The sequence below is a fragment of the Dunckerocampus dactyliophorus genome, chromosome 2 (genome assembly GCF_027744805.1).
Source record: "Dunckerocampus dactyliophorus isolate RoL2022-P2 chromosome 2, RoL_Ddac_1.1, whole genome shotgun sequence".
Taxonomy (NCBI): domain Eukaryota; kingdom Metazoa; phylum Chordata; class Actinopteri; order Syngnathiformes; family Syngnathidae; genus Dunckerocampus; species Dunckerocampus dactyliophorus.
In genome coordinates this window covers 15,639,754-16,101,010 of record NC_072820.1, presented here as the reverse complement: position 1 = coordinate 16,101,010, position 461,257 = coordinate 15,639,754, and the positions used below count along the sequence as shown (strand labels likewise).

General features: G+C 40.2%; 16 protein-coding genes and 2 long non-coding RNA genes across 40 annotated transcripts; 6 read left to right on the top strand and 12 right to left on the bottom strand.

The window, feature by feature from the left end:
- Positions 1–5,127: 5,127 nt before the first annotated feature.
- Positions 5,128–7,833, bottom strand: LOC129176881 (ADP-ribosylation factor 1-like). The gene is made up of 5 exons (XM_054767369.1): positions 7,723–7,833; positions 6,874–7,058; positions 6,682–6,792; positions 6,466–6,590; positions 5,128–6,384 (listed from the first exon to the last, which is right to left on the bottom strand). Exons 2-5 carry the CDS (start codon positions 7,016–7,018, stop codon positions 6,226–6,228), a joined length of 540 nt encoding a protein of 179 aa, XP_054623344.1. The 5' UTR covers positions 7,019–7,058; positions 7,723–7,833; the 3' UTR covers positions 5,128–6,225.
- Positions 7,834–24,670: 16,837 nt separating this feature from the next.
- wnt3a (wingless-type MMTV integration site family, member 3A) lies at positions 24,671–41,861 on the bottom strand. Its single transcript, XM_054767364.1, has 4 exons — positions 41,483–41,861; positions 35,368–35,609; positions 27,678–27,943; positions 24,671–27,600 (listed from the first exon to the last, which is right to left on the bottom strand). The coding sequence occupies exons 1-4, from the start codon at positions 41,554–41,556 to the stop codon at positions 27,121–27,123; spliced, it is 1,062 nt and encodes a 353-aa protein (XP_054623339.1). The 5' UTR covers positions 41,557–41,861; the 3' UTR covers positions 24,671–27,120.
- Positions 41,862–43,164: 1,303 nt separating this feature from the next.
- On the bottom strand, positions 43,165–51,603 carry wrnip1 (WRN helicase interacting protein 1). Of its 2 annotated transcripts, XM_054767362.1 has the most exons (7): positions 50,778–51,603; positions 50,443–50,637; positions 49,519–49,757; positions 48,429–48,652; positions 47,189–47,344; positions 47,025–47,104; positions 43,165–46,957 (listed from the first exon to the last, which is right to left on the bottom strand). In XM_054767362.1, exons 1-7 carry the CDS (start codon positions 51,411–51,413, stop codon positions 46,688–46,690), a joined length of 1,800 nt encoding a protein of 599 aa, XP_054623337.1. In that variant the 5' UTR covers positions 51,414–51,603; the 3' UTR covers positions 43,165–46,687. The 2 variants fall into 2 exon arrangements, with proteins under 2 accessions (XP_054623337.1, XP_054623338.1); XM_054767363.1 differs by lacking the exon at positions 47,189–47,344.
- On the top strand, positions 43,818–45,211 carry LOC129176879 (chymotrypsin-like elastase family member 3B). The gene is made up of 7 exons (XM_054767366.1): positions 43,818–43,951; positions 44,017–44,188; positions 44,251–44,376; positions 44,461–44,597; positions 44,677–44,819; positions 44,892–45,044; positions 45,129–45,211. The coding sequence occupies exons 1-7, from the start codon at positions 43,915–43,917 to the stop codon at positions 45,144–45,146; spliced, it is 786 nt and encodes a 261-aa protein (XP_054623341.1). The 5' UTR covers positions 43,818–43,914; the 3' UTR covers positions 45,147–45,211.
- LOC129176874 (myosin light chain kinase family member 4-like) lies at positions 51,518–78,677 on the top strand. 3 transcript variants are annotated; one of them, XM_054767360.1, is made up of 17 exons: positions 51,518–51,695; positions 52,042–52,304; positions 52,928–53,100; positions 65,250–65,387; positions 65,589–65,685; positions 66,956–67,319; positions 67,414–67,724; positions 69,012–69,117; positions 69,540–69,633; positions 70,730–70,839; positions 74,017–74,158; positions 74,248–74,318; positions 74,399–74,527; positions 76,301–76,453; positions 76,522–76,600; positions 76,689–76,743; positions 76,840–78,677. In XM_054767360.1, the coding sequence occupies exons 3-16, from the start codon at positions 52,975–52,977 to the stop codon at positions 76,740–76,742; spliced, it is 1,974 nt and encodes a 657-aa protein (XP_054623335.1). In that variant the 5' UTR covers positions 51,518–51,695; positions 52,042–52,304; positions 52,928–52,974; the 3' UTR covers position 76,743; positions 76,840–78,677. The 3 variants fall into 3 exon arrangements, with proteins under 3 accessions (XP_054623335.1, XP_054623336.1, XP_054623334.1); XM_054767361.1 differs by having other exon boundaries at positions 51,663–51,862; positions 52,235–52,304; XM_054767359.1 differs by lacking the exons at positions 51,518–51,695; positions 52,042–52,304; positions 52,928–53,100 and adding exons at positions 56,768–57,252; positions 62,834–63,323.
- LOC129176882 (uncharacterized) lies at positions 67,125–101,786 on the bottom strand. Of its 3 annotated transcripts, none has more exons than XR_008569507.1 (4): positions 100,583–101,786; positions 76,514–76,625; positions 67,405–67,514; positions 67,125–67,288 (listed from the first exon to the last, which is right to left on the bottom strand). It is a non-coding gene; the product is annotated as an uncharacterized LOC129176882 (long non-coding RNA). The 3 variants fall into 3 exon arrangements; XR_008569508.1 differs by lacking the exon at positions 100,583–101,786 and adding an exon at positions 80,603–80,878; XR_008569506.1 differs by lacking the exons at positions 76,514–76,625; positions 100,583–101,786 and adding an exon at positions 73,114–75,167.
- On the top strand, positions 88,676–120,139 carry tnn (tenascin N). Of its 3 annotated transcripts, XM_054767356.1 has the most exons (18): positions 88,676–88,852; positions 90,733–90,841; positions 95,242–95,418; positions 95,505–95,696; positions 95,762–96,136; positions 102,665–102,798; positions 102,866–102,995; positions 105,077–105,259; positions 105,346–105,435; positions 108,534–108,797; positions 112,772–113,035; positions 115,375–115,505; positions 116,028–116,166; positions 116,254–116,405; positions 116,493–116,589; positions 117,898–118,062; positions 118,150–118,313; positions 119,869–120,139. In XM_054767356.1, exons 3-18 carry the CDS (start codon positions 95,244–95,246, stop codon positions 120,016–120,018), a joined length of 2,805 nt encoding a protein of 934 aa, XP_054623331.1. In that variant the 5' UTR covers positions 88,676–88,852; positions 90,733–90,841; positions 95,242–95,243; the 3' UTR covers positions 120,019–120,139. The 3 variants fall into 3 exon arrangements, with proteins under 3 accessions (XP_054623331.1, XP_054623332.1, XP_054623333.1); XM_054767357.1 differs by lacking the exon at positions 90,733–90,841; XM_054767358.1 differs by lacking the exon at positions 112,772–113,035.
- Positions 120,140–123,968: 3,829 nt separating this feature from the next.
- On the bottom strand, positions 123,969–124,310 carry LOC129177491 (uncharacterized protein KIAA0040). The gene has a single exon (XM_054768694.1). The coding sequence runs from the start codon at positions 124,308–124,310 to the stop codon at positions 123,969–123,971; it is 342 nt and encodes a 113-aa protein (XP_054624669.1).
- Positions 124,311–139,199: 14,889 nt separating this feature from the next.
- On the bottom strand, positions 139,200–315,966 carry tnr (tenascin R (restrictin, janusin)). 11 transcript variants are annotated; one of them, XM_054752846.1, is made up of 32 exons: positions 315,587–315,965; positions 275,506–275,587; positions 274,248–274,350; positions 236,534–236,582; positions 222,020–222,140; positions 219,802–220,018; positions 219,308–219,408; positions 219,067–219,229; positions 218,475–218,951; positions 206,399–206,518; positions 206,152–206,295; positions 204,121–204,236; positions 198,503–198,653; positions 196,074–196,252; positions 194,809–194,899; positions 194,367–194,467; positions 192,166–192,268; positions 191,765–191,854; positions 188,225–188,358; positions 187,988–188,117; positions 183,318–183,584; positions 179,095–179,214; positions 178,804–178,947; positions 172,314–172,433; positions 170,077–170,220; positions 155,138–155,268; positions 153,040–153,172; positions 152,482–152,633; positions 152,280–152,376; positions 146,436–146,597; positions 145,263–145,426; positions 139,200–141,035 (listed from the first exon to the last, which is right to left on the bottom strand). In XM_054752846.1, exons 5-32 carry the CDS (start codon positions 222,101–222,103, stop codon positions 140,880–140,882), a joined length of 4,191 nt encoding a protein of 1,396 aa, XP_054608821.1. In that variant the 5' UTR covers positions 222,104–222,140; positions 236,534–236,582; positions 274,248–274,350; positions 275,506–275,587; positions 315,587–315,965; the 3' UTR covers positions 139,200–140,879. The 11 variants fall into 11 exon arrangements, with proteins under 11 accessions (XP_054608821.1, XP_054608771.1, XP_054608829.1 ...); XM_054752796.1 differs by lacking the exon at positions 236,534–236,582 and having other exon boundaries at positions 315,587–315,966; XM_054752854.1 differs by lacking the exon at positions 274,248–274,350.
- On the top strand, positions 315,590–317,627 carry LOC129168061 (uncharacterized). The gene is made up of 4 exons (XR_008566213.1): positions 315,590–316,214; positions 317,150–317,278; positions 317,372–317,419; positions 317,490–317,627. It is a non-coding gene; the product is annotated as an uncharacterized LOC129168061 (long non-coding RNA).
- Positions 317,628–345,626: 27,999 nt separating this feature from the next.
- Positions 345,627–354,138, bottom strand: amotl2b (angiomotin like 2b). The gene is made up of 10 exons (XM_054769149.1): positions 353,966–354,138; positions 352,300–353,107; positions 351,792–351,960; positions 349,417–349,651; positions 348,643–348,938; positions 348,390–348,565; positions 348,196–348,297; positions 347,574–347,761; positions 347,242–347,373; positions 345,627–346,905 (listed from the first exon to the last, which is right to left on the bottom strand). The coding sequence occupies exons 2-10, from the start codon at positions 353,019–353,021 to the stop codon at positions 346,820–346,822; spliced, it is 2,106 nt and encodes a 701-aa protein (XP_054625124.1). The 5' UTR covers positions 353,022–353,107; positions 353,966–354,138; the 3' UTR covers positions 345,627–346,819.
- Positions 354,139–373,123: 18,985 nt separating this feature from the next.
- aire (autoimmune regulator) lies at positions 373,124–383,309 on the bottom strand. The gene is made up of 13 exons (XM_054768660.1): positions 381,852–383,309; positions 381,072–381,240; positions 380,626–380,733; positions 380,164–380,223; positions 379,947–380,066; positions 379,714–379,817; positions 378,984–379,144; positions 378,852–378,921; positions 378,094–378,174; positions 377,896–378,014; positions 376,987–377,065; positions 376,692–376,763; positions 373,124–376,295 (listed from the first exon to the last, which is right to left on the bottom strand). Exons 1-13 carry the CDS (start codon positions 381,996–381,998, stop codon positions 376,215–376,217), a joined length of 1,371 nt encoding a protein of 456 aa, XP_054624635.1. The 5' UTR covers positions 381,999–383,309; the 3' UTR covers positions 373,124–376,214.
- A 143-nt stretch (positions 383,310–383,452) lies between these two features.
- On the bottom strand, positions 383,453–390,962 carry LOC129177571 (ras-related protein Rab-6B-like). The gene is made up of 8 exons (XM_054768829.1): positions 390,686–390,962; positions 387,609–387,667; positions 387,170–387,223; positions 386,596–386,701; positions 386,392–386,503; positions 386,215–386,308; positions 385,391–385,457; positions 383,453–384,414 (listed from the first exon to the last, which is right to left on the bottom strand). Exons 1-8 carry the CDS (start codon positions 390,945–390,947, stop codon positions 384,350–384,352), a joined length of 819 nt encoding a protein of 272 aa, XP_054624804.1. The 5' UTR covers positions 390,948–390,962; the 3' UTR covers positions 383,453–384,349.
- Positions 390,963–393,316: 2,354 nt separating this feature from the next.
- Positions 393,317–401,452, bottom strand: espnlb (espin like b). Its single transcript, XM_054767909.1, has 7 exons — positions 401,290–401,452; positions 399,760–399,835; positions 399,291–399,420; positions 398,320–398,438; positions 396,392–396,571; positions 395,718–396,075; positions 393,317–395,600 (listed from the first exon to the last, which is right to left on the bottom strand). The coding sequence occupies exons 2-7, from the start codon at positions 399,772–399,774 to the stop codon at positions 394,627–394,629; spliced, it is 1,776 nt and encodes a 591-aa protein (XP_054623884.1). The 5' UTR covers positions 399,775–399,835; positions 401,290–401,452; the 3' UTR covers positions 393,317–394,626.
- Positions 401,453–403,993: 2,541 nt separating this feature from the next.
- Positions 403,994–434,620, bottom strand: kif1ab (kinesin family member 1Ab). 5 transcript variants are annotated; one of them, XM_054766150.1, is made up of 48 exons: positions 434,219–434,620; positions 432,151–432,304; positions 430,914–430,987; positions 430,652–430,831; positions 430,488–430,556; positions 429,927–430,105; positions 427,963–428,074; positions 427,803–427,880; positions 427,660–427,725; positions 427,544–427,561; positions 427,390–427,468; positions 427,225–427,303; positions 426,493–426,635; positions 424,545–424,744; positions 424,381–424,460; positions 423,958–424,033; positions 423,797–423,876; positions 422,749–422,855; positions 422,355–422,438; positions 422,102–422,282; positions 421,929–422,001; positions 421,752–421,842; positions 421,526–421,674; positions 421,268–421,446; positions 420,314–420,451; positions 420,104–420,222; positions 419,937–420,022; positions 419,660–419,795; positions 419,368–419,563; positions 418,271–418,361; positions 418,058–418,176; positions 417,913–417,968; positions 417,380–417,488; positions 417,094–417,160; positions 416,100–416,184; positions 415,907–416,012; positions 415,723–415,746; positions 415,492–415,606; positions 415,292–415,425; positions 415,139–415,200; positions 414,934–415,079; positions 412,759–412,947; positions 412,597–412,668; positions 411,961–412,070; positions 411,109–411,228; positions 410,844–411,036; positions 410,653–410,771; positions 403,994–406,603 (listed from the first exon to the last, which is right to left on the bottom strand). In XM_054766150.1, exons 2-48 carry the CDS (start codon positions 432,254–432,256, stop codon positions 406,546–406,548), a joined length of 5,133 nt encoding a protein of 1,710 aa, XP_054622125.1. In that variant the 5' UTR covers positions 432,257–432,304; positions 434,219–434,620; the 3' UTR covers positions 403,994–406,545. The 5 variants fall into 5 exon arrangements, with proteins under 5 accessions (XP_054622125.1, XP_054622134.1, XP_054622149.1 ...); XM_054766159.1 differs by having other exon boundaries at positions 419,368–419,551; positions 434,219–434,618; XM_054766174.1 differs by having other exon boundaries at positions 419,368–419,551; positions 424,545–424,675; positions 434,219–434,617.
- Positions 434,621–442,335: 7,715 nt separating this feature from the next.
- agxtb (alanine--glyoxylate and serine--pyruvate aminotransferase b) lies at positions 442,336–445,812 on the top strand. The gene is made up of 11 exons (XM_054768710.1): positions 442,336–442,681; positions 442,879–443,071; positions 443,179–443,243; positions 443,323–443,423; positions 443,503–443,573; positions 443,646–443,730; positions 443,823–443,921; positions 444,002–444,071; positions 444,743–444,838; positions 445,211–445,339; positions 445,504–445,812. Exons 1-11 carry the CDS (start codon positions 442,394–442,396, stop codon positions 445,609–445,611), a joined length of 1,305 nt encoding a protein of 434 aa, XP_054624685.1. The 5' UTR covers positions 442,336–442,393; the 3' UTR covers positions 445,612–445,812.
- Positions 445,813–445,951: 139 nt separating this feature from the next.
- thap4 (THAP domain containing 4) lies at positions 445,952–448,902 on the top strand. The gene is made up of 5 exons (XM_054768714.1): positions 445,952–446,712; positions 447,484–447,637; positions 447,754–447,863; positions 448,314–448,417; positions 448,498–448,902. The coding sequence occupies exons 1-5, from the start codon at positions 446,688–446,690 to the stop codon at positions 448,612–448,614; spliced, it is 510 nt and encodes a 169-aa protein (XP_054624689.1). The 5' UTR covers positions 445,952–446,687; the 3' UTR covers positions 448,615–448,902.
- Positions 448,903–449,384: 482 nt separating this feature from the next.
- LOC129177501 (bcl-2-related ovarian killer protein homolog A-like) lies at positions 449,385–458,279 on the bottom strand. 2 transcript variants are annotated; one of them, XM_054768713.1, is made up of 5 exons: positions 458,167–458,279; positions 457,321–457,624; positions 456,688–456,816; positions 452,508–452,671; positions 449,385–450,179 (listed from the first exon to the last, which is right to left on the bottom strand). In XM_054768713.1, the coding sequence occupies exons 2-5, from the start codon at positions 457,541–457,543 to the stop codon at positions 450,054–450,056; spliced, it is 642 nt and encodes a 213-aa protein (XP_054624688.1). In that variant the 5' UTR covers positions 457,544–457,624; positions 458,167–458,279; the 3' UTR covers positions 449,385–450,053. The 2 variants fall into 2 exon arrangements, with proteins under 2 accessions (XP_054624688.1, XP_054624687.1); XM_054768712.1 differs by having other exon boundaries at positions 449,387–450,179; positions 458,030–458,272.
- Positions 458,280–461,257: the final 2,978 nt, after the last annotated feature.

The window sequence follows — 461,257 nt, the reverse complement described above, 5'->3', positions numbered from 1 at the left end:
AGGATGGGTAAGCCACAAAAGTTCATAGCTAAGGAGGCTGGTTGTTCACAGAGTGCTGTGTCCAAGCATATCAATGGAAAGTCTAGAGGAAGGGCAAAATGTGGTAGGAGAAGATGCACTAGCAAAAGAGATGACCGTGGGCTTCAGCGGATTATCAAACAGGGGAGATTCAAGAATCTGGCAGAGATCCAGAAAGAGTGGAATGAGGCGGGAGTCACAGCTTCAAAAACCACCACATTCAGACGCATCCGGGAGATGGGCTACAACTGTGGGGTTCCTCGGGTCAAGCCACTTCTGAACCTGAGCCAATGTAGGAAGCGTCTCCACTGGGCCAAGGAGAAGAAGGACTGGACTGTTGGCCAGTGGTCCAAGGTCCTCTTTTCCGATGAAAGTAAAGTGTGCCTTTCATTTGGGAATCAAGGTCCAAGGTTTGGAGGAAGACGGGTGAGGAACAGAACCCAAGCTGCCTGAGGTCCAGTGTGAAATATCCACAGTCCGTCATGATTTGGGGTGCAATGTCCGGTGCAGGTGTTGGTAAACTCTGCTTTCTTAAATCCAAGGTCACCGCAACAGTCTACCAGAATGTTTTAGAGGACTTCATGATTCATGATGGAGATGCAGATTTCATCTTCCAGCAGGACCTGGCCCCTGCCCATACCGCTTTGAAGCACCAAAACCTGGTTTGATGCCCATGTCATCACAGTGCTTGACTGGCCAGCCAACTCACCGGACCTAAACCCCATTGAGTATCTATGGGGAATTCTCAAGAGGAAAATGAGGGGCACCAGACCCAACAACAAAGAAGAGCTGACAGCAAGCATCAAGCAAATCTGGGCTTCCATAACTCCCAGGCAATGCCACAGGCTGATTGCTTCAATGCCACGTGGCATCGAGGCAGTGATTAAGGCAAAGGGATTCCCAACCAAGTATTGAAGATTGACATATCGTTTTGAAAGTACCATATTTTGATTTGATGTGATCCTAATTTCTTTCTTTTTTTTCCTGCAAAAACTGAGACGTAAATGGTGATTTCTTCACAGTATTCTAATTTTTTGAATTCCTGTTTTCGTGGGTTTTATGAGCTGGAAGCCCAAATTACGTAAAAATAAACAAACACTTGAAATCGTTTAAATTGTGGGCCCTGAATCTATAATCTATGAAAGTTTAACTTTTTGAATGGAATTATGGAAATTAAACAACTTTTCCATGACGTTCTAATTTTTTGGAAAGGGTCTGTATATGTTTTTAAGGACACTGATGAAATGGCACTTTGATGCAATGTAAAGTAGTCAGTGTACAGCTTAGGTAACAAAATTTACTGTCCCCTCAACATAGCTTGATGCACAACCATTCATGTATGAACTGCTGGCAACTAAGGGAGTTCACGCCTCATAAAAGTGTCCAAAGTGTCAATATCTAGTAAGGATAGCATTATTTTCTAACAGTCTTAACTCGCTTGGTAATAATAATGGTTTAATTTTATTTGAACATGCATACAAGTTACAATGGAAGACATCACATAGTGCATAGCAGCTCCACATGTCCAAAAGGAGTATAGAAGCAAATCTCATTTAATCCTACCCCCCATCCGTTTTACATCTGTTGCAGTACATTTTTTCACTACCTGTATTTCATGTGATCTTTTTGATACATAGAAAAGTGCTAAGTAATGTATCGATGTTGTAATATAAATGTCAGGGTTTTTCCACAATCATAATAAATAATCAGTATAATAATAAATACAAATTGACAGAACAGAACAAGTTCAAGACTCTTCCTTTTATTTTGCAAACCAACTGCTTTTATTGTTTCTTGAAATCACTCACCTTAGTGCTTTGTTTGAGTTCCTTACTCAATCTATTCCATAATTTGATTAAACCTACTAGAAATAGTGTTTTAAGTTTAGTATTTCCCTGAGATCATATTTCTCCTCTCTTGTAGAACAGTATTGTATGACATTTTGGGTAACAGGTTATTGTCTGCTTTATGCATAATTTCTCTTGGGCATGGAGTTGACTAGAACATCACAGGTTGCCTCTGGAATGCTCCATGACAACAACACCTTGCACTCCTCCACCGTCTGTTTGAGGATTACTCACAGATGCTCACTAGGGTTTAAGTCCATCACCTTTACCCTCAGCTTCTTTAGCAAGGCAGCGGTCATCTTGGAGGTGTGTTCGGGGGTCCTTGTCATGCTGGAATACCGCTGTACGGCTCAGTTTCCAAAGGGAGGGCATCATGCTTCAGTATGTCAGAATACATGTTGGCATTCATGTGTCCCTCAATGAGCTGTGCTGCCTAGTGCCAGCAGCACTCATGCAGCTCTATACCATGACACTCCCACCACCATGCCTGACTGTAGGCAAGATACATGGTCACACTTTACAATGGGGTACACAAAAATACAGTACTTACTGAAGAGCTAATGAACTAGATAGATAGATAGATAGATAGATAGGAAAAATAAATAGAATAAGAGTAGATAACAATAAATAAGCCAATAAAAATGGCACAGATCATGTCAAGTTTGTAGAAATAATAATAAAACATAATAATAATACAACATAATAGTAATACATCATAATTTAATACTGTAAGTCCAGTCCTGTGTATGTTTTTACCGCTCCCCCTCTGTTGTGTTGAAAAGTCGCATGGCGTGGGGTAGCAATGATTTGCTTAGTCTTTCGGTGGAGCAGGGCATTGATAGTAATCTGCCACTGAAATCTGCATTTTCATTATTTATTGGCTTTACATACTACTTTGAACTTGGATTAATATATAAAATAATACAATCATTTAAATATTATTCTATATATATACAGTATATAGAACTGTATTATTTTATATAGTCATTGAATCAACATATTAGTTGAGTCTCTCGACTATGTTGCCTGCAATCAGGGATTGACTGGAACAAAAATTCCTGTATTGACTTTGTCTTTGTGTTTCAGACTGGGCTCAGTCCATCCATTATGATCCTCCTGTTGTTTATAAAGAAGGATCGAACATGCACCCACTGCCTTGCAAGGGAGCAGCATGTATCATTGTCAAATAGTGGGGCGGAATGTGTTGTACTCAGCATGCAATTTGACTCTTGAATGCGCTTGTATGCTTCACTGCTTTGCATTTTGTTGCATTTTGCTGGTTTGTGTTTCAACTGCAGTCTGTACAGTGCAGATAAATAAATAGATATCAGTTTCTCAATAGTATTTCAAATCCGGGGGACACGAAAAAATTTCTGTCCTACAGAGCCCCCAAGGGTACAGGGAGAAAAAAACTTGATGGATAATTTTTTTTAAAAAAGACGGATTTTTGCGAGAGCTCGCAAAACTTTTGCAAGATAACGCAATACGTTCATGTAAACAGTTTTGCGAGCTATGTGGAGGGAAGCTGTGACCGGAAGTGTGTCCTGTAGCTTCACGTAGTTTTGCGAGATAACGCAAAACTTTTGCGAGATCTTGCAACAGTTATTATAGCTATTGCGTTCTCTCACAAAAGTTTTGCGAGCTCTCGCGAAAAAATGTTTTCTCCATGTCCCCTAAGGGGCTCTGTACTGTCCTCCAGTGGGGGCATGATAGAAAATAACTAAAAATCACAGCATTACACCAACAGAGACGGTCAATGAAATTGAAAAAAATCATGGCAGCGATGCGCACCCTTTGAGATCCAGCAGGAGTCAGTATTGAGCAACAAAGCGACACAGTATCAATAAAGTTTGGGTAATGTGCCACAAGGCCTCTCGAGGCCTCATCTACCCATCACTACACTCAGAATGAAATGCTCTATTTTCTACTGGTATATTTATTTTTAGGGACATATCCATGGTTATGGATAGATTACCGCGGTGTATCACACTGTCAAGATGTCTTTTTCATGTCTCACTGACTGAACAAACTGACCCCTTCCCCATTCTCTTGCTCATCCAATCAGCAGTCAAAACCGAGTGTAGATGCATTCATGGACTAGCGGTGACTCGGATATTTCAAACTCCTTTTGAAAACGCGCATTTCCTCTGCTTTGGTAGAGATTCTGTGATTGTTCACAGAAGAAACACAAAGCTCAGCATGGGAGCCACAACAAGGAGGAGGAAGAGCCGCATGCAGCTCCAGAGCTGTGGGTTGCCTACCACTGGCGTAATCCATGTCCTTAGTCTGATTGTCTTCAGCAAACTGTTTCCAGGCCTTCTTGTGCATCATTTTTAGAAGAGGCTTCCTTCTGAGATGACAGCCATACAGACCAATTTGATGCAGAGTGCGGCGTATGGTCTGCGCACTTAAAAGGCTGACCTCCGATCTCTTCAACCGCTGCAGCATTCGTGACAGCACTTGTGTCTATTTTCCAAACACAACCTATGGATATGATGCTGAACATGTGCACTCAACTTCTTTGAATGACCATAGGGAGGCCTGTTCAAGCAGAAGCTGTCCTGTTAAAGCTCTGTATGCTCTTGGCCGCTGTGCCGCAGCTCAGCTTCTAGAGAGCACAGCTATGTAGAGCAACAATTTTTTTTTTTTTTTAAATGCTCAGAGTTCTTTGCCATGAAGTGTCATGTTGAACTTCCAGCATGACAGAACAAGAACATCAAATTTAACACACCTGCTCCCCATTCACACCAAACACCTTGTAACCCCAACAAGTCACATGACTCAGTGAAGAAAAAATGGCTAATTGCGCCCAATTTGTATAGTTCAACACAAGGGTCTACTCACTTTTGTTGCCAGCGGTTTAGACATTAGAGTTATTTTGAGGGCACGGCAAATTTTATCCAATGCATGTTAGGTTAATTGACGACTCTAAATTGTCCATAGGTGTGAATGGGAGTGTGAATGCTTGTTTGTCTATCTGTGCCCTGCGATTGGCTGGTAACTAGTCCATGTTGTACCCAGCCTGTTGCCCGAAGTCAGCTGGGATAGGCTCCAGCATACCCCAGCAACCCTACTGAGCAGCGGCATAGAAAAAGGATGGATGGAAGTTGTACACTGACTACTTGACATTGTATCAAAGTATCATTCTTTCAGTGTTGTCCCATGAAAAGATTTAATAAAATATTTGCAGAAATGTGAGGGGTTTACTCACTTCTGTGACATGCTGTATGGTTGGAGGCTACACATTTTAACAAAGTCAATGCATTATGGACTTTTGTTTTATTGCATAGTCACGGCAAGAAAAATACATTTTAGAAACAATGGTGTCGAGTCACTTTAATTACAGTGCTTTTTTTTTTTTTTTTTTACACAAACAGTAACTTAAAACATCTCAATATGTATAGATAAGAAAACAAACCCACCTCCAGGTATAGTCAGAGCAGTGCTGTAACATGAGGCAACATGTTTCATGGATAAGGCATATGCATTTTGCTATACAAAGCCTCCCATGACTGAAGGGGGCAATGACACTAATATATGGCCTTACACAACATGTACAACTTACAGTACAAGAAAGAGTGAGTGTATGGCAAGTGATATAGAGCATTTTTAAAACATTAAAAGTGTACACACTTTAAGGCAAACCGCAGCCCTGAGACTTGACAATATAAAAGGAAGCTACTGTACATTCAACCGGAGAAGCAGGTAGCTCTTATGGCATATGTTGCGTAAAACATCCTACAAAGTCAATACCAGTGTTTACCACCCTAAAGGAGCTTGGTACTGCCAGAAGTGCAACTTTCTTTTGGTGGCATGAGATACACTTCTCACAAAAAGTTAGCATGGATGGATGGATGGCAGAGTGTGTGATACATGAATCGGCCAGTCCATGACCTGGTTCAATTAGAATTGGTATTGAGACTGTCCTCTTCATCGTGCTCTTCACATTTTGACATCATGAGACCAAGATGACACCTAACAATTTAGCTCCCATACTGGATGTTCTCAGATGGAAGTGGTCACTGAGCTTAGAGTGCCACAGAAAACGTCGCCTGTTTTGAATTTTGTCGTTCCGCTCATTGTTTTGGAACATCAAGTTGTTCTAAAAGTATGCATTTTCACCCAAAAGCCAAATATCCATTACTTTTTGTGAGTAGTGTATATGCTCAATTTTATTCCACACTTCTCCTTGTATTCCCTGACAACCAGAAAGTGAAACCCCAATAGAAAAAGGTTAAGTAAACCTCCATTACCAAATTTTTTTATACTTACATAACCACTGTTGGCCCATATGTTTGTGGTAACAAGAGCCTACCAGAGGGCAGTAAAGGCAGATGGATGTGAGGGGAAGGGATGAATTTTAGGTGTTTTTGAGTTGATTAGACAACCACTCCAGTCCTTCATAAAGCCCATCGCCAGTGGTGGCACAGGTGGCCTGGATGTACCAGTGCCTGCCATGCAGGGAGTGAAGGCTCAGTGCATCTGTGATTTCAGCTGCACTCATGGCATTGGGCAGATCCTGTCAACGCAACAGTTTGCATTTCGAATGAACAAGACTGAAACAACCTAAACAACCTTATTCGTTGTCAGGAGTACTTACTTGTTTATTTGCAAAGACTAATAGCACAGCACCACGCAGTTCGTCCTCTGCCAACATTCTCATGAGCTCCTCGCGAGCCTCGTTGCATCGCTCTCGGTCATTGCTGTCCACGACAAAGATGAGACCTGAGACAAAAATAGATGAAAGACTGCATTAGCTTACTGTGAACTTAAATACAGTGTAGTGTAATTTAAGAGAAGGTACAACAGCACATGCCTTGTGTGTTCTGAAAGTAGTGACGCCACAATGGCCGAATCTTATCCTGACCCCCGACGTCCCATACTGTGAAGCTGATGTTCTTGTACTCCACCGTCTCTACATTAAAACCTGCACGGGGAGAGAAAACACAGCAGCTGTAATATGATCATCTTTGGTGGTAGCATTTGAAAATACAGTCGTTTATCGTACCTATCGTGGGAATGGTGGTTACGATCTCTCCTAGTTTGAGCTTGTATAAGATTGTTGTTTTGCCAGCAGCGTCCAGACCGACCATGAGGATCCTCATCTCCTTCTTCCCAAACATTTTGAAGAGGCCTCCAAATAAATTCCCCATGGCTGCTGGTGACGGAAGGTGCTTTGGCTTAGGGAAAAAACTAACAGGTAACACAAAAGAAGAATCATTGATGTAGCTGAATGAAGGATAATAATAATAATAATAATAATAATAATAATAATAATAATAATAATAATAGACAAAAAACATGACTCATTTTGACTTCATGTTTAACACTGAATGAATCAATACCTGGGAAACAACGGAAGTTGTTTAAAAAAAACTTTTCGGAAGTTGCTAATTACAGCTCCCTTTTTAATGCTTTTAAGGACAATTATTTATGAAATCAAGACAAGAATTAAAAAAAAATACGATGACTCGTGTTCATTGTTTATCTTTCCGGTGTAGAGGTGTGTTGTACAAAAAGATAAACATCAACAGCGTCTCGTGCTCGTCAACAATACTACTATAGTTACACAAATACTAACAATAAGAGGAGTGTATGGGACAAATTATATCACGCCACATATTCCGAGGACTTGTTAAACTGAATAACTACGAAGGGGATCTGACGTAAGGATTAAAATTTTGTTAGCTGATGGGGCAATGTTAGCTCTTAGCAGCCTGCTTTGGTTAGCATTAGCCTTCTAGGTCCTGGTTCTTGTCATCAGCGCTGACTTCGCTTTAAAAAACAGGGATCTTAATAACATCATATACAGAGAAAACAACATAGTTTCGGACTTTAACACACTTTTAAAACTTACACAGCGCTTCTTTCACAGGTGTTTAAGGCGTTTCCTTCCTCAGGTAAATGGCGAGCATTTGAGACGTATGACGTATCTCTTTAGCTCGACTTCCGGGTTCATGGTTTGTGCTTGTATTTTTTGGGGGCGGGGGTGATTGCTCCTTGTGGCCAAAATGACAATTGCACATACATTAGGTACATGTTTAACGCTCCGTTATTTCCATTTTTTAATTAACTCAACAAAGTTCACATTTTAAAACTTTAATGGAGCACTTTTAATGCTATTTAAATCAATTAAACTTCAGGAATGCTTTAATACTACAAACTGGGATGTGTTTAAAGTAGGGGTGTCAGAAGACACTCAACTCACGTCATGAGACAACGCATGAGACTGGGTCCACGAGAACGAGACGAGACGAGATTTGAACATGAATTTTAAGAAAAGACAAACAAACTTTTTTTTATTTAGCTGAGTCACAAGCCATGCAGGTGTGTATTGTCCCAATAATTGCTAAAAGCATCAACATTTTTTGAGCTCAAATAAGCCACTGTTCTGATAATATACTGTATAATGGTAAATAATCATATACAGTTTCTTAATCATGCAATATTTCCTTTAATATGTCATCTTTCACTCAGTAAAGTTGCGGAACTGACATTTGTCACATGTAGATTCTCACTGGCAATTTGTACTGTCTGTCAAATGTTCTTGAAATGCTGGCTTTTCAAAGGAGTGTCAGCATTAATAGTTCCACCTTGTAAACGGGAACAATGCCAGCTCACTGTTTTTGTCTTATTCCTTATCTTTGTCTATTTTTATAAGGGCTTTCCAGCTGTCCTTTGATATTTATAATTAAAAAATAAAACGTTATACATATACCATGTTCCAAATTATTATGAAAATTATATTTTTCTCTGATTTTGCTAAATAGTGAATATAAATTAAAGTCACCATATTTTTCAAGTCATCAACTTTTAGAGTACAATTTGAATGTTATTGAACAAATCTCCCAACGACCATGCCGCTAAATTATCAACACGGATCTTTTCTAAGTATGAGGTGTGTTATGAGGCGAAGTTATGGTCGCCATAGTACCCCCTCGTGTCGGACACGCGCTCCGGGCAGATCATTGTGAAAGAAACAAACACATTTTCTTATTACGCCGATATGTAGAAGTTACTAGGTGTTTGTGAATAAAAATAGTTACAATTTCCTTTGCAGTATGAGTGCAATGTGTGACGTCAAACCTTGGATGTTACTGTTACCGTAAAATCTAGCTGCACCAAAAAAACGAGTACAGTAAATTGTCAGTGAAGGACTGGGTTAAGACTGAGAGGTGGACATGAGGGATATTTTAATGGTCCTCTGTAATTATGACAAAACATCAAAACATTTGACTTGCAGTGCTTACACAATGCCAGAAGGGCGCTGCATTGACAATTTATATGGGAAAGAAATTTAGTTTTGACACATGATAAGTGTTTTGGGAGAGATATGAACTTTTGCAGGTGAACCATGGTGTTGTGCTGCACCATCCAAGTCTATTTTGGTAAAAGAACCAAGAGTGTTGAGAAAGTCCAGTCTGTTTCAGGAAATGAGCCAAAGCAATTGTGAAAGCTCTTTGCATTTTAGTGGCACTGACTACTCATGTGGGAAATGAATTAGCTTTGAAGCACGAGTGAACAGTTTTGGAAGTGACGTGAGCTTTTGCAAGTGAGCTTAGACTGTTCGGCCACATGATGAGAATGTCATTTCTGTTTCATGACATGAGCCAAACTAGTGGAGAAAAACTGTAACATGCACCGCAGTTGTTCAACTCTGATAGACAAAACATCCACACGTCACTCACTGACGCTGGGAACACCAAGGTGGGTTGGATTGCAGGGTTTAAAGTGTGTGTAAAACACTTAAATGTGCAGTTCTAATAATGCCTCCCACACTGCCACTTCCATATTATGTCTATTCTCATTATCATATTATTATTAGCATTGTCATAGTACAGTAGAGATGCCATAGTTCACAGTCTGAACACAGTCTTCTCATGAGACACCTTTTCTCCAAACAAGAAATCTCGTTACGTTTTAACCTCGAGATCTCGTGACAACCCTAGTTTAAACCCACCTTGATACTTGCATGAATTTTGTCCCCACAGTGGTATGCAGTTTTGAGTGCTGTTGAGTAAATTCGACGTAAGCAGTTGTGAAATATGTTTAAGCTGTGCGGGGCTGCAAAGAAAATTTTGAAATGTGCAAAATTTGCATCCACAAACAATGCAGGCAGTGTGTATCAAAGTGTATCTCATTCTCAAGAATAGGTTCATGCCATCTCGACACTTGACACTCATTTTTCCTCCACATTGTCCCGTAATTCGCCGTGGCAATGCGTGTCATAGCATGAAGACCAGTTTGCACAGTATTTGCACACTGTTTATGCATAAGCTTCACAGTTGCCATGCAATTTGTCCCCAAAAATGGTGCGCATTGGCATGAAATGCCACTCTCACGCAAGACTTATTTACACCGAAGTCAAGTGCTGTTAACGTCTAGCGTACGACATAGTACGCACAACACGTATTGCTCCTGCATGGGTATTCGTTGTCATCATACCATCTAAATGACACACATTGCCAAGGTGAATTGCGGAACAATGTGGAGGCAAAATACGTGCAAGTGTCAAGGTGGCGTGAGACTGCTGCTGTGAGTGAGGACTGCCCTGCAGACTTAGAGGAATACGCCCCCATTAATAACATTGTCCCCACGAGGCACTGCAAAATCTACCCAAACCAAAAACCCTGGATGAACTGTCCGTGAACGGTCCATGCTGCATGCATGCTCTGTTGCATTTGCCTCTAGTGACACTGAGCACTATGAAAAGGCCACATGTGACCTATGTAGATACATCAGGGAAGCCCAAAATATTGTTACGTGTACCGTATATGCTTGCGTTACATCTGTGCTACTAACTTTGAGCATAACAAGCTGCCTGTAAATTTGATGCTCAGCCAAATGTAACAAGTGTCAGTCAGACAACTAAAAACGTCTCCAGTACATCATCTGGAGCAGTTCCAAAAAGTAACAGTTCCACTACAGCAATTTTTTTAAAACAATTTTTGTTCTGACCAACCAATCAGAGGATGGAAAAATGCTGCCATTATTATGGGCCAGCTAGGTGAATCTAAAATCTGATTGTTTAAAGAAACAGCCCCATTGCTAATAGTGTTTAAGTGACATGGGCCAGCACTGAAGGCCCTGGGCAGATTATATTAACATGGCAACACATAGAAGCTGAAATCTGATTGGACAAACAAATCTAACATACACATATACATACTGGAAGCAGTGCACACAACGGACACGCTACTAAATGAAGATATTAAAATGTTGGGAATAAACAGATACAATTTCATGTTCCAAATACTACAATTTATCCGATGTACTAGTTGAATAGTTGAATGCCTACATCTTTGCACATTATATTTGCACCAATCATCTTTTCAAATTGTTCTTCTGTACATTGCCAAGTCCCCCCTTTTTATTTTACAATATATATAATTGCTTTTTGTTTGTTTTATTTACTTTGTCTAAGTAGGGGAAAACTAAAAAAGTAAGAATTTCATTGCTCAGTGTTACCGACATGTTTTTACTGTGCAGATGTCATGTTGAAACTTGAATTTTAACATTTACTAGTAGCGTCTCCAACTTCCACTTCCTTTCCTTTTTTTTTTTTAATACCCTGAACAGATCATTGAGTAAAAAAATGAAAAGAAAATCCATTGTGAGGCCAGTTGAATTTTAACCAGGGTCAACCATGCCAGTTCGCCCCCAGCAGAGGGGGCAGCAGGAGGTGAGAAAGGGCCAGCCAGGAAGCAGCAGGAGGCCACAGGATTCTGTAGTTGGTGATGGACCACACAGAGAAGGGTCATAACACTGTCTCACCCTCAAAAAAAGACATAATTTGTGTTCCGACCTGCCAACAGACGCCCTAGCGATCTCTTTCGGCATACTTTCACGCATTGTTGTCATTCATGTGGGAGTTGCTTACCCACAGATAAAAATGATGTTAGGAATACAACAAATAAAGATTTATTCAGTGGACCTAAAATGGCTTACATTGTGTTCTTAGCTAGCTTGTCTTTAATCATATAATTTCCAGAAATGAACAACTTTGAGGACTTTTAATGTCGTCAGGGTGACTTTTGAGGAAGTTTGTCCGGGTCAACATTAGCCTAGCTTAGCTTCCAGTGCAAGCTAAAAGGCTACTAATTCTAATGAAAACCTTGTTGCTTTTTTCAGGGCAAACATTTTATCTGTTCTAACTCAAAGATAAAGAAAGAGTTCCTCACAGAATTTACAACTCTATGAACAAATGGTGAGTATAGCACAATATAATGAAGAGGTTGTTTATGCAGTGATGATGGGTGATTTTTATGTTCTTGTTAGGAATACAACAAATACAATTTTATTCAATGTTGTTTCATGCATAGATCGTAAAATGACTTCAGTTTTGTACACGTGTCTTTCATTCAAAAGACCATTAAACACCAAATCATCTTTATAAAGGCACAACTTTGATAACTTATAACGTCGTCGGGGTGACTTTTGAGGAAGTGTGCGTGGGTCAAAACTAGCCTAGCTTAGCCATATTGATTTGCTTCCAGTGCTAGCTAAAAAGCTCTGAAATCTAATCTAAGCTCTTGTTGCTTGTTGCTATTTCTTCTAATTCAAAGATAAGAAGGAAATTCTACATTTGATAGAACTCTGGACAAATGGTTAGTATAATATAATATGTAATAGTTTAACTTTTGACAATAACAACCTAGCGAAAATGACGTTGTATTATGCATGCCAGGCCACTAGTTGGCAGTGTCACTTTGTAAAGTGCTTGTTGCTCAGACACTAGATGACACCATTTGTATGGTCTTTGTTAATGTTAAGAACTTGATTTATGTACGTACAGTAGATCCCTGCTTTTTACTGGGGTTATCATACGGGACCACCAGCAAATGGTGAAAAAACGTGAGTATTTACACCCATAAATGTCATTTTTTGTTTACATTTTGCCTGTATTATCACGTATTGATAAATTATTACTGACGGATGGTAAATAACATGTGTTGACAGGAAGAAAAAAAAAGACCAAAAATCCACATTAGCTAATATGCTAGCTAACAGCAGTGTTTCCTGTAACACAGGTACATCACATAAAAGCAGCGCTTAATAAAAGTTAGCACATCCGGTGATGTTAGCTCTTATAGTAGAGTTGCACTTGCACCATTGTAAACAATCATGTGCCACTGTGACCTCACATGAAAACACAACTTTTAAATTGGCCTCCATAAAATACACAGTGGTTTCAGAAAACCGCGCGTTGCCTTTTCTCGCCCTTTGATTCACAGCCTTTAATTTTATAGTCAAGACACAGTTTAACCCAGCAAAAGAATTTTGGTTCAGGTGGTGGTCAGCCAAAAAAAGAACCATGAATCATTCTTTAAAATAACTGAAACTAAATATGTGGAAATTAATCATAATATAAGACAAATTAGAGTGCTAATTTAAGTAATATATAATTATTATCAAAAATATGATGTCTCTTTCAATTATGTTATGCTTTAAAAAAAAAAAAAAAAAAAAAAAAAACACCGCAACATCCTGAGTGGGATTGTTGTTGTCCTGGAAAAGATTGAAGACAAACAGTGCGGTGGTCAGCATGGTGTTGTTTTGCTTTGTGCACTGTTGACAAGTTTAGAAAGTGACATTTGCGTCAGAAATGCTCTTTCCCTCACTTATACTGTCATTGCCATGACTTAACACACAAACAGCTTCTGAATTATTACAGCCATTGCCAATGTTTTGGCTCTCTTGCTAATATGGATATGGATCACGGCATTGCTATCCTCAGATATCATCCAAATATGTATACAAATCACATATGGATTGGATATCTGCCAATGAGACTGCAGCATAAAGAAATAGAAGCCCGCCTAACCAGACGGCACACCCACGGTGACACCCGTGGTAAATCAAAATTACAGTAAAAACATAGCTCAATAAATACGGTACATGGTAGACGTGCACATCATTAAATAAGGAAAACATTGCAAAGTTTACCTGTATTTAAGACTTTTAGCAATATGTGGCCCATAAATGACATCACACTGGCCCATGACTTCAGTTCAAAGCTAGTAACAGCAAATCACTATCCTAGATAACATCTTAGCATTTCTGCATAGTTTCTTAAAAACAGCATAGCGTGCCTGTCATACAGAGAATCTTTGACCAGCGTTTTTACAGTAGGTCCTTAAAAACAGCAGTGTCCTGTCATATAGAGGACCTTCGAGTAGCATTTCTGCAGTAGGTTCTAATGAACAGCAAAGTGCTCCTGTCATATAGAGGATCTTTGACTAGTGTTAACATGGTGCTTTTTTTGATTGTGATGTTATGTCATGTAGTGGTTTACATAGATTTTGGGTAAGTATGGGTGGTTTTTGGTGTTTAGTTCATGTAAACACAGTGGTACTAGGTATGGTCGATTTGAAAATATATGTAAATAAACTGTAAAATTGGATATATCACAAAATGATTAAAATGAATGATACAAACAAACATGAGGATTTTTTTAAATGTTTTTCATGTCATGTTTAAATGTTTGGATCGAAGTAAATCCAGACAAATCCTCCACTTGAACAAGATTTAAAGCAACATTTTTACTCTTTCACAGACCACCTCTTATGAAAAAGTGGACATATGGTAAAAATACAAAAGTAACTTACCCAGTTTGCATCAAAAATGTTGTGTCAAAAAAAATCCCTGAATGTACCATCGTGCTGTAATCCTAATCAGCGTTAGCAACACACCAGGAACAAAATCCATATTTTCATGTCCTGTCTGTCCTCTGCCTTTTCCCCATCATATCTGAGCCCATACTGACAGTTGTGACGTGTGGACACAGGACTATAAATAGGACAGTAGGGGGGTCTACGTATCCCCTTGCCGGCCTAAAAAAAAGCGCACACAAATTCTGACACACATAGACACACAATGTCATGGTCTTGTTTTGTAAATCTCAAAGGTTTCCCCAAGAGGACTCCAACAGATGTCCAAGTAGTGAGCACTTTTGGTTTTAGGCAATGCAAATAAATGTATGAGTGCAGTTTGTGAGTGAAGGATTTCTGACAAGGGGCCAAAGAGTCTTGATTTAAAGGTTGAGAGATCTCAGTAGGGGCCTTGTGGACCTCCATTGGATAAAAACACTAAGGAAAATGTCCCATGTTGCTCTACCGTATGAAGCATTGTTATGTTAAGGAATTTATTTCTCATTTGGACAAAAATAATCATTACAGAGGCACTTTATAGAAATGCACCGCCGTGTGAGTGGCACAAAGGGGTGGGGGGGGTGGAGGGTGTTGGGGGAGTCCCCCATTCGGCCCGAGAAAACTCGTAGGGACAGGCGTGGGATGCCTCTCTCTGCGTCCCATGTACTGGATTACGGTCCAGGGCCAGAGATTTAAAAAGAGGCAGGAAACAAACCGAACATTATTAGCATGAGAGGATCCGCGCTGGCCTCAGCCGCTGGCACCCTACCCCACGCCTCTCACAGTAGGGGGCGCCACAGAGAGAGACAAGCCAGGGGGCAAAGGATCAATGTGCGCCAGTGTCGACTGCCAATCACCTTTGTGTGCTGATTGAAAAGACTTGTTAAGGGGATTTACATAACATTTTACACCCAGATTCCATATTGATTCCATATGATGTCAACATTGATGGGCTCAGGCAGGGTTTCCCAACCATTGAAAGATTGCTTCTTTGGTTTAGTTTGATTGATGTTTGCTGTGAATACAGTGTATACTTATTTATATCCTTGCTACCTGCTTTAGATCCACCTATATCCGTCAGGAGCCATCAAAGAAAAGGAGATAACTCCTGGATGGAATGCACAGCATGTTCAAGCAGAGCACCTAAACTAAACTAAAACCCATGCCATCATCACCAGAGAGGTGATCACCAGAGATTTTGGAGCCAAATCATCAGGTTTATATATTAAAAATTACATCATTGAAATATAAATGATACATCCAGGAATCGAGGTGTTTTATATAACCTTTTTGACATTCTTAACTGTCATACAAGTGTAGAAAGAAGTTAAAATTAGGCTGCACGGTGGCCTAGTGCTTAGCATGTGGGCTGCACAGTCAGGAGGTCTGTAAGATCTGGGTTCGAATCTCCATTGGACATCTCTGTGTGAAGTTTGCATGTTCTCCCCCCCCCGTGCATGTGTCTCTTTTCTTCCTCCCACATTCCAAAAACATGCATGTTAGGTTAATTGGAGACTCTAAATTGTCCATAGGTATGAATGTGAGTGTGAATGGTTGTTTGTCTATATGTGCCCTGCCATTGGCTGGCGACCAGTCCAGGGTGTACCCCACCTCCCGCCCAAAGTCAGCTGGGATAGGCTCCAGCATACCCCCGCGACCATAATGAGAATTAAGCGGCATAGAAAGTGAATAAATATAACATAACATATTGTGGCACCTGTGACTGGAGATAAGGGATTATTACTTATAACTTCACGCTTTAGATAATAGGTTTTTATGAAACTAGATAATAGATAATACACGTAAAAATGTAATCAAATCTAAAAAAAAAAAAGAAGTCATAAATTAAACTAAAATAAAGGTACCCACCCTTTCATGATGTTACATATAATTAAGTTGAGGTAGTCATGCTTGTGAACATGCTTACAGTAACTGATTTTTACTACAAGTGTAAAAAGGAGTTAAACGCTGTGCAGTATCTTAAAACTTGAAAACAATTAATTCTTCTTGTCAAGTTATGTGCCACTTTCGAGGCATGTTTTCCTTCAATTCACTATTGTACAGTATGTCTTTAAGGACATACAGTATGACTGAATAATCATGCTTTTTTTTTAGGAAGTTGATATTCACTTTTGGCCTGCGTGCAGTGATATCACTGTACAATTTTCCTAGTCATTGTTTTGATGTAGATGGCCACTTTGTGTGTGCGTGCATGTGTGTGTGTTGCTTGACGGCGCACCTGTCTGCCCCCAGGCTGCAAAGGCTACAGCCTCTCATTTTTGGCTGGCACTCGTGTGGTAACGCATTAGAGGGCTTGTCATGGTACTTTATTGAAGGCCTCTGACCGGCTATTTGACACTCCTGACAGGGTCAGAGGTGTCAACCTGCTCACGCTGACACGAAGAAGGACACGGAAGGTCACGGGCGAATTAGCGCGCTACCTGACTCAGTGGAAGCTTGCACGCTTGAGGCAATGGGCTGAGCTCAATGGGGTCATGTCTAATTTGCAGACTAAAAAAAAAAAGTCCACCATTCCTCTTCATCACACACTCACTTGACATTTTATGTTCAAATTCGATGTAATGGATAAAGCACAAAGTCGTAATGGGGTGTCCCAAGACACTCAGTTCACAAGACGAGACGATACACGAGATTGGGTCACTGACACAGCCAGGTTTTAACATTACTTAATTTACTTTATTATCATCCCAGGCCGAGTGCCCACAAGACTTTTTTTTTCCGAATGAGAAATCTTGTCACATTTTAATCTCGCAAGATCTTGTGACGTCCGTGTTCTATATTGTTAAATATATTGTTAGTATTGTATGTAATACAGGTCTGTTCAACTTGCCAAAAGAGTGGAAAGGAAAAACAGAAAAAAACAATGGATAACATCATGAACAAAAAATATTATTCAACTTTCTGTATTGTACTATTTTTATTATACTTAATTTAAAATAATACGTTTTGATTGTGGTTTTATTGTTTTATTATGTCAAATGTTTTTATATTTTATCCATATCTTACTTTTATGCAAAGTACAATTTTAAAATTAAAATCAATACAATTAAATTCAATTAAAACACATGACCTGTTCATTTATTATTACATTTTTTAATTAATTTTTATTTTACTAATTAAACATTTACTTTTTAAATACTCACTTTTTGTATTGCAGAAATTTACACAAAAAAAAATTAAATTCATTTTTATATTACCAATATAAAATTCAAAAGAAAAAAATATTGTCTTTTCTGTAATTTTTTCTCTCTCTCTCTATATATATATACATATATATATATATATATATATATATATATATATATATATATATATATATATATATATATATATATATATTACAATTATACATTGAAGAGAACTAATTAATTCTTTGTAAATAATGACATTGTGATTCCTCGAGTGTCAAATCCATATTAAGACCCTCCCTCACTAAAGTGGATCACACCAAGAATATCCTAAACTCCTTTTCTCCTCTAATCCCTCTTTCTTTCTCTTTTCTCATCTCATCTCATCTCATCTCAAATGGCAACTGTTTGGTTGTCCGGCAGTGGAACGTTGAGCATTTGTCTTCCCTCCCCCTTGTAAAGACAGATGAAGTATAATATGGAGCGAAACAGCTTGACGGAGCCAAGAATGCTGGGTGTCTCTTTAAGTCCCATAATGAGATGTTTTCTCAGTATTGTGACAGCAGTGATGTTGCACAAAGAATAGATGGGGTGAGTGACAATGGGAAAGACATGATCATTTAAAAAAAAAAAAACTCAGCATACTTGAAAAAGATCATTAAAAAAAAATCGCGAAATTCCCCAGAAATGATGAGTCGCGCTGCTGTCCAAAACCGTCCAATTAGGGACTAATGTTATCTATATTACCCCTTCGCCCCCCACTCCTTTGCTCCTTCCCCAGTTTGACTTTATTGAGGGAGCTGCAAAGGGGGGGTGTCGGGGTGGGCTCAATAAAAACAACACTAAAAAGCAATTACAGTGCTGTGAAGAATGGGACTTGTCAGTAATTTGCCGTCTAAAAAGCGAGGAGATTGCAGGTCTGGGGCCGATTGGAATTCTGAGCCTGCGAGTGTAGTGTGGGAAAAGCAGTGGGAAGGCAAGCGCCGCCCTTTGTGAGGTAATTACTGGAACTAGCAGAGGCCAGCGCCAGGCCCCGCTAATGATAACCCCAGCATCTCCAACCCCCCCATGCTCGTCACCTTGTCATTGATACAGCTCATCTTGCTTACTCAGGTCATGGCCACCGTGTGGAGACCCCAGAGTGCTCAGATATTTGACTTGTAGGGCAGCAAACATTTTGCCTCATAAGTCGCACACAGACTCAGAGGTCAAACCGTTGTGAGCTCAGTTAGCATTTAAAGGATCAACTCCACTTTTTCTTGCCAAAGAGTAGAAATGTGATGATAACCACAGCACCATAAATGGAACTTGTCCTGGCTGCTCAGTACAATATGGCTAAAGTGCCAATAATTAATAATAATGAATAACTGAATAATAATAAGAGAAGGCAAATTCACCTGCTGTATTAGCTCACTTCATCCAGCATTAAGACGATTGATTTTTATTCATATTCAAAGCAGTAAAGCTTCAGCATTAACAAACTTGTTAGCAAAGTTAGGGTAGATTATTTTATTACATTCATGTTTTACAACAGTTAACTTCTTTCTTGTTTAACAGTTAAGATCTGACCAAATAAATGAAAAAATACCAAAAATTAGGGATTTCCGAGGTGTCGATTTGTGGCAAATTTCTTTTTTTTTTTTTTTTTGAGGCACTTATTTCTAATTTCCTGTTTGCTTCATGGCACTTTCCTCGTCTGGGAGGTTGGGGAAACCTTTCTGTCCATCATGGGCACGATCCAACCCAAATGGCAGAATAGACACGTTTTTAGGATTTGATTTTTGCCCATTTATGTTCCTAACTGTCATACAAAAATAACTTATTTTTACACTATACCCCCCACATTGCAACGTAACCCTTTACCATCGATAGACCACGAAGACAGAGCTTGGACGCACTTCTCCGTTGCCTGGCAACACCTCTTCCTGGCAAAACAAGCATAGGTGTCCAAATTGTGCCGCAGTGCCTGTCTGTGGTTATAGGGCTGCCAAATGATTACAAATTTTAATCAAATTTATCACAGTTTTAAAATTAATTAATCATGATGAATCACCGTTTCAAAGTATGCCCATTTTTGCTGTATTTTATGGACAAAAAGATAAATGACAGGACACATATACTGTATATTTGTATGTATTAACAGCTCCAAATGAACTGAAGGTTAAATCAAGCGAAACGATAGCACACGTCTGAAAATGTATTTGCCTAATGCTAGTCTCTTTCATAGTAGCAGATCATTTGAATCACACCTTGTCCGCATTATTATGAGACATGAATGGCTGTGTTCAAAGACACCACGTGACTTGAAGGGTTACTGACATGATTTATCAACTCTGCTTAAATATGTTCCATATTGTTTGTAATTATGTTCTACATTGTTCGTTTTTAGAAAGCAAATGGTAAATTTGTAAAAAATGACATCTACAGTACGTGGCGGCAGAAATGTTCACTGACCCCCGCAGAAAAGGGCCGTTTCCGGCAGTGATGTCGGTGAAGGCGCCGCTCTCATCTAAGGCAGATTGAACAAACATGAGAGAATGAACGCGATAGAAGATGCACACAGTGATTATAGAAAAGATTTGAGCGACATGTCAATACTTTTCGAGGAGGAAGAAACATGTGGAGCTGAAATAGAGAACTTGTAGAACATGGAATCAATCCATATTTATTGGAACCACCGGTGATGGGACTATATGTCTGATGCAGCGGTGTCTGATGACAAAGACATAAAGATGAAGATTGGTTGGCTTCCAACACAAAATGGTAAATTAGCTTGGAGTTGCTTATCCTTCAATTATTGTTTTAAATCGGCTTCTTAATTAGCGTGAAGGGGTCTTTAGAGACTTTTTTATTGTGTATTTCGTCACCGCCCCGCCCCCCACCGTCAACATATCGCTGTGAAAGTATGTTTTATAACATGTATAAAGCTTTGAATGCTAGTCGAATGCTTGTCGCTATAGTGACATAGTGTTTAGAATACAATATATAAATAAGACATGACTTGTCGTGTTCTATGGCAACTTTTACGCCATCCTCCTCCTTTTGTCCTGTGTAGCATAGCATCAGGATATCATCTTAGCGTCCACAATGCGTTTATACAGTACTTTCAAGCCTTCAGTGAATTGAACGCGGTCTGTGGTCCATTTGTTCCTTGTCTGTGTACTTGCTTCATTCATTGTAATCTTAAACCTTCGTCTTTTGGAAAAGGAAAGAAACTTACAGTATCAGTCGGACACTGTGAACAGCCAGCAGCAACACAACGTTTTGGCATGACTACTATTTTGATGAAAGATATACCAAACAAAACCGACGAGCTGCCTCTTGAAGGGTTTCTTTACTAGGTGTAAGCTGAGAGTAGCAACTTTGCTGACGTCACTTGGGAAACGCCCCTTTTCTTAGGAGTTGTGACCAAAATGCTCCCTACCACATACAAAACTGTAATTTTTACAAATTTAACGTTCACTTTCAAAAAGCGAACAATGTAGAACATAATTATAAACAATATAGAACATATTTAAGCATAGTTGAAAAATCATGTCAGTGACCCTTTAAGTCGAATTCACATGTTTTGAGTGTAGCTGTATTTTCTGAGATTTCCGAGCATACTTTAATGCAACAAATTGTATTCCCACAGTAAGTTACCTTAGTGAGAGATAAGAATATCTACTTACTGTTTTTCTTTGTGTTTATTTATATCACACATACACGCATTATAAAGACGTTATTTTTATTTTCGGAGTGTCCGTGAACGCACCTCGCTGTAGTCTAGTAACAATGAGGAAGTGTTGTTCCGAGGAGGACTAAATATGTGTTTGTGAGATGGAGATCGATGGATATCAGGTTGATGTGTTCAGGTCATCCATCCATTCATTTTCTATGCCGCTTATCCTCATTAGGGTCGCGGGTATGCTGGAGCCTATCCCAGCTGAGAGAGGCGTGGCACACCCTGGACTGGTCGCCAGCCAAACGTAGGGCACATATGACACTAATGACACTAATATTTTTACGTAATTAATGAAATAAATTAGTTACCTCCTTAAACACGTTCTTTTTGACAGCCCTAATTTTATAATGATTTAATTATTTTTTTAAGTACAGTAGTTAACTTATTTTTCTTGTCGGTGTAAAGATGCTTAAAACACTGCTGTCAATACAGCTGACTTGTTGGTCACAGTTTGACTCTGGAACAGACTATTTCTATTTCCGTTACTTCCTATGGGAAAATGAGTTTGAAAATCTTGACAGTGCATCTTCAAATCCTGTACAAAATACATTTCAACAAAACCAGTGCCCCCTGAGTCTCCACGTTTTAAATGAGTGCAAACTAATAAAAAAAAAGTGAAACAAATCCAGAGTGAAACCGCTGCTGGGAATACACGTAAGCGCCTACTACCTGCCTAACGGCTCTCAGCTACTTCTACCTACACACAGAGGTGAAAAGGTGACTAATGAGTGATCATGTCTGCCTCCTCCCCATTGCTCCACTGATCTCATGACCCCTAGTTAGCCTTCAGGCATCCTAGACTACCCTCCAGCCCCCACCCACCGCCACCCCAACCACCCCACTCCCCACCACCACCACCACCAGGGGCTGCACCACATCTTAGAGTCGCAGAATAACCAGCAGGCACATCCCCACATGAAGACTGCAGTGCATCAATATGTCTCCCGTATCACGGGCTGCTTGTTATCTTCACTAATGTTCTTTTGTAAGTGGAGAGGTGCCAAGAGTTCTTTTGTTAGCTGCAACAATACTAACACTTCAAAAGGCTGCTTTACAGGTGTCGCCTCAGATTGGGTCCAGATAAGTCATTCAAGGCAGGCGCTGTACTTCACACCTTGCCTTACATACAGCCGTGTTCATCCAATATTAGTACGGTACTGTATAATGTACAGTATATGGAGTTGGAATGTAGGTGTATTATTTTTCAGTAATGTTTTAATTATGCTTTTATATTAGATTTGGGTTTATGAGTGGGTTTCAGGTTAGGTTAGGGTTTAGGTTTAGCGTTAGGAGTTAGCTTTTTTATTTGTGTGAAATGAATAGTCCTGTTGTTGGCGTGTATTTTCATCAACTACACCAGTCTTGCAGTGAGTGTGTGTGTGACAGTGCAGTGTGTGTGTCCTATTAGCAATGCGTCAGCAGAGTGTGTGTCTTTGCACCACTTTACCGTCTTGTTATATGTCACCTCTGTGAGCCCCGCCTTGAAATGCATGCTCTTGTCTCTCATGAATGTCAGAGTAAGTCACCCCCTCATTCCAAAAAGGGTGAAAAAAGGCTGTGACTGATTGCAATTAGGTCCATTGTCTGTCTTTTATATGGTTATTGGCTTGTAGCGATCTCACTGCGGCCGTGTCAAAGTTCTCACAGTCGGGAGGACATGAGTCCCACTCTGGCAACTACCTGCTAACAATGTTCATCTCACCTGGGTGACAACTCTGTGGCCGGTCGCATTTTCCGTCCATCCTGTCATCTGTTTCATGTTCTTTTTTCTTTTTTTTTTGGACTTGTTTGCATGCCATTCACTTTGGTGTGAAGCGTGAGGATAAGGACTAGAAAATGCCTGTTTAGCGTCAATACGATGATGTATTGACACATATGACAACAAAATATAGAAAAAGACAATTTTGGATAAAAGCTATCAGGACAGCATGCTGGTGTGGATGCCTGGTTTGTTTCTTTCCACAGTAAAGAAACTCCAACTAGTGGGGTGGCATGGATATTATAGAGTTCACACATATTTTTGTACATCAACATATTTAATAAAATGTTCTGCATTGAACATATTGCAGTACGCATAAATGGGAAGCACTATGACTTTTAGAATGGCATCCACCCAGGAGGAGGTCGCAGTATGAATGTATGGATGTGATAATGGGGGAAGATTGCACTGAGAGCCGGACTCTGGGGGTGACATTGTTGTAGGCCTCAAAGTCTATCAGGGATCCGCACAGGCTGAGCCGGAGCACTGGTGGGATCTATTCACTACTAATCTATCTTTGGGAGATGCCCTTTTTTTCTTCTTCTTCTTCTACTAAGCTTAATCTACTCCTAAACTCTCATTGCTAAGATTCTTTTTCTGTTTTGCTTCCTGTAGAGTCTCAAACAAATGATGAATGCACCTTCTTTTTTTCTTCCATTGACAAATCCATCTCTTTGTGCATGACACTCAACATTACATTTATTTTTCATTTGGATGCATCTTTTCAATGACACGTGCTATGTAAGGCCCATTGTCAGTACATCTATACAACCACTGTACACTGTGTGGGCTATAGTAAATATGATGATTATTTTTATTAAAGTTGGAATTGTGAGACTGAATTGATCGTTTTACCATAATTTTTTAAAGAAAAATATGAGAATAAAGTAAAGCATTTAGAAGAAAAAAAATCTCTTTGATATAATTCAATAATCCTAAAACAATTAAGTGGTAATTTTACACAAATTAAGTTGTTATATTATGAGAATAAAGGTACAATATTCCAAGAAAAAAAAGTATATTTTTTTCTAAAACCGTGTAATTTAATTATAATGTCATGATCTAACATTAAGAGAATAAAAGCATGACTTTACAAGAATAAAGATGTAATCTTACAGAGAAAAAGTGATATCTTTCCAAGAAAAATATAAGATTACAAGAATTATGTTGTAACATTATGATTCAAAATTAAAGTCAAATTTCCACTTTCCAGTAGGTATGTTTTTTAATGTATAATGCATTGGAAATACATAATAATGTGTAATTCATATTGCCACAATATTATGATGGTTGTGGTTGTTGTTTGTAATATTTTGACGATCATCATAATGTGACCATAATATCTGTGTGTAAAGCTAGAATGAAAAAAAAAGTTTGTTATATTTCTCTGAGAAAAATGCCAGAATTTTTAATGATAAAATGACAGTCATTGCATACAGGAAGTAGGTGTACAATACTGTATATGGGTGTGCACCTCAGCAAAGCTCAGGAAACAATATTTTTCTTTAGTAACCAATTTAAAACATGTTCCCACAGCAACTTCACAGAGCAAAATTCACAACACACACTTATCAATACTTTGCTTGTTTATGTTGTTTTATTTGTCTGTTACAGAGTTGAAAGGTCAATGAGGGCAAAGGATGCAGTCGTCAGTGTGAGTCTAGACCAGCCATGAGGCCAACAAGGCGTACATACAGTGTTGTGAGTATTATTTATAAAGAGGGTCTAACAAAAAACAACATTATTTCTGTAAATATATACTTTCACTTACTAATATATACAGAGCAGAAAATAAATAAATGTAAAACACACATCCATAAAAACACTAGTATGTACAAAACTTTGGACTTGAAAAGAAAGAAATGAGAACTAGAACAGAATCATCTACATAAAAAAAGCAGTTGTGTGCTACTTTATTACACAGAACAAGATTGAGGAATTGAGGTGTACTGCATCTAATCATTTATCTGCAAACTTGCAAAATACTCACTGGCCATTTCATTAGGTACACATGTTCAATCAAATGACGTCCAGTACAACAACTGTGCCTTTAAAAAGATAATAATGCTAAATTTGTATTGATGCTGTCAAATGATACCAATATGTGTACCTAATAAAGTGGTGGAAATGATCTCTCGTCTCAGCTTTCAGTAGTTTTTACTTTTTAAAAAAAGTGGTGGTGAGTCATGTTAAATTAAAAGCGAGCAACAAGTCAAATCATGTTTGCTTCTCATCAGCCGCATGACTACAACAGCAACAGAAAACTAATACAAATAATGGCAAAAGTCTACTTTGGTCTATTTGGTTAAAGTGGATGCAACAATTAGTCCAAACTTCACATTTTGCTAAAAGACACTTCTTTCACAGAAAGAATCCACACAAAAACGACAACTCTACAAAGATTCACACGTAAAAAGAGACTACAACAAACAAGACTATGTTTACTTAGCAGCATTCGAAGATAGGAGCCTTTTTTTTTTCAGTGAACGCTGCTTGTTGTTATTGAGAGAACAAGAAGAAGGCGCAGCTCAAAACATGCTAACAACTTTTGCTCATTCCCTCACCACTACTACACAAAAGAGACACTTTATTACAGTTAGTGCTTTTTGCAGGGAATGTTTAACAGCATAAAAGCATTAGGGCCACACTGAAAAGATGAAAAAACAAGTCAGGACTATAAGAATTAAATGTTCATTTTATGAGAATTAAGTTATTTTATGAGAAATGAAAAATGTAAAATTAACAATTTTAACAATTACATGCTTTTTAATAGGAAAAATATCTTAATTGCAAGCATAATGTCTTAAAATTTTAAGAAAAGAAGTCACATTAAAAAAAAAAGTGTAATACTATGACATTTAATTTAAGAATAAAGTCATGATCGTCCTCCCCCCTGCGAAAGTCTTTTTTCCCCCAACAAAACTTTGAGATTATAATGTTGTTATACGTACTTTAGTGGTAATATTTTGAGAATAAATTCGGAATTTTACAAGAATAGAAATAGTATCATTATGGGAATAAAATTGTCACATGACAAGAATACAGTCGCAATATTAAATGACAAAAATTATATTTTTTGGCAAAACTGTTGGAATTGTGAGAATAAAGTCCTGACTTTTATGATAATGTCAGTATTTTACAAAGATAAAAATAAAAGAAAAATCTTTACTTATCACCGTGTCGTTTTATGATAGTAAAGTCATACTGTAATGGGGATAAAGTTGAGATATAAAAAAAGAGTTATTTTTGTCAAGAACAATATTTTACAATAACAATTGATATTCAAAATTCTTTTCAGTGTGGCCCTACCGCCCCTTCATAGTAAGAGAAAAAAGAATGGTGGAAATATCGTAGCTATATAATAAAAACTGCATGCCATCCAGTCATATGAGACATGATTAATACTGATAAAAAACAAGGACAAGGCATGCTTCATATGACTCAATGGACACAAGTCCTGGACGTTAGAGTGTTTTATTTTTTCATCCTCTCAGACCACCACAGACTCACGGGGGGCTTACTCGTGTATGTCTTTGGTTGTAAAACACGTTGTTCCATAAGGTTGGGTATGTTCTTGTCTTGTTCAGCTTAAGAATGTGAGACTTTGTAAACAAAACGACCGCTTGAAGACTACATTCACTCAGGAGACACTCTCGCAGTTACAATGTTAGTTGACAGACACACTTATGAGGTGGAGGATACAGTAGCTTTGTCCTAAATGTTTGCTTTTTGTGACATGATAGAATAGGTTACTCTGAGGAAATGAAATACACGGAAGACAAAGACAAATATTTGAAAAAGCACCAATATGGTGTTGACATTTACCCACCAGTCCTTTGTGGGTCAGTATGAGACGATTGTATTATTACATCAGCACCACAACACCTCATCGTTTCATACGTAAGTGTTCCACCTGATTGACTCCATGGACAGAAGGGTCCAGTCCAAAGTCCCTGCGTCCTGAAGCTTGGTGTTATTTGCAGGTGTGCACGTCATAGACCCTGATGCACTCCTGACAGCTGACGTAGCAGCACCAGTGGAAGATGCAGTGGCACTTCTCTTTGCGCCGCTCGGTCCTCGTGTTGTGGCCTCGGCCGCAGCACAGCAGGTCGCAGCCGTCGATGCCGTGTGACGTTAGGTTGCAGATGCGGTCGCGTGTGCCGAAGGAACCAGTCTCCGGGTTGGGATCGCAGAAGTTGGGCGAGCCTTCGTAGTAGACAAGGTCGCGCTCCGTGGGGGGTTTGAAGTAGTTGTACCTGGGCCTCAAGGTCTCCACCCAGCCACGGGACTCCTTGTGTTTCTCCACCACCATCTCTGAAGCGCTGTCGTATTTGTCCTTCATGTAGTCGCCGATCACCCTGAAGTCCGGCTGGGACCACCAGCATGTCTTCACCTCGCAGCTGCCAGAGAGTCCATGGCACTTACACTTTAGGAAGATGTTATCATTGAGAGACTGGGGGGGAAATAAAAATAATGTTTTAATAAAGACAACGTCCCTACTGCAACACAAGGAGAGAGTGGAGAGCTCACCGTGCGTCCTGCCTCGTTGTTATGGCGATTCATGGCTGAGCGTGCGTCTGGGCGGTTCTCCCTGGCGTCTGCAAACTCTCTGGACACCATGCTCCCAAAATCCACGTCTTCACTACAGCCTCCCCACTTCCACCCTTCACCGGGGGGGCCCTTGTGACGCGTGTCGCAGCCGCAGATGGTGGCGGACCCTTCTGCACAGGCTCGGGTCACAGCGAATGCCACTCCGGCCGAGGCGATGGCGTGGACGAACGCTGACTCTCGGGTGGCTAGAAGGAGATATACACGGAAATATGGAGTTGCTCACCCATTTTGTAGCTAGAACAGCTTCAACTCTTCTGAGCAGAATTACCTACCTAGCCTAACCCCATTAAACGTTCAGATAAAAGGTGTATCACCTAGATTACTCACAAGACCAATTGTCCTACATTCAGCCAGGGAACTTCTTCCCCGGAGGTCATTGCTGGTGTTGACCATGTGTTTTGGTAGCATCCACAAAAAGGTGCCAGTGTGTGCCTTCAATCATCCCAGACATCAGTCGTCATGTCTGTGAATTACACCAGCGAGGCTTTTGTCTCTCTCACCTGACATACTTAACTGATGACTCATCAGCCATCATGAGAGGAAGACACAAGGCTGACAGGCCTATCATTAAGAGACTCAATTAAGCTTTGCTAAAGGTTAGGAAATGTCCTCAACAGTGGCGGGACCAGTGTCTGACGCAGCAATGATGTATCTGTATATGATGTATCCAAAGATCATTTCATTGGGGGAAGGAGGGGTGTGTATAAATGCCTACATGATGGGTTAAAAAAAGAGGTATGATTGCATGTTCCTGTTGAAGATCAAGAGTGAAGGCAGGAGAAGAAAGGAATAAGTACAAAGCTAAAGGCAGTAGGCGCTCCTCCCTTGCAGCAGGTTCCAACCAGTTTAAGGACCAAAGGGCATTCGACAACAATGACGCAAGAGAAAAGGCCCACTGTCATCCTCCACCACCCACTTCACACCGCTACTGTATGCTCACTAGGTTGCCACTATTCAAAAGGCATCCTAACCTTATGCACTTTGTACTACACCACTGTCAAAGTATGAAAGTACCTATTTCAACAGCGTAAAGGCATTAGTACAACTACATTAAATGTAAGGGTTGTGATCAAATTTGCAAAAAGATGCATGGTCTCAGTAAGTGATTCTATTGCAATTTGTAGGGTGTCCCGATACTTTTTCACTTCTGATCTGATTCCGACATTGCAGCTTTGAATATCGGCCGATACCGATATCAGCACAGATCATACATACTCTTATTACTTGTTTAGTAGCATGGAATGTTAGAAAAGGCTTGATCAAGTGATATTACTCAAACAGAGAATAATAGTTCTCTGGGTGGAGTTTGCATGTTCTCCCAGTAGGTATGACAGTAGGTATGAAAAAAATCGACCCATTTACTTCTTGATGCATCGACAATAGGCATAATGTAGCAAGGCTCGACGGGGGCAGGCTCTTTTCTGTAACAGCCAATGACTGTTGGCCGACCCGTGGGAGTTTCTAACACGTTGCTAATGTGTCAAACAGTGGCGGATGTTTCAGGAAGCCATGATGATGCAAAAATCCTTCTTCAAATGTGCAATGAGGTTGGCTGTATTAAACTTCCTTGGTTCTATGCCACCACAGGAAACTTGTGCATGACAAGTTTTGCACTGAACTGCAACGTCTTTTTCAGACTTTAACAAAAAAATACAGATACATCACTCCTACTCCTAACAAAATAACACAAAATAGGCACATTATTCTGCTGGAACCACAATTTGCAAAAAAGTAACAAGTATACCAAACTAAATATCAACATTCTAGAAACAATAAACATGCACCTTGCCGTTTAGTATAGAAAATAGCAAAAAAACAAAAACAACAACAACCGCTGGCGGCAGTGACATCACGGTATTTTGGATGCTAAACAAGCGGGTGAACTCAAGCCTAGGCAAAATTTTAGCAAACATTTTGTTTGTTAACCGAAAAACACGGTAAAAGGGGCAGAAGTTAACAGAGGTACCACTGTACTTGTCCTACAACATTTTATCATTGGACGTTTAGCTACACAGTACGTAGAAGCGTAAGATTTCTGTGAAAATCAACGGCATACTGCTTTACAATATATTATGGAATTAAGGCTATGTCCACACAAATACAGATTTTTTAAAAACTAAAGTATTTTTCTATGCATTTTGGCCTGTCATCCACATGCAAACATAGGTTTTTGTCTTTAAAAACTGAGCTTTTGGAAAACTCCAGGGTGAAGATTTTGGAAAACTCCGGCTTCAGTGTATGCATGTGGACAGCGAAGACTTTTGGCTTGTTGCCGACAGATGATGTAACAATTATGTGCCATTATTTCCACATTAGATAAGTATAATTTAATGTGTGCAATGGCAAACATTACATTGCTGCTTTTAAGCAAACTGAAATGACGTTTTGTGTGTATAAGAGTAAACATGCTACTGTTTTGCTCTCTAAAACGGCTCTCTAAGACGCTCCCTCCAACAATGGTGATTTGGGACAAGACCCGATCGGACCCCTAACTGGTGGGACCACTTTCGCAAGCATGTCATGTTATTTTGGAAGAATGGCTTGGGAATGTTCGCATCGCAAGGAGATTGTGATTGCATTTGACTGAGCTGCTTCGCCCGAACATTGAAAGCTTCCCTGTTATATATGCCTGCCTTGCGCTGCATAACTTGATTAAAGAACATGTTTCATCTATTTTCAGTTTTACGTTCAATACATTTTGCTGACAAATGTGAAATAAACTACTGTTTGTGTGGACATGGCCCAGGTAATATATGTGGATCTATTACAGAACCCTGAGGAACACCTGTGGTAGGTGTTACTTGTTGCATGGATGCTGCAGAGGATAAGTGAGTTCAGGGATGAACAGGGGCAAGGAAAAGAGGATTATCTCGGAACAAAATGAGCAAAAGAGTAGAGGCGGGAAACAAATTAAACTGGGCCTGGCCTCTCTATGTGAAAGTGGAGATGCTAATCTGAAAGAAGGTTAGCAATCTGTTAGTTTCTTGTAAAGCTCGGAGTTATTAGAAAACCAAGGTGCACTTTAATGTAGAAGTAAATGGTTGTGAGGTGGCCCACTCTATTCTTCTAAAGATATTTGGACCATCAACATGGGGTTGACCTTTGAGGCCAATTACACCGACTATAACATTTATTTCACCTGCTCTTGCATTAGTTCCACCACTTGGTTTTAAGACTAATTGATGGCGTTTCACGACATTACATCTCCTGACAGCGTTTCCCCACCAAACTTTGCCAAACCCTGGGCAGGCCAAGTGGTCCCTACAACCTGCTGGGGGGTTGAATCCCCTATTGTGCCTCCACTGTCACGCTGTGTTAGTCCCACAATGGCTCCAGATATTTTATATGAAATTTGCCCTGGCCAGTGATTAGTGGGGACCAAGTTAAGTCATAGCAACAGAGAACTATGCATTGGCTGAACCCTGCTTGTCGGCAGACGGGGAAATCCCTATTCAAATGGTTTAATAAAACAATCTAAAGGGCGTGTGAATGGGGAACAGCACTTTTTCTCCTGCTTAATCTCATGGTTGCAAAGATATTGTGCTTCGAGCTGTGCCCAGCAGGGAGCGGGGCTAAGGTCCCCCCATCAACTCCATTTGCCACACCCCTTCTTTCTTTCTTGCAGAGAGTTAATGATATACTGGCGTGCTAGCTTCCCTCCCCCAGCATGGTGAGACATACGTTTCATGAAAAGCAGAGCCCTCTTAGCTCATCCTAAATACATACACTTTCTCATTCTCAGGTCATAGGTCGTGACCCCGGCCTTTTCCCTATTTGGATAAGGAGAGGATGCATGATTTCAGTTTTATTCAGAATTTGGGGACTTTTCACTGTCATCCAGGCCCACATTAGAGTAAATTAGAGTTAAAGGAAAACGCTACTTTTTTAGAATTTTGCCCATCATCCACAATCCTTATGTTATGTTCTTAAAACACCACCAAAAACCTCCAACATTTTATCATTTCATATCCATGTAGTAACAGGTACATTCATGATAACATGTAATACTTACAGTAGTTTGCCGTATTTTGGTCCTTTTAAGCATTACCCAAACTTCCTTTCTGGCCGCATTGATTTCACATACTGTAGCAACATAAAAACGTAGCGTCTACTTTCCAAACTCAGAAACAAAAACACAGCAGCAGTACCATTTGGTAGTGGCCTGAGGTATTGTGAGCACAGCGCTGATGCGCTGTGGCCGTGTGTTGAAGCTAGTCGCTAGCCGGTGTGGCGTGGCCAAGTGTCAATACGCCAGTAGCGTAGTTCTTCGGCATAATAATGTCAATAATAATAATAACAATGTTGTTGTAGTTTATACATAAATGGAGCGTTGTTGCTGTTTTTTTCAGAAGGCTTTACAAGCGGAAAAGGTAATTCCCATTATGTGCATTCTTAGCTGCGTCTTTTTAGCTGGTTTTATATTGTTAGAACACACAGAAAAGGGAAAGACATATGTGTTCATGTCTCATAAGGATGGTGTATGATGGGCAAAATTCCAAAAAAAGTGTGGTTTTCCTTTAAGGTATATGAGCGACAAAGCACACCTATACCTGTGATACCTGTGAAGTTATGATGGTTGTCTTTTACTTAATTAAAAAAAAAAATCACAAATTCTGTCAAACGAGTCACAAAGTGCAGGCTGGTGTTCTGTAAATACCAGGAATGCTGAAACAGCTCCGGGATCAGCTCCTTGTGCTGAGAACACCTGCACGGCTCTCAGTTGCCTTTCATCACGGGCAGGTTCCTGCCGTGCATGTTTTGACACTTTACTTAATGCAAATTAATGAGCGCTGACGCAGACAACGCCCGGAGGCTGGGCACTCGTGATTTGGGGTGTGGACTGAGACAGAAGATGATTGACAACATGGAAACTGTTTGCTCGCATAACGTTGGCCGCACAATAGCAGAAAGTTGTTGTCCTTCTTCTGTGGACGCTGAGGGCAACTATAAAGACGCCTGGTCTCCGTTTTGGAGCTTTGGCCCAAAAGAGGTAGGAGGAAATGGACATACTGCAGTCTGAATTGCAGACAAACAGACACCAGTGAGGACAATGGACCTGTAGCACAGACAAACAGCAGCATCAATCAAATCCAGTGAAATGGAAGCCATCTCCTACTAAGCCCTATCAAAGGCCTGGGAGCTCCCGAGTCACTCTGCTTGGCCTACGACAAAGACACTTAATCCGGCCACTTTGACCTCTCACATTATTAAGGGCTTCACTGACCTTAATCCAATCAAAATGATCTAGTGAAGCCCCGTCCTTTGCCTCCCCTTTTCCACTCAGCTCCTTGGCAATTTGGGCCTAAGGAGGGTTTGGGGGGGGCATTTTGCTCCAACAAAAGAAGAATCCCTCTCGCCTCCTACTCATCCTCAACCTCCTTATTATTGACTCAAGAGTTCATTAAAGTGTTTGGAGGTGAGAGATTAAAGCTGCTGCTCTATCCCACCTCAAGAAAATGTTTCAGTCAAACGTTTGGTAGCTGGGTGATACATTTATATCATTCCTTGTAAGTCCTCTTCATTACTTCCCGACCAATTCAAACATTTTTATTACTCCACATATTTAACAAGTGTCTCCTTTGGTCACCAGGAAACATCATTATTTGCTGCCCATTGTTAAAATCTATGGGAAAAGTAATCATTGGAAGCCATTGTAATACTTTGGACACATGTCCTGTATATATACATACTGTATGCCCTTTTGCATTTTCAGTTTTCCCTTTTTGTCGTCTAAACCACACAACTATCTTCTGAAAAGGATGCTAATCAGTGGAAACAGTTTGAATGTAGTCCAACAGCCTCAAAATGCTACTGCAGAGGATGCCCGCACTTTCGCAATTCAGCAGTCACAGCCCCGCACATTTGTGAATTTTTGGTCACAATAGCTTTTTTCTTTGAAAATTGGCCATTTTTTTCCACAGGAAACACATCTCATTCACCCTAAGTCGGTAATAATTTACAAACATGTGATAATACATGTAAAATATGGAGTATAAATTTACCACTGTTTAAAAAAAAAATCCCACAATGATTATGTTATATTATACACTAAGTCCCCAACTAACGAACACAATTGGTTCCAGACGACCGTTCTTAAGTCGAATTGTTCTTAAGTCGTGGAAAAGGTAATATTACCAATGATATAGGTACTACATTTACGTGTATACATATACAGTATATGCGTATGTATGTAAATATGAGTTTGGATGCAGTAGTAATATTAAACGAGGATAATTAATGAAAAAACAATAATAAAAGTGATATAATAATACGTAATGATAAATGTTATTTACCTTTGAAGAGGAGTGGCATACGTCGTTGGTAGTGGTGGAGGAGGAGTAATTGAAAAAAAGGATAAATGGTGGTCGTTAGACTCTTCTAAAAGAGGTAGTGTTCTGTTGGTGGTGTAGAATTAAGCAGGCCTATTAACTCTTCATAAACTTTATTCACACGCTCTGTCCGGGTTGTATCATAAAACTCTTAGCCTTCCTCTCTCCTCTTCCTCGTCTTCCTGTATCTGTTGGTCCCATTAGCAGTGTCACAGTGCCCTCTGCTGGTCGTGCATGTAGCAGTATAAATATGGACTTATCAGTCAAAACACATGAAAAAATAGACCAGTCGGCTTGTGTTCGTATCTCCAAATGTCCGCACGTCGGATGTTCGTTAGTAGGGGACTTAGTGTATTATGTTTTTTCATCAAGTGTTGAGATGTTGCACTTTGTTTCGTGGTCTAGTTGTGTGCTATGACTGGCTACATACACCGTGACTCAGATTCCGATTGTTCATTGGTCATCTTTCATTGTTGTTTATGAGTGGTGAGTACCAATATATTTTATACTTTAAATGCATTGAATAAGTGTGTGAGGCATAGTTAGGCGTTAAACCTGGATTGTGCATTTAGTTTTCTAGCTTATGTCGATAGTGAACAATAGCAATTGAAGAGAGAGGGTTCTGGAGCTGACTCTTGTCATTGTAATTGTAATTGATACGCTGGGTGTATCAATTACTTGTGGATTTTCACCATTCACTGGTAGGCATGGAAAGTAACTCCCACAAAAAGCGGGGATGTACTATATTTAGGTTTTACCTTTGATATCAAAATACTTAGAAAAGTTCCCATTAAAGCAAACATAGTAGTTGTTCCTGAAAGTTACACTCACTTTGAGTTACTTGACCTTTGTCTGCAAGTTGCAATTAGTCATCACTGAACGTCAACATATTTGGTAATGGAGTCTGAAGTGTTGTATAAGGCGCTTCAGAGGATCACGCAGCAGAACAATCACTGGGGATTCCCTCCCAAAGAAAAGCAGGTAGCAATGCAGTTTGATTGTATGCGTTATTTGAGGCGTAGCGTCGTCTTCATTCTATTTAAGTAGGGATTTACATGAGTGTAAGGACTGAAGCACGCGGGAGGATCAGCGCTTTTATTTTTTTCCCTCGGGTGTTGCTGTCATAAAAATCACATGCAACAGTTGTCAAATGGTCTGTAGGCGGAGGGGTCACAAAGCGTCAGAAAAATCATTATTGGTACATTGGTCAAAATGCTAGAGGGCATCACTCAGTTGATGGGTTGGGCCAGGATGATCATGAAACAAAATAAAAACATTACCTTTATCCAACACTGGCCCGAAAATGGCTAGGTTGTCGTCGACAGTGGTGCAGTTCCAGCGCCGCCCTCTGAACTGGTGTTGGCACTCCTGGATGCCGATCTTCACTCCTTCTGCCACGCTCGGCATGATCTCCACATAGTTCCGGCAAAAGCGCAGCTGTTTGGGAACCAGCCCGGGGATGCTACTGCAGAGGATGGGTTGTGTGCCCAGCGACGTGTACTGGTGGCCCACTGCTAGCGACCTAGACAAAAGTTATTAAAGTTATTAGTGTTTGCAAAGAAAGTAACTGTTCTTTGCAGATGTGCGATTAATAATTTTTCTATCAAATGCTACCATTAGTCACTCTTTCATCCCCCCCAACACACACACACACACACACACTCACACACCTTGCAGACACCTGGGCCTTTGTGTGCAGTGCAATTGCAGTGCGTCTGTCTGAGATAAAAGTCCACAATGCATCTAGAAGTCTTCATAGACCATAAGCTGACAAGCGGAGAGAACTACACCTTGTTATTAGCCAGCCGCACACTTAACAGACCTCCAACTTAAGCTAATAGGAGTGCAAACCTTATGTTGAAACTTCAGAGTGTATCAAGACTACCACACACACACACACACACACACACAAAACCTGATTCCCCCACCTCTCTGCCTTCACCCATTTTTTTCCTTTTGAGGATGAAACAAGTGTGAACTTGGTGCACTCATTACATCCTTGCTTTTATTCTCCCTCTATCTTGCTGTCTTCATTACGTCTGCCAAGTGGAAACGCAAGAGGCAGAAGGTTTTGTGTTTACCAGCATACCTAACAAACTAATTAACGGATGCCTACACAACTTTGAGGAGGGGTGTGGCATGGGTCTAGGAAGAAGCCATTGAAATTCGAGATAGCAAATCAAGAATTATCATTGCCAAAACTCCAATATACAGAAGATGGTGGGAATGGTAGTTGTCAAGCCCTGTTGTCAGGAATGTGTATTAGCTATCTGTAGTCCACATTAACACACATCTGTATCAGCACTTAAAAACAAGTACATGTGCTCAATATTGGCTTTCTTATCGATATTGTCCAATACATTACCGATACCAATATCAATCAATGCTGATATTGGCAGCAGATCTTCCCTCAAACTAATGTTGTGTAATCAACCCATTATGCTTCTTCTACTGGATACATTTCAAAAATAAACACTGTTTGTGCAAAATAAGACAAATACAACTGCAATAGAAATGGTAGAAAAAGTACCAACAGGCTACGTGTGACTGAGTGATTCTTCCTGAGGTGTGATATGAGATTAGTATTGAAGGAAAATGCTTTACTCTCCCCTCACATAACCAGTGCTTTACGTCATGTTCCGCATGACAGGCTGGACTTTAGTTTTGGTTTTCATTAGTTTTCTTGTTGTTTCCTGTTTTGGTCTCTTATTTTGATGTTCTGTTTTCCTGTTGGTTGAAAAGCACGTGCAGTCAGCGCTACTATTTATGTGGAGCTGCATTACACATAAGGAGCAGAACCTGACACGTTACAGTCATCGCAAATTGCTTATTTACAATCCAAAGATGAAACATGGAAATGAATCCACAGCATGGATTTACTGACCTTGCTGCTCTGTGGAGCGCAGTGAAGTTTGATGAGGTCTCACTTGCAATATTGTTATTGGAAAAAAAATGATATGATACTGATATGAGCCGATTTCCATGCCAATATCAGCCAATATTATCTTACATCCTACTTACAAATTACATTTCCTTGGCCTGCGCTCTGCTGTGTGCTCTCAATTAGAACGATTAGCAAATAATAATCCCAGAAATTGGATATCCGTTGTTAAAACCTGCTACCGTTAGCTTTCACTTGTCTATTTGTATTACTATTTTCTATAAATACATGTTGACTCGAGCTTATCCAACTTACCAAAATCAATATTCTCCACACAAGTCACAGCAGAGATGAATTATTTAAGAACACACTCACTATTACCTTTGGCAAACGACCTGCAAGGGAGCTGCAAAGTGACTTTTTGGCACATCAGCGGGCTATTAAAGTCTACACTAATCTGATGATCCACCCTTGAGTAATACCAGTTACTGTAGCACCCATGCAAAGGGTTTAAAACAAACCCCAGCAGGTGTGCCAACTTTGGCTGTTCAGTTAGCTTGCTATCTGTTGACCTTTGGTCCAGAGACTAATCACAACAACATAATCAACACTCCTGACACTGGCTTCAGGCCGTTTCCTGTAATAAAAAACCCCAACTCCCAGTGGAAAGCCAAATGACCCCTTTGGTTGAGGGCTCCAAACATGCTGACCTTGAATACCTCCATTACGCCTTCAGATGATGAGGATGACATATAAAATGCGTGTTGGAAATGGAATTTTAAGATTACATTTCAATGTTGTCAGGTGACCTGGTAAGTGAACTATGGTTTTATTTGCCCTCCAGCAGTTGTCAGAGCTATTTGTCACACTCGCTCTAGCAGAATTTCTTGCTTCAGTCGTACAGATGAGACCGCTCCAGTAAATCATAAAATCAGAAAGAAAACATCATAGAGGAAATCAGGCTCATCTGTGGCATCTGCTAGTAGACACTGGTAAATTGACCTGTCTTTGGCCCTTGTTGGTCCATACACTACTCCGCCCACCCAACACCAAACAGCACATCAATCCCAGCAGAAACCAGCAGAGTCTCCATCCCAAAAGCAGACCAGACTTTTGGTTGTCTTCCTCACATGCACAACAAAAGAAAAAAAAGGAAACTCATGTTGACCAGTTCATCAGAATACTCATCACTGTGATACTGCAGGGAGGTGAAAACAGGCGCCGCAGGCTCACATTTTTTAAGAAGCTGCCCTTGTCAGTCATGGCTTCAACCACCGCCGCTTCTTTTCCTTTGGAAAAAAAAGTGTGGTCCCGCTTAGGTTTCCACTTTAGTCTTTCCTTAAAAAATACTCTAGTCTGCAAACCTTGCAGAACTAACTTGTAAGATTGTGGGAATTTAATCGAGTCACTAATTACGCGACCAATTGCTCCTGTGGTATGCATCGGCAAACTTCGTGGGACAAATGTTTCAATACTGCCTCGCAGATGGAATAAAAAAGTCAAAAACCCACAAGATGTTCGACCATGGAAAAGCGTGCCAAGGTGGCAGTAAGTCAATCCAAATTTCTTATACTAATATGCTCCACGGTAGCCACCCTAGTGCTGGGATAATGCAGTGTCGATTCATAACTGGCTAGGTTGTGATGCACTAGGCAGCTAACGTAATACCTGTTGTACAATGTAATATCCGTTAACAATAAATACAAAGGGTCGTGTTTGATTGCACTACAAATCACTACAAATCTTAGCATAATAATATGTGTTTTCATGCCAAATTGCTTGCTAAGCAACATTCAATGTCACTCGTCTTCAGCTCTGTGCAGTGTGCATAGAACGAGCTGATAACTGTTAGTGGCTATCACTGCCAGTAAAACATGTCATACTCTTCTCAACACAATATTATTGAATGTTATTATTGTTGTGAATATGTCACTTTCTTCGCACACGTTCCTGGCTGTGCTTTTTTGGACCTGGTTTCCAGTATCACTTGATGTGAATTGCAATCACTCGTCTTTCCGGCCTATCTTGCCGTGGCTCTGTCAGTTTCAGTAAGTAAAGCCATATTTTTTACTAGATCTATTCTACGAATCATAGAATAATAGTATGGGGTTTCATGCCAGGGCTAGATAAGCAGCAATCACTGCTCACTGGTCTTGTATTTTTCAGTGTGCCAAGAGCTGTCAGTGCCACTTAGTGACAATAAAAACAACATACTTGTGGCCAATTTTTGGTGTGTGTTATATCATAGTCATCACAACACACTATGAGTGAAACTTATTATTGTGAATATGTCAATTTCTTCAGTTCAAGGCTGCATGTGTTTGAACCTGGTTCCTGGAACATGTTCTGGTTGTGACGTCACAGCCAAGATGGCGTCCGTGGAGAAAACTCGCTGGGGGACGTGTCAAAATCACCACTTCGTTTCACTCCTATTTCATAGTTGTTTATTTATCTATGACAGCAGTATGACAAAAATGTTTTATTAAGTGAGTACTTCCATTTTGTTGTTGTTTTTTCCAAACTTTTCTTGGTGTCATGAGGACTTTAAGCAAAACATACATCACATACAATGATTTGTCTGGGTCCCCTCTCATAAGCGTATGCAGTGCAAGTTTAATGCATATTTCAGCAAGCCCAAGCAGGGTGCTTCAGAATTACCACTTTACTTGCGGGCCCTGGGGCCTTGGAGCCGACTTTGACATCAAGAGAATATGTTTGGGAAAAGGAATGTGCGGCGAGCTTTCACCTCCAGGTATTTATCTTCTAAAAGGTGGGGTGGACTCAAGGGGGGAGGAAAAAGGGGTGGTGGGTGGCTTTTTCTTTTGGCGGGTGCAGCCAGGCTATGTCATGGCAGGCTGAGAAGAGATGCTGTGGAGATCCTGACGATCGGGGCTTGACGTGGGGTGCCTAAAAGCCACCAAGCAGGTGCTTTACAAATACAATCTAATCATGTTGTTTGACTTTGGATCAGTTGTCACGCAACAACAAATAACTCCTCCTTCTACAACTACGTCAAAGAGTGATTGTTTGCACTGGTAGAAGTCCGTCCTTTTGAATCAAAGGCCTGACCCACCCTCCAGAATCAAACCATCAACAGTTAGTTTGGAATTTGCTGCAGCATTCCTGCTATGACACAATGGAAAAGGCTTTCCATTGTGTCATAGCAGATCACATACTGACATCCTTGTTGCTCAAACGGGGTGATAGAACATTGATATGACCTTAAAACCTTGAGAACCAGGAGCGCCGGTCCTGATGCGGGCCAGCTCTCTCTTTTTTTCTCCCCCATCTCAGGCCCATATGTTATATCAGGATTTCCTTCCAGCTGAGCACATAATGACTTTCTCATCGCCCTAACCACCAGTGCAGCCGTTACAGGAAGGATACACCCAATATCTAACCATCCACAAATATTGAATCATTAAATAAATAAAATGCAAAGTACGGATTGTTAGGCTCCAAAAAGACAGCATGAAATCTGTTAAACCTGGCAAGAGAAATGATTATACTAGAAAAAAAAACACTCACTGCAGTGGTTCTAAAGGAGGGCTTCTACTAATGACTTTCAGTGAGTCTGCAAGGATCAAATAAAAGATGATTTTGTGATTATGCGTGTCCCTCATTCACATTGTTTACTTACTTTAAAGTTTACTAATACTATAGCTGAATATTTCTATGGAGGTGGGGGATCCATACCCTACATCGGGTTCTTAAAGGGGTGAAGATCCCTGCATTCAAACAAAGATCACAGAAAGAAGCCAAAAAGTAGAAAAGCAGTGGTTGAACCTCAACTTCAGGGTCCCTAAAGACTGGGCGTGAACATTGTTATACCTGGAAATAACTTCTTAAGAGGGCACACCACAAAACACACAAAAAATACAAATAACGCAACAGCTATCTCTCTAAAAGCTCTCTTTTAAAAGACCCATGAATGCACACACACAAATGGACAAAGATCACAGAAATAAGTCAATGAATAGAATAATTCTGCTCTGATTAAATGATAACTTCCCCACTCAAAGTTACGATCAAAATATTTGAAACGCTTAAAGGTGTGCAGTCCTACACCACTGCAAATGACAGCAGCATAATCAAAAATAAAAGGAGCATTGTCACTGTGTTTGTAAAGGCTGACTTTGAGATTTTGTATAGAGCTGTGGTGCAGGCATACATTCATAACAGACAGACTGACGTTAATGTCATGTCCAAGCATCCCAAAGGTGGATGGCCAAACTTTGCACCTGCTGCTCTTTTGTTAAAGCACCTAAAACAGTTTAACGTTTCTCTGTTCATTCAAATGAATGTGGTTATGACGGTAAAGGTGTAACAAATAATACTGAACCATCAGAACACCAAAATGAAAGCCTTCTGCCACAAATGTATAGCAACAAACACAAATATATATATACATATATACAGTATATATATATATATATAAATAGATATCCAAACACTCTATTTTCATTTCAGTGACATGCTTGCACATGTAAAAGACATCATAAATAAAGCCTTACCACCATATGGGATAACCTGCCATGACACGTGGGATCCCGCTGAGCAACAAGAGGAAACATCCAACGACTATCATCCTTAAAAGTTGCTCCGAAACTCTCCAGCCAGCAGAACTCCGATTCTGCGCGCCCTGACGCGCACACGTATCGGAACCAAAGTGGCAAAAAAAAAACCCAAACAAACGGTGTGGCGCGCACTACTGTTGATGATGATGATGATCTTTATCTCTTTGCTCCAATCAACTCTCAGGCAATCACTGTGTGGCAGAAGTCTGCAGTCAAAAAAAAAAAGTTGAAGTTGTTTCCTTTTCTTTTCTTTTTCTTTGCGGAGCCAATCATCAGGTAGTTATGGCCAAAGGGTAAAAAGTGTTTATATGTTCTCAGCCCAAACAGCCAATGTGAGCGTGAGTTTTTGGAGCTGATTGAGAAATGCAATGCGTGTGATGTATAATGTTGTTTAAAGGGGACAGAGGGGAGGAGGGTCCGATGGGGGGGCTTTTAAATAGACATCGGAACCCCCGCGGACTGCGTAGCTATAACAACCTGTCCGGATTTCACTCCCTGGCTTGAAACTTCTAAAATGCAGAAATAAATATGTGTGAATTACTCGGCACCGTTGCTGACGTCTACAAGGCTTTTTAGCTGCGCCGTCAATACCTAATTAGACCCCCCAGCACCACCACTACACGCACACGCACACTGGATGAAGAATAATGCATGTGTTTTATTTTTAAATTAGTGAAATAAAACAAAGTACATAATTTATCTGGGAATGTGTTGTAAGTTGTAAACATTTAATATAAAAACACCACAAAATCTTCGACCAGGGTTGTCCAAAGTGCGGCCCGGGGGTCATTTGCATGCCACAATTGGGTCTTTATTGCCCATCGGCACATTGTAGAAATAAAATGAAACAACAACAAAAAAAAAGAGCAAAAAAGAGAAAGGGAAAAGTAAGGAAAGGGAAAGGCACTATGTAAAGAGAACAACTTTACATGTTGATAATGATAACACAGCGCTTTGACTTTAAATAGACTACATACTCTATATTTAAAGGCAACTGGACTTTCCGAGACAACCTGAACATTCCAGTTGCGATTGGATTTCTTTAACCTTTTTTACATAACAAAAAAAAAAAAATCAAAGTGGGCTCCCTGCAGCCATGATTTTTCAGTATGCAGCCCTCGGTGCCCTCGCTTTGCACACCCCTGTCTTAGCCCATACTGCACTTTTTAGAATGACCTAATCCTTTGCTTAAAATGTGGTCTTAATAACGACTTACTTGTCTTAATTGATGCATACATTAAAAAAAACAAAAACAATATGGCTCCTAACAGGTTAATCTTATTACATTTTTATTTGGATTTTATTTTGTCAATCCGCAAACTTTACGATTGAAAACACTAAAACTACTTAAAAGGCAAGGAAAGGACACAAATAGTTAAATGAGAAGTTAATAGCTCTGAATTAAATGGTTTACAAGTTAAATAATGAACATGTCTTAGCAGAATAAGGCCAGTAGGAGGCACCAAATCAACGTGACATAAAACACATGATTACCAATTAGTGTCCTGGCGGTGTGCAATTGAAATATACATTAAACCAAACTAAATAGTCCATGAAATGTCAAACATAATACTGTAATGTGTTTCTATAGTCATGGCAAAAAATGCACATATATATATGAAATCATGTACATTGTCATTATTGCCATCATATTTCACAGTTATTTTGTCCGGAACTTGACCCCAACATACAACAAACTACAGATTTCAAGGTTAAATATTTGAATATTTTTATTTTACATTGCGCCTTACTTTCAGGCTCTTTTGCTGTAACAATCCGTAATTAAGCTCCAATTAGTTACTTGTAGTAATTCATGTTTAATGGTGAATTGAGAAATACTGTTTTTTTCCAAGACATGCTTTCTCACTCAGCCAAATCTTTCCTTTTTTTTAAATGTCATCTCCTCACGATGAACGTGCAGTAGCTGACAAGTCATCCAAATGCCGGCCAGAGGAAGATATCAGCACCACCTGGTGGACATAATTAGGCCTATAACTAGAGGACATGTTTATAGTACATATCCAAAGGTTATGACTTAACTACTCAAACTGGGAGTTTGATGCTTAATGTGATTGATTTAATAGTTCAGTAATGGACGGTATGACCTGAATTACCTGTTGAAGGTATAATAAATAATATATCCTGTAGAGTATATATATTTGTTTGCCATGCTAGTATTCACATTTAGTATGAAGTGTCCATATTGACCCTACAGTAAGGTTGTAGGTAAAAGGAAATACCTGCATTGTGTTGTTGTTGGGAACAGAGCGGTCCGAGCACCTGGTTAAAGGGGGCAAACTCCCAGGCTACTATTGCCATAAATAGCTGTGCATGACACAGTAAGCCTGTTCTTTTGGCTCAGTAAGAACATGGAACTGGCACTCGTCCTCTTCCTCCTCACCACTGGTAGGTTTTAAACACATTTTGTTTTCAATTTTAAAAAATCTGACTTTTGACTCATCTGTCTGAAGTGTCCAGCTGTGGGGTTCCCAGCTACCAGTCCAACACCGGCCGTGTGGTCAATGGGGTCGAAGCTCGTCCGTACAGCTGGCCATGGCAGGTGTCACTGGAGTCCTTCTACCCAACCTGTGGAGCAACCCTAATAGCTCCAAACTGGGTCTTGACTGCTGCACACTGCATCACGTGAGCCTCCTTTGAGAGATTTACACAAATGTTCTCAGCACTAACTGGGGTGATTCTTGCAGCTTCCACACATACAGAGTGGTTCTGGCTGAGCATGACATGAGCTCGGATGAGGGACCTGAACAGTCAATTCGGGTGGAGAAAATGATTATTCATCCGAAATGGAATGACAACTGTGTGTCTTGCGGGTTAAGTTATCATCCCTTTTGAAGACCACATCTGGATTACTGTAAGGCAGCAGTTTTCAGGTTAGTTTTTTATTTTTTTCATAGGAATGACATTGCCTTACTTAAACTGGAGCAGAGTGCGGTCATCAATGATAAGGTGCAGCTGGCTTGCCTACCAAAGCAGGAGGAGACCCTCGCCCACAAACAGCCCTGCTATGTCACAGGCTGGGGTCGCCTCTACTGTGAGCTAGCCTACACCCATGTTTAAAGTCAATCTCTACAATTACGGTATCTTCCTAAATTGTGTTCCCTTTCTTAAAGCCGGTGGGCCCCGAGCTTCTACATTACAACAAGCTCTTCTCCCAGTGGTGGGCCACAGCATTTGCAGTCAGAGCGAGTGGTGGGGCAACTCGGCCAAAACAACCATGGTGTGTGCAGGAGGGGACAGCAAGTCAGCCTGCCATGTAAGAGGAGGGTTTTTTTTGGTGGGTGATGTAACAGAAAGTAGGCAGTGCAGCGATATGATCATCTTGCAGGGTGACTCTGGAGGCCCTCTAAACTGTAAAGGCAGGGACGGCAGATGGTACGTCCAAGGAGTTACCAGCTTTGTAGATGGACGAGGCTGTAACACTCCTCGCAGGCCCACAGTCTTCACCCGGGTGGCTTCCTTCATCCCTTGGATCACGCAGGTCAGAACCCTGAATTACTTGTACTTAATAGAACAAACAATATAACATTATTTTTTGATGCCTTCTTCTGTTCTGTCTTTGCAGATGATGGCCGAAAATTGATTGGTTTCCTGTATAATAAAAGAACACAACATTAATTTAGTTTGTCTTCTTCTACGCTTACTGGACACATTACAGTATGTACACCTGTATCACCACACTCAGCTCTTTTATCCTTCTGCTGTGGCTGCAGCTGGTTTATGCTTTTGTGTCGTCACTATGCCGTCTCTTCTGATGCCATCATGAGCCTTTCAAAGTTCTGTGCAATTCTGCACCAAAGTGCACTATTTCACATCGACTCGGTGAGAAACCATGATGCTGGTCAACTATTTCGCTTGTTAGCTTCCTTTGTCATTAATGAACGACTGCAACTAAAGCAACATGGAGAGATGTACTGTAACTGGAACTAAGTGATGTGGTACAAAACTTGTATTGTGAAAGTTAATCCAAAATCAGTGGGCAAGGCTTAAGAAACATGACAAATTGTCAGAAGGCAACAGGTGTGGCTCGTCTCTTCGCCGGCAAGACAGAAAAGGAATGGAAAAATATGCATGGGAACTATATATGTAGTGTTACCTTCAATTTAGTGGTTAAAATAGGTTTTGTGGCTCCAAGTGGGTTTTGATTTGGTGGAAATGGCTCTTTTGATGCTAAAGGTCGCCGACCCCTGACCTATAACATATGGTTGCTGTATCAGAATTTGACTTTACAAATAAACTAATGCTCATTTAATGATACAACCGTAACAATACAACAATACACATAATGTTAAATTAATAGCTCTATGTCAAGCATTTCTTTAGATAGGCAGAATTTTCAGTATGGCTCTTTGCATTGGATCTACAGTCATAGAAAAAATGATTAGACCACCCTTGTTTCTTCAGTTTGTTGTTCATTTAAACTAAAGGTACCTTTGTTTGGACAAATATAACAATGACAACAAAAATAGCTCAAAGTTAAATAATTTTTTTGGCAGTACAATGCTATACTTACAATCATGTCAGAACTTAAGTGATTTTGGTTCTTATCAAGCAAACCATGGAAGTTGCTAGATATCAGCTCTTAAATTCAACTCTTATGAGATATATTTGTTATCATTATATTTGTCCAAACAAATGTACCTTTAGTTGTATCGGGGATGAAAAAGGATCAATAACCTGAAGTAACACAGGTTGGTCTAATCATTTTTTCCATGACTGTATGTCGCGACCCCATGATTATGTCTGGTGTCTTGAAAAAGGTAGGAAATGCTTAAATCAGTCAATATGTATATTTTTTTCAACTTGCAAGATTAAGAAAAAACAACATGCCTATGTGTACATAACAAAACTGTATATTGGTGAATATTCCACACACACACTATCAAGAAGTTGCAGCGTCTGTATTAGTTATATATGTGACTGTGTAGTTTATTCTGAAGTTATGTGATTCTCCATTAAGACGAGTAGACTGGAGATGGATATAACTTAACTTGAAGGTATACTGTCAAATGTTAATGGATGTAATGTTCAGTCTTGTTTTGCCTTACAAGGACGCAACAGAAGCCGATGAGCAACTTTCAGTCATTCCACTCACAGTCCCTTCCCAATCTCCTACAGAGAATGTCATGGCCCTGAGGGTTTCCAGCTGAAGAAGTCAATCCCCTGCAGCTTTTCAGGCAAGTACTCCTGCTCCACGGTGGGATCGTACGTGTAGCCTTTGCCGTATCCCAGCTGCTTCATGAGGCGGGTGGATGCGTTGCGCAGGTGGAGTGGGACAGGAGGCAAAGGGCCATTGTGGTTCCTCAGACAGGCCTTCACGTTATTGTAGGCCATATGAACCTCCATGGATTTGGGCGCTCGTGAAAGATAGACCACACACTGAGCCAGATTGACCTGTTGAACAGGAATAGAATAAGGAATAACAATAATCTTTTTTTTTTTTTAACTCTTGCCAGCCTACCTCACATTGAGGCATCCCAATGAAGTGACACGCCTGGAAGGTGGACACAGCTTGAAGAAGAGCAAGGGGATCTGCAAGACCTGAGAATGAAAAGAGAAGCACATAAAAAGGCAGAAAAAAATCTATTTACATCTGCTCTACTGTACATTATTTATCTTTCATACCCACGTCCTCGCTGGCAAAGCAGACAAGCCTGCGAGCCACAAAGAGCGGATCCTCACCGCCTTCCAGCATACGCCCCAGCCAGTAGAGGGCGGCGTTTTCATGGGAGCCTCTCATGGACTTATGCAACGCTGAGATACAGTTGTAATGCTCCTCGCCTTTCATTTACACACACACAAACACACCCTGTTACATATTAACGCTACTTAGTCCAACACACTCAATGCTGACGTGATGAGACCAACTCATAAAGAAGTGTAGGTTTTAATCTGAGCCATTCATCAAGCAGGGAGAGAGCTTTTCATCACTGTGTAAAAGTGGCACCAGTAAATCTCCATGTTTCGGGACAGCTGAATGTTATGTAACGGGACAACTCGGAGGGCTGTGTGTTCTCCACAGACGGTCATGACAAAGGACTATCAACTACTTATTTGTATTATGTAAGGCAATAAGATGGGTTTCAAAATATCCATCCATCCATTTTCTATACCGCTTCATCCTCCATTAGGGTCGCGGGGGCATGTTGGAGCCTATGCCAGCTGATTTCGGGCGACAGGCGGGGTACACCCTGGACTGGTCGCCAGCCAATCGCAGGGCACATATAGACAAACAACCATTCACACTCACATTCATACCTATGGACAATTTAGAGTCTCCAATTAACCTCACCTGCATGTTTTTGGGAATGTGGGAGGAAACCGGAGTACCCGGAGAAAACCCACGCGCACACGGGGAGAACATGCAAACTCCACACAGAAATGCCCAATCTTCAGGCTGTTCCTGTATTGGCCAATGTGCTAACCACTAGACCACCGTGCGGCCCGGCTTCAAAATATGATTAAAAATATTTCTCCAGTATTCACCCAACCTTATATGACATTGAGTCCTACATATTAAGTGGGATATCCAACCAAAGGCACATGCATGTTGCCTCACACTTACAGTATAATAAGACATTTGCCACTCGGGAGGAGCTGAGGGGTATTGCATATTTAATTTCAAGTGGAACAATATTCCGAAGGTGTTTCTAAATTCCCCTTTGCTAGATTTAGTTAACACTGTATTTGCGCCTCAGACATCATAAATGTGATAAGATGATTTGCTTTGTGAAGCAATAGACACCACAGGAACTTCAGAAACTTCCCTACTGATTCTGATGTTTTGAAAAAGCCCCTGCCTTTTGTGGGGCATCTGTGCGATGAAGCACACGGATTAGCGGAACACATGACAGGAGCAGCTTACCGGCATTGTCGTAGAGAATATGAGACCTCTGGAGACCCTCCTTGACGTGTTCCTCCTTCACAACTATTTCCTGCGTGGAGCTGTCTGGTCCTAATGGACTTGCTTGGGTCAAGCCAGCCTGAGCCTGAACAGCCAGCTGCAGACTGTTGAGCCCTGCTCGCGCATCACCGTCGCAAAGGTAGGCAATGGTGTCCAGAGCTTTTTGCTCGATGTAAACCTTTGGCCTGAGAACACATCGATACATCATATTTAATAGTTACTGTGGGAGCAAGGGTCCCAAGCAAACAGCTCTATACAAAAATACACCTGACAAATAAGACCTCTGATGTCGGAGCCAAAGACATCTCATCCTACTAATCTCATACTGTCATTAGCAACAAGCCCCCCAGAGGGCACCACTGTTTATAGTGCAAGCACCTCACTTGCTGACAACACGAGACTTCTGTGTTTGTGTTTTCTGTTTACTCCAACCTTGGAATGGACAGTTAAAGCTATGGAGAAATTTCAATTGAATTTCTAGAAACCAAGCGGTCCTGGATGACTACATTGTTCCATAAACCTGATTGGAAATCTACTGCAGACTCAGTCTACAGTGATATCAGCACAGACATACAGTATACACTACTGACAAGGAACACAACTGATCCAGTAAACCCGACACCTGACACGGCACACTAGGGTTGTTAAAGGCTGCTCTAGACTGGACAGACGTTTAGGACCACCTCAGCCTAGTGCAAGTCCAGCCTTTTAATGTGGACATGTGTGATTTGTGATTCACTTCATTCTTTCCATGCGGGGCAAACAATACGGTCAACAAATCTGCCTGACGCTTGGCATCACATTCCATGTGGAGCCAGCAGCCATCCTCACACTCGCTGTCTATGACTTGTGCGTAAATCTGATCTGTCAACACATCATACAGCACCAGAGCCGAGGGGATTGTGCTGGCTCCCGCTATACACTCCTCCCATAAATGATCTAACCAGGCCTTGCTAATCCACAGCAACAGAAGACGAGAGCACTCCACTAAAGAATTTTGATTTGTGCTGCGTTATCCAGTCAGGAGCAAACACCCGCGAGGAGCACTCACTCGTTTCTATCCGTTTGGTCGGTGTTTTTGGAACGGGCTTGCTCCTGTTCCAGCACTCTGATCCCGAGAGCAGCCACGGCCCTTTCCAGGATTGAGCCCATCGCCTCGACTGAGAGCTTCTCGAGGACGAGCACCCTGCACCTGCTCAGCAGTGCGGAGTTCACCTGGAAGGACGGGTTCTCTGTGGTGGCACCGATCAGAGTGACAGTTCCGCATTCTACGTGAGGAAGGAAAGTGTCCTGGAGGGAGATGTGACAACAGTGACCAACTTCTGAGGTGACATAATTTCAACGGTGAGTATTTCTATCAAAAACATTACAGGACAAGCTATACAGTTCTGATTCACACAGTCAGAGAAGTATTTATGTAACAATATATTCTTGGGGCTGTTTGTCTATATGTGCCCTGCAACTGGCTGGTGACCAGTCAAGGGTGTACGCCGCCTCTCGCCCAAAGACAGCTGAGATAGGCTCCAGCATACCCCCACGACCCTAGTGAGGATAAGCGGCATAGAAAATGGATGGATATTCTTGGGGCAGCACGGTAATATTGTGGTTAGCACGGCTGCCTCACAGTCAGTGTGAATCTCTGTGTGGAGTTTGCATGTTCTTCCCGAGCATGTGTGGGTTTTCTCCGAGCACACACTTGGAGAATCTAAATTAAATCGTCCGTAAGTGTGATTGTGAATGGTTGTTTGTCAATATGTGCTCTGTGATTGACTGCCGAACCATGATCCCAACAAGGACTAGCGATATAAAAAACGGATGGATGTATTATATTAATGTGGCTGTAGTTTGCGGTGGTGTAGAACAGCCCTGCAACATACTGCTAAGGCTCTTCCAGCATGTTTTTACATGGTCGCTAAATAACAACGAAGAACTTCATGAGGAAGAAAACAGACTGTTGTGTGTGAGAATATTTCACCTGCTGTAATTTGTTGAAGCGATGAATTTCATCGACAAACAGGATGGTCTTCCTCTTGCACAGCCGCAGTTCGTTCTCAGCCTGTTTGATAACCTCTCGCACTTCGGCAGTGGAGGAGCTGGTGGCAGAGAGCTTTACAAAACGAGCCGTGCCTTTCTTCTTACTGGTGCTGGCTATGATGTGAGCCAGAGTGGTCTGTATTAAAACACATACAGCATTCATAAATTGAGACGATCTAAAATGACTCAAGATAATCAAAAATAATTCCATATAAAACATGGTGATACATAAGCATATTCCATCTTGCACTAATGGTGATGACGTCAACAGAGCACCTTTCCGCATCCCGGTGGTCCCCAAAGGATAAGAGAGGGTATTTCCTGAGAGTCCAACATGGACCGCATGAGGGTTTCTTGGCCAACAACTTTACTTTGACCAAAGTATTCTTCCAGCGTGTTTGGTCTAAGCATCGCCGCCAGTGGTTTGTTTGACGTTAACAGTGTCCGGAGGCTTAAAGTCTGTGCAACGTTCAATGTCTGTCCGTCACTCTTCTTCCGCGTTCCCAAGGATACGGCTCCAGGTTCGGCCGGCAAACTTCGCTTAACTCCCTTATTGCCACCGGGTTGTTTGTTGGCGAATGAAGCGTTTGCGTGATTTTGAAGCGACACTTTCCTCTTGTTTCCGGGAAACATGGAAAATACCCCCAAAGAGGTGGAGGGCGCTGTCGGGTGGTCACCGCTGCCGGAGAGGTGTGGCGATGCTTCGGTGCAAAACTTCTTCATAGGCGGTCCGCCGCCGTCCGTCAACAAACTGCTGTCAGTGTCGCTCTTCAGCAGACACATGTCGAGGTGACCGTTAATAGCGTCAGAGTTATAGTATTTAAAACAAACCGGACACTGTACGGAGCCAGGTGGTGTGGCTGGCGTGTCGCTCGCCATCTTGCTTCCACTTAACTTTGGACCCTTGGTCATGTGACCAAAACACTATTAAACTTTGCATTGTTTTATCAGAATTGTTTTAGAGGACATGAAGGAAAATAAATTGATGGGTAAAAATAAAAGCAAAAAAGGCGAATTTTTGCTAAACCTTTGCGAAATCTCTACAGATCTTTACAATAAGATCATTGAACTTCCGCTACTTCCGTGGTCAGAGCGGATGTTTACGTTGAAACTTCAAATTAAGAGCAGCACATTCGATTAATTTCTGATATGACTGTTTAGGACAAGCAGTGCACACTAGTGAAAGAATCTGATGTATGGCTAATCAGTGTGTTACCTTTTGAGTACCAGCAACACTAGGACCGGATTATAGCATTTTATTTTCAAAAGACGAGCTACATAACGGTAGTCTACAATTGTGCAGTGTGATGGCCAAGTGGTTAGCATGTTGGCCACACAGTCAGGAGATTGGGAAGACTTAGGTTTGAATCTTCGCTTGGGCATCTCTGTGTGGACATTACAAAAATGCCTCCTTGAAAAAAATCATACTAACAAATTGCTCTGCGTTACTTTCTCTCTGTTCATATCAACGCATGCTATCGCCGTCCAGTGTGTGATGAAGATGGCTGCGACACTTACTTTTTTTATGTGTGTTCCACAGCGGATGAAGATGGCTGCGACACAGTTATCTTCATAACATACACAACAATGGACCGGCGCATTGATACGAACGGAGAGAAAGTAACACAGAGCGATTTGTGAGGTCTGATTTTTTCGAGGGGGCATTTTTGTGATGCAAATGTATTACTCTTTTAAACTCATATTATTTTGACAAGCCAAACTCTTTACTTAAGTGGCCCCAGCAACTAACTGGAACTACGTTCCTCTTCCCCGAAATCTGACCAGACCTGGGCCAAGTGGGGGGTAAGTCTTCATGTACAACTTCATGTCAAAAAATCCCTTTAAGTTCAAGGGTAATGGGACGTTCCGGTGTCATATAATATCAACGCAAAATGCCGTTTTGGATATTTCCTCATAATTTGTGAAATATTATAAATATATAACTCCTTAGTGGTAAATCTGGTATGTATTGTTGGTGAAGTGTGAGCGTCCCTTTAAAGTAATGAAAATACTCCAAGTCCGCGGCGCTGGCAGGTGCATTTTCCAATTTATTGTTAGTATTCACTTCCTGGACAAGTGAATGAAGACTGAGGAATGCGCTACAAGCAGAAAATATAATGTATTCTATTAAAATCAACAATTACATGAAGTAGACGACTATAAATACCTAGTTACAGTGCTTGAAAGTGAAACTATATGTGTTAAAATCCTTTTATGACAAATATTATTGTCTAGTTTCAAGTTGTACAGCAATAAACATAGGCGCAACAATAATACTCAATTTTGTGTGGTTAATTAGTATGCCAGGAGGTTGAGATTGTGGTAAAAAGCATGGCATACTATAGCTACAAAATCAATACAAATGGTGATCATATGGTGCCATTTTCCTTATACGTGCAACAATCCTTGCCTATGTTTCTGCTCAGATTAAACACCAGGGTGGGAAGACAAGAGGAGTCAACCCAAGTGGAGAATGGCCAAATTTAAATCAGTTCCTCAGTGTGTCAACAGCAGAAACATGACCCGGCCCGCCTTCTTCCCTGACTTAGAGAAAGTGAAAACTATGCGTTCCTTCTGGGAGATGAAGTTGGAACTAGAGGTATCCATGCAGTTCATGCATTCTTACAAAAATACAATTAAGACAGTACTTATCGTGGAGAATAATTTACAGTATGCACTATGAAGGCAAGTTAACCAGGAGCACCAGTAGAGGGGGCTATAAAGCCAAATTCAAAGAACATCACTGCTGGATTTACTGTTTTTTTGTTTGTTTGTTTGTTTTTTTAACAAGAAATATGATTTGTGTCACTGGAAGACCCATTTGGCCATTAATGAAAGCACAACTATACTCCATGAAGCCTCTAAAATGTGATGTTCTTGTTCTAAAAGGTTTATGTTTAAGCAACTTATACTACACTGTAAACAAAACATGCTTAATAATCACATCAATCTAGAAATGCACGCAACCCAATGGAAAGAAAACTCAAGTATGTTTGACCCAGCATTGATAGGATGCTGTACTTTGTTTGCAAACATACAATATATGTTCATATTAAACATTAAACTTTCTGTCTGTTGTCATGCCTCAGTATAATCCTGCATGTGTTTTGTTTGTTACATTTGGCACTGTGGTCATACAATAATAGCTCGGGTTATTTATTTCCACCAGTGTGTGCACAGACAAGAAGTCTTGATCCTCCAATGGCAATTTGTCCCTGAGACACAGATTTTCATTCAGTGGTGTGAAAATGCGTTTGCCCCCTTCCTGATTTCTTAGTTTATTTTGCATGTTTGTCACACATAAATGTGTCAGATCATCAAACAAATGTAAATGTTAGTCAATGACAACACAGCTGAACACAAAATGCAGTTTTTAAATGAAACTTTTTTATTATTAAGGGAGAAAAAATCAAAACCTACATGGCCCTTTGTGAAAGTGATAGCCCACTAAACCTAATAACTGGTTGGGCCACCCTTAGCAGCACCAATTGTAGTCAAGCATTTGCGATAACTTGCAATGAGTCTCTTACAGCTGTGGAGGAATTTTGACCCACTCATCTTTGCAGAATTGTTGCAATTCAGCCACATTGGAGGGTTTTTGAGCTTGAGCACCTTTTTAAGGTCATGCCACAGCATCTCAATAGGATTCAGGTCAGGACTTTGACTAGGCCACTCCAAAATCTTCATTTTGTTTTTCTTCAGCCATTCAGAGGTGGACTTGCTGGTGTGTTTTGGATCATTGTCCTGCTGCAGAACCCAAGTTGGTTTCAGCTTGAGGTTATGAACAGATGGCCTGACATTCTCCTTCAGGATTTTTTGGTTGACATCAGAATTCATTGTTCCATTTATCACAGCAAGTCTTCCAAGTGCTGAAGCAGCAAAACAGCCTCAGACCATCACACTACCACCACTATATTTTACTGTTGGTATGATGTTCTTTTTCTGAAATGTACTTTTACTCCAGACACAAACCTTCCAAAATGTTCCAACTTTTGCCTCGTCAGGCCCAGAGTATTTTCCTAAAGGTCTTGGGGATCACCAAGATGTTTTCTGGCAAAATTGAGACAAGCCTTAATGTTCTTTTTGTTCAGCAGTGTTTGTTTTATCTTGGAACTCTGCCTTGCTGGCCGTTTATGCCAACTGTTTTTCTTATGGTGGAGTCATGAACACTGACCTTAACTGAGGCAAGTGAGGCCCGCACTTCTTTGGATGTTGTTGTGGGGTCTTTTGTGACCTCTTGGATGAGTTGCCAACACACTCTTGGGGTAATTTTGGTTCACCCCTGTTCCATGTTTTCGCCATTTGTGGATAATGGCTGTCACTGTGGTAACACTGGAGTCCCAAAGCTTTAGAAATGGCTCAGTAACCGTTTCCAGACTGATAGATCTCAATTAATCTGTTATGTTTTAACAGGAGGTAGGGGACCATCACTTTATCACACAGGGCCATGTAGGTTTGGATTTTTTTTCTCCCTTATTAATAAAAAGTTTCATTTAAAAACTGCATTTTGTGTTCACTTGTGTTGTCATTGACTAATATTTAAAATTTGTTTGATGTTCTGAAGCATTTAAGTGTGACAAATGTGCAAAAAAAAAAAGAAATCAAGATGAGGGCAAACATTTTTTCACACCATGTCAATTAGTGCACTTGAGAAGATGCAAGGAAAAAGAGAGGATTTCACTAATAGCTGCATCGATACCGGTAGTAATGCTGTTGTGATGAGATCAACTTTATTCATCCAATATTCCGTAAATTCAACAGTTTGTATTTATTATAGCAGTAAATGTTGTTATGAGTAGTGATCAGGTTGGCATATCGGCGATACCGTTACTTTGTGCAAATTAGTCCTAATGTGTCCAGTAAATTGGAATACAACCATTAAAATACAGTGTTCCAAAAAACATATACACACTGTAATAACTGTAAACTAATTATTATAATTTGTTTAATTTTCAAAATGCAATAGAATTTACAAACATAATTTTATTTTTTTGTCACTGCCTTTTCTGACACTGACGTCCCTTCTGGTCCCGACACTGCTGGCAACCCGAAGCAATGGAATCGCACACATCACGAAACAATTCTATTGGTATCTGCGTGAATTCACGTTTTAGGTATCCCCATAAAAAGAACTCTAGTGTTTTCATTTTAAATCCGCTTTTAAATATGGAGCTATGGAAGTGCGAGGCTAGCTGGTCCACACTTGCTAGTGGGGGCTGGCTAGCTACCGCGGTTCAACACTTTACGTCCTCAAATAAACATGTTACACTTACAATCACTTGTTTCTTTCAAGTACTACAAGTGGGAAGTGAGTAAACATACGATACATCTAGCAAGAGAGCAGGAAAGCACACAACAGCAGAAAATTAAATGAAACAATTTAGCAGCAGTGCAGTTGTAAACCACGTAACAATGGGAAGAAAACAACTGTCAATAGTAAACTAGCAAAAATATGGAAAATATAGTACGAACTGCTACACTGTAAATACGCAACTCGCAGACGTCCACAACCCGGAAATGAAGCGTTCCGTCAACGTACTACGTCACGACATGCGTCACCACGTCCGTCACCAAGTCAAGGGGCTTTCGAGTGAAGATGGGTAGGCTTTACAGAGTGAGTTTATCATGTCACACACCCATCGCTGGCACCTGTTACTATTTTGTCACAGCGCCAAACCAGCCGTCATTTGACTCTTAAGTGCTGATAGGAGTGGTTGAATTAACAGACAGGCTCTCTTGCACGATAGAGGAGTATTAATAATTTGGACGCCCCTTGCATAAGAAGTTTGCTGTCATCCTCTCAAAGGCGTCACTTGAAACTCCGTTAGAGGAAGGATGAGGGGAAATGTCAGAGCCTTGGCGAACATTACGACCATTTGGGACACTTGGCTCGTGAACCACATGTGTTTGTTTGCATCCAACATCAGGCAAAGGCTTTGGGATTTACTCTGTTTTTGGAGGAGTGGCAGAGCATCATCAGCTGAAGCCTCACAGGTACACACGGACATTTGGACACTGGACTAGTCAACGGTTTTGGAAAAGTACTTAGTTTTAGAAGTATTTAGTTATAGTCACCCCCCCCCCCCCCCCATTTGAAATCGTAATTAGATTACCCATTACTGGAAAACAATAGTTCCGCCAGTAGTAATGCTGTTATTGTTTTTCACCTATTAGTCATCTAACTTGACCAACCAATTGTAGTCACAAGTTAGGCAATAGAAGTTTTATTTCATCCAACCAGTCGGCAATAGGGGTGTAATGATTCACCTATTACATCGATTTGTGTATATTCCTATGATCCAGCTACATCGATCTGTGATCGGCAAGTTGCCATTCTGGGTGACATATATCAATCTAACATCGTTTAAAAGGTAATCAATCGATTGCATTGATACTTGGAAATAATGCATTGGATTTAAGCATGGCTTTATATGGATGTTTTTGTTTTTATAGCACTTTTAATGATAAAGACTTTAAACATTACCCGATTCCGTCTGCCTGCCCGGCAGAGGACAAGCCGGTGAGCGAGAAATAATTAAGCCACCATTGCGGTCCAGTGTGTGGAAACACTTTGGCTTTTGCAAAGAGGAAGATGTTCTAAATAAGTCGCTCGTTGTTTGTAGGATATGTAGAGTAAAGTAAAATATGGCAACATGACAAATCTCTCCAACCACCTACTATGGCGCCATGGGTTTTCACACAACGCTGACCGTCCAGGTACTTCTAGTTCCCGCTACAGCAGCAGCGCAAGGTAATGTCAGCTCCTTCTGCACTTATTGTACTTTTATTGAAAATGTATTTAGTATTAAAATGAGAGCAGAAAAGGTTAACCTCCTGTTAATTCAACATGAAGTGTTGGTTGCACTTTATTCAAATAAAATGTGAGTGCATTTGCCATGAATTGTTTACGTGTTTGGTTATATCCATAATTAATTTATACTTGATCCCCTTACAAAAACCAACAGGAATCTAGGAAACGTTCACCTTCACTGTCCAGTATTTATTTCACAGCCACGCTGGTTGAATTGTTGTCTAAAAAGTTACTGAATACTGAATCGATTTAAAGTTACTGAATCGTTTTGGATCGTATTGTTCTAAATGAACCAATATCGTCCTTGAATCGTATAGGCAATCACGAATCATGACACAAATAGAATGGTTATTAAAACGAATCGTTACACCTCTAGTCGGCAATAATAAAAAAAATATAACGAAATATATTGTTATACAATTATACAATTACACCATGGATTAGGTGATGAAGACCAAGTGATTTATGGTTGAAATTTTCAGTTAAGTATTTTAATACGCATCCTGTATTGGCAGTTCAGAATTACTTCATATAAACGTTACCACCACCTACAAGGCTGAAGTGGAACCAGAATTTGACTACTTTCCATTTTTGTTGTTTTTTTCTCTCAAGTTCTGGCTTGTCCTGTTGGGCATCTTAATCATGCAGTATGGGTGGACTGTATTTTTATTTTTCCGTAAACACATTTACTGAACAGCAGGTGAATCTGGTATACGTTTCCTCTTCAAACTGTATTGCACTTTTATTTTTAAAGCCACCGAAGAGTACATGGTTTAAGAGGGGACAGACAAAGAGGAAAGAAAGACAAAGTGATAGAGAATAGCAGTGGTCACATGAACATTCACTGGGATTGGGAGAGAGGTGAAATGCAGCATCGGATGATGAGAGCGTCTATTGTAGTGGTCTCCAACGTTTTTTCTTGTGAGAGCTACTTTTACAAAATGAAAATGGCCAAGAGCTACTCATTTTTGTATCATTTAGTTTCATAGTTTATTTCAACCCAAACAAACCGAATATGCTTGTTTTACCAGAACATGAACAAAATGCTGGCATCCACAACTCACATTTTGTATTTTTCAGGATGCATTTCTTTCTAGTGTTCTCACATGATTAACTGAAAACCTGAATGAAAAGCATTCAGGTTTGCGATTGGATGTAATCAAATTTGTCACTTGGGGCCGTTGCTGGTAAACCCTGGGGGTGCAACATCGACCCTGTGATCCGGAGGGCAGCACAGGCCCAGCCCTGGGGACCCTTGGGTACCCTATCCCTCCTGACAACCCTGCGCCAAACGAGGACACGCAGCAGACAGCAAGAGTTGACCCCTGCTGAACGGCAGCCCCCCAAGAACCGGTGGGTAGGCCACCTGCCTTCCCCTTGCGGACACACGCAGATGTGATAGTCATCAGTGTAGAAGCTTGTGTGTATTCCCAGTTATGTGTTATACATAGTAACACCAAGACTAAAACGTGATAACAGGGCTAGCTGGTGTTAAAGAACAAGTAGAGCATTTAAATGATTGTACACTACCGCCATCTATTGACTACATTGCCGGTGCGCTTTAGCGTGTAACTCATAATACTGTACCTTATGTTCAGCTATTTTTCACATAGAAAGAGGTGCAAAATAGATTGAATGCCATTAATTAAATACACGCATTCTGGAGTTTTCATTAATGCCGTTAGAGTGTGCCCACCTCAAACAAGCCGCCATCCTCCTTGGCCTCTCTTGTTTCCATTCCTCTTGACATTTAGGAGATCCACATTGACATTTACCACAGCAGATCCACCACTATGTGACTAAGCTCTTCCCATGCGGCCTCCTGCATTCTGTCATTGACCTCAAATGTCCCGTGTAGCATCCTCGCTAGCGTATGGATACCATACCGATATATTAATAGTGCAGCACGAACATGTCCTTCAGAGGAGCACGTGACCTAAAAAGCAGTCAAGACAAAGTTGTACAGAGAAGTTTATCAACTGTGAAAGATAAAAATTATTTGTGTACATGCAGAACTATGTGAACAATAATTGCTTTGTTGCTTTTGTCTGTTTTCCCATGGAATTGCTTTTTGTTTTTTCTCTGTATGTGCCACGTAAGCCGCGTACTAGCCAGTGTTGCTAATGTAGTATTTTGTTACTGCGCTTTGTTGTTGCTTTTTGTTTGCTCTGTCCTCGCATTACTCTGTACCCCCTTAAGTACCAGACAGCTTCGTTGTCACTTTTTGTTGTACCAGCCAGTATTGCTGCCTTTTGTTATCACTGTTTGTTCTTTTCTGTCTTCCCCCTCTCAAGACATATATTAGCCAATGTTAGAACCAATGTTGTCGCTGTTGTTTTCTTTTATAAGTGCTCTTATCTGTCTTTCCTCTTTTAATTAAGTGTTGTCCCATGTTACTGTTTTATGAACATAGTGGTTCTCACATCTGTCTGTCCCCTGTTAAGCTAAATGGGTGATGGGAGACTTGGGGGGGCGTGACACACAGACTACAGTGATTTGTAGCTATAACCAAATAAAAATATAGTCGTCTCTCGCTAAATCGCGGTCTGAACATTGCTCCTTTACTCTCTGGCGGTTTTTAAAAAATGTATTATTTAATAAAGGATCGCTGTTTCGTGGTTGACCATGGCCTTATTAGTAAAAATGTTAAATGTAGTATTCTGTTCACAAGGCGTCAGTAATGTTACAATGATGAGACATTACCTATTACATTACCATCACACTGCATGGAGCATGCTTGTGACAATTCAAGGTAATATTAAAGTATAGTGATAGACATACAGTAGATGATATAGCCATATATATTAAAGTGATACTTTATTTTAATATGCAAATTGGTTAGAAAATAACTTTCAATTTTGCTTGCTATGTCATGTGACCTGCTTTTGGTACCCCTTTCAGAAGACTAACCCAAATGCTATCGGTGTTGTTGTCTTTTATATTACCCTTTATTCTTTCTCTTTGTCACCCATTAAGTCAAGGACTCTTCGATGTTGCTGTTGCTTTTTATTGTCTTTTTCGCCCTGTTCTATCGCTTCTCTGTACCTCCTAAGCAAAGTACCAGTGGACACATTTGGTGCTGTTGTCTTTTGTTATTACTCTTGGCTCTCTTTTACCTCGGTATGTCCCCTCTAAAACTATGTACTGGTCCATAGCATTCCAAATTAATTCCATCACAAATTACAAGAAGAGTATGCTAAACTCACCATATTACAATAATAAATAGTTCCAAAAAGGCTTTGAGACATAAATTGGTAGTGAATCTAATGAATGACATGCATATTTAGATGTTTTAAAATGTAATTATGTCAAATATGTTTGCAATCTGAGCGAACACACAAGATGACTAAAAAAGAACACGGGATTTCTGAGACATCAGTGTGGGGAGTTAAGTTTCACGGCTGGCGCGCACACATTTTAAGTGCACAAGTTTCCGAGAGAAAGTAGAGCCAGCGCTGGCAGGCAGATCGATGTCCGCGAGGCTGACTGGACAGTAGCCACGCAGCTCAGTGTCTCTCCACCTCTCGGGACATTGTGTACTCTGACAGGGAGCCCTCGCTCCATTTTTAACAGATCACACTGACCACTTGCCAAATAGTCTGATACAACAGGAGGTCAAGCAGGTCACTTATGACATAAATGGAGACGATGCCTTTGCAAGTGAAGTAAATAAATGTAGTGCCTTTTAGTAACTTGAAATATGCATTAGAAGTACTCTGTAGGTTGCAGTACAATTTGCAGCCACATTAGCTAAAGTACATTTAATTATGCACCTGCTGCCACACTATCAGCTCGTGTGTGCACACACTTTGCTTAGCAGAGGAAGTGAAAGGGAAGGCAACTGTCAGCAAATGAGTGGTCATGATGCTTTTACTTTATACATTTTACTGTAAAGTGAGTAATACAGACTATATTTGCTCTGAGTGCAAAGTCTCAACAGCCTGAGTCTGCTATGTGCAAGTGTACCTTCTGTTGCAACCAGCGTGGGTATATGATTCTATACGTGCAATGGACTCTGGATTGTTCCATGCACTTGCGACACCAGAAAGTTCCATGCCTCTCAAATTGACAGGACATGCTGCAAATGACCTGCGCTGTCTGTCATCTGTTGGCATCCCAGGACAGGTGTGAGCGTCACTGTCCCTTCCAGCGTGATCAATGGCTGCTTTCACTCCCATCTGTTTCCGTCTCTTTTTTTGCCAGCCATCTTACATGAGTGCGGCCGGGAAGTAGGAATCAAATGCATGGCTTTTTTTTTTTTTGAAAATGAGAAATTAGTGGTTTTAGAGCGAGGATATATATTTGCCCTTAATTTAATAAGAGTTAAGTGTAACTGTATGCTGACTTGGGCTTCCCAACTCAGTCTGCCAAGCCCTGCTCGCTGCACCCATGAGCTCAGATTTTGGCTACAACCTCTACAGTGTGGCAAATTTGGCCAGGGTCACACTGGCTCAGTTTGCAGTCTGTGCTTCCAACATTGTCAAGTGTCATCACAGTGGCTCAGGCAAACTGGATTGCTCCAAAGCCCCATCTGAATTTACGATTATTTTAATCATTTCGAATATGGCATCTGTTTGTCCTTGTGTGAGGTTTTTCTTATGAAGTCAACGTCTGTTTTTACCTTGTTAGGATACACCGTCATACATTATGTTTGGATTCCGTTCATATTGTAAGTGCACATTTAGAATGACCTCTTTCATGGTGGTTATCAGTGGTTGTGTTTGTCACGATAAATCATCCGTGGCAGCCATCTCTTCTTTCAGCAGGCAGGCCAAACGTCTTACTGTACTGTGCGCCTCCCAAAGTTGGATGGGGCCCCTTTTACATTTCGTCCTGATACTGTTTGTATTGGCCTTTTTTTAAATGTTTGCAATATTCCGAAAAAGTATCGCACTCGCACTCATATTTTGCCATTTTGTGTTCCTACTCACTGCTCTTGAGCTTGTATTTAGTGGTTAGAAAGAGTGCCTTCCATCTTTATTTACTGCATGTCTTTGCCTTTCCATTAAAATTAGCTTTATCACAGCCAGTGCCACTCTAGTAGTGTGTACAGTGACCATTTTGACACAGCGCAGGCGAGTGATGCTGCTGGGCTTAGCACTTAAAGGCTCTCAAATGTCTCATAGCACAAGCAGTGCCAAGCCCCCTCCCCAAACACTTGACCCTTGCTGACGCAGTCTGTCCATTTACATTTAGGTCCACTGGCCTGCTCCGTTCCCAATCGTGTGGAAAGGGACAGGCACTAGGATTACAGCATGAGAGGACTGTAGGTCTACTAGAGGTTTATTGTTTTGGTTCTTTAGCAATCGTTTGCTGTCCTGATCAGTATTGATGGTGACTGATGATTTTTAATCCTTGAATCCTTTCACTGGACAGTTACTCAAAAAGTTTGCACACCTGACGGGAGCACTTAAGGGTAGAGCTGGCTCCGATTGTTTTAAAAGTCTTTCCGTCTGTTTCACGGACGTTATTGATCCTATACTTGTCACAAGTTGGTGTCTTGACGTGATTTTTCACCCAGAAGAGCCATGACTTCTTTGATGATGGCCGCAGGGCAAGGCCAGAGAGATGGTGACAACGCAGGTTTTGACCTGATCCAAAATCGGATCGAGTCGTTGAGCGGCAAGATGGACAAGCTCATTAATCTTCAAGAAAAGGTTCTCAGGCGACTAGATGCTGATTCTGGAGGTTTTGCAAAAGAGGAGAATCCCAATGTTAGCAAAGAAGAGAGCCTTGTCCCGTGTGGAGAAGTGGGACAAGTCAAGGAGATATACAAGGAAATGAGCACCATTATGTCAGCGGTCAACCAGCGGTCTGAGATGCAGGCTCAGAAGCTGGAAGGCATGGAGAAACTAGTCCTCAGCATGCAGCAGGTGATCAGCTTCATCGGGGAGACGGTTAAGAGCTCCAGGGTGATGGAGCTCATGTTAAAAGGGCCTGCCACGAGAAAGGGAAACAAAGGAAAGCAAGTCCCGAAGTTGAAATCATCAGACATCAAAAAAACAGAGAAGGTGAGCAATACTGAAACAACTGAGTGAGTTTGGGCATTCCAACAATTTGCAAGAGTATCAGCTGCGTCTCATATTCTCGTCCAGTGATGACTAATGACATCTTTGGGCTGATTTTGATGGTATCTTGTCGTATCTTGGAAGAAGATGTGAAATAGATCATGGCAGCAAAGCTCTTGCCTTACAAATGTGACTTGTGAATTTAGTTTAATGTGCACGGGGTTGCATGCAAGCTGCACACACAGAGTGAGCGCCGCTTGGCACAAACCAGCGGGACTGCAAAGCATGGCACGAGAGATATGGGGGTCAGGGGTGAAACGGAAGCGACCCTCTTTAGAAATGCCGTTTCTGAATCTGGGGCACAGTACAGTATATGTGGGCTAAAATCCCTTTGACATGTTGTGAGTCCGGTGTCAAAAGGCTTGTGATGAGTCAGACGTCGTCTTCCCGTCTCTCTTTCTTAGTCCAGACACTCTGACACACTAAACAACATCGGCCTGTGTTGTTCCTCAACTTTAGCACTTGGTGAAAGCTGTTCAATATCAGCTCTTATGTTGCTAATTACAGACCATATTGCCAGAGATCTGCAATGGAATTTGGTAGTTTGCAGACCTCTGCTAATATGTAACAATCCAAAATTGGATCAGGAATAAATCACGCGTGTACAGAAATGTTCAACTCATGTGTATTGTTGAACTTTGTGTTGGAGATTCATGCCTTATTCCTGGAGAAATTAAGGAAAAATGTCCCAAAGTCTGGCCTAAAACAGTCAAGTTAATCTTACAATCATGCCAAGTTTGTTTCCAGTTGCTGCCAATTATCATGAAGTGTTTCTTTGGCATCGGGAAAGGCATTCACTGACACCCTATAAATCTTATCAGTGCTCACTTATCATGACTTATGTAACCTGAGACTTATGCAACAAGAAACAAGCAAGTATTCACCTACTTGAAAGCATTATGTCGCATTTCCTAAAAGGGTCAGTCAATTAATGATAAGCATAATAATCAACAACAACTGAGTGTAGTAAGTCCAACATGACAAACATTACATGGGGGCCACCAAACTGTATGGCTTCCAAATGACTCACGTTTCAGGGAATTTCTGTTGCACTTAGAGCCTCCATCCTCCACCACTACCAAGGGTGTGACATTCCAAAATTTATGTTGAGTAATTTCTGTTACTGCTGGCTCTCAATCAGAGATGTGATCTGCAGCAAGTGTCACTGTTGCCAGGGAGACACAGCACCGGAAATATCTTCTGTGCTGCTTACCTCAGGGCAGTAAATGTGAGAAGCCCGCAGGTTCAAGACGGCTTTTTCCATGTTAACCTGAGCGCACAGTGTTTAGTGAGTTTACTCAGCTGAGACATTTGGACCAGAGCCGACGGTCACTTTTAATATTTTCCACTCAAGGTCAGACCCCGTCGTTGCATTCCGTGGTTGAGTGCAACAAGTGATAAGCTATAAATTCACTGCCCTGCTGCCGTCTGTCCATCTGCCATGAATAATCAAAGACATGTCATGGAACAAATCAGGGCGTGCCTGAGTCAAGTGCCTGACTGTAACCCGAAAACAAAGCAACTCTTGCTTGTTTTTGTGTCATTTTCATTACTGCTTTTCTGTGTCTCTAACGTACTCCTGAGTCAAGCATTCATACTGATGCTGTTGTGTGTGAGAAATATTTGTCCAAGTCTACTAGACTAATTGCTAAACACTATAATGGGCGATAGATATTATTGCCAAGGCTCAATTAAACCAACTCAATTAAATCAACTCAATCAAAAACTGATTGGGAAACTTTTTGTATGTCAAAAGCGAGATCTTGCCAATCGAATTCAATATCCTGTTTTTGTTTTTATGTGACTCATCTTGTGCTCATTCCTGTTTCTGTAACCCTACTAAACGCTGCCATCTTGTCTTTTTACTAGAAAACTACCTCTAATAAAGCCAGTAAAAGGAATCAAGACATAACTCCTGTTTGTGAGCCTACTCCTCCTCAGCCATCTCATAGGACAAAGCTCCATGGACCAAAGCATTTCCTGGCCGCTCGCAAATGCGGAACCTTTGTAGGTTTATTTGTGCTCATAGAGAGCTGTGCCTCTGCCTTTCATGCATTAATTGCACTCTTCTGGTTCCTTATTTTCTCACTGTACTGTCTGTAATAACATCAGTTCTATTATGCGCATGCTGTCACATAAAATGCATTATAATGCACTGCTGCACATTCTATTTCTTTAATACTACTTTAAATGATATATATTTCACAGCAGAAAGACCATAAAGGCAAAGACGGTGCAGAGAAACCCTGTTTGAGCCCTAAAGGTCTGAAAGCCCAAATGAAAATGAAACCTCCAGACACATCAGGTACACAGATGAACATAGTGTTACGTGTACTATGAATTACTAAATATTTAGCAAACATATTGTAATACTCAGCAATTGGAGACCAGTTGTCAAACATTATGTTAAATCGAGGCTTCTCAAAGCCATCATACCTATTGTTGTCGTGGTGGTTGTTGCTATACTGTTGTGTCTACTGTGTTTAAAAATGAAACATAACATTTGTAAAATATGACGATGATAAAATAGGTTAAAAAAATTTATATTACAGTCAAGCCAACTTCACCTGAGAGCTATTTTTTAACTGTACAGTACTTAACATTTAAAGGCTAATTCATAAAATAACCCTATTAAAATGTCATTGTTAATGTAATCTTTTGTCATTTTGAACAGTTTAAAAAGTTGTTTGTGAAATTGAAGAACCTAAAAACTCTTAACATAGATTCAATTACGCTGAGTTTATTTTCCCCAAGTTATGACGCTCCCTTAAAGGAAAACTGCAATTTTTTTGAATTTTGCACATCATCCACAATCCTTATGTGAGACATGAACACACATGCCATTCTCTTTTCCGTGCGTTCTAAAGATATAAAAACAGATAAAAAGAGACAGCTGCACGAAATGGGACACACCTATGCCGCCTACAAAGACCGCTATTAAAACACCTCCGAAAACCTCCAATTTATGGTTTTATATACATGGTGTGACTATGTAGTAACAGATACATTCATGATAACATGTACTACTTAGGGTATTTTAACGTATTTTGGTCCTTTTAAGAATTACCGGAATTTCCTTCTTGGGCGCACTGATTTAACATTGCAACATAGATACGAACGCTACACCTAGCATTCACTTTTCCAAACTTAAAAACAAAAACACAGCATCAGTAGCAGCATTACCTTTTGGTAGTGGCCTGAAGCACTGTTTGTGCGGCACTAACGTGCTGCTGGCGAGTGTGCAGTGAAGCTAGTCGCTAGCCAGCTAGTAGCTAGCTGGTGTGATGTGGCGTGGCAAGGTGTCTATACACCAGCAACATAGTATGTAAACGTATGTAAATGGAGCGTTGTTGCTGCTTTTTGGAGTTTTTTTCAGAAGGCTTTATAGGCAGAGTAATTACGTGCATTCATAGCTGTGTCTTTTTAGCTGTTTTTATATCCTTACAATGCACACAAAAGAGAAAGACATATGTGTCCATGTCTCACATAAGGATTGTGCACGATGGGCAAAATTTAAAAAAAAAGTGCAGTTTTCCTTTACATGCTTACAGCATATGTTCTTGGATGTTTTGTAGATGTCTCATTAAAGAAGCAGGCTGTGCTTCTAGAAGAGGTGCAGAAGCTCAACAGAGAGAATTCAGAGAAATCAGCTCACCAGCCCACCAATGTATATTTGAATCTGGAAGCTGGCGTTCCTGCTCAAGAGCAACAGGGTGATGGTGTAGAGGAGTTTGTAGTGGCATCCCAACAGGAGGCGGATGGTGCAGAAGAGGATGGGGACAAGGTTCCTGATGGAGATGTTGCTGAGGAAGAGCTCACACTTGATGTTGAAGATGTAGAGGAAGAAGTCCACCAGGTAGAAGAGGAGGAGTCCACAACTGAAGATGCAACAGAGAGTTCAGAGCTTCCTGAAAATCAGACAGAACAAACAAATGCAAGGTAGTGAATGCAGTTAATTAGCTTCTCTATTTATACATAAGCTACAGTAGATGTATGATTAAAACAAAACAAATCAATACTCAACATTTTTTAGTGATAGTGGCAACTGCGAAGTGGCCTCGCCATCTTCAGAAGCTGATCTGGACCAGATAGTGGAGCTCGGCATCGCTGAGGAACTCGTGGTGGTGGAGGAAGCTAAAAAGGTCCAGGCAGACAAGGAGGAGGAAGAGAAGACGGAGGTAAAGGAAGAGGATGAGCAGGAGTCTGAGGACTGGGCTGTTTTCCGGGCGGATGGGGTTGAGTTTCAGTTTGACCTGAAGGAGAGGCTGGAGAGAGAGAAAAAGGAAACCAAAGCCAAGAACGAGGGACAAAAGGAGAACGAGTACATACAGCAATACTATATTGGTGAGTTGTGGCTTACTATTCATGCTGAATGGTACACTTTATGGACAGAAGTCTTGGAACACATCAGTTAATGTGTGCTCCTAACTTTGTTGGAACATTTTGGGGACAGTCCAGTGCACAAATCAATAGTACCTGGAGGCATGATGTATTATCCTTATGGGTCAGCCTTAGCCCTTTTGTACTCAATTTCTATTCCTGCTATATACTGTATATATGTTAGCATGCTAGTATAGTATCTAGTAAGGGTGTCACGATAGCCGAGAAGATACACGATATTGGGTTCACGAGACGAGACGACATTACTATTATAACAACTACAATGAAGATAGAAGATAGGAGTCATATGCAGCGATCGTGTTTTGATCTGACAACTCTTGAGTAACTTTGATCAAATGTAGACTAGCTACAGCTTCTGCTTGGACATTAACACCGTGGCAACTGTTGAACTGCAAACTAAAAACAGCCTCACATTGCGAGCAAGAATATGAAGGCCAGCTTGGATTGCAAGGATTATAGTGTGCACAAAGCACTTAACTTGTCGTTCCCATCCTGCCTCACGCACTGCCACTTCCATATTACGAGTATTATCATTCACAGAAGCGATGCCATAGCTCACAGTCTGTCTGGCTGCCCGCAAGACAGTTTTCTCTTCAACAAGAAATATTGTCACGTTTTAATCTCACGCCACGAGATAGTTTCTAGTATATTAGGCTTTGTTGTTGTCTTTGAGACAAAATATGTTCCCGTATTTATATTATGGGTAAAGGTATTTTTGATTTCTTTGGGTTTCTCCCAAAGTAAGCTTTCATAGTTTTAGAAGCTACGCCCAAGTCCCAACAAATCTATCCGTCAGGCTACAGGCAGCAAAACCTCTGTGAACCTGGAATTGTAATTTTTTTTTTCTTTACATATTATTTTTAATATGATGGGACAACCTCTTTGAAAGACTCCTGTTTCCGGACAGCAAACTGGTTGTGATTGAATCTACAGTTTCAATTGCTTCAAGACCAAATTAATAATCAATTCTACACAATGAATAGAATTCTCGACTTGTGAAATGCACCAGCTATTGAGGCAATGTGGCATTAAGACTGGTTGTCATTGTTTCTTTAGGGCATCTAAATAACAACTGTATCACAGCGTGGTGCACATTGATAATTCAATTAAAGCATATGTCATGTTCTTCTTTACAAAGGCCCATTGTAGCTGATAGACTCTGATGATAAATGACAGTAGAATGTTCTGGCATGACTTCTTAACGCGGATTATATCTTCATTCCACTTTAGATACAACTCCTCCTCCGGCAGCACCGTTTAATCACCGCATTGTGTCAGCCAAGCCCAACCAGATCAGTAACTTCTACACTATCAACTGGCAGGAGGTCCTGGGCGGGTGAGAGTTGTCCTTCAATCTAGTTTGGTTTTTAAAAATGTTTATTATACTGACTGATGATGATGGCATGTTTATGGGTCACAACGCTGTAGACTAGAGGTTGTTGAAGCCTTGTATAACCTCCCACTCTCAGCCCATCTCATCTGATGGAGTCTGCTTCATAACTTCAAGTGTCTATTTTTATGGCTGGACTGAGTGGTATGTGAAACTGTATCCCCGGTGCCAGCTGGTTGCTAATCACCAAGTGTTAATCCCCATCTTCAAAGTCATGGCACAAGCGAACATCAGTGTAATGAAATAACAGATTAGGTTTATGTGAAGAGAGATCATTTCTTCTTATTAACACGTAAGAAACAGACATCACTTAGTGAGCAACAGTCACTTATGGATATGCAATCTGATTGTCCTTGCTTTTCTTAAAGGGGTCGTTTTGGGCAAGTGCACAAATGTGTTGAAAACTCATCCGGTCTGACGCTGGCAGCCAAGGTCATCAAGGCCAGAGCTCAGAAAGAAAAGGTATAGTCTCCTCATGCATAACACCATGATGGATTAGTCCTGCTTGATACACACAGAGAGCGATATAAAAAGCAAAAGGCTCATTTACAGTTTTTAGCACGCACTGGTATAACAGGAGACACTTGCAACACAAGCTGAGGGGCTCTTTACCGGCGAGGTGAGAAATATTTGACCTAGAAGAGATGATGCATTGTGGGGCATCATCACAGACCACAATGCATCATCACAGAAAACAACAGCTGACATTGGGCCTATACTGCAAACGCGGCTAAACAAACCCAGGCTTTGTGCTCTAGATGCAGCTCAACAAAACCTAAGTTCTCCAAACAAAGTTTAATTTTACTGGAACGGTGGTTATCAACTTGCTTTGTCAAGTCCAGTTCTCGGCTTAGTATTCACATAAAAAGGGGTATTGACGTCATATTATTGTACTGGCAGGACCGCTGGCAGAATAATAGCTGAGTGTGTAAATGCGCAAGTTAACACTTGATGGTTATACCTATCTATACCAAACTAGTCGTTTCATTTATGATTGGCCAACATGTTGCAGCTTTGACATATTTAATTGGAGCAATAACTGTCTTTTTTCATTTTTGGAATATGTCTATATTGTTTTCATATTTTAATGAGTAGAATCATAGACTGCTGTACCTGTGGTGACCACAAGGTGGCACCGTTGACTTGTTTTGTGGCAACTTTCATTTGTGACAATATTTTCCTCTTTGTTAGAACAAGTAAGTGCTTTGTTGCAGTGGATTGATGCCTCAAAGTGCTTATTCCTCTCACAAATATTGTAATATAAGAAGACTAACGGACTAAGTACTCAAGCAGGGACTGCTGTGACACAAACATCTGCTAACATTGGCCAAATTAATATTTCAGATTACATTTTATTCCTGACACTCGGCTCAGAAAGTGAGCAAATCTGTAGCGTATTCCCTTGGCTGAAAATCTATATTTCTTATAGAGAATTTAATCAGGGAATGCTAGTGGCTAAGTCTAACCCACTAAACTCACTTTGCAGAATACCCCCAGTGTCTTGATTCCTGCTGTTTCTTTCTCAGCTTCTGTTTTTTGTTTTTTTTTTTTTTACTAGGAGGTGGTGAAGAATGAGATCCAAGTCATGAACAATCTGGACCATGCCAACCTGATCCAACTGTATGCAGCTTATGAGTCGAGGAACGACATCATCCTTGTGCTTGAATAGTATGATCCATCTTTTATGTCTTCAGCATTGCACGTTAAGATATAGGTGATTGATGGATGGACTTTATAAAAATGTTTTAAATAGAGGCAGGAAATTTACAGTAAATTTTGCAAAGGAATTTTGAAAATACTCATTTTCACTTTCTAGCAGAATGAATACTGTAATATATATATATATATATATATATATATATATATATATATATATATATGCTGTCTATATATGACAAATAGACAGCACTTTCTCATTTCTCACTATTTGCAGGTGGTCTGAGAATACAACCCCATGAATAGAGGGCACTCGTCAATATGTGGAGTTCAATTGAAAAAACATCATTTGAGTCGTTTACCTTGAACACATAGAAATAAAGACAAGACCATACAGAACAAGACAAGATGAGATTTTTTTAATGAAAATTACAATGACAAAATATATAACTGGACAAACAGACTTTTTCGTTTAACTGAGTCACCACAACATTGCAGGTGCGTTTTGAAATATTTATTTCAAGTGTTTATTTTCTCCCAAATTATTATTAGGACTGTCAAAAACTGTGTGTTAACGGCTTTAACTCATTTATTTCATTAATTCCGTTATTCCGTATTTATTTTTGCGTAATTAAAGCATACGCATCATGGCAAGCCACGCCTTTCTGTTATGATGACAGATGGAGGCACAGTGTAGCGACCTCACAGAGGGGGTATACGCCGAAAGTGGGTCCACAAACCCAGGCTTTGTGCTCAAGATGCAACTCGACAAAACCAAACATCCGCATCAGACTTTTTTTTTTTTGTCTTTTCATTTATCAACACTCAACATTGCAAAACTTTGACATTTTAACATTTATCCATTTAAAAAATAAATACATTAGAGCAAAAACTTATTTTTTTAATCTTTGAAATATGTGTTCTTGTTGTATCTCGTTGTGACCACTAGATGGCAGTGTTGACGTGAGTACTAATGCAAAGACTGCCGTGACGTTTAACCTGATAACGTTGGCCTAAATATTAATATTTCATATTGCATTTTATTCCTGATGCTTGTGTAAAAATATCTAGCGTATTCCCTTGTCTGAAAATCTCGCTTATGGATGGATATCATCAGGGAATGCTCATTTCTCCAACCTCGTAGCTTCTCAATAAATGGTGACGCCATCGCAGAATTAGTGAAACAGTGGCACTTTCATAGATGATTTTAACCTGAAAGCCTGGACATAACCTGGTCCTCACCAGGTTATTAAAGGACCAGGTTATTAGTTTAGCCTAAGTTACCAAGGTGATAGAGCTGCTTTAAAAGAGAGCTACCTTTAATGAAAACAAGTCCCGCTTTACACTCAACACAGCTCCCTAACCCACTAAACCCGCTTCACCGTATACCCCCTGACTGTAGCGGACTTAGCAATTTTGGGGCCTAAGGCGAACACAGCCAGGGGCCCTCTGCATATGTTCTTTTAACACAAAAAAAACAGGAAAGGCAGCCTCAAAGGCCCCTATCCATATACAACATTGCACTAAATCAGGGGTGCTCACACTTTAGCCTGTGAGCTACTTTTAAAATGACCAATCCCCAAAGATCTACCTACTACTATAAATATAGAAAGTATATATATTTTCTATATTTATTTTAAAAAATATGAGTAGGTATTTATGTAGGTTATACATGTATATCTGGAGTGCACACACTTTCTCAGAATGCCAGTATAAGTCAAAATGATCTACCTCTTTCTATAAAACATATAACATATACAAAATGTAACCAGTAAACTCTGAAATTCTATTGTAAATATGAATGATTAGTATTTCACATTCACATTTCCAAAGTTTACAGGTAATCAAAGTAGTTGCTATCATAATTCACTTCAATATGGAAATATAGATAATTACACGTAACTCCTAAATAGTTGTGTACATAACCTGAGTACTGGTAATATGTCAGTCAAATTAGCTATTTAACGTTCATTAGGGCACACAGTTCATGTATTACATCCAGTTAGCATTTGTTATCAAACATTACCGATATACAAGAATTTAAAATGACGATGCAAAAGACAATGCAGCCGAAGTCAAGGCAACATATTGAAAAGGTTTCACCAATGGGCACATTTTTAATTTCATCTTGAAATAATAGTTTAAGAAGCGATCGTGTAGAAAACACTGATTTCTGTAGGAGAGTTCATGACGCGAGGCAAGGCCAGTAAACAATACACTTTTTTGCTACGTAACTAGCCGCTACAAGTGAACAGATAACTTTTGTTATAGATATAGGCATCTTACCGCTGAGTTAGTTCATCCATAATCACAATAATAAAGATGAAAGTTGCATCTTCGTGTGTAGCTTGAAACGCTGCGGGGGAGCAAGCGCGAATCAGGAGGGGAGCTTAATGTCAGCTGACTGATGTCATATGACAACTACAAAGTGACGTTTACGCGATCAACCCAAACTGCCTTGGCGATCTACCGGTAGCTCGCAATCGACGTAATGGCCACCCCTGCAATAAATTAACACGGGGTGAATTTATTTTTGAACAAAAACAACCCAGACATCATCACAACAGATGTGTGCATTCATGTGTGTGTGTTTCGGAGAGAAAGAGAATGAGACTGTGTATGTATTGAGGGTGAAGATGAACAATTACAATGTAACAAAAGCAATTACTAAGCAATATATCCCAACAGTCATAACTATATACAGTGTCAGGAGGAAGGCATGGAAATGGGGAGAAATCAATTGTTTGCAAAGATGACTTATGTCATCGCAGTCGCAGCATCAAACTCAGCATCCAGTAGCAGACTGGAACTCGGCTCACAGTCTGCGGGAGTTAGGCGCCGGCACGTTGACATTTTTTCTACCGACACCGTACCGTCACACAATGAGGCAATATATTTTTGGGTGTGCTCTCGCCGTTTCCTCTTCTCAAACCTGCTCTGGTAAATTTGTTTCATTTTAAGTAGCTTCACGCTTAACTTTTCACAAAGGCGCATTTGCGCCTATTTAAAAATTGTAATAATTTGACAGCCCTAATTATTATATAAACAATATTATGTCAACATTATTTTGAGACCAAATTAACTACTAATGTTATAATATAAATTATCATTATATTTTTTTTAATGATCCTGAATGCACATCTTTTGCAGTCTGTGCTCTAAGATCTTGATGCTTTGTTTGTCATACAGTGTTGGTGGAGGCGAGCTTTTTAACAGAATCATTGATGAAAACTACACTTTAATGGAGCTGGATGCTGTGGTGTTCATCAGGCAGATCTGTGAGGGTCTGCAGCACATGCACAAAATGTACATCCTACATTTGGACTTAAAGGTAATTTAAACAATGCACGCACACACACACACACACACACAGTATTTTATCATCAATTAAACTCTGAAGTGGCCATTCTTGAATTGCAGCCGGAAAACATCCTATGTGTAAGCAGAGTCACAAATAAAATCAAGATCATCGACTTTGGCCTCGCCAGGATGTGAGTGTTTATATCAGCACTGCAATATTGCTGATATTTATAAATGACAATTCTAATCTAATCATTGTGCTCTCGACTAGATACAAACCGAGGGAGAAGCTCCGAGTCAATTTTGGAACACCGGAATTTCTGGCCCCTGAAGTGATCAACTACGACTTTGTGTCGTTTAACACAGACATGTGGAGCCTCGGTGTCATCACCTACATGCTGTAAGTACGCATGACACCACACTACACTACACAATTCATTTGGATGAAGTCTGAAGTCTGTTATTTGTCGCTAGAAGACGACGCTGCGGTTTAAGAAAATCTGAAGTTATAAATCCATTGTAAAATTAATGGGCATACATTGTGATGATGCTAGTAATTTCCTCAGTGTGTGTCTGAGTTTGTACTGCCGACGCTCCCTGTCCATTGTCAGTTAAGCCCTTTGCAACCAAGTTGTCAAGAAATATTGATAGTCAGCGTATTGAGCTTGACTGGATTATTATTTTTTTTAAATTGTGCTTGCTGGTGGCACAAAGTACTGTGTCAGACCCAGAAATTATGCCTAGCAACAAACATGACATGACCAGGAAAAGCAAGCAATGTTATCTATTCATATTAGGGGTGTAACGATTCATTTTAATAACGATTTGATTTGTATCATGATTCGTGGTTGCGATAGGATTCAAGGACGATATTGGTTCATTTAGAAGGATACGATCCGAAACGATTCAGTAACTTTAAATTGATTCAGTAACTTTTTAGCCAAAAATTCCACCAGAGTGACTGTGAAATAAATACCTGGGTACTGGACAGTGCAGGTGAAGTTTCTTATATTCCCACTTTTTTTGTAAGGTATAAATTATTAACAATCCTGACATACTTAAGAATAAATGATCAATGAGTAACAAAAAATGAGTTAAAAATGCAGTACAAAATCAGGACGAACAGTGGGTGGCATAGCTTGCCATGATGAATTATTTACTTTAAATCGTGAAATCCAAACCTGCACTTTGCAGCCAATGAGGGACATTATACAAATTCCTCAGCAAATGTACAGGTCGATGGAAGCAAGGGCTGTTTTGGGTTAATAATGCTTCTGATCAGAGCAGCCATTGATTGGAAAGAACGGTGCAGCAACTAGCAAGAATACACTGACAGAAGTTTTGCAGCGCACACATGTTGGGAATGTTACAAAATGTTGAAATATGTAAAATCAACTCTGTGGTTAATTCTAGACCACCCTTGTGGTCTAGAATGTCGATGTCAGATCGATATATATGTCGTCCTGAATGAAAACTTGAGAACCCAGATCGATGTAGTATAGAATATAAATCGATGCATCGATGTAGGGAATGAATCGTTACACCCCTAATTAATATTAAAGTTCTCTCTCCCTGTCCATTTTCTATTTTAATGAGCAACAGAGCCCCAAGGTGCCCAAATACATTGCATAAAGCATAGTTAGCGTGACTGGTACATATACAGTACAGGGCAAAAGTTTGGAACAAACACACAACACAACCCCATGGTCCCAACCCCATTAGAAGGCAAGAACTTGCACTAAGCAACCCTGACAAGGCACACCTGTGAAGTGAAAACCATTTCAGGTGACTACCTCATGAAGCTCTTTGAGCGAGCACTAAAGGTCTGCAGGGCTATCTAAAATATTTACATATATTTACAGTTATTTCACACGTTTTTGTTAAGTCCATAATTCCACTTGTTTATTCATAGTTTTGATGCCTTCAGTGACAATTTAGTCATGAAAATAAAAGAAACCACATTGAATGAGAAGGTGTGTCCAAACTTTTGGACTGTACTGCATTTTTATTATTTTTATTGGTCTTGTTGGCTAAACTACCTAGAATTTGTATTTGAATTTTAGTTTTTGTGTCCACAAATAAAACATGTTAAAATGTTGAAAAACAAATTCAAAACAGTAATAAAATACACAAATAAAGAAAATAAACATGCATGCTTGTCTCTGCTTGCTAGTCTAAGTGGTCTCTGTCCTTTCCTGGGTGACAACGACAACGAGACGCTCAACAACATCTTGGCCTGCCAGTGGAATTTGGAGGAGCAGGAGTTTGTGGACACATCTGAAGAGGCCAAAGACTTCATTTCCAGACTCCTCGTGGTCAATAAAAGGTATTGCCTTTGTCAGCCCCTACTCAACTGAGCCTGAGATGATAAGAAAACTGGTGTTACCTCTTCAGTTGGAGGATGGGAGCATCTGAAGCACTTAGACATCCTTGGCTGTCGAACCCGGTCCTTCATCACAAACTTCATACCAAGGTAGTGTGCACAGTGATGTGATGAACTGTATGTATATAAACATATCAAACATTGTTATTGTTATAAGTGGTAACTTTTTATTTCACAGAAAACCATGTGCCGATCTCGGCGGTCATCATGCGTGCCCCCAACAGATAGTTGAGGTAAGTGGGCAAATTGTCCACAAGGGGGAGGCATGACTCAAATTTTGCACGTCATTGAAGTCACTTGTTTTTCTGACACTATCTTTTCTTTATCAGGGCGCCAGTGTGGAAACTCGGACCAAGCCTCGTGTAGCTTTATACCTTTCATGTCACAATGAGTGGACTTCTGGCTAGTAATGTGTTCAGATGAAACAAAGTAGTCACTGATAGTGTAACAGCATCCTTTTAAGTCATGCCACATGAGGCTGGAACGTATCACACTGACTGACCTCTGAGCCAGCTGCATTTAATGTATTCTCACTTTGTGTGACAGCATTGCTATGAATTACAGGTGGTCCTCGGTTTACGGCCTTCCGTGTTCCGGCATTAAAAACGTAACGGCAATTTAAGTCCATCAGCACGAGACTCACTCGTGAGCTAGCGGAAAAAATACACTACGTGCAGCTCACATGCAGCTACACTGCTCTCAACGCTCGACCGTCATGACCGTTATTAAGGATAAAGATAGTTTTGTAATGTCTACCACAGGGGTCGGCAACCCATGACCTTAAACCTCTTTGTTGTGCCTCAGTTCGCAGATAGATAGATAGATAGATAGATAATCTCCAAGAGAAATTCACATTTCCAGCAGCTTTGCAAGAATGTCATAATAAACTTAATCACTTCATCACTGGGGTGAACTGTCAGGGGATGAGAGTCAGGGAGTACTTTCAGTGTTAGTGTAGACCTGCCAACATGTACAAATTTATCATAGTCGACATGCAATTTGATTCTTGAATATGCTTGTGTAAGCTCTTCACAGCCTAACTGCATTCAGTCAGACATGAAAGAGACATCCCCAGCAGTAGGCTAACCATGAAGAAAAATTGAATATAATTCTGCATGGACAGATTAATTAATCCTCTTTGCCAATGAAACTGGCTTACCAGTGTGCTTGATATGTGGCCAGCCGTCCTCCCAGCCTTGTCACGTTCACAGACAAGTCGGAAATCACAAAAGCAACAGTATCCTCGAGCACGTCAAAGGTTCTGTGACAGTAATAACTATGCAGTGTAGTGTTTTCTTGTTCTCTTTTTTTAAACTACGATTTCATCTATTTCTTGTATTTAGTGTTTTTATTACAGTAATTTATGTCCATGTGTTTTGTGTACAGTGTGAGTGATTTAAGTGTTAATTGAGGTAAGCGTTACGACTTACACTAAAATGGGACTTACAAGGCGTCAAAGAAATGGAACTCGTTCGTAACTCAAAGACCACCTGTATTTCTGCACTTGTTCATTCTCAGTGCACCCTCACTTTAAAGCTTCTATTTCACACTGCCTGGTAAAAGCTTATTTTAATATATTCCAATTGAATTTAGGTTCAGTGTTAACCCAACATGAATTTTTGTTGTCAAATTTAAGAACTGCATCAGGGCAGCACAATGTATGTATATTATCAGTGTCCTGTCGTATGCGCACTTTATAATTGTATTTATTTAAAAGCTTCTGTAGGTTCCACTGGCCTTGCGTGGCTCTTGTCTTTCTGACAGTAAAATACACTTTTTCTTTATAATTCAACAAAAAAAATGTCTTATCATCTGAATGTGTTGCTTTAAGTCTGTCTGTACACAAAGTTATTTTTTTAAACTTTTTTTTCTTCAAAAAATACGTACTGTATGCATGCGCTGTCAAGCCAATCTGGTGCCACTTTCACTGTGTAAGATGCTTTCCCCACCCATGTGATAGATCTATTCACCTTCTGTGAAGGTTCACTTTATACCTAAAAAGGAACACACTACCTGCTAAGTGAATGACACTTTTTTAGCACCACACGTTGCAAGGTTCTCATTTTATTTTATCATGTATGTTGAAACTTTTAATAGTCAAAGTTAAACACGTTATTCTCACCGATTGAGCATCTATTATTTTTTCTGTACACACCCAATAAATTGATATTGTCTTAACTCCAGTTGGTTTGTTTCTTTACTGTATTGCTGAAATGTAGATATAGAAAATTTCACAGTTCTCCTGGCCCAAGGAGCGCTAATTTTCAAAAGTTTTGTAAGGCCCCTGTTGCGTAATTTTTTTTTTTTTTTCAAGGCGTCCAGGAAAAATTTCCAGTCACACCAGGGAATCAAACCAGGACTTAAAATGGCCCCTAAAATACTATTATGAGGGCTTCATTTTAGTGAGTCTTTTCACAAATACCCTTTTTTCAGGTTTCTGCTATAGCCTCTCTCGAGCCTGGAGGACAAGAAAACCTTCCTATCCCTCACTGTTGTTCAAAATGGCCTAAAACGCCCCCTTCAGGGGCTTCATTTCTCAGTATTTTTTTTTTTTTTTACAATACAGTGTTCCTTTGTTACATCGCGATTCACATTTCATGTTTTCCCTTTTTCACAGATGATTTTAAGCGCAATTTTGTATAATTTATTTTAACAGTGTATGAACGCGCATTGAGTTGTGCATCCTTGTGGTGTATTAGAGCGATCTATTGGTGCTCTGCTGTATGCGTCTGTTTTATTTTGTATTTACTACTGCTATCAGTAGTGTTGTATACTCATGTTGAAGACGTGTGCAGCTCCACCTGTGTCAGTGTGTTTACGTGCCTCTACGAGCAGATTAGGAACCCACAGTAGACAATAGCCGGCTAAATATAGAGCCACAACAGTCTTTATTGCCTAAAGGAGAACCCACCCACTGTGTTCTAAATATAGAGCCACAACAGTCCTTATCGGCCAAGGAAGAACCCGCTCATTGTGTTCTGCTGATTCACTGGAGACCATTGTTAATCAATTGCCTTCGTGCAGTCACTGGCAAACTAGCTAAGTGTGTGAGCTGCTTGCTAACCGCCAATAACAAAGAAGCAGCAGCAGCTAACTGGCAAAATGAATCTTCGGTTCAAGGAGTAGGATGAGGAGGAAGGAGCAGCAGCAATATGTTTTAACAAGGATACAAAAACGCTACAGACGAACGGCGCCAGGACGAAGCACGGTCAGAGAAGTGAATACACGTGTGTCACTTAATAATTTATCGTGTCCAAATTGAAACAAAATTTGAACTTTGAGAGTGTTTAAAATGTGAGAAAATGTTAATGCTTGTCCGAGAAAAGTGTAAAAAGTGTATTGTGAGGGTTTCACAGCCTTAAAACAATACGTAACTAAACAAATAAAGTTGGCTACTTCCCAGATTTCACTTATTGCGAGCTATTTTGGGAACCTATCCCCCGCGATAAACGAGGGAACACTGTACTGTAACACATTTTTAGATACTATTTGTCATGTTAGTGCATAAGCATCATTATCGTCAAAAAATGAAAATAGTGTATGCTCAATACTGCATTGACTACAGATACGTCATGAACTACAAAAAAGAAAAGAAAACAAAAAAATACGTCATGAACTTTACTGTTCTCTGTGAGAGTTTTTATATTCACAGCAGAACATCTTCTGGGTCCAGTCAAGTGGATTTCTCTGATTCTCAGCCAAGGGCAACAGTTAAGAAAACCAATTCCTTGCAGATTCAGGCATCACTCACTCATAGTAAATGATGTAGCTAAACCTACTGTAAATCCATCTTTTCTTCCTCTTTGGTGGTGAATTGAAAAACTGAGTTTAGCGGGTAAATTCTTTGGTTAAAGGAAAACTGCACTTTTTGGGGGGAATTTTGCCCATCATCGACAATCCTTATGTGAAACATGAACACACTTATTTCCCTTTTCTGAGAGAAAACGAATTAGCATAAGCCAGCTAACATTGCACATCATGGGAGGAACCTATTTTGACTATAAAGCCCTCTAAAGAAAAACCTCTAACATTTTATATACATGTTGTGTTCATGCATCTACAGGTACATTGATGATAACATGTAATACTTACAGTATCTTGCCGTATTTTGATGATTTAAAACATAACCAAAACTTCTTTCCTCGGCGCATTGATTTCACATAGCCCACAGCAGCTAACGCTACGCTTCCTTCAACAACAGCAGCATAGAAACAGCGACGACACAATGTCCGCTATCATTGGGATGGCTGTGTCTTTTAGCACAAGACCTGTGCTCCAGCCCTCTGGTGAAAAATGCTGACAGCAAACGAGTATCGTGTTGAGTCTTCGTAGCAAAATTGAGAGCCAGTAGAATCCACTCTTCCATCTGTCCCGTTGTAGCGGCTTGAGGCGTTGTGATGCTGAGACCAGCGAGGCTTTGTGTTACTCCGCCAGATAAATATAGTTTTTCATTTAGCTGCTACAATAACAATATCACTGTAGCTTGGTTAATATACAGGTCAGTTATGTAAATGGAGCATTTTTTTTGTTTTTTTTAGGGCTTTATCGTCGTAATAGGTGCCTCCCATAAGGTGCAATGTTAGCTGGCTCATGCTAACTCGTTTTCTCGTTAGAACGCACAGAAGAGGGAAAGAAATATGTCTTCATGTTTCACATAAGGATTGTGGATGACGGGCAAAATTCCAAAAAAAAGTGCAGTTTTCCTTTTAGCGAAGAGAGACAAGGTGGGAGGAAGGCTCACATCTGTGATTGTACTTAGCTATAAAGGATCACCAGCACTCTTGTGGGGTCCTCAGGTTTTAGAAACCAAACATTTACTGTCGGTTTAATTTGACAATGCTGGAATTAAGCCCACAATATCTGCAGTTACTGTACCAATATGCAGTGGATGCCTGCATATTCACACCTTCCTCACCCCGCAAATTTGTGGATTTTTTAAAATCAAAAAATACCTTTATTTGTGGGGAAACCAGGCCATTTGTGCTTTTGAAAAACAGGCAGTTTTTTTTGCAGAAAATCCATCTCATTCACACTAAAGCCGGAATTATGCTCCAGCGCCACAGAGCCAGGGTAAGCGCCACAAGCCGGTGTCGTGACCCCTCCACACACCCCGGCGGAGCCTGACGTTCGGACAGCTGTGATTGGTCGGCTTTTCTTTACACCTCATTTCAAGTGTCAAAAAGTTACGCCATAACAAAAACAAACAAAGGGGCGTTAAAAATGTAAATAAAATGTAATGTAAAGCATAAAACAAAATACAGTTCATGGTGTTCAAATGGGTGAGTGCTTTCGTTTGTTAGTTTCACCAGTGATATATGTTCTCTTCAAAAAGTAAGTGAAATGTGTTTTTGTCTAAATTAAGGTGATTTTATGGTTCCTTTTTTCATATCATATTGCTAGTAGCAGGGGTGCAGCCAGGAATTCTAGGTCCGATGGAAAAAAAAATAAAAAATCACATTGCCCACCTTTATTAATTACTAATTTTATTGGTAATTGCCTATTTTGTGGGTCCCATGGCAGTCAAGGGACCTTGGAATTGTCCTGACTTTTCCCCTTTATACGGCACTCCTGGCCAATAGCACTAGTAATAATACCATGATTAGCATTATAAATAAATTGAAAAATGTATAATTAATCCATGTGATTGGTATCGGTATTGGCTGATTTCAGTCGTGGATGAGCGGTATCAGAATCGGCAGCATAAAACACTGATCGGAGCATCCCTAGCAAAAATACAACAAAAAGCAATGGCGAAATAGCCATCCATCCATTTTCTATGCCGCTTCTCCTCATTAGGGTCGCGGGGGCATGCTGGAGCCTATCCCAGCTGACTTCGGGCGACAGGCGGGGTTCACCCTGGACTGGTCACCAGCCAATCGCAATATAGACAAACAACCATTCACACTCACATTCATACCTATGGACAATTTAGAGTCGGCAATTAACCCGACATGCATGTTTTTGGAATGTGGGGGGAAACCGGAGTCCCCGCAGAAAACCCACGCACGGGGAGAACATGCAAACTCCACACAGAAATGCCCAAGGGAGAATCAAACCCAGGTCTTCCCGATCTCCAGACTGTTAGTGTGTGGCCAACAGGCTAACCACTAGACCACTGTGCGGCCCTAATGGCAAAATATATATATATATATATATATATATATATATGATATATGATATATGATATATGATATATATATAACAACAATAGAAAAGTACAAACGACAAAAGTAACAAAAGAAGACTGGGCAAAGGCAAAGGAAAAACACAACGCCAGACAGGAAGGCAACAGGTGGAAATAATAAGCTGTAGCAAAAACAAGGCACTTCCTTTCAGCGGTGAAGAGAGAGGTTATATAGCAAAAAGGTAGAAAATGCATAGAGAGGACGCATGCATGCGCAAGGAGCAATGGTGCATGCGACTTGGCGTTGACAAGAAGATAGCCTGTTGAGCAGGCACGTTAGCAATTAAGGCTTACGAAGCAGCTGATTACAGATTGCCAGCAGGTGTGACCAGGTGACTCCGCCCAGGACTGTCTGAAGTGTGTACTGCAGAGAAAGGACACAAGCTGCAGGGTTTCCCCTAAAAACTCAAACAATGCATTAAAATGAGCCATTTTAAGAAACGGTACAAGCAGTTGATGTTTACAAACTACAAGGAAGAAGAATCCTGAGCCAGAGTATCCGTACAATGCTAAGTCAAATGACAACTGTACTTACTCCTCATTTATTACTACTACGTCGTCCAACTATGCTACTGTCACCTATTAACTTCTTCAGCCGTCATTATATAATAATTATTAGTATTGTATTTATTAGTATGTATTATCACATATTATTATTATTGTTATTATTATTAGCTACAGTATTACTAATATTATGCAGTTGTTTAATTTATTATACTGATTTACAACCTTAACTCTTATTGTAATACATCATTACAATGACGTATTAACAATTGATGTGAAATGGAGGGGGAGTAGGATTTTGGGCATGCGGAATTGTAATATGTGATGTATTCCATTGTAATTTGTATGCATGTTCAAAATAAATCAAACCATCACCATCAGTTTATTTATGAGTGCTATTAGCCAGGGGTCTTCCCAAAAAATAGGTAATTACTTATACAAATTAATAATTCATGAAAAGGGGGGGGGAACATGATTTTTTTTCATGGGGCCCAGAATTTCTGCCTGCAATTACTGCAAGGTCTTAGTTGTCTTTATCTACTCGACATTCTCTGATGTGATGACTCACATATAGAGTGGTATGAAAAAGTGTTTGCCTCCTCCCAATTTCTTATTTGTTTGCATGTTTGTCACACTTATGTTTCAGATCAAACAAATTTAAATATTAGTCAATGACAACACCACTGAACACAAAATGCAGTTTTTAAATGAAAGTTTTTTATTATTAAGGGAGAAAAAAATCCAAACGTACATGGCTTTCTGTGAAAAAGAAAGTGATTCCCCCCCTTTAAAACACAACTTAACTGAGATTAATTGAGATCTATTAGTCTGGAAAAGCTTATAGAACTATTTCTAAAACTTTAGGACTCCAGCGAACCACAGTGAAAGCCATTATCCACAAATGGCGAAAACACGGAACAGTGGTGAACCTTCCCAGGAGTGGAAAATTACCCCAAGAGTACAGCGACGACTCATCCAAGAGGTCACAAAATACCCCACAACAACATCCAAAGAACTGCAAGCCTCTCTTGCCTGAGTTAAGGTCAGTGTTCATGACTCCACCATAAGAAGGACACTGGACAAAAACGGCCTGCATGGCAGAATTCCAAGACAAAAACCACTGCTGAACAAAAAGAACATTAAGGATCGTCTCAATTTTGCCAGAAAACATCTTGATGATCGCCAAGACTTTTGGGAAAATACTCTGTGGTCTGACGAGACAAAAATTTGAACTTTTTGGAAGATATGTGTCCCAACACATCTGGCGTAAAAGTAACACTGCATTTAAAAAAAAGAACATCATACTAACAGTAAAATATGGTGGTGGTAGTGTGATGGTTTGGGGCTGTTTTGCTGCTTCAGGACCTGCAAGACTTGCTGTGATAAATGAAACCATGAATTCTGCTGTCTACCAAAAAATCCTGAAGGAGAATGTCAGGCCATCTGTTCGTGACCTCAAGATGAACCAATGATGCTCAAGCAGGACGATGATCCACACCAGCTAGTTCACCTCTGAATGGCTGAAGAAAAACAAAATGCAGACTTTGGAGTGGCCTAGTCAAAGTCATGACCTGATCCTATTGAGATGCTGTGGCATGACCTTAAAAAGGTGGTTCATGCTGCGAAACCCTCCAACTTGGCTGAATTACAACAACTCTGCAAAGTTGAGTGGGCCAAAATTCCTCCACAGGTAAGAGACTCATTGCAAGTTATTGCAAGTGCTTGATTGCAGTTGTTGCTGCTAAGGGTGGCCTAACCAGCTATGATGTTTTCCACACAGGGCCATGTAGGTTTGGATTTTTTTTCTCCCTTAATAATAAAAAGTTTCAATTAAAAACTGCATTTTGTGTTCAGTTGTGTTGTCATTAACTAATATTTAAATTTGTGTGATGATCTGAAACATTTACGTGTGACAATCGTGCAAAAAAAAAAAAGAAATCAGGAAACACTTTTTCACACCACTGTATTTAGAATGTAAAAAAAAAGCAGCCTCAGAGGCCTTTGGCAAATGTAAACATGCAGAATCTTTGCCTGTGTTTCCTTTAAATCTACAGTAATGAGGTTGTTTCCATGTAAACATGCTGGAAAGACGTTGGCCCATTTCTTTCATGTTTACGAATGGAAATAACTGTACATCATAATTATGGTATATGGCGACTTTTGATGTTGAATACTTTTTTCATGTGATGGATAGCTGGTGGCAATATTTGGATCATTTGGTCATTCTGCTTCGCAGTCGCAGTGCATAAACTGATTCCAGATACACAAGGAAATGTGAAATCAGTCATGTTGCATGTCCCAATAGCGGCTCCATTAGAAGACTGAATGTTTAGCAGTACTGTATAGTAATTTTTGATATAGTTTCATAAAAACGCTTTCTGTTAACCCAAGAACTGACTTAAGAAACATACACATTTGCACTATACAAAAGAAGTCTTTTTTCTTACATTTTTCTTGTGTGATAGCAGATGCTGAGACACCTTGATGCACATTATAGAGATTCTCTGAGCACCACAGCAATAAACAATGACATCAAATCAGCCTCTGTCACTTTTGGCAGGAGCGCTGATTTGTAACTTTAATTATGGCGCACCACACAGATGTTGAAATTCATTCGGTAAACAGCAGCTGTGTGTTCTCACATACGGTTGTCATAACGCGGAATCTGTGAGCAGCACCAACATCACTGGAGCGATTTATATTGGCGGAAAGAGGACAAGGGGATGAAACCCAAAGCTCTGCAGCAGGTGTGAAGATGTGCACAATGAATTACTTCCTCCACTGAGCAAGCACACCAGCTCACGTAAAGGAGAGGGGCCAATGTGACAGTTACATTTATAAAGTCATTAAAAAGCCTTGCGTCGCATACCTTTTTTCTGTTTTATTGATCAGCGGAACTGTAATTAGATGTATGCCAGGCAGAGGAATTTACTGCTAAATGCATTACTTTGAGATTTACTTTGGCGTGCACTGGTCTGCAGTACCTACCGGACAGAAGGAGTGCAAAGATGCATCCATTTAGAAGATATGTCACCCTTCTGTGACATGTTCTCCAACAGGAAACAAAGATACTTCCTGGGAAGTAAGTGGTTCTGCATTAAATATTTTCTCATTTGCCGTGAAGCACTGTTATCGTCATCAGATGCTTTCTGCATACCAGAGTGAGAATCAACTTGCGCCATCTAAAATCCTGGAGCCAAAAGTTAACATCCAATAAAATACTAAATGAGAAAAAAAAATTGATCGTTGTAATTCAATATCCATGACATGATTATAAATACCTTTTAGTGATATATACAAGATACAAAACTCCAGCGAGAGCAAATAAATGAGCTGATTGTAGTGTTATGTAAGTATACATTCTTGATTGTGTATTTATAGAGCATCCGGTTGTCTCATGGCTTGAACCTGTTTCTAAACATACCCAAAGCCTCTCAAGTGGCATTCTCCTAGCTTTATCCCGCATACAATTACAGTCCAGTACATTTCATGATTGAATAATGTTGTCATTTAATAGCACTTAATGCCCTCACTGCTCACTGCGCATTAGGGTTGGGCATCGAGTCTTGAGCATCAATGGGAACTGGGACTAACATTGTGATTCTCTCAGCATCGTTTAAATATTTTTATTTTGATTCCTAGTTTCGATGCCCACTTCGCCGACGGGAAGAAATACCTGCGACCACCAACGACGAAGCCGGTGAGCACCTGCAAAGAAGATGCGACTAAAATGTTTGGCTTAGCTTCATAAAAAGAGCGGTCGGCTCTTGATGCAAAGGAGGGTGCATGACCAACATGATTAATGTTCTCACATTCATAGTGTAGAAATAACAGAGTACCTTGTCTTTGATGCGCGATATAGAGCTTCCTCTAAACAATCAGAATCAGGGAAGTCCAACAATGAATGACGTCTCGTTCAATGTAACCGAGGGTTTCAGGATGCTAGCTGATGTGGAAATTCGATGTAAATAAGGGAAGGGAGCTATGGCGATGGCTAGGCAAGTTTTTTATTTGCACAGTCGTCGCTGTTAGAAACAGGAATCTTCTGAACTCACACAACGCACTTCCGGCCTTCAAAATAATAGCGCTTGGGCTATATATATCCTGTTACTTGTGTTAACAAAATAAGGGTGTCATAAAAAATAGCTTACACCAACACTGAAGCAGCATCTTTTGTGAAAGTGTACTGCTGTAAAAAGAAACTTTATAACATTTATATTCAAGTTGAATGGTTTGATATTTATATACTGGTTGAAAATAGCCCTGTAAGAAATTCATAGTAAAGTTGATAAAAAAAGATCATGTCATTAAACAATATTGAGAAGTTCAGACATTTGATCCAAAAAGAACTCTGACTTAAACAATGCAAACTTTCAAAAACCTTTCAAAAACATCGGAATGGAGAATCGTTAGGAACCGGCAATCAGAAGAGGAATCATTTAAATTCAAAGAATGCCCAACACGACTGTGCATCATTTTTTTCCAGCCTTTTTGGACTCCCTCCCACTGTTTTCATCAGCATCCAGTCAGCTGTCACCAGCTAATTGTTGTGATAACGCCAGCATATATTACCTGTCAAGAACCATCTGGGGAACAGAGTGGCGTTTCCTGCACATTAAAGAGGTGTTTACTTCAAATAAGCTGCTTCACTGTGTGCAGAAATCAAATACTGTATATGATATGTGAATGTTTATTCTGTCAACATAATGTATGCTTTTTATCATGTATGCATTTATCTGTAGTAACTGAACTGATTTATCTTGAAGCAACTGAGTCAAAATGGGTTACACTACTGGGCTGCAACCACGCAGACCTCCGCCATGGCCATTGAAACAGGAGTTCAGAAAGAGATACTTCCATCCTATCAAAAATAATGTTCAAAATAAAAAACAACGAATTGATGGTAGGCTTGGTTAAAACAACAAGCCAAAATGTAGCACTTTATCTTCATATACCAGAATTGTCATTCTAAAAACAACCCCACTCAACATCCCTCCACCCACACCCCCAACCCACAGAAATGTGAATCCCTCTAAAATATATTTAGACACATACTCCCTGTCAGTTTAAAGTATTACCGACCTTGACACTAGGGGTCTTTGGTAAACTGTGAAGGTGGCACAAGATGCTTTTGTGCTCATAATGACCTTAAATAGAAGCTCTCCCCATTGACTCTTAGTCTAAATGAGGTTTTTCTTGGCTTTCCTTTTTGTATTTATCCAGTCTTATTACCTTTTTCCGCTGAACACATTATTCCCTCCCTTCCTTGTCTGCCACCATAAATAACCTACATATGACAAATATTATGGAAAGGTACAGAAAGTGCTGTCATAATGGAAAGGTGAGCTGTGTGTGTGAATAGAGGCTGATTACCTCAGGGACATAAAGAAAAATACAATAAAAAAAAAACATTAAAAGCTGCTCACAACTGCTCTCCTCCCTTTCTTCCTTCTCCCCTTGTGGGATTCGAAGAGGCAGCAGCAAGGGGCCACTCCCAAATAACTGCCCACTGGCCTGAAGGCAATTGGGACGTGTGTTTAACAAGTGAAGTGGGAGAGAGAGAGCGAGAGAAAGTCACCAGTGTTGTGGAGGTCTTTCATTCATTGACCCACAGTCGTCAACAGGTGTCACAAGAAGGATTCCTATCATCAAGGGTAAGACAGTAGTTATTAGAATTTCATTTAGTTATACAATTGCATGCACTTGCTATCTATCCAGCTCTAATGAGCCTGAGTTGTTTTTTTATGATAAAATGTAAAATGTTGTTTATATAATTGATATATTATTTTTTATAATTGATCTATATTTTAAATGAATAAAAACGTGTGACATGTTTTTCAATTGTAATGAAAAATTTATACAGACCTCACAACACAATATGATCCAATACAATCGCTGAATTAACGTTCCTTACAATTCTTTATAATGCTCAGTTTTGACTGACACTCTCAGAAAGGTATTCAATTGGCAATTTATTGTTTTATGTATCGGTATATTTTTGTGGTTGCAATTTGTTGTGATTGTAGAACTACTTTGAATCCTACTGACAGGTGTTCCTAATATTTTACTCCTCTCACGAAGCTACAGGGAATCAAAGTGTGAATGACTCAAAAAGCACATTTTAGTAATTAAAAAATATGAATTAATCTCAGGAAAGTGGAACGCATAGAGTTAAATACGAAAAATCTTACACATTTGAAATTCAACATAATTTTAGGGGTGGAAAATATGCCTCACAAGTCAAACCATCATTCGTGACATGTGTCTCATAAGATTTGTGAGACTTCAGCTCAGCGAGCATCTAAAAGATAAGTTAATTTTGCTTTTTCCTTGGCTTGTTTGACTTTTTTGTGATGCCACCACAAAAGGGTACAAGTGATGACAAAAATGAAGAGTATAGTCATAACCATAAAACCACAAATGTAACTTACTGCGACATAGGAACGAGTCTGGCTGCCCAGTACAACATAAGCACAATCAATTAAATATAAATTATGAACACAGTTGCTGATGTAAAAGGAATGTAGCTGAAAGTTAATGTTAAAATGTGACTTATATGATGGACTTTAATTTCATGAGAAATTAGACTATTATTTATGATATGAATATCCTGTTAATAGCCTCATTGTGTGAAAAAAATCATTTTTTACCTGTCAAAGCTCATTTCCCTTAAGGTGCTAACACATGAAGGTAGAGATATTTCTAGTAACAAAGAGCAGGTTTGATTTGCTGGAGATTGCTGAACCAGTAGATTTACATTTAATGCTACTGTGCATGGCTCAGGGGACCTACAGAAGCCCTGAAAATGACTTCCAGATGTGGGCCGTCAGCCATGCGCAACACTGGAGAGAGGGGAGACAGAGAGACCCACATCCCTGAGTGGGCGGCTTATAAAAAAGACCTTAAGGTTGCTTAATGCGGTGGCTTTCAAGGAAGCCTCGCAGCCACAGCTCAGGAGCTTTTTCTCTCCTGCGTTGAGCTTTTCACCTGGCAGCCCTGTTGCCCTTAGACCAGTGGTGGGCAAACTACGGCCCAGGGGCCTCATGTGGCACGTCAAGCGTTTGAATCCAAAGTATTTAAACCTTTAACATACAAGATGGCAACATGACTTGCAAGTAGTCACAATCAATCTGAGACAACGTTTTGATGATTTAAGTAGCTTTTCACATGCAGCGATCCAGACAACTACCTCACTCATGGTGCCAAACAAACACAAGTCAACAAATATGATGTGACACACAACTTAACCTACCCACGGCACTGTCTGAGAAGTAAAAAAGGAGGTACGTTCACATACTCTTTAATAGTCAATGTTTTATCATTCATAGTTCATATTGTATATCACACATCCTTTATTCATGTACATTCCGGCTGTCTTATTTAGTTAAAAAAAAAGAAGTAAAATTCTATTTTGCTATATGATGTGGTCTGATGTTTATAGTGCTCCTGAAAAAAGGGACACAAGCACATGCTGTACAGACGATTTTATGACACTTTTATGACACTCTGCCTTATAGACGATAAACGCTTTCAGGTTGCTTGCTCTGTCTGCTGGGCTTAAGGCTGACGATTTTGAGCCTCATCATTGGGTTTCCAGTTTACAGCGCCCTTGCTGACTTCGAGCTTTGAAAAAGGAAAGAAAGGTAACCACAGCCATTTCAATGTTTGCAGATGTACATAAAGTGACGCCCGTGCAGCTCACCTTTGTAAACGCACTCTCATTGAGGGTTGAAGAAAGCCGGCAAAACAGCTTTGATGTGATGGATCTCCTGCGCGTACTTAAAAAACGCGTTGTCTGCTTTTGTGTGCTTCACCCGCGGCCCCTCTTCCCATTTACAGTTTGCGCGTTCACAGCTTTTGTGAGAGCATATACACACAAACACACTGACATCTGTCACTGCTTGTCAAGCCTGTGGATCCAGGCACGGTGGCCCCACACAATGCAGTAAATGTTGTCTTTTTGGGATGAGCACACATCACACGCAGACAACATGCATTTCACAGTCCTGTTGAAATAGCTCCTCTTTGACACGGAGAAGGAGTTATTGTCAGGAAAGGAATGTGTAACTTTGTTTAGTGACACGCGAGCCAGATTGAAAGCTATCTGTAGATTTGTACCGTCACTCTCCAGTCCATGCCTCTCTCTGCATCAACTTTTAATTACTTCAGATGTGAGATGGATTAGCCACAACCCATTAAAAAAATCCAGAAAAATCCCATTGGCCAATGACTTCAACAATATGTAATGCCAAAGTTCCTTTGTCAATTGATCTATTCAGTTGACTCAACACAGTCACGTGAATAAATTAGGACACACCATGGTGTCACTCTGACGATTTTGGAGGATATTTTTTCACATGACTGTACAGTACATATTTTTATGTACCTCCCCTCTCTGGAGCCTTTTGTTCTGCTCGAAAGGTCATAGTGGCTATAGGAGGAGCTATAAAAGCGCTTGTTAAAGCGTCTCTTCCTTCCACACATATGGACGCTATGGAGTGCTTGACTATCTTCCACATTCATCATTTTTAGTCAATTATTCAATTGCCTCACTTTCTCTTCGCCATCACATGTTCCCATGAAACAACCATGAAAGTCGACGTGACAACTGCCACACACGTCACAAAAGAGTGATGTCATGGCTTGGATTGCTCAAACAGCCGCCAAACCTTTTCACCAATAGCAATTACACCGGTGGCTACAAGTTACTTGTGTTTGAACTGATTCAGATATGTTTCCACCAAGCAGTACAGTTCAGTTCACCACAGCATGGTTTGGAATGGTGAACCACCTCAGGCTTGTGTTTCCACCGCAGGCAGATGGCAATACAGTAGTTGGGGCCAGCTATGAAAATAATGGGACATCGTAGCAGGACAACAGTATAACACGCCAATGAATACAAAGAGGAATGCGGAATAGTAATGAGGGACAACAATGGACATTTGAACATGCCTAAAGGCTCTGTCCCATACTGCCATTTAAAGATTCCGTCTGCCTCCGTCTAAATATTTATGTCAAACTTGTTGTCATGTTGCATATGGTGAGTCCCGTGGCTGGAGGACGATGAGCTGTTGGCGTGACTAACAGCCATAAAAGTCTAAAATGGCAAGATGCTGCTCGTATACAGTGAAAAGGGCAAAAAAAGCATGCGCGTAATATATGAGAACCGCCAATCGCTATTCAAAGCTGGTCATATGAAATTTTGAACATGTCCAAAGTTTGGGATGGCTAGCGCCTTCAGTCAACATCTAGATATATCTGTAAATCATCTGAAAAACCAATAAAGTAAAAAAAAAAAAGAAAATACACCCTAATTTTTCAGACTGAATTGTTAAACGGTGCAGTGGGACAGAGCCTTCACATACTAGTGTAACAAGAAGTTAACTTCTGTAACCCTATATAAAACTATATAAACTATAAAAAACTAGAATACAAGTACAGTACTCAGCCTTTGATGAGGACATACGGTACCTACAGATGTTGGTGCCAGTTACTACTGTATATCATATTAGACACATTGCAATAAGTTCCATATCTGGTTTTGTGGTTGTCATATTTTATTATTATTATATTATTGCGTTTTGCCATTACTGGTACCCTTTGGTGGAGGCATCACAAAAACAGTCAAAGAAAACTTCTGAGGCTTTGAGGATTTTTTTCAAAATTTTTGGTTGGTTTCCAAATTGTTGGACCCATTTGGAAAAATGTATATCTAATGGAGGTATAAATTTTCCACTTCGGCTCTTGATGTAAGCTGTACACTCCCTCGTACTCGCTAGGACAGGGGTGGGCAAATTACGGCCCAGGGGCCACATCCGGCCCGCCAAGCATTTGAATCCGGCCCGCCAGTTGCTTCCGAAGTATTTAATTTCAACGTTTAACATACAAGCTGGCAACATGATTTGCAAATAGTCAGAGTCAGTCAATCTGAGACAACCTTTTGATGGTTTAAGTAGCTTTTCACATGCAGCGATCCAGACAACTACCTCACCCATAGTGCCAAACAAACACAAGTCAACAAATATATGACACACAACTTAACCTACCCACTGCACTGTCTGCAAAGTAAAAAGGGAGGGACGTTCACATACTCTTTAATAGTCAATGTTTTATCGTTCATAGTTCAGATTCCGGGTGTCTTATTCAGGAAAACAAAAACTGTAAAATCCAATTTTGTTATTTGATGTGGTCTTGATGTTTAAAGTGTTCCTGAAAAAATGGTCACAAGCACATATAGCAGATTGTATGACATAAGCTTAAACTAATGTGCGTGTATCAAATATGTATTCTGGCCACACGGCCAATTTTGTTAACTCAATGCAGTCCCCGAGTCAAAAGGTTTGCCCAACCCTGACTTAGGATCATAGATCCCTACTGAGAATAGCTATTAATCTGATAATAGTTTCATTATCGTGGCAGGGGAAAATCAGCAAGGCTATTGCAGCACATTGAACAAAGCTTACAGTGAGCCCAGTGGGATTTTTTTTGCAGGGGAATCATTTTCTGTTCCATCTGTTTTTGTGGTCTCTGCTCAACAAAGTCTCAGACAGAGATTAGCAAATATTCTTGGTTTATTGGTTCAGATAAGGCACATATATGATAAAAGGGAGTTGGGATTTTTTAATGTTTTAATTTTTGGCTACCTGCAGTTCTGTTTAGTTACACAGTCCAGTTCCACAGCACTGCAAACTACTACCACAATAATAAACACATTATAAAATTACTGAAAGTGTGTCAATAAAAACTGAGCATTGTTATCATCTTTGTGAGGGGCACAATTTTTGACAAAGCTCTTCTATTGGGTCTCATTATCAAGCATCACAGCGAGGCCCAGTATAACTAAGCATTCAGTCATCATATTAAAAGGTTTTGTATGTCACACAAACCCATGGACCACACAAACCCAGAACATTCGCTCATCTTAAGATCTACAAAAGTGCTTTGGAATGATGAAGTGACACAGCTTTTTTGAGAGCCTGTAATTAGCCTCCTTGTGGGAGCCACAGCGGGGATTTGGGTTCAAATGACATCAGTTTGGCTAAACACAATGACATCATTGTGGAGCACTGCAGAAGTGAAGACCTACAATGTATGACTGAGCATAAAGGCAAACGAAATTAAATTAGAAATTAAACAAAAAAAACAGCCACAATGGAAAAAAAGAGCAAAAAAGGTGTAAAAATAGGTGAATAGGTGTTAATGATAATATGCTAAACACAAAGCTACCAGAAAATGTTGTCTTTAAATACATATAAAAAGTATTTCTTTTTCGTTTTTTTAAGCCTTTTTACAAAATAAAATGTATCAAAATAGCCCCCGCATCTTTTTACTTTTTCTTTTCCATATGTAGCCCTGTATGGTAAAAGTGTAGACACCCCTGCTTTAGATACATTCAGATAAATCAGGGGTGTCCAAACTTTTTCCAGCGAGTGCTGCAAATGGAAAAGTCAAAGGATACGGGCGCCATACTGATATTTTTTATTTTGTAAAGTGGCTAAAAAATGTATTTAAAGACAAAACTTTGTGTTGGTTTTGTGTGAGAGGTCACAAAGCGTATTGCTGTTTTTTGGGTGGGGGGTTTCTTTAATTTAATTTCTACAATGTGCCGCTGGCTATTAAGAACAAGATGCAGGCCACTAATGGCCCCCGGGCCGCACTTTGGTCTCCGCTGAGATAAATAACCAGCCTCACTGAACGCAATATAAATAATTGTCAACAGTGATTCTCTCTAATTGTCCTCAGTTGTCTATAAAAGATTTGACTGGACGTGTCTGTGCAGGTCCAGTCGGCCGCGATGACAAACATCTGCAGTTCCGCTGACATACGATACATTTTATATAAGTCCGTGCTAGAGATGTAATCGCTATGAAATAGGACAAACAGATTATTTAATATCCCATTTCTATATGCATTCTTGTCTGATGACAGTTCTAATTTAACAAAGAATTATATAGTTGAGTGGCACTGCAAAAGGTTCATTGGTGACTATCTCCAAACTACGTATAACTCTGAAAAATGAATTTGCTCTCCTCTTACCCTTTAGCCATGACCACTAGAATTTTATGGAGGGCCCTGCTGGCTCTCCTCTGCACGATATACTTCAGCTGCAGCAGCAACGTGGACTCTTTAGCCCCTGAACAAGACGTTACCTTCAGCCATGTCTATAACATCGACATTCCAGGGGGATCCAGTTGTAAACTGCCAAACCAAGATGAAACAGGTGTAAAAAACAAACTTTACACACTAAAACAACTGCCTCTGAACTTCACTTCATTGTATCGAGCGGTATTTGATTATATTTTGTAGGTCTGCAGATGGAGAGAACAAAGATTGGGGAGAATGACATCATCTTCAGACACAATATCAGGCTGCAGTCACCAAAATGTGGCTGTGAGGAATCTGAGAGCTTCAAGTCTCTCTTGTACAGAGTGAACGGCTTGGAGGAGGAAGTCAACTACTTGAAAACCCAATGTTCTCAGGGATGCTGTGGCACTGCAGGTAGGACCCAAAATTAATAGCTGAACTAGCATGACAATCAAACTGCTTACTCTTGACATATTTAGGTGTGGACACAAGCTGCAGTGGTCATGGGGCCTACCAACATGACACATGCAGCTGCTTCTGCTATCCAGGGTGGGAAGGCCCAGACTGCTCAGTGTCCTCCTGTCCGGATGAGTGCAATGACAATGGCCGCTGCGTGGATAGCAAGTGTGTCTGCCATCAGGGCTACACAGGCGACGACTGCGGCGAGCTGATGTGCCCTGACAACTGCAATGACAAGGGCCACTGTGTTGATGGAAAATGCGTGTGCTTCCCACACTTCACCGGCGAGGACTGCAGTATCCAGAAGTGTCCTAATGACTGCAACACTAATGGCCGCTGTGTGGACGGCCAGTGCGTCTGTGACAAGGGCTTTTACGGCGAGGACTGCTCGTTGGGTAAGGTATTTTGTTGGGCTTTTATTGTTATTTTATTGTTTATTGCAATAATAATGGAGCACTTGGTGGTGTGAAAGCAATGCAGCTCTACCTCCTATTGATGACCTTACGTTGTACTTGTTTAGACAACAAACTAGTTGTGACTGAATCAACAGTGCTTCTGATTGCTGCAGCCAAGTAGTGCATTTATCATCATTATCGATTCCACACAATTGTTAGAAATTAAGAATTACTTAAATGACTAATTGGCTATTAGTGGGATTAGAAGTATGTGTAGGTTTTCATGTAAAAAGTAAAAAACGCACATCTAATCCTCAACAGCACATTTTTTTAGGTCATCGGCCACTTTTTTTTGGTTTACTTTCAACTAGAATGCTTTCAGGTCAGACAAACGAAGCTCTGAATTCCAACTCTCAGTGCAACCTACTAGCCATGCAACATGGGGAAACTCAGATTCATGACAAAAACCCCAAACTTTTAATATCTTGGAAAATATATGTAGACTTATTGTACCTGTACAGTGGTGTGATAAAGTGTTTTGCTCCCTTCCTGGTTATTATTATATTATCATTATTATTATTATTATATTATTATTATTATTTTTTTGCATGTTTGTCACACTTAAATGTTTCAGATAATCAAACAAATTTAAATATTAGTCAATGACAACACAACTGAACACAAAATTCTGTTTTTATTATTTTCTTTTTATTATTAAGGGCGAAAAAAAATCCAAACCTGCTTGGCCCTGTATGAAAAAGTTATATTGTCCTCCCTGTAAAGACAAAACTTAACTGTGTTTAATTGAGATCTATCAGTCTGAAAAAGCTTACAAAGCCATTTTTAATGCTTTGGGACTCCAGCGAACCACAGTGACAGCCATTATCTACAAATGGCAAAAACATAGAACTGTGGTGAACCTTCCCAAGGGTGGCCGGCCAACCAAAATTACCCCAAGAGTGCAGCAATGACTCATCCAAGAGGTCACAAAAAACCCCACAACAACATCCAAAAAACTGCAGGCCTCCTTGCCTCAGTTAAGGTCAGTGTTCATGACTCCACCATAAGCAAGACACTGGGCAAAAACGGCCTGCAAGGTTCCAAGACGAAAACCACTACTGAACAAAAAGAACATTAAGGCTTGTCTCAATTTTGCTAGAAAACATCTTGATGGTCCCCAAGACTTTTGGGAAAATACTCTGTTGTTTGACGAGGCAAAAGCTGAACTTTTTGGAAGATATGTGTCCCAACACATCTGGCATAAAAGTAACACTGCATTTCAGAAAAAGAACACCACACCAACAGTAAAATATGGTGGTGGTAGTGTGATGGTCTGGGATTGTTTTGCTATTTCAGGACTTGGAAGACTTGCTGTGATAAATGGAACCATGAATTTTTCTGTCTACCAAAAAATCCTGAAGGAGAATGTCCAGCCATCTGTTTGTGACCTCAAGCTGAAACAAACTTGGGTTCTGCAGCAGGACAATGATCCAAAACACACCAGCAAGTCCACCTCTAAGTGGCCTAGTCAGTCCTGACCTGAATCCTATTGAGATGCTTTGGCATGAACTTAAAAAGGCGCTTCATGCTCAAAAACCTTCCAATGTGGCTGAATTACAACAATTCTGCAAAGATTAGTGGGCCAAAATTCCTCCACAGCTGTAAGAGAGTTATTGCAAATTATTGCAAATGCTTGATTGCAGTTTGCCGCACGGTGGTCTAGTGGTTAGCACGTTGGCCAAAACAGGAACAGCCTGGAGATCGGGAAGACCTGGGTTTGATTCTCCCCTGGGCATTTCTGTGTGGAGTTTGCATGTTCTCCCCGTGTGCGCGTGGGTTTTCTCCAGGCACTCCGGCTTCCTCCCACATTCCCAAAAGCATGCAGGTGAGATTAATTGGAGACTCTAAATAGTCCATAGGTACGAATGTGAGTGTGAATGGTTGTTTGTCTATATGTGCCCTGCGATTGGCTGGCGACCAGTCCAGGGTGTACCCCGCCTGTCGCCCGAAGTCAGCTGGGATAGGCTCCAGCATGCCCCCGCGACCCTAATGAGAATGAAGCGGTATAGAAAATGGATGGATGGATGGATGATTGCAGTTTTTGCTGCTTAGGGTGGCCCAACCAGTTATTAGGTTAAGGGGACAATCACCTTTTCACACAGAGCCATGTAGTTTGGGATTTTTTTCTCCCTTAATAATGTAGGGTTTCATTTAAAAACTGCATTTTGTGTTAGTTGTGTTGTCGTTGACTAATATTTCAACTTGTTTGATGATCTGAAACATTAAAAAAAAAGAAATCAGGAAGGTGCAAATACCTTTTCACACCACTGTATATTATCATAAAAATAAATCGGTTTTGGGTATTGCACATCCACCATGTCTTTAAAGACTATGTTGATACAGATGATGTAAATGATGTAAAGTATATTTTCATGTTAATGGAAAATAGTGTCATTAAAATATGCTGCTTTTCTACTACATTCCCGTGCTGTTTCAGGTTATGCTTGGAACGAAAGTACCGGTACAGTATCTTAAATTTTGATTTCCATGCCTTTCTGTGCTGATCCTACCCCAAAGGAGACCACCTTCAATTTTCAGTTATGTTTGACAACCACACCATAACCCGAAGAAGTAGGAAATGTTGCTGTGGGTGTAACTAAAATAGTCATGTTCCGTACGTTGAGAAACAATCACACCTTTATGTTTAGGTGTCGTGATATTTTAGGTATGTATTTTATGTCGCTGTGTAGTTTTACCACCCACCATGCACCAGAGTGGCCTACATAGTCGTGGGTGATTCCAAATATCTGCCAACATGCTAAAATGGTCAAACAAAAGCAAATCCAAACATGATCTCATCACATGTTTACTCATTGTTAAATACCTACATCTTTGCTATGCAAAGAATCCACCCAACAGTTCATTTATGGGCTATCCACACGGAAACGTTTTCAGGTCTAAATGGCAAAGTATTGATCGTTTCTGCCTCTCATCCACACCGAAACGGTGTTCTGGGTGCCCTGAAGCAGTATTTTTTTAAAATGGCTTTCACCGTGGGAAAATCTGAAAACACCGGCTTGCCGTTTTCGTGTAGTCAGCCGACACGAAAACGATGATGTCACCGACCTACTGCCACCGCGTCGCCGTCACGTGACCAGATGTGAGCTTTGACGACAAGCCAACATAATATCTAAATATTTCGACTGGCTCACACCCGTCGACATTCTCCTGATATTTTGTTGTCTTATACTCCATAATGACAGAATATCAAATAAATTACAATATTAGCCAATGACAACACAACTGAACACAAAAATGCAGTTTTGAAATGAAACTTTTTATTATTAAGTGAGAAAAAAAATCAAAACCAACAGTGATTGCCCCCTAAACCGTATAACTGGTTGGGCCACCCTAAGCAGCAACAACTGCAATCAATGAGTCTCTGAGAGCGCTGTGGAGGAATTTTGGCCAACTCACCTTTGCAAAATTGTTGTAATTCAGCCACATTGGGTTTTTGAGCATGAAGCACCTTTTTAAGGTCAAGCCACAGCATCTCAATAGGATTCGATGCCAGTGTGTTTGAACACTCCCTAGTCAAACCTATTGGTGTTCAACTTCTCTTTCATCTTTCCATACACCCTTTGCCTAGCTGTCCGCTAGCTAGCTAGCTAGCTAGAATTAGCTGCCTAGCTTCTCATCTTCGGGCTCTAAATGTGACTTTTTACGACCGTGACATTTTGTTTTTAAAACAAACAAGCAACGTGGTTTTCTCCCGCCGGGAAGTGGATATTACATTCATCCGGTATGTACTAACTTTTTCAAGTGTCTATTGTTGTAATACTATATGTCTTACATTATCCTACAAACACTACTGTGTGTTGTAATGAATATTACCTATTTGCCAGGGGCCCTTGGAATTAGCATTTTTCAGTGTCATCGCCGTTGAAAAATGTACAGTTAATCCATGTGGTCGGTATTGGCCGATTTCACTCATGGATGGTCAGTTGACAAGTGCTACATACTGTAAATACAGTATGAATAAAAACTTAATTAATCCTGTGACAAAAATGATTCAACTCACTTCTAACCAGTATAGTCTTTCCATTTTAATGTAATGTAAATTTTGATGCTATTCAGAAAAGTTATTTGAGGGTATGCGTATCAAGTAGCAGCAAGTTGCAATTAGCTACTAAAGCGCTAAAGCTGATGAAAATTATTCTCAACTTTGTTTATGTCAACTGTATCGTGCAGATATTTTCCTTGAGCAAAATTCTCATATTTCTGCTCCGCAAAGCTTTATTTATTTAAATCTATCTATTCATCTACTATTAATCCACCACAGAGGTTGCCTCATTCATGGAAAGCCTTACTCTCGAGCGCTGCTGACTGGCTGTCTGTTGTATCTTGGCAGCTGTTATGCTACAGTACACCACCATCGTTCCATACCTTCTTCTTTCTCATCCTCTTCTCTGACGTCAGTTGTTCCATCACCTCCAATGAAGAATTGTGCATGTTGATTAGTGTGTCAGCCACTGAGGACTGAAGTACCTTCCCCATTTGTAACTGAGTTCCAGTTAGAGCATGAAAAAAAGGAGAGAAACTGTTGTTAAAATGTGTTAAAACCAAACAGTCAACAGTGTCATTTAGGACTTAAGTGTTTTATTTGAATATACTGTAAATAGGACGTTAACGTGGCCAAAAATGGATAATGAATTAGCTTCACTGGCAAGTTAGTGAGGTATAGCATTAGCTCTGTTAGCATCACAACTATCATAAAGCACAGTCACTGTTAAAGTTCTTTCAAACAGAACAGACATCAGAATAAGAACCCAATTTCTAAAAACATGATCTTGTTAGTTACTAGTGATAGGTCCAGGAACATCAACACGTTTGCACGTGTCAAGCTCAAAGAGCGAAACCCAGTGTCAGTGCGCGTAACGCTTTAAGGAAAAGTCACGTGACCGATACAGTTGCTGTTTAGCCTGTCTGTGAGGCGCCAAACTGTGTTTATAAGGAAGCGAGTCTGACTTCTGATCATCAGGGTGTCGTGATGGAAACTTCGTCTCTTTTTAGAGAGCCGGTTATTTTGGCTCGGCTCACTAAAAAGAGTCGTCTCTTTCGGCTCCCAAGTGGCTCCTCAGATTTTTGTTGTCTTATATTAATTTATTACCAAATGTGTATTGTGTAAAATGAATTACTAATGTAAAAATACATTATATCAAATGTTTATTGTGTTTATAATGTTTATAAATAAATCAATTTCAATAGACAAATTAGGTCAAAATAGGTCAAATCACTTCATGCAAATTTCTCCCGAACAAATCGGCTCTAAGAGCACCACAGCGTGTTTAACCCTGCCCCTCCCCGTGCTTAGTGAGGACACAGACACGCCGCCACACATGTTGACCATTACATGTTGGCAGTTACAGCCGATTCGTTCGCGACCGATACACCACTATCGGGGCGCAACGTCTCAGCAATAAGAACAAACTCTTTTGAAGCACAATTCTTCCACTGAATCCAGTGTGACATGGAAACTGAAAGAAAAGAAAGAATTTCACTTTGTTGACCCATTTTGAGCTTACATATCGGCAAATAAGCCATTTGGTTTTATTTCCTTATTTCATCCCGTTCCTTTGAAACAGTTCATCTCCTCTTGAGCTGGCAGAATTCATCTACATTTCAGTGACACTTAGTTGAAAATATGTTTTATTTTCTAAAGGTTAAATGTCGTATTTCTTTTACAGAAGAAAAGCACGTCTTTAAAGACGATAGGCGACGTCACACCTAATTTAAATGAAGTAATTTCTGTTACTGTATATACACTGCTCAAAAAAATTAAAGGAACACTTCGAAAACACATCAGATCTAACATCAGATCCCCCAGGACACCATCCGTAGTCTCATTAGGAGCATGCCCCGACGTTGTCAGGCATGCGTACAAGCACGTGGAGGCCACACAAACTACTGACAATCATTTTGAGTTGCTACAATGACATTTTAGCAAAATGGACCAGTGTGCTGCATCATTTTTTCACTTTCATTTTTGGGGTGTCTTTGATTTCCCCCCTCTATAGGGTGACCATTTTCATTTCTATCAAATTATGTGGCATCATTTTGTTACTAATACATCACCCACTTATTATCAGGAAAGATATTCAAGATCATTTTTCCCCCAGTTTACAGTAGATCTGATGTGTTTTCGAAGTGTTCCTTTAATTTTTTTGAGCAGTATACTTTCATTCATAACACAGAACTTCCATACTTACTTCCTCTCAATGGACTCCATGAGGACCTCATGGCTGCCGACAAATGTGCCTGATAAAATTACTAGCAAACACTACATAAAAACAAAGATTAACCAGGATTTATTGCACTTTCAACCAACTACTATGAACAACATGTAATTCTAACTGTTTGTATTTCCATTCTCAGCAAAAACAGACACTTCCTAGCAAAACATGACCCTTCCTTAAAAACATTCAGTCTTAAAAATCAGACGGTTTCTTTTTCTGTTCTAATCTACAGTCCGCGGTCCTCAAGGTCTAAGGTTGGTGCAGGTAACAGATGTCTCCCTCCTTGTGGACTGGGCTTCTGTTCCTGGTGCCGAGTATTATGTTTTAACCTATCATCCTAAAGGTCAAGGGACTGCCTTGAAGAAGGTAAGTTTACTCTGATGTTATACAAACAATTATATTGATAATGACCCAAATGTATTCTCATTTTTAGGTTCAAGTTCCCAACACAGAAAGCTCCTACCTCATCAGAGGCCTGACATCTGGACTTACTTACATTGTACAAATCCACGCTGTCATCAGAGGCATCCAAAGTGGATCAGATGGCATTGAAGCTACCACAGGTGAGCCTGCAGGTTGTGTAGTGGTTCACGTAGAAAGACTTTTACGTATTTGGTGCAGGTAAAATCAACAGTGTTCAAACTGTAACGTAGAACAGTTATGGAAGATGTCCTCCAGTCCTGTTATTAGATGTGGTTGGATGGCTTCGTACAATATTTGCAATTAAGTAGTGTATGGAACGTCTGTCGAACACAACAACCAGAAAGTGTTTCATTAAGATCTGGTTTGTTAATGCTCAGAGTTTAAGGCTCTTTATGAGGAAATGACTGTGCGGATGTGTTTAATGTGAATCGGACTTCCTCACTGATGTGAGGGGAGACAGATGTGAGCAGAGAGAGACACGCAGGCAGGACAGACTGAGGCGGATTCTCACGCGTGATTACAGTTGCAATGGAAAACCAGCACTTAGCCACTTAGTCTGGATTGTGACTGTGCGAGGAAGCGGGCACAGCAGAGGGCGGACATTTTGGTCGCAAACCTCAAACGATGATCAGACATAGTTAAGGGACAGGCTTCTCCACTCCACACAGATATTTAAAGGGGACCTATTGTAATAATTTTTTATTGAGTTCTGGACTATAGAATAGCTCCACACAATAACCCGCACAGAAAGCTTTGTAGATCTTCCAGACTCTGCACCTCTTCCTGCAGTGTTTCTTTGGGTTTTCTGCCGCCCGCCCAAAGGGTCCGTATAATTTACTCCACCCCCGGCCCTCCTCCAGGTACGCCTCCCGCCGAGCCCACCCCGCTGTGATTGGTCACAGTTCCTCCGCTCACTGTATGCACGCTCTATAATGCTACACAGACAACCGCTTTTGTCCGATTACTTACATAAAATAAACACAGTTAAGACACTGATAAATTGTTACCCACAGGTTGCTCTTATGACTCTTCAACACGACCAAGTAACGTTGGAAAGGCGTCGGACTTCAGCAACAGTTTGGCGGATAGTCCAGCTTCGTATTGGCCCATGTTCACAAAACAGTCCCGTATGAAGTGGCGTTGACAGATGAGCATATTGTTTCTCTTGCTGGCCGGAAATCAGCAACTCCAACCACTTCTGCCTGATGCTTGCCTCTTTCGGCACACCCCAACAAACATTTCATTCGTTAGTCATACATGCTAACACGGTGAACAGAGCAGAGCGGAGCGGAGGCAGGGCAAGCCTAAAGCTTTTGCCTGGGCATGCCCCTATAAGGAAGTCTGGGTTGCGTTGACATCAGTGGAACTCAGTGTTAACAAAAAACTGTAAAACACAGCGTGCAGAGCCATCCAAAAACTGCTTTCAGGTCTCACTTCCAAATGCGCAAAAATCATTATCGGACGCGTTGGCATCGTTTAATACGAAAATACAACATTGTAACAACATTTATAGGTCAGAAAAGAGGGAAAGCATAATAGGTCCCCTTTAAATTTTAGTACGAATAACTCTCTCAATGAACAACAATGATTTGTGTATTTTTGTAGTGTCAAATATACTATAGCTAAACAATAATGCACAGTTTTGATTGTCAGAAGTATTTTTGAACATTAGTAGGATGGGTATGCTGGTTGTGGGGAACTGCTCGTTGATTAGTTGTGTGTAGAAGAAGATGAGGAAAAATGGATAGCTTCAACCAGCAGAGCCGCTGTTGATGCAGTCTTGACTAGTTTACTATCTCAAGAGAGCTACGTTCATGTAGACATTTAGAGATCCTTCCACCCCTTTAAAATATTGCAAAATTACATTTTGAGATCAATTTTCCACATTGCCAAGGAAGAACATTTTGTTTTTTTTGCTGTGGTGTAGAACTGCACTGCATCATACTGAAACATGCTTCTTATATGTCATATCTTTCATACATTTGTCATTCATGTTGATCATACGAAATGAGCAAAAATGTCTCAGACTGATGCATTTTGGAGATTTAACTGTACTAATGTTTTTGGCCCTGGAAAAGGTCCAAACTGTGGTGTCCATGGATTAGTCTTACTGTTTACATGAATACATTAATATATGATACATTAATATGTATCATGTACCCTAAAGACCATGTATGCTCCATGTTCCACACCCAACACCGCACATGTGTATCCTTCCTAGGGGTCTCAACAGTCAATGACATCCGAGTTCTTGACCAGACAGAAGTCTCCATCCAGGTGGACTGGAGCAATCCACGATCTGAGGTGGATTACTTCAGGCTGACACACACCGACCCATCGGGACAGCAGGAGGAGATGAGCGTACCGAGGAGCCAAGAGGCGCGAACAAAACACACCATAGTGGGTAAGGCAGCAACGACATTGACATTTACAAAAGGCAAATTTGAAATGGCAGCATGCTGACTGCTGACTATTCTGGTCCGTATCCAGGTCTGTATCCAGGAACAGAATACCTGATTGCAGTGCAGGCCATTAAAGGTACCTCTGAGGGCAACCCTTCGTCTGTCACAGGTTCTACAGGTTGGTGTCAGAACATTCATTATTACCTCCTCCAAACACACTCCTCTTAGTTGGCTGGTTTGTTAGTAAGCAGCATTACACAAAAAACATACCGCTGATTACTATGAAACTTTTCTGGAAAGCTGAAATATGTGTGTAGCAAGAGCACATTTGATTTTGGTGCAGATTGGATGAAAAAATCATTTAAACCCCCATCCCAGAATGCAAATGGTTCAGCCTCCTTCATATTTTATCACAATTTTATGCAAATTTCATTACTGTTACATTTGGAAAGGGGCTATAAAAAGGACAGTATACATTAATATAGTATACATTTTTTACAGTTTCACTTTATGGCTTTCACCCCCTGCCTCAAAGGTGGTACAATCCTGTATAGACTTCACAATTAGCACACAGTGGATTGCGTTGCTGCATGAAACACAAACAGCAGGTGTTTTAGGTGCTTTTACATTTGTAGTACCTTAGCTTTTGCTGTAAATAGTTGTTAGATTATATCATAACCCCCTTTGAGACCTGGGAGCACCATCGTAAAATTTTTTGTTGCTAGTTGTCCTGACCTTAATGATGCAGATGGATTATGTTTATGCTACTTACGGCCATCTGTGAATGGGACAAACCAGATAAACCGTTCCTGGAACAGAAGCAGCAAAGATACAGTATGTGCTTTTAATTGGACTACTGCAGACCATGCCTTGCTGCCCTTGTAAAACCTAACAGACCCAGAAATTAATAGGAAAACCAGAATCTTGTTGCGTACTGCGACATACAATATGACTTTTACACACACGGCCAATGATAATAGGACAATTAAAGAATACAGTACCACCACCGAAAGCTGCAATTATGGGTTGATGTAAAGGGCTGGAATTTACAAGCTCATAACGTGGGCCACTTCTAATGGTGAGTGCGGACAGTGACGGGAAACATGATATCATTCGGTGTAATTAGACTACAAGACGCTAGCCAATGGTTGAGATGATGTACTGGATCCATCTGGTGCTGTTGGACTGTGAGATACATTTGTTTAGACCGGCTTTTAGAACATGAGGATAAATATTTAGCATTTAGCATTTTGTATTTCCAATTGTTGCTGGTCATGAACTCGAGGTGCGTTGGTTGTTTTAAACCATGAGGCAGATAAATTCATGGTTTTTTGTTGTCAGGTATAGCGCCAAGACTTCATTCACCTGCTCATTTGGTGATTACATGTGATTACGTGTGTCAAATCCCTAATCAACAACCCGACACTGTTCTCACTCAGGTTGTGGATATGCTGGAGCCTATCCCACCTGCCTATTTCTTAGGGTGAGTCCAGCCACCCCATGGAGGAAACTCATTTCAGCCTCTTGCATCCACAATCTCGTTCTTTCGGTCACGACCCAAAGCTCATGACCTCATAGGTGAGGGTGGGAATGTAGATTGACCGGCTTAGCTCTCTCTTCACCACCATGGTCTGGTACAGTGACCGCATTACTACAGATGCTGCGCTGATCCGCCTGTCGACCTCACGCTTCAACCTTCTCTCACTCGTGAACAAGACCCCAGGGTACTTGAACTTGAACTCCACCTGGGGCAAGACCTCATTCCCAACCCGTAGGGTGTAATCCACTCTTTTCCAACTGAGAACCATGGCCTCAGATTTGGAGGTGCTGAGTCTCATCCCAGAAGCTTCACACTCAGCTGCAAACCGCCCCAGTAAATGCTGAAGGTCAAAGCCTGATGAGGCCATCAGGACCACATCAAGACGAGATCCTAAGGCCCCCAAACTGGACTCCCTCGACACCTTGGTTGTGCTTAGAAATTCTGGTGTTGAAAATTATGAACAGAATTGGGCGGCCTTGGGGGAGGCCAACGTTCACCGTAAACACACAGAAAACACCATATTTTAAAATATTGCAATGCCGTATACACTTACTTCATTCCACAAGAAAAATAATAACTTTAAGAAAACATTTGGCCAGAGTTTGAAATATTTTGGGCTTAACTGTATAAAAAGTCAACAACTACGGCAGTTGACAATGTGGATTCCCCACAAAACCACCCCTGATTAGCAGGGAGGAGACAATCAGTTAGAGAATTGTGACTTCTAGAGAGGTGTCAATCATCTCAGGGTGGCCAACTTTGAGAAAAACAGGCTAATCAAAGACACGTGAAGGGGACCTATCCAAGCTGCTAACGTGCTAGAAGATGTAACAAGGCTTACTGCAGCAGGAAAAAGGGGAAAACAGGCTTACTGCTGCAGCTGCTCCTTATTTAGATCCAATTCAGCAGCTCAACCATGTAAGCAATAGCACATGGATAGATGAATCACAGAAGCATTGTATTTAGCTTTGTATTAACGGGACACCTAATATGGTCCAGCGGGATCTGTCACACCTATCAATGGTTACAATTAGTGCTTCACTGCGAGGAATACACATGCATAAATGTGCAGGATTACACTTTATTCATTTTATGTTCTGGTTAATCATCGCTGCTACAGATTGTCATTAATGTTCATGGGGAATTCTGTCCACCTTTATTGTGACTAGTTCTGCTTTAGCTCATGAGCATGTGTTTGTCACTGAACATAGCACTACAGCTGATTTATTTGTTTTTACCACAGTGACTTGAAAGTACATTACACCTCTCGACTTGATGGGGATCCCAAGAGCGACATAAACATTTTACTCACTGCAAAGATTAGTTGAAAAATAGTTTATGGCCGTGAAATGTGCTTTGGACCATCAAGCAAGGACACCACAAGAGTGAGAAGGAGAAGAAGAGGAACAAAGGGATGGAGTGGAGTTTAGTAGATGGATATCATCAATCAATCTTCACCACTGTGACACAAGACTAACCTTAAGGTTCAAACACTAATGATGATTGCTTTTACATTTCCTTCCACTTTCCCTGTCTCTGTGGGGTGCTTGTATGCTGCCTCCCCATCATCAATCTTCTCTCAACACAAAGTGACACACTGCATCAGCATCATGCAAGGCCCACACATGTCCACGTGGCGCCACATAACCACAAACAAGACCCTCTCAGTACTGCTCAAAGTTTGTAAATAAACATTAACAATAAAAAGCTGTCTTACCTTCTTCTTACCGCCTCAGATATTGACGCCCCAACAAACCTGGTCACCACTCAAGTAACAGAAGACACAGCTACAGTTTCCTGGGACAGGGTCCAAGCCCAAATCGATGGCTACATGTTGACCTACACATCGGATGCAGGCTCCAGCGTCGAAATCCCAGTTGGTCGTGACATGACCTCATACAGGCTAGTTGGCTTGAAGCCTGGTGTAGTCTACACCGTCTACATCTGGGCTTTGAAGAGAGACAAGGTCAGCAGGAAGAGTTCCACAGAAGCTGAGACAGGTAAGCTTTAAATATTGTCCTGTTTGGTACATGCAATAATGTAGATAAAAGGGGGTGAGGGGTGGAGGTTGGTTTCGCACACAGTTTGTACAGTACAGATAAATAAATATATATCAGTTGCACAATAGTATTTGAAATCGGAGGAAGGAGAAAGCATTTCAAGAATGAACAAGAAGATAGTATTTTACCCACTGATGTATTTGCTTTATTAATTGACTTTATTTATATTACAAGTTGTGTATTTTATATAGCACCACTTCAACGGAAAAAGGCAACTTGGCATAATTCAAACGGACGCCTTCCTGGAGGGTGATGGCGGTGTGAAGGGGGTGCTGAATTTCACTCATAATGTTGCCTTACATGTCTCTTTATGTTCTGCTGTGCTGTATGCTAATGTTAGAAACCTTCTGCTGCTGTTTCTGCTGCTTGCATTTGCAGGACGCAGATTGGTGGGGAGTTTTGGTTTGTTTGTGTGACAGAAAGAGTAAGACACATATTAAAACATTATAGTCACAGTACGGTAACACTAATATTGCCAGGTTCTGTGGAGCTGTCGAGTGTTTGACCCCCAGTATGCAGAGACAGAGTTGCGGAAAATAAAAATATTTTAATAAAGCAGGTGCACGAAAAAAACGAAAGCGACAGAGGAAAACGGCTCTGTGAAAAACATACACGGAAGACTAGGCAGTAGCGACAGGTCAAGGAACCATCTAGGTGACAGCAAAGGCGAAATACACGAAGGCAATCAACCAGCGCCGTACCTGCAACGAAGGTAGGTAAACTTCACTAAATGCTATCGAGAATAGCTGTGCGTAACGCCACTTGCGTAAAGCGGCTGCAGATTCCCTCCAGCAGGAAGTGCAGCACTCCAAAATTAGAGCACAGGACAGGAAGTGATCACTCCTGTCCTGCAGGATATGACAAATATAAGAGCATGGTGAACCAATGACACTAAATTGTAGTCGGCTAACATTTTGTATTTATCCATCCATTTTCTATACCGCTTCTCCTCATTAGGGTCATGGGGGTATGCTGGAGCCTATCCCAGCTGACTTTGGGCCAACAAAAAAACTAAACAGTTATAATTGATTGTTTTTTTAATTGATTATTTGTTGAGTGAAAAAGGACCAAAAATTGGCTGCATGCCTCATCATCTCATTTGCATCCTCCTGCAGATTACGTCTAGGATTCTGGTTTATCAAACTGTGGATCAAATCAAATTAAGGTCTTATCACTTCAATGAAAGTAAAGTAAATTGTCTGTACTAAAAACACATATTTAATCCAACTTTGCTTCTAACACAATGACTTCAAAGATGTCCTTCTGTTTATTAACATTAACCCCTCCCCCTCATGTAGAACTGGATGCACCCACTAACCTGTTATCCACACGGAAACGTTTTCAGGTCAAAACGGCAAAGTATTTTATTGTTTCAGCCTCTCATCCATACGAGAACGGCATTCTGGGTGACCTGAAACTGTATTTTTTTGAAAACTTCCAGAGTAGGAAAATCTGAGAACGCCGGCTTGTCGTTGCCGTGTACACAGGCAATACGAAAATGATGACGTCACTGACTCACCTCGTCGCTGTCACGTGACCAGAAGTGAACTTTGATGACAAAACAAAATAATAACTCAATATTATTATTTAATTAACTGAATATATTTCGATGGATATGACTCACCCCAGTCGACATTCTCCTAAGATTTTGTTGTCTTATACTCCATAATGACTCGCAGAAGTAATTCCACTTCTTGCAAGTCTTGAAAAGCGGTTTGGTATATCACGTGGTTCCACCCACGTGTTTATTCATAGCGCCACACGTAGGTGTGCTTGTGTATTACATCTTTTTCGCTCAGTGATTCTTAGTCCAGGATGAGTCAGAAACTACCTTCAAAGTGTCCTGGAATTAGGTTGAGAGAGAAATCGATGGCTACATACTCACCTACACTTCTTGGGAGGGCTCTAGTGGGGATGCTGCTTCTTGCAGTCTCAGTGGTTTAAGGCCCGTTGTGGTGTACAATGTCTCCACCTTGGCTGTGAAGAGAAGCAAAGCCAGCAAGAAGATCTTCACACAAGTAGAGACAGGTTCCCTATCATTTTAATGCCCCTTTTCCACTACACTTTATTTTCTTGGCTGTAGTTGCTATTGACACTTTTCCCGTGACAAAAGCAAGTACTACGAGGTTGTAAATAGCAAAAATGAGCATTACAGTCAACACTCTCCACTTTGCTGCAGAAGTGCCTTCGGTCTCCACTTGAATAAAATATGTCTTGTGGAAATGTGATTCACGAGGAGACAGGAGTCGAGGGTAGGTGGCACCAATCAGTTTACTCTCCACTCAACAACAAACAACAACTCTTTAGCATCAGCCAAGTGGCTACCACAACCTCATGACCTGGAAACGTAAGTACACTTGGTGAATGTATTGGGCTCCTCCATTGCGTTGCTTTGTTATTGCGTCTTGTTCCAAATCATGTGTTCAATGCAGCTTGGTTTTCTTACTTTCCTGCTGCAGTATTCAAAACCAACTGCAGAAATTGTTACCAAAATAATTGACAAAGAAATGTTAAACACTCTGTCATCTATGTTAAAACTATTTTCTATAGCTTCATGACTGCCATGTACAGTGCATGTGTCATATAATCAATGTGACTGCTCATCCTGCCAGTTATTAACAAAATGGCACCTTGCATAACGGAAATAAACAGAAAAATAGAAATAATCTACAAAGTCCAAACTCACAGTATGCTTGCTCGCGCAACACATGTGATGCAATGTAGACATGTAATATAATCAATGCAATCGACCCTTCTGCCAGCTATTAATGATAACCGCCACCTTGCATAATTGAAATAAACAGAAAGAGTAGAAATAATCCCCAAAGTCAAAACCCAGAGTACACTTACTCATGTGATACATGTGATGCGACGAAGACGTGTCAAATAATCAATGTGATTGCTCTACAGTATCTGCCAGTTATTAATGATTGCCACCTCCTTGCATACTAAAAATAAACAGAAAGACTAGAAATAATCCACAAAGTCAACACCCAGAGTATGCTTGCCCATGCAACGCATGCAATGCAATGTAGACGTGCCATATAGTCAATGTGATCAGTCCTCCTGCCAGTTATTAGTGATAACTGCCACCTTGCATAATGGAACTAAACAGAAAGACTAAAAATAATCCATAAAGTTGAAGCCCTGAGGACAGTACACTTACTCATGCAACACATGCGACACAACGTTGACATGCCATATCATATAGTCAATGTGATTGCTCCTCCTGACACTTATTAGTGGTAAATAGGGGTGTCATGAGACACTCAGTTTACAAGACAAGATAATACACGAGATTGGGTCTATGAGAACGAGACGGGATTTTAACATTACTTTTAAGAAAAGTACAATTAAAAAAATATTAAAAAATATATGACAATAAATTGCAATCTACTAATTTAATTTCTACTATACCTTACACTCTTCTGCAATCTGTGTGTATGCTAGTGGCCCTGCCTCCATCCACCGAGACAAAGAGACTGTATGACTAACAAAAGGGCTCACTCTGTTCATGCTGTTGTTCTGTGGAACAAACGCACTAAGGTGCTGAAACCAATGCACAGAGTGAACTCTCTTCCTGCGTGTTTCCTTCCTGTTGGAGGCGGCAGACAAGGAAAACAGACACGCATGCGTTTGGCAACATGTTGAGGCCGGCAAAATGATCAAGTTTATTTTCATTTATTGTGTGATTAATTTATTATCATTCCAGGCCTATTGCCCATGAGACGTTTTTTTTCTCAACCAAAAAAATCACGTTTTAATCTCATGAGATCTTGTGATAACCGCCACCTTGCATCATAGAAATAAACAAACCCCGTTTGTTACTAATCCTAATGCTTGTTGAAACAGTACTTCTCGTAGTTGTAGCATCAGTAGCATTAACTGCATCTACCACTAACATCTTCCTCTAGAACTGGATGCTCCAGCTAACCTCTTAGCCCGAGACCAAACCGAGACCAGCTTCAAGGTGTCCTGGGAACAGGTCCTGGCAGATATCGACGGCTATGTGCTCACCTACAGCTCCTCTGAGGGCGCTAGTGGGGAGATACGTGTCGGGCCTGAGGTCGATTCTCACAGTCTGACTGGTTTGAGGCCCGGTGTCGTCTACACGGTCTATGTGTGGGCTGTCAAAGAGGACAGAAGAAGCAGGAAGATCACAGGACAAGTGGAGACAGGTTGATCCAACACAAATAACTGTTAAAAAACAGTATATTAAATCTTGGGCACTATAGAATTTGAATGACGGTACAGTAGATGAATTTAAATCTGTTCCTTGGAGTTTTTCCCTGGTAAAAGACTTACTTTTACATATAAAAGTCAAATCTGCCCCCGAAAAACTCAGGCTTTACTGTTACAAACTTGTTTCACTGATTGCTGTCAACTTCAGTACTTCTGGAGAAGCTTATAGATGGCGGATGGATGTATCAGTATATATAATCATGTAAAATAGTGTATTAGCTATATTTTGAATCCAGCATTATGAAATTATATTTTTCTATTTTAAAATCCTTACATTTTTATAAATGACATTTTTATTGTATAAACATTTCTTTATCTATTATGTTATGTTTTATTAAATATTTTACTTATATTTTTATATACTGTATATATTTTTACAGTATTTTCAGTGTAATATTATTTTTGTAAATGTTTTTAAATTTCATTTTAAACAGTATTTTTTCAAAAGGAGAGCTGTATGAAACATTCTGCAAAACACAAAGACAACAAAATAGTATAATAATAATAATAATAATAATACAGAATTTTGACTGATGTATTAATTGGGGTATTTTTTATTTTTATTTTTATTTTTATTTTTATTTTTATTTTTATTTTTATTTTTATTTTTATTTTTATTTTTATTTTTATTGTAGTTTGCCGTGGTGTACTAGGTTAGCTGAGATAGGTTACCTGAGATAGACCACATTAGAAATACCTCTCAGTGTGATGTAGTGCAGTTCCACATAGCAGCAAACACTTGTTTTTGCTCCTATTTTTCATGAGCTGAACTCAAAGGTGTAAAACTTTTACTATGTACACAAAAGGCCTATCTCTCTCAAATATTGTTTACTAATCTGTCTAAATCTGTGTTGGTGAGCATTCATCATTCATAATCTATCCACCTCAAAGGCGTGGCATATCAGGATGCTGATGAGACAGAATGGTTATTGCACAGGTGTGCTTAAGGTTGGCCACAATAAAAGGCCACTCCAAAATGTGCAGATTCATTGTGTTGGGGTAGTCTGAACAGATACTATTTTTAGACATCCTTGGACCACCCCAAATACATTTAAACAGCACATTTTCTAGTGGCCTTTTATTGTGGCCATCCTAAGGCACACCTGAGCAATAACCATGCTGTCTCAACAGCATCTTGATGTGCCACACCTGTGAGGTGGATAGATGAATGAATGAATGATGAACGCCCGCTAACACAGATTTAGACAGATTTGTGAAGAATACAGAGAGATAGGCCTTTTGTGCACAAACAAAAGTGTTGTGTTTACCGGTATATTTTTGTTGAGTGTACAATCTCAGTAATAAAATTGCTATAAAAATAATAGCAACCGTTATCATTATAAAGGCAGAATTAATAATATAGTACAGCTCTTGTAACGAATTGAATTAGATTATGCAGGTGTACCACTTGGAAGCATACACGCCAAGCATTCCACATCTCTCGGATTTATAACACTGAACATATTCATTCATGGTTAAAGTCACAGAACATCTAGCAGGAAGTAGCAGAAGCCTTTATTTTGGCAGGAGAGCCTTCTCAGAGGTCAGCTACAGTATGCTGTGTGTGCTGTGTGTATGGCGAGTGTGGGTCAACAGCAGCAGCAGCCACATGCTGGAAGACTTAGAACAAATGTTGCTTTGTGTCACGCACACGTGTGAGGTGAAAAGTCAGAACTGGGCCTTTTTTAATTAGCTCGTAAACTGACACAGTTTTGGACCATAAATATGTCTCGTTTTATCCATCAGTGCCCAGGGACTGAGGACATAATTTTATTTGAGACTTTTTTTTGGACATGCCACATGCCTTAATATGTCAATTAATAACTAATGACCCATCAGATGTCCGAAACATTGAATCCCTTCACATTTGACCTCACAAAATGAATTTTTTTTAACCAGAATTAATTACTTACTATAAAATTACTTAACCAATTAATCATGTTCAACATTTCAAGTTAATGAAGATTAAATAAGGTTTATGTTTTTTAAGTGTGCAGGAGTAGGGGGTAAATGGCTTCAAGTCGAGTGTCTGAAAGGGTACGCTACTGTGAAAAGTTTGGGAACCACTGGTATAGAGTAAATTTTTAACACTAATTGGGCTAATTGGTAGTTCATCTACAGACACCAATTAAATACCATGCATGCATGTCAAGTAAAGTATAGGCATGATGGCAATTTCAAGCTTTGCAGGCCCAAAATCCAAACTATAATGAAGTACAATATTCCATACCTGCATGAATGATTGATGTGACATCTGCTGTGATTTATCTGACAGATATCGACGCTCCCAGGGACCTTCAGGCTTTGGATGTGACCATGGATTCAGCCACGTTGACCTGGATTCCTCCACTGGCTGACATTGAAGGCTACATCCTCACCTATAGGGATGAGGAGGGCAATATGGAGGTGTGCTGAATATTAACAATGAAACAACATTGAGTCTCCAATGCACAAACCTTAGTTTGTCAATGAAATTGTGTTTTCTGTAGATGTACTTTAATGTAGTAGTATTTGAGCCTCTATTCTTATGTAAATAATATAATCTATCCTCATGGGTAATTAGTATTGTCAATCTTTTGAATATGCACTGGCAGTACTTGACTAAAAAATACCGCCTTAAGAAGGGCTGCCATACTGTGCAAGGCTGACCTCTTGTGGCCATTAAGTGCACGATCATATTACAGTTGTTTTCATTGGTAGTGTCCCTTTTGAAGGAGATTCTAGTTATTTGTTGTAATTTTAAGTGTAAAACTAGAACTATCATGGTATTGATAATTATTGACGGTATTGATATTGATATATGCATTTTCTCAAAATTTTTTCTGACCCCGTGGATAGTTTGATGCAACACAGTTGCCTTTATGTTCATCACTGTTGTTTAATTTATTTTTTTGTTGCTTTTTTATTGTTGTTTTTATTGTTGCTCAGACCGTTGAGAAGCAGCTTGGCTCCAGAGAGAGCACCTTTGCTGTGTCCAGTCTCCAGATGGGCAAGAGATACATTGTCAGCATCATCGCCTACAGAGGCAACAAAAGGAGCAAAGTGGTGGAAAGCATCTTCAAAACAGGTCTTTCTGTTTGTGGACATCATGCAAGATGATTTTATACATTCTAACGTTTTGGACCTATGTTCATGTATATATTATACGCTGTAGTTGGCATCCTGTACCCCTTCCCTATGGACTGTCTTCAGATCATGAAGAATGGCAACAAGAAGAGCGGCATCTACACAGTGTATATCAACAATGAGGGCTCCAAACCAATGGAAGCCTACTGTGACATGGATGCTGATGGAGGCGGATGGCTGGTACACTGTCCCTTTTTTTGTCCTTAACATTAGGTATACCTGTACATGGATCGAAAAGCCTGATTTGAATAAGTGGTGTTCTTCCAGGTGCTGCAGCGTCGTAACAGCGGCAAACTGGACTTTATGAAACGCTGGAAACATTACACGGCTGGTTTTGGCAACATGACGGATGAGTTTTGGATTGGTAAGGTGAAGTGTTGTAGAAATGAAACTTAAGAGAAGTCAGTGTACAGCTTGTGTAGCAGTATCTGAAAATGACTCAACATACAGTCATTATCGTTTAAATAGCTGGCATCCCGGGTCAGTACAGCTCAACAAGTGCAGCTTCTGCAGTGTCGGCAGCACTCATGCAGCCCCAGACCATCACGCTACCACCACTAAGCTTGACTGCAGGCAAGACACAATTATCTTGCTACTCACTTGTGTTGCCCGCTATGCAGACAAACATGAGTGTGTGTTGACTCGCTTTCAGCAGATAGTAAATGTTATACTGTCGTCCCTCACGCTATGGCGGTTTGAACATTGCTCCCTCACGCTATCGTGGTTTTCAAACTTTAATTGATTAATAATTGATGCTGTTTTATGGTTGAATACAGCCTATTATTATTTTTAAAAATGCATATTCAAGCAAATGAATCATTTTCAAGCATAAACATTGCTAAATCTATCTATCTGTCTAAATGAACTAAAATATAAATACTGTACATTAAAGCCATGAAGACAACAACTTGTGAATGTAGTATTCTACATTGGTCACTAGGTGTCAGTAATTGTTTGTGAGAAGCACCAGACTTGAACAACTGGCTTTTATTGCAGGCTTAAATGATCTCAAAACATAGCCCACAACAAGCTAAAACTCAGCTCTGAACCCCCAATGTCACTTCCTGTCCTCCATTGATTCTGCTCCCCTACAAGGTGAACTGTTTAAGACCCACAGAGTTTTGAGTTTTAGGACTACATAAGCATTGAAACTATCTAAAGAAACTTTAGACTCTCTTCTTTCATCAGAACAAAAAGTTTGTTTCTCTTCATTTTGAGTCTTTAGATATTGGTGGTTGAACATAGGGTAGTTTCAGCAAAAACACCAAAACACAGAGAAAACAAGCTTTTTCTGCAGAGAAGCAAATTCAAGCAGAGTGACGGTGGGGTCTGCTGCAAGTGGGGATGAATCTCTGACGGCAGCCACTCGTTAGAAAAATCAAGGTCAGGTTCTGAGTCACCCGACTCCAAACTGCTGTTCAGAGTCAGGCTCCGGTGTTGCGCCACATGGCTCAGCAACGCTAACCACTAGCTTGTTGCTTCGGCTGCCATTGTCAACTGCATTTGTGTCTAAAAATTCCCTTTTTGCGATCTGGAACTGGTTAACCGCTATAAACGAGGGATTACTGTACTGCTATGCAAGCCGTACACTGACTACTTTAAAGTATAGCAAAGTTGACTTTTTATTGCATTGTCCCTTGAGAAGACAGATTTTTATCCTTTTTTACCTCAGGACTGGATAAGATCTACGAGCTGACCAACACTCCCACCCAGTACGAGCTGAGGTTCGACTTGGGCCGAGGCTCTGAGAGAGCCTACGCCGTCTACGACAGCTTCAAGGTCGCCCCCGCCAGGCAGAAATTCAAACTCACCATTGGCAACTATAGAGGGACAGCAGGTGAACTTTATATGTACATATAAAAAAAGCTACACCTTTAATTAATTGAAAAAGATAGCTTGAGTTAAGGCCTTGATGTGGTTCCAGGTGATGCCATGACCTACCACCAGGGTCGTCCCTGGACAACTATTGACTCAGATAATGACATCGCCCTGGGGAACTGTGCCCTCACGCATCGTGGAGCATGGTGGTACAAAAACTGTCACCTGGCCAACCTCAATGGCAAATGGGGGGACAATAGGCACAGTTTGGTGAGTGCACTTCACTACATGCATGTCACCAAAATATACCTCACAAGTCAAACAGAACTTGGAGTTCAAACCTGTGTTTTGCTTTCTCTTTGTTTTTTTGAGTTCTTTTATGATGCTACCACTAAAGGGTACCAGTGTTGGCAAAGGGGAAAATGTGATGGTAACCATAATACCAACATTTCAAGTTACTGTGAAATAGGAAAACATCTGACTTTAATAATTATATCATAAGAGTGTATAATCCTGGCGTCCCGTTCAGCCTGTATCTGGCGCTATGCGCACATGCATATAAACAAGGAAACCTGTTTTAAATGTTCTAAATCTTCTTAATCTGCATCCCTTTTGAAAGAATCATTCACGTGAGTAGAATCTTTTACACTGAATAAGGCTATACAGTCGTCCCTCGCAATAGCACGGTTCGATAATCGCTCCCTCACTATATCGTGTTTTTTCAGAAATTAATTAATTTCCTAAATAATTGCTGTTTTGTGGTAGACTATCGTCCATTATTAGTCAAAACAATAAGACAATATTAATTAATATGAATTAATGTTAATATTAAGTTGCGTTCAGGTGTGCAAGGAATTAATCGCGATTAATGTAAACTCAAACTTATCTGTCATACAAGTGTCAAAATATGCATGCACCACTTTCCCAGATTCTATGCTTATCATCACACTGTCCTCTTTGCCATCACCGTTGCAATATCGCAAACAGCCGCGCCCAAAAAAAGAACAGAAAGCGGCAGAGGAACCAATTAACTGCGATAAACGAGGAATGACTGCGTAAGGCATTCAGACGATGCATTCAAAGAAGCTCTGAATGATATGTGGTCCTACAGTGGTCCCTAGGCGTCAGTAATATTACTGTAATGTTTGGTGGACACACAAATGCCAAACAACAGGCTTTTATTGTAGGTTTGAATGCTTTCAGACAAAATAATCCCTAATAAAATTCCCTAATAAAAACACAGGCTACAGTTGCAGCAGTAAACCACACCAAGCTAAAACTCAACTCTGAATCCCCAACGTCACGTCCTACCCACCCGCCACTCAGCTCCCCAAGGGAACACATTTACAGCAACACACACCAGCACGAGTCTTATTTATGTCTTAAATGGCTTATTTACTCTTATTATGTCTGCTGTATTGGGTAATACGAGTGTAAAGGTGGCTATTGTGGTGCTATTTCATGTCTGGAGGGCTCTAATCATGTTAAAAAAGAATTTAGAATGTCATAAACAGGTTTTTTATGTTCTAACTACATAAATATTCCATTTAGAAATAAGGAGTCCTACTTTGCGGTAATTCACTTATGACAGTAACGTGTGCAATAAACTTAAACTCAAACTGGATAGTAAATGTATCTGTTCCTGTGTCATACAAGTGTATAAATACATATGCACCACTCTCCCAGATTCTATGCTCATCATCACACTGTCCTCTTTGGCATCACTGTTGCAGTATCGCAAAAAGCCCGCCCAAAAAGCAGAAAGCGCCAGAGAGTGGCGGTTCCAATGTATTCTGTCATTGCTATATACCTTCCTTGCTCGCAGGGTATTAACTGGGAACCGTGGACGGGCCACCTGGCATCCCTGGACTTCACTGAAATGAAGATCCGACCTGTAGGAGCATTCTCCAGCAGGAAGAGGCGGTCGTTGATGATGGCCAGAGAGAAGAGCCAAAAGAAAGACCAGGAGAAATAGAACATTCAGTATGACGCATCAGAATTTAGTAGGATTTGGTCCAAAAAGTAACTATTGGGAAAGTGTTGGTTTACTTAAAAGAGTTCAAACATAAACATAATGTACATAATACAGTGTTGATGATGGGGTTGTGCATGCTGGAAAACAGTGCACATCATCCCTTGCTGTTTGTACTATTCCATACTAAATCCTTCATAAAGGAACTGTTATGCATTTCCAACAAACTTGTGGTTAGTCAAGTCATTTAATCAGTTTCAAAGGTTAAATGTGATCGTGTGCAAACATAAAAAGGTGCCTTGAAGTTATTTAGTTGATCTCTAATTGAAGTTTGTCTAGTGTCTCAACAAAAAAAAGTCACTAATTTGACTTAAAGTTGTCATTTAGTAAGTTCTTCGGTGACGGTATTCATTTTGAAAAAGTAAAGGTCAGGTTATTTGTGTAAGATTTTTATGTTCTATGAGGAAACAGAAGCAGCATTTCCCCTATATTTTGGAGTCCGGTCATAATAACGTGAATTCAATAAAAACAAACACATGAAATAAGAATAATATAGAAGACATGATGTGATGATGATTGAAAAATGTAGTTACATTTTTTTTTTTTTTGAATTCCTTATTGTGAATGAAAAAGGTTCCACCACCACGTCACTTTTGAACTGATAAGTGTTTCATCAAAATTGACTGGAACAACAACTCAGCAGGAAGTGACTGTGTTCTTCTTTCCAGATAGTTTCCCAAATTTAAAATAGCCTGGTCGTCTCTGTCTGGATGGGTGCTATTTTTACAACAGGGTCATGCAATACAACATTTAAACACAAAAAGCAACTCATGGTCTAAACACTGCCAAGAAGAAAGTTTATGCATTCAAATTGATTCAATTGTCATTTTACCTGACATTAGGAACAAAATGTGACTTTAAAATGACGTGAAAGCTTGTTTCCGCCACAGTAATTTCATAAGTTCTCAGACTTCTCATAATAGCCTCCACCTCTATTGTGTTAGTCTTGTGTATGTTCTGTATACATAATGTGTGTGCGTGTGTGTGTGTGTGTGTGTCAGATTGACGAATAGACCGAGCGTGGGCTCAGCCTGAGCTATTTTTTCCATGCGAGTTTTGCCTCTAATAAGGCAGTGTTTGTTTAAACTGCTGGAGTCTGAGCACTTCATGGAAAGCACCGCCAGAGAACATAATGAAAAAAAAAAACCAAAAAGTCATGTCTGCAAACTGAGACCAATTACTTACAAACTGAAATGATCTCTAATGGCTTGTCGGTGGATATTCTGGCGTGACTTTGGAAGAAAATGACTCTATTTCCAGCATCAGGTTGTGTCAGTTTGTTTGTAAGCACATTTGCGTCTTAAAAGAACAATACAGTACAATAAAAGCAAAATAAAACCACATATACTCACCTTTTGATGACATGCTGGAAAATGCACACGGGACATTAGTCTGGGCCTGGGAGGCAATACTCTTCACATGATCCTGATAAAGAGTTTCTGCTATGGCATGACAAGTCTACAAGATTTGCTGACATCTTTGACTACAGTTGTCCCTCATTTATCGCGGGGGATAGGTTCCCAAAATAGCCTGCAATAAGTGAAATCCGCAAAGCAGCCTACTTGATTATTTTACTATTATTATATCTGTCTTAAGACTATAAAACACTTCACCATACACTTGATACACTTTTCTCATACAGGCATTAACATTTTCTCACATTTCTCTCTTGGTTAAACACTCTCAAAGTTCAAATGTCATTAATGATCAACCTATTAGGTTGGACACAAGAAATTATTAAGCAACTCACATGTATTTCACTCTTCTGACTGTGCCTTTCTGTCCTGGCGCCGCTCCGCTGGGCGTTTATGTATCCTTGTTAAAACATATTGCTCCTGTCATCGTACTTTCTTCCTCCTCGTCCTCCTCCTTGAACCGAAGATTAATTTATTCCGTAATGGCCCCCTTACAGCCACAACTTCTACCTTCCTTCAGCATGTCGAGAAGTCCAACTTTTTGTGGGATGGTTGGATTCCTCTGTCTTTTGGGTGCAGAACGTTTCCTCGACATTGTGGGTTTTGCCGGAGAGAAACCTTGCAAACATGCAGAGTTCAGGGTCACACGGATAGCTGCTTCTTCTTCTCTTGTTTATTGGTGGTTAGCAAGCAGCTCACATTGTTAGCTAGTAGTGATGACCACAGCAGGAGACTGCAGGAAGGAGATTGATTGACAGTGGTCTACAGCCAATCAGGATGCAGAAGACAATGGGCAAAGCAGACAGAAGAGAGAGAGAGACAGCCACCTTGCTAAAGCACAGAACTAGAACACTCAACTTCCCACAGTGCAATTCTTCTTAGAACCAGCGATCATACGCTGTAAAAAAAAAAAATACAAATCTGCGAAACAGAGAGGCTGCAAAAGGTGAAATGCAATGGAGCGAGGGAACCCTGCACGTACAGTAAGTACAGTAAGAAATCTTTACAATAAGGTACATAAAATGACAGTAGTTAATGAGGAACAAGCCTACCTGACCCTAACCATGACTCATTAGTTCCTCATTAGTTCTTCATCAGTACCTCAGTAATGACTGTAAATTTATGTGCCTTAGTTCCTCAGTAACTGGTCTACTCAGTTCCTCATTAGTTCCTCATTAGTTCATTAGTAAAGTAAGACGTATAAGTGAACTCATGACGAGCTTGTCCTCAAATGAAATGCTTTGACGAGACAAAATGCATTATGGGAAAAAGTTAAAATAGTTTTTTTTCCATTTTAAACTCATATTAGTGCTTATGTTGTATATTTACGAGCTACCTTTTGAGTATTAAGTTGCTGTGTGATGAGTTTAGCATTCTTTGTAAGACGACACTGTGAGTCAGACTGTTATATTGATTATTGATTGCAACTTTCAATGGGTTGAAAGCTCGTTGTGAGTTTTTTCATAGCTCACGATTGGCTCCTGTTAAATAAAGAGCTGCCTGGGTCCTCACGGACTTGTGTGTGCCACAATATGCCACTTTATGATGTGCACATGTGCGGCTTATAAATATACAAATCTGTTTTTCTCTCTAAATTTAGTGGGTGCGGCTTAAACACCAGTGCGTCTTATACACCGGAAATTAGGGTACTTTTTTCTCAGAACGCACAAAGCGAAACAATTCAGTGCCGTAATGAAACAAGCAGGGCCTCAGACACGCTAATACACAATCGTCCCTTTTCCACCAAAATCCCAGGAACTTTTCTGACTAAGACCTTTTTAACACAGTAAAAATAATTATTGACACTCCGTGTGGTTTGCATTTCTACCTCACCTCAGAGTTAGCTTCAAGGTAAATGAATGAAATCAGGCTGATGGCGTATGGGGAGTGGGATATTGTTGATGCCCTGTCATTAAACACACAATATTACAGTAGCTGCCTAATTCCTCATTCTCTTCTATTTTCACTTAATGTGGATGCACTGCTCAGTGGCTGTGCAGTGTTGATATTTAACATTTTTAAAGGGCAAGTGTTGGTTTTTGTATATGCAGAGGAAGCCGGTGGAGTGGAATATATCAACACAAACCAGCAATGACAGTGAAATCATGTATTGAATTTATAACCCAAAATTCAAAAGAGTTACACTATTTTTTTTCCAAACTTTAAAAGTGAGCCATCATCATGCGGTATATTGCTTGTGACACGTAGGCAGGAACAGTCACAGCCAGCCTTGAAATGGGCTCGCCCTCCTGAATGCAGACACAATGAATTTCACATGGGAACTTCAAGAACACACACTCATACACACTCTTGGAGACACGTCTGCAGCTATCTGGAATGTAAATATGGCTTGTAAATGTCTGTACCACAAAGTAAATGTTGTAAACACAGCAGCGCTCCATGTATTACATGGCTGATATGAAAGTACACCTGCTTTAAACACTGTCGATACATTTCATCTCCTTTGTCCTTTGTCTTCTAGCTTATAGGCAAGGCCACCCGGTCCGGTGTCATCTGCCCCATCTTGACCGAAATCCACAAATCCTCATTATTGTCTGAATTGTTCTTTTTCTTTTTCTTCTTCTTTGATTCCAACGTTGCAGTAGCGCCTCTTCCTCCCAATTTGCAGCAGCATCCGTTGGCATGGCGACAGCAGCAGCAGTGACAGCACACCAGCAAGGTGGTGAGAAGGACCAGCAGGGGCAGAGTGAGGAGGACCACCAGGCAGACGGTGTTGTAGATCCCTTGCTTGTGTTTCTCCACCACAAAGCTCCAGAGCTGGTCGAAGAAGTCGCGGATGCTCTCTGCAGGTCCATCCATGGCTTTAGGATGCTTGAAGTTGGAGGGTTTAGTTAATCCTTAAGGTCCTTTTTAGGAGGATGGATGCACATTTTGACGTTTGGTGGTCAAAATTCTGCACCAATCCTTCAGCTGAAGTACGAGAAGTTGATATCACCAAGACGTGGCCTTCCTCTTGGGTTAGTCTAACCTTCCTGCAGAAAGACGTCTGAGGAGCAAAAACAACAGCACAACATGAGCATTCATAGAAATACAAACTACTCTACTATCCTGTCTTCTCATCAGCATCAAAGTGACGTCCCCAGCATTCTTCTCTCATTAATACAGCAGAGTAGACATTCAGCACTCGAAGCAGGTCTCCAAGACAGTCCCACAGAGGACAACAAGAGGTCAGAAAGCGAGCAAGGAGATGGCACCTGAGAGAAAAATGTAGGTAAGCAGATTCGAGTCGGATGAGAATGAGAGAAACAGTCCCGCTGCGGATGATGCATGTGAATACCCGCCGCTAATGGCTCCCACTGGAGCTGCTATGTGGCAGAAATGGCATCTGGCCTTTAGTTGTCTGATTGCAACCATTTCCTCTGCCCTCAAACTCAAATCATCTCGCTCAGGAGGTCTCTGCTGGAGGAGGAAGCATATGGTGAGGTGGAGAAGACTGGGGAAGAAATTAAAAAAACTCAGTTGGATGCCTTCCGGACGTCATTTTTAATTAAAAGATTTCTATATGACAGATGTGATGTACAATTTTTAAGAACCTGCTGCACGATAAAAAATTAAAAAAAACTCAAAGATTGTTGGTATGACAGGAGCGCTCTGCTGCTTTTAAGAGCCTACTGTAAAAACACCAAAGATCCTCAGCCTATACGACAGGAGTGCTCTGCTGTTTTTAAGAACCAACTGCACAAATGCTAGTCAAAGATCCTCTATGACAGGAGTGCTCTGCTGTTTTAAAGAATTGCCAGTGCATGCTGACAAACAACAATGTAGGACAACAGGGCGTTCCTGTATTCACTTCTTGGTGTGTCAAGAGACAAATCTCATCCAAGAGGAGACTGAGGGCAACGTGCAGCCAAGTGGAGACTGTGGCGTATCTAGCGCTAAAGTACGTTAGCATGTGTTTGTATCAATGATGACAAATCCGCTTGCTGAGAGACCATCACCGTCGCTTACATGGTACCTGCTCACCACACTTGGAGCACCGTATGAGCAGGTACTGCAAAGAGTACCTCGTAGCAGCTGTCTTTGGAAATAAACAAATAGGTTGCTGCACCTCTCATATGTGAAAGTGCTTTAGCACCTCCTTTCCCTTGCTACATACCCCAGCGTCTCATTTTCTCAACAGGAAACAGAGCTCTTCAAGCTCAGTAGCATGCAGCGCCTGCAAGGACGCACTTCACAGTTAGTAACAAACACACAAACGCCTGTGAAAAAGTAGCAGCTTGATTTTATTGGTGGACCAGCCGAGACGCACACACACACAATATCCATGACTGCTACATTAAGAAACAAGTCAAGTATTCTCAATGGCAAAATATCCCAAGAGACTTTCTCATGACATTGTGTGCTGTGGAGTCCTTTATAGAGGAAAAGCCAACGAAAACAGGGAAGGGGCTTAGAAAATGGTTATGATTGCATGCGGGCTGCTTTTTTAAGCAACATGTGCGACCTAAAAGAGCAAAAGTGGTGACAGATGGCATGGCAGGAATCTTTCATGACTTGCCCCGAGCACAGTGTACTCAGAGCAGTCTCATATCACACCCTCCATCACCCTGACTTGATCTAATGCTCACTTTTAAAGGGGAGAGGAGCAATACATGCCGACTGGCAGGATGTTACTGACAGTGCAGGAGGGCAGGATTAAGCAGAAACCCAAGTCACAGTAAGAGGAGGAATACACGCCAACTGAGAAGATATTAATGACAGGAGTGCTCTGCTGTTTTCAGGGACATACAGCCAAAAATGCTATTGAAAGATCCTCTACATGACAGCAGGGCTCTGCTGTTTTTAAGGACCTATACTGCAAAAACGCTAGTCAAAGATTTGAATAATAATAATAATAATAATAATAATAATAATAATAATAATTTAATAGGACTGCTCTGCTGTTTTTAAAGACTTACTGAAAAAAACGCTCTGGTAAAAAACATCATCAATAGACCAGGATTGTGTTGCTGTTTTTAAAGAACCTACTGCCAAAATTCCAGTCAAAAATCCTCTATATGACAGTTTCCCTCTGCTATTTTTAAGGACCTGCTGCAAAAAAAAAACACTAGTCAAAAATCTGCTATATGACAGGAGGGCTCTGCTGTTTTTAAGGACCTACTGCAAAAATGCTAGTCAAAGATTTGTTATTTAATATGACAGCTCTGCTGTTTTTTAAAGAATGATTGAAAAAAAATCCTCATCAAAGATTATCTATTGGACTTGGATCACAATGTTTTTAAATAACCTACTGCCAAAATTCTAGTCAAAGATGCTCCACATAAAAGCGTCCCTCTGCTATTTTTAAATGACCTATTGCAAAAAAAATACTTGTCAAAAAACTGCTATTTAACAAGACTGCTCTGTTGTTTTTAAGGACCTACTGACTACTCAAGATCATTTATAGGACAGGATCACATTGCCGTTTTTAAAGAACCACCTGCCAAAATGCTAGCCAAAGATTCTCTATACGATGGTACTGCTCTGCTATTTTTAAGGACCTAAACACTAGTCAAAAATCCACTATATGACAGCTGTTTTTAAAAGGATCTACCGAAAAAAACTTAAGTCAAAGATCCCCTGTATGACAGGAGTGGTCTGACAATTTTACAGACCTACTGGAAAAATGTCAAAGAACAGGACCACTGCTGTTTTTAAGAACCTACTGCAAAAACGACAGTCAAAGATCTTCAACCTCTGCTGTTTTTAAGAATTTGTTGCAAAAAAAGTCAGTCAACTGAAATGAACTGAACTCTCACTGATGCCATTCATGGCCCACATTTGGCCCACGGGCCACCAGTTGTCATCGCCCTGCTTTCCATGCTCACTGAGCAGAGGTCTTATGAGATATGCCAACCTCGCCATGCAGGTTTCGTGTCACTTTAGAGGCAAGTTTTGGTCCAATTGGGAATTTTATGAGTTAAACTTACAGGTTCTGCCGAACAAGAGGAAGAAAACAATAAAATTTTCAAAGTCAAAAGAACTCAAAGCAAGTTTTTCATGCTACTCCGTCCCCCCCAAAGTGCCATCTTACCTCCAAGTCAAGTGTCTCCCAGTCGATGATGTTTCTCCTAAGGCATCATCTTGTCTGCTTCTTCTTGTGTCGCCCTCACACACTAACACACACACACAAACACATGGTGACAAGGCTCCACTTTCTGTTCCTGTTTGCTCATCTACTCTTGTTCAACCCCCCACTCTCCTCCTCCTCTCTAAGAGTGTGTTTGGAAGGCAACGTCACTGCAGCCTGCCCACTTTGTGTAAGAATGGGCCCTCTGTCTCTGCTTGCTTGTGTGTGTGTTGGATTCTTGCGGCTGCTTTACTGTACTCACACATAAGCATGGAGTCAGTGACGTCACACTGAGTCAGGGTGAGTGGAACCTTTAGGTCCTAAACACACACACACACACACACACATTTTCCAACATTCTCTTCAGCACAATGAAGTTTCCGCAGTGTTAACAAACACATCTCCACCCAATGAACACGTCTAAAAAGGGAACAAATGCGGGAAATGAAAGCTGCAAAAGTATGTGAATGCTCTACCAGGTGAACAGTGCATGGAGCATACACTCACACACACTCACACACACACACTTACAGTGCCCTGCCTGTGGCATTGTGGTTAATGGCCTTTGTGGCTCAGTCGAGCAAAAGAGGCTTTTTCATTCAAAGTTTGAAAAGCAGAGAGAGAGAGAAAGCGTGAAAGGAAGTAGAGCAAAGCTAAATGACTGCAAGTGACAAGATGTTGCACTCACGGCAAACAGCCACCTTAGCGTATGGAAGAATGCTTGTAAAAGTTAAACATGTCTGTGGAAATGAGCAGGGACGTTGATAAAGCTGCAGTTTCATCAGAACCAAAAACGATTTCTTTCATTTACATAAGAGCAAAGAAGGCTTTCCACACTATTAGATAAAGCATAAAAGTACAAAAAAATAACCTCTTAATTATCATTTAATTGGTTATCGATTGATATTTCAGACAATTGCCTGTGCCAACACTTTAGGGAAGGCCCCGTTCTGTTTCCCATGCACAAACCAACGTCCATAAAGGCATGCTTGGGTGAGTTTTGTGTGGAAGAACCACCCTCTGGATGAACTAAAACAGCCACGAAGCCCTCTCTCAGGTGACCTCTGGCTTCACAATTGGACAAAAAGAATGGAAGCTGTTCATATTTTCTTCCAGTTTCACTTTGTGGAACTAGTATGGCCAAATCTATTTTTTTTTCATAATTACAGTCATATACATGAACAAGAATACACGATCATTTAAAAGCACCCAAAACAGAGCTTAAATGTATTTTAAAGCATTTATTTATGCATACTACATTGCAGTGCACGTTTGCTTATGAATTTGTACGTGAAACAGGACAACATTCCCAATATATAGCCACATTTTCCACTTAATTCCAGTAAATAGTCATCAAATCACAACATGACAGGAAGCGTTTCTGCCAGGTTTCCGGGACTTGCTTTTGAAAGGTTTTGGCAACGTTTCCAGACTGGAAATTGTCCATGCTTTTAATGAACACACATCTTCAATACTTCAGTCCACAGTAAATAAACATGTTCATTATCGGAGACATGTAAAAAAAAAAAAAAAAAGTGACGCTAATGCAGATTCTATCCATCACGCGCTATGAGCTGTCCATAGGAAATGAATGACACATGGCAGCAGCACATCTGTGGTCTGCATGTCTGCATCATTAGTGGTCCAATGTGTGTCCACATGCATTCTTCATGAATTGTGTGTCCATTATCAGTGGACAGTCTGCTGCAACTCTAACTTATGTCGAAGTGTTGTTGTGTTGTGTGTGTATTAGAAGACAAAGCATCACCTTGTGTGGCGACCTGGGAGGAGAACAGACTGCGTGTCCTCTATTAATAGTATAGCAATAGTACTTAGAAGCAAACATAACCATTTTAATACCACAACATTGTGGTATAATCCTAAAACCACACAATGTCACCACCCGGTGCTGGTAGATTGGAGTAGGGAATGAGGTGTCATAAAAATGGATGAGACGAGCCTCATCATGTCTGCAGGTGTGCCTAAGCTAAGGCAAATAACGACCCCAACACACACACGCGCACACACACACACACACACACACACACACACAGACGCAGTGAAGCAATATGAAGCAATATTCCAGCTGGTGTTAGAGCTCGTCATTGTCCAGTCACCTCCAACACTGATGAATGAGCCGGCAGGCATCATGATGGAAATCCTTATTTACAGTAGTTTACATGGAAATGATCTCACTGTGTATTCATTTGCAGCACATTCTCGCTGCGGGGGATTTGTCTTTATACATGAATGCTTGATACACGTCGAAACATGAAGGAATCAGTATTGGGATTCTTGGATTTGGACTTCTATAACCCCACCAGAAGAGTGCAGAAGGTCATAAACACACAAGGACAAAGTTGTCTTCATGCTTTTTTTTTCCATTTGCTAAAATTTTGCAAAATATGTTTCTCTTATCAAGAATTTAACACAAATTACAAAATCAGACGCCAAAACTGCAAAGTACCTCACATATGCAGCAAAATGAAGCACTGAACCCATTGTCATCCATTGCACTGCCGTTCTTTTGGCAGCATAAAACTGAAACGCAGCCTTATCATGTTTAGTCCAGACTCTGGGCACCCGCAGGAGACCACTCCCAGAGCTTCTCCGAGCCCGAGATGGTTCATGTGGCTCTAACGTGTCACAGATGTACTTTGGCGCAAGACCATGAGAAGACTTGTACACAAGCATAGATATTTTAAAGTCTATTCTCTGAGCAAAAGGAAGTGCCTGCAGATGCTGGACTAATGTGGTCATATTTCCTGGTTCTAGTCAGGACTCCAGCAGCAGCAGTCTGGATGTACTGCAGCTGTTTTACAGCTCTTTTAGAGAACCCTGTGAGAAGGCCGTTACAGTAGTCTCGGCTGCTGGAGACAAAGGGATGGATTAGTCTATAGGGGTGTTATTTCACGTTCAGAGGGCTCTAATAATGTTAAAAACCGCATTTAGAAGGTCGTAAACAGGTTTTTTGTGCTCTAGCTATGAAAATGTTTCATTGATAAATAACTCCTACTTTGCGGAAATTCACTTATCACGATCAGGTCTGGAACCAATGAACCGTGATAAACAAGGGATTGCTGTATTCCATGCTTCTGGGAGACCAGAAGATTTCAGTGTGTGTGTGTATGAAAATTCTTTTGTAACATTCATCCAGAAGAACCTTTTTAAGATGAAAAAAAAACATTCATCCAGAAGAATCTTTTTAAGGAGGACCTCAATCTCTGATGTATCTTATCCTAAAGGTGTTTGATGGGATTAAAGTCTCAAGATTTACCGCAACAGCACTAAGGGTGCATATAGTGCATCTGTCTAGTGCTGTGGTCTACATCCTAATGGGTGTACAACTTCTAGAAATGTATTTCCAGTCATACTGCGAGGCCACAGTACACACATATTTTGATGTGATGGAATCTAACATTGGCCCATAAATAGTCGACCAGTAAAAGCCACTGAAGCCCCCGATTTCCCCTCCCAAGATGCTAAAGGTCTAAACTTCTGCTGAGAAAAAAGGCAGAGAACATGACAAAGTATATATAAACGGAATTTCATCTTGGGAAACAGCGAGCTGGCATGTAAATGTCGGGGTTAATGACAGCGTTCCATTTTAGCCTGTTTTGAAAGAGTGAATGAGGTACAGTAGCGCTCATCCATTTAACCCACAAAGTTACTCAAAATTTCAAGAAAAAGCAAGTTGAGGGATGGAGGAAGCTCGTCAAGAGGTTACAAATCTGGTTAAAGTAACACAATGTAATCATTTGATCTTAAAGTAACAGCTTCAAATTAAGGGGAGGACCAGCCAGGGCACCTCTTACTGATGCATGCTAATATTATCTTGACATAACAGGATTGTTAGAAGGTAGCTTGTACATTCTTTCCCTATACTTCCCTGAACTCTGACCTTGCCTTCTTTGGGGTGATAGCTGACATATTGGTCGTACATCAGCATTAGTATGCAAACTGCCAATTATTCTATTTTACATTATTTCCGTCCCTCAGCATTAGAAAGCTAACGTAAGAAAATGGGTAAACTAAGGACAGACGAGTGTAAACAGCAAACAAAAGAGCCATTTTGTTATTTATCTTGAAACACATTTTGGTTGGCGTTTCCTGCCAAGAAAACCACAGGAAACTGCATGACTTTGTGTGGTCATGATGATGCACAACACTATGTGTCTAAGTTAGGTAGAAATGGTAATAAGCAAACATAGCATACACTTAAGTATAAAAGTCTTATTTTGATTCAAGAAAAACTTACGAGAACCTTGCTGAAGGTTGTCCTTCTGTAAATCCCAATGTTGTAGAGCACGCCGAGTTTGGTCTGTTTAATTTACAGCTATTCAGATGTTGTGCATCCGTTACGTGTTACTTTTGTCATTATTTGTTGTGCTCCTTATATTTTCTAATCAAAAACTCTCCACCATGCCTGTGCTTGTAGCTCAAAGACACATTTTGACATCGGTGCCAGCTGTCATGTGTAAAGAGCTTGCCGAGTATATAGTTCACCTGATGGAGGAGACAACTTTAAAAGCCCTGCTGGCAAAACAACAGAATTCATCGTCTATGTCCCGGTTTTGGTCCTAAATCACATGGACACACACACACACACACACAAACGGCCTACTGTGATATACCACGGCTTTAGATCGGCTATAAAGAAACTGCAACAAAAAGTCAACAAATCCTAAAAACTATAACAAAAAACCAACATAAACTACATAATTTATTAAATAAAAAAAAAAACAGCTGGTTGAGCCACCAAATTTGTATATGTGAAATGAAACATTAACAATTTTACAATTAGACTGGATATGTATGATATATTTGTTATATATATATAATATAAAAAGTATAAAAATCAAATCTTGTTATTTACATGCTGTATGTTTATAATTATGCACTGTATATAATACAATGCATGCCTAATATTAAATAAATAGTAAAGCATGTTTTACTACTGTATAGTCAACGCCAAAACAATATTGGCATGCCGAAGATGCCAATGCCATGACTATAAATACCATATTTATATATGTGGTCATAACCAATATGTGGTAACCAATAAAAAAAAAAAAGGTAGGCATTAGTCTTTTATTTATCTATGTCCCTCAAAGTAATCTATCCAAACATCATTCTTGTTGAAGGACCACGCTAGACCATTCACGTAAAATACATGGAAACTGGTCACTTCATTAGGAACAGAAATGCAAAGGGCCACTTTTTGATACGGAATAGATGACAGGACAGGGAAAAGGATTCAAAGGTTATAGCTCCAATAAAGAATGGATCTAAACTGTGTCAGTACTCAGTCCAGGTATTAAGCGTGATTCACTTCTTTCCTCAGCTGATGATATATCGCCATGGAAATTTGCGCATCGGTCGCTGTCCGAGGACGACAATCTCACCGACACTGCAGACACACATGCCCTCCTCTGGAATATTTGTGAAATATTTAAGTACAATCTGTTCCAGGGTGCCGCTTTGCAATTTCCTCCAAATACAAATAAGTTCAACTGTGGCCCTCATGTTTTCAGCGACATCTTAACCTGTCATGCAAGTGTAAAAATAAGTACCATAATTCTAAATAGCATTAATATGTGAATAAATGCACTTACTTGACCTCACGTAGCTTCCTGTGTATGTTCTTCTTCTCGTGTTCTTGCTTTCTTGGACATTACTTCTACTTTTGGAATAAGCATGGCAACAAAAAGCTGCGAAAAGCAAAACTGTCAGGATTGGTGATAGCCAGAGGAGACACAATCCAAAATATAACAAAAGATCTTTAGTACAAAAAAGGTGTCCTCACAAGGAGGTAAAAGATACGTACAACAAAGGTAGAAAAAAAAAGAGTCCAAAAAGTGACAACAAACCCAACAATACAGCGGAACGAAAAACACTTGTCCAGGAGAAACGATGGAAGGGAAGGGAAGGGAAAAAATCCAACACTGGACGAAAGTAAAGCGCTGCTAGAAAAGAACTAGCTGAGGTACTAACTCAAAAACACTGCTGAAATAAGTCTAGCAGGAGGCAAAAAAGCTAAAAGCTTAGTAACAGATGAGGTAATTGGCAACAGGTGTGTGTTGACAGCTTCGCCCCTGGCAGGCCAGCGGTGTACTGCAAGATAAGGCAGGCAGGTGGCAGCAAAGCAACACCACAGGACATGACACAAAACACACACACACACACACACACACACACACACACACACGCAGCGTTAATCCTTTGATGCTCGCTGAGCTGAGGTCTTGCGCGATGTAATGCATGGCTACGGTTCAAACTTGTGCCGCTTTAGAAGCAAATGTTTCCAAAATTGAGTTGGCAAATGTGCCAATGTTGATGAATAATATCTTAATATATGTACTTTTCGTTGAACTTAAAAAGTCAGCGACTTAAAACATTTCGTAATGAATGCAATGTAATGACTGACATGCAGACCGGCCAATGACTGTATGAACATGAAGTGTCGGTATCGAGTGTCCACATGACCTCGATGGAAGAATATATGGACACTTTTTCGGTCCCAAAAAGAGGACATGCCCCCAGAAAAAAGGTTATTTGGTGCGTGTTTTTGAGACAAGAAGCTAAAGCAACTTAATTATTTTGGGACTAAGAGGGGAAGTGAAGTCAGAACTAAAGTGCATGTGAAGCATTCACTTCTGCTTTGGCTTTTTATTGCTCTGACCTTTCCTACAAGCGTTTTCATTTCAAACCATGAGCGGGCCGATTAGTCACCAGGTTGTTTCTGCTGACCTGACACCTGCATGGATAATTAGCGGATAATTAGAATATGTGGTGATTAAAGCAGTGAATAAGAAAACTGCTGAATTGAGGGTTTTGGCAGCAGATGCTAAGATGCATGAGCGTGTGTATTAATCAAGTCTAGTACGTTTATTTTCCAGGAGCTTAAAGGAAGAGTTAAAGCAAGTTAACTAAGTTGGACGTGTTGCTAATGCATCTTTTAAAGTGCTAATTTAATCACTTCCTCAAGGCCATTTGGTGCTACTTGTAGTACTATTAACATTTTGCACACAACTAACTGCACGTAAATGTGAATTATTGCTTAGCAATAGATGAATAGTGATATCCACCTCAGATGCCATCACAGCTGTTCTCCATCATTGCTTGTCCCACCTGGAAAACAAAGACTCCTACATCAGGATGCTTTTTGTGGACTACAGCACTTCCAACACGGTCACCCCCCCCACAAACTGTCTACACTCGGTTTGCACCCCAACCTGTGCGACTGGCTCCTGGACTTTCTGACTGGCAGACCCCAGTTTGTCAGGATTAGTAACAGCACATCAGCTAGCATCACCACCAACATACTGTAGGAGCTGCGTCGCCTCCCACAAGGACAACTTCCTCGTGAAGTTTGCCGATGACACTGCAGTGTGGGACGCATCACTGTGGGGGATGAAGTGGCCTACAGAAATGGGGTGGTGAGTCTGGCGGCATAGTGTGAGGACCACAACCTCACCCTCAACAGGGACAAGACAAAGGAGATGATAGCGGACATGAGGAAGGAGAGGAGACCTCATCAGCCACTATTCATCCGGGAGCTTGAAGTGGAGTGGGTGAGCTTTAAATACCTTAGGGTCCACATCACTGAGGACTTCACATGGACACTCAACACCACACAGCTGGTCAAGAAGGCTCAACAGCGGCTGTACTTTCTGAGGAAGCTGAGGAAGTTTGGAACGTCGACCTCAGCTACAGCTGCATCGCGGAGAGCATCTTGACCAACTGCATCACTGTGTGGTACGGCAGCACTGCAGCCATGGACCTCAAAGTGGTTAAGACTGCTCAGAGGATCCACAGGAGAGCTGCCTCCATCATCACCCACCCACAACATGGACTGTTCAAACATCTGCCCCCAGGACGGAGGTACAGGAGTGTGAAATGCAGGACAACCCGTCTAAAGAACTCGTTCTACCCCACTGCCATCAGAACATTACACTACAGACACTTTAATACCAACCTGGATACTTGAAATACTCCTTTTGCACAGCACACAGCTCTTTCATGTCTATATACCATTTTTATGCCTTAATATTTATTTTGTTTATTTTACTTTTGTCTTATCTATTTTGACACTATTTTTTTTTACTATTCTTATACTACTTATACTATTTTTTTATGCCGGTATTCTGAGTGGACAGCAAAATAAGAATTTCATTGTACAGGAAAACGTGTTTCTTCACTGCGCACAAGACAATAAAAACTTAGCATCTTGAATATTGCTAGTTGTTTCATGTTTTATTTCCACAGCATTTTATTTCTAAATGGTTACAACATTGCTAACTCAGGCAAAGTTTAATTATGCTGCAAAATGGCACTGAGACGCAATCCCAAACACTGGCATATAAAACATAAAAATTCAGAAATGAATCAAATATTTGGTAGTTATGATCAAGATTGACTTGTGTAAAAATGTTTGAAAAATATAATGTACTATACTATATTGTACTACTTTTTAAAAATGTATTTGAATACTTTTGTCCCTTAAAGTGCTCATGAAGCTGTGCAAAACAACATTGAAAGGCATATTTCCTGTGTGGAAAAACATTGAAAACCAAACTGGTCGGAGACAGGAGGAGAAAGTGATGTCACTTCGAGACCACGCCCTCTCACAAGTACAGCTGGAATGCAGCGTTTTCATACTGTTGTGGTGCATTTCCGTTCATTTTCTGTTATTTTATTGTATCCTGCGGTCTCTGTAGAATCTCTCTCGATCAGGGGTCACAAACAAGGTGCCCACGGGCACCAGGTCGCCACTAAGGATGATATGAGTGGCCCGCCGGCCTGTTCTAAAAATAGCTCAAATAGCGACACCTACCAGTGAGGTGCATCAAATTTTTTTGGTTGGTTGCTATTCTTGTTTAAATCACACTTCCATGTAAAGTGGAAATGACACTATTGTAGCAACCCTGAAGTTGTGCTGATATACATGTTTGTGTTCTGACTGTTGTGGGTTGCCATGGGCACTGCCCTCTTTGATTACGCCCTGAGCGCCGGCATCCACGTTGTCGCCATGGGCGCCTCCATCTTATTCACCGCCCGTTCCCACGCACCGATTAGCGCTGAATGAGCCGAAGCCGGCATCTGAAGCGAGCCGCCTGGCTCTCTGTCGAAGGCGAGCAGCGTGATCCAAAGCACGGTCGAGCTCGGCCTCTCGTCGCCACATACCGTCCATCACCTGCTCGTTGACTCTCAAGCGACTGCCGCCTTCACCGCGCTGTGCCGCCATGCCGTCTGCTGTTTCACTTCTGACACCAGTGTGACGTCTGCACATGCGCTATTAAAATCACAAAGAGGTGGTTGACCAACATGCTCTTTATTGCAAAGAAATAATGGCCCAAAAAGTCCCAAAAAGCAACCGAAGCCTCATTTAGAGCTACGCAGTTATTAAGAAAAAGAAGCAATGATGCTAATTGCTGAAACTGTACTTGAAGACGAGAAATATGGAACCGATGTAAACTCCACTCTCTCCGGTGTTCAACCACGTTGGTAAGAAGAGTGTCAGCGATGTTTGACATGATTTTTAATTTGTACAAACACGGTGCAAACTAATTCATGATTTGTGAAAAAATGTTAGTGGCTAGTGAAAACTCGTAGAAGTGATCATTTGAAAATGAAAAACACTTTCACTTATTGAAAATATAGTAATAAAATGTTGCATGTTGATATTTATGTAACCCGCCCTGTTTCGCACAGCCCGCACCGGGGTTTGAACACACGTCCTTCGTAATGGGAGGCGAAGGAGCTGACCACGCGACTAAAAGCCCAGACTTTCGGCCACATGTTCAGCGCAGCTCTTGAGGCAGAGGGAGTGAGGTTTACCAACGTACACTCGCACAGCCTCACAGGCTTGCATCCGTTACACTTATCTGTTTTTCTTATGAAATCATTGTTGATATTTATTGTGAGAAATCATTTACATGATCAGTGTATGAATATCATTAATGTAGTTAAAGGTAGGTGTGCTCCGATCCATCAGACACCTATCAGTATCAGCCGATTTCCGTGAAAAATCAATAGATCGTCATATGCCAATAAATGCCTTTCAACACCGATAACCTGTGGCTAGCACTATTGCAGTCCGCAGCGATCCTTTCGTGCAGTGTAGTGTCTTGACCTAACGTCTTTGTCAGTGTCATCCTCTGGAAGTTTCACGAGTGATTTATGTTCTCTTCAAAAAGTAAGTCAAATATGTTTTTGTCTAAATTAAGGTGATTTTAAACTCCCTTTTTTCATATCATATTTCCAGTAGCAGGGGTGCAGCCAGGAATTCTGGGCTCCATGAAAAAAATCATGTTGCTCCCTTTTATTCATTAATTAATCATTTTATTAGTAATTACCTATTTTTGGGGTCCCCTGGCAGTCAAGGGATTTTGGAATTGTCTTGGCACCCCTGGCCAAAGGCACTAGTAATGATGGCATTATTGGCATTATATTATTAGCCAATAGCACTATAAGTAAATTAATAAATGTTTAACTAATCCATGTGATCGGATTAGTTAAACCCTGATCGGAGCATCCCTAGTTAAAGGTAAATTGAGCAAATTGGCTATTTCAGGAGTGTGTGTCAAACTGGTAGCCGGCGCATTAATCAGTACCAGAGAAGTAGCTCTCGGTTTCAAAAAGGCTGGAGAACTGCTGGTTAAACAACATACCTGTTTTTTTAAACAAAATGTATGTTATAACAGCTGCTCAATGAACTGCTTTGTCAACAAGCGCAGGTAGCTCTGACTTGCAAAACTGATACAGTGCTTACTCGGTAAATGTTGAAAAATGGATGTATACTGTACATGTACAGTATGTTGTAACATTGTACAATGTATTAATAACTACACGTCACAACACAATATTAGTGAACGCTATTATTGTGTTATTGCTGGGACTATTTCTCTTTCTTCTGTTCTTCTGCCAAGTCACAGCCAAGACAGCGGTCATTCAGAAAACTCGCTGGGGGGTGTTTGATAATCACAACTTTATTTCACTCGGATTTTATAGTTGGTGCTGGCGGATGACAGCAGTGTGACAAAAATGTTGTCCTAAGTGAATCATTTTATTTTTGTATTGCTTTAGTCAAACAGTTTTTGGTGTCATGTGAATTTTGAATGGTAACGATGTAACATTTTTTAAATCTGCAATCTAGAATTTGTCTGGGTTTTTTTTTTAATGAAAAATGGTGACATCACAAATATATGAAGAGTTAAAATTATGAAATTAATCACATATTTGATATGTATGATGAAAATGATTCAAAGAAAAAAGTACAAAAATATGATAAAAAATTATACAAAATATTATTATTATTATTGTATTTTTATGATGAGGGCCCTTATGTCCCTCAAGTGTAACAACATAACAAATTAGGATGCAGAGTGTAAAAATAGAGGAATTGGATTTAAAATGAAATCAAAAATACACACCTTTGCCAAATATGATAGCAAAAAGCATAAACGCTGCTTAAAAAGTAGAACTTGAAAGGACACTTTTGGTAGGCTTTTTGGCAGGAGGGTTCATTTCAGTGACAACATGTAACTAAAAGAAACTTTTCTGGAAGTTAGAGAGAAAGTGACTGACAAATGTTAGTCATTTATCACAAAAAAAAGACATTCACAAGAGTCAGCGTATTTGAGTATTTTATTAATATGTAGAAAATGTATTATAAAAGGAACTATATAGTACACGCATATGTCAAACTAGAGCTAAATTCTCGACAGCAATATCCAAGTTTTATCCAACCACAAATCCCAAGTGTTCAGCATGTATCAACAGTCAACAGTGCATTGTTTTTTTGTCAAACGTTTTTAACATTTGCAACATGTCAAATCTGTGTTAAGTTACAGCATCGCACTTCTAGTACAAAATGTCACCTCAAAAAGGGAAAACTATGAGTGGCGGTGATTTATTTTTAATACTTTTGTTGAATCCACTTGAAAGCAAATAAAGCTGCAACAAATAAGCAAGAGCGGGTGTTTTTCTGTCATACTGTGGCTGCTTCAATTTGTCATTCAAGATGGCAAACAACAAAATACCCTCCAGTTAAAACAGTACTTAAACATTTCAGGAATCTGCATATTTTTGATCACAAACCAAAAGTTTCACACCAGGGGTTTTCCAAGTGTGAGCTGACAACAGCTTAAGAAAAATTAAAAAAAAACATTTTTTTTTTTAAACCTACAAAAATGAATTGCTTTTTAGTTTGTATGTTTCGAGTAAACCGATTCTGGGGTGACCAGAAATGCACAGAAAATTCTGACTATGGGAGACTTCAGCTGTATTAGACAAGTACTATCGAAGGCGAGGCTCGCTGTGCCACACTCTGAAAACCCCCGCATTCGACTAAACACGCTGGTTAGTTAAATTCAAATGAATGCAAAACCATATTGATTATAATCCAGATGAGACCGATACATACAGTGAGGCAAACTTGCATTGTACAAAAAGTTAAGCACTCATTTGAAATAGTCTGTTTTTCATGAAAGATTTAACCATCATTTTAACTGCAGTGTTTAGTTAAATGTATTAAGTATGAATCAGCTTTGTGTGGTATCCTTTATAGTGGTGTGCTTTTTGTATTCAATTCCATTCAATTCGTGTGAGACTTGTACAAATAATATTCATAACATTCTGTTTGTTCCTTGTACTGCTGAGTGGTTCATGTAATAAGAACACACAAGTATCTCCTCTCTACTAGACATCTAGAAGAAGCATAACAGATGCACACAAAACAAGCAGGGAGATGTTACCTGGTTAAATTAGGTCAAAACTTTACAAACTATTTCAACAAGTAACTTAAACCCAGATAAAGTCCTACTAATAAAGACAACAGCTGCTGACTATTGGGATGGCGACTGCAGTGTAGTGGGCATGCAGAGCTTTCATTTAAGAGCGAAGCTTTTTTTTTGGCATGAGTCTGAATCTACAAGAGGAGCGTATCAAAAGACAAGATACATCCGAATCTACGTGTGAATATTAGACGAAACAAGGGAATGCCTGGAAGAACACACACAAAATAACCCAAAATATACATGTGGTGTGATACATTTTCCTCGTTTGCTCTACAGCAAGTTTCAAAGGAGACAAATCTGTAAATAGACCACCGAGTTCATGCGACAGCAGTTCTTGCTATCAGCGATGGAAACATCCTCATCTTATGATTGTGTTGGGGACCAAATGGAAAACAAACAAAAAAAAGATGCAATTGTGTTGACAGTATGAGGCCAGATTGCAGATGTAGCTGCTTTCTATACCGGCAGGAAATGACACCATACAAACGGACAAAAGTATCTAGTCATGTGATCACTTTGCTAACAAAAAATCAATTCGAAAATATGGAGCTGATCCTCCTCCTTGCGTAACAGCTGTAACGGCTTCCACTCTTTTCGGGGAAGAGTTTCTACAAAACGTTGCACGTCTGTTCCCTTTGGATGGGCTTGTTCATCGCCAAACTCATCCAAACGAGCCTGCAGCATCACATGATGTAATAACGAGGCATTATGTAACAATGTAATACAGTTTCACCTCATCATGTAATAACACCACATTTTGTCATCATTTTAGTGTTTTTGTAATACAATTCTTGAACACATTTTGTCATAAACGTTGCCGCATTTTGCAATAAAAAAGCGGAGCATCCATATTTCATAATAACTTTTGCAATATGTAACATGTTATTACAAATAAGTTTATTACAAATATGACTTTATTACATAATGAGGTAAAAATGTATTACATTTTACATAATGCACCATTATTACATAATGTGGTGCTACAATGGCTTTATGAATCATGCTTTTGTGCCTTCCCCAAACCGCTGAAAGGATACAAAATGTTTTAGCATGGAGGGAAATAAGGGTGTGTCTGGATACGTTTTTGACCCAAATATAAGACAACTCTGAATATAAGGCGATCTTTTTCAACAGCTATTTTGAGTGACAGGAAAAAAAAAAAAAAGCTGTGACGCTTTTGGAGAGAAGTTGTTTGGCGCCACCTGCTGGTTTGCATGTATAAGTCTCCATATTTTGAATATAAACAACCCTCCTCAATACTTGCGTTCAGAAAAATGTGAGTGACAGGAAGAAACCCTGGGACTATGTTGGTGCCACCTGTTCCCTTATTCTCCAGACCATAAGTCGCATCAGTCCACAAATGCAATCACGAAGGAGGAAAAAAAACATATATAAGTCGCACTGGACTATAATCACATTTATTTAAAAATGAATTTCACAAAATTCAAGACCGAAAACAGACATTTAATCCGGAAAGACAACTACACAATAGCACACAGAACAACAGGCTGAATAGGTGTCTGGTATGTTAACGTAACACATTAACACTTATTCAGGTGCACAATACCATACAGAACATACCTGGGAGGCTGAATAGGCAAAATTAACATAACAAGCCAGCGGGTCCAACAAGTACTGCGTACAGCAGCAGCATACAGTTGTCACAAGCCTAGAGCACCCTCTCACAGCTGTCAACGGTAATGTTCCCTCCTTGGTTCATGTCAGTCAGTATGAATTAACATTTAAAAACAGGTTAAATTTTATATATATACACATTTTATAGAAAGTCACACCTGACTATTAGTCGCAAGACCAGCCCAGCTGTGAAGGAAAGAGTGAGTTATAGTCCAGAAAATATGGTAGTTTGGGTGTATAAATCTCTGAATTGAAGTACATCCTGCTTTTTTCAAGACCCGTTTTTGGAAAAATGTGAGTGACAGGACGAAAAGCTGCGACTCTCTTTTTTTGGCGCCACCTTCTAGTTTGCACGTATAACTCTCCATATTCGGAATACAAGACGACCGCTCTTTTTAAGACCCGTTTTTGGACAAATGTGAGTGGGAGAAAAGCTGGAAGTCTCTTGTGGAGAAATGTATAAATCTCTAAACCGAGGATTTAAGACAACCTGTCTTTTTCTATGGAAAAAAAATACTGTCTTATATTTGGGTCAATACAGTATTTTACAAGACTAAACAATATGCCAACCTTCTGAAAGCAAAGCGTGGTCCGCTATTGTTGTTGTTCGTGTTGAAGCAGTAGCAATGTTTAGGATCTATGCAAAAGGTCTTTATCAAGCTCGTCTTTGGTATCCAAACCATCACAAGAGCAAGCTTCAACACTTCACAATAAAAAACAACACTTAAAGAAATGAAATAACTGAAAGCAATTAATGCTTTCTTGCAACTCAGTGTAGAGACGGAAATGTAAGGTTTATCCTGATTAACGCTTCATATTAAAGTGGACCAGTCAGAAATGCTGTCAATAAAATAAGAAGTAATGAAGCTGTACTGCTTTGTGACTCAGATTATCCTTTTCCAACTTTATCATTCTTGTCTTCTAAAAGCCTCTTTTACACAGAAATCCCACTTAATAGCTACACCAGAGTCATCACACGAGATGTAACGTTTAGCATTTAGCAAGTGTGTGATGTATAAAACACTCGCCACAATTGCTTTCAACACAAGAGGGCTCTGTGTTAAACATCACACCCCTGTCGCCTTTTACACAGGCGTTGTCCTGCCTCTGTTAAGGCTCTGGTACTTCCCCCAAAAGGACTAATATTGGCCGTCTCCCCCCATTCAGTGTCATGAACATGTACGAACGGACAATCAATTGATCCGGAAACAAGGCAGACAAATCCCAGCTTTAAAAGTCTGTGTAAAAGGGGCTTGTGTTTCCATGAATCTAATAATAAACATTACATCAAATAAGATGGAGCTTTGCCACACTATCAGTTATAAAAATATATTTATATATCTTACAGCAGTGGCCTTTTGGGGGCATATACAGTAGGATTGTTGTTAAAAGTGTTATTGGTTCAACAATACCATCTGCCCCAATAGCTGGACAGGACAAAAAAAGAAAAAAAAGTGTTATCGGTTAAAATAGCGCATCCTAGCTTTGTTTTTAGTTTTTTTTTTACAGAAAAGAGAAGAATTGTCATTCAAAGTAATGAATAAATTACATACAGTGTCTTTATCTCCTGGGAGAAAGTACAGCGGGGAAAGACGGCTCTAGTAGGGAGTGAGGTGGAGACAGATGGAGTCTGGTGTGTTGGATCGGATGAATTACTAAAATAGCTTTATTGCCACAGGAGCCTCGTGAATGAGACTTTTCCTTTTTAGTGACATGCACAGCAAAGCCTCATCAAGCACCAAACTCCGTCCATCTCTGCCTCTCAGTTGTGGACGGCGGAGAGGCGACAGGGGCTTAAACGGGCACCGACCGCCTCCTCTTGCTGCTGATGCTACGGAAGTTAAACGGCCTCATCTTCATCTCCACAAAGGGAATGGAGAACTCGTGTCCTTTCCAGTGGTACCAGTTAATACCCTGCAAAGTGAGAGGGATTTCAGACGCTGCTGGAAGCCGCAATGGTGGATGGAGTCGGGGAGGGAAGGGGAATTGATGTTTGATGACAGAAGATATCCTTACTTCTAAAGTTCTCACTTTAGCCATCCTGCAGCCTGTGTGGCTGATTATCTTCTCTTCAAATGGATGGATTGAAAAGTCACGAGGGAGGATTTGCAGCGCGACGTAATGGCTCAAAGGGAGCCATCAGACCCTCCGCACAACACAAGAGCTGCTGTGATAAACTGTGGCCTTCCACTCCCACCCGCCTCCCCCCACATAATTCACCTGCCCGCTCCGGGGATAAATGAAATCATTCTGAGAGCATGCAGTCCTCCAGGGAGGGAAAACAGCAGACACGTTTGATCAATACATATCACGTTTCATAATAGGCGGACAACCGGCGGAGCAGTTACGGTCCTTGGAAGTGTGACCTTTCATTACAGCGCCTGCAGTGAGCTAAATCAGTACAGCACGACGACTGTGAAGATTTAATCTCATTCAGTTGGGTAATTAGTCCCTCAGGGGATATCGGAAGCGTATTTGACCCGTCTTTAGGTGGGGAAATACTCACATACACTACGTACACATCATAGTTGCAGCTGCTGGGTGCTTGGTGACTTGCTCAAGAGCACTTTGGTAATGATGTTTTTGTCCAAGGGGATTGAACCGTTTCTGACTTTTCCTTGGCTTCATGTAAATTACCATGGCCCTTTTAAATGGCGTACTGGAACATTTGCTCCTGCTGCGCAAAAAAAGCCACTTCAAAGCAAATTAAACAGACAAATCAGGCTTGTTGCAACTCAAATGAGCGCTTTAGCTTCACCCTTGCTGTCCCTAGTGTTAATGAACTGATGAGGTTTCATATGCAATTAATTGAACGCACTATTGATGGTCATGTGAAAAAATTAAGACACCCCAACATTCTTTTACTTCTTAACCACTGTATACAAAACGGGCAAAATGTGTGTTCTGATCTTATTTCAATCTCACTGCTCTTATTTTACAGTCGCATTACAAATAATTGTTAAAATTTTTAGGTACAACGAGCCACTACTTATTATTATGTTATGTTAAAAAACAAGCGCTGGTAAGTATTCTGTGTTTGAAATCATGTTCCATGTCTTGAGAGCTGCAGATTGTAAACTTTATTGGGAATAAACCGTTACCAAACAGCTGGGTTACCCATTGTATTAGCAAGAGCATCTTAAATTCAATGTCACTTCATTGAAAAAAAAAATCTTAAATATATTTAGGTATTTCAAAAAATATACATACTATTTAGTTCTATTTTTTTAACTATTGTTTTTTTTTTACATTTTTGGTTTGACTGACCTGACTGTGTCTGGACTCCCCGTATTTTCCATTGAGGTTGGCCCGATGGCAGTTCTTGTACCACCAAGCTCCTTTGTAGGACAAGGCACAGTTAGTGACAGCAATGTCGTTGTCCCTGTCTTTCGTGGAGAAGGGTCGTCCCTGGTGGTAGCTCAGAGAGTCACCTGGTTTCACAGAACAAAGAGAGACAGAGAGAGAGAGAGTGAGAGAGAGAGAGAGAGAGAGAGAGAGAGAGAGAGAGACGTGTCATCTTGAGTTAACGGCGGTAACGACAGGGCATGTGTAAAGAGATAGCTGTGGCAGGGACACAAACATGTTGACAGGATGGTAATTATAAACACGGGGGGATGGCAAGGAATTATGGCATATGGTTGTGTTGACAGTGGGGGGCACAGGAGAGGAAAGGGGTGAGAGGGGAAAAGATTTACGTGGTCTTATTGGTCTTTATTGTTTTGAAGTGTGTTCGCTTTTGATCATAAATGCTCTAATTAATGTCTCTGTTCAATGAACCACCAAGTCACCTTCAGTCACCAGCTGCATGGGCTACCAAGGCAAATAATCCACGGGGTGTCCAATCTGTGCCGGGGTCAAAAAACAGTGGCAACTTCACAAGAAAACAGCAGCATTTTAAGTATCAAGAGTAGTCAGCATCCAGCAGCTTTGTCTACCTCTGCATGTGCTTTAAAATGTCGGTCGCGCTATGCAGATGTTGATGTGAAAAATGCATGTAACACTTGCCGAGCTGTTGTTTGCAGTGCAATGAAGTCATCAGTGCTATTAATGCTGGCTGAGCAGTTTGCTCCTTACCGGTATTACAACGTTGGTTCTGTTGCTGCTGTGTTGTGCAATATACTTAATAATACTTGTTAATAAGTAATGGTCAAAGAGAGCTATGTTTTCCTTTTCCACTTTTTCATGCACTCTAAATCATCAGCTAAGTTTACAAATGAAGTTGTTATATAAAAAGTCTCTCTTTAATTATGTAAATATATGTCCTGTCCTGGCTATAATTCAAGTACTGCAATTGGCTAGCGACCAGTCAGGTGTCCCCCACCTCTCGTCCAAAGTTAGCTGGGATAGGCTCCAGCATACACCTGTCACCCTAATGAGGATTAAGCAGCATAGAAAAAAAATGAATGAATGAATGAATAATTCAGCTATTTAATCACGTACCAGCAGTGCCATTGTACTCTCCTATCCTGAGCTTGTACAGGTTTCTGGCATCACCCAGTGAGAATTTATCATAATTGGCGTACACCGACTCCTGTCCATCCTTCATGTCGATCCTCAGCTCATAGCGGCCCTGAGCTGCAAGCCTCTGGATGTTGTCCAGACCTGTGGAGCAAGAAAATGCAGGTTTGATGCCATTTCATAATCACAGCCTATAGAAAAGCACACATAAGTGATGCTATGACACATGTAAAGACATTTTAAGATGCATTAACCACTGTGCCACATGTCAGTTAGCTGCAAACCCGAATGATATCACACACACATTCCACAGCTTTTGTGCGATATGCTGTTTTGCCCCATATCTCAAATGTCGATGCATATAGGGGGTTGCTCTGACAGTTGATAAGACGTCGCAGTCACTGCTATTGAACTACAACAAGCTAAGGAGCCTCCATCCGGGATTGCCCTGCAAGAGAATCCTCTCAACTGGACTTTTGCTGGACCCAGATACAATCATACCACCCTGAAGCCTCAGTTGATAAGGACGAGTAAGTCTGCTGTAAAATGTCAGTTGGAAGCAAATCTAATCTATGTTACAAGCCAAAGGCACTTACTGTGACAGGTGGAGGGAGAAAAGAAAAGCAATTGTTGTAATAAACCTCAATATAACTCTCTGTCATCTTTAATTTCCTTTGCATAATATCAACATCATCAGCAGCTCATAATGGAGGCCCTAAACATTTCTTCCTTGAACAGTTTCACGGGATGAGGTCGCTCTATTCGAAAAGTGCAATGAGCTCTCCTCCTATCACATTACCAGTAAAATCACCTTGTCACATTTTATTACCACCACATGCAGGAAAAAAAGGTGAGGAATTCGAAGGGGGGAAAAAGAGAGTTTAATTATAATAACAGTGGGTTGTTACAGTATATCATAAAAATGACACAAAGCAAGAGAAATGGTGCAGCAGTACTGGTGGCCATTTGCACAATACACCACATAACAATAAGCTTAATTGGAACATCCTTTACTATTAAGAGTCTCTCTGGATTGAATTGCAACTTATCGTGTTAAAATTATCTCTCTTCTGCATGTGGAGGAGATGATTAGCATTAAAGATAATGCCACTCCAGGGTCATGACATTATCTGTGAAAAGAGTAGCAAAGGTCAACTACTTTGGACCCAATTATATAAAATATGAATTAAAATGATGGCTTTAAGCAAATATTATATAGATGTACTCAAGAATTTGTTTTACCACATCTATTTACAGATAAACGCTCAGTGTTTTTTTTCCAAAAAATAGTGAACAAAGTCATATGTCGTGTCCTGGTCACTCGGCGTCAGTAATGTTACATTGAAGAGACATTACATTACCTTCACACTGCATGTAGTCGGCCATGGCATGTCCGACATGACACAGTGAAAACAAGTTCTCTTCCGTGTGAAAGTGTTATGCTTTTGGCTTCTTACTTCCCCACTGCGTTTAGAATAAGTACATTGGATTCTTAAAGCGGCGGCCGTCTCTTGTATCCCTGCAGTGATCCCGTAGCGTGTGCTTGTTCTGTGGAATTTGTCTTATTTGAGAATATATTGTTAAAAATAAGCATCACATGACTGTACGTGTGTTCATCAAGTTCTTCTGACAATTATGATGTTAAAATGCATGACCCCGCGACCCTAATGAGGAGAAGCGGCATAGAAAATGGATGTATGCATGGAAATGCATGTCTTTCAAATCCCTGATACAAATTATGATGGCAAATTGACTTGTTAGACATCTACGTGACATAACTATGACGCACATTATATGATACTAGGTGGTTGTACAAAGTAGATAATTGGTAAATTTAGTAGACAACAGAAAGTACTTCGTTATAAGTACTATTCAAATGTTATTGACACGACTATTCAAATGATTGTAACAAGAGAAGACCGGAGAGACCACTGGTATGTAATAACTATTATTGTTCACTATTATTGTTACTATTATTACAACTGTGTTTAGTCTTGAAGAGCAATTTGATGCTATTCCTCCTTGATTCAAAGGTTATCAACCTAGCCTGTGCTCCTGTAAATAGTTGGAAGTGTAAAATAAAACTCAAGAAAATCTACTGGAGTTGAGGTGATAAAACGTTCTCTGTGGTCTTCTCGACCTTTTCAAGTGCAGGCTGGCGTAAGTCCGAAATAACTTGACAGTGATGTAAACAAAGAATAATAGGCGTGTAAAGGTGATTATAGAGGTATTATTCCATGTGTACAGGGCTCTAATAATGGTAAAAAAACGTATTTAGAAAGTCATAAACAGGTTTTCCACGCTAACTACAAAAATATCCTCCTACTTCACGGAAATTCACTTATCACGGTCAGATGATATAAACAAGGGATGACTGTAGATCAGCAGAGTGTTCCTGTCAAAAATGGAATCTTTGACCACTTTTTTTGCAATGCGTCCTTAAAAACAGCAGTTTGTTCTTGTCATAAAGAGAAGTGATTCTCAACTTTTTATGCAGCGGGGTGTCGTCTATTAATACTCCTTAAGGTGGCGACAACGGTCTGTAGTGCTATTGGAAACCCGCTGTCATAGAAGACGACCAACAATGTTTTTTGAGTACAGTAGTGTACTGCCATTAAGATGCTGAATGTGGCACATTCCCGTGTATTGTTGAGCCTTAGACAGTGTTTGCCTGTTTAAGTGGAATGTACATCTTAGTTGTCTATTTAATTGCCATATTTGGAGGTGTTCCTAATCGGCATATAAAATCGCCAATACTAATCGCTATCGCACGTATGGGATTTTTGATGTAAATTAGCTGTGAGCTAGCACATTTGTTTAAATGGATTTCGTTTATGTCAAACACATCAAATGAATTATTTTGTATCTCATCTGAGATGCTTTATTTCTGAATGTTTGGTTTTGTAGCACTGAAATTAAACTCACCTGGAGTCTTTATCGACAACCTGTTACCTCTCTGCTGAGCTAGCAAGTAGAGAACAAAAGTTCAATATAAATGTATAGAAAACCTTTACAGCCTTTTTTTGTTTTTTAAGTTTGTGGATCAAAACTTATTCTTCCTGAAAAGTTAATTAAACAGTGTTTTTTGCAGTCAAATACCAATCTCATATTCAAACTGCCCTCTTCATTAAATATAAGATATTTGAGTTGAAAAATGTCTGCAATTTGAGTGGCCACTGGTCATTCAGGGTGATGGTGATGCCCGTAGCTCAACCAGTTGAGAACCACCGATATAGAGGGCCTTCTATTTGTGGTTTTTTTGCAGTAGGTCCTTTAAAACAGCTGTGTGCTTTTGTCATATAGAGAATCTTTGACTACAGTTTTGCATTAAGTTCTGTGTCATTTACAAAAAATGCATTTTCAGCCTTTCAAATGTTTGGATTTTCAGGCTCCAAAACATCCATGTGCTCTGCGCTGCCTTGTTATCCAGGAGGATGAGGAATGGGAGTGTATGCTCTCAATGGAGCAAAAAGTAGCTCTACACCCTGAGGTGACATTAGACTGCTTTTATGCACTAAGAGAAAGAAGAACTGGCACGGAACATTGAGAGGCAAGCTTAACCTTGAAGCGGACTACAGTCCTAAAGTGCACAGAAAGCAGCACACATCTTGCAGGATATAATACACATGAACAGCTTAAAGGTTTGGCAGCATGCAAGTCAACTATTTGCAAATAAGAAGTAGTATACATCATTTGGACATCACATTTTGGCAGGCATAACTCCACTTTGCTGAAAAACTCCAAATAAAGGATTTATTAATTAATGCAATATCGTTTTATGGTAATACCTTCTTTTATATGTCTGTGGTGTTGAATAAAAGCTATCAATGGTTACTTCAAACTGAGGTTCGATAAAAAAAAAACATTGTTTTGTGCTTATCGCTAATAAACTGACTTTGTATTATGATCCAATATATGTCAAGTGGGCTTTGTAATGTGGTGATAATGCAATGCCATAAAGCTCCCTACGGGTCTTATTTAATTTCTCTAATCAAGACGCTCCAAAAAACATTTTTTTACTTCTCACGCTCCTGATGTTCTTAATGAAATATTCATGCAAAAGTCGCTTTTAATCATCTGCAGCAAAATAACAACACAACAAAAAATGGCATTTGAAGAAAGGTAGCTCATTTGCACATTTTGTAATGAATATAATTATTGTTTCATAACGAGGTTGCTGTGTGTGTTGCGGGGTCTGCACAGTGTGGATTTTAGGAGAGATGAGATTTCAACTTGACAAAATGAAAGACATGAAAATTAAGAGTTGTCTTGTTCATCTATAAGGAAAAATCCAGAAAAAAGCATTAAATCAAGTATTAGATAGGCGTGTCAGGAGACACATCCAGTTCACGAGATGAGACAATGCAGAAGATATGGGTCTATGAGGACGACACACGATTGTAACATTACTTTGAAGAAAAGTACAATGAAAAAAAAACAAAAAAAACCAATACATTGCAATCTACGAATTTAATTTCCACTACGGTACACTCTTCTGCACTCTGTGTATGCTAGCGGCACACGCATCCATCCATGACACAAGGGCTTGCTCTGTTCATGCTGTTCTATAGAACAAACGCACCGAGGTGCTGAAACCAATGCACAGAGTGAATTCTCTTCCTACCTGTTTGGAGGCAGGAGATGAGGAAAAAACACGCATGCACATGCCAATATATTAAGGTGAAAAAATCTAGTTCATTTTCATTGTGTGATTGAGTAATTTATCATCCCAATCATAGTGCCCACGAGACATTTTTTTTCAGAACGAGAAATCTAGACATGATTTAATGTCACGCGATCCTGTGACATCCCTAGTATTAAATATTTGAGCCCAAATCAACCAGAGAGTATTCTGACCCCCACAGACCGGTTCTGTGCCCATGACAGTTAGTCCTGTCCCTTTAGGAAAGTACTCCGAATCTCACATATCTAATCTTCCATTAAAACCTCTCCACCACCATGGGCAAAAACAAGGGGCTGTCAAAGGACTAAAGGGACAAGACTGTAGACCTGCAGAAGGCTGGAATGGGCTACAAGACCACTACTGGTGCAATAATTTGAAAATTGTCCATCTCATACTGGCAACGTCTTCAGAACTTTACCTGTAAAATTATGTGTCAAAAATGATGCGTCAAATCTTTTCTATTAGTGTTAATCACGATGGATTATACATTAGTCAAAAAGTTGGCAGGGTGAAAAACTTGGGCTAGTGGTAATTCAATGCATCCTGGGATAGCTAGCAAGATGAATATTAATACAAGTCACCGCCTGCACCAAACAGGCAGAGCATGAACACAATTATTCATATTATGGCCTGATTCTGAGATGTTAATTGACAATAAATGCTAAACCTTTTGCTCAAAATCAAACAATGAACCCAACAAATAATTTCTTAAAGGTCCTTTTTAGGCAAAAGTAAATTTTTAAGTATAACAGTCATTTGTGTCCCTGGATCCAAATCTGACAAAAAACTGTCATTTCCCTGACTTGTTTGCTCCCTTTTTGACAAAAGAGGTGCATCAACATGCCCGACCCTACCTCTGACCTGTCCGTAGCTACATTAGCCCACTTGGATTATACACCCACCACTTCACAGAGGACAGTTAAAAAAAAAGAAAGAAAATAAAGCAGGCTTCGCTGCACATCTTAAAATAAAGCTTGGATCTCTGCCAACTAAATAAACTAAATAAACAATGCCAACACGTAGGAGCTGTAAGTTTGGTCATTTTGTTTTTTTGACAACAATGCTGAAAACATCTACAAATTGTGATGTGCTTGATGAGTTGTGATCAGACCACATGATGAGAAACAGCCAATAGGTCTTACCTAACCAGAATTCATCCTCCAGGTTCCCAAAACCAACCCGATAGTCACTCCATTTCCTGGAAAAGTCTGTTAGGCCGTTCTGACGTCGCTGAAATACCTGAAAATCAAAAGTGATCATATGTCAGGATTAGCAGTGTTAACAACAGTCATGTAAAAAGCAGTATTGTTATGGAACCGATCTCAGATCTCAGCAGGATCTTACAATCCAGCCTCCTTCGTCCGTGCTCATGTCACAGTACACCTGCACACCCTGGCTGGGGTCCCTGTTGATGTAAATGGTGTAGACGCCGCTCAGCGTCTCGCCGTTCAGCAGGTGCTGGGCGCAATTCTGAGGTGTCGCAAACAACCGACTCCCTGCAGAGGAGCAGAAGAAGAAGAGGATGAGGGATGACACACTTGAGAGGATTGCTGCCTACATGCACGGCACCTGGAAATAAAAAGCACCTCAGAGCAAAAGAGGATTTTTGTCCCATTATTCTCCAAAGCTGCAATTAGGATGTTTCTATTCACAAACTGGATGAAATGCAGTGTGACAAAAAACTGTGACTGCAATTGTAATACTGAACCCATGTGTAATTCTCTTTGATATGATGTCATAACACAGTTTGAAAAGGTGTCCTGTAACGAGACCTCACCCTACTTCAGGGACCCCTCCATTGGGGTAGTAGCTTCAGTGATATTCTCCATAAAAGCTGCCAAAGTAACTTGATTGTTCAGTAGAAATAAACACATGCGGAATGGGACATGTGTATGTCTTTACCTGTGATGAAGGTGGTGGTGACGACAACGCTGGTGTCAAGGCCTCTCGCCGCTTGCAGCTTGACAGTGAACTCAGTGGTCTCGGCAAGGCCCTCCAGACGGATCCATGTGTCCTCTGAGTCGAGGATCAACTCCTGTATGCACAAAAAATACATGCACAGTTTACTTAGTCACAAGTACAATGCTGTAGCTATTCATGTCAGAACTTAAGTGATTTGGGTTATCAAGAAAACCATGGAAGCTGCTAGATATCAGCTCTTAAACTCTAATCAGCGATATTTGTTATCATTATATTTGTCCAAATAAATGTACCTTTAGTTGTACGAGGCGGTAAAATAGATCAATAAACTGAAGAAACAAGGGTGGTCTAATCATTTTTTTCATGACTGCAGACAGACAGACAGATAGACACAGACAGATCGATAGACAGATAGACAGGTTTTTCTTTGTCATGATTTACATATGGAAATAGCCTAAATCCGATTCTGTATTGAGGACAAGTGGTATAGAAAATGGATGGATGGACAGATGGATGAATGCTTCTCTATTGTCTCTTTTGCAGCATGTGAGATTTACAGCATCCATCAATAAGAACCAGCATGTGTTGTGTCTTTTGATCAAACAGGTTTGATCAAACAGCAAGCTATATCACATATTTCCAGGCAATGCGTCCATGTGAATTATGCAGGGGAGCAGCTGGTAAATGGTGTCTCTCTGTCTCCCAGGATACACACATTCTGAACAATTTTAGGGTCAAGACAAGACGTTTATGGCTGGCAAAACTGAGGAAGACATACACTTTCATACACACTGTGGAAATTTTCTTAGTGTGGTGGACTTCATTCATATCAGATGCCCAGTGGACATGGATGTGTGCTCGTCGTTGTGGACGAGAGAATCTGCTATCGCTGCAGGGTAGCGCATAAACACATCAGCCCATTATGATCTATTATGCACTGTGTATGTTAATCAGATACGTCACTGTGTCTAATTAGAATAGTTTATGATCTCAATGGCAACAGATGCTGAGCAGCTCTCAAATTTGAATCACAACCGTGCCATTACACATTTTCAAACAATGTCAAATCTTTGGAAAGCCTTGAGAAAAATGTCACAAAGGGGCACTTCAATTTGAGGACGAGGAGTTTGTTCTGAGTGTGTAGTGTGTATGTGTGTAGTGATGGTTGAGGCAGCTATCACATCTTCGAGGGATGCTGCTTGCTCTTGTGTTTGTTACGATTTCAAAAACAGTTTTATTATCTCAACAGAAGAGAAAGTATGTTTTGTAACAGCAGGAATGGATACTGCATTTTGTGTGACACTTTCGATGAGTAAGAAACTATATAGTTCTATAATATTATATCTTGATCAGACATACTGAAATAAAAATGCTTACGGGAATGTAACGTGCCCTCACTTTAGTGAGATAATGTAGGTCATAGATGTCCAAAGTGCAGCCCGGGTGCCATTTGCAGCCAGCAATTTGTTTTTTACTAGCCCACGGCACATTCTTTAAATACAATTAAACAAGATCACTAAAACAACAACAAAGTTAAACAAAGAGCAAAAAGGCATAACGTCATGAGTATGAGCTGAAATGTTAACACTAATAACGCTAATAATAATAATATTACACTTTGTCACTGAGAATTTAGCGTGGACATGCAGGCTATTTTTTCTTTAAATATACACTAAATAATAACTGAATAGCATATCTACATTGGTTGGTATTCAGTACGCAGCACAGTAGAATAAGTGTGGACACGCCTGGTATAGGTGAGCTGGGGTTACCATGGCGACAGCAGAGCTGCCGTTCGACTTCCAACAATCCAGTGTGTCATTAACAGGATGGTGACATTGTTGTGGATTACTACATACTGCTGTGGTTTAAACTCAACCTTAAAAAGTCCCTATAAAGAGAAAGATGAAGTGATCTAGGCACCATTACAGTTGCATTCTTTGTACATGTGTGACATCTGATGGTGGACCACATGCACAGTCACTAACAGGGGGTGAGAATTATTCATGATTCTCAACATCTCCATTGTTTCCAATCAATACATTTAAAGTGTATGTATGTGTGTGCGTGTGTTTCATACTTTACGGTTGCCGTCAGACGACTTGTAGGTGAGCATGTAGTTGTCAATTTCTGAGGCGGGCGGTTTCCAGGAGATGAGAGCACTGCGGTGATTTACTTCGCTAGCTGTCAGGTTCAGAGGGGCATCCATGGCTGTCCAAAATAGAAACACATACACAAGTAGTTTTTGAGAGCGCTTGAGTTTCACTTTGTGCTGCCAGGCTTGCCAATTAAAACTATACAGTCAGTTTGTGTTACTTTGCTACACAAAAGGTCAATTTACAACTCAGATGTACGTACTAGTTTTGTGACAGATCTATAGCAATAAGATGTACACTGCAGAAAGTGAAATGATCTCAAATCAAGTAAAATATTTTAGTTATTTTTTTCTTACTAGGCACTATTTTTACAAAGTATACTTTTTAAAATAAGCTAAATATGAAAACAAAGGAGAAAATGTGACATGCCAAAACACCATTTCACTTGTTGCAAGTGTTGGCAGATTATTTTGGTTACCATAATTGAAGATATCAGTTTCTGTAGTGTATTATTAATTAATTAAGTACTGTATTGCTTTATTTACTATCCCGACCTGGGGATAGGCTAAAACATGGATTAATGTTTAAAATGTTGTTAATTATGAGGAATTTCTGGTCGTGAAGCAAATGAGGCAAAATGGAGTCCACTACTTGGCTGTCCAGTCTCAACTAGTTTACTGTCTAAATGAATACAGAACTTTATGATTGTGTTAACAAAAAGATCCATCCATTTGCTGTACCACTTGTCCTCACTATCCCAGCTGTTTTCGGGCGAGAGGCGGGGTACACCCTTGACTGGTCGCCAGTCAATTGCAGGGCTAATATAGACAAACGATCATGAAAATAAAAACTATATTCCTAAAATAAAGATATTAACACACTTTCGTAGGTAATGTTTCCCATCTGAAATAACAGTACAGTCGTTCCTCGCTATATCACGTTTGATTTTTTTTCATAATAAATAAATGATCTCTGTTTTGTGGTTCACTGTGGTGTATTATTAGTCATTTTATTAGTTACAAGTAGTATTCTGACCGCTGGTGAGACCAGCGATGTTGTTTGGTCTGGAGACAGTGTCAATGAGGAAAAGACAGGAGACAGAGCTGGAGGTAGCAGAGATGAAGATGCTGAGGTTCTCTCTGGGAGTGACCGGGAAGGATAGGATCAGGAATGAGTACATCAGAGGGACAGCACATGTTAGAGGTTTTGGAGATAAAGTCAGAGAGGCCAGACTGAGATGGTTTGGACATTTCCAGAGGAGAGATAGGGAATATATAGGTAGAAGGATGCTGAGTTTGGAACTGCCAGGCAGGAGGCCTAGAGGAAGACCAAAGAGGAGGTTTATGGATGTAGTGAAAGAGGACATGAAGGTAGTTGGTGTGAGAGAAGAGGATGCAGAAGACAGGGTTAGATGAAGGCAATGGCGCTGTGGCGACCCCTGAAGGGAAAAGCCGAAAGGAAAAGAAGAAGAAGTAGTATTCTGATCACTAGGCATCAGTAATGTGATGAGACACAACGTTAGATTATATTACCTTTCATACTGCAGCAGCGCCGGGCCGACATGCCATGCATTGCAATCCAAGCTACCTCAGTGTTCCCAGCGTCAGTGTCAGCGAGTGTTGCTGATGACATGACGTGTTGCTGTTTTTTTCCATCTGAGTTAAGCTGCTGCTTGCTACTTGTTGATGTCCAAACAACTGTAGTAATTCTACATTTGATCAATTTTACGTAAGATTTGTCAGATCAACCTACGTACAGTAGATGTTTTGACTTGTCTGCACCCTTAATGACCGAGTGATTACTATTGACGCTCATTGCATGTGGCTGCCAACTTTCATGTACTGGCGGTTCACCGGGTTCTGTTTCATAACACACATCATACTTAGAAGAGATCTGTGTTGACAATTTAGCGACATTGTCGCTATATATAGCAAGTAAGGGTGTGCAAATAAGTGTTTCTTGCGTCATGCATTTATTCAGTAATTGAATACAAGCAATCTACAAAGGTGAAGAATCTGCGCAGCAAGCAAGCGGGAGTGAGCTCCAGCTCCGTAACACCGCGCAATGCACGTCTGAAAGCTGTAAAACCCCTCCACAATGCAACCCAGCCATTGACCAACAGAGCTGAGAAGGTAGAGCTTGGGCACAATCCTGTGTCGCCTTGCTGCACCATGCCTTCCTGGCAAAACATGCATGGTGTTCAAAGTGTGGCGCAGGAGCCATTTGCTGAACGTAGCTCATTGCAGAAATACAATAAACAAAAGTGGGAAAATAGAGTAAAAATGCATAATGTAACTACAAAAAGCTAAAATGTTGATACTAACACAAACATATGTCTTTAAATGTATATGTACATATAATGTATGTATATGTTGTGATTTTATTATAACTTTTTAAAATGTGTTTTTAATTATAAAATTATAAATAAAAAATTATAATTATTGTTATAAAAGTCTGTTTGCCCAGTCATATTTTTTCATTCTACTTTTCTTAAAATTAATGTTAAAATCTCATCTCGTCTCTTTGTTGTGCACCGTCCCATCTCATGAGTTACAAGTCTCGTGACATCCTTAGTCATAACACACCTCATACGTAAAAGAGATCCGTGTTGACGATTTAGCAAGGCGGTTGCTATATTTAGCGGGTAGGGTTGCGCATTAAAGGTGAAAGACAGGAAATGTTTCTTGCGTCATGCATTTATTCAGTAATTCAATACAAGCGGTCAACAAAGGTGAAGTATCCTCCACGCAAGTGAGCAGGAGTAGAGCTCCACCTCTGATGCAATGTCGGTCTGAAAGCTGCATAAACCCCTCCACAATGCAACCCAACCCCTGACCAGCGACACAGCCAAGAATGCAAGCTTAGACGCACATTACTTAGTAATTACTGCCATCTAAAAATAATATAAAAGTAACATTTATAAAGAAGGCACTACTTGGCTGCAACCAGTAGGGGCGCAGTGGAATCAGGCTCAACTTGTTTGCTGACTAAAAAAGTATACTGCATCTGTAAGGTCAGCTATATTGAATGGTTAACTGTTGAAACGATTGTTTCATAAATGAAAGATTAGGTAATTAATTGTAAATTAATTAATGGTACATTTTGGATCAATAAACTGAAGAAACAAGGGTGATCTAATATTTTTTTCTGTGACTGTAAATGTTGATTTCCTGGGAAAAAAACAATGGTGACGTTATACAGTACATACATATAAGGCTTTCTAGTAATAAGAATCCAAGGAGCCGAGCTGAAGGTGAGGATTCCATCTGATCGGCGCCTTGTTAATAAGAAAAGGTGTATATGAGTCATTGACTATCAGTCCAGATGCACTAGACGATATAATCAGCAGCAGTAAAACGGCTCAAGCAGCTGCACAGCAAGCAAATGTGACCTTGCGGGCTATAAATTAACATCCTGGAAATGGGCTAGAACAGATATTTGATGGACTCGCTGATGGCAAAACATTTACGTGAAGAGAGAGACTGGGAAGAGACGACTGGGCTGGGCTACACGTGTTATAAGATTTTTTTTATTATTAGGTCACTTGGCTACTGTGCTTTTTTGGACTGAATGATGGAGAAAAGCAACAATGACCTGTCTTCGGCTTAACCTAAGCTGCTTCTGTTAAATATCCAAGACACACGCCAGAGTGCTGCTGAGGGGCCAGCTGCAAATGATTTCAGGTCTTTTCATCTGCAAGACAGTGAAAGTCTAAAAATAGATCCAAAAGACTAGGCCACACCAAAATTTTTTTTGTAGTTTTATTTAATGGAACTTACTTCTGCTTTGAAGGTGTGGAGTCACTGCATTCCCTCTGATCTCAACCCTTAAGACATTCTGGGGACATTCTGTACCATTCACTTTTTTTTTTCCTCTTTGGCTGTGTGAAATGAATATACCTGAAATTTTCCAGCTGATGAGATTTTACAATTTTCATCTCTGGGTCTTAAATTATTCTTAAATGTCAGCGCTACACAACAACTGGCACATTAGTTCTTCATGACCAAATATTTGAAGACCGTTGAAAATGTCATTTTCCACATTTATCTCGATATAAACTAATAGAATCTTTTGTTACAATTTCAATATAATTTTTCGATTTGCCCACCAGCTGGTACTACTTTTCCCCCATTCAAAGCATGCAGCATAATTTCTCACCTTCTACTGAACTGCTAGGATGTTTTGTCAATGAAATGATGAAGTGTGTGTCGCTATTGATGTTGGATAATGGTTTTTCATGCAAAACCAGAAAGTGTGTTATTTTTACTTTTTTTAAAAAACAACATTTTACTGTTTAGTGTGTCTTTTTTAATTGAAATAAAATGCCAGAGAGGCCTTCATTTAGGTATATGCTTTATATTGTAGCGGTAGTTCATCTCATTAGATTGTGCAGGTGTGCCCAACTGAGTGGCTGGTAATAAAACAGTAGATGCATATATAAAAAAGAAATAAATATTTACCTGGACACTGAATTACTGTCATTTTCTAGCATAGACAAAAGATGAAACTACCTCCAAAAGTCTACCAAGCAATCTGACACTGAGTAGTATGAAACTCCAACAGGGCTTGAATGACAATTTTCCACATTCACTGAATCACATCCTCACAAGCATTCAAAGCCTTGAGTGGCAAACCCACCCACGTTTTACTGCACATTACATCACCAACATGCCAGTGCATTCTTCTCTCTTTAAACAGGACTATATTACAGTGAGCTATACCTCCATTTCCCTACCTTACATCACCTGTGTGTTTGGGTGACACACTATCGACTCATTTTTAGCGTTTGGCAGAAACATGACATTCCATTCAGGAAAATCAAATATATAACATATACAAGTATACTGTATATATGTATTCTGTATACTAAAATATATTTGGAATGTCCGCATGTTTTTTGCTGTAATTGTAGCACCAGTTCGTGTCGCTGGTCCATGTAGCATTCAGAGTAGTAGGAGTTATGATGCTAATTTTAAGATAATGGTGATCAAGTTTGAATAAGTTCCCACACGGTGCACACTGAGTGACATACTACCTCGCAATATAGTCACACATCTACTCTGTAAACAAATACAGTACAGCCCAGCCAGGGGTAAGGAGAAGCCCGAGCTTAATAACCCTCTTCTGTCGTCTCCTGTTTGAGACTACTTGGCCTTCCCGGCGAAATATGTGAACAAAGTGGAGAAACAAAGACGAAAGCAGTAGAGATGGGGAAGCAGTTTTAAGTTTTACCTTTTGTTTCCTTACTGTACCGAAAGTGAATTGAACCGTGATGTTAAAACAGAGGTACGTACCGATCTGTATTATGGCGTACCATTACACCTCTGGTTTCCTCCTATTTTCACATCTATTGGACACTCCTTATCTTCCTCACATTGTCATTCCCTGTCCACATCCTTATCTGACAAGCTCCCATTCTCCCTGCTGGAGAATGGATGCATATATCTTTTTTACTTGTCTTGATCAACGCTGGCACTGTGATGACAGGTGAGAATTTACAGAGGACTCTTTTTTTTTTTTAATTAGTATAAACTGACCATGTCACATATATTTTAATAAATGAGTTGCTGAACTTGCTGAAGCAGGTGAACCAGATGTTGTTTGACTGTCTGCAGCTTTGGACAATTGGACGGAGCCAAACAGCTCTGAGCGAAATGAACAGACAATATAAACAATGCTTTATGGAATAAACAGAGCCAGCAGATGGGAAGTTGATGAGAATGTTGTGGTGATTTTTATCAGGGAAGTAAGAGGGAGCATGTTCATTCTTTCAGGGGGGGAAATATTGCCTCCCTGCACTGGTTTCCTACTGGATGAGGGCAGGGGCGGACCTACTATTCGGCAAACACAAGCAATTGCCTGGGGCCCCAAGATTTCCAAGGGCCCCCAAACATCTCATAAAAACTGATTATTGATATTTTCCAATACATACTAGTGTTTTAGTCTTAATTCACATGCTGAAAACTACATCAAAATGTGTACTCTTTCATAAGTGTTTTGACCCCTGTCCCTCCCTTCTCATATAATGGACTATTCCATGTTACCGCGCATGTCCGGAAGACGGGAAACTTTTTTTTGTAATTTTTTAAAATCAAAACTACCGAAAGTGTCAACCTTTTTCACAGTCACAACAAATGTACACACGAGTACGCGAGACACTGTCAGTGTCAACTGAGGAGAACAATAAAGCTGATAAAGATGTGAGCATTAAAGCGGCAAACTATGTTCAATGCTGCTTAATGTTCTTATCAATTACAGTAAAAACCTTGAGATGATTGACTTGTTAGGTAATAATAATTCGGCCCCAGGAGGATTTTAAGGACTTGATCTATTTCAAGAAATAGGAGAATTTTCTCATATTCACACTTGTTAGAAGATGATAAACATTAATATTTCAAATCGTTTTTGGGGGGGTACGTAAACATGGCTATGTAGCTAGCAACTTCAATTGACAGATAACTGTAACAGATTTCAAAAGCATGAAAAAGTAGCCTAAATTACATAGTCACATTTTTTTAAAATGTAAAAAAAAAAACAAGGATGTGGAGGGCCCCAATGACTAGGTTTTTCTTGGGCCCCCAAATGACTAAATACGCCCATGGATGAGGGCGCCGTATGAATTATGGAATAAAGGAATAAAGGGTTTGTATGTTCCCTGTTAGCAACTGACCTTTTCTGTAGCATAGTTAATGAATGTAGTGTACGTTCATAGTTGTTTCCCCATATCTCCACACAATAGGTTAGATATGGTAATACCAGAGAGCAGTCAAGAGTGATTTTTGGTCTAGAACAAATTTTGCTTTATTCAGTATTGAGGTATTTGTAGACACTTTATATTGTATATTTTTTATGTGAGATTTCCAGTTCATATTATCATCTATTATGACCCAGAGAAATGTATTTTTGTTTACCCTGTCCATGTCCGTGCCTTCAATTTGTATTTGCGCATGTGTAACATTTTTGCACTTACGAAATAGCATTATTTTAGTTTTACTTAGGTTTAGGGAAAGTCTATTATTATCAAACCATCTTTTTATAATTCCTCTGTGATTTTTTCCATTAGTTCCTGCGTGCTATCGCCACAGCATAATGAGGTTGTATCATCTGCAGATAATACCAATTTCAAGTCCTTTGCGACTTTACAGATGTCGTTTATATATAGATTCAACATTTTTGGTCCCAGTATTGATCCTTGGGGTACACCGCACGCTACCTTCAAGCTTGCAGATATACAAGTATATTCTCCTAGCTTCACATATTGCCTCCTGTCTGCTAAGTAGCTTTTAACCCAATTCAAAGCTAATCCTCTGATTCAATATCTTTCTAGTTTTGTAATTAGGATATTGTGATTAATTGTATCAAAGGCTTTTGTCAAATCCATAAATACTGCAGCTGCACACTTTATGTGGTCTACAGCATTGGTAATTTCCTCAGTGATTTCGATTAGTGTCGTGGAAGTTGAAATGTGAGTTCTGTATCCGTATTGGCTGTCCGCTAATAAGTCATTCTTATTAATAAATGTGTCCAATAGCGTAAATAGCTTTTCAATGATCAATGAAAATTGGGGTAATAAGGAGACTGGTCGGTAGTTTGTAAATTGATATTTCTCTCCATTTTTGAAAATTGGAACTACTTTATGTCACGGGGCGATGAGCTGTCGAGTGCTTTACCCCCAGGATGCGGTGTTGGAAAATAAAAATACTTTAATAGCAGGTGCAGAAAAAACAACAAAAAGCGACAGAGGAAAAACACTCTGTGAAAACACACACGGAGGACTTGGACTGTAGTGCAGGTAAGGGAACCGTCGAGGTAACAGCACAGGCGAGGTACACATAGACAAGGAGCAATGGACCAATGAACCAGCGGCATACATGAGACGGCGCTTGGCTTTTAAACCCCACTAATTGCAATTGTGGCCAGCTGTCCAACATACCACTGTGGTGACACGGCTGCAGCTTCCCCCCAGAAGGAAGTGCAGTGCACCAAAATAAGAGCGCAGGACAAGAAGTGCTCATTCCTGTCCTGCGAAACATGACACTTTAGCTGTTTTCATTTTGTTAGGGAATTTACCAGTCTGGAATGATAAATTACTGATGTACCTGAGTGGTTCTGCGATCTCATTAATAAATATTTTTATCATTTCCATTCCTATTCCGTTACAGTCGGTTGATGTTTTTTAACAATGCCTTTTTTGTTACCTCGGTGAGGAACATGGAGTTGAGCTTTCCCTAGTACCATTCCTGATACTGTTTAGAATGCCCCATGTTGCTCTGATATTGTTTTTACTCTTGTCTAATAATTGACTGTAATATTCTTTCTTACACACTCTCAAAATGTTTAACTTATTTTTATATATCTTACTTTTTTTCCTGCTTAGTTTTTTAAATTGTAAATCTTCTAGATAATGCGTTTTTCTTCTTAGAAGCATTTTGCAATCCTTTTGTCATCCACGGCTGATTCTTCTTTTTTTGCTTATTAGATACTTCTCTGAGTGGACAGTGTTTATCGTAGTACTTCATATAAGTGTTAAGAAAGTTTTCATATGCCTCATCTATATCATTCTCACAATACACGCACTCCCATCTTTGTTTTTCTAGATCTTTCTTAAAGGCGCTAATACTTTCCTCTGTATGTGATCTTTTGAAGGTCTTGATATCTTCCCTCTTTCCCTTTTTATTGTTTTCATTATAGATTATGAACACTGGAAGATGATCACTATCATTAATTAGCAATCGTTGGTGAATATATTATAAATTAATGTTGCGCAATGATCTGTAATCCTACTTGGCCTGGTGATTTTAGAATATACAGTAGACTTACACTATGCATTGTAAATTGTAAACTGTTTTTTGACAAATGTGTAAATGTTGCTTTCATCCAGTCCTGGAATGTTTCAATACTTGATTTAGGTGTTCTATATATACAACTTATGAATACATTTTTGCTTTTTTCTGTACTAATTTCTATGGTTATGTGTTCTAAAATGTTATTAATAGCCAATGACATGTTCTTTACCACTTTGTATTTCAGATGTTTATCTACATACATGACCACCAGTATTGTCTGATATTGTTATCATTTGCATACATACTTCTGCTATTGATGTGAATGATGAACAACTCATTGTCTATATGAAGATTATTATTGAATTGTTCCTCTGTGTAGTAACTGCAGTCATTTCTGATATGTGGGAAGTTTGTATCCGGATCTATATCGTTCTCCAGTTTCAGTTGTTTATGTTATGAATTTGGCAGTTCTTTATCCACATAAATTGGCCAGCATTATCATGAGGTCCGCCAAGAGTTACAAAAATAAATAAATAATAAAACTTAGTTATGTAGTTATGTAAGTTTACTCAAATCCTTCAAACTCCTGATGATGAGTACTTTTGCTTGTTCTGGAGTGCCACTTAACTTTATGTAAATTTTGCAGGAGGTCCATGTTGCTTGAATTTTTTTCTCTTTACATAGATGTCTAGCTCTTGTTGCTATGTTCGCATTGTTTTTGGTCAGGTGTTCATTGAGGTACATGTTTGCATCTTACCTTGTCTTAATAGTTTGTTTTTAAATTTGCTGTTGGTGAACCTCATGATAATGGCCGCTGGTTTGCTTTTGTCTTTCTGAGGGAGTGGGTGACAGTTTGTATGTTAATACCTTCGTCCTGCAGAAAGTCTGCTACTTGCTGTTCAATTGAATCCAAACCCTGATTTCCTTTCCATTCCATCTAATTATCTATACATGTATATATATTGAATAAGTAGCCATTACAAATATTTAACACTTGGTTATTTGTTTTGCTTGTGCCATACAAGTAGCAGGTAAATGCAGGTTGAGCACTTGTCCTTTCCTTTGATATGAGTCTGGAGGAAATAACGTTTTATATATATATATATATATATATATATATATATATATATATATACTGCTCAAAAAATTAGAGGAACCCTTCAAAAACACATCAGATCTAAACTGGGGGGGAAATGATCTTGAATATTTTTCCTGATAATAAGTGGGTGATGTATTAGAAACAAAATGATGCCACATAATTTGATAGAAATGAAAATGATCACCCTATAGAGGGGGGAAATCAAAGACACCCCAAAAATGAAAGTGAAAAAATGATGCAGCAGACTGGTCCATTTGGCTAAAATGTCATTGTATGTACAGTATGTATGTATTGTATTTGTACTTTATTTATCCCACAGCGGGGAAATTCACTTGTTACAGCAGCAAGCAAGATACGCAAGTAAAGAGTACAGTGTAAAGAATGCATATTGACTACAGTATGGTGGTTCAGGTGGTGCAGGTGTTGTACAGCCTGACAGCGGTCGGTATGAAGAAGTTGTAGCAACTCAAAATGATTCTCAATAGTTTGTGTGGCCCCCACGTGCTTGTACGCATGCCTGACAACGTCGGGGCATGCTCCTAATGAGACTACGGATGGTGTCCTGGGGGATCTCCTCCCAGATCTGGACCAGGGCATCAATGAGCCCCTTCACAGTCTGAGGAGCAACCTGGCGGCGCCGGATGGACCTAAACATAATGTCCCAGAGGTGTTCTATTGGGTTTAGGTCAGGTGAACGTGGGGGCCGGTCAATGGTATCAATTCCTTCATCCTCCAGGAACTACTTGCATACACTAGCCACATGAGGTCGGGCATTGTCGTGGACCAGGAGGAACCCAGGTCCCACTGCACCAGCGTAGGTTCTGACAATGGGTCCAAGGATTTCATCCTAACAGCAGTCAGGGTGCCATTATCTACCCTGTAGAGGTCTGTGCGTCCTTCCAGGGATATGCCTCCCCAGACCATCACTGACCCACCACCAAATCGGTCATGCTGAATAATGTTGCAGGCAGCATAACGTTCTCCGTGGCATCTCCAGACCCTTTCACGTCTGTCACATGTGCTCAGGTTGAACTTGCTCTCATCAGGGAAGAGCACAGGGTGCCAGTGGTGTAGTTGCCAATTCTGGTGGTCCATGGCAAATGCCAATCGAGCTCTACGGTGCTGGGCAGTGACCACAGGGCCCACTACAGCACGTCGGGCCCTCAGGCCACCCTCATGGAGCCTGTTTCTGATTGTTTGGTCAGAAACATTCACACCAGTGGCCTGCTGGAGGTCATTTTAGGGCTCTGGCAGTGCTCATCCTGTTCCTCCTTGCACAAAGGAGCAGATACTGATCGTGCTGAGGGTTGAAGGACCTTCTACGGCCCTGTCCAGCTCTCCTGGAGTAACTACCTGTCTCCTGGAATCTCCTCCATGCGTCCACGTACCGCAGTGATGCCCTGGTCCAGATCTGGGAGGAGATCCCCCAGGACACCATCCGTAGTCTCATTAGGAGCATGTCCCGACGTTGTCAGGCATGCGTACAAGCACATGGGGACCACACAAACTACTGACAATCATTTTGAGTTGCTACAATGACATTTTGGCAAAATGGAGCAGTGTGCTGCATCATTTTTTCACTTTCATTTTTGGGGTGTCTTTGATTTCCCCCCTCTATAGGGTGATCATTTTCATTTCTATCAAATTATGTGGCATCTTTTTGTTACTAATACATCACCCACTTATTATCAGGAAAGATATTCAAGATCATTTTTCCCCCAGTTTAGATCTGATGTGTTTTCGAAGTGTTCCTCTAATTTTTTTGAGCAGTGTATATATTTTGTTCAGATAATTTCCATTTAAAGTGCTTGCTTTGTGCAGTTTGCAGGAGACAAAAATGAGCGCTAACAAAATCACAAACTTGATGGAGAATGTCACCTTAGCACAATGCGCATCAACTACACTCAGTATTGCAATATATGTGCACAATTTTGCTCTCTGTGGGGACAAGAGCTCTCCAAGTATGCCTGACAATAGGCACTTGTGGGGGGTAGGGGGTTATACAATATTTTTGTAAGAGGAGCAGCTGGAACTCAGTGCCTGCTGCAGCCTGCAGCATGGATCTCTGCAGCTGCTTCAAAACAACTGTGCATTTCCTAGCAAGTGGGCTCTGAGGAGATGGACCTATCTTGGTGGCGCAAGCTTCAGGCATATACTATATATACATGCACCGTGAATTGCCTTATTTTCCTACTTTTCAGGCATCTCACTGAAACAGCATTTGATGAGTCATCCTGTGGAACAATGAGAAAGTCCTTGCCACAATTATGCACGAGCATTTCTCGCATCTCTCCAAGTCCATCAACACACATCAATACAATCATCCTTAACATGTCATCTGACAGCCTTTTGTCATTTGTTCTGTAATTTTTAGCTAAAAGGTATTTTAAGTGTATTTTACCCAAGAAATCAACATGTAAGTTGAAAACTTTGTGTATTGACTAGCGATGGACATTTTAATAACTTTTCTTGATGAACTCTGGGGAAAATTGACAATATTTATTGTTGTTTTTACTTATTTTTATTTATTATGAATTTATTATTTGAACACATCTTTCTGTCTTTCTTTTTTGATGAAGGATTCTTTCATGTATATTCCATCTGTGAATGCCATGCCCCTCCTTCCCATCTCATGTGCAACCCAGTGTTGCCAACTTTGCCATTTTCTCGCTAAATCTGACGACTTTCCAAACCCTCTTGGTGACTTATTTTGTCAAAAGGTGACTGGCAACAAATGTAAGGACTTTTACTGATGTCATTGGGAGATTTTTCTGGTCGACGTAAACGTGAAAGCACATATTGTTCTGTGGTTGCTGCTGAAATGTCCGCCCCACCTCACAGTAGTCACAAGCGGTGAGTGCACCGTCAGCTCTCTCACGGCACACTATCTGCCTTTCCCGAAGTCACCACCTTGGTGATTAGCGTGTCACGGGCACTGAGCACATACTAGCTTCTGTGCGCTTCTCGTTATAAAACATGTTTTTATGCTTTCTTTTACTGTGCAGTAACTTGCTTCAGACTCAACTCAAAGCTTCCTCGCTTTTTTTTCTCCCGTGCAGTGAGACTCACTGCATACACTACAGTAGTTTACCACCCTCTCCCTTGCTCATCTAATCAGCAGTCAGAGCACAGTCTAGATGCATTCACGACTTGCGATGAGTCAGATATTTCACATTCTTTATGAAAATGAACATGTTCCCTACTTCGGTGTTAAAAAAAAATCACCGTGCTCAATCGAACGGAGCTGCAACAAGGAGCTGCATGCGGCTCGGGAGCCGCGGTTTGCCGGCCCCTGCCTTAGTGGATCATGCCAACATCAAGACTACTGATTATCGCTTCCCTGTGCTCCAAAATAGAAGACAGTACAAACTTCCCTGGTTCCTGTGAGAGGAGCTTTCAGTGAAGCAGTCTAAAAAAGCAAGAAGCACGTGCTGCACCAGGCAGAACATCTAGCTTCCAACACTTGTGCCAAGAACATTTGTTTATTCATATATCGCTGTGTGCATGTAGAGCACTGGCAAGTCGTCTTTGTTCTTAGCCTCATTTTATGTTTTCAGGTCTGCAGCCCTGCTCTCATACAGAATGCTGTCATGGCTTGTGTGTGTGTTCTGTACAACACATCTTTTCATCAGCAACAAACTTTCCTTTGTATTTATTTTCAGAATGGCCCAAAAAGTTTACAAAGTTTCACTAGAATGGAACAACGGTTTCTAAAACTGCTTTCTGTATTGATTTACTCGTAAAGATGAATATAATTAAAGGCGTCATCATGAGTTATAAGCATCCAGCAGCTTTTTCTACCTCCGCATGTGCTTAGTGTGATACTCTTGCTGTTCTGTTGCAATCAACTCATTGGCAGTATTAATGCTGGCTGAGCAGTTTGCGACTTACCTCTGATACAAGGTTACTTCTGTTGCTGCTGTTTTGTGCAATATATTTGTAAATCAATGACCATGCGTCTTTCTCATGCATTGCACATCATTAGGGTAAAAAAAAGTTTTTATATACAATAAGTTTTCACATTTCAGAAATAACAGCCTCTTTCCAATTATCACATTCTTCCAATTAACTCCCTGTTTTCTCTGTGGTTTAGGGAAATACACACACCAACTATAATTAGATCATTTACTAGGGGCGTCCCGATCTGATATTGATAGCAGTCCAATATTAGCCAAAACACGAGTATCGGAATTATATCAGCTTGCATCTAAGATCTCCCATACAAGTAGTACATTCCAAAATCTGCTCCAGGATGTCTATCCTGCAGCCCCTGGATAGAGCCCATGTGATCACAGTAACAGCGTGTGCTAATGTACTAACAAAGGCTTTACTTTACTACTTTTCGTTAAAGTCTGAAAAAGTCGTTGCAGCTGAGTGCAAATCCTGTCATGCACAAGTTTCTCGTGGTGGCACAGAACCAGGGAAGTTTAACATGACCAACCTCATCGTGCATTTGAAGCAGCATCACAAAACACAACATGCAGAGACCACAGAGACGAAGTAACAAAACTCTGGCTCCCCCAAACAACCAACGCTCTCCAAATAATATGCAATGTGTGACAAACTCCCACGAGACGTCAAAAAGTCATTAACTACAGTATAACAGAAAATATAGGCCAATTTATTGTGCTCGATGACCAGCCCCAGTCGATAGTGAGTAATGTTTGGTTGCTTTTTTTTTCATACCTACTATTGCTGACTATTGTTCTCTGTTTGAGTAACATCACTTGATTAAGCCTTTTCTAACATCCCACACTAAAAAATAAGTATGTATGATTCATGCTGATATTGTATCGGAGCGATATCGGTATCAGCCAGTAATCAAGGTACTCAAGGCTGCAATATCAGTATCATATTGGAAGTCAAAAAGCTGTATCGAGACACCCCTAGAGTTTGCTGTACCCAACCGCGTGTGTGATGAGAATGCATTAAATTATTCATTCATCCATCCAATTACGGTGCACTTTTTTCACATTTCTGGGTGCAAGAATGCCTGGAGTAAAACCACATACTAACGCTATGGAGGAACAGTACTTACGTGTTTGCAGGTTGGCAATGACAGTGCCACTGGTGAGGGGTCCCTTGGTGGCATAGAGGGCTACCGAGTAGGATGTGCTGGGTTTCAGGTTGGACAGCTGGTGCTCCTGCTTGTTTCCCTCCACCAGGAAGGTATCTGCTGTCACTTTGAAAATAAGCAAAAAACCTCAAAAAGACCTGTATGCATTGTCGACAACAGGTTTGAACAGGCACTGCAGTTTAGTGTGCACATTGACGCCAAGAGCTGAGCGATACAGTTCTAGCTGGACAAACAAAATGCTGACATAATGAAAACCAGGCTTCCCTTGACATTTGTGTTCTGCCAGTTCATAAAAATCAGACAGTGAATGAATAATGGTTGCGAACAAGGGACTTTTCACTTTTGACAGCTATATCAACTCACAAAATATTGCTGCTTCAACATGTTACTGATACACTGGTCCCCCAAATGCCATTATCTTTATTACAAGAGCTTGTTACAACTTGTGTTTGCTCAGGCACAATTTTAACTTTCCAGAGTGTTTTTGTTTGTGTGATGACAGCTGATGGAATCAAATTATGTGCCATGATTAATAATTACATTAATCCTCCTCCTTCATTTTAGATGACTGGTATTTAAAATCATTGACTACTGCAGAATAAGATGCGATCGTGGGCAGGGTAAGTATCCTGATAGTCCTGGTGCTAAAGGTTAATGGCTCCCAACAGTGGCTGAGAAGAACATTGTGCATTTCAAGTAGTCAGAAGCTGTTGCAAGAGGTTATTTTGCTTTGCAGTAACCTGGCAGGTATCTGACACTTCATGGAGCAAATTATAAACGGACCCTGAGAGGCCACGCAATATGGCTATCTTTCACCTATCTGTATAAGGCTGTCAAGACAGTGAGAACATGAGCTGCATCGCAAAAAAAGCGTGCCACGCGGTAACTGCAATATTTTTGGCCCCGGCCTTAGAAGTTCAACCAAGCATGATGAAGTATACTGAGGGCAAGACAAATGGCTCCGTGTTGCCTCGGAGGATGCGTCACACACTAAATGGGAAAAACCTTGGCGGTACCTGCTGTATCGAATCTCTCCTCAGTGCCCCTGAATGAACAAAAATAAATCTGACAATCCCAATGGACCCTACAGCTGCCCCATCTTTAGGGGGATACTGCATAGTGCAGTTAATCGTTTAATTGTGCAGACAGCATAGGGAGAGCGGTTCTCTTTAATGAGCTAGTAAGTCAAAATTAATTACAGTAGCACCTTTTATGAAACAACCATGCATCATACTGACAGCGGCATCAATATATGGTCTGCTCTGTTAAATCTGCCCTTTGAAACTTTTTACTTCCCAGAGCTGGTAGCCATTGCATTTATTAGTTATGCCAGACATTGCCATTTAGCACAATGGGTTCTGCATGGAAATGGTGTGTAGCTGTAATATCTCACAAAAGTAAGCAACCATTTCATTACAGGATACTGTATCTCAAGGGACAATTAATATAGAAATAAAACTTCCAGTGTACAGCTTGTATAACAGTACAGAATTACGATCATATGAAGATGATTGAATCTGCAGCCATTATTGTCTAAATAGCTGGCAACACAAGTGAGTACCAAGACAAAAGTGTCCGGGGCGGCATGAGTGCTGTCGGCACTGGGGAGCTCCGGTTCACTGAGAGGAAAAAGGGATTCTATCATGCACTGTGACATTTTAAAGCACAGCATGATCACCTCCTTTGGGAAACTGGGCCAAAACACAATAAGGAGCCCAAACACACCTGAAAATGAAGGTGAAGGTGATGGAGTACCCAAGTATGTCTCCTCCAGACCTGAACACAATTGGGTGTCTCTGAGGCATCCTCAAGCAAAAGAAAATAATGTGGCGGAGTGGAAGGTGTCAAACATCGACCAGATCCACTTGGAATGTCATCATGGAGAAGTGGAAAAGAATTCCACTAACAACCTGTGCAGCTCGGGTGAATTCCATGCCCCAAAGGATTAATTAAGGCAGTGCTAGATAACAATGCCGCTCACACTAAATATTGACAATCGGGACACTGTGAGGTGTACTCACTTGTGTTGCCAGCCATTTAGACAATAATAGCCGTGTATTGAGTTATTTTTAGTGCATAGTAAACCAATACTGCTATAAAGCTGCACACTGACTACTCACTGTAATATTGTCCCTTACAAAGAAATTACCGGAACATAATACTGAAATATAATAAGTAAAAGAGTCTGGCAAACTTACCCTGGTTGTGTGTGAGAGTCAGCACATAATTGTCAACATTGGACAGAGGGGGATTCCACCTCAGCAGGGCTCCTTGTGGAGTGATGTTGAGTGCGGTCAACTCTGACGGCATGTCCATTGCTAGGGTTGGAGGTTGAGGAAATGGAGGTTTATTTGGAAAGCCTTCGACAATAATCATCATTCATGTCAGCATAGGTACAGTATCTTCAGGTGTTATTAAACCATGAAGAATGTGCTTCCGTTCATGGCACAAAGACTGAATATGGTATTGTGTTGTTATAGCCACATTTGAGTAGTAATTATAGACTTCCAGACATTTTGCATGAATCCTGCTTAATAATGACACTTTGCCACCGTGACCACTTCCACCTCAAAGTGAAATTAGTAGAGAAATATGATGCATACTTTCACTTGTTCAACCCTCTTCCTAATTTCATTCTCAGACGGCCGGACATGCCAACACGGAATTTGGATTTAATTAAACCTTTAACCTCAGTGTTTCAACCGCAATTCCCTCTCAGGCGTGTTATTTTGGAACAGCATGGAACACGGCAAGCCAACACAGAAGATTGGCAGTGTTCCAAAGCTCTGCCTGGATGAAGTAAATTAGTAATACTGTCTGACTAATTAAAATAAAAACAAAGAAACTGTAGTTGCTGCAATGCTGTGGTGACTCGGAGTCCTTATCTCTGTGATAGATGGGCAAACCCGAATAAAGTCATTACTTTAATTGCAAAAAGGTTTAAGCAAATTATGCAGAGGATTATTCGGTCAATTAGATGGGCGATGGAGAAAAGGTAGGACAAAATGGGTAAACAGGCAGCTCTCCTTTATCAGGGTTTCTGATAATCCAATCACCATGCTCCATCTTCTGATTGCACTTGTGAGTCATTGAAACCAACTACAGTGTCTTTGAAAAGGACAGAACAACAAGGGGAGACACAGTCCTTACACGGGACAATAGTCTACTGAGTCTGCTGAGTTTAATTCCACAGTGTCGGAGGGCTATCATGCACCTGAACGTATCCGTTTAACTTCAGGAAAAGGCTTTTTATTTGTCCTTTAGCGGTTAATTCAGGAACATACTGGCTGTCCCGGTTGGCCATGAGGTCAGTCTGATTTGTGAAGCGCCTCTGGCCATTGTGTTCACCAGACAAGGCAGTTAGAAAGACATTCTCGTCTACCTGTGTGTGCTCCAGCATTATGATTCATAAAGCTGCAATGCTGCACCCGCACATACACAATATACTGCATGGATTACAGACAACATTTAAGATACAAAGAAGACGGCAATACAGTGCTTCATATATTGATAATATAAATAATAATAACAATAATAACAATTATTATTATTATCATTATCATTATCATTATCATCATTATTATTATTATTATTATTATTATTATTATTATTATTACTGGAACCAAGAAGATGTGGCATGTGTGGCATGGCCCATTGTTTTGTGCAATTGTTTTCTCCACTTGTAATAGAAACTTAGAACTACTCGAAGATACCACCTTTGACGCACCCCCAGCCAGAGCCTTTGTACACGCCGACCACTTCACGCAGGACAGCTTTGTAAAAAGCAGGCTTCGCTCCATATATTAAAATCTACCAGCCAGATACGAATAGCTGTGAACCTTCCCAGGAGTGGCTGGCCAACCAAAATTACCCCAAGAGCGCAGCAAGGACTCATCAAAGAGGTCACAAAAGACCCCACAACAACATCAAAAGAACTGCAGGCCTCGCTTGCCTCAGTTAAGGTCAGTGTTCATGACTCCACCATAAGAAAGACACTGAGTTCCAAGATGAAAACCACTGCTGAACAAAACGAACATTAAGGCTTGTCTCCATTTGGGAAGAAAACATCATTATGATCCCAAGACCTTTGGGAAAATGCTCTTGTTTGACGATGACAATGATCCAAAACACATCAGCAAGTCCACCTCTGAATGGCTGAAGAAAAACAATATGAAGACTTGGTGTGGCCTAGTCAAAGTCCTGAACTGAATCCCATTGATAGGCTGTGACATGATCTTTAAAAGGCAGTTAATTTTCAAAAACGATCCGATGTGGCTGAATTACAACAATTCTGCAAAGATGAGTGGGCCAAAAGTCCTCCACAGCGCTGAAAAAGCCTAATTGCAAGTTATCACAAACGCTTCACTGCAGTTGTTGCTGCTAAGGGTCGCCCGACCAGTTATTAGGTTTAGGGGGCAATCACTTTTTCATTTACGTATGATTTTTTTTCTCCCTTTATAATAAAAAGCTTAATTTAAAAACTGCATTTTCTATTCAGTTGTGTGGTCACTTACTAATATTTACATTTGTTTAATGATCTGAAACATTTAAGTGTGACAAACATGACACTCTTGTCACACCACTGTATAAGTTTCACTTTTGCGTCTCATATAACTACGGTGCGTTCAAAGACCGTCAAAGAAAGTGTGAATGCTTGACATGTCTCAATGCTTGACAAAACAAACAAACATCAGTGAAGCATAAAGACATAAACATGTAAAAATTGTAAGCTTTTTTTTTTTTAACAACGGTACATGTAGTCTGGACATTTGACCTGTATTATCACATATTAATAAATGTTTGGGTTCCTATGGGTTTGACATTTCAAAATTCCATACTTTTTCAAAAAATTCTCCAGACTTTTTCCAGACTGAATGAATCAATGACAGAATTGATCAATGAATCAATGATTAATCAATTATCAAATTAATACAATTATTTTTGTATTCAATTATTTGTTTTTTTTATTTAAAAATTTAAAATATCCTCTAATTTCAGCCTCTAACATTTTAATATTTTTTAATGTCCTTAGTCAACCATGAAAGCAGGCCTATTATCTTTGTGTTTTAGGAAAACAAGCTATTACACACATCAGCTTTGACTTAGGAAAACAGTGATCAACATTTATGCCTCTTGTCTGATACAGTATGTTGGGGACCAAACCACTAACAGTTTGTGTTTGGTTCATATTGATCTAGGGCAGGGGTCGCCAACGCGTCAGTCATGAGCTACTATTCGTTCTTTGGGACTTTGCCGGTCGATCGTGAGAACATTTTGAAAAAACGGTATTATGACATCAGTGCCCTCACCTCCCGGAGACTAACAGGGGCACATTTTGTCCACTGAACACGCCCCCACGCCTCGCTGCTATCCAGGCAGCAACCTGCGAGCCCCAGCAAGGAGCCCAGTCCCCAAAATCCGGCCGGAGGTACTCTCGTACACCGACTGGCCCCCTTGCACTAGCAAAAAGGTCGGGTGAGAGAGGGAGGGAGTGACAGAGCGCTGAAGCGATTTTCTTGTGCAGGTTAATGGCCAAGACCAGGGATCTTGGTCTCAAACAGGTTGGTGACCACTGGTCTAGGGCCTAACTGATTACTCAATTAATCGAAATGACAAGCGTCAGATTAATCGAATAAGAAAATAATCCTAAGTTGCAGCCTTAGTATCATGTAAGGTTTGTTCAAATATTATGTGAATATGTATGCCATTATGTCACCATATAATTTCCAGGAGATTATAGCTAGGTAATGTAGCTCATACAAAGGGTTGGAGGAGGATAAGGGCAGAGGGACGGCCATTCAACTTGTCAATCTTCCTAAATGTTTTCCAAGATGCGTCGCTGATTGTGTACTCTCACAAAAAAAAAAGAAAATCAGATTGATCCATTTTTTTTTTTTTTTAAACAGTTAATAATTTTATCTTTTATAAAACAGAACAGTGGGAACAGTCTTGAATTTCCATTTTCCATAGTTTTCCAAACTTGGAAATTTATAAAATCATATTTTACACTTTTACATACTTTCCATACTTGCGTACGAACTGCAATTATTACTGACTTAGGGTGAATTAGATGTGTTTTCTGTGGGAAAAACAGCATATTTTCTGTGAAAAAATTAAAAATGAAAAAAGTAATAAAAAAAATCATCCATCCATCCATCCATCCATTTTCTATACCGCTTCTTCCTCATTAGGGTCACGGGGGCATGCTGGAGCCTATCCCAGCTGACATCGAGCGACAGGCGGGGTACACCCTGGACTGGTCGCCAGCCAATCGCAGGGCACATATAGACAAACAACCATTCACACGCACATTCATACCTATGGACAATTTAGAGTCTCCAATTAACCTCACCTGCATGTTTTTGGGAATGTGGGAGGAAGCCGGAGTACCCGGAGAAAACCCACACGCACACGGGGAGAACATGCAAACTCCACACAGAAATGCCCAGGGAAGAATCAAACCCAGGTCTTCCCGATCTCCAAGCTGATACTGTGTTGGCCAACGTGCTAACCACTAGACCACCGTGCGGCCTAAAAAAAAAAAAAAATCAAAATCTCTGAATTTGCGGGGCCACACTGTATATGAAAAAATACACACTCTGTTAGAGACAGGCATAGACAAACATAGCTCATTAGCATTAAAGCTACAGACACAGACAATGGCGTGTTCCCATTAGGACTTACTAAAAGCACTTTCAAGTTTATAAATTCAAGCAGAAATGCTTGATTCTGCAATAAAGCCTCGATTTTGGCCAACTTCCAAAATTGAGACCTATTTAAAAGTGTTGAAAAATATTCTAATATGGGACCTTAAAAGGATATTTGAGCTCTTAGTTATTCCACAAAAATTCTCCCACATAAATGTTCATTTGAAAACTGATGTTAATTAGGCTGACTTTAATGATATTTATACTAGAACTCCAGTGTTGTCGGGAGAAACATTTATTAAAGGTCCTGACATTTTGCTTATGAGCCCATTTTTAACGCTTAGAGTCCATTTCGTGTCAAACGTTTCCTGGCAAAATGGAATATGCCTCCTTGATTTTTAATGTACTCCGATAATTAAAGAAGTAATGTTATGACGCATTTGTCCAGGCGATGCTATTGTAAATCATGTGTTTGCTATTGCAAACAAGTGGCATTAAAAGATCTGGTTGGGCATTGTGAGGAGAATGTTATTTACCGCTTCTAACAAGCTTGACTTTATGTTCTTTTCAGCCTATTACAACCCCAGTGGTGCTGCTACTTGTAAACACACTGGGATTGTTAGTGTCTGATAATAGAGAATTGTAAGGGGCACAAACAGGACAAAGATTAAAAAGTGAAAGAAAGAAGTCTTTTTGCTTTATTTTTTCTCCTCTCAATGGATTCTTGAACCTGGCTTTTTTTTTTTGCAAAAATCAGTCTCATTGACATGCAAACACACCCTCTTCACTCTCCTCCATCACATACACACATACACCGCACGCACACACGTCGAAGATTATGTATACACTACAGGGAGTTTGTTAATCTTGGGTGAAGGAAATTCTTTGAGCGAGAAGTGTGTTCCATATTCTGCGCGCTGTGCCGCTCAATTCAGATTGGAAAAATAATCAGAGTTGAATCCTCCACTCATGGGGGCGGGGGAGATTTTGGAAGGAAGCGACGGAGCGAAGGAAGGAGAAAGTGGGCACAGACTTGGCGGGAGGCGAAAGAGGATAAAGAGGTAGAGCGCAGCGAGATGGACTTTGGAATAGGTTACCAATTACTGGGTCATGGGGTCGACATTTTAATCTATAACAACAATGCAAGCTGTACCCTTTGATTTGGTGTGATGTGTGTGTTTGTTTGTGAGGACAGTCCTTTTACACACATTTTGTCCAACACAGTGCAGAGCAACTGTTACCCTTTGTGAGAAATAGACTAAATGAGACATACTTCTTCATCTGAGCAAGACATTTTAAACAAGTCTATGCTTTCAACTTTATGGAAACAGTTTAGGGAAGGTATTTTTCTGCAAGATCCTTGAAGGCATGCTTGGACAAAGAACTCGAGAGGCCCTGATATCTCAAGACCATAAAACCCCTTTGGGATGAACTGGCAACATTTGGATTCATATAAAAGTACTCAATAAAAACACCAAAGCAAACACCAAAGCAAACACCAAAACCACTAAAGCAGGCGATCTGAGTTTGGAATAGCAACTACAATTCAAGCCAAGGCATTGTATGATTTGTAAAGGAAGTAGATTTTGGTATGCTTAGGGTTGGGCATCAAGTCTCGAGTATCCATGGGAACCGGGACTAACATTCCAATTCTCCCGAGATCATTCAAATTTTGTAAAAGTAATGTAACAATCAGTAACAATCATTAAAAAAATAATTGGGAAGTTCAGACATTTCATCCAAAAAGATCACCACTACACCACATCGCGGCACTGTTATTGAACAAGCTGGATTCACTTTACATTTTTCACACAGATCAGTGCGCGCTACAGAAAAACATCCACTGTAACTTTATGGTGTTTAGTCAAATCACCATGAAATTTGGTATACACCTTTAGGGAAGCGACTGACAAGCACGTGTGTGTAAAATTTGCACAAGATTGGTTGAAAAACATGTCCACCATCAAGCAAAATGTCTTTGCAGGGGCCTACTGTAAATGTTTCATTTGTGTTGAATCCAGTGAGCAATTGTTGTTCCTACCTGTGAAGACTGAGGCTGTAACCATTTTGCTCTCCTGGCTCCCCCTGACAGCATTCAAACTGATCTCATATTCAGTGGCGGGGAACAGACTCGACAAGGTGTAGTTGGTCACATCGCTGTCAATCACGACACTGTCCACTCGACCTGCAGGAAACACAGCAAAACTCAGCTTTGTCACCGCTTTCAAAACACAATATACTGTATCATATTTTAAGTTAATATTCATTGGTAAAAAATGATGCATTAAACACAATCATCTCATTGAAGTATGTAAAAATTTAAGTACACTACCTCTGGCTGACTGATAGGACAGCTTATAATACTCAAATGGAGCCAGAGGTTTGATCCATGAAATAGTCACTGTGTCCTCGGCCACGGCGGACACCGTCATCTGTTTGGGTGGGTCCATACCTGCAATGCACACTTTGGTCAGGCACGCAATTAACCATGCACTAACCTGTACAATTATTGTGTAAAATTATGTTTTCATGGGTCACATTTGCAACTAAGTGAGCTCTCAGTGCACATTTCGAATTTCAAGCACAGCAATTTACATACACTTTTGGAGAACAAGCATCATTCAAACTACATTTTGCAGCACATTTGCATAAATAAAACTGTCATTTGGCCAGGGGGAGAAAAATGTAAATATTTTGACAAGATATTCAAGGAGCAACCTGTCATAATTCTAAAAGAGCCACAATGAGGGTTACTCAGAATTCCCCCTCGTCCTACCTGCTGACAATTTTAAGTTTAAATGTGTTTCCTGAGACTATCAAGCTGCTGTGTTGTGGAAAAGGTTAAACAAAGACAACATGAGCAAACAAACGTATGGCAGTAACTTAGCTATGCGAGACATAGTCAAAGACAGAAAACGGTGTAGCAAAGAAAAGTAAGAGATGGGGATAATGAGAAGAAGATTAAGGCACTCTCGGCTATGAGAAACATTTAAAATCAAAAGAATAATGACAATTATTCATGAGCAGAGGGGGTAATTTATAATTCCTGGCTTTGAAATGCTTTAATTTCCACTTGGCTAGAAAAAAAAAACGCAGCTTCTATAAAAAAAAGGTAACCATTCAGGCATGGTTATCTTACCAATTCTATTTGCTTTCGTAAAGGTGAAACTTGCATGATGGCTTATGTTGTTTATTATTTAATGAAGCTTCCATGGGAGTCAGGGATAGCAACAGAATACAAAATAACACTACAGCTGCTTCACAATTCATTTACTCTTTGTAACACTATTAGTGATAATGATGCCTGTGTGTGCGTGTGTGTGTGTGTGCGTGCGCGAGCGCACGTGTGTGGAAACAAACCGCTGAGCAACATCTAAGTGAAGTTAGGAGTCGTAGAAAGAGTAAATAGCTATACAGTCTGGTATTTTTCCAATAAGAGGTGACATTTCATGAGAATCCACACACACTTATGATGTTAGAATAAATTACAAAAAAAAAACAACCCAAAAATCCTATATTTGTCTAGCCTTTTTGTGACACAATAAACTACGTTTGTGCTGGGTGAAAAGGTCTTATATGAACCTAAATTTAATCTCAATCAAATACCACTTAGCTTATCCATATAACATGACAAATCACAAATAGGTGATCATGCTTATATATACAGTGGTACCTCAGTTATAAATCTACTCAAAAGGTGTCCGTCAAAAACAATATCAATTTTTCCCATCAGAAATCATGTAAATCCAATGAATTCGATCCAGACAACCAAAAAAATTAAAACAATTTTTTTTTATAGAGAATAAGTGTAGTGTTACATGCAGACAACAATATAAAATGCACATAAATGATGAATGAAATGGATAATGGAACATTTAACATCACTTTTACCTTTGTTAAAGACTCTTGTTGGCAAAAACAGCAAGTGGGGGTAAGGGTGGAGGGAAAGGAAGAGTTGCACGGACACCACCTTCGTACTTTGCTATGGCATGTTTTTAGACTTGTTATGAACAAAGTTGGACTCACGCGGTGCAATAACACACAGGACTGAGTCACCAATGTGGGGGATTCTTTGTTTGGGCACTCCATTGTTAGGGTATTTCATTCCGTGGACAAGCAAACTGACTAGTATGGCCGTACAACAACTGAAACAGCGTATGATAAAAACCAAGACACTGTTTTGGCAATAGTTTTTGTCAAAAACCTAATCCTACAAGAACCGTGGCGTACAAAAAACAATGTACCACTGTATATAGATACTGATGCTCTATAGGTGCTTAAGCTTAATACAGTTGTATGTACAGTATGGATTAAACTTTCTTTAAGAACGAAGATTATGTGCATGCTGTCCTGCTGAGGCGGAGCTGCCGGCACACACCTGCAGCCAATTAGTGCTCCGCCTTCTTATACTGATTGTTGGCATCTGCTCAGTGCCAGATTGTCCTAATTCCTCGCCTGCAAGCTGTGCCTACCTGCCTTGTCTTATCCTGCATACCTTAGCTCTATGGCTTTTTCAGCGCCCTCGTTTTTGTGCCTCCCGCTAATGTTATATATTCCTGCTTGGTTTTCAGCAATGATTTTTGGCTCCAGGGCCGCACGGTGGCCTAGTGGCTAGCATGTTTGCCACACAGTCAGGAGATCATGAAGATCTGGATTCTGCCCGTGCATGGGTTTTCTCCGGGTACTCCGGTTTCCTCCCACATTCCAAAAACATGCATGTTAGGTTAATTGGCGACTCTAAATTGTCCATAGGTATAAATGTGAGTGTGAATGGTTGTTTGTCTATATGTGCCCTGCGATTGACTGGCGACCAGTCCAGCGTGTACTCCGCCTCTCACCCGAAGTCAGCTGGGATAGGCTCCAACATACCCGTGACCCTAGTGAGGATAAGCGGCATAGAAAATGGATGGATGGATGGATTTTTGGCTCCACGTGTGTGTAGTTTTTCTCTGGCAGCCTTGTACTAGCTGTGATTTTTTGTTACAACCATTTTCTGTGGCCTTGCCCTGTATTTTTGTTGATTGGACTTTGTACCTATTTTTGTGTCTATTTTTTATACCTTTTTCCTCTACAGAGGTCACCTTTGGTATCAAACTTTTGTTCTCTTATTTTGTGTGCTTCTCTGCATCTTGGGGTCCAAACTTCATACACAGCAGTTCGTGACAGAACAATCTGGCCAATATGGATCCCGCAGAGTTAGAGCACTTCTGGTCGGCTCTGCTGCATCAGGGCCAGTTAGTCGGTAACTATGACAAGACTCTGCGGGAGATTATGGAGGCCATTACCGCGCTATCAGCTAGTGTAGGGGCTATGGATCAGCGGCTGGAGCGAGTTTCCCTCAAGGGCTTCCAGAGGAACCCAGTGCCTAACTTAGTGTAGTCGCTACCAGCTCCGGCTCTCGCAAAGCTACCTCATCGCAAGCCTAAAATTCCCCTTCTGCCATGATCCTCTGTGGAATCGACTTCATGTAAACAATTCCTCCACTAATGCTTCCTTGTCTTCAATCAGCAACCAGGTACATACACCTCAGACCCTGCTAAAATCGCTTTTGTTATGAGCTTGCTTATGGACAAAGCCGCCGCATGGGCCATGGCAGTAAGCAAGGCCAAGCCCGCCACCCGATCTTCGCTGCCCCTATTTTTGTCAGAGATGCATAAGGTTTTTGACCACCCAATTTGGCAGGCAGTCGATTGCTGGATATCAGGCAGAACGGACGCTCAGTGGCAGCCTTCTCTATGCACTTTACTGTTTTAGCTGTGGAGAGCGGCTACAATGATGCTGCCTTGCATGGTATTTTCCGCAAATCCCTTAACATCCACGTTAAGGACGAACTTGCAGTACAGGAAGATACTACTTCATTGGATGGACTTATCGACCTCGCCATTTGCCTTGACAACTGCTGTAGAGAACAGGATTGTGAGCACGTCGAGGAGGGAGGTTCCTAGACCGTTTCTCTAAGATGGTCCACTTCGTCGTCCTACCTAAGCTGCCGTCATCCTTGGAAACTGCCTGTTTTTTGGTGAGACACGTGTTCCATTTTCATGTCATTCCTATGGACTTGGTCTCAGACAGGGGACCTCAGTTTGCCTCCCAGGTGTGGAGGGCCTTCTGCTAAACACTGGGGGCGTTGGTCAGCCTGTCATCTGGGTACCACCTACAATCCAATGGCCAGACAGAGCGGGCCAATCAAGATCTGGAGGCCGCCCTGCACTGCGTTTGCCACCGGCACCAAGTATGCAAAACAACTTATAAACCCGTGACAATGTTTTACCAAGACAACTGAGGAACGCCAGATGTGTCACTTCTGTCACCACACCTCCACCTGTGTAATTTCACCACCACAATATGCTATACAACAAGTCTATTTCAAATATCACAACTCATAGGACATCCAACCACTGGCTGGCTAGATCTCATTGACTTTCGGATGGGAAAACCATCACTGCCATCACTGCCATGGATTATCAGTTGAATGTGAGTGATAACAATACATGCTTGCTTATAGGGTCAGTGGGAGTGTAGGTATCCCCTCTGCCTGTTACTTGTGATACTGACCTGTCGTAAGGGATGCCATAACAGGGTCAGAGGTAACGTCCCCCTGTATTGTAATCAGGCTGACGTCGTACTGAGTAGAGGGCAGCAGCCCCTGCACAAGCGACCTGGTCTTGGAACCATCCAGGGTCACCTTGGAGGTGTCGGTGCCATCGGCAGAGCTGTAGCTGAGGATGAAGACGTCAGCGGGCGGCGCTGGTGAGCTCCACGCAACCAGCACTGAGTCGGAGGTCACCTCAGATAAGTAGAGGTGAGAGACGGGCCTGATCCCTAAAAGGAATATTGGTCAAAAGTCATGATAGGAGGGTCTCCAAGACAGTCAAGAGCAAGAAAAGTGAATAAATTGTTTTCAAGGATAGAAATGGTGGCGATTGATGGAAGTGTAATTGGATGGAAGTACAGCTGGTGATGAAGATGACGTTATGAAAGGAACTGGATAACAACAATGATCCCAGGAAATGTTGCTGTCAAAACGTAAGACTCACACAGCGGATGATGAAATTAAGGTAAAGAACATAAGCAAAAAAGATCCTATAAAGAGTAATAGGAAACACCCTCAGTCAAAGTGCAGGTGATACACTTTGCGTGTGACTGCTATTTACTTGCGATCTCATTCAAAATTCAAACTGCTGAAGATCAATACCTGATGTTTTTCTTCAAGACAGGTTCTCTCAGGCACAGAAAATTAAATGCCCCTAGTGAAGTGGATGAAAAGATGAAGTAATTAACTTTTCTCTCTTGATCTCCCATCTTATCGTGCTGTCATCTCTCCCCATGCCCGATGGTATGTGTCTTGTTAGTAGTGGGCCCACAGATTACGCAAAATGAAGTTCATTATGATGATGAGGGTGATGACAACGGTGGTAGTCATGAAGAAGAATTATGACAGCAGATGAGCTCAAGAGCATTATTGTGATGCCGAAAAGAGTCATCAAGATGATTTCAGGACCAGTGAAAAAGCAAAATCCACCAGAAAGCAAAATTATGATGAGCCATGAGACTGAAATTTCCACAGATTATGCGACTCTGAAGAAACCCAAGCATTCATATAAGAACATGAAAATATCTGATGCTAATGTGATTCAAGATCATCAACAGGCTGCAAAAGTTGAAATCAACTAATTGGTTCTGTAAACTTTTTATTAAAGATGCTTGATATTGGCTTTCTTTCCGATCCAATATGCATTTCACAAATAAACACTGTGCAAAATAAGACAAATAAATAAAGTCATAGAAAAAGTGTCTATTTTGTATTAACAAAGTCATTAAAAAATCATGACCAACAGCCAACTAAAATAACATGTTCTCCTACTATCAACAAGTAAGACAGATTAGTCTTAATTAAGTCACAAATAAAAATCAATTAAAATGATCCGTATAAGAACAAAGTAAGGTGTAAAGTATGTAACTAAGCAATCCGTGAAATTATCATTATCAGCAGAAAAAAACAGTACCAATATGAATCGTAATCTCATTTTTTGGCCAATTTTGGAAAATAACATTGGTGGGCCGAAATTATCGGACATTCATACTTTCTATAGGTTATCAATTAATTTTTAAGTATTGTTTTATATTATGTGTGTCTGATTCCTGTTTTTTAAGTTGTGTTCCTTGTCATGTTTGGTTCAGTTAAAGCCAATTCTGCTGGGTTTGCTCTGCTAGTACGATTCGTTTGGTCAAATGTGAACGCGAATTTTCAAACCCTACTGTGCACCAAACGAATGGACCAAGACTGCTTGAAAGATGAGTCTAGGTGCTCTTGCTGGGTACTCAGCACCAGTGAAGTCTGGTGCTGTTCGGTGTACTTGAGCTGAAATGTGCTACATGGACCACAGGCATGCAGAAATTACAAATACAGTCATGGAAAAAATTATTAGTCCACCCTTGTTTCTTCAGCTTATTGATCAATTTTAATGCCTGGTACAACTAAAGGTTTGTTTGGACAAATATAATGATGATAACAAATATAGCTCATAAGAGTTTAATTTAAGAGCTGATATCTAGCGACTTCCACGGTTTTCTTGATGATAACCAAAATCACTTAGCATTGTACTGCCAAAAAATTTTACTCTTATGAACTATTTTTGTTGTCAGTGTTATATTTGTCCAAACAAAGGTACCATGAATAAGAAACTGAAGAAACAAGGGTCTAATATTTTTTCCCATTACTGCATGTAAGAAAAATACATTGGAAGTGCTATCTCTCTGGGCCCGGTTCTTCAAAACTCGGTTATATTTAACCACTGGTTAAGTACACTTAAACGACCGTTAACTTTAACGGCACCGTTATCTTGCTGTCCAAAATTCGGTTAACTTTAACCGGCTGTAAACTTGACGTTAAAGTTAACACACCTTAGGACCACCGCTAACTTTTTAGCAGGTGGTTATCTCTCAAGATGGAGTTCGCGGCTAACACTGCCTTCATGATGCCATGCTGTCATGTCTCCTTACGTGCATTGCTGATGTCTGGATTATGCATTACTTCACACTTTACTGTACATTGCAGCTTTTCAGCACATGAGAAATCATTTATGCTTTTAACTGCCTAGATTTTAAAGGAAACTATTTTATTGAACTATGTTAAGCTTGCAAATTCTATCTTAGTCATGTTTAATAACAACTATTTTGATGGAATAATTGTACATAATTGTGTAGGCTTTATCGGTGTCACAAGATTATATTTTTATGAACTTGCAATTTGAAGCAATAGTTACATTATTTTTAAAGTTTTCCAGAGGAATTATAAGTATAGTGTGTCTGATGTTGTACATAGTCTTGCCTTTGCAATGTATTGAAAGCTGTGTTCTGTAACAATAACAAATAAAACATACATTTAATAAATATTACTCATGTGTCGTTTATACATGAATAGCTATTATACGTATTGTCATCTTGGCACTAACATTAGGTTGAACCCTAAGACCCTTACTTTGAAGGCGAGCGGACTTTCAGTATTTTTCCAAACTATAACAGCTTGTGCTGAGCAAAATATTTGTAACCAAAAACATTTTTATTTAATTTCATAAATTTCTGGCTTGTTTGAACTCTTTCAATGCACAAGACGTCTATTGACGTCTTTTCAAAAAGTAACATTGACTGCCAGAGATGGCTTTTTCGCAGGAGCTACAGATCAAAGTCTTATTCATCTTGCATGGGAATTTCTGACTTGTAGGCAATGTATTTCTGTCCCAGTAGGGGGCAACAGTTCTCTTTTCCTCCAACCGGCAGCGACAGATTGTCTATGAAGAAGACGGATTGTGGGTTGAGAGAGGAAAATGGCGAAACACATGCAGAAATCGGAGACAAAAAGCGGAGCGGAGACAAAAAATACAGGCACCTAACGCTGTCACAGAGCTTGTCTGGCGGTGGATCTGCCTTTAGTAGTGACGCGGTCGCGAAAGACGTAGGTATTTTACCAGACGTAGGTGACGTAGACACAAATGCAGTTGACAATGGCAGCCAAAGCAACAACCTAGTGGTTAGTGTTGCTGAGTCGTGTGGCGCGACACCGGAAGCAGTTCAGAGTTGGGTGAATCAGAACCCGACCCTGATTCTTCTGATGAATGGCTGCCATCTGGATCGGTCAGCAGCTGGGATTCATCCCCACATCCAGCAGACCCCACCGTCACTCTGCTTGAATTTGCTTCTATGCAGAAAAAGCTTGTTTTCTCTGTTTTTTGGTCAAAATCAGGTGTTTTTGCTGAAACTACCCTATGTTCTACCACCAATATCTAAAAACCCAAAAAGGCTAGAAACAAACTTTTTTTTCTGATGAAAGAAGAGAGTCTAAAGTTTCTTTAGATAGTTTCTAAAACTCAAGTCCTAAAACTCAATATTGTCAATATTCTGTGGGTCTTGAAAGTCCAGCAAAAATGCCCAAAAACTCAGGCAGTATGGAGCTCTCTGCTCTGAACATGGCTGGCAGTCAACGGGTTAATTCATAAAACATTTAGCTTCATTTGTTGCAGAATACAATTTCAACATTTTGAAGTTAAGCGCATCTGGGCTCTTACTTTGAAGGCTGGTTAAATAGTTCCGGTATCTGCCGTAGTGGCCGAGGTTCATTATGCTGTAAAGCTGGAAACTATGTTAAATATTCCTTACTTTAATTCATAATATATTTAACTCAAATATTTTTGTTTAATTAATTTTTTTAATTAGTTAAATCGTTTCGCTATAAATTTTTTTGCTAAACCGGAAGTCAACAAAATTAGGAATTGTGTGATATATTGGCCAGTGACCAGTGGACCACTTGGTTAACTTTGAAGGTGCCGTTAACGACATGACTATCCATGTTTTGAACAACACATATTTAAACGGCAGGTTAAGAATTTAACCGGTTGTTAGAGGTTAACCAGTGGTTAAATGACCGAGTTTTGAAAAACCGGGCCCTGCTATGCTTTCTCCCTTTGTTTGTGTGACAATGGCACTCTTTCGAAGTATATTTTAGAAGCTTTTCTTGAAATCTAAAATGGTGACAATAGCAGAGTAGAAATATAACCTGCATATTCAATCCAGCAGATGGCATTTTGGTATCAGAGTTTAAGTCATATAATATGTCACAAAATCAAATATGTTTTTTTTTTGTTCCAGACCAGAGTATCGAACTACAAGTGCAAACACGGCCTTAAATAATCACTATTGCCTATTGTTAGAAGACTATTTCCTTTTACCTGTGAAGGCATCTATGGTGGCCACGTTGCTCTGCTGTCGTCCTCTCCTGGCTGCCACTGTGATGGTGTATTCAGTCCCAGGCTCCAGGTCTGTCAGAGTGGTGGTGGTTTCATCTTTAGGCACAGTCAGCTGGAAGAGGAATTAAATTAAAATAACGCATATATGCCTGCATGTTCATTTGAAGGTGCATGTCTAATTACAGTATATGGAAAGTGTTCATCAGTCTTGTTGTTTACCTCAGTAGACACGCCAGAAGAGGATGTAAAGGTGACTTTGTAGAAGTCAATTGGGCCCTGGACCATGCCCCACACTAGGGTGATTGTGTTGTCTGTCGATGCCATCACGGTCAGATCCATGGGAACATCCAGACCTGATAGAATGGAAGAGAGGTAGAAGACCCGCATGTTAAAACTGAGGAAAAGGGACTTCCTGCATAAGAAAAGCAACAATGAAGATGGATGGATAGGTGGACGAGGTAAATTTACAAGGGGTCAACTTCAGGATATGTCTTGTCTTGAAGTTGGGCACATTATAGAGCAGGGGACATCAACACTATGCCTTCCCAAAGGCACACACAACACAACTATTACTATAACATGTAACTATGTGCCATTTGGTTAAATTAGAGCAGTAGATAGCAGCAAAATTACTTATATTTTACCCTGACAACAAATAAACAATGACAGGAGTGACACTTTGGTCAACACTCCTAACTTAATTCATTTTGACAGTTTTATGACAGTTAAGAATGCTAACATGTTACTTTAAAAAAATGCCTGCACACATAATGAAGGTTTTATGATGGTAACAGGAAGCAATTATTTCTATTTGCATTATTTCCTATTAGAACATTTTTTTCAGTTAGCTGATATTTTGCTTCCCAAACAAATGTCTAAACTGGAATTTGTTTACAATCTTATTTATCTCTTTGTTAACACAAAAATACGTGGAAGCCAATTACATTTTATGTCTTTTCACTGTTGTTATCAGAGCATTACGCTCTGATGATATGTATCCACATTAGGATTGTTTGGCCTTTGTTGCAGGTATTTCCTTCCACTGATAGAAAACAAAGGTTAAAAAAGCTTCACATTTCGATTTCCTGGGAGGAAAAAAATTGACTGTTTATGCTTGGATGACATAAAGGCTGCTCTGAATACACTCTGATGTTGAGGAAAACACTTCTACATCTTCGATTGCGCATAAAACATTCCGACCATGACGTCTTTCCAATTCACAGGAATACAAATGTGATCACAAGGAGCTGCAGCTGCAGGTATGTGTGTTTATTTGTGTGTGTGTGTAAGTGTTAGCTGTCAATAATTATTTTCTTGACATGTGGGGATGCTGGATTTTGCACATTCTATCTTGGAATAAAACTGTGGTTATTCTATTCGTATTTTTGTATTCTAAGGTGCAGTTAATCAACGGACAAGAAAATCAAATATTTATGTCATTGCACTGACAAAAGCCAGTGTTTAACCCTCCTCTATTTATTCATCAGCTGATGAAGACACAACAAAAGAACTCAAAGATGTTAATCCTCTCTGCTTTCAGGAACTCACACTTTAATGGGATGAATAACGCTACATGTTGGGCATGCAGGGGGTGTTGTTGTGCTATTTAAAGCTGTTTGCCAAAGATTGATAGACAAGAGATCAAAGAGGATTCTCACAACTAGAAGGATGCAGTGTTGTCAGGAAAACTGAGACATAATATTGACAAATGCTTTCAGACATTTGAATAAGTACACGCTTGACAGTGGGGAAATTGGGATGGGGAATTGTGTGACTATGACACTGGTATTTTTTAAACCCCTTTTGGAAAAATATTTTTTAAGACAAAACAAATTATTTATAAAATCATGTTTGTGTGAGTGACAGGAAGAAAAGTCACCTGCTGGTTTATATGTATACATTTCACAATCCTGACTATAAGAAACTCCGCCTTCTTGAAGACCTGTTTTTGAAGAAGTATTATTATGACAAAATGATTTTTTTTAAATTACATTTTCAATATCAGTTAAATAACAGCTCATAAATTTCAGCAAAAAAGACAGCATACCAACAAGGATAAAATTGTTGGTACACGTCTGTAAAAGAAAGAAAAACCAACATGAGTCACTGAAATAATTAAAAACTGACAAAAGTAATGATAAAAAATACTGGAATTTGTCAAAGTTCATATTGAAAAGACACAAAGCTTATGGGAGAGAAATCTGGAGCTTTTTGGCAAGTCACATCAGTCCTATGTTCACGCAAAAATATGTGACACAAAATAAAGCATACAGAGAAACATGGAGCAGCCTCTGTTATATTGTAAGTTTGCTTTGTCGCATCCAGCACACAGTGTCTTTCATCTATGCAGGGTACAATGAAACCTCAAGACTATGAAATCATGTGTTGCAAATGTGTTGTCCAGTGTCAGAAAGCTTGGTCTCAGTCGCAGGTCATGGGTCCTCCAACAGGACAATGAATCAAAACACTCAGACAAAAACACTCAAGAATGTCTAAGAGCGACACATCGGACTAATCTGAAGTGGCTTTCTGCAACATGCTGTCTGGAAAAGGCACCCATCAGAGAGAGCGCTGGAACGGTGTGCTTGTGAGGAGTGGAACAAAATAACTGTCCACATGTGCAGGGGTCTCATTGAAAGTTACAGCAGTAACTACTGATTGCAGTAGTTACTGTATTCATTTTAGTCCAAGCCAGTTTCATTAGATTATTTTCTTCTCTTCTCTATCCATCTTCTATGCCGCTTATCCTCACTAGGGACTTGGGGCGAGAGACGGGGTACACCCTGGACTGGTCGCCAGTCAGTTGCAGGGCACATGGAGACAATCATACCTATGGACAATTTAGAGTCGCCAACTAACCTAACATGCATGCTTTTGGAATGTGGGAACAAACTGTAGAAAACCCACACACACCGTGAGGCCTCTCTTCTTTCTTCTCTTAAACTATACCTGTCAACATGTGCATTTATTAATAGGGATTTTTTTCTGAAGCTGCGCTGCTCTGGCAGTAACGGAGAGAATTTTTTTTCATGAAAGTTAAATTCGCGGGTGTATGCTGGAGCCTATCCCAGCTGACTTCGGGCGAGAGGCAGGGTACACCCTGGACTGGTCACAGGCACAAAAGCTGGTAAACAGGTTTTCTATGCGCTTTAACTACGAAAATATTTCATTCATAACAAAGAAATCCTACTTAGTGTAAATTCACTTATCACGGTTGGGTCTGGAACCAATTAACCACGACGATGGATTACCGTAGAACATTTTTTTAGCTGATTGACAATGGCTTTGCTTCATTGATCACCATTATCTTAAAAATAGCAGCATAACTCCTCCTGTTGTTTGCTAACTTGCGCAACCTTTGAAAAAAAATTCCCAGCAGCTCTCTGTGTGTGTCTCTCCAGATTACTGGTGTATTTGAGTGACAGGAGAAAAGCTCAAATAAATGCGAGAAATTGTTTGGCGCCACCTTTTGGTTTTCAAGTATAAATCCCTAGATACTGAGTAATGGACGACCCGGTTATAAATACCATTTATAACCAGATCAATGAGGTAATTCTATCACTATTTATACTCGTTTTTTCCGTTGAGGTGAATGAAAAGAACATAAACAAACAATCAGCTGATGGTAGAATGAGGTTTTTAACTCAAACCTAATGGGTTTTCACCACATGACAAAATCCCATGCAGTCCAGTGGTTTTTGACGGTAAGTACAGTTTGGATGTCAGCCCCTTCCACACTGATGAAAAAAACTTACTCACCTGTTCTGGCATTCATCGTGCCTGATGTGCTCTGGTTGTCACCTCTTATAGCGGAAATGCCAATACCATATTCCGTGCCAGGCAGCAGGTCTGAAAAACAAATTAACATCCAGTTATGGGGAAGCAAACACAAGCAAAAAAAAAGAGTGATAGAGTAAAAGCAACAAGGTTCCAATTTCTTTGCTGCCAATATGCCCACAGGACAACAACAACGTGGGCAAATACAATCAGTTGTGGAGAGAATCCACATGTAAAGCTCACTCCCATTTTCCACAGTACACAGCAGATGAGCTGTGATAATACCACAGCGATACACTGTGCAAATAACCTCCAAGGTGGTTGATGGCAATTTCAGGAGCACACACACACACACAACCACACAAAAGACCGTCTACACTTACCAGTGAGAGTGGTCTTGGTGGTTGCTCCCTCATTTCTTGGTACAATGACTTTTTCATATTGATCACCGGCCAATGTGCTGTACACCACCTGGTAGGCATCCACCTGCGGGTGCATATAATTGTGTTAAAACTGTTGCTCACACGCAATGTTCTTTTAAAAAGACTGTATTACTGCAGCACAGTGATTGTAATACTGGGGCACAGTGATTTTCAACTCGTTTTAAGTGGGTTGCGCGTCTTTGCATGGGCAAAAAAATCTTTTGAAAATAATCTTTTATTTCAAGCTTTTATTCTGGATGGGATTTTTTGTAATGGAGGGTGCTGTCATCTATTAATACCCCTAAAGGTGGCGACAATGCTCTGTAGTGCTATTTGCAATCAGCTGCCATAGAAGAAGACCAACAATGTTTGCGAGTACTGTATATTGCGGCATGCTTGAGTCGGTGTAACGATTCGTTTTTATTAACGATTCAATTCGTATAACGATTCGTGGTTACCGATACGATTCAAGGACGATATTGGTTTATTTAGAACGATACAAACTGAAATTATTCAGTAACTTTAAATCAATTCAGTAACTTTTTAGCCAAAAATTCAACCAGTGTAATTATGAAATAAATACCTGGATACCGGACAGTGCTGTTGAAGTTTCCTAGATTCACGTCGTTTTTGTAAGCGAATCTGGTACAAATTATTAATAATGCTGACATACGTAGGAATAAATGATCAATGAAGTACAAAAAAATGAGTTAAAAATGCAATACAAAATCAGGATGAACAGAGGGTGGCATAGCTTGCCATGAATATTTACTTTAAATACTGTAGTGCAATCCAAACCTGCACTTTGCACCCAGATCAGGTGAGGGCATTATGCAAATCAGAAAATGAATGTGGTATGGTATCTTCAATTAGGTGTTGAAACGTTCTCACCTGTACGGGCCAAATGAACATATTGTAGCTCATGCTTATATTACACTTACTCAATCACCCAGTCACAGTCAGTCAGATCTTTGCTAGTACAAAGTGATGTCAAATATACCACATTCTTGATTTCCATCCGTCCTATTTTAGCTGACTTCGGGCGAGAGGCGGGGTACACCCTGGACTGGTCGGCGACCATTAACAGCGACTTACCCCCGACTTGGTCTTCTAAGTCCAGTTGTGGTCGGATTTTGCTGATGAAGAACGTAGTTCCACTTAGTTGCTGGGGATGTGATTCAAATGTATTACTCTTATGAACGCACAAGTTTGGAGAAGCCAAACTCTTCACTTAAATGTCCTAAGCAACTAAGCGGAACTACGTTCTTCATCAGCAAAATCCGACCACAACTGGACTTAGAAGACCAAGTCGGGGGTAAGTGGCTGTTAATGGACTACACTGCTGATGGGTATGTCATACAACTTCATGTAAAAAAATCTGAGCTATCCCTTTAAAGGGACTGTATGCAGCTGGCTCAAGATTACATTTGTTTCAACTAAAATATATAAGAACACCACCACCGCATATCTTTGCATATGTTACTAATAATGGTTTAAAAGAACAGACTAAACAAAAAACCCTATTGTTTTCACAATTACAAATTAAACTTCTTAAAAATTGGCGTAAATTGTTGTTCGGATGAAATGAGATGAGTGGTCACTCACTGTGGTCTGGTATTCACATACATGTCCATGGCACGTACAGACACACACACAAGCAGTTTCAGAGAGGCAATCAACTATTTGCTGACATGATATTGCTACTATACATTCAATGACAGCTAACATTAGAAGGTAAACTTTGTCAAGCCGCGATCATCAGCTGACCACAAACGTAACTAATGGGCATGCCCATGTTATGTCTGGCATTTATTACATACTGTACTCAAAATATATTTATACAGTATAATTACTGTACCTACTGTACTTAAATGTTTAAGTACAGTAATGTCTACGTTCTCATTTTCACAGTGTTCCACCGTATCTGCTGTATTTCCATTAGAAGAATCATAAAAATAAAAAAGAGCGATATATTCACTGTGAAAGACTTTGAACGTGTAGTTATCTCTAGTGATTCTCAGTGGGCCGATTGCTGCTAAAGAGGACTTTCTTTTTAATCCATTAGAGTGAAACATTTTAGAACAGAAATATTCATATTTTTTTTCTGTATACAGCAGCAATATAACACCAATGATTTTTGGATTTGGTCCTAGTGAGATTACCTGTGCCTCGCTGTTATCCCATTCCAGCTCCAGTGTGGTGGAGGTCTTGGAGAGGAGCCGCAGGTTCTTAGGGGTATCGATCTCTGAGGAAAACGATAAAGCTGACAATGTTGGGGACACTTGAGACCAATTCTTCGGGTTGGGGAGGTGAACATGCAGACATCAGCACTTTAATCAGCATCACAAACAGATGCTACCTGCTATGTTTTATATGATAATGCCACTCTATGAGTGAGCACAAGCAGTACTACATGCATGCAGAAAATACACATTACCCATTCATAGTAGGTATCAAGCTTTGTACAAACTTTACGGGATTCTGCCAAATGACCTTGAACAGTTCGGCACATCAGGCCATGTGGCATCAACGGTTCTATTCCCGGAGGCAGGCACAGGATAGCATGCAGCATGATTACCACATCTGCCTGCTGTCAGCCCTCACCGGTAGTAAATTCAATGGAAATTAATCCACTGGTGTTCCCGTTCTTCACGCCACTCACAGACACCTCGTAACGGGATCCGGGTCGCAGGACCTTCACAACAGAGAAGGCAGGATACGGTTATTGTCACTTTCTTCTAAGAAATACCGGGCGGTATAAAGGTACGGTTCGATTCATTTTCGGTACAGTAACAAAATATGTAAACAGCTTAAAAAAAGCTGGCATGTAATTCTCCAATAAATAACACTATCAAATAAAAATCATAATAGAAATGAATGTATTAATAGTAATAGAAATTAATAGTTAATTAATAATTAACAATACAGACACATGAAACACATTAATCCAACACACCGTTTAGCATGTTTTCCAGTTCAGGTAGAAAATTTACTCCAAACTTTAGCCTCGGTTAGAGTGCAATATGGTGCATGTCTTTTTGTGTTATTAATACACTGATTGAGTGCAAAGATGTTCTTAATGTAATATATTTTTATCATATCACAAAACATCCCTGTTAGCATCGTATTAGCTTGCTATTACATGGAAACAGGAACCGGAAGTCAACTCTGTAACTCTGTCATCTACGATGTCATCGGGGGTTGTAGCTCTTTGCTAACTAGCACAGTTACAAGTCTCAAAAATATTAACACAAAACATGTTTTTAGAATTTTACAATTATACCTTTACATGCATAAAACAATTCTAAATGTAAATATAAATGACAAATGAAAGGGATAAATTAACATTTAAGGTTACTTTTACCTTACTTCTACCTTCATTGAAGATATGAAGGTAAAAGTTTAAAAACACGATGTGGCAGCAAATTAATGACACTAACCAAGGTTCCACTGTATTTGGGAAATTAAAGTTCCTTATTGGCAGAAGTGTAGCATATTGTAGTTTGTAGTCCCGTTTCCCATCTCCACTGAAGACTGCTTTCGTCTAATCTGTTTATGTATTTCACCGGGAAGGCCAAATGTTCCCAAACAGCAGAATTTAGTGAAGTTTTCAAACTCTGGTTTCTGCTTGACACTATTCCAAAGCATTACTCCCGCTAGTGAAGAGCTGGATTGCACTGTACTTGTGTCTATATTGCAAGGCAGTTACTTGTCCTGTCCCTCAATTCATGTGTCCTGAGGGGGAACTTGGTACGCCTCTGTACCAAATGTTCCGTACCTAAAAATCTGATTACAAATACATTCATGTTGCACCTCAAATAATACCACATTACTACACCAGATGATGAAGCAGCATCCCTCCCACTCACCTGCAGGGTATACTGGCTGAGCGTGGGCTGGAGGCGGAAGGTAGTCCGCGGCCCCTCCCCTCCCACGAGGCCATAACGCAACACAATCTGATCAATCTTGGCTTTTGGCGGGGTCCACTCTAAGAAAGCTACCGTGTCGGACACATCGCGCACCACCAGCTCAGTGGGGCCATCGATCACTGCAAAACAAATACATTGTGGCCAATTAAACACAACATATCGACCAAAGCTGGCATTTGTTGACCTTTGTATCAACTATTTAGTATGTGATTTGTGATAATTAATTAGCGAAAATATTTAATTTTTATGCTTTCGCCTCTATATAGCACCACAATGTCATTGAAGTGTAGACATTTCAGCTTTAAATAAAGAGGGTTGACAAGAAAGTACAATTCAGGCATTTATAGCCAAATACACTCACTGGCACACAAGCCTAGAGTGCCCTGTCGCGGCTGTCAGTGTGAAAAAAAACATATACAGGTATAAGTCGCTCTGAAGTATAAGTCGCAAGACTAGCTAAACCATGAAAAAGTGCAACTTATAGTCCGCAAAATACGGTAGTTAAACATGACTCTAAAGTCACACAAAATACGATGCATGACATCATATAGTGTTTTTTGTTGATTTTACAATAGTTCTAGTGCATTCTTTTTACATTGTCCTGTGATAACATCTTATTTGATGACCCCAGGGTGGACTCAGGGATTCACACATATACAAATAGGGAGCCATGTATTTATTTAAGCTTTCCAGATAGAAATAAGTACCTTACTCAAGTTTGACACATTGCAGTGCAAATCCACCCTCATCCTTGATGCATTCAAAATTGGGCCTTGGGGCCTTGTCTTGAAAAACAGCTAGCTAAGGAAGACAACAGCTAAGAACCGCATCGCACATCAGCTGTCCTTCTCCCTCTGGTGTTACTCTCGGACTCCTCATCATACTTCCTCCGTCTCAGAGGAGGAATAAATCATTCTCATGAATAACTGAGTGGCCTCAAATTTGTCTTCCCCTTCTTACGTTATCCAATAAGGTGTCTTGTCACGGGCTGTTGTGAAACATTAATGAGCAAGCGGCATCACTTATTAATTGATGCTTAATTACAACTCATGACTTGAACGAAGTCTTGACAGGAAATTGGTGTTTTGGCTCCAGACATCAGTTTGAAATTTTATCAACAAGTTTTGAATATGATATAATATGATTTGAATAAAATATGATTGTGGTAGTGTGATGGTCTGGGGCTGCTTTGCTGCTTTTGCTGCTTCAAGACCTGGAACACTTGCTGTGATAAATGGAACCATTCATTCTGCTGCCTACCAAAAAATCCTGAAGGAAAATGTCCGGCCATCTGTTTGTGACCTCAAGCTGAAACAAACTTGGATTCTGCAGCAGGACAATAATCCGAAGCACACCAGCAAGTCCACCTCTAAATGGTTGAAGAAAAACAAAATGAAGACTCTGGAGTGGCCTAGTCAAAGTCCTGGCCTGAATCCTGTTGAGATGCTGTGGCATGTACTTGAAAACGCGGTTTATGTTTGAAAACCCTCCAATATGGCTGAATTACAACAATTCTGCAAAGATGAGTGGGCCACAATTCCTCCACAGCACTATAAGGAAACTCATTGTAAGTTATCGCAAACACTTGATTGCAAGCTTGATTGCAGTTGTTGCTACTAAGGGTGGCCCAACCAATTATTAGGTTTGGGGGTCAATCACTTTTTCACACAGGGCCATATAGGTTTAGATTTTTTTCTCCCTTAATAATAAAAACTTTCATTTAAAAACTCAATTTTGTGCACAGTTGTGTTTTCATTGACTAATATTTAAATTGGTTTGATGATCTGAGACATTTAAGTGTGACAAACATGCAAAAAAAATAAGAAATCATGAAGGCGGCAAACACTTTTTAACGCCATTGTATTTAGGTCACAATTAAGCTTAACAATTAATAAGCTGCAAGTGTCCACGTTGTAACATGGGATGTTTATACTGAAAGACACACTATAAACCTTGAAATGCTATTGACACTCTGTGTTCCCACCGTCACTCGTTCACTCCGATGTGTGAGACGTGAGGCACTTTTTTTGATCGGAGTTCAATAGCTGCCGCGTTCCAAGCAGTCCAAGCAGAAGCGGTAGTAGTTTTACACTTGATCAAACTTACTTAAGATTTTACTTAAGAGTTGTCATTTGTCAGATCATGATTATGATTGCTGCATAAGACTTCACAATGGGATATAAACGTCCACTTCACTACTTCCTGAATCTGCTAAGCATCATGGGAACAGTAGTAGTTTTAGCCATACATCAGCCGCATCATTGCCGCAGGGTTCAAAGTGTGTGGAAAAAGTAGCAGTTTATAGTCTAGTTTACTAATTTACAGTAGTTAATCTGGAAACCAACCACGTGTAGTATTTTTGCACTTACGTGTAGTGACAGTAGCAGTGAAAGGCTGACTTCGACCCTGGTCCCTGAGCGCTACCAAGTTGACTGTGTACTCCTCCCCTGGTCTCAGACCAGTTTCCACAAAGGAGGTGATGGTGCTGGGCAGCTGGGCAGTCATCCCACCATCATTGTCCTGGAAACAAAGCACAGATGTGATAAGATGGCAACAATCTGGCTGGGTGTTCCCTGTCTGCTCTGTGTACAGCAACATACACAGTATACTGTATATCAGTGGTTCCCAAACTTTTTACAGTGGCATACCCCTTCAGACAGTTGACCTAAAGCCATGTACCTTCTACTCCTGCACACTTAAACATAACCTTTTTATCTTAATTAACCTGAAATATTGAACATAATTAATTGGTTAATTAATTTTATCATTTAACAGTCATGATAAGGCAGTATCCAAGGTACAAAATACCAATGATAAAGCTTCATTTTCGGGGTAATTGGAACACCAATTGGTAATGGTAATGGTTATGGTTTAATTCATCTTGAACATGCACACAAATTACACTGGAGCACATCACATAACACAATTCACAGTTCCGCATGTCCAAAAAGGAGTAGGAAGAAGCAAAGCTTATTTAATCCTACCCCTCGTCTGTTTCACATCAGTTGCAATGCATTTGTTCACCTCTTGTACTCCAATGTACTTCTGGCCTATTGCTATCTAGGAAAGTGATAAGGCAATATAGCCATTTAGTGCAATGATAGTCAACGTTTATACCTACTGTAAAGAACTAATGATACTTAATACGTGACTTAATGATAGTAATAAATTGATAATAGCTGATGAAATAGTTGACTGAAACACAGTTTGATAATGACTGAGTACGTACAATGTACTCACCAGAAATGAAGAGTTAATAGTAATAACTGCTTGTACTGTTTCTTGAAATCCCTCATTTTAGTGCATCCCTACTCCGTCCATTCCTTAACTCGATTCCACATACAGAAATGCTGAAGGTTTTCATGTTGTCCGTGCATATACAGTAAGTGTTTTAGGTTTAATTTTTCCCTAAGATCATATTTCTTCTCTCTTGTTGAGAAAAAATGTTTTTGGGTAACAGGTTATTGTTTGCTTTATGCATAATTTTAGCTGTTTGAAAGTTTACCAGATCAGCAAATTTTCATAATTGTGATTTTAGGACTAAAGGGTTTGTAAGCGGCATTATGGATTTTCCTAACTGACCTTTTTTGTAGCACGGTTAGTGAGTAAAGTGTGCTTTTATAGTTGTTTCCCCACATGGTAAATGGTCTTTCACTTGTATAGCGCTTTTCCACCTCCAAGGCATTCAAAGTGCTTTGACACTGCTAGCACATTTACCTACTGATGACGCAGCATCAGGAGCAACTGGGGGTTCAGTATCTTGCCCTAGGACACTTCGACACGATCATGGGAGGACGGAGAATCGAACAGGTTGGTAGACGACCACTCGACCACCTGAGCCATGCCGCCCCCATACCTCCACACAATAAGTTAGATATGGTAATACCAGTGTCTCTTTAAAGGTTTGTGTTGAAAATGATAAAAAGGGGAATTGGTTATCTCACAAGCAGGCAGTCAGGCCACACTAGAAAGGACAGCGAGTGACAGGGTGGTCATCGCAGGTGGGAGGGCAGGAACGGGCAGGGAAGCAGTTGTGGGGCAGGGGGAGGCAAGTTTTTCAGAAGGATGGAGGGATGGGTGGAGTAATAACTGGCTAATCGTCAAAATTAAACTCAAAATGCACAAAATAATAATCAAACTGACTTATTTGTTCATATGATGCACGCAGAGCAATGAACAACTTCATGCTCTGACTCCTTTCTGTTCCGTTCTCCCTGCGCCGTGAGGAATTCAGGCACACTCGTAATTGTGAGATTTAGACGCTAATTGTTTTTCATTTTTGTTCACGTACCCCTTATGGCAACTGGCGTACCCCACTTTGGGAACCTAGGCTGTACAGTATATGAAACCCAGCTGTTAGAATGGAGTAATTGTTGCATATGCATTTGCTTCTGAAAGACAGATGTTATATCGACTTCCTGCAAAGGCATGTGTGATGTTAAATGAATCACAACAAACTACATAAGCAGTGTGGGCAGCAACACATACAACTGTGATATTTCAATAGCAAGCAATGCTAAATCATGTAAAAGGATTCGGCATAAGAGCACATGGCACTCCATCTTCCTGTTTGCTCATTAGTTGCGATTGCTTCCTCCGACAAGATCATTCTAATAATGTAAAACTGGCATTGTCCCTGAGTATGGTTGTGTTTTGACACAGGACGGATACTGAATTGTTAATGCAGGATTTGGGGGGAATTGAGATGTCATTTTAAGGACAGAGACAGTTTGTTTTGGTTCTTTGAGGAGACAGGGTGCTTTTGTTTGGAGAGGCAAAACGTATTGCATTAAAGAGGAATTGCAATACAAACATAAATCAGGCAAGTAAAAATACAAAACAAACAAATTGAGTGTTTAGTGCCGTTCATTTCAAGAATCATAATGTGATGTAAGACAGCGAAAAAGTGAATTTGTCCATCATCTTTAGATTAATGCATATGTATCACAAGCTGGCCTTTTTCCAAACACAATGCTGCACACTACCCAGCACCTCGCTTGAAGGGATGAGTCACAATGTGCAATTTGAGCAGGGGTTAAGGTACAGGCATAATTTAACACAACTTCAGCTTTCATGAAGATGTTATATACACTTATGTCTACGACAATTTGCATTATTGATTATTAGTTTTATAGTTTAACAATAACAGTGCTCGTCAATCCAAAATGTTAATAAAGCTCAAACTTGAATATTTAAGGAAGTGAAAGTGAGGTTTTGGCTTTTGTTGAGAATATCTCTGTGTGCACAATTATTAGTATGTGCAGAATTACGAGGCAACTCAAAGAAAAACAAAAATATTCCTATCTCACTACGTTATTTTCATTATTTTAAAGCCAGAATGATAAACAAACAACACAAACTTTACAAATAAATATTTCTGACATTTCCAAAAATAAATCATTGACCAATATAGCCACCCTTCTTTTCAATAACAAGAAAAAGCCTTCCATCCATGGGGGCTGTCAGTTTCTTGATGATTTGACCATCAATTTATTGTGCAGCAGCAACCAAAGCCTGCCAGACATTCTTCAGACAGATGTACCCTTTTTCTTCACTGTAAATGTTTAAGTACTCAATAGGGTTTAGGTCAGGTGAGCAAGGAGGTCATGTCATTATTTTTTAAGACCTTTACTAGCAAGCCATGCAGTGGAGTACTTGGATGCATGAGAGAGATGCATTGTCCTGCATAAAAATAATGGTCCTCTTGAAAGATGCACACTTTTTCCTGTACCACTGTGTGAAAAAAGTGTCAGTAAGTTTGGGAGCTGAGTTTGAGTCCATATTCAACCTGAAAAGGACCAACAAGCTCATCTTTTAATAGTTCCAGCCCTTACCAGTACCCCACGTCCACCTTGCTGGCGTCTGAGTTGGAGTGGAGCTCTGCCCTTTGCTGATGCAGCCACGGCGAGTCACTCTCATCTGTCCATAAAACCTTTGAAAAATCTGCCTTCAGATATTTCTTGGCCAAGTCATAGCCTTTCAACTTGTGTGTCTTGTTCAGTGGTGGTCGGGTTTCATCCTTCTTACCTTGGCCATGTCTTTAAGCACTGAACACCATGTACCGTATTTCTGGACACCCCAGGTAGATTACAGTTCTGGAATATGACAGCACTGCAGGATAATGGGTTCCTGGGCGCTTCACGTTAGAATTTTTTCAAATATTTGGTAGGTAATTTGGATGGTTTTCTCTCGACACGTTCCTTGCGACTCTTTTGTGCACTTGCAAAAAATCATTTAATGGTTCTGTGTTCACATCCTAATATCTTGGCAATTTCAAGAGTGCTGCATCCCTACGAAAGATGTTTTACATTTCTTGACTTTTCAAAGTCTTTTAAATCTCTTTTCTGGCCCATTTTGCCAGAGGAAAAGAAGCTGCCTAATAATTGTGCACACCTAATAAAGGGTGTTTATCTACTAAGGCCACACCCTCCCTCAGCACACACATGCACGTCACCTGGTATGCTTAAACCCAATAGGCATTGAAGTTTATTCAGCTTGGGGTAGAAAATATGTATAAAAATGAGAATATGGTCAAAATACTGACTTGCCTAATAATTGTGCACACAGTGTAGTCCACTGATTTCACAACACTTTGATCAATTGTCTTGGTATACCTCAGTAAAACATTGATCAGAATGATTTTTTTGATGGGGGGAAGCTGTCCTGAAACTATTTACCATTTGGTTTTTGGCGCTTCAAGGGCAAGGGCTTCTTTGTCCAAAAAACATTTTGCTTGATGTGTGGCTATGTTTTTAAAACAATCTCACTAGAATTTCACAGACATGTGCTTGTCAGCTCCCCAAAGGTGTGTACCAAATTTCGTGGTGGTTCAAGCAAAGTGGGTGTTTTATAGGGCGTGTTGAGCTGTGTGACAAATTTAAAGTCACTCCAACTCATAGGGTTCAATAACAGTAGAGTCACTGTATAATCAACATCTCATTTTAAAGAATGTCCATGTTTCGCAATTTTTTTTGTCTTACTTTATTGATTAGCTCGAAGCAGTGAAAAAAACATGAGCTCTCTGCTGTGGTTGTTAAAAACAGAGTGTGAAGTCCACCCACTCCTCTCTCACAGTCTGTGTTTTTTAAAGGATAGCAAATTAGACAAGTGTTTGCATAAGCAAAGGCTTTAACACACATCTCCATTAGGAGATTGTCAAAATTCACAATCCCCATTGCTGGATTAAATCCACAAGAGGCGGCCGGGACTGTAAACTCTTAATGTGATTTCCCGAGCGGCTGCAAACGTGGGGGTGGGGGACTGGTGAGGGAGGATTGTTTGTAGGGGAGAGAAGAAGGCAAGAAAGGTGAAGGAAGATGGAGGTTACCTTCAGGGCAAGGCAGTAGTTTGGAGTTCACAGCAAGGAAGTGGAAAATGAAGACTAAAAAGGAGATGAAGGGATGAGTGGGGTGTTACTAGAAAAAGAGAGAGAGAGGGGGGAGTAACATGAAAGATTGGAGCATGAAAAAGAGGAAGAAAGCACTAAAAGCAATGAAATGAAATTAGGCGAGACTCTGCTTGTACGTTGAAAGAGCTTGAAAGAAATACAAAAAAAAAGAATCTTAACATCAGATTTAAGGCTCACACCAAAGCACATCTCCCCCAGAGGAGACCTTAAAGGAGAAAACCAATTACTCGGAGAGGGCATGAGATTAAAGTGGCCAGAGTACCTGGGAGTTTACAGCCAGATTTAGAAAGAGAGCTTTTTGATTACTGACTTTGAACCCGCTGTGGCTGTGCTTTGACATAGAGTTACGCTCTCAAAGGTCTTACTGAATCATCCAGGTAATAGCCAATAAATTCAAGACAATCCTCCCGTTTAATTCAAAATGGGACTCAAATGGGGAAAATCAACACATTCCCATATTTTGCTGTAGTGATGCCAATAAAGCTGGTTTGAAAGTAAAAATCAACCCATTGTGTTATATTTCGGATGGAACACTTGTCAATATAGACTTGGTTTGTGTAGGTGAGTGTCACGCTGTACCTTGGGGATGAAGCTGATCTCCCAGCCATCGAAGGAATTGTAGAAAGGTTGCCACTGGACCTCCACTGACGTCTCTGTGATGGATTTGAAGACTAAACCAACCGGATTGGAGAGGTCTGGTGTGGAAGTGAGAGACATATTATAGTTGCACGGCCCATGAATCACATCCATCACACACTGAAGGTGTGCAATACTGAACTTTACGCTTATGCATTTATTTGTCTGGTCAATTGCTCATGTGGCTTAAAGCATTTTGCACACCATTACACTTTACTGAAGTAAGATGGTTAACGAGTAGTCTTACTTGATCTTTATCAATGTACCGTGAATGCTGTCATTTTACCCACAGTGTTTATTTCCCTAAACTGCAAAGAGGAAGCGAGAATTTGAGAGAGGCTTTTATTTCTGAAACTCATGCTGAAAAGCATTCACACATAAAATCCTACACCAATTTTAATTTATTTATTCAGTTTTTTTTCCCCTAACTTGTCCCGTTTCTCAAATGATTCAAACCAATCATGAAAATATTAAGCTCATTCAGGACACGTTGGCTATCTATCAGAACCTTTTTATTTTATTTTACGTTTTAAATTATTGCAACGTTCCACATATTCTACAGAGTGACATGGCTCAGGTTGTAGATTGGGCGTCTCCAAACCCAATGATTGCCGGTTACAACCTCAGTCCCTTGGGAACCATTTAACATATTTACACATTTCAACAATCATTCTCCATTTTTACATTCCAACATTTCAAACTCCTTCTTTTTTTTTGTCTGCGAACTACTCCCACATTTTTCAACCATTTCAAACCATTCCAACATCAAAATGTTCAGGTCATTGAGGACATGTAGGCTATCTATCAGGACAGAACATCCCACATTTTCCATAATTCTATATTTTCTGTGACATTTTTTTCGCTGAAAATGAATGGACAATTTCAATGTTGCCCTGCACTGGTGGTATTTCATCTTGCATTTAACATTACTAATGTAACATTCAGCTTATTCTGTGCACGGTGGCATGGCTCTTGTCTCAGAGTGGTCTCCCAACCTTACGGTTGCTGGTTCAATCCTTCGTCAGTGACTAGATTTCAACACATTTGCAGGATATTTCAACATTCATTCGACATTTTAATTCAACTTCAGCATTTCAGCATTCACACCCAATTTGTTCTAAAATTGGCTCATGTAGTTATATAGTTATAACAATTACATTTTTTAAACTTTAATAATGATTTGGAGTGCATGAGAAAGAGGAACGGAAAATCAGCTATCTTTGACTACATGGTAATTTAATAACAAGTCTATTGCACAACACAGCAGCAAGAGAACCAATGGTGTAATAGTGGTAAGCAGCTCGCATTACAGTAATACCTCTGATGAGTGTAACACGCATGAGTTTCACAATGACAGCTGAGTATCACAACCAACATTTTAAAGCGTACGCAGCGGTAGATAAAGCTGCTGGATGCTGATGATACTTCAAATGCAGCTACTGCCATCTTGTGGAGTTTACAAGAACTATATCAGGAGGTTGCCTCCATCCACAGATGTTAATGCCAATGTTTTTTGACCTACTGGTAATTAGTGATCAAAGCAGTTATTTGCTTTTGTAGCCCACGCACCACTACAGGAGACTTGACAGTTAACTGAATAGAGACATTAACTGAAGCATTTTCGGTATTATATAGTATGTTTAATTGTTGGAAAATTTATTTTTAATTCTTCAATTTTAATTTGTATTATTATTTTAAATTTTATTTTAATAAAAAAAAAGAAAAACACTTGTTATACATTAAATAAGTGCTGCTTTTAGCTACATAGAAAATCACAAATTATAGAAAAATGTGCTAAATGCTTTACTGGATGTGTGAGTGTGGAAAGAAAACACCATCACAGACTGTTTGTGTTTGTGATAGTGTGTTAGCAAAAGTAGCAGGTGACATTCTCACTCCGTCTATGTTAGAAGACTCGTACTGGATTGTTTTCTTCCCATATGAAAAATGAATAAAACATGATGCCACACTTACAGGTTGTGACAGTAATGCTGGCAGGGACACTGATGCTGTTGTTAATGACAGCAAACACATTGATGTTGTACTCCAAGCCCGCTTCCAGTTCTGAGATAGTGCAGGATGTGGTATTCCCCGGCATCCTCATTTCTAGTTGGACACCTGAGAAATAGGAAAGGTTGACCTTTTCAGTTTTCAAGAAGCGTATTTGTCAACACATTCAGCGTGTGCTCTGACATTCCAGCCATTCCATCTCCAGACTCACCTCCTGGGCTGCTTGGTGTGTAGGTCACAAGGAAATCTGTCAGAACAACAGAACCCTCCCATTCCAGCTCGATGGCTGTATCTGTTACCCCTCGGATCTTCAAGTTCATGGCAGGGGCCACTGCAAAAGGAGAACCAGTGAATTGGTGATTAGAGATAGAAAGTAAACCACAATGCAGTGTGACTGCCAGAGACAACAGATAACAGAGTGACATTTGCTACTAAACAGCTCCTAGAAAAGGCCTACAAGGATGGTTAAATCTGCAAGGGCTTGTGTGCTGGAAGGTAGGGGAATGGACACCACAAACGACACCACTGCATACAATTCTGAATGGTACATGACCACCAATGCTAGCGCAAACACAATATGACATATCCAGGCTCGTCCACAAATACTATGCAGTAAGCAGGCCATCATACTGATTCTTTGTTTCCTGGTCTGGACCAAAAATTTTAAAAGATAATTCGTGATCATTTAAGTGCAGTCCGGGCTGTGTTCATACTTATATTTTTGTCAGCGGACAAAACAATGCTCACAGTTTATCATATGCATAAAGCCATGTATTGATTTGATGGTGTATCCGGCGTGTACATTGTTCAACAGCCTCACTTGCCCAAACCACTTGTGGGATTTTATTTCCCCTATGGTGGAATTTTTTACCAGCTGAGATCTAACAAAGAGGACATAAAGAGGATACAAATTATACGTGTCAAAGTCTGGCCCGTACTGCAATTTCATCCGGCATGTGGAACTGTTTGGAAAATAGCTCTGAGTTGGCCTGCCTTGCAGACCTTATTAAACAAAGTGCTTACAGCAATCTCCGTAGTTAAGCGATTTCTCTCATGTAAACTTTTGTTTTAAAAGTGAAAACAATACTGTATATAGCAAGACATTCAAAACCATTATCAATAAGGGTGCCAGATTCAGAACAAAAGTTAAAATAATTTAACTGTACACAGCTAAAAACGGCAGCACCTTAAATATTACACCCTGTCCGTACCACCTTAAAGAGGCATAAACCAGTCAAAAGTGATCATTATACAGTAACTAGGGATGTCCGATATTGGCTTTTTTGCTGATATCCAATATGCCGATATTGTCCAACTCTCAATTTCCAATTCCAATATCAACCGATACCAATACCGATATGTGTAAGGTAGATAGTTTCTTGTTTTTTTTTCAAGCAGCTCTGTTTGTTATCCTGCTATTATCATCTTTTAAGTTATGTATTACCTGTATATTCCCTGTGATTCCCTGTTTATCCATTGAGGAAAGAAGCCGTATTGAGGCAGCATGAAAGCCAAGCGGCTGGCAAGGAAGTTGAGATTCAAGCCTTTGGTACCTTCTATTATCATGGGAAACGTAAATTCACTACCGAACAAGATCGATGAGCTGGCTGCACTGACAAAGAACATCAAGACCTTCAGAGAGTGAAGCTTATTGTGCTTCTCTGAAACATGGCTAACAGCTAGCATACCAGATGCTAACATGGAGCTAACAGACTCAAACAAAGTCAGAGCGGACAAGAACCTGTTGAAAGCGCAAAGGAGGTGGGCTTGCACTGTATGTGAACAAACAGTGGCATCATCCTGGGCATGTGAACATTAAAATGTCCATCTATATAGAATTTTTTTTAATCGGTTTTCATTATAGGGAAAAAACCTGATACCGATATCTACTGATATTATTATTTTTTGCCAATACCGGGCCAATAATATTGGTGGGCCGATATTATCGGACATTCCTAATTATAGCTACAGCATGTAAAAAAAATGTCCATCCACACAAGTGAAGTTAAAAAAAAATGTATGTCAACATAAAAACACATTCACAAGCTGTCATGCGCATTTTGTCCCAACCTGAAAACGCCACCACAGTGAGTAAGTTCCAATCCTGGCATTGTGCGTGTACATTTTCTCAAAATCTGACCATGCTAACTAATATTTTTTCATCTTGGATTATTGGGGCATGTCCTGTCATGTTCACAACTTCAAACAAGCATCTGTATGTGTGCACTGATGATGCATATGACTGTGCGACATTCACCAATTATGTAGGTTAAAAGGACAAGAAGGTTTTAAGGTTTTTAATTATTTCAATATGCAAAAATATAAAAGTGTTGAAAATTTCAGGACAAATAACTCTGCTTGCTTGGCTCAACTCCAGCTCACATTCTCTATTTTGCTGTATTTCAGTTTGTATGATATTTAGACTTGTTTCGTTACATATGCGGTGCATTTCACAAGACAGAGTTGAAAACAGCTTGTGTCGCATTGGTCACTGCCTCCACTCCGGACAGGTTTTCTTTTAGGTTCTCCTCAGCTCGTATCTAAAGTTACTTGGTAAACTTGTTTCGTAATGCACACAGTCCACCTGACAAGACAGAGCTGTAAACAGCTTGCATAGCGTCGGTCACTGCCGGTGTTTTTTTTTTTTTTTTCTGCTTGCTTCTAATTTGGCTGGTGATATAAAGTCAGTTTGAAAACTTTGCTCGTAGTACTGAATGCATTGCTTTTGAGAAAACTACAATGAACAAGTCTGACAGATTATTTCCCTGTTTGCCATCACTGGATGTTTGCATTAATCACCAACTTCACACATATCATTAAAAAATGATTAAATATTAAAGTCTTGCAGATCACTTGCACACATACTGTACACTTATAGTTGAATAATAAACAACATAGCAACTTCTGATCAATTCATGTCAATTTCAGACTTAAAATAATGTACCAATTTAAGTCCCACCAATTTCCGGTTAAACCACACACACTTCCAGTTTATGCCCCGCCCACTCCGAGTACAGATACGGATGCAGATCATTTAGATGGGTGAACAGAACATAGTGGCGTACTCGCTCATCCCTAACTGAGACCCATCTCTCAAGCAACCTCAGTCCCCCTGGGTGAGGCAAGTGTGAATGATTTTGTTCCTGGTTTCACTGTACCAGTACAGCAAAATCACCAACATAATTGGACCAATAATTACAAGTGTGATGCACCCTCAATCAGCCACTAAACCAAAACATTCATTGTCTAGGTATTATCAACTGTCAACTTCTCAAATATGCTGTTTTTAAATTTAAAAAATAGAGCCAACAGAAGTCCAGAGCCATCTACTTTGTTCGTTCCAAGACGGTGAAAAGAAGCGCAGAGGCAACAAGAGGCCAAGTGTTAACACGAGAGGGAGAGCACAGTCCTTCATCCAGGTTGAAGAGGCAATCGTGAAGTCAAGTCATGTGCCGGGAGGAGGCGGTGTGTGCGGAATTTAAATTGAGGCTGCATAAACAAGAGTGTTTACAGTGCATTCTGCCAAAAACAACGAGGGCAGAGGAGGGAAGACAGGTGAAGGACAGGGTGGGGAAAACTAAACAGATGACAACATCCGTCGGTGTGTCGGAAATGAGGATGCACACTCAGACAGGCGACATTGTGACGAAATGGTGTTTGGTACGATCCCGTCCTCATCATCTGTGCATCCTGTGATATTAGTCTTCACCACACAGAGCTGAATCCTCCGTAGGGAGCCATTGGACACTTTATTGGCCTTTTCAGCTACCTCCTCACACACTTGACAGATGGCCACAGGCTGTTTACCATTTTGTTCACTTCTGGCAGTGATTCTGCATCAGAGGTGGGGGCTCCTGACTCATTCACTTAAGAGAGATTTATATATTTCAAACACTCGGAGCGTCATCAAGTATATGAAGGTAATAACACGTCAGTAAAACAGCAGTACAGCAGTAATCCAATGGCGACAGAAGACATCCAATGACAAAGAAGATGTGAAATGAAGAAGATCATTGTAAAGGAAAGAAAATGAAGGTCGAACACGCAAATGAACAGAACTTGTAGAAGCAATGCAAGTTGCTATTACGCCAATCAAAAATACACTGCTGTTCTACATGTTGAAATCAATGATTAAGTCATTTAAATACAACTCCACACTCGTTAGTTGGTTTTTGGGTGTTAGATTAGCAATACAACTTGATATAAGCTAGCTAATGCTTGAACTTGAAAAGCATTCTGTGAAACTATAAGACCATTCTTACTCTACAAAGTATCCTTCCAAAGGTTCACCGCAACCTGCTGAAGGTGAGTCTTAAAGTCTCATTAGATGTAATCAGTCAGCTCAAGCTGCTTCTACCCAACTAAAAACATTGATGGTAAAATGTGTAGCTGACAAAAAAGGTCAGCAAATCATTAGGACTCACCTTCGAGGGGGACATTGGACAACAGACTTCTTGCAAATCCACTTATGTGAAATTGTTCAGGTAAGGTACAACAGGGTTTTTAAACGTACAGCCACTACAGCATAAAGTATATACTATTTCACTAAAGTGAGCAAACGAGTGACATTTCAACAAGACATCTTCACAACGGATAATACAGTTGTCCCTCGTTTATCGTGGTTAATTAGTCCAGACCCGACCACGATAGGATTCAGTAGGATTCATTTATGGATTGCCGATTGACGATTAGCGCTAGCGATCATTCAGGATTGAAGACTAAAATCCGCCGATACCGATCACATGGATCAATGATACATTTTTCAATTTATTTATGATGAGTGCTATAGGCCAGGGGTGCCGTTTAAAGGAAAAAGTCAAAACAATTCCAAGGTGGGGGCCAAAAAAATAAGTAATTACTAATAAAATTAGTAATTGATTAATGGGGGGGGGCAATGTGATTTTGGAAATTTGGGAATTTTTTTTGGAATTTGTGGCTGTACCTCTGCTACTGGCTATATGATATGAAGAAAGGAACCATAAAATCCATAAAAAATGAGAAAAAAAACATATTTTACTTACTTTTTAACATATATCAAACTTACATAGGATGACACACCTTCTTTAGGAAGACTTCGGATGTGAGAGTACACTGGTAGAGCTCTGGCGGGACTTCCAGCTAAATGAGAGAACACTCGGCAAACCCGGTGTCTTCTACCACTGAGAAAGGCTGGTCATCTCGTCCGATGAATTAAATTAGTTTTCGGGTTATTTGCTTAGCCTTTTGACTGTCACGCAAATACGGGCGGGTGTTGTCCACAAGGCTGCGTTAGCTGCCGTTTGACTGATGATGACACCGTAAGCCCTGAAAACTTACCATACTCCATAAAATTTTTGTTCCTCAAATGCCATATTAAATTTAAGCTTTTTAATGTCCTAACCCCGCGAGATAGTTTTCTTGGCATGTGTTGGCAGTTAAGTTCCACACAGCAGACATGATTGTTTTGTTTTGGCACGCCTATGCACTGTGAAGGAAAGTGGGCAGAGTACGCTGCCCAAGACGTTAGTAGGGCAAGCCACTACAATGCATGCAGGCAGAGATCGCTGCGGCCTGCAATAGTACTAGCCACAGGTGATCGACTTTTGCGTTTAGGGACACTCGCATATCAAGCTATCGAGGGAACTAGTTAGCCTCTCCAATTTACTTTTTCTAAACTTAAAGTGTTTCAAACGGTGGAGAAGAAGCCCAAAGTCAGAAGCCGAAACTTACCACTTCTACACAGAATGGGAGGATGACCTTTTTTCATTCTATCATGTGACATGCCATGGCTCACTACACGTAGTAATAATGTAATGTCATGTAATGTCATGTTTCATTAAAGCATTAAAGTCACATTACTGACCAGAATACTACATATAACTTGTCCTTCAATTTTTTTTTTTTTTTTTTACTAATAATAGGCCATAATCAACCAGGAAACAGCAGTCATTTATTAATTGATTAATTTTTGAAAACCCGCGATGGAGTGATGTTCGAACCACGACGTAGCAATGGAGGGACAACTGTATATTGAAATGAAATTTGGAAGTACTTTATTTATGCTACCGAGGGAGAATGTCAGAGGTCATTTAAGGCCCAGCTGCCAACTAATTACTCTCTCTCTCCCTCTCCAGACTGGGGGACATGCTGAAGGTAATCCTCCCAACTTTGGCTTGGTAGTTTTTGTTGATTTTACTTTTACACTCTTCAACATACATACACACTTCCAGGCATGCACACCCTACACAATGGGTCACCAACCCATCGATCGCGAGCCACCAGTCGATCTTTGGGACATTGCCGGTCGATTGCGACAATATTAGAAAAACAATGTATTATTACATCAGTGCCTTCTCCTCCCGGACAGTGACCAACAGCCACGCATTTTGACCACTGAACACGCCCGTTTGCCTTGTCACTCGCCAGGTGAGTAACCCGCAAGCTCCAGCCAGGAGCCCAGTCCCCAAAACCTGACCGGAGGTACCAGCGCACATACACCGGCTCACCTCGCCCCGCAGTGTTCACAAGTGTGGAAAGGTTAAGAGACAGAGTGTCAGTGCGCAGCGATGTGCCTGCTCACACAACAGTAATTATTGCACGTTAATGTGGCTCAAAATCTGGCTTTGCTACCTCAAAATGAAGGTACAAATATAACTCCGTAGATGTGCACCTCTAAAAAACATGGCTCGTTTGGACTGACTGTCGTAACACAGCCCCTCTCTGCTCAACCACCATTGCTCACCCACGACACTGAGCCAACGAGACAAAAGATTTGTCGTTTGGTGGTCGATCTTGCGCAGGTTCACGGCCGAGACCAGAGATCGTGGGCTCAAAAAGGTTGGTAACCACTGCCACCCTACACTATACATTGTACTGACATTGACCTATATTGTCTTATTATTTAGTTAATATTTGGATTTGGTTAAATTTCGCTTAATTGACTTTACTTTGTATTAGTTTGTCCTAATAAAGTATTGTTTGTACATCCTTTTGGTTGTGGCCCTTGAGCCAGGTCAGGAGAGGTAAAGCGTGGATCGACCACTTCTCTAAGAAATTTAACTATTCTGTCAAAGAGAAAGAAGCCTTGACCCTTGTATGGGCACTTGAACATTTTGAGATTTATGTGAGTGGGCATGATCCCATTGTGGTTTACAAAGATCATAACCCTTTTACGTTCCTTTGTGCTTTGAGCAGTCCAAACCGAGATTGGCTCTTCCTCCAGTTCTATAGTCTGGACATTAGGCACATTAAGGGTAATGATAATATTGTGGCTGATCCGCTGCCTCATGTCCCTGTAGTATAAAAGGCAGGTTATTCTGCGACAGCCCTACAGAGTGCAAAGTTATTTGAGTATTCTTCTTTTTTTAATACTGTATATATTTATTTATTTGATTAATAAAGAACAAAAATAAGAAACAACAACAACCCCAGCTTCACCCCAGTCCAGCTCCACAACCTGAAGAGACAGAAAACCACACAAAACAACCAAAAAAGTAAAGACACACAAATACACCATCCAAAAATAAATATATTTAACAAAAGCAATTATAACAACAATGACAATGATAATAATAATAATAACAATCACAACAACAACAGTAACAAATAATAAACTAAATCATACAATTCAACTTACATAAGGAAGAAAACTTACATTTAAGTCTATTTAATAGTTAAAATGAATTTGTATGAGTATTCTTTTGAGATCTGTCACTGCCGGGTTGTCACTGGAATGTGCACACCGATTCTACATTCCGGTACAGTAGGTGGCGGTATGCACCTAAACGTTGGTTGCAACCCGCCATAAACAAGAAGAAGAAGAGAGTCAGCGGATATGAAGTGTACGCCTGTAGCGCTATGGCGCAACGTATTGCGTAAGGTTAAGTAGGGTCACCTGTGAAATTGAGATGGATAGATACTTTATTCACCAGGTCATAACACCATCCTATGATTCAACTACATCGATCTGTGTCTGGCAAGTTTCCATTATGGGCTACATACATTGATTAAACATCGTTTAAAAAGGTAATGATCGATTGCACCGATACTACGAAATAAAGCATTGGATTTAAGCATGGCAAGCTTTATATGGATGTTATATGGATGTTTTTAGAACATTTAATGATAAATAGACGTTAAACGGTACTCGATTGAGTCTGGTTGTCTGCGTCATCGCCACCCATTCAAGATTCAAGATTCAAGAGAGTTTTATTGTCATGTGCATGGTAAAACAGCAGTTATACCATGCAATGAAAATCTTATTCTGTTCATTCTCCCAAGAAAAGAAGAAAACACAAGAAAGAATAAGAACACAAGAAACATAAACACATAAACATATATACCAATAAATTAAGCAACAACAACAGAAGCTTCACCCACATCATCAGACAACGAAACGTAGCATGGTCGATGGCGAAGGACAAGCTGGCGAGCAAGAAATAATTAAGCCACAATTGCGGTATGTGGATAGACTTGGGTTTTTGTAAAGAAGGAGATGTTCTAAATAAGTCGCTCTCTATTTGTAGGATATGTACAGGCCAAGTGAAACACCACGGCAACACGACAAATCACCTACTAAGGCGCCATGGGATTTCACAACACACTGACGGTCCAGGCAGCAGCAGCGCAAGGTAACGTCAGCTCTGCAGAAGCCACAGGTCTCGCCAGCATGTTTAGGCAGAGACTAGGCCAAAACCGTAATTGTTGTTTACTTGTTTGTTTATATCCATCATTAATTTATACCTGATTCCCTTACAAGACACAATATAAATCTAGGAAACTTCACCTGCACTGTTCAGTATACAGGTATTTATTTGGTTTAATTTTTGGCAAAAAAGTTACTGAACCGATTTAAAGTTACTGAATCGTTTCGGATCGTATCGTTCGGATATTGTTCTTGAATCGTATCAGCAACCATGAATCGTGATACAAAACGAATCGTTATTAAAACGAATTGCAACCCTCCTAGTTTTTAACATAAGAGCCCTGTAGACCTGAAATAACACCCCAAGAGTCACCTTTACACTCCCATTATTCTTTGTTTACACCACATTGCAGAGTGGGGAAGAAGACAAAAACTTACCACTTCCACACGGAATGGGAGGATATTTTTTTATTATGGCTGACTGCTGTGAGAAGGTAGTGTTATATAATGTCATGTCTGACCAATGTAACATTACTGATGCCTAGTGACCGAAATACTACATATAACTTGCCTTTCACTATTTTTTGACTAATAAGCCATACTCAACCACAATTTTTGTAAAACCATGATAGAGTGAGGGAGCGATGTTTGAACTGCGATGTGGCGAGAGACGACTGTATATAGAAATTAAATTTGGATATACTTTATTTATTCTCCCGAGTGATGGTAGCACTCATGCAGCCCCAGACCACAACGCTACCTTCCCCATGCTTGACTGTAGGCAAGACACAGTTATCCTACTACGCACATGTGTTTCTAGCTATTAAGACAATAATGTCTGTATGTTGAGTAATTTTCAGTCGATATACTGTAAGTCAACACTGTACTGCTAAACAAGCTGTACACTGACTACTCTAAGGTATATCTAAGTTTACTTCAGAAACTACATTGTTCCTTGAGAAGAAATAGTATAGTAAAATAGTTACTGTGCCTATAATGAACTGTACTGTGAATTTAGTCTTTCATAGATAATAATGCTGAGTTTTGAAAGAGACTTTCAAGCAGGAATTAATGTGTCAAATAAAAGACATTTGACATTTTTGATACAGTTCTTTTATTGCAAATTGAGTGTATTTCTGGTTTATTCATTTTTAATAAGAAATGTACCCTTTTGAGATGCACACAAAGAAAAGAGTAAATCTTGTAGTGAATTTGTGAAAATTACTGCTCAATTACACAACAAATCCTGGGAATAATTATGCATTTTGTACCTATGATGCAGACCATGAATGCAGATTAGCTGTGCGAGTTTCTGTAAAATCTTTAAAAAGATTTACAACATGATTATCTACTGTGTATTGTCCATAAAAAGTCAGCTTCCTACATGCACTTGAATTTCTTTCCCGACTGCGACATTGAAATGAGTATGAAATACTGTCTAGATCAAATACCGCTGCTCAGTTCAAGTTGGTCTCTGCTTAGTGGGTGATGTGTGGGTGATATGATGTGTATGTAAAGATACGCATCCTCTTATCTCATGCCTGAAGCATCCAATTTCAAGTCAACAGCCGCCATTATTCCTCACAGTGGGAGGGTAAAGGCCAACAGAAACACAATCCACTTTCCAGATTCTTTTAACAACACTTAAGCCTGTCAACCAAAAGGTCTCGTAATTGCTTTGTTTTGTATTCAGCAAAATGCGCCACATATTTCCACGTCTAATTGCAGATGAAATTAGCATTTCAGGCCACCTCACATGGCTATATATAGGACGGCAGTGAGGAGAGATCAACCTGAGAATTCTGTCTATATGTCATCCACTCTCCTGTCTGTCCTCATCCATCACTGCTTTGACAGCCACATCCCAAACAGCAGAGGAGGATCTGATATTTGGCATGGAGGTGCACGGAACAGAGGCTAGCCAGACTCAGCTGCGGCTACTGTGACGGTTCTCTCCCAGGATGAATGTGACATTTGACAAATGAATGCTACTATACCTTGTGCTGTCCAGTTAGTCACACACACATCGCCATATGCATTTAAATGAGGCTGGCAACTTTAAAAAAAGGACTTGTGGGCCTTTACATGCAATTTTTACTCCAGAATCCATACCGTAAATGTATCTGTGATCTGTGGAGTCAGATTTAAATACTACGCCAGGTGGACAAATTGGTTATGTCCAAGTGAAATGAGATTTAGCTACCCACTCACACATGATGCACATACTGTATGTTCATACCTACTGACGTATTGTTATATGGTAGCCAATAACTGGCCAACTACTCATGACTACATATTAGAATGATAAAATGGTTATGCTATTCCTTAAACGAGACATATTTTGCATTTGTTCCACTGATTGAAACAGTTCCTAGCTATCTAAATATGTTTGGTGTGAGGTTTAACAATAGCTGCCCAACAGCACAAACCCTCGAAACAGCTTTGTCCCAAGCAGCCAGTTTTGGGAGGCAATGGCAATGGCTGCTCACTCTGCTCCCCTCTATTGCAGTGACAATCAGACATGTGTGGGCTCTTTAAAGGGTGAGAGAAGGAGTGTTTAGTGTAAGCGGCTTGTCACATGATGGGCGTTGAAATAAAAGCTATACCCAGAAAACTACAGTCCAAGTCTTATTTCTACAGAGGGAAAGAAGAGAATATTCACCCTTGGAACAACAGGCAGAGCTCCTCTGTGCTCGTGACAAAGGTCTGAAGCCCCAGTAGGAACGGCTAATATTGGTAAATAAAGTTAATCCACTTTTCTCTGATGTCCTCTGTGGCTGGGAGATGTTAAACATGTATGACATCCAAAAGCTCTGCTTTTGGTTTCGACATGATTATGTTGCCTTTAAAGGGACAGTTCAAATTTTTTTTAACAAAAGTGACTTACCCCCCCCCCCCCCCCCCCCCCCCCCCACACACACACACACACACACACACACACACACACACACACACACACACACACACACACTTCATCCCGTGAGCCGAGTTCTGGTCGGATTTTGGTAATGAGGAGCGTAGTTCCTGTTCCTGTAAAGAGTTTGGCTTCTCAAAACAATACACGTTTAAAAGTGTCATACATTTGCATCACAAAAATGCCTTCTCGAAAAAAAATCTGACCTCACAATCACTCAACGTAACTTTTCTCTCCTGTCGTACCACTATGCGCTGAAGCCTGTCCATTGTTGTGTATGTGTTCCACAGCAGATGAAGGCGACACAAGAGCATCGAAGGTGTCGCAGCATCGTTTTCATCCGCTGTCAAACACATACGTACGCAACAAAGGACAGGCGGCAGCGCGGAGTGATACGACAGGAAAGAGAAGTAACGCCAAGCGATTGTGAGGTCTGAGGTCCTCTTTTCGAGGAGGCATTTTTGTGATGCAATTGTATTACTCTTTCGAACACATATTGGTTTGAGAAGCCTAACTCTTTATTATGTGGCCCCACCAACAAACCGGAACTACGTTCCTCATCACCGAAATCCGACCAGAACTAAGTTCACAGAACAAAGTGGGGGTAAGTCACCACCGATGCACTACACTGCTGATAGTGATGTCATACAACTTCAGGTCAAAAAAAACAAACTATCCCTTTAAGGATTCAACCCACGCTTTTCAAAAAACAGGATCAAACAGATTTGAAAACAGGCAGATTGAACCTACCGGAATTGCAGTCATCTCCAGCAAAGCCATTCTGGCAAACGCAGAAGCCATCCTTGCAGATTCCCTTTTTGCTGCAGTTGTTAGCACAGTACACCAGTGAGCAGTCCTCCCCCACGTACCCGGGTCGGCACTGGCACGTACTGTTCACGCACAACCCCTGGTCCGAGCAGTCGTTCACGCACCTCCCGACCATGCAGTCCTCGCCGGAGAATGAGTCCTCACACACGCACTCCCCGTCGATGCACAAGCCACGGCCCGAGCAGTCAGCCGGACACCGCGGTTCAGAGCAGTTTTCTCCTGAGAAGTCGCGGTCGCACACACATTCACCCTCGATGCAGACGCCCTGGCCGGAACAGTCATTGGGACAACGTGGTTCTGAGCAGTTTTTGCCCGTCCAGCCTTCGTCACATATGCAGCCGCACAGCTCCAGGCTAAAGCTGCCGCGGCCGTTGCATCCTGGGAAATAGTCAAAACGGCCTGGGAAACATTTAACAATGTTACCAAGAAATAACCTTATACAAATCTCATCCAAGCACTTGCGTAGGACTGAGGGTGAACTAAGGAGTTTGTGTTACACCTAAAGATCACTCACCAATGGCTGGATTCTCTCCACAGCAACCGGTTCCACATTGAGTCCGAAGCATGGTCACCTCTCTCTCCAGCATCTCCACCCTCATGGCGAGTTGCTGGATCGTGACGGTTGCTGGGCAACCACAGGCCGCTTTCGGGATGTTGATACGGTGAGTGAATGTTACCTGAACAAGATAAACATTGGTGGGCTTTAGGGAATGTGATTGCCTTCATTGATGAACAATAGGGTAGTGAAAACCGACCTGGCTGTCAGCATCCATTGACTGTTCAGTGTACTCTGTTGGTCCAACTGAGTCCAGTGGTCCTTCTACAGATGCTCTGGATCCTAGCTCAGCACGGGGACCTTGGAAAGAGAAAGAATAAGAATTAATACTTGCAAGAAAGAGTAAAAATTAATACTTGCATGAACATACATTTAGAAATTGTTATGCATCACAGTAATGAAACCACAAATAGTAGAGAGACAGAAATCAGTACAATTCCTGACTAATGGAACCCTTCAAATTCAAAATACAATGCCATCTTCATTCATTATCTGCATGTGTCTCTATGCTCTAGGGTGGAGTGATTTCTACACTCTCTTTTACTGGACTTGATCATGTAAACTTCAGCAATGAATTGGGGATTTCTTTTCATAAAGTTGACGTAAAATTCAAGAATAGGCAGTGAACCCTTGAATTTGTCTGTTAACAAAAGTTCAACACCTTAACAAGAAAAATGAATTAGCGAGCCTCACCATTTCCTGGGCCGGGTGGTGCAGAGGCGTCAAGGTCGACCGAGCATAGAGACTCCACAGGTACGTTAATGTTATAAACGTGGTTGAAGACCAAAGGTTGCTCTTGCATCGTCTGGTTAGCTGCAGAAGCCGAGGTATCACCATCTGGAATCTGCCTCCTCAATCGGGTGGTCCTGACCAACTTGTTGTCTCCGGATGGAGCGGCATGAGTAGCATCCTATGGAGGGAGACCATAAAGGTGTGCTTTGAACTCCCTTTCTGTTTTAATGTATTTCTATTTTTTTATACAGTGGAACCTCCAAACTCAATGATCACTTCTGTAATGCATTTGTTCTAATTTCAAAACTTTTTTCCCCTCCATAGTAACATGATCTTAAGTGAATTAACTACAGTATTCACCCAGATAGCAAAAACATTAATTCAGTGTTGGATTTTGATCAGATTGGTTATTTTTGGTTGAGGTTGAAAATGTTAATTCCATTTTTAATTCCAGGTACCATTTGAGCTTTTGAAAGACTGTTGGTGAATCACAGTAGTATAAATGATGATTTTTCAATGATGAAATGCTCTACACTGAATTGACATAGTTTCAGTGGTGCTGATGGGGGGTGGGAGTTCTTCCCTGTATGACACAATGCCAAGTCTTTAAGTAATATAATTTATTATAAGATAGCATAAGTCGGCTGTAATTATTTGACTAAAGGCTAACTGTGCATTATTGGTGTGCTGTGTAAACTTTAGTTCGGAGATAGCATTAATAGCATTGTCACTCGCTAACTTGCTAGTGAGTTTTGAGATTAAAACTGCATATAGATTTATAATGTGTATAGATACATATTATTCATGTTAATAGTTACATTAGCATTGTTTTAACCAGCACCATGGTAAAGCAGTTTGTTTATTTAGAATGTTGAACCAAAAAAGATAGTAGCACTGAGCTGCTGGCTTCATCCAGCCATGACCTTCAGCACTCACTCGATCGGTTCACAGCCGAGTGTGAAGCGGCTGGGATGAAAATCTGCGCCTCCTAGTCCAAGTCCATGGTTCTCACCCGGAAAAGGGTGGAGTGGGGACGAGATCCTGCCCCAAGTGGAGGAGTTTAAGTAGGTAAGTAAGTTGGGGTCTCTCAATTTACCGGTCGAGCTTTGTTCCTACCCTCACCTATGGTCCTGAGGTCATGAGCTTTTGGGTAGTGACCAAAATAGTGGCCAAAATTAGTTTTCTCCAAAGGGTGACTGGGCTTTTCCTTAGAGATAAGGTGAGAAGCACTGTCACCAGGGAGAAACTCGAAGTAAAACCGCTGCTCCGCCGCATTGAGAGGTGGCTCACCATCAGGTCAGGATGCCTCCCGGACGCCTCTCTGGAGTGTTGAGTGCACGTCCGACCGGTAGGAGGCTTTGGGAAAGACTTAGGACACGTAAACTGCCCAACTGGACAAAGTAGCCGAGAGGAAAAGTCTGTGCTTCCCTGCTTAGGCTGCTGCCCCCGTGACCCCGATCTTGGATAAGCGGAAGAAGATGGATGGATGGATGGCACTGAGCTAATCGCTAGCTGGTGTATGTAGCATTAATACTCCTTAGTAAGGTAAGTAGTTACACAAATGACTACAGATCACCTGGCCCGGGTAAAGAAAGTCAATCATAGCAAGCATGTTCAACGTTGCTCAATGCCAGACATCAATGTTAATTCCAATCTTCAGCCGGACAATATCTCAATGTTGATTCAGCCACATTTTGCTACCTAGGCTGTCACCTCATGCCATTTTAAGGGATTGCATTTGCCACAGTATAAGTACCCCTGATTTTGGTAGGTGAGTTCAATATATTGTATTTTTATTCAATGTATCAATTATTTTTATTATTAATATTATAATTATATTAATTATATTTATTTGCAAAACAATTACATTTTTTGTTGGGACCATCTTTGCAAGGTCATGTACTCCTAAAGTAAAAGTTGATGCTATTGACCTGTTCTCCTTTTTTTCCCAAATCAAAATCGACAATAGAATATATAAAGAATCAAATCTTTAGGCAGAATCAAAAATGAAATTGTAATTGTAAAAATCTTTACCATCCCTAATCACACATGTCCTTTTTTTTGCCATCATTGGTACTCTTCGCATCACACAAAAAAGCCATCTAAAGCTTTGGAGCTTCCACTGCATTAAAGATGAATACAGAAATACATTAATACAGAAAATGAGTGATATTGTTACCTGTAGAGCCAGAAAGAGAGCCAAAGCCAGGATGCAGCCTGGTGCTGGCATCGTGGCCCAGTGATGCTTCTGCGCAAGTTGCATTCTGAGAACAAATCTCACCAGTCCACTCCTCAAACACCTGTTGAGGAATGAGTGGAGAAAAACTAAATTAGAATATCACAAAGACTAAATGTCAAGGGAAATAAATTGAAGAGTACCCCTCGGAGTGTATTTAAATCATTATGAATCTCTTTCTAGTTAAATCAGTCTTCAAAAGCTGATTATCCCTTTTAAGCTTGCTTTGCTGGTTGCCACTGTATGTTCTGCCCATGTCTTCAATAGTGGTGCTGTATTCATGCGTGTGTGTGAACGGAATGCCGTTACCATCTTCACGGAAAATAAATACCTTTGATCAGATGTAGAGTAATTGGATTTGGTAAGAGGAGGAAATATATATTTTTTAAATTCCAGGGATTAAAGCACTTACACAGAACCTTGAATGTATTTCTCCGCGCAATAGCAGACATATGATCCCTCCACACGGGAGAAGTACAGAAGTGTTGCTCAGGGAGAGAGCTGATACACGGATTTCAGGAGAGACACTTTTGAGTGATGCTGCTGTAATCCTCTCTCCATGGAGCAGAGAAGTGAGACCAGAGAGGAGGGAACACATTGGACATATGTGGCTTATATACAGTGGTGTGAAAAAGTGTTTGCCCCCTTCCTGATTTCTTATTTTTTTGCATGTTTGTCACACTTAAATGTTTCAGATCATCAAACAAATTTAAATATTAGTCAATGACAACCCAACTGAAAATTCTAATGATTATTATAATTATTATTTTTATTATTATTAAAGGAGAAAAAAATCCAAACCTACATGGCCGTGTGTGAAAAAGTGATTGCCCCCTAAACCTAACTGGTTGGGACCATCGTTTTCATCGTTATATTTGTTACTACATATCTGTGTAAGTGTAATGTTAGCACTGTAGCTAACATAGCTATGCTAGCTTTGTTAATGTATGTGTCCTGTCCCACTCCTTCATGTCAAGTTGTTGTATGTGATATATGTCATCTATTACATTAGACTAATGACAAATGCAGAGTTGCAGCAAACGGCATGTTCATTTGGGCTTACTAAAAGCACTTCCAACACCCTTCCAATACACCATTTATTCAAAATTGTTGAAAAATCGTACAATACGATACCATTAGGTCTTCATCTTATCAGTATATTTTGGCTAATTCTATTTAAGAGCAATTTGGGGGAAAGCCCAAGAAGGCATGCTTGGATCAGTTTGGCTTGGAAGAATCTCCTCAAAGACTGACACACACTCTGACATTATGTACATCAAATTGTCTTGAAAAGAAAAAAAAACATATTAAACTTAATTAATGCAAAGTTGGAGCATTGTTTTATCTGCACTGACTTGATTTAGTCTGCTCTATAAGGAATCCACAACACTTCATAAAAGGACCAGGCAGCTCTTTATTTGACAGGAGCCAAACATGAGCTATGACAAAACTCACAACGAGCTTATCAACCGATCGGAAATCGCAGGAGGTCATTACTCAGTATAATAGTCTGACTCACAGTGTCATCTTAGATAAAAGGCTAAAATCATCACACAGCTACTTAACACTTAAAAGGTAGCTACGCAATATATCAGGTATGTACTAATGCAAATTTAATATTAAAAACGGCAACTATTTTAACTTCTTCCCATAATGAATTATTCCCAGCAGAGCAGTTAATTGGCCAATGGCTGCCAAGGCTGCCCGCCAGCATGCCCAGGCCATGGGAGCTCATGAGGTGGGGAGCTGATGAACTCCCTCTGGTGGCAGCCAATGGTTGCCATTGGCCAATGAACTGCTCGGCTAGTAATAATGCATTATGAGAAGAAGGTAAAAAGTTGCTTATTGGTACTTGTCTTGTATATTTCCTAGCTACCTTTTGAGTGTTAGGTTGTTGTGTGATGATTTTAGCCTTCCATCTAAGATGACATTGTGAGTCGGAGTGTTATATTTAGTAATGACCTCCTTTCCGGTCGGTTGACAAGCTTGTTGTGCGTTCCTTTATAGCTTGTGGTTGGCTCCTGGCAAAGAAAAAGCTACCGTTTCATTACTGACTCGCAAGCGGCACAGTATTTAAACACGTCGTAGTAGTAGTTCTGAAGTATAGCAGTTGTCACGAGTCATAAATTAGCCACACCGCTGTATAAACTGCAGGGTTCAAATTTAAGAAAAAAGTAGCAGGCAATACATTAGAAATTATGGTACATCAACAACTATGGCATTGTGCTGCCAAAAAAATCTAACTCTTATGAGCTACTTTTTGTCATCATTGTATTTGTCCAACACATGTGCCTTTAGTTGTACCAGGCATTAATATGAACAAGAAACAGGAAAAACAAGCTTGGTCAAATAATTGTTTCTGTGACTGTGTTACTGCTAGAACATAATTTTAAAAGTAATTTTTATATAATAGAGGACCCTTGATAAAATTAAGATTTACTGGACATAGTATGTCTCAGTGCTCTTACCCATATGCAGTAGAACCTTGCCATTTGCGGGGGTGTTACGCACCAAGACCCCCGTAAATGGCGGATAACCAAGAATATTGGACGCAACCATAAAAAGCCCTAAAAGTAACTATTTTTATATACTCAAAACACTATATTATGCCTCACAAATTTTTAATTTAATTAAGACACATTACTATAGTACTTAAAAATATCCTCTCAAAGCATCGTCCTGCTGAAACATATTGAATTAATTGACTTTTGAGACAGTACTCTCTGCTGGATTCATGTAGCACTTTTTTCCCCCTGCAGATAACTCCATCAAACCACTGTCTATTTAAGATACCATGAAAAAATATATATTTACAATTTAAAGCAGAGAAAATAAATATTTGAATATATCTATTGTAGTATATGACTCAGCCTGAGCTAAACAGTTATTTCCCAGAAAGTTCATATGTGATGTGCAAAATGCTCTATCCTAATTTCATGCTTAAAGCCAGCAGGAAGCTGTGTGCTCAAAGCAATTAGCTGAAGCAGTGTCCATTAAGCCAAGTATAGCTTCACTAGGAGGCTTTAATGGATGCTTAAAACTTGGCCCTCTGTGGATGGTATTATTATTTAATTTTCCCAATTTAAATCAGGTGTATTAAATGTAACTTCTATCAAAACAGAAGTTATCTCAAGGCCCTTTACAAATGTATTAGGTCGAGAACCATATGCTACATACATGAAAGAAAACCAACTGGACATCACATGATCAAGCACTTGACGCGATGGAGGACAAGAAAACCTCCGTCTGAGGAGGAGACCTTGAGTCCCTTCTGTATTTCTCCTGTTTAATAAGGATAATGGCTAAAAATAGTTCTATGGTAAAGTAATAGATGTTTTGCTTTGGCTTTTTTCTTTTCAAGACATTTTGCTGTACATGAACCGAAGTATGGGGCGTCCACTCTTCTAGGAAGACTTTGTACATAATGTCAGAGTGTAAGTCAGTCTTTGAGGAGATTCTTCCAAGCCTAATTGATCCAACCATGCCTTCTCGGGCCTTCCCCAAATTGCTCTAAAAAAGGTGGCTGTATAGTGGATGTATAGAATTAGCCAAAATATATTGATAAGGTGAATAATTAAGGGTACCATATTGTACTATTTTTCAACAATTTGAAATAAACGGTGTATTGGAAGTGTGTTGGATGTGCTTTTAGTAAGCCCAAATGAACATGCCGTTTGCTGCAACTCTGCATTTGTCATTAGTCTAATGTAATAGATGCCATATATCACATACAACAACTTGACATGAAGGAGTCGGACAGGAGGACACATATGTTAACAAAGTTAGCATAGCTATGTTAGCTACAGTGCTAACATTGCACTCACATTTTAACAGCAACATCATGCTATTCACTGAAGAAAAGCCAGATGATCAAACTTATAGCTCCCATGTCTATAGCTGACTGCCAGATAGCAGAGCTATATTATAAGATACTGTATGTAGCAACAAATATAACGATGAAAACAAAAATAGCTCATGAGAGTATAATTTAAGAGCTTTTAACGAGTCCAAAGGGTCACAGTGCAAGCTTGATGCCCATGTGAGTAGTTTTATTCACAAAGGTTAAATTAAGGCTGCATTTCATCATTCAAAGAGGTTCTGCATCCTCCAGGCTCCTCAACATCAGCTTCATTTATTCTCCAGGAGGCAGAACACATGCACTTAGATGAACACATGCAGCCAACACAAACCCCAGAGAGCTGCTGTTGCTGCAATACACACACACACACGTTCAAGCAGTGTCATGTATCAAGTGTTTCCCTCTTGTCACTGTAATAATCGTCCTTCCTGCCTTGATGGTAATTAGAAGTGTCAGCATGTACAGAGCAAGATCCCTGCGTGTTAAACTGAAATGTGCTATTTAATGACTGTGCTTTATATGTATCCAACTGATTCCCATAAGCGAATACTGAGTTCAAACTCAAACTTTAATAATTAGAAGTGCAAGTAAATCATAAAAGCCACGCAGGACGCCATACCAAGAAAAAAAGATGAAAACGCTCTCTACCTTGCCTTGCTTTCATTTCATCTTTGTTGGATCATCCTTTTATTGAGGTGATGTTCTTGCATTCATGGCTGCTTACATTTTTAGACAATAGCTTCCTCTTTCATCCTGCAAGAGCTCCCACTTGAGAAGAAATGAAATGAGAAGTGCATTCCAAAAAGGCACCATAATTGGTCTTGCTCATTGATCATGATGTATGGTTTAACACTTGGTACCTTCATAGTCAAGGAGGACAATGACAGTCTCCGGTATTTTCTTCTCGGCATGTCCGCTAAAGTAAGGATTCACATTTTATTCAAGAGGAGACTGACGGCAGCTGCAGCTAAGTGGAAACCGTGGCATATTCAAATACTGCAGAGACCAGAGCTGAAGCACAGAAACCATGACCAATGACCAACATAAAGTGTTTTAAGGTACTCACATGGCATCTATAAACATGTACTTGTAGTATCAGCTTTTGCAGAAAAGTATCAAAGGAGTGGGGGAAAGAGTGACAAGGGCAGTCAAACTGAATTCAAGCAAATTTAGCTATTATGTGTATTTAGTCTATGTAATGCTTTTAGCGGTTGCTACAGTTACAGTGCACATTGTGTTGCTGCCAGTTCAAGTCCACTAACATGCTTCTTTTCTTTTCCAATCCCATCCAATCAAACTTCATTTGGAAAGCGTTTAAAAAACAACCACAGTGGACCAAAGTGCTGTACTGAATAATACAGAGTACAAGATAGAAGACGCACAGAAGGCAACAAGGTATATCTAAAATATCTCTAATAAAATTAAAAACGTAACGTAACCATAAGGTCCCAAATCTACAGCTGGAGTCCCAGAGGACGCCAAAAAAAAACCCCAAACAAAAACAAAACAAACAAATAAACAAAAAACAAATTAAAAAAGGCAACAACGCTGTAGCCATAAAACAAAGACAGAAAGCGTGGCAAAGTATTGCAAAGGTGATTTGCAATACAAATACACACTCACTGCGCCTCTGAAACCATCATAATTAAAATCCAAATAGTTAATTAATGTTGTTTGTTGCTTGTTTAACAAATCAACAGTAATATCTATGTACAATAAAATCTATGAACTCTTTATTAGCACATCACGTCACCATTACTCGCTTGTAGCTTCAACAGCATGTAAACTTCCGGTTTCCCCTCAAGCGCTAAGGCTTCTGGGTAACGTAGTACACATCCACATTAACCAACACAATTAACATCTCTGAAAACGTAGTCGCGCTGTGATTATGAATCCGTTTAAAAGTTGAAATTGACTGCGGATGTGAGTGACATTGTGTAACACCATCAGACTGCATAACTCTTTTATTTTAAATGATCTAATGATTGCAACATCATCTGAAATCTTTTATCTACAATGATTGACATGAACGATGACAAATGTTGAAATAACGACAGTGGGTGTAGTTCAATGTGATAACAATGTGTAGTGGACAGTCGAATAATTACTGGTTTCCAATTATGGTGAGTACTGATTGAGATAAGGGATGAGATTAATAGATCCTGGACTTTAGCCTGGTCTGGCGCAGGCTCGCTCCACAGAATAAATCTCCATGGTAACTTATGTACAAACATATCCCGCTTTCCACTATCCCACTTTTGTGCACCCGAATTTGTGCACCCGAGTAATTTGAGCCAGGACAACCAAGACATACCGGCTTAATCCCTTATCCTAGTTTTGTGCAACGGGCCTGATGCTCACACTGATGCTCTGAACGAGACATCAGGAACCCATGGTCCACTGTATCAAAGGCTGCAATTAGATCTTAAAAGCAAAAGTACAACGCAGTCACCATAATCTGTAGCACTGACGTGCGGTGAGGTTCAAGGCTGGTTAACTCCTTTGGAGTTAAAAAAAAAAATGTTCATACAGATTGCAATTACAATTCACTTTGGTTAAAAAAAATGTTTTCACATTGTTTCCACATACTTCTTAGTCCCACTTTTTATTAACTGAAAAATTTCACGGGTTCACTATATCACAATTTTACACTCACAGAGTGCACTCCAATGGTAGTTGGAGCTAAGCCGAGAAGAGACGCTTGCGGCAGCCTCATCTTATCATAATTTTCTGCACTGTATTTGATCAGGAAATGGACATCTTATGTTACCATTATTCATCATTTATATTATCATTATTTTTTGTCATTTTTTATCATGCCTCCCCTGACTGCACGTCATTGATCTGTAGCTAAAATATATGATTAAAATCTCTTTGTTACATTAACATTTTGGACTAAATGCATAGTAACGTGTCAATTTTACTTTCAAGTCGTACTTATTTGCATGCGTTATTGCAAATGACAAATAACTAGAAGTACTGTGCACTCGTCCAGTGCATTGTGAGACTATGCCCTGTCACAACAAAGGTAGATATTTAAAGATGAGTGGGCCTGGAGAAAATGACAAAAAGCAGGAGTATGCTCGCTGTTCCAAAATGAAAATTGCAAAAGAGAGGCAACCACTGATTATCTTTCCTCCCACACATTGTTCGTTGTTCACGTCTGTGAACAAAAAGTATGATCCAGCAGCAGCGCTAAAGATAAGGTAAAAAAGTGAATTAACAATGTGTGTGTTTTTCTGTATTTCTGTGACCAGATGGCTTTTTCAAATTTACTGTATGCTGCTTATCTAGGTTTTATAGTTTTATAGTTTATAGCTATAGTTTATAGTATAGTTTATTTGCAGCACCCCCTATGGGTTGTGGTCAAAGAGCTTTGGAAGACATGCTAATGTAGCGTTGGAGGTGTAGGGCGTATAGAGTCACTCTTTGCAGGACAAAAACTCACAAGCTTGTGCTCTTTGAAGAGGATGTGTCGGCTTTGTTTTTTATGTGCCAGCCACATTGAACTACAACAGTCGCCTTTTTTACATGACATTATCTGTGCGCCCCACTGAGCAAGCATGACCAATCAACTTTCATCAAAGGTATGAATGTGAGTGTGAATGGTTGTTTGTCTATATGTGCCCTGCGGTTGACTGGCGACCAGTTCAGGGTTTACCCCGCCTCTCGCCCATCAGTCAGCTGGGATAGGCCCCAGCATACCTCGGCGACCCTAATGAGGATAAGCGGCATAGAAGATGGATGGATGGATCTTAAGGAGGTTCTAAGTAGAAGTAGAAGTAAAGAGAAGAAATGGGAGTGAGACGTAAAAAAATAGTAGTAAGCAATTAATTGCAACATTCCCACTAGCCTGACGGAAACAATGGCATCAAGCATGCCCAAACCAATTTTTTAGGTGATTAACAAGAACGGCACAGCTACACATTACTGAGGCCTTTTTTTAAAAATGGATTTCTATTTTTTGGGGGGGGGAGGGTTGGGTTATTTTGAGCTATGTTCTTAAACTTTTGATCAGCTGATAAACAGCCTATTTCAGTTTAACGTTTGTTTGCGGTAAATTGCTTCCTCAAATTTTTTTGTCTCACTCCCATTTCTTCTTTTTGCATTTTGAAACTCTACTTAGAACCTCCTTGTAGTTAAAAATGTTTGCAATTTTTAACTGGTCTTAAAATTTAGATTAGAAGTATAATACAGATAACCTAAAAGATTTGTAATCATGAGACAAATGCTGAATGACTTAGGGACAATTAGTCCCTCTCGTGTCCATGCAAAGACATTTTAATTGATGGCAGACTTTTTTTTTTTTTTTACCATCTTAAATTTTATAGACATGTGCTTATCACTCCCCTAAAGGTGTGTACCAAACTTCATGGTGAATCAGCCAAACACCCTAAAGTTACAGTGGGTGTTTTTATGAAAAATTTCAAGTCAATCCGACTTGTGGGGTATAATAAAATAATAGGGCAGGCAACACAGTAGGACTGCATGTTTTAAAAATGTTCACCCTTTTGTATGCAGAAGTTCAGGAATACGAGAGTTACATCGTAGGCGTCCTGATTTTTTCACACGACTGTATTAATAAAATTCTCAGCAGCAATTTACTGTTACAATGCCAGGAGTTAAAAGGAGGACATTTGTGAAGCAACTGTTTTCTGTAATCCATCTGTCACGGTGTTCTGTGATGCCTCTCCAGATGCTAGTCGCAGAGGGACGCAGATTGTCAGAGCAACAGCAAATAATCAGGCATCAAGTGCTGCTTCTACACCCTAGATGTTAGCCTACCACCAGAACCGGTGCTGGGAGCCAGAAACCATCCATGTGCTGACCTCAGCTGGCCTGATGCTGCATCACATTGTGGAGAGAGAAGGGCTGGAGAGTGACTAAATTGACCATTTTTGCCTTAGTCTCCATTTTCTTCCACTCTTAAAATCACCTCTGTTCTCCAATAGCCCATCTCTCCTCTTATTTGCCGCTCTCGTTTTTCATTATCAGCAGTCGTCATACTCATCAGCTGCCTTCATCCCTTTGATGGGTTTTCATTTTTCTCCCACTGTGAGGATTTTGGTTATCCATGAAAGTCATTTTTACTCACTTTCATACTGTGGGTTCAAAGCCTTGTGCAGTAGAGGACACTGCATTTGTTTTAGTCATCGTTCCTTATATTGTTTCAGACAGCAGACCTGTTATCCACCTCTTGCTGACCCTATGGAAGTAGAGCCATAACATCCATTTGGCTTCACATTAACCTCCAGGTTAACGCTGCTGCAACAGGAAAGCCAAACCAACACCAGGCCATTTTGCGTGGGTGCTCCCTGTGCTCCATCTCCATCCCGTGCCTCTCAGTTTAGCCCTCTCTTTGCCTCTCTCTTTGGCAACATCACTGCCTTTCCCATTATTACCGTCACTCTGGCCAAATTGCCTTGTCTTTCAAGGCCAGTGGGCTGTGTTCATCAAGTACTACCACAACCTAGGAGTCTTTCTCTGGGCTGTTTCAGTGTGCCAAGAAAAGGATTCTGCTCTAAAGCAAATAAGACAAATTGTGAACCGCCTGCTCTGTCCCGTACTGTAAAGGAAGATGTAAAAGGGTGGCTTGCAGCAAGAACTGTATGCGACTGGTAATAGAGAGGAGATACCGTAGTACTGATGCCCTCTTTAAATGTATTGTCTATCGAGGAGAGCAGTGTGCATGCTATTATTGTAGCGTTCTTATCTGTAATTCATATTGGTGCACATTGTTGGTTGGTTGAATTTGTTGTTGTTATTTTACTGTAATAATAACTTATAAGTGAGAATAATTTGCTTATACAACAACAAGTTCTACTTTCAGACACTGGCATGGACAAAACCTAGTTTTATTATCCTTCCATACTCCTTTTTTTCCAGCCATGACCTAAAATAAAAATGGACATAAAAATACTTCAAACAACGTGATCCTCCGTCCCATGAGGCTGACGTTGTGGGTTGATCTCCTCCGCTCTAGCTTTGAGACGAGCCATTTCGCCCTCTTTTTATGTTGCCGTGTTCAAAGCCTTTTGTATCTTGTGGGACACAATGACAACACGTTCTCTTGAAGCTTTCAACAAGAGTAAAAATAAGGTAAAAAAAAAAATCTCATCATTCCTCTCCCACCTGTGCTATCACAGGTTTAAATGTAGACACCGAAACACACCATAAAGCTGTGCTGAGAAGATAAAGCAACTGCTGAGGATCAAACACCTTTTTTGTGTTGCTTGCATAAAACCTAAAAGCAGTATATTTAGCCTATACTGTCGTCACAGTATAGGCTAAACTACTTGCTGCTACCATGTGAGTGAATGGTGAATTTACACTCACACTAATTGGATATGAAGTGAGTTTTTCTTTAAAAAATTGATTTTCAAAACAAGTGAGCTTCAGTTGTGCCTGTATTGATCCCAGATAAAACCCGGTCATGATGGCAAAAAAAACCTGGCCCAGAGGGTAGAGCGCCTAAATTGAAGGTGTAATCTCAGTAGCAAGACATGTGCTTGTGATACTATCACTTTCAAGAATAGGCTGCCGAGGATGAGATAGACGAAGACGGTCCAGTTCATTAGCAGAGAGGCTGACATGGTGACATACTGCTCTGACTATATCGGCACCAGTACAATATATTCTTAACATTTGCAAATGGAACGCTTCCTCAGTTAAATTCTTTTAAGGAGTTGCCCATAACCATGCATCTTAATATACAGTACTGTGGAACCTCCAAAGTCAAAAACCACCAAAGTCGTACAACCTATATCAGCAAGTCTGCTATGGATTTTCTTGGTCGTGATGTTGCTAGCCATGTCAAGCCAACTTTATTTGTGTAGCACTTCTGAAAATAGCAAACCCTGACCAAAGTGGTGAACAGTGTCTCGTGTAATGATAACCAGAGGTCCAAGAATAGAACATATTGCAACGGCAGTCCCGTCCAGAAACCGGAGGGTTGGTGGTTCAAAACTCGTCCATCCTAGTCACTGTTGTTGTGTCCTTGGGCAAGACACTTCGCCCACCTTGCCTCCAGTGTAGCCCACACTGGTTTACAAATGTGAATGGATGTTTAGTGGTGGTCAGAGAGGCCGTCGGTGTGAACTGACAGCCATGTTTTCGTCAGTCCAATCCAGAGCAGCTGTAACTTGCCACCACTAGTGTGCGACTGTGGCGTGAATGAATAATGGGTTCCACTGTGAAGCGCTTTGGGGTATCTTGAAAGGCGCTCTATAAAACCAATCCATTATTGCTTTGGGGAAGGATTTCACTGCACTGTGTATATATTTAACTATATACATTAATGGTTTTTTTTGTTTTTTTTTTACCAAGCATTCTGACACACACACACACACACATTATTTCAGCAACACCAAAAAAACACCACCACAGCTGCCAAAATTTGGTATCTGAAATCTAGTAGATTTCAGTAGATGGCCCGTTTTTCAGATTTATACCGATCCAAATAAATTTGAAAATTGTAATACACAGTGTTCCCTCATTTAACGCGGGGGTTAGGTTCCAAAAAATACCAGTGCTAAGTAAAATCGTTAAATGAAATAGAAGTTTATTTTTTTATGTTTTTTTCATTCATTATATATTTTTTCATTTACAGGATATGTTTTTTCGTTTATTATATATGTTTTAAGGCTGTGAAACCCCTCACCACACACTTTATACACTTTTCTCAGACATGAGAAAATATATATGCTGTGCATATACAGAGCCTTAAAAGCGCGAATCACGCCTTTGTCCCTGGGCTGAATCAGCGATGTAGTGTTTCCAAAATAAGCCTGTCTCATCCATATTAAAATCTTGTTGAGGCTTATATCCCCCTTCCTCGATGATGGCTTTAAATTTGTTCATGTTTGCCCCTGCACCGGCACCCACCGAGACCGTCTCATGCTGTGGACAGTTAAAGCCCTTTTTTGCATCCTTGTCAAAATTTATTGCTGCTGTCGTCTTGATGTTATTTTCCTCCTTCTACGAAGAGTAATGTATTCCGTAATTATTCCGTAATGGCACCCTGCAGCTGCACATTTTGGGTGCAACTGCAGGTGCCTTTGTCGGTGCAGAGTGTTTAGTCGACATTGTGAGTTTTGTCGGGGCGAAAACTTACAAACATACAGTACTATAGAGCCACACTGCTCGCGATCAAACAATTATGTAAATTAGGCAAGCTGAACGCATTCTGTAGTGTACAGGACACATGGCATGGAGGAGATTGATTGATGGTCTACAGTCCCTTAGCCAATCGGCACTCAGAAGACAATGCGGGTTTTCCCTTAGCAAATTAGGACGCAGAACACAATGCGTTCATACGCTGTCAAAAAATCTGTGTAATAGCGAGGCCGTGTAAAGTGAACCCCGTTATAGCGAGGGAACACTGTATTTGATTTTAAGAGTTCAATTAAAACAAAGAGTCCAATTCAAACTAGTTGACAGCATCACTCTGCAAACACTTCCAGTTCCCAGGCTCCTTCAAAGGGGGAGCAGTTTTACTTTATTTTAGTTTTATTTTGTGTAGTTTTATAGTGGTTAACTTCTCTTTATACATATTTGCATGAATGAATGTGTAAAATGCTACTTAAAACATTTCTTGTCCAGTTAATAACGATTTTAGGATGGTGACAATCCGAGCCAAATTAAATTATGTTAGATAATTTCCTATGGGAATTTCCTTTGTAAAATTGGAACAACTTGGAAGTAAACCAGTGTCAATGTATGTATTGTTTTGACATTGGACATTCTGCTGTTTTTTTTATCAAGCTTTTAATCAATTAGAATGGCAATGATGTCATGTAAATACAGTACTTCCCCCTGAAAGGGAATACTGTACAGTATGTTGTAATTATTAACTATGTTGTATTTACAAAATAGTCTTACAATGTTTACATTACATTATGATGTTTGCTTACCTGCTGAAAATCTGCCGCATTATGCTAACGCTGCTCATGCCTTTACAGGTCATAGTCATCCGCAAAGGTTGAATCGAGGCAAGTGGATTCTTCTTGTTTGCTGAAGACGTTTCACCTTTAATCCAAAGGGCTTCTTCAGTTCAGTTCAGTTCAGGTTTTTTAGATCTCAAAACAATGTTTTGACATATCGCCCTCAAAGACTGTCTCATTCCACAGGAAAGAGCTGTTATGCCACCAGGAAGGTGAACGACCAATTATTATGCAAGCAGACGGGCATTCACCAGAAACAACAACCTGATTGTGACCACGCCCAAAGGACACACCCACCAGAGACAAAAATTGGGATAGTCGACACTTAAAAATGTACAACTGAAGAAGCCAGTTGGATAAAACCTCTTTAACAAGCAATAAAAGTTCAGTTGCCTCGATTCAACCTTTGCGGATCGTCATGCTTATAGTGTGCCATGACAGGTCATTGTTTAATAATAATGCTGAAACAATGTATGCTTCTATTTCCAAGTCGTTGCAAGGTGTCTCTGCAAAGATTGCTTTTGACAAAGTTCTGTGGAAGCCTCCCTTAGTACACAAAGCTACATTGTCTCACTGTTTCCTGCTTGCAGGTTTCCTGCCTCCCGGCACCGGTGCCGTAATCAGGAGTGACACAGGCGCACACCCACTATAATCCTCCGTGATTAGAACCCTGACATCAACGGCTTCCGCTGCTGTCACTCTCCGCTCAGGCAACTCAAGGTGGGGATGTTGTTCTCCTCTGTGCAAGTCTGTACAAACGCAGCGAGGGGCTATTGTTGTTTTGACGCTAAGCCGACGGCGGAGGGAGACGCAGGGTGGAATGGTGTCTGTGTAGCGAGACAAGTGCACAGTGCACTATAAGACAGCTTGTCATGTTTACATGTGAAGTCTATGATCCTGACGGCGGGCCTGCAGATGTTATTATTATTATTTTTCAATTTAATTAATATTTAGCTCAATGTAAAGAGCAACAACAACATAATAGCTGTCTACAGATCTGACTTTATAAAGATAACAGTTTTTAGTACTATGTATTATTGTTGTTGTATGTTCAAATGGGACCGGCAGTTAACTCTTTAATATCTCTATGTACAATACTACCCAATTATTAGGGTAAATATATGAGAGCTACTATTTGAGGGAATTGCGTAATTGCCATTCATACCCAAATCCAGAGAGTTTGAACACATACTGTACCGGTACTCTTTATTTATGGTACTCTTTAGTGTTTTTTTTCCATTCCAAGTAGATTTCTTCAAAAAATTCCTGCTCATCAAAGGTTTAGGTTCTACAACATGCAGGACACATCATGCAAATCACGCTCTAGTACATACTAGTCCCAGTTTAACCCAATACTTAATGGTAATTATCTCCAGACTTCTTAATGCATTCATAGTTATGTATGTGTGTGTGAGTGTTTACAAGAAGTAACAGTGATATGGCAATTGATTTTGTTCCTATTAGAAAGCCACTGATGGCGATGAATCCACATGAGGAAATTATCCCAAGTTGAGTGCTAATTGTCTGATTAGATGAGTCTCAGCTTGATAAATGCACAACAAGCCGGTGCACATAAAGCAGACATTAAACGCTTTAGACCATTAAATTGCACATTGCCAAAAGGAAAGTGTCAACATGTGTGTTTGTGTGCAGTACCTTCTGTGGAAGTATTTTGTTGTGTTGGTGCTTGTCCTTTGCTGTGCACCTGACCAGGAGAGAAGATAATTTCAGAGCTCTTAATTACTTTCATGTGTAGCTGCAGCGGTGAATTAGTATCAAAGCATACGGCAGTAGATATTCCTTTTGAACAGTCTTTGCATGTACAGGAGATCCCTGCTGTCCGTTGTGTTTACGTTTCAAGGCCAACCGCCAATGGAAAAAACTTTAGATGGATTGAGATGCCCATAAAAATGTCTATATTTGACACAAGACTTGCTCCTCCCTCTTCAAACCCTCCTGCTTGATTGGCTCTCCTCCGAACAATTGCAATAAAAGTGACTTATAAATACTAGATTAGATTCAGCTCCAGAACCCTCCCTTCCCCTTCTCTTTTCAAATAAATACAATTGTTCACTCGCATCAAAAGATGCTAACAAGCTAAATCTACGTTTAATCCTTAAATATGTTCTGAAAATAACTAAAATATGAAATGTATAGGTACTCGCTACTATGAACTACTATGAATTATAATGAAAGATGTTCGACAGAACAGATGAAATTGGAGTCACAGTACAATCGCACTTCTGTCTGTCGCGGACCTGCCTACATCTCCCTCTAAAGCAGCTAGCTTTACAGGGGTCGTCTCGGCTAGCGGTCGGATAAGGTGTCTCTCCAAGCTGCATCGACATAATCCATACTGCTTGCCTGTTGTAACAACTTACAATCATATATTAACTTGTGTTCACCTCGTTGCAAGTTTTGAGACCAGATTTTAAGAAAGTCGACTGTAAACGCTAGTGCTGCTGTAGCAACACGCGCAGGGCACTGCCATTATGCACTGAAGTTATGTGGTATGCTGTAAACAGAATTTTTAAGATGATTTTGATGATTTTTTTTGGCCAAAAATCTGCAAATTTGTGGGGTCCATTAATGCTCGATTGCGAACGTGCAGGGCTTCATTGTACAAAAAAAAGGTTTTTCTTGTTTGGTTTTGTTTTTTTTAATCAAAAATCTACAAATTTGAGGAGTCGCGATACGCGGGCATCCACTGTATAGCAAATCACTTGTGTACATTATAAACAACATGGCAGGCAACAGAGCTCACACAGGATAAAAGACGTGAGTGTGTGCAAGAAAAAGAAAAATATCATTTGCTTTTCCCATCTGGAGGATCTTTTTTTGTTGTTGTTGTTTCAGCAGCACACTCACACTATCACCCACTCATGGAGACACAAGAGCATGGCCTGTTTGCTCTTGAGGAAGCCTGTTGCACCCTCCGAGAGATAAAATGACGTGCTTTGCTAGCCAGTTTGTTTTCAGTCAGTGAAAAGGAATTGCACATTTGCTGGAAATTGTGTCATTTTTAAACAACGTTTCAACAAAGAGACTTAAGATTATTGATTCAATAAACAAACAAAGGAAATGTTAGCTGAGCAAACAGAGCAAGCGTAAATCATCTGTTTGTTCTACACATGATGGAAATCCCTCATACGCTATTGAGTGGAGCGTTTTGGAGCAACAGTGTATGCTCATATAAATTAATTACATACAAGCTTCTCACATCACATCCTCATTCAAAGAAACATCAGATGTCAATCAGTATTACCTGAGGCTCAAAGCTAATGGTCTCCGCTTTTTATAGGTTATATTTCCTTTTTGTTTTCATTCATCATAACAGAGTTTGCAATCTTGGCGTTATATTTATGGTGTTTATTGTACAATTCCAAGTCCAACAATGTTTTACATTTGGTTTTAGAATAAACTGTGCTTGATGTTGCTCACTCTAGTGTGTGCAACGAGAGCGACACGATAAGCAAACACTGAGAATGGTGGCTTCTCGGCGTGTTTTGGTTGGGTTTTTTTGCCCTTATGATGGACTATCTTAGTAATAGCGTTTTCCCCATTACGTATTTAAACGATTAGTAGTAGTTCTGAAGTACAGGAGATGTCACGAGATTAGAATATGACCATACCGAGCATCATGGGAAATGTAGTTTTTAGCCATATATTAGCCGCACAGGTGTATAAGCCGCAGGGTTTAAGGTTTGAGAAAAAAGTAGTGACACCGGAATTTACGGGAATAACAAAAAAAGTCTTCAAAGGCCTTGTCTACTTAAACGCCACAAAATTGCCCATTTGGAACCAAATGTGGGACACTGAAAGGTGGAAGAAAGTTCTGTTGAGAAAAAAAATGTAGCTGGGATAGGCTCCAGCATACCCCGCAACCCTAACTAATGAGGATAAGCGGCATAGAAAATGGATGGATGGATGAAAAAAACTTAACCTTGACGGTCCTGATCGCTTCCAAAGTTACTGGCATGACAAGGAGATCCCACGTGAGATGTTTTCCACACGGCACAGTGGAGGGGGCGCCATCATGATCTGGGGTGCTTTTTCCTTCAATAAAACAACGGAGCTTCAGGTTGTGCAGCGGCGTCAAACGGCAACTGGCTATGTGGAGATGTTAGAGGGGTCATCCCTCATGACTGAAGGCCCTCGTCTGTGTGGTAATGCCTGGGGTTTTCAACAGGACAACAATGCAGTTCACAATGCCTGCCTGACAAAGGACTTCTTCCAGAGGAATAACCTCACTCTTTTGGACCATCCTGCGTTTTCTCCTGATTTAAATCCGAGAACATTTGGAGATGGAGGGCAAGGGAAGTTTACAAAAATGGACATCATTCCCTAACAGTGGATGCCCTCCGTGAAGCCATCTTCACCACCTGGAGCAACATTCCCACTAGCCTCCCAAGCATGCCGAAATGAATGTTTGCGGTGATTAACAAGAATCGCGCAGCTACTCATTACTGACTCCTTTTTGAAACAATTATTTCTATTTTGGGGGGGGTTCGGGGCTATGTTGACCTATGGTATTAAACTTTTGATCAACTGATGAATAGCCTATTTCAGTTTAATGGTTGTTTGCAATAAACTGCTTCCTCAATTTTTTTCTTTCTTCTTATTTCTTTCTTCTTTTTTTATTTAGATTTTCTATTTAGAACCTCCAACAGCGCAAAATGTAAATTCTTGCAATTTTTCAACTGGTCTTAAAATTTTGATCAAAAGTGTATATACAGTAGCCTTTGCAATGTATCCTTACATGTTTGGATCTTTACATTTGGACTTACTGACCTTTGGTCTTTTGTGTGTTCACAGTGATCTTTACCATCACAACCAATAACATTATTGATGCCTATAAATATCTGCATCTGAAACTGCGATCAACACACATCAAATTTGCAAGAATGTGATGGACGTGAGGTCACAGTCACCTTGACTTTAAGTGACAAACTGTAGTCTAATCCATTTACCCTCGGACGTTTGTGGCGTCTTGAATTTAATGCTTGCAGCGTCAATGGCGAAAGTTAAAATAAATAAATAATAGTGTCGCAAACTATGAAAACTATGTATGAGTAAAGCCTCCACTTGGTACCCACAACACATTTCTCTGTCCCAAAGCTGCTGGACACAGTACATATATCATAGTGACTTATTGAATTGGAGGAGTATGAAATATCTCGGATGATAGATTGCTGGTATTTAGTCGGGTTGGTGTACAGCCACTGGTGAACTGTGAATTCCAAATGTGGAAGTGAATTGGGGGAGAGACAAATATGAAGTGTTTTTCTCTAGCATCCGTCAATGTTATATTATTGTTAATATTTTAATATTATTGTCATCAGTAGTTGTGGTATCTTTTTTTATGACCACACAAACATGGATATTTTCAAAAACACAAATTTCCCCCACTCCAGTGTTAAAAAAAATATCCACATAAAAACACATTCACCGGCTGTCATGCGCATTTTGGCCATTCAAAAGCCTGAAACTTTAACCAACGCCTCTGTTCTTCAATATAGTGAGATATTAAATGTAAAATTATTTGTACATTATCTTTAAAATCAGCACTCGTTGGCATTGAACCATCATGAATGTTTTTTGGTTTATGTAAAAAATGTATGCCAAAATTTTGCCTCTGTTTGCATACATTTTCCAGTTAGCTTACAATATAGCGCGCGGCTTGTTGTGTTATTAATACACTGCCTGAATCCAGCTGTGTTCCTAATGTATTTTTTCCACAAATGTCCTTGTAAGCATCCTTAGCTTGCTAAATGGCAAGCGGAAGCGGAAGTCAGCTTTGTCGCCCAGCTATATCATCAGCGGTTGACTCAAAATGACTAATGAAAGGAATAAAATAACATTTAAGGTCACTTTTGCCTTCATTGAAGGCAAAAGTTCATCTTCCTGTTTTGTCATGAGTTATTTCTTAAATTCAATAGTGTTTCTCACCTTCGTTCAAAAAAAAATGCTGGCACTTCCAACATTCTTTGGCTTAATTTTTGGTTACTGAGGTGAGAAAAACTGTCGAATTCAAGAAATAACTGTGAGATAATAAGATGTTGATGTAAGATGTTGATCTCACTGCCACGTTGTGTCTTTGGGAAGACACATCAAGAATCATGTCTTCAATAAAGGTAAAAGTAACCTTAAATGTTCATTTATCATTTTCATTAATCATTTAGATGTATTTCAAATTGTTTTCTGCATGTAAAACTACAATTGTAAAACTATAAAACATGTTTTGTGTACACATTTTTGGCTTTCTAGAACGGATTAATTGTATTTACATGATTGATTCAGTTAAACCTTCTGCAACAAATTAATGACGGTAACCAAGCTTCCACTGTAAAGGCCAATATGCATACATATATAAAATAAGTATGTAATTGATAATTCATTTTACACATACTTCATCAAGAAAATAGCAACTAGACATGCACGTATAATTTGCACTGGTAGGGGGCCAATAAAACCTCAATTTCCCTTTACTTTAATTGCATAAGAATTGCCCAAAAAAATGAATCATTTATTACAAGCAGAACTATTTACATGATAATTGCTTCATTTAGGAAAACAATATTTGTGACGCATGCAGGTCAAACAGAGGCAATCATTGTGTCTTTGCCTGCATTAGCTGAGAGTACACTTTCATTTACCTGCATGCTTTTCAAATGTCACCGCTGAATTTAGAAATGTGGCAATAAAAAATAATGAAGCCAGTTCTGCAGGTGTTAGAGTATTGAGCTGATTCATATGAGCCGCCGAAAAGGGGAGATTTGTTGTCTTTGCAGAGAAGGAAACTTTATTTCTGTATCATTTATGAACTGTACAAGTTGTGTCACTTCCTGTTGATTGGAAAGGATGTTGATGGTAAGAGCTCCGCTTTTGCTACCGGAGTTTTTGGAGTATTCCTGACCACGCTTTGTGATCACAACTCCAGAGGAGTGTGCTGACATCTCTGCTAGCAACGACTGTGAACCGCGGCTGTTCATGAAGCTAATATCTTGGAGTTTTCTTGAAGAGATATCTCTGGCTTCAACTCGGACTGGTGAGAGACACAAACTTGCTGTAACAATGAATATTAAACACCGAAGGCCGTTGTAAGGTAGGCTTACAGGCTAACCGACACACATTGTTGCTTAGCAACAGCAACAATGCTAAAGAGAGATGAGAAGAGGCTCAGGCAGCATGGGTCGAAGTACCCCAGAGTCGATTATAGACATGAAGTCACCTAAGAAAGAAGGTGCGGCACTTATACCCGCGTCTCTGCAGACGCCGGCCGGAGAGCACTTGAACATTCTGAATCACCAGCTGTCCAAGTACGCAGAATCACCGCTGGAGAAATTGACGCAGTCGCCAACGCATTTAAAGGATGTGATGGAAAAGCAACAAGAATTAAACAATATGTTGAAAAATCAACAAAAAAAACATGGAACTAGTGCTACAAAAACTACAGAGGCTGGATGATCTGGAACAATACATCCGATCTATGAAACAGGAGGTTCAAAACTTGAAGGATGAAGTTCAAAGTCAGAGAGGGGAATAAGGTATTACAGGATAGTGATGCTGCATTGAGTGCCACTCTCACACAAGATAATGAAGAAAAAGAAAAAAATCATTGAGCAATTGAAGAACACTATTGATGTCATGGATCAGAACTCACGAACGAATGATGTGATTGTGACGGGGCTTCAGATTAAACCCAGGTCTTACGCCAGGGCAGTCGGGAAAAGGGATGAACCAAATTAAATGGATGTCGCTTCTACGGAGCAACAAGTTGCTATTTTTCTACAATCAAAGGAGGTGAACGTAGACATTCAAACCATTGACACTTGCATCCCACTGTATGGCAGGAACAGCACCACAACCGTCGTCATTGTCGAGTTCACTAATAGGAAATTCAATACCGCACTTGTGAAACAGGGAAAGAAGCTGAAAGGTACAAACGTGTACATGAATGAGCATCTGACAAAACGCAGCGCTGAAATCGCCAAGCAAGCACGTGATCTGAGGAAGCAGGGAAGGATCCAAGGTGCTTGGATTGCTAACTGCAAAATTTTCATCAAGTTAAACAGAGGACCAGAGTCCAGAGTGCTTGTTGTCAAAGACATCAAGGATCTGAATAAATACTAAAGATTATATCAACACAACAACATGGACAGCATCATCAGTATGCCACAACATGATCTACAATTGGACACCTTTTGTTTCACAGATCACAAACAAATAGAAATGCAAAAAGACATAGATCCGGACACACATTTTTTTCTAATATCCGAAATGACTGCTGTTACTACACGGGCAATAAGTTGTCAATTATCCACATAAACAGCAGAAGCATGTATACAAATTATAACAACATCAGACAATATTTTAATCAATTCAAGGAACCCTTCAAAGTAATTGCAATCTCTGAAACTTGGATTAACATCGACAAAGGCATGGACTTTGAGCTGGATGGTTATGAAATTATCTGCATTAACAGGAATAATACAAGTGGAGGAGGTGTGGCATTGTACGTGGACAAACATCTGACCTACAAAATGATAAAGAACATGTCATTTGGTATTTATAACATTTTGGGATGCATAATGATTTCAATCCATTTTTGCTTAAGAAAAAAGCAAAAATGTATTAATAAATTCTTTATATAGAACTCTAAGGTCAAGCATTGAAATGTTTGAGGATTGGATTAAAACAACCTTCACAGACATGAGTCAAAAAACAATGTTCAATCTTCCGAATCCACACAAAAACAAGGTAATAAATGACAATGTATAGCTTGAGTCTATATCCTAAAATCATCAGACCAAGCATAATAAAAGACCTCTGCGCCACCCTAATTGATAATATATTCACCAGTGACTTTGATAACAACACAACTAGTGGTCTGCTAATCACTGACCATCTTCCATTGTTTACAATTTACAACGAATACGGCAAAAAAAGAAAGCTGGCGGACAAAAAGACTTTCCAAAGACTATGCACACAGGACAGTGCCAATGCTTTTAAGAAAGATCTACAAGAACAAAGATGTGAGAGTGTGTACAGTGGAAATGACGTGGATGAAGCACCTGAACACTTTCTAAATACTTATATGGAGCTCTATGATAAGAATTGTCCCTCGAGAGAAATGTCCAACAAGCAAAAGAAAAATCAGCCATGGATGACAAAAGGACTAAAAAATGCCTGTAAGAAGAAAAATACATTATATAGGAAATTTATAGTAGAAATGAAACAATAGACAGGAATCCTAATTCCATGTTTCTCACTGATGTGACAAAAAAGGAAATCACTGATATTGCCAATAATTTTAAAGCAAAAACATCAACTGATTGTAATGGAATCAAAATGAAAACGATAAAAAGAGTTATTAACAAAGATCGTAGAACCGCTGACGTATATCAGTACGTTATCATTCCATACTGGTAAATTTCCAAACAAAATGAAAACAGCTAAAGTAGTTCTAATCTTTAAAAACTGAGACAAGCATCAATTTACAAACTACTGACCACTTTCTTTATTACCACAATTTTCTAAAATAATCGAGAAGCTATTCAACAACATGTTTGGCAGATTTATTAATAAGTATGAATTACTCACAGATAGCCGATACGGATACAGAGCTAACATTTCCATCTCAATGGCACTGATTTAAATTACTGAGGAAATTACCATTGCTGTAGACAACAGAAAATGTGCAGTTGCAGTATTTATGGATCTGACAAAAGCTTTCAATACTAATAATCAAAACATCCTAATTACAAAATTAGAAAGGTAAGAAATCAGAGGGTTGGATCAAAAGCTATCTAGCTAAGTGGAAGCAATATGTAAAGTTAGGAGAATACACATCTGCAAGTTTAAATATTACATGCGGAGTACCCCAGGGGTCAATGCTGGGTCCAAAACTGTTTAGCTTGTTTGTCTATATGTGCCTTGCGTCTGACTGGCGACCAGTCCAGTTCACCCCCCCTCTCGCCCGAAGTCAGCTGGGAGATGCTCTGGAATACCCGTGACCCTAGTGATGATAAGCGGCATAGAAGATGGATGGAGACTGAGATTCCATTTTATTTTCATTGTTTGTTTTTTTTATTTTGTTGTTTATTTAATTGTATTTAAAAGCTCCTGACATTCCCATTACAATATTAAATACTCTTGAAAATTAAAGTTTATTGTTTTTGATATGATGTACTTGCATTATTATGTAATTTTTATTCATGAATTAAAAAATTGTCTCAAAAGTGTTGTCAATAATATTGATTAAAATGTGTTATCGTTACAGGCCTACTAACACATTCATGACAAGAGTAATTTTGAACTTTTATTAGAGTAAAATGATATTTAGATAAATTCAGTGTTTTACCGTACTGACCCAAATATATGACAAATATATGAATATTTTTTTCCCTTGAAAAAAAGTATGAAAAAGACAGGTGGTCTTATATTCGCCATCTAGAGAGTTATACAGTACATGCAAACTCACAAGGGTTGTCAATCAACATGACACCAAGTTAGTCAGAGCTTTTCTTCCTGTCCTTCACACACACCAGTGACTTGGAGAGATAAAGCCTCAACATGATTACCTTTTTTATTGTAATCTACCAGTAGTTCTACCATTGGTATTGAAAACATAATTGATTTTTTTTTGTCTTAAAAAATATTTTCTCAAAAGCCGATCTTAAAAAAGTGTTGTTGTCTTATATTCATTTTATATTAGGGTCATGTGGTAGTTCGTCAAAGCATCATGGAATTGCATGATGGCCTTATTCTTATAATACTAGCACTTCTTTTTTGTATGACTTAACTCTAGTAGTAAGTTTTTGTCTTTTCAGTGTGGCCAGAATTCTCTTAGGTACCCCCGCTATTCTCATCAATAATAAATAGGGTTTTGTTTGCATTCAGACCAAGCTGATCTGTCTATTTGCAAAGAAACCCAAAGAGAGTTGGACTCTAATCTCTTTTAGCGGCACTCGCACAGTGAATGATACAATCTCTGACACAAATACCACAGAAAACACACGTCCACACACATCCATGCAGGTCTGCCTCAATGGACCTTGCTTAAGGCTTTCACGCAGAGTCTGTCTTACGATATCTTGGAGGCTGAGCAGTATTTCAAAGGGGAGGCGTCAGAAATGATGAAGGGCAACACTCATTTTCCACTAAATCTCACTCAGCTGGGACCATTATTAGAAATTCACACCATCGCGCCATTGTACGAGTATTGCATATATCAGTTACTTTGCAAGCAGGCTTTTTGGCTTGCAAACAAGCAAAAGCACATCTGGAAAAGAAAGTGATGGTTTGATACCTAAAAAATCTATTACCTCAGTTATTTAACTCAGTGAACGATCCTGCAACGTTCATTGATGCTCGTGGACCCTCTTATTGATTTAAAAGCCAACTGCTTGAATACAAATTCATGCTCTCATCCAGCAGCTCTGGAAAAAAATAGCATATATGAATATAATATATTTCACATGAATTATAGTTGTAGGATTGTAGGATTTCTTTTTATTTAATCAATAAGAGTCGTATAAAAAAAATTCCCTTTGAAAAAAGTCTGAAAAAGACATGTCATCCTATATTAAGGGTCTATAGATGTATCCACGCAAGCCAACAGGTGGCGCCAAACTACTTCTCCCCAAGCCGATCAGAGCTTTTCTTACTGTCACTCACAAATGCCAGTGACCTGGAGAGGAGGTTGTTAGCAAGTTAGCAAACAACAGAAAAGAAGTTATGATGCAAATTTTAGGGTTGCAGAGACACAGCATCATCAAACTGTCAAACAAACTGTCCAGCAGTTATCATAAGAAATATGAGAAATAAAATATGAATGTAAAGATAGATTTCGTCTATAATTTTGTCTTAATTTTAGTTTTTTTCCCCTCAAAAAACAGGACTTTTTTTGTGCATTTTCCAGTTGGTGTATAACAGCTATTGTCTTGTCATGTTGTCGTCATGTTATTAATACACAACGTGAGTTCAACTGTGTTAATGTATTTTGATCACAAAACATCCTTGTTAGCAGTCTATTAGCTTGCAAATACATGGAAACAGGAACCCCAAGTCAAGTCCGTCGCCTGTTTATGATGTCATCAGCTGTTGACTCTGTACTTATTTGCTAACTAACACAGTTATGCCACAAATCTCTGAATGCAAAACATGTTTATAGTTTTGCAATTATAGCTTTACATAAAACATAAAAATGTTTTAAATGCATATACGTGATGAATGAAAGGGCTAAATGAACATCTAAGGTTATTTTTACCTTCACTGACGACGTGTTGTTGGCGATCAACATGGAGACCACCTTCCTGTTTTGCCATGAGTTATTTCTTGAATGCAATAGTGTTTATCACCTTCTTTATCAAAATGATGGCAGTGGCAACTTTCTTTGGCTCCGTTTTTGGTTATTTTGCAGCCGTGATCAAGAGAAAAGTAGAGACGAGAAGTGAGAAACACTATTAAATTTAAGAAATAATTTATAGCAAAACACGAATGTGGTGTCAGTGCTGCCACATCATGTCTTTTGTCAACAATACGTCTTCAGTGAAGGTAAACATAAGTAATCTTAAATGTTTATTTATCCTTTTTGTTCATAATTTATAGGATATGTATATATGTGATTTTTAAATTTTTTTTCTGCATGTAAAACTATAATTGTAAAACTATACTGGCTTTCTGAAATGAAAAAAAAATAGGTTTTACATTTTTTCTTATGGAAAAAATTCCTTTGGTTGGAGTCAGATCTTTTGGAATGGATTAATGATGCTATCCAAGGTTCCACTTTATAATAAGCTTCTGCTTTGGAGACTATGTGTCTGTAAGTAATGTGCAACTATAATTATGTGGTACCCGTGTAGTTTGAGAAACTAGCTTCTAGATTGTACACTGTATCTGCTGTATCAGGCAATGACTATTAAATACACACGTATGATTTTCAAGCTAATTTAATTAATTTGTGAATGCAAAAATAAAGTTATGGTGTTAAATACAGCTGTTTAATATGTTTCTACACACCGGGATGCGTCTAGGCAAGTGTCTCCTTTGAGAACATTCTGACATTTATTAAACAGGTAAGTTTTTATTGTATCCATATATAAAATATTTATTTCTTATAGCTTATTTATGTCTTATTTAGATCTGTAGCTATAATTTCTCTCCTTGTTGATATAAACACTGCCTTCTTCTCTTGTCAATTAATGATGTTAGGAGCGGCGACCATGATGATGACCATGACATTCCTAAAAAAACCTGACTATTATAATAGCGCGATCATAAATACCACTAAATGCGACTTATCGTGCATTGTGACTTATATATGGTTTTTCCTCTCCATGACACATTTTTTGGCTGATGCAACTTGACTTATAGTCTGAAAAATATGATACAGTCGTCCCTCAGTTAATTGGCAATAGCGATAAATGAACTTAAGGCAAAAAATTTGGCTGCTAAATGAGCGCTTTGGCAAGTTGTTTTTTCAAGCCATCCATCCGCTTATCCTTATCCGCTTAAAGTGCGTCCCGTGGGCCGTGTTTTTGGGTCCCCTTTAGTTGTTCCAATGTTTTTTCCCAGGGGCTTTAGTTCGCCTCCCTGCCGGTGATTTTGTGTTTTTTTTCCTGTCATGCAATAAAGACCGTAAACCGCAAACTGGAGTCTGTCACTTCATCCTGGGATCCATTTCTACCGCAAACCCTGACACTTGACACTCCTATTATTCATTGTTTACAACACATTGTGCAACTCTTATGTTGCAGGGACTTGAGACGGCCGCTAGCTAGCAAGCTAGTGAGCTAACCAGTTAGCCTCAACTTAAGAAGCCAAAAACTTACCACTTGCATACGGAATGGCGTACATGACATGGCTGACTTCAAGCAGTGTTGAGGTAATGTAATGTAAGGTAATTGCAAGGGATGACTGTATATGATCATGTATATATCTAAATAGAAAATATGAATATACTTAGATGAATTATACTACACATGCAGATTCAATATGTACTTTGTACTTCAATGAGCACAAAAAAGCCAAAATGGTCTTATAATGTAGCAATTAAATCTAATGACCACAATTGTCTTCTTCTAAAAAGCACTTTTATTCTCCTGTGGGCATGTTGCTCTCCTCTCTCGCTATAAAGAGGTGAGGAGGTACATTGATGACTTTGTTTGTTATGCTACTTAGTGTGCTTAATCAATAGGCCTTGTTTATGGTCACACACAAATACTCTACAAACATGCCGACACACTATCCGTGACAGATAGCAATGGGCACACAACCTGATACCTGATCATTTGTTATTCTCATACTATTGATTAGTGAGTAACGCAATGAGACAAATCTCCTACTGGAGCATCCCAGGCAGATCACGGCTCTATCATGCATCGTCATTCATTACTACTCTAATAATGTGATCAATGCACAATCTAAGATGCTGACCGTGCAAAGGGGAAATACGAAACACATGACAAACATGACAAGTGCGATGAAATTGCTTTGTTTTATATGCAAGGTTCCCCAGTTGCCGGAGTATCATTCATCATCCAAACATTTCATGAAGGGAAAGGATTCTATTTTTAGAGAGGCACTGCTCCACCACACGCCCCGTATATTGCCTAACAAAAATGGTTGGGTTGGTACGTGAGAAAGCAAATTTACTGCATCAGCAGGGAGCATTATTTACAGATAGGGTCACATGTAATGGAAAGCAATTTTCACCCGAGGCTCTTTTCCATGTAGGGCGGCTACGTAGACTGAAAGCACAAACTCCTAGGACAAATAGCTGCCTGTTGGCTAAATTGTTACCGCCACGTAAGTGGCCCCAGCTCATGCCCTCTACGACCTTCAGTGGCAATTAAGGAAATGTGTTTTTGTTTGTGCTTGTTGTTATAGTGCACTTTTTTTTGGAATTTTGCCCATCATCCATAAGGAATTTTGCCCATCATCCATAACTCTTATGTAAGACATGAACACATATGTCTTTCTCTTTTCTGTGCGTTGTAAAGATATACAAACAGATAAAAAGAGGCAGCTCATTACGACACGTAATGGGACACGCCCTTGCCACCGACAAAGACCGCTATTAAAACACCTCCAAAAACCTCCAACAAGTTTTTATGGTTTTATATACATGCTGTGAGCATGTAGTAACAGGCACATTCATGATATCATGTAACACTTACAGTATTTTGCCGTATTTTGGTCCTTTTAAGCATTACCTGAACTTCCCTCCTCGGCACATTGATTTCACATAGCAACATAGAAAGGAACGCTACGCATAGCGTCAACTTTTCCAAACTCAAAAACAAAAACATCTCTTTACCTCTATCTTTACCTTTCAGTAGTCGCCTGAGTGTGTGGTGAAGCTAATCGCTAGCCGACTAGTAGCTAGCCGTGGTGATGTGGCAAGGTGTCAATATGCCAGTCAAGTTCAGCGTAACAATGTTAATAATAATACCAATGTCGCTGTAGCTTGGTTAATATGTACGTCACATTATATGTAAATGGTGCGTTGTTGACGCTTTTTGGAGGTTTTTTTCAGAAGGCTTTACAGGCGGAAGAGGTGATTCCCCTAACGTGCATTCTTAGCTGTGTCTTTTTAGCTGTTTTTATATCTTTAGAATGCACAGAAAAGAGAAAGGCGTGTTCATGTATCACATGAGGATTGTGGATGATTTCAAAAACAGTGGAGACTTCCTTTAAGTTGCATAGAGCAATTATTGATTATTCCTGTGTACAGTCGTCACTCTCTACATGGCGCTCAAACATCACCCCCACATTCTACTGGGTTTTTTCCTAAATTAATTCATTAATAAATGATCTCTGTTTCGTGGTTAACTACGGCCTATTATTAGTTAAAAAATATTGAAAGACAAGTCATAAATAGTATTCTGGATACTAGGTGTCAGTAAGGTTACACTGATGAGACATTGTCTCAAAGAAAGTTCTCCCATTAGGGCTGTCTTCGACTAAGGATTTTCATATTCTAATCTGATTAGTTAGATTTTGTCCATAGTCAACTACTAGTCAAATGGTTTTTGGGTTGTTTTTTTTTAAGAGCAGAGCTAATGGCGATCCTGAAAAATAAACAGATCTCAATTGCGACCACCTCAAAGAAAAAAAGGCTACAACACTCTCTCAGATAAAGAAATAGTAACACGGAAAACAAGATGAACAAAACTGGAACACGATCACTGTCGGCACACATCAGAAAAGTGCAAATTTAATAGGAACAACATAGGCTTCAAAAACATGTTGGCTACATAGTCAGGAAACCGAGAAGGTCTGGGTTCAAATCTCTGTTGGGCATCTCTGTGTGTTTGCATGTTCTCCCCGTACATGCGTGGGTTCTTTGCGGGTACTCCGGCTTCCTCCCACATTCCAAAAACATGCATGTTAGGTTAATTGGAGACTCTAAATTGTCCATAGTTATGAATGTGAGAGTGAATGGTTGTTTGTCTATATGTGCCCTGCGATTGGCTCCCGACCAGTCCAGAATGTACAACGTCTCTCGCCTGAAGTCAGCTGGGATAGGCTCCAGCATACCCCCCGACCCTAGTGAGGATAAGCGTCATAGAAGATGGATGGATGGATGGATGGATGGATGGATGGATGGATGGATGGATGGATGGATGGATGGATGGCTTGAAAAAACAACTTGCCAAAGCGCTCATTTAGCAGCCACATTTTTTGCATTAAAATTCACTGTCGGGATAAAAAATGAAGTTGGTGTAACAGCATTACCTGTTTTAAATGATACGCAATGTTGGTTGTTGTTGCGTGTTGTGCATATAGAAGACGCCGCTGACACAAGTTGCACTTCACTTTCTGGAGTCATCTTTAACCTTTTCAAAATACTTCCACACTTTGATTTTGCTTGGTCTTCCACGATGATTTTTTAGTAGCCATTATGAGCCAATAAATCCGTCAATGCCGATGGTCTTCCTTGCGTTCAACGCTAGTGATCAGCGCCTTTGGAGTGTGCCATTGAATCGGATGATTTTATTAGTGCATGAGAAGTATAGGTCTTATGTTAAAAACACATATCATTTTCAATTCTTTATTAGTATAAATTAGGCTGTTTTTATATCAAAATAGGCAATTTATAACAAAGACATTATTTGTAAAAATTTGTAAAAATGTATGCTTAGCACCAGTACGCCCCATGTAGTCAGAATTTTCATATGATTCGATGGCGAGATTGATTGTCGACTCAGACTGCTCCGAATCGAATCGCCAAATAGTCAACTATTCTTACACAACACTACCTCCCATTCCATGTGGAAGTGGTATATGTTTGGCTTCTTACTTTGTCCATCTTCCTCACTCAGTTTTATACCCGTTTCTGTTGTTTAGAATAAATAAATTGGAGGCTAACTAGTTAGCTCAGTAGATTGCTATGTTTAAAGCGGCAGCCATCTCTTGTGCCACTTTAAAGATCTCATAGCCTATGCATAGGTGTTGCACAGTGTGGTGTAATCAAAGCTAGCCGTAGTGTCGGAGTGTACGCCTATTCATGCCAGACTGACTGCCTTGTACTGTATATCAATCAAGTGACAAACGTCATAGTGAGGATGGATGATAGGCTGGTGTCAAGGGTTTTTTTTTTAAATGCCATGTGATCGACCCACATGACGTTAAAGATACTACAGCGACAAGGAACTTTCCCAATGCTAACATGTGCGTTGTTATATATTATTGTCGCTTATCATGTCTGCTATATTGGGTAATATGAGGATAAAGGCAACTATAGGGGTGTTAATTCATGTCTACAGGGCTCTAATAATGTTAAAAAAAACATTTTTAGAACGTCATAAATAGGTTTCCTATACTCTAACTACAAAAATATTTCATGTATTAATGCTGAATCCTACTTCACGGAAACTCACTTTCGGGTCCGGAACCAACTAGTCGCAATCACGAGTGATATGAAGAATATTTAAAGAACCTCTTAACTAAAAAATAAATATATTTAAATCAAAATTTTAGCTGACCAAGTATCTAGATCATCCATCAACAGCCAAGCAGTAAAACAAATAATTTTTCATGCTTCCAGATTTTGGAATCTATCATGTGAAAAAAACACACAGATAAAACGCACGGATAGCAATTAAACCCTCCGGTAAATGTCTAAGCTAAATCACGTACTCTAAGTTGCATAATTAATGACCACAGGTACCCGGACGTTGAGCACCTTAAATGTTGTACAACTGCTGGACAAGTGTGTTTGGGATTGACCATAGAACAATAGATCTAATGTACGCACAACACGGGAAAATAGTACAATATTGCTCAATACAATATTAATAATGACAATAGACAAAGACAGCTACCTACTAAGGAAGGTAGTGCACAGTTGGCTTAGTCTGCAAATTACCTACGCATGTGGTCGACCTTACTGCTTCTACTGCATTTTGATCATTTTTAGCCTTTTGTATTCCACAAGTCATTTCTCACTTTAATGTGCAGCACTCAAGCAATGCGATTTCATGCAAAGTTATATTACAGTTTTGTTTTTACCACATAACAAATGTTTACCACTGTTTACTTTCGTTACTTACTTACTTACAGTTCACATCTGTCAGTGAAGTGACAAAAAATGCTCCTTACTGGTGGGAAATTGCATTAATCAAAATTGTTATTCCTATTTTCTTCTTACCGCAGTTTTTAAATGTATTGCTAGTTTCATCTTGCTAGCTATCTTCATTCCCAGCAGGCTGACATATAGAGGACATTCCATGGCCTTAGTTAAACATTAAACATCTTTATATCGAATTCAAGATGCTGGGGAAAAAACTGCCCCGAGGATGGCGAATATCGAACTTGTGCATTTGAACACAGCCATCGTGTTGCTCTTTAAGGCAGGCAAGTACAATTGATTAAAACAACATTATTTATTGATGGCATGGTAACAGTGCATGTAGCATAATGATACAGTCTCAATGTACAAATATTATTCACATACTTCAGGGATGTTGACAATCCTAGCATTTAACATATGTCGCCTTATTATCTTGTGTATCGGTGTGTTTGTGTCAAACGTACACTCCTGTTTAGTCTTAAAGAGCTTTTTTTTTCTTTGAGTAAGCAATTTATTGCAAAGAAGCATTAAACTGAAATAGGATGTTCATCAGCTGATCAAAGGTTTAACACCATAGCTCCAAAAAATTCTCAGTAATGAGTAGCTGCACCATTCTTGTTGATCACCTTACAGTGATTAACAAGTCACAGTGAGCATCCACTGTCTCCAGGACAAGCAACTTCTCTGTCCCTTGCTATCCATCCCTAATGTTCTTAATTAGATCAGGGGAACATGCAGGATGGTCCAAAAGAGTGAGGTTATTCCTCTGGAAGAAGTCACTTGTCGGCGCGCATTGTGAACTGCAGTGTTATCCTGTTGAAAAACCCTGTCATTACCACACAAACGAGGGCCTTCAGTCATGAGGGATGCTCCCTGCAACATCTCCACATAGCCGGTTGCCGTTTGACACCCCTGCACAACCTGAAGCTCCATTGTTCCATTGAAGTAAAAAGCATCCCAGATCATGATGGCACTTCCTCCACTGTGCCGTGTGGAAAACAACTCAGGCGGGATTTCCTTTTCATGCCAGTAACTTTGGAAGCCGTCTGGACCGTCAAGGTACATTTTTTTCTCATCAGAGAATAAAACTTTCTTCCACCTTTCACTGTCCCATGTTTGGTGCTCTCGTGCAAATTCTAAACGGGCAATTTTGTGGCATTGAAGGAGACGACAACTTTGAAGATTTTTTTTTGTTCTTAAAACCCTTTTAACGAAGGTGCCATCCGATGGTTATTGGACCGCACTCGGCATCAGTAACAACCTTCCCGTCTCGGTCCGTATTGTCCCATCTTTTGATGGACAGTCAATGGACAGACATTTTTTTGGGTCTACCACTTGACTTTTTCGTTCAAAATGAACAACCTCTGTAGCAAGCGCACTGTGAGAGGCCTTGCTTATGCAGCTCAACAATAATTCGACCATGTCCAAAGAGAGAAAGCTTTTTCGCCTTTGCCATCAAGAAATCATGACAGTGTGAAAATCTGACAGAAAATGACATTGAAGCCACATTTTTTCCAAGAGTTTGGCTTTTAAAGGCTATGGTGTTAAACCTTTGAACAGCTGATGAACAGACTATTTCACTTTAATGGTGGTTTGCAATAAATTGCTTAATCAAAAAAGATTTGTCTCATTCCCATTTCCTCTTTTTTGCATTTTCAGTCTCTACTTAGAACCCCCTTAAATCCAACAGTGCAAAATGTAACTTCTTGCAATTTTTCAATTGGTCTTACAATTTTGATCAGGAGTGTATGTTTCCCAGCATACTAAATAAATTGAAGCCCCCACCCTACAACACCTCCCACCCCCCAAGACATTTTCTTTTATTACTTCACCTGCATATTCCTGGAGATAAAGTGTGTGCAAGCGCCACACACCACAACAGGCTCGCAAACAAGCACGGGCAGCATCTATCTTGTCAACAGTAGTGCTGAATGGCTATTACTTTTCAGTGGGCCACATAAAAACCACAGCAATTAAACGCTATTGGACCGTCTGACATTGTCCTCTTAGTGGGGGACAGAACAAGAGGAAGGGATGACTTGACTTGACTGATACTGCTTAGCATTGAGAAGTTTATATTCATGCTTTGCTATACGTTGAAATGAATACACATGAAATACAACATCAGGGAGAACACTTTAAACACGTTTTTTTTACACACTAAAAAGAACATTTTCACACAATTATCTGCTCTTCACACTGAAGAAGCAAAACACCTGTCTCGAGTTGAACAACAATAAGCACAGCCCCTGCTTCATTATGCACAGTGATTTGCAAAAGTCTACACGCATTTCCACACCTTATACACACATAAGGAGTGTGAGGTTACTTCCTTCCCATGACAAATGCCCCAGCTTGCCAATGACAACACTACTGAACAATCGCATCCACCAGGTGTCAAAGCACACACGTGCTTACAGTTTTTATCCAGTACTTGAAAACTATAGACACATGCTTAAACCAAAGTAACAAAACTTTAAGTTATTGTTACTTGGGGACGTGCAGTCAGGAAGGCAGGTGAGGCAGAACCTTACTAATCATGATTAAAAAAAATGTGTAAAGAATAATGATGACATAAAATAAATAATATTTATCCATTCAACTGTATTCTAAATGTATTTTCTGTATGAGTCCAATCATTGTTGACATTTTCTTAAGTAAAAATTGCTGAATTTGCACATTTCCTGATCAACTGAGGCTGCCACTAGCATACCTGTCTACCGTCACACCGCACAGTCAGTTCATGGAGCAGGACAGTTTGTGTTTGTCAGTTTCCGTTTAGCAGCATCTTGCCAGGAATATAATGTTGCTTATTAGACACCATAACTTTCCCTAGCCTGTGTAATGTCTTTAATGTAAGTGTGACATCATTATTCTCGCTAATCGGACAATAATGGACGAGAAGCACATGCTGTACCGCTGCAACCTGAAGGGGTCTAGCAAGCGTGAGACAGAAGTTGCTTGTCAACTGCCATTCTTCCATAGAGGAAAAGCTAGCGTTTTTTTTTTTGTTTTTTTTTTGTTGGCAGCAGCAGTTCTACCTATCAGAAAATCAAATGCATTCATTATATTTTTATGCTCTGCTCTGAATGAATGAGTGAATTTGACTGGGACTATACCGAAGCTCACCAGGAAGAGATCCGACTTTTACGACAAAGTATCAGAACTTTTGTATTTATTTTGTATACTTCATATACAGATAAAAGGTAAGATATATTTTCCACTTAATACAAATAAAATAAATAGAAATAACAAGTATTTGAAAACGGCCGCACGGTGGTCTAGTGGTTAGCACGTTGGCCAACACAGTAACAGCTTGGAGATTTCTGTGTGGAGTTTGCATGTTCTCCCCGTGTGCGTGTGGGTTTTCTCCGGGTACTCCGGCTTCCTCCCACATTCCAAAAACATGCAGGTGAGGTTAATTGACGACTCTAAAATTTCCCATAGGTATGAATGTGAGTGTGAATGGTTGTTTGTCTATATGTGCCCTGCGATTGGCTGGCGACCAGTCCAGGGTGTACCCCGCCTGTCGCCCGAAGTCAGCTGGGATAGGTTCCAGCATGCCCCCGCGACCCTAATGAGGAAGAAGCGGTTTAGAAAATGGATGGATGGATGGAAGTATTTGAAAACAGTTTTAAGACATTTTTTAAACAAAAGTGAATTGTTCTCTTCTTTTTCTTGTTATCCTCTTAATGATAAACCTGTATTAACATCAAAAAAGCTCCAAAAGAGTCAGTGCCTCACCAGCCATGAACCTCACTGCACATCAATGTACCTGTACCTCAAAGGTCATCCCAAATCCTTAAACACGGATAAAGTGAGGAAGTAGTCCACACTTTTTTTTTGCATAAAATACATATATATTTAATGTATGTTAATTAATTTTCAAGATAATACACTATAAAGTCAGCCCCTATTCTCTGTAGTCCCTTGAGCTATGACGTCACCCCAGTTCGACATCCTGCAAGAGCGTCTGTTTGCAAATAGTTTTCTGTGTAATCGCCTGTAAACATCACAATAGTTTTAAGCAAATTTTTAAAAGTTTTCCCAGGGGATGCCAACACTTTGTGTCACGGGATGACGCAGTAACAGCACGGCTAACGGTGTTCGTCTTTTTAGTCGCCGAAAGATGAAAAAGTTGCGAAAAGCTGGACAAAAAAAAGGCCATCGAAACGGTTGTTGTTATGCTCTGTGCATTTCAACAATGTTTGCAGTGTTGCCAGACAGCTGGGACACAAGGCAGGACTGAAGCCTTCAGCTTGTGCCTAGCATAAAATATCCCTCTATGACTTGTACGTCCAACAAGGAAAACCGGTTACTTCACCTGTCTCAGCTAGAGAGACCGAGCCCACCTGAAACTTTGACATCGATGCCTAAGGCTAAACCAAGACCAGGAACTGTTGAAAAGCCAAACAGAAGTAAGTAAAGCAGTGTCATTTTGTGTTTTGAATTGTAAAATGTTGACTAAATTAAATAACGCATTGTTGTTGTAACTGCCACTTACATTTTTGATAAAACAGTCCCCAAAGAAAGTACCCCATAAAAATCAACTTCCATTGTTTCCTATGAGAGGCACTTAACAAGCATCCCATTTATTTACTGCATTTTATCTTTGGTTACTTTTGTGTGTGTGTGTGTGTCTGTGTGCGTGTGTGTGTGTGTGTGTGTGTGTGTGTGTGTGTGAGACCATCATTTTAATCAATCTTTTGTGTTTCACTTGTTTTTTTGTTGTTTATGCTTTGCACGATGTCCTTAAGTGCCACGAAAAGAGCCTTTAAATAAAATACATTATCATCATTATTTATGTACTATGGACAGCTGTAACAGGGCGGCAGTGGCTCAGGCGGCAGAGCAGGTCGAGCAGGTCGTCCAGAAAGTTCAATTCTCGCTCCCTCCACCCCTGAGCAAGACATTTCACCCACCTTGCCTCCAGTGCTGCCCACACTGGTGTATGAATTCGGATGAATGTTTGTTGGTGGTCGGAGAGGATGTGGGTGCGAAATGTCGGCTTACACACCAGAGTCTGACGGAGGAGTGAATGAATAATGGGTTCACTTCATTGTGAAGTGCTTTGGGTGCCTATAAGCACTATAAAATCGAATCCATTATTGTTATTATAATACTGCAGTGTTCGGATGTAAGATGTCAAGTTTAAGTTCCACTTGGTGGAACTGCAGATGCATGAGCCCTTTTCACTGACCAAATAATATGGGATGTCAATACAGTTAGAAAATTGATCAAATGCCTGAGGGGTAAAGTCGTTAGAGCTACGTACAATCTAAGTTGTAGCCTATAACTACATAATGTATAACTCTATAATGTGATCTCAATGATCATTTATTTAAAAGAGTTCAATTCTAGGTTCTGCTCCGGTATACCTTTCTGCATGCTTGCATCGCACTCCCACTCAACATATTTAGGGATCATCACAATGAAATCAATGTCAAGCCATCGCATCTATGGTCTCAATCATAGTATTGTATTTCTGCTACAAACGCAACAATCAAACATACAATTTGAAATAAATATCTACCGATTGTCTACTGTGAAGTTATGTGTATTTGTAAGGGGGGATTACTGTCACAGCTCCACATGCTCTCGTTACGGTTGTTGCTGCCACTGAGTAAGACCACTGCCATTCATCATGTACTGTCTATGCATGTTCCACATCGCTAAAAATAAACGTCTTCAACCTTCCAGTAATCAGGATGAGGTTGCACTGTAGGTACAATGCAGCAAAAAAACGCAATACAAGCAGTGACCCAACACTGAAAAGTACAAATGACTTCTTGTCTCATTACCCGAGCAAATCACATTATACATCCTTCGGAAAGCTAATAGAAATGCTGCACTGTGTGGCCCTTTCTGTTACAATTAGTCCTGCTATTTATCTTTTTCTACAGTGCGTCTAGAGAACTTTCTCTCCCATCTCTGTCTCTGTTGCCTTCACACCAACTTTCCCACCCCTCTTTCAGTTTTGTGCGGGGCCGTTCTCCTTCCCGGCTGTCCCTCCCCCAGCTGGGTCGGTGTCTTTGTCACTTTCTCTGCTGAGCAGACAAATTCGAGTGGAAGTTAAGGACATGGTGCTGCATTATTCAAAACCTTCACAGGAACAAGAGTTGCAAATTTTGGCCGTCAAATTCTGATTAAAGCAGAGTTTGCTGAGACGACAAAGCAAACGGCCACAGTAAAGGCGGCGAGTGGCACTAACAAATTATGTGGGATTAAAGAATTAAATATGCCTCACTTCCCTATTACTATATACCGCATCAGTGGTACTAACACAGTGGTCACAAAAATTTGAATTATGGTGACACAAATATATCAAAAAAGACCGGCTACTGTTGCGGCTGTAACCCATGCCAAGCTGAAGCAATTCAACTCTGAATCCCTGACCTCAATTCTTATCCGCCCACCACTCAGCACCCCAGGGAACACATTTATAGTAACACACACGAGCATGACTCTTATTTATGTCTTAAATTGCTTACTTAGTCTTAATATGCCTACTACAATAGGTAATATGAGTGTTAGTTCTTGTCTAATAATGTTAAAAAAAAACATTTAGAAGGTCGCAACCAGGTTTTCTATGCTCTAAAAAAATTCCATTTATAAATAAGGAATCCTACTTCACAGAAATTCACTTCTTCAATTGGTCTGGAACCAATTAACCGTGATAAACAAGGGATTACTATCATCAGAAATAGTACACCTTTGTCTTTGGGTGCAAAATACTGGTCCAGCTTGGCACACAAAGTTAGATACAGTATATGGATGTCAGAGAAAGAATTCAGCGTCATGCAGACGTCACGCCTTCCACAGTATATGGGACAAACGTCAAATAGCGTGGAGCCCTGCTCAAAATCAATAGGCATTTGCAACAATCAATGGACGGGATCCTAAGAGAAGTAATTAGAAAGGCAAACATGCCATGGCGCAGCCTTCCTCCTCTTTGCCTAACAGTGCGTGTGCTCGACTAAAAGCCTTTCACTCTTGGGTCAAAGCTGTTTGACACTGCGAACATTACAAATGTGTTTAAGGTGTGGAAGTATAGTAATCGCAGAGGGAAAGAAACTTTACCATTTACAATTGGTTTCTTGTTTTCACCAAAATGAGTCAGATTTTACTATTGTGTAAATAACTGCTTATATCATTGCTCATTGGCATCCCAGGAGGAAATCCAGATAGCACATGCATGACTATGTAACATCAGCAGACAAGGTCAACCTCAGGACTGTCACAAGTGAGAACAAAGACACTCCAACAAGATCAGCATTCAAATCTATGAAGGACTGCTTGTCATGGCTTTACCCGATTCAAACATGCAAGTTACATCGAGAAACATCACATGATTACATTTGCAGAGGTCAACATGTCCGAAAAGGAGTAGGAAGAAGCAGAGCTTATTTAATCCTATCCCTTTCATGTCCCAGTCATTACTGAGAGTTTGTTCACGTCCTTTGTTCGAATGTCACCGTTTTCCAATAGGGAGAGGAAAGAATAGACAGTGGGTAAGAATCGATAGATTATACAGTGATTAAAGAAAGGGAACAAAGAAATAAGAAAGGAAAATGAAGTAATAAAAAACAAGTACATCAACAGAATAAAATTAAATAAACGATATGAACAAAATGTGAACAATTATATAAATACAGGAGTAAAGAAACAACAGAAACATTGTTTTATGTGTAAATAAATATAGATTGAATATTGATTAATTAATGATCAATGAATAAAATAGTTTTGCTTTGATTTTTGCTGAGATTTATTGTTGGATGTAATGTTTCTATTGCATTATCCATCCATGCAATAAAAAAGCAGTTGCTGCTAATAATGGAAGCAAGGTAATATAGACCACCAGCATTGATGGAGAAGTCAGGTAAGCCAAAAGGTATGAACAGCGCTCTTGAGTTAGTTAAAAAAAACAGCAAGAACATCAAGTGACGGTGATTTATGAGATACAGAAGCAGAGGTGCTGGCTAATTGACCACATGTTGTGGTGGTCATCAAGATACAGAAGAGGGCCATGTGATTGATGTTAGCAATACTCGGTAAGGAAACAGAAGGCAAGAAGCTATACTGATACCAAGCAGTCAAGGAAGAACAAGATTGAAAACACCAGAAATGTAAATGTTGACCCTGACACTGTAACTTCCAACCTAAAACAGTTATGTCTTTGTTGGTCTGCTATAACAAAACAAACAAGTGCACTAGATTCACAACAATACAAAAAGATGCTGCAAGACAAGCTGATCAGAGTGCTTTGTCTTTGCTTTGTTCTCTTTTTGCTAATTCTTGACAACCATGAGCAGGCAACTTGTCCGCCCTGGGCCATCTTTTAGGAGTGTCAAACATTATCCTTGGATTCACCAAAACTGTATCCCTGCAAAATTATAAAGCCGGAAATGTCAATCTCAGACTGAAGAAGTACAATTCCTCTTTGTACTCCAGCAATGTGACATTATGAATGCTAAATGAAGGTGTGACTTTCAAAATTAAATAGAGATTATTAAAACTAAAAAGAAAATGTTAATACGCTGCCTCTGACATGTAGACATTCTGTTAGTCTTGCATATGAAATGCACAGTACAGCAGCAGGTGTGTAGATATTGCCAGGGGGTTCAAAGTCCTCTTATCTTACCTTGGCCCTCGACGGCCTTGGACATTTTTTAATCTAAAACCACCTCCTTGTCAGAACAACCTGCAGCTAAAAGTTTAACCTGCTGAAAGCTATAGCAGCATCAACTAACGTACAGCAGCTCACAAACGTGAGTACCTCTCATATTTCAGCAAACATTTTTACTACAGTATGTCTTCTTAAGGGACAATGCTATAGAAATGAAACTTGGATATACTTAAGGGTAGTCAGTGTACAACTTTGATGGCAGTATATATTTACTGTTCACTGAAAATGACTCAACACACAGCCATTGTTGTTTGAAAAAACTGGCAACAGAAGTGAGTAGCAAGGTAATTGTGTCTACAGCAAAGTCGAGCATGGTGGTGATTACTTGGGGCTGTTCTGGGGCTGCATGAGTGCTGCCACAACAGGGGAGAATCATAAATTCCAAAATGCACTGTGACATTATGAAGCAGAACATGATGCCCTCCCTTGGGAAACTGGGCCGCATGACAGTAGTCTAGTTTTTTATGATAAGGAGCTAAAACACACATCGAAGATGACAAGTGCCTTGCTGAGAAAGCTGAAGGTGAAAGTGACGGCATGGCCTCCTCCAGACCTGAATGAATAATTAGCACCTGTGGGGTATCTTCAAGCCGAAGGACGGAAGGTGCAGGAGCGCAAGGTGTCTACCTTCCACCAGCTCTACCAGTATTGTCATCATGGAGGAGTGGAGGAGGATTCCAGTAACAACCCATGCAGATCTCCTGAATTCCATGCTCAAGAGGATTAAGGCAGTGCGGGATAACAATGGTGGTCACACTAAATATTCACACCAAGGACATAATTTGAACATTTTCATCAACAATTCGTCTACGATGTATCGATTTATATTCCTATGATCCAACTACATCGATCTGTGTTCGGCAAGTCAACACACATATTCATCTAACATACAGTATGTTTAAAAGGTAATCAATCGATTGCATCAATACTAGGAAATAAAGCATTGGATTTAAGCACGGTAGGCTTTATATGGATTTTAGCACTTTTAATGATAAAGACGTTAAAAGTTATTTGATTAAGTCTGCCTGTCTGTGACGTCATTGCCACACACCAGCAGACAACAAAACGTAGCATGGCCGATGGCAGAGGACAAGCCGGCGAGCGAGAAGCCACCACTGCGGCTCAGTGTGCGGAAACACTTTGGCTGTGGTAAAGAGGGAGATGTCCTAAATAAGTCGCTCACTGTGGCTGTTTGTAGGATATGTAAAGGTCAACTAAAATACCACGGCAACACGACAACAGTAAAAGGAGCAGGTAAACCTACTGTTAATTCAACCTGAAGAGATGTTGGTTTCACTTTATTTTGATATTAATATTGTATTATGTTTATGTTGAAAAAGCAAAGCAGAAGTAGCAGGTAAACCTACTGTTGAAATGTTGGCTCCACTTACTGTACTTTAATTGAAAATCTATTGAATATTAAAAATGAGAGCAGAAAAGGTTGCCCTAATGTTAATTCAAGTGTTGGTTGCACTTAATTCAAATGAAATGTGAATGCATTTGCAATTAATTGTTGTTTACTTGTTTGTTTATACCCATAAATAATTTATACCTGATTCCCTTACAAAAAAACAATGGGAATCTAGGAAACTTCACCTGCACTGTCCAGTATCCAGGTATTTATTTCACAGTCACACTGGTTGAATTTTTGGCTAAAAAGTTACTGAATCGATTTAAAGTTACTGAATCGTTTCGTTCTAAATGAACCAATATCGTCCTTGAATCGTACTGGCAACCACGAATCATGACACAAATCGAATCGTTATTGAAATGAATAGTTACACCCCTAGCATTAAAGGAATGCTTAGTAAATTGTGAATTATGACAGAAAAAGAAGAACATGGTTTATTTGTTAAAGAGGTCCATTTATTTAACGAGGAGGGTGTAATTTTTCCAAGTATGAAGTCTGACAATAAATTTGGACCTGTTAGATGAACCTATGAAAGACTGCATTGCATTTTTTGAGTGGTTTCCTAATGTTTATCATGTCAGCATGACCATCCAGCCCGGGACTTCCTATCAAGCGACAAACTGCACATCTATTTGTGCTCCTTACAGAAGAGCCTCCAACAGCACGGCTATAATTCCCCCTGCCCGACTCTCACGGAGCTCGTCTCCACCCTTGCCTTCCTTGAGTCATTTTTACAGCTACCACTTTTGGCCCCTAAAGCCTCTGAGCTATCTATGCTTTAAAAGCAGCCGGGCGAGTAAATCTGCCAGATTTAATTAAAACAGCTTCTTTTGTAGTGCTTCCCTGCCTTCTGTCCACTTGTCCCCTGAACAAATACCGGCCCTGGAAACCTTCTGACACAAAAGAACTGACCCATGGACAAATGAGGGCGTACTTTATGATGACTTGGCAGGAAATTCAGCCATATTCTAAGCAATATTTTTATCTTAAGGGCTGTTATTTGAGTTCCTGAGTGAAGAGACCATTAGAGAGGCTAAAGGGACATTCCATTCAGAAAAAATGACTGGACAGCATGAATTGAAGAAACATTTGCATTGGAATACTTATGTTAGCCTGGGTGGTGTCAAGACTCGCCCTTGTCTGTCACACTTAGAGAAATTAACAGTTTGTGCAGCAGGATCAATGAAGCTCATTCATGTCGTTTTCCTACAATATTGTTCAGGGGACTTTGACTTTGGTGCCATTGATTAGCTGATTTATAGCTTGTATCGCTCGTGGCCTCGCGCTGACTCTCAAGCCGCTCGTTAAAAAAACAATGAAACGAAGCAACGAGAAGAGAACAACGGAGAAGGAGAGGAAAATAGAATGTGACAAAATGTATGGAATTTCCAATGAAAGTACTTAGAAAGCCATTTTCCTGGTAAAGAACGGAAAGATATTTTAAATGCATAGAAAATACTACAGTTCTCTGCTGTGAGGCCGTTTGTCATAACAAATTACACACACACACACACACACACACACACACACACAAAAAAGGTACCGGTATACGTTTTTCCCCCCCAAAAAACACAATTTCATTAAATTTTAGAAACATTTTTCCTCAAGGTCTGTTCCAGCTTCAAACTGTCAACACCAAATATACAAGCAGTGTTTTAAGTAATATTGCAACACTATTAACTGTCATCAAGGTACAATGGGGAAATAAACTCTGTATAGCAAAAACAATGTAAGACAAAATAAAACACTGTCACCTTAATGATGCGTAACATACCATATAAGGAAGCAGTTTTAATGTTCCTGTTACAAAAGTGTAAAAACAAGATAACCTCTGTATACTACTACTAGTATAACACAGTATAACACAGTATAATAATACAGTATAACACAAAATAAAACACCGTAATGTGTCACTGTAATGATATGTGAAATAACATTTGAGGAATACATGTTTTTAACATGTTTAACTGTTATAAAAGTGAGAAGGCCGCACGGTGGCCGAGTGGTTAGCATGTTGGCCATATAGTCAGGAGATCGGGAAGATCTGGGTTTGAATCTTTGTTGGGCATATCTGTGTGAAGTTTGCATGTCCTCCACATGCGTGCGTGGGTTTCCCTCCCACATTCCAAAAATTAATTGGCGACTCAATATTGTCAATAAGTATGAATGTGAGTGTGAATGGTTGTTTGTCTGTATGTGCCCTGCTGGCGCTGTGCCCTGCTGTGATTGGCTAGCGACCAGTCTCCAGTACTCCGCCTCTCGCCCGAAGTCAGCTGGGATAGGCTCCAGCAAACCCGTGACCCTAGTGAGGATACGCGGCATAGAAAATGGGTGGATGGGTAAAAGTGTAAAAAGAAGATAACCTCTGTACAGTATTCTTCAACGATACAACACTGTACACCACAACGTAAAACTCTGTCACCTTGTTAACATGTGACAAGGACATAACTTTTAAGGAAGTGGAGTATTGGCTGCTATAAAAGTGTAAAAAGAAGATAACCTCTGCATACCAAAACTATAGACTATACAACAAAAAACCTAATAATGATCCATAGCTTTTATCATGAAGATACAACACTATAATAAAACAAACAATACAAATAAAACACTATTACCTTAAAGACATGTGACAAAGACAGAACATTTTGGGAGGAGTTTTGGCTGCTCCAGTATAAAAGTGTAAAAAGAAGATAACCTCTGCATACCAAAACTATAGACTATACAACAAAAAACCTAATAATGATCCATAGCTTTTATCATGAAGATACAACGCTATAATAAAACAAACAATACAAATAAAACACTATTACCTTAAAGACATGTGACAAAGACAGAACATTTTGGGAGGAGTTTTGGCTGCTCCAGTATAAAAGTGTAAAAAGAAGATAACCTCTGCATACCAAAACTATAGACTATACAACAAAAAACCTAATAATGATCCATAGCTTTTATCATGAAGATACAACGCTATAATAAAACAAACAATACAAATAAAACACTATTACCTTGAAGACATGTGACAAAGACAGAACATTTTGGGAGGAGTTTTGGCTGCTCCAGTATAAAAGTGTAAAAAGAAGATAACCTCTGCATACCAAAACTATACAATCATAATACAAATAAACTATCACCTTGATGATGCATTTAAGAAGAGTTTTTAACACTCACAATGATATAAGGTGTAAAATGACAATACGGTACTCTCTAGATACTATAACACTATACTATAAAATGAAACTTCACCTTGATGACGGCGTTACATTTAAGAAAGAAGAGTTAACATTTATTATATATCTGTTGTAAAAGTGTAAAAAGAATGGAACATCTGGATACTAAAACTATATAACACAAAATTGTTAACTGTTATACAAGTGTAAAAAATGTCAAATAATAAATTGTGTGTTGGTTCTATGACATGGTGATGAGATGGAGATTACTGCTGCATCTGGGAGGTGAGTCTCTAATAATAATAGTACACACCTGACTTTGCAGTGTACATTCCGTTTCGTGCTACATTACTAACGTTGTGTGGTCCCCTTCATTTGCAATGTCACAAAGAACACACAAAAAGCCAACGAAAAAGCAAAGGCTCAGTGCTTTCGTCTTCGTTTGAAATTCACAGCGTGTTACCGGCTAATCAACACAAGCTTCTGTTGCTCCTATTCATCTGTGTACAGTAATGACAGTACTGAGGCGTCACATTCACAGCCTCATAAAGGCTTTATGGAACATTCCCGGTCTCCTCTCCTTCTTTTTTCGGTTCCCCAAAAGAGAGCTTGTCTGTCTCTCCCGACTGAAAAAACAAGGCTTTCCTCCGGCCCTGGCCCTTATTATCAGAGCATGACAAGGAGCGGCAGTGTCAACTTGTCAGCCTCATAAACACCCTTTATAGCTCCCACCTGGGCATGGTAGGAAGAGGGGAGGGATGTACAGTCAGCTACCAAACAGACCACCGCTTTCATTGGCAGCTTATACTTCCACTTGTCTATATACAGTGGACAGGCTTTCCATTGAGAGGGGAATCATTTCTAAAGGCAAATATGGCGGGTGAAAATTGAATCACAGAAATAGCTTTTCTTTATGGCCTTTCCAAACGAAGCAGGTGAAGGTTAACAAGGCCATCTTCATTTCTATTTTTCCACACAATCTAATCCCCTCTTGTTCTTGTGCAGTAAAAGGTAAGGGGGTCACACAGTTCTTGAACACGCCAATAAAAAAGACTAGAGGGCTTTGTTTCTTGGGTTACCTTTAATCAACTATGCCGGCACTTCATCAAGTAGCAGCAACTGGAGAAATGCAAATGGGAGCGGAAAGGGGGCTGGAGAAAATATGAACTTTGCGCATTTCAATTAAACAGAGATGCAAATGAGCACAATGGGAAGGTGTTTTATTTATTTGAAGCCATATTTTAAGCTTTTGGGGTAATTTGGCTAAATGAAATGTGAGCGACAACCACACCTAACAAGCCCCATTTGTTACTGGTTGATTCTAGGCATTTTTTACACTGACACTATGTACTATGCACTAGTATGTATTGAGCATTGAGTATAGTTGTTTTCTGCTGTATAGGCTAATACTTCTTTATGATATGCTGCCAAATGGCGTTCTATTGTTCTTGCAACAATGGCATTAAAATCTATTCTAATCTATATGTACTGTACTGTATGTTGGTTGAATTATAAAGGTTGAAATTTGGAATATCAACAGTCAAATTAACTTTCTTTCCTCTTTTTCTTATAATCTACCACCCTTTTAACAACTCCCTCCAACTCGCGGCCCTCGAGCCAACTCCGGTGATAACAGACCAGTCCACAAGTGTCTTCTGTTTATACATACAAAGTTTTATTTTTGTTATTTTAAATGCAGCAAAAAGGTAAAACATTTTTAAAAATGCTGCGTTTTTGTAGCAGAGGCAACACTCATTTTATATCTTTGCTATTATACGCCTATGATTAATACATCTAAGTTTGTGGGCGGGACAATCTCGCTCTGCACTTTTCATGTTGGCAAAAATGTGTCCTGTTATATAGACAATCTGTGATTACTGCATCATCTGTTAAATAGACAATCCCTGTTAGTGGGCAGAACTGTCACTCCTTTAAGATATACAGTAAGTACCCCCCACGGAAAAATTCTTTGAACAGCCCTGCTTTAGAAGACATAGCTCACCAGTTCAGCACCACGGATAGCGACACCCTGCAGGAGGAGTACATATAAACACAAGGCAGCCACTGCGCGCCAAAAAACGTAATATGCATTCTCCAACCTCTGTCCCCCTAAGATTTATACATATTCATAACAGGTGGGTGGGCAGATATGTCAGCTTGGCAATGCATGCAGCGTAGGCTTCCGCACAGAGTTCATTAATATCAAACATAGGTGAGAAATGTGATGAAATATTCATCGATTACCTCACATTGCATTGCGGCCCACATTTGCTGTTTTGTTTTGCTGGTCATGAACCCAGTGAGTGGATGTTTTAGCAGCATGTCTTATAAAAGAGAACCTATCCGAAAGCACTGGTGTCCTTTTATGCAAATAGTTTAAAAATATCTTCGCTAAAAGATAGATTGCATTTTGAAGCAAGGTTATAGGATTATTGGACCATACTATTCTTTTATCTCGCTTGCAAAACTGTGTGGGTGTCAGGCGGACTGCCCTTGAGTGGTTTAGGTCTTACCTGTCAGGGAGATCTCTTACTGTGGGACTTGGGGACTCCACCTCGTCCACATCCCCCCTTGACTGTGGAGTCCCCCAGGGATCAATTCTTGGGCCCATCCTATTTGCTCTTTACCCAGTCCCACTTATTTTGCCACTCACTAAAAATGACCATGTCCCCCGACACCCCTTCTAGAGTGCTTAAGCGACATCAAGGTCTGGTTGGCTTAAAGTTTTTTAAAGCTCAATGAGGGGAAGACAGAAGTTATCCTCCCTCATGAACTTGGGGCCCCTCAAGAACCATGTCAGTCCCACAGTGTCATAATAGACAGTGATTTTAAACTTAATAAACAAATCAATGTCATTGTAAAATCCTGTTTTTATCATCTTCGGCTTTTATCAAAAATGTAATCATTTTTATCTTTGCAACATTTCGAACAAGCCATGCACGCTTTTATTTCGTCACGTCTGGACTACTGTAATGTACTATACTCTGGAATAAGCCAGTTAGTCCAGAGCTCTGCGGCACGGCTTTAAACAGGAACCAAAAAGAGGGAGCACATCACCCCAATTCTAGCCTCCCTGCACTGGTTGCCTGTGCGATTTAGAATTGATTTTCAAATGTTATTGTTTGTGTTTAAGGCGTTGAATGGACTGGCCCCTCAGTACATCTCGGGCCTCATCCAAATTTACACTCCAGGGCGCACAATGTGGTCCAAAGGCCAGCTCCAACTGGTGGTGCCTAAGACGAGACTTAAGACCAGGGGAGACCGGGCCTTTTCCGTAGTTGGCCCAAGGCTGTGGAACACTCTCCCCCCTCATTGGAAAAACGGCCCCCACAAATGAAAGCTTTAAGTCTCGTCTCAGTTTCAATTTATTTTATTTATTTTCATTTTTATTTTAATTGATTTTTTTTACCTAGTTTTTGTATTTACTGCTTTTATAGTTTTTTCTTCTTGTTTAAAATATATATATATTTAAGTGTCTTTGTTTTTATTTAATCTTTTAGTTTTTACTGTAGTAATTTGTACTTTTACTTCTTATTATTTATGGTTTTACTAGTCTATGCAGCACTTTGGAAAGTGTTTATAAAATGTGCTATATAAATAAAGTGGATTGGATTATTATTAGGATTATAAGATTTATATAACTTAATACATACAGTATACATGCACTAAATCAGGAGCAAAATACAGCCCGAAGGCCATATCCAGCACATTAAGCCTTTTAACCTGGCCAGCCCGACCTTTCCAGTTTTTTTTTAAACCTTTAACATTGAAGCTGTACCCGGAAATAGGATTTGCAATGCAACTAGCCACAGGGATAAAGTCAGGAGTACTGTCTTTTTTCTTCCTGTTTCATTTAAATCCTGTATTTAATCTTGTTATTACTGCATTTTGTACGTTTTTCATGTGTTCTGTGTACGGTGTGAATGACTTAGGAGTTAATTTAGGTACAATTTGGATGTTAAATCTGACTTACACCAATAATCATCTCACATCACAGTCTAGGAATGGAACTCAAACGCAACCCGAGGACCATGCGTATCTCACTAATAATGAATTTATATTATTTTTAGAATATGCATAGGGCCAATAAAAAACAAGCTGCGGGCTGAAAATGGCCTTCGTGCCGCACTTTCCACACCCCTGTTGAGAAGAACACATTTAGCCAAAACTGAATGCATGACAAGGCTGCAACCAGCAGAGGTGCTGTTGATTCAGTCTAGTAGTTTGCCATTTGAAGAACAACATGACATCAGCTATAGACACAAACAGGCAGAGTTATTTTATTCAGTACAACCATCATCAAGCTAGTGAAGTGCAAATCGATACTGAAATATCAATACCTCCGATACCAGATCTTTATGTTCTAAAATCGATTGTCAAATCTAAATATTGATACTTTGATACTTCAGCCATTTGTGATATGTAAATAATTATCCGTAAGACAGTGGAAAGTAACGAAATCAGTTGGTAGGCTCTACTTATTTTTCAGTGTGTTGAAACAATGTCCGATTTTAAACAAGTCCTGTGTGAATTGTGAATTAGTTTTCAATCTAATAGTACTTCTTAATTATTAATACTTTATTTGAATTGTTTTATAATTTTATTTGACTTATTTTCATCTTATATTGTTAAAAATACAATCACTTTCACAGATTTGATCTGTTTGCTACCTCCGTCAAGCGCAGCACAAGCGCAGCGTCTTGTTTGTGTTCAAAATAACTTGAAAAATAACTTGTCGGAAATGGGATATGGAAGGACTGACGAAATTTTGGGGGTTAGCCAGATCACCGTCTGGATCCAGGAATTTTTTAAAAAGGATTCTTTAACATTTGACAAAAGCTGAGCTACAGCGTTTTATCAACACGCTATCAGGGAGGACTAAGTACAAGTCATATTTGGGCTACTGCAGCTTTAATAATCTTTGTTATTAAATGAGCTGGCTATGCCGACACGATCACAAATGCTGCAAAAAGAGCATGCCAGTGCTTTGTGAGGCAGTGACACCGAAGCAGGCAAACCTGCTAAACCATCATGCTGTCTCAGCGACCTTCATTTACCCTCAGTATTGATGGCCCAATCATATAGAGAATATAAATTAGCACCTTCAGGGATTTCTTCAAACAGAGCATAATTCTCAGCTACTGTATATGTCAAAAAGAAAAAAGGTATAAATCATGTGCTGACTTGACATTGCCCAGAGAGCTGAGGAAGATACATTTCAAAAACATGGTGTGCATCACTCCTTCCAATTGTAACAAATACTGCGGTCTAGATAGCGATTAAAACACTGATGCAGTTTATCTTTCTTCCGAACAAAAGTTTCCACTGAACGTGTGCAAAGGTGCAAAAGGCTATTAAAATTCCTGGGAGAATCTCCACAAAAAAATGTTGAATTGTCCACATAGATAGTTCAAATGTGCTTTACCACAACAAACATGCCTTTCATTAGATTACCTCTCCATTGCCGTAGGAAAGCACTACACAAACACTGCTGGTGGCGTCACTCCCTCTCTCTCGCTCTCTTGCTTTTCATCAAACTGGCTATTCACTATCTTCTGCTCTTTCCACTTTAAATAGATGTCAGTGTCCATTACTGTTTCTGGGCCCAGAAAAGAGCCAGTTGTACTTTTCCAAGGTCTTTGTGTAGACTAGCATGTGTGCTTTGAAAAACGGGATGTACTGTATATTTGTATATATGTATGACGGTATATTTGTATTTCATTATACAGCCATGGAAAAAATGATTAGACCACCCTTGTTTCTTCAGTTTCTTGTTCATTTTAATGCCTGATACAACTAAAAGTACCTTTGTTTGAACAAATATAACAATGACAACAAAAATAGCTTGTAAGAGTAAATTTTTTTGGCAGTACAATGCTATAGCTATTCATGTAAGAACTTAAGTGATTTTGGTGATCATCAAGCAAACCATGGAAGTTGCTAGATATCAGCTCTTAAATTAAACTCTTATGAGCTATATTTGTTATCATCATTATATTTGCCCAAACAAATGTACCTTTAGTTGTATTAAAATGGATCAATAATGTTTTTTAAACCCTTTTCCCGCAGATGTCGTTTGATGGTTATTGCGCTGCAGTCGGCACCAATAAGGGCCTTAATTTCGGTCGAAGACCGCCCTGTGTCTTGATGGACAGCCAATTGTATCCTCCGGCCCAGGTGTGATTTTTTTGTGTCTACCACTTGACTTTTTTGTTCCATAATGCTCAGGATCTTTCAAAAAACGCCCAACCTCAGCAGCAATGGCACACTGCGAGAGGCCTTGCTTGCTCCACAATCCGACCACGTTCAAAAAGAGAAAGCTTCTTAGCTTTAGCCATCAGGAGGGCATGACAGTGAATGCCTGACACAAAATGAAATTTTTTAACAGATTTTGGCTTTTATAGCCTGTGGTCTTAAACTTTTGATCAGGTGATCAACAACCTTTTTCAGCTTTTTTTTTTTTTTTTTAATTACAAGCTCCAAATTTTTTTTGTCTCACTCCCCCTTCTTGTTTTTGCATATTGTAGCTCTACTTAAAACCTCATTAAGATCCAAATGTGCCAAATGCAAATTCTAGCATTTTTTCAACTGGTCCTAAGATTTCTGTCAGGAGTGTATATATATATATACTGTATGTATATATATATATATATATAGCAGAGTATTTCATTCTAAAAATCTTAACTTTTTTATTGTTGTATTAGGAAGGACACATTGGTGTAGCACTTCAAACCATTTGCTTCATGTGATGCCCACAAGAGCTCTTATGCCTCATGTCATTACATTGATTCTCAAAAAGAGAAAGACCAGGCAATGACAACAAAGAGGGGAAAAAAAGAACAGAGGCTGGAGCGGAAAGGCTTTTGCAAACTACGAGGCTTCATCTTCTGTAATTATGCAGGTTCTCAAATATGCTGATGCTGATGATGAATGATATGATCGCATGGCATGTGGTGCTGAATATCAATAAAGAACACGCTGTGTAAAAACATGCTCCTTTTTTTTTTTTTTTTTTACACGAGCTTGACACATTTGTCTATGTAGCACTATGTAGCACACTGAGAGCAACAGGGTGCTGGAGTTAATTAAAACGCGTGATAAATTACATATTGATCAACCCCGGACACTAGCAGCCCAACTAACGCAACTAACACAATCATTGTCTTAGGTGTATTTTGTCAACTTTAAATACTACTCCTTCCATCCATCCATTTTCTATGCCGCTTCTCCTCATTAGGGTCGCGGGGGTAGGCTGGAGCCTATCCCAGCTGACTTCGGGCGACAGGCGGCGTACACCCTGGACTGGTCGCCAGCCAATTACTATTTCTTCAATTGGCAAAAATACCACCATTTCATGGCAAACATGAACACAAATGACAGCATCTAAACTGGACATTAACAGTTGGTGAGCGTTTAGTGAAGTTATTACTAACATGTTTTTGAAACCAGATTTTTTTGGTTTGGAACATTTGGTACAGAAGTGTATATATATAATAAGGAAGAGACAAGTCTAACTGATCACATACGGTGCAGCGGAAGTCATGGCTTGCAATAGTGCCAAGAAGAAGCCCGAACTTGAAACCTCTCTTCTGTCGTTAAAGTCTCCTCCTTGGGAACACTTGGCCTTCCCTGTAAAATATGCAAATTGACAAAGACAAGTGGACAAGAGGAAAGCATATTTCCGTAGGGAATGAGGCAACAAGCTGGAACAATTAATGCTTCACTTCAGCCAATACGGAACTTTAATTTCTTAAAAATAAAATACGAATCCAGACTGTTCAACTGTTCAAAATGCTACTATTGCACTTGTCTTTATATATTTAACTTTACTAAAAATAAACGTTTTTTTTTTTTTATTATTTCTGAAAATGTTGTTTTCTGAATTATTGCTATTCAAGCCACACATCTTTCTCTCCAGAAGTCCACAAAATACTAACATTTTTGGCAGATGAACACATCAGTCACTGTGATTTCTGTGCATTTAATGACTTTCATATTTTCACAGCAATCCAGGCTATTTGTCACTTAGACTCTTCATGTCAGGTATCGGTTTACAGATTTTGATGTTACCCTCATTCAGGACTGAGCCATCACTGACCAGCTTGGCTTCGATAAAAGTCCTGGATGTGTACCCACTTTGCATTTTGGACAGCTTGATGAATGGCCCTTTTTGTCATTGTTGAACTGGACTTCCATTGATGTGAGATGTTGATTTATTGATTGACATCTTGATTAATAAGCATGCCGGTTTGAAATGGTGTGGCTCAGCAATAGCTAGAAATACTGTAAGATCTTTTCTTTATTTTGAAGGACTAATAAATCACTCAAGCCCTCACGAAGTACACCAATGTAAAACAAGCATGAAGATGAAAAACTTAAATGGTGCCAGCATGTGCTCTTATTCTCCTATATCATAGACATACATTATAATCAGGAATAATAGATGCAGTGCCTCAATTAATCACCAGCTCCATGTCCACTTAAAAAGGGAGTTGACCCACGACCCCTGACAAATTGCAACAGATTAGGCATGGTCGGGGACGATGCTGCGAAATCTAGATTTACTATGTACAGTCGTCCCACGCTACATCGCAGTTCGAACGCTGTTGCCTCACTCTATTAGAATTTTTCAACAATCATTTTTATAAACTTCCCTTGCCATCCATCCCCAAATGTTCTCTATGGGATTTAATAATAATTATGGCATGGCATGTCTGACATGATAGAGTGAAAAACGGTTAGCCTCTCATTCCATGTGGAAGTGGTAAGTTTTTGGCTTCTTACTTTGTCTTTCTCCCCCACTCCATCTGAAAGACTGCTATCTTAGTGGCGGTCGCCGGTTATGTCCCTGTAGTGATCCCGTATCCTGCACAATGTGATGTAAACAAAAAATAATAGGAGTGTAAAGGTGACAATAGGGGTGTTATTTCATGTCTACAGAGTTCTAATAATGTTTAAAATTGTATTTAGAAAGTCATAAAAAGGTTTTCTATGCTATAACTATGAAAATATTCTGTTTATTATTATACTGAATCGTTATCGCGGCCCGGTGTGGAACCACTTAACCGCGATCAACAAGGGACGACTGTACACAACATGAGATTGATGGTGTATTTTATGAAAATAAACTATAGAGTCCCACTGGAGTTCAAAATCATTTTAAAAGCCCTTCAAATGAGCAGGATAGGGCCCTTTTAAACATAAAAAATTCACCTCAAACCCTTAATAAAAAACTATAGGTAGTGTTGTTAAGTAGCTGAAATTAGCACTATAGCCAGGTTTCCATCAAGCGGTACAGTTTGGTTCAGTACAGTATACTTCACCCTGACTTTGTTTTGGATAAAAACAGTGTTATTATGTAATCAAAGCAAAACCATGGGAACTGGTTCACAAAGAACCAAATCATTAAGGAATGACCCATACGACCAAACCAAAATACACATCAGGACACACAGGTCCTGGTTTAATTAAATTTCCAAATGGAAATACAAAAACACTCCCTGCCTCACATCATAAGCAAAGACGAAGCCCATCCTCCATGTACTGTATGCCCGAAGAACAATATCTGTATTTCACTATAGCATTTCAACTTATGTACTACGCAACATCATTTTTCAAAGTGTAAGTTTCCCCCTCATTCGTTTACGTGATATCTTTTTAAAAACTACTTTCTATCAAGCAACCAGAGGACGTACACTGGCCAACTAACAGGGGCTACGGCCCCATGTGGACCCTCTTGAGAGCAATAGAAGATCAATAAGGATGCTTTTTTTTACCCCCCAACAGTAAGAGTTGTCCTTCAAGCGGAGGAAAAACTGATCTATGTATATCTCATTATCCCCCCATGATGACAGACGTACGACCAAATGATTAATGGCCGGCCGGAGAAAGAGGAGAGTTATTGACACGACCTTTGGTGATGCTTGAGAGCAAATGGGTCCACATTTATTCCCGCTTTCTCCTTTGCTGTTCTCACCCTGAAACCCAGAACCAGTTTATATTTGTGCCATTGCTGAACCTGATCAAGACTATCCAAAGTGAATCTGAATTACCCTCTATCTAATGACATGCTGTCACTATAGTTCCCGAACATCACAATACCTATACTAGTGTTAAATTCACCTTTTATTAAAATCACAGTTGAACAGTCTGTGCCAATTGGATTTTTTGCAGGATCACTATTTGGGAAGAAAAAAACGTCAATATCGATAGACAGTGTCAAGATGATGAGCTTTTAACGATAGGGAGCCATTCAGTCACCTTTACACGTGCCCCAAGAGATAAGAGAGATGTGCGTGTGTGCGTGCGTGTGCATGTGTGTGTGTGTGTGTGTGTGTGCGGAGAAGTCAGTCGAAAGTGAGGGAAGGTGGATGGACGCAAGTGATGTAGGTGCTGAAAGTGAGGGAATGTAAGTAGGCAACAAAGACAAAATCGAAGGCCTCAAAAGATTATGTAAACTCTACTACTTCCATGCTGCATAGTCGCATCATGTACAAGACGCCGGCACTGCAGTGAAGTATAATTCAAGAGTTAGAGATACAGGGATTAAAATAGAACAATACAAAAGAAAATGGCATGTATGGAGGAAGATAAAAAAGACAAGACGGAAAATATTTGAAAAAGGGAAAGCAGCATCACTGGAGGAAGAGTTGAAGGTGGATACATCAGGGCCCCTGACTGACAATGTGCTTGTTGCCCAAAGCCATTGATTTCCTCTTATTCGGGGTACTACTAATCGAGCTGGAAACTTCTTCTTCTCAATCTGAACATCCTGTCCTGTTGGCTAAAGGAACTCAAGCACCACTGGATGCTCATCAGGTGAAGTAGATATAAGAAGAACACTTTGTATTGATATATTCCTCCATAATATAACTGAGAGTGAAAAATATACAAACGGTGCTTCTTCCTCGCCGAGCCTATGTCCATGCAGCAACAACGCGCAAGGCAGAAAATGTCAAGGTTGCAAGGAAAAGGTCTTGGAGAAGCAAATAATAGCAGAGAAAAGCTTGGATTCAATTCTGATCCATCTCTATGTCCTATACTGTGAAAGCTCATTTCCTGATCATATTCTGGGAATCCACTGGAATACCATTGCATGACTCATAACTAACAAATAAAGAAAATAAAGAAAGACTGGTGATAAAGCAGCCCCCAACGCATACTTTCCTTTTCTCATTTATTGGTTATTTAAGAGATCTAAAAGCTAACATTGGGTTGTAATTCATTTTGGAGCGCTACAAAAAACTCGCAGGTTTTTGGTTGTTACAGTTGGTTTTTATCACACTCCAATTACTGCCACTACTCAGTTAACAGCAGAGCCTCCTATAGCTACCAGATGCATTGTCCACAAAAGTAAATAACCAGCAGGTTCTCTAATTAGTGGCAGTTTAAAAAAACATTAGCAGTAACAGTGGCTGTAGGTTGTTTTTATTAATGCCGCAAGACGGCAGGAGCTGCATTCGAAGTATCATGAATGGCAATTTTATCTACCTCTGCTTTAAAATCTTGTCCTCAGCTGTTGGTGTGAACCTCATGTGTGCCATACTGTTGATTACAATGAACTTTCACCAGTTGTATAAATGCTGACTAAGCAGTTTGCACCTGACAGGTATCACAACATTGGTTCTGTTGTTGCTGTGATGTGCTGCTGCAATGTACTTGTTAACATAACTGACAAAACTGGCAAAGTACACAGTTTAATTCACTTCACTTTTTCTCCTGGAATAAAATGTGCTGTCGACCATCAATCGGTGTACTTAAAAGATGCAAAAGAGCAGGAAAAATTTTAAAGCAAACGCACCAGGGCTTGTCCTTTTGTGATGAATGCATATTTTGCTTTTAAACCACAAAAATAATTGAAGTAGTTTTTTTGGGATCACGGTGATCGTCGAAGTAATTGAGAAGATTGGAGATATGATGATATAAATGATTAAATATCAGAAACCAGAATAATACCGCAGATATCAACTGAGTAAATCAGAACTAAACCTAAAAGCAACAGAACAAAAATGTACACATGTATGTCTTTGAATATGCAAAATCATACTGCGAATTGCACACTGCAGAAATACTATACGTATGTCTTAGCCTTGGAAGCGATGGGAGGACTGGGGCTCCTTGTGTGATGTGTTTTGCCCGGGCAAACAAATATCGTTTTGGGTGTCAAGAAATTGAATGACAGTTCCAGCATGTGTCCGATCTACCTTTCATCAGTCCATCTTTTCTCCCTCGCTCTGTGTCATCATTAAATTGACACGTCTCAGAAGCGATACAAAAACCAGAAATATGAAGAGGGTCTCTTATGTCTCCAAGAGCTACATACAATGTTTTAGTAATTTAATAACACTTTGTTTGTCAGTATTTCTCAGGGAAGGCTATTTTGACTCAGTAAAACGTGTAGAGGTTTATAAGAGATTTAGTCTGTTTTCACAAAAGAAATTGAGTTGCAAACTCAAAAAGTTTAGTAGAAAGATTGCTACCTTCCCAAAATCCAATGACAAGTAAAAAGTGAATGTATGAGCAGGTAACTCAACGGAGAACAAATAGAAACATAGATAGTGTTTTAGTCAACAGCATCCAAAATCGGATCGCTTAAGACATTAGATTGAAATGGCCTTTCTTTAATACTAAAAGACACTAATGAAACACTGACAGAGGCTTAACGCTTCAAATCCATCAGATTTATACGTCGATAAAAGTGACCAATAACATCCATTCATTGCTTCCACTTGCTCAGACCTACCGCAGATAAAGAAGTGTACATTGAGCTGATAAATCTTTCAAGTTCCAGTGAAAGGTTAGAGCTCTTATTATCAACAACAATGGATCTTTGTCACGGCAGGTCGATAGAGACCTTGCATAGGCCTCATACCTTGGGAAAATGTGGGTCTAAAGCGCTCTCGACCACTGGCGTGACCTTGGATGAAGGTGGTCATTGGTCCTGGTCAAAGAATAATGGGACGAAGAGGCCTAAGAGAGTAAAGAAACATCTGCCAGGGCCGAGACATTTGTTATCGTGTTACAATTTTGCATTTTAATGCTTCATATTCAACATTTCAGATTTATCCAAAGGAAGACATGTAAATACAAGATATCTATCTTATGGGATTTGGCAGTTCCATTCTTGGAAGAATGCCTAGAAATCTTGAAAAAAAAGACCATACTGTTTAGCAAAACTTGTAGCCAGGAAGCTGCGTACCAACAGATAGATGATCAGACTGACAAACCAAGGCCACTGAGAACATAAACTCCTTGGCAGATGTAAGAACATAACCTGGGGACCATTTTCCAGCAAGATCAAGAGCCTGACAGGAGATGCTTGCCTCCATCAAATGCTAATAAAGATAGCAATGTGGGCAATTTCAATCAAGTCAAAGACCATCAAGTCACTAATTGCACATCCATCCACAGAGCCCTGAATAGACAGCACAGATGTTTGCCTTTCAGTCACCTCTCACACCAAATATGACCGTGGTAGGGCCTGACAACAATAAAAAGATCATTTTCTTTGACTTTATTATTATTATAAATTACCCATATTTACTTGCTAAATATTGACTCTGAATAATAATAGTGGGATTAATGCTGAGATGAGCATTCTCTTGCCGACTGATGCTGCACCATGGAATTATCTGCAAGCTCACTCCAGTCCAGATCAATGACTCTTCAATGTCAAAACCATATACTCTATGTTGTTCTCATTTGGAACAGAGTAAGTCCTTGGTGAATTACACCCTGCTGAGGCAACCACGGGAACCTGCTGCCTGCAACTCTGAGGAATTGCAAATGTGAATACAAATGACTGTGTTATGGAGAGAGCTAAGAAAAACATCATCCCACAAGTCCATTATGTTAATTGGAAGTGCCCTTGCCATAGCCAGCATTGGGGTAGAGCGGTGATAAATGAAAGGCTAAACTATATGAATGCCGCCTCAGCCAATGATATTGCAGAGCGTGTGAACAACTGCCCCGTTTTGTTTATAGTGACCTTGTAATTAATCAGATGGGGCAGGGACATTGGGGAAAATGTCTAGTCAGGATGCATAGAGGGGATTTAAGCCCCCGAAGTAAAGACTGCAGAGGAAACCCCCCCCAAAAAAATCTCTCAGTTTATTGGTCAGCTTCTTACTAATAGCCAGGGTGTTTATTTACTAAACTGCGACGAGCATAGGGTGGTAATCGGAAGCATGCAATAACTAGAAAGCGGTGAAATTTGAAATCTTATTCAAAATAACAACTTTTTTTTACGTGAATAATGATTTGGAGTGATTGAGAAAGATTGACTACATAAACACTTATTAACTAGTATACTATACTGCACAACACAGCAGCAACAGAACCAATGTTGTAGCGGTAAGGCGCAAACTTCTCATCAAGCGTAAATACCACCGATGAGTTCATTGTAAACAACAGTAGGGCAAGTGTAAGGCACATGAGGTTCACACCAACAGCTGCGTAGCATAACATTTTAAAGTGCATGCAAAGATAGACAAAGCTGCTGAACACTGACCAGCCATGATAATTTAAATGCAGCTGCTGCCGTTTTGTTGAGCTCATAAAAAAACAAGTACAGCCACAGCTGTTAATGCCAATGTCCTTTCACATAGATTGATTGATTAGTGATCATGATTAGTGATGAGAAAGTGATTCCTGATTGAACTACTGTAGTGTTTTTGTAAACCACGCACCTGGCGACTATAGAAACTTGGTGGCTAATTGAAAAGAGTTTACGGTACATTTTTTAACTTCATTCAAGCCATCAGATTATATATTTTGACCAAATACATAAAAATACAAGGCTGCCAATGCTTTCAATTACTAAAATAACATTTTATCAGGATGTACAGTATGATATCTATACCTATTTTCCGTACGACTCGGTGGCACTTTCACACATTGTTTGATGAAATATGATGACAAGCCTCCATATCTAATAGTGCATTACTGTCCATCACTCATGTTTACTCTGTGTACAATGTGGGTCTGAATATTCAACATTGTGCATAAATACTAAAGAACAAAATCATGATGTTTGCGAGGCAAACCCTAAGGGTTGTTTATTTAGCATATTTCCAACTATGGTTCGACATAAAAAAAACATTTGAACATTTGCATATCTACTATTTTGATTTACTGTTGCAGTTGTACAAATTAATGAGATGGTTTACTGTGACCTTCAGAATGATGATGCCTCTTAGAGCGGAAGACAAAGAAAAACAACAAAAAAAAAGAGCAATATCAAATTAGACTTTTTATTCTTGCTAGTTTTATCGCTGCTCATAAGTGATGGGGGCCATTATTCACTGTACCGACAGAGCGTTATAGATTTGTTTTGCAAACTGTGGAGATTTATTTCTGTACCACAAAAAGTAAAATACGGCACAGCTTTGTGGCAGAGTCATAATTCAAACGTGTGAAATGCATTAAAGCGCAATCTGATGCATTACGAGAATTCATAATCAGTTGTGCAACAGTGGCCGTTGATCGATGGGTAACTCTGTGGGAGCTTCAGTATATAAGTCAGCTCTTGAATTTGACAGCATAGTGTGTGCCATTTTGAGTTATTATCCCACAATGACAAGCAAAATGTCATGTGCTGATTACTTTTACACTGAACAGTGTTACCGCGAATGACAAAGCAGAAGCTACTAATCCGAACATCTCCATTACTCAATTGCTGAAAAACTAGTGCGGTTGTGGATGAAAATAATGATGATGATCATTTTGAGGGCTCTGCAAGAAAACTGGCATCAGCCCCTACGTCTACATTGTACAGGTGGTCCTCAGGTTACATACGAATTCCAATCCTAGACTGTGATTTAAGTCCAGCTTTGGTGTAAATCCAATGTTATACCTACATTATACATAAGTGAACTCCTAAGTCACTCACACTGTACACAGAAAACATGAAGGGCGTAAAAGATAGTAACAAAACACTAAACACAAGAATTCAATGAATAAAAAAAAACACAAAACAATAGCAACCTTTCCGTCTCAATAATAAAACAACTACACTAATTACTATCGCGTTCAGAGGATCAGCAACCTGACAGTTATGTGTAGTGTTCAATTTTGGGATTTTTTGTCGTCTTTGAACTTGACATGGCTCCTGACTGTGTGTGGCTGCGTACAGAGAGGACAGCTGAGTTTGCTGATGTTGTTTTGGCGTGGTTCAGCTGACAGTATCCTGTTTTGTTTTGCAAAAAAAAAACATTAAAATAAATAAATAAATAAATAAACAACATTGGGGTAGACATGACAATACAATCTTTGCCCTTAATCATGGTCATGATAGGCCAGTGTTGAGAGTAGTTTGGCTGCATGTGAGCCGCACATAGCGCATTCTTCCGCAGCGCACTGTGCTTAAGTGAGTCTTTTCGTGAGAGACCAAAATTCTGTTTTTTTACAAATTTATGGGCACACGTACATAACCACAAAATGCCAAAACTCGAAACGCCATAAATCACAGAGGACCACCAGTAACAGTATATAAAATGGTCAATAACTTATGGACATTGCATTGCTACTATCTCTACCACTAAAGAGGTTTATTTGATGGCGGCCATGTTTTTCAACCCATCCATCCATCTATTTTCTATGCCACTTATCCTGATTAGGTTTGCGGCGGTATGCTGAAGCCTATCCCAGATGACTTTGGGCGAGAGGCAGGTACACCCTGTACTGGCCAGCCAATGGCAGGGCACATATAGACAAACAACCATTCACACTCACATTCATACCTATGGACAATTTAGAGTCTTTAATTAACCTAACATGCATATTTTTGGAATTTGGGAGGAAACCGGAGTATCACAGAAAAAACCCACACGTGCACGAGGAAAACATGCAAACTCCACACAGAGATGCCCAAAGGAGATTCTAATCCAGACCTTCCAGATCTCCTGACTGTGTGGCCAACATGCTAACCATTAGTTGCTTTTACAGCCAAGTGCTACAGTGTTGTTTTCGTCAACAATGACGATAATGAAATTATTTCGAAAACAAGACTGTGACAAGATAAACATGGTTGTTTGATGGCTAAAACGTGACGAGTCATGAGTGAGTCCTCGTTGACGAGACGAGACGAGACTGGAGGCAAAGGTTATTGGGTGATCTATCAGATGTTTAAAATGCATGACATTTCTGCCTGTTCTGTGTGTAATCTTTCAGTCAAACACTAAAATGTAGCAATGCATCCTATCTTAGCATGCAGGGCATGTTCTGCGGAACATGCTGGTGGCTGGTGACGCACATTATATATTATATTATATCTAATATTATAATATTATATATATTAGGTATTATACATATATTATATACAATATATTATTATATATTATCATATATTATAGAAATATATCATGGCTGGTCTCCTGCATTCTACCATTGCTATCAGAATTTCAGCAAAAGAATAAAGTGATTAGTAGATAGTCCAATTAGAGAATTAAAATTTGTCCAAATTATTAAACATAGAATGTGTATGGATAAAGGTAAAAATCTGTTTATTATGTAACACATTGTTTTTCATCAGTACATTTAAATACAATACAAAACAATACATTTAAAATCAACAACAACAACATGCAATTGGTCATTGATGGAAAAAAGATGTTTTTCTGTTCCATATATTCTGTTCCATTGTATTTGTATTTTATATGCTTTATGTTATGTATAATATTTGTATAACATAATCCATATTGGCTGTATGAATGTCTTCCAACATTTACAGTAAGTGCACTGTTCATTTTCATGTCAGTATCAATTAGTGTAGCTTTTGTCTCTAGCTTGCAAACACAGTCTCCATTATAATCAATTCAGTTATATTTGATTTGTTGAAACTGTGGCTAAAACAGACTAAGACTAAGACAAAGATTCACCCTTTTAGGTTTACACAAGCAAAATACCTAATCCCTTGTTTATCATGGTTAATTGGTTCCAGACCTGACCGTGAGTGAATTTCTGCAAAGTAGGATTCCTTATTTTTTAATAGAATCTTTTTAACACTGCTAGAGCTCTCTAGACCTAAAATAACACCCCTATAGTCACCTTTATACTCGTATTACTCAATATAGTAGACATACTAAGAGTAAATAAGCCATTAAAAACATAAATACTGTAAGACTTGTGCTCGTGTGTGTTGCTAAAGCCGTCAAATTCCGTACATCGTCATGTGAAAAGTTAGGACAACCCATGGGGTACAGTATAGTAAAGTCACTACAAATTAAGCTTCAAATTTCATTGCATTGACTGCAACATTCCCAGTCTGGGATGTTGTGCCACTAAAAAAGGCCACCCAAAACATTATCATCTGGCCCATCTGGTCCAAACATTTGCCAGACAACTAAAACAGACATGCTCCTGAGACAATGTCCCCTTTTATATGTGAGTGTACATGTGAACGAGACACTGAAGGTCTGAGTCATGGTCGCCGTGAGGAAGACACTGAAAACCTTCTGTTACTGATAGTCCAAAGAGACAGATTGGAGAAATGAGGAGGGACACCAGGAAGGTGAGAGACAAATTGAGAAAAATAAAATAGAGAGGAGAACCAGATGGAGTAGGGGGAGTGAAGTGGGTACGTTAGCACAAATGGGCGTGTGTGTCCGTCTGTGCTCTGGCTTTTATCCTTCTGTTGTGTGCTTCGCGGATCACAGCGACATGATCAATGCCTAACTTTATTACGACGACGGTAGCTTTTGGCTGCAGCTGAAAAGACAGATTTCTTCTCAGCGCAACCCAACCATTCTGGCCATGACAGTGCTGAACATTCAGCTACTTGGCAGCATCAAAGTGGCAGATTGGAAGAAAGGAATTGTAGCAAAGCAAAAATCCAAACTCCAGCCTGGTGATTGAGCTGATTTTCTGCCGCCTCGTCCATTCGCATCTGCATTGCATATGCAAGTTATCAGCAGAAATTATACACAGTTTTATGAGCAAGGCTCATAAATCCATTGGAGGGTATGTTATATATGTATGCAATTTACCCTGCCTGTCTCTATTTATGTTCTTCTATATTCTTTCAAGGCCAAAACCTTAACTTCTAATTATCTGGCAGATAGTACAGCATCTGGTGCATGTCACATTGATCATATCTTTAGGAGAAGGTGTATCTATAGGTGTGGGATGAGGCTGTTAGCATCTCTATGTTTGTGCATTTCCAGAAGTAGAGAGGACCGCATATTCAAACCTAAGCAGCCTGAGTTACTTTTTGCCCGAATGGCTGCCCGTACTGACAGCTGGAGCAGCGTGTGCAGCATTTCAAACGCCAACCCCAGCTCTTGGAAGCTGTTGTAAAATCCCTTTGGTGAACTCATTGAATTTCACGGGCTCCCTTTTTCTTTGCTCTTTTCCGGGCACAACAACAACCACCACCCCAGAGGACCTATCATGGACACAATAATTATATACCATTATAAAAAGCATCACATGATCTGCCCACAGTTTGCATTAGTTGACAGATTCAAGCCCATAAACGCGTGTGGCCAGATAAACATAATTGCCATTTTATGATCAGGCATCTATATGAACACTATGTGCTATTTGAGGTTAGTGATGGGCATAATAATCAATTACTTCATTGTTAATGCTGTGTGTCTTTTCTTACTTTTTAGGATGTCTTAAGGTTATTTGGTCATTTGGCTATGTAAGGCGTGCAGAATGCCCAACCGAATCACAAAAATATCACAGATGGAATACTTTTTTCACATTAAAGAGTTTGAACCAAGAATGAGTTAAGAAAAAGTTAAAAAAAAAAAAAAAGAAAGAAAAATTTCATATTTGTGCAGTTGTTGGCAGATTTTATTATCTTATAAAGGTTAAAAGGGATCTTATTACTTGTATACAAAAGTGGCCTTTTAATGATGATGTAATTCATATGTGTCCCTAGAGCCTGTTTATGACCAACTAACGTGAGAAAAATCTATCATCTCCCTCACTTGTTTGTTCTGGTTTTGAGAGAAGAAGCACTCAAAACCTCCTTCCCCATGGACATAATACCACCTCTGACCCACCCCAGCTAGATGAGCCCACCCCATATTTTCACACTTCGCGAAGGACAGAAGGATAAAGCAAAAGCAAGCTGCGTCAGGTATCCGTCAGTCAACTACAGACATGGGCGTTGTAAGTTGATGTTGCTGGTAAAATGTGCCTGTAATGTTAGCATTGCACAGCTATGCTAGTGTTACTAACGTTTGTGTCCTTCTGTCCCAATTCTTGTGACGTTGTTGTATGTGATATATAGCATATGTGATATTGTGTTGGCCAAGTGCAGAGTGAGAGTGTATATGTAAAAAGTGGATAGAAAATTGGATAGAAAAGTGCACGATAGCGACTCACTCTGTTGGAGACAGCCGTGGGCAAACACAGTTCATTAGCATTAAAGCTACAGACAAACAAAATGGCATGTTCCCAGTAGGACTTACTAAAACCAGTTTTCAACTGTCTATTTTTTGCTCAGTACACTTCAAATACACTATCATGGGTATTTAAAATGGCAAATGCATCTTGAAAATGTGTTGCAGGTCAACAAAGATTAAACAGTACAGTCATGTGCATACTTGAGACAGAGCTGGTCAGACGCGAGACTACACGAATTACAACAATTACAAATCGATGGCGTGAGGAAAACGTACAAGCTGAGGAAAATGTTCAGGGGATGTGCAGGTACACGGTGAGAAAGCGTAAATGTCAAGACTCTTGCAAAGACGAGAGGCTGAGAAAGAGACGTTTACTGACCCCAACCGGTTCCCTATTGATAGTGTTGCCATAGAAACAGGTGTCAGCCCAAATGAAGGGCGCTGGAGGTTGAAAGTGCTGAGTGTTGCATAAGAAGAGAGCGAGAGAGATGCTGGAAAGGCCACTAAGCAGGTCATTCGTCATTAGTCACTGTGCCACTGAGCAAGGTGTTACAGTGGGGCCTTTTTTTTTAAGCACCACTTTTCTGGACACAGTAGATGTCACACATGCCTTTAACGCCATTCCCCTTTAATACCTTTAGTTTGTTTTCATGTTTTGACACTAAATATTATTGTCTGGAAGTTCATAGCTTACTTAGATAAGCAACAAAACTGGTAAACTTTCTTATTTTTTTAAGAAAATATCAATTAAGAATTTGGCTTAAAGGCTCCGAAATACATTTCTTTGCAGTTCCACAATAAACCAGGAGAAAATGACCTGGTTCCCTACCCCTGTAAATGATCTGTGGTGCCCCCATGGGTGGTTAAGATGCTTTGAAAGATATGCATACATGTAATACAGTCATCCCCGCCACCACATTTCGCAGCTTGACTTAAGCACGGTTTTTCAAAAATATATGAATTAATAAATCATGCTGTTTTGGGGTTGAATACAGCCTATTATTAGTCTGCCAAAATTAAGCATTTTCATGCATAAAAATGGCTAAATGAAGTAAAATACAAATATAACGCATTCAAAGACGTATTCAAAGATGACTTGATGTTGACAGGCTGCAATTGCAGATTTAAATTATCTCACAAAAGGCACAACAATCCCTAATAAAAATCCCTAATAAAAACTCAACTCTGAACCCCTGACGTCCGCCACTCACTCTGCTCCCCTTGGGAACACACGAGCATGCATCTTATTTATGTCTTAAATGTCTTTTTTACTGTTATTATATCTACTACACTGGGTAATACCAGTGTAAAGATGACTATAGGGGTGTTTGTCAGTGTCAAGAGATTCAAGATTCAAGAGTTTTATTGTCATATGCACAGTAAAACTGGTTAAAAAACATATTTATAAAGTTGTAGACAGGTTTTCTATGCTCTAACTACGAAATATTCTATTTATAAATATGGAATCTTACTTCAAAGAAATTTGCTGTGGAACCAATTAACCACGATAAACGGGGGATTACTGTACAGCTATCCTCAAAGTTTTATACTCATTAGACAAATGCTTAATGACTTATAGCCAATTAGTTGCTAAGTCCCACCCATGCAAAGGCTTGGTGCTTGATTGCGACCATGTTTTTCAACCAACATTGCTCAAATTTTACAGAAATGTACTTCAGTCCCCTGAATGTGCATGCCAAATTTGGCAGTGATTTGGCTAAACAAACCTCCATGTGGCACTGCAAACAGACAGAACTACGTGACACACCCAAGCTAGAGAAGAAGACAGAATGCATGCACATAAGGTCCGTTGTCTTGTCTAGACTGATGACAAAGCGGAATTACTTCTGCGAGTCACTTTGGAGTATAAGACAAACAAATACCAGGAGAATGTTGACTGGTAGTAATGCTCATCGAAATATTCAGATATTACGTCCGCTTTTTGGCACCGTTCACTTCTGGTCACGTGACGGGGATGTCCTCGTTTTCAGAAAGTTGTCAAGGCAGTGTTATCACTGGATTGTGTAAAATCACCACTTAATTTCACTCCTATTTCATCGTTGTTTATTCATCTATGTCAGCAGTATGACAAAAATGTTTTATTAAGTGAGTACTTTCATTTTGTTATTGTTTTTTTCACTTTTTTTTTTGGTGTCATGAGCACTTTAAGCCTTGGAAGAGATCTTTGTCTTTCTTCATTAGAAGAAAATCCACAGGCAACAAGCAAATCCTCCCACAAAAGATGAGCAGGAGATGATAGGCTGCACTGGCTGATGCACCCTCCATTGCTCTACGTTCACATCTGAGCAGTTTAAATGTCTTTCTCCAAACACAGTTGCAGTGGGATATTGAAACTGTAATTGTCTGGGCTCATTCCCACCGTCTGTGAGGTGAGTCACAAGCACTTCTGAAGAGAAAATACATGAATGTAAATGAGGATGATGGCGGCCAAATCATTGAACATACCAGACACCGCCAAACTAGCCTGCTGATCCAACTGGCCCTCTGCAACCGCACAAACACATCCAGACCACTCTCGCTCATTGCCTGACTGTTCACAGGTGGTGACTGCAGCTGGAAAAAAGGGTTCCACCATTGACTGGTGCTGTCCACACAATGTTGGAGACCCAATTTAAGCTGCCCAGTGGTCATAAACTAGTTCCCCAGAGAGGCCTAACGGAGAGGGTTAAGACCAGTGAGAGACAGGAAATTTGCTGCAAGAACAAAATTTGCTCTTTGACTTCCGGATGATAAATAGTCTGCTTGCTGCTCAGGTTCTCACAAGCTCAGACACAACAGTCAAGTTAGTGCCATTTAAAATTAAAAGATGGATTATATTTTTATAAAACCATCATTAAATTTGGACTATGGCATGCATGTAACTGTTTTGTATCCTCCCAGGTTTATGACAGCAATAGTCGTATATTTATGACAGATATTTTATTACAACCATGTTGGGAGGAATAAACACAGTTCAATGCCGTGGTAGTAAATGAGCTATGCTCGCTATCTGCCTTGTCTCTCTGTGACGTTTTCGGGAGATGGTGTCAGCCCTCTGTGAAAAATAGTGGCTCTCAAAACTGTATCCTCCTGTTCAAGCGGCTAAATCATTTCACCTGAGCAGCACCATTTTGTCAGCTTGCCTCAGGGTGTTTGGTGCCAGAAAGAGAGGCAGCAAAGCATGTGTGTGTGTGCGGCCCAAAATGGGCAAGTAAATATTTTGGCCTGGAGCTGAGTTGAGTGTGTGTTGAAAATGTGTAACTCACTGCCTACTTCAGAGGGTACACCTTGTAGGGTTTATGATCAAACAAGTGGCAGGTGGAAATGACCTTTGGAAAGACAATCTAAATCACTCCTAAGGTGGGAATAACATTTAACAAGGAGCACTAATTTAATGGCTTTCACGTCTATTAAACCAATGGGGTCTCCACTACCTTCCTATTTTAGCTGATGGAGCGGAATGTTCTCCAGTCATCCAACTTTTATGAGGGCCACATCCTCAAGAAGTGCAGACAACTCTGCTGTGATAAATGAGTAGAGGGGTCGTGACTTAGTCTTCTTGATGTTCTTAACAATGTGTTTTTTCCCCATTTTTAATCAATTTCAGTGCTTTTTGAGATTGTCCATATGTAGATGTCCTGCGCTCATTTTGATTGCCCAAAATAGTGTATTGGAGCTATGTTGGCAAACGCTAGCCTTAATGCTGGAATTTAGAGAGTTTAAAAGTGCTTTTAGTAAGCCGTACTGAGATCATGCCGTTTTGTGTGTCTGTAGCTTTAATGCTAATGAGCTATGCTTCCAGTGGCTGGTTGGCTGCTGATCGCTTTCTCTGCTCTGGTGCTCCGCTGGAGCTGGGTGCTTGGCTTCTCCTCGGCTTTTTCGTGGAGGTGCGTTACAGTGTTCATCGTCATAGTGTTATATGTTGTTACCGCTTATTGTCGACTGCCTCTCAGAGTTGCATTGCAAAACGGTACACAATAAATTATGTGTTTTTTTATTTACATTTCATGTTGGATTTTATTTTGTGTGCTGCATAAATTTGCTGTGCGCTGACAACGCTGGAACAGTGTGCGATTGCGGAGGCGTGCAGCTTAGATTGGACATTGGTTGTAGGTCTGGGACCCCAGGGCCCCCTGCTCATCTGCGCTTTGGGCGCCCTGCTCAGGCCCAGCCTCTCCGGTCACGCTCCATGCTCCTGTGCCGGTCTGGCATGGTGCCCTGGTGGAGCATGTCCCAGTGGTGCGACATGGCTTCCAGTTGGTGGGGGAGCGGCCACGGTGTCGGTTTGTGTGCATGGGTGTGCTTTAATTTATTTATTCAGTTATTTTAAAATAATTGACTTTTTTATGTTTTGTTCTGTCTGCAGACAGGGTCTTGGAGGACCTGTTCCGGTTGTCTGGTGGTTGGGGCCCGTGCTGGCTGTGTGGAACGGGGCTTGCTGGGTGGTAGGAAACAGTCCTTTCATACATACACCCATGCGCACATATGTATGCAGGTATATATATACATGCATACCGTATATGTGCACTCATAGATACTCATAGATAGACTCAGAGATACCTGTATACACATACGGTATCGGTACAGTCGTACATCCCCACATAAGGTACAAATTTATCTACGGTATTGTTGTGTTTTTATTATAATACTGGTGATGATGGTGTTTATAACATTACTAATAGTTATTGTTAATATCATTAATGTAATGATTATTATTTAATAGTTATTGTTATTGTTATAGTATTATTTTAATAGTTATTGTTAATATCATTAATGTAATGATTATTATTTTTAGTACCACTAATAAGTATTACAGTAGACAATAGATAGTACAGTATAGTAGACATTTGCTGATGTAGTCCTACTGTCTTGTCCTTCACTTTTGACCCTGCATGCTTCATAATTAAACATCACATGAAGTTAAATAAATGCACCTCTGCTCTCAAAAGTGGAGCAAAAAAGTGCAGGAGACAAATTTTTCTCATGTTTGGTCCTCATAAACAGGCTCTAGGAATTGTTAGAATATTATTTGGTAACACTTTACAATAAGGTACACAAAATTACAGTAGTTAGTGAGGAAAGAACCTACCTAACCCTAACCACTACCCATTAGTTCTGCATTAGTTCCTCAGTAACTACTGTATTTTTGTGTACCTTATTGTAAAGTGTGACCCATTATTTAAAAAATAAATGTTTCATAAACGGGAATCAAGCAAAGCAATGAAAAGTCAAATTTGAGTTCAGCTTCAGCAAAAATGCATCTGGACGTATGCTTTCGATGCACCCTATTACCATAAATGAAATTACACAATTTCATAATGGCCTTATTGTAAACCCATGGTGAATAAATATTAAAAAATGCTAATTAAGACGTGAATAATGGATTAAAAGAAACTGTAAGGGATTCATTGAACACGAACTAATTGGAAGAGTTGAATTAACGCCGGGCATGATTATGAAATGAATGCAGCAGCACAATGAACTTTGCTTTTGGACAATGCATGGCTCCCCAACTACAACGCCTTAATTAAAAACATGGACTGAGACAGGAGTTGGCTGCTTTTCCACAATTGCAATAAACATATATTCAATTTTCTAAATGACTGTGTCCGCTAAGAATTGATGAGGAGTCACAACAGTTGCAGGATGAAATTAAGTTTTATTTCAAGGAAAAATGCTGATGGGGAAAAAGTGGAGCGATGCCAGTTTACGCAGCAGTAGCACTAAATCAATCCTCATCCGCCCGGCGGTGGCAATCAGGATAGACGAGCCAAACGCATCACATGCAAAAAGTGTGCGGCATAAATCTGGAGATAGTTAAAGGGAAGTGTCAATGACAGTGTCACTTTTTCTCAACAAGGAATTGGGTGTTCTGGCCTCAGACGACCCGGTTTAATCCCACTCTCAGCGGCATCCTGGTGGAATTATCGAGTCACACCGTTTTGTTGGAGAGAATGCTAATTGCTGTCAGACAGCCACCTGCCCGTGTGGCTGCACCTGGGGAAGGGTGGCAAGGTCAAAACCATTCCAACGAGGCTATTTCTGAATCTAAATTTAACTCTACCGGATTTTATTTATAAAATGGAACAATACGCTGACATCAGATATAATATCATGTATCATAATCATAATATCATGTATACTGTATGTCTGATATCCAGGTATGTACAGTGGAGCACTTAATAACTTAATGGTTGGTCTGCAAATTGTCGCTTCATTCATTTTCTTCACCTGGAATGGAGTTGATCACCATTACTTTCTGTCAAGATGTGCTCCACGGCATGCACCTGTGAGATCATCCCCTTGTGCAGCCTCCTGATCTGACTGACCGCCAGATCGATGCTTGCCTCCCAGATGTAACGAAAGGACCTCTGTGCCTGCCTCAAACTTATAGTGAGTTCATATTTGCACCTTTTTGATACATGTCCTTTAGCTCGCTTTTATCAGCGTTCACTTGATAAACCGCTCCAACCCTGCCTCGTTTCTTGGTCTTTTGACCATTCCTGCATTGTTCACAGATGATTCACCTGCACTGTGTAATATATCGTCTTGTCTATACTTGTCTACTGTATAGTCCTGCTATACAAACGGTGAAAATAGCATGTCACTACTATGCACCTGCATCCCATTCATTTTAGTGTGTTTTAGTTTTTTACTACCTTGCTTTTACATGTCGATGTATCTACAGAAGGAAGTACAAATTTTTTCACTGTCTATATACGCTTGTATAAGCAAACATATACTAAACGCTTCTTCGCATAAAAAAAGGTTGAACATTTGTCAAAACATGCAGCCCTACTGTGTTGCCTGTGCTAATATTTATAAATACACCACACGGCGGTGCTGGTATTAAAGCACAAAGTTTAACCTCTTAAGTAGGACTGCCTTGAAATTTCTCACGCAGCTCAAAGCGCTCCCCCAAACACCTATTGTAAGTTTAGGTTGTTTTTACCGAATCACAACAAAATTTGGTGCACACCTTTAGGGGACTGACAAGCATGTGTGTGTAACATTTGACCAAGAGTGTTTGAAAAATACGGCTGCCATCAAGCAAAACGTCCTTGCAGGGGCAAGAGTGGGACTTGGAAATAAGCCATTGACCATTAGAGTAGTGATTATAAAATTTTGAGGATATCTGTATGCTAGCATCTCCCAAAGCATTTACTACAACCCTTAGGGGAGGCCACAGATGTCACCCGATGGGGTGCCCTAAGGCCTTTTGTTTTGAAAGCAAAAAGGTTTAACTCTGACCATCCTCATCTATGACGATAAGTAAGAATCTCCACCCCAAGTTTAAAATATATAAAGTAGTGAACACCAAAGCATGAAATGTGAGGACACATTATGAGGATTCGCATAGCTGTCTTCACAAAAGAGATGTGAATCATTAGTGATGCATTACTCCTCATCAGGCTTTCGCTTCTACAGCTTAAAAGCCCGTCAACGTCAAACTTCAGAAAACCAAAGCACAATGGTTATCCATCAGTGTGAAGTCTGAGTTGTTTCAGTGACACGACTAACCCTGATGTTCATCCAGTCAAAACACAATGGTGCTATTCCCCAAGGACCTTAATGATCCAAAAACCAACACACACTGACACACACAAATGCATGCTAGAATAGTGCACACAAACACACGCTCAGCAGATTATTGATCCCTGTCGCATCAATCCATAAACTGGAAACAAGCCTCTAAGCAAGACAAAAATTAGGACGCCTATGATTTGCTAGTTAATGCAGGCACCCGCTTGATTGTCCCTGATTCTGGCACACTTGCACACATTCACACAGAATGGCCAGTTCACATGCACAGACACATTAATTGACCAATATGGAGCCATGAACAAGGAGTTTTTGTCTTTTTTTTTTTTTATTATGTCTGGCACCACACAGTTCTAGACAAGTCCCTGGCAGAGAAGACAGTGCGGCTGTCTGACAAGAAAAGAAGGGGAAGTGAGAATGGAGCATGGCAACAAGCAAACATTCAAGCCCAGAGGGGTGAACCATGTGAACCTTACAACTCCCGCCCTAGGTCTCCACTGGTAAAAGCAGGAGAAGGTCATAAAATATCAGCAAGTGAAGCGATCAGTGTGAGCCAAAAGGGAACCAAGCTACTTCAGTTGTCAGGGTGAGATATCTGGAAGTTTGCAGGCTGTTCTGGCGAGCCTGTCTGTCTGTCAGGGGCTTACAACAAACAACGTGGAAAGAAGGCACCAGGGAAGTGGAGAAAGGATGCAAGGAGTTAAAAGTTCAATGAGAAAGCGAGGGTGTGAGAGAACAATGCTGTCGGGTTGTGACTAACAGCCAAATGCCACAGAAGAACAAGGGAAATGGTGTCCACCCAGTAACCAATATTAACAACATATTTCAGCCTCATGTAAGAGTATAATTTAAAAAAGACAACAACTGCATGTTTTTGTTTGTGTAAGCTAACTGTTCTTCTCATGAAACACTGCACACAAAAGGGTGAAAATGTGTCAAAACATGCACTCCTACTGTGTTGCCTGTGCAATTATTCTTCTGAATCAGAATCAGAATTAGCTTTATTGGCCAAGTATGCTTACACAAACAAGGAATTTGACTTCGGTTAAATTAACTCTCACTGTACATACACCCAGACATAAATAAATAATAAATAAACTGGGAGTCAACACTGATGTGTTCAAGTGTTGATCAGAGTATCGTACTGGGGGAAGAAACTGTCTCTGTGCCTGGAAGTTTTGTGTCAGTTTGCGTCCGGGGTGTGAGGGGTCTGCAGTGATGTTCCCTGCCCGCTTTCAGGTCACATACGGAGGGAAGGTCGGCTCCAGTTATTTTTACTGCAGATTTGATGGTCCTTTGTAGTCCGTTCCGGTACTGTTTGGTTGCAGATTAGAACCAGACAGCGATGGAAGTTCACACAACAGACTGACTAATTGCGGTGTAGAACTGGATCAGCAGCTCCTGGGGCAGATTGAACTTCCTGAGTTGTCGTAGGAAGTATAACCTCTGCTGGGCCTTTTTACGTACAGTGTCTATGTGGGAAGACCACTTCAGGTCAGGTCAGATCACTTCACTTCAGAGATTGTGATTCCCAGAAACCTGAAAGTGTCCACATTCAACACTGTGCTGTTGAAGTTTGTGAGAGGGGGGAGTGCAGGGGGGTTTCTACTGATCTCCACTTTCATCTCCACGGTCTTGAGCGAGTTCAGTTCCAAATGGTTCTGACTACACCAGAGGACCAGTTGGTCCACCTCCCGTCTGTATGTAGACTCGCCGTCCTGGATAAGACTGGTGACTGTCATGTTGCAAAATTCAGGAGTTTCACAGAAGGGTCCCCTGAGGTGTAATCATTAGTGTAGAGGGAGAAGAGCGGTGGAGAGGGAATACACCCTTGGTCTGGGTGCTGGTTGTGATGCCCCCCCGGCCTCACCTGTTGGCTCCTGTCAGTCAGGAAGCCAGTAATCCACTGACAGGTGGAGGCTGGCACAGTGAGCTGGGAGAGCTTCTTATGGAGGATCTCAGGGATGATGGTGTTGAACTTTGAGCTGAAGTTCACAAACAGGATCCTTGCATGGGTCCCTGGGGTGTGGAGGTGATGCAGGATGTAGTGCACTCCCATGTTGACTGCATCATCTACCAACCTGTTTGCCCTGTAGGCAAACCGAAGGGGGTTCCAGCATGGGGCCTGTGATGTCCTTCAAATACAACACATGGTGGCTCTGTCCAGACCCCAAAACCTTGAAGTCAGATTGACTAGAAATTTCTTACACAGATCAATGCGCTTGACAAAAAACCCACTGTAACTTTAGGGTGTTTATTCAAATCACCACAAAATCTCGTATTCATCTTTAGGGGACTGACTATAAGTAATTGATCAATTATCTAATTATTTAAAACTTGGACAATATCTGTATTACATGTATGCTAGCATTAGTCTTCCAAAGCCTTTTGAGCAAACCCATAGGCATAGACATCCTAAAAGTCATTGTCAACCCAAACGTCACTGCTAAAATCCATCCAACTTTGCAGACAGGTGGCAAGAACTCATTCAATGTTGACCAAAACCAACCAGGTCCAGGATTGGTGTATTACGTCACCCTCCATGAACCAGAAATTAGCCCGCTAACTTTTTTAAAAGGTCCCTGACATGATTCGTCAGCTTTGCTTAAATATGTTATGTATTGTTTGTAATTATGTTCTACATTGTTCGAATTTTGAAAGCCAACAGTAAGAGTAATTTACACTTGTGTTTTGAAGGTGACTAATCTTCATCTCCATGTCTTAAAGTCTAAATCCATGTTCTGCAAGTTCTTTATTTAATCTCCAAATGTTTCTTCCTCTTTGACACATTGACACATGGCTCAAATCTTCGCTATAATTACTGTAAACAGCCTCTTTCATGTACACTGCCGTGTTTCTTTATCTGAGTGATAGCGCCCCGATGCCGTCACTTCCGGAAATTAGGCTGAACTGTGAGAGCTAGCTCCTCATTGCTGGCGCCATGAGCTATAAACGTAATTTTTGTGAATTTACCCTTCACTTTCAAAAATCAAACAATGTAGAACATAATTACAAACGACATATAACATCTTTAAGGGAAGTTGATCATCATGTCGATAATCGTCTCCCAACTTGAAGGTTGCGGATTCGATCCTCCGTTCTCCTGTGATCATGTCGAAGTGTCCTTGGGCAAGATACTGAACCCTAGTTGCTCCTGATGCTGCGTCATCAGTGGGTAAATGTGCTAACAGTGTCAAGGCGCTTTGAGTGCCTTGGAGGTGGAAAAGTGAAAGACCATTTACCATTTACCATTTAATATTAACTTCGTCGCACAGAAGCACGCAAAAGCACAAACCCTCATCTCACTTATTCTACTTTGTGGTCATCACGTGGTCATGACCTCTATACTTGAGTAGATTCATTCTCTTGAGTCCATTATAATATCGTGCGCAAAATTTCCAGGGTTACGTAATTATTTCATTCAATGCAACTTTTTCTGACCTCAGAATGGGAGTACACTGCAGGGCAAGAAGATAAGAAATCACACAGCCAAGTATTGTGCGCAAGTGTAAACGACAACAGTGTTCCGTATGATCCAAACCCCCGAGGAGGTTTTATAATGCAAAGGCCTGCATGGAGGACAATGACAAGAGCAGCAGCGCTAATGGAGACTCTTCCATGTTCCACTAATGTGTGTTTTCACCCAATTTCAAGCATGGCTGCTTCTATACGATCCATGCATCACATTTAAACGTTCCACCAGATATAACATTTATCCAATTTGTTTAATGCCATTTTGCTTCCAATTCTGCTCTTGTCTCATGCACACTCATGGCTTCCTTGAACGTGTAGGATAGTGGAAAAATATAAAACCACAAAACTAGACTTAATCCAGTTTAAGCGCACATGACATGACACCGTCATCAAATGTGACACTGTGTAGCATCTACACCACATCTGCCAAACTCCAGAACTTTTAGCAAGGATTTGGCCCGCATCACGGACCCTCAACAAATTACGTAAGTGCTAGCTTTTGCACCATCAAGTGAATCTTTAGTTTCAACTATTCCTATAGCATTAGTGGATTTGAAATGGCCACAATATTATATATAGCACTAATAACCAGATCCAGAACAAAAACAACAATAATTTAATGGTACACGATTAGGAGAAACATCACTTTAAAACTCATGTCATGCGGGCCCGCAATGTAAACTCGTCCCATGTGCGAGTTTGACACCCCTACACAGGCAGCAGCCATGGCTGATGAAAAGTTCACTTTCTCTTTAATAATAATACTGATGTACAGTGTATGCAAATGAAGCAAGAATACCATGCTCACGCTTTGGTCATCCAAGAAGCAACACCACCTTCCCCACTGGGTTCCATTCTTTAGTATGCCACTAATTACAGTTGAAATGTGTGGAAGTAACCACCTGACCTCATTGTCTCGAAAAGGATTAAGTCTCCCTGCATGCTGTGCTTTTGTTGTTGACTTACTGCATAGAGACAGTTTTGGACATGCTGTGCATCCCACAAAGCAAATCGCCAATGAGCGCAAAGATTCAAAGCTGTTGCCTCAAATGTTGTACAATGAGGTTGAAAGGAGCAACATAACAATGTAGGTGGAAACGATTCTCTGGCTTATCTCGCAGAACACAGCACTCAGAGCTGCTTTTTTATTTAGTCTTTTAAAACCTGAAAACAGGGAAACCAGTGTATCACTGTATAGGCAACGGTTCTATTTTGGAGAACAGTGCTCAACGTGTTCAACGTTGGTATCTGTGCGATAGTGATATTCCAATACAGTGTTACTTGAGTAACTTGGTGGTTAATCCATAATCATCTTAAAGGTGTTATTTGAATCATCCAAAGTCAACGTTATTTACATCATATTAGGTAATATAAATATATTTTATTTCCGTTTGTTTGGTGTGAAACTCCATATTTGTATAGGAAAAAGTTTCTTATAAATTATTTGCTGTAAAGAATAATACCAATGTGTAACGTTTATATGGTGTTAGTGATATTAATTGGTCCTGGAGACTTTTATTGGTTCTCCTGTTATCACTCTGTGATTGTCAGCCCTAATTGGTGGGTCGGAGGGAGTGTGTGGAGGGAGGGAGAAGGGGACGGCAAGGAAGGTGAAGGAATAGTACGAGGACGAGGAAGGAACGAAAAGACAGACAATGAAAAAAACAGCCTTGATTAGTGACTTGGTTAGAAAATACCAGTGTGAGAAGTTAGTTTCGAGGTTGGAAATTTCATTTGGTGAACTGTTTGATGACTGGAGCAGACGCTCCGGGAAACATATCAACCGAAGCTCAGTAGCTAGCCAGCTAGCGGAGGCTAGTGCTAACCAACTGGCGGGACAGTGACACAGCGGAAAAAATGCTGTTGAAGTTTCAATGCTCTCAATTTTTGGAAGTGACGTTTCAGTGCTCAGTTTTGCCCAGTTGATGTGTTTCAATACAGGATCACCATGGTTGAAACTTTACCTCGGGGTCGCTGAGTGATCCTGTTACACTGTAAGTCAAACTGGTATCATCCACTTATTAGGTGCACCTTTGCGGTATCCGCCTGTATTTAAACAAACCCAAGCACCCGTCATTCTCATTGATTTACTACGAACTACAGTATGAGTGGCAGTAAGGGTGCTACATCTGAAACCTTCAATAATGCTTAATTTTCCTTCAATTTTAACAACTTTTAGTATGAAGATAATTTACAAAGTACATGTTAAACATAAGCAGTGATCAGTAATTGCTGAGACATGGAGAAGGGGTAGGAATAAATAAGTTCTGCTTCTTTCTACTTCTTTTCAAACACGTTGAATTGTTCAAGTGTAAACTTGATGTTCCTCAATGTAACTTGCTCAGCAAATTCCCATACACCAGAAGTCAAAGTACTTTCGGTCATCACTTTGTGTAGACACAACTGTAGAGCTCCTGAAATCAATGTTAAAAAATGTGTTTTCTGTCCTTTTACTCACAAAACCAAAGCCTAGCTTATTTTCTTACATTTCCAAATCTAAGTACTTTTCTTGAATTAAAATAACACAAAATGACTGTACCGGTAATTTCAGTAGAAGTAGGACCTGCTGTGGACCTGTTTATGGTTTCTAGGAAAAGCTCCTTATGTGAATCTACGGTATGTAAAGAAGACATTGAAGCCTGTCAACACAAGTATAACACAAGGTACTTGTAAATATTCACATCCTAAAACAAACATTTGATTGTAATTGCAAACACATCAAAGCAAATTTCAACTTTCCATTATGTCCAAACTGTAGCAAGCCAGTCAGAGACAGATTGTTCAATGACTTGTTTCTGATCTGTGTCCAAGCATAATTAGTCCTTTGCCAGTATTTGGCCTGCAGAATGAAAAAAAACCCTGAAGGGACTGCAAAAGGTTATAAAAGCGACAAAAGCTGCAGAATGTGTGAAAGGCTAACAGACCGACAGAAAGAATTGGAATACTTCATTGTGTCGTCCAAACTCTCAAGCAAGAAACATAATACCCTGACAGAGTACTCAAAAATCCATCAACCAATGAACAGTTGCAAGGACAGCACAGTACACTTAATCCTTCTGCTGCAAACCGCAGTAGGTTGTATTCAAAATACATCACTTCCTATTGGGTTCTCCACAACAGAGCAAACTGTCACTCTGCATTTTTAAAGAAAATCTAGATGCAAGTAGACCAGTTCCAGCATGATATACATACAATTTCTGGTTTTATTTGACAGCTTCAATGCTCGGTTCTTACTGCTATACACACGGTGTCAAGGCATATAAGGCATATACACTAGGTCCCCAACTTACGAACACAATTGGTTCCAGACGACCGTTCTTATGTCGAATTGTTCTTGAGTAGGGGAAAAGGTCATATTACCAATGATATAGGTACTACATGTACATGTATACATATACAGTATATGTGTATGTATGTAAATATGAGTTTGGATGCAGTAGTAATATTAAACGAGGATAATTAATGAAAAAAACAATAATAATAGTGATATAATAATACGTAATGATAAATGTTATTTACCTTTGAAGAGGAGTTGCCGAGCATACGTTGTTGTGGTGGAGTTGGAGGAGGAGTTATTGAAAAAAAGGACAAATCGTCGTTGTCGTTAGACTCTTCTAAAAGAGGTAGTGTTCTGTGGGTGGTGTAGAATTAAGCAGGCCTATTAGCTCTTCATAAACTTTAATCACACGCTCTGTCCGGGTTGTACAATTTAGCTTTCCCTTTAGCTTTATCTCCCCAGCATCTAACTCTTCCGCTGTTGGTCCCATTAGCAGTGTCACAGTGCCCTCTACTGGTCAAGCATGAACAGTAGCAGTATAAATACTGATGAGCGACTACAAGGCAAAATAAAATAAAATTTCGACCAGTCGGCTTGTGTTCGTATCCGCAAATGTTCGCTAGTCGGGTGTTCGTAAGTTGGGGACCTAGTGTACTGTTCTATCTGAAGGTGATACATCTTGCATCTATCCATCTTCTATAACGCTTATCATCACTAGGGTCGCGAGTATGCTGGAGCCTATCCCAGCTGACTTTTTGGGCAATAGGCGAGGTACATCCTAGACTGGCCACCGGTCAATCGCAGGGATACAGTTTGCAATAAGATGTTAAGGTGCAAAAAACAGCCAAGCTGACATGCTATGGCTGAGATCAAGTAGAAAAAAAGGTTATCCTCTCATTCGGTCTGGAAGTGGTAAGTTTATGTCTTCTTTGTCCTCCTTCCCCACTCTATTTGAAACGCTTTGTTAAGTTAAGAATAAGTCAATTGGAGAGGCTAACTAGTTAGCTCCGTCTGTTTTGTCCCTGCAATAATACCATAGCCTGAGCAATGTGACATAAACAAAGAATAATAGGAGTGTAAAAGTAACATTTAGGGTGTTATTTCATGTCTAGAGGGCTCTAATAATGTCAGCTATGCAGAGCATTGATAGCGCAACAAATCTTGACTAGCGAGACCAACAGAAATGAGTATGGTACCCTTTTTTGTAGAGCTGCTGCTTGCCTTTCATGCTTTGTAACTTCTTTAGATGTGGTCTTTCACACATTTGAAAATACTGTAAGAATGCCACTTCTATAGAGTCGGCTTCCTTATTTTATAATGTAAGATTAATATCTACGTCAACTAATGTTAATCGTATCATATTGTTCATACACTACATCAAATCATTTTGTTTTTAAAATATATCGTTATTGAATTGTATCAAAATCCGTGTATCAAGATACGTATCGAAGTGTCTATCACAAAGAGATGTACAACCCTAGAATCTACTATAGCTCAAAACCATGTCCTTGCAGTAAATTGTGTTTATAATGCAAAGAGCTTGATTCTGGCTTAGAATGTTTCTATTTTCATTACTATCCATGAGGAAAATGTTTTCTTTAAATACCAAAAAATTAGAGCTCACAACCGGCCCAAACGTCCTAAGGGGTGACCTTAGAGGTTGCACTGTATTTATGGGGCCAGATACAAAGTAAACATGTGCAAGCAGATATTCACCCGGTGATGTATGTGTATTTACTGAATTCAAAAATGTTCATTGCAGCTAATCAAAGACTCCCTTCACACACATACTTGAAATGTATCACGTAGGGCTGGGCCATATGGACTAAAACTCATATCCCAATATATTTAGGTTGGATATCGATATACAATGTATATCCCGATATTGCAATGCAAAGTTGTTTTATTAAAATGTAAAATATTGAGAAAAATCTAAAAAAAAAAACATAGCCGCTGAAATAAAATAGTCCATTCTCTTTTTGAAATAAATTTAGAAATCTCTGCTGGGATCTCCAGTTGCTCGGCGTAGCAAAGGGGTGTGTGGCTCAAAGCTAATAGCTGCTCCCAAGTGAAAACAATGGAGCCGTGAATGAAGGCGTCTCCCGCAACAAGCAAGAGGCAAGCTACAAACGTAAAAAGATGAACATCCATAGCTGCACACTTGCTCAAGGGGTCGGTATGGCACAAAAACAATAAGAAAGTATAAATAAAGCACTTTTAAATACTAAAAACACTGCGCAAAATACAGAGCTGCTGTAACTAGCTGCCACTCTTGAAACATGAGACCTCTGCATCAAATCTAGTCTATATCGATATGAACAATGTGCTTGTTTTTGATATCATGCTTAAACGAAATAGAGATATTTTTAAAATATCGATATATCTCCCATCCCTAATATTATGCATGTGATTGTACAGTCTTTACACTCACCAACATAAAGATCATCTACTACGATCCCTATTTCTTCCATCACCGTGTCAACTTGCGTAGAGGAAGAAAATGATGGAAGTCAACAATGCATGAAACATCAATGAGTCCGACCACCACTGTCGATTTAAGTGGAATCGACTTCTGCTCATTTCCCAAATTACCCATATCTGACTGGCCCACCGCTGCAGGGGCAACAGGAAGAGTGGGTCTCTCTTTTCCACATACACACGCATTCCCCCATTTCTCTGTAGGGAATCAATGATGTCTGCTTAATTATTGGGTAAATGTAATCAGCGGCAGCAGTACTTACTGCCGTGTGACCTCGTAGCTGTTAGTAAGTCATTCGCCTTCTATAGTGCGTTGTGCCATCAGCATAATTAAAAGCAGAAGTCTTTAATTGTTCATAGGTATGCGGGAATACATAAAAAATTGTTGGGTCATGTGCTAAAATTGGTGAAATGTTGTTTCTCTGGGTCATAAATACTAATACATGTGACCCCAAACAGGCAGATAGTGGGTAATGGTGCATGACTGCTGAATGTGTATCACAGAAAAACTTGTGTGTCTGTTTTGTTTATCTATTTTTGAACCGTTTGACCCTACAGCTTTAGTTTAACGCACAGACAAGAAATCAAACTGTGGGCAGCAACTCAGAGCAGTTGCACAGCAAATACAGTTTCACCACACCACAGTTTTATTGCACATTTCATTCATTTCACAAAGCGCTCAACTTGCTCTGTTGTGGCACAGTGGGAAGCTTGGCTGGGGATCCAATGCTTGATTCAATTCAGTACTTGAAGGGGAAAAAATGAACAATAATACAGTATTTGAGCTGTAAATTAATATGCAAAGCAATACACACCATTAACAGAATAATAAGTAGCAAACTCGATCACACTCGTGACTAGGGCTTAATTAGGAAGCTGCAGACTAAACTAGCGGTCTTTGCCTTGACAGTGTTGTTTTTCCTGCTATTGTCTTCAATAAAAGTCAGAAGAAAGAATGGACTGTTCGCCTAATGGACTTCAAGCATACACTGTGCTGTACATTAACACATAACTATTAAAATTGAAAGACTGGAAACATTGGAAAATTATCCATGCAGAATACTAACTTTCCCAACAATCGGACTTGAAAATGTCTCTTCGCATACCAAACAAGATAGATGGCGACATCATGTATGCTTGATGACACAAAAAATAGCTTTTCTATCTTCCTAAAGATTATGGACAATAGTAAGTCAATGACAATGTAACAGTCACACTACTAGGGTATGAATACAGTAAAAGAGCTGGCAACATTATAATGCAGTAATATTGTAATGTCTAAGGGTGGCTGCATTAACAAATGATCTCCATGGTATACAAATGTCTCCTGTACATTATAACACTGAATAATTATTATTAGTATTTCAATTATCTTTCCTCCTTTCAAATATGCCTAGAAAAATAAAAAACACAATTTTTATTTACATTTTCAGAAGAAAATTAATGCAATCAAGTGCTAACATGCAACCCAATTTTAAGTTGGTCACTTTCAAGGTCATGTGGGAGGTGGACAGTGTTGACCCCCTTAGGGCTGTCCTGTTGACTAACAATGACAGGGCAGCGGTGGCATGTGGCAAGAGGAAATGAATTGAGGTCAGCTTGTTTCACTGTAATGCACTAACACCGGCAATAATAACTTGTGTGTCGTATCCATGTGGAATATTAAAAGCTCAATAGAGCCAATTATTAGGTATATCTTGCAAACCAGCAGACAACAGCTATGTTATGCATATTAAGTGGGAAAAAAAATCTCATCAGGAAAAGGCATTTTCTATGAAAGTATGCAAATGGGACAATTGGAGCAGTTATAATTGCTGCATGCATATGTGCGAAAAATCTAATATGGCATATGCGTGAGCAATAGACATGTAAAAAGGTAATGACGGCATTTTGGTAATTGGCAGACAGATGGAAGGACCACGCAGGCAAATGGCAGGTGCAATTACCTTGTGTGGGAAAGTGCTTGTTTGATTGGTTGGTGTGGACTCTGATCTGATTCAGAGGTGTTAACAGCTTTAACAAGGCTATTGTCTTTTTGTTAAATATACTCACCACTGGTACAATTGGCCAAAAGGTAACCGCACCCAAACCTAAATGTTCTCCTAGCTGGAAGTATGTACTACTAAGTAACATACAAACCACATACACCAAGGCAAGACCAAGACTTTGAAGACCTAAGAGACAGTCAAGACCAAGGCCAAGGCAATGTATGGAGGCAACATATCCATATTTAAGCAAATGTTACATATGTTTTGCCTAAATTAAGCATTTTCAAGCATAAAAATGCCTAAATGAACGAAAATACAAATACGAAGCATTCAAAAGACGCATTCAAAGACGATATGTAGTATTCTACACTGGTCACTGAGCGTCAGTAATGTTACTGTATTGTTTGGTGAGACACTCAAGGACCCGACTTGATCGCTGGAACGACAGGCTTTTATTGCAGGTTCGAATGATCTCACAACAGGCTCAATTATCCCTAATAAACCCACACAAGCTGAACTGCTGAACCCCCGACATCACTTCCTGTCCGCCACTCACTCTGCTACCCTAGGGAACACATTTATAGCAACACACGAGCATGAGTCTTATTTATGTCTTAAATTTCCTCTGATTATGATTATCGTCTGATTATTGAAGGTGACTATAACGGTGTTAGTTCACGTCTAGAGTGCTCTAACTACAAAAATATTTGATTTATAAATATGGAATCCTACTTCGCAGACATTCACTTGTCACAGCAGGGTCTGGAACCAATTAACCGCGATAAACGAGTGATTGCTACACTTTTGAGAATAAATCCAGAGTCCCCTGGACAAGACCAAAACCCCAGAAGATTTGACTTAAGACCAGTCTTGACACCAAGACTACTCTTGAGTGCTATAACACTACAGTGTGACCAGAAATTTTTCCACATGTGCAAATTCAGTTTTAAAAAACACACACGCTTTCTGACTTTTCTTAGTTGACACTTTGAGAGGTTAATTAGGTGAGGAGGAGACAGCCTGCAGTATACTCTTTCATCCATCCATTTTCTATGCTACTTGTCCTCACTGGAGTCGTGGGGGTCTGCTGGCGAGATGCGTGGTACACCCTGCACTGGTAGACAGCCAATCAGCCAACCATTTTTATTACAGAATATCTGTCTGAAGGGACATCCTAAGATGAAACCTATTTCAGATGACTTTGGGCAAGAGGTGGGGTACACCCTGGACCTGTTGCCAGCAGTCTGAAGGGACAATACTAAATAAAAGAAGCTATACTTCACAGTAGTCAGTGTACAGCTTGTCTAGTAGTACAGATTTACTGTCCACTGATAATGAGTCAACACACAGTCATTATTGTCTTAATAGTTGGCAACACAAGTGAGTCTCAAGGTAATTGTGTCCTGCCTACAGTCAAGCATGGTGGTGGTCACGATCTGGGGCTGCATGGGTGCTGAGGTTCATTGAGGGGAAACATGAATTCCAACACGTTCTGTGACATTGGGAAGCAGAGCATGATCTCTTCCCTTTGGAAACTGGGCCACCTGGCAGTGTGCTCCTTGGGGTCAGGTGCTGGGTGTTACATCTCTGCCACCCGGGCCTCTGTCGGGTGGGTGGGGGGCGATGCCTCCTGCGTCCCTGGGCGAGGCAGTTCTGTGTTGAGGGTCGAGCACTGGCATGGGCAGAGGCCTTGTTTTTGTCCTGCTGAATTTTCACAAAAGATAAAAGCCATGTTCTACCATCCTGACTGCTTGGGTCCGGCTGCAAGCCGACTACTAGCCCTTCCCCAAGGCCCCCCGAAGCGTTGCCAACTATTCCATATACTTCTGGACATTAGCAGCAGAATCGGTATGGAATGAGGAAGCCCTCCGGCCGGTATCATTGGGCTAACCAAGACCCTCAAGGATGAGTTAGTAGCCAGAGATGACAGCCTCACTACCCTTGTTTCTATGAGCATTCACATAAACAACCAACTCCGGGAAGGGAGTCAAAGCCAAGCATCGCAACCACCTGTTCCTCTCAGTTCAAGAGCACAGTTCATGGCCCCCCACAAGAGCCACCGCCGACAACCCCTGAAGAACGGAAACGATGACTACATGCTGGTGATTGCTTGTATTGTTCCAGTTCCGAACGTTTCCAATGAGATTGATCTAAACATAAACTCCCGCACCTGGCAGTGAAGTTGGGGTCCCGGACAGAAGACTTAGCATGTTAGCATTTCTAGCATGCTAACACTAGCAATCTCAATATGTAGATAAAATAAATGTAGTAATATTTATGGTGTAAATCACAATATGGGAGAAACTACGGTGCTTGGAGGAGGTCTGCGCTCTCCAAGTGCTTTTCTAGTTATTATTATTAAATATACATTTTACTTGCACTTGGTCCTGGTCTCTGCATTCTTGGGGACATTGTTACATCACCACAAAGCCGAAACGTAACAGAATGCTCTGACCAGACGAAGACGACCTCGTGGGAGAGCGACTTTTGGACCTGGCAGTTCTTTAAGGCGATGGAAGAGGAGAGTATGATGTTCTCTCCGGAACAGCTGGAGGACATGGTGTGGGGGCCAAACGGCATACTAATTCCCATGGCGTGGGTGTACCCAGGGCCCACCGTGGACACACCAACTCGACTGCATGAGACCGGCCATCTCCGCCAGCTCCAGCAAGGGCTTCACAGCCCCATACGGTGAAGTCACCTCCTTCCTCCTCGCCACACCAAGCCGAGGTGCAACTCCCTCCTCACGCTATTGCTGAGCGCCGGCCCATCGTGCAATTTCTGACGGCCCCCGACAGCAGGGGGCTAGTACTCCCTGCTGTGCGTTGGAGCATGAACATTCCATCCCGCCTGTGGAGGGAGGGATGGTGCCATCCGCTGTGGAAGCATCTGCTCCACGTCAGGCCGAGTCGCTTTCTTCCTCTGCTCTCCTGCCCTGCGTCAAACCTGCGTCAGTGGTGCATGTCCTGCAGCTGCCCAAATCCAGCCCTTCGACGGTCCCGCCCGCTTCGCCAGGGCCTGCCATCCCAGCCATCCCCAGGAAGGGTCCCAACGGCTCCGACACACATGCCATCCCGGCCAACCCCCAGAGGGGTGCCACCGGCTCCACCTCTCATGACGCCCCTGCTGTCCCCCAGAGGGGTCCCGCCAGCTTCACCACGCATGCCGCCTCGTCGCCGTCACGTGACCAGAAGTGAGCTTTGATGACAACCCAACATAATATCTGATTATTTTGACAGACATGACTCACCTTAGTCGACATCCTCCTGATATTTTGTTGTCTTATACTCCATAATGACTACAGGACAACTTGGACCGAAAAGCTTCACATAATCCCAATACAGACAGGTATCAAACAGCGTGTGCTGCTCACAGCAGTGCAGTTATTGTATAAACAGAATCAAAGCGTATTTACTCGCCAGCTCAAGGTGTCTCTTGGGCCCGTATGTTTGAGTCTCTGAACATCCTTCACAGGTGACCTAGAGGACGCTTCCCACCTGAACTTTCCGCTTTCTACTTCACAGTAGGCGGGGAAAAAGCATGAGAGTCGTAGGTCATCTGGAAGCTTTCCTTATTGGAAGTGCACAAGCGCACACACACACATACACACATTTCAAACACAAGCACATCGTAGCACCGGGGGATTTATGCTGTGCAGTGAATATCTTGAAAATGCACACATCTGAAGGATAGGTTGAAAGATATGGAAGACCTTTACAGGCTATTTCCCGGCCCAGTTACTCAGGTGGAAGAGGAAAATAGAAAGCGGGATGAGGGAGGACACAAACTGTTGAGGGATGCGTGGACAGTCAGCGGGAGAACACGAGGAGGGAGAAGCAGCAACGCCAAAATGTTATGCAGCACTTAAAAGTGGAGGATCTCCAGTTTGGATTCGAGCGACTTGCCTTAATGAGGACCATTAACGCGGTTTGCCCACATTCCCTAAACGCTGGGGAGGGCTGGAAGATGGTCGGCTAAAAATAAAACACCTCAAGCAAAACACAGATTCATGAGGCGGGTGCTTGTAATAAAAAAAAGAAAGAAAAAAGACATGCTGGCAGCAGAAAGATGTGCAGCACCACATCCTGGTTCATCCTAGAAATGGAAATGGGGAAACATGTTGCCCTGATGAATACTTAAAACAAGAAAGGAGCACAAGGAATACTCATCAATCATGATCTGAAACAATGTGTAGTCATTAAATCTTGAAGAGAAAGCACAAAGGTGATTTCCATTTGCAAGCCGCAGAGGGCACACTTAAGTCAGACTACTTTGATGACTAAATGGGCTTCAGCAAGGTGATGAATCATTTTAAACCAAAGAATATGATGTTTCTGTAAATATGGAATTCTTTACGAACCTACATCACAGAGTAGTAAAGTTAACACCTTAATATCGTTTTTCAGTTATGACAGGTATGACAGGAGTTTCTTCTTTTACAGGTTTCTTGTGTATTTGAAGTTAAAGAGGTTTATTAGGTGAAGCAGCTTACTTTGCTCTTCTGCCTTTCTTCTTTTATTTAAACAAGCAAATTCAAATTCATTTGCGGTAATTGATTTTATAATAGAAGATTTCATGTAATGCTAATGGTGTATTTGTTTTGGATTTATTCATGACAAGCACAACTGAAGACTGATTTATCTGCACCATGCGCCATGAAATGATCATTTTTATATTTCAACAGAATGGTCCAACATGGGCCATTTGCCTCTGAGCTACAGAAGGCACAGAAAGTCTTGACTGTCAAAGTCTGCTATTGTGCACATATTTCTTTCTTCAAATGGTTAGTTCACATTTTAAGATCCTCTCAGGCTTTCTTCTCCTCACTAGATGTTCGCACACAATGAAGCAAAGCACACAACAACCCACACTGCCTTCCTCGCTTCTGTGATTCAGTGGTGATATACGGTTTCCATTTGTCAAATTTACAGCACTCAGCCAAACAAGATATCCCCCAGACCACACATACTGCAAAGCCGCTGCCTTTGTCAGTATATAATTGCTTGACTTCCTTTATTATTTTGACTAGCAAAAAGAGACATATACAGTACACACATGTACTGTCTAAGACCTCGGACATTCAGACACGAAAGTGCCGTGATGAGATAATCATAATCATCCTTGCTCCGCTAACAAAATACAATGTAGCTGCCATAGAAAATAGCATCAAAGACTGGCGTACTTTGGCATTAAATCAACATACAGCAAATTAGAACAAAACTTATATGAGCAAATATTAAATGAAATATTGAACTGACTTCCACATGGCACATCAAGTACTGTATTATACGTTTTAGAGTAATTAAATCGCTTCGAAAGTCTCTGCATGTGCCTGCGTAATCTGTTTTGTTTAAAAAAAAAAAAAAGACAGGTAAATATGCTCAGACAAAAAATATTTAGACACCTGGTCATTGCAACTATATGACCCAGAAGAAAATATCAAGCCTCTTCATTAACACACTGTAGTAATTGTCAGGATATATTTCAAATAGCTTGTTTTAAAAACTGCAACACTGTGTAATGACCACAGAGAGAATCTGTAAATTTACTGTTTGAGTTACGGCTGACCAGAGTGAGGACAAGCGGTACAGAAAATGGATGAATGGATGGAATTACGGCTAAGGGCGCAGACGATGCTTTTCCTCCTTCTTAGCTCAGTTTCTGTATAAATCTTATTGCCATCTGATGATGTAGCCACTAATGAAAGCCGGATAGGTCCATGTTTTAACTGTCTAGCTAATGGCAAGTAAGCAATTAACACAAATGCAAAAAGGAAAGCACAAGTGCCCTGGAATTATGTTAATTATTAATCACCAAGCAAGACTAGGACAGCCTTGACTCACATTGGTGATAAAATACTGTAGATGTGAAACAGTCAAAGAAATTAACACACAAGCAGCATCAATGTGTGCAAAGGTTAGAAAACGCCGGCTGCCTCATCTGCAATTTATGACAATATTTTTCCATACCTGATTTAAGCACTTTGCAGAGGCTCTTACAAGACTGATTTGCAATAATAACCTGCCCAGCAACAAACCGCTAGAACCTTGAGGTGAACATGCAGAGGAAGAGCAGTCTGTGTGCCTGGGAGGTGGTTCTCTTTACATTCAGACTGCTGACGCTACAATGTACATTAAGCTCGCCTCGGCCATATTGTACTGAGCAGCCAGGTCTACAGTACGAATGGGCATGATAATTAATTAGTTGATCGTTAAAAATGACTGGCTTGTGATTGTTGATTTTTTTCATGCAAAACCATGTAGTCAGCAGAGATGCTGTTGATTTAGAAAGTTGAACTACATCCATGCAGACCTCCACTATAGAACAACTCATCCAGACAACATTATTCTGAGCATTATGTACAGTAACCCCTCGTTTATCGCTGTTAATAAGTACATTTCTGCGAAGTACGACTTCCTTATTTATAAATTTTTTTTCGCAGTTAGAGCATAGAAAAGACGTTCACAACCTCCTAAATATGGATATTTAACATTATTAGAGCCTTCTAGACATGAACTAACACCCCTATAGTCAACTTTGCACTCGTATTTCCCAATATAGTAAACATAATAAGAGTAAATACGCCATTTAAAACAAAAATAAGACTCATTCTTGATGCTATAGGTGAGGTGAGCTGAGTGGCGGGCAGACACAAAGTGATGTCGTGGGTTGATTTGAGTTGAGTTTTAGCTTGCCACGGGTCACTGCAGCAACAGTAGCTTGTGTTTTTGTTAGGGATTTTTATTAGGGATTATTGTGTCTGTTGTCAGATCATTCAAACCTGCAATAAAATCCTGTTGTTCCAAAGATCAAATCTGGCATATGTGTGTCTCACCAAACATTGCAGTAACTTTACTGATACCTCGTGCCCTGTGTAGAAAACTACATATCATCATCAGGATATTTCAACCTGTCATCTGAATGCCTTATATTTGTATTTTAGTTCATTTCGCCCTTTTTGTGATTGAATCCATAATTTAGGCAAAACATAGGTAAAATTTGCTTCAATATGCATATTATTTTATGAATAATAATAGGACATATTCAACCACAAAACAGCATGATTTATTAATATGTTCTTTGAAAGAGTGAAGCTGCACAGTAGCAAGGGACAACTGAAAATAGTATTCAAAAACACAAATTAAATGAAATAATAAATAAAGAAAATTAGTCCGGTATATTTAGTAATATACTGATTTCCTCAATAAGTTTCATTTCAGTTCTATGGTCATCGTCACACATTTTCTCCTTTCTCTCACTGGTACGCCTCAGTGATGGAATTACAAAAAAGCCAAAGAAAAAGCAAATCTGTTAAGAGTTACTGATGTCTGCGAGCTAACTTACTACCTTTACCAATTTGACCATCAAATTGAATGTAATATGAATAAATGCTCCACTAAATGAGATACACATATAATAACCAGCAGTTAAGACTATCAAATTGAGTGTCAAGGACAGACAGAGCGTTAAGTGTGGTAGAGTGCTGGAAAGAAAAAGAAGGATGGAGACAGAAATTGCCCAGGTTCCGCATCTTGGCTCGATGACACTAGAGTCACATGGGAGCACAGTATAATGCATTGATAGCCTACTGACAGTACAATATAAACAGGAAGGAAATGAATACCAACAGAAATTCACTCCTCAATGTTCTTTACAAAAGAAACTGAACCGGTGTTTTTTCCTCGCAGCTTGTCTTTCTCATTTTCACAGCTTGTGCCATTTTCCTGTCAGTCTCTCACTCCCTTGCTTTCCACATCAGCACCACTTTCAGCTGCATCCCCCTACCTGCTCTCCCCTGTTGTGACCATGGACAACGTGTGCCTCACTCGGCTTTGACAAATTAAAGCAACACCATAGATGGCTATAACCTTCACAGGCCAGTGCGGAGTGTAACGCAAGGGGCCGGGTGGATAGGTTCTGGTAAGAGCCGCGTGCAGATGGATGGTGAGACATATCAAGCCCGGCAGGGCGTTTACAAATTGGGCTCAACGCGGGATGTTCATTCAACGATTAGCAGAAGATATGGCACAAGCGTAGATGGAGATTGAAAGTATTTCTTAATGAGTTTGAACATTTGTAACTCGGCAGGAGTGAAGGTGCACCAGACTTCTCTTGCTAAGCATTTCATCATATCTGTAAAACAGTGCTGAAGGTACAGGAAAGACAAGTGTTAGCAAGGTGCATAGCAAAATTCTTAAATGCCATTTTATATAATTTATACTAATAAAATAGAGTTTGGTGATGGTAATGGTAATGGTTTAATTCATCCTGAACATGCATACGAGTCACACTGGAGCACATCACATAGTACAATTCACAATTTTGCATGTCCAAAAAGGAGGAGGAAGAATCAAGGCTTATTTAATCCTACCCCTCATCAGTTTCACATCAGCTGCAATACATTTATTCACCTCTTGTCTTTCAGGTGTACTTTGTAAGGCTACATAACAATATAGTGCAAACATATTTACATTAACTTGAAGCTAATATTATCAACCTTCCACTGAACTGGTTCATCAGCAGTAAAACCATAATAAATTATTGTTGAAGTGTAAAATTGCTAGGAGCTGGGAAACGAAATTAAAATTAAACTAAGTAAATCCTTGAATATTATTTCCTTGAATATATTGTCTGCCTGTTCCACAGAGTTCTACTGTGTTATTTGAACGCACAGTATTGAGCTGACCTCACGTTAGCTTTTAACGGGCATAATGAAAGTGTGTGCAAGATGTCGACAAGAAAATAAGGATTTAATTTCTTATTCCCACACATCTGAGAAAGACAAAAAATGGCAGCTATGTAGAAGCGGTAGAAGAGCGAGACAGCTGTCGCTGCAATGATTGAGGCCTTTTTTGTGCTACTAAAGCTTGCATGTCATTAGTTAAACAACCGCGAGCGAATAGTGGCACGTGCGCCTTCGGTTGCCGACCTGTGTGAAAGCAAGACAATTATTTGTATTTTTAATTTTTATTACAATATTTGATTTGCTTATTTCCAAAAAGAGGATGAAATACCAAAAGTTGTGCGTTAATGCTCACCAGTCACAATATCAGGTACACTATATTTTACAACAATCTCTAATTATCACGTCGGTGTTAAAATGTGTTTGTTATTGTGGCTGTATTTTCAGCAGTGCAATGCATCATACTGAGACATTTTATATTTTGGCTAAGATCAAAACAATGCACCCTAACCAAAATAGTAAAAACGGTTCACGCAATGCATCATAATATCATTTTGACCCTAACCAAAATATTAGGCTGTTTTAAATATTTTTACCAAAATGTTAGAACCACCTCTGTTTCTAATATATGAGGCTCAAAGTATGATGCATTAGTCATTGCAGTGGTGTTTCTAATGTTTTTACCCTAACTCAAATATTAGAAACAGCTCCCAGTATGATGCATTGCACCGCTGCAAACTATGACCACATAAATAAACGCCATGCATTGCACTAAGAGGTGTTTCTAACATTTTGGTTAGGGTCAAAATATTAAAAGCACCTCTTGCATTGTATGATGCATTGTTCTAGCTCTCATAAACTACAACCACAATGAAACACGCATGCATAAAACACACCAAACGGAGCATTATCGTCTTGTATTGGAAGACATTTAAAAAGTGTGCCTAATTAAGTGTCTGCTGAGTCAGCTTAAACGATTGCACAATTAAAACGATTTGTTCACAACTATTGTTTCTCCTGAGACAACAGAAGGGAGCAACTTCAGACACACATCCACAACTTCACTCACCAGCTATGTTGTGACTTGCAGAAAGCCTCCGATTTCTGGCAGCCGTCTGCTTGCTCTCTCTTTCTCTGGATCTGACCGTGGCTGGTTTACGGACGTCCTTCCCGTGGAGCTCGATGCATGGATGTCCCGGCGGTGATGCTGGTCCTTGCCGCTTCCACTGGGCTCAGTCAAATGCGCGCTCCCTCTCAGTGGCTCAGTTGCAGTGGGGAATGTGAGGATAAACACAGAGTGATGCTCCACTCGCTCTCGCTCTCTATGGTGAGCTGAGACGACCCCCACCCACTTCTCTCTCTCGCTCTCTCCCTCTCTCTTTCTCAGGCTGTCAGCTGCTCACTCAGACTACCTCTTCACGCTGTCGCTCTCTCCCACTGCCATCTCACCATCTTGTTTTCTCATTTCTCCATTGATTTCTCTGCTACTTTCTCCCTCTCTCTTCATTGATTTACCACATGGGTGGCACAGCCAGTGCAGCCTCTAGTGGCTCCCTCCATGATGCTCAGGGTCTAAAATGTTCACATGAAGGAGTGGAGCAGGGGCCCCTTGAAAAAATCACCTTGCAGCTGTTGTCACCGCATCTCTACAACCTTAACTGACCCAACAAGAGCTTTACGTAACTCCAACTCTGAAGGTTTGCAAATGTCTTTGCATTGTATTGTTCGATACTAACTGTGTAATATTTACTGCTAGTGAGATGTGTTGGAATTCACTATGCTGCAAGTGAACATAACAAATGTGCTGAAGGCAATCTTTTACTTTTACAGTCTCACTGTAATTTTGATTGCAAAATTCCAATATGTTTATGAAATCCTTTTTTATGACATATATAGTACATTAACTTTTAAATCTGTCAACCAGAAAATAAAGTTGAAATGGAATCAATATGTGGAAAAATTATTTGTTAAAATCACCAAAATATATATGCAGTGGTGTGAAAAAGTGTTTGCTCCCTTCCTGATTTCTTATTTTTTTTGCATTTTTAAGATCATACTTCTCCTTCCTTGAGAAGAATTGTTTTATGTTTTTGGGTAGCAGGTTATTGTTTGCTTTATGCATAATTTTAGGTGTTTGAAAGTTTATCAGATCAGCAAATTCTGAAAATTGTGATTTTAGGAATGAAGGGTTTGTATATTCTCTACCTACAGCATTATGGATTACCCTAACTGACCTTTTTTGTAGCACAGTTAGTGAGTGAAGTGTACTTTTATAGTTATTTCCCCATATCTTTGCACAGTAAGTTAGATACTGTATACTGTAGTAATATTACAGAACAATAGAGTCTATGGAGTGATTTTTGGTCCAGAACAAATTTTGCTTTATTCTGTATTGAGGTATTTCTTGCCACTTTATGCTTAATGTGAGATTTCCAGTTCATATTATCATCTATTATGACCCCGAGACATTTATTTTTGGCCCACTCATCTTTGCAGAATTGTTGTAATTCAGCCACATTGGAGAGTTTTCTGTATGAACTGCCTTTTTAAGGTCATGCCACAGCATCTCAATAGGAATCAGGTCAGGACTTTGCCTAGGCCACTACACAGTCTTAATTTTGTTTTTCTTCAGCCATTCAAAGGTGCACTTGCTGGTGTGTTTTGGATCATTGTCCTGCTGCAGAACCCATGTTGGTTTCAGCTTGAGGTCACAAACAGAGATGGACGCACATGGTTCCATTTATCACAGCAAGTCTCCCAGGTCTTGAAGCAGCAAAGCAGCCCCAGACCATCACACTACCACAATCATATTTTACTGTTGGTGTGATGTTCTTTTTCTGAAATGTGGCTTTAGATCTTGTGCAGGTTCACGGCCAAGACCAGGGATGTTGGGCTCAAAAAGGTTGGTGACCACTGTACTACAGCTCAGTCACTAGACCAGCCCTTCTGACAGTCTCTTGATTCTGTTACAGCTCTTCCATGGGGGCTGAGCGCCTGACTTGCAATTGTCTGCTTGAGGCAGTGTTTTTCTTAGCATGAGCAACCACAACTCAACTGTGAGAATGTAAGTTCATCAACAGTGGAACACGCTTATTAATATTTGTTTTCAATACAATGGCAATCATATAGACCACATTATATCAATAAATCGGTTGTCCAGCATGAATGATTATTTTTCCTATGTATAGAAACTTGTGACCCGCCCTGTACATGTTGCTCTGAAACCGGTAGAGAAGATGCTTGATTTAAAATGAGGGAAAAACAGGAAAGGCTACATTCTGGAAATTATGTACAGTCGTCCCCCTCTACATCGTGATTCAAACATCGCTCCCTCACTGTTTTGTTGTTTTTATGTTAATGTTTTAATTAATGATTGCCGGTTTGTAGGGTTCACTATGGACAATTATTATTCCGCAAATATTGGAAGTCAAGTTGTATGTAGTATTCTGGTTACTAGGCGGCAGTAATGTTACATTGATGAGACATGACATTAGCTTCCATTACCTTCACACTGAATAGAGTCAGACATGCCATGTCTGACATGATCCAGTGAAAAAAGTTCTCCTTCCATTCCGTGTGGAAGCGATACGTTTTTGGCCTCTTACGAGTCGGCATTGCTGGCGCTGGCGTAGTGATCCTGTAATATAGTGAAGTCTGAAGCGGTTACAGCTGGAGCTGAGCTTACTCACCAGTTACAATATAATTAATCACTGTAAGCAATGAAAACTTACTACTGAATCAATTAGAACTGTATCTGTGCAGATAATGCATTTTTGAGTGTTCTGAAGTCACATTCTGAACTCCTGTTTCCATGACAGTGTTGTATTGAGAAAAGTAGTGGAGTTGACATCGCATGGCTGTACCTCAACTTTCCTTATCTGAATTTATTTGGTTCTTCAGACAGCAATTATTCAGTAGTGCCTCTGCTGGCTGCAGCCAATTGGTGCACTTCATGTTGCCTTAAAGACGCTATCCCTCCTTGGCTCCAAATAACAACACTTTGACCCAAAAAAGATAAGCGCACCACCACCGTCTAGCATATGTTACCAATAGTGGTTTCAGTGTGTATATATTTAGATGTGTTAAAATTAGGCCTGTCAATTGATTAAAATATTTTAATCGCGATGATTAATTGCATCCATGTTTAACTCATAATCACAAGTATAGATAGAAGTTTTTATCTAAGTTTTAATCTTTGATTATTATTTATTATAACAATAAAGATCTATAATAAGTGTACCTTTGATAGATCATTTTAAAGTTTCAAAAGATTCAAAAGACAGCCGAATCTCACGTGCTGGGCATATTTATACCAATTTGCATATTTAAATATACTGTAGGCGTGCGGAGGGAGGAGTCTGGTACTCCTACATGTGCACTCAGTTCCACGTTGACTGGGATGTACAAAGGAAATGTGCTTGGATTCATGCTTACGCACGGTTTCATACATCAGGATTTTTATGTACGTACGCTGTTTACTCAGTTTTAATCGTACGCCATGTTTCAGTAGGAAATTCACGCAAGTCTTTATACGTGAGGCCCCTGATCTTTTCCTGGAGAAGGAGGGTGCATGCACTTCATATACTGTACAGATAAAATGTAAGAACATAAATGTTTTTCAGTTAATATAAAAATAAATAAATGGTACTAAGAAGTACGTGAAAAGAATCTGAAAACATTTTTTAACCAAAGTAAATAAGTCTCTTCTCTTTTTTAGGTTACATTTGGTAACATTTTAAAGAAACCCAAAGGAGTCAGTCCCTCACCAGCCATGAACTTCACCACTCATTGTGCCTATATTCCTCACAATTACGAGTTAAACTGAATGAGAATTGTCATTTTCCCCAAAAAAGGGCAGTGGAATTAATGGCTGTCACTCACTCACAGCTCGTGCACGGGCACATGTCCGTAGTGTGCGCTCACATACACATACACGCAGTCTCAGAGAAGTTATCAACAATTAGCAGTCATGGCTAGGCAGCAAGCGGGCGGCATATAGTGCGTTTGAACGCTTGCGTCCCTATCGCAGTACCCAACCATGACAGACAGCACCTTTGCTCGAAGATGCATTGTTCGACAGTTATGGCCATTCTTAGTATACTGTACATATTATATAAAACATCATTACCTACAAGCTATTGGATACTTGCACACGTTCTGTTTTGTTTACCTCTACAAATAACCAGTCATGCGGAAATTAATGCATTTTCAATATCCCATAACGTGCAGCCATTCATTGCAGCACCGTCTATTACAGTGAGACGGACCATTTCATGAAAGTGTGATGGTGAGCAATGATTTCAATCACATCATCTGTTATCGCTGTGCCCTTAATTGCTCCCAATTGTCTCCATACTACGTTGTCAAACAAGGCTTAACGGGTCTGTTGTGTCTGTCACAGTCACGCTGCAGGCATCACTGTTTATATTTACCAAGATGCGATGCTCGACTAAATAAGGCCTGTAATAGGTTTCTTATCAAAGACTTGCCAAGCTTTGGTTGGCTCAGTGAGCGTGCTTTTGCTTTGCTGTTGCAAAATGGCTATTGAGAATAGAAAGTCAGCACACATCAATACGGCGACTGAATAATAATATTAATGATAATACAATTCTTCAGTTCTAGGAACCTTTGCACATGCATCATTTCATTGCCACAACAAAGTCTTCCTGGAAAAAGTATGTATGGCATGAGGACCTTGATTTATCATAGAACACAGACAAGGGCAAAATGAAATGTTCTTTAGTGTTGCCCCTCATATGAGGGTGTGTGTGTGTGTGTGTGTATGTGTGTGTGTATGTGTGTGCCTCAGGAGAATCAGGGCTGCTGACAGGGGATAAAGCCTTCCAATCTCCAATCAATATGGCTTTTCCCTTCACACTGCAACTCTGTCACAACTCGAAAACCATGGAATTGACTCAAACTGGAGAGGCATGGTTAACCAAAAGCAATATTTAAAAATGCACAGAGGTGGCCCAAAAGTGTACAGTCCACAGTGTCCAAACTGTAAAAGCAACTGCTACTGTTGCTGTTGTTCCCTTACTTAACAATTTTCCAGTACACGAGGGTGAAAATGTTAGAGTGATTACGTCCTGCGGGCACTTCCAAACTGCTGACTGAATGACGAGTTACATCTGCCTGAGGAGGTTGAAGTTGCTTGATCAGCACATTTGTTGCAGTGATTATTCAACCATTTTCTCTTCTATATTTCATGTCATATCAATTGTGTATTTTTTCATATATTTGCATTTGTTTTGATTTGAGTACTGTCAATGCTAGAAGTTATTTTTAACATAATTTTTCATTTTTAACATATTTTTAACATAACCACATGGTGGTGTAGTGAGTTGGCTCTGATGCTGGGGGAGGATGCCGGTCAGACCGGGAGAGCTTCAACCATGTTCCAAGGAAGGCAGCGGACATTGAGACAGAGCCCACCGTCGAGGCGACTGAGGAGCAGTGTGGTTTTCGTCCTGGTCGTTGAAATGTGAACCAACTCTACACTCAGCGGGGTCCTCAAGGGTGCAGGGAATTTGCCCAACCAGTCCATGTGTTTGGTGAACTTGGAGAAGTAATTTGACCGTGTTTCTCGAGGAATCCTGTGGGAAGTACTTCGGGAGTATAGGGTACCGGACCACCTGATTAGATCCTTGTATGACCGGTGTCAGTGCTTAGTTCGCATTGCCGGCAATAAGTCGGACTTGTTTCCACTGAGAGTTGCACTCCGCCAGGGCTGCCCTTTGCCACCAATTTAGTTCATTACTTTCATGGACAGAATTTGTATGTACAGCCAGGGCAATGAGGGGTTACAGTTTGGTGGCTACAGGTTTGGGTCTCTGCTTTTTGCAGATGATGTGGTCCTGCTGGCTTCATCGGACCTTGACCTTCAACTCTCACTGGATCGGTTTGCATCCGTGTGGAAGCGACGAGGATTAAAATCAGCACTTCCAAGTCTGAGTCCATGGTTCTTGCCCGGAAAAGGGTGGAGTGCCATATCCGGGTCAAGGATGAAATCCTGCCCCAAGTGGAGGAGTTTAAATACCTTGGGTTCTTGTTCAGGAGTGAGGGAAGGATGGAACATCGACATCGACAGGCGGATTGGTTGCATTGGTTTGTTGTGGTGAAGAGGGAGCTGAGCCAAAAGGCAAGGTTATCAATTTACCGGTCGATCTACATTCCTACCCGAACCTTTAGTCATGAGCTGTGACCGAAAGGACAAGATCGCAGGTACAAACAGCCGACATGAGTTTCCTCTGTAACGTGGCTCGGCTCCCCTTAGTTGATCAGGTGAGAAACACTGTCATCCGGGAGAAACTCGGAGTAGAACCACTGTCCCTCCGCATTTAGAGGAGCCAAATGAGGTGGCTCAGGCATTTGGTCAGGATACCTCTCGGGCGCCTTCCTGGGGAGGGGGTTCAGGACACATCCAACCGGTAGGAGGCCTCAGGGAAGACCCAGGACACGTTGGAGAGACTACAGTATGTCTCTCATATCTTAACTGGCGTGGGAACGCCTCGGGATCCAGTGGTAAGTCTGGACTTGCCTGCTTAGGCTGCTGCCCCCTCGACTCAACCTCGGCTAAGAGGAAGAAGATGAATGGATGGCTAATCAATGAAGTAGAGTCATCAAAAAACTGCTTAGCATCTAAGAAGTAGGATTATAAGAAATGATGAATGAAATGAAAAAGATGTGCGGAGGTTATGTTTTTGGCGGTGTTTTTCTGTTTGTTTGTTTGTGTTCAACATAACTTGAAAAGTTACGAAAGGATTTGGATGAAATTTTCAGGAATTGTCGGAAATGGGATATGGAAAAACTGATTACATTTTTGGGGTGATCACTGTTTGGATCCAAGAATTTTTTTAAGTATTCTTTAGCATTGCGAGATTGGACCATTTTCGGCATTTGTGCATCTAACTACACAAAAAATGGCCTGAACACTTATTACATTACATTACAAGTTTCCAACAGGTTCTGCAAAATATCAAAGACTGATCCAAAAAATTTTGGATTATTATTTTGGTGTGAATCACAATATCGGGGAACCATGGCGCTTGGCGGAGGTGTGCGCTCTCCGAGTGCCTCTCTGGTTATAAATATTTTCTCTTGAAAAGGGTCGGTCATCTCATATTCATGGTCGTCTTACATTTGGCCAGTACAGTACGTTTTTCCATTGTGTACACACACCGTTTAGTATAAACCAATGCAAGAGTCTGAATGTATTAAATCTTCCTTTCATCTGTGTGGTTGGGGTGTGTTTGTTTACCTGCCTGCATAAAGTATGTGGTGTTCAAGCTTCCACTCTTCAGTCGGTGTGAGACTATGCGGGGCGGCAAAAGTGCTTCCTCTCAGCACTCCCGCTGCTTTACTGTTGAAATCAACAATCGTTTGACAGCACAGGAGTCCTCCCACACAACCGGTGTTGACTTTGCCTGGAGACATGTTTGAAGTTGCCTTTTTTTGTTGGATTGGAAATTTTTCTACATTTCACACAATAGTCTTACAATAAGATTTGGGCAAAAGCAAAAATACAGTGGAAGCTCTAAAAATAAATAAATACAATTCGCTCAGGGACGCTGGTAGATTTTTTTTCAGATAATCAAACTTATAAGAATCAATGGAAATAGAAATAAGCTGTTCCAGGATATTCATATTGAGCAGAAGTGGACAAAGAAAAGGGTATTTTGAATGTAAGTTAAGCTTCAAAGCCCTGGCAGATGGCTCTCGCAACAAGACCAAAGTTATTTGTGTGTACTGCTGCTGTGAGTTGAGTTGTCATGAAGTACTTCAACTGCCAGAAAGAAGTGAGAGGGTACTGGAGCACTGCCAGTCCAGGGTGTACCCCCGCTTCTCGCCCGAAGTCATACCCCCGCAACCCTTATGAGGATAAGCGATATAGAAAATGGATGGATGGAAGATTAATGACTACATCAACATGACTTTTTATTGTTAAATTACAACTTATTTTCTCATATTACAGCTTTAAAAAAAAAACATTTTTTCTTTATTTCAACGTTATGCTACTAAAATGACTTATTTTTCCTCATAATATGATGTTATGGTCATAAAAATATGACTTTTTCTTGTTAAATTACAACTTTTGCTCTTAATATTTTGACATTATTCTTAGTACTGTTGATTTTTGCTGCTGTTTTGTTTTTTTGGGGGGTTTTTTTGTTGTTTTCTTGTTAAGTTTTTATAATGTGCCACGGCCCCTGGGCCACACTTTGGACAACCCTGCATTAGATTCTTAACACAAGATTCTTAACTATCATACAAGTGTATAAATAAGCAATCTGCTGCTAATAGTGAGCCCTAAAAACAATGAACGTTGTAACTAATGACAAACTCTTGAGTCTTACACAAGTGTAAAAAGAAGTTAACACTGATAAAAACATTCAACATAAATCTAATAACTAGTGACATATTGTATATGCATGTTCATCTTTCTTTTGGTATTAGTGTCACAAAATAACTTCCTTAAAAAGCCAAAGAAAAAGCAAAATGTACACAGAGTTTGTCAGTTGATGTGACCTCCTGAGCGTGTTTGATATGCTCCTGTGGTGTCATACATGACAGCGGTCCTTTTTTCAAACAGGTGTCGCAAAGAAGCCACAACAGGCCAAAGAAAAAGCAAAATATAAGCCCAGAGTTGATCTTTGAAACCTCACGTAGGTGTTGCACAATATGTTTAATCTCACGTGTTGTCATGCATGAAATGAAGTGTCGTAGAAAAGCCAAAAAAGCAATAGATGCTTCGTGTTCGTCTTCAGACGCGCGCAATATCCTTCAGTGTCCCGTAATGTCAACAATGGTCCATTTTTTTCAAATGGAGTGTTGCAAAAAAGCCAAAGAGAAATCAAAACACATGCCGAGAGTTCATTTTTGTACACTCACATTGTTTTTTTGATGAAGAAAAAGCAAAGGAAAAACCGAGAGTTGAGGGCTTGCATGACTGTGGTTTTGTGTTACTTTTGGCATATTTTTCCTCAAATTTTGGTAGAATTCCAGATGATATGACTTCAGAAGTTCCATTAAAGATCCATGCACGCACACATATGCAGGTGGCATTCCATTAGCTGGAGAACGAGGAGATATGTGGCAACAAAGCAAAGGCAGCATGTGTAACAAAGTATTACAAAGCGTGGAAATCAGGTCGAAATTTCAGAGATGTTGTCTCCTTTTCCCTGTCATCTTTCAGTCTTCGACCACACTAAATTCAAGTGTAGCAGACGGCTACAAAGCACATAGTGACTGCAGTGTTGATGGTAAGCAGGCGGCTTGGCAGGAAAAAGATTAAATCGTTGATCTGTGACCTCAACGCAGGAAATCATGACAGCAATAACAGGAGCTCTGCTGTGTCGATTGCTGTGTTACCACGCAAGTTAACAAACAAAGCTTGATATATCCTTGTTAGACTGCATATTGACAGCAGTCATTCGTAAAAAGTCAACTTTAACCAGCATGAAAACCTTGCATTCCTGGTAGAATGTGTGCCGCTCACCTTTGCCTACGGAGTCATGTGACCTGCTGACATGTACTATAGTACCTGCGCCTACTGAGCTCAGCAGATAAAAACAAGAAGCAGACGAGAGATTTCTAAAGCTTTTCTTGTCTGACTTTCTTCTCCAATCAGTCATCCAGGTCAAGGTCGCTGTCAAAGCAGCACAATGGCAGGAGGAATCATTGCAAAAAAATTAAAAAATCTGGAAGATTGACTTATGGTAAAGGAATGAGCAGACGGAGGAGAGCATCAAAAGACAGCAAACGTAATTGATTAAACATCAATGTATTGGAGAAAAAAGTGATGTGACCTTTGCTGGATATCTTGTCATCATCCATCCTGCAGCTTCGTCCTTGGTGACAAGTGATTTATCCCTCAGGCTCAACAAGCACACATCCAATGAAATACATCTGTCTTCTCAGGTCGAGAAAGAAATGAGGATGAATTGGGAGCACCTAAGCCTTTCTGAGTAGCCTCATCTTAAGCCAGAAGAGCGAGAGCTTGCAGAGCATAATTGGATTTTATTTTGTTGTGCAGGGAGGAGAACTGATGAACGCTGCCTTCACTGAGCTCCTGGTACAGGTAGCATACCTAAGTCACTCACGTAGTACACAGAGGCCAGACAGAGATATAAAGTAGAAAGCTGTTCCTTAATGCTACCTTCATAGGAAAAATGACTGAATACTATGGTGGTAGGCTACATTAGTACTGTATGCTCTGGGGCAGACAATTCTGACAATTCGCACCAACAGCCTCTCCAACCAACATCTGAACATTCTTTGCTGTCATTCAAGTGTAAAAATGAGTTTAACACGATACAATCAAAACAAAACAAAACAAAAATGCTCCCCCTTTCATTACTGTACTGTACATTACTGTAGGAAGTTGAGGCAGGAAACTGAAGGACATTTGATTTCCTGCATGGCACTTTTTTACCATGTTAACTTTTATAGATGCGTAAAATAACTTAAACAGTGTACAATAAAACACAAATACAACAAAACTACTCACCCTTTCATTACATAAAGCATATGATGATATTTAAGTGTAGTCGACTTCCTGCATGGCGCTTTTTTACATTTTTAACTGTCAAACAAGTGTGAAGATAATTTAAACATGGTGCTATAAAACAAAGCTAAAACCAAACTACTCACCCTTTCATTAAGGCCCTGTCACATCTTGACGATTTAGCCAGCTTACGCCAGCGTATGAAAAATTTGGCCAATACGCTGGCGTACGTCGAATAAGTTATGGGTAAGTTTTGTATAAGTTAAGAGCACACTGAAGCACGCCGTCATACGTCGTAGGACGTCCAAGTCGTCCCAAAATTTTGTGCATGCACAAACTTTTTCGACGTATGTCAACGTATGATTCATACGTCCCGCATACGCGGGCAATAAGTTATGCGATCGTTGACACCCGTTCACACGTTATTTGTAAGTTACACACAAGTCGTAATACGTCAATATAATATCAAGCGTACCAAAGACATTTGTTCAACCTATGATTAGCGTGCTCTGAACCTATGTGTAACTTATATCGAACGTACCTCTAACGCACTTGACATATTTAGACGTATTTGACGCGTTCCGAACAACCCCATAACTTAACTGAACGTGCTGCTATACGTCGAATGTATACGTCGAACTCGTTGTGAAAACGCTATGTATACGCCCAAAATTGAAAAAAACGTCGGCAGTTCAACGTATGCCATCAAAATGATCACGTCAGGCATGCGCTGCCTAAATCGTCAAGATGTGCCAGGGCCCTTACATGGCACATATAAGAGAGTTAAAGCCAATAAATAAAAAGTCACGCAAAGAGACTATGGTACTATGCCCCACTCGGGAAGCAAAATAGAGATCGCAAGTATTATGGGACATAAAGTCGTCTAGGGACACACATTTGTACACTCTATTAATCTATGAATGATTCTCACAAACCCCGCAGGAGATTACTGCATTTTGTCTTTCAATGCTTTAGCCTGTTTAGTGGTGACAGATAATTCTGTGTTTTCTATTATCAGGAGACCCTGAGCATAAAAATAAACACTGACATGATTAATTTATCTTATATATGGAAGGAAAAAATAGCTGAACAAAAAGAAGATCCTTTTTTGGACACTTCTGAGGAAGACTGCACATGACAGTTGAAACATGTCAAGGTAAAACACCACCTAATATACCTAAAAGAAAACTTACCTGAATATAAGCAACTAAATATATATATTCATTAAGCAGACAAAATGGACCTATCCAAGATAAAAGATGCCCCTGTTTTGCTGCTTGAGTAGAAGTAACACAAAAAAAATGCATCAGTTGTCATCTTTATTTGAATTTGTGTTCCTGATCATCACTGGTATTATTATGTCACCGTGGTAATGTGGCAATATTAACTACACACATTTCTTCTATTTCTCAGGTAGCGAGGCACAATGCAAACAAAAGATGAGACTTCAGATGCTTGTTTTGGATTCTCTGCAGTAGGCTGCTTTGCGGATTTCACTTATTGCAGGCTATTTTGGGAACCTATCCCCCGCGATAAATGAGGGACAACTGTCATCAAAGATGTCAGCAAATCTTGTAGACTTGTCATGCCATAGCGGAAACTGTTTATCAGGATCATGTGAAGAGTGTGCATTATTCAAGAGTGTGCACACAAGAGTGTGCATATATTCTCTGCCGTGTTTTCAATTTCTAAGCTAAAATATTGTATTTTTTTTGTGTCGGTGTGCATTTTGTTCCACTGAGAGCCTTGCATACATTCCAGTATGAGGAGCTTTATTTGTGAATAGTGATACCAGAGATGAGAAGCATGATGATGATGATGATGTGTCTAAAGGCACATTGAATAACGTGCTGTATAGCCATGAAGTTATGATTTGGAAAAACATACATACGGTACATACACAAAAATAGCAGCTGAAGAAAAATAAGGAAAACTTAATTTGTGTAATTCTTTTGCTGTGGTGAGTGGATACAGTCGACCCTCACTACTTTTGCGGTTTGAATTTCACGGCTTCACACCATCACGTTTTTTTCAAAATGAATTAATAAATTATTGCTGTTTCGTGGTTGAATATGACTTATTATTAGTAAAGAATATATATAGATTTTATTCTTGGCCTAAATTCAGCATTTTCAAGCATTATCATGGCTAAATGAATGAAAATACAAAGTATTTAGTAAATGTAAGGCTTTCAGAAGACGCATTTGAAGACGTTGTATGTAGTATTCTACACTGGTCACTAGGTGTCAGTAATGTCCCTGTAGCGATGGGTGTATTGTGTAGTTCTCAGGTGGTGTTTAGAGTTTTGGCTCCAGAGGGCAGTGACGTTTTGCATGCTGGGTTAGAGCTAGTTTTTAGGAAATAAGTCAGTAGAAGAAGAGAACTAGAAAGTGTTGAACTGTTCATGCTGTGTTTTGAACTGTTTTGAAGTGACACAGTTCCCTGTGTGCTTTTCAAATAAAAATGCTGACTAATTTACAGCCATCCGAAAGCATTTAACCATACATTGAAAAAAACAAGGAACTCTACCACTGCTAACGTGTGAGTCTATGTTATGGCTTATTTACTGTATGTCTATTATGTCTTATTTTCTTTTATTCCACCTGCTATATTGAGTAATACAAGTATAAAGGTGACTAGAGGTGTTATTTCATGTCTAGAGGGCTCTAATGATGTTAAAACCCGTATTTAGAAGGTCATAAACAGGTGTTTAAGAGCAGCGCGCAAGGCAGCATTATCATCTTGTAGTACCTTGATATTGTGTCATAGTGCCTTGGTATCCTTGCGCAGTGCTCTGTTTTCCTCCTTAAGGTTTATGACTTTTACAGAGCACATCCTATTAGCTTGAACTCTCTAAGTAAAATTATCAAGCATATGTTTCCTTTTTTTTCTGTGTCACAAAGCAGTAACGAGTGAAACCATCCCTGAAATGTATTCATGAAAAAAATAACAGAAAAGTACATTCCAAAGTTTTCATTTTTCTCCAGCATTATCAGGCAATTAGCTCCTTGCAGTCTTCACACAGTGTGGGGGCTGGGGGTGGAGGGGGTGCAGCTCTCAATCTCACTTGCAAACTAACTTTCATTCCTCTCTGGCGCAAATTCTCATTAATGACAAGTGTGCATGGGGCGGTGGTGTCAGCATGGAGGCATGCACACACACGCACGCACACACAACATGCACGCACACACACAACAGGATTAGCATATCATTTACCCAAATGAAGTACGGCTTGTGTACAGCAAGAGAAGTCAGGGAATCGTCCGTCTGGAGATAAGACACACAATGATGATACCTCCTGATCGAGCGCAGTAATTAGATCTTCAGACTTCAAAAACCTTTGCTGGAATGAATCATCACTGTGGTACATTTTCCTGAGATGGACGTGATGAATATGGTGATTGTGGGAAGGTAGAAGCAGCGGGCGTAGAAAATGGGGTTTTATTTATGGTTACTGTAGGTTCTAAGGACTCACAGGGGAGCCACTGTGCCCGCCAAGCCAAGACACCCACCGTGTGTATCACTGATGATAAAAACACAGGGATGTACAGCGCTTGGACAAAACAGCAAAAAAACATTTAACTGTCTAAAATGCATCTTTGTTTTAGTTCCGTTTTATTGCACCTCGTCCAAATATACATAGGCAGCTGGACTCTCCATGCCAAAAAAAATAACTTTATCTCTACCCTTGGCTTTGCCTGAAAAATGCACATAGGGGTTGGGAGTTGGAGGGCAACTTTTCAGATTCCCTAGAATTCTTGAGAAGACCACACCTCCATTGTCATTGTGCTTGTTTTGCATTCAAGGGATAGTTTGGATTTTTTGACATGAAGCTGTATGCACTGTTAATGGACTACACTGCTGATGGGGATGTCATACAACTTCTGGCATTCAGCTTCTTCTTACCGCCACCTCCTGGACTGGAGGTGCAGTGGGGCTTCTTTTACCATCGTCTCATACATCATCAGCCTGATTTATATCTTTGAGATGTGGTGGAAACCACACAGATTACCAGGAATTATTTTCGCCAGGCAAATTAATTCCACATGAATTACATGAATTCCTGGAAATACGTTGTTTGAAATAACTGAGTATTAAGCCCGATTCTCACTGGGCTTTATGAGGTACAGCGTACACAGGCAAACGAGGAACAACTGCCTGCCCCCGACCAGTCGTAAGACGGTTGACTTTCTGGAGTGATATCTAGTCAGCCACAACTGACGCTTACAAGCTGACGGGTAAATCCATAGTATGAAGGATGTTGTTACGTGGTAGTATGTGCCACGTCTTTTCCTTCAGCACAGATGAAGACGTTACGAGAAGCATATTACATTGCCGTTAGCAACATTAGCATCAGAATTCTAAGTCCACAGACGGCAGAAATGTCTTCTTCGTCTTGATTAATTTTGACAGTCAGCAAAAGTTTTAAATAGGCACTACCGACACCTACGAGACTCAAGCGGAACAGCAACGACCCGAACAGTCAAATTGTGTCTTTCACTGGCTCCTTACAGTGTTACATGTCAAGCTTAAGTCAAGTGTTTGTTTTTTTTTTGTGACAAATCAAAGCCAGATTGATCCTCTTCTGAGATTCTTGGTACAAAAATGGCAGCACTTGGCCAGAAAGCACAACCTTTGACTGCTGCAAACCTGTGGACATTTTCACAAAAAAATTAATCTTGCTAAAAAATGGCCTTTGGCTTCTTATTTGTTTTGTTTTTTAATGGAGGATGTGGGCAGACAAGAACTGAAGACGAGAAGTGGGAGGAGGATTTTGAGAGAGTGGGCAGAGAACAAGGTTTTGGCTTATTTGATATCATTTTATTTTGTTTGTATCACTCCTACAGTATCACGGTTAATTTTAGGACTGCAGGAGCAATAGCGGTGCATCAGAATCAATATACGCAATGTCATACAACACATTATTAGAGACAGCGATTCAAAGCTGCTGCAGTGTGGAGTAGAAGTGTGAAGTGAAAAAAAAGCATAGTGGATCAGGAGGAGTTGCAGTTGAGGCCCGTGCCAGACGTTCTGTTCTCACATAGGTTGCCTCTAATTAATCTGGACATTCAGCCGCTGGGTGGTATTAGCGCTGGTGTGTGTGTGAGCGTGTGTGTCTGCGTGTGTGGGTGTGTGTGTGTGTTTCGTGATGACAAATGCCCACCCCAGCTGCTGTATTTTGCCCTTGAGGTGGCAATTTGCATGAGTGTCACTGCAGGACACATATGTTAGCTAATACACACATAAAACTGATACAGAAAGCTTGTATAGCAGGATAGATTTACTATCCACTGAAAATGACTCAACACACACACACATAGTTGTTTAAATACTTGGAAACACAGATGAGTAGCAAGATAAATGTGTCTTGCCTTCAGTTAAGGTAAGCATCCAGCACATTGTCATTCTGTACTTCGATAGAAGTTGTACACTGACTACTCTAATGTACATCCACGTTGCCTTGAGAAGACACACTGTAATAATAATGGTTTCTGAAATGTGAGGAGTGTACTCACCGTATCTACACGGACCCAGAAATGTCAACATCAGCTGCACATCTCCTACCACGTCTTCAAGTGTCTCTACACTAAATGTGTCTAAAAGTGCGTCTTTGCTTATAATACCCCAAAATGTAGAGCTTGCACTTTCTTTTATCGAATAGAGTAGTCGTACAAAGTGATTACTCCAGGGTCTCCAGCTCACTTGGAAGTCTCCTTTGATAAAAAAAAAAAAAAAAAAGTCTGCCAGATGAGTAAATGCAATGTAAATGCAAATAAGAGGAAATGTCTTTTGTTACCATCCAAACAATTCTCTGGAGTAAAAGCTCACTTATTGAGTGTTCTCTGCCAGTAGAAAGAGCAAATGTATTCAATACAATTTATTGTCTGAAACCTGAAAACAGGGTAGGCAGATTTCCTGACTGTTGAAGAAAAGGGTAATTCATTTTTAGCTGTAATTCATCAGCGCTACAACCTATAAAAGACACATTGTCTTTCATTCAGTAGTGTCAGTCACTACAAATGATGTCCTGAAGTGCTGGTAGGCTCCATTAGACCCTCTACAGGAGGTCAAACCATCATGAAATAACATAAAAAGTGCACTGCACTCTGTCTTATGCCTCTATGTAACTATTAAGGTAATAGCATTGCAGGTGGTAACTTACATGTGCGAGTATTTGTGTGTGGCATAGCATCTCCCTTGAATTTAAAGAAGACCCAATAGTCCAGCTGCCACTCCACACTAGCAATTCAGCTATTCACTATTGCTTGAATTCACTAGCAATTTGTGTTTGTCCTGAGGGGCAGCTAAAAGGAATATACTGTAATGTAATGGAGATGAGTCTATTTTGCTGTCACTATGTTTATAGTGCCATTTAGGTGGTCGTAGTTCAGTCCATAAAGACTTGACTTTGGGACTATTAAGTTTTGAATTGCATTGCAGACAGCAATATCTGCACATTAGGAATAGATTTTGGAGGGTGCTAGTCACCCGATTAAAGACGAGCGTGATCGTTGTTATTTTGCATGCCTGCTGACCCTGCATAACAAGCTCTTAATCAGCTAAACGGTTTCCTGTAAGTTAAAAACGCCACAAGACAGCTTGAGTCATTCACTGATGCAAATAATCTCACTTTAAAAGACTTAGCTGCCCGCATCTTATAGCCTGGAAAAATAGTACAAACCTCATCCTCTTCACACAGAAATATCTTTATTGCACACACTCATGCAGACACGCACTGGGGGGATTTACCTTTATGATTTATCATGAGAGACTTGAAACAGTACCAAAGAGAACGAGAGTAAGAAAGATGAGCAATGCAGAGCTTCAGGCAACATGGCGGAATAACATGTGAGGAAAACTATATTATCATTGCAATTTGTTCCTCTTTGTTACCCTCCCAGATGTTTGCTTGGTTGGTTGGTTTGGGATTGATTGGTTAGTTGGCCGGATTGTTTGGCTAGTAGGTTGTGATGTGATGATGGTTATGGTCTAATTAATTTCGAAGATGCATACAGTTTACATTGAAATGCTTCATGTTACAATTCACATCCACATGTATGAAAAGGAGTAGGAAGAAGCCAAGCTTATTTAATCCTACCCACTCTTTGTTCCACATCAACTGCTAATACATTTGTTCACTTCCTGTTTTCAGCATGCACAAATTCACTATTTATATTATTCTTCCATACAATTAAAGCAGCAAAGCAATATAAGTTGTTTGTAAACAAAACCAAAAAAAGTTTTTCCTTTTCCTTTGTTGTTGTCCAGATCGATGCCATTCTCCAGTCCAGTCATTTGTGGTCTGGATAGTTAAAGGTTTCCACTTCCTGTCCTTTCATCTTTCATGTTGTACTGTGAGTAAACGGGTTCCTGATTCCAGTGCTTCTTGTTGAGCAGGCCCTTGCAATGTGGTAGTAGTGCAAATGTTTAATGTCATTGAATGTAATTCTTTCAACTGCATCATTCTTCCGTTGTGGGTTGCACTCTTGCCTCCGCTAGTCCTCCATTCAGCTTAATGTAGATTTTGCCGTACTTTGTATCTCTCCCTGCTTCCTTAAGTCGAGTGCTTTCTTGCCGATGTCAGTGTTGCTTTTTGTCAGCTGCTCATTCATGTAGACGTTTGTCCCTTACAGCTTCTTTCTTTGTTTCAGCCGTGCGGTTTTGAATTCCGTATTGGTGAACTTAACGATCATGACGAGTGTGGTGTTGTTTCTGCCATACAATGGGAGTATTGATGGTGTCGATAACTACATCCACCTCCTTTGATTGTAGGAAATTGGCAATTTGTTGCTTTGTTGAAGCAACGTCCATTTCATCTGGTTCTCCTCTGTTCTGGAGTGCCCTGTCATTTGACCTCTTGGAATTCGGAGCCCCATGAGGATCACTTCCATCTCATCAATTGTATTTTTAATTTGAGGCATAATCCCTGCAGTGTGTCCGAGGTCTGCCCTGGGGTCTGTCTTCTCAGCATGCCGGGAACACCGCACCAGGGAGGCATCCGGACTGGATGCTTGAGCCACCTCAACTGGCTTCTCTTGTGAAGGAGCAGTGGCTGTACTCTGAGCCCCTCCCGGATAACCGACGTCCTCACCTTTTCTCTTAGGGTGAGTCCGGCCACCCTACCGAGGAAATTAATATCAGCTTCTTGTATCCGTGATTTCGTTCTTTCGGTCACAACCCAAAGCTCATAACCATAGGTGAGCGTGGGAACACAGATCAACGGATAAATTGAGAACTTTGCCTTTCGGCTCACCTCTCTCTCTTTTCACCCTCGACCGCATTATTGCAAATGCCGCACCAATCCGCCTTGGGATGTCACGCTCTAAACCTTCCCTCACTCGTGAACAAAACACAGAGATACTGTACTTGAACTCCTCCACCCGAACCAAGACCTCACTCCAACCCAGAGGGTGCAGTCCACCCTTTTCCGACTGAGAACCATGGCCTTGGATTTGGAGGTGCTGAGTCTCAACCCAGAAGCTTCACATTCAGCTGCAAACCGTACCAGTAAACACTGAAGATCACAGCTTGATGAGGCCATCAGGACCACATAATCTGCCACAGATGAGATCCTAAGGCCCCCAAACTGGACTCCTTTGACACCTTGGCTGCGCCTTGAAATTCTGTCCACGAAAATTCTGAACAGAATCAATGACAAAGGACTGCCAACGTTCACCGGAAACAGGCTCGACTTACTGCTGGCAACCATGCTTTTGTTTGCGAACCATGCTTTTGTTCCGGTTGTACAAGGACCGAATGGCATGTAGTAGCGCGCCACCAATCCCATACTCCCGGATCACGCCCCACAGGATACCGCGAGGTACACGGTCAAATGCCTTTTCCGAGTCTACAAAGCACATGTAGACGGGTTGGGCAAACTCCCATGTACCCTCCAGTGACCTTGCAAGGTTCCGCGATGGCGACGAAAACCACATTGCACCTCCTGTAGCCGAAGTTCGACTAACGGTCATATTCTTCTCTCCAACACCCTGGAACACCCTTCTTGGAAAGGGCGACCACCATCCCGGTCTGCCAATCCCGAGGTACTGACTTTCATGCAATATTGAAGAGACATGTCAGCCAAGACAGTCCCTCAACATCCAGAGTTGTGTTGTGTTTATAGGTTAAAATGCTGGTTAGGGTGGGTTGGGCAACAGATTGTGTTGGGGTTGATTGGCTGGTGTGTTGTGTTTGGCTTGGTTGTGGTTGGTAGGTAAGTTGGGTTGGTTACTTTCTTGGGTTGGTTTAGTAAATAAGTAGATAAGATTGTATCCATGGCCCTGGTGGCATGTGGTGGCATGGTTGACAATGACAACCAATTAAAAGTGCTTTGACTGTAAAGTCATTTCTATGAACTGTGGATGGGCTTCATTGCAGAGGATGTCCACTCTGGCCTTGCTTTGATGGCATTGTAAGTCGATAAAGTTGCAGCCACTGATGACATCATGTGTCCCATGTATCATCCTCTCTCTCACGCTTTCCATACAGTCTGGCAGCATGCTTGCTGTAAGGTCATCTCAGTGACATCATTGGAGGTTCATTGCAAAGAAAGGAGCAATAGACCTTTGGGAGAGGTTTTTAAGAAGTAATTTACAAACTATATTCATCATTCAGCTTTGGCAAAACCTTTGGACATGACCACTTTGTATTTCAAAACATGTTTCCCATTAGAAATAATGCACATTTAATTATGCACTTTAGAATCCTGCATGCAACAAGTCCAAATAAAAATTATATTGGAGGTATCAGAAGTTTCCTATCCAACAACTGTATATAATAATATATGACTCTAGTCTGTGGGTATAGGCACAGAGAATGCAGAGCAGCATTTCCGTAGAAGAAACAAATAATGTAGGGGAATTGGTAAGCAATAAAATGTCATTTGGTCCAGGTGGATTCCTATCTGCTTGGTTTATGACATTTGAGTCGGTGTGTGGGAATACCATTCCTGCCTTCAGCAAATGCAGAAAGCAAAGCAAAAGTTGTCTCTTGCTGATTCTAGCTGCATCTATACATACTGCATGCTTCCACATCTTGTTTTTATATCATTTTATTACTCTCCAAATAATTGCCTAGCTTGTAAGCAAATATGAAGAATATCCAGAGTGTTGCATATGCAGTACAGGGTGCATGTATTCTGTGGCGCTAAATATCTTATCCACAAACACAAATACCGTGTTTTTCGGTTAACGTCGAAAATTTACTCCACGATTTTGCCTTGGTTTGCGTGCATTCTTCGGTTAGCGTACAATACGGCACTTCTTGTTGTGTTGTTTATACACTGCGTGAATCCAACTGTGTTTTTTCTTTTTATCACAAATGTCCTTCCGCGTTAGCATCCCATTAACTAGTGAAGCAAAATGGCAAACGGAACGGGAAGTCAGCCCGTCGATGATGTCAACAGCAATTGACTCAAAAATGTTAACACGAAACACGTTTTTATAGTTTTACAATTACAGTTTTACATACATTAAACAATTCTAAATGCATATAAATGATGAAGGAAAGGACTAAATTAACATTTATAAATGAACAACATACTGTAAGGTTACTTTTACCATTGAAGACGTGAAGTGAAGCCATTTCATTCATCATTTATATGAATTTTAAATAGTTTTTTGCATTTAAAACTATAAAAACGTGTTTTGTGTTCATATGTTTGGCTTTTTGGACCAGATTAATTGGATTTACATTATTTCTTATGGGAAAAATTGATTCGGTTAACGTCCGTTTCAGTTAGAGTCGGTCCCTCTGGAACAAATTAATGACCAAGGTTCCACTGTAACGGTGAATCCAATGCAGGATACAAATAAATGCTAAAAAAGGGAAGATAAACTAGAATGGAGTTTGAAAATGTGTTGCGGGGGATGCTGTCAGGGTATTTACCGTGTTTGTATCACCTGAGTGACATCTAGTGGTTAATATAATTTATGTCAGAACACCAAAACCAGATATGTTGGGATTTTTTACAGTACAGCATTTGCACTATTTCCAGCCTTTTCATTCCAGTCATTGTTGCAGATCCAGTGCATATCCATGTTGGATATCCAATATAACAATAATTGCCAATGCATACAGTTTGGATGTAGAAGCAAGGTGTGGTGGTCCCAAGTGCAAGGAAGCAGGGACAGCAACAGTGCAACAGAATGTTGCCCAACAAGGTTTAAGGCCAAGAACTTGGAAATTCAAGATAAAAAAAATATAAAGATGCAAAGTTCCAGTTAGTGAAGTTCATACTATGCAATTAAGGTATCATAGTGCAGACAGCAGACTCACCACAAAGGACATATGACAATCCAACAAAACAGGACAGAAAACTGGGAACTAAATACGCACACTAATGACACAAAAAGACACACCTAGGCTAGACACAAGAGGGAGGAAAGAGCTGATTGGAGGAAACACAGGGGTCTGGGCAACACAGAAGATCACGAAAAACAAGGCCACAAGGACCACAAACAGCATAAACCAGAACGGAACACAAACAGGATGTGACAGCATACAATCAAAAAGGGTGATGATGGATTACAAGGGCAACAAATGAATAGATATGGCAGATTCTACACATTCTCTTTTTAAAATGAATAAAAAAATATGAAGCCAGCATGCGTGTAACCCGTTAAAAGCCAAGCCATGCATATATCTTTCAATTATGAGCAGGTTTAATCCCCACGACAGCCTTGAGCTTCCTGTGCAGCAACACGCTACCTCATTCCCAGAGAACAAATCTGAGGAAGATTCTTCAAAATGGCTTGAAGCAAAGCTTTAGTGTTGACGTGCAGACAGGGAGAGGATAAAAGTGTGAAGAGGGAAAATTCTTTCAGGGGGATTTCATCAAATATATGGACTTTGAAGTAGATGAACAAATGAAATTTAGATGAAAGTATTACATCTTTCTCTCAAAACTAAAAGTTTGTTCAGCTCACTTTGACTGCTGGTTGTGGCCTTAATAAATAAATTGTTGGCTAGAGAAGGCAAATGAGAAATCTGACAAATCAAACTGCTGGTAAACATGCCTTTTGGAGTTTTACATAACGAAAGAAAGCACATCCAGTCCATCAGTAAGAATAGTGTCAAACTCCTTTTTATTGAGGCTGCATTCGAGTTTTGGTTGGCCTCAAAAAGCCAAACAATAAAATTTTATCAAATAAATTAACTAAGTAACTAATGTATTTTTTGCTAGCCACTTGGTGGCTCGCTAGTTTTGAAATGTGCCTCAAAGGAACAACAGTGACAAGTAGACATTCCAGTGTCGTCATTTTAGCAAAATAAAATGGTCTTCCCAAGTGAAACAAGTCAGGCATTTACGTACGTGAGTTGCAGATTTGGGCTTTCACAGGCTGCATAAAATAACCTGGCGGGCTAGATGTGGCCCCTTGGCCATGAGTTTGTGAAATATAATATATAATGTGTTGTAAAAAATGCACCTTCTGTTCCTGATTTTGATCTCTGATGCACAGCCCTAAAGGCAAGCAAAGTGAAATTGAATGTCATGTTGAAAGGGACTATTTTTACTACAGCATTATCAGTCCAACTGTAGAAACCAGCCTTATACTGCTCACGGCCAATAGAACGCATATTTTTATGATATCTGGACTTTGTTGTAATAAATTACATCTTAATTAACTTTTTTCTTTTCAACACAGTGCTAACATCGGTCGGCATTCACATACCGTTTGTGATGAACTGACGTCAAACAAAATTTGGTGTTAAAGTTATACAGTGTAGTCCTACAAAACCAGGAATACTGCACGTTATCTTGTTTGTTTTTGTTTTTGCTTTTTTTTAGAAATATCACTTATATGTGCTATGTTGACACCACATGTTATATGTCAACACCTTTAAATGTGTTTTTATACAGTTTTAGTCCATCCATCCCATCCATCTTCTTCCGCTTATCCGAGGTCAGGTCGCGGGGGCAGCAGCCTAAGAAGGGAAGCACAGACTTCCCTCTCCCCACCTGCTTCGTTCAGCTCCTCCCGGTGGATCCCGAGGCGTTCCCAGGACAGTTGAGAGACATAGTCTCTCCAACGTGTCCTGGGTCTTCCCTGAGGCCTCCTACCGGTTGGACATGCCCTGAACATCTACCCTGGAGGCATCCTGACCAGATCCCCAAGCCACCTCATCTGGCTCCTCTCAATGCAGAGCAGCAGCGGTTCTCCTCCGAGCTTCTCCCGGATGACCACAGGTGAGGGTAGGAACGTAGATCGACCAGTAAATTGAGAGCTTTGCCTTTCGGCTCAGCTCCCTCTTCACCATAGCGGATCAATGCAGAGTCCGCATCACTGCAGATGCCGCACCAATCCGCATATGCAATTACCTTGAAAGGTTCAGATATTGTTTTACAGTAATGTATTTTGCATACATGCTTCTGCTGTTAATATGAATAATTGATAACTTGCTGTCTGGTATAATATTACTGTTGTGATAATACTGCTCATCTGTATAGTAAAAGAATAAAGAAATAAAGAAGGAAAAGTGTCTTTCATACAGCTAAACCTGATCAGGTTTTTAAAATCTACATGTAGGTCATATTTGTGCAGTGTAATGGATTCTGTTCAAGAAATAACAATAAATTAATCAGTGTGTAGGCACTTCCCATAACTTTATTTTACAATGAGCTCAGAGCAACCAAATTGTACTGTTGTGTAGCCCTGCCCAGCTCGCTTGCTTACCAACATGGCGGACTTTCTCCTCCTTTGTGTATTAAGCTCTATTACCTGCATTTTCGGCATTTTCCTTTTGCCCAGTGGCGGTTCTGGCTTGAGTGACACCCTGGGCGGGCTGACGCTGTGCCCCCCGGCTTTTTTTTGTACAATATTAAGTTATACTTTTATCTTTGGCCCCTGGTTTTCCTCTTCTTCTTTCCTGTTCTTTCTAAATTGTGCACCTGATGGCTTTGACTTTCTCTTTTCCAGCTTTGTTGACAAAAATATGCAATCTCCCACCGTCACTCAACTAGCAGTCAAGGCTAAACCAACTCATATTGACTCAGTCACAATTTCCTTGTTGTACTTTATTGTTTTTAACCATATAATTCACCTGAGCCAGGGATGAGGTACATACTCTTGTTTGGTTATGTGGTGGACATTTGATGACTTCTGAGCACCATGGGGGCCCGAGTATCCCGCCTGTAGAGGGCGCCCATCTCCCACATCCTGACTTGATAAGTGCTGAACACAATGTGGTCCCCATCCCCACCCCTCCTCGCAGCGCCCATCGCTAGAACCGCCACTGCTTTTGCCCAATCAGTTTCCGCGTTGTCTCGCCAAGACACCCCGAAAGCGTCACAAACGATAACATTTCAAAACAGAAGACGCTTAATGTTAACAGTCGTACACATATAATTAGACAACATCACTACATTCACATTTGAAATCAGTGAGCCAAGCAACAACGTTAACATAGCTGTACAATTATATGCACGACTACATTGTAGCCAACAGATGTCAGTGTTTATCAACGGAAACAGTTCACAATAACAAGCAGCCAACGGATGGTCGCATTAACCCTCAGAAATGATTAACTTTAACCTTTAGACACATCTCTTCATTAGGACTAAACTTTTTGCCAGCAATGTTTAGTAATTTAAGGTTAAAATGCCATCTTAATTAACGTAATTTGGATGATACTCTGCCTTGTAATGAGGAGCTGCTCTCTTGTGTGTTTTAAAAAGACATGCTGAAAGAGATGCATGAAAGCCTGCACTATGTGGTGGTGGTGGTGATTATTCCCAAGCGCTATAATAGACGCCGGGTCATCTATGTGGTTTGTCCCACACAAAACAGCAGTGTTATTCACATCTGCAGCCTCTTGTGTAGCATCCCCTTTGGCACGGTCATGTGTTTTATCCAAAACAACTCTTGTATTGCATGACAAGTGCAAAGAAATGATGTGGCGGATTTAATTGGCCGCCGGGTGTTTTTAGGTTTGCATGTATCAGGCAAGTTATTTCACATCTGCCGATTTGTGACGCATAGGTCTGCCCCGAGGTGTCCACTCGATCAAGGTCTCATCACAAGAATCTACTGTTTAATTGTGCATGAGGGGAGGCGGAATTAATATTATAACTAGTTCTATTGTTGTATGTTTCCTAATGGATACTCTCCAATGTGAGGCAGATTCATCCTCGATGTGTCCTTAAAGGAGAAAGTGCCACCAGACCGTAAACAGAAGGAGATAATGCCTTGAGAAGATCAAATGATCTTCCACAGCTTACACAGCAACAATCGTCTTTTTTTTCATGGCTATTTCTTTAAAGAATAAAACCCCTAAGTGACCGAGTCAGAGAAAGACAAGGTTGCAAATAAAAAAAGCACATTGGATGTCAGCCCACAGCGGAATTTGACCTCTGGCTCCCATTTTGACGTTCCATCGGCCTTCGTCACGTCGGCGCTGGGAAAGAAGAGAGATGCAGTTGAAACATGTCAGCTGCCTTTCACGTTCTCTGAGGAATGTTGGCGGGAACGAAGCGAGATAAGAGTGCTCACTTCATAAGATAAGATTGATAGCCTTTGCATACCGCCAAATCGTGAAGCATCCGGCTTCTATTCTCCCAGTCTCAGTCTAGACACGTTGAACATACTCATCGTTCATTTAATTAAAGACACTGCCATCAGCGTTCTGTACATACTTCATACAAATAGAGTACATGGTAAAATCTATTGAGACATACAGCTATTAGTGTCTACAAGATGTGTGTCCGTGGGAAGTTTTGTCACCGATGTTGGACCGGACACCCTGACTCGCACCTTAAAATCTCTGTTTTAGTTTTTCGATAGGAAGTTTTGATAGGGTTCTTCCACACCAAACTCCTTTCATGGACCTTACTGGGAACAGAAAAGGGTATTTCCCAAACTGTTCCCACAAAGTTGAAAGCATAGAATTGGGCAAAAAGTCTTGGAAAGATGAACAAATAAGATTCAGCGGGAACTACGGTGTCTTCTTCAGGTCCTGGTTGACGAAATAATTCCTTACATAGATGTGTGTTGTTTTATCTAGTTTGTGGGAACAGATTGGGGAACATCCTTTTCTGTTCCCACTGCAAATGGACCTGATAGAGAGCCACATGGCCCATCATCTCTCTTGTTTTTAATCCTGAATTTGTTTGATAGGGCTCTTCTTCACAAATTTTAAAACACACATTGTCCAAAATGTCTCACAAAGATAATATTCAGAGAGAACTACAGGGTCTAGTCCAGGTCCTGGTTGACCAAATAATTACGGTACTTATAAAGCTGCGTGTTGCTTTATCTACTGCGGGGGACCTCCTTTTCTGTTCCCAATGCAAATGGACCTGATAGCGGGCATCATGGCTAACTCTGCTGTAGTTCATCCCAAAGTTGTTTGATGGGGTTCTTCTGGGATCAGAAAAGGGCCTTCCCATAAACTAGATCAAACAACCCACATCTCTTTAAGTAATTATTTTATTGACCAGAATCTGGACTACATGACATAGCTCCCTTGAATCATATATTTTTATCTTACGGGGACATTTTGGCCAATTGTATGCTTCCAACTTTATGGGAACAGTTTGGGGAAGAACCTTTTCATTTCCCAGTGCACAAAGCCAGGAACATACAAGAGTTTGGTGTGAAGGAACCCGGTTTAACACCTTTGAGATGAACTAGAACAGAGATGGTGAGCCATGAGCTCCTCGGTCAGGCCAGACATCATCCACCTTTGACCTTTCACATCTTCGTATGAGTGAATTCCCATACACACATACTCCCTAGAAGTGCCAATCCCATTTGGACTTCCTGTAGGTGTTCACAGCATGTATTCTATGATTAAAGAAGTCATTGAAAGAGCCTTTGTTGTGGTGACAGAATGAAACCAACTTCAAATAAAAGAAAGTAGAAGAAGCATTTGTAAAGCATGTGGGTGATGACTTTCATGGCTGTTGGAAGGAAAGGAGGGAAAAGGAGTCTTGTTTTGAGACCTCCTCATTCTGTCATCTCAACCTCAAAGCCCACATCTCAAAAATAGTTCATAAATACTTCTTGGGCGTGGGTTATATATCGGAGGCAATAAAAGTGCGAAGGAATGCAGCACATGTCGGTGAAGGTGCGTGGCAGCGCATGGGGAATTTCAAATAGCCTCAGCAGCTAATGTGGGAGGGACCTGCCCTTTCTTTGTCACATATAGGGTTACATGTCGCAACAGGAATGCCACACACGACAAGCACGCACTTGGTGGCAGCCAGCGAGCAAACAAGAGAGAAGAGGCCGCTCTGTTGAAGTGAAAAGAATGCAGCTCTGGTTGTCGTTAATGAAAAGAATGACCTTCTCTGCGGTGGAGCCAAAGCTGCAGGAATGAGGATGTGAAGTGATCAACATGAGAGAAGACGATGAGGATGAGATTATTTTTGAGCACTCATAGTTGTTTTTCCCATGTCCTCATAGGCCACAATATTAGGCACACCTGGAAAATTCTGAGAGAGTCAGTGTAAAAGATAACTTTGCCTTTATATACATAATAATGCTCAATGTTCATTGATTCTACCAGAGAATACTACAGTATTGTTTTGCCTTCTCATGTAGTTAATTAAGGCAAGAAAAATAAATAGATCTGAAAATAGTTCACAAGAAACAGCTATCAGTACGATGCAAACTATAACCACAATAATCTGACAGTATCAAAATGTAAAATTAAAATTTTCTTTTTATACATTTTTTTTGACAGTGTATAGTATTTTTTTATTATATATTAATATTAATCATATTAAGTAGGACTTTCAAAGTGAACGGAGGTTTCCTTTAAAGGCACTGTTTTTTTTTTGATGTGCGATTTACATGCGTACATTCTGTTTGACCCTCGGCCCACACCGTAGTAGAGGAAGCAGCGGTGACTGTGACTGTGGAGCCACAAGGGGGAACAAATATTGAGCAGAAATGGAGACAAAGAAAAGGGTATTTTGATTATTAAATTTAGCTTCAAAGCCCTGGTAGATGGCTCTCACAACATGGCCAAAGTTATTTGTGTCTACTGTCGCTGAGATTGGAATCGTCTTGGAGTACGTCAACTTGCCGGAGAGAAGCTTGTAGGTACTGAAGCACTGCAGGTATTTTTTTATTGTCATTTATACAGTGGTACCTTGGCATACGAGTGTCCCAACTAACGAGTGTTTATTTTAGATGTTTTGCTTTGAACTGCAAGCTAATACTTGGGTACGAGCTGCTAGTTAACGGCAGGCATGGCCGAGGACAGCTATTTGGGGGCTTGTGTCAATGTCACCATGGCTGAAGAGCTAGCAGCGCAAGCAGTAGCTAGCATTAGCAGTGCACTAGCTAGTCATCAACACATCAGTACAACATACGTACATTGTAGTGCTCTAATTTATCTTATTTATTATGTATTGTGTAAAATTATGACAGGAACAACAATTATGACAGACTCACCATCCACCAGTACAATCCACCATCTGGACTTGTTTTTCAGAGAGGTTGTGTACTGAACAAATATGCACATAAGCACGCAATAAGGTCAGCAAATCTTACCTTTATGCATTTCCACATAGTATCAGCATTTGGGACCAAATATGTGGCGAAAGAAAAAGGGGAAAAATACAGTATAGTAGTCTATGTGTACAGCGTGGGACAAAGTTAGAAGGTGCGTTCAAGGACCGTCAAACAAAGTGGTACAAAAGGTTCTCGCATTGAACATGCAAAAACTGGAGGATTTCAAAATAAATATTGTTTTTTGAATAAAATATTGGCTCACATTTCCAAAATTGATATCCCTTTACATAAAATTTGGAGTAGTTATCGTAATTGTGTATTGAATCGTTTACCACAAAGAGATTTACATCCCAACCTATTATAGATCAAACTTATTTCTATCTGTGATTAAGTGTGATTAACTATGAGTTAACTGGACAAAATGTGATTAATCATGATTACATATTTTAATCAATTGACAGCTCTAATACTAAGATTTGTACTTGACTTTTATTGTATTATATATTTATCTATAAAGCCATAAATTGATCTATACATTGTATAATAATACTGATCATTTAGATTCATACATAATATGCAACCACTATTACTCATTAGGTTAACAGTGGGTGAGTTGGATCCTATTATTTGTAATTATTGTTCCGTTTTAAAATGTTTCGGTAAATCATAGTAATAATAATTTAATTAGTAATAACTTTTTTTTGCACTTTTTCAGGGATGTCATTTTTTGTAGGCACCTCTCGAAAAAGTCAAGGCCACCTCAGAAAACAAGTTCAACAAATTAAATTCATTAATAAAATCAAGTTAAACATTTTATACTACATAGTTTAAATATTTATGGTTGACATATAGTTTTTGTATTATCATTTATTTAAAATTTTATCATTTTCCTAAAAGTATTTAATATTACCTATTTTTACAGTATATTATGTGTAGGCACATATCCAAAAAGGTAAGGGTACTGTACAAAATAAGTAAAAAAAATAAAAATAATAATAATGTCAATGAATGGAATGAGCAATAAACTTGCAGGAGAACAGGCCACAGCTTCAAATAAATAAAAACAGTGAATAAAACTGTAAGAAGATAAAAATGTTAATATATAAAAAATACATATACATTTTTTGTTTGTTTTGTTTTGTTGGGACTGGGGGGGGGTTTAACAACAGGAGTGCAAAAAAAGGAGACCAACTCGTATAAATTTGAATGTTTTATTGCTTAATGAAATGTCGAGTGAAATTCAGCTGTAAAAACCTTCATACTCTTTTAAAGTTCACAGAAATGACTGGCGGAAGTCGGCTGGTTGTGTACAGCCTGACTTCACCGTGATTGTCGGCACATAACTTAGATCAAAACGTACAATAAACTCTTTGGCATCCTGCTCAAAGCACTATATTATCTACAATAGTAATACATATCTCTGAATAAAAAATAGATTTAATAACAACAACAATAATAATAATTAACCTGTTTGTTAGTTCAAAGCTCACAGTCAACAAAAAAAAACAAATGGTGTCATTTTAAACTCCGCAATGGTTTCCGAACCAGCAGAAATGCCATTGGCGGAGAAGATACTCTTGACCACACATGCAAACACACACAAATCAGGTACAGAACAACAGAAGATGATGAAATCAATCATAATGCAACACCTCTCCCCCTACAAATGTATAAACAACATTAGGTCTGTGTCAGTTTGGCAAAAAGAAACCAGTCATTTGTACAATAAATGTCATCCACTCGCGTGCCTCTTGGCTTTTGCAGAGCCAGCTGCGGGGGCATTGAGAGCACGCCATTCAACAGTGTTTTCATGTGTTATAAATTAGTGAGCAATGGGACGTATTCCAAACGTGCTGAAATGAGGTTACTCAGGTTAACATCCACATTTTGTTGGAGGGTAGGGGGGCTGAATATTAACAGGATCTCCACAAGGCTTAAGTTAATATTTGGGCTTATGTGAAAACCACTATATGATAAATATGCAGTTTTGTAATTCACTGGGAAGTAGGATGGTCATAAAGAAAGGGGAAGCAGCAATTATATCGATTTATACAGTATGTCTTATAAATACGTTACGCGCCAGTCACATCCAAAATACTGTCCCAAGTACCTGGGAAGAGTCCACTTGTTTTTCTCCAAGCTGGGCAGACTGCCTGCAGCACTCCAGCTTAGTAAGCGAGTCAGAGCACAGCTCTTTCTCTAAAAAAGGCAAAACTGTCCTTTCTCCCCCCCATGTGCCAGCTTCCTCCCACTACATTCTGGCCTCTCACATCCAATACCTTTCACACATTTTGGGAATTCCTTTTCGGCCATTCAGTTTGTTTGTTTTTTTTTGTTAAATAAAGATCTCCACTGCTTCAGATTCCAACTCTTCCAGACCTCTGAAGGGGTTCAATAGCAACTTCTTTGGTGTTAGCTTGTCTGGAAAAAGTACAGTAGAAAGAGGATTAGGAATTGATAGAAGCTGACTAAAGGTTAACATAGGTTTTCCACAAAATGTGGAAAAATGTGCTCAGTGGACAAATCCTCATAATTTCTTAACCCCTGTGACCTGCAACAATAGTATCTCATAAGCTACAGCATGGGTTAATCAATGAGGGCGGCCATGAAGTCCAGGTCCGACACTCCTTACTGATTGCGAGCATATTCGCTCAACGCTCAACGCCCGTAAAAACAATTATTACCGCAGTTAAAATAGCCGAGGAGTGAATGATCAGCCCTCGTAAACAAAACGTGCATATCTTTGAGATGACTCACCGTTGTTGAGCTTAGTTACGCCGGAGGCCTCTTTGCCTTGGATTCCCTCCGTCTGATGCTCCAGCGTTCCAGGTTCAGACTGAGCAGGAAACTGGTGGCTCGGCAACGTCTGATCATCGGAGAGGCTCTTACCTACGAGGCAACATCATGGAGATATGAGTACTACCATATGGCGACTTCCGGGTCCATGCCAACAACTAACTAACAAATCTGCCAAAAAGTCACACAATTGGTACTTGGTGGAGGTAAAAAGTCTCAAGCTGTTCTACATAAATAGTTTTGTATTCCGTGAGTGCGCTGTGAACGGTTTTCCTTTCCACCACCCTCCTCACCTCGACTCTTGGTGCCGCTCTTGGCGGTGAAGATGGAGGGTGTGGAGGAGGCCAGTCGTAGAGGCGCCCCCGCTGCACTCAACAAGTTAGTGCGGGGACTCTGCTCATCCTTTCGCTGGTGTAGCCGCTGAGTGAGGATCTTGATCACTGCGTCCTTTTCCAAGATTTGGGCGTACAGGGCACGGATCCTTATGGAGAACATGGAAAAAAGAATGCATAAACTTAAGTCACACTCGCACTGGTCAACAACATTTTGTTGTCTACCATCACTTGCATTGCTGCAACTTTCCTGATTTTGGGGCTAATTTTTGTTCCGTTTATTTCTATTGTGAAAAGTGGTGGTTATCATTAATAATTGGTGGGAGGAGGTATTGCATTAGCTATATGGCACATAGAGTACGTAGGGTGTGTGCCTATGCTCATGTACACCCAGGACATTGACTTGTGGATTATTCGGAGTCTCTCTATTTATTTCTATTATGCTAAGTAGCGATTATCATGAATAACTGGCCGGAGGAGCAATCTCAATTAATTATATGATGTTGATGTTGTGTGGGTGCATGAACAGGCCCAGGCATGGCACAAAAGTCGAAACAGACGGCTTGTGGTATAAAATTGGTACCTGTTCTCCATTTCCTGATTCCGGAAGTCTGCAACTGGCAGGTCCTCGTTGAAACTATTGTTAGAGGAGTGGCAGGGTGAGTGGTTGATGATGGTTGTGTCTCTGCAAAAGTCCAAACGAAACATCAAGTTTTGTACAAATTCAAATGTTAGTTGTTTGATATTTGAAGCTGCAGTCGGTAGCGAGGGTGTTACCTCTGGGCGGCAGCTGTAGCGGCCACCTCCATGGCAAACTGCCTCATGGTGCTCTCCTCCAGGTACTTCTGCTCCCAGCGCACCATGTCAGCCTCCAGCGCCAGGATACGTTCCTCGCGCTCACGGAGGCGCTCTTGTAGCGAGCCCATGGTAACTCCAGGAGGTTGAGACTGTCGCTAAATGAATGACAAAAAGATGGTGAGGGTCTCTGAATGTTGAGAAATGTGACCACATTGTTCTGATCTTAACATACCTGTTGTGCCCTCAAACTCCTGAGCTCCTGCTCCAGCCGCGTCCTCAGCTTCATCTCCAGACTCTCGCGCTTCTCGCAGGTGGACTGCAGCTGAGCCAAGGCGCTCTGGAGCCTCTCTACCTTCTCCACGTAGGCCCTCTTCCTCCTCAACTCCTCCTCCAGCTGACGGCCGTGTCCTCGGGCCGCCTCCAGGGCCTCCTCCAGCCTTTTCGCACGAAGGCTCTGCTCCTCCGCTGTGGTCTTCAGGCGCTCCACTTCCCGCTCAATGCGTTCCCGCTCGACATTCTGCTCCTCATCTGTAAGACACAGGTGGCTATCTTACTGATCTTTTCTCAAAGAATTGAAAAAGAATCCCTTCGTTCATGGTGGCCAGCATTCATTTAGCAAAGCACTCATGGAATGCTGATAGGAGGAAGAAGGAAAGGGGGGGAAAGCGGCCCTATCCCTGTGACCCACATAGCCCTGAGCATTCCTCATCAAGGCCACACAAACACGGCCGCTCTACTTAAGCCCAGTTCCTCTCACAGACAACATAAATCACACCAACAACAGGTGGGTGGAGGGGGAAGCTCATTTCTAGCCACACTGCAGCAATTTAAAGCCACTTCATTTCCCTTCTCCCTTTACAGAGGGCAGGGTGGATTGAATTCCCTATTCTAAAGCCTTCTTAGCAAGCATGCAGAGGTTATGCAAGGGAAATTCCTGCATGCTTAGCTGCAAATGGAGCCCCTTGCTACCCTAAACCAATCATTGATTATAATACAGCTAACTTACTTTGCTCCAGGAGTTTAGCCATGATGTGCTGGTTGTGGTCGGCCACCTGCACTTCTTTAGCCGCGTGCGTTCGAGCATTTTCCAAGTTTTCCTTGAGGTCTCTGTTGAAATCTTGCAGCCGGCGGATCTCAGCCACCAGCCTCCTCCTTAGGGTCTGCTCCAGATTCTCTCTCTTGCTGCTGCCCTGCATCAGTTTCTCGTAGGCCTCAGAAATACGCTGGATTTCCTGCTCCAACTAAAATAGAGAGAAAAGGAAGATTTTTTGGCTAACCTACTTAGGGAGGAAGTGAAATGTTGATCTTGTTGTTACAGTACACATAACATACAGTATACAGTTGTGTGTATACTGTGTGTGTTTGCATGCTACATTTCTGAGAAGGAATTCAAACCCGCACCACTCCCTGTGAGACTGATTTATATCGACATTCCTGAGGGCTGATAGCCGCACTTTCAGGTGCACGAGTGCGAGAGAAATTTAACGTACACACAGAGCAGTACACAGTGGTTGAGGGAAGGCTGCCAGGCGAGGGGAAGGTGTGCGTGCCTGTGCCTGGGTTGTGGAAACAGGCAAAAAAAAAAAACAGAGCCACCATTACGGCAGTCACACAGGCATGTTTACTCAGGGCTGCGGCCTGAGACGAAGAAATCTTTCCAATCCTGGTAATTATCATTCTTTTAGGCTGAGACAAGGCGAAAGCCATGTGACATAACTGTGTGAGGATATTTTACAGACTGGCCGAGGTACTGAAAGTTCCTTCCACAGTGTTTTAAAAGAGACACATTTCCACCAGGCAGAGGCGGTACAGTTTAGTTTAACTCGTACAGAGTGGAACCAAGAACAAAAATGGAGTTTATCCATGTGTTCTTTCGTGTCTTTAGCACAAGACGTTTTGTGTTCTTCCCATCCCTTTCAGTTGACAGTTATCAATAGACTGTCTTGTGTTTAGGTAGCCCAACCTAAATGTCAAGTGCCAAAATGATACAGTACAAATCAGTTGCTTTGCTACCATTCACGACTTTCAACACTACACAACTGCAATAAACTGTACTGCTTGGGGCTTTAGTCGAGGTTTGGCTCTGGTTTCTGAACAGGGTCCCTTGTCCATAGATAACTGGACAACTTCTTGGTTGACATTTCACCTTCCCAATTACAAGAGTTTGGTTCACATTCAGTGTATGGAGCTGTTGGCAATATGAACACAAAGTGGGCCAGGGTCGCTTAAACGGTGGTCCTGCCGTACGTGAAGTGGACCAAAACTAGATTTACTTTCAAATGTAGTTGCTATGTGGACACAAAAAGGAATAGTCGCTTTTTAGTGCACTTTAAAACTGTCTTGCTATCTATGCATCAATCTCCCATAAAATATTTGAGCATTCTTTGTGCGTACGTCAGTAGTCCACAAGAACGAATCAGACTGAAGCGAACCAGAAGTGGTCCCAGTTCAGTTCACATCAAGTCTATGGAGCTGTTGGGAATATGAGCACAGAGTGGTCCAGGTTGACGCTGTGACGACAGACCTGAAGTGGACCAAAACTGGCTTTACTTTCAAATGAAGTTGCCTGTGAATAGAAAAAGGAATATACTCCCTTTTAAGTTGAGGATTTCACCTTTATTCCAAAAAGCTTCTTCTGTTCATGTTCACCAATTCAGAAATGGAAAAGACTTTTGGAAAAAAAAAGGTGAAACATCCTTTAACAACCAACAAGAAGTATTTCTTCACCCAGGAGAGGCAAGTAACCAAGTGGGAGTTCAGTGCCTTGCTCAAGGGTGCCTTAAATGCGCTTGAGAAGCTCTCCAGCAGCCATGCCAGTATCAATATCTTAGTTCTCAAACATGCCATCCTCTGCCCCCTAGCTCCTGCCACCCAGTGGACTAAAAAAAAAAAAGAAAAAAAAGAGGAGTAGGCATAAAATCATGGTCAAAAGCGAGAATGTGCACAAAGGGCAACTGCCTGAACACAAAAGGGCCCTTTCACTTTTTTACACAGTGGCCTGCCACCTTCCACAAGCCCCCCCGCCCCCCCCCCCCCCCGCTCCCTGTCAGCTGCACGTGGGTCACAACCAGTTCCTCTGCTGCCTGAAAATCTATGGCCTCTGTGGAATTAAAGAGAGAGCACTCCCAGGTCACACAATGAGAAGAGTGTGGCCAAACACAGTGGTGTGACCTCTGTTTGGGCCTCCAAAGCATGCAAGGTAGCAGCTGCATTGCTCCAGTGCAGATGAGGCCAAGCGCCTGCAAACTGGCCGTTGGCGTCTTTCACAGACAAGTGTCCAGGGTGGTTTCCTGGATGTTCAGTGAGTAAATAACTGTGACACTCAGCTCATTTGACCTTTAAATCCCAAATTTCTACCCATCACCGACTCTCTTGGCTCACCTTCTGAATGCGACCGGTCTTCTCCCGGTGAACTTCGAGCTCCTGCCTCAGCCTCTCATTCTCCATCAGCAGCAGTTCTACTTGATTGGGCTCCTCCAAGCCAGCAGGGGGCAGGCTAGGGAATGTGTTGTAGCAGGAGACGTCAGTTGGCGGTCCAGACTGGATATACCTGACGGTGAAACATTGTTAAGTGATTGAGACCTTATGAAAGTGTTTGGGGACTTTTAAGACATTAGAGTACATGCTCTAGTCTAGGTCCTTGGTCATCACATTAGCTGGCTCCAGTAAAGAATGTAACTATACTATTTCTACAGACATCCAGGCCAATGCAAGCATGTGAGGCGTTTCTGCTGCAGCATGCCAAGTATTACAAATACCTTTGGACTTGTGCTGCTTTACAAAGAAGGAAAGTATGACTCAAGTATGTGTTTATGCATGTGAAACTCCACAAGGAGCCACACCACAAACTCTGATGTCATGTCGGGTTTTTTTAAAGATCAATTTGTACCTGTGCTGCTGGGCCTGTGCTGGCTCCTGAGCCTGGTGGGGGATAAATCCTTGTCCCTGGATGGGGGCCGGGTACTCGGGTGGTGGGTTGCGTTTCTCCTGGCTTTGCCGTGCGCTCTGCGGGCACTGCTGGGTGTAGTATGCTAGCTCAGGGTAGCTGTGAGAGGTGCTCTTGATGGCCTCCGCCTTGACGACCGCATTGCTCCTCTCCAATGATATTTGCAAGCGATGCTCACTGAGTGAGCGTGCATGGGCACACTTCCGCTCCATCTCGTCCACCTCCTCGTGGAAGGCCCCCTCATGCAAGAGTATCCCCTCATGGATCTGCCTGTTAGGGCTTGGGGGTGCCCAGTGGGAGGCCAGATACTGAGAGTGCGCTTTGGCCTGCTCATAGGTGGGGAGCTCCTCACCATGGAGCTGGAACAGTTGGTAGCCACTTTCCGAGTGGTGGTAGTCACCCTGGTGCTCCTGGCCCTGGGGCTCCTGCCTCGCCGAAAGCTGGGGGAAAGAAGGCTCCTCCTGGGTGAGACTCTCTAGCGACGACCTGGGGCTCCTGCCCATGTCGCCCCCGCTGCTCGGCCCACTGTTGCTCCCGCTGCCGCCACGCAGGGCCTGCTGCTGGATGGCTAGTAAGGTGCGGGTGTCTGTGGGGTTTCCATAACGAAGTTGCTCCTGGATGAGTCGGTGCAAGACCGTGCCAGACGGCTCCTCAGTAGACGTCATACTGATTGGTTTTGGGGATTGGTGACCTTCTCAAGACCTCTTGAGATCTTTTTTCTTCTTGTCTCTTGTCTGAAGCAGCTGTGAACCTACAGAGAGGAAGAATGTGGTGGTATGAGTGTGACTGCTGAACTACACATCATGACAGAGTCACATAGTATTCAAACTTAAGTGTAACCTCACACTCGGCCCTTTTGAGTCATTCAAATGAAATTTGTGAGTATGTGAACACTCCAAAAGAAGCTAACCAGATTGACACCACATTGATCATCCACATCAAGTGGAGCTGTTTGCTTAGCCAATGCAAACACAAAGCGGTCCAGGTTCACTTTGCCTTCTATCAGCAATAAGTGGACCAGAATTGGGTGGACTTTCAAATGAAAGTGGTTTGAGACTATGAAAAAACATTTGACCATTCTTTGTGCGTATGTCAGCATTATAAAAAGAAAAATTCAGAAGTTGTGAAGTTCGTTCTTATGAAATTTACAATGCCAAGTGGTCCAGGTTCTTTGGCTTGTATTAGCAGCGGAGGCCCCATCCGAAATTCCCCTGCGAAATGAGCTCAGTTTGAAAAGGAATACAATCTATGCCCTCAGAAGCTTGTATACTTGATTGTTAGTTGAACAGAGCTTCTTCTAAAAAGATTTCCAGTGTTAAGATTTAAAAAAAAAAAAACAGAGCATCCATGTTTCTATTTTCTCAACAGCGACAGGCATGGCTATGTGGCCATTTTTTCCACAGCAGGCAACCTTAAAAAAAGCATGCGGCCAAAATTCCAATCTCACGGGGGAGCAAAAGCGCTCAAAACCACATCGGGGAAAACTTTAGTCCATACTATGTTAAAATCTCGCTTTCAAATCGTTTCTGTTTCTACTGAGTATGTCGCTACTTTCATCGTGTTTAAGGTTTGTAAAGAGAGGATAAAGACAAAAAAAAGTCATTCTTACCAATTTAGGCTCTCATCGTAGCGACAAAAAGTTGTTGCGTATTTCGAAATCCAACTTGGGGGTAAAACCACGAGTTTCCTAGCGTGTCTTTTTTCTTCTTATTCTGTTTTAAAAAAAATCAAACGTGTGTCATGTTCGTCCCCCCCGGTCGCGATGCTATGAAATGCTTGTGCCGGGAGCAGGCGGTGATAATAAGCCAAGAGGAGGAGGGACTGAGCTGGGAATGTCAGGAATGTTAAACTGGAGCTCCCTCGGGGATCAAACGCGTAAAAAGCAGCCTGTGGGGGGAGGAACGGAGGCAGCAACGTGAGCTTTATCATTAAGCAAGAAGCACTTGCAAATGAAACGATGGGACATTTGTTTACAAAGCGTTGTGTTGAATAGCATGCATTCACATTCACGGGAAAGCGATTTAAAATGGCACAAAGCGCCTTCCCCTCATTCTGGTCCCCCATTCAGAGGCTTTAGATTTATTGAAATATTTCAATAGATGCACTGGAATGTGTGGAACGTTAATGTTCATGCAAATGCCTCAAAGCAATCCAAGCCAGAGTAAATAATGCACTCAAAAATGGCATTAAAAGCATTTGGTTCAAAGTGTGGCCTATTCATTATTACATCTACTGTATACAGAGTAAGCTTGGTTTTCGATGCCCAAGTTTTCATATGATTCAGTTTTCAACAAAAATGTTGCCTCACTTCTCATACGCTCTCGTTTATCGTACAATATTGCGTAATCAAACTCATGTATTTTACACTTTGGCACATTGACTCTTCTGGCACTAATGAAGATGTGGGTGGACTACAAGTACTCCCAGCATTGCTTCAGCCATCTTGGCTCACACACCTAACACCAAATCTTGTGATACCTACTTTACACAATACTCATTCATTTGTCAAACTGAAATGTGAATGTTATACAAACTTGTCTGTTTACCCTTGGATCGTTACACAGATTCCAATACCCAAACATCTTTGTAACTAACACAGTCACCCCACAAGGTACTTGGAGCATCAACTGCAAAATCTATATCAAGCTAAACGGAGGATCAGAACAGGCCAGCGTGCTTTTAGAATGTGGAAAAGTACTCAAGATCGCATTGCCATGATAACAAGGAAAATGGAGGAAACAACCCACAAACAAAGAATGATGCAGTTGGAAGGATTACGTTCAATAACATTTTACATCACATTTGATACCACGTTGCAAGAAATACTGGAATTAGGAACCCAATTTTTCTGCATTCAATGACATTTACAATACAACAGGAAAAACTGCAGGACAGGAAGACCTGGAAGTGGCAACATTCCCAGACCCGGAACGATTGGATTGGAGAATGTTATATTTATTATTTCTTTTATTACACGGAGGAACAATAAAACAATAGCATTAAAACCGACAACCAATTATGAATTATATATATATATATATATATATATATAGATATAGATATATATATATATATATATATATATATATATATATATATATATATATATATATATATATATATATATATCAATAGTGAAAGTAAACAACATCAAGCATTATTTGAGTCAATTCAATAAACCCTTCAAAGTAATTGCAGTCTCAGAGACTCGGATCGAGGCTGAGAAAGGCATGAAGGAAAGATATGAAGTGAACTACATCAACAGGAACAATAAGAGTGAAGGGAATGTTAAATTATAAATGAATCTACAAACCTTAACTCCACTGTAACACATTTGTTTTACGTCCTGATCATTTTCTTACATTATTTCAGGTTTGGTAAATGATACATGTTGAATACAGGAAGTGAACAAATGTGTTAAATTAATGTAATTTGGGCAATTAAATCAGATCGGCTTCTTCCTTCTCCTTTTTGGACATGTAGAATTGTGAGTTGTGACGTGAAGTATTCCAGTGTAACCTGCATGCATGTTCAAAATAAATTAAACCAAACAAGTCTAGGCTTTTTTTTTTTTTACTGAGTATGGCTGTAAAATAACCCACCATGGGGCCAAAGAAAGTTACAAGTGCCAGCACTTTGATGAAGAAGGTGAGGAACAGCATTGAATTTAAGAAAGGTTCTCTCTCCTCCCCTCCTCCCTTTCCAGTCATCACCAGTCCTCATAAGTAAGAGCCTCAAAATCAAGGTAAAAGTGACATGAAATGTTTTTTTTATCCCTTTCCGTCATCATTTATATGCCTTTTGAATTGTTTTCTGCATGTAAAGCTGGAACTGCTCTGTATTAAAAGTCGCGTGTAGACACGTGTAAGGGTGACACAAGATTTTACACGCGTATTTACACATCTTGTAATGCTTGTCTGAGGCACAAATAGCTCTCATTTATCCCTGCACTGCTTGACAAGAGTCAATTACAGGACGTCAGCACCCAGTTTTCTGTTTTTCTTGAAAGCCTCGAGGAAAAAAGTGCAAGGCCGTATTTCTGTCTAAATTGGAGAAGACTACACAGAGGTATTTACTACTTTACTGCTTGATTGGAGCTTTATGGTTGACTTTTAACCATGGGACATGAAAATAGCTGAGATGTTTGTCATGACAGATGTGTCACATGAGCCGCGAAGTGGAAAGATAACAAAAGAAAAAGAAAGGGCGTAATTTTCCCAATGTTATCCAGATACCGCAAATGAATGCGCGCAAAGTAGGCCACAGTAATTGATTGTTGTACAATATGTGATCGCTATCTCATTACAAGCAAAAAAAGAAAATCTATAAGCCTAACGAGAAAGTATTGAAGTGACCTGTGTCCCCAATCCTGTCTGACTCCTCACACACTCACATTCCCGTCATGTTTCGCGTGCTGCATATTCTTAAATGGACTCTTTAAAAAATGCAGACGCTGCGTCTGTGGGGGTGGCGCTCACACTGGTCAGCGAACTGGAACATGTTAGCGCTTCCTCTTCTGACCCACGGTGTGAAGAAGCACAGGTCCTATCTTTTTAAATGTCTGCTCATGTCATTTAACACAACCTCACTACTTCCTCTCCGTCTGTGTGTGTGTGTGTCTGTGTGTGTGTGTGTGTGTGTGTGTGTGTGTGTGTGCACTCTTGGCCTTGTCCCTGCTGGTGGACAACGCCTATGGCCATTTTGTCTTCCATTGTGCTGTGTTTCCTGTGAACTTCCAAAGGAATGCAACGCTGACCCTTCATTTTGGAGGCTTTTCAAAAGACATTAAATGAGATCAATATCTAAAGATGCAAAGACGCTAAATATCCTTTCTGTTGTTATTGTAGGCGCTAAACCCCCCCAGACTGGAACAAACACAATTAGTTTTTAACTGTATGAAAAAAGGAATTTGTTACCTTACACTAATAAAAGACTTTGTATTGGAGTTTATTCTTCATATGCTTACACGTGCTTGAAGAACATGATTTCCCCGTCTCATCAAAATTAGGTCCCAAGTCAGTAAAACAAATGTAAACTAGTTTATCCATCCATCCATTTTCTATACTGCTTCTCCTCATTAGGGTCGCTGGGCATGCTGGAGCCTATCCCAGCTGACTTCGGGCGACAGGCGGGGTACACCCTGGACTGGTCGCCAGCCAATGGCAGAGCACATATAGACAAACAACCATTCACACTCACATTCATACCTATGGACAATTTAGACTCACCAGTTAACCTAACATGCATGTTTTTGGAATGTGGGAGGAAACTGGAGTACCCGGAGAAAACCCACACATGCACGGGGAGAACATGCAAACTCAAACACACAGAAATGCCCAACGGAGAGTCAAACCCAGATCTTCCCGATCTCCAAACTGTTACTCTGTTGGCCAACATGCTAACCACTAGACCATAATAATGGATTGCAATATTTATAATAAATATATAATAATAAATAGTATATTATGTATTGCATTACATAGTAGTAGTAATAATAATAATATATAAATATTTTAGTGGTATATTCTGATCATTTGCCAGAAACACAGACTAAATATTACAGTATTTGAAAGAAAGAAAGAACGAAAGAAAGAATGGATCGAAGTAAAAATCCCTCTGTAATTCATTGAGGTGCAGCGTCTATTAGAGTGGAGGCCACTCTTTGTGATTGTACATTTACGTTTGTGTCTCAGGGATAATTATACGGGTCTTAAGTTAAAAATGTTTGGGATATCCAGCTTTATGCTATCAATAATAATCCTCCATAAAACAACGCACGTTGAAATGCACCCCGATTGACTGTGCAATGACATTTTTGATAAACACACTAAAGATTATGATTCATAACTTTTAAAAAAGGAGGTGGAAGCAGCAAGCAGAAAAATCCAGTATGCAATTGTACATTACAGCTGTAGAGATCGAGAAATGCACTTTCGCATGCTAGTTAGTGCCTGAATGTGGACATGTAAAATATGTTAACTCTGGTGGTTTTGGTGGAAAACATGAGGACAACTGAGACAACAGTGAGTGTAGTCAAAGTACATGTTACACAATTGGAAACACACTGTGGTGAAGTTTCTCTTCCTCAAATAGAGGGAGGTACTGTGACTAAATTTACTTTTTGACTTTGTTTTTCATGGACAAATGTGGTTATTTTAGACATTTCTCACATATTTGTTTTAATGGATTTGGCTCAGGCGAATGAGCTAGTGAGCTAGTGGTAGTGTAGTGGTTCACATTGGCGACTATTATCATTTTCACTCAGTGTGCTCTTCACAATGTCTTTGCGACTGACCAATCCAGACTGCTCCGTGGGTTAGGCTCCAGCCTGGACTATGACCCTAAACAGGATAAGGTGTACGGAACATGGTTGGACCAATTTAGTGCGAAAAAGGCCATATCACGATGGATGGTTGGGTTGACAATATATTGTAGTTATATTAAGATTATTAGGGGCCAGATAGTACAATATTACTATAATTTTATAATTAATAGAAGGGGTTCTATTGGGTTTCTTTACTATATAAAAAGCATTGGTCTAATTGTAAGTAAACCTGTGAGAGTGAAACGCTGCCTAAAGGGGAAATGAAAAAAAACAATAAAAATACTCTTACACATATTCACTATATTACACACATTCACATATTACACATATTCATTCCATTTTCTATACCGCTTCATCCTCATTAGGGTCGCGGGGGCATGCTGGAGCCTATCCCAGCTGACTTCGGGCGACAGGCGGGGTACACCCTGGACTGGTCGCCAGCCAATCGCAGGGCACATATAGACAAACAACCATTCACACTCACAGTCATGGACAATTTAGAGTCGCCAATTAATCTCACCTGCATGTTTTTGGGAATGTGGGAGGAAGCCAGAGGGGAGAACATGCAAACTCCACACAGAAATGCCCAGGGGAGAATCGAACCCAGGTCTTCCAAGCTGTTACTGTGTTGGCCAACGTGCTAACCACTAGACCACCGTGCGGCCCCTACACATATTCAATATATAATAAATAAGATAATATATCAGATTTACTATTATTATTGTTTTTATTAAATTGATTTTCTAATATTTTAATGATTTTAAATTAACTTGATTTTTAAGGTTTAGCCATTCGAAAACAAACAGGACATCTAAGCTGATTTTTTTGTGTCTAAGTGTGAGCCAGAAGACTTCAGGGGAGGCACAGAAGCTTGAAAAAAATATATTTTTTTTCAAATTTGTTTAGACAACTTCCTCAGTTTAGAGCAGGGGTGTCCAAAGTGAGGCCCAGGGGCCATTTACTGCCCGCGACTGCTTTTTATAATTGGCCCTCGACACATTGTAAAAGTACAATTAAACAAAAAACAAAAAAAAAACAACAGCAAAAATTGAAAAAAAGAGCAGGAATTTTACAAGAATGAAGACACAACATTAGAGAGAATAAAGTCCTAATATTAAGAGTAAAAATAGCATAAAGTTGAATTATTAAAGACTAAATATAAACTTAAAAAAAACTAAGTCGTGATATTATATGAAACAAACAACAAAGTTGTAATTTTAGGAAAATTAGGTTGGGTAAAAGTTATAATGTTACAGTAATAAAGTGAGAATATTATGAAATAAAGGCATCATATTATAGAACAAGAATGTACAAGAAGAAAGCAGAAATATTTATACAAACTAAGAAAAAGAAAAATGAGCAAAAAAGTGTAGTGCAAGGAGAAAAAGTTCATGCTAACAATACGCTTTGCCATCGATAACACAAAGCTGAGATGCAGGCTGTTTTTTTTAATGTACAAAATGTCTTAGCATATCTACATGGGTTGGTTTAAAAAATGTAAAAGTGGCCCCCGCGTCCTTTGATTTTTCAGTATTTTGATTTTTCAGCCCTCGGTGGAAAAAGTTTGGACACCCCTGGTTTAGAGAGTAAACAGGGTGTAGGACGAGCAGAGGAATTCCACAAAATATGTTCCAGAAAATCAGTTTTTCATGGACTTTAGATTCTGTGAGAGGAGGCTTACTGTGCCATGCTTTGAAAAAAAAAACCCTCTAAGATAAGTAACATAAAAAAAAGTAAGAGTTAGACCATGCAAGCCACTAGAAGTTTGTCTCTCCTAATCTTTCTCTAATTTGTTTTGTTCCTTTCACATAGTTTTGATTCCAGGTTTATCTCTTTAAGGCCTTTAGGGACTGGAGCAGGCTTGGCGATACGCTCACAGGGGTGACGGAGCAGAACAGGAAGTTACACCGTCGAGGCTGTGTGGGAAAGAGCCAGGCAAAATAGACAGCGAGGACACTTGATATGGTTGGATTGGTGAGGAATGTAACTGATAGTGTTGGAAGGACTGAGATGGATTCCTCTCCTTGGCTCTCACATCCACGTAGGACTTTTTAGTCATTCACACAATACACAAAGGGAACGAGGCGGGGGGGCAAGGTGCTTTAAACCGAGGCGATATCCTGTTCTCAGGAAACCACTAGCAAGAAAGCTTCCCATGTATTCATATTTCACAACAGCTCGCATTCTTCTCCTTGTTGTGTGTACACTATAAAGCAGTTTTGAAATGACACCGGGGTAAGCGGGCGAGATATATCAACGATTGTTCAAGAGAGCCGAGGGTAGCAGAGAAACGTCTACATGTCGCAGCAAGTCGACTTCCAAGTATTCAGAGGGAATTTCCAGACATTCATAGCAAACAGACTACAGTTTGTGAGTCATAAGCGATGACTGCTCTTATGCGTCCAAAAAAAACCAGATGTGCAGTCGTAACCATGACATGTTTTGACGAATAGGCCCGACAAGCGATCAAGAAACCTGTGTAGTATTTGACAGTTATCGACAGTTTTATGACATACTACTCATTCGCCTTGTAGCTTAGCATTGCAAAATTCCCTCTGGGTTATGAAAAGAGCGATGTTTGTAAGACCTGCTGTCCAACTTCGTGAGGGCTAAAGAATGTAAACGCACTGGAAGGCAAGAGAGAAACTATCGTGATATATTGTTTTACCGGAAAGTACCAATACACAGGTGTCAAATATGTACTTTACATCAGTGGTCCCCAACCTTTTTTCACCCACGGACCGGCTTGTGTTCCCACAAATCTCCCGCGGACCGTGGGGGGGGGGGGGGTTTCGTACATTATAACGATCGAATTTATCTTATTTATGATGTATTGTGTAAAACTAAGACATGAATAACATCAAATTAAAAGTACAAAATGAATGCCGACCCACCATCCACCAGTTCAAGTTCCAGCCAAGTGTTTCCAGAGAGATGATTACATCGCTGTTTGACGTGTGTGGTAAAAGGCAGTACGCTAGCATGAATTAACTTAAAACAAATGTGCACATTAGCACTCAATAAGTCATCAAAACTTACCTTTATGCGTTCCCACATAGTATCAGCATTTGACACCAAATATGAGGTGAAAGAAAAATGGTAAAAATACAGTAGTAGTCAATCTGTGCGGCATGAGGTAAAGTTAGCACACGCACAATGGACATGCGTCAAGTGAGACGGATGTAACAGAGAGAATCTGGCCACTTTTCAAAATAAAATTTTTTTTTTTTCCTCGTGGCCCGGGTGTTGGGGACCACTGCTTTACATGTATACATGTACATCCCTTGTACTAAATTATTGTTGTTTGTGTTGTGTTAATAGCACTTAGCCGTGAGCAGAGCAGATGCTAAGAGCCTGTGGCCTCCAGGGACGGTGGCAAAAAATAGAAAAATGAACCCACAGTATATTTACCTATTGGGCTGCAAGGTGCCGAGTGGTTAGCATGTTGGCCACACAGTCACGAGATCGGTAAGATATGGGTTCAAATCTCCGTTGGGTATTTCTGTGTGGACTTTGCATGTTCTCCCCCGTGCGTGCGTGGTTTTTTTCCGGGTACTCCGGTTTCCTTCCACATTCCAAAAACATGCATGTTAGGTTAATCCAGTGCTTCTCAAATAGTCGTGGTGAGTCCCCCCCCATGGAGGCGGGGAGTACCTTAAATGTTAGTGCATACCTGCGAACATGTGCAACATGTATAATAAAAAAAAAGAAAGACTCAAAATAATGCGCAAAGTCAGAGCCAACAATACGCTCACTCATGTTGAAGCGCTAGCATGTGTGTAACATGATGTGTCATATAATTCATGTGATCACTCCTCCGCCTAGTTATTCATGACATGACACATGACACCTTGCATAAAAGAAATGAACAGACTCAAAATAATCAACAAAGTCAAGAAAGTTGCACTAATACAGCACTGTATAATGATGGGATGGCGGATGTAAATGAATGTAAATGAGTGCGGGCCGGCGAGGTTAGTTTTGACTGTGGATCTTGGTTTTCTTTCCCTTTCCTGTTTATCAGGTTTAGGATGCAGGTAATTTCCCACAAATTTGTACTCCCAGTTAGCATCTAGTTATCTATATAATCAATTTGTTTGATCAATTATCCTAGGTGTTAACATAAGCCTTGTTATTATTATCTTTGTGGGTTCAACTGACCATGGTGTTCAGGCTCATTTAAAAGCGACCACATGCACCCAACCCTGTCTGCCCGACTGGAATATCTGCATTTTTGTCCATAGTCATGATGTCTGGGAAGTTTTTTGTTTGTTTATTCCAGACTGGAAGTCACAGTTAAATTTTAAAAAATCAAGTATGGCACCTGTTGGCAAGCGATTGTACCTTAAAGCAACAGCATGTAATAACATAACAGCTACTGCACAAAATACAAAGAATTACGCAATAATGGTGAAAAAGTGACTTTGTAATGATGTTCTGACAGTGACACGTGTCCAGGCACTGAAATGATCACTTTTAAAGTTCCAGGTTTTCATGACGTCATGAAGTAAAAACCTCCTTCCTCATGGACATGCTAGATGAACCCGAGCCATGTCTACACCCGCCACTTCGCGGAGGACAGCTTTGGCAAAATCAGGCTTCACTACACATCTTAAAATAAAGCCTGGCGCTCTGCCAACTGTCTGTCAGTCAGGTACAGATGTGGACGCTGTAAATGTGATCATATTTTTATTCTTCAGCAAACAGGACATCCTCACATAGTGTCGCTGTTAAAACGTGAGTGTATTGTTAGCACTGTAGGAAACATAGCTATGCTAGTGTTGCTAACGTTTGTGCCCTCCTGTTCCACTATTTAATGTTATGTTGTTATACGTACATAGCTACCGCAGAAAGTACGAAACTGGGAGTAAAAAACAAACAAGGAACTCTCCCAGTGCTAACATGTGTAAGTCGATATTATGTCTTGTTTTCTATCATTATGTCTACTATATTGGGTAATACAGAAGTGACTATAGGGGTGTTATTTCACGTCTAGAGGGTTCCAAAATAATGTTAAAAACCGTAATTAGAAAGTCATAAACAGATTTTCTATGCTCTAACGACAAAAAATATTCAATTTATAAACAATCCTACTTCATGGAAATTCACGGATGGGTCTGGAACCAATTCACTGCCATAAAGGAAGGGTTACTGTACACTGAATTGGTTTGATTTTCTCTGCATTCTTTTTTTTTAAATTACTTTGTATTTAGGAATTGTTTTGTCTAAAGATATGGAACAGGAGCAGTTCATCAGTGGTAATAAAGGAAGGCATGTGCTGCCTTAATTCAAACAAAAAAACTTCACAAAGCGGCATAAAATGTAAATAATACATGGCCCGTGGTCGCTATAGTTTTTCTGTGAAGGATTAGCTGGCATGTCCCTGTTTCTAGCTCTTTTGGAAGTCACTTACAGTAAAAAAAAAAAGTACATGATTATTATTTTTTTAAAACCAGTACACGAGCCCTGTCATGTCTACCAAAATCCTATCTGTTTTAGTTTTGGTTTATTTTCCTATTGGTTGGTTCCCAGCATGTTCCCGGTACAATTTACTAAAAGCATTTTGAAAAATCCCAGCTTCAAGGCTAGATATCGTACAACACACTATTATGGGACTGGGACTTATTTCAAATTCATAAAAGCTTGGAGTGGATGTGTATTTTATAACACATTTTGTCATCAGATGTCCATTTTCTGATGTAAATTCCCCTTTGTTTGTCATAACAACGCCATTGTTTTTTTTTATGAATAAGCGGCCTCTGCTCTCAGACAGATTAGTCATAAAAGCGCTGAGGGCAAATAGTTGAGCGTCACAGTAATGATGTTTCTGCTGTTTCTTTGACCCCATTTCACATCCACTCCAAACTTTAAACTTCTCCTGACTCCATCCCTCAAGTTTGAAGATGGAAAAGGAGACGTATAGCAAAAAAACAAGAGAATATAATAGCTGCATAAAACAGATCACTCAGTCATTCCACGGTTGAGGGAAAACTAGTACACTTTATAAATATCATGCCCCCAAAACCGCCGCCCTTTTGGAGGTGTGGCAACTTTTTGCAATGTTCTTCCCCGGAGACAACATGCATGCCTTCCCGCCGCATACGAATGACACAGCACCAAGACATGACAGCCATGTCCCAAAAACAGCCTACCACCCTAGCGGTCCAATGTGCCGTCCAAGAGGTCACTAGAATGCCAGCCGTTCATTTGGGGTCCGGCATGTGTGTTGCAACCCCCAAGCCCCTCTCCTGCTGAGGTTGCACATAGCAGTTGATCCCACGGGTGGCTTTGAGGGAAAGACAGAAAGAGAGAGTGCTATCTGTGTCTCTAAATGAGCTTTGAAAATGTACTAAAGGCTTTTCTGGAGACCAAAAGCGCTGAAAACACATCACACATAAAAACACGTCATCGACTGTATGCTTGGTTGATAATACAGGTATGTACAGCATCCATGTACCTGGCATAGAAAGCCCACATTTTTTACATGTTTTTGTATTTATGCTTTACTGATATTGGGCCTCATTCACGAAACGTTCTTACGCACAAATGTGTTCTTAAAGCCTTCTTACGAAGATTTTTGGCATTCACGAAACGTGTTTTTAACTCACAGTTCTTAGATCTAAGAAGAAATTCTACGAACACTCAGGAGGACTCTTACGCACAAGCAAAGCTTGTTTCAATGCGCAATCGCCCTCATGATGGATTTTGCAACCTGATCCCAAAAAATGTAGCGTAAATAAAATATCCCAACAATTATTTATCATCAAGGAACAGTCCATCTCGCTCAAAACTTGCAGCGAGGTGAACATAAGTTAATATATGATCATTAATTGTTACTGGAATCACGACAGGGAAGGGGTGTGGATTATGTAGCCTGTTCTCTAGCCTGCTGGCCTCTAGCGCAGGAGCATCCAAACTTTATCCAGCGAAGGCTGCATAAATAAAAATAAAATAATGCCAAGGCCACTCTGATACAGTTTGTACATTAAAGCTGATTAAAGCAATGCAGTGTAGGTCAATACATGCTAAGCTAGCTGAACTTTACATCTACATCCTAGTTTTGTGTTATACGTGACAAAGCAAATTAGCGCAATAGCTAATAATATATCTCGTTAATACGGAATTCATTTTATTTTTACAATATGCCAATAAAAAACAAGCTGTGGGACGAAAATGGCCCCCAGGTCGTACTTTGGACACCCCTGCTCCAGCGCTAACCTGACCACCAGGCTAAAGGCTACACCGTGACTCCACATTATCATTCATTAGTGGGGAGTACCTATGCATTTTAGACTTTAAAATGCGTTTAATAGGTGTGTGAGGTATATTTAGGTTTTAAACTTGGATTGTGTCACGAGTGAACAATGGCAATTAAAGAGAGAGGGGGAGGGTTCTGGAGCTGAATGTAATCTAATACTTATAAGTGTCATTTTTATTGTAAATGTTGATCAGAAATCAAATCTAATGTCAATGTCAAGTTAGCAGCAAGGTTTGGAGTGGGGGTGGGAGGGAGTCATGTGTCAAAAATATACATTTTCATGAGCGTATCACTTGTTCGTGATTTTTCACCATTCACTGGTGAACCTGGAACGTAACTCCTGGGAAAAGCAGGGATCTACTGTGTAACTAAATTGCTTAAATGAACTAATTAAGTAAATAGTTTGTTATGTTGCTTCTGAAATATTTACAGCACCGAGGTGAAAATGCTGTTTTCTTCTATACAAAAATTACCTCAGTCTTCTCACTTGGAAAAGTGCTACTTGGAGTAGAACACCAGCATGATTACTCCTGTGGGTACCAGGAACTGATGATTCAGCTGTGAGATATGTTAAGTGTTGCAACACAAGGCCTGGTTGCGTCTGCTCGTACACAAAGTGTGCATTGTGCGCACTAAAAGACGGGCATTGTCTTGTTTCTGCAATTTTGAAAGAGGGAATAGTCCAAAATAGAGCCAAATGCCAAAAATACATCACTTAGGATCAGAATAGTGACCCACATAGATTTGTGTAACAACAAATTGACTTACCACTCTGTTAGCATGACAGATTGTTTGCCTGCATTTCATCAGAACATGAATAACCCAAAGATACCTTCCACTCTTATCAAGAACAAGATAACTTCTCCAGCAATGTTTTGGCTTTTTTGCAACTAATCGGAACCTTAGTTATTTTTAAACTTTATTAACTAAATACTTGGAATTCCCTTGGAGGTCATGACGTGCTTGCGATGAGTTAAACGTGTTCAAGTTTTATAATTCATGTGGCAAAGTTCCTGGTGACAGCTGGCGAGCATCCCAGGTGCCGCACTGTTTACGTAGCGGACAGTAAGTTGTCAACTAAAAAAGAAAGAAGGGACTTCACCTCTACTGGCGTGGTCTGTAAGGTAGGATTTATTTGTTTCAGACAAGCTCAACGAGTTATTCCCAAGGGACGTCACGTGGTTACATTTGCACAATTGAACAAAATGAGTAGAAAGAATGGCTGATAATTCATTCACACCATAGCTTTTACATATTGACACTTACAATATTTCACTTGCTTACATTTTGTCGTTTACATTTTCTTCTCTTCCTGTGTGAGAACAAATGAGGGTGTTGAAAAACTAACAGGAGTTAAAATAAGGACACTATAAACCTTGTGCAGCGTTAAGGAAAACAAATAATAAGGAAAATAACAATTGAAAAATACAAATAAATAATATAACAATGTAATAAAAGAGAAGTACAGTATAGTACCTCGCATAACGTAAACCTCCTTTTACGTAAATTCCACTGAACGTAAAGAATTTATGTAAAGTTTTTGCATCGTATTACATAAGAAATTCCATATAACGTAAAGCGTCAAGTCGGTGCAAGTTCAGAAATTCGATTTGAATAGCTCGCGCGGCAGAGAGAGGGAAACATTTTCCATGACTAACAGAGTACACTTGGTGACGCCTTCTGACGCTTCACGCTCTCATTGGCTGATTATCGGGGCACCGCCTACGCTCTCATCTCATTGGCTGATTATCGGGGCACCGCCTACGCTCTCATCTCATTGGCTGATTATCGGGGCACCGCCTACGCTCTCATCTCATTGGCTGATTTATACAGCACGTAGGTGAGTTTGTGTGAGAGACAGGCTTCTCCCTTCAACCTCCCTTCCTCATCGTAGTCGCCCTTAAACTAGTTGATTGTTTTTGTTTTTCAGTTTTATTCATTTACAGTAATCTTATTTATTACCTTATTTTATTTTGGAATGTTACTGTACTATGTTTATGCTAACGTTTTCTTATATTTTCCCACCATATTTGGTGGACTTTGAATATTTTGAAGGCCCAAAGGGGTGAGTTTGGGAAGATTTTGGAACGGATTAGGCTATTTACATGTACTTTACGCTTCATATAACATAAAATCCCTATAACATAAAGGTTCTCGGAACGGATTATTTACGTAGTAGGGGCGTCTACTGTACTTAATTTCTGTATATACACTGAACAATGATTTATTGGCAGTAATCAATAAATTAAATATTGTTGTTCATATTGTTGAATCTGGCATACATATTATTATGCCTTTTTAATTTGCATGAAATATTTTCATACTATTTCACTTGAGCCTGACTACAGTCGTACACTCGTACTACCCAATATAGTAGATATAATAAGAATAAATAAGCCCTTTAAGACATGGTGCTTTTACACAGGTACCACATGTGCCTCTGCTGTTGCCTGGTGGACAACAAACCAGTCAAAGCTTCCCCTGGGTTTGTCGTCCCTCACGTTTCTTGTGTGTCCACCATTAGAATCCTGCAGACATGAAACAGTCAGAAGTACAGAAAAAGTGTGCCGACAAACAACTTTGTAGACATTGTCGTACACTTTTTCCAGACCTTTTTTTCCCATGGAATCTGTATTTTTGCAGCGTATTACTTTTTTTTTTTCTCAGGCGACTACTGAGGTTGCTCCGTCATCTCTGCCATCCATGCTTTTTCGTTGTTGGCTTTTGTCTTCCAGTGTTTTCTTTGCAAACTACAGTACCTCGGCCAATGAGATGAGCCGGATTCTCTGTTGTCATAGTCATATAGTCATAGTCATATAGTCATAGTCATATAGTCATAGTCTTAGTCATATGTGAGGGTGCTGTCAGCTCATTGGTCACAAAGCAGGAAAGGGCTGGGAATAAGTCTGCCATAAAATTCTGTGCAATGTTCTAATTGTGTTGATTGATTCGGTGTTCCGATGTTGTGATTGGTGGAGAATGAGGAAGTGTTCTTGGGCGTGTGGAGAGAATGGGCAAATGTGTGTGCGAGTTGGAGATGCTAACGCTAATGCTAATTAAAATTTCAGTCAATTTGTTTGTTTGTTTAAAACAGAAAAATAATGTCTTTTTTCTTTAATATTTCAATGCCATGCAACTACAATTATGTTGTTTTCTCATATTATGACTTTATTCTTGTAAAATTAATGCAAATTTTTCCATTTTTGTTGCTGTTGTTGATATATTAAAAACAACAACCCCTGGTGTACAAGAATTATATCATTACCTAAAATTTCAAAGTAATGTAGATTTAATGTTAAAAAGTGTGAAATGTCTTATCTGCACAAACCCATTTAACGGTTTGTTGGAATGCTCAACACCTGTTAGCCTCCATTTCCTGTCTCCCTCTCTGTCATTTAATTGTCAGCAGCTACAAGGCAGCAGTGATCACAGGCTACGTTCTGTTAGAGCTGCTGCTGGTGTCCCACAGGAGGAATGCAAACAAGCGGGAAACTCTTCCAAGAATCCACAGTTGAGGACCTTTCTGGAATGTCCTAACGAGGCTGCACCGCTGTGTTTACAGTTCCAGACCGATGGCAACCCTGCAATCTGCCCTGCCAGCATGTCATTATCTTCTCTCTTCAGGAGACATGGAGGAACACATTTCTTCTTCTTCTTAAGTAAAAGTCAGCAAGTGAAAAGATGCAAGTACATTATTTAACAATAAACAAAAAGGGACATGGATGGGCCTTTGTCTTTTCTTATTATAAACAATCTGTTCTCAAAATTTTTCAAGGCTTTCGCTTGGAATGATAAGTAAAAAGAAAAAAAAATGTTAAAAATCAAGCATTGATGTAATTGCTGACTTGACCTCTGAACTGTTATAAAACAAGCACCACCTCCTTTAAGGGCGTACTCACAAAAGGCCAATCACGCTGCGCCTGTGCCCACTGCACACTCGAGTGGGCCCATTGATCCAATATAGATTGATATTTTTCAGTTTTTACTATGTATATTTTCACAAATATCTGTGTTTTTTGTTCTTCATATTGTTACATTGTTTATATTGTTATATTGTACATATTGTTTACAAACTAAAGGAAAGAAGTCCTTGGATACAGTAGAGTTTTTCTTTACTACTTTCACAGTATTGACCTTATTTGCTCAAACATTTGTGGATGTAATGTGATAAAAACGAACATAGGAATAATTATATGGGTGTTAGTTCATGTCCAGAGGGCTTTAATAATGTTAAAAACTGTATTAATACATCATAAACAGGTTTTCTAGGCTCTAACTATGAAAATATTCCGCTTATAAATTAGCAATCCTACTTTGCGGATATCCACTTATCACAGTTCGGTCTGGAAGCAATTACCAATTATAATCGTGATAAACGAGGGTTTACTGTAATACCAAGTCCAACCTGGAACGAATGGCTAGTTTGAGTACAGTGTTCCCTCGTTTATCGCGGGGCGTAGGTTCCCAAAATAGCCCGCAATAAGTGAAACCCGCAAAGTTTTAGGGCTGTAAAACCCCTCACCATATACTTTATACACTTTACTCACATTTTCTCACATTTCTCTCTTGTTTAAATGCTCTCAAAAAAGTTCAAACCTTTGTTTGAATTTTAATCAACCTACAGGTCGGACACAAGAAATTATTAAGTCACTCACGCGCATTTTGCGCCTGTGACCGTGCCTTTTCGTTGTGGCGCCGTTCCGCTGTACTGGAGTGTTTTTGTATTCTTGTTAAAACATATTGCTGCAAATCTCCTCCTGTTGCAGTCCTCCTCCATTGATTAAGATGAATTTACAAGCTAGCAAGAAAGCTAGCGATGACACAGGAGACATGGCAGGGTGGCACGAAATAGATTGATTGCCAATGGCCTACAGCCAATCAGGACGCAGAAATCAATGAGCGGTGCAGACAGACAAAAGAGGGAAGAGAGAGACATTCAACTGTCCACAATGCAATTCTTTCTTAAAGGGCCAGGCTCAGCCTGTAACAGCTTTCATTCCCTGTAATAAAAAAAAAGAATCACTAAAAAAATTCCTAGAAACAGCGAATCCGGGAAAGGTGAACCGTGATCGAAGGAACACTGTACACCCTTAGTCTCCTTCCAGAGAATACATGTTTTCATTTTGTCCGAGAAGCATGTGATAGTTTTGACAGCGTGTTCTCTCTCAGCTAACAGTATTTTCTGGTCTACTTCAGTTAGAGCGTACACACATACACACTCAAAAAAGGATGTTATTGACTTCACAGGACTCTTATGTAACACTGGAATGTTGGAAGTGGACCATGGCACTAAATTGACACATTGTATGACCAAATTATGGCATTCCTTGAGGCTTGTGCATCTTTAAAAATAAAACATTATTATCGTAAAAAAAAAATATGCAGCTGGATAACAAAGCTGCTCTGTATTAAACGGTTGATAGATTTTCTGCAACAGGCTCCAAAAGAAAAGTTAACATAGCATACGCTGCTGAAGTACGCCTAGATTTTCAGTATATGTAGAATATATTAATAAACTGTCACTACTCGAATGCCAAAGTTTTGTTTGCATTTATGGAGCCTAAAAAGAACGCCATATAAAAATACAGTAATGACTTCAAAACAATTAGTATTAGGTATTAGCCTGATATTTGTAAATATGTCATATAGTGGGACCTGTAATTTTGCATAGGAAATAATGGAAATACGGTAGATATAATCTGTTCCAGGATCAAACTGTCACCATAAATGGCAATGTTTTAAGTAATATTTTCAAGTTTTAACTGTCAATGTCAAGGTTAAAATTATGTTAACCGCTGTTAATATTAAAATGAGGTTAAAAAGTGTTTGGCCCCTTCTTGATTTTGCATGTTTGTCACACTTAAATCTTCAAACAAATGTTAATATTAGTAAATGACAACACAACTGAACACACAATGCAGTTTTCAATTCAAACCTACATACCCATGTGTAAAATAATCACTTCATTTCACTCCTTGTTTGTTTATTTATCCATGACAGCAGTATGACAAAAATGTTATATTAAGTTAGTACTTTCACTTTGTTATTGGTTTTTTTGTGCGTCTCATGAGCACTTCAAAGAAATATCACCTCCCTGGAGGCCACCATGTTGCTTTGCAATGGCTTTAATAGTCAGTAGCAGATAAGCGTGAGCGTCCCTGTAATGCTACAAGTGCAGCCTTTGGTTGTAATTTTCAGTCTTTTAGCCCTGATAAGAAGAGGAGGGGGGCCGCACGGTTGCCTAGTGGTTAGCATGTTGGCCACACAGTCACAGAACTGGTCAGAACTGGAAGACATGGGTTCGAATCTCCGAGTGTGCATGTTCTCCCCGTGCGTGCGTGGGTTTTCTCCGGGTACTCCGGTTTGCTCCCACATTCCCAAAAACATGCATGTTAGGTTAATTGGCGACTCTAAATTGTCCATAGGTATGAATGTGAGTGTGAATGGTTGTGTGTCTATATGTGCCCTGCCATTGGCTGGCGACCAGTCCAGGGTGTATCCCACCTGTCGCCCGAAGTCAGCTGGGATAGGCTCCAGCATGCCCTAATGAGGAGAAGCGGCATAGAAAATGGATGGATTCATGGAAGAAGAAGAGGGAGCAGTGGCTCATGGATGTAAACAATTTCAAACAGGGTGTGTTCTCGCCATATTTCTCTTAAATAAATTAATAAATAATTAATAATTGAACAAGTTATTTCCCATGTATTCGTATTATTCCAAAAAATGCATTGAATTAAATTCAGGTTTGTGTCAAATAGTACAAAAATGGTTTCACACAAACAAAGGCAAAAAAAAGACAATCCAGCCAAAAGTTTATTTTTTTAATAATTACCTATTTGCCAGAGGCCCTCGGTATTGTCTAATGGCCAATAAAACATAAATAAATTGAAAAATGTACAGTTAATCCATGTGATCGGTATCGGTATCGGCCAACCTCACTCATGGATGATCGGTATCGGAATTGGCAGCATAAAACCCTGATCGGAGTATCCCTAGTAATGATACATACCAGGATTATATCAAAATACTGCTTCACGTAAGGATTTAAGCTGTTTCAATGTAGTTTTAGTTTAGTAGTTTAGTCTAGGGAGGGGGGCATCTAGCAGAGACAACTTTTTCCCAAACACAAGGGCCACTTTAAATATTTGGTGGAGAGCATGGTATGTACAAGAAGGAGGGGGGAATACTGACTAACATCACAGTGTGGGAGTTATGATAGGAAGGAATAAACTGTGTTAGCAGATGTTTTCATGAAAGCATGCCCTGCAGCTGGGATGATTTTTTTTTTAAGACTGCTTTTTGGCCTCAAGCTGAGGAATTTGGTGCGTACTTATTCCTTTTGACACACATTCTTATGACTGTATCTGATGATTTGTTGCGCTCATGGCGTCAATGTTTCTCATACAGTTGGATAAGCAGCACAGATGACAGATGGACAGATGGATGTTTTTGAAGACACTGAGGAACGAGCGTGTTTCCCATCCTCTGTTTTGGGCCTGTAGGAGCGAGGTCGTCATGACAACCAAATACCGAGGGGTGTAAAATGTGCACACGCTGGTTGGCGGAGCTCCACCTATCTGGCAGCCATGCTAAAACTCTGGAAGTCCCATGACAAAAACAACATTCCACATCTAAGTGATAGTCTTGGAGGAATTCCTGTTAAACGGAGGCATTTCTCTGGGTTCATACCTTCTTGTATTGGAACCATCTGCTGTGATTTGAGTCTGAATTCCTCCTCAGATCTACAGAGATTGTGCAACTGCCATTGTCGCACCTAGGATTGCATTATTTACGCCAACTATGGCACGACCAGGATGTCTAGTTGATGAGTTGTTGCACTTACATCCTTTTCAACAGCGCTTATGCTAATTAAAAGCATTAATTATGAACTGCTCGCATCAAAAAACAGTTTTTATTGCCTCCGCCAAGCATGACTGCTCATTTGTGACTTATTTATTTTCATCGGGATTATGCAAAAACTAAATCGCTGCTTTGCATGTAATCTTGTGGATAGGTGGCATAGCAAAAACCCACTGGGGTTTGGTGCACATCGAAATAAAATGTGAGGAAAGGGTGTCCTCATTTGTGACACATGACGGTTAATGACATTTGTGATGCCCCTGAAGGGTTGTGCTTCGGAAGAGATGCTTGCATACATGTAATACAGATATCCTCTAAGTTGTATAGTCATTGCACAAATGGTTGATGACGTATGACCAATTAGTTGTTAAGTCCCACATGTGCACCCCAAAGACCAATCAGTCAACCTTTACACATAGGAGCCTTTCAGTGCCCTTAAAAAGTGTGTACCATATTTTTTGCAGATTCGCTTCAACACTCTGAAGTTACAGTGGGTATTTTGTAGAGCGCATTGAGCTGTGTGAGAAATTTCAAGTCAATCCGACTTCTAGAGTTTGCCAACAGTGCCACCATGTGATGTATTTGTCAGAATAATAATAGCCCAGTCAATACAGTAAGGGTGCATGTTTTGACAAATGTGTGCAGCAGTTCATCAGTAGAGGAGTTGGCGCTCATAAATTCATTAAAAAAATGTCACGTCATACGGGAATTTATTTTCTCTGATTATCATCAGCTCTCAATGGAACCGTCAACCATCTCTTGATTTGTTCATAACTCTCCATGAGTCCCTTCATATCATTTCTCTTAATGAATACACATTCACTTTAATACATGTGAATAAATTGTTTCCGGTCTTAACATCATGGAATACCACATCATGAGCCCCCTCGCCCCCGTTGCTTTTTCTAAAACATTATCAAGAGTACTATTTATAATGGTTGCAGTATCTTGGTTTGGTGTGCATTGTACATAAGGAAACTCAAATGAGGAGGTCAGTTCATGTTTCAACCCCGGTAACATTACCTCTTAGAAAAAGTACATTAGTGTATCCTTACATGTGCACTTTGTACCCCTGGAACTAGATGTCACTTTTTTCCTAGAAAAAGGTGCAAAAAGTAATCTTGGAGTCCAAAATGTAGTCCTATGGAGTACATTTAAGTGAGTCTATTAGTGACGATGTGGGGAAAGCATTGAACACTCGTTGATTTACATCAAATGTCACTGTTTTGTAGCATACTTTGTCTGTAATTCTTGCTGTAAAGTTCAATACAGTGTTCCCTCATTTATTGCGGGGATAGCTTCCCAAAACAGCCCCCAATAAGTAAAAACCGCGAAGTAGACAACTTAAAACCCCTCACCATACACTTTATATACTTTTCTCAGACAGGCATGAGCATTTTCTCACATTTCTCTCTTGTTTACACTCTCAAAGTTCAAATTTCATTTGCATTTCATGATCAACCTACGAGGTTGGACACAATAAATGATTAAGTGACTCACACGTATTTCACTCCTCTGACCGTCCCTCTTCATCCTGGCGACGCGCCGCTGAAGCGTTTTTGTATCCTTGTTAAAACATATTGCTCCTGTCATCGTATTTTTCTCCTCCTCGTCCCCCTCCTTGAACCAAAGATTAATGGCACCCTACCACCACAACTTGGACCTTCCTTCAGCATGTCCAGAAGTCCAACTTTTTGTGCGATGGTTGGATTCCTCTGCCTTTTGGGTGCAGAACGTTTCGTCGACATTGTGGGTTTTGTCGGGGAGAAAACGTGCAAACATACAGAGTTCACAGTCACTTCCAGCTGATTGCTAGCAATCATACAACAGGAAACACGGCAGTGCTGCACGAAGAATACTGATTGACAATGATCTACAGCCAATCAGAAAGCAGAACATAATGGGAGGGTTCTCCTTTAGCCAACAAGGACACAGAAAACAATGGGCGGGTTGTGCCTTAACCAATAAGGACTGTTGTGGCTCTTTATTTAGCCGGCTATTGTAGCTCTACTGTGGGTTCCTAATATGCTAGTACAGGCACATAAACACACACTGAGACAAGGTGGAGAGAGGACATCTTTACTCCAGCTGCACATGTCTTCTACTCTCACATGAGTATACAACACCCTCTACTGGTAGCAGTAGTAAATAGATTAACAGACATACAACAGAGCACTGATAGATCGCTCTAGTACACTACAGGTACACACAACACAATGCGCGTTCATACACTGTTAAAAAAAAAAAGACGCAAAATTGCACCAAAAAAAAAAATCCACGAAACAGCGAGGCCACGAAAGTTAAACCGCGATGTAGCGAGGGAACACTGTAATACATGTACTCCTTAATTATTTACATAATTTACTCTTTCTGTTTTTTTTTATTACTCCTACTTGAAAAAGGCTGGACTCCAAGTTACTGGTAGCATCCTCGGGTGTCTGCATGAGATTGAGGGATGTTGTGGAAAGCCCACTGTAGGATGCCATCCAAGGAGGCCTGTTAACACACACACACACACACACACACACACACACACACACTTAGAATGAGGCCTAGTGTGACATCATACGGTAAGCATGCACATAATCTTGGACCAATCCTCTCAAATTTGTTACTACATTCATCATGTTGGTGAACACCAGCTTTGGTTTTCAGTGTTTTGGGGTCACTGAGGAGTCATTAGAAATTAGATTACTTGTAATTGAGTTTGACTTGTTAGAACAACAGCGTTAAAACTATGAGTTAATAACTTTGAGTATTCACTTGAGAGCAATATCGTGGAACGTGCATTTAAAGATAGAATGCAACACAACTCTCCAACACATCTGACTCTGATCTATGCAGCCACATATGCCACAAACTACATCACGCGTGTAACTGAGCACCACTCACATCTCCCAGGATGGAGTCCAGTTCTTCTTGATGCATGGATGAGGTCTGGTCATGGCCGCGTGTGTTCTGAATCTAATGGAATCCAATAACACGGCCTCGGTTTTAACTGACACTGCTAGAGAGCTATCAGTGTAACAATGTGTTTATTATTCAGGACGTACAGTAGATACTACGCTGCATCACACTCTTATAGATGATTAACTTTCTAAAGGGAGAATTTCTGAGAACCACAACTTTTATTGTATCCTGTCAGATTGTGCAGGTGTACCTAAAAAAGTGTGGTGTGAGGACCCACCTGTAAACATGAGGGCTCCACCGCCTTTTCTGCAGAGCTGACCCACGTCCTAGAGCAGGACAAACAGATGGCTCTCCCACTGACAAACACAAATTTATACATTTTTATGACATGATAGATGATATGCAATTGACTGGCGACCAGTCCAGGGCGTACCCCGCCTCTGACCTGAAGTCAGCTGGGATAGGCTCCAACCTACCCGCGACCCTAGTGAGGATAAGTGGCATACAAAACAGATGGATGGATGGTGTTTGTTGTTTGGAATGGTGGAAATTTGCGCTTTTTGCATTTCTTTAATTAAAAAATACATATATAATTTAAAAGTATATATTTGTTTTATTTGTGTTTATTATGTTATATTGTGGGCCGCACGGTGGTCTAGTGGTTAGCACGTTGGCCAATACAGGAACTCAGGAACTATTCTCTCCTGGGCATTTCTGTGTGGAGTTTGCATGTTCTCCCCGTGTGCGCGTGGGTTTTCTCCGGGTACTCCTCCCACATTCCAAAAACATGCAGGTGAGGTTAATTGACGACTCTAAATTGTCCATAGGTATGACTGTGAGTGTGAATGGTTGTTTGTCTATATGTGCCCTGCGATTGGCTGGCGACCAGTCCTGGGTGTACCCCCTCCTGTCGCCCGAAGTCAGCTGGGATAGGCTCCAGCATGCCCCCGCGACCCTAATGAGGATGAAGCGGTATAGAAAATGGATGGATGTTATATTGTTTTATTTTATTTCATTTTATTATGTGATTTAATTTTATTCAATTAATGCAAAACACCGACATGCTCTCCTCTCATCCTGTGAATGGCTCTACTTCCCGCCCATTAGTCTCTATTAATCATCCTCGTCTTAGTGCGCAATCGAGAAAAATAAAGAGGAACCCACAGGGAGCTCTACTGAGGCTTACATGGAGAAGTGGCAGCGTAGATGGTAACGCTTGGAACACTGAAGGCAGCGGGTCAGTTCTCCTCCCAGGTGACAAACACCGCACGCATCCCTCATGCTCGCCAACTCTCCACCTGGGCACTATACGTTGCATTCCATTTCAGCCACAAAATGTGCAATGTCGTCTTCATGCTTGGAGTCATCGGGATGCAGGACTTACCTCTTTTATGGAGGCTGAGGAGGACAACAGGGGGAAGCATGAGATGTCTATGGTGGAGTTGTTAGTGCTGGTTTGCTGAGGCTGCAGGGATAACAAGCAGTAATTAAAACACTGGAGTGCAAAAGAAATGATAGAGAATTGGAAAGTTGGGATCCATTTTTCCTCAGGAATTTAAAAGGAAAAAACTGTAAATAAATAAAACTTCAAATAAACTTCTGCTTTACAGATGCCATCTGCTGTTGGCTGTGAGTTGTGGGAATGACCAGTTTTTCTTTTAAAAGGTGCATACAGTGCACGGTGTGGTTAGCATGTTGGCCACACAGTCAGGAGATCGAGAAGAACTGGCGACTCTAAATTGTCCATAGGTATGAATGTGAGTGTGAATGGTTGTTTGTCTATATGTGCCCTGCCATTGGCTGGCGACCAGTCCAGGGTGTACCCCGCCTCTCGCCGAAGTCAGCTGGGATAGGCTCCAGCATACCTGTGACCCTAGTGAGGATAAGTGGCATAGAATATATTATTAATTATTATTATGATTAAGCAGCCAACTTTATTATTATTAATAAGTTAATATGTCTTTCTTTGATTTCCTTTTGTATTGCCACCAATGAACTACAGTGGCGCCAAGGGGTAAAAAAAGACATGAGCGGTTCGTGAAAGAACCCGTAAATCATATTTAGTTACTGACATGATTAATTAGTCGGGATTATCTAACATCATTTTTAAGTAAATGTACACATTATTCTTTCGATACTTGCCTGCAAAGCTTGCTGTGTTTTCTGCTTTTTCCCTGATCTGCCACTGCAGCTGTTGCACTGCCAAGAGCCACTGTAGGTCCAAAAGTAAGTCAGTAACTTAAACTGTACACACATGGAACTATGCTAACATACTGTATGTGTAGTTTTGTTTGTTTAAAGTGTGCACTTGACATGGGTATGGCTGAGAGTGGAGGGTCCAGGCAGGTGAGATGAAAAGCTTGAGGACATCCATCACAACATATCAGCTCACCTCCATCTTTGCACACGGCACACTCGTCATCATTGCGGTGACTCTGCATACACACATATGGAGTAAACATGATGCAAACACAAACACAAGAATAAACATAACCTAGCATAGCACAACATATAGCATGACACAACATATAGCATAACATATCGTATCTCATAACATAACATACTGTTACATAACTACAAACATATGTAGCTATCTAGCAAGCTCACTAGAACACAACATATAGCATAACTTATAACATCGCATAACATAACATACTGTTACATAACTATAAACATATGTAGCTATCTAGCAAGCTCACGAGAACACAACATATAGCATAACTTATAACATCGCATAACATAACATACTGTTACATAACTACAAACATATGTAGCTATCTAGCAAGCTCACTAGAACACAACATATAGCATAACATATAACATCGCATAACATAACATACTGTTACATAACTATAAACATATGTAGCTATCTAGCAAGCTCACTAGAACACAACATATAGCATAACTTATAACATCGCATAACATAACATACTGTTACATAACCATAAACATATGTAGCTATCTAGCAAGCTCACTATCAAACGAGCTAGCTGGACAAGCCTACTTCTGTCTCCCTCTGTTGGTGTAATGTTGTCATGGCAGCTTTGGATTTCAGCTCTTGACATTTGTAGAGCTCTCCTCCAACTTTAATGCACTTCCTTGAAGAACCTGAGGAGCACAGTTCAAGTAAATCTCATCACATGCAGCTGTTGATTCATTACATTGTCATTTAAGGGGTTGAATCTTTTAGAATTTTCATTTAAAGGCGACTAATTAAAAACACTTGGTGGTGACTACCATCAGAGCCAAACACTTGATGCTTGATTTTGATCTTCTCTCTGGAGGAGCCGTGCTTTGACAGTTCACCGGTGGAGATGGCAGCAGATGAAGAGGAGGGGGTTCCCTTTTGGACCGACACTGACACATATTTGACGGTTAAACAGAGCAAATAGTAGCGAGCGTCACTTTGCATTACTTGTTTTAAAAAATTGGATTTAAATGACTACAGTATTACCAGATGTTGCCTGCTGGGGAGGAGCTTCACTCTTCACTCGGTACAGCTTCATTTTCCCCCCTAGAGGAAATAAAACAACATTTTTGAGTAACTATGTAGACATTTTGTTATCAATTTTTAATTTCATGTGTTATTCATTGAGACATTAAGGTTGAAACGTTTTTTAACATTAAATTATATTTTTAAAATTAAAATGACAACAAATTAATTAAAATTGCTTATTTTACAGTGTGAAAAGTACAAGTAATAGTAGCAAAAAAAATACATTTTTCTTTTAGTGTATTTGAATACCTACAAAAGCGCTTATCATATACATTGTATATACATTAATATTATTATTTTCAATGGGTAATTCCTTGCCATACGTTCCTTCCTTTTAGACAGTTTTCTGGAAGTTGGTTCAGCAGTTTTTGTGTAATCCTCCTCACTATAACAAATTTCCTTGGAGGAGGTATTCTTTACCTTGTCCATCATTTGCAGAAGAGCGATACAGTGAGTGTTGATCATCTCTGTCCTTGTGGCTCCTCTTCTTGCTGTGACTCTTGTTGCCTTGAAAACTTGCACTACTGCCTGCAACCATCAGTCATTCAAAAATGGTAAATGTTCTTTCACTTGTATAGCGCTTTTCCACCACCAAGGCACGCAAAAACGCTTTGACACTGCAAGCACATTTACCTACTGATGACGCAGCATCAGGAGCAACTGGGGGTTCAGTATCTTGCCCAAGGATACTTCGACATGATCACGGGAGGATGGAGGATCAAACCCGCAACCTTCAGGTTGGGAGACGACCACTCTACCACCTGAGCCATGCCGCCCCCAAAAAGTGACATATAAGTCCATTAAATTAAAAAGGATGTGTTTTGAACTTCGGTGAGAGCCACTGGTGGTCCTTAAACGTTACATACTAGGACTAGCGAGCAGAGGTCGCAGCTTAGGGTAGCTGTCCAGGTTGTAGGCCTTGTTCAAGTTCCTCCAGAAGGCCTGGATGGTGGAAAGACTTTGCTCCAGCACCCAGGAAAGCAGCGAGTACATGGCCTTGTGGATCCCTTCTGTACCCTCCTTCTCCAGCGTGTCCTTACAATTCATACAAAGAGATAAATCTGCAGACTGGATGCATCCACACAAGCATCATGAGTAGTGCGTGACACGTACTGTAGCTACGATGGAAAGAAACACAACAGGCAAGAAGCTTTTTTTTAAATTCATGTTTTATGTTGTTCAATGAATTAAAAAAAAAAATTAATGAGAAGGGTGCAGGGGATGGGGCAAATTCAAAATGTTGTTTCTATATTTTTCAAAAATAAACATTTTTGCATGTACGCTTTGTCATGTCATGCATGACAACCTGGAAGCATTTCATTTCATTTCATTTTGGAAATAATATAGTATTCATTAATACAATAAAGTTGACCAAAATTGGACAGGATTTATTGCATTAAAGTAAAAATAAAACAGTCAAATCATTTTATGTTATGATTTTTTATTATACGAATAATAAATATTACACTCATCAATATATTATCTATATATTTCAAATATTAGTTCATAAACATATAGTTCGCAAAGTTCATAATACGTAAATAATGTTATGTCTCCGAATTTGCAGTTAATTCTCAAGAAAAGTTTGGAGAAACACTATTAACCGGTACGTCGGACATGAGTGGTTGAGATTAGGTGTGTCTCACCTTCAGCAGTTGCTCACTGATGATGTTTTTATCAGCCAGGCCATGAACCAGAGGGAAGGCGTCATCCACGGCCATGGCGATGTCAGTACGAAGGCCCTTTAAGAGCAAGCCCAGCTTTGTGTCCTTGAGGGTCTCCACTCTGGACATGATCCACTTAAAGGGAAGTGTCAGACAATGTGAGGGGACTTAACTAAGAGCACTTAAGTGGTCTTTTAGATGGAGGAGGCGTGGCTTCAGGGAGGAAAAGGGAAGCAAAAATGCATTAATGTAGACAAATCAACTAATTTGTGACATTGCAGCACGAATATAAACGGTCTATCCACACGGAGACCCAGAAAGGGGATCAAGTGACATGGCATCCAGCCAGGGGAATACCTCACATCACAGCGTCAGTTTATTGCTCTTAAAAGGTTCTTTCCAGCCCAGTTCCCCCAGAACTGTCAGGTTCTCCAAAAACCACATTCACCACCCAATTGACGGCAGAAAAAAGTTCATTGAAGAATCACATCCAGCCAAAACACTAATTATTCTTTATCAAAATCGTTTCTGTATGTAAAAAATATATATAAAAAAAAAATCACACCTAAGTTAAATTAAACAGCCCAATACTCCATAAGATAAAATAAAATAAAAATAAGTAAAAGGTCAAATATAATACATAAAATTAAATTAGAGGAGCCAGTTGAGTTGGCTTACGCATCTAGTCCGGATGCCTCCTGAACGCCTCTCTGGTGAGGTGTTCCAGGCATGGAGGCCCCACAGCAGACCTAGGGCACGCTTGAGGGATTATGTCGCACAGCCGGCCTGGGAACACGTTGTTGTCCTCCCGGTGAGACTGGAAGAGGTGGCAGGAGACTACTACTGAGACTGTTGCCTCTGCGACTTGGACCCTGATAAGTGGAAAAAAATGGATGGATGGATAATGAATCAACTAAATAAACATATAAAAATAAGCCTTGTGGATGACTGCCATCCAGTTTAGGGTGTACCCTCTCATCTGGGAAAGGCTACAGCTTATCTATGATATCAACAAAACAAATGGCAGAACATGAATGAATTAATGAATGAATCAAATGGAACACAATAAAACAAAAAAAATAACCAGGCAATTGCAGTTCACGTTGGGCCAGCACGCCCTCTTGCTGTAAAAAGCAGCAGTACGAGACAATACAAAGTACAGTGAGGATGGCAGCTTTTCCACAAACTTTTTTTTTCCAGAATTAATAAAATCAGATTGACTACAAACATAATGTAGGACGTAATTTGGACAACATATTGGAAGGGAAAATGAAAGAGAATGTGAATAATTAATAGAATTATGAACAATGGTAATGGTAATGGTTTAATTTGATTTGAACATAATAACAGATTAGGAAGTGTGACCCATTTTTTTGTCCATGTAGCGGAGCTGAAATGGAGCTAAAGTGGCGCTAAAGCTATTTAACAAATTTCAGCTCTTCATTGCACGACACTTTAAAAAAAAAAAAAAGAAAAAATGCAATCTTTAACCTGTAAAGTCCCAACTGTGAAAGTGTGTATAAGAAAGCATGTTGGCGCACTGTGTGTTGATAGTTAGGAGAGTGAAGCCCTTTAATCTGTCATTTATTAATCATGAAACATTATTACATTATTCATACTGGTGAACAAGGACCACTTGTACAGAGAGGACGTTCACAACATACATATTACATTATTATATACAGTGTTGCAGTGCATTACAGTGGATCGTTATATGTATGTGCACATCCGGGATGAGGGGACGGGGAAGAAAGAGGAGGAGGCAATAGTTGACGGATTTTTTTTTGAGTGTACATTATTATTATAATAATTATTATAATTAATATTTTCAAAGCACAGTACAATTTGTTTCTATAAAAGTTCAAACCATAGAGAGATCGAGAGTGCCACGTTTTCACAGCTACCGTTAAATGCGCCTACAGGAAGTGGTGTGGGAATGATGCTATCAAGAGAGAAGATGCTAGAAAACATTCAAAGAGAAGTCAGCCGCCGCCCAGAGTAGGAGGATCACTGGAAAGGCAGGCAAAGGGTCAAAAGGTTAAAAAAATGACTAAAGATCAGCGTGCATGCGTGCTGCAGACATTCAAACGTGTTCAGCCGTTTTGGAAAATGGCAGACCAACATCCCCCCAAATACATCTCCTGTTATGCTTAGGCATCATTTTTGGTGCTTTCCCTTTTTATATATAAAAAAATACAAAACATAACAGCGAAAAGAAACTCCCTTTTTCGTTTAGCAGTTGTGTTCCTTTTCTGCATTGTTTTTTTATTTCCATCCCCCACTTTTTTGTCCTCCTGTCACTTACATATTGACAAAGTATACAATATTTTACAACTGAACAACTGATTGAGAGTTTGAACTTTTGATTTGTCCAATCAGATACATCGAATGTCCCAATTAACTGGAAGCTAACCAGTAGTAGTTAAGCAACACAACAAGCCTTATGGTGTGAAGGGTAGCTGACCAATCACAGCTCTGTATTAACATGAGCACCCGCCCTCGGGGACGCTCGGCTCTGCTGGTTTGTCCAGCTTGATGTCGATCACTAAGAAGGCGCCAGTTAAGGAAGTAATATTTGTAATACACCAAATATTCTCTAGATGGCAGTGTCACCACGTGATCCGCACCGGAAACGTGATCGGTTCCACGCACATACAGAATGCATCTACCACCGGTCGGCCTATTTTTCGGCAGTCAGTGTCAGGAAAGCCCATTTGTTGTGGGCATGTGCAACAACACTATAAGCATGTGCAATATACGTCACGTTATTAAGACTGGTGAAATTACAACATAATGGTTTATTTCTTATATCATATCCATGGTGCAAGTGGCTAAATTAGAAGCCCTCTTTTCTTGATTCCAATAATTTACCAGAAAAAATACAGACAAAAGCATTTGTTAGCAAGATATGTTTGGATGGATGCTATTTCTACGTTTAGAAAAAAAAAATAGCTGAATCCTCTCGATGACTCCATCATTGCACTCTTCTTTTCGTTGTTTCCATTCGAATATCACGCCATTTTATGTTTTGTTTTATATGGTGTATTGTATTTCTATTTATTCATGTATATTATGCGTAACCAGATATGATGTTTACATCTGTGGCGCATCTGCGCTTGCGCTACGTGCATTGTAAGTTTTTACAAAGCTTAGTATTGGTGAATAAAGACGATAGAAACAACTGCATACTAGCGAAGTCTTTTAATAAGAGTCACTAAGAAAATAACCCGATATATTAGATATAAGAAGTATGGTTATTGACCGTTCATGTTCATACATTTAAAAAATAATAGCACGTGACATCACAAGAAGTGCTCTCATAAAAATTTGCGAAAGGAGGAATTGACGTAGGTCTCGCGCACGTGCAGAACCGATTGCGTTTGCGGTTGGATCGTGTAGTGACAGGCATTGTGGCCAAAGCTACAGTATGTCAGTATGTCTAGCCAAAAAAGAACTCCACAGATTAAAAATAAAACAAGCCAACATTTCTCTCTCATCAGTATTCGTGATATCAAGGATACTGCCTTCAGGATTGGCATCGTCCAGGCTCTCCATCCCGGGAAGAGCTGCTGCAACACGACGAAACAGCTTGGCGCAGAGAAGAAAACGTCAGAGAGAAGAAGTGCATGAAGAAGACGGCAAAAGCAAAATGCTAATCGTTTGTGTTACGCTGCAGATATGTCAACACTAAAGTATTTATTATGAGTGCTATTGAACATTAGGTCGCGCTAGGTATGCTATCTCACTTACTAATTTGGGTAATAGCTTTTGACCCTCAACGTTTGCCGTAGTCACGCTCATAGCCATGTAAGCTAGAAGCCGCTAGTGAACTACACATTTTCGAGAATGTTGAATTACTTGTAACGTTTGTTTCATATCTGTAAAATACACCACTGATTGGTTTCATAAACTTAACTTAAATGAGCGTCCGTTCTGGGGCTTGCAGTGAGAAAGCCATGCTAGCAAATGTCGCAAGTAAAAAAATTAAAAATGAAAAACAATTAAACTAAATTAAAATACGCTCATTGTTTAGTATATTAAATGCTAGCTTTGTAATGGCATATAACATAATAATATAAATTGTGAAGTTTGTCTATGTTTATTTGGCACTAATGAATACCAATTGGGATGTTTTGCTCTAGGGCTCCCTCTATCGTTGAGAGGTGTCATTAGCATCCTCTTGAATACAAATAAACATGCCAGTGTATCAACATTACTGAAAGCTGTTTTTTAAAATGGCTGCAAATATGTATATAAAATCAAGTAAACAGTAATATAATATATTAATACACTGTATTTTATGTGAGTGGGTCACCTTGGTAGCGCTGCGAAATGCTGTAATCACCTGTTTGACATTGCAGCCTGTCTTGGCGCTGGTCTCGATGAACATGACGTTGAGCTCTTTGGCTCGCTGCTCGCCCTCCTCAATGGTGATTTGCCTGCCGAAGAACAGCACACCTCTTTCAGAATCCTGACTGCTTGTTAAAAAAAAAGAGCATCTCCACTGTCTGATGTGCCTCACCTCTTCTCCTCCAGGTCCGTCTTGTTGCCCACCAGCATGATGATGACGTCACTTCCTCTCTCCGTCCTCACATCATCGATCCATTTACAAGTCTGCTGGAATGAGTTGATGTCTACGGAGGCACATTTTTATGATCTTTTTGTTCGCACTGACGTACAATCAATACAGTCAGGGACACACACACAATAGAAACAAGCTGCTCACTTGTGATGTCATAGACCACCACGGCCACCGTGGAGTCTCGTATGTAGCTGGGGATGAGGCTCCTGAAGCGCTCCTGCCCCGCTGTATCCCACAGCTGCAGCCTTACCTACACATGTGCACATATACGGACTATATATTACACTGTGCAGATAAATACTGAGCATTACGGAGGACTAGAAAGTTAAAGCACTGATGCCATTAGCAGCAAAAATAACCTTTAAGTGATTGTGTTAGTCTGTGACGAGAGCAGCAATTAAATCCAATCACGGATTAGTCAAACGTGAGAGGAAACTGTGGCGTTTGTTGTCATTTTTCCACCCACTCGCTGACATGTCACCAGCAAGGAAATGTGTTCAAATGCTTCCCTATTGCGCAGCGGAGCCATATGACTTGTCCCAGCCAATCAGCAAACAGAGGTAATAAAGATAATGGAACAATTATGCATAAAACTAACAAAAGAAAAATTGTATGCCATTATTATAAAACTAAGGAAAATGTATTAGAAAAGAAATACTAAAGTTAATATTTTAATGCAAAAATATTGCATTCATAGACCCAAATGAAATCAACTTACCGTTCGGTCCTCCAGGTACATGGTCTTTGATAAGAAGTCGATACCAATAGTGGCCTGTGACAAAGAAGGAAAAGGGGTAATTTACATCAAAGTCTTCATTAATGACAAAAAGACAAAAGATAAACGCTGGAACAATGGATGAACCTAATGTGGTTCATTTTTTATTGTCCTCTGGGCTTAATCAGTCAGGAAAGGGAGAGATAAAAGCATATTAATTTCTTATCAGAATATTTGTGAGCACTATCTTCTTTTGATAACAACACAATTGCTGCAAAATCATTTGTATTGTCTTAGGGAAAGGGACAATAGGAAAGGCAACATGAGCCAGTCTTGTCTTATTAGAGAATCTTCAATATTACCTCAATGATACAACCTTATTTTTAATTAGTATCTGTCTCTCTCAATGTTCTTACTACTAGTATATAGTTTGGGGTCTCACCTGGTAAGTGTTGTCAAAACTGTCATACATGAATCTGGTGATGAGAGACGTTTTTCCCACTGCAACAGAGCATACACATTGAATTTCCTGTCAGTTCCCAACAATAGGCTTAGAAAATGTAACATTCATAAACTGATCAAGGACGTGTACATTTTGGGTTAGCACCCAATGAGCAGTGGATGTGGATGTATTTATTGTGGTATTCTAGTGATGACTTTATTCTCATAGAAGTTATATTGTTTGGGGATTCTTATAAAATTATTACTTTTTTCTCATAATATTACAACTTTATGCTCATGAAATTACTTTTTTTCTTGTAATAGTAAGACTTAATCCTAATAACTTGTGAAATTTTGACTTTTTTTTCCTCACTATGTTGGGATTCTTTTTGTTGTAATAATTTTAATAACTGTTAACTGTTGCAATAACTTTTTCCTTGTCATATTGCAACATTATTTTTCTCTTAATATCCAGATTTTTTCTCAGAAAACTATGACTTGAATCAAATCACTTAATTCTCTTAAAAATGTTGTTTTTTTCCACCTTGTAATATTATGACTTCACTTTCATTTGTGTAAAATGATTATATTCCTTTATACTGTTTTATTCTAATAAAATTATGATTTATTTACTCATATTATTTTCTAGGTCTGTCACAAGATCTCGTGTCACAAGATCTCGGGAGATTAAAACATGACAAGATTTCTTGCGCAATAGGCCTGCGACGATAGAGTTCACTCTGTGCATTGGTTTCAGCATCTTGGCGTGTTTGTTCCATAGAACAACGGCATGAATGGAGTGAGACCTTTTGTCAGTCATAGTCTCTTTCTCTCGATGGGCGGAGGTGGGGCCGGGAGCATACACACAGAGTGCAGAAGAGTGTAGCCTTGTGAGGAGCAATGCAAGGCAACGTAGTACAAATTAAATTTGTATATTGTGAAATATTGTTATAAATTTTTCATATTTTTTCATTGTCCTTTTCTGAAAAGTAATGTTAAAATCTCGTCTCGCATCGTTCTCGTAGACCCAATCTTGTGTATCGTCACATCTTGTCAACTGAGTGTCTCATGACAGCCCTCTTATTTTCATATAATTGTAACGTTTATTTGTAGTTCTACAAGAGGGGTGTCCAAACGTTTTCCACCAAGGGGCGCATACTGAAAACTCAAAGGATGTGGGGGCCACTTTTACATTTTTTAAACCGACCCAGGGAGATATGCAAAGATGCAAAGAACAAAACTGCAGGTGTATTCTTTGTTTTGTTTGTTTCTCATATAACAACTTTTTTGTCCATTAATTTTTAAAATTGATGCGATTTTTCCTCTTTATATTATAACTTGATGCAAGTTTGAATTTTCTGACATGAAGTTGTATGACATCCCCATCAGCAGTGTAGTGCATCAACGGTGACTTGCCCCCCACTTGGTCCCGTGAGCCCAGTTCTGGTCGAATTTCAGAGATCAGAAACGTACTGTAGTTCCGGTTTAATTATTGAGGTTGCTGAAGTAAAGCGTTTGGCTTTTCAAAACAATATGCGTTCGAAAGAGTGATACATTTGCATGAAAAAAGTGCCTCCTCGAAAAAAATCAAACCTCACAAATCGCTTGGCTTTACTTTCTCTGACGTCGTATTACGGCTGTCCATTGTTGTGTATGTGATGAAGCGCATCTTCATCCGCTGTGGAACACGTATGTAAACAAGATGGCAGGGATGCTCGTGGAGGATGCATCTTCATCAAGCCAAAGTCCTTACTTAAGTAACCCCTGCAATTAACCGGAACTATGTTCGTCATCACCGAAATCCAACCACAACTGGGCTCACGGGACCAAGTGGAGGGGTAAGTCGGCATTGATGGACTACACTGCTGATGGGAATGTCATACAACTTCATGTCTAAAAATCCGAACTATCCCTTGAACACATCGTCTTTATTCTTCTTCTTATTATTTTTTACATTTTTACTGCTCTGTTTTTTAGTTTTCTTGATTTATTGTATTTTTAGACTGTGCCAAGGGCCAATTAAAAAAAAAAGTCATGAGCATTAAATGGTCCCGGGGCCGCACTTTGGACACCCCTGTATTACAACTTAATGCTCCAAAAATTATTATTATAAATGCTGATTTCAGGGTTCAGGGTGGGCCTGACTTGCCCCATTTTTTTTTGGGGGGGGGGGTTGCTGACATCCCACCCAGAAGCGTCCACCCTTAAATAGGCCCCCCCTCACACACACATTCACACAAAAATGGTTTTGGATGACGGGCAGTGGCCACAGCAGGGCCTCCATTTAGCACCAAGGACAGTAACATTGCCGCACCAGGCCACATACACATCCTGACAATGTCAAACCATACACTGTTAATGCATGGTTTTTACTCTTTGTTGTTGAGGCTGATCCTTATGGGTTGGTTGCACTGCTACTGCTTTTGTTGGCTCATTATCGATCTGCACTGCATCACATGACAAACACTGCACAAACACAGTCATCCAGCATCTTTGACACACAGACGTCTTAATAATATTGTGTAATGTCCACCATGCTGCTGTTATTTGTTTATTTATGAGAGAGAGCGAGACAGGCTGGGGGCTGCAGAAACAGACATCAGCAGCAGCCTTTGGGTGTGTCCCGGACTGAGACACATGGGGACTGCTTATTAACTCGCCCATGGACAAATAACGCTATGGTATCATAGAGTGCCATATTTGCATGCTTTATAATGGATTTAAAGGTGTATGGATGGAATAAAAATAAAATAAAAGGGGGTAGGTTGTGTTTGTGGGCCACTGCAGCACATCCCAACACCCCTCGTGGTATAATAAGGTTAAGTAACAGCAATTTGTGCGAAGAATCATATACGCATTTTAACATATATTGGTGAGATTATGTGAGAAATTGTGCAGTTATTGCGCATGCGTCCCCCCCAGCTCCCCTCTTCTTTCGTATTGCAAAACATAATGGAGGAAAAGATAACCACACTATATACTGCATATTACATGCATGATCTTGATCATATATGTGGAGGCATGAAGGTAGGGTTGGGGGACAGGGAGGGGGTCAGTCGGGGGCTGTTTGTGACTCACCGCTCTGCTCTCCCAAAAAGACGAGTTTGAATTTCCGCAGGGGGTTCCCCAAATCTCCTCCAGCTGACATGACGGCAGGGTGGGGGGGAAAGCGGATTATTTTAGCCGAAAATATGTCTCGACGTCTCCCTTTCCGTGGCAGTGATGGGAGGAGCGAGAGGTGGATGTTCTTCTTCTTCTTCCTCCTCTTCTTCTTCTCCTCTTCGAATGATGGGGATGCAGCTCGGCGTCGTCCTGTCAGTTGGGCGAGGCAAATACGCATGCGCGACCTCACCTATTTTCATCCATCCCTCACCTTTTTTTTGGTCCATTGGAAGCTGAAAGTGGACGAGATGCACGTTAATTATGCATGGCTGACATAGAAGGTCATTATCTCCTTTTTCACATTAGAAATGTGCAGTTGTGGGCAACAAAACATAACATTTAAGACCAATACTCATCTAATACTGTTTTCTTCTAGTATACACAAAACAGGGATGCATTTTCACCGTTGGCATCAATGAAACAGTCCTAACCACCCCTGTCATAATGGTGCAGCCCATCGTCCCCCAAGAACCAGTAACCAGTAAGTAGCCTGCTAGCTAATAAACTCACACACTTTTGCACTGAAAGTTGTTGTCACTGTTTGTTCGTAATCTTTAATTCTTCCAAATAAGACTCGGAAACGATAGGTCAATTTTAACAGTTTCATGTACCACGAGTGCAGGAGCAAGTCCGAGGCACTTCTGGTCAGATGTCCTTTTACCAAGCTTGGCCCCCCTAAGCTGTCTTAAGGAGCCGGTTGATACTAAGTGCGCCAAAGGTTGTGATAAGGCAGCCATCACCAAATGGCGGTCCTCGAACTGGATCCTGGCCCAGTGATGGTCCTTTACAGACCCGTGACCAATTAAAGTTAATGGGAAATATAATAACATATAATCATGCTCATGGACCCATAGCGGCAGTTTGCGGGCGTAATTACTTCAGTTATTCCGGTTGCATCACAGCAAATGCAGTGACGTCACTCAAAAATGAGCCGATGAAATTGTTTGTTTGATGGCCGAGCGAATGAGAAGCATGGCCTGCTCAAAAGTTAGAACAGTTGATCAAGAAAACTGAACATTTAAAAGTGAATGGATGGACGATACATGTTCATCCTTCCATAATCCCGTGCCAAGCTCCTGTGTCATATTCTCTGAAACTGTAGCGCTGGTCAAAAGCGGAAATGTGACGAGACAACCTGGCAAAAAAAACAGGTAATTCAAGGGGGAAGTATCCACCGAAGTCTGATGTGAGAGCGCGGGAAATAACATCGCTTAGAGCCCAGTATGAGTCATAGCACATTAATTTACAGTACAGCAACGTGCAAATGAGTGTTCACTAAGGACTGTATGAAAAGTGGAGCAAAACAAAACGTCTTTCACTGATGGGAGAGTTGTGAAGGAGTGCTTCTAGAGTTCTTACTCAGCATCACAGCAGCTGACAGGAAGAGGCTGGACAAACTTGATAAAGAAGGCCAGCTCTGTCTCTCTGGGACGTCCTCTGGAACAGGTGGAGGAGGTGGGCAAGAGGAGGATGATATCCAAGCTGTACTCCATGATGGACAGAGACTCCCACCCCCTCCAACACACACTCACTGCACTAAGGAGCTCAATTAGTGACAGGATGATACATCCAAAGTGTGTGAAGTAGAGACATCGCAGGTCTTTCCTTCCTGCAGCTGTCAGACTCCATAATATAAACTGCTCCAATAATCCTGTACAATAACCATGCAATAAACCGTGCAATAAAAAGTACAATAACCGTGCGATAAACCTGTGGCTAATCAACACGTACATAGCTGTAAATAGTGTATATAACTTCTTGATTTGTATTACTTTGACTTTGCACTTTCTATGCTCTTTTGCGCTCTTGTACTCTGCTTTTGCTGCTGTAAACCTGGAACTCCCCCTTGTGGGACTAATAAAGGCATATCTTATCTTAGCTTACTCAAAGGTAAGCAAAAGAGGAATTGTGTGACCAATACAGGCAAATTCCAATGTCAGCTACAACTGTAACAAGAAAATGGGAACCTTTAAGACACGTGTCAAACTCGTGCCCTGGAGGGCCGAGACGCTGCAGGTTTTCTCTCCAACCAGTTTCTTCAGCAGGTGATTTAATTGACGAGCTCCTTCACTCAAACTGAAGGTGTTGATCATTAAAATCACCTGCTTTAGTGACTGGCTGGAAAGAAAACCTGCAGTGTCTCCGCCCTCCATGGCACGAGTTTGACACCCCTGCTTTAAGAGAATGTGCTGTTGCAGCTTTTCTGTTAAAGAGACAAATTAGAGATAAATTTTTATTATTCAATATTATTTTTTTCACAGAAACCAATGCAGTTTTATTTAACTTAAAAATAAGCCTCTTGTGTTCATTCATTGTTTGTACAGTCAAACTTATTATTTATGTGAAATTTGGTCCTGTTATCTTTGAAATGCAATTTAGGTGCCAAAGTAATTGTGTCATAGGGTGATGTGCAGGGTTTCATGACATTTGATGTTCACATGAGCTAGTCTGTTTGACGCAGTTTAAGGCAAAATAAGGTTCAGACCTTCTCTGTGAAAAAAATTGCATAAACGGACCTTACTCAGTTTTAATTGAAGACCCCTGTGATAAAGGATAAGATGAAAGCCAAGCAAGTGGAAGCGATTAAATACGTCTGCTCTGGTCACGCTATCTAACATGTGCCAAGAGAGGCCTACATGTACTGTAACTACTGTACATCTAACAGCACAATGCCGTTGTTAACAGCTGAAATTGATTTGGAGTAGATGAGTAGACAGAAGTACAAGCGCATTTGATTCATTTCATAGGAAACATACTTTTTCAAACAATAAAATTGACAACACATAAACATACACACGACTGACAGGAAACATTTGTGGTGCCCCCTATGGGTTGTGGTCACAATGGTTAGAAAGATATGCTAGCATACATGCAATACAGATATCCTCAAAGTTTTATAATCGTTAGACAAATGCTCAATCACTTGCTTGACACTCAAATTTTACATACGTGTTTGTCAGTCGTCCAAATGTGTGTACCTGATTTCATGGTGATTCGGCAAAACACCCTAAAGTTACAGTGGGTGTTTAGTACAGCGCATTTAACCGTGCAAGAAAGTTCAAGTTAGCCTGACTCCTGTGGTCAAGCTTTGGGTTTAATAGCAGCACCACCATGTGGTGTATTTGTCAGAAAAATAATAGCATAGGAAACCTAGTAGGGGTGTATACTTTTAACACAAGCAATCGTCAAACGCAGAAATAGTATATAGGAACTACTTCCTGCACAAACTGTGGGCCCTTTAGATGAACTTCAGCTCAGAGGTAGACTAGAGTTTTGGGCAGACTCGAGTCAGACTCAAATTTAATAGATTGTTACATTGTTAAAATGACATTTTATTTGGGAGACACTGTGCTTATGACTTTTAAAGACTCAAGTCTATGACTCAACCTGTCTTGTCTTGTTTTGACTTGAGACTTGACTTGAGATTAAAAACTTGAGCCTTGCAAAACAATAACTTGCTCCCACCTCTGTAAATTACTGTATTGACCCAAATATACTATGATGCCTGAATATAAGACAACCTCTCTTTTTCGACACCTGTTTTTGTAAAAATACAATTTAAAATTGTTCTTTAAATCATGTTTTCAACAAGGTAATGTTTTCCAATTGGTCTATGTGTTGCATCTCGCCATGTCACTGGTGTATGTGAGTGCCAGGAAGAAAATCTCTGACTCATTTGGGGAGAACTTTTTGGGAGGCACCTGCTGGTTTACATGTATAAATCTCTAGACCCCAAATAAAAGACCAGCTGTCTTTTTGCAAGAAAAAATACCACCTTGTAATTGGGTCAACAGGGTATTTTGTATATAAACCTTCTGTAAAACTGCCACAGTGAGTACACAAACAAAACGACCACGCTAGCGTTCAAAATCAAAGAGCTCCGCCTCCTTCTCCTTCCAGAAAGCAAAGCTGCGATCAATATATTTACAAATGTCTTCATTGTTGAAACAGGAGAAGTCCATGTCACTGCTACCTTCATCTGGCGAAGCACCTTCAACTACAACGAAAGGCACCGGTGTGGAATTTGATGATGGTCTCAAGTCTCCAAAGAAGCGAACTTTGATGTCGTCAAAGCCATCCCTCCACTGTCGCCTCCCGGTCTGGATTTCCTGAAGTACGGCCTTGTGGAAGTCCCTCACTTTCTCCCAGGGGAAAGTCCCCACGTGGTCAAAGACTTCAAAGCAGAGCAGATGCCTCATTTTCCTCTCTTCTCGCGACAGCCCCTGTTCCAGGATGTGGAAGTATCCCAGCATGAAGAGGTCCAGCGTCAAGCTATCGTAGTCCACATCTGGTAGGAATTGTTCCGGAGAGTACACAGGAAGTGGGTTTTGGGAGGCACTGGCTGACAAATACGACGTGTGAGCGTCATTCAGCTGGAGTTTATTCCTCCAGGAGTTTAACATCTTGTTCACAGCTCCTAGTTTTTGGCAGAAGAGAAACATGGACGGGACACTTTGTTGGGCTTCTGATTTTACATCCTGTTCCTGCCTTGCTGCTCGCATTGAGATAGCGTAAGCAGACTTCTTCCAGTGGCTCAGAAACAGCACAACAATACGCTCTTTCCTCAGGCTGGTCGTCTCTATCACAGGTGGGAGTTTTTTAGGGTAATTAGTTAGCTTGTTAGTTAGTCCATAAGATTGGTTTGTTTGGTTTTTGCTAGGCAGCACTCCAGCAAAGGGATAAATGTCACCAATCTGACCTTCAAAGTTGGCTCGGAGGTTTCTGACTGACACCCCAAACTGACGGATCTCCTTCTCCACTTGTTCTCTGGGTGACCTGCTGTAGCTCTCCATCTCATGACCAAACGCCATACCAATGAGTGGCATCTTATGTCCATTTGTGTTTTGCAGAAGCTCATGGCCTGGGCCTACCGTTAAACCGTCCCTTACCCCCTGAAACCCCTTCATCCCCTCTATCAGATCCTCCACCACACTCCTCGTAGCACCATCCTTGGTGGTTCGAGTCAGGCTGGCCACCAGCAGTGACATACTCCTGACAATCTCCGAGACGCGGCTGCACCAGATCGGCAGCGCCCGACTTCCCTGCGCGTCCATTTCTTGCAGGGCCTCTTTGTTGAGGGAAATGTTTAAGATGGGGTCAGGTAGAATAGCCCTCAGTTCCTCTGTCAACCTGGTCAGCTCCACCTCATAGGCCTGGTAGCGCTTCTGAAGGGACACATTGTCAATCTGCTGTTGCAGATAATGAAGGTCGTCTTCTGTGAGGAGCTCTCCATAGGGCCCCAGGACTGCATTGTGGGTTTGGGAGTACTTCCAGCCATCCACAGGGGAGGAACCGTGATTGAGGTCCTGCAAGAGACATGAAAAATAGTTTAGCAGTTGACAGTTTGTTTTTATGGTTCCCAGCGGGTGAATACTACCATGTACAATGCCTTCAAAAGCAGTGAAAGACCAAATTAGACTATGAAGGATACTTTCAGTGAAGTCAATGGGCTAAAACTTGTCTTCTAGTCTGGGTGTTCCATGCATGCCCAATCGGAAGGAGGCCTCAGGACAGCCAAGGTGGAACTACAGGACTTGGCCAAAGACAATGAAGTCTGGGCATCTGTGCAGCTCTGATCTCTAATGAATACATGGATGGACTAAGACTAGAACTGACCAGTACCTTTCTCCTCTGTGCCTCCTCATCCTGCAGTCGGGTCTGCAGCTGTCGCACCATCACCTGACGTTTCCACTCGGCAATGGGGTGTCCAGCCTCATCATGAGTGGGCACTAGGGCCTCAATGTCGGCCAGGATCACATCAACAATCGGTATCTCCTGCGGAAGCTGATTAGTGTCTTGTTTCTGCAGGGAGATGGAGTGAGGGTTTAGCTATCTGGAGGCATCTTTAGTGATAGTTTGCAGATCTCTTGTGGTATAGAGGTCAAGATGTGGGATTTTCACATTCTTGCTTCGATTCCCTGTCAGGGAAATTGTCATAAGGCACGATTGCAACTAGCGGTGTCTTGGGCCCTCACCACACGGGAACTCTCGTAGTTTTGTTTTTGTTTTGTCAGGTTAAAAAAAATTCACTCCCACACAGTGTTGGATCAGTAAATGGTCACATCCACACGGGAACGTTTTCAGGTCACTGGGTGAAAGCGATGTAATACATAAGGCACACCTACGTGTAGCGCTGTAAACTGATACACAGACAAAACCACGTGACACAAACTATAGAGGAAGAAAGAACGCATGGGCATAGGTCTGTCTTCTTCTGCTACACACAAACAAAAACAAGGGGGCCGCGAGATTTTATTGTAATACTGCCAATGGCACCAACTGCAGCACAAACAGCTCTGTAGTCCCCCAATGTTGTTGTTTGGCTCCATTTTGTTCGTCTGGGAACATTACGGCGACATCATTGTTTTCAGAAAGTAGCGGTTTGCTTGTCTACAGGGCAACAACAAGCCACCGTTATCAGATTTTCCCACTCTGGAAAAGGTTTCATGGCACCCAGAACACCGTTGTTATGGATGTAAGGCTGAAACTATAAAAATACTTTGCCGTTTCCACCACAAAAAGTTTCCTCGTGGACAGCCCCTTAGAATAATCGACAATTTGACCGGAGGAGTCTGATTCGAATATCAACCTTGATGTCAAATCGTATGATTTGAAAATGTCACATGGTCAAGATCGTACCGTTCTGACTTCTGTCTACATGGGGGTCCCCACTTCTGTATACAGTATACATTTGTTTTTTTTATAAATGCCCTATTTTTATATAAAATTAGCCTAATTTGTAGTGAGCGTTCGCATCCCTGGGGAGGTGTTCAGGGCGAGTCCGACCAGTAGAAGGCCTCGGGGAAGACCCAGGACATGTTGGACAGACTATGTCTCCCAGCTGGCCTAGGAACACCTTGGGATCCGCTGGGAGGAGCTGGACGAAGTGACCGGGGAGAGGGAAGATGACCCCAAGAAAGTACAACATGTGTTCTTACATATAGCATATACAGTACATATACATATAGCTTCTTACATATAACACAACAACAACCAACATGGAGTATCATTTAAAACAGGTAAGGCTGTTATGCCAACGTAAATGTATATCCTGATTGTGGATCATAGAAATTAGGCTGCTAACTGAGAGTTTTGGCAAGTTTTTGTTTTAAAGCCATGTTGGCCCTATTTTATGAGTACTTTTCTTATGTGTGATCTGCCCGCTTGCCAACAGTGACAGTGTTTCGGTTTTCTGCGTCACTAACTAAATTAAGGTACTGTTGCTGCACACATATCATGTTTATTTGTTTATCTGAGTGTTTTAGCCTTTTTCATTGAGGCGGAAAAGATCTGTTTATTTGCAGGGATCCCAATTAGCTGTGCCCTAAAAAAAACACAACAACAACATTTGACGATTAGTTAACTATAGACAAAATCTAACTAATCACATCAAACTATGAAAATCCTTAGTCGAAGACAGCCCTAATTGCGACATCAGACTGCTGTTTTAGAGTGGCAGAACTTCAGAGGCACTAAGGACTTAGCTTGGAGGCTCGAAATCCATTGCAATCTGCTACTGATAAAAAATGAGCATGTTTAATCGATTTTACCTGTTGTCCAGTGAAGACAGCCGTGATGCCAGCTTGTTTCAGGAATTTGATTGTCTTCTTGTGTGACATCAGAGTGAGGTCTCTCTCTGGTGGCTTCAGCTGGCTGAATGAGGTCACCACTGGAAACATCATGCGTCACAAAATGTTATGTTCTGTATGTTGTTGATGTCTTTGTTAAATCTGGGTTAAGACTGCTGAGAGCTGCTGAAATTCCAAAGAAAGAAACAGGATATGGCAGCAGATATGCCGGTGGCCTAGTGGCTAGCATGTTGGCCACACAGTCAGGAGATTGGGAGGACCTGGGTTCGAATCTCCGTTTGGGCATTTCTGTGTGGAGTTTGCATGTTGTCCCCGTGCGCGCATGGGTTTTCTCCGGTACTCCGGTTTCCTTGTTCCAAAAATATGCATGTTAGGTTAGTTGACTCTAAATTGTCCATAGGTATGAATGTGAGTGTTGAATAGTTGTTTCTTTATATGTGCCCTGCAATTGGCTGGCGACTAGTCCTGGGTGTACCCTGCCTCTCGCCCAAAGTCAGCTGGTATAGGCTCCAGCATACCCCTGCGACCCTAGTGAGGACAAGCGGCATAGAAAATGGATGGATGGGCAGCAAATATGCCCTCGAGTGGAATTAAACAGCATAAAGAGCAATCTGATTGGATGTTCACAAAGTGCAATGATCATTCAGCAATGCCAGGACATAATTTAAGGTATATTTTTTGTCCGTGATCTCGGCCTTGATTGTATAGTAAGTTCATTTTGTTTATTTATTGATGAAATAACCAATTTTATTCATTGAAATGGAACAAATGCCAATGCTATTTCCATAAAAACATGAATTTTGCTTTTTTTGAACAATTGGTCTTAAAAAGCATTTACTGTCCAAAATGTGGAGGAGATACATGCTTTTCAGTGGACTACAACCAAAGGCACAGTATTCAGTGATGGACATATTGTACATGCTAACCAATACCTGAGGAGGCCATGTGTATTTGGTGCATGGAGCCCGTTGTATGTCTTTTGGGAGCATCAGCCAGAGTCACTGAGGATGAGGATGAAGAGGTTGTTGGGAGTCGGGGAAGGGGGAGCACCTCCTTCACTGGCTGCTGGGAGCATCGTCGACAACATTTAAAGGGAAAGTGCAAACAAATGTCCTCCACTGTTCACATCACTTAACTTCTGCATTCATGATGACACATACTGTACAATGATAGGGACAAAAGTATTCTTATGGCTCACCATCCCTAAAGTGTGTGTGTGTGTGTTTTTTTTTAACCAAACTCATCCAAGCCTGCCCTCATGGACTTGCAGTAGGATGAAGATGAAGAATGGAGATCTATAGGTCTCTTAATTAATTGAGATGTGTTATCTCAATACTTGTTGTCCACTATCATGCAGTGATGTTTGCTCACATTGCATATTTAAAACTGGTAATGAGTCACCTTGCTGCTCTCCATGTTGGTCCTGGTCCTTTCCTTGTCTCAAAACAGCAGGAGCTCTTCTTTTCTTAAAAAGAGTCTGAAAGGACAACAGAAACCATATAAAATGAGCCCTCACAGAGTGCATTTTTGAATATAGAACAGGTAATCAACCCCCTCTATGACACACACACAGATGCTTAATGCAAAGAACAATGGTCACTTTGGCAGGCTGAATCAAAAGGCGGTGAAACATGAGCCTGCTTAGTGAAAGTGTGGCATGCCACACAGAGTGCAGGAGAAAGCTTGTGAAGAGTTTGTGGAGACGTGATAGCCTGCTTCAGGTAACCTTACTGGTTTGCTGGAGTCGATTAACAGCATAATCAAACCCACGTTGTTAAAACTGATCTAATTTACACCATTTGTCCTGTTAAAGGTCTATTGTGTGTACAATATACTGTAAGATAAGCTTTGTTTTTTATCTCTTCCATTGAACACATTTTTCCACAAATTATTATGGCAAACTTCGAATACGGGGATGTTTGGCTTGTGAGGATGGACTATGGAAATAGTCTAATCTAAATGTCAGAAAAGTCAGGTATATACCAGAGGTAGGTCTCTATGAGGGTGTACAATTTGGATGTGTTCATTTATTTGGATTCTATTCAGTCTTGGAAGATGTTTGATATCTCATTTTATTTTAGGCAAAAATATAAAACATGAAGCTTTTCCAGCTCAAGATCCAAATTAGATATCTGGTTCCCTCCCCAGACCCAAACTCTCTAAAATACATCAAGTTTTGCCATAACATCCACATATACTGCACATAAAAAGCACATTATGACAACAAACATGGATGAAAAAGCCCTTTGCATGCTTGATGATCAGTAAAATAACTTCTAAACCCTATTTATCATCTTTCACAATAACAAATTGTACTCACAGTAAAGTCGTCTAGCAATGGCGGTGCCAGCAAGATGATAGAATGTAAGAAGCTACAAATATATGATTAAACGGTCAGATTGTCCACAAACTGCTGTTTGTCACATGGAACCAAATAAGCTGAACAAGACTGAAGCAGCATCATCACCCAGACACAAACCTCAGATGCTGAGGGAGGTACTGTAGGCTCCTGTCCATAATTAAAAAGGGGGGATAGGGTGACCTGCATATGGTGGTGGTATAGAACAGGTGGACATATGCGGGAGACTGTATTCTCTCAGCTGGTGTGTGGTTTCTGTCACATTCTGTGTCTGTCTTTTTGCTGCCGCCTGTCTGCCGTGTCTTGCAGTTACCACCGAGCCGGCTGAGGCGGAGCTACCTGCGCACACCTGCACACTATCACAGGCGGCGGGTACTTAAGCATGGCACTTGGACTCGTTCGGTGCCAGATCGTACCTATTGCTATGTTGCTCCTCGAGCCTACCGTGCTAGCTATTCCCGACTGGTCCTCTGCTATTGTGAGTACTTTTCCCTGCTCGGCTACTCCAGCAGTGTTAGTTCCTGTGTATCTGCAGTTTCTGTTTTGAGAGACTCCTAGTCCTTTCCTGCTACCTGTTGTAGTAGTGCCTTTTGTTGTCCTTAGCCTTTTCCCTGCTACCTTTTGTAGCAGTGTTGTTTGTTATCCTTAGCTGGGCTTGGCCTGTGTTTTTTCGTTGGACTCTATTCTCGTTTTTTGCCTTGTTAAAACCATTATTTTTCTGGACATTAAAACCTTTGTTCACCACCAAGCGTCGCTCTCTGCGTTGGGAACCGAACTCCGGCTTAGCCGTTCATGACAGTTTCCTTCTCACTTGTTGTGACACAAGACGATGATGGAGGTGATGTCATAAGTATGTGATTGAAACAAAGCAGTAGTATATACTGTATGTGTAAGGATGATATGCGATGATTGATCACCTGCCACATCCATAATAGTGGACATACCTGTAATTTATTGGTGATGACAGTGGAGGTTACTGCAGTGATGCAACCAAGATCCTTGACCCACCGCATAATGTGGACCCTTCCTATCAAATATGGTTGGAAATGCAGAAACAAAAGCAATAAAACAGTAAAAACAACAAGGGGGTGGGGGGCAGTCACTTTTTCACACAGGGCCATGTAGATTTGAATTTTTTTCCCCTCCCTTAATAAAAAAAATCATTTAAAAAATGCATTTTGTTTTCAGTTGCTAACACTTTTTTGCACCACTGTATTGTGTATATGTGTGTGTGTATATATATACTGAATACAGTATGTGTGGTACAGGCATGCTTTTATTTTGATGGCCGGATTTACCAGATACAGGAAGTGTTACACCGAGTTTGCCCGACTGATGCCGAATGGACCCGAAGGTGGTTGTTTTGGCGGTTGACATTTTTTTAATTAACATTTATTTTAGACAAAAGTAAACAGATACCGCAAATGTGGCGTCACTTTCAAGTACATTTCCTGAATGAAATAGTGCCAGAACAGGCTGCTGCAAAACAGAAAGAAAATAAGGAAACAAAAGTATACATAATTAAGAAGAAAAAAAAAAACAACGGTAAACAAGCAAGAAATGGAAAATGAAACTATAAACTAGGTGCTTCCTCCAAGATCCAGATCAGGAATTGGATGAGATAGTTCCACGGCTTGTTTTTGAGGTGGACAAAAAAAATACTACATTGTGAAATACGCCTTTCTGACCTTTTGAAACCACTCGTATACAAATACCACAGAATGGAAGTTGGTCTACCTCAGGATCTCTGGTTTTGGACGGGTGTGATACTATAGTGTGCACATCTGATGCCGCCCACAGTCTATATGCTCAGACACTTGACAAATTTGAGGGAACATTGGTCACATGTTGATAGGTTTATTAAAAACTTAAAAATGATCTTTCAAAGCTGCACGTATTATAGATAAAATGTTATTTCCATCTGTGATTAATTACAAGTTAACTACTGACAACATGCGATTCATCATGATTAAATATACTGCTCAAAAAAATAAAGGGAACACTAAAACATCACATCCTAGATCTAAATTAATGAAATATTCTTATTAAATATTTTGGTCTTTACATGGTTTAATGTGCTGACAACAAATTCACACAAAAATTATTAACTGAAATCAAATTTCTAAACCCATGCAGGTCTGGATTTGGAGTCACACTCAAAATTAAAGTGGAAAAAGACACCACCTGTTGTCTATTCCATTTGCTCAACGGCATGTGAAATTGATTGTCAAACTGTGTTGCTTCCAAAGTGGACAGTTTGAATAACGGCGCAGCAGTTTTGACTGAGTGTGAATTGAGTGTTCCCTTTATTTTTTTTGAGCAGCGTATATTCATTGATTGACAGCCCTATTATACGGTATATATAAATATACATACACAAGCACCTCACAGTGGCCTACTGGTTAACATGTTGGCCACACAGTTAAGAGATCGGGAAGATCTGGGTTCGAATATCTGTTGGGCATCTCTCTGTATAGTTGGCATGTTTTGCACGTGGGCGCTAAATTGTCCATAGGTATGAATGTGAGAGTGAATGGTTGTTTGTCTATATGTGCCCTGGGATTGGCTGGCGACCAGCCCAAGGTGTACCCCACCTCTCACCCGAAATCAGCTGGGATAGGCTCAGTGAGGATAAGCAGTATATAAAATGGATGGACATACAGTATATGTGTATATACAGTCATGGAAAAAAATATTACACCACCCTTGTTTCTTCAGTTTTTTGTTCATTTTACTGCCTGATACACTAAAGGTACCTTTGTGATATATAATAAATATAACAATGACAATAAAAATAACTCATAAGAGCTAAATAGCTAAATAGCAACTCTTAAATGAAAGTCTTATGAGCTATATTTGTTATCATCATTATATATGTCCAAACAAAACTTTAGTTGTACCAGGCATTAAATTGGATCAATAAACTGAAGAAACAAGGGTGGTCTGAATTTTTTTTTTCCATCACTGTATATACCTGTACTTGTCTGACTGTATACATACATACAGTACAGTACAGTACAGTACATATATATATATATATGTACTAAATATAAGTGGAAAAAACTATTTGAAATATATACTCACCAGACACTTCATTAGGTACACCCACACAATGACATCCTTTACAGAGATGAATTTAGTTTGATGTTAAATTGCACTGCATCATATAAGTAGCTAAATAACCAAATTATTGGAAACATCTTAGTATGATGCACCAGAATTCAACTAAAACACCAAACTAAAATAATAAACATACAAAACAATAATACAAATAAATCATTTTGAACACTCATTTATTTATTTGTCTTGTTTTTTTTTTCTTGACATTAGTTAAGTGCCCACACACGGCAGAGAAACCTCCAGAACAATGAAAAGATAAAAGTGAGATGCAGGTCTGAACAGATTGGTCCACAGAGACCACCGCACTGATAAAACTGTTCCACGATCAGCCCGCAAGACTTGTGACAGACCAGTTATTTCTATTTCTGTTCTCATGAAAGGTGACGTACAGTGGAGGAGAGATACACTAATAGCATCTGTATAAAGAGAATTTGTTTATATACAATACAGAGCTGAGAGGGAGGTTTCATTACAAAGATCATGAATGACAATAAACTTTACACCAGTATTTAAGAGAGAGGGAGGAGGGGGAGTTTGCTTATATACGAGCAAGTGGACCTACATGCTACGACCCCGTGCTAAGAAGCAGTCAACATAAACAAAGCATTGCACCGAAATGTATGATTAGAAAGTCAGACTACCAGAAGACATTACATTCTTATGAAATCATACTGAATAAAGCAAGATATGTGCATGATTCTACTTAAATAAATAGTGCATTGTATTCTATTCACAACTTCACAAATAAAGCTTTCCATTCATCTTTTATATACGGTATGTTAAGAATTTTGCAGGAACAGAAACGAGTGACCGCACCAGGACGACCCAACATGTGAAAAAATGACATTATTGTTATTACTTTTGCAGTGCTCTGCATTTCCAAGGTTTTAAATGAGGCTGCATTGCTCAGCAGGTTGGCTGGCCTGGAGCAAACAGGAAGCAGCAGGAAAAGACCAAATGGTTGGTAGACCATGTCCTTCGTTTAAAAAAAAAAAAACACACACAATTTTTTGACATTTTAAGTACAGTTTTGGGTCATCGCGGTGCAGCAAAGACAGATAAAAGCATCTACTAATAAGCTTACTTTGAATAATGTACTTTGTCAAATAGCAAGCAGCGACAGCAACAAACAACGTGGCTTTTTAGTTCAGCGACGGTACCCTACGTTACAGGCTACTACGACATACAACAAAGCTTCAATGATATCTTATAAAAGTCAGAGTATTTAGTACGTCAGCCTACATACATACAAGCTAGTCTTACACGAGGAAGTGGAGGAACGGGGGAGGCACTAGCTGGTGCATGGACTTGCCCTCTTTTGAATGATCTCAGAAGAATTTAGTAGGAATTCTTACAAAAGAGCAACTCGACTGGGTATCAAACACACCTGTAAAGCGTAGTTAGTTACGCGGACCTTAGATCACTGCAAGAATGCATGAGAGAAATCCATATGATGTGTCATTGTGGTATTGCACGTTCTCATAGAAACGCTCTTTCTTATTTCCATGCCAGCAATTCACAAAAAGGGGGATTACGGCAAAATTAACTTCAAAATTATGTTTTTGTATGAAATCCTACTAAATTCTCAATTAGGGACAGGCTCAGGCATTACAAATCATTACAGGTCCATTTGGAATTCCTTTATGTTGCTACCAGGGGAGAAATTACATCAACCCTATAGATAGATGCAAAGCAGCTACTCTACTGACACATTAAATGTAGGATAAGTGCTTGTTGCTGCTGTAGCAGGAATTCACATAGAATTATTTGTCCATAAATATGAACATTATCTTTACATCATTGCGAACATTCCTCCAACTGATGCACGTTTTCATGTCTTTTGTTTTCACTTACCTGCTGGATGTCACTGCACCTGGTCGCAAAATAGAATTCATACACATAACTCGCCATTTGTATATGTATATCTTTACCAGTATAGCCGTTTAAACATGTCTGCTGTGTCTCTAGCTTAGTAATCGGAATTGGATTCTCTTGATTAAAAAGAAGGAGGAGGAGGAGGAGGTTTGGTAACACAAGTGCACAATAAAAACAAGGCTTTGGTTATACAACAACCGAGTGAATGACGCAACACATGAATTCAATGAGGGTGATAAAGTGCCGTGCAACAAAATTAGTCAGTATTTCCTACACGAGTAAATAAAAATATAAAGCAACAATAAATAATATATAGAAGGGATTTTTTTTTTAAAGGCAAACGTGTTATCGCTCATTCAGCTCCGGAAAAAAAAACAAATGGACAACAATAGACCCTTGCGTCCTAATTAATGTTGCATGCTACTTGAACAACACGTGTTCTCTCCACAGGGAAACAACACTCAGACTCGCATCCCTGCACATTAAACACAGGAAAACCTCCCCCCACCAGGTGCCGCTGTGTAGAAACACATGTGGATGAGCCTGTCCGCTTAACAACCTTGACGACATTAACTGGAGGATTACACGGGTATATGACTATACACTGTTGGTCACTATGCAGGCTTGTTAACAGTGAGCTATTGAGTAATGGCGTTAAATATATATAGAAGGTTATTTCAATACTGTAATTTATGTAAAAGTGTATTTATATGGTTGGTGGAGGTGGATCCTACAATAGTGAGTTGGCGGTGTTTAGATTGTATCGCTTTGTGTGTGTGTTTGTGTGTGCAAGTGTGTGTGTTGGTCATTTGTCAATATAGGCCCTTCTATTCTCACATCCTCTGGGCAGCCGGCACCGACTGAACAGACTTTCTCCTTGATAGTTTGGACCTGCGGGAAAAAGAAATTGTCAGATGATGGAATATAGCATCACACTGCACATATTCAGCCAGCCACTGTGTTTGCTAAATACTGTATATGCAGTATTGTCAGAATGTACAGTCAGCAACTTAAATTAAAAAAACTTTATATTACACATACTGTTTATTAAAAATACAAAGCATTTAAAATATGAGAAATATTTGGACGAAATAAGGCTAATATTATACATATATCAACATAAATAATATGTGGCCATCTACTGACGTTTACTAATAATGTATAGCCAGAATAGAAATGAAAATGTAAAGTCAACAACTTAAACCAGTAACTATTTACATTGCACATACATTTTAATAAACATAAAAACTTAAAATATAATTTTCGAAAACCTATAAATATGTAGTCAAATGTTTGAAATATATTAAAAAGACACCATTTTGGCAATTGTAAAGTTTAAATGTTGGCAGTCACATAAAATGGCTCACCTCTCCTTCCTTTTAGTCAAAGTAGATTTAATAACGCTGCAAGTTGGATACACACCTGCGTTATCATAACCCTGGACTCTTTATACTCTTTACACAGGACACATTTCTATAATAAAATTATTTATATTGTTATTTTATTGACTGTTATTGTGAACTAAAAATATATTACAGTCAAACTTGTCTATAGCGGCCACTAGAGGGAGTCTGCAAAAGTGCTCCCGCTGCCGCATGCATGCAAGCGTATGTTTTTTTTTATTGTAGCGTCGCTGGGAGCACGTCCTGTTCCCAGCCTAATTTGCGGTAATGTTTTGGTGCAAATGCTCTTAAAGTTACATGTTTGACCAGGAAATAACAAGCTCAAAAGAAGACGGCTTTTTTTATGTGGAACAACTGACAGTTTGTGTGGATCTTGTGAATGATTGTGACTGAGCTAGGACTCAGTAGTTAAAGTCTACACACGACAGCTTCATTGATTGAAAAACGAAACTTTTTCGTGCATGAAGCTTCTACTTGAGTTGGTAATTTGGCTGCTATATGCAGTCAGATATTGACCAAGGGAGACAGAATGGGTGGCCGCTGGCCACGTTGGACAGGTGACTGCTATACACAGGGACTATAACATGTAAATTTGCTGCGGGGGATTTTTCAGTGGCTGCTATAGGCAGGTGGCCGTTCTATAAAGGTGGCCGCTAAGACAGGTTTGACTGTATTGAACAATTCATTTCCCATGTATTCGTATTACTCTAAAACAGGGACTAAAATAAATTTAGGTTTGTGTCAAATAGTACAAAATGTTGTACTTTTGTAGTAGTCACATAGAACTATTGGAATAAATAGGTCAGGTAACAAAAGGAGGCTCGATATTTTAAACTCTCACTTGCTCTCAGCAACTTTGCCATTAAATGACCAGTTTTGTGATGTTCTCCGTTCATATTCTGCTTGTTGTTGAAAAAAAAAGTTAAATAAATAAGTTAATAAATAAAATACGTCATAAAAATGATTTGGCATGAAAAAAAATTCAGACGCAGCAGCAGCACGACACAACACAACTGCGGTAGTCCGCCCTCCCATGCAGCCCACCACCACAGCTTCAAAAAATGCGAGGGGAAACCCTAGCTTATAGGGGTGTCGTGAGATCTTGTGATTAAAGATTTCTCGTTCAGAAAAATGCTGTCTCACGATAATAAATACATAAATTAGTCACTCGTGAAAATGAAGTCAATAATTTTGCCACCTGTGTATATTGCTATGAGCATGCGTGTCTGTTTTCATTGTTTCTCGCCTCCAAACAGGCAGAAAGAGGATTCCCTCTGTGCATTGGTTCAGCACCTAGACACTTCATAGAACATCAGCATTCCATAGAGCCATGGCTTGAACTGATTGAGACCGCTCCTCAGTCATAGAGTCGCTTTGTCTCTGTGGGGGGAGGTGGTGCTGCGAGCATACTCATGCATACAGAGTGCACAAAGTACGTCTTGTGAGGAGCAATACAAGGCAACGTAGTAGAAATTAGGAGGAAAAAAAGATGACTGCAAAGCAAAATGCCACAGCCCCCATGTGAGAATACTCCGGATTCAAACCGAATGAGCGAGTTGAGCCCTTCGTCATGGACGGACTGACGGGCTTACCTTCCAGCATTCAACACTCACTGAGACGCAAAGTAAATACAAACAGAACAGCGCAAAATGGTGTGCCCTCACAGACAATGGGCCTCATTCACGAAACGTTCTTACGCACAAATGTGTTCTTAAAGCCTTCTTACGAAGATTTTTGGCATTCATGAAACGTGTTCTTAACTCACAGTTCTTAGATCTAAGAACAAATTCTACGAACACTCAGGAGGACTCTTACGCACAAGCAAAGCTTGTTTCAATGCGCAATCGCCCTCATGATGGATTTTGCAACCTGATCCCAAAAAATGTAGTGCAAATAAAATATCCCAACAATTATTTATCATCAAAACAACTAAAATATACTCCATCAATAAATATATATTCAAATCCCAATTCATCAAAAAAAAAAAGTAGCTGGCTGGACGTGCGCTGCACAGAGAGAGAATGTAAAGGGACCATTAGAATTATTTGCTGAAAGCGACGAATATTTGATGTCCCGCTTCAGGCTTCAGGCTTCCCTCTCTGTTCTTGCAGGTGTGCGGAATCATCAGAATAACATCGCAATGAAACGTGGTGTGCCTATTGCGCACGTAGCACCCCCAGATAACGACATGCACCCCCAGCCAAGTCTTGAGCCAGAGCACGGGGCTGCTGTATTAATTAGGCAGCGTCTAATCAAATGTAACCACAGAAAAAATAAATTGTCACACACAAACTATGTATTTTGACTTTATTTTTCCATCATGATTGTGTAAATATTTTCTAGAGTTTCCGAAATGGTTTGGTTTCTGATTGATGGCCCACCTCCCGTTTCCTCCAGATCCGTCCGGTGCAGTCTAATCTTTTTTTTTTTGTCTATTTTAAGTCAAAACAATTCTTTTTAACCTCTGCGGTGGTGCGTTTCTCCGTGGAAACGGCATTTATGTTTCCTGCAATGGTGCTCCATGCCGACTCTTTTAGGATGGCCTGATGACCGGTGGATACACGTGAAAATAAGGTGGTCTTGTGTTTGGTCACTCCTTGTAAAAGCACCTCTATTTCTGTACAATTGAAGTTTTTCTTCTGTTTGTTGTCCAGCTGCTCCTCAGTCTTGCCCGTGCGCGTTGCCATCTCCGCCTCCAGCTGCCTGTTGCGCGCGGCACATTTTTTACCTTATATAGCAGGGGTAGGGAACCTATGGCTCGGGAGCCAGATGTGGCTCTTCTGGTGATTGCATCTGGCTCTCTGGCTTTAACACAATCACATTTTTTCGTTGTAATTTTATTTGACGGAAATCACAGTGTTAAAAATAACATTCAAAATATAAAACTTCTTTACGCACTTTAATCCATCCATCCATTTTCTACCGCAAGCACAGAAGTCACATTAATGGTAAGAAGTATCTTACAGTATTTATTATTGGTTAGCTTCAATATAACAGCGTTATTAAAAATAATAAATTCAGAGACTTATTATACTCTAAAATTGTTGGTCATGCTTAATAATGCACACATTTTGTTGTGTTGTCAGTTGTTGTTAGTTGTATATGGCTCTCACGGAAATACATTTAAAAATATGTGGCTTTCTTGGCTCTCTTAGCAAAAAAGGTTCCCGACCCCTGTTATATAGGAAATAATAGGCGGTGACCTATGCAAATTAGGCCTCACATGCACGGGCATCGCAGTTGGCATTCATCAACCTAAGAACACCGGTGCGAACGATTATCCATACTTAAGAACGTGTCGTGAATGTGGCGCAGTTTCCAACCCACGCCTTCTTAAGTACAGTTCTTAAGAAGACTTTTAAGAAGATGTTCGTGAATGAGGCCCAATGTACTTTGCTGCATCGTAAAGTAAATGCTGCTCTTTAATAAGGTTGAAAAGTTTTGAAATGAAAACTGCAGTATATACAATGACTATTGGCTGACTGATACATATTTTTCTACATTTAATGTTGATTTACTTTTATTTCCAACACTCACCTGATGGTACCCGCCAACAGAGGATTAAAAGCATAAAGCCAGTCGTGCATCTCTTTGTCGTTGTTGGCTTGAAGCAGTATCCCACGATGCTCGGTGCACACGGTGAACGTGTTTGGAGTCTGCAGACAAGAAACAGTGCAGAAGCGCTACTTTTCCCAATCCCAAGAAATCATGTGATGCTTTGCTCATACCCGCAGCAAGGTCTGTTTGTCTTCACTGTATTCCACCTTGGCCGACGACAGGTTAATGACAGCTCGCTCCACATTGTCCCTCTCACTGCGATACAGGTAAACGTAAGGCCGGCGCACCACCACATAGCGTTTGACCCAGCCGCTAGTGTGGGGCTCCAGGAAGTGCAGGTAGCCTTTCTTTGACACGATGGGGCTGATGACAAGGTAATGGGTCACATTTAACTGAATCCTTTCGCCATTTCAGGTTGTGTGTGATTATCCTCACCTGACTCTTATCTCCTGTATGTCTGGAACAAAGCTGCAGCCTTTGAGAGCCTTCTTTCTGTCCACTGGGCTAAACGGGTCCAGATCAGGGGTGGATGCGCCTGAACCGGGGTCAGTGTGTCTACGATATAAAAAACAAGGGTTTACTGCTACAACACATCACAATGTAAGCTTTCTAAAATATATTTTTCTGTAAGTGAAGCAATAAAGCAAGAATGGACATATCATAGCACAACATATAGTTACAAAATGTACACAGAACATGGTGAAAATGTAAATTACTAAGGTAAGATATGGCATTTTATGCAGTCAATCGTATAACAAGCTGTTTTATTGATTCATTGTAATTAAATACTTAATAATACAAATAAAAAGTACTACCAAATGTTTCACCTGAAATCAAGTACTACTGCAATATGTGGATGCATCTACAATAACATTGCATCTGAGGACGTACAATTCGGAATCCTACCATTTCTGTGAAAAATAGGGCTCTCAAGTGGCAGAACTACACAGAACTCTTTTATGTGTGATAGACTGCCTTTTTCTAAGCTTTTTTGGTGAAGGCACCACAGCATGTAGCAGTAATGGCCAAGAGGTAAAATGTGATTGATTAGAACATTAAAGCTGGAAATGGAAGTTGGAAATTTGTCGCACACAACTCTCTCCTGGCTACACAGTAAAGGATGGATAATAATTGAAAAAAATTGAATAATAATAATTTCAAAAACGGTTTCAAAATAAAATCAGAGGTCAAAGTTATGTGTATTACATTGACATTAGCCTCTTAAGTAAATGTATAATTTGACACCGCTTTCCAATGTAAATCACACAACTAGCACACACCACACACCTGATGTCGTAGTGTCCCTCAACCAGTGAGGGACAAGTGGAGGATGGGGTGAGCGTGTTCAGCGTGGAGGACGACTCCCCCCTCATCAGTGACGCCGACATCTCAGACAGCTTTAAAGACACATTGACATGCGTGGAGAAGCACACACGGGACGAGAAGAGACAAACACACCACACACGTGCATTTCAAGAGGACAGTTTGTCAATGTGTTGCACCACACAACAGAAGCATCTATCATCTAAGAGCCCCTTTTTGGTGTGTTAGCATGATAAAATGGACGTGCAGGAGTAGCATGTAAGGTTAGTGGAAGCTAAACAGATTCCTACATATGCAGTAGATAATTTGATGAAAAAAGGTAATTAAATGACAATATATACTTGTAGATGTGTGAGTTTGGATGACAGACTGAAGGTTTGAACCATATTAATTAAAATAAATGTATTATTTATTACCATCTTAGATGAAATACACGACAGAATAATAATGTGAGGAGACTGTGAGGAGAAAATAAAGAAAAAAGCAAAGAAAAATATGTGATGAATGATGAATAAATGGATCTAATGGAGAGCAGGGCTTGGTTACTAAAGGTTCAAAGGGAATTATTGGCCGGATTAAAAGGTTTGGGCTGGGGCTCACCTTGCTCTCACTGGCACTGCTGCTCACCTGGCTGTAGTCCCTGTTGAAGGTGTGCATCAGCAGACGCAGACACTGTCAACAAGAGCAGGGTTGTTGTTGTTGTTTTTTTAACGTACTGTAGATCATAAACACTAGCTAGCTGGGATCTTATGGAGGCTTCACCTTGGCAGCCAGCTCCCTCTGCCTCTGGTTGGGGCTGTCTGGTGCTGGGCTGCTTACAGGACTCTGGCTAAGGACAGGACTCTTTGCAAAGTCGCTGATGTCGACGCTCTTGTAGAGGGCATCCTGTCCAGCCTGCAAGGTCGCCTCCAGTTTCTCTCTAAGTAACAGGTAGTGACGGGTCTTCTCCACCTGAAGAACATACCTTATTTTAGATGAGTTTCTACAACATACTGTATCATGTATCAACAATTGGTGGTATTCCACAAGTTTATCATGGTTAATTGGTTCCAGACGCAACTGCGATAAGTGAATTTCTGCGAAGTAAGATTCAATATTAATAAGGGAAATTTTCGCAGTCAGAGCATAAAAAAAAATGTTTATTTTCTAAATACGTGTTGTAACATTATTAGAGTCCTGTAGACATGAAATAACACCCTGTAGTCATCTTTACACTCCTATTTGTCTTTGTTTACGCCACATTGCGCAGGCTACGAGATCACTGCAGGGACATAAGAGACAGCTGCCGCTAGCATAGCAAGCTACTGAGCTAACTAGTTAGCCTCTCCAATTTACTTATTCTAAACTTAAGAAAATGTTTCAAATGGATTGGGAAAGAAGAAGAAAGTAAAAAGTAAAAAACTTACCACTTCCACACGGAATTGGAGGAAAACTTTTTTTCACCCTATCATGATTTCATGGTTGTCTACATGCAGTGTGGTATGTAAAATAATGTCATGTCTCATCAATGTAACATTACTGGCGAGGGACAACTGTACTATACAAAGTTAACTATACAACTTTTTTTTTTTTTTAAAGTGAATGAAAAAAATTTTAAAAGAATTTTAATTAGCAAGCTTTAGCAAGGGTTTTAAAAAACTATGCACATTTTTTGATGTGGAGAATCTACCAAATGTGTTTTTTCATAAGCCTCACTTCCAGATGCCTCAATAAGCGTCTCTTACCTGAAATGTTGAACATTGTATGCTTTCATGCATCACATGTGATTGTGATGGGATACATTTTTACTAAATTATCAAACTACATTTGATGTCAACAATGAAGAATCCTCCTACACACACACGAGGATGCTGATAAGAGAGTGAGTGCTTTTATCTCAAAAACGATTGCAGCGGACTGTCCATAGGTCTGCCTAATAGATAAGAAGCATACATAAGCTGAGTCTGAAGGTTTACATGGACCCAAGTTCATATGGAAGTAAAAATGCATTCCTTTAGCCCAGGAGTGTCCAAACTTTTTCCAGCAAGGGCCACATACTGAAAAATGAAAGGATGCAAGAGCCACTTTGATAGTTTGCAAACCAACATGTCGATATGCTAAAAAGTTCCATATCTTTCAAGAAAAAAACTGCATCTCAACTTTGTGATATACAGTCATGGAAAAAAATGATTAGACCACCCTTGTTTCTTCAGTTTCTTGTTCATTTTAATGCCTGATACAACTAAAGGTACCTTTGTTTGGACAAATACAACAATGACAACAAAAATAGATCATAAGAGTTAAATTTTGTGGCCGTACAATATACTAAAACTATAGCTATTCATGTGAGAACTTAAGTAAGTTTGGTTATTACCAAGAAAACCATGGAAGTTGCTAGATATCAGCTCTTAAATTAATATTTATCTTAAAATGGATCAATAAACTGAAGAAACAATGGTGGTCTAATAATTTTTTCTATGACTGTAGGTGGAGCATTATATTATATTAGTATAAACTTCGCTCTTGGCTCTTATTCTATATTATTCCCATAATATTTTGACTTTATTCTCGTAACATTATAACTTTTCCTGCAACCTAATTTTCCAAAAATTACATCTGCAGTCGATGTTTTGTATGTTTTTCATATTATTACGACTTTCTAAAAATAACCTCTTGTTTTGTTCATATTTCAACTTTATGCAACTAAAATGACATGATTTTTTCTCATATTCTTGTAAAATTACATTTTTTTCTCATTACATTACAACTTTTTCTCTTAATATTTTGATTTTGTTCTTGTAAAATTACTGCTGATTTTTCCATTTTTGCTATTGTTTTTTTTGTAGTTTTCTTCTTAAATTAGATTTTTAGAATGTGCCGCCGGCCAACAATACAATAGCCCTGGACTGCACTTTGGACACTCCTGCTTTAGTCTCTTACAAACTCTAGTCATCTCACCTCCTGAAGTAAGCTGAGTTTCTCCAGCTCCCACTGATGGTCTAAAATGAGGCTGTCACTGCGAGGGCGCCATCCGGCCAGGTTCTCCTCTCCTCTGACGTACGCCACCGAGGTGTCCAGCACACGCCGGCGACGCCGCTGCATGCCTAAACAAGACCATGCTATTAAAAAAAGAACACAAGTTTGTATTTGGTCAAGGTCTCACCTGGACTTCCATTGTCCGCCACGTAGCAGAGAGTCATCTCATAGACCCCAGTGACACGGTTACTGGGAGGGAGTTAGCAACAAATTCCATTAAAAGCATATACAGTATTTCATTAGATAGATGTGAGAATCCTGACTGAGAGAAAGGCATCACCTCTCTGAAGGCCTGAGGCAGCCTGTGCTGAAGAGGTTTCTGATGGAACGAGACGCTGGAAGTTTCGTGTCGCGAGAGTAAAACACCATGCAGAAATCTTTGGTGATGACTGTCGGCTGAGTGCAGTTCTCCATCTTGTCAAAATATGCAAAGCGCAATTAAAATCCATCTCAGTGTGTTGAAGAACTCACTGACAGTACCTCCAGATAAGCCGACAGGGTGATGTAGATCTTCTCTCCATAGGGGGTAACTCTGTTCAGGAGGAGGGAGTTGTGCATGGAGCTGTCCCATGCTGCTTCAAAGCGATAGAAGGTTCTGCCAACACAAAAATAAGCATTATTATTACTTTTTGGAATTATGAAATGAATCAGATACTTGCAAATACTGTGAAAAAAGACAGTTAACCCCAATAAATCTTAATAAAGATATACCTATGATCAACTCCCAAGGAGACACTGCCATTAGTGAAGCATAAAGAGAGATGAGTTAGAAATTGTTAAAGGTGTTGATTATGAAGGTAAAATTACATTTAAGGCAGATATTATTCTGTTAGCAGAAAAAGAAAACTATATAATCCCCTTAGAAAGTAGGTGTGTTAATCTGAAAAATGCATACTTGTCCTCATGTTTTGGCCAGAAATATCCAGAAGACAGGATGTTGAGGGAGAGAATGTTGGGGTCGATAATGGTCTCATCAGCCTCAGGGGTGTTCCGGATACGACCTGGTTTGAAATAAATGGGATTGCAATATTAGGGAAAAAAGCTAAACATGTGAACATCTTTGAGATGGTATTTCTCTGTATACTCACCAATGACCAGCTCCTTCACTTCCTTCCATTCAATGTCGTTTCCATTCTCATGAGCAATGGTGACTGTGATCCTCCTCTGAATACCCTGCGGTAAATAAAAATCAACACATAAGTCGTGACACCAGGATGATGTGAAATACTACTAAATAAGTTATTTATTGATAATACTTCTGTGTCTGATAACATTAGTAGTCGCTTGCCTTAATAAATATTTTAACTAATTCCATCCATCCATCTTTTATGCCGCTCATCCTTTAAACTAATTCCAATCCTTACTATTCATATACTGCTAAGCAGTTGGTATTTATAAGGTTTAGACATAGAACATGGTTAATGTCATTGTTGGAAATTTAATGCACTCCATTTATTACACTATTAAAGAAACTCATTTGTTTAAAATAATTGCAATTAAATTCCTCATCAAATATAAATACAAGTAAGAAAGTACTACTAAATGTTATTCAACATGAAATTAAGTTGAATTATTCCCATATGTGGATGCATCAGTGATTATATTCCAAAGCATGAATTCAATAAATATGTGAAAAATGCCCTTGAAATTCAATTTAGAAAATAAAATGGCACAAGGAGAGCAATGCATTCATCTCTGTCCTAGCTGTTCAGTGCAATATACTGTACATTAGCTTAAGCAACAATGGGGGGGGGACATATATCTATGTTAATTTGACTGTATTTTATAGGTTGTGTGTAATGAATGATAGTCTTTTTAAACGTAGCGATTTTTCCATACAAAAGGATTTCATGACATTCTGCAACCTTTCAATTAAATACGTCATTTGACACCACTTTTGAATTTGTGGAGCAATAAAAGTCAACATGTAAGTCGTGATGGCATGATAATGCAACATCTGACTATGTAAGTCATTCATGGATAATCATTCTCAAGATTATAATGGAGCAAAAAAATCTGGTAACATTAGTAACAGCTTTTGTTGATAAATATTCAAAGTTATTACGCAAAATGTGTTCAGACCTGATGTAGGAGGTAAGTACCATGGCAGGGCATCCCACCTCTGTGGTCAACAACAGCTGGAATGTAACTAAAGACAGGAAGATAATAAAGATATGTAACAATGTGAAGGTTTACATATGGGTAGGGTTACTGTAGGGCACTGTATCGCTCATAAAGCAGTACTATCCATAGCCACAAGGCAGTGCTAAAGGACATTGATAGTGGACACCGAAACTAACGGTTATAAAAAAGAGCGATATTGTAAAATGCTTGTGTTCAAAGTGGTAAATGTGATGCTAAAACTCACTCTCCGCTCGCTTCCAGCTCACAGATCTCAAAGAACACCATGAGGTCATATTTAGAGTGACAAGGTCCGGCGGTGGAGCGGGTCAGAGTGCTGAGCTTGGTGGCCGGCACTGGAAGAGAAGACATTCATGAGCTCGAAACCCCAAAGGGATATCGACTGCTTGTGGTGGACTCATTAGTCAATAGATATGATATTGCAAATCTACTGAGTAATTTATGACGTGAGCAAGTCGTTTCTGGTTCCGGCTAGTTGGCAATCACTGCGCCTTTAAGATTTTATACACTGTAGGTTGATTATCGTGTCAAAACCCCTTGCTATCACCAATCACTCACCACAAGCCTGTGATAAACTATAGCATATGTCTACTGATATGATTAATTATTAATCCTTTACTGAGTACTCAGTGAAAGTCTTTGAAATTGTCGTTTTCAACCTCAGTTAAGACACGTATAAATCAACTTTAATTTATTGTAATAGTAGTAGTAGTAGTAGTAGTAGTAGTAGTGGTAGTAGTCGTAATCAGTGCCACTCACCTGGTTTGGACAAAGGCATCACTCTGGGGAATTGCCTTCTGGAAGGTCTCAGTGGACTGAAAATCAAAGACATCAACTATGTAGGAAATGTATCCAAATCTTACAGTATCACCTGTAAAACATATTTAAATTAAACCCTCCTCACCTAATTAAGTCTTTGCAGAGGGGTGGGAAAGGTTGCTTTTGATAGTGACCGAACACCTCAAAGACAATAGGTTGTGTCTTGATGTACTCCACAAATGACTTGGTTACCTCCACTGTGATCTAAGGTAAGAGGTGAAAAATAGGACATGATCACCACTGGTCTTAAAGAAGTAACTAGACATCAGTTTATTTGTTCAAAATGTGCACATCTTACATTTTGGACATGGTAGAAGCCAAGCGGTGGTCCCCTGCCAGTGTTCTTCAATGGCTCGGTGGAGAACGCTTCATCATGGCGATGGATGAAGCTGAAAAAAGACAGCAGGATGAGTATACAATGCACGTAAGCAGTCAAATTAGTCACAATGATTTGACATTCTACAGGCATCAACATTCTAAAGCGCTGTTTACACATTTTGCTGTGGTAATGCGTGTCATTTTTAATTTATTTATGGTACGCCTGAAAAGCGTGAGGACTAGTTTGCGCAGTATTTGCATTCTGTTTACACATAAATTATGCAATTCGTGACCAAAAATGGTAAGCATTGGCACGAAATAACCACGCTCCTGCACAACTTAGTATTTATACTTTGTCAAGTACTGTTTACTACTAGCAACGGGCATTGTTCCCACATGGGTATGCATTGTCACCACCACTTCCGCATCCGTGAAGCAGTCGTGGCATTATTTGGTCCCACTGTGTCGCGCATGACGCCACGCAACAGCGGGCATCGCCCCGAGCTTAATTAATTCCTCTATTTGCAAAGGACCTGCAAGATGTTGAACTGCAGAGAAGAAGCTCCCATTGCAGAAAAGAAGGCTAAGTCTATATTATCTTGCAGCTGCAGAAAAAGAATGCAGAAAAAGCAGGAAGGAGGCATAAAGTACAAAAAAAGAAGGCATGGACAGCGTGGGAGAGGGAATTGCTGAATAGAAGACATCGTTTTGGGCATTATTAGATTTTATGTACATATTATATATTAATAGAAATTCACAAGGAAGGTCCAAGAGGCTACAGAAATTACTTCGAGAATTCGTCCCGACTTGCTCCAAGATGCAGCAGAAAAGTTAAACCATTCAGACACACTTTGATGCGCACTGCCCGTATTGTTTAGGTATAGGTTGCGGTGCATTCGTGTTGCTTTCACATTGCGATCATGACTAGTTCACGGAAGTTATTCGTGCCACAAATTTTTACATTTCAAACTGGCACTGGCAAGCAGCCCCGCACAAAATTGCATACAACTATGAGGACAAAATGCGTGCAAGTGTAAACACAGCTTAAGTTATCATACATTGTTGCAGTCCACTCACTTGAACTGGCAGAAGATGTCAGCGTACTCGGCTGAGATGCTGGAGGCCTGTAAGACGGTGACTCTGAAGGTGAAGGTGCTGCCAATCTTAAGGTGGGACAGAGCCTTCTCTGGTGAGAGTTCTAAAGGGAGATCCAGACCCAGTCCTGAGCTCTTCACAGGGCTCAGTGGAGGCTCTGGAGTGGCTAAATAAGAATCTCAATAAGAAAACATTCCAGTTTGTATTAAAGTGGCTGTGCATGCTAGCGTGTGTTGTCATGCATAGGCTTCATTCCACCAACTTCTCCTCTTACCTTCACAAGTGTTGTTATTTACTTCATCTGCAGAGATGCCCATCTCCACAAGCTGACCCTCTCCTTCCACAATGCGGAGCTCCTCCTGAGAGGTGTTGGAGTGGGAAAGACCGCCTGGGGTTGACTCTGTCTGAAACTTAAGTGACACACGAACCCCTGTATTATTATACTGTACAATATGTCAATAAGCATATGCCATAATGTGCTTTTTATGGTCAATGTTGCATGCACCTGTCAGCTATTTATCTCATATCTCAGACAGAAAACAATAGTTCACCTTCTCAAATTGTTTATCTTCAAAGGAGATCTTAGCAGTGCCTGACTGCCTCACACCCGAACCGTAATCTGGAGCTTCCTCATCCGCTGCAGAGAGGAGAACAGACTCAGAAACTTCTTGTTTAAGGAAAAGAGAACATTTTCTAGCAGATACAATTTGCTCCTGACCTGAAATGGCCTGCACAGCCACTCTTAGGAAGCCCTTCACCTCCCCCTTCTCGCTCACAATGGCCACACGGTGCACCAGCGGCACGGGATACAGCAAGTTACTCAGGTACACAAACGCTCTGAGAAGAAGCGGGAAAGGATGATTTTAACATTTGGTTGGGAAGTGAGGTGAAGGTGTGGGCACAGGAGGAGATGCCAGGAGCGACTAACCTGCCCACCAGACGAAACCATGGGAAGCGGTCATAGAAGGGGTCGCCGCCGGTAAGGGCATGGTCACAGTCCTCAACGGCACTACTCGGGAGCTCTGCGGCACGGTCGTACATTTCCCTCATCAGGTCCAGTCTCTGCCTAAGGGGGCAGGGTAAAAATTGCACAAAGTCAGAGCTGGGAGAAGCGATTGAAAGATCAATGGTTCCACATCAAAATAAATACTATTTCCTGATCATATCGGTTTTTGAGTGGTGTGGTGGAACCTGTTTATTGACTGACTCAAGTCGACATAAGCGGTTGTTGACATAAGCAAAGACATGAGAATGGGCGTTAATAAAGGATTTTGTGTCCGTTTTTAATTTAAAAGAAATTTAAAAGAAATCCGGATGTCCGATAATATCACCCCACCGATATTATCGGCTCGATTTTGGCATAAAAATGTAATAACGGTATCAGAATTTTTCCTTATAATGAAAGCCGATAATAAACATAATGCTTTTTATAGGCCTGTGTTAATTCCACAATAGGAGATATGCGATGTAACACATATCGCCATCGGCTGATATCGGTATCGGAAATTGAGAGCTGGACAACATCAGCATAAACAGGATTGACTTAAACAGGTTGCACTGCAACAATGATTAGTTTTCATTATACACATGGACTGACTAATACAATTAAATTCTCAGGGCATTCAATTGATCGCAACTGGACTGTTGTCAGGTTGTCTGGTGTGGGTGGGACACACACCAGTCAGACGAGATAGGACAGCTCTAGTCTAGTTCATGCTCAAAGACTAGGTGGGACACACATCAGTCAGAATACAGTTAGTACTGAGAATACAATGACCTGGATGAATGACAATACTCACAGGCCTAACACAATTAAATGTAATTTGTAATCCAAGTTCATCATTTAGCAGATAAAGAAGTATTTCTACTCTCTTAAAGACACCTGAGCTTCTCCAGAGTCCAGTAATGTGTAGCTCCATTCTTTTGATCCTGTACTTCCACGGCCACAATGGTTCGAGGGAAAGGCCGTCTCTCCCTCTCCTTGGTCTCGCTGGGAGGCAGCAGATCGGGAGGCAGGGGGGAGTAAAGTGTGTCGGTCAACAGGACAAACTGGAACTGGACCTACGGATATCGTCATATTAATATAAGTCATTTTTTTGTACCACAGAAGAACGATGCAGAAATTTCAAGTGAGGATTACCTTCTTCTTCAGCTCCACACTTATAGCGTTGGCCTCCTTGAGGAAGATGGCGTTGCCCCAAAGTAGATCCCGGAGTGAAGTGAACTGGTAGAAGCGCCATTTCCTAAAAGCCCACAGAGCAAGCTCGGTCTCCCGCTTGGTCCACGGCACTGGACAGATTGGACAGGAGATGTTAAAGAGCTTTGGTTTAAGGATGAAGATCAGTTAAAGTGGATATACCAGTCACCTTCCTCCTCGGGCTCCTCTTCTTCCTCTGGTGACTCCAGGTAGCGAGAGTCCACCTGCTTCTGAAGAGCCTCCAGCTTACTCTCATAGTCCTAAAAAAATGGTAGTGTAGGTTGTATATTAACAATGAGATAAGGCTATCTTATTATTACATGTTTAATTAAGGACATATGCTCACCAGCCTCTGTTGCTCCAGCAAGATACTAGCCTCTTCTCTTTCTTTGCGATACTGATCTTCAAGTTCCTGAAGCCTGAAAGTGATTTGACAAAACTTACGATAATTCCTCTCCTGCCTTGGCGGAGAATGACTGACACAGTTCTTGTATTAGATGCTGTGTGCACTTCTCCTACCTCTGCTCCATCTCCTGTTTCATGTCAATGCCTTGTTTCTCCAGCAGCTCTCTCTGAGCAAAGGCCCAGTCAACGGGCTCCACCGGCGTCTCGGCGCACGGCGTCCTCTCACGCTCCAGCCGGGCCTGCTCAGGGTCGTTGAAGCGAAACACGTGGCTCTTACCCATGATGATGCGGTTGCCTGAATAACAAAATTGAAAATGTAACAGGAGTTTGCACCACACCGACACCCATGTCAAGTTGTGAGACATACCCGAGCGCAGCACAGTTGGAGAAGTCACCCTCTTGCCGTTGACGTACGTCTCTGCGTCCTCACATGGCTCCAGAACGACGCAACCTGTTCCATAAAAAACATTAGCTATAATAAGTCACATAAACAACTGCGGCCTCTTTAATTATGTGAATGTTGAGAAAAATGACTACATTCTTCAACGTCAGTTTGCTCTGCTGTCATCCCTACGCTCCCCACAACCCCTTGGGGGCATACATGTACGATATCAGGAGTTTCTATATTACGCTCCGGTTTATTAACCAGCTGTATAGTTCATTTATTTGTTGTTATTATTCGTATTTATTCTCTCTTAATAGTTGCACACAAATTTAGTGTGTATTTATTTTATATTGCAATTTTAGTCACTTCCACCTACCTTCTCCCTGAGGGCCTGTGGTGCTGCTGAAGGTGCAGTGTTCATCTCGGATAAAATGGCCGCTCAGGACAATGTCTTGGCGAGTCTTGGCGTCCTCACGTCCGACCCTGATGATGGAGGAATAAGTCCATTAAAGTCAGACACATGAACTACAGTATCTCACAAAAGTGAGTACAAAAAAGTGGTTTGCCCCTCACACCATCAAGTCATCACCAAGCATTTTTATTACAGTATATCTTTTCAGGAGACATCACTATAGAAAGGAAACGTGAGTGTAGTCGGAGTAGTCAGTATTCGAGGTTAATTTCTATAGTTTTGTTTAGGAGTGCACGATAATTATCGGACTGATAATTATGGGGCCAATATGAGGAATTATGATGTCATACCGATAAATCCAGTCACGTAAAAAAATACCTCAGATAAGTGGTAATTTAAAAAACTCTCAAATGAGGCGAGGTTACCCGTGGTGTGGTGTGTGTTACTGGGCTAACGTGACCAAATCAAGCGCTCCTTCTATGTGACGTCCCCACCTCGCCTGAGCTAAAAGGTAAACAATCACGGCGTTGATCGTGTGGGACTTTAGAAGATATTTCGTGTGCTTCACTACTGATTTATGGACGTGTGATGTTAGCCCTGTTAGCTTGTTAGGTCTGGAAACACAGTGGCTGGATAAGGACTTCAAACTATACACTTTTGTTTGTTTGAACAAAAATAAACGTTCATTTCTAGAAACAGAATTGTTCTCCATTTTTGTTACTGTTATATTTAGTTTAATAGTAGTGATGCCACATTTGGTTAGGACAAATCTACAGGTACAGTTTGTCTAATCCACCTTTGAGTCTCTTACTTCCAGGTGGGCACAAATTACAGTCTATAAAAAAAGTTATCGGTTATCGGTATTGTATCGGTCTTGAGAAGCATAAAGTTATCGGTATCGGTTTGAAAAAATATATATCATGCATTTCTAGTTTTGTCCCTTGAGCTGTAATAAAATGATTGCTGAAACGTAAGGGCACTAAATCAAAATGCACACATATCAACTGCTTACTTGGTGATGCCGTCTTTGATGTAGTACAGCAGACACTCCGACATCAGTGGATCCTCGTTCAAGTTGACCAGATGCGGCGTCTGAGGAAAGAATCGTTGATATTTTGCGAGATGAGTATCTATTAGGCTTTATGAACATCCGACTGCATTAAGGGTTCTCACCTTTTTTGGGGAGAAAACACCGACAGTGCCCCCATCTTCTCTCATGGCAACACCCATCTCAGCCAGGAGAGCCTCTCTGCAGTAAACAATCACAGTGTTAGTATTAGCACACATATGCATACGCTTTAAAAGACGTTCTAGCTGTTAAATGAAGTATACAGTCATATAATAGTATTTCAAAGTATTATTATCAGACTGTCTTGTACATTTAGAGAGAGTCCTCTCAAAAATTTGGTCAAATTGTGAACAAATGACAGGTTGTAGAGGGCCTTGTAATTTGGTGCTTTAGATTTACAGTCTCTCTCTTTATTGTAGGAATAACAATCAAGAAGCTGGATAAATGAATTGTAGTTAAAATGGAAGAGAATAAAATAAAAGAATCATAAAAAAGACCCCGATGCCCCCGCATACAATTAGACTAACCTCTCCATGCGAATGGCCTCAGTACGTCGAAGTTTCTCCTCCCACGTCTCATTGAGTTCTGCAATGATTTTCTCCGTTTCCTGTTGGGGAAAAAGCAAGGAGTGATCACTTTTACTGCATTAAGTGTTCTATAGAGAAGTCATGTTTCGACTTCCTGCTTCCACCTTGAGCCTCTCGATGGCCTCTTCACTCGCCGGGCTAAAGATGCGATCGTGGAGGTTGCTGATGGAGCCGGCGCGACTAGACAGCGCCGACAGCGACGGAGAGGGGCTCATTCCTGTCATGGCATTGGTCACTGCGGAGAGAGCACCCCTTTGATTGACAGCCTGACGATCATTCGCAAAGTTCTTGTAATCGCACAGGTCTGTCAAAAAAGAGAGATGCCGGAACGAGGGAGACGGGACGGCGGGGAAACGGCAGAGTTTGGACACGCAAAGTAATGGATAAGAGGAAGCAAACGACAGGGGAATAGGGAGGAATACAAAAGAAGAAGAGAAACTGAAATAAATTGAATAATGGATCAGAAAGGCAGAAGTAGAAGTTTGCATACCAAAGCCATCGCTTATTTTCCCTTGTTGTATTTGAACAATGCATACAGACAAACGAATGACAGGTTAAAGGAAAACACAACTTTTAAGAATCTTAAAGTTTAAAGACGCATGTTTATGAGAAACCAAATGTGAGAATATCTATCCATCTCCCTTACTTCTTTGCTCCACTTTTGAGAAAACAGTCGCTTTTGAAGTTTTAAGGACAGATTTTTTTTAAAGTATCCTCTGCTACACATCTTAAAGCCTGGAGCTCCAACTATCCATCAGTCAGCTGTCGGCAGACGTGGGAGCTGTAAGTTTCATCATTTTGATTTTCTTAAATGAAGGCTAAACTAGCATGATGTTGCTGTTAAAATCTGACTGTAATGTGAGCACTGTAGCTAACATACAATAGCTACACAAGTGTTGCTTGTGTGCATGTTTGTGTCCTACTATCCCATTCCATTAATGTTACGTTGTTGTTTCTGATAAATGGCATCACAATGGCATCAACAGACATGGACAAACACAGCTCATTAGCATTGAAGCTACACAAAATGGCGTGTCCCCGGAAGGGTTTACTACTGTACAAGCAGTTTTACTGCTTCCAGTCGAAATTACAGCATCCAGGTTAGATTTTGGCCTACAGACTTCCAATACATTGTTATGGGACTTCTGAGACTTATTGTTTCAAAATAATATAATATGCAAACTTTAAATGCACATTTATGTGGAATGCCACACTATATGAAGCGGACACTATAAACCCTTTGTTTATTACTGTTGCACCAGGTGGTTACACTCTGTTATCCTCTTTCTGCACTGATTTACTACATTTTTCCAATAATGTGTCACCCGTCTGTTTTTGACCAGCCCAAAAGCATGTTTATGAGGAATAAAAACAAAAAAACCGCAAAAAAAAACAAGCATTTCTGCCTGAGATTTCATTTCATTCATTTCACTGGAGTATTTTGGGTCTACGAGCGCACGCTCTGAAGCATTGCCCTCCACACACAGAGTAAGAGGATGCAAAATAATGAGCTCCATGGTTCGGTATACAATTCTTGTTTATGCGATGCATATGGCCATCACCAGACAAATTAGGACCACCTCCACAGTCTAATGAGATCCATGACAATCCATTTCACAATTTCTTCCTAAATATGAAGATAATTTGCCATCATTTGTGACACAAATTCTGATTATGTGAGAAAGGCTATTTGGAAGGCTACCAAGAACTACAGCATCAGTTTAGGGATACTCATGCTCAGAGTGATCAATGTGTATCCTTTGCTTGTACTCATGTCTCTGAGCTTGTTATTTTGCTCTCTGGTGTGGAGAAAGAAGACAAGCCGGCTCCGGGTTTCTGTTCTACTCATTGCAAAGTGCAGGCGAATTAGCGTTATATACTGTGTACACACATTTCAAACCACTGACGATGGGGCCGCTGCCTCGATACGCTGATAGGACAAAAAGGAGGAAAGACTTAGCATCCTGTCTTCCCGACTCACATAAAAGTGGCAATGACTGTATCTACTGTACATGGCGGTGTGCATGTGCTGTTTCCGGTCCTGACACTCACTCTCAATAATGTCACCCAGGCCCTGAGCATACAGCAGGTCTTTGAGGCGGGCCACCTCCTCTTTCAGCTCGCGCACCAGACGGTTGTTCGGGTCCTCGTTGATGACGGCGTTGCAGCGGATCTGTTTGGCACGATCGGCGTATCTGCAGGAAGTCATCATAATGACAAAAAAATAATGTAATATACAGTATACTTGATGAGGTATCATAATAAGGTCAATGGATTTTTTTGAAAAGGAAACCAACTGAACAGTGAAAATCAATAAGAACATAAAAATTTTTTTAAAAACATATAAAAAAGTATGAATTATATATATATCATTAAAAATATTACATTAATACATTTAAAGAGTGCTGTGCTACTGTTGTACTCTTAATAATTTTCTAATGTAAAGTGTGGAATTTCTTATATACATTTTTTTGTTTGCATTTTAAAGGTTTGAAAAGTGCTCAAATATCGAATAAAGTAGATTAAATTGCTGTCACAATTTTTTCCTCACAACAGCTATGCATGAGGCTAAATTATTGCTCGTTAAATTATTTAAAAATCGGGCATAAAACTGTGCCTAAAATGTACACACAAAATAAGGTATAAATAATTGTCAATGTTCCTGTGAATATACAATATTTCCCAAAACTAGAGGCTGGTGGAAAAATAAATTAATCACTGTAAAAAAGTTATTTTTGTCATTCTGCATAATGAAATGCAACGAATTGGAGCATGTTCTCTCACCGGAGGGTACTGAGGGTTTCATCATAGTTGATGTCGGCAGGGCTAAGAGCAGCCACCATGGCCGTACGTGAGTTTCCACCTAAAAACAAGACAAATGTATACTGTCATATTAAAAAAAACGCCAAATAATTCCGATTTAAAGGTTTTTTAGCTGAATGCACACACCTAGATTCTCCCTCAGCAGCCACGTCAGGACCGAATCTCTGTACGGAATGAAACTTTCTACCTTCTTCTTCTTTTTGTTCTAAAGGAGAGTTTTAAAAAAATCAGTGTTTGTTGAACATTGATTAAAAATCAGTGTTATACTGTATTCACTAACCTTGTTTGGTACTGAGTCCTGTCAAACAATGAATGAAAAATCCAAAGAGTACAGTAATTGGAGCAAGAGAATGTACTATAATACGTTGTAAATGTATATTTTTGTTGATAACATACCAGCTCAGCTAAAGCAGAAATAACTTTGCCCAATGTTGTCAGAGATTTGTTGATGTTGGCTCCTTCCTGAAGTCAAATAAAATATATTAACGTTAGACACTTTGTGAGACATTTAAATGTGAACCGCCGACACGACACTCTACCTTCAGTCTGGTTCCTTTTGCTCCAGTGGAGTCTGCACGCTCGCTACCAGCCAGGTCCACCAGGCTGATCTTACTGACCTATGATGACATTAAAGGTATTTTCCTAATAAAACACTCCCATAATAATTAATGTGAAGCCATGAGTTTGATGTGTCTAAACCTTTTCTGATGTGTTGTCAGTCTCAGAGTCATATTTCTTCTGAGTGAAGATGATGTTAAAGACAGCATGAGAGCGACTGCTGGTCTCATTCATGTTTGTAGCAGCAACGGTCCTGAAAAACACAGTGCAATGCTTATTGTGCATGCTAATCAGTAGGATAGCTTTAAAATCATGTTAATGTACCAGTACAAGTCAAAAGTTTAGAAACACTTTTCTCATTCATTAAGATGCAAAAGTGTCTTCATATTTTTAATTAGTACTGTCGAGTGGCTCGCCACAGCAAGGCTGAATCACGTTCTTTGGTGCTCTTCAACAGTGGTTCCCAAAATTTTTACAGTGACGTACCTCTTCACACATTTGACCTGAAGCCATGTACCCCCTACGCCTGCACACTTAAAAAACACACATCTTTTGATATTACCTTGAAATATTGAACACAATTATTTGGTATTCATTTTATAGCAATTTCGGGTCAAAATGGTGTATTTTGCATGGTCACATTTTGGATAACGTTTCACATGAGCACAGTAATCATCCTACATATCTTTTATTCCAGTTTGATGTTGCCATTCTTCCCATTTGAATGGCTTTGAATTTGGCTTTGACGTTATAAAGACATTTATAAATCTAGAGTCCTACGCAGAACACACAACCTCATCAAGGACAGCACACATCCACAACACTCATTATTCACACTCCTACCGTCAGGCAGACGCTACAGGAGTTTGAAGTCCAGGACCACAAGGCTGGCAAACAGCTTTTACCCACAGGCCATCAGGCTCCTCAACGAAGCACTCGCACACGCCGCACGCAACACACGCACACACTCATAGCACTTTATTTATTTATTTATTTATTTGTATTATTTACTTGTATTAATGTCTCTTCTGTTGTTGTTGCTTAATTTATTGGTATATATGTTTATGTTTCTTATGTTCTTATTCTTTCATTTGTTTTCTTTCTTTTCTTGGGAGAATGAACAGAATAAGATTTTCATTGCATGGTATAACTGCTGTTTTACCATGCACATGACAATAAAAACTCTCTTGAATCTTGAATCTCTTGAATCTTGAATTTGAGCATCACTTTTTTTGTCAAATGACGATGGCTATGGTTTAAATCTGCATAATAATTTACCAAATTGGAGGGGAAAGTTTAACAATCACGATAAAGCAGTATCTGAAGTACAAAAATACAACCAAACAAGCCCCACTCACAATGACAGGTTTTCACCGCTGCACCGTGCAGGGATTGGAACACTAATACAAATAAAATCTTTGATCTTAAACACTATTAATGAAAAAATAATCATCAAACGTGCTTATTTGTTCATATGAAGCACACATAGCAATGAACAACGTCGTGTGCCGTGTCCTTCCTGCTTTCTTCTCCATTCTCTATTGCGTCGTGAGGCGTTCAGGTGGACTCGTAATAGAGTGTTAGGCTCTAATTATTTTTCATTTTTATTCACGTACCCTATTACTATTGGTGTACCCCACTTTGGGAACCTAGGCTCTAGAATATTGGTGGACCAGCTAGACAACTTTTATGCATTAGCTTTATCACAGGCTGCTAACGTTACTGTTCTGAGATTGTACTTGCTTGTACAAACAAAAACTAAGCGATAATGTTTATTTAAAGGCATGGCACACTTAAGGAAATAAGTCAGTTGTTCATGTCTAACACTAGTATGCATAGAATGGATTGTCTCCTCTCTGGGAGAGTGTCTGCACATGCAAGAAAATAACATGAAACAATAGCTCAGGGGTTTCCTTCCTCTGGAGCTGTTTAGTAACTACAAAATGGCCATCCAATGTCCATCCAATAGCTAACTAACTTCACCAGAGTCAACAAATGCATGGTCAGTTTTTATTCACCACAGCGGCTTCAAGGAAATTACACTTCAGATCTAAAGAGGGAGACCAAGAGCAAACAATTATCCATTACTGCTGCTTTAAGGTTACCTAGCTTTGTTTCCAGAGTCCATCAGGTCCTGGATGTCGTTGTAAGAGGTGACGGCCAGTTTGGACAAATCTTCCACGTATGGTCCCATCAACGGGTGCTCCCTCACACGCAGGTTCCCTTTGTTTTTGGGGTTAAGCAAGTCGCGCACACGCTCACAGTAGATTTCCATGTAACTCACCTAAGGGAACGCACCAGGCAGCCATGAATATATCATCTTTAAGCTATATTTATCTTATTTAGCTGCTAAATATACCCTGGACACTGTATGGGGCAATCCAATGAGACCTAATACAGGAGCGAGGTCAGAATTCTGCCTTTACATGATCAATAATGCTCAAATTAACACTGAATTTAACAATATGTGTCTTATTGTTGTTGTAGGTGGTGATAATGTAGAGGCATTATACTAAATGCTTCCACTGCATGTTTGCTTGCGGTAAAGACAGATTTTTTTGGTACCTTTTGTCTCGGGTCTCATTAGACGTGCAGCTGAGTGTAAGACACTACAGCATAAAAAACTCATACATTTTATTGTTGCAAAAAGTTGACAATACACTCACCTCCACAGAGTAAGACATGCTGTTGTCATTGTTGCTGTCACTGATCTTGGTAAAAAGGTCCTCACAGAGCTAAAGAACAAAAAGCTCATTGAAATACAGTACATTTTGGTTGGCTTTTGAATTTGTTTGACTGGAACTTTACTAAACCACAACAATAGTAATACCAAAGGAATGATGCCCTGTTGGTCCGTCTCCTGTCGTCCCATCATAGTGTAGCTTTTGCCCGCTCCCGTCTGTCCGTATGCGAATATGCAGACATTGTAGCCCTCAAAGGCGTGAAGCAGCATCTCCTCGCCGATGTCCTTGTACACCTGCATCTGTGATGCATAGTTGATGTCCTCGGGCTGCAGAGATGAAGAAAATGTGTTTTAAAACAACTAAAATGTAATTGTGCTGTGCAAATTTGAGTGATGTGTGGACATTGACCGTGGTGTGAGACCAGTAAGAGTAGTCGAAGTTGAAACTCTTGTTTTCTTTTGGCAGTTTGGGGTTCAGGATTGCTGCAATAAATACGACACAACATGTGAGTGGACTAAAAGCAGGAAAAAGTGTTAGTATACACCTCTTCTAATATGTAGTATGTAATTAGAAATATTTTTATGGTTATTGCAATGTTCGTTCCTGACTGGGAGGAACATATGAAATGTTTCAATACTTAAAATTAGCATGTTTTGGTTCCATTGAGGTCAAACTCACAAACTATCCCTACTTGTGCCATCACAAACAACCGCATTGTGTTTCCTTACAGTATCTCAAAAAAGTGTGTACACGCCTCACACTTCAGCAACCCTTTTTACTATGATACATCTTCTCAAGAGATATTAATGTAGCAATGTGACTTGGATGCACTTTACAGTAGTCTTGCCTACACTCAAGCATGGTGGTGGTAGCGCTATGATCTGGAGCTGCAGGCGGGATGTTGCGGTTCATTGAGAGAAACATGAATTCCAGCATGTGACCTTCTGAAACAGAGCATGTTTCTCTCCTTTGGGAAACTTGGTAGCTCACACAAAATACTGACACTTGGAACACTATTTGAACATACTGTGAGGTGTAGTCACTTGTGTTGCCAGCTATTTACACAATTATGGCTGTGTGTTGACTTAGTTTTAAAGTCAAGCTGTACACTGACTACTCTAAAGTACAATATATCCAAGTTTATTTTCCATACTATTGTCCCTTAAGAAGATAAAATACTTGCTGAAACATAAGGGGTTTATTCACTTTGGTCAGATATTATTCTTCAAAATGGTGCAAAGCAATAAGTGTATCTAATGAGCTTAAGTTTACATCTTTGGCTAAAATTGGGTCATTCCATAACAGTGGGAGGCACAACGGGGTGAAAGGCGCCCGTGCTATCAGCTGATTCCGGTTCTAAACTAGAACAAGGCAGCCTTGTGGATCCCTGCAGCTTGTGTGATGAGAAAAAAGCACTACGACGGTCACTCTAACTGAAGCTTTTGTTTGCTTCCTCGTAGATCCCAACCCAGTGTGTGCGTGCCTCCCTGCGAGCTCTGTAGCTGCTGCTGGGCTAAACTGCATTACAGACGACTAAATCAAATGCTACGCTAGTTGCAAAATCATAGGCCAAATATATGAAGAAACATACACGCCAGCATTTACATAATGTCAGGCTGTCAACATCACTATGAGTCATACTCACTTGTGGTGTTTCCTGACATCTGAATGATGCATTTGCTCTCCTTGGACATCTCTCTGGAGTTGAAGGGTCTCACCCTCACCGCCACTTTCACCGAGGCCCCAGCCATGTTACAGGTGGCTGTGGAAGCAGGTAGCAGCACTGAAGATCTGTGTAGCTAAACACAAACAGCAAATGGCAGACCAACCTGCACAGGTAGATGAGAATAACCAATAAACATTCAGTCATGGAAAAAATTATTAAACCACACTTGTTTCTTCCAGTTTCTTGTTCATTTTAATGCTTGGTACAATTAAAGGTACATTTGTTTGGACAAATATGAAAATGACAACAAAAATGCAGTAGCTCAAAAGAGTTACAGTTTTTGGCAGTACAATGCTATAGCTATTCATGTAAGAACTTAAGTGATTTTGGTTATTATCAGGAAAACCATGGAAGTTGTGAGATATCAGCTCTTAAACTCTTATGAGCTACTTTTGTTATAATCGTTATATTTGTCCAAACAAATGTACCTTTAGTTCTACCAGGTATTAAAATGGATCAATAAACTGAAGGAACAAGGGCGGTCTAATCATTTTTTCCACAACTGTACATTTGTAATAAGGCAGAAGGGAAACCTCATTGTATCATTATGTCATAGTATGGTTGGTTACAATATAATGCGGTTATGATTTTAACAGTGTATTAAGGATGTTCAGTGCATTCTGCTGAGTCATTAAAACTCATAAGAATAATAAAAAATATCTGCAGATCTCATCACAAAGAAAACTATTGTTTTAAATGATGTTGTTACCCAATTCAAACACTTTCCGCACTGCGTTTGCAGGCCAGAAGCCATGATGTCAAACCAAGTTGAATGCATTTCTGATCCTGATTGTATATTTGGCAGCAATAGCTCTAAACATGACATTAAAATTCCATCCATCCATCCATCTTCTATGCCGCTTATCCTCACTAGGGTCGCGGGTATGCTGGAGCCAATACATGTGACATATCCAATTTGAACACACTCTGCAGCACTGTGTATGGTGGCCAGAAGCCACATCAAACCAAGTTTAAGCCACATCAGATCCAGATTATTTGGCAGATCTTATTTGGTAATTTATTTTATTTGAGAAATGTAAAATCACAGTTTTACATTATACTGTGCTAAGATCTGTGTCAAATCGAACAAGACTAGCTTCTATTTTGTTATGGCTGTGTTATGTAGGAGCAGCCAAAATGCAGTGAAATGTGCTCTGAATCCCAGTTCTTATTACAAAGAAACACCTCAGCTGTGCTTTGTTTTGTAACAAATGTTCTTTATTTTATTCAGAATTCTATGATATTATGTATTAACGATTGCTAAAGCTCCTTGGTGAGTGAATGCTACATGCTACATTATGTGATTAACACCAGTTATGCATAAGTGAATTAACGGGTGGCTCATCATGAAATTGTTTATTTCAATCTGTTCCTGTCCTGGCTTTAAAAAGAAAATACTTTTTAAAAGACTCTTTAAAAAGATACAACTGGTTTCAGATCTGGATTTCTCCATCTTGTTGGAAGAAAACACATTAACGTTGTTGCCTCATGTCGAATAAGAAGAGATGCAAGGACATTTTAAATTATATTCAAGGCTGATGTGATCCTCTCCTATGCGAAAATAAGCAGGGCGCCATAATTACATTTAGCACATTATCTGAGCAGGATAATCAAAGGGTGACATTAGCAGCGGTATTTACCAGCCTGAACTAGATGCACTGCCTCTCCTCCATCTTGCCGCACCTCAAAACCAGGCCGCGTAAACACAAACCAAACCGTCCATAATACTGCATGCGTCAGACTGACAATGCGTGGTTGGCTTTAAAAAATGCCAGGAGCAAATCATATGTAGGTGGCACACAATGAGCCAAAGATTCATTTGGGCTTTCCAAAAAAAAATAGACAACAGATGCTCTGACGCAGCAACCACCGACGTCTTCACATCCACACAAGGCCTCGGCGTACATCATCATGCAAAGTGCCCTCGGTCCAAACACAACAAACAACGTTTACTAATGAACACGAGTGGAAAAACAATTGGCTTTACCTCGATAATAACCAGCACCAAGATCCGCTGTCGTTCGCCGTCCTAGTAGTATTTAGTCCGCTTTCCTACAGCCTCCCTCCCAGGACGTGTCCACGCTGCGCTCCGGGGAGGAGAGATGCAGGGAGGAGATCGTTATTTGCCTCAGCTTCAAGGTCCGTTGTCAATTAGACGAGAATGGGAGACGGTTGAGGGGGGAAGAGAAAGAGGAGAATGGCAGCGGATAAACAGGATGACGGATCCATCGACTTTGCCTTTCAGTCTAAAAGCCGGGCGATGACATCAGCAGCATCAGCACCAGTAGACAGCCATGATGCAGCAGCAGACGCTGAAGAAGAGGAGGAGCACAAAACAGGCCTTTGGAAAACATTGTGGACCATTTATCTATCCATCTGGCCATGGAGGAGGTATGAGTTATTGATACAGATACAAGTCCAACACACTTGATATTGGGAGTGTCACGAGACGCCAAACTCAGGAGACGTGACGATCCAATAGAGGAGACGAGATTTTAACATTCATTTTAATGTGGTGCGTTTTGAAATTATTGTCCCACGAATTGACGCTAAATGTTATTATAAATATTATAAATTAATTATAATATTATTGTCTACATTATTGTCTACATTAGACCAAAAAAAACACTGTTATGATATGTAATAAATCATTATTACATATATTATTTATTATATTATTATTCTCAATCCCACTGACATACCTTCCCTAGAGGAAGCAGAGACTGAGGATACGAACGCGGACAGTTCCATCACCATGGCTGAGGTATCTGGGGTAGTCAAAATGCTCCCCAGTGGCAAAGCTCCGGGGGTGGACGAGTTTCGCCCTGAATTCCTCAAGGCTTTGGATGTTGCGGGACTGTCTTGGCTGACACGTCTCTTCAACATTGCGTGGAAGTCGGGAACAGTACCTCTGGATTGGCAGACTGGGGTGGTGGTCCCCCTTTTCAAGAAGGGTGACCGGAGGGTGTGTTCCAACTATAGGGGGATCACACTCCTCAGCCTCCCTGGGAAAGTCTATTCCAGGGTGCTGGAGAGAAGGGTACGACCGTTAATCGAACCTCGGCTACAGGAGGTGCAATGTGGTTTTCGTCCTGGTCGCGGAACACTGGACCAGCTCTACACCCTTGCAAGGGTCCTGGAGGGTACTTGGGAGTTTGCCCAACCGGTCTACATGTGCTTTGTGGACCTGGAAAAGGCATTCGACCGTGTCCCCCGCGGTGTCCTGTGGGGGGTGCTCCGGGAGTATGGGATTGGTGGCGCGCTACTACGTGCCATTCAGTCCTTGTACAACCGGAGCAGGAGCCTGGTTCGCATTGCCAGTAGTAAGTCAAGCCTGTTTCCGGTGAACGTTGGCCTCCGCCAAGGCTGCCCTTTGTCACCGATTCTGTTCATAATTTTCATGGACAGAATTTCTAGGCGCAGCCAAGGTGTCGAGGGAGTCCAGTTCGGGGGCACTAGGATCTCATCTCTGCTATTTGCAGACGATGTGGTCCTGATGGCCTCATCGAGCTGTGACCTGCAGCGTTTACTGGGACGGTTTGCATCTGAGTGTGAAGCTTCTGGGATGAGACTCAGCACCTCCAAATCCGAGGCCATGGTTCTCAGTCGGAAAAGGGTGGATTGCTCCCTCCGGGTTGGGAATGAGGTCCTGCCCCAGGTGGAGGAGTTCAAGTATCTCGGGGTCTTGTTCACGAGTGAGGGAAGGTTGGAGCGTGAGGTCGATAGGCGGATCGGCGCAGCGTCTGCAGTAATGCGGTCGCTGTACCGGACCGTCGTGGTGAAGAGAGAGTTGAGCCGGAAGGCAAAGCTCTCAATTTACCGATCGATCTATGTTCCCACCCTCACCTATGGTCATGAGCTTTGGGTCATGACCGAAAGAACGAGATCGCGGATACAAGCGGCTGAAATGAGTTTTCTTCGTAGGGTAGCGGGACTCACCCTAAGAGACAGGGTGAGGAGCTCGGTTATCCGAGAGGAGCTCAGAGTAGAGCCGCTGCTCCTTCACATCGAGAGGAGCCAGCTGAGGTGGCTCGGGCATCTAGTCCGGATGCCTCCCGGACGCCTCCCTGGTGAGGTGTTTTGGGCATGCCCAGCCGGGAGAAGGCCCCGGGGAAGACCTAGGACACGCTGGAGGGATTATGTCTCACAGCTGGCCTGGGAACGCCTCGGTGTCCTCCCGGTGGAGCTGGAGGAGGTGGTCGGGGACCGGGAAGTCTGGGCTTCCCTACTGAGACTGCTGCCCCCGCGACCCGGACCCGGATAAGCGGAGGAAAATGGAATGGAATGGAATGGAATATTATTATTATATATTATTATTATATATGTTATATAATAATACAAAAGAATACTGTAATGTAATATTTTTTTCATTCGTCGTCTTTCACTCTGTAAAGTAGCAGAATTGGCATTTGTGACATGTATTTCCTCACAGGCAATTCATCTGTCAAACTTAAAGACAAATCATTGTGTTTTTATTGGGGCTGTCAAAGTTAACGCGTTAATAACAAGTTAACGGACATTCCCTTTAACGCCACTATTTTTTTTTTGACATGCCATCAACATGCGCACATCCTGTTCGACCCTCAGCCCACATCATAGTTTGAGGAAATGCAGCGGTGTGGCAGTTGATGTGGAGCCACAAGCAGGAACAAATATTGAGCGGAAATGAACAAAAAAAAGGGTATTTTGAATGGTAAGATTAGATTCTCTTAGATTCTCTAAACAAGACCAAAGTTATTTGTATCTAGTGTCGCTGTGAGTTGAATTGTGACCGGAGTACATCGAGTCTCAAACTCCAGAGAGAAGAGAGAAGGTACTGTAGCACTGCAAGTATTTTTAATTGTCATTTATACAGTGGTAGCTTGGCATACGAGTGTCTCAACTAACGAGTGTTTTTGAGATGCGAGCCGTCTCTAATTGATTTTCTGCTTTGAACTGCAAGCTAAAATTTGGGTTACAAGCTGCTAGTTACCTGCAGGCACCTTCCAACTCACCTTCCAACACCCCCGGAGTCTACACCATGTGGTCCTCAAGCTTCAGTCCCTTGTGGTGCCCGCGTTGCTTGAGGCCTCAGAACCTCCCGGAGCCTACACCACGTGGCCTCAAGCTTCAGCCCCTCCCGCTGCCCGCACCGCGATGCTTAAAGGCCTCTTTTAGACGGGTATGAAACCGGCAGTATTCATGTACAATCGGCGGTGCCGCGTGGCGGATACTTCAAGCAAGAAACACTTCCTTTCACTTTTAATGCGCACCCCTTCTTGCTAAATATAGCGACCATGTCCCTAAATTGTCAACACTGATCTCTTCTACTGTATGTATGAGGTGTGTTATGAAGCGAAACCAGTGATCGCTGGAGCTTTTAAAGTTGGTGCCCAGCCAAATATAAGAAGCGTAAATAGAATCACTCAGTGATTAAGGGTGCAGACTAGTCCGAACATCTACGTGGACAATAAACACGACGCTAGCTGTTCAACTTCGATGGGAAAAAAAAAGCCACACGTCACTTACTGACGCTGACGCTGGGAACAACAAGGTAGGTTGCAAGGTGTGCGTTAACTTCCATATTACGTGTATTATCATTCATAGTGGCGATGCAATAGTTCACAGTCTGATTGGCTTCCGGCTGCCCTGTTCTCGCGAGACTGCTTTTCTGAAATTGAGAAATCTCAATACAGAACATATTAAACAAACAAAATCTCTGGGTATAAACGTAAGAGGAGACAATGGCTAAAAAGTTGTGATGAAATGTGAGATTTAATAAAACAGAAATATTGTAAGTATACCGAGGTAATTTGAAAACATCACGCTGACATACGCATGTGTGTTACTCCATGTGGTGTGATGCATGCAACACAACACATACTGTCTACAGCACAGTGAAAACTACATTAAAAATAATTGAACCGGTTGTAGTATTTTTGGTGTTTGATCATGTTTAATGTGACTCATTACTTGCGCAAAGATCAGTACACTGTAGATTTGGCAGCCTGAGCATGGCTAACTGATCTGAACTAAACTAAAGCAGAAATGATAAAGTCGGCCTTGGCCCTGTTTACCAAGCTGAAGCCTCTCAAAGGTCAAAGGGCATCTTGGCGAATACTGATTGCCTTCGTCATGTTGTTCTTCATGTTAGATCGAACAGAAACCTCAAAACAGTGGTCGTTCAAGATGTTGTTTATCTTTATCAATCTCTTGCTATTGAGCACTGATTAGAAATGACTACAGGAGGAATCTTCTTATTCTCGAAACACAAATCACTTAAAAATTAAACCACCGTCATGCGTGACAATATGAAATGAATAAGCCCACGTGGGTGTTTTCTTTTTTCTTTAGCTTTTGTGTGGGCTGTTTGTGATGACACCAAACCACACAGTACCAGTGATGTCAAAGAGGAAAAGTGTGACGATCACCGTAGAACCACAAATGGAGCGTATCAAGACACAGCGGCAGCACAGGAGCAAAAGCATTGCACAGTTGTCTGTTCTGGCTGCTCAGTACAAGCAGTAATCTCCCTCTGCAAGTATGCATGAAGTTAACCTTGTGTACAACTTTTTTTTATTCACCTTGTTCATTTTGTCTATATGTGCCCTGTGAAGACTCCAGTTCACCCATTACCCAGAACAGGAAAAGCAGGTGGAAAATGAATCAATAAATGTTCAACTTCTTTTTAAACATGTATGACAGTTAAGAATTGTACACACTGTGTAATTTACTTTTTTATGGAGGTTAGCTTCTTTTGTCACTTGTATGCCAGTTACGAAGGCTGAAAGCCTCGAACTCCCTGCTTCTGTATATGCTGTATTTCTTTCACATTTCATCAAAAAGTTAACTTTATGGGTTTTTTTTTTACAGTATTTAGCTTCTTTTTAACTTGTATGACTGTTAAGAGTGTTCAAATGTTAGTTAAAACATTGCCTTTACAATATGATTGTGACAGTTTTACCCTGGAACAGATCATTTCTATTTAGATTATTTTCTATAGGAAAATGTGTTCATTGGTCACGGTGTATTTATATGTTAGATTTTGCTTTGAAAAGTTCCAGCTCCTGTCAACAAGCCAAATGGCCCACAAGGCCAAAAGTCCTATAAAAGAAAAACAAAACCTGTTGTTCTAACAGCTCGGTGTTATCGTCTGTGTTGCCAGGATCATTTACTCTATCAAAACAACAAGAACAAGACTGTAGCTAAACAAACTAAAGCCTTGCATCATTTCAGTCATTCCGGCAATGGCAGCAGACACCAGGAGCTCCAAAAACAACAAAATCTGAAAACAGACAGCGTTCAATAGCTGTCACCGAAGATACAAGATCACATGTTGTTCTGTTATTTACACGCACTTGGTTCTTCCTCCTGCTCTGTTTGGGCACATTTCAAGTCGTGCGTCCAGTGCAAAGGCCAATGCTAGGGTAACGCTAGGTTCCACTTATTTACCAAGGGTCTAATTATTTACTCGGCTGCGGGCACAGATAAGGACACCTTAGCGTGCTTGATATGACATAACAGCTTGAAGGAAGAAAAGGGATGTATGAGGTGGAGTTAATAACAAGTATGACTTTTTAGTAGAAACAGTATTTCTAATCTTCCATTTAAGTACAAAAATTTCTAACCTCTGTACCAAACAAGTTGATCGAATCATTTGGAAAAGTGGAACAGTAATAAATCGTAAATTAGGTTACCTGTGTAGACACTGAAACCCAAAATAATCACAGCATTTTCAATTTACACATTATGGAACATTTATGTTGGAAATGGACCTAAAACTGAACTATTGTTTTGAAATAGGATCAGTTCATCGGTGAGCACATGTGGGTGTGGGTGGGTGTGCGCGTGTGTGTGCCTGTGCATTCGCTGCTTTCAGCTCCTCCTCGGCTAAAACAGATTGGCTCTCGGAGGGGAGCCTCCTCTTCCCCAAGATAAAATCAACAGAACCACCTGCAAAAAAATAATAATAATAACTTGAACCAGTTCCAAGCAACTCATTGCTCCACTTGAGGTCAATAGTCAATTGCTTTCAATATCCTGGTGCCTCATAAACAACAATGCAACATGTTAAACAGATATGACCACGGTAGAACACAGATATTAAAAATATTTTTGTGTGTGTAAGTTTGACTGTGGGAGCTAAATAGATGGGATTCAGCATAGCCTCAAATGGGAATTGTACAGTTCTACTTATTTAGGTTCTCTAGAAATGTTAAAGGGTTCCTGACATGATTAATCAACTTTTTAAATTTTTTTAAAGCAAACGGTAAATTTGCAAAAAATTACGTTTATAGTTTATGGTGCCAGCCATGACGAACTCGCTTGCAGCTCAGCGTCATTTCCGGAAGTGAAATCATCACGGGAATATCCCTCAGGGAAACAAACATGGCGATGTGCAAGACGTGGATATTTACAGTGATTAGAGCGAAGATTTGAGCGGTGTGTCAATAGTTTTCGAGGAAAAAAGAAGAAAGACACATTTGGAGATGAAACAGAGAATTTGCACAACTTGACTTAAGCCTTAAGACACGGAGCTAGAGATTGGTCGCTTTCAAAACACACAATGATAACTGTAAATTACTCTGGAGTTGCTATCTTTCAATTATTGTTTTAAATCAGCTTGTTAATGGGTTTTTATAGCCTGTTTTAATGGCTATAAATGTGGCCTCACGTCGACAATGAACATTCACCGTCGCCGCCCCCCACAGTAAACATATCACTGTCAAAAGATGTTTATATAATGTGTATAATGCTTTGCAGCCTTGTTGCAATCGTGGAATAGTGTTTAGAAGACATTATGTAAACAAGACATGACTTGTTCCAACTTTGACGTAGTGGTCGTTCTTTGCTGTCTTGTTTTTTTCCTGTGTACGGGCGGATAGCATCCTTTTTCAAAATGCAGTGATACTGTACTTTCAAGCTTCTTTGTAAAGATGTTCCTTCGAAGTAGTCATCAGTGAAATCATCACTAAAAAGGATAAAACTCGAGGTTGGTGTCCATCTGTCACCCGTTCTCTTCATTTGCTTCTTCCAATGTTGTCTTAAACATTAGTCTTTTGGAAAAGAAAACAAACTGAGAGTATCACTCGGATACTATGAACATCCAGCAGCAACACCACTTTTTGGCATGATTACTATTTTGATGAAAATTACACTGAAGCAAGTCGACGATCTACCTCGAGAAGTGTTTGTTTACTCTGCTTTAGCTGAGAGGTGTTACCCCGATGATGTCACTTCCGGAAAAGAGGCTGAGCTGCGAGCTAGTTCGTCATGGCTGGTGCTATAAATGTCATTTTTGCGAATTTACCGTTTACACTTTCAAAATTTGAACAATGTAGAACATAATTACAAACAATATATAACATATTTAAGCAAAGTTGATTCCTCATGTCAGGGACCCTTTAAATGCCATTTTTTACATAAATTACTTGGCAAACATGACAAAAATAACAATGTGAAAAAAGTATCTTGTTTTTATTATTGTTCTGGACCAGAGCAGCGTACCACAAGTGTGAATTTTATAAAAATAAATAGTAGAACACATATATGTTTTAGTAGTCAAAATCAGCCAGAATAGGCTCCAGCTCAAATTATGAATAAATGTATGAATGAATCTACACAAAGTGTTCAACTTATTTTTACACTTGTATGATCACTGAGAATGATACATCTTCGGCATGCCTCATACTCTCCACTTCTGTAGGCTACTCTGTGACAGGTTATCAAAGAGTTTGTGGTTTTGTTGTATTTTAGTATTATTTCATGGTGATTAGCTTCTTTTTCCACTTGTACGCCACTTGTCACCATTACATTTATGTGCTCAAGTGAGAAATACCTGACACCATGTCAGTATTTGTTTGGTTGTATTCCACTAAAGAGGCTGAAAATGGTGATTATCGCAAAAAGAACTAATCCGATGGTGGACCAGAGCTTTTTCAAATTGCTGCATATGAAAATGTGCAATAAATAGTCTACATTTCATTGTCAACACCCATATTTGGAACTCAGTCTAACCTAGTGCTTTGCTGTTGTGCCCTTCTACTTGTATCTAATGACGCACACGCCCCATGGCCAACAGGTCAAAGACCTATTGCTTTTACATCTGTACTCAAAACGCGCACAGCAGGGCTCAATCACAGTCTGACAGTGGTGCTCGAACACGGTGAACAGGACACCCACCATGATGCAGCGGACTCTGTTTAGCCGGAGTGCAGGGCTCCTAGCCCAGCAGGCTGCCGCAGCATCTGCTGGCCTCGACAGTCCACTAACTGCCAGGAGCGCGCCGCTGCTGCAGCGTCTGGACCGCTCCATGTCGTCTGTCACCATGCCGCCACCGGCGTGCATGCTGCGGCCACTCGAGGCGCCTCTGCGTTACTTGTTCGGACCAGGACCCTCAAACATCCCCCCGCGTGTTTTAGCTGCGGGGGCCAAGCCGATAATTGGTCACCTGCATGCAGAAATGTATGAGGTAATGCATTTGTTTGGGACTTTTTGCGCCCCGATTATAAGTGGAAGCAACTTTAAGAGGTGCACTACTTTGGGTTGCTGAGTGGGAAAAGACCCAATTAAGTTTAAGTTAGATCCTAACTAAGATAGTTTGTTGTTTTATGTGTTTATGTGAGATCACAAATGACTAACTTTGTTGTTGTGATGTGTTTTTGATAGATCATGAATGACATTAAGAAGGGAATCCAGTACGCCTTCCAGACAGACAACAACATGACAATTGCAATGAGTGGGTCCGGTCACGCTGCCATGGAGTGTGCGGTTTTTAACACGGTGGAGCCAGGGGAGAGTGTCCTCGTCGCCATTAACGGGATCTGGGGGGAGCGAGTTGCAGAAATCGCGGAAAGAATGGGTATGTCTTTACGCACGGATTTACGCACTGAAGGTCTTGGGTCCGCTATAAATGGACGTATAGGTTATACATTTGCCTGGTCAATGAATGCTGTTTATAATCTGTAGGTGCAAATGTACATAGAATGGTGAAAACGCCTGGTGGATATTTCAGCAATAAGGAAATTGAACAGGTAAAAATGATTTAACCTTGTGTTGCAAAGTGTTGCTATGATTCCTTGGAATTAAACTACATCTCCCACTTGTCTGTAGGCTATAGAGAAACACAAGCCGGTCCTGTTTTTCCTAACACATGGAGAGTCATCTGCTGGTCTATGCCACCCCATGGACGGCATTGGGGACATCTGCAGAAAGTGCGCCCCCTAGTGTATCTATTTCATTGCGCAAGTAGGTTTTGAACAACTCCACTTTACTATTGTGTTATCTTTATAGACATGATTGCCTCTTCCTTGTCGACACTGTTGCATCACTCGGGGCGGCGCCTATTTTTATGGACCAGCAAAGTAAGACGACGATGAAAAAACTTGTGTGAAAATATGTTTTCAAATTTAACCTGCCTGTTGTTTTGCTGGTAGACATTGATATCCTGTACACTGGCTCTCAAAAGGCCCTGAATGCACCGCCTGGCACGGCACCCATCTCTTTTAATGACAGAGCATGGTGAGGAAGAACTCACATTAGCACAAAACCACCAGCACCAGGAATTGAAAAAAAACTAACCAGGCATTGTCTCTTGTGTTAACCTCGCACAGCCACAAGATGTTTAATAGGAAAACAAAACCAGTCTCCTACCTCTTTGACATGACGCATTTGTCCAACTACTGGGGTTGTGATGGTAAACCGGCCAGAATGTAAGTTTGATTGCAATCTAAATTATATCATCTGAATGGATTCAGCACAGATCACTGATCGCTACTTTATTTATGTTAAGATATCACCACACTGGCCCAGTGTCTGGATTCTTTGCCTTAAGAGAGAGTTTGGCAATTCTTGCTGAGAGGGTAAGGGGACACAACATGACTTCATCCCTCATCAATTCAGGACGCACGTCCACCTCCAATTTGTTCATATTTCCAACAGAAACCTTAACTGTCATGGAAGTGTTAAAATAAGTTAGCCGCTGATATTAAAACAAATAAATCGTACATTCACTCTTAATTCAAATGCATGCAGCTTAATTTACACTGTACATATCATTTTTGCTGACTTTTGGACTGAGGAGCCTGGACAGAGATGCATGTAACAAATAGCTGTTTAATTTGCATAAGAAACCAAATAGGTTGTACTACTTGAGTTGCTGCACTACAGCTACATAACAAGTTTTGTGGCGGCATCACAAAAAAATAACATTTAAAAAACCAAAGTAAAAGCAAAACACAATTGCAGAGTTAATCCTTTAGATGCTCACGGAGGTGAAATCTTGCAAAAAGAGACATTTTTGTGCAACTTTTGATGCATATTTTCCCCAAAATTTTGTGTGGAATTCTACATTGTATGTCCGTATTAAAATTGTACCTTTTTAATATTATTGGTCTCAATTGTAAATCCTTCACCTGACTATCCTATTAATAAGGTTATTTTATTTTGTATATTTATATTTTGTGTATTGTACTTTGTATATTTATTTCGATTGTGAGTAAACTGAACAACACTGATCTTTGCCGCCCTCCAGGGGCTGGAGGAGTCTTGGAGGAAACACAAAGAGGTGGCAGCCTACCTGTACAGAGGACTTGAAGACTTGGGTCTCAAACTCTTCATTCCTGATAGGGTGAGGCAGATAGACAAGCAATAACATGCACTGAATGAATGGTAATGGTTTCATTTTATTTTGAACATGCATACAGGTCACATTGGAATCCATCACATGCTACAATTCATAGTTTCACATGTCCAAAAAGGAGTAAAAAGAAGCAAAGCTTGTTTAATCCTACCCCCTTTCCGTTCCACATCAATTGCTAATACATTTGTTTTTGCACTTCCTGTATTCAACAAGTACCATTTACTAAGTTTGAAATAGAACCCAATTAGAAATACCATAAGAAACGATATCAGGGTGATCACGAATAAAGATGTATTATTGTAATGTTTACTACCTTGTGCTTCATCATTTCCAGTGTTGATTTTGTGCAATGCTCTGCAGGATTTGAGGCTTCCCTCAGTGACCACCATCGCCATCCCTGACGGCTATGACTGGAGGGAGTTGCTGGCGTACATCATGAAGAACCACAATATGGAGATGACTGGTGGCCTGGGCCCCTCCATTGGCATGGTGCGTATTGGGCCTTTCAGTCCTGTGTAGTAAACAAATGACTCGCCTGGGTTATTGTTGCAATGTAATAGTTTAATAGCATCACTTCAGCTTTCTGAGTTAACTTCTGAGTCACTATAGATGCACTTCCAGCCAATATTCTGATGCATACGACTTTCCATTAGGTGATGCGGATTGGACTGATGGGGTATAACTGTGAGAAGACAAACGCTGACATGGCACTGCACGCCTTGGCAGACGCTCTCAAAAACTGTAAAAAAAGCAAGGCTTAAGGAGCAGATTCCCACAGCATAGTGACCACGGACAAAGGAAAGATTGACCATTATAGTGAAAAATCTGTACTTGTGATTGTAAATGCGTTGCAAAGCAGACTGTTTCTTGTTTGTGAGTAGTTTTGAAATTGACAAGTAGACGCCACATGGTCTATGCTGAATGCACTGATAGATGTCAATAAATGTGGATTGTTTTATCAATTGTTGGCCTCATTGTGTGGTAAAGTAAAAAGGCAGTTCAGAAACATCTACAATCTAGGTTCCCAAAGTGGGGTACGCGTACTCTGTGGGGTACACCAATTGTTATGGGGGTACGTGAATAAAAATGAAAAACGACTAGCGCCTAACACTTACAATTACGAGTGCGCTTGAACACCTCACGGCGTAAGGAGAACAGAGCAGAAAGGAGACAAAGCGTGGAGCTGTTCATTGCTGAGTGTGCATTATATGAACACATAAGTAGGTCTGATGATTATTTTGTGCATTAAGAGTGTGCATGTATATATTTTTCTACTTCGGACACTGCTTTGTCATGATTGTTAAACTTTCCCCTACAATTTGGTATTAAATTAATATGCACACTTAAACCATGACCACCAGAGTGGACAAAAAAGTGACGCTCAAATTCAACCCATTGAAACGGACGGATGCCAGCATCAAACTGGAATAAAAGATATGTAGGGTGATTACTTATCTATTTCTAAGTGCCCGTGTGAAACTTTATCAAAATGTGACCATTCAAAATACACGTTTTTGACCCCAAAGTACTATAAAAAATAATTAACCAATTAATTATGTAAAATTTTTCCAAGTTAATTCAGATAAAATGGTTTATGTTTTTTTAAGGAGTAGGGGGTACATGGCTTCGGATCAAATGTCTGAAGGGGTACGCGACTGTAAAAAGTTTGGGAACCACTGATCTACAACGGCTACTTTTCACCTACAGGTATTTAAAACTGTCAAGCGTCCAAACTACATTTCCCATAATCCTCTGGTGTGTGACAGTGTCGAAGACATCAGAGCTAAAAGCTGTCGAAAATTGTTAGCCAGTCTCTGGCTGCAGTCGATTTTGCATAATGTCGTGTCCTGTAATGCATTCAGGTAGGACCGTGTTTAACTTATCAATCTATATTAATGTATAAAATAACTTAAGTGTGATTTCCTCTGCATTTTGAGAGAATAAACACAAGACTAAACTAGATTGTGGTGACTCTGGGTAGGACACTGAAGCTAATTTAAGCATTTCAAGTACCGTCCTCCTGACCCATTTAAGTTATCTCATGGTTCCGATATATCTGGGAGTATTCGGCGTCATTTTAAAGGTAAAATTGTGGCTTCTACAGTAAACTATTACAAGCGTCACCTCGTATAACCAGTCCAGTGCAAACAGCCATCATTCTTCTTCTGTAGACCGTAAATGAGAAGCTTGTCGCCCGCCATCCCCACCTGCTGGTAATGAGTAGTGTTACAACACCTTACTGCACTGCAGGATTATTAAAAAAAAATGTTTTATACATTTTGCTTCTGTGTGAGAGTGTACATTTTTTAAATACAGACAAACTATTTGGCTTTATTTGGGTTTTATTTGGAAAACTACCACAACTCCCATGTTTGATGCTCATCATGGCCAAGACCTCAGAGGTGAAATAGTAACAAAATAGTAACATAAGAAGTATCTTATCATTTTAATACTTATTAATTATAATATTTTCTATTATTTTATTTCTTATTTTTATTATATCTATATTATTTTCTTTTTTCTAGCTGTCATTGGTCCTTAGAATGACAATTTCTTCTTAGTAGTGTATCCATCTATCCATTTTGTTAATCCTTATAATTAATTCTCCCTATCCTGTTGTGTTTTGTATTTAGTGGAGATGAACCCAGCCATTCTGCCTCTAGACTGGCTTATGGGTACATGGCAGTCTGATGAACCAGGGGAGGGATGCTTTCCCACTATCAAACCTTTCCGCTACTCAGAGATGCTCCACTTCAGCCATGTTGGACAGCCAGTCATCAATTTCATGTAGGTTTTGACAGCTCTTGTACATGTAAAGATACACATGGAATCTGAGATCGACAAATATCTAAGAGAAATGATCTCAGCATCCTCTTGGCAGCTGACTACTTCTGCTCTGATAGGTTCAATGCCTACCATGCAGACTCCAAGAAGCCACTGCACAGAGAGTGTGGCTTCATAAGAATGCAGCCGGGAACCAATAAAGTGGCGTTTATTGTGGCACAAAACTCAGGTACTGTCTAACAGAGGTGTGGACCCGAGTCACACAACTTGGGAGTCAGTTCACAATTTTGATGACTTTGGATTACTGCTACGGGAAGTGAAAATGGAAGTAAAGTTGGTCCACTCTTCTAGGAAGGCTTTCTACAAGAATGTTTCTGTGAAATTTTTTCTCCATTTGTCCAGAAAAACATTTGTGTGGTCAAATGTTACTAATGTTGGACCTGAGAGAGGTCCCAAAAGACATCCCAAAGGTGTTTGATTAGGACTGGGAACATAAGTTCCCACAAGTTGTTCCAATAAAGCATAAAATTATTTGAGTGGTCTTGATTAACGAAGAGATGTGCCCCAATATTGAACCATATCGTGAACATTTAGTACAGCGCAAACTTGGTGTATAAAGCCAGCATAAGACGTTCAATATTGTGTGTCAGCATGTTTTCTTGGTTTTTTTTTTATGCAGGTCTGGTGGAGATTGAAGAGGGTGAGCTGACAGGCCAGCAGCTGAACCTGCGGAGCCACTCTGTTGCCAGAATCTCCTTCGCCAAGGAACCGCATGTACAGGAGGTGCCTATCTCATATTTATTGGACTCATCTGGGTGGGGAACACGCAAAAATCCTAGAATTTTTCCCATTGTTTCTTTTAGATTTCAAGAGTGTTTCAGCTCAAAGCAGATGGGAGACTGGAGCAGAGGGTTTCCATGGCAACAGACAACCAGCCACTCATAGAACACTTGCACATCACTTACGTACGAACATCTTGAGCCAAAAAGATGGTCACCTCATTGATGCATTACAGTAGACACCCATAATACATGTTGCTAAATAGGAATCAGATGATATGAGAAGTTGGTTATTTTAACTCGGTTTATGTCATATCCTTAAACTGCTCTAAATGTGTAATTGTCTGTTTTTTTGTGCATGTTTACTGTAACTCTTATAAAACAATGCTGAATGCATGTTAAATTCCATATTCATCAAGTATAAAGACAGCTGAGTCTTGCGTTTATTTTCATGTGGGTGAATTTTTGTCAATAAATGATGTTTTTGAAGTGAAATGGTTTCATTTATGGTTTACTTGTGGAAGCAAATTAGGTAATCCGATGCATCAAAACACACATCAGATTTTTTGTACTCATTTGTTTGTAATGATATTTTTCTCCTTATTTGTTGGCTATACCATCATGCCGCAAATAATAAATAATATATTTATAACAGGTTTTTTAATGACTTCCACTAAGCAACAAGGGGCGTAATTAGCTTGGGTATTGATGACAAAATGAGGCGCACGGTGACCTAGTGGTTAGCATGTTGGCCACACAGTCAGGAGATCGGGAAGACCTGGGTTCAAATCCCCGTTGGGTTTGCATGTTTGCGTGCGTGCGTGAGTTTCCTCCCACATTCCAAAAACATGCATGTTAGGTTAATTGGCAACTCTAAATATGTGGCTGGTGACTAGTTTACCCCGCCTCTTGCCCAAAGTCAGCTGGGATAGGCTCCAGCATACCCCCGCCACCCTAATGAGGATAATCGCCATAGAAAATGGATCAATGAGAAAAGAATTTAAAAAGTAAAACTTTTGATTTATTGCAGAAAAAACAATCATACAAATACACATTAACACTGTAGAAGGAGAAAAAAAACACCAAGCATATCACACCAACATTCTGAAGAGTTTTTTATACTGCTATGGCTTTAATTGTTGAAAAAATAAAATCATAAATAATCTATTTACAGATTAAAAGTTAAGGAAAACACACCAATAAAATATGCACACAAGTTCTCTGTGCAGACGTGCTTTGGCCAAAAAACTGGACCCTGAAAGACCAACCCAGCATTTCTTGGTGAAATTATTATGGATTAAAGCCATTAGATGTAAGCAGGAGATAGGATATTGCAGCGTGCTGAGGTGTAAAGGCCTCAGTTAAATACCTCTTTGCCACATCTCAATGCAGAGATCCACCACGACTTCATAGAAGAACAGTGTGTGTGTGTGTGTGTGTGTGTTACAAATTGTTAGCTCCCGCTGCGACTACCCTTTGGATGAAGCGCAATCACGTGCAGAGTCATGTGACAGAAGCCAAAAGATGCTGATGACACATTTGTCAATGTCCATTCAGCAAAAAGTCAGATCACCGGGGCCGGATGTCTTTTATTGGCATGTGGTATCAAAACAATAAAGGTTCCAAGGGGGCGGTGTGGGTCACTGGTCCTTCATGATGTACACGTACATCATGGTGAGGAAGTAGCGCAGAGACTCCAGGGCCGAGGAAAGCCAGTGGTGTTCATGGCCGAGGTCCTTCTTCACCACACATTTTGTCATTTCCACCTGCAGCAGAAGCATCATTTGGACAGTTCAACCTGTACTAGGCTTCAATTTGGGGGAAAAAAAGACCTCAATTGGTTAAAAAAAAAAAAAAAGTCAGGTAAGGAGGTCATATCATGATGTTATACTTTATGGCTAAAAACATGGATAATGCCTTTCATCACTTGTGTTATTAAATTATGACTACAAGACTGCATATTTTACATTTTGGATAGCATACTTGTATTATTTTAAATTTATGATTTGTCAACAGTTGCTGCTTATAAATTACAAGATATAACACAACATTTAATTACCATTTTTTATTTACCAACATTTAATAAGGCAGCAAGCAGTGAAATTACTGTCATTGTACTTTTTATTCAGGTACTTTACTTTTTCATATAACTTGAATTCTATTATTTAACTTTGCTTTAATATACTGTATTTTAATTAAATGACTTTTACCATAACTGACACAGCAACTTTCCAAACACAATGTATTTATCAAGGCAAGTATGAATTTAATATGAATACAGTAATCCCTTGTTTATCGCTCCTAATTGGACCTGACTGTGATAAGTGAATTTCTGTGAAGTAGGATTCCTTATGTTATATTTTCATAGTTATGGCATAGAAAACTTGTTTACAAGCTTCTAAATATGTTTTCTAGAGCCATGTAGACATGAAATAACACCTTTACACTCATATTACCCAATATAGTACCCATAATAAAAGTAAATAAGACAATAAGACACAAATAAGACAAATATTGTTGACATAAAATCAACAGTGACTTACTCCCCGCTTGGTCCCGTGAGGCCAGCTCTGGTCAGATTTCGGTGATGAGGAACATAGCCACTTAAGTAAAGAGTTTGGCTTCTCAAAACAATATGCGTTCAAAAGAATAATACATTTGCATCACGATAATGCGTCCTCGAAAAAAAATCACACCTCACAAATCGCTCTGCGTTACTTTCTCTCTGTTCGTATCACTGCGCGCTATCAGATATCGATTGTTGGATGTGATGAAAATGGCTGCGATGCTTGTATTACTTGTAATGTATTACTCTTTTGAACGTATATTGTTTTGAGCAACCAAACTCTTTACTTAAGTGCCCCAGCAACTAACCGGAACCACGTTCCTCATCACCAAAATCTGACCAAGTGGAGCGTAGCTCACCGTTGATGCACTACACTGCTGATGGTGATGTCATAAGAGGCTCATAATGAGGCTTATTACCGAGCCAAATGGACATACAGTATGAGATTATGCACCAAACAAAAATGCACAGCAAGGACCGCTGTAACACATTATTCGTGAACGCATAAATTTACTTACGTGTGCAAAATTGGGGGCTTTCTAACATAGTTTATCCAGTCAATAAACAAATGACAGGCTCATACAGCTCAGAAAACACACTAATTGGTCAACACACTAATTAGTCACAGCACCATTTAAGAATACCAGCTCTCAATTAGCACATATCAAATATATTCAAAAATCTTCAAGATTAAACACTTTCAATGCACAACATCATCAAACTTACTTATTTGTTCATTTAACGCACACACAACAATGAACAACTTCATGTTGTCACCTTTCTTCTGCACTGTACTACCTGCTGTGGTTGTTCACGAGGCATTCGAGCGCATTACGAAAATCTAAGTGTCCGACGCCATTCTCATCAAGCCGTTTTTAAGTTTTGTTCACTTCACCCCTACGGCAATCTGCGTCCTCCTACGGGTACGCATACCCCACTTTGGGAACCTAGGGCTTAATGGCTTCTTCATACATTCGTATTTTTGTTCATTTAGCTATTTTTATGCTTGAAAATGCTTAATTCTGGCAAAAATACATACAAATTTGCTTAAATATGCATATTGTTTGACGAATAACAGCTTATATGCAAGCACGAAAGAGCATGCAATATATGTTAGACAAGCCATGATACAGAAATTCAACAGCGATGTGGCAAGGGACTCCTAAAAACGGTCATTTGTTATTATTCTATCAAAACAAACATCCAGTCATTCATTTTCTATGCTGCTTATCCTCACTAGGGTCCAGTGAAGTCACCAGCTGACTTTGGTACACCCTGGACATGGTCGCCAGCCGTTCGCAGGGTTAATGGTCCACCTGCCTAACTCGCAACTTAAAAACCAGCATAATAAACGGTGGTGATGCACAAAAATAGGGAGATATTTAACAAAATGTACACTCAAGGCCTAAAAATGTAGCTTTTTCCAATTGTAAGTTGAATTTGATCAAAATAAAACAGCCTTTAAAGACTCCACACAGCATTGCACCAGTACGAATGAGCAGAGACGACATAAGACAACGGAACTCACCCAGCCTCCTCGTCTCTTCAGCCAATGAGTCAGGTACTTGCGAACAAACTGGCCGAGACTGTCCACGATGATGTGAACTGTACTCACATGGCCTTGTCTGACACAGTCCACCGCCAGGGCTCCTGCTACTGCGTACATGGAGACCACCTTGCCCCACGTTATACCTGCAGCAGCGACACAGACATGAAGGGTGTCACTTATATGAATAGTATCAACAGATCTCAGTATAAATCATCAAACCACTGTCAACTACAAAGTTCAAATTTTTCAAAGCTCAAATGAAAAAGAAATATACTAGCGATGCTCGATACTGGCTTTCTTACCGATGTGTAAGAACGTAAACACTATTTAAGAACATTTTCCACGTTTTGTCATCGTTTCTCGCTTGTAGTGTAAACGAACACATATTGACACTACCCGTTGCAGCTTAAAACGTATAGTAAATTACAAAATGTCCAAATATAACATTATCAAGTGAAAACATTGTACTCACGTCAAAGGGATGCACATTTAGAAGACGTACTCAATTTAAAACACGCGGTAGCGCAAGGTGGCAGAACTCGATGAAGCCACACGTCGTTCGAGCGGTTCTGTCGCGCTGTTATCATTGTCGGTCGACATACTACTCACGTTGACTGTCACCAAATGTGGAGACGTGATTCAGAACGAGACAGAAGCCGAGTATAAGTGGAGTAAACCGTTAACTCTCCACTCATCAACAAGCAACAACTACTTACAACAGTTGCTAACGACAATCACAAGACCCGGAAACGGAAGTGAAACTTAGTGACTATTTATAGTCTGGTGACATGAGTCGTAGGATTAGTAACAGTAGAACGCATTAAGAACTACATTGTATTTATTATTTATTTATAAATAATTCTGATATTTTTTGTTATTTAAGTGCATACAGTATGTTCCACTTCCATCGTGTTAAATTATATTGTTTAAAAATGACTGTTCAACAGAAAAGTTTTTTTTCCTCTTATTTTCAATAAAGATATTTCAAAACAACAGACTTTATAATAATTATAATACCGTAAAACTTAAATATTTTTGGCCAAGGTTATAATAACATTCACAATCTCATACCGGAAGGGAAGTATCTAAATTTGTGGAGTTTTGATCCTTATTTGTATGCAAGTAATCATGCTCCTCCTTATTTCTTTAATAATGTGCTCCGAATATAATTATGTGTATTCACGTTTAAAAAGATGGCATGGGCCAGGGATGTCCAAACTTCTTCTACCATTGCCCGCAAACTGAAAAGTCAAAGAATGAGGGGGCCATTTTGATATTTTTATACTGCAAAAATCCGCCACAGCTATGCTAAAAAGTAGGGTTTTAACTGAATTTTTAGACGGTGTTTTCAAAAGTAATGCGCGTAGCCCCAGGGGGTACACCAATCGTCATGGGGGTACATGAATAAAAATGAAAACAATTAATAAAAATAATTAACACCTCACAGCACAAGGAGAACAGAGCAGAAAGGAGACAGAGCATGAAGTTGTGTGCATGTATGTATTTTTCTTTGTCATGATTGTTAAACGTTCCCCTACAATTTGGTATTAAATTAATATGCAGACTTAAATCTTAGCCATCATGAGTGGACAAAAAGTGAAGCTCAAATTCAACCCATGCAAACGGATGTCAACATCAAACTGGAATAAAAGATATGTAGGATAATTACGATGTATTTATCAGTGCTCATGTGAAACTTTATCAAAATGTGACCATGCAAAATACTAATAAAATTGTTCAATATTTAAAGTTAATTAAGTTAAAAGGTCTGTGTTGTTTTTTTTTTTTTTAAGTGTGCAGGAGTTAGAGCAGGGGTAGGGAACCTATGGCTCGGGAGCCAGATGTGGCTCTTTTGATGCCTGCATCTGGCTCTCAAACATGTCTTAACACGATAAAAATGTATTTTTGTTTTTTTGTTCGCTGACCTTTTAATGTACATTACAGAAATCACAGTGTTAAAAATAACACTCAAAATATAAAACTTTGTTATGCATTTTAGTCCATCCATCCATTTTCTACCACAATGCGGGTGGCCAGAGCCAGTGCCAGCTGTCCTTCCAATATTTTCCGGGTCAAACACCAAAATTCGATTATCACTGGATAATGCGGTAGCCTATTCGCGGTAGTCTATTCGCATGAACTTCCCTTCCTTAAATCAAATAGTCAGATCGCTAATTCTGGAAAAAGAAAAAGATACGGAGTACGGTGCAATAAAAAGAATAACTTTAGAGGTCCTCCTTAAAAATGCCCACATTTACTTGTATTCAATGTTAAAAAATATTATATGGCTCTCAAGGAAATCCATTTTAAAATATGTGGCTTTTATGGCTCTCTTAGCCAAAAAGGTTCCCGACCCCTGAGTTAGAGGTACTGTACATGGCATTACTGTAGACACGACTGTAAAAAGTTTGGGAACCACCGCGTTAATGTCTATATATTCAAAGGTTCAAACCCTGGTGTTTATTAATAAGCTGGTTCGGTGGACTTTGCACTTGAGCAAATTGTAATGATATAACGTGTCAACATATTGGACCTGATAAGACTGTGTGACATGTTGTCTATGGAAAGAGGCCACTGAGGCAGCAAAATGTATAGAGTATAATACAACAGTGTCGCATACATTTGTTTATTTGCGGTGGCCCGCCACAATTCAATTTGGTCTACCACAGAAAGCTTTTGCACTCGCTTTTACTTTAGATTTGGGGCCATCAGGTCACATACGCGGTACAGTGTAGCAATGTGATTGAATGGCCAGTAGATGGCATCGTAACTCTGCAAGCAACAGCACTAACTAGCTTGGCACACTGTGCAAAAGCAGAGAGGGTGGTCAAACAGAACTTTCTGACAATGCGAAACAGAAAATAAACAGATAATTAATATACAACAATGAACTACCATTCCTTGGCAAGAGCTAACACAAACAAGTAACTAACAAAGTGCCCAGGAAAACAACATGAATCATTTTTTTGAATCACCCGTTTTGCATTAGGGTTGATTATTCAAATTAGCCCACCATGTCATCCTCCACCACAATTAAACAGCTGATCAGTGGGAAATGGTGTACAAGATATTGAAATATGCCAAAAGAGTCACTGCCTTTCTAGATCCGGTTACCAATTTTTGCTGCCATGATAGATCCAGTGGGATTAATGGCATTAAAGTGCTTCAAGGCTTCCACGATCACCATCCTAGCCATAACAGAGTATGACAGCAGCTATAAACAGGACAGCCTGATCCCGAGGCGAGCTTTAACGAGATAAAGTGTCCGTGGTAGCTGTCAGAGCTGGTCATGTCCTCCTCCCTTTGCCCAGAAGCTCACTAAGAATAGAGAGGAGATTGTCGGGGATAACCGGAGGAGAAGGCGGAAAGGAGATAAATGGAGCAGCAGCTAGTAATGTGTCAATGTGGGGAAAGCACAGGGTCATTATGAGTATATGGTATTGATAGATAACGAATCCATGTACTTTTATATTTTTTTTCCAAACAGAGGAGCCTTAATTCATGAGGCATACTGAGCCAAAAGGCTTATGTGAATTTCCTTCTATTTATATCCACTTGTCAAAGTATGTTGCTCTTTACCAGGAATCCCACGCCGCTTCCAAAAATGTGCACATCCTTGGGACGTCCCCAAAAAAGGCAGGAGAGTCAAACGAAGCTAGCGGGTCTATATTTAAACTTTCCTGGCAAATGGACATGTTCAACAAAAAAGTGGCCAAACTACTTTCATGGATGTTTTTATGCCTTCTTCTTTTGTGGACACTTGCCAGATGTGATGATTCAGAGCTGTTGTCATGACAACCACACAAGGCTCTTACCCTTCCCAACACCGAAGTTTTATGCAGCAAGCTCTTTGGTTATTATATGATTAGTTAACAATGGATTTCGAATATAACACCCACCTTCTCTGTCAAAAACCAGCAGAGTGCTCCTGTCAGAGGATCTTTTTAGCATTTTTGCAGCACATTCCTTAGAAATACCAGAGTGCTATTAGATAGAGGATCTTTGACTAACATTTTTGCAGTAGGTCCTTCAAAAGAGCAAGGCACTCCTGTCATATGGAGGATATTTTACTAGCGTTTTTGCAGTCAGTCCTTAAAAATAGCAGAGTGCTCCTGTCATATAGGACTGCTAAAATGAGGATAGCTCCTCAGTTATGTACCTGTGGAGAAGATCTCTGTTGCCACCCCGATGAAAGCGTCCGAAACCATGTTCTCCATGGCAACGGAAATGTTGAGCTGCCGGGCTACGTTCCTGTACAAACTGGGCATTACGCACTCCAGCTCATCACCTAGGTAACAGGAGGAACCCATAGACAAGAAAGAAGATCACACTTAATATGAATGGATGAAGAACAATCATTACCACAATGCAAATTGATATTCTTCTTCTTCTTCCACCTGCCTTTGCAAAGATTATAATGCTAACACTATTATATACTTAGCATTGCCTTGAAATACATCACAAAGAAGACTGTGTGAGTGAGAGGAAGAAAACCTCTGACTCGCTTGGCGGGGGAGAAGTCGCACCCGTTGGTTTGCACGTATAAATGTCTAGAAGCCGAATCTAAGACGACTCACATTTTCCCAGAAAACAAGGGGAAAAGTAACATCGTATTGGGGTCAATTTAGCATTTTAGAATACAACAGACCATTAAAGCAGGTTGACAGCGATGATAAACACAATTCTCCTTATTACAAGCCAGTGTAGCATCAACAAGATGTGATATAACTGTTTCATATTGTTGCAATCATTTCCATGAAAGAAACCATGGTGCCTTCCAAAATTGTCTTACCGAGACAGAGAAGCACAAAAGACACCTCGGCAAGAGTAGAGTTCGAAGGCTGTAGATTGAGTTCACTTTTGGACCATCCCAGTCCGTTCTGGTTGAGCCTGGAGAGAATGTAGTCCCGACACAAGGCTTTGGACTGGGACACCAGCTCTTTCTCGGTCAAAGATCGGTCAAATACTTCCAGGACCTCTGCTGCAAACACTGAAGACTTGCGTAAAACGTCCATGACCTCCTGCAGGGGATCTGGGTCAAGGAGTGTCCCACGTCTTCAAGTGTGTGTCTCTCTCAGGCGAAAAATTTAAAGCAACTGTGAGGATAAAAAAAAAAACATGAATAACATTAATAGAAGCAAAGATAATTGGTCACAAATGAGCATTTAAAAGCAAGTACACACAAGTCACACCACATTCTTGCACTCTTGCTGACACTAGATGCTTTATTTGAAGAATAATCACACATAAAGACATTCAGGGTGACAAATCTGTGTAGAAACTTACATAAGAATAATGCTGTAGGCGTTATTATTGTGAGTCACATGGTCAAGATAGAGCTCCATGTCTTGTATTATGCAACACTGATATCACAAGACGGTATTATTTATTTGATGAATAATAATGCCACTAAAATCACATTATAAAGTTAAGGGGTTTTTACAAATAAACGAAGTAAACGGATGTTGCGTTGCAAGGCAGGAGGTAAGTAGCACGCTTACCTTGCACATTCTCAGACGTCCTGTGCAGTTATTTGCATTCACTCCAACAAGCTTTGGGTGGCGTTTGTCGCCAAATAATAATGAAAATCACAATCAAAACGCCAGCAGTAGACGCTGTGCTCCGCTAGTGCTCCTACCCAGAAATGTTCATGTCGACTTTCAGCGTAAAACCCCTCCAGGACGCCAGCCTGCCTTGCTTGCTTGGCGCCTACCTGTTGTTCCACCTTGCGAGCAGGGTGCGCTCCATTCAGTGACAGGAAACGGCCGGAGGGACCGGTCGGGCCGCCCATCCCACAAACACGTCCACCCTTTTCGGGCGGAGATAATCAACATACATTCTCTTTGGACACATAATATAATACAATAGCCATTAATCTAATGGAATACACATTTGTTTCATTGTAATAAAATTGTTTTTGTTTTATGTTACTGTACCCTGCTGTTATCAAAGGTGCTGCACACTTAATCCCCAGTAAACCGACTCATTTAGCATGAACGTAACATTATGTTTTAACTTATTTTATTTCACAAAAAAATATTTAATATGAGTTTATTATACAGTACATTGAACAGGGGAAGTTAGTCCATTGAAATGTTGGATACATTGCAGAAACTATATGAAAGGTTTTCCCCCGTGCATCACATTAACAGGTATTTCTAATTTGCCCTTCTCGTATAAAGGTCAGCTAAATATTAGAAACAGCTGCCAACCTGAACATTTCTTTACTGTAGCTAAGAATTTTATTTTATGTTTGTCCGCTGGGAGTCGCTGTTTACTCCTTATTTTTGTACAAGGGAAAGTCCTATTAAAGAAAAGAAACAACTATGCAGTGGTGTTATATAATGTTGTGGCCATTATTGATCATTTCTATTATTTCATACAACGCATGCATTTCATTGATTTTATATTATGTTTGCAAGAAATGAAGTCAGGCAGGGATGTCCAAAGTGCAGCCAAATATTTGACATCCTGTAGTCTAAGAATATAATTAAAAATTTTAAGTCCATGTAAGAACGTCAAAAAAAGTTTTTAAAAGGTGAAAAACAGTTAGCATAACATATCATGTGACCTACTATGTTGGCCTACAGAGCTTAAAAAATGTATTGAATGAACTTTCAAAAGCAGGCTTTTCAGAAAAACAAAAAATACAAAACAAAAAATTTTCATTGAAAAAAATATTAAAAGACACTTGTTGGCAAATTCCTATTGTGAACATTTTAAATGGTTTTAAACTGTTAAATGAACGTAATATGTGTAATGTGTCGTATTATGTAAGTATTAGTGTGATATCTAACATTTATTCTAACATTCATTTCAACTTTTGTTAGTATATGCTTTTATGATGTTGTGTTGTAGTATTCAGTTATATTTTTAGAATATGTCACAGGCAATGAAAAACAAGCTGCGGGGCCACAATAGGACAGTCCTGTTTATAACAGCCTATAATGTTAAATAAAGTCAACATGGATAACTTTTAATATTAATTAATATGTTAATAATTGTGGTATCATCATTTACAGTCATTGTGAGTGGAACAATAAACATTAAACATTAAAAACGCGGATGAGTAACAATCATGTTGTGGTGAATAGTAATGTTTCAGAGAGTTTAGTTCTTAAGAAAACTAGGGGTGTGAAATTATAATTATAATTATTAATTCATATTGAATCATATTTAGTGTGTTTTTTTGTGCCAATCAAATTATTCATCACTAACTTTACAGTTTCTGTATACAAGTTGCCTTTTTATAAAAATCTGCTTTTATGCATTGGGCTTCTTGTGCTAGAGTTGTTGGTGGTGGAAAACAATGGTCAGTCACACCCTGAAGTGAACATTCATTGGCTGTCATTGTGTTTGGGCTTGTTTAGCATCAGCTGAGTAGTAGTTGAGAGGGCAAGGTGAGGAGCGGAGTGTAGCAGAGTGGAGACATGAAAATGAAGGAGTACGGTAGAGTGAGTGGTCCAATGAATGGGGGAAAAAATGCCAGAATGGCACCATTGATCAACGTAGAGTGACATGCCTTCTTTGTAAGAAGGAGTTTGCTGACCACCAAAGCAGCTCAAGTTTAGCCTGCCAAATCAATGCAAAGCCCCTGTCACGAGTGCAGCCACAGATAACGTTAGCAGCAAAGACCTTACCAATTTAAGCGAGCCATACCAAAGCTCTTCGCCAAACTAAACTTCAGGAGAAAACGCCGACTATGAGCAAGTCTGCAGCCGACAGGCTGACAAATGTTGTTGCCAAGTAGATAGCAATGAACTGCAGGCCGATAAGCATAGTGGAAGACAAGGGGTTAACAGAGATGTTGCGTCCAATTACCCATTATACTAACCACCTTGCAAGATGGCAGTGTTGACCAAAACCTGCAAGATGTACAAAGGCGAGGAACAAATTTAAGATTTTAATTGGTACAATTGGGACTCAAATACAGCAATATAAATGGCTAGGACTGAATCTGCTCAAATCTGTTAAAAACAATACCGTACTTTATGAAGCCACTTTTTAATGAATTAATTACAAATTGTAATTAATTAATCTCTCAATTTGTTAATCTCTGACAGCACTAAAGGAAACCTCCTTTCATTTAAAGGTAAGCGTCAAAGAAAGTTACACTTTACGAATTTATATATCTATATCGTCATAGCAACCAAGGTCAAGATGACTCAATATTTACATTGTCTATGATTGGCTAGGTTGAGACCGTGGCACATATTATTGTAGCACATACTGACGCACTTAAAGCCCTCCCAAACATACATGGAATCTTGTTTTGGCTCTCTGTCCAAACAAAGTGATGGAGATACCAGATTCCAACAATGTCAGTGTCAGTGAGGGCAATTTATGAGCTGGATGACCATGTGACATGCTTTAAGTAATCCTGAGTCATGCCTGCGTGTCCATTCATAAATCCTACAAGCAAGTGACCTTGCCATAATTGGCTAATTGACGACGAATGGTAATCCTTGAGGTCTGTTTATTATCTGCTTAGTCTGTTTAGCACTATGGATGGCATGCAACATGTTGCTGTTTAGAAGCATCTTATTTTCTGTTGAGTTGGCAAAAAAAGTTGATGTGTTGTGTCACAGGATGAGAGAGGAACACACAGCTTGTTTTAGTGCAAGCCAGTATGGCTGCTGGAAAACAGCTGACCAGTAGTTTGCCCATTATATTGACAATAGTGTTAGTGCTGACATTCAACAGATGTCTGTCATTTTTCTCGGTAGATA

Bases quoted from the DNA above. Each gene is read 5' to 3' on its own strand.
- LOC129176881 (XM_054767369.1), bottom strand. From the start codon at position 7,018: ATGGGGAATTTATTTGGAGGCCTCTTCAAAATGTTTGGGAAGAAGGAG. The intron at 6,591-6,681 runs GCATGTGCTGTT...TTTTTGTCTCAG, and splicing joins CTACTTTCAGAACACACAAG to GTCTCATCTTTGTCGTGGAC. The intron at 6,385-6,465 runs GTAAGTACTCCT...TTGCGTTGACAG, and splicing joins TAGTCTTTGCAAATAAACAA to GATCTGCCCAATGCCATGAG.
- wnt3a (XM_054767364.1), bottom strand. From the start codon at position 41,556: ATGATAGTCGTTGGATGTTTCCTCTTGTTGCTCAGCGGGATCCCACGT. The intron at 35,610-41,482 runs GTAAGGCTTTAT...ACTTTTGTCTAG, and splicing joins GCAGGTTATCCCATATGGTG to GTCGCTAGCAGTGGGCCACC. The intron at 27,944-35,367 runs GTAATGTTTTTA...ATCTCCTTCTAG, and splicing joins CGGGCCAGTGTTGGATAAAG to CCACCCGAGAGTCAGCGTTC.
- LOC129176879 (XM_054767366.1), top strand. From the start codon at position 43,915: ATGGAACTGGCACTCGTCCTCTTCCTCCTCACCACTG. The intron at 44,377-44,460 runs GTTAAGTTATCA...TTTTTTTCATAG, and splicing joins GACAACTGTGTGTCTTGCGG to GAATGACATTGCCTTACTTA. The intron at 44,820-44,891 runs GTAAGAGGAGGG...ATCATCTTGCAG, and splicing joins ACAGCAAGTCAGCCTGCCAT to GGTGACTCTGGAGGCCCTCT.
- wrnip1 (XM_054767362.1), bottom strand. From the start codon at position 51,413: ATGACCAAGGGTCCAAAGTTAAGTGGAAGCAAGATGGCGAGCGACACG. The intron at 47,105-47,188 runs GTATGAAAGATA...TTTCATTCTCAG, and splicing joins CTTTGCCAGCGAGGACGTGG to GTCTTGCAGATCCCCTTGCT. The intron at 46,958-47,024 runs GTAGGCTGGCAA...CCTGTTCAACAG, and splicing joins TTGGGATGCCTCAATGTGAG to GTCAATCTGGCTCAGTGTGT.
- LOC129176874 (XM_054767359.1), top strand. From the start codon at position 57,155: ATGACAAATCTCTCCAACCACCTACTATGGCGCCATGGGTTTTCACAC. The intron at 69,118-69,539 runs GTGAGAGTTGTC...CTTTTCTTAAAG, and splicing joins TGGCAGGAGGTCCTGGGCGG to GGGTCGTTTTGGGCAAGTGC. The intron at 70,840-74,016 runs GTATGATCCATC...TTTGTCATACAG, and splicing joins ATCATCCTTGTGCTTGAATA to TGTTGGTGGAGGCGAGCTTT.
- tnn (XM_054767357.1), top strand. From the start codon at position 95,244: ATGACCACTAGAATTTTATGGAGGGCCCTGCTGGCTCTCCTCTGCACG. The intron at 115,506-116,027 runs GTGTGCTGAATA...ATTGTTGCTCAG, and splicing joins ATGAGGAGGGCAATATGGAG to ACCGTTGAGAAGCAGCTTGG. The intron at 118,314-119,868 runs GTGAGTGCACTT...CCTTGCTCGCAG, and splicing joins GGGACAATAGGCACAGTTTG to GGTATTAACTGGGAACCGTG.
- LOC129177491 (XM_054768694.1), bottom strand. From the start codon at position 124,310: ATGGATGGACCTGCAGAGAGCATCCGCGACTTCTTCGACCAGCTCTGG.
- tnr (XM_054752796.1), bottom strand. The intron at 194,468-194,808 runs GTGAGGGCTGAC...CAACATTGTCAG, and splicing joins TTCCATTGAATTTACTACCG to CTTTATCGTTTTCCTCAGAG. The intron at 188,118-188,224 runs GTAAACAACAAG...TTCCTCTTCCAG, and splicing joins CTTCTGGCGTGTCTACTGAG to CTGACTGTGCCTAAAGATGA.
- amotl2b (XM_054769149.1), bottom strand. From the start codon at position 353,021: ATGACGTCTACTGAGGAGCCGTCTGGCACGGTCTTGCACCGACTCATC. The intron at 348,939-349,416 runs GTAAGTTAGCTG...TGTGTCTTACAG, and splicing joins GGCTAAACTCCTGGAGCAAA to ATGAGGAGCAGAATGTCGAG. The intron at 347,762-348,195 runs GTACCAATTTTA...GTTCTCCATAAG, and splicing joins AATCAGGAAATGGAGAACAG to GATCCGTGCCCTGTACGCCC.
- aire (XM_054768660.1), bottom strand. From the start codon at position 381,998: ATGTCCAGAGTGGAGACCCTCAAGGACACAAAGCTGGGCTTGCTCTTA. The intron at 379,818-379,946 runs GTAGTCACCACC...TGTGCTCCTCAG, and splicing joins TCAAGTGTTTGGCTCTGATG to GTTCTTCAAGGAAGTGCATT. The intron at 376,296-376,691 runs GTGAGTGGTGCT...GTGTGTTAACAG, and splicing joins TGGACTCCATCCTGGGAGAT to GCCTCCTTGGATGGCATCCT.
- LOC129177571 (XM_054768829.1), bottom strand. From the start codon at position 390,947: ATGCGTATTTGCCTCGCCCAACTGACAGGACGACGCCGAGCTGCATCC. The intron at 387,224-387,608 runs GTGAGACCCCAA...TCTTTGTCACAG, and splicing joins GTTTTGACAACACTTACCAG to GCCACTATTGGTATCGACTT. The intron at 386,504-386,595 runs GTGAGCAGCTTG...GTGCCTCCGTAG, and splicing joins GGTGGTCTATGACATCACAA to ACATCAACTCATTCCAGCAG.
- espnlb (XM_054767909.1), bottom strand. The intron at 398,439-399,290 runs GTATTGGTTAGC...TGATGTTTCCAG, and splicing joins AATACACATGGCCTCCTCAG to TGGTGACCTCATTCAGCCAG. The intron at 396,572-398,319 runs GTAAAATCGATT...ATCTCCCTGCAG, and splicing joins CTGTCTTCACTGGACAACAG to AAACAAGACACTAATCAGCT.
- kif1ab (XM_054766150.1), bottom strand. From the start codon at position 432,256: ATGGCTGGGGCCTCGGTGAAAGTGGCGGTGAGGGTGAGACCCTTCAAC. The intron at 421,447-421,525 runs GTAATCCTCACT...CGATATCCGTAG, and splicing joins GTGTGGAGCTGAAGAAGAAG to GTCCAGTTCCAGTTTGTCCT. The intron at 412,948-414,933 runs GTGAGATGACTA...TATGTTCTTCAG, and splicing joins AACTCAGCTTACTTCAGGAG to GTGGAGAAGACCCGTCACTA.
- agxtb (XM_054768710.1), top strand. From the start codon at position 442,394: ATGATGCAGCGGACTCTGTTTAGCCGGAGTGCAGGGCTCCTAGCCCAG. The intron at 443,574-443,645 runs GTAAGACGACGA...TTTTGCTGGTAG, and splicing joins TATTTTTATGGACCAGCAAA to ACATTGATATCCTGTACACT. The intron at 443,731-443,822 runs GTGAGGAAGAAC...AACCTCGCACAG, and splicing joins TCTTTTAATGACAGAGCATG to CCACAAGATGTTTAATAGGA.
- thap4 (XM_054768714.1), top strand. From the start codon at position 446,688: ATGTCGTGTCCTGTAATGCATTCAG. The intron at 446,713-447,483 runs GTAGGACCGTGT...TTTTGTATTTAG, and splicing joins GTGTCCTGTAATGCATTCAG to TGGAGATGAACCCAGCCATT. The intron at 447,864-448,313 runs GTACTGTCTAAC...TTTTTTATGCAG, and splicing joins TATTGTGGCACAAAACTCAG to GTCTGGTGGAGATTGAAGAG.
- LOC129177501 (XM_054768713.1), bottom strand. From the start codon at position 457,543: ATGGACGTTTTACGCAAGTCTTCAGTGTTTGCAGCAGAGGTCCTGGAA. The intron at 452,672-456,687 runs GTACATAACTGA...TCGCTGCTGCAG, and splicing joins AACAGAGATCTTCTCCACAG to GTATAACGTGGGGCAAGGTG. The intron at 450,180-452,507 runs GTGAGTTCCGTT...CTTCTGCTGCAG, and splicing joins TGAAGAGACGAGGAGGCTGG to GTGGAAATGACAAAATGTGT.